Source organism: Hemitrygon akajei, chromosome 6, assembly GCF_048418815.1.
Source record: "Hemitrygon akajei chromosome 6, sHemAka1.3, whole genome shotgun sequence".
NCBI classification, from domain to species: domain Eukaryota; kingdom Metazoa; phylum Chordata; class Chondrichthyes; order Myliobatiformes; family Dasyatidae; genus Hemitrygon; species Hemitrygon akajei.
Genome location: NC_133129.1, coordinates 183935378 through 184409636, shown reverse-complemented (window position 1 = coordinate 184409636; position 474259 = coordinate 183935378). Strand labels below are relative to the sequence as shown.

General features: G+C 44.9%; 3 protein-coding genes and 1 long non-coding RNA gene across 11 annotated transcripts; 3 read left to right on the top strand and 1 right to left on the bottom strand.

Annotated features, from left to right (window-relative positions):
* Positions 1–7437: 7437 nt before the first annotated feature.
* On the bottom strand, positions 7438–21693 carry LOC140729752 (uncharacterized). Of its 2 annotated transcripts, none has more exons than XR_012099406.1 (4): positions 21586–21693; positions 20008–20137; positions 7860–7991; positions 7438–7595 (listed from the first exon to the last, which is right to left on the bottom strand). It is a non-coding gene; the product is annotated as an uncharacterized lncRNA (long non-coding RNA). The 2 variants fall into 2 exon arrangements; XR_012099407.1 differs by having other exon boundaries at positions 21303–21687.
* Positions 21694–21721: 28 nt separating this feature from the next.
* parvaa (parvin, alpha a) lies at positions 21722–143390 on the top strand. Of its 3 annotated transcripts, none has more exons than XM_073049921.1 (13): positions 21722–22002; positions 63011–63100; positions 63190–63260; positions 67349–67451; positions 72042–72182; positions 75312–75427; positions 79062–79120; positions 82120–82139; positions 84503–84564; positions 86161–86229; positions 91288–91389; positions 94571–94643; positions 143246–143389. In XM_073049921.1, exons 1-13 carry the CDS (start codon positions 21870–21872, stop codon positions 143347–143349), a joined length of 1143 nt encoding a protein of 380 aa, XP_072906022.1. In that variant the 5' UTR covers positions 21722–21869; the 3' UTR covers positions 143350–143389. The 3 variants fall into 3 exon arrangements, with proteins under 3 accessions (XP_072906022.1, XP_072906023.1, XP_072906024.1); XM_073049922.1 differs by lacking the exon at positions 143246–143389 and adding an exon at positions 101662–102539 and having other exon boundaries at positions 21727–22002; XM_073049923.1 differs by lacking the exon at positions 21722–22002 and adding an exon at positions 52662–52816 and having other exon boundaries at positions 143246–143390.
* An 11736-nt stretch (positions 143391–155126) lies between these two features.
* tead1a (TEA domain family member 1a) lies at positions 155127–440944 on the top strand. Of its 5 annotated transcripts, XM_073049915.1 has the most exons (15): positions 155127–155327; positions 155865–156020; positions 280463–280717; positions 380036–380100; positions 386341–386403; positions 386502–386564; positions 398630–398641; positions 402714–402848; positions 407261–407307; positions 409928–409989; positions 412886–413010; positions 418950–419123; positions 434435–434575; positions 437817–437969; positions 439304–440944. In XM_073049915.1, exons 3-15 carry the CDS (start codon positions 280570–280572, stop codon positions 439415–439417), a joined length of 1302 nt encoding a protein of 433 aa, XP_072906016.1. In that variant the 5' UTR covers positions 155127–155327; positions 155865–156020; positions 280463–280569; the 3' UTR covers positions 439418–440944. The 5 variants fall into 5 exon arrangements, with proteins under 5 accessions (XP_072906016.1, XP_072906018.1, XP_072906020.1 ...); XM_073049917.1 differs by lacking the exon at positions 386341–386403; XM_073049919.1 differs by lacking the exon at positions 386502–386564.
* A 20544-nt stretch (positions 440945–461488) lies between these two features.
* Positions 461489–464247, top strand: rassf10a (Ras association domain family member 10a). The gene has a single exon (XM_073049913.1). It carries the CDS (start codon positions 462377–462379, stop codon positions 463589–463591), a length of 1215 nt encoding a protein of 404 aa, XP_072906014.1. The 5' UTR covers positions 461489–462376; the 3' UTR covers positions 463592–464247.
* Positions 464248–474259: the final 10012 nt, after the last annotated feature.

The window sequence follows — 474259 nt, the reverse complement described above, 5'->3', positions numbered from 1 at the left end:
ACCCCAAATGGCGATTGCTGGCAATATAAAGTGATTACACTACTGTGCCACCCAAAGAAACCTTATTCCTTATGAAGTTATACAACTTTCTTAGAGTTGTATAAAGAATAAAATACTGAAAGAAAGAAAATGGTTAATGAAGTAGTGAAAGATAAAATAATAATTATCAACTAATTAGTCAGCTACTACACACAGTATACTGCCAGAGGGAGCCGCAGATGCCCAAAAGCTTTTTCAATATCTCTATTCCCTCTTCCATCTTCCCTCTTCCCTCCTTCCTCTCCCTCCTGCACTCTCCCACCCCCAATTTCCCACTCACCACTCCCCTTCTCCCTCTCCCCTCCCTATCCCTCCTCTCCCTCCCTCTCTCTCTCTCTCACCCTCACCCTCTCCCTTCTCCTCCCTATCTTCCACCCCTCTGTTTCACCTTCCCCTCTCTTCCCCCTCCCTTTCCCACTCTCCCATCCCCCTCTCTCCCTCCCTTCCCCTCTTCTCCCTCTCTCCATAATAATTTATTAATTGTGTACTTTTCATTCAGATGATATAATTCAAAGTGCAAACATGAAAATAAAAGACAAAAAGATGTTAGTTAAAAGCAAAGTTAAATAAATAGGTTTTGAGCTGGTGTTTAAAAGTGTCGACTGAGTTTGCATCCCCTATAGTTTCAGGTATTGAATTCCACAGTTTAGGAGCATAGTTCAGAAATGCTGACCTGCCAATAATCTTTTGACGGAGGTTGTTTAAATTTAAGAAATCAGCAGAAGTCCTGAGAGCCTGAGCAGGATTATAAACTCGAAGTCTTTGTCTCTATCTTCAGTTCTTAGCACAAGTTGTGATACAAGCCTAAGGGAGAATTTCCACTTGCACGAAGAAATCGTCCCTTTTTATATCTTGCATGACCTTTTATTCTAATTATGTTTCCAGACAAACATATTCTTCCCAATTATCTACTCTCAAAGATGCTGCTTAGACCAAATTCTCAAAGCATGGCTGTGCACTGGTACTTTCTCAAAACATTCTGACATCCCAGACTAACATCATTTTGTCTTACACATTTTAGAATGTACAGTATTGTGCACATATATATAGCTAGGGTGCCTGAGACTTTTGCCCAGGACTGTGTTTGTCAATGTGGAGCAGAGAGTGAGTTTGTAAATCTGGCGGGAGCAAAGGATGTTGGAATGGTGAGGGTGGAGTGCTGTGGGAGGGGTGTGGGACAGATGGCAGAGAAGAGTGCTAGGGGTGGGATTGGTGCAGGTGCAGACACACCCAGCCCTGAGACACCAGCCAAGGTGGTTTGATTTGAAACAATTGGTTTATTGATCATTACAGAATGCCTCTCTGGAGCTTCCTGCTCCCTCCCCTCTCCCTTCCCCTTTTCCCAGCCGTGCTTCCCCTCTCCCTGCCCCCTTCCCATTCTCAGTAAGTTCACAATAGAGACCCATACCAGAATCAGGTTTATCATCACTCACATATCTCATGAAATTTATTTTTTTTTGTGGCAGCAGTACAGTGCAATACATAAAATTACTAAGTACTGTGTAAAGGTCTTAGGCTCCCGAGCCATATACATGTGCCTAAGACTTGGCACAGTATGGTACCAAGGAGAATCAAATTTAACTCTTTCCTCACGGTGGGGGGGGGGGTGTCATTTAGAACACAGAACATTACAGCACAGTAAAGACCCTTCGGTCTACAACGTTATGTAGACTTTTAACATCTTTAAGAGCAATCTTCCCCTGAGCCTGAAATATTGGCTGTGTACTCCTTCCCATAGATACTGCCTGACGTGCTAAGTTTCTCCAGCCTGTTATGTGTGTCAATTGAACCCTACCCTTCCACAGGAAGAACTGCTTTTCCCAGAGAGTGGTGAATCTGTGGAATTCTCTGCCCAATGAAGCAGTGGAGGCTGCCTCAGTAGATATATTTAAGACAATGTTGGATAGATTTCTGCGTAGTAGGGGAATTGAGGTTTATGGGGGAAAGGCAGGTAGATGGAGATGAGTCCATGGCCAGATCAGCCATGATCTTATTGAATGGTGGAGCAGGCTCGATGGGCCAGATGGCCGACTCCTGCTCCTATTTCTTATGTCCTTATAGTCCCAACACAGACCCCTGTGGAACAGCAGTAGTCACTGGCAGCCAGCCAGAAAAGGCCCCTTTATTCTCATTCTTTGCCTCCAGCCAATCAGTCACTGCTTTCTCCATGCTAGACTCTTTCCTGTGATACCATGTAGCTTGTTAAGCTGCCTCATGTGGCAGCTTGTCGAAGACCTTCTGAAAACCTAAATACACAACCTCAAACAATTCTCCTTTGTCTATCCTGCTTGTTATTTCTTCAAACATTTCCAACAGATTTATCAGGCAAGATTTTCATGCTGACTACGGCCTATTTTATCATGTGCCTCCAAGTACCCTGAGACCTCATCCTTAATAATCGACTCCAAGATTTTCCCAACCACTGAGGTCAGACTAATTAGCCTATAGTTTCCTTTCTTCTGCCTCTCTCCGTTCTTGAAGAATGGAGTGACCTTTGCAATGTTCCAGTCTTCCAGAACCATTCCAGAATCTAGTGATTCTTGAAAGATAATTTCTAATGCCTCCACAATCTCTTCAGCCACCTCTTCCAGAGCCCTGGGGTGTACACCATCTGGTCCAGGTGACTTATCTACCTTCGGACCTTTCAGTTTCCCAAGATCCTTCTCTCTAGTTATGGTAACTTCACATACTTAATGCCCCCTGTACCTGGAACTTCCACCGTACTGCTAGTGTCTTCTACAGTGAAGACTGATGCAAAATACTTATTCATTCTTCTGCCATTTCATTTTTCCCCATTACTATCTCTCTAGCATCATTTTCCAGGAGTCTGATATCCACTCTCACCTCTCTTTTACACTTCATGTATCTGAAGAAACTTTTGGTATCCTCTTTAATATTATTAGCTAGCTTACTTTTGTATTCCATCTTTACCTTCTTAATGATTTTTTTTGTTGCCTTCTGGTGGTTTTTAAAAGCTTCCCACTTCCACTAATTTTTGCTCTATTATATGACCACTCTTTGGTTTTTATGTTGGTTTTGACTTCTCGTGTTAGCCACGGCTCTCTCATCCTTTCCTTTAGAATGTTTCTTCCTCTTTGGGATGTATATATCCTGTGCCTTCCGAATTGCTTCCAGACATTCCAGCCATTGCTACTGTGCCATCATCCCTGCCAGTGTTCTTTTCCAATCAATTCTGGCCAACTCCTCTCTCATGCCTCTGTAACTCCCTTTACTCCACTGTAACACTGACACATCTGTCTTTAGCTTCTCCTTCTCAGATTTCAGGGTGAATTTGATTACACTGAATTTGATCATATTAGAAATTCCTCCTCTGGCATATCAAAATCCCCAGGACTATTGTAACATTGTCCTTTTGACATACATTTTCTATCTCCCTTTGTAATTTGTAGACCATATCTTTACTACTGTCTCGGGGTCTGTATACAACTCTCATCAGGGTCTTTTTACCCCTGCTCCCGAAGCCTTCCTGATGAGTGGGTACAGAAGCAAGGCAGCGGAGGTTTGACATCAGAGTTTTCCTTCTCCTAGATGAGCTGCCAGCCACGGCTGACGAGCCCCATCTGCCTGAAGTGACTGGTTTTAAGGCGCCAGTAACCCACCTTTGCCTCTTCTCCTATCAGTTGAAACAGTTCTGCCGGGTTTAGTAACTAAGCCACCGGTGATTAATGTGTGGTAATCGGTAATGAATAAGGTTTCTGCGATTACGAGAAGGAAAAACAGGTTCCACTAAAGGGGAGATGTGATGAATCTTTTGATGAGCTGAGTTCTGAGAATTCATTGAAGCTGCTCTCAGGTAAGTTCAAATCTGAATCAGATTTATTATCACAGACTTAAATATTGTGAAATGTGTTGCTTGATGGCAGCAGTACAGTGCAATACATAAAATTACTCTAACTTACAAAAATAGAAACATAGAAAACCTACAGCACAATACAGGCCCTTCGGCCCACAAAGTTGTGCTGAACATGTCACTACCTTAGAAATTACTAGGGTTACCCATAGCCCTCTATTTTTCTAAGCTCCATGTACCTATCCAAAAGTCTCTTAAAAGACCCTATCGTATCCGCCTCCACCACCATCGCAGGCAGCCCATTCCATGCACTCACCACTCTGAGTAAAAAACTTACCCCTGACATCTCCTCTGTACCTACTCCCCAGCACCTTAAACCTGTGTCCTCTTGTTGCAACTATTTCAGCCCTGGGAAAAAGCCTTCGACTATCCACATGATCAATGCCTCTCATCATCTTATACACCTCTATCAGGTCACCTCTCATCCTCCATTGCTCCAAGGAGAAAAGGCCGAGTTCACTCAACCTATTCTCATAAAGCATGCTCCCCAATCCAGGCAACATCATTGTAAATAAATAAATAATACACAATTTAGAGTTCATAGGTCTGTGGATTATTCAAAGAATTGATGGTGGAGGGGAGGCTGCCGAATTTTGCCATGTTTAATTTGGTAAATTGGTTTATTATTGTCAGATACACTGAGGTATACTGAAAAAAAATAATTTTAGAAGGACAGGCTTTTTCCGCTGAGATTGGTTAAGAATACAACCAGAGGTCATAGGTAAAGAGTGAGAGGTGAAATGTTTCAGGGAAGCTGAGGGAGAACGTTTTCATTCAGAGGGTGGTGAGAGTGTGGAACAAGTGGTGGATGTGTGGTCAATTTCACGTTTAAGCAAAGTTTGGATAAGTACATGGATGGGAGGGGTATGCTGGGCTATAGTCCGGGTGAAGGGTGATGGGACTAGGCAGAATAACAAAGGATCTGTATTTGTGCTGTAACACTGTGATGCTCTATGACTCTCTCTGAACATAATAAAGTAATTGATCCATTAATTTCCAGTGAAATTCCGATCAACTTTAACCTGAATATTTGGGAATTCTGATGTATAGGCATCCAGGATTCTCTGTACCTCAGCGAGGTTCTGCTTGCTGAACTCCCCTGACTGTATCTGCTTCCTTCACCCCCCATTCCTTTTCATATGTATCGGGACCCCCCCCATTCCTTTCATATGTACCGGGACCCCCCCCATTCCTTTGATATGTACCGGGACTCCCCCCTCCCATTCCTTTCATATGTACCGGGACCCCCCCCCTCCCATTCCTTTCATATGTACTGGGACCCCCCCCATTCCTTTCATATGTACCGGGACCCCCCCCATTCCTTTCATATGTACTGGGACCCCCCCCATTCCTTTCATATGTACCGGGACCCCCCCCCCATTCCTTTCATATGTACTGGGACCCCCCCCATTCCTTTCATATGTACCGGGACCCCCCCATTCCTTTCATATGTACTGGGACCCCCCCCATTCCTTTCATATGTACCGGGACCCCCCCCCCATTCCTTTCATACATTCTGAGACCCCCCCATTCCTTTGATATGTACTGGGACCCCCCCATTCCTTTGATATGTACCGGGACTTCCCCCCCCATTCCTTTCACATGTACTGGGACCCCCCCATTCCTTTGATATGTACCGGGACTCCCCCCCCCATTCCTTTCATATGTACTGGGACCCCCCCCATTCCTTTCATATGTACTGGGACTCCCCCCCCCCATTCCTTTGATATGTACTGGGACCCCCCCATTCCTTTCATATGTACCGGGACCCCCCCCCCCATTCCTTTCATACATTCTGAGACCCCCCCATTCCTTTGATATGTACTGGGACCCCCCCCATTCCTTTCACATGTACTGGGACCCCCCCATTCCTTTGATATGTACCGGGACTCCCCCCCCCCATTCCTTTCATATGTACTGGGACCCCCCCCATTCCTTTCACATGTACTGGGACCCCCCCATTCCTTTGATATGTACCGGGACTCCCCCCCCCATTCCTTTCATATGTACTGGGACCCCCCCATTCCTTTCATATGTACCGGGACCCCCCCCCATTCCTTTCATACATTCTGAGACCCCCCCATTCCTTTGATATGTACTGGGACCCCCCCATTCCTTTGATATGTACCGGGACTCCCCCCCCCATTCCTTTCTTATGTACCGGGACTCCCCCCCCCCATTCCTTTCATATGTACCGGGACCCCCCCCATTCCTTTCATATGTACCGGGACCCCCCCATTCCTTTGATATGTACTGGGACTCCCCCCCCCCCCCATTCCTTTCATATGTACCGGGACCCCCCCATTCCTTTGATATGTACTGGGACCCCCCCATTCCTTTCATATGTACCGGGACCCCCCCATTCCTTTGATATGTACTGGGACTCCCCCCCCCCATTCCTTTGATATGTACTGGGACCCCCCCATTCCTTTCATATGTACTGGGACCCCCCCATTCCTTTGATATGTACTGGGACCCCCCCATTCCTTTGATATGTACTGGGACTCCCCCCCCCCCCATTCCTTTGATATGTACCGGGACCCCCCCATTCCTTTGATATGTACTGGGACTCCCCCCCCCATTCCTTTGATATGTACCTGGACTCCCCCCCCCCCATTCCTTTCATACGTTCTGGGACCCCCCCATTCCTTTCATATGTTCTGGGACCCCCCCCCATTCCTTTCATATGTACCGGGACCCCCCCATTCCTTTCATATGTTCTGGGACCCCCCCATTCCTTTGATATGTACCGGGACTCCCCCCTCCCCCATTCCTTTGATATGTACCGGGACCCCCCCCATTCCTTTGATATGTACCGGGACCCCCCCATTCCTTTCATACGTTCTGGGACCCCCCCCCCCCATTCCTTTGATATGTACCGGGACTTGCACCCTGCCCATGGACTGTTTGTCCCACTCCCATCCATGGTAGGACCACTAGACACAAAAACAGTTACTTTCCCCAAGCAGTAAGGCTGATCAACACCTCCACAACCCAACCCTCCACACCCCCAACCACCACTACTTTATCATTTCCTGTCAGTCACCTTAGTACAGCCTAGTTTCACTTATGGACACACAATCAATCTGTATGTGTGTGTGTATATATGTTCTTATGTTTTTATACTTATTTTTTTTCTTTTATTATGATTGTGTTCTTTCTCTTTTGTGTTTTTTTTTGTGCTATATCAGATCCGGAGTAACAATTCTTTCATCCTCCTTCACACCGGTGTACAGGAAATGACATTAAACAATCTTGAATCTTGAACATTCATCTAAACATCTTAGACTCTGGAAAATTTATTATTCTACTGGGTAACATCTGAAAAAGGTGAGTTCAGAGTGCGCTGGCATACTAATCAGAGTAACGCTCACTCGGTCAGAACATATGCCAGTCCTGAGAGAGCTGGATTATCAGAGGTTCAGAATCAGAATCAGGTTTATTATCACTGACATATGGCATGAAACTCGTTTTGCAGCAGCTGTACATTGCAATACATGGTAATTTTTCTATAAACCATAAATCAGTTCAAAGTTCAAAGTAAGTTTATTATCAAAGTACATATGTCACCAAATACAACCCTGAGAATGATTTTCTTGTGGGCATACTCAATAAATCCAGTAACCTCAAGAGAATCAATGAAAGACCACCCCAACAGAGCAACCAGTGAGCAAGAGATGACACACTGCAAGTAGAAAAAGAAAGAGAAAAAGAAATTATAATATACAAGTAAGCAATAAGTATTGAGAACATGTGGAAAAGAGTCTTCTTCTTTTCCCCACAATGGCCTCTTACCTCTTCTCCTCACCTCCCCCTGGGTCCTCTCCTCTTTCCCTTTCTCCCATCATCCACTCTCCTCTCCTATCAGATTCCTTCCTCTCCAGCCCTTTTACCTTTCCCACCCACCTGGCTTTATCACCTTCCAGCTACCCTCCTTCCTCACCCTCACCTTTTTATTTTGGCATTTTCACCCTTCCTTTCCAGTACTGAGCAGGCTTTCGGCCCAAATTGTAGACACTTGTTCATTTCCATTAACGCTGCCTGACTTGCTGAGTTCCTCCAGCATTCTGAGTACGTTGCTCTGAAAATGAGACCACAGGTTGTGGGAACAGTTCAATGATGGTGCAAGTGAATAGAGCAAAAATAAGTGGAAGTTAGAATGCTGCCATCCCCTCTCCCCTCTCCGTAGCAGAGAGATCCCACCAGTGATCAAAAAGCAGTCTCCCTCTCTCCTCTCCATAGCAGAGTGATCCCACCAGTGATCAAAAGGCAGTCTCCCCTCTCCATAGCAGAGCGATCCCACCAGTGATCAAAAGGCAGTCTCCCCTCTCCATAGCAGAACAATCCCACCAGTGATCAAAAGGCAGTCTCCCCTCTCCATAGCAGAACGATCCCACCAGTGATCAAAAGGCAGTCTCCCCTCTCCATAACAGAACGATCCCACCAGTGATCAAAAGGCAGTCTCCCCTCTCCATAGCAGAGCGATCCCACCAGTGATCAAAAGGCAGTCTCCCCTCTCCGTAGCAGAGCGATCCCACCAGTGATCACAAGGCAGTCTCCCCTCTCTGTAGCAGAGCGATCCCACCAGTGATCAAAAGGCAGTCTCCCCTCTCTGTAGCAGAGCGATCCCACCAGTGATCAAAAGGCAGTCTCCCCTCTCCGTAGCAGAGCGATCCCACCAGTGATCAAAAGGCAGTCTCCCCTCTCTGTAGCAGAGCGATCCCACCAGTGATCAAAAGGCAGTCTCCCCTCTCCATAGCAGAACGATCCCACCAGTGATCAAAAGGCAGTCTCCCCTCTCCATAGCAGAGCGATCCCACCAGTGATCAAAAGGCAGTCTCCCCTCTCCGTAGCAGAGCGATCCCACCAGTGATCAAAAGGCAGTCTCCCCTCTCTGTAGCAGAGCGATCTCACCAGTGATCAAAAGGCAGTCTCCCCTCTCTGTAGCAGAGCGATCCCACCAGTGATCAAAAGGCAGTCTCCCCTCTCCAATAGCAGAGCGATCCCACCAGTGATCAAAAGGCAGTCTCCCCTCTCCGTAGCAGAGCGATCCCACCAGTGATCAAAAGGCAGTCTCCCCTCTCTGTAGCAGAGCGATCCCACCAGTGATCAAAAGGCAGTCTCCCTTCTCTGTAGCAGAGCGATCCCACCAGTGATCAAAAGGCAGTCTCCCCTCTCTGTAGCAGAGCGATCCCACCAGTGATCAAAAGGCAGTCTCCCCTCTCTGTAGCAGAGCGATCTCACCAGTGATCAAAAGGCAGTCTCCCCTCTCTGTAGCAGAGCGATCCCACCAGTGATCAAAAGGCAGTCTCCCCTCTCCAATAGCAGAGCGATCCCACCAGTGATCAAAAGGCAGTCTCCCCTCTCCGTAGCAGAGCGATCCCACCAGTGATCAAAAAGCAGTCTCCCCTCTCCATAGCAGAGTGATCCCACCAGTGATCAAAAGGCAGTCTCCCCTCTCTGTAGCAGAGCGATCCCACCAGTGATCAAAAGGCAGTCTCCCTGTCCGTAGCAGAGTGATCCCACCAGTGATCAAAAGGCAGTCTCCCCTCTCCGTAGCAGAGCGATCCCACCAGTGATCAAAAGGCAGTCTCCCCTCTCCATAGCAGAGCGATCCCACCAGTGATCAAAAGGCAGTCTCCCCTCTCTGTGGCAGAGTGATCCCACCAGTGATCAAAAAGCAGTCTCCCCTCTCCATTAGCAGAGTGATCCCACCAGCGATCAAAAGGTAGTCTCCCCTCTCCATAGCAGAGTGATCCCACCAGCGATCAAAAGGCAGTCTCCCCTCTCCGTAGCAGAGCGATCCTACCAGTGATCAAAAGGCCGTCTCCCCTCTCCATAGCAGAGTGATCCCACCAGTGATCAAAAGGCAGTCTCCCTCTCCGTAGCAGAGCGATCCCACCAGAGATCAAAAAGCAGTCTCCCCTCTCTGATAACAGAGCGATCCCCCCAGTGATCAAAAGGCAGTCTCCCCTCTCCAGTAACAGAGCGATCCCACCAGTGATCAAAAGGCAGTCTCCCCTCTCCAGTAACAGAGTGATCCCACCAGTGATCAGAAGGCAGTCTCCCCTCTCTGTAGCAGAGCGATCCCACCAGTGATCAAAAGGCAGTCTCCCCTCTCCATTAGCAGAGTGATCCCACCAGTGATCAAAAAGCAGTCTCCCTTCTCTGTAGCAGAGCGATCCCACCAGTGATCAAAAGGCAGTCTCCCCTCTCCATTAGCAGAGTGATCCCACCAGTGATCAAAAGGCAGTCTCCCCTTTCTGTAGCAGAGCGATCCCACCAGTGATCAAAAGGCAGTCTCCCCTCTCTGTAGCAGAGTGATCCCACCAGCGATCAAAAGGCAGTCTCCCCTCTCCGTAGCAGAACAATCCCACCAGTGATCAAAAGGCAGTCTCCCCTCTCCGTAGCAGAACAATCCCACCAGTGATCAGAAGGCAGTCTCCCCTCTCCGTAGCAGAGCGATCCCACCAGTGATCAAATTACTAGACCCAGAACACTCTCACTCCTGATTCAAACACACTTTATTTTACTTGTGCACAAGGAGACCAGCGTGGCCCCCAGTCACCCGCACTGTTCTAACGTCTGAATAGAAAGCTGTTCTTTTATAGAGTATCGGATAATCAGTTACAGATATTGATCATTTAGTAAACTGTATGTTTGAGCTCTTTACTTGCAAAGTCAATCGCTATTCACAATAGGGATGTTAAAAGCCAATAGAAACTACAAGCTGACAACTGATAATATTTTGAAGTTAGTAAAGCAATTGTCCCTTAGTTGGTTTGTGTGCCTTGAATTGCTTATCTTGTCTGTTGTGAGTAATGGTGGCTCTGGTGATCTCACGCCAAAGGTCTCCCTTGTCTGGGTTTGACTACACACTGCCGCAGTCATCCTCAGCTGCGTGTCCTCTTTACTCCTTGCCTTACCTCAACTCCCATATGGTTAGTGCAACACTATCGCAGCTCTGCGTGTTCCAGAGTTCAAAGTTCAATTTCAGCGCAGCCTGTAAGGAGTTTGCACGTTCTCTCTCTGATTGCGTGGGTTTCCTCTGGGTGCTCCAGTTTCCTCCCACTGTCTATCAGAGGATTAGGTTCCAAATAGTAATTAAGTATATGGAATAAAGTTAAAGTATTCTTTGTTTTGTTTGATACTGATAAGTAGTCGCTGGATTTCACCAGCGCCATCTTAACCCGGAAGGTAAAGGCAAGGTGAGGAGAGATTCTTTCTCGTTCCTCATTACTTTAGTTATGACAGGTGAGCTCTGACCTGTCTCAGGCTCCTCTTGTGCAATGTGGGCTCTCTTAGACAGACAGACATACTCTATCGATCCCGAGGGAAATTGGGTTTCGTTACAGTCGCACCAACCAAGAATAGTGTAGAAATATAGCAATATAAAACCATAAATAATTAAATAATAATAAGTAAATTATGTCAAGTGGAAATTAGTCCAGGACCAGCCTATTGGCTCAGGGTGTCTGACACTCCGAGGGAGGAGTTGTAAAGTTTGATGGCCACAGGCAGGAATGACTTCCTATGACGCTCAGTGTTGCATCTCGGTGGAATGAGTCTCTGGCTGAATGTACTCCTGTGCCTAACCAGTACATTATGGAGTGGATGGGAGACATTGTCCAAGATGGCATTCAACTTGGACAGCATCCTCTTTTCAGACACCACCGTCAGAGAGTCCAGTTCCACCCCCACAACATCACTGGCCTTACGAATGAGTTTGTTGATTCTGTTGGTGTCTGCTACCCTCAGCCTGCTGCCCCAGCACACAACAGCAAACATGATAGCACTGGCCACCACAGACTCGTAGAACATCCTCAGCATCGTCCGGCAGATGTTAAAGGACCTCAGTCTCCTCAGGAAATAGAGATGGCTCTGACCCTTCTTGTAGACAGCCTCAGTGTTCTTTGACCAGTCCAGTTTATTGTCAATTCATATCCCCAGGTATTTGTAATCCTCTACCATGTCCACACTGACCCCTCCCCTTCTCTCTTTTTCCATTCCCCATTCTGGCTCCCCACGTCTCTTCCCTTCTCTTCACCTGTCTAACACCTCCCTCTTGTGTCCCTCCTCCTTTCCTTTCTCCAGTGGTCCGCTCTCCTGTCCTATCAGATTCATCCTTCTCTAGCCCTTTACCTTCTCCACCTATCACTCCCAGCTTCTTACTTCATTCCTCCTCCCCCGCCCTCCCACCTCCCTCCTCATCTGGTCTCACCTATCACCTGCCTGTTTGTCCTCCTCTCCCTCCCCCACATTCTTATTCTGACTTCTTCCCCTTCCTTTCCAGTCCTGATGAAGGGTCTCAGTCCGAAACTTTGACTGTTTATTCCTCTCCGTAGATGCTGCCTGACCTGCTGAGTTCCTTCAGCATCTTTCTGTGTTTCTCAGGGAAGCTGCCCGAGACGCTGATGACTACGTGTGCAGGTAGTGTGTCTGGCTGCAGGTCTTGAAAGGCCACATGATGGCCCTGGAGCCAACTGCAGTGCTGAGAATGTTGCGGATAACACGTTCAGGAAGTTGGGCACACTGCTGTTTATGGGTCGAGGGCAAGACGGAGACTGCGGGGCCCAACAGGCAGAGGTATAGCTGAGAGGGAGGGCAGGAGTTCCCTCTAGTCATCTCCCTCCAGAACAGAAGCACCACTTGGAGGGAGGGGGCTCACTTGGGGAAGTGGTCATGGCTCTGCTACACAGGAGAGCAGGACACAGAGAGGAAGAGCTATTGTGGGAGGGGAAATCTGCATTCAGGTTCATTTATTTATCACGTGGACATCGAAACATACAGCGAAATGCATCGTTTGTGTTGATAACCAACACACCCAAAGGTGTGCTGGGGGCAGCCCGCAAAAGTCTGCAGACGTTCTGGCACCAACATAACATGTCCACGATTCTCAGCAGAACAAGCCCTTTTCCTACCCACATGCACACACAGGCAGGCCTCCAGACCCAAGACAGGTCGCTTCTCGGCCTCCAGTCCTTGGCCCCAGACTCTCAGACTCACTGACATCAGGCCTCTGAGATTTTTAACCTCTGGACTCACCGAGCTTTTAACTTTAACCTTTGTCTTTACCCTTCGCTGACCTCTGGCTAGTGACCCCAAGTCTTGCTGATTACAGGTTTGACCTTTGGGTCTCAACTTTCAGACAAGATCTTCTGTGACTACAAACTCAACTCCCAATTGGTATGTTCCCTCCCAAATGTGAGGGGCAGGAGTGTCGCAGAGTGGCTGTGGGATGTCTGGAAGGGAGGGGTGAACAGCCAATCGTCGCCGTGTATGTAGGTATCAGCGTGAAGGAATCCTCGGGATTGCTCCCTGTACCGTGTGCTTGTCAGAGTAGGAATGGCAGCATAGTTAGGCCCAAGCAGTTCAAAGTAAATTTATTATCAACGTACATATATGTCACCATATACAACCCTGGGATTCATTTCTTGCAGGCATTTACAGTAAATACTGGAGACTCAATAGAAGCAATGAAAAACTGCACCCAACGGGATGGACAAACAACTGTTGTGCAAAAGACAACAAACCGCAAATACAAGAAGAAAGAAAACAAAAGCAATAAATATGGAGAACATGAGATTGAGAGTCCTTGAAAGTGAGTCCATAGGTTGTGGGAACAGTTCAGTGTTGGGGTGAGTGAAGTTATCCCGTTTGGTTCAAGACCCTGATGGTTGAGGGGTAATAACTGTTCCTGAGCCTGGTGGAGTAGGTCCTGAGGCTCCCATACCTTCTTCCTGACTGCAGCAGTGAGGAGAATATGGCCTGGATGTTGTGGATTTATGATGAATGAGTTAAACTGCTGCAGGATCCTGTGATGTGTTGGATTGTTTCTGGTTTCTCTTGGCATTTTCTGTATATAGCATCTTGAATTTGTTGGTCCTTTATTATGTATTTTTGATATATTTTTTGTGCTAACCACCTAGTCCTGTATGGACACAAGGAACCCCTCTGTTTCTGGGAAGAGGTCTCCAACTCTGAGGCAGGCGTTCGACACTTCGTGTTGACATTGAGTCTGCTCAGATTGTGGGGATGTCTTCCATGGAGGGTCACACTCTTCCATGGGTTAACTTTTCCTTGTGCAGTGATAATTTCTTCATTTTCCTGGGTTGAGCTTTCATTTAAATTTGGTGGTGCTTATCAGAATTGCATATGCCTGTGTGGAGTGCTGAATCCTGTTTCATTTTTTATGTCTGTTATTCTTCTTCCTGCTTTGCCCTAGGTAATGTTAATCTAAGTGTTTTTGAGTGTACGTGCTGTTTTATAAATTTTTTTATTTCATTTCTTATTTTTCTTTGTAAATTTTCCAGACCGGTTTCCAAACAAGATATTATGCCAAAAATATGTTAATATGGGCATAAAGTGTTCAATGCCTTTGTTATATTTTTACTATTGAGCTCCAATTTGGCAGATTTTCTTAAACCTTGAAGTAAGTTCTGTCAAAAGTTTTCCCTTTATTGCTCTATGGTCTATTTCCATTGCTTGTTGATATCCCCGATACTTAAGCGTTTCACGTTCATCATCGGTTGTATTGTATCCGGCTGCTCTGTCTTGTATTCAGTAAGCTCTATTGCACCCCTCTTTATGTTCAATGCTCTGCACTTATCTAGACCAAAGTTCATCTTTGAAAATAGTTCTACTATTTGATTAACATACACAAAATACTGGAGGAACTCAGCAGGCCAGGCAGCTTCTATAGAAAAAAATATAGGCAACGTTTCAGGCCGAGACCCTTTGACAGGACTATTTGAATTAATTGCTATAGCTTTACTGATGAAGGAGCACATAATTTCAAATCGTCCATGTATAGAAGGTGTGTCAAGGTATAATTTATTGGGTTGTTTCTGATTTGATACCCTATTTACATCCAATTCAGTGAATTGCAGAGTGGGTTTAAAGCTAAACAAAACCACAGAAGGCTTAGAGGGTTATCCAAGAAAATGCCTCAGTTTATTTTGATAATGGTACTTGTTTATTTTTTTGGTTGTTAATAGATCGGGTGATTACAGTACGGCAATACTTCATGAGATGTTGCAGGAATTCACAAGTATTGGGTGTAGTTTATATATATTAAGAGCTTCTATTAACCATGAGTGTGGGACAGTCAAATGCTTTTTGCTCGTCAATATAACAACATGAAAGATCTCTGCTTTTCCGCTGGGCTTGATGTAGAATTACAGAATCTATTATCAGTTGTTCTTTACATCCTTTCATACTCTTGTGGCAACCTTTCTGCTCCTCAGTGAGTGTCCTGTGGTTATCTGAGTGAGTGCTGATTCGTTGCAAGATGCAAGATGGTACAATTTTAGATGTAGTTTGTAAACAAGTGATAGGACGGGTCATTTGTGATTTCTGCTTTAGGTAAGAGATGTGTTTTGTTCTGTCAAAAATTCAAGCACTTTTTCAGGATTTTTAAGAGAATTGTTGATAATGTATTGATTGGCAAGTAAATTTTCATACCAATAATAATGAATATTATCAAAATTATTGGTACGAAAAATTTACTTGCCTTCATCCTTACTTACTGGCACTTTTTCAGCCATGGGTATTTTGTACAACTGTTTTCAGCTTATCTATTGTGACTTCAGGTAGGTGTTGGCATTTCTTCAATCATGTGTGTGCATTCCTTCTCCTACCTAATCCAGTCTGCTTCTTGATTATGCTTCACCCAGATTTTAGATCAAAAGCTGATTACCTCTGTGTTTGTTGGTGATTCTGTGCTAGGGTTCGTGACATTCTGGTGTGTCGAATTTAGTTTCAATGTCCTGTATAAACCTTTCTCATTGTTTTGGAATTTGCTTCATCCGATGCATTTCACGTATCTATTTACCCTGGCTTTGTAAGTATGCACCAAGTTTTTGATTTAGTGCATCTATAAAGTCTACAGTGTTTTTGTTAGGTTGATTCTACCTTGTATGGACCTTTCTAGTAACTTTCTTTTTTAATATTATAATTTCATTTTTTTCTTCCTTTTTGTAATTGCACATTTTGTTGCCTTTTGCACACTGGTTGTTTGCTCTGTTGGGGTGGCCTTTCATTGATTCTATTGTGGTTATTGGATTTATTGAGTATGCCCACAAGAAAATGAATATCAGAGTTGAATATGGTAACATATATGTATTTTGATAATAAATTTACTTTGAACCTTGCTTTAATACTCTAGTCTTCACAAAATGAATGCTAACATTGTTCCCTCTACCAAAGTCCATGACCATACACTTCCCTACACTATATTTCATCTGCCATTTCTTTGCCCATTCTCCCAATCTGTCTAAGTCCTTCCACAGACTTCCTGCTTCATCAACACTAATTGTCCCTCCATCTACCTTTGTATCGTCTGCAAACTTCACCACAAAGCCGTCAATTCCACCAACTAAATCATTGACATATGTGAAAAGAAGCGGTCCCAACATTGAGCTCTGCGGAACACCATTTGTCACTGGCAGCCAACCAGAAAAGGCTCCCTTTATTCTCGCTCTTTGCCTCCAGCCAATTAGCTAATCTTCAATCCATGCTGGTATCTTTCCTGTCATATCATAGTCTCTTACCTTGTCAAAGGCCTTCTGAAAACGCAAATTAACAACCTAACCTGAATCTCCTTTGTCTATCCTGTTTGTTATTTCCTTAAAGATTTGCCAGGCAAGGTTTTCCCTTATGCTAACTTTATTAGACTGTAGTTTATATCGGTCTCCTTCTCCTTCAGTTTTCTGTGATTTCTTTCTTGTTGCCGATTGGCGGGTTTGGGACTCCGGGTGGGGGATATGTTCATTTTTGTGCGAGGGAGGGGATGGGGATTTGAGGTCTGATGTTCTTGTTTTTTTTGTGTGGGCGATCTGTTAGTTTTGTGTGTGAGAGGGGCTTGGGGGTTTCATGCTATTGTTGCTGTTTATTTGTGAGAGGTGTTGGGACTTTGAGGCTTGATGTTCCAGTTGCCATTTCTCGTGTGGGCAATCTGTTAGCTTTTGTACGAGGGAGGGGGTGGGGGGGGGGTTGCAAGTTTTTTCTTTTTCCTTTTCATGCGGGGGGGGGGCTGATTCAATGACCCCCATGTTTTTTTTCTGTATTTCATGGCTATCCTGGAGAAGATGAATATCAGAGTTGTATTGTGCATGCATACTTTGACAATAAAAATGAACCTTCGAACCTTAACCATGTGCTTCCAAGTACCCCGAAACCTAATCCTTAATAATGGATTCCAACATCTTCCCAACCACTGGTTAGGCGAAATGACCAATTATTTACTTTCTTCTGCCTCTGTCCCTTCTTAAGGGGTGGAGTGACAGCTGCAATTTTTCAGCCCACTGAAACCATTCTACTGACTCCTGAAAGATCATTACTAATGCATCCACGATCTCTTCAGCCACCCCTTTCAGAACCCTGGGTGTAGCCCATCTGGTCCAGGTGACGTTCAGCTTCCCCAGCACCTTCTCCTTAGACATAGCAGCTACACTCACTTATGCCTCCAACCCTCTAGTATTTCTGGCATTCTGCTAGTGTCTTCCACAGTGAAGACTGACACAAAATACTTCTTAAGTTCATCTGCCATTTCCTTGTCCCCCATTACTACCTCTCCAGCATCTTTTTCCAGTGGTCCGATATCCACTCTCATCTCTCTTTTACTCTTTATTTATCTGGAAAATCTTTTTGTATCCTCTTTTATATTATTGGCCTGCTTACCTTCAAGCTTCATCTTTTCTCTCTTTATGGCTTTTATAGTAAAAGCTCCCCAATTCTCTAGCTTCCTACTAATTTTTGCTATACTTTATGCCCTCTCTTTTGCGTTTATACTGTCTTTGACTTCCCTTGTCTTCCACAGTTGCCTTGTCCTCCCCTTAGGGTACAGGTACTTCATCTTTAGGATATATCTATCCTGCGCCTTCTGAATTGCCCCCAGCAACACCAGCCATCGGTGTTCTGCCGCCATCTCTGATAGTGTTTCTTTCCAAATCAGTTTTGGCCAGCTCCAATCTCATGCCACTGTAATTCCCTTTACTCCACCAATATATTTGACTTTAGGTTCTCCTTCTAAAACTGTAGTGTGAATTCTATCATTTTATGATCACAGCCTCCTAAGTATCCCTTTACCTTGAGCTCCCTAATCAAATCTGGTTCATTACACAATGCACAATTCAGAAATGCCTTTTCATTAGTAGGCTCAACCACAAGCTGCTCTAAATAAAAACCTTGTGGGCATTCTACAAATTCCCTATCCTGCGATCCAGTTTCAACCTGATTTTCCCAATCTACCTGCATGTTGAAATCCCCCGTGACTATCATAACATTGCCCTTTTTATGTGCCTTTTCCAGCTCCTCCTCTAACTTATAACCCACATCCTGGCTACATTTTGTAGGCCTGCCTTTAACTCCCTTCATGGTCTTCTTTAGGAGAGAGTGGACTATGGGAGAAAGAGAAGGGGGAGGGGCACTGAATGGAGGTGATGGGCAGGTGAGGAGAAGAGACAAGCGAGGAACCAGAATGGGGAATGGAAAAGGAGAAGGGGGGAGGTGGGAGAAATTACCAGAAGGATGCTGCCTGGATTGGGGAGCATGCCTTATGAGAACAGGTTGAGTGAACTCGGCCTTCTTTCCTTGGAGCGATGGAGGATGAGAGGTGACCTGATAGAGGTATCCAAGATGATGAGAGACATTGATCGTGTGGATAGCCATAGGCTTTTTCCCAGGGCTGAAATGGCTAGCACGATAAGGCACAGTTTTAAGGTACTTGGAAGTAGGTACAGAGGAGGAGATGTCAGGGGTAAGTTTTTTACACAGAGAGTGGTGAGTGCGTGGAATGGGCTGCCGGCGGCAGTGGAGGAGGTGGATACAATAGGGTCTTTTAAGAGACTCCTGGATACGTACATGGAGCTTAGAAAAACAGAGGGCTATGGGTAACCCTAGGTAATTTCTAAGGTAAGGACATGTTTGGCACAGCTTTGTGGGCTGAAAGGCCTGAATTGTGCTGTAGGTTTTCTATGTTACTATGTTTTCTAAGAGAATTCAATGTTCATGCCATAAGTTCCTTGGCATAAACATCTCTGAGGATCTCACGTGGTCTGTACACACCAGCTGTGTGATGAGAAAAGGCACAATAGCAGCTCTTTCACCTCAGACGGTTGAAGAAGTTTGGTGTGGGCCCCCAAATCCTAAGAACTTTCTACAGGGGCACAATTGAGAGCATCCTGACTGGCTGCATCACTGCCTGGTATGGGAACTGTGTGTTGGCACGTGGCCAAGTGGTTAAGGCGTTCGTCTAGTGACCTGAAGGTCGCTAGTTCAAGCCTTGGCTGAGGCTGTGTGTGTGTCCTTGATCACTTAACCACACATTGCTCTGCGACAACACCGAGACTTGCAGCCACCCAAGGCGCAAATCCATGGTCTATCGAGACTAACGGAGGCCTACACATGGGAACTGTACTTCCCTCAATCGCAGGACTCTGCGGAGAGTGGTGCGGACAGCCCAGCGCATCTGTAGATGTGAACTTCCCACTATTCAGGACATTTACAAGAGAGGCATGTAAAAAGGGCCTGAAGGATTATTGGGGACCTGAGTCACCCCAACCACAAACTGTTCCAGCTGCTACCAACTGGGAAATGGTACCTCAGCATAAAAGCCAGGACCAACAGGCTCTGGGACACCAGGCCATCAGACTGATCAATCCATGCTGACACAATTGTATTTCTATGTTATATTGTTGTACACACATAAGGAGAAAAGATGAGAGAGGGAAATGGGAGGGGGAATGGTGAAAGGGGTGGGGGGTTCAAGAAATCGATGTTCAGGTTGGAGACTACCCTCTCTCACCTTATCTCCTTACCTGCCCGTCGTCTATGTCTGATACTCCTCCCCCTTTTCTTTCTTCCATGGCCTTTTGTCCTCTCCTAACAGATTCCCCTTCTCCAGCCCTGTATCCCTTTCAGCAATCAACTTCCCAGCTCTTTACTTCAACTCTCCCCCTCCCCGTTTCACTATCATCTTGTGTTTCTTCCTCCCCCTCCCCCCCACCTTCTAACTCTCTCTTCATATTTTTCTCCAGTCCTGTTGGAGTCTCGGCCCTAAACGTCGACTGTACTTTTTTCCACAGATGCTGCCTGACCTGCTGCATTCCTCCAGCATTTTGCATGTGTTGCTCTGGATTTCCAGCATCTGTAGTTCTCTCCTGTTAGAGGCTCGGTTCCTGTTGCTGTCTGTGTGTACTCCTTGTGACCACAAGGTTTCCCTCCACGCTGGAAAAGTACAGAGAAAATTTCTGAGGACATTACTGAGTCTGGAGGGCCTGAAAGGCAAGAGTGAATAGGTCAGGACGTTATTCCTTGGAGCATGGTATGCTGAGGGGAGATTTGATAGAGGTATACAAAATTATTGGGGTATAGATAGGGTAAATGCAAGCAGGCTTTTTCCACTGAGGTTGGGTGGATCATGGGTTAAGGGTGAAAGTTGAAAAGTTTAAGGGTAACTTGGGGGGGGGGGAAACTTCTTCACTCAGAGGGTGGTGAGAGTGCGGAATGAGCTGCCAGCACAAGTGGTGCATATGAGCTTGATTTCAACATTTCAGAGAAGTTTGCATAGGTACATGGGTATGGAGGCCTATGGTCCAGGTGCAGGTCCATGGGACTACATGGTTAGGCATGGATGAAATGGACTGAAGGGCCTGCTTCTGTGTAGTTCTTCTCTCGGGGTTTCTAAGGATGTACGGGTTAGGGTCATCATGCTACGTTGGCCCCCGGATGCATGGTGACACGTGCGGGCTGTCCCCAGCACATCCTCCGACTGTGCTGTCTGTTGACACATTTCACTGTATGTTTCAATGTACGTGGGACAAACTAAGCCAGTCTTATTAAATCTTTCCCACCCTATCAGCACATGCTCTGACATTTCAGGAGGCTAAGGACTTGCCCCTGGTCTTCAACACTGTTAAGAACTCTGCAACTCTCCCTTTATGCTGGATCTTGTAGTACAGTGCAGGGACAGTCTTTTCCCCAGGGTAGGGGAGTCTAAAATACAAAGGCACAGGTTTAAGGCGAGTGGGGGAAGATTTAAATGGGATCAGAAGGTCAGGTTTTTCCACACAGCGGGAGGTAGGTAGATGGAATGAGCTGCCAGAGGAATTGACAGAGGCTGGGAAGGTTTGAAAGCCTGAACGACCGGACTGAAGAACAGCTTCCACCCCACTGCTTTCAAACTCGAGAACCAATCATCTCTTTCACCTCCAATGTCTCATACAAGGAGGCAACGGACAATAAGGGGGGGGGGTGTTACAGGATAAATTTAAGCCGATCGGAGGAAATTAGGGGGGGGGTGTCAGAGATCAGATTTGTGTACATCCCCAAGGTATCTGCCTCTACCAGCACCCAGGCCCCTCACATTTCCTTTGAAATTCCCCCCACTCACCTTAAATACATGCCCTGTGACATTTGACATTTCAACCCTGGGAAAAAGTTTTGACGGACGATATATTTCCCACTGCACCGAACATCTATCTATGCCTCTCATAACCTTATAAGCCTCTATCAGATCTCCCCTCAGCCTCCGCCGCTCCAGAGAAAACACCCAAATGTGTCCAACTTCTCCTTATAGCTCTAGTGCCGTTGATCTCCGTGGATCTCCCGAGCACCACCTCTTTCAGCAGTTTCTTCTAGGAGTTTAACGCAAGCAGTCAGGGTTTTCTGCCTACCCAGAGTAGACGTTCGGGACGGGGCCAGAGAAACCAGGACAGGGTGCTGGAACAAGGAAGGGTGTGTTCCAGGGCTGCCGTTCGCACTGGCTGGGAGTGGTGCTTCAGAAATACGCTCCCTCCCTCCCTCCCTCCCTCCTTCCTAACTAACGCTGGAATTCGGAACTCGGGGCGAATTCCGTTTCCGTTCGCCGATTCTGCGCTAAAACCTGTGTTTGTGTGTGAGAGAGTGAGAGTTTAGAACAGCCTCTCTGACTCGAACAGGGCACGGATTCAGCCCCACCATGGCCAGTTCCCCCCAGAAGTCTCCCTCCACCCCTAAATCCCCCGTTCCCAAATCCCCTTCCTCCAAAAAGGACGAATCTTTCTTGGGCAAACTGGGCGGAACTCTCGCCAGAAGGAAGAAAGCCAAAGAAGGTAATTTTTAAAAATCTGTGCATTGTTGTAATCGAGAAAGCTACTCTAATTTACTAATTAAAAAACTTTGTAAAACTTTTTGCAAAGTTTATTAAAGGCTTCAAACTCGCTGCGTTGAAGTATGTATGCCTCATATGGCTTGCTAAGTTTTAATTCTTAAGTATTTACGTTCAATTGGGTGTAACCAGACACTGTGGAATGCGTTTCCGGTTGTGTGTCACCCGCTGTGTTGCTTCGCGGTCAGATCGAATCTTTGCGAGTTGTTCGCGTGGTAATTGATCAAACAACGTAGCGCGGTTATCGGTGGAAGTTCAGTAACTGCTACCAGGTTGTAATGTGGAGGGCGGGAGAAGGATTTGGCCCCCTGCTGCTGAGACATTCAGTCCACTGCCCTTCACTTTTCTTGACGTTTAAAGACTCTTGTGACCCAGTAGATGACTGGGGAGTTTAGTCCTAGTTTCTGTCGAACTTGAGGATGTCTTGCTCTGTGGGAGGGGCTGTTCCATATAATTTCAGCGAATGTGTCCTTGGTCCAGCTCGTGAGTGCTGTTACAAAGTAGACACGACAGTGCTTCCACTTCGTTAGAATTCTGCGTGGATCTGGCATATGAACTCAAAACTTTGACCAACTTCGATAGATGCACAGTGGAGAGCACCCCAACTGGCTGCACACACCCCAATGCCCAGGAACAGAAAATCCTGCAGAAAGTGGTGGACACAGCCCAGTCCATCACGGGTAAAGCCCCCCCCCCCCCGCTATTAAGCACACGTAAAGGAGCACTGGCTAGGAAATCAGCATCCATTATCAAAGGCCCCCACCATCCCGTCCATGCTCTCTTCTTGTTCTGCCATCGAGAAGGAGTTACAGGAGCCTCAGGACCCACGCCACCAGGTTCAGGAACAGTTGTTACCATCAGGCTCCTGAACTGGTATGGATAGCTTCACTCACCACTGATTCCCCACTTTCCTGGACTCTACAGCTCATGTTCCCAGTGATATAATTTATTTGTTATTATCATTTGCTGTTTTTGTATTTTCACAGTTTGTCTTTTGCACACTGGTAGTTAGTTTTTGTGTGTAGTTTTTCATTGATTCTGTTAGTGATTTCTTAGTGAATGCCTGCACGAAAATGTATTGTAGGGTAGTATATGGTGACATTTGTGTTATCTTAAACCTGTCACCCCTTTGGGGGTGGGTGGAGGCATAGGCCACTGACAGCAGCTCACCAGAGCTCTCTGTCCTGTGTCAGTCTTTCAAGTTGTCCCCAGGTGTAGCCCATCTTGTGTCTTCTAGGTGAAGATCCTTCCTCTCCCAGGGATGAGGTCTTTGGAGCTTCTGCTGGAGTTTCTGGGTTTTTATGGGATGGGGTTGCTGGTCCCATAACCCAACACTCCTTTCACATCCTGGCCTGGGATTGTCCGTGAGGGGGTTTGACACGCGTATACTTTGAGAATACATTTACTTTGAAGTCACTCTGATACTGGCATGCACCAGATGGGACAAATGGCCTGTTTTGCTGCTGGACTCTGTCCAATTCTCTTAGTTGCTCAAAACCTTGATGCGTCCAGGGAGACACGAGTCAGAAGGGCTGGAATCTTGGAGCAACACACAAGATTGGTATTCAGTTTTCAAATTCAAAATAAATTTATTATCAAAGTACCATATACTATGTTGAGATTAATTTTCTACTAGGCATTTACAGGAAAATAAAAGAATACAATAAATCAAAGAAAAACTAGACATAAACAAAAGACTGACAAACAGCGAATGTGCAAAAGAAGACAAATCATGCAAATAATAAAAAAGTAAGTAATACTGAGAACATGAGACCATAGAACCATCGAACGTTACAGCACAGAAACAGGCCCTTCGGCCCTTCTTGGCTGTGCTGAACCATTTTTCTGCCTAGTCCCACTGACCCGCACCTGGCCCATACCCCTCCATACACCTCTCATCTATGTACCTGTCCAAGCTTTTCTTAAATGTTAAAAGTGAGCCTGCATTTACCACTTCATCTGGCAGCTCATTCCACACTCCCACGACACTCTGCGTGAAGAAGCCCCCCCCCCCATGTTCCCTTTAAACTTTTCCCCCTTCACCCTTAACCCATGTCCTATGGGTTTTTTTTCTCCCCTGGCCTCAGTGGAAAAAGCCTGCTTGCATTCACTCTATCTATACCCATCATAATTTTATACACATCTATCAAATCACCCCTCATTCTCCTACGCTCCAGGGAATAAAGTCCTAACCTATTCAACCTTTCTCTGTAACTCAGTTTCTGAAGTCCTGGCAACATCCTTGTAAACCTTCTCTGCACTCTTTCAACTTTATTAATATCCTTCCTGTAATTAGGTGACCAAAACTGCACACAATACTCCAAATTCGGTCCCACCAATGTCTTGTACAATCTCACCATAACATTCCAACTCTTATACTCAATACTTTGATTTATAAAGGCCAATGTGCCAAAAGCTCTCTTTATGACCCTATCTACTTGTGATGCTACTTTTAGGGAATTATGTATCTGTACTCCCAGATCCCTCTGTTCTACTGCACTCCTCAGTGTCCTACCATTTACCTTGTATGTTCTACCTTGGTTTGTCCTTCCAAAGTGCAATACCTCACACTTGTCTGTATTAAACTCCATCTGCCATTTTTCAGCCCATTTTTCCAGCTGGTCCAAATCCCTCTGCAAGCTTTGAAAACCTTCCTCACTGTCCACTACACCTCCAAACTTTGTATCATCAGCAAATTTGCTGATCCAATTTACCACATTATCATCCAGATCATTGATATAGATGACACATAACAATGGACCCAGCACTGATCCCTGTGGCACACCACTAGTCACAGGCCTCCACTCAGAGAAGCAATCCTCCACTACCACTCTCTGGCTTCTTCCATTGAGCCAATGTCTAATCCAATTTACTATCTCTCCATGTATACCTAGCGACTGAATCTTCCTAACTAACCTCCCATGCAGGACCCTGTCAAAGGCCTTACTGAAGTCCATGTAGACAACATCCACTGCTTTCCCTTCATCCACTTTCCTGGTAACCTCCTCGAAAAACTCTAATAGATTTGTTAAACATGACCTACCACGCACAAAGCCATGTTGACTCTCCCTAATAAGTCCCTGTCTATCCAAATACTTGTAGATCCTATCTCTTAGTACTCCTTCTAATAATTTACCTACTACTGACGTCAAATTTACCGGCCTATAATTACCCGGATTACTTTTAGAGCCTTTTTTAAACAACGGAACAACATGAGCTATCCTCCAATCCTCCGGCACCTCACCCGTAGATACCGACATTTTAAATATATCTGCCAGGGCCCCTGCAATTTCAACACTAGTCTCCTTCAAGGTCCGAGGGAATACCCTGTCAGGTCCTGAGGATTTATCTACTCTGATTTGCCTCAAGACAGCAAGCACCTCCTCCTCTTCAATCTGTTTAGGTTCTATGACCTCACTGCTTGTTTGCCTTATTTCCATTGACTCCGTGCTAGTTTCCTTAGTAAATACAGACACAAAAAACCCATTTAAGATCTCCCCCATTTCTTTTGGTTCCATACATAGCTGACCACTCTGATCTTCAAGAGGACCAATTTTATCCCTTACTATCCTTATGCTCTTAATATACCTGTAGAAGCTCTTTGGATTATCCTTCACCCTGACTGCCAAAGCTACCTCATGTCTTCTTTTAGCCCTCCTGATTTCTTTCTTAAGTATTTTCTTGCACTTTTTATCCTCCTCAAGCACCTTATTTGCTCCTTGTTGCCTAAACATGTCATACATCTCTCTCTTCTTCTTTATCAGATTTCCAATATCCCTCGAAAACCAAGGTTCCTTATTCTTATTCACTTTGCCTTTAATCCTGATGGGAACATACAAACTCTGCATTTTCAGAATTTCTCCTTTGAAGGCCTCCCACTTACCAATCACATCCTTGCCAGAGAACAACCTGTCCCAATCCACGCTTTTTAGATCCTTTCTCATTTCTTCAAATTTGGCCTTTTTCCAGTTTAGTACCTCAACCCGAGGACCAGATCTATCTTTATCCATGACCAGGTTGAAACCAATGGCGTTATGATCACTAGACCCAAAGTGTTCCCCTTCACACACTACTGTCACTTGTCCTAACTCATTTCCTAATAGGAGATCTAATATTGCATCCTCTCTAGTTGGTACCTCTATATATTGATTTAGAAAACATTCCTGAACACATTTTACAAACTCTAACCCATCTAGACCTTTAACAGTATGGGAGTCCCAATCAATATGTGAAGAATTAAAATCCCCTACTATCACAACTTTGTTTCCTGCAGTTGTCTGTTATCTCTCTGCAGATTTGCTCCTCCAGTTCTCGCTGACTATTGAGTGGTCAATAATAAACCCCATTAATGTGGTCATGCCTTTCCTGTTTCTCAGCTACACCCATATGGCCTCAGTAGACAAGCCCTCTAATCTGTCCTGCCTGAGCACTGCTGTAACATTTTCCCTGACTAGCAATGCCCCCACCCCCACCCTTCATCCCTCTGCCTCTGTCACGTCTGAAACATCGGAACCCTGGAACATTAAGCTGCCAGTCCTGCCCCTCCTGTAGCCAAGTTTCACTAATGGTTACAATGTCATAATTCCACGTGTCAATCCACGCCCTCAGCTCATCAGCCTTCTCCACAATACTCCTCGCCTTGAAATAGACACACCTCAGTAGATTATTACCATCACACACAACCCTTCTATTTCTGACTTTGCGTGAACTTTTAACATAATTTATTTTCACCGCCACTCCACTATCTGCTCTGGCATTCTGGTTCCCACCCCCCTGCAAATCTAGTTTAAACCCTCCCCGATAGCACTAACAAACCTCTCTGCAAGGATATTGGTCCCCCTGTAGTTCAGGTGTAACCCATCTCTCTTGTACAGGTCCCACCTACCCCAGAAGAGGTCCCAATGATCCTGAAATCTGAAACCCTGCCCCCTACACCAGTTCCTCAGCCATGTGTTCATCCTCCAGAGCATCCTACTCTTACCCTCACTGGCACGTGGCACAGGTAGCAATCCTGAGATTACCACCCTCGAGGTCCTGCTATTTAAGTTCCTACCAAGTTCTCTCTACTCAATCTTCAGGGCCTCCTCACTCTTTCTTCCTATGTCATTGGTACCAATGTGTACCACGACATCTGGCTGATCACCCTCCCATTTCAGAACGCTGTGTATGCGATCAGAGACATCCCTGACCCTGGCACCCGGGAGGCAACAAACCATCCGGGAGTCTCTGTCGCGACCACAGAACCTCCTGTCTGTACCCCTGACTATCGAGTCCCCTATCACTACTGCTCTCCTCTTCCTCCCTCCCTTCTGCACTGCAGAACCAGACTCAGTGTCAGAGATCCGGCTGCCGCAGCTTGTCCCAGGTAAGCCATCCCCCCCCCAAACAGTATCCAAATCGGTATACCTGTTTTGGAGGGGAATGGCCACAGGGGAACCCTGCACTACCTGCCCTTTCCCCTTCCCTCACCTGACGGTAACCCAATTACCTGTGCCCTGTTCCTTAGGTGTAACTACCTCCCAGAAGCTACTATCTATAAACTGCTCTTTCTCCCAAATGATCCGGAGGTCATCCAGCTCCTGCTCCAGTTCCCTAACGCAGTCTGTTAGGAGCTGCAGCTGGAAGCACTTCTTGCAGGTATCGTTGTCCGGGACACCAGAGGTCTCCATGACTTCCCACATCCTGCAAGAGGAGCATTCCAACATCCTGCCTGGCATTCTCTCTAAACTTACAGGTAGTCCCCGAGTTACAAACGTCCGACTTACGGACAACTCGTACTTACGAACTGAGGAAGGAGAACGCCGTCCGCCATTTTAAATCATTGCCGGTGACATTGTGTTGAGTGTTTAACTTTGTATTTGGCTTAAATTTTTCTTAGTAAGATTCACCCTGACCCTGCCCCCCCCCCCCCCCCCCCATTCCAGTCAGCTGGTGGTGCAGTAAGATCAGTGCTGGGCTTGAGAACGGAGGTTTCCGAGTTCGATCCAGTGACAGACCACTCCCTTGTCGGGTTGATGTCGATCCAGTGACTCCCGTATCATCCGTACTGGGTTGACGTCGAGCTCGCAACTCGACCTCGTAAAAAAACACTGCCACCTCCAGTTTAAATTCCCATGCGGAATATCGTGGAGGATCAAATACCCAAACCCAGCACAGCCCCCACTTGTCCCATTTAACCTGTCTCAGTGCGGTGGTCCTTAGGACCCAGTGAACCTTGGGACCCGCCGCCCGCAGTGTTTCTGTTCCATTGATGGGAAGCGATCACGATTGAAAATAAAGTGGAAATAATAAAGCGTTTGGAAAGAGGTGAAACGCTATCGGTCATTGGAAAAGCGTTAGGCTACAGTCGGTCAACGATTGGAACAATTTTAAAGGATAACGGATAAAGTGAGAATAATGGAGCATGTGAAAGGCTCTGCCCTGATGAAAGCTATAATTATTACTAAGCAACGCAGTGGTTTAATTATTGGAATTCATACGTTTCTTAAGTGTTTTACATGCACAGAAAGGTAAAATATATACTATATACTAAGACAAACGTTTCACGAACTGACGCTAAATAATACCGGATGTACGTGTTCTGACTTATGTACAAATCTGACTTAAAGACGGACTCAGGAATGGAACTTGTACGTAACCCGGGGACTGCCTGTACTAGTTAAAAAAGAAATCGAATGAAAAAAAAACAACTTGCCGGAACCTACCCTCGCCTCTGCCTGTTCACGCCGAAGCCTGTTGAGCCAAAGCCGTCCCACTCTGACTCAGTCCACTCCGACGATGGCTGCTTTGCTAGATGAAACTTCTTTTATAGTGCTCTAGCTGACCGGCTGTCTTCAGCTCCTCTGCACCCAATTGGTTGGCCATTTAAAAAACTGAAAAGCCCACAAATCCTCTCCTTCTCAAGCTCTGATGATGCCTTGGAAGTGAGTCTGTAGGTGGTAGAATCTGCTGAGGAGCTGTGGTCAATGAAGTTAGCCCCTCTGGTTCAGGGGCCTGATGGTTGAGGAGTAATAACTATTCCTGAGCCTGGTGGTGTGGTTTTAAACAGTATAAACCAGTCTGGTTTCCTCACACATTCCAAAGACGTACAGGTTAGTAGGTTAATTGGCTCCTGCATGATGGCAGTAGCAAGAAAAGAGCCTGGCCTGGATGGTGGGGTTCTTAATGACGGATGGTGCTTTCTTCTGGCAGCGCTCCTGTGTAAATGTGCTCAGTGGTGGGGAGGGTTTTGCCTGTGATGGACTGGACTGTATCCCCCACTTTCTGTAGAATTCTTCTTGGTGTGCAATAGTTTCTGCAGATGCTGGAAATCTTGAGCAACACACACAAGATGCTGGAGGAACTCAAAGGTGGTGTTTGTGGAGGGAAATGGTCCTTCCTCATTTTTGGTTGAGAATCTTCCATCTGGTCCCCTTCTCCCCAAGGATGCTGCCTGGCCTGCTGAGTTCTGCTGGCAGTGAGCTTATAGCAATAGTGTGAATGGGATGTCTTCTGTTGGAGGTCTCTCTCAGTCTTGTCTGGATGTCCTCCTCGAGTTGTTCAGAATCAGGTTTATTATCACTGAGATGTAGAACATTACAGCACAGTATAGACCCTTCGGCCCACAACCTTTAACCTACAACAAGATCAATCAAACCTTTCTCTCTCCTCTCCCCCCCCCACCCCCCCATGAAGGCTCTCAGCCTGAAACGTTGACTTTATTCCTCTCCCTACCTGCTGAGGTCCCCCAGTATTTTAACTGTGTTGCTCTGAATTTCCAATATTTGCAGGATCTCTTGTGCATATTCTCCACAGTTTCTTGTGGTCACGGGCAGAGCAGTGGCAGTTGAGATGAACTCCGGAGTGTCGGGAAGATGGTTTGCGAAGATTACTGGGTTGGGAAGGAGGAGTGGGCCAATACTCTCTTTTTCAAAGTTCAAAGTCAATTTATTGCAAAATATACATATATAACCCTGAGATTCATTTTCTTGCGGGCATACTCAGTAAATCCATAATAGAATAATAACCATAACAGAAAGACCACACCAAGTTGGGTGTTTAACCAAATGTATGAAAGGCAAGCAAAAAGATTGTCATGATGGCACCCCGATGACTCCACCAGGAGGAAAGGGGGCGCGCGCGAACCCCCCCCCCACACACACACACGCACACGGACACGCACACGCACACACGCACACGCACCAACAAATTGTGCAAAAGCAAAAAGAAATAATAATAATCATAAGCTGTAAGTATAGAGAACGTGAGATGGAGAGTCCTTGAAAGTGAGTCCATAGGTTGTGGGAACAGTTCAATGGTGGGTGAGTGAAGTTATCCCCTCTGCTTCAAGAGCCTGATGGTCGAGCAGTAAAAACTTCCTGAACCTGGTGGTGTGAGTCCTGAGGCTCCTGTACCTCCTTCCTGATGGCAGCAGTGAGAAGAGAGCATGGCCTGGGTGGTGGGGGTCCTGATGACAGCAGTGAGAAGAGAGCATGGCCTGGGTGGTGGGGTCCTGATGGCAGCAGTGAGAAGAGAGCATGGCCTGGGTGGTGGGGTCCTGATGACAGCAGTGAGAAGAGAGCATGGCCTGGGTGGTGGGGGTCCCTGATAGCAGCAGTGAGAAGAGAGCATGGCCTGGGTGGTGGGGGTCCCTGATGACAGCAGTGAGAAGAGAGCATGGCCTGGGTGGTGGGGGTCCTGATGGCAGCAGTGAGAAGAGAGCATGGCCTGGGTGGTGGGGTCCTGATGACAGCAGTGAGAAGAGAGCATGGCCTGGGTGGTGGGGGTCCCTGATGACAGCAGTGAGAAGAGAGCATGGCCTGGGTGGTGGGGGTCCCTGATGACAGCAGTGAGAAGAGAGCATGGCCTGGGTGGTGGGGTCCCTGATGACAGCAGTGAGAAGAGAGCATGGCCTGGGTGGTGGGGGTTCCTGATAGCAGCAGTGAGAAGAGAGCATGGCCTGGGTGGTGGGGTCCCTGATGACAGCAGTGAGAAGAGAGCATGGCCTGGGTGGTGGGGGTCCCTGATGGGAGCAGTGAGAAGAGAGCATGGCCTGGGTGGTGGGGGTCCCTGATGACAGCAGTGAGAAGAGAGCATGGCCTGGGTGGTGGGGGTCCCTGATGACAGCAGTGAGAAGGGAGCATGGCCTGGGTGGTGGGGTCCCTGATGGGAGCAGTGAGAAGAGAGCATGGCCTGGATGGTGGGGGTCCCTGATGGGAGCAGTGAGAAGAGAGCATGGCCTGGATGGTGGGGGTCCCTGATGGGAGCAGTGAGAAGAGAGCATGGCCTGGGTGGTGGGGTCCCTGATGGGAGCAGTGAGAAGAGAGCATGGCCTGGGTGGTGGGGGTCCCTGATAGCAGCAGTGAGAAGAGAGCATGGCCTGGGTGGTGGGGTCCCTGATGGGAGCAGTGAGAAGAGAGCATGGCCTGGGTGGTGGGGGTCCCTGATAGCAGCAGTGAGAAGAGAGCATGGCCTGGGTGGTGGGGGTCCCTGATGACAGCAGTGAGAAGAGAGCATGGCCTGGGTGGTGGGGGTCCCTGATAGCAGCAGTGAGAAGAGAGCATGGCCTGGGTGGTGGGGGTCCCTGATGACAGCAGTGAGAAGAGAGCATGGCCTGGGTGGTGGGGGTCCCTGATAGCAGCAGTGAGAAGAGAGCATGGCCTGGGTGGTGGGGGTCCCTGATGACAGCAGTGAGAAGAGAGCATGGCCTGGGTGGTGGGGGTCCCTGATAGCAGCAGTGAGAAGAGAGCATGGCCTGGGTGGTGGGGGTCCCTGATGACAGCAGTGAGAAGAGAGCATGGCCTGGGTGGTGGGGGTCCCTGATAGCAGCAGTGAGAAGAGAGCATGGCCTGGGTGGTGGGGGTCCCTGATGACAGCAGTGAGAAGAGAGCATGGCCTGGGTGGTGGGGTCCCTGATGACAGCAGTGAGAAGAGAGCATGGCCTGGGTGGTGGGGTCCCTGATGACAGCAGTGAGAAGAGAGCATGGCCTGGGTGGTGGGGGTCCCTGATAGCAGCAGTGAGAAGAGAGCATGGCCTGGGTGGTGGGGGTCCCTGATAGCAGCAGTGAGAAGAGAGCATGGCCTGGGTGGTGGGGGTCCCTGATAGCAGCAGTGAGAAGAGAGCATGGCCTGGGTGGTGGGGTCCCTGATGACAGCAGTGAGAAGAGAGCATGGCCTGGGTGGTGGGGGTCCCTGATAGCAGCAGTGAGAAGAGAGCATGGCCTGGGTGGTGGGGGTCCCTGATGACAGCAGTGAGAAGAGAGCATGGCCTGGGTGGTGGGGGTCCCTGATGGCAGCAGTGAGAAGAGAGCATGGCCTGGGTGGTGGGGGTCCCTGATGACAGCAGTGAGAAGAGAGCATGGCCTGGGTGGTGGGGGTCCCTGATGACAGCAGTGAGAAGAGAGCATGGCCTGGGTGGTGGGGGTCCCTGATGACAGCAGTGAGAAGAGAGCATGGTCTGGGTGGTGGGGGTCCCTGATGACAGCAGTGAGAAGAGAGCATGGCCTGGGTGGTGGGGGTCCCTGATGACAGCAGTGAGAAGAGAGCATGGCCTGGGTGGTGGGGGTCCCTGATGACAGCAGTGAGAAGAGAGCATGGTCTGGGTGGTGGGGGTCCCTGATAGCAGCAGTGAGAAGAGAGCATGGCCTGGGTGGTGGGGGTCCCTGATGACAGCAGTGAGAAGAGAGCATGGTCTGGGTGGTGGGGGTCCCTGATAGCAGCAGTGAGAAGAGAGCATGGTCTGGGTGGTGGGGGTCCCTGATAGCAGCAGTGAGAAGAGAGCATGGCCTGGGTGGTGGGGTCCCTGATGACAGCAGTGAGAAGAGAGCATGGCCTGGATGGTGGGGGTCCCTGATGACGGCAGTGAGAAGAGAGCATGGCCTGGGTGGTGGGGGTCCTGATGACAGCAGTGAGAAGAGAGCATGGCTTGGGTGGTGGGGGTCCTGATGACAGCAGTGAGAAGAGAGCATGGCCTGGGTGGTGGGGGTCCCTGTTGACAGCAGTGAGAAGAGAGCATGGCCTGGGTGGTGGGGGTCCTGATGACAGCAGTGAGAAGAGAGCATGGCCTGGGTGGTGGGGGTCCCTGATGACAGCAGTGAGAAGAGAGCATGGCCTGGGTGGTGGGGTCCCTGATGACAGCAGTGAGATGAGAGCATGGCCTGGGTGGTGAGGGTCCCTGATGACAGCAGTGAGAAGAGAGCATGGCCTGGGTGGTGGGGGTCCCTGATGACAGCAGTGAGAAGAGAGCATGGCCTGGGTGGTGGGGTCCCTGATGACAGCAGTGAGAAGAGAGCATGGCCTGGGTGGTGGGGTTCCTGATAGCAGCAGTGAGAAGAGAGCATGGCCTGGGTGGTGGGGGTCCCTGATGACAGCAGTGAGAAGAGAGCATGGCCTGGGTGGTGGGGGTCCCTGATGACAGCAGTGAGAAGAGAGCATGGCCTGGGTGGTGGGGGTCCCTGATGACAGCAGTGAGAAGAGATCATGGCCTGGGTGGTGGGGGTCCCTGATGACAGCAGTGAGAAGAGAGCGTGGCCTGGGTGGTGGGGTTCCTGATGGTAGCAGTGAGTAGAGAGCATGGCCTGGGTGGTGGGGGTCCCTGATAGCAGCAGTGAGAAGAGAGCATGGCCTGGGTGGTGGGGGTCCCTGATGACAGCAGTGAGAAGAGAGCATGGCCTGGGTGGTGGGGATCCCTGATGACAGCAGTGAGAAGAGAGCATGGCCTGGGTGGTGGGTGTCCTGTTGACAGCAGTGAGAAGAGAGCATGGCCTGGGTGGTGGGTGTCCTGATGACAGCAGTGAGAAGAGAGCATGGCCTGGGTGGTGGGGGTTCCTGATGACAGCAGTGAGAAGAGAGCATGGCCTGGGTGGTGGGGGTCCCTGATGACAGCAGTGAGAAGAGAGCATGGCCTGGGTGGTGGGGTCCCTGATGGTAGCAGTGAGAAGAGAGCATGGCTTGGGTGGTGGGGGTCCTGATGACAGCAGTGAGAAGAGAGCATGGCCTGGGTGGTGGGGGTCCCAGATGACAGCAGTGAGAAGAGAGCATGGCCTGGGTGGTGGGGGTCCCTGATGGCAGCAGTGGGAAGAGAGCATGGCCTGGGTGGTGGGGGTCCCAGATGGCAGCAGTGAGAAGAGAGCATGGCCTGGGTGGTGGGGGTCCCTGATGACAGCAGTGAGAAGAGAGCATGGCCTGGGTGGTGGGGGTTCCTGATGGCAGCAGTGGGAAGAGAGCATGGCCTGGGTGGTGGTGGTCCTGATGACAGCAGTGAGAAGAGAGCATGGCCTGGGTGGTGGGGGTCCCTGATAGCAGCAGTGAGAAGAGAGCGTGGCCTGGGTGGTGGGGGTCCCTGATGGCAGCAGTGAGAAGAGAGCATGGGCTGGGTGGTGGGGGTCCCTGATGACAGCAGCAAGAAGAGAGCGTGGCCTGGGTGGTGGGGGTCCCTGATGACAGCAGTGAGAAGAGAGCATGGCCTGGGTGGTGGGGTCCCTGATGACAGCAGCAAGAAGAGAGCGTGGCCTGGGTGGTGGGGTCCCTGATGACAGCAGTGAGAAGAGAGCATGGCCTGGGTGGTGGGGTCCCTGATGACAGCAGTGAGAAGAGAGCATGGCCTGGGTGGTGGGGGTCCCTGATGACAGCAGTGGGAAGAGAGCATGGCCTGGGTGGTGGGGTCCCTGATGACAGCAGCAAGAAGAGAGCGTGGCCTGGGTGGTGGGGGTCCCTGATGACAGCAGTGAGAAGAGAGCATGGCCTGGGTGGTGGGGGTCCCTGATGACAGCAGTGAGAAGAGAGCATGGCCTGGGTGGTGGGGGTCCCTGATGACAGCAGTGAGAAGAGAGCATGGCCTGGGTGGTGGGGGTCCCTGATGACAGCAGTGAGAAGAGAGCATGGCCTGGGTGGTGGGGGTCCCTGATGACAGCAGTGAGAAGAGAGCATGGCCTGGGTGGTGGGGGTCCCTGATGGTGGCAGTGGGAAGAGAGCATGGCCTGGGTGGTGGGGGTCCCTGATGACAGCAGTGAGAAGAGAGCATGGCCTGGGTGGTGGGGGTCCTGATGACAGCAGTGAGAAGAGAGCATGGCCTGGGTGGTGGGGGTCCTGATGACAGCAGTGAGGAGAGAGCCTGGCCTGGGTGGTGGGGGTCCTGTTGACAGCAGTGAGAAGAGAGCATGGCCTGGGTGGTGGGGGTCCCTGATGACAGCAGTGAGAAGAGAGCATGGCCTGGATGGTGGGGGTCCCTGATGCTGCTTTCCTGCAACAGCCCTCTGTGTAGATATGCTCAATGGTGGGGAGAACTTTACCCGTGATGGGCTGGGCCGTTCCCTCTACTTAGTTAACTTAAAATTTCTTCTTGTAATTTATAGTTCTTTTAGACTATTTTTTGTGTTGTAATATTTTGCTGCTGCAAAACAACACATTTCTCAACATATGCCAGTGGTTTCAAGCCTGATTCTCATGTGGGAATGGAACTTGGTCGAGTAACTGTTTGTACAAAAGTGAGCTGGCCACGTTCTCTCCCTCAGCTTTGGCTCTGAATCTAGATGAGTTATTCATCCTTTTATGGTCGAAAGTTGTGGGCATTGAGCAAAGATTGAACGCCCCCAGGCAGGGAGTGTTGACTTGTGTTGATGTTCAGCCCAAATATGGCTTTGGTTCCATCAACTCCTGCCTTCACTCCCACTTCAAACCGAGCTGAAAGTTTAGCTGGTGATGTAGAAATGCTTCAGAGAATCAGAATCAGGTTTATTATCACTGGTATATGTCATGAAATTTGTGGTTTCATGGCAGAAATACGCTGCAAAACTTTTAAAAATTACTGTAGGTTACAATAAGAATTATGTTTTAAAAAAATTTATCATGGATATCTGCTGTGTCATATGATGTGGGTGATCATGGTTTATGACCAAGATTGTTCTTGGCAAGGAAGTGGTTTGCCATTGCTCCCTTCCGGACAGTGTCGTTACAAGATGGGTGACCCCAGCCATTATCGATACTCTTCAGAGATTGGCTGCCTGGTGTCAGTGGTCGCATAACCTGGACTTGTGATGTGTGCCAGCTGCTCATACGACCATCCATCACCTGCCCCCATGGATTCACGTGACCCTGATTGGGGGCTAAGCAGGTGCTGCACCTTGCCCAAGGGTGACTGCAGGGTAGCGGAGGGAAGGAGCGCCTTACATCTCCTCTGGTAGAGATATATCTCCACCTCACCACCACAAAAAATAAATGTGTAATGCAAAAAGAGAGCATTACATATTTCAGAAATCTAATAAATCAGAAACTGGTTTAATATCACTGGCATTTGTTGTGGAATTGTTCTTTTGCATCAGCAGTGCATTGCAATACATAATTTAAAAAACTGAAAATTACAATAAGAATATATATGTATTAAATAAATAGAGAAAAAAAGAACAAACAAAAAAAATTACTGAGGTAGATTTCATGGGTTCATTGTCCATTCAGAAATTTGATGGCAGAGTGGAAGAAGCTGTTCCTGAATCGTTGAGCGTGTGTCTTCAGGCTCCTGTACCTCCTCCCTGATGGCAGAGGGGAAGAAGCTGTTCCTGAATCGTTGAGCGTGTGTCTTCAGGCTCCTGTACCTCCTCCCTGATGGCAGAGGGGAAGAAGCAGTTCCTGAATCGTTGAGCGTGTGTCTTCAGGCTCCTGTACCACCTCCTTGATTGTAGTAATGAGAAGAGGTGGTTGGCTTCATTATAGTCATGGTTGTAGAACACTTCATCTCAGAGACCCTTCTGCCCATCTAGTCTGTGCTGAACTGTTAATCTGCTAGTCCCATCTAGACAATAGTCCTCCATAACCCTCCCATCCACAGACCAATCCAAATTTCTTTTAAATGTTGAAGTCGTCCCTGCACCCAGTACTTGTCCCAGTGACTTGCTGCAGACTCTTACCATCCTGTGCTCTGTTAATGTGCTGCATGAACTTGTCTCCTCTCCAATCTCAGGGTCAATTTAACAGTGAAGTCTCTCTGCAGTCTTTTATTCACACAGCTCAGGCTATTGTCAGCTTTGTGTATAAACCACCTTTTATCTGATATCGCAATACCGCGTGGAACAGGCCCAAGCGCTATTTAACCACAGCCAAATCACAGGACAATTTACAGTGACCAATTAACCTACTAGACTGTGGGAGGAAACTGGAGCACCCGGAGGAAATCCACGCATTCTGAGGGGAGGATGTAGAAAACCCTCACAGATGACGTAAACTCTGGCATGTAAAAACATCGTGCTAACTGCTACGTTACACCGGCCCTCCTGTTCTGGTTCATTTGCCAACTAATTAATTGTGTTTTGGGTTTACAAGAGATTAGTTTTATTTGTCACACGTACATTGAAACGTGCAGTGAAATGCGTTGTTCGTGTTAATGATCAGTACAGTCTGAGGATGGGGGCAGCCCATAAGTGTCACAATGCTTCCAGCACCAACATAGCATGCCTATGTCCATCTCACTAACCCTAACCTGTATGTAAAATTTGAAAGTTTAGGACGTAGCTGAAGAGATTGTGGAGGCATTAGTTAATGATCTCTCAAAAATGACTAATTCTGGCATGGTGCCAGAGGACTGGAAAATTGCCAATGTCACTGCACTCTTCAAGAAGGGAGGAAGGCAGAAGGAAAGCATTTATAGGCCAGTTAGCCTGACCTCAGTGGCTGGGAAGATGTTGGATAGATTGTAAAGGGTGTGGTTTCAAGGTGCTTGGAGACACATGGTAAAATAGCCCATAGTCAGCTTGGTTTCCTTGAGGGAAAACCTTGCCTGACAAATCTGTTGGAGCTCCTTGAGGAAGTAACAGCAGGATAGACAAAGGAGAATCGGTGGATTTTGTGTACTTGGATTTTCAGAAGGCCTTTGACAAGGTGCCACACATGAGACTGATTAACAAGTTAAGAGCCTATGGTATTACAGGTAAGATACTAACTAGGATAAAGCAGTGGCTGATTGGCAGGAATCAAAGAATGGGAATAAAGGGGCCTTTTCTGGCTGGCTGCCAGTGGCTAGTGGTGTTCCACAGGGGCCTGTGTTGAGACCGATTCTTTTTACATTATATGCTAATGAGTTAGATGATGGAATTGATGGCTTTGTGGACAATACAAAGATAGGCGGAGGGGCGGGCAGTTCTGAAAAAATAAAGGCCTGGATTATAATCACAGGAAGAAAATTCAAAAATCTGAGGTGCAAAGGGACTTTGTACTTGTACAAGGAGTCCTAGTGTAGGATTTACTAAAGGTTATAATTTGCAGGTTGAGTCTGTGGTGAGGAAGGCAAATGCAATGTTAGCATTCATTTCAAGAGGACTGGGATATAAAAGCAAGGATGTAATGTTGAGACTTTATAAAGCACTGGTGAGGCCTCACTTGGAGTATTGTCAGCAGTTTGGGCTCCTTATCCAAGAAAGAATGTGCTGACATTGGGAAAGGTTCAGAGGAGGTTCACAAAAATGATTCTGGGAGTGAAGGACTATGAGGAACATTCGATGGCTCTGGGCCTTTACTCAATGGAATTTAGAAGAATGTGTGGGGGATCTCATCGAAACCTATCAAATGTTGAAAGCCCACTGGAGAGTCTGATGCCAGTGGGCCAGCCTTAAAATAGATTCCCAACCTTTTTTATGCCGTGGACCAATGCCATTAAGCTAGGGCTCCAGAGATCCTAGGTTGGGCACACTGGAAGAGAGGGGCATCCATTTAGAACAGAGATGAAGACGGTTTCCCTCCCACAGAGGATGGTGAACCTGTGGAACTCATTGCCACAGGCAGCTGTGAAGACCACGTTACTGAGTGCATTTAAGGCAGAGGTTGATAGGTTCTTGATTGGTCAGGATGTGAAAGGTTATGGGGAGGAGGCAGGGGTATGGGGCTGAAAGGGAAATGTATCAGCCATGATGGAACGGTGGAGCAGACTCAGTGGGCTGAATGGCCTAATTTTGCTCCTGTGACCTATGATCTTACGGTCAGAAAGACGTCTGGGTAGGTACATGGTCAATTTCTTGGTTTGACGTTCCAGAATTCTGAAAATTTCCCAACCCTCAGGCTGATTGCTTACTTTGGCAACACTTTAAGCCTTTCCCTTTTTACCTGATAAAACGTTCAACTTGTTAACCTGGATGGACCACATTTTCTTTTGTGTTTCTGTGCCTGGAGCGATGAATAATATTTGTGTATTAGATATTAATACTTGAAATGTTAGCAATGCACACACAATACTGGAGGAACTCAGCAGGTCTGGGAGTCAATATTTCAGACAGAGACCCTTCATCTGGATGCAAGGAATGGGCAGATGCCAGATAAAAAGGTGAGGGGTGGAGAAGGAGGCTAGCCAGAAGATGATGGGTGAAGCTAGGTGGGTGGGAAAGGTCAAGGGCTGGAGAGGAAGGAATCTGATAGGAGAGGAGAGTGGACCATGGGAGAAGTAGGAGGAGGCAGAGAAGCTCTAACTGGCAGATAAAGGGTGAGTCCAGGTGAGAGGAAATTGTTTTATTATTGTCACATGTACAGAGATACAGTGAAAAGTTTGTCTTGCACACTCTTCATACAGATCAGATCATTACACAGCGGACTGGGGTAGAACAAGGGAAAACAATAACAGAATACAGAGTAAAGTGTAACAGTCACAGAGAGAGTGCAGCACAAGTCAGAAGTAAGGTGCAAGACCATAATGAAGTAGATGGCAAGGTCATTAGTCCAACTTTTAGTTCTAAGGAACTACAGTAGATTCTGGTTAATTATGACCAGTGCATTTTGACCCAATTAAGCAGCTGCCCTAATTTTCTAAAGTTTCATGGAAATAGTTAAAAAGGTGTTTAAAAAAAGACAAACGACTGTTTAGATCTGAAGATACAGGAGCAAATTAGGCCATTTGCCCCATTCTTGAAAGGTCATTACTAATCTGGATGAGTATGCTGCAGTTATTACCAACTTCATTAAAACCTGGTGGATGAGTGTGTGCCCACAAAGACTTGAGGCTGATTTATACTTGTGCGTTCAGGCACGCCGTACGCCTGATTTTTACTTCTGCGTCGCTCTACGCCATAGTGAGCATGCGTTGGTGTGCGCCAAAACGCTAGTTGGCGGTGGGGTTTCTATGCCACTGAGTTGAGTTTCTTCGTGAGAGACATGGACAAGGAAATGCATCTCAAACGTTTTCGCATGTCTGCAGATAGATTTGACGATTTGGTTCATCTATTTCGTATCGGTGTATGCACAGCCTACAGACATGGTGGAGAAGAAGCAACTGGAAATGCGATGCTACCAAATGGACCAATCACAGTTGTTCCGGTCTACGTTGCTGTGATGCGTGAGTAACTTTTCTGGAGAGGTGCACGTCACCCTACTGCGTTAGGGTATGGTGTAGGTACTGCGTAGGGTACGCGATACCTACGGCGTCGATGCGGCGCACAGGTATAAATCAGCCTTCACTGTACATTGCCAAACCAAAAGCCGAAGTGTGGGAAATGGAGGAGATGCGGGTGAGGGCATCATTGATGACGACAGAAGGGAAACCAGGAGGTACATCGTCTGCTGAAGGCTAGATCTGTGGAATTCAAGTCCAGCAACCCTGGTCTGTACCAGATAACCAGGTATGATTTGCAGAGGGCTATTTCAAGGGCAAAGAGACAATTTCGAATGAGGTTGGAGGTGATATAAGATGCACTGCAACTCTGGCAGGGTCTGCAAGACATTACTTCCTACAAAGCGAAACCCAATAGTATGAATGGCAGTGATGCTTCACTACCAGATGAACTCAACACCTTTTATGTTCGCTTTGAAATGGATAACATAACTATAGCTGTGAAGATCCCTGCTGCACCTGATGACCCTGTGATCTCTGTCTCAGAGGCCGATGTTAGACTGTCTTTAAAGAGAGTGAACCCTCGCAAGGCAGAAGGTCCCAATGGAGTACTTGGTAAGGCTCTGAAAACCTGTGCCAACCAATTAGCAGGAGTACTCAAGGACATTTTCAGCCTCTCACCACCAAGGGCAGAAGTTCCCACTTGCTTCAAAAAGGCAACAATTATACCTGTGCCTAAGAATAATAATGTGAGCTGCCCTAGTGACTATCGCCCAGTAGCACTCACATCGACAGTGATGAAATGCTTTGAGAGGTTGGTCATGACTAGACTGAACTCCTGCCTCAGCAAGGACCTGGACCCATTGCAATTTGCCTGTCACCACAATGGGTCAATGACAGACACAATCTCAATGGCTCTCCACACGGCTTTAGACCACCTGGACAACACAAACACCTACATCAGGATGCTGTTCATCGACTATAGCTCAGTATTTAATACCATCATTCCCACAATCCTGATTGAGAAGTTACAGAACCTGGGCCTCTGTACCTCCCTCTGCAATTGGATCCTCGACTTCCTAACCAGAAAACCACAATCTGTGTGGATTGGTGATAACATATCCTCCTCGCTGACAATCAACACTGGCACACCACAGGGGTGTGTGCTTAGCCCACTGCTCTACTCTCTATATACAAATGACTGTGTGGCTAAGCATAGCTCAAATACCATCTATAAATTTGTTGATATAACCATTGTTGATAGAATCTCAGGTGGCGATGAGAGGGCGTATAGGGGTGAGATATGCCAACTAGTGGAGTGGTGCCACAGCAACAACCTGGCACTCAACGTCAGTAAGACGAAAGAGCTGATTGTGGACTTCAAAAAGGGTAAGACGAAGGAACACATACTAATCCTCATAGAGGGATCAGAAGTGGAAAGAGTGAGCAGCTTCAAGTTCCTGGGTGTCAATATCTCTGAGGATCTAACCTGGTCCCAACATATCAATGTAGTTAGTCATAAAGAAGGCAAGACAGCAACTATACTTTATTAGGAGTTTGAAGAGATTTGGCATGTCAACAAATACACTCAAAAACTTGTACTGTGCTGTGTTGTACAGAGGAGAGCATTCTGACAGGCTGCATCACTGTCTGGTATGGAGGGGCTACTGCACAGGACCGAAAAAAGCTGCAGAGGGTTGTAAATCTAGTCAGCTCCATCTTGGGCACTAGGCTACAAAGTACCCACGACACCTTCAAGGAGCGGTGTCTCAGAAAGACAGCATCCATTATTAAGGACCTCCAGCACCCAGGGCATGCCCTTTTCTCACTGTTACCATCAGGTAGGAGGTACAGAAGCCTGAAGGCACACACTCAGCAATTCAGGAACAGCTTCTTCCCCTCTGCCATCCAATTCCTAAATGGACATTGAAGCATTAGACACTGGCACTTTTTTTTAATATGCAGAATTTCTGTTTTTGCAGTTTTCAAAATCTATTCAATATGCATAATTGATTTACTTGTTTATTTATTATGTTTTATTTTATTTATTATTATTATTTTTCTCTCTCTGCTAGATTATGTATTGCATTGAGCTGCTGCTGCTAAGTTAACAAATTTCACGTCATGTGTCAGTGAACCTGATTCTGATTCTAATGCCCCCACGATCTCTTCAGCCACCACTTTCAGAACTCTGGGGTTACACCATCTGGTCCAGGTGACTTATCTACCTTCAGACCTTTCAGTTTCCCAAGAACCTTCTCTCCAGTTATGGTAACTTCACTCACTTCATGCCCCCGACCCCTGGAACTTCCATCATACTGCTAGTATTTTCCACAGTGAAGACTGATGCAAAACACTCATTCAGTTTGTCCGTTATTTTGTTGTCCCCCATTACCACCTGTAGCTGTAACTGGTAACAAATCATGTATTTAATGCAGAACATATTATAACATGACCAGACTGTGTATTAGTTCGAAATGGTTAATGATGGAGGAGTTCATTGAGTGTATGTTGGCATTGTATTTGATTGGTAAACTATCCATTCTTAGCACCTTAAAGCATCAAGGTTTAACGATTTGCTTTTATCTGTTCCTGACATATTTGAACAACACAACAGAGTTATGTGACCCATTGCTTTCTTTGAACCCGATAGCGCTGCGTATTTATATCAAAGGGAACTGTCCGGTGTGGCACGATTGGGGAAAAAAAGGCCTGTTTCATTGGCATTGTAGATGTCATCTGCACAAAATTGTTGAAGCAAGTTGGGGAGTTTTGTAGATTTCCATGTTTCTGCACTTAAAGCATCAGGACAATCTTGTCGCATGCTTTCTTCAAAGTAATGTTTTGCCTACATTTCCATCAAGACAGTTGTAGATTTTGGCACTCCGGTTATGTCCGCCAGCTGATGGTGGATGGTGTTAGGCGGATGGCTTTTAATTTGGTCCAGTAGTGTAATTTTTTCCAGCTAGAGTCAAATCTTTTCATGGCATCTTGGCAAGAGTCTCAGAAAAAATATTATAGTCAAAATAAAAACACAAAATTAGCAAACGGCACTGCTTTTTGAATCGGCATCTAATGGCCCAAATGGACAAGCACAGTGTAGTGTCTAACAGGCAAACAAGTGCACCTGACTGACCGTCTCCTACCCCATATAAGCAGCATCGTGTCCCAAATAAACAAATGGAATCTCCCGGCTACTTTCTTGATTTCTTTTTGATCTTCCAGAGTCCCAAATAAGGGGCTGCCCCAATTAACCAATGGCCCAATTGACCAGAATGTACTGTATTTAATAACTTACAACAGTGGGGTAGAAACTGTTAACAAGCTGTTTTCAGGCTTTTGTATCTTCTGCCCGATGCTTCCCAATGCTACCATCAAGGAAGTGGTACAGGAGTGTGAAGACACACACTCAGTGAATTTACAAACAGCTTCTTTCCCTCCGCCATCAGATTTCTGAATGGACAATGAACCCGTGAAAACTACCTCACTATTTTTGTGCCCTTTTTGCATTACTTATTTAATTATCTTATATATACTTATTGTAATATAGTTTTTAAAACATAATTACGTATTGCAATGTACTGCTACTGCAAAATAAGCTTCAAGAGCTGTGCCAGTTATATTAAACTTGATTCTGATTCTGAGAATGAGAACGTCCGGGGTTTGATCACGCTGGCTGCTTTACTGAGTCAGTAAGATGTGTAGACAGAGTCCATGGAGGGGAGGCTGGTTTCTGTGACGTGCTGAGCTGTGTCCACACTCTCTGTGGCCTCCTGCAATCTCAATTGCTTACCAAGGTCGTAGCCAGCTGCCATGCATTCAGGTAGGATGTCCTCTATAGTGACTGCCCGTTAACCTGCTGGTGTTTACGACAGCAATGAAGGTCCTCCATCTCTGTATAGAAGGATTCTACGATGCTGTTTCTGTAGCAATCATCTTCTGACCAGTCAGGGTTGTTAACCCTGAGCTGAACCCCCTATCCTGGAGGATCAGTGGACCACTCTTGGTCTGGCCTTGACCCTTTATGACCTTTTTGGAATGGATGACCCTACCAAGAATCATTACACAGGGCCCTGACTCCAGCCAGCAGAGCTCTCCGAGCCATTGAGGCATGCAAGCCTCCAAACCTTACAGCAAGGTTGTGGTCCTCTTGGAGAATGTTTTCTATGAAAATTGATAATTGATAAGGGATGAATTTCTTCAGCCTCCTGAGGAAGCAGAGATGTTGGTGCGCTTTCTGAGCCTTCAAAGTTTTCCAGTCAGTATCTTATCCTTTCAGTTCTTTGTATTTATGGTCCTGGTTTGAAGTTCAAGTTTAATTCTCATTCAAACATATATGAATACCCACAAGTATAACCAAATGAAGCAGTGTTCCCGTGGGGCCAAGGTGCAAAACGTAGTACCAGCAGTCATGCACAGCATACAAGACATACCGCATGTACATTCACACACACAACTATAATATAGCCCAAGTGAACTGAATTGAGCAGAGCAATTTTCAGTCTCTGGACATAGTATTATATATACTGGGTGGTGGGGTGGAGATTCATCTCTACAAAAGGAGGTGTAAGGTGCTTCTTCCCTCCGCTAGCCTGCAGGTCACCCTTGGGCAAGGTGTAGCACCTGCTGAGCCCCCCGATCAGGGTCACGTGAAGCCATGGGAGCAGGTAGTGGATGGTCGAATGAGCAGCTGATGCAAATCACAAGTCCTGGTTACACGATCACTGATACCAGGCAGACAATCTCTGAAGAGTATTGACACTGGCTGGGGTCACCCGTCTTGTAAAGAAGAATAAATGGCAAACCACTGTGGTAGAGAAAGCATCACGAAAAGATCATGATTGCCCGCGTCACATGATATGGCACATAGTGGACGAACAAGTGTTATATCGTTGGTGAATTGATCAGGTCACAGAAACTGGCCAAAAAGGTACAATGTCCAGACCTTTGTAAATCAAGTGCACCGGGTTTGTAAGAAGGTCATAAAACACAGGAGCAGAATCAGTCCATTTGCCCTGTCGCGTTTCCATGCAGTATGACCGAGTTGCTTTGACAAGAGTTCTCCTCCCACCACAGTCCATTGTGTGATATGCCTTCCTGCCTTCTGGTTCCATCAATAGTCCCAACCCAGACTGGACAGAGTCCTTTTTATCTACAGGGACATTCAAAATACAAAGTAAATTTATTATCAAAGTGTATATGAGATATATATACATATATTCACACACAGTATTCTAAATTCGGCCTCACCAATGTTTTATACAACTTCAACATAACATCCTATCTCCTTACTCAGTACTTTGATTTATGGAAGCCACTGCACCAAAAGCTTTCTTTACAACCCTATCTACCTGTGATTCAATGAATTATGGACCTGTATTCCCAGATTCCTTTGTCAGTGGTAGGACTCGTCACTGTGTAAGACCTCTTGTTTGTCCTACTGAAGTGCAACACCTCACACTTTCTCAGCCTATTCTTCCAGCTGGTCCAGATCCTGCTCCAATCCACTACACCCCAAATCTTGGTGTCATTCACAGATGTGCTGATAGTATTATCTAGGTTATTGATAAGGATGGCAAACAACAACAGCCCCAGAACCAATCCCAGTGGCACTCCTCTCCTCACAGGCCTCAAGTCAGAAAGGCAACCATCTGCTACCACTCTGGCTTCTCCCAATCTCTGATCCAGACGTACTGCCTCATCCTGAGTGCTGAGCGACTGCGATTCGCTTCCTTGTGGTCATTCACAGTGAATGCAAGACACACAACAGAGTCAATGCATCCAACAACAGGATGGACAATAGCCAAAAAATCCCAACAAGCTACAAAAACAAAAGAATAATAATAAATAAATAAGCAATAATTATTAAGAACATCAGTTGAAGAGTCCATGAAAGTGAGTCCATAGGTTGTGGGAACAGTTCAGTGATGAGGTGAGTGAAATTGAAGGCAGTTAACCCCTTTGGTTCAAGAACCTGTAGGATAATAATTGTTCCTGAACCTGGTGGTGTGAGTCCTGAGGCTTCCGAACTGCCTTCCTGATGGCAGCAGTGAGAAGAGAGCATGGCCTGGGTGGTGGGGGTCCTGATGACAGCAGTGAGAAGAGAGCACGGCCTGGGTGGTGGGGGTCCCTGATGATGGAATTTGCTTTCCTGTAACAGCACTCCATGTAGATGTGCTCAATGGTGGACAAAAATGGTTACACTATTTTTTGTTGGTCATTGATAATCAGATCTTGATCCCTACTTGAACCGCTGGACTAACAGGTGAATTTTTTTTCCATGGGCATTAATTTTGAAAGCCTAAAGCCGGGTAACCTTGACGACGTAATTGGATTTAGTTGGAGTGAGGGTGTGTGTTGTTTTGGAGAAGCAGGTGTATAACAGCATGGTTTTGTTTCTGTATGAAATATAACACGGTCATCAGCTTGCTAACTGTTTCTCACCATCCTTGCATCCCAGCTTCGATAGAACCACACACTGGCTAAAGATTGTGAGTTAGCAAGTTTGTGGATGACACGAAGATTGGTGGAGCTGTGGGCAGTGCAGAAGGTCCCAGGTTCAGGAACATTTCTTCCCCTTCAACCATCAGGCTCCTGAGCCAGTGTGGACAAGTCACTCATTTCAACAATGAACTAATTCCACGACCTATGGACTCACTTTCAATGACTCTACAACTCATGTTCTCAGAATCATTTATTAACTCATTTATAAAATATTATTATTTTGTATTTGCACAGTTTGTCTTTTGCACATTGGTTGTCAGTCTGTGTATGTTAGTTTCTCATTGATTCTATCTTATTTCATTGTTAAATGTCAATGCCTGCAAGAAAATGAACCTCAGGGTTGTATATGGTGACATGGTGTCTTTGGCGATCAAAGTTCAAAGTAAATTTATTATCAAATGATAGAGTGAGGCCATGCTCTCTTCTCGCTTTGGGAGGAGGTCCAGGAGCCTTGGGTAGCACACCACCTGGTTCAGGAACAGTTATTACCCCAGGCTCCTGAACCAGTGTGAATAACTTCACTCACCACTAGACACAGTTTCAAGGACTCTTTACAATTCATGTTCACGGTATTATTTATTTTTTTGTTTACCTAATTTGTCGTCTTTTGCATATTGGTTGTTGGTCAGTCTTTATGTGTAGTTTTTCATAACTTCTTTCTTTTCTCCTCATTTTCCTTTAAGTGTCTGCTAGAAAATGAATCTCAGGGTTGTATACGAAGGCATATTCGAACTTTGATTAAAAATGTATTTTGATTTTGACTTTGGATGTAAGTCAGTTGCAGATGTGGATGAAGAAATGGCAGATGAAGTCTAAGCTGGGCAAGTGTGAGGTTTTGCACTTTGGGAGGTCAAATGTAAAGGGGAAGTGTGCAGTTAATAACAGAGTGACATGCACACAAAGTGCTGGAGGAATTCCGCAGGTCAGAACCTCTTGTGTTCCTGTAGTTAATGGCAGGATGTTTCATAGCATCGATTGTATGTAGGGACCTCGGGGAGTCTGTCCACAGCTCCCTGAACGTGGCTATACAAGCTGATAGGGTGATAAAGGAGGCATTTGCCATACTTTCCTTTATTAGTTGAACTCTTGAGTTCAGGAGTAGGGAAGTTATATTGCAGGTTTATAATTCAATTCAAGTTGAACCATACATGAATACAGCCAAATGAGACGGCGTTATTCCAGGACCAAGGTACAAAACACAATACCAACAGTCACACACAGCACAAAGCACATATATCACATATCAGATAGCAAACACATAAAGGTACCAGTGAGATACAGCCGCACAATAAAAGTGTCCAGACTGTAGTCAAAACTCTAGTGAAGCCGCATCTGCAATATTCATTCAGTGAAAATGAATAAACAGTTAACGCTTCGGGCCAAGAAGAGATGCAGTGAGAATTTCTATGTCCAAATTTTGTAAAACAAAAACAAATCAGGGGTGGAGCTCTTAAGCAGAGATGACTGAGCTTGAGAGCTTGTGGCTGAGCTGATTTGTTGGTCATCTCCACAAATTAAATTATATATTAACTCATATCAGGTGGCTGACCATGTTGAAAACTGTGAGACTAAAGCCACTCCCTGTCTTAGAAAGCTTCTCTGAAAACAAACAGCAGGTGTAGAGAGAAGCAGAAACAATGGCTCCTCAGTCCTGGATGAAGGTGAAGATGAAGATAGCAAACTGACCAGGCCTCACTTGGAGTGCCCTGTGCTGTTCTGGTTGCCTATTACAGGGAGAATGTTGAGGCTTTGGAGAGGGTGCAGAACAGGTTCACTGGATTAGAGGACACACGCTATAAGGAGCAGCTGGACAAACTTATATTGGTTTGGAATTATCCTCCCTTATAGTAGCCATTTCCACCCTAGGAAAAAGTTTCTGGCTGTCCACTCAATCTAATTTTAAGGTGATTGGCAGAAAGTGTAAGGGGGATGTTATGTTGTTTAACTTCAAAACATTAAATTAATTCAAAGAAACTCATGGAGTCTGAAAATATGGGTGTAGCTTCATCTTTAAATGAGGCACACACATATCACGGGTTGTTTGGTGATGTATACAGTTAACGTATTTTTGCATATAGCATGTAATTATTTAAATGAACAAGAATGCTAATCAACTAATACATATACAAGATTACTCAAATATTATTGAAATATTAAATGCACAACAAGGGATGTCAAGAAACTTGACATCAAACAGCAGAGCAACCCAATTGATTGGCACCTGATCTGCATTTTAATCCATTCAGAGTCCCTTTGCCGGATTGCAGTGTTCCAGTGTTGAAGATGAACTACAATGTTTTCAAGGTTTCTTCAAACACCGCTCCCAACCCATGATCCCTAATACCGTTTTCCAAATCAGCGGGATGCGAGCTTGCTTTCAACATTTAGGAGAACTTTGGCTGGGGAGGGGTATGATCCCAGCGAAGACCAGTGGGACGAGGCAGAATAACATTTCGTCACTGACTAGAATCAGAATCGGTTTAATATCACCGGCTGACTGTATGAAGTGAAACTTCTTGTCCTTGTGGCAGCCGTACATTGCAATACACAAGAAAAAAGCTGTGAATTACAGTAAATATACAATAGTTAAATTAAATAAGTAGTGCAAAAAAAGTAGAGATAAGGTTCAAAGTCCATTCCGAATCAGATGGCAGAGGGGAAGCTGCTGTTCCTGAATCGCTGGATGGCCTGTTTATGTGCTCTATGACTCTATCCCAAAGGCATGCAGTCTGGGAGGCTAATCAGTCGCTGTATATTCCCCCCATCTGTGGGTGATGGGTAGGATCTGGTGGGCAGGGGGTGAAATAGATGAGAATGCGAGAGAGAAAATGGGGAGAAAATAGTGGTTGATCACACGAAGGCTGGTGGAGTTGTGGAGAGCGCAGAGGGATTGTCGTTGGTTACAACAAGAGATTGATAGGATGCGGAGCTGGGCTGAGAAGTGGCAGATGGAGTTCAATCCAGAGAAGTGTGTAATGATTCACTTTGAAAAGCTGAACTTGAAGGCAGAGCACGGTAGGATTCCTAGCAGTGTGGGGGAACAGAGGGACAGAGATAGATCCCTCTAAGTTGCTGCACATGTTGATAGGGTGATTAAGAAGGTGAATGGTGTGCTGGCTTTCATTAGTCAGGAGAATGAGTTCAAGAGTTGTGAGGTAACGTCACATCTCACCGAGTCCATTCTGATCACTAACTTCTGACCCAACATTAATCCCATTTCATTCTCCCTCTCTTTGTCCCTCTCAGAGGACAGGAGAGGGAGAAAATTTACAAGGATGTTGCTGGGACTGGATGATTTGAGTTATAAGGAAAGATTGAATAGGTTAGAACTTTATTCCTTAGAATGTAGAAGTTTGAGAGGAGATTTGTAGAGTTGTACAAAATTATGAGAGATATATATAGTGGAAAAAGCCTGCTTGCATTTACCCTGAGGTTGGGTGAGACTACAACCGGAGATCACAGGTTAAGGGTGAAAGGTGAAAAGTTTAAGGGGAACGTGAGGGAAACGTCTTCACTCAGAGGGTGGTGAGAGTGTGGAACGAGCTGCCAGCACAAGTGGTGCATGTGAGCTCAATTTCAATGTTTAAGAGAAGCTTGGGTAGGTACGTGGATGGTAGGGGATGGACGGCTGCGGTCCCAGTGCAGATCAATGGGAGTAGGCAGTTTAATGGACTAGATGGGCCAAGGGGCCTGTTTCTGTGCTGTACTTTTCTGTGACTATGACTCTCTCAATCTTCCTGGGACAAAGGCAGGAGTCCTCCACCTTCACCAGCAGGTTCCCCTCCAGGTCACATCCCATCCTGACTTGGAAATGTATCTCTGTTCGTTGGTCGTCGCTGGGGCTAAATCCTGGAGCTCCCTCCCAACAGAGAGTGAAAGACTGCAGCGGGTGAAGAAGGCACCTTACCACCAGCCCAGCAAAGAGCTTCTTGAATGCCTCTATCATAACTTCCTTCACCACCACCCCTGCAGCCCACACCTTTTCCGTTTGTTTGTTTGTTAGTTTACTCATTTAGAGATAAAGCACGGCACAGGCCCTTCCTGCCCAGGAAACCGTCAGTGTAATCCGAGCCCAGTCGCAGGATAATGTATAGTGACTAACTGCTACGTCTTTGGAGTGTGGGAGGAAACCGGAGGAAACCCACGCGGTTTACCTGGAGAACGTCCAAACTCCTCATAGGTGGTACGGAATTGAACTCTGAACTCCAGAATGTGCCGAGCTGTAATAGCATTGTTACCATGGTGATCCACAATCTGTATTGTAAAAAAATGCTCCCTCACACAATTTTTTTTCAAACTTGCCCTCTCTCACCTTAATTTTGTGCCCTCTGGTATAAGACATTTCAACCTTGGAAAAAATATACTGCCTGTCTATGTCTGTCATAATCTTATCGATTATTGGGTCTGCCCCGGCCTCTGCTGCTCCAGAAAAACCACCTGCATCTATCCAACCTCTGCTTATCGCTCATTGATCCAGGCAGCATTCTTTCCAAACCCTCCTCATCCTTCCTGTACTGTGGTGACCAGGTCTGCATGCTGTACTCCAGATTAGAAGTTTGGAAGTCAGGGAGGAGGCGGAGGGCCCTGAGGGCCCACGTTCAGCGATTCCGGAATAGCTGTTTCCCCTCCGTTGTCAGATTTCTGAACACTACCTCATTATTCCTTTTTTTTTGCAGTAGTTATTTATCTTGTAATCTCTTTGCTCTGTACTTCTGCAGGACAACAAACTTCATGTCATATCGGTCAGTGACAATAAACCTGATTATGATGCTGGTGTAACACACACAAACTGCTGGAGGATCTCAGCAGGTCAGGCAGCATCTATAGAAAAAGTCGATGTTCAGGCCAAGTCCCTTCATCAGGTCCCATCTCTTCTTTATGATTCTGGGTTTGATAGTTCTGATATTACCTGAAGTATTCTCAAAGTTCAGAGTAAACGTTGAACCGACTGGCTCAGCGGCCTCCAGTCAATGAACAACACAACCCTAAATTGAACATTCCTAGACTGTTTCCAGGATTCTGTGGTTTGATGTTAGATGTTCTGCATGTTATTTGCTGATTTTATTGCCATTTATGCGATTTGTTCTCTTTTTTTTGCATGTTGGGTGCTTGCTTGCTTTGAATGGGTTCCATGGTGTTCCTTTGTTTAGTTGCTGTCAGCCAGCAGACGAATCTCAGGGCTGTATCCTACGTGCATACTTTGATAATAAATATACTTCGAATCTTTGAAATTTATTATCGAAATACTTATATGTCACTATTCATTTATTTTTGCAACTTATAATAATTGTCTTGCTGCTGCAGAAGAACAAATTTCAAGATATACAGTTTGTCGATAATAAACCTGATTGCCTGATTCTCAATTTGTCAAGATCAGCTCGGAATCAGAATAAGGTTTAATATCACTGGCATTTGTCCTGATATTTATTGTTTTGCGGCCGCAGTGCCTTGCAGTATATAATAATAAAAACTGTAAATTACATTAAGTGCATAATATAATTGTATATGTGTGTATAATAAATAAATATAAAACTTAGATAAATAGTGCAAAAAGAGAGCAAGGAAAGAAAATAAAATAGTGAGTTAGTGTTCGTAGGTTCACTGTCCCTTCAGAAATCTGCTGGCAGAGGGGAAAGACTGTTCCTGAAATGTTGAGCGATCTGATTTGAAGTAGTCGATGAACATTTACTGCCTAGAAAGACAGGAAGTGAACCTCAGCAGCTACAAGGAGACTCGATCCGCAGTCTGCAGCATTACTACTTTCTAATTTTACTAGCCTGTCATTGTGTTCGGAAATAAAATTATAAGTACTGCATTTAACAGAGTGCACACAAGACAGCCACCGAAGACAAATTGGGAGGAAAACAGTGACTCACCCTGAAGGTTATTAAAATATTGCAGGCTGTTCTCAATTTTCAGGCAGAATGAAGGTGCATTGGTTTGAGTGCAATGGGTTGTGGAGCACTTTGTTGTAAAGGTAAGGTACTATCTGCCCTCGAGTATTTCGAGACATTGAAAACTTCGTTTAATCATCTTTTCTATGAGCTGTAACATTTGTTGTCTGCATGTGGCAATGCTGTGGGTTGTAATCTCATAATAGGTTGGAAGCCCCTTCAGATCCTTTGGAGAAAGTGTTTTTTTAAAATAATGAAATCGAAAGCTTTGTCCTCATACATGCTGACTTGTTACACTGAATTTTCTATGCCTTTGTAATCTTTGCATTTGTCAAGGCAGTCCGCGGCAGCGCTGCACTGAGTAATTGAATTTCCTTTTTGGAGTTGCTACAAGTTTTATCTGATTATTTGGAAAAGGATGAAGAGAAAGGAAGGACTAATAATCGAACCCATCTTCATTGTTTGTCTGCCTTTGAAAATGACATTGTCTAGTGCCCCCTGGTTCCTTCATTTAAAACAACAAAGGTTATTTAGATTTATTGGTTATTAAATTCCATACTGAATGGGTTTGATATGAGTGAGGATTTTGGCAAAGAAGCAAGGGTGAGGGAGAAAAGTGAAGTCAGAAGAAATATTCTCTCCTGGTTCCTTCTCTCACCGACAGCCATCATGGATAGCTCACCAAGGGAGAGTGGAGGCCATTTTCCAATTATTGGACTTCTCTGTAAACTCTAGAGACTGCTGTGCATGAAAATCCCAGGAGATCTGCCGTTTCTTAGATACTCAAACCACCCTGTCTGGCACCAACAATCATTGCAGGGTCAAAGTCACTTAGAGCACATTTCCTCCCCATTCTGATGCTTGGTCTGAACAACAATTGAACCTCTTGAATTGAATTGACTTTATTACTTACATCCTTCGTATACATGAGGAGTAAAAATCTTTAGTTATGTCTCCGTTCAAAATGTGCAATGTGCAATTATAATAATTTATAATAAATATTATACGCAACAGGAGAATCGATATAACATAGAAATATACAGTAGTGTCAGCATGAATTATCGGTCTGATGGCCTGGTGGAAGAAGCTGTCCTGGAGCCTGTTGGTCCTGGCTTTTATGCTGTGGTACTGTTTCCCGGATGGTAGCAGCTGGAACATGTTGTGGTTGGGGTGTCACAGGTCTCCAATGATCCTTCGGGCCTTTTTTACGTACTTGTCTTTGTAGATGTCCTGAATAGTGGGAAGTTCACATCTGCAGATGCGCTGGGCTGTCCGCACCAGAGTCCTTCAATTGAGGGAAGTACAGTTCCCATACCAGGCAGTGATGCAGCCAGTCAGGATGCTCTCAATCGTGCCTCTATAGAATGTTCTTAGAATTTGGGTGGCCATACCAAAGTTCTTCAACCATCTGAGTCGAAAGAGACGCTGTTGTGCCTTTTTCACCACACAGCTGGTATGTACAGACCACGTGAGATCCTCGGTGATGTGTATGCCGAGGGACTTAGAGCTGTTCACCTCACAACCCCAGATCCATTGATGTCTATCGGGGTTAGCCTGTCTCCATTCCTCCTGTAGTCCCCAACCAGTTCCTCTGTTTTTGTGACATTGAGGGAGAGGTTGTTTTTTTTTGACACCGATGACTTCCACTCTGTAGTTGCCTCATTATTATTTGAGATTAGGCCAATCAGTGTAGTATCATCAGCAAATTTAATTAGCAGATTGGAGCTGTGGGTGGCGACACAGTCATGGGTATATGGAGAGTAAAGGAGAGGGCTTAGTACACAGCCCTGAGGGGCACCTGTTTTGAGGGGCAGAGGTGAGGGAGCCCACTCTTACCACCTGTTGGCGATCTGACAGGAAGTCCAGGATCCAGCTACACAAGGCAGGGTGAAGGCCGAGGTCTCTGAACTTCTTTTCGAGACTGGAGGGAATTATGGTGTTGAATGCTGAACTGTAGTCCAAGAACAGCATTCTCACATAAGCATCCTTCTTCTCCAGATGTGTAAGGACGGTGTGTAGAGCTGTGGCTATTGTGTCATCTGTCGATCGGTTGTGTCGGTAGGGGAATTGTAGGGGTCCAGTGTGGGTGGTAACACACTGCAGATGTAATCCTTGACCAGCCTCTTAAAGCATTTGCTTATTATTGAGGTGAGTGCGACAGGATGCCAGTCGTTCAGACATGTTACCTTGGTCTCTTTACATACAGGGATGACCATGTTTGCATGCTTTCATGCATTGAGTTGCTGCCACGTGATTGGCTGATTAGATATTGCATTAACAAGCAGGTGTGCGTAATAAAGTGGCCACCAAGTGTAAGGCCTCCGTAGCTGTTAAGCATCATTTGCGTCTAAATGTGATGGTGTCACGGGTAGATGGGGATGTAAAGGCTGCTTTTGGAAAATTGGCATTCGTAAACCAAAGTATTGAGCACAGGAGTTGAGAGGTTATGTTGCAGTTGTTGAGGCCTAATTTGAAGTATTGTGTGTGGTCACCTACCTACAGGAAAGATGTAAATAAGATTGAAAGAGGGCAGAGAAAATTCACAAGGATGTTGCTGGGCCTGGAGGACCTGAGTTATAGGGAAAGATTGGATAGGTTAGGACTTTATTCTTTGGAACGTAGAAGATTGAGTGGAGATTTGACAGAGGTGTACAAAATTTATGAGGGGTATAGATAGGGTAATTGTGAGCAGACTTGTTCCACCGAGGTTAGGTGGGACTACATGCAGAAGACAGGTGAGAGGTGAAGAGTTTAAGGGGAGCATGTTCTGGTGCAGGTTGATGGCAGTAGGCAGGTTAAATGGTTTGGCACAGACTAGATGGGCTGGAGGGCCTGTTTCTGTGCTGTGCTTTTCTTCAACTCTATAGCTTTGGCTCAATAGGCTTGGGTGGGAACAGATGCAGGCAGGCTGGAGCTTAAGCTTCGGTGTAGACAGGATGGTAATTCAGGTCCTGGGGTGCTCCTCCTGAAATGTGGGATCTCGGAGTACCGGACAGTCTCCCGCTGACTACATCTGCGGGAAGTGCATTCAGCCGCAGCTCCTGACTGAAGGGGGCATGGAACTGGAGCTGGATTTACAGTACTCTGCAGAAGTCGGAGAGAATCACAAGGGAATCAAAGACAGCATAAGAGAAAAAGAGAGGGCATGTAATATAGCAAAAATCAGAGCAAGTTAGACAATTAGAAACCGGGGAATTATAGACTGGTTAGTCTGACATCAGTGGTGGGGAAAATGCTAGAATCGGTTATCAAAGATGTGATAACAGCACATTTAGAAAGAAGTGAAATCATCGGACAAAGTCAGCATGGATTTGTGAAAGGAAAATCATGTCTGACGATTCTTATAGAATTTTTTGAAGATGTAACTAGTAGAGTGTTTAGGGGAGAGCCAGTGGATGTGGTATATTTAGATTTTCAAAAGGCTTTTGACAAGGTCCCACACGGGAGATTAGTGTGCAAACTTAAAGCACACGGTATTGGGGGTATGGTATTGATGTGGATAGAGAATTGGTTGGCAGACAGGAAGCAAAGAGTGGGAGTAAACGGGACCTTTCCAGAATGGCAGGCAGTGACTAGTGGGGTACCGCAAGGCTCAGTGCTGGGACCCCAGTTGTTTACAATATATATTAATGATTTAGACGAGGGAATTAAATGCAGCATCTCCAAGTTTGCGAATGACATGAAGCTGGGCGGCGGTGTTAGCTGTGAAGAGGATGCTAAGAGGATGCAGGGTGACTTGGATAGGTTAGGTGAGTGGGCAAATTCATGACAGATGCAATTTAATGTGGATAAATGTGAGGTTATCCATTTTGGTTGCAAGAACAGGAAAACAGATTATTATCTGAACGGTGGCCGATTAGGAAAAGGGAAGATGCAATGAGACCTGGGTGTCATTATACACCAGTCATTGAAGGTGGGCATGCAGGTACAGCAGGCGGTGAAAAAGGCAAATGGTATGTTGGCATTCATAGCAAAAGGATTTGAGTACAGGAGCAGGGAGGTTCTACTGCAGTTGTACAAGGCCTTGGTTGTGTGCAGTTTTGGTCCCCTAATCTGAGGAAAGACATTCTTGCCATAGAGGGAGTACAGAGAAGGTTCACAAGATTGATTCCTGGGATGGCAGGACTTTCATATGAAGAAAGACTGGATCGACTAGGCTTATACTCACTGGAATTTAGAAGATTGAGGGGGGATCTTATTGAAACGTATAAAATTCTAAAGGGATTGGACAGGCTAGATGCAGGAAGATTGTTTCCGATGTTGGGGAAGTCCAGAACGAGGGGTCACAGTTTAAGGATAAAGGGGAAGCCTTTTAGGACTGAGATGAGGAAAAGCTTCTTCACACAGAGAGTGGTGAATCTGTGGAATTCTCTGCCACAGGAAACAGTTGAGGCCGCTTCATTGGCTATATTTAAGAGGAAGTTAGATATGGCCCTAGTGGCTAAAGGGATCAGGGGGTATGGAGAGAAAGCAGGTACAGGGTTCTGAGTTGGATGATCAGCCATGATCATACTGAATGGCGGTGCAGGCTCGAAGGGCCGAATGGCCTACTCCTGCACCTATTTTCTATGTTTCTATGATTGGGAAGCATTTAAAAACCAACATAAGGCTACTAAAAAAAGACAGGAGAGAAAAGATGAAATAGGACGGTAAGCCAACCAGTAATATCAAAAATAAAGATACGAAATGTTTTTTCAGATATATAAAGAGTAAAAGAAAGGCAAGAGTGGATATCACTGCAGGATGACACTGGAGAGGTAGAAATGGGAGACAAAAAGTGACGGATAAACTTAGCAGTTTGTGTCAGTCTTTAAAGTGGAAGACTAGCAATATGCCAGAAATTTAAGAGTGCCGGGGAGTGGTGAGTATAGTTGCTATTACTAAGGTAGTTGGAAAGCTGAAAAGTCTATACCTATGAGCCCTGAAAGGTGGCTGAAGAGATTGCAGAGGCATTAGTAATGATCCTTCAAGAATTATTAGGAGGACTGGAAAATTGCAAATGTCACTCAACTTATTAAGAAAGGAGAGAGGCGTTGAGTACAGGAGTTGGGATGTTATGTTGAAGTTGGTTAAGGCACACTGGTGGTGCCATGTTTGGAGTATTGTGTGCAGTTGTGGTCACTAACGTACAGGACAGATATCAATAAGCTTGAAAGAGCACTGAGAATTTGTGTGAATGGTGCTGGGACTTGAGGACCTGAGTTATAGGAAAGGCTGAATAGGTTAGGACTTTATTCCCTGGAGTGTAGGGGAATGAACAGGTATACAAAATTAAGAGGGGTATAGTTAGGGTAAGTGCAAGCAGGCTTGTTCCACTGAGGTTGGGTTAGACTGCAGCTATAGTTTAGGGTGAAAGTTGAAGTATTTAAGGTGGAATCTGATGGGGAATTCCTTCACTCAGAGTAGTGAGACTGAGGAATGAACTGCCAGCACAAGTGGTGGATGTGGGTTCAATTTCAACATTTAAGAGAAGTTTGGATAAGTACATGGATGGGAGGGGTGTGGAGGGGAGGGCTAGGGTACAGCTGCACGTAGATGGGGCTAGGCAGATGCTCCCGCCTGAGGGGTTGATGGGTCGGGGCAGATGCTCCCGCCTGAGGGGTTGATGGGTGGGGGCAGATGCTCTTGTCTGAGGGGGTGGTGGGTGGGGGCAGATGCTCCCACCTGAGGGGGTGGTGGGTGAGGGGCGAGGGGCAGAAACTTTGGCCTGAGTGGGTGGTGGGGCAGATACTCCCGCATTGGTTAAGAAACGTCAGGACAAGTTTTGCGATCACCGTGGTTACAGATGCAAGTTAAGGGGTGGGTGTAGTTTGACAGATACTGTGATGAAAGGAGCTGTGCACTACAACTCTGTCACCTCTCACAGGATTATCCGTGAAGGCAAGTACTTCAGTTACACTCCAGCCTCCTCGTGCGCCTTCCTGCCCCCTCTGCCTTCCTCCCAATCCTTCCACTGGATCTAAATTGATGGAGGGTCCTGACCCAAAACATCGACTCTTTAGTTCCCTCCATAGACGCTGCCTGACCTGCTGAGTTCCTGCAGCATTTTGAGTGTGTGTTACAGTTACAACAGTTGCAGAGCAGGTAGGCAATAAGGTGCAAGGTCATAACAAGGTAGGTCGTGAGGTCAAGAGACCATTTCGTCATACTAGTCAACCGTTCAATAGTCCGATAACACTGGGGAGGAAGCTGTCCTTGATCCTGGTGGTATGTGCTGTTACTGCTCTCTCGGGGTTGGGTGTGAAGAGTGGGGAGAGAACTCCAAAGACTCACCACCTTCTGAGAAAAGAAATTCTTCCTCATCTCCCTCTGAAATTGGTGACCATGTGTCCCTAATTTATCTGCCTCTACCAACAACCCCTGGCAGCAGGCTCCATGCGCTTACCATTCTCTTGGGGGGGACCTACCTCTGACTTCTTTCCCCCCCCCCCATCATACACTCCTTGCAACACCTTAACATTATACTGCCTCATAGTAGCTCATTTCCACTCTGAGGAAAAGTCTATGGCTGTCCATTTCCTTTATCTTTTTGTGCACCTCCATCGAGTCACCTGTCCTCCTCCGTTGCTCCAAAGAGGAAAGCCCTAGTTCACTCAACCTACCCTCGGAAGACATGCTCTCCAATCCAGGCAGCATTCTGGTAAATCTCCTCTGCACCCTCTCTGAAGTTTCCATATCCTTCCTATAATGAGGGGACCAGAAGTGTTCACAATATTCCAGGTGTGGTCTAACCAGGGTTTTACAGAGCTGCAACATCACCTCACGGCTCTTTAACTCAATCCCTCGACTGCTGAAGACCAACAGTCCTGATGCCTTCTTACGCACCTTATCAACCTGCTGGGCAACTTCGGATGTGGTCTGTCTTGTGCTGTATCTCTACATAAATAAATACATTGCTCCCTTACACTGAAGTCATCCCTGCAGTGTGTAAGATTGAATTATTGAGCAGTATCTGGCCATGATGTTGACCGTAACGGAGAAACAGTTTGAAAATGCATATTGTAGAAGGAATTTTGCAAAAGCAGTGATTTTACCATTAAAATTCACCTGTAGCCAGAACAGGGAAAGAGGCAGCTTATTAGATTCATTGATGTTTGGCTTTGAGTCAGCAGCTAATGTAACAATTTTAATGCTCCTTTCATTAAAGAGCTTCCTGTGGAGACTAATAGAATATTCAGCTTATGAAGGCAAGCAATTCCTGTCCAATGTTTGTGTTTACAGCGAGGATTACAGCGTGGGAGGTGAAATATATCCTGTCTAATTTGCAAAGTGGTAGCACTCAACAGAACATTGACCAATACAGCACAGGAACATGCCCCTCGCCCACAAATTAGTGACAGACGAATTAACCCAGGGTTTGCAGCTTTATAAATCGTTGATTAGACCACACCTGGAATATTGTGTTCAGTTCTGGTCAACTCATTATAGGAAGAACTTGGAAGTTTCAGAGAGCATGAAGGGGAGATTTTCCAGGATGCTGCCTGGATTAGAGAGCATGAGTAAAGTTTGAGTGACCAAGGGATTATCTCCTGGAGAGAAGGTGGATGAGAGGGGACTTGATAGAGTTGTACAAATGAGGGAGGCATAGATTGAGTGGAGAGTCAGAGATTTTTTTTCCCAGTGTGGAACTGGCTAATACGAAAGGGATTAATTTTAAAGTGATTGAAGGAGAGAATTGGGGGATGTCAGAAGTAGCCTTTTTTACAAGAGAGTGGTGGGTATGTGGAACACCCTGTCAGGGGTGGTGGTAGAGACAGATACATTAGGGAGATTTATGAGACTCTTGGGTAGGTTCATGGATGATAGAACAATGGAGGGTTGTGTGGGAGAGAAGGGTTAAATTGATCTTGGAGTTGATTGAAAGGTCAGCACATTGTATGCCAGAGGGTCTGTACTGTCCTGTGTTCCATGATATCTTGATCTCCCAGTCTAATTCATCGTGGCCCTTCCACTATCTACCAGCTCTTCAGTTGTCACTATATTCTGCATTCTGTTTTTGATGAGTTTCGATAGCACACACAGTTTTCCACCGTATTTCGCTACACGGGATGGTTATAAGCTATTCAGTAATGTAGAAGTCTGTAGCTGAGTTGTGGCTGCCTAAGCACATGTAGTAGTCAGCATGACGTGTCCGGAGCTCGGGGTTCAATTCCAACACCGTTCTGTAAGGAATCTCCGGGTATCTTCTTCATGGAATGCGGGGGTTTCCCCGGGTGCTCCGGTTTCCTCTCACAATCCAAGGACTGACTGGGTTAATTGGTCAGTGTAAATTGTTCAGCGATTAGGTTAGGGTTAATCAGGTTGTGAGGTTGTAGAGGCGATGTGTCTCAAAGGACCAGAAAGTGGACTCGCCGCTGTATCGCGAAATAAATGAATAAATAATTTTTTTAAACATGGCTAGGTGTAAAATCTGAAACATCTCTCTCTAGCTCTATCTCTATCTGCAGGAAGAGTCCCACATGCTAGATATCCCCTTGACTGGTTTGGCACAGACAGGGTTGGCTGAGGGGTCTGTTTCAGTTCAGTGGTACTGTGACTCTACCTACACGTGCACTTAAGGTGCGAGGGAGGGAGTTTAAAGGAGCTATTTGTTATTCCTTATTTTTTCATCATTTATTTATTTTGTCATTTTTTGCCTTTTTGTGCCCTTGCACTGTACTGCTGCTGCAAAACAACAAATTTCTCATCACATTTGTCGGTGCCGATGAGTCTGAATGGGAATCTGAAGGTTTATTTTACGCAGGGAATGGTGCATGTCTGGAGCAGGCAGGTGGGGAAGTAGTGAAAGCAGATGCAATACCGAAGTCAAAGTGGATTTATTATGGAAGTACACACATGTCACCATATACAACCCTGAGATTCATGTTCTTCTGGCCATCCTCGGCAAATCTATAGAATAATAACCATAACAGAATCAACGAAAGACTGCCCAACTTGGGCGTTCAACCAGAGAGCAGAAAGCAACACAAATACAAAAAGAAAGAAAGTAATGATAATAAATAAATATCGAGGGCATGAAATGAAAAGTTCTTGAAAGTGAGTCCATTGGTTATTTTCATCGTTCAAGAGATTTTTAGACAGATATGACTATGGAAAGATGTAGGTTTCAATAGCTGCATTTAAAGCCAGAGAAATGTATACAATATACATCCTGAAATTCTTTTCCTTCGCAAACATCCATGAAAGAGGACTACTCCAAAGAATGAATGACAGTTAAACGTTAGAACCCCAAAGCCCCTCCAGCTCCCCCCTTCTACACATAAGCAGCAGCAAAGCACCGACCCCTCACTCCCCCACCGGCAAAAAAGCATCGGCACCCTCCACCGAGCACTCGAGCGTGCAGCAAAGCATCAGCAAAGACACAGACTTGCAGTACCCCGAAGTCTACTTGTTCACCCGGTAATTCAACATCCCACAGGCTCTCTCTCTCTCCCTAATAAGGGAAAAAGAGGTGCCTGCATTTCACGATGAGAGGGGAGACATAACAAGCAACTCACTGATTTACGATGTTAAAAGTCTGTTGCGTCGCTTTTTCCGAGCTCTGCGCACGGAGAGTCGGCCCCAGAAAGGCTCAGGTCTCTGGACACACAAACCTCGGCAGCTAACCTGCTGCTCCCGGTGTTCGATGTTCTCCCGCAACACCTCAGTCAGGGGCACCAGCGTAGAATCAGCACCGCCTCCAGAGCCACGAAATCCCGGAACCCTGAAGACGCGCTCGCCTTCCAGGCCGCGTCCTTGGGACATCGAAAAGCGGCCGGTCGCGAGGCCCTGCGAGCGGGTCCCATTTCCGCAACGAACCAAAGTCAGAGTGTAACTCCAGGTCAGGGTCTTCAAAAAGAAACCTTGAAAAGGAAAAATAAGATATGAAAGATAGAAGTAGAGCTGTTTCGGAAGATGCAAGCAGAGGAGTTGCTGTTTGGTGCCATCTTGACTTTGTTCTGCCTCTCCATGAATCACAGGCAGGCAGAAGAGGTTCATCAGAATCTCAGTCTGTTCCGTTGTCACTGGCATCTGCCCTGAAATTGGTTTGTTTTCTGGCAACAGTGCAGTGCAATACATACATTACAAGGAATTTCTATATAATTAAAATAAATTTCTCCCTTCCCCTCTTCCACTCACCCCCTCTCCCCCTTCCCCACCCACTTCACTCTCTCTCCCCCTTTACCCCTCCTCTACCTCCCCTTCTCCTCCTCCCTCTCTCCCCGCTCCCCCACCTATGCCCCCATCTCCCTTCCCCCTCTCACCCCTGCCACTGCCCCCTAACCCCGTTCCCTCAGTATCCGAGCTGCAGGAGGAAGGGAAGAACGCCATCAATCTGCCTCTCAGCCCCATCCCCATCGAGCTGGACCGTGAGGACACAGTGCTGGGTAAGAGACCACGGTTAATGCGGCCGGCGCACCGAAGGTTGTGGAGGTCGGGCCAGCAGTTCATCACTGCCTTGTTCTTTCCCGTCTAGAGGAGAATGAGGTACGAACGATGCTCGACCCCAACTCGAGGAACGACACCAAGCTGCAGGAGCTGATCAAGGTAGGAACAGACTGTGCAGTGTGTGTGTCATGGGCAGAGGCCTCAGGGTATCCCTCGATGTGTCACATCCAACCAGATTGTTTGCAGCATCTAGTTACTGTTACTACGCGTGCCACAGACCCCAGACTGGGATCTGCTGATCTTAGATCCCAGACATCCTTCAAAAGTCAAAAATGAGGCATAAAAATTAGTTGTTACAGCTATTTATTGACTTATAAAAACAAAAAATATATTATCAAAGTACATACATGTCATCATATACAACCCTGAGATTTATTTTCCTGTGGGAATTCACAGGAAATCCGAGAAACACAATGGAAGACCGCACCCGACAGGATGGACAAACAACCAATGTGCAAAAAACAACAAACCACAAATACAAGAGAAAAAAATAATAATAAATAAGCAATAAATATTGAGAACATGAGATGAAGACGTCTTAAAAGCAAACTGATAGGGTATGGAAACAGTTCAGTGTTGGGGTGATTGAAATTGTTCAGGATCCTGATGGTTGAGGGGTAATAACTGTTCCTGAACATGGTGGTGTGGTCCTGAGGCTCCTGTACCTCTTTCCTGATGGTTGAGGGGTAATAACTGTTCCTGAACATGGTGGTGTGGTCCTGAGGCTCCTGTACCTCTTTCCTGATGGTTGAGGGGTAATAACTGTTCCTGAACATGGTGGTGTGGTCCTGAGGCTCCTGTACCTTTGAGCACACCTACACAAAACATTGTCACAAGAAAGCAGCATCCATCATCAGGAACCCCCACCCCCATGGACACGCTCTCTTCTCACTGATGCCATCAGGAAGAAAGTACAGGAGCCTCAGGATTCAAACCACTAGGTCCAGGTGCGGAAACAGTTATTACCCCCTTAGCCAACAGGCTTTTGAACCAAAGGCGAAAACTTCACTTAACTTCACTCACCCCAACACTGAACTGTTCCCACACCTATGGACTCACTTTTAAGGACTCTCATCCACCACCAGTCTTCAGGCCATGCCACTCAGGAATGTGCTCTTGACTTTGTGGCTCTAGGTGCCATTGTAGTTGTACCTACTGTGTTTTGCACCTTGGCCCCGGAGGAGCGATGTTTTATTTGGCTGTATACATGTGTGTGGTTGAATGGCAATTAAGTTTCAACTTGAGAGGCAGAGGTGTGGGGAAGTTCCAGAACTTGGAGACCAGGTTGCTGAAGGCGTAGCCACTGACGGGAGCAGGGAAGGGGAGCTCAAGAACCATTACTGCACCTGCGTTTTGCAGCATTCCCTTTGTTAACCATCATCATTTATCCAGTTTATTGAAGAGCAGTACTTTCATTGAGAATTGCAGCAGAAACTTTCTTCAGTCTTTGAGGAATCAGAATTAGATATAGTGTCACTGACTTGTACATCCTGAAGATTGTTCTTTTCAAAGCTCGAAGTTCAAAGTAGATGTTATTATCCAAGTTCATACGGGTCACCACATACCACCCTGAGATTCATTCTCCCGCGGGCATACTCAGCAAATCTATAGAATGGTAACTCTAACGGGATCAATGAAAGATCAACCAGAGCGCAGAAGACAACACACTGTGCAAATGCAAATATAAATAAACAGCAATAAATATTGAGAGCATGAAATAAAGAGTCCTAAGGTAAAATTATTTATTGCGGGAACATTTTAATGATGGAGCACTTGAGTGAAGTTATCCCGTTTGTTCAAGAGCCTGATGGTTGAGGGGTAATGACTGTTCTTGAAGCTGGGGGTGCGGGTACTGAGGGTCTCGTATCTTCTACCTGATGGCAGCAGTGAGAAGAGAGCATGGCCTGGGTGGTGGGGGTCCCTGATGGTAGCAGTGAGAAGAGAGCATGGCCTGGGTGGTGGGGGTCCCTGATGACAGCAGTGAGAAGAGAGCATGGCCTGGGTGGTGGGGGTCCCTGATGACAGCAGTGAGAAGAGAGCATGGCCTGGGTGGTGGGGGTCCCTGATGACAGCAGTGAGAAGAGAGCATGGCCTGGGTGGTGGGGGTCCCTGATGACAGCAGTGAGAAGAGAGCATGGCCTGGGTGGTGGGGGTCCCTGATGACAGCAGTGAGAAGAGAGCATGGCCTGGGTGGTGGGGGTCCCTGATGACAGCAGTGAGAAGAGAGCATGGCCTGGGTGGTGGGGGTCTCTGATGATGGATGCTGCTTTCCTGCTACAGCGTTTCATGAAGATGTGCTCAGTGGTTGGGAGGGCTCTACCTGTGTATGTCACAAAGACATACAATCACAATTTATACATAAGTTCATCATCCTTCTCGTTATGTGATGTATTACATAGGTGATCATGGTCCCATGGCCGTGATTACTCTTGGCAATTTTTTCTGCAGAAGTGGTTTGCCAATTCCTTCTTCTGGGCCGTGTCTTCAGAGACTGGCTGCCTGGTGTCAGTGGTCGCATAACTAGGACTTGTGAAATGCACCAGCTGCTCACACGACCATCCACCACCTGTTCCTGTGGCTCTATGTGACCCTGATCAAGGGGTTAAGAAGGTGCTACACCTTGCCCAAGGGTGACTCGCAGGCTAGTGGAGGGAACGAGTGCTTTGCACCTCTTTTGGTGGAGACATATCTCCACCCTGACACCCAGTAAATTAGGCAAAACATAAAGGGATAATGAGGCTGGTTTCATAGATCATTCAGAAATCTGATGGCAAAGGGGGAGAAGTTATTCCTTCAATATTGAGTGTGTACTCAGGCTCCTGTACCACCTTCATGAAAAGAGGGCATGTCCTGGATGGTGAGAGTTCTTAATGATGGATGCTGCCTTCTTGGGGCACGGTCTTTTGAACATGTCCTATGATGAGGAGGCTAATGCCCACAAACGGCCTCTCATACGAGGAAGCTACTCACTGGAATTCAGAAGGATGGGGGGGGGGGGGATTTCTTTGAAACCAAGCAAGTTTTGAAATGCCTCAATAGAATGGATGTGGAGATGATGTTTCCTATGGTGGGGGAGTCTAAGACCAGAGGACACAGCCTCAGAATAGAGGGACATCCATTTAGGATGGAGATGAGGAAGAGAGTGGTAAATCGGTGGAATTCCTATCTACAGGTGGTTGTGGGGGCCAGGTCATTGGGTATGTTTGAGACAGAGGCTGATAGATTGTTGATTAGTCAGGACATGAAGGGATACGGGGAGAAGGTAGGAGATTGGGGCTGAGAGGAAAAAAGGATCAGCCGTGATGAAATGGTAGAACAGACTCGATGGACCAAATGGCCTAATTCTGCGCCTATATTTTATGGTCTTATGATGCAAGTGGCTGTTTACAACGCTCTGCAGCTTTTTCAATCCTGTGCACTGGAGCCTCCATAATAGGTGGTGATGCAGCCAGTCAAAGTACACTCCACCACATATCCAGAGAAGTTTGTGAAGTCTAGGGGAGGTAGAGCTGCTGGAGGAGGAGTTCTGGCTCAGGGAACAGGACGCAACGTCCTTGACTGAGTGCTGTTGTGTACAGTGATGTATTAAAGTACCTGCAGTGAGATTGATTTCTGAATTCTGCCCTGCAGTTTGAAACCCTGCAGGTCTGGTTCATTGGCGAGGAGCTGCATTGCCATGGTCGTTGTGCACACCAGCCCCTCATGCCACGGTGTTGCCCGCTAGAGCTACCCCGGGGAGAGGGTGCCGAGAGCAGAGGCACGGTTGGCGAGCTGGAATCTGCGCTGGGTTGGGGGCTGTCCCCCGCAGGCTAGCTTGCCCATTGGTGCTGCTCTCCAGTGTTCATTCCTGGGAAGACAAACTGGATTTGCCTTCACCTGGAGCTGACCCAGTGTGAGATGAGGAACTGCTGTGGGCTTGTTCTTACAGAAACGTGGTCTCCTGGGCAACATCCATGCACCATCAATCTTCAGGCCATGCCACTTGGCACTTGTGCTAGTGTTATTTTTCTGACTCTGTGCTGTGTGTGAGTGTATGTACCGTGTTACGCACTTTGACTCTGGAGGAGCACTTGTTTCATTTAGGTGTATACATTTCACTGTGGTTGAATGGCAATTGAACTTGAACTTGAAGGGTCTTGTGTTGTCCACCTGGGTTTCATTTAGACTCCTGTCCATTCTCCAACCAGGTTTTCATCGACTGGATTAATGATGAGCTGGTAGAAGAGAGGATCATTGTGAAGGATTTAGCTGAAGATCTTTACGATGGTCAAGTCCTACAGAAGCTCTTTGGTGAGCATTATGGAATTTAAACCGTATAGAAGGAGGGCATTTGGGCCACCTGCTCCATTCTGGCTCCTTGTGGAGCAATCCATTAGACATAGGAGCAGAATTAGGCCATTCAGCCCATCGAGTCTGCTCCACCATTCCTTCATGGCTGATTTATTATTCTCAACTCCATTTTCCTGCCTTTTTCCCATAACCTTGGACACCCTCACTAATCAACAACCTGTCAACCTGTGCTTTAAATATACTCAATGTCTCGTCTTCACAGCTGCCCGTGGCAATGAATTCCACAGATTCACTACCTTCTGGCTAAAGAAGAACCTCTTCATATCAATCCAATCAGCCTTGGACAATTCTCTTTAAAAGATCAAAGTCACATCTGCACAGTAATAGAATATTCAAAGAAACCAAGGCACCGTAGCACAGCGGTTAGCACAACGTTTTAGTCCCAGCAACCCAGGTTCAATTCCCGCTGCGGTCTGTAAGGAGTTTCTGCATTCTCCCCATGACTATGTGGGTTTTCCCTGGGTGCTCCGGTTACCCACAGTCCAAAGCCGTTCTGGTTGGCAGGTTAATTGGTCATTGGACCAGAAGGGCTTATTCTGCACTGTATCTCAATAAATCAGTAAACAGTATATCATCCTGTTTCATTACTCTACTATCCTTCCTGGAGTAATATGACCAAAATTCAACATGGTATTCCAAATTGTAGCTTCAACATGAACTCTATTGAGCTTTCTGTCACGCCAAATGCATCTTCCAGTGCTCCCATGTAATCACCCATAGTTGCTAGGGGTTTCTGAGACTTTAAGGCTCTCAGTGTCAGCAGCCCATCCCCTCAAACTCTCAACCAATCTCTTGTCGCTTTACATCATCAGAGCACTATCACTCGGACAGATCAGCTCCTCCCGAGTCTCACACTCCTCTTCCCCTTTGGGGGTGGGCTTCGTTCCTGAGAATAGGCGGAGCCTGCCATAGCTGGGACTTGGGACCTGGGCAATTTTCCATTTATTCGCCAGAGAGGTAAGGGCGAATACTAACACAGAATTCTCGCCCTTCCCTGGGGATGGGGACTCGTTAGAACACTCCTTCCCCTCGCTAAGCAGAAACGAGAGAATCCTGCCTTTGAAGTCTCCGCTCCCAGCTACAGAAAACTCAACTTGCGATTCAGTCCTCTCACTCCACTCTCCTCCTGGACAGTACACGGCCCCTCCCTCTCCTGGGGCCCCAATAGTACCAGGCAGTCCCACTGCCGATACGTCAGCGCTAGTCTGAACTAAACCTGCCATTCTATCAGATCTCTGCCCCTCAATAGTAACTGCTTCAAGAGTACTGAAAAGTCGAATTAACAATTCATCCGGAGTGCGAGTATCTACCCCACTCAACACGCACACATTAGTTACTGGTAACTACCACTCAACATGCACACATTAGTTACTGTAACCACCGCTCAACACGCACATTAGTTACTGTAACTACCACTCAACATGCACACATTAGTTACTGGTAACTACCACTCAACATGCACACATTAGTTACTGTAACCACCACTCAACACACACATTAGTTACTGTAATTACCACTCAACATGCACACATTAGTTACTGTAACCACCACTCAACACACACACATTAGTTACTGGTAACTACCACTCAACATGCACGCATTAGTTACCGGTAACCCTGTAGATGCACACCACTGCTCCACCCTGGCAGCAACCATACCAACACAGACTTAAACACACAACCCACTGGTTCAATACTCGGGGCAATCACACGGCATCCAACGAAATCAATCCCAGAACGATACACCCACAGTTGTAACAGTCCGGTTTGGCCGGCGGTGTTATTCTAGGGAAGATTGTCTCTGGCCCGTCAAACATGTGGAATCTGAGGTGTGGATGCTGTGTGATCTGTTCTCCCACTACAAATCAGTAGCATAAAATAACAGACAGTACACCATATGCAGTTAAGTGACTTAGCTTTATAATTCTTAATTTGACTAAAGGGTTAGTAAAGAAAAACAAAAAGAAAAGGGCCCATTTTAATGAAACAGTCTAATGCATGTGTTGGAGCTCAGTTTCCCTTCCGCTGGTCCAACATTGATTTCACCTGGGCTTCATCGACTCCTGGCACTCCAAGTCCACTCCGTCCTGCAGTCTATGACCTCCCCGTTCTAGTATCCCTTCTCTCCATCTTCCACCGATCAAAGGACCGCGAATATCTGGCTCTTGGGTACACAAGAAGGAAAAGCACTCCCCTCATTGGACAGTGCACATTCCAACACCCCCGTTATTTCTAGTCGTAACCCAAACGCTGCTGCTACAGAGAAACCATTACATTAGCAGTGAAACCTTTCCCAGGGCGTTACACTCCTTTCCTCCAAAGAGAAAAGCTTGCTCAACCTATCTTCTGAAGACAAGCTCTCCAATCCAGACAGCATCCTGTTAAATCAGAATCTGACTGAATATCATTGTCTTGCTTTGTGAAATTTGCTAACTTTATGCAGCAGTACAATGAAATACAGGATAAATAAGTATAAATAGACAAAGCTGAGTTAGATTAAGTATATATTTGTCTATTGTATAGCTCAGATAAAATAAGAAGCCAGAACAATGAAGCCACTGTCAGGTTGAAGGAGCAACACCACATATTCATTCTGAGTAGGCATGAACATCAATTTCTCTAACTTCTAATAATTTCCCCCCTTTCCCCCACCCCCTATTTTTCCTTTCCCCATTCTGGATCCCCTCTCACCCCTTCCTTTTTCCTCAGTTGCTGTCACTGCCTCCTGCTGTCCCCCCTGCTTCCCTTTCTCCCACACTGCATTGCACTCTCCTGTCAGATTTCTTTGGCCTTTTGCCCCTTCCACCTATCACTTCCCAGCTTCTTAATTTATCCCTGTATCTCCCACCCCCACACACGCCTTCCCCCTCACCTATCACCCGCCAGGTTGTACACCTCTTCCCCTCCCCCACAACCCTTCGTATTCTGCCCCAGTCCTGATGAAGAGTTTCAGCCCGAAACGTCAACTGTTTATTCCTCTCTGTGGACCCCAAGATCCCTCTGCACGTCAGGAGCAGGAGAGGGACAAATTGAATTGTACTTTCAAAGAATTGGAACTAGTTTATTGTTCTCCTGTGGCAGAGCTTTAAACCACTGAAAAACATTTTACTCAACAAACAGAGAAAGGATTTGAAGATGTTTCTCTGTTATAGTCCCATTCTATTCTTTATACCCTTTTACTTGTCCAAGCTTTAATGAGCATTCCACACAGATGCTTTCTGTCTCTCTTGCCCATGCAAAATGAATTTCAAAGCATGGTTGCTTTGTTAGACTTCTGCTTTGATCAAATGGGAGGATCATTCATCGAGGACACTCAGCTCCACACTCACTTTTGAAGGGCATTCTTTCAATCCACAAGTATTTGTACACATTATTAGTTTTCTTCAGAATCTTTTTAAACAGTTGATATGAAACCACCCATAAATATGCATTATATACTTATTAATCCTTCCCTTGGTGAGTCAGTATCATGCTCATTCTGTTCTCTGGTCTGTTCAGCCCATTGTGTCTGTTCAGCCCATTGTGTCTGTTCTAGCTCTTTGAAAGAGCTGTCCAATTTGTCCTCTTCCCCCTGCTCTCGCTCTTGCCTTGCCCTGTCAATCCGGTCCCCTTTTGAAAGGGCCTTCCACTTGTAATGAACATAAATACAGGCAAAAAAATGTATATCCTCCCTTTTGCGTTTACATGAAGTCTTTGTCCTCATGGGCGCCATGGTGGTGTAGCGTTTATCGTGATGTGATGACAGCTAGAGTTCAGAGTTCAATTCCAACATCACCTGAAGGGAGTCTGTCCACCCTCCCTATGGGGTGTGTAGGTTTCCTCCGGGTTCTCCAGTTTCCTCCCACGGTCCAAAGATTACCATTGGTAGGTTAATTGGTCATTGGAGATTTCCCTGTGATTAGGCTCAGATTAAACTGGGAGGATACTGGCTGGTGCGGCTCGAAGTGCCGGAGCCAGAAGGTACTGTTCTGTGCTAAATCTCAGTAAATAAATAAAGATAGTCCAGTAGATAGTCCAATAAAAAGTCCAGTAGACTTTTAATCTACTCCAAGATCAATCTAACCCTTCCCTCCCACATAAATCTTCATTTTTCAACCATCCATATGCCTGTCTAAAAGTCTCTTAAATGTCCCGAATGTATCTGCCTCTCCTGCCACCCCCGGAGGGCGATCCACACACCCACCACTCTGCGTAGAACCTTATAATTGTGCCCTATTAAACCATTAGCCATAAGCGGAATTAGGCCATTTGGCCCAAGGAGTCTGCCCCGTGCCTGTATTAGCTACTGCTGCTCTGGGGAAAAGGTCTGGTTGCCCATTCTATGTATGCCTCTCATTATCTTGTACACCTCTGTCAAGTCACCTCTCATCCCCTTTCGCTTCAAAGAAAAAGCCCGTTACCTGCTGCTTCGCCCAGGCAGGCTGTCTCCAGTGGCTTGGGTTCCAGCTGCCCAGTTTCCTTGGTGATGTGTGTTGGCACGCTGAGAGCATCAGTCACTATGGACTTAACTTCCCCCTTGTTCTGTGTCCAGAGAAGCTGGAGGGGGAGAAATTAAATGTGGCCGAGGTGACACAGTCTGAGATCGCCCAGAAACAGAAACTACAGACGGTCCTGGAGAAGATCAATGAAACCCTGAAGCTTCCGCCACGGAGCATCAAGTGGACGGTGGACAGTAAGTCTGCTGGGTCAGGGAGGGAGGGAGAGAGGTGTGGGCTCGGTCTGATGGGTTAGAGAGAGGGCGAGGAACAGGGAGGGAGGAGTGTGGTATCACTGGGCTTGGTTTTACTGGATTAGAGTGCAGGAGGGAGGGAGGAGACTCGGCTTGTTGAGTTGCTGAGGGAGGGGATTATCTTTCCTACAGCAGGGTGACCAAATTATTCCAAGTGGATCTTTAATAATGTCTTGCATAACTGCAATGTGAGGGACGGTCTTCATTCCCTCTGACCTTCCCCTCTCTGAGACGGAACATTCTGTCCTCAGTAAGGGCCTGACCTTTGCCCCCCTGTGCCCACACCTCATTGAGTTCCGCGCCTGCCACGAGTCTGTGCTTTTCTTTTGTCACCTCCTTCTCCAGGCCTACTACTTCGGCAAGAATTCCCAATCCCTGACCAATTTGCCCGTAAATCTGCTGGGGTCGTCTTTTGAATCCAGTGCTTCTGATGTGGCCTCCTCTATCTTGGTGGGTTACCAGTTTGTTGAGCACCTCCGCTCCCTCCGCTAAAAGTGGACTTCCCGATGGCCAACCATTTTAATTCCAATTCCGACCCTCCTCCTCCTCCTCTTGGATATCCCGCTCTGATTCTTTGCCTGCTCTCAATCTTTTCATCCTGCATTGTCAACGAGTTATCAACTGTCTCAACTTCAGCACTCCTCTCTCCTCCTTGAAGCTACCCTCTTTGCACTGTCCTCTACTCTCTAGCATCAATCCCAACCTTATTTCACATGATCTCTCCTTAACAACTTTCATTTTCCTGGCATTGACCATCTCACTTTCACCATGGATGTCCAGTCCCTCACTTTCACCATGGATGTCCAGTCCCTATACACTTTCACCATGGATGTCCAGTCCCTATACACTTTCACCATGGATGTCCAGTCCCTATACACTTTCACCATGGATGTCCAGTCCCTATACACTTTCACCATGGATGTCCATTCCCTCACTTTCACCATGGATGTCCAGTCCCTATACAGTTTCACCATGGATGTCCAGTCCCTCACTTTCACCATGGATGTCCAGTCCCTATACACTTTCACCATGGATGTCCAGTCCCTCACTTTCACCATGGATGTCCAGTCCCTATACACTTTCACCATGGATGTCCAGTCCCTATACACTTTCAGCATGGATGTCCAGTCCCTCACTTTCACCATGGATGTCCAGTCCCTATACACTTTCACCATGGATGTCCAGTCCCTATACACTTTCACCATGGATGTCCAGTCCCTATACACTTTCACCATGGATGTCCAGTCCCTCACTTTCACCATGGATGTCCATTCCCTCACTTTCACCATGGATGTCCATTCCCTCACTTTCACCATGGATGTCCAGTCCCTATACAGTTTCACCATGGATGTCCAGTCCCTCACTTTCACCATGGATGTCCAGTCCCTATACACTTTCAGCATGGATGTCCAGTCCCTATACACTTTCAGCATGGATGTCCAGTCCCTATACACTTTCACCATGGATGTCCAGTCCCTATACACTTTCACCATGGATGTCCAGTCCCTATACACTTTCACCATGGATGTCCAGTCCCTCACTTTCACCATGGATGTCCAGTCCCTATACACTTTCACCATGGATGTCCAGTCCCTATACACTTTTATCTCCCGCCAAGAAGGCCTGAAGCTCGCTGCTTCTTTCTCGACAAAAGACCCAACCGGTCCTCCCCATCACCGTCCTCCTCCATCTAGCAGAACTGGTTCTCACCCATGGCAATTTTTCCTTTAGCTCCTCCCACTTTCTCAAAGCTCAAGGGGTAGGCTTGGGGGCCTGCTTTTTTGTTGGTCATGTAGAACTATCGATGTTCCAAGCCTTCGCTAGTAATGCTCCCCAAATCTTCCTCCACTACATTGATGACTGCATTGGTGCTGCTTCATGCACCCATGCTGAGTTCGTCAATAAATACACTTGTTCCATTTGTGACTCCTCCCTCCCCTTTCTTGATCTCTTTGCCTTCATCTCTGGAGACGAACTGTCTACCGACATCTTTTAGCACCTCCGCTCCATCTGCCAAAAGCAGAATTTCCTGGTGGCCAACCATTTTAATTCCAATTCCCGTTTCCATTCTGCCGTGTTGATCCATGACCTTCTCTTTTGCCACAATGAGGCCACTCTCAGGGTTAAGGAGCAAGTCCTCATATTCCATCTTAGTAGCTTCCAAACCGATGGCACAATCATCGATTTTCTCCTTCTGGCAATTTTTGTTCTCCGTGTCTTTCTCCTCGCTCTCCCCTATTCTTCATTTCCCCACCCCGCCTCACCTGCCTAACACCTTCCCCTCTCTTTCATGATCCAATCTCCTCTCCTATCAGATTCCTCCTTCTCCAGCCCTTTCCCTCCTCCACCCACCTAGCTTCACCTGTCACCTTCTGGCTGTCCCCCTTCTTCCCCCTTCCTTTTCAGTCCTGATGAAGAGTCTCGGCCCCAGACCACGGCTCTTTGTTCATTTCCAGAGATGCTGCCTGACCTGCTGTGTTCCTCCAGTATTTTATGTACAATGGACGTTTGTTTGTCAGTCTTTGTTATTTATAGTTTTTCATAAATTCTGTTGTATTTCTTTAATTTCCTGTGCGTGTGTGCAAGAAAATGAATCTCAGGGTTGCATATGGTGACGTATGTATTTTGATAATGAATTTACCTTGAACTTAGAAGCATTCTAATGTCTATACTCAACTCCCTGATTGACTCCTCCTCCACCACCCTGTCTAACCTTGATGCCACTTTCAGTAAACCCACATCCTTGCGCTCCAAGGTCGTTCTGTTCTATGACACTCTCCTGGGCTCTGCTGTTCACAGTGAAAGCTTTACCCCAGCTTGACCTCCCTAGGAGTAATACCTTAACCTCGCGCTTACCTGAATTAAACGCCATTTGCCATTCCTTGGCCCACTGAGCCCGCCTTGGATTCTTCTTGTCCTTAGTGACGTAGATGGTGGATTCCTGGCTTTGAAGGCTCTTTGTTCCTCTGCTTCCCACTGATAGCTGCAGAGGACAAGCGTGAGGGATGTTCTTTGATGGAATGCAGTCCTGTGCTCTTTCATGGCTAACATCTTCCTTTTCCCTGTGGTCAGGTGTTCACATGAAGAGTCTGGTGGCAATCCTTCACCTGCTGGTCGCTGTTTCTCAGTACTTCAGAGCACCCATTCGGCTCCCCGATCACGTCTCTGTCCAAGTCGTGGTTGTCCAGGTAAGCAACTAACACCAGAGTACAGATGGTAAGCACTTACTCCCCACGCCCTTCCCAGAGTGGGGAGCCCACAACGCACTTACTCCCCACACCCTTCCCAGAGTGGGGAGCCCACAACGCACTTACTCCCCACGCCCTTCCCAGAGTGGGGAGCCCACAACACACTTACTCCCCACGCCCTTCCCAGAGTGGGGTGCCCACGACACACTTACTCCCCACGCCCTTCCCAGAGTGGGGTGCCCACGACACACTTACTCCCCACGCCCTTCCCAGAGTGGGGAGCCCGCAACACACTTACTCCCCACACCCTTCCCAGAGTGGGGTGCCCACGACGCACTTACTCCCCACACCCTTCCCAGAGTGGGGTGCCCACAACACACTTACTCCCCACACCCTTCCCAGAGTGGGGTGCCCACGACACACTTACTCCCCACACCCTTCCCAGAGTGGGGTGCCCACGACACACTTACTCCCCACACCCTTCCCAGAGTGGGGTGCCCACGACGCACAACTCTACCCCAGATGAGGTCTAACCTGCACTGTAAAGATTTGCATGATTTTCTTATAGTTGCATTCACTGTTCCCATTTGTCAGCAGGTCCCTAATGACCCTTGCCATTTGTAAGGTGCCCCGATCTGGATCCATCACAGAATCAGAATCAGGTTTAATATCGCTGGCATGTATTGTGACATTTGTTGTTTTGCAGCAGCAGGACATTGCAACAAATCATTAAAAAACATAAACTGCAATAAGTAATATACATAATTAAATAAGTAGTGCAAAAAGAGAGGAAAAAAAAGAGAAAAGTTACTGAGGTAGTGTTCATGGGCTCATTGTCCTTTTAGAAATCTGATGGTGAAGGGGAAGCAGCTGTTCCTGAATCGTTGAGTGTGTGTCTTCAGGCTCCTGTACCTCCTCCCTGATGGTAACAATGAGATGAACGCATATCCTGGGTGTTGGGGATCCTTAAAGATGGATGCCGCCTTTTTGGGGATTACCTTTTGAAGACGTTCTCGATGCTGGGGAGTCTGGTGTCCATGATGGAGCTGGCTGAGTTTACAAATTTCTGCAGCTTTTTCTGATCCTGTGCAGTGGCCCCTCCGTACCAGACAGGAATGCAACTAGTTGGAATGTTCCCCGTGGTGCTTCTGTAAAACTTCGCAGGAGTCTTTGGTGACGTAGCCGGTCTCTGCCCCAGACTGCGAGAAGCAGAGAGTTGTGGGCACAGCTCAGCACATTGCAGAAAACAGCCTGCCCTCTACGGACTTCGTCTGCACTTCTTGCTGCCTTGAGAAAGCAGACAACATAATCAAGGACCACGTCCACCCCTGCCATTCTCTTTTGTCTTTTCCTATTGGGTTGAAGATACAAAACTCAGGTTCACTGCACCTTTTATTCTGCTGTTATCAGAATCTTGAATGGACCTCCCATCTGCTAAAAGATCAATTTTTTATATCTCAAATCTATTTCATAGAACCACTTGCACCTTGCTGTTTACCTGCACTGCTCTTTCGCTGAGGTGATAAAGCAAAACAGAATGTAATACAATAGCTTCTATGTACGCATCTACCGAGCGCGCCTGAATTGCTCAATGTATACTGTCATTTCCAGTATACAAGTGTAAAGAACAAAATAGTTGTCACTCTGGATCCTCTGCAATGCAAAGAAATACCCAATAAGATAAAGAATACCATGATTTTAAAAAACACAATAAATATAAATATTTAAGGTAGCTTATACACATTGATTGTATGTCCAAAAAGTGACTCAAGGCACAGGAGTGTCTGTATCTAATGTGAGAGACAGAAAATGATGAAGTAGTGGTGTTTGGGGGTGTGGAGGGGTGGGTTAGTGGGTGGAGGTGTTGATCAGCCTCACTGCTTGGGGAAAGGAACTGTTTTTGAGTCTGGTGGTCCTGGCGTGGTGCTATGTAGCCTCCTCCCTGATGGGAGTGGGACTAACAGTCCACGAGCAGGGAGGGTGGGATCCTTCAGGATATTGCAAGCCTTCTTCTGACACCTTTCTGTGTATATGTCGATGGCAGATAGGCTGGATGCATTGGGCCGTTTTGACTATCCATTGTAGAGCCGCCCTGCCTACCCCAGTGCAGTTTCCTATCAAGCAGTGATGTAGCTTGTTAGGATGCTCTTGACAGTGCACACAAACAGGAGTTTTTCCACTCTATCTCTGCACGTTGGTGCCATACCAATCACATCCCTCTCAACCCACCAATTGTTATTGATGCATCCTAACCAGGTGTGTCACTGCTTGGTACGGTCTGTGACCACAGGAAACGGCGGAGAGTGTGGACACAGCTCAGCACCTCACAGAAACCAGCCTCCCCTCCATGGACTCTCTCTACACTCTCACTGCCTCAGTAAAGCAGCCAGCGTGATCAACGACCCCTCCCACCCCCCACCTCAGACATTCTGCCCGTGACCGCACAGAGTGTGGACACAGTTCAGCACCTCACAGAAACCAGCCTCCCCTCCATGGACTCTCTCTACACTCTCACTGCCTCAGTAAAGCAGCCAGCGTGATCAAAGACACCCCCCCCCCCCACCTCAGACATTCTGCCCGTGACCGCAGAGAGTGTGGACACAGCTCAGCACCTCACAGAAACCAGCCTCCCCTCCATGGACTCTCTCTACACTCTCACTGCCTCAGTAAAGCAGCCAGCATGATCAAAGACACCCCCCCCCCCACCTCAGACATTCTCTTTGCTCCCCACTCCCAAAGGGCAGAAGATTCAAAAGCTGAAAGCAGGTGCCACCAAGCTCAAGGACAGCTTCAACCTAGAATGAAAAGATTAACTCTTGACCTCACAGTCTACATCGTTATGATCTTGCACCTTGTTGTCTGTCTGCCCTGCACTCTCTCCATAATTGTTACACTTTATTCTGCGCTCTGTCAGAATGCACACAAAATGCTGGAGGAGCTCAGCAGGTCAGGCAGCATCAATGGAGAGGAATGTTCTCAGCCTGAAGCGTTGACTTGTTTACTCCTCCCCGTATGCTGCCTGACCTCCTGAGCCCTCCCAGCTTCAAAACTATAGGCACAGGGGCCAGAGGGGATTATAGAGACAGGAAGGGGTGTAGGGAGGGAGGAGGTTACAGAGACAGGGAGGGCTGTAGGGTCTGGAGGGGATTACAGAGACGGGGAGGGGTTTAATGTATAAAGAGGCTATTACAAAATCAAGGAGGGATGTCGGGGCCAGAGAGGGTCACAGAGACAGGGAGAGGAGAGGTGTAGGAATTTATACCTGGGGATGAGATAGACGGGGGTGAGAGACTGTGGTGGAGAAATGGCAGATGGAGAGAGAGTGGGAGGGGAGAGGGAGAATGGAATGACAAACAGTGGGAGAGAAAGATGAAAAGTTAAAAGTGGGGTGTTGCTGGATTAGAGAGATAGAAAGTGTGAGAGCCGGGGCAAAGGGTGGACATGTAGGTCCTACTAAAGCCACTGGGGCAGCAGGGGTATGCATCTACAACTCATTGGGTAAATGGTGTCATGTCTCTGGGATGAGAAAGAGGCAACTGTATGGTGGAGCTTTAAATGAACCTGTTGTCGGACTGGAAACATTTCAAGCAAGCAGCTGATCTTGAATGTTTTTGAATTCATTTTATTTCTACAGAAAAGAGAAGGGATTCTCCAGTCCCGGCACATTCAAGAGGAAATCACGGGCAATATCGAGTAAGTAAATAACACTGTCTCTCAGTTGCTGTTAATTGAGTCATAGGTGTCCGGACTCCAAACACAGCTTTTAAACTGGATTCCGAAATCTGGACAAAGGCTTCAAATTCAGCCCCAGTAAGTTTCCGCTCAAATCCAACGCGCCTGTCACAACTTCCCTATCAGCAAAAACATTTCCTTGTTCCCCCGAACCGTCAATCCCTGGAGCCCTTTTCCAGAATTCTTTCAGTTTATCTTCTTGAGATTAGAAATTAGCTTTATTGGTCACTTGTACCTCGAAATATAGTGAAATGTGTCGTTTGCGTCAACCACCAACACAGTCCGAGGATGCGTTGGGGGCAGCTGGCAAGTGTCGCTGTGCTCCCGCTGACAACGTAGCGTGCCCACAGCGCACTAACCCTAATACTAACCACACAGCTTTGGACTGTGGGAGGAAACCCACGCAGTCACGGGGAGAACGTACAAACTCCAGTGGGCATTGAACCCCGATCTCTGGCACTCTAAAGCGTTGTGCTACCCACTATGCTACTGTGAGACCTGGAATGAATTGAATAAGTAGCTTCTTATGGCACCATCTGTTTGAGGCAAGGGCGTTAGAGTCACGGTAGAGTAATGGCTAGCCCACCAGCTTTCACCGATCGTCGTTCAAGTCTGTAAGGAGTGACCATGTGGATTTCCTCCAGGTGCTCCAGTTTCCTCCCACAGTCCGAAGGTGTACACGTTAGGGTGGTGAGTTGTGGTCATGCTATTTTTGGTGCTGAAAACGTGGCCACACTTGCAGGCTGCCCAGCACAATCCTCACTGACTTGATTTGATGCAAACAATGCATTTCACTACATGTTTCAATGAGACAGATAAAGTTCATCTTCATTTCTTTCCTTTAAAATCACTCAACACAGGAACAGCCCTCGGCCTACACTGCTCATGGCCCATTTATATTAATCCCATCTTATCTGCCCCCACATTCCCACCAGCTTCCCCAGACTTTACCCCTCACCTACACATGAGGGACAATTCACAACCACCAATTAACTTCCCAACCTGTGACACAAAGGATTCAGCAGCTGCTGGGAAGCTAGATCAGCCCACACAAAATGCTGGTGGTACTCAGCAGGTCAGGCAACATCTGTGGAGGGAAGTTGGCAATTGAGGTTTCGGGCTGAGATCCTGCACCAGGACTGTTTATTCCGCTCTCATTAGTGCTGCCTGACCTGCTGAGTTCCTCCTGAGTTTTTTTATGTGTTGAACGTAGGATGAACCTGGAACTCCTGAGGAAACCCGCATGGTCACAGAGAGAACGTGCAAACTCTGCATAGACAGCTCCCGTTCAAGCAAATCAGCAAGTCCCAAAAATCTCCCACTTGTTACAGTGATCGGCAACCTTTTTAAGCCCAAGATCCCCTACCTCGGCCTTAGTGAAAGGCACGATCGACCTACTAAATCGTTTAGACACACGCACGCACACCGGGCAGAAGGGAGCCCCGCAGCCCCGGAAGCAGTCTGTCTTTGCAGGCGGCTTTCCGTAGCGGGAGTGTTGCTATGTAACCGTTATCTTAATTGGTATTACTTATGTTTATAATGCTCACATCACAACACCTTTAATTCTATGTTTCATTATTTAATTTTATTTCAACACGAAAAATAAATGAATAAAAATTGACTGTTGCACTCAGTGTGATGACGGGGGCTGAATACTTTCTGCTAGTTCCCTGAAATTTGGCTCCTAACTACAGACAGCCAGTCTGAGACAGTCTGAGGTGTCTGTCAGTAAGACAGCTTCTGTACTTAGATGTAATCATTTTCATCTGTTTCAGCACAGCGCCCTCGCAAACCTCCTGACAGACTGAATGTTTGAATGGACAGTTTCCTTTGTTAGACTGAATGTTGAATCTGCCACGTTTTTCAGGTGTTTTGAATTGGTAAACTGTTACTGAGACACCAGTATAAGTTTCAGAGGTACGCAAGATAGTGACACCACTGTCTTTGTTTCCCAGTTCTTTTACATGTGGGGAATGATAGAATTTAAAGGGGCAGAAGTGTTGTAATGTGAGCATTATAAAGATAGGTTGATGCCGATTAGGATAATAGTGATGTAGTGGTGCTCCCGCTGTGGAGAGCTGTTTATGGGGAGAGGTTGTTTCTGGGTTACGGGGTTTTGCTTCCAGTCTTTTCTGCCCGGTGCGCATTTTTCATTTTTTCCCAGGATCTGCTGGGAAAGCCTCAAAGATCATCCAGTCGATCATGATCAACTGGTTGGCGACCGCTATGTTAGAACAATCACGCCCCCTTCCCTTGTAAATGGAGTGGCTTCCAGGAATAAGCAATAAGGAAGGGTGTCATGGTGGTGTAGTGGTTAGCATAATGCATTACAGTACCAGTGATCCGGGTTTAATTGCTGAATTTGTAAGTTCTTCCCGTGACCACTTGGGTTTCCTCTGGGTGTTCCAGTTTCTTCCCACAGTCCAAAGCTGTACAGGTTAGTGTTATTGAGCGTGACAATGCAACGTGAGAAATAAAGCTAATCTTTCTGGAGAGATGATCACGTGTTAGAACAGAGAACATGGAACAGCGTAATACAGGCCCTTCAGCCCACAACGTTATCCTGACCCTTTAACCTGTTTAAGATCAATTTAATCCTTCCCTGCCTCATAGCTCTCCATTTTTTTTTATCATCCATGTACCTATCTTAGTGTCTTAAATGCCCCTAATGTATCTGCCTCTACCACCATACCATGCCAGGCCATTCCACATACCCACTACTCTGTGTTTCTAAAAAAAACACCTACCTCTGACACCCCCCCCCCCCCCCAATACTTTCCTCTAATCACCTTAGAATTATGCCCCTTTGTAATAGTGATGTTGCTGGTGATGTCACCATGTATTGGCTGGTTATCTTTTTAACCAGTTGTCCTTTAGCCACCCATTGTATGTTTAAATTGAACCAAGCTGTTTATAATGTTCATTTATTGCCCATTGACCTGTTTTTCTTCTCTTCCCAGGGCCTTGTCGGGGAGACACGGTAAGATGTTCAAGAAGTAATTGGCCTCTGCATGTTGGTTGGTTGATGTCTGCCACACATTCGCTCACTAGCACGTCCACTCCCTGCCCACCCTTCCCCACCCTACCGCAGTGCAGAATCCCAGCCTACGTCTTCACCAGAGGCACGGCAGTGGAATCATCATCTGGTGATCGGGAGCCCGGGGGTCACGATCCAGAGACTCCAGTCCAGTCCCATTAATAATCCGGATCTTCAAAGGAAGTAGTTTTTGTACCAACGACCACAGATACTACCACATTTTCAGAAAAAGCAAGAGATTCTGCAGATGCTGGAAATCCTGAGCAACACACACAAAATGCTGGAGGAACTCAGCACGTCAGGCAGCATCTATGGAAGTGAATAAACAGTCGACGTTTCGGGCCGAGACCCTTCATCAGGACTGGAAAGGAAGAGCAGATGCAGAATAAGAAGGTGGGGGACGGGGAATTCCTTTCATTGTTCCCTCACTTCATTCCCCCTCCCCTATCCACCCACCTACCCCCTCACCTGGTCTCAACTCTCACCTGCCAGCTTGTCCTCCTCCCTCTCCTCCCCCCTTCTTATCCTGGCTTCTTCCCCCTTCCTTTCCAGTCCTGATGAAGGGTCTCAGCCTGAAACATCGACTGTTTATTACAAAGAACGGTACAGGTCCTTCGGCCATTATGTTGTGCTGACCTACTCCAAGATCAACCTAACCCTTCCCTCCCACACAGCCCTCCCATTTTTCTATCATCCATGTGCCTATCTAAGAGTCGCTTAAATGGTCTCTTAAACTGCCTCTGTGTGTGTGTGCACGTGTGTATCCTTGAAGTGACACTAGGCACAGGAGTTACTGACAGGAAATGATAAAGTAGTGGTGTTTGGGGGTGTGGAGGGGTGGGTTAGTGGGTGGAGGTGTTGATCAGCCTCACTGCTTGGGGAAAGTAACTGTTTTTGAGTTTGGTGGTCCTGGTGTGGATGCTACGTAGCCTCCTCCCTGATGGGAGTGGGACAAACAGTCCATGAGCGGGGTGGGTGGGATTTTTCATGATGTTACTGGCCCTTTTCCAACACCTTTCTGTATATCCTTGATGGCGGGTAGGCTGCTGTGGGTGATGTGCTGGGCAGTTTAACTGCCTGTGTCGCTTTCCTGTCCACCACAGTGTAGTTTCCACACCACACAGTGATGCAGCTTGTCAGGATGCTCTGTACTGTGGAATGACCTGAGTATAAGTGTGCACAGTCCAGCTCTCTCCAGCCTCCTCGGAGATTAGAGACATTGGTGTACGTGATGTGTTCTGGGACCATGAGAGGTTGTGTGTGATGCTCATCGTTTGCAGTTTCCTCTGCTGTGCCATCAACACATCCGCGGGGGGTCCCAGAACCAGTCCCCGGCGGGTAAGGAGGGCCAACTGTACAACCAAACAAAACAACGTTCCCCTGGACCACGGTGCACCTATAAAACATATATCACACACAGCACATAAGCCAATGTCTTGATGAAGCGTCTCAGCCTGAAACATCGATTTTCCATAGATGTTTCCTGACCTCCTTAATTTTTTTGTACGGCACAGAAACAGGCCATTTGGCCCATCTAGCCCATGCCAAAACCATTTAAACTGCCTACTCCCAACAACCTGTGCCGGCCCTCCATACCCCTACCATCCATGTACCTATCCAAACTTCTCAAACATTGAAATCAAGCTCGCGTTCCCACCTGTGCTGGCAATTTATTCCACACACTCACCACCCACTGAGTATAGACATTTCCCTTCATGGTCCCCTTAAAGTTATCACCTTTCACCCTTAACCCATGACTTCTGGTTGTAGTCCCACCCAACCTCAGTGGAAAAAGCTTTACCCTATCTATACTCATAATTTTGTATACCTCAATACCTCTAGCAATTTGTGTGTTGCTTTGGATTTCCAGCTTCTGCAGATTTTTTCATGTTTGTGAGACTTAACCAAAATATTATCATAAATAAGTTCATAAAGTATGTGAAATGTGGAGAACAGTGAACAGCGAGACCTCGGTGGTGGCAGGGTATTCATTAGCCTCACAGCCTGAGGGAAGAATCTGTTACCCAGCCTGGCAGTCCGAGTCCTGATGCTCCCGTATCTCCTTCCTGATGGTAGTGTGTTAAAGAGATTGTGGGAAGGGTGGTGGGGATCTTCAATAAGGTATGGCTTGAAAGTAATTTTTCTGTCAGCTGTGGTGGGATTTGAACCCATGTCTCTGTGCCATTATCCACTGCACTGTCCCCACCCTTTGCTGTTGGTAGATGTTCCAGTGACAAATAGAAGCTGTGCTGTGCTGTACTGTAATGATCTGAACCCTCCACATATGACTCTCTGGTCTCTTTCAGAGCGAGATGCTTTCGACACGCTCTTTGATCATGCTCCAGACAAACTCAACGTCGTCAAAAAGGTTTGATGTAATTTTGCCCTTTGTCCATGTGACCATAAGACATAGGAGCATAAATTAGACCATTCTGTCCATCAAGTCTGTTCTACCATTCAATCATGGCTGATTTATTATCCCTGTCAACCCCATTCTCCTGCCTTCTCCCCATTACCATTGATGCCCTGACTAATCAAGAGCCTGTCAACCTCCACTTTAAATATACTCACTGACTTGGACTCCACAGCCACTGGTGGGAATGAATTCTCACAGTTTTACCACCCTCTGGTTAAAGAAATTCCTCCTTATCTCTGTGCTAAAGTGACATCCCTCTATTCTGAGGCTGTGCCCTCTGGTCCTTGACTCCACCCCCATAGGAAATATCCTCTCCACATCCACTCTATTGAGGTCTTTCAAGATTCAATAGGTTTCAATGAGATCCCCACTCCAGTGAGTACAGGCCCAGAGCCATCAAATGATCCTCACGCGTTAACCTTTTCATTCCTGGGATCATTCTCGTGATCCTCCTCTGTCGAGTCCTCCTGAGGTTAAGGTGGGACTTCTCAGCGTGCACTCGAGTGCAACCCTCTGACAAATGGACACAAATCCCCTGACCATAGTATCATCCCCAGTGGACAGGACCTTATCGTGCTTGTGTTGTATTTCAGAGAAATAAAGTAAAAGTTCTGTTAAAGAGTCTCTTCCCTACCAAAACTCACTGCCAAACCTGCAAATGGAGAATAGAACAGTACAGCACAGGAACAGGCCCTTTAGCCTACAATGCTGTGCTGAATCAATTCAATTAGTAATCAAATGGCCAACTAAACTAATCTCTTCTGCCTACACAATGTTCACATCCTTCAATTTCCCTCACATTCATCTGCCTATCTCAATGTCTCTTAAAAGTCCCCAATGTATCTGCCTCTACCACCACCCCAGCTAACACATTCCAGACACCCACAACTCTCTGTGGTTTAAGAAGAAACTTGCCCTATCATCTCCTTTAAAATTACCCCCTCTCACCTTAAATGCCTGTCCTCTGGTATGAGACATTTCAACCCTGGGAAAAAGATGCTGTCTGTCTACTCTATCGATGCCTCTCATAATCAGACTGACACACCTCTCCCTAGAGCAGACACTGAAACACACTCTCTCACACACACACACACACACACATTCTCTCTCTCTCACACACTCACACTCACACACACACATACAGAGACACACACACACACACACACACACAGACTCATGCACAGAGAGAGACACACACACACTCACACGCACAGAGACACACACACACACACACAGACACGCACACACACACACACACGCACAGAGACTCACACACGCACACACACACAGACACACGCACAGAGACTCACACACACACACACACGCACAGAGACTCACACACACACACACACACACACACACACACACACACACACACACACACACACACACACACACACACACACACACACACACACACACACACACACACACACACACACACACACACACACACACACACCACAGAGACAGACACAGACTGACACACACCTCGCCAGAACATGCTGGGCCTCCTGGTTTTGAGAACTGTCTGTTTTCTCTCTGCAGACGCTGATCACGTTTGTCAATAAACACCTGAACAAACTGAACCTGGAGGTTACTGAGCTGGAAACCCAGGTGAGTGGCAGGTCAGGCCGTGGGCCAGAGGCCTTGTCAGGCTGCACTGGCTGATGGGCTGAGATGCCTACCCTGTGGGGTAGAAGCTGTCCTTGAGCCTGGTGGGACCTGCTTTCAGGCTTTGGTTAAATTCTGTCCGATAGGAGGGGGGAGAAGAGAGAATGTCCAGGATGGGTGGGGTCTTCGATTATGAGGCAGTGACAAGTGTAGACATGGAGAAGGAGTCTGGTTTCTGTGATTGACAGGACTGTGTCCACAATTCTCTGCATTATACATAGAGCAGAACAGCTCAGTACAGGCTCTTTGGTCATCGATGATGTGTCGGCATTTTAATCTAATTTTAAAATCAATCTAACCTTCTACTTAGCCCTCCACTTTTCTACCATCCATGTGCCGATCTAAGAGAACCTTAAATGTCCCTGATGTACCTGCCTGTACCAGCACCCCAGCAGGACAGTCAACACAGCACCGTCTGTGTTTTAAAAAAAGCTTACCTCTGACATCCCTCCCCTCATAACTTCCCCCTGTCACATTAAAATATATCCCCTAGAATCATACAGCACAGAAACAGGCCCTCTGGGCAGAAGTGGTCGGCAGCTCGTCTAGAAGAAGGAAAACCCTGATCTCAAACCTCTGCTACCTGTGGCTATACCCACTCATGGGGAAGGCTTCGGGAGTAAACCTGGGTGAAAAATCTGGAGCTGGAATCTCTAAGGCAGTCCTACACTGAGTTCAACACTGACTGGCAGCTCCTGCCATGCCATTGGTGCCAAGCTGTGTCAGTTTCTGCTGATCCTTTCGATGATCAGCTGTGTGGAGATGGGAGCCTGTTGTGTGGGCAGCAGCTTGCTCTCCGTGTCTACTGCCCTGGCTTGTAGTCAGCTGGGATGCAACATCCATAGTCGACCCAGACCAATTTATAATCAGTTTGGGTCTATCCCACATACCTGGACCTTTTGGAGACATTGTTCTGTTGAAATCCTACAAGAACCCCAGCATCCCCTCTTAGAGTTAATCTTTCCAGAGATCAGACCCGACCTGTGTGGCCTGCACTGGTAACGGGTACCTCTTGGCTGTGAATCCAAGTCAGATGTATCTTCACAGGCTGTCTGATGTGAAGTTTGTTGCTTTGTGGTAGCAGAGCAGTGCAGCGAGATGATTGTGGACTTCAGGAAGGTGCAGGCTGACTGCTCCCCACTGTACATACGTGGCAGCTCTGTGGAGAGAGGTAGTAGCACAACATTTCCGGGAGTGCACAAAATGGACGATCTCACCCGGTCCCTCAACACCACCACTTTAGTCAAGAAAGCACAGCAGTGTCTCGACTTCCTGAGGGGATTGAGGTGAGTGAGGCTTTGCCCACCCCAACTCCATTCTGACCAATTTTTACAGGAATATGATCTGCCCAGCTGCAGCAGCATCTGGTATGGGAATTGCAAGGCATCTGATTGCAAGCCCCTACAAGGGACTGCTGAGAGAATAATCAGGGTCTCTTCTACCCCTTTCTCAGGAGCGTTGTGTATGCAGGACCCTCCCAACCATCCAACAGTCTCTTTAACCCCCTAGTGTAGCATTAGGACAAGGATGGGAAACAGCTTCTTCCCACAAGCTGTGAGACTACTGAACTCCCTTTCACATCATACGGTCTCATCAGATATGAGATGCCAGTAGCATTATACTGTCTATTTTTTAAACTTGTTTATGCACCATTATTTGTTAATTTATTTGTGGTGATATTACTTTATGAACATATAATGTGTCTGAGTATTATTTCTTAGATAAGGTGGCCAAAACTGCTCCCAATACTCCAAATGAGCCTCAGCATTACATCCGTGCTTTATTATTCTCGTTCTCTCGAATGAATGCTAACATCGCATTTGTCTACCTCACCACAGACTCAACCTGTATATTAACCTAGAAGGAATCCTGCACGAGGACTCCCAAGTCCCTCTGCACCTCAGGTTTTTGAATTTTCTCTCCACTTAGAAAATTGTCAACCCTTTCATTTCTTCTACTAAAGTGCATGACCATACATTTCCTGACACTGATACCGTCTGGGTAGTCTCCAGCACCTTGGTATGAACATCAAATACTCCATCTTCTGGTAATTCCCTCTCTCTCCCTTCCCCTATCACACTTTCACTCTGTCTCCTCTTCCAGCTGCCTATCATCTCTCTCGTGATTCTGCCTTCTTCTACTACCCATAGTGCTTTCCCCTTACATTCCTTTTTCATCTCTCCTGCCTATCCCCTCCCTGCTTCCCCTCCCCCACCCCTTGATCTTTCCTCTGATTGGTTTTTCACCTGGCACCTTCCCCCCCTCCCCCCACCTTCTTTATAGGGCCCCTGCCCGCTCCTTCTTCAGTCCTGACGAAGGGTCTCGGCCCGAAACGTTGACTGCTCGTTTCAACGGATGCTGCCCGACCTGCTGAGTTCATCCAGCTTCTTTGTACGTGTTGATTTGACCACAGCATCTGCAGTGTACTTTGTGTTTTGTATTTCCTGACACTGTTTTCCATCTGCCATTTCTTTGCCCATTCTCCTAATCTGTCCTTATGTAGCCTCTTTACTTCCTCAAAACTGCCTGCCCCTCCGCCTATTTTCATTTTGTCTACAAACTTTGCAACAAAGCCATCAATTCCATCATCCAAATCATTGACATATAATGTAAAAAGAACTAGTCTCAACACAGGCCCCTGTGGAACACCACTAGTTACTGGTAGCCAGCCAGAAAAGGCTCCCTTTATTCCCACTCTTTGTTTCCTGCCAAACAGCCAATGCTCGATCCATGCTAGTATCGTTCCTGTAATACAATGGGCTCTTAACTCGTGTGGCACCTTGTCAAAGGCTTTCTGAAAATCCAAGTACGCGACATCCACCAATTCTCCATTGTTTTTCCTGCTTGTTATTTCCTAAAGAATTCCAACAGATTTGTCAGGCAAGATTTTGAGGAAACCATGCGTCTCCAAGTACTCCAAGACCTCATCCTTAACAATCGATACCAATATCTTCCCGACCACTGAGGTTAGACTAATTGAGGTATAATTTCCTTTCTTCTGCCTCGCTCCCTTCCTGCAGAGTGGAGTGACATTTGCAGTTTCCCAGTCCTTCTGAATGATGCCAAAATCTAGTGATTCTTGAAAAATCCTCCACAATCCCTTCCGCCACCTCTTTCAGAACTCTCACGTGCAGTCCATCTGGTCCGGATGATTTATCTATCTTAAGACCTTTTAGCTTCCCAAGAACCTTCTCCTTAGTAATAGTAATTGCACTCATTGCTGCCCCCCTGTACTCTCAAACTTCAGGCATACTGCCAGTGTCTTCCACAGTGAAGACAAGTGCAAAACAATTCGTTTCCCATTTGCTCGTCCTTCATTTTTATTTCTCCAGTGTAATTTTCCAAAGGTCTGATATCTCCTCTCGCCTCTCTTTTACACTTTATATATCTGAAAACAAACTTTGGTATTTTCTTTGATATTTTTGGCTAGCCTACTTTCATATTTTATCCTTTCTCTCTTTATGAATATTTTTAGTTGCTTCTGTTGGATTTTAAAAGCGACCAGTCCTCTAACTTCCCACTAATCTTTGCTTTACTATATACTCTCTCTTTTGCTTTTATGTTTTTTTTTGACTTGCCTTGTCAGCCGTGGTTGCATCATCCTGCCTGAAGAATACTTATTCTTTGGGATGTATCTATCCTGCGCCTTCTGAATTTTTCCCAGAAACTCCAGCCATTGCTGTTCTGCCGTCATCCCTGCTCATGTCCCCTTCCGGTCAACTTTGGCCAGCTCCTGTCTTGTGCCTCAGTAGTCCGCTTTACTCCACTATAATACTACAGCTGCTTTAGCTCCTCCCTGTCAAACTGCAGGGTGAATTCGATCATATTATGATCACTGGTACCTAAGGATTCTTTACCTTAAGCTCTCTAATCAAATCTGGTTCATTACACAACACCCAATTCAGAATAGCCTTTCCCCTGGTGGGCTCAACCACAAGCTGCTCTAAACATCCATTTCATAGGCATTCTACAAATTCCCTCTCTTGGGATCTAGCACCAGTATGATTTTCCCAATCTGCCTGCATATTGAAGTCCCCCGTGACTATAATAACATTGCTCTTTTGACATGCATTCTCTGTCTCCCACTGTAATTTGTAGCCCACGTCCTGGTTACTGTTGGAGGCCTGAATATATAGTAATTCCCATCAGGACTTTTATTTTCCCTTGTAGTTTACACACAAGAATTCTACATCCTTCTTAGTGATTGCATCAATGTGTTGGGCCCCGAGTAGAAACTGAGATGTTGACGTTCAGGAACTTGAAGCTGCTCACCCTTTCCACCTCCGCCCCCTCAGTGAGGATGTCATTGAGTCCGATATTACCTTGTGCATGCCCTCCCGGTACCAGCGTACCTGTTCTACACCACGGACTGCCCAGACATCTGGTGGTCTACAATTTTGGCTGTTCTTCCTGAATCAACTCAAGGGGCACTGGTTGTCCTTGTTTGTTTGTTTATTTATTTATAATAATTTCGAGATACAGCACAGAACAGGCCCTTCCGGCCAGTGAGCCGCACAGCCCAGCAACCCACCTATTTAACCCAAACCTAATCACAGGACAACCTACCAATCTACCAGCCAGTACATCTCTGGACTGAGGGCAGAAACTGGAGCACCCTGAGGAACCCCACACGGTCACAGGGAGAACGTACAAACACCTTACGGGCGGCGCCAGATTTGAACTCTGGACTCTGGAACGCCCAAAGCTGTAGATGCGTTGCCCCAACCGTGGCACCTCATTTTTTTTTACTATAAAATGGGCTACAAAGTGGGGGTGGGCAGATACCCATGCTTTCCCATGCTGTGATATCATGGGATGACTAAGCATTCATGGTGGGCCTGAGAAGCTGATGTTCAGGAGAGAGGGGTGAAGATTTTTGGAGACGGAGGGTGCGGGGAGGGGGGGTTCTTCTCCTGGAGTTATTGCATTGGGAGGTACGTTCCCTCCCAGGCTATTGAGATATTGGTCTGGACCAGGTGCTAATTCAACTGTCTGTTACAGTTTGCCGATGGAGTCTATCTCGTGTTACTCATGGGCCTTGTGGAGAACTACTTCATACCTCTGCACAACTTCTTCCTCACCCCGGACAGCTTTGAGCACAAGGTAAGTAGTTTCTACCCTTGACCCATAAACAGGTGCTGAACCCACCATGAGGTGGTTCGATCTATTTCATGTGATCAGTTGCAAATGAGAGGATCTGAGGCAAGACATATGGTATTTGATAGATAGATAGATAGATACTTTATTCGTCCCCATGAGGAAATACATTTTTTCCAATGTCCCATACACTTATTGTAGCAAAACTAATTACATACAATACTTAACTCAGTAAAAAATATGATATGCATCTAAAATCACCCTCTCAAAAAGCATTAATAAATAGCTTTTAAAAAGTTCTTAAGTAGTTTACTTAAATACATTGAGTCCTAACCCCGGCACTTTAACATATCTTACTCCTGGCGGTTGAATTGTAAAGCCGAATGGCATTGGGGAGTATTGATCTCTTCATCCTGTCTGAGGAGCATTGCATCGATAGCAACCTGTTGCTGAAACTGCTTCTCTGTCTCTGGATGGTGCTATGTAGAGGATGTTCAGGGTTTTCCATAATTGACCGTAGCTTACTCAGCGCCCTTCGCTCAGCTACCGATGTTAAACTCTCCAGTACTTTGCCCACGACAGAGCCCGCCTTCCTTACCAGCTTATTAAGACGTGAGGCGTCCCTCTTCTTAATGCTTCCTCCCCAACACGCCACCACAAAGAAGAGGGCGCTCTCCACAACTGACCTATAGAACATCTTCAGCATCTCATACAAACATTGAATGACGCCAACCTTCTTAGGAAGTACAGTCGACTCTGTGCCTTCCTGCACAAGGCATCTGTGTTGGCAGTCCAGTCTAGCTTCTCGTCTAACTGTACTCCCAGATACTTGTAGGTCTTAACCTGCTCCACACATTCTCCATTAATGATCACTGGCTCCATATTTGCTCCACTGGCAGCTCTACCCTGTGCCTCCTCCTGTCCTTTCCACTGGGGAAGGTCCATTAACAGAGGCAGTTGGACCAGGAGCCAATTCAAATCCCATTTTGTTCTCCCCATGTTCCCAGTAAACCCCTCCCCCCTCCCCACCCCAGATTCCTCCACTTGTCCACACACGGGGCAATTTACCAAGGCCAGTTAACCTTCGATTCCACGACGGAGAGTCTCAGGCCCAGCTTTGAAAGGAGGGGTGGTTGGGCTTGTGGCTAGCAACCCAATCCTTTAAAAGCCAAGAGCTACAGAAACTCCAACAGAAGCTGCAAGGACCTCCTCCCTGGGAGAGGCAGGATCTTTGCCTGGAAGGTGAATGTACAGAAGCCACAGGGCCGAATACCCTTTGGCCAAGGGCTGAGGACTCTGGCGAGCTGCTGTTGGTGGCCTAAGGCTAGTAGAGGTGGTGGTCTTTAGAAAAAGAAGAATTAACCCACAAAACTTCAAAACCCACAAGTCCCTGAATGAAAAGAAACTTCACAAGGTACTGGTGAGACCACAGCTGGAGTAGCACAGCTGTGATCACCACATTTAAGGAAGGATATGCTTTGGAGACAGTGCCGAGGAAGATCACTGGGTTAACGTAGAAGAGTACAGCACAGAACAGGCCCTTCAGCTCATGATGTGCTGACCTCTTAACCTACTCCAATATCATTCTAATTCTTCCCTCCATTTTTCTATCATCCGTGTGCCTATTAAAGTTCAAAGTACATTTAGTATCAAAGTATGTATACATTATACAACCTTCACATTCATCTCCTTACAGGTATCCACAAAACTAAGAAATGCCAAAAGAACCTTTTTTTTTAAAAAAGCCATCAAACACCTAGTGTGCAGAGAGGGAAAAAAATCATGCAAACAATAAAAGTAAACAAATAGTATTTAGAACTTAGGTTTTACGAAATAGACAAAGCCATGCACACTGCAGCTAGAGCAGGCCACAACCTCAGTTCAGAGCAGAGCTGAGTCAATGTCGCAGAGTAACAGGCCCATCCCTCGCCTCGTCCTGATAGCCTGAACTTTTCAGTCTGGCGTGGCGCTTAAACTGTCCAAACATCAGGTCACTCGTTGCTCTCAGACAGCTCTGGGACCTGGACCCTGTCACCACGATTCGGCCTGTATTCGATCTTTCCAATTCGGCCCAACGCTTAAATCGATCAGACATCAGGGCTTTCCTCACTCCATCTAAAAGTTTCTTAAATGTCCCTAATGTATCTCTCTACCACCACTCTTGGCAGGGTGTTCCACTCTCCATGTTTTAGAGAAAAACCTACATCTGACATCTCCCCCCCTCTCCCCGCCCTACACTTTCCTCTAATCACCTTAAGATTATTCCCCCCCCCCCCCCTTTATTTGCCATTTCTGCCCTGGGAAAAAGTCTCTGGCTGTCCACTCTATGCCTCTTATCATCTTTGTACCTCTATCAAATCAACTCTTATCCTTCTTCACTTCAAAGAGAAAAGCTCGTTCAACCTGTCCTCATAAAATATTCACTCTAATCCAGGCAGCGTCCTGGTAAATTTCCCCTGAACCCTCCCTAAAGCTTCCACATCCTTCCTACAATGAGATGACCAGAACTGAATGCAATGCTCCAAGTGTGGTTTAACCAGAGTTTTATAGAGCTACAACTTTTACCTTGTGGCTCTTAAACTTAGTCCTTTGACTGATGAAGGACAACACACCATATGTCATCTCAACAATCTTTGAGGTGTCTATGCACGTGGGCCCCAAGATCCCTCTGTTCCTCCATACTGCTAAGAATCCTGCCATTAACCCTGTATTCTGCCTTCAGAATGGGGAAGGACTGTGATCTGAGTGACTTTGACCGTAGAATGATTGTTGGTGCCAGACGGGGTGGTTTGAGTATCTCGGAAGCTGCTGTCCACCTGGAATTTTCACGCACAGCAGTCTCAGGAGTTTACAGAGAATGATGTGATAAACAAAAATCATCCAGTTAGCAGCAGTTCTCACATCGCACCTTGTTAATGAGAGAGGCCAGAGGAGAATGGCCAGTCTGTTCAAGCTGACAGTAATTCAAATAACCACGTGTTACAACAGTGCTGTGCAGAAGAGCATCTCTGAATGCACCACACATCGATCCTGGAAGTGGATACAGCAGCAGAAGACCATGAATGTACACAGAGTGGCCACTTGATCGGGTACAGGAGGTACATAAAGTGGCCACTGAGTGTTTAGACAATGTGTGTCACAATAACAAGCCCATCCCAATTGCTAAATTACCATGATTCCCCAACAGGTCCACAATGTGTCTTTTGCCTTTGAACTCATGCAAGATGGGGGTCTGGAGAAGCCCAAGCCTCGATCAGAAGGTAGGTGGTTATATCATACATCAATTCAAATGCATTAAAGATCTGGAAGAAGCAGGCATCACCATCTGGCAAAGTCCTGACGAAGGGTCTCGGCCCGAAATGTCGACAGTGCTTCTCCCTATAGATGCTGCCTGACCTGCTGCGTTCCACCAGCATTTTGTGTGTGTTGCTTGAATTTCCAGCATCTGCAGATTTCCTCGTGTTTGCATCACCATCTGGCTCCGGTTTCTAACTATCTAACTCCTCACGGACCGGCTGGTGATCATACTGAGAGATGTCAACAATTACACAGTGTGTTGCTCAGATCTGTCTGAACGGGAAGGCTTCAACAAGAAATTCAAAAGGGAACTGCTTAACTAGTAACACACACAAAGCGCAGGAGGAACTCGACAGCTCAGAAATAAATACACAGTTGACGTGTCAGGCCAAGACCTTTCATCAGGTCCTAACGTATATTGATTTCCAAAAGTTCTTCCAGCATTTTGTGTGTGTTGCTATGGATTTCCAGCATCTGCAGAATCTCTTGTGTTTTTGCAAGACTAGGAAGGAAGAAGATATACAGGGCTGAGGAGGAAAGAGGATTGGCAAAATCGAAGAAAACCGTTTGCAGCTGAGTAGGGAAAGAGCAAAGTGCCTGGAACTATTTAGAGTTCTCTTTCAAAGAGCCAGCACAGGAATGATGGGCAAAATGATCATGGTCTTTGATATAAATCTGACCCTAACTAGAACTATGAACTGGAGAGAGACATACAGACACATGCACACACACTCACACACACACACTCTCTCTCTCTCTCTCTCTCTCTCTCACACACACACACTCACTCACTCTCTCACACACACACACTCACTCTCACACACACACACACACACACACTCACTCACTCTCTCACACACACACACTCTCTCACACACACACACACTCTCTCTCTCACACACACACTCTCACACACACACACTCACTCACTCTCACACACACACACACTCACTCACTCACTCACTCTCTCACACACACACACACACACACACACACACACACACACACACACACACACACACACACACACACACAATGGCAGAGGCTGCAATCTGCACCAACAATCTGCTGAAGGAACTCAGTAGGTCGAGCAGCGTCTATGGTGGCAGGGGAAAGGAATTGTTGATGTTTTGGGTCAAAACTCTCCATCAGGATTGAAAATGGAGAGGGGAGATGACTGGTGTAAAGAGATGAAGAGGAATGGCAAGACAGAGTCGGAGGTGATTGGTACACTGAGGAGGAGGCATAAGATGACAGGCAAGTAGTGCTGGGTTTAAAAGTTTATTTATTATCAGGGTATTCAACTCTGAAAGTCTTCTTCCGAATCAGGTTTATTATCACTGGCATGTGTTGTGAAATTTGTTAACTTAGCAGCAGCAGTTCAATGCAATACATAATCTAGCAGAGAAAAATAAAATAAAATATAAATGATAATAAATAAACAAGTAAATCAATTATGTATATTGAATAGATTTTTTTAAATGTACAAGAACAGAAATACTATTTATATTTAAAAAAAGTGAGGTAGTGTTCGCAGGTTCAATGTCCATTTAGGAATCGGATGGCAGAGGGGAAGAAGCTATTCCTGAATTGCTGAGTGAGTGCCTTCAGGCTTCTGTACCTCCTACCTGATGGTAACAGTGAGAAAAGGTCATGCCCTGGGTGCTGGAGGTCCTTAATAATGGACGCTGCCTTTCTGAGACACCGCTCCCTAAAGATGTCCTGGGTACTTTGTAGGCTAGTACCCAAGATGGAGCTGACTAGATTTACAACCCTCTGCAGCTTCTTTTGGTCCTGTGCAGTAGCCCCTCCATACCAGACAGTGATGCAGCCTGGCAGAATGCTCTCCAAAGTACAACTATAGAAGTTATTGAGTGTATTTGTTGACATGCCAAATCTCTTCAAACTCCTAATAAAGTATAGCCGCTGTCTTGCCTTCTTTATGACTACATTGATATGTTGGGATGAGGTTAGATCCTCGGAGATCTTGACACCCAGGAACTTGAAGCTGCTCACTCTCTCCACTTCTGATCCCTCTATAAGGATTAGTATGAGTTCCTTCGTCTTACCCTTCCTGAAGTCCACAATCAGCTCTTTTGTCTTACTGACGTTGAGTGCCAGGTTGTTGCTGCGGCACCACTCCACTCATTGGCATATCTCACTCCTGTACACCCTCTCATCACCACCTGAGATTCTACCAACAACGGTTGTAGCATCAGCAAGTTTCTTCTCCAGATAACCACAGAATCCGGAAAGAAAACAACAGCAGAAAGATCATCAACCCCACCCCCAAAATCCCTCCTCCCCTCACAAAAAAACAAAACCGCCATATTGACCTTCAAATCCCCCACACCTGCACACAAAAAAAACAAGAGAGTTCAGGCAGAAAACACAGTATAAAAAACTGTAAGACTGAAAAAAAAAGCCGTAGTTCAGGTCTATATCCAAAAGGCAGAAAACCTGGATAACGTTCTCTGAGCACAGCGACAGGCCTTTCCTTCTCTGGCAACAGGGTGATCCCACCAGGGAGCACAGGGCAGTCTCCCCTCTCCATTGGCAGAGCGATCTCACCAGCGATCAAAAGGCAGTCTCCCCTCTCTGTAGCAGAGCGATCTCACCAGCGATCAAAAGGCAGTCTCCCCTCTCTGTAGTAGAGTGACCCACCAGTGATCAAAAGGCAGTCTCCCCTCTCCATTAGCAAAGCGATCCCACCAGTGATCAAAAGGCAGTCTCCCCTCTCTGTAGCAGAGTGACCCACCAGTGATCAAAAGGCAGTCTCCCCTCTCCATTAGCAAAGCGATCCCACCAGTGATCAAAAGGCAGTCTCCCCTCTCCATTAGCAAAGCGATCCCACCAGTGATCAAAAGGCAGTCTCCCCTCTCTGTAGCAGAGCGATCCCACCAGTGATCAAAAGGCAGTCTCCCCTCTCTGTAGCAGAGCGATCCCACCAGTGATCAAAAGGCAGTCTCCCCTCTCCATTAGCAAAGCGATCCCACCAGTGATCAAAAGGCAGTCTCCCCTCTCTGTAGCAGAGTGACCCACCAGTGATCAAAAGGCAGTCTCCCCTCTCCATTAGCAGAGTGATCCCACCAGTGATCACAAGGCAGTCTCCCCTCTCCATTGGCAGAGCGATCTCACCAGCGATCAAAAGGCAGTCTCCCCTCTCTGTAGCAGAGTGACCCACCAGTGATCAAAAGGCACTCCCCTCTCCATTAGCAGAGTGATCCCACCAGTGATCACAAGGCAGTCTCCCCTCTCCATTAGCAGAGCGATCCCACCAGTGATCAAAAGGCAGTCTCCCCTCTCTGTAGCAGAGTGATCCCACCAGTGATCAAAAGGCAGTCTCCCCTCTCCGTAGCAGAGCGATCCCACCAGTGATCAAAAGGCAGTCTCCCCTCTCTGTAGCAGAGCGATCCCACCAGTGATCAAAAGGCAGTCTCCCCTCTCCATAGCAGAACGATCCCACCAGCGATCAAAAGGCAGTCTCCCCTCTCCGAGGCAGAACGATCCCACCAGTGATCAAAAGGCAGTCTCCCCTCTCTGTAGCAGAGTGATCCCACCAGTGATCAAAAGGCAGTCTCCCCTCTCCATAGCAGAACGATCCCACCAGCGATCAAAAGGCAGTCTCCCCTCTCCGAGGCAGAACGATCCCACCAGCGATCAAAAGGCAGTCTCCCCTCTCCGTAGCAGAGTGATCCCACCAGTGATCAAAAGGCAGTCTCCCCTCTCCATTAGCAGAGCGATCCCACCAGTGATCAAAAGGCAGTCTCCCCTCTCCGTAGCAGAGCGATCCCACCAGTGATCAAAAGGCAGTCTCCCCTCTCCGTAGCAGAGTGATCCCACCAGTGATCAAAAGGCAGTCTCCCCTCTCTGTAGCAGAGCGATCCCACCAGCGATCAAAAGGCAGTCTCCCCTCTCCGTAGCAGAGTGATCCCACCAGTGATCAAAAGGCAGTCTCCCCTCTCCATTAGCAGAGCGATCCCACCAGTGATCAAAAGGCAGTCTCCCCTCTCCGTAGCAGAGCGATCCCACCAGTGATCAAAAGGCAGTCTCCCCTCTCCGTAGCAGAGTGATCCCACCAGTGATCAAAAGGCAGTCTCCCCTCTCTGTAGCAGAACGATCCCACCAGTGATCAAAAGGCAGTCTCCCCTCTTCATTAGCAGAGCGATCCCACCAGTGATCAAAAGGCAGTCTCCCCTCTTCGTAGCAGAGCGATCCCACCAGTGATCAAAAGGCAGTCTCCCCTCTCCGTAGCAGAGTGATCCCACCAGCGATCAAAAGGCAGTCTCCCTCTCCGTAGCAGAGCGATCCCACCAGTGATCAGAAGGCAGTCTCCCCTCTCCGTAGCAGAGCGATCCCACCAGTGATCAAAAGGCAGTCTCCCCTCTCCGTAGCAGAGTGATCCCACCAGCGATCAAAAGGCAGTCTCCCTCTCCGTAGTAGAGCGATCCCACCAGTGATCAGAAGGCAGTCTCCCCTCTCCGTAGCAGAGCGATCCCACCAGTGATCAAAAGGCAGTCTCCCCTCTCCGTAGTAGAGTGATCCCACCAGTGATCAAAAGGCAGTCTCCCCTCTCCATAGCAGAACGATCCCACCAGTGATCAAAAGGCAGTCTCCCCTCTCCATTAGCAGAGCAATCCCACCAGTGATCAAAAGGCAGTCTCCCCTCTCCGTAGCAGAGCGATCCCACCAGTGATCAAAAGGCAGTCTCCCCTCTCCATAGCAGAGTGATCCCACCAGTGATCAGAAGGCAGTCTCCCCTCTCTGTAGCAGAGCGATCCCACCAGTGATCAGAAGGCAGTCTCCCCTCTCCGTAGCAGAGTGATCCCACCAGCGATCAAAAGGCAGTCTCCCTCTCCGTAGCAGAGCGATCCCACCAGTGATCAGAAGGCAGTCTCCCCTCTCCGTAGCAGAGCGATCCCACCAGTGATCAAAAGGCAGTCTCCCCTCTCCATTAGCAGAGCGATCCCACCAGTGATCACAAGGCAGTCTCCCCTCTCCATTAGCAGAGCGATCCCACCAGTGATCAAAAGGCAGTCCGTAGCAGAGCGATCCCACCAGTGATCACAAGGCAGTCTCCCCTCTCCATTAGCAGAGCGATCCCACCAGTGATCAAAAGGCAGTCTCCCCTCTCTGTAGCAGAGCGATCCCACCAGTGATCAAAAGGCAGTCCGTAGCAGAGCGATCCCACCAGTGATCAAAAGGCAGTCTCCCCTCTCCATTAGCAGAGCAATCCCACCAGTGATCAAAAGGCAGTCTCCCCTCTCCGTAGCAGAGCGATCCCACCAGTGATCAAAAGGCAGTCTCCCCTCTCCATAGCAGAGTGATCCCACCAGTGATCAGAAGGCAGTCTCCCCTCTCTGTAGCAGAGCGATCCCACCAGTGATCAGAAGGCAGTCTCCCCTCTCCGTAGCAGAGTGATCCCACCAGCGATCAAAAGGCAGTCTCCCTCTCCGTAGCAGAGCGATCCCACCAGTGATCAGAAGGCAGTCTCCCCTCTCCGTAGCAGAGCGATCCCACCAGTGATCAAAAGGCAGTCTCCCCTCTCCATTAGCAGAGCGATCCCACCAGTGATCACAAGGCAGTCTCCCCTCTCCATTAGCAGAGCGATCCCACCAGTGATCAGAAGGCAGTCTCCCCTCTCCGTAGCAGAGCGATCCCACCAGTGATCAAAAGGCAGTCTCCCCTCTCCATTAGCAGAGCGATCCCACCAGTGATCACAAGGCAGTCTCCCCTCTCCATTAGCAGAGCGATCCCACCAGTGATCAAAAGGCAGTCTCCCCTCTCTGTAGCAGAGCGATCCCACCAGTGATCAAAAGGCAGTCCGTAGCAGAGCGATCCCACCAGTGATCACAAGGCAGTCTCCCCTCTCTGTAGCAGAGTGATCCCACCAGTGATCAAAAGGCAGTCTCCCCTCTCCATAGCAGAGCGATCCCACCAGTGATCAAAAGGCAGTCTCCCCTCTCCGTAGCAGAGCGATCCTACCAATGATCAAAAGGCAGTCAGCCGGTGCTCACCCTCTGCATTTGCCTCGATGTTTTAATCTCTCTGGTCGCTTTAATCAGTGAACAATGAAAGCTTTAATTGGTGAAGTGGTGTCAAACATCAGCTCACACCCAGTACCACAGCCTTCTCACCACGAGGTTCCCACGTGCTGCCTTTGTTCCCTCGGAGACCGCAGAGTACTGAAACACCCAAACCATCTCCAAACGGCAAACCAGAGGCTCCAACAGTTCCAGAGTCACACAAACTCAAGAGACATAAAAGAAGTGAAATGTTTGGTTTCATAATCTATGCAGAAGATGCCGACCGAAGGGGTGTTGTACGCAGGTGCCATCTTGACCAGAAGTCAATAATAGGGTAGGGGAGAGAGCTGGGATAAAGTTGAAGACAGTGGCAGATGAGACAGAGAGAGAAATGTACAAAGAAGCAGATGGAGCAGTGGGGTAGAAGTTGGAGACAATTGCTGGAGGGAGATGAGCAGAAACACAAAGAGTTGCCTGCAAGGAGGTTCAAAGGTCAGTGTAGATTTATTATCAAAGTACTGTATACATATGTCACCAGATGCAACCTTGAGATTTGTTTTCTTGTGGGCATACTCAATAAATCCATAAAGTAATAACCATAACAGAATCAATGGAAGACCGCCCAACTAGGGGATTCAACCAGTGAGAAGAAGACAACAAACTGCAAATGCAGATATAAATAACTAGCAATAAGTAACGAGAACATGTCCTGAGGAACGGGAACCATGAGGGGAGAGGTGTATGGCAAACTATGTGCTCAATCCAAACGAAACTGTTTGGTTCCCACCGTCAGATTTCTGAACGGTCCATCAACACTACCTCATTATTACTTGTTTTTCACCATTTATTGGTGTAATTTATTTTAATTTTTCTATCTTTGCACTGCAAATCGACAAATTTTCACAGCATATAGTTCTGAATCTGATTCTGGGCACCATCTTCCTCCCCCTTGCAGATATCGTGAACTGTGACCTGAAGTCCACACTGCGCGTTCTCTACAACCTGTTCACTAAGTACAGGAATGTGGAATAAAACGGAAGCTAGTGCTTCGTCGTCCAGAGGACTCGGCAAACGTTCAGCCACGCTCACGGAGCCCCAAGCCAAGCACCGACCTGGAAAAGACAATCACCATCTTGCCGAAGCCATCGACGAGTCACGTTTTGGGGTTCCTGTCAGCTGCAAGAACGTCTAGAATCTATTTTCGATATATGTATAAATATAAAACAAGCAAGCACTTGAGTCATAAAGAGCAGAAGCGATGACACCAATATCTTAATGATTAAAATGTACATTGTACTCGTGTTAAATGCAATTTGGTTGTTAAAGGGACTCTTCCCAGGAAGAAGGAAATGAGATTTCCAAACATGCTAGAGTTACAAGTACCAAAGAGCTGTTGTAGATTGGACAAGTTGTTCAGTTTCACGGTTAAGCCCCTGAATATTTTTGTGATTCAGCTAATTAGTATCGCGTTTTCAGAGTTTTAATTGACAGTACAATGTCAGTCAGGACTTGGAGGTGGTACAAGAAGTCAGTTTGCTGACAGTTTATAAAGAGCGGCTGTCTTGAATCAACAGCAACTTCTCCCAGCAGCAGCAGGGGTAGTTCCTCAGAACACGGAATGGGGAATAGTTACATGTAAAAATACGTGCAAAATGTGCACCTCAATCATGTAATGTAGGCTTCAATATGAAGACAAAAGAGGATGTTGGCTCTAAGCCTTATTGACAGAATTATCCAATTATCCGTGCCCTGATTACCTGACCATTGTCTCTATATGCTACCTTATTTTTATGTTTGGATTGTACCTCTTTAAAATAAATGTTGTTAAACAAATTGAGTCATCGAACACTATCACAGAAGCAAGCCTTGTACCGTACCAAACTGCCTTGTCCCATGCACCTGCACCAGGTCAAGAGCATGTACCTATCCAAACTTCCCTTAAACGTTGAAAGTGAGCCCACATCCAACACTTGTGCTGGCAGCTCAATCAGTCCACACTCTCACCACCCTCTGAGCGAAGACATTTCACCTTCCACCCTTAACCCATGACCTATAACCTCTAGTTCTGGTCTCACCCAACCTCAGTGGAAAAAGCCTATTTGCGTTTTCCCTATAAATACCCCTCATAATTTTGAATACCTCTGTCAAATCTCTCCTCATTCTCCTATGCTCCAGGGAATAAAGTCCTAACCTATTCAAACTTTCCAAAAAACTCAATCCCTAAAGTCCCTGAGACATTTTGTCTGCATTTTTTCAATCCTATTGACATCTTTCCTGTAGGTGGGTGATCAGAACAAGGTGTCACATTACAGGGGAACGGGCACAGAAGATGCCGGAGGAACTCAGCAGGTCAAACAGCGCTTATGGAGGAGGAGAAACAGTTGATGCTTTGGACTGACACCCTTCAGGACTGGAAAGGAAGGGGGGCAGAAGCCAGAATAAAGTGGTGCTGGGTGGGGGAAGCTGGCAGATGATAGGTGAGACCGGGTGAAGGTGTGTGGGTGGGTGAAGAAGGTGGGGGAATGAATGAGGGGATAGGTGGAAGAGGTAAAGGGCTGAAGGATTTAGATCTATAATGTTTACTTTGAAACATACAGTAAAATGTGTCATTTGTGTTAACAAACAACACACCCAGTGATGAGTTGGGGCCAGCCCACACTGAAGAAGGGAGAGGGGAGTAGACCATGGGGGAAAAGGAAGGAAGAGGGGAACCAGAGGGAAGTGATGGGTAGGAGGGAGCCAGAATGGGGAATGGAAAACCAGAGGAGGGAATGAGGAGTAATTACCAGAAGCTGATAGTCATGTCATCAAGCTGGAGGCTATGCAGGAGGAATACGAGGTGCTGATTCTCCAAAGCCTGGCCTTGTCATGGTAGTAGAAGGCAGACATGTTGGAATGGGGATGGGAAGTCAAACTGAAATAAATGGCCACTGGGAAATGCTGTCTTCTGTGGGTTTCACATTTCTGGGACAATCTCCTCAATGTTGAAGCATGCTGAAGTGTGTCCACAACTTTCTGCAGTTGTGTATGGAGCAATTGCCATAACGAGCCATGATGCATCCAGAAAGTATTTTCTGCGGTGTGGTGCATCGACAAAAATGTTCTGTTTCAAGTTAAAGCTATGACATTTGGATAAGGAGCATTTTAGAGAGACATGGGGCAAATACGGGTAAATTGGATTAACTTGGTGGTACTGTGGTCAGCATAGACAAGTTGGGCTGAAGGGCCTGTGCCTGTGCTGCATTACTGAGTCTAAATTCAAGCTGATTGTTGTCAAAGACGCACATACCCAGGGTGTAAATACTATGCATATTAGCTACAGGCAGCAGTACAGTTCAATGCGTGATTAGAACAAAATAAAATGAATAAATTTGGAGAAGGAAGGCTGAGAATTGAAGTGGGAGAGCGACAGGAGTCATTTTGATTTTTTCTTCTTCTCATCGGAGTTAAGAGAGGCGGAACTGCGCAGGCGTGTGACGGCAGGCAGTGAAGCAGGGAAGATTTAAAAAGGACACAGCCTTATAGAGCGGGCAGTGGAGTGAGCCGGGAGCAGAGTGTAGGCTTGGGCTTAACGGGCTCAGGCGGAACTGGGCAAGGCAAGGTAGGTTTAGGTTTCAGTTTTTCCTGTTATTTGAGGAACGGGGAAGTATGAGTGTGAGGGCAGCTTGTTGTTGTCGGTGTCGGATGTGGGAGGTCCTGGAGTCTCCTAGCCTCCCGGACGTCCACATCTGCGCCAGGTGCGCCGAGCTGCAGCTCAGTGACCTTCGTCTGGTCAGAGAGAGTGAGGAGGTGATAGAGAGGAGTTACAGGCAGGTGGTCACTCCGGGACCATGGAGGCAAACAAATGGGTCACGGTTAGGAGGGGGAAGGGGAAGAGTCAGGTACTAGAGAGTATCCCTTGACAACAAGTACTCCTGTTTGAGTACTGTTGGAGGGGACAGCCTACCTGGGGGAAGCAACAGTGGCCGTGCCTCTGGCACAGAATCCAGTCCTATAGCTCAGAAGGGTAGAGAAAGGAAGAGGAAGGCAGTAGTAATAGGGGACTCGATGGTTAGGGGGTCAGATAGGCAACTCTGTGGACACAGTCAGGAGACCCGGATGGTAGTTTGCCTCCCTGGTGCCAGGGTCTGGGATGTTTCTGATCGCGTCCAAGATATCCTGAAGTGGGAGAGTAAGGAGCCAGAGGTCGTGGTACACATAGGTAGGAAAAGGGAAGAGGTCCTGAAAGGAGAATATAGGGAGTTGAGAAGAAGGGCCACAAAGGTAGTAATCTCGGGATTACTGCCTGTGCCACGCGACAGTGAGAGTAGGAATGGAATGAGGTGGAGGATAAATGCGTGGCTGAGGGATTGGAGCAGGGGGCAGGGATTCAGATTTCTGGATCATTGGGACCTCTTTTGGGGCAGGTGTGACCCGTACAAAAAGGACGGGTTGCACTTGAATCCTAGGGGGACCAACATCCTGGCGGGGAGATTTGCGAAGGCTACTGGGGAGACTTTAAACTAGAATGGTTGGGGGGTGGGAATTAAATTGAAGAGACTAAGAGAGAGGAGGTTAGTTCGTAAATAGAGAAAGCTAGTAGACAGTATGTGAGGGAGGATAGGCAGGTGACAGAGAAGGGGAGTGCTCAGACCGAAGATGTAGGGGAGAAGGAAGAAAAAGATAATAAAGTTGTTTGCACCGTTAGGGATAAACAGAGAGGAAGAGGTGGAGAGTTTCTTAAATGCATTTATTTTAATGCTAGGAGCATTGTAAAAAAGGTGGATGAGCTTAGAGCGTGGATTGATACCTGGAAATATGATGTTGTAGCTATTAGTGAAACATGGTTGCAGGAGGGGTGTGATTGGCAACTAAATATTCCTGGATTTTGTTGCTTCAGGTGTGATAGAATCGGAGGGACAAGAGGGGGAGGTTACGTTGCTTGTCAGAGAAATATTACAGCGGTGCTTTGGCGGGATAGATTAGAAGGCTCGTCTAGGGAGGTTATTTGGATGGAATTGAGGAATGGGAAAGGTGTAGTAACACTTATAGGGGTATATTATAGACCACCTAATGAGGAGCAAAAAATTGGAGGAGCAAATTTGTAGGGAGATAGCAGATATTTGTAGTAAGCACAAGGTTGTGATTGTGGGAGATTTTAATTTTCCACACATAGACTGGGAAACCCATTCTGTAAAAGGGCTGGATGGTTTGGAGTTTGTAAAATTTGTGCAGGATAGTTTTTTGCAGCAATACATAGAGGTACCAACTAGAGAAGGGGCAGTGTTGGATCTCCTGTTAGGGAATGAGATAGGTCAGGTGACGGAGGTATGTGTTGGGGAGGACTTCGGGTCCAGTGATCACAATACCACTAGTTAAAATATAATTATTGGGAAGGATAGGACTGGACCCAGGGTTGAGATTTTTGATTGGAGAAAGGCTAACTTTGAGGAGATGCAAAAGGACTTAGAAGGAGTGGATTGGGACAATTTGTTTTATGGGAAGGATGTAATAGAGAAATGGAGGTCATTTAAAGGTGAAATTTTGAGGGTACAGAATCTTTATGTTCCAGTTAGGTTGAAAGGAAAGGTTAAAAGTTTGAGAGAGCCATGGTTTTCAAGGGATACTGGAAACTTGGTTCGGAAAAAGAGGGAGACCTACAATAAATATAGGCAACATGGAGTAAATGAGATGCTCGAGGAATAGATAGATAGATAGATACTTTATTCATCCCCATGGGGAAATTCAACTTTTTTTCCTATGTCCCATACACTTGTTGTAGCAAAACTAATCACATACAATACTTAACTCAGTAAAAAATATGATATGCATCTAAATCACTATCTCAAAAAGCATTAATAATAGCTTTTAAAAAAAGTTATTAAGTCCTGGCGGTAGAATTGTAAAGCCTAATGGCATTGGGGAGTATTGACCTCTTCATCCTGTCTGAGGAGCATTGCATCGATAGTAACCTGTCGCTGAAACTGCTTCTCTGTCTCTGGATGGTGCTATGTAGAGGATGTTCAGAGTTATCCATAATTGACCGTAGCCTACTCAGCGCCCTTCGCTCAGCTACCGATGTTAAACTCTCCAGTACTTTGCCCACGACAGAGCCCGCCTTCCTTACCAGCTTATTAAGACGTGAGGCGTCCCTCTTCTTAATGCTTCCTCCCCAACACGCCACCACAAAGAAGAGGGCGCTCTCCACAACTGACCTATAGAACATCTTCAGCATCTCACTACAAACATTGAATGATGCCAACCTTCTTAGGAAGTACAGTCGACTCTGTGCCTTCCTGCACAAGGCATCTGTGTTGGCAGTCCAGTCTAGCTTCTCGTCTAACTGTACTCCCAGATACTTGTAGGTCTTAACCTGCTCCACACATTCTCCATTAATGATCACTGGCTCCATATGAGGCCTAGATCTCCTAAAGTCCACCACCATCTCCTTGGTCTTGGTGATATTGAGACGCAGGTAGTTTGAGTTGCACCATATCACAAAGTCCTGTATCAGTTTCCTATACTCCTCCTCCTGTCCATTCCTGACACACCCCACTATGGCCGTGTCATCAGCGAACTTCTGCACATGGCAGGACTCCGAGTTATATTGGAAGTCTGATGTGTACAAGGTGAACAGGACCGGAGAGAGTACGGAATATAAAGAATGCAAGAAGAATCTTAAGAAAAAAATTAGAAAAGCTAAAAGAAGATTTGAGGTTGCTTTGGCAAGTAAGGTGAAAATAAATCCAAAGGGTTTCTACAGTTACATTAATAGCAAAAGGATAGTGAGGAATAAAATTGGTCCCTTAGAGAATCAGAGTGGACAGCTATGTGCGGAGCCAAAGAGATGGGGGAGATTTTGAACAATTTCTTTTCTTCGGTATTCACTAAGGAGAAGGATATTGAATTGTGTAAGGTAAGGGAAACAGTAGGGTAGTTATGGAAACTATGATGATTAAAGAGAGGAAGTAATGGCGCTTTTAAAGAATATAAAAGTGGATAAATCTCTGGGTCCTGACATGATATTCCCTAGGACCTTGAGGGAAGTTAGTGTAGAAATAGCAGGGGCTCTGACAGAAATATTTCAAATGTCATTGGAGACGGGGATGGTGCTGGAGGATTGGCGTATTGCTCATGTGGTTCCATTGTTTAAAAAGTGTTCTAAGAGTAAACCTAGCAATTATAGGCCTGTCAGTTTGACGTCAATGGTGGGTAAATTAATGGAAAGTATTCTTAGAGATGGTATATATAATTATCTGGATAGACAGGGTCAGATTAGGAACAGTCAACATGGATTTGTGCATGGAAGGTCATGTTTGACAAATCTTATTGAATTTTTTGAAGAGGTTACTAGGAAAGTTGACGAGGGTAAAGCAGTGGATGTTGTCTATATGGACTTCAGTAAGGCCTTTGACAAGGTTCCACATGGAAGGTTCAATCGTTAGGTATTAATATTGAAGTAGTAAAATGGATTCAACAGTGGATAGATGGGAGATGCCAAAGAGTAGTGGTGGATAACTGTTTGTCAGGTTGGAGGCTGATGACTAGTGGTGTGCCTCAGGGATCTGTACTGAATCCAATGTTGTTTGTCATATACATTAGTGATCTGGATGATGGGGTGGTAAATTGGATTAGTAAGTATGCAGATGATAATAAGATAGGTGGAGTTGTGGATAATGAAGTAGGTTTTCAAAGCTTGCAGAGAGATTTAGGCCAGTTAGAAGAGTGGGCTGAAAGATGGCAGATGTAGTTTAATGCTGATAAGTGTGAGGTGCTACATTTTGATAGGACTAATCAAAATAGGACATACATCGTAAATGGTAGGGCATTGAAGAATGCAGTAGAACAGAGTGATCTAGGAATAATGGTGCATAGTTCCCTGAAGGTGGAATCTCATGTGGATAGGGTGGTGAAGAAAGCTTTTGGTATGCTGGCCTTTATAAATTCAGAGCATTGAGTATAGGAGTTGGGATGTAATGTTAAAATTGTACAAGGCATTGGTGAGGCCAAATTTGGAGTATTGTGTACAGTTCTGGTCACCGAATTATAGGAAAGATGTCAACAAAATAAAGAGAGTGCAGAGGAGATTTACTAAAATGTTACCCAGGTTTCAGCACCTAAGTTACAGAGAAAGGTTGAACAAGTGTGGTCTTTACTCTTTGGAGCGTAGAAGGTTGAGAGGGGACTTGATAGAGGTATTTAAAATTATGAGGGGGATAGATAGAGTTGACGTGGATAGGCTTTTTCCATTGAGAGTAGGGGAGATTCAAACAAGAGGACATGAGTTGAGAGTTAAGGGGCAAAAGTTTAGGGGTAACACGTGGGAGAAATTCTTTACTCAGAGAGTGGTAGCTGTGTGGAACGAGCTTCCAGTAGAAGTGGTAGAGGCAGGTTCAATTTTGTCATTTAAAAAAAAATTGGATAGGTATATGGACAGGAAAGGAATGGAGGGTTATGGGCCGAGTGTGGGTCAGTGGGACTAGGTGAGAGTAAGCGTTCGGCACGGACTAGAAGGGCCAAGATAGCCTGTTTCCGTGCTGTAATTGTTATATGGTTATATGGTAAACTTGTGTAAATTATTAATAACTGACATGTGTAAAAGAAACAACAGAATAGCCAACACTAGTTGAAGTAGGGAGAGGGGGAGAAAATCCAGGGTAATATTATGATCACAAGGGATTCTGCAGATGCTGGAAATCCAGAGTAACACACACAAAATGCTGGAGGAACTCAGCAGGCCAGGCAGCATCTATGGAAAGAAAGTACAGTTCATACTTAAGGCCGAAACCCTTCATCAGGACTGGAAAGGAAGGGGAAGAAGCCAGAACAAGAAGGTGGGGAGAGCAGGGAGGAATCAAGCTGGCAGCTGATAAGTAAAGCCAGGTGACTGGGCTGGTTCATCTCGCTGCTCTGTGAGATTTCCTCGACTCTGCGCTGAACTGAGGCTGCGGCCCGCAACTAACAGGCTCCTGGATCAGCTGCGGAGATAACTGGGTTCGTGTCTGTGGACTCACCTTCATGAACTTCAGTTCTGAATGCTATCTGAGCAACACACACAAAATGCTGGAAGAACTCAGCGGGCAAGGCAGCATCTATGGAAAAAAGTACAGTCAATATTTGGGGCCAAAACCCTTCGGCAGGACTCAACTGAATGTTATTTGCTTAATTTTATATTGTTTGCATAATTTGTTTTTTTTGTGTATGTTGGGTGTCTGATAGTCTTTTTGATAGGTTCTTTTGGGTCTCTTTGTTCTCTGGCTGTCTGTAAGGAGATGAATATCAAGGTTGTATGCAGTAATCAGAATCAGGTTTATTATCACTGGCGTGTGTTGTGAAATTTGTTAACTTAGCAGGAGCAGTTCCATGCAATACATAATCTAGAAGAAGAAAATAAATAAATAAATTACAGTATGTGTATATTGAATAGATTAAAAATCATGCAAAAAACAAAAATAATATATATTTAAAAGGTGAGGTAGTGATCAAGGGTTCAATGTCCATTTAGGAATCGGATGGCAGAGGGGAAGAAGCTGTTCCTGAATCGCTGAGTGTGTGCCTTCAGGCTTCTGTACCTCCTACTTAATGGTAACAGTGAGAAAGTAAATGAACTTTGAAGGTGGGTAGGTAGGGGAGAAGGGATGAATTAAGAAGCTAAGAAGTGATTGGTGGAAAAGCTAAGACTGAAGAAGGAATCTGATAGGAGAGTGGATGCCGGGAGAAAGGGAAGAAGGAGGGGCACCAGACGGAGGTAATTGGCAAGCGAGAAGAGATAAGAGGGGGGCTAAAGTGAGGAACAGATGAAGAGAGGGGGGGGATAATTCTGGGAAGTTAGATAAATTAATGTTCATGCCATCAGGTTGGAGGCTACCCACTCAGAATATGAGGTGTTGTTCCTCCAACCTGAGAGGGGCCTCATGGTGGCAGTGGACCAACATGTCGGAATGGGAATGGGGACTAGAATAAAAATAGTTGGTCACCGGGGAGATCTTTTCTTCAATGACTTGCCAAATCACCTTGAACATCTAAGAAAGTAGAGCCACTGTCATGCCTTCTTCATGGATGCATCTATATGCTGAGTCCAAGGCAGATCCTCTCTGATGTTGACTCCCAGGAACTTGATGCCACTCACCCTTTCCACCACTGACCCACAGATGCTGCTCAATCCCCTGAGTTCCTCCCGCGTATTGTTCATTGAAAATGGGTGACCAGCCCTCTGATCACCCCTTCCCGTAAAAAAATTGAGTCAGTGAGAAGGAAGGAAAATGCAATGTTAGCATTCATTTCAAAAATATAATGCCAAGGTTTTATCAGACATTGGTCAGACCTGACGTGGAGTATTCTGAGCATATTTCATTTAGCGATACAGAGTGGAGTAGACCCTCCTGGCCCTTCTGAGCCATGCCGTGCAAACCCCCACATACCCGTCTAACCCTAACCTAACAATACGCAATTAACCTACCCAGTACATCTGTGGACTGTGGGAGGAAATCAGAGCACCGAGGGGAAAACCCATGCATTCCGCAGGATGGATGTACAGACTCCTTACAAAACAGCGTCGGAGTTGAGATCCGAGTCACGATAACTGCTTACTGCACCTCCCCCACTCATCTAAGAACAGATATGGTGCCATTAGAGAGGGTCCACGAGTATGATTCTGGGAATGAAAGGGTTAACGTATGAAGCATGCTTGATGGCTCTGGAACTGTTCTCATTGAACCCTACTGAATATTGAAAGGCCCAAATAGAGCGGATGTGGAGAGAATGCTCCACAACGATAGTGGGGGAGTCTAGGACCAGGGGTCAGAGTCTCTAGACAGAGTGATGTCTATTGAGAACAGAAATGAGGAGGAATTTCTTCAGCCAGAGGGTGGTGAATCTGTGGAATTCATTGCCACAGATGGCTGTGGATGCCAAGTGATTGGCTATATTTAGTGCAAAGATTGACAGGTTCTTGGCTAGTCAGGGCATCAAAGATTACATGGAAAAGGCAGGAGAATGAATTTGAGAGAGATAATAAATCAGCCATGATGGATTGGGCCAAATGGCCTCATTCTGCTCTTATATTTATGGTTTTATGGTCCTAGGGCAGCGTGGAAGAGGGAGCAACAGAATCAAACCAGATCTTAATCTCCAAATTCTGGAGTTTAGAGGTCAATGCTCCAAGTGAGTGAATCTGGAGATTAACACCCCGTGGACAGCAAGTCTAGAAATCAAAGACCAGAGGTCAAAGCCCCGAGATCAGGAAATCTGGAGAATGAAGCCCTGAGATTGGCAAATCTGGAGGTCAAAATCCCAAGGTCAGCAAGTACAGAGATCAAAGTTCTGAGATTGTCAGGTCCAGAGGTCAAAGTCCCAACATTTGCAAATCTGGGGCCATGGACTGAGGTCAAAGGCCTAGACCTGACTTGCCCTGGGATTATTGGCCCAATTGTGTGTGTGGGTGGGGGTTGTCCATTTTTGCTTGTTGTATGTGGCTGTGTGTTGTTCTGCTAAACTTGACAGGCACATTGTGTTGGCACTGGAATGAGTGGTGGCACCTGTAGGCTGCCCTAGTATTGTGTTGCCACAGATTGTGTTGGTTGTTGACAAAAATGACACACTTACTGTACACCACTGTGCTAAAGCCTTAGGCACATTACCATGTCTATAAAAAAGTATTCATACCCCTTAGAAGTTTTCATATTTTATTGTTTTACAACATTGAATCACAGTGGTTTTAATTTGTCTTTCCTGAGAGTGATCAACAGGAAAAGACTCTTTTGTGTCAAAGTGAAAACAGATCTCTACAAAGTGATCTAAATTAATTACAAATACAAAACACAAAATAATTGACTGCATAAGTATTCACCCCTCCTTAACAAGACACACCAAATCATCACTGGTTCAGCCAATTAGAAGTCACATAATTAGTTAAATGGAGATCTGTCTTTGAAAAGCACAAGTCAGGAGATGGATACAAGAAAATTTCCAAGTCACTGAATATCCCTTGGAGTACAGTTTAGTCAATCATCAAGAAATGGAAAGAATATGGCACAGCTGTAAATCTGCTGAGAGCAGGCTGTCCTCAAAAACTGAGTGACCGTGCAAGAAGGGGACTAGTGAGGGAGGCCACCAGGAGATCTCTGGCAACTCTGGAGGGGTTTCAAGCTTCAGTGGCTGGGATGGGAGAGACTACACGTACAAAACTGTTGTCCGGGTGCTTCACCAGTCACAGCTTTATGAGAGAGTGGCAAAGAGAAAGCTACTTTTGTAAAAAAAACTCACATGAAATCTTGGCTAGAGTTTGCCAGAAGGCATGCCAGCTGAGACTCAGCTGGAAGAAGGTTCTATGGTCTGATGAAACCAAATTTGAGCTTTTTGGCCATCAGACTAAACACTATGTTTGGCACAAACCAAACACCACACATCATTGTAAACACACCATCCCTACCGTGAAGCATGGTGGTGGCTGCATCATGCTGTGGGGATGCTTCACTGCAGCAGGCCCTGGAAGGCTTGTGAAGGTAGAGGGTAAAATGAATGCAGCAAAATACTGGGAAATCCTGGAGGAAAACCTGATGCAATCTGCAAGAGAACTGTGACTTGGGAGAAGATTTGTTTTCCAGCAAGACAATGACCCCAAGTGTACAACCAACGCTGCATAGGAATGGCTCAAAAACAACAAAGTTAATGTCCTGGAGTGGCCAAGTCAGAGTACAGACCTCAACCCAATTGAAGATTTGTGGCTGGACTTGAAAAGGACTGTTCACTCACAATCCCCATGCAATCTGACAGAGCTTGTGCAGTTTTGTAAAGAAGAATGAGGAAAAATTGCAGTGTCCAGATGTGCAAAGCTGATAGAGACCTATCCACACAGACTCAAGGCTGTAATTACTGCCAATGGTGCATCTACTAAATATTGACTTGAAGGGGGTGAATACTTATGCAATCAGTTACTTTGTGTTGTGTAATATGTGGCTGAGACACTAGTGTAGGGGGCAGGGCTTCAGATTCCTGGATCACTGGGTCCTCTTCTGGGAGAGGTACGACCTGAAAAAAAAAGGTTAGGTTGTACCTGAACCCAGAGGGGTCCAATATCCTAGCAGGCAGCTGTTAGGGAGGGTTTAAACTGAGGGGATGAGAGGCCAAGGAGATGGGAACCAGAGTGATAGGGCTGAGGAAGGGGAAAACAGAAATGAATCAAAGATAGCATGCAACAGAGATGACAGGCAGGAGATAAGGCATAATCACAGACAGTGGGATGAGTTTCAGGGCAATAGAGGTGTGGTGCAGTTAAAACAGAAAGCAACAAATACAGGACTGAGAGTGTTGTATTTGAATGTACACAGCATAAGGAACAAAATTAATGATCTTGAAATTCAGCTACAGATTGGCAAGTATGACATTGTGGCCATCTCTGGAACTTGGCTAAAGGATAACTGCCATTGGGAGCTGTATGTCCAAGGACATATGGTGTATCAGAAAGATAGGTTAGTAGGCAGAGGGATTGGTGTGGCCCTGTGTATAAGAAATAATATTAAATCGCAAAATCATTACAAATTACAGCAGGAGATAGAAAAGGCGTGTCAGAAGGGCAACATCATGATAATTGTTGGGGTTTTTAACATGAAAGTGGGTTGGGAAAACCAGGCCAGCACTGGACCTCAAGAGAGAGAATTTGTAGAATGTCTAAGGAATGGCTTTTTAGAACAGTTTGTTGTTGAGCCCGCTAGGGGATTGGCTGTGCTGGATTGGGTGTTGTGCAATGGTCCAGAGGTGATAAGAGAGCTTAAGGTTAAGGAACCCTTGGGGAACAGTGATCACAATATGATCAAGTTCACTTTGAAATTTGAGAAGGAGAAGCTAAATTCCAGTGTGTCAGTATTTCAGTGGAATAAAGGAAATTACAATGGCATGAGAGGGGAACTGGCCAAGGTTGACTGGAAAGGGTCACTAGCAGGAAGGACAGCAAGGCAGCAATGGCTGGAGTTTCTGTGAAAAATGAGGGAAGTGTAAGACAGATGTATTCAAAATAAAAAGAAATTTTCAAATGGAAGAAAGACACTACTATGGATGACAAGTGAAGTCAGAGCCAAAGTAAAAGCAAAAGAGAGGGCATACAAGGAAGCCAGAGCTAGTGGGAAGATAGAGGATTGGAAAGATTTTAAAAACTTGCAGAAGGAAACTAAGAAGGTCATTAGGAAGGAAAAGATGAATTATGAAAGGAAGCTGCCAACTAATATCAAAGAAGATACTAAAAGCTTTTTAAGTATATAAAAGGTAAAAGAGAGTCGAGGGTAGATATAGAACTAATAGAAAATTATACTGGAGATATTGTAATGAGAGATACAGAGATGGCAGAGGAACTGAATGCGTATTTTGCATCAGTCTTCACAGTGGAAGACATCTGCAGTATACCAGACATTCAAGAGTGTCAGGGAAGTAAAGTATGTGCTGTGAAAATTACAACTGAGAAGGTGTTCAGGAAGCTTAATGGTCTGAGGGTGGATAAATCTCCTAGACCTGATGGAATGCACCCTCGGGTTCTGAAGGAAGTAGCTGGAGAGATTGTGGAGGCATTAACAGTGAACTTTCAAGAATCGATAAATTCTGGCATTGTACCAGATGACTGGAAATTGCAAATGTTATTCCGCTACTTAAGAAGGGTGGGAGGCAGCAGAAAGGAAACTATAGACCTGTTAGCCTGACATCAGTGGTTGAGAAGTTGTTGGAATCGATTGTTTGGGAGGAGATTACGGAATACCTGGAGGCACATGACAAGATAGGCCAAAGCCAGCATGGTTTCCTGAAAGGAAAATCCTGCCTGACAAACCTACTGCAATTCTTTGAGGAAATTACAAGCAGGGTGGACAAAGGAGATGTAATAGATGTGGTATATTGGATTTTCAGAAGGCCTTTGACAAGATGCCGCACATGAGGCTGCTTAGCAAGATAGATAAGAGCCCATGGAATTACAGGGAAGTTACTAACATGGGTGTAGCATTGGCTGATCTGTAGAAAACAGAGAGTGGGAATAAAGGGATCCTATTCTGACTGGCTGCCGGTTACCAGTGGAGTTCCACAGGGGTCGGTGTTGGGACCGCTGCTTTTTATGATTTATGTCAATGATGTGAACCATTGGATTAATGAATTTGTGGCTAAATTTGATACAAAGATAGGTGGAGGAGCAGGTAGTGATGAGGAAACAGAGAGCCTGCAGAGAGACTTAGATAGTTTAGGGGAATGGGCAAAGAAGTGGCAAATGAATTACAATGTTGGAAAGTGTATGGCCATGCTCTTTGGTAGAAGAAATAAATGGGCAGACTATTATTGGGGAGAGAATTCAAAATGCAGAGATGCACAGGGACTTGGGAGTCCTTGTGTAGGATACCTTAAAGGTTAACCTCCAGGTTGAGTCAGTTGTGAAGAAGCCAAATGCAATGTTGGCATTCATTTCTAGAGGTGTAGAATACAAGAGCAGGGATGTAATGTTGAGGCTCTATAAGAGGCTCGTGAGACCACACTTGGAGTATTGTGTGCAGTTTTGCTCCCCTTATTTTAGAAAGGATATACTGACATTGGAGAGGGTTCAGAGAAGGTTCACCAGAATGATTCCAGGAATGAAAGGGTTACTGTATGAGGAACGTCTGGCAGCTCATGGGCTGTATTCCCTGGAGTTCAGGAGAATGAGGGGATCTCATAGAAACATTCCGAATGTTAAAAGGCCTGAACAGATTAGATATGGCAAAGTTAGTTCCCATGGTAGGGGAGTCTAGGACAAGAGGGCAGAACTTCAGGATTGAAGGAAGTCCATTTAGAACAGAGATGCAGAGAGATTTAGTCAGAGGGTGGTAAATCTGTGGAATTTGTTGCCACGAGCGGCTGTGGAGGGCAAGTCATTGAGTGTATTTAAGGCAGAGATAGATAGGTTCTTGATTAGCCAGGGCATCAAAGGGTATGAGGAGAAGGCAGGGGAGTGGGGATGACTGGGAGAATTGGATCCGCCCATGTTTGAATGGTGGAGCAGACTCGATGGGCTGAATGGACTACTTCTGCTCCTATATCTTATGGTCTTATGGTGTTTTATATTTGTAATTAATTTAGATCATTTTGTAGAGATCTGTTTTCATTTTGGCTTGTAAGTGTCAAGATCAATGTCAAAAAAGCCAGATTAAATCCACTGTGATTCATTGTTGTATAAACTTCCGGGGGGGGGGGGGGGGGAATGGTGAATACTTTTTATAGCCACTATAGATATATAGCTTAGAGTGCCTAAGGCATAGGAGAGTGATGATAAACCTGATTCTCATATGGGTCTGTATTGACTGAGAGTCGGAAGGGGGCGGTTATCATGCTTAGAAAAAGCAGAAGGGAGAGGGGAGCACCAGAGAGACGTTCTGTAATGATCAATAAGCCAATTGTTTGGCTTATCAAGTGACTTTGCCTGGTGTCTCATGACAGAGTGCGTCTTCACCCGCACCAACCCCCCCCCCCGCCCCCCCGCCACTCCTGGCACCCTTCCCGCAGTGATCCACCCTCATCACTCCCAACATCTTATTCTGCCACCAGGTTTACAAACTCGCTCTCCGCTCCACGTTGACAAATGCAGTGTTGTGCAGCCACCTCGGGCAAACCAGCTATATATACGTGCCTAAGACTGTGTATCTCCATGTACACGTGATTAATAAACAGATCTAATCTAGTCTGAGTCCCTTGAAGTTTGGCAAACTGGTGAATTACAGTGTTGAGTTTATTGTCATTTGCACAAGTCCACGTATGCACAGGTGCAATGAAAATCTTACTTACAGAACCGTTGCAGGCATATTTAAGATTCAAAATTCAACACTGTTTTGATGTCATTTCCAGTATACAAGTGTAAAGGAGAACAAAATAATTGTTACTCTGGATCCAGGCTGTACAAAAAACACAATATGATAAAGGACACAATAATAAAGAAAACACAATAAATTTAAATATATAAGATAGCTTATGTACATAGATTGATTATATGTCCATAAAGAGATAGTGGGCTGTACATAAGGTGACTCTGACAGGAAATATTAAAGTAGTGGTGAAGTTATTGGGTGGAGGTGTTGACCACCCTTACTACTTGGGGAAAGTAACTGTTTTTGAGTCTGGTGGTCCTGGTGTGGATGCTACGTAGCCTCCTCCCGGATGGGAGTGGGGCAGATAGTCCATGAGTGGGGTGGGTGGGATCCTTCATGATGTCACGTAGCAGATAAGCAGCTTTCTCAAGAAATACATGAATTCTGCATAATTTTTACAGGAAAGAACATAATTAGAACAAAAAGTAAGGTCCATTTTAGTGCTAAACAGAGGTGATTGGTGGTGTGAAGGTTGGTTTGGGCATTCCTGAAACTGAAGGCGTGGAGCTTCAGGTTCCCGTACCTCCTGCCCAATGGTAGCTGTGAGAAAATGATCTAAAACAAAACAAAGAATTCAAAGTCCATTTCAGTGCAAAGTAATCAAAATGGTTATAATGTTACCAAACTGTTAATGATCAGGCCTCAAGAGATTCTGCAGATGCTGGAAATCCAGAGTAATACACACAAAATGCTGGAGAAACGCAGCAGGTCAGGCAGCGTCTATGAAGGGGAATAAACAGTTGATATTTCAGACCACAACCCTTCATCAGGATGCTAGTGATCAGGGTTGACCTGGTTGGTTGAAGTGAAGTAGCTGTTCCTGAACCTGATGGTGTGGGACTTCAGCTTTCAGGACCTCCTATTGAGTTTGAACGAGTTGTATAATTATAATTATACAGTATAATAATTATAATGTTAATTATTCTGTCTATAATCAGAATCAGAATTTCAGCCATATATCACTGGCATTTGTTGTTTGGTGGCAGCAGTACACTGCAAACATAATAATAAAACTATCAATTACAATAAGATATATATATCATAATGTGTAATTTGTTATTGAGTGTGTGTGTATATATATAGTTCCTTAAGGTTGTTACAGCCGGGGGTGGTAATGGGTAATGGGGACAAGCTCCCACTACCTATTGAATGCTCCCAATGCTGACAACCAAGTCCATCTCCTGGCTTTCACGTGTGACTTAGCTACTAGACCCAGCGGAACCATTTCTACCGACAGGAAAAGGGGCAGAGGCAGGTTACCGGCACCTTAAAACTGGTCACTTGGGGCAGATAGGGTCCGTCAGCTGTGGTGAGCAGCTCATCTAGAAGATGGAAAACTCTGATCACAAACCCCTGCTGCCTTGCAGCTGAACCCACTTATGGAGAAGGCTTCAGGTGTGAATGTCAAGGGAAAAATCCGGAACTGGAGTCCCTAAGGCAGTCCAACATTGAGTGCAACGCTGACTGGCATCCTCTGCGATGTTGCTGGTACCAAACTGTATCGGTCTCTGCCATTCCTTTGGATTCATCAGTTGCGTGGAGAGGGGGAGCTTGCTGCATGGGTAACAGCTCGCTCTCCATATCGTACTGCCCTGGCTTCCATATCTAGACAGCTAGGATGCAGCATCCATGGTCAAGCCTGCCTGATGGAAGCCTCAGGGAAATTCAATTAGCAGTGGGAAAGGAGCACAGTGAGGCAGTGTTGATGGGCTCATTGTCCGGTTCGAAACCTGCTCCTGGAGGGGAAGAAGCTGTTTCTCAGTCACTGAGTACATGTGTCTTCAGGCTCCTGTATCTCCTCCCTGATGGCAGAATGAGAAGAGGGCATGTCCTGGATGGTGAGGGTCCCTAATGACGGATGCCACCTTCTTCAGGCATTGCCTTTAGAAGATGCCCTGGATGCTGGGGAGGCGAGTGCCCACGGTGGGGCTGCCTGAGTTTATAACTTCCTGCAGCTTTTTCCGATCCTGTGCAGTTCAGATTAGTGAGTGCAGTCTGCTAGGTGATATGTGTGTCCATCTGGCCAATAACCCCACACCTGGAGCCCTGGTGAGAGTGATGGTGATGCTTAAGTGAACTCCATCTAATTTTATTTGCATGACGAGGCGTTGCTGTAGATTTACGAGGACAGGTTCGGGGCACGGGTGGCAGATTTTAATCTACACCAGATACTACAGGCACACAGTATAATAGAAGCAGCTGCTCCGTGCTGTACGGAAAATACAATAAAGATGTCATTTAATGATTCCATCAAGTTAATTGGACACAGCCAGAAAGACTTCCAATGTTCCATTGAGTTTCAGCCCCAGGTCCGGTCCAAGTAGAGTCAGATAAACACATCTCAAAGATATTTTTCATGCCTGTTTTAATAAAGCACTAGCAGACCATTGGATAATTATGGTGTATTCAGGCGTAATACAGGGCATCACTCAGCAGTTATGAGCCAACAGGACCATTGACAATAATGTAGAGTAATGAATGGCTCGGAGGGAGCTGCATCGTAATTGAGAAGATCAGGCGAGCGAAACACGGGGCAGTTATGAGGTATCTGACGTGGATATTGTGTTAATGTTGAGATCACCTGCAGGGCACATGGTGATAGGAGAAATGGACAGGAGAGCTTGGGAGATAATTCTCACTCTCCATCTCTATCGGTGTATGGCTCTCTCGCTCTCTCTCACTCTCCGTCTCTTTCTGTGCCTGCCTCTCACTCTCTCTCTGCTTGTTTCTTCCCCCCAACATCTATCTCTGTTTCTTGCTGCCTCTCCCCTTCTCTTTCTCTTCTTTCTCCCCGCTCTCTTACTCACTCTCCTGCCCCTCTTCTCTTTCCCTCTACAATCTTTACTCTCTGTTGGTCTGTCTGTCTCGCTGCCACTAGTCTTTCTCTCTACCCTCCTCTCATTCCTTCCCTTTACAGCCCACACTCTCTCACTGTCCCTCTCCCTCTCCCCCTCTCTCTCTCTCTCTCTCTCCCCCTCCCTCTCTCTCCCCCCCTCTCTCTCTCCCCCCTCTCTCTCTCTTGCTCTCTCTCCCCCTCCCTCTCTCTCTCTCCCTCTCTCTCTCTCCCCCTCGCTCTCTCTCTCTCCCCCCTCTCTCTCTCGCTCTCTCCCTCTCTCTCTCTCTCTCCCCCCTCGCTCCCTCTCTCCCTCCCTCTCTCTCTCTCTCTCCCCCCCTCTCTCTCTCTCCGCTCTCTCTCCCCCTCGCTCTCTCTCTCCCTCTCTCTCTCTCTCCCCCTCTCTCTCTCTCGCTCCCTCTCTCTCTCGCTCTCTCTCTCCCCCTCTCTCTCCCTCTCTCTCTCTCTCTCTCTCTCTCTCTCTCTCTCTCTCTCTCTCTCTCTCTCAATCTACCTCATTACTGAAATCTTTGCTCTGCTGCTCTTTAATTTTCTGTTTAGAAGAGCGTTGAATGAGGGTGTGGTAGACTAAGGGGGAAAACTATAAGATGAAGAAAACAGTAATTTCTGGAAAACTGGAATAAAAGCACTCGAAATTCTCAAGGTGCATTTATTAGCAAAGTATGTATATTAGCAATGTATAACTTTGAGCTTTGTCTCCTTACTGGCAGCCACCACACAAAGATGCCATTAATACAAAGAGGACCATCAAACACTCAGCGTGCAGAGAAAAAAACTAATTGTGCAAACAATGAAAGTAAGCAACTAACATTCCGAACTGAAATTCAGGGAAGTGAGTCCACAGCCAGTCACAGGCGATCCGGGAGCTCATTAGGTGCAGGCTACAATTTAAGATGTGTAAGACAGCACTGGGGAAGCATAGCGATGACTTGCTGGCAGCAACAAATACTCAGCAGATCGTACAGCATCTGTGGAGAGGAGATCAGAGCGAAAATCCCATGTCAATGACCCAGTAGGTTGTGCTGCAGGGTCTGAATTTGCATTCCCCCCCCCATGGGGAGGGACCATGTCACGAGCACTGAATGCGATGCACTAAGCCAAAGGGAGAGCTAGCAGAATAATGCTCTCCTCATCTTCCAAAAACAAGAGGTGCTGGAAATCCAAACAAACACGTACAGGAGTGAGATATGCCAACTAGTGGAGTGGTGCCGCAGCAACAACCTGGCACTCAACGTCAGTAAGGCGAAAGAGCTGATTGTGGACTTCAGGAAGGGTGAGATGAAGGAACATACACCAATCCTCATAGTGGGATCAGAAGTGGAGAGAGTGAGCAGCTTCAAGTTCCTGGGTGTCAAGATCTCTGAGGACCTAACCTGGTCCCAGCATATTGATGTAGTTATAAGGAAGGCAAGACAGTGACTATACTTCATTAGGAGTTTGAAGGGAATTGGTATGTCAACAAAAACATCTATCAATGTACCATGGAGAGCATTTTGAAAGGCTGCATCACTGGTGGGGGGGGGGGGGGGGGGGAGGGGCTACTGCACAGGACCGAAAGAAGCTGCAGAGGGTTGTAAATTTAGTCAGCTCCATCTTGGGTACTAGCCTACAAAGTACCCAGGACATCTTCAGGGACTGGTGTCTCAGAAAGGCAGCGTCCATTATTAAGGACCTCCAGCACCCAGGGCATGCCCTTTTCTCACTGTTACCATCAGGGAGGAGGTACAGAAGCCTGAAGGCACTCACTCAGTGATTCAGGAACAGCTTCTTCCCCTCTGCCATCTGATTCCTAAATGGACATTGAACCTGTGAACACTCTCACTTTTTTAATGTATATTATTTCTGTTTTTGCAAGATTTTTAATCTTTTCAATATACCTATACTGTAATTGATTTACTTATTTTTTTTCTCTTCTTCTATATTATGTATTACATTGAACTGCTGCTGCTAAGTTAACAAATTTCACGACACATGCCGGTGATAATAAACCTGATTCTGATTCTGGTTATAAGGTCAGCACTACAGCATAGTTTAGGACCGAAATGCCTAAACGGTGCTGTACTGTTCTGTGTTCCTTCTGAGGTCGAGAGAGTTGAACTGCCCCACTAAACAGCTTTTCCACTTCAGAAACTCTTCCACTGTGTACGATGAAAAACCACCAGTAGTACTGGTAGTGTTTCAATTTGTCCCGAATTCCATTTAAATACATAATTTGTTACTCAGTTAAATGGTAGTTGTTTTTTTTTTACACCTTTTTAACTATTTCCATGAAACTTCGACTTATTGGGACATCTGCTTAATTGGGTCAAACTGTACTGGTTCTGGTGTGTCCCAATTAGCCAGAATCCATATTTCTTACTGTAATTTATAGTTTTTTATTATGCATTGCAATGCACTGCTACTGCAAAGCAAATTTCATGACATATGCCAGTGATATTAAACCTGATCACAAACAAGAGAAAATCTGCAGATGCTGGAAATCCAAGCAATGCACACATAATGCTGGAGGAACTCAGCAGGCCAGGGAGCATCTAAGAAAAGAGCACAGTCAAAGTTTTGGGCCGAAACCCTTGGGCATTAGACCTGATTCTAATTCTGAATTCTATTGACCTCTCTCTTGAATATTCTCGACACCTGAGCCTGCGATCACCAAGGCAGAGAATTACAAAGACTAACTAGCATCTGGATGAAGAAATTTCTCGTCTTCTCTGTTGTTAGCCACTGTTGTTGGCAGAATCTCAGACGGCGACAAGAAGGCGTACAGGGGCAAGGTAGATTCACTGGCTGAGCGATGTCACAACAACCTCAAACTCAACATCAACAAGACCAGGACTGATTGTAGAGATCAGGAGGAAGAAGTTGGGAGAACACACGCCAGTTTTCTTTGAGGGGTCAACGATGAAAAGGTGAGCAGCTTCATGTTCCCTGGCATCAGCATCTTGGATGATCTATCGTTGGCCCAACACATTGATGCAGTCATGAAGAAGGCACGCCCATGACTCCAGAATCAGGTTTAATATCACTGGCATGTGTCGTGACATTGGTTGTTTTGCAGCAGCAGGACATTGCAATAGATAATAAAAGAAAAAACCATGAAATGAAATGAAATATCTTTATTGTCATTGCATAGTACAATTTGTCATGCACCAATACAGCGAAAATGAGTTTGCAACTCTCGTACTCAATGCTATAAAACAACAAATAAAATAAATAAACAATAAATAAAATCCAGTAACCAGCCAGCACAAGCAATGTCCAGCAGTACGAAAGTGCGACTCAGATGCTTGACAGCCATAAAACCAGTATTAAAAGTAGCAATATAACACATTTATGGATGACGCTAGATCGATTGGTTCATGATGGTGCTGACCAAGTTTACAACTCTCTGTAGCTTACTTTGATCCTGTGCAGTAGCTTCCCCCCCCCCCGCCCCTCCCCCCATGCCAGATGATGACTCCATTAGGAACTTGAGGAGATTCGGTTTGTCACCGAAGACTCTTGCAGATTTCTGAACCTGGATGGTGGAGAGCATTTGGACTGGTCACATCACCACAGGAAACCTCTAATGTGCAGGATTTCAACAGACTGCGGAGGGTTGTCGACTCAATCAGGAGCACAGCCCTCCCCACCATTAAGGACATCTTCAAGAGGCATGACTCAAGAAGGCAGCATCCATCATTAAGGACCCTCACCGTTTAGGAGATGCCTCCTTCCTATCACTACCATCAGGGAGGAGGTACAGGAGTCTGAGGGCCCACGCTCAATGATTTAGGTGCAGCTTCTTCTCCACCATCAGATTTCTGAGTTGTCCACACTACCTCATTATTCGTTTTTTGTGCACTATGTGTTTATTTTGTCATTTACACTGTAAATGTGTTTGCACTGTACTGCAGCCACAAAACTAATTCCATGTCAAGTAAATCAGTAATAATGGACAGTCCCAAGCCCGGCTGCTAACGAAGAGGGGTTGAGTATGGGGCTAGTAAGCCCATCTCGTAAAAGCCCAGAGCTACAGAAACACCAGCGATCTCATCCCTGGGACAGAAGGGATCTCTAATGGGCTACACCTGGGGGCAACTAGAAAGACTGTCTCAGGGCCAAGGAGAGCAGCCTTTGCCCCGGAAGGGGGAGTCAATGATAATGAGCCCAAGAGATTCTGCAGATGCTGGAAATCTTGAACAACACACATAAAATGCTGGAGGAACTCAGCATCAGACAGTATCTATGGAGAGAAATGAACAGTTGATGTTTGGGCTGAGACTGTTCATCAGGACTGGCTGAGGTCATCCTGATGAAGTGCCCTGACCTGAAACTTTGACAGCTATTTTCCCTCTGTAGATGTTGCATATTGTGAGTTCCTCCAGCATCTTTGTGTGTGATGCTCCAGATTTCCAGCATCTTTGTATGTGATGCTCCAGATTTCCAGCATCTTTGTGTGTGATGCTCCAGATTTCCAGCATCTTTGTGTGTGATGCTCCAGATTTCCAGCATCTTTGTGTGTGATGCTCCAGATTTCCAGCAACTTTCTTGTGTTTCTATGAAAACCAAGGAAGCTGTTTGTCAAGGGGACAGAATGGCGTTTCTGTGGCCACGTCTGAGACCCCAGGATGGGGTGCTTTCTCCTTCATACCAGGGTCATGGACATCCTGAAAGGGGACGGTGAGCAGCCCGAGGTTGTGGTCCATTGGCAGGAATAGGGATAAGTCCTGTATGGAGAATTTAGAAAGTTAGGCAGAAAGTTAAAAAGTAGGAACTCAAGGGTTGTAACAGAATGCGATTCTGTTATTCCAGCAACTTCCAATCACTCTTTTTCCCAATTTGGTTGGCACGGTGGTGTAGTAGTTAGCACAACGCATCACAGAACCAGCAACACGGGTTCAATTCCCTCTGCTGTCTGTAAGGAATTTGTGCGTTCTCACCGTGACCACGTGGGTTTCCCACCGTCCAAAAACGTACCGACTGGTAGGTTAATTGGCATTGTAAATTGTCCTATGGTTATGCTAGGGTTAAATCTAAAGTTGCTGGGCGGCACAGCTCGGAGGGCAGGAAAGGCCTTTCCTGCACTTCATCTCAATAAATACATAAATTCCCTCCCAGTCCCTAATCTCTCCTTTCCTCCTGACCCCAGACCCTTCCATTCCGCTATCCCATTTCAGTCCTGAGTCTGTGGCCTTCTTGTAAATAGATACCTCACACTAACTGTAATTCTAGGGAGTGATGGGACCAACAAGCATAAAGAATTAGATGTTACAGTACTCAGCCAATAGGATGTACTGTATAACCATCTGCTGGGAAGCTGTGTATTTTTGAACCTCCACCAGATGGCAGTGTTCAGGCTTTCGCTTTTTGTTTTGTTCACTATAGTTACGTAGTTTGGTGTTTTGGACATAAACATTGAACACTACAGCACGGCACAGGCCTTTTGGCCCACAATGTTCTGCCAAACTTGTAACCTACTCGACGATAAATCCTTCCTTCCTACGTAACCCTCCTTTTATCTCTCATTCATGTGCCTATCTAAAAGTCTCTTCAATGTCCCTAATATATCTGGTTCTACCAACACCCTGGCAGCACGTCCCACGCACCCACCTCTCTCTGTGTAAAAAACCTAACTCTGACATTCCCCTATACTTTAAACTTGTACCCCTTGTTCTAGCTGTTTCCATGTTGGGAAAAAGTCCTGGCTGCCCTCTCAATCTATGCCTCACATCATCTTGTACACTCTATCAAGTCACCTTTCATCCTCCTTTACTCCAAAGAGAAAAGCCCGAGCTCACTCAAACTGTCCTCGTAAGAAATGCTCTCGAATCCAGGCAGCATCCCAGTAAATCTACTCTGCACCCTCTCTAAGGCTTCCACATCCTTCCCTATAATGAAACACCCAGTATTGAATTCAAATTTCCAAGTTCGGTCTGACTAGATGGGTTTGATGACACAAATAAGTACTAGGTTAAAATTATTCTGATTTTCTATTGTTTTGCGGGTAACAAGCAAAAAAAATCATTCTATCATTTTTTCCATCCTCTGGTAACTAACTTTTCTATAAGTTATACGTGCACACACCACACACAATGGAATTGCTTAATTTTTATCATAGTTACCCTGCTTTTTCCATAAGTTTGTTATAGCAGGGGTGAGGTGGTGGGATGAGCACCCAATGGTGTGTGTGTCAAATAGTCTCTGACAACCAAGTCCATCTCCTGGCTTCCACGTGTGGCTTAGCTACTAAACCCTGCGGAACCATTTCTACTGACAGTTAAGGGGCAAAGGTGGGTTACTGGCGCCTTAAAACCAGTCACGTTGGGCAGATGGGGCTCAGCAGCCATGGCTGGCAGCTCATCTAGGAGAAGGAAAATTCTGATCTCAAACCTTTACTGCCTGTGGCTATACCCACTCATAAGAAAGGCTTTGGGAGTAAACCTCGAGGGAAAATCTGGAGCTGGCAATCTTACACTGAGTTCAATGCTGACTGACAGCTCCTGTGATGCTTCTGGTGCTAATCTATATTGATCTCTGCTGTTCCTTTGAATTCATCAGCTGCATGGAGAGGCGGGGCCTGCTGATTGGTCAACAGCTTGCTCTCCGTATCGTACTGGCCTGGGCCCAGGCTGGCGTACCACATAGACAGCTAGGACGCAACACCCATGGTCAATGCCGACCGATGGAGGGCCTCACAGTTACCAATGTACACCAAAGAGCTTTTGCAAGTGTTGCTTTCCCCGTGTACCAATGCAATGTCCCTTCCTGATCCTAGAACATAGAACATCACAGCACAGCACAGGCCCTTCGGCCAACATTTTAACCTACTCTAAGATCAATCTAACATTTCTCTCCCATTTTCCTATCATTTATATGTGCATAACTGAGAGTCTCTCAAATGTCTCTGCCTCTACCGCCACCCCCTGGCAGTGCGTTCTGCACACACACACCACTTTCTGTTTAAAAAACTTACCTGACACCCCTACACCTATGTTTTCCTCCAATCTTTTTAAAAGTACACTCCCTCATATTAGCTGTTTCCACCCTGGGGAAAATTGGCTGGCTGTCCACTTTGTCTAAGCATTTTATTAAGTCACTTCTCATCCTCCATCACTCCAAAGAGGAAAGCACTAGCTCCCTTAGCCTGTCTTTACAGGACATCCTCTCTGATCCAGGCAGCATCCTGGTGAATCTCCTCTGCACCCTCTCTAATCCAGACAGCATCCTGGTGAATCTCCTCTGCACCCTCTCTGATCCAGACAGCATCCTGGTGAATCTCCTCTGCACCCTCTCTGATCCAGGCAGCATCCTGGTGAATCTCCTCTGCACCCTCTCTAATCCAGGCAGCGTCCTGGTAAATCTCCTCTGCACCCTCTCTGATCCAGGCAGCATCCTGGTAACTCTCCTCCACACCCTCTCTGATCCAGGCAGCATCCTGGTAACTCTCCTCCACACCCTCTCTGATCCAGGCAGCATCCTGGTAACTCTCCTCCACACCCTCTCTGATCCAGGCAGCATCCTGGTAACTCTCCTCCACACCCTCTCTGATCCAGGCAGCATCCTGGTAACTCTCCTCCACACCCTCTCTGATCCAGGCAGCATCCTGGTAACTCTCCTCCACACCCTCTCTGATCCAGGCAGCATCCTGGTAACTCTCCTCCACACCCTCTCTGATCCAGGCAGCATCCTGGTCAATCTCCTCCACACCCTCTCTGATCCAGGCAGCATCCTGGTAACTCTCCTCCACACCCTCTCTGATCCAGGCAGCATCCTGGTAACTCTCCTCCACACCCTCTCTGATCCAGGCAGCATCCTGGTCAATCTCCTCCACACCCTCTCTGATCCAGGCAGCATCCTGGTAACTCTCCTCCACACCCTCTCTGATCCAGGCAGCATCCTGGTAACTCTCCTCCACACCCTCTCTGATCCAGGCAGCATCCTGGTCAATCTCCTCCACACCCTCTCTGATCCAGGCAGCATCCTGGTAACTCTCCTCCACACCCTCTCTGATTCAGGCAGCATCCTGGTAACTCTCCTCCACACCCTCTCTAAAGCTTCCACGTCCTTCCGAGAATGAACCAGAATGGAACACAGTGTTCCAGGCGTGGTCTCACCAGGGTTTTACAGAGCTGCAACATTACCTCATGGCTCTTGAACTCATTCCCCTGACTACTGAAGGCCAACACATCACATACCTTCTTAACCACAAACCCTTTGTAGGATCAATGAACATGGACCCAAGGTATCTCTGTTCCTACACACTGCGAAGAATCCTGTATTCTGGCTTCAAGTTGAACTGAGGACTTCCCTTGATATCTTGCTCACTGCCAGTAGAAGTGGGTCAAGTGATAACTCAGTTCATCTGCTCAATAACCTGTAATGTTTAAAAAGACATTTGAGTCATATGAATAGGAAAGGTTTAGGAAGGTATGGGGCAAATCATGGTCGGCCATCTTGAATGGGAACCTGGGTCGGTGTGGACAAGTTGAGCCAAAGGGTTTGTTTCCGTAATGCATGACTCTATTAAAAACACTTTGGTACCTCCTGTTCCTCCAATAAACTGCCCACTGAGTGTGTGTTTGAGGTCTTTGTTTCTGCTGCTGTGGCCCGTCCACTTCAAGGTTCAATGTGTTGTGCACACTACTGTTTTAACTTGTAGCAATCTGAGTTACTGCCACCTGCTTGTCAGCTTGACCCAGTCTGGCCGTTGTCCTCTGACCTCTCTCAGTAACATGGAGTTTTCACCCACAGAAGTGGTGTTCACTGGATGTTTTTTGTTTTTCACACCATTCTCTGTAAACTCAGCCCACTGCTGTTCACACTGTTGTCGCAGGATCCAGCTCAAACCGTGTCACGTTTGTGGATAACACAACAGTAGTTGGCCTCATCAAGAACGATGATGAAGTGGAGTACAGAGAGGCCGGTGGAGAACAACCTGAGTCTGAACGTGGAGAAGACAAAGAAATCAATGTGGACTTCAGGAAGGTGCAGACAAACCACTTCCTTTGCAAATACATGGCTCCTCCCAGGAGAGAGTTAAGCGAACCAGGTTCCAGCGAGTTCACATCATGGATGACCTCACCTGGTCCATTAATATCACCTCCCTGAACAGGAAGGCACAGTGGTGCCTCCACTTCCGAAGAAGATTGAGGCCAGCAGGGCTCCCACTCCCCATCGTAACTGTGTTTTACGGGAGCACCATTCAGAACGTCCTGACAAGTTGCATCTCCACCTGGTACGGGAGCAGTCGAGCATCGGATCTGAAGTCCCTACAAAGGACTGGGAGAATGGCTGAGAGAATCACAGGGGTCTCCCTACCATCCATCAGGGACATTTGTCAGGAGCGCAGCGTACACAGGGCCCTTTGTATTGTTAAGAATCCCACCCGTCCATCCAGCATCCTCTTTGACTTTCTCCCATCAGACTCCGACGCATAAAGACAAGAATGGTCAGGATGGGGGACAGTTTATTCCCGCAGGGCATTCAGCTCCTGAACTCCCTGTGCATCGTATTCAAAGTGTCTCTGATTAATTGGTCCTGTACCTTACAATATTAATGTACTTTATTTTGTTTTTTATCTGTGATTCATCTGTAATTTTATCCTTACCTTCATAAGTTATTGTGTGTTATGTGTACTACTACGGTTTACACCCTGGTTTGAAGAAACATTGTCTCATTTCTATATGCATTATATGGTTATAAACATATGTTATGTACATGTATATAGTTAAATAACAATAAACTTGACTTGCTGTGCATGAAACTCCCAGGAGATCAGCAGTTTCTGAGATACTCAAACCACCCTGTCTGGCACCAACAATCATTCCACAGTCAAAGTCACTTAAATCACATTTCTTCCCTATTCTGATATTTGGTCTGAACAAAAACTGAACCTCTTGACCATGTCCTCATGCTTTTATGCATTGAGTTGCTGCCAGATGATTGGCTGATAGGATATTTGCATTAAAGAGCGGGTGTACGGTTGTAACTATATAAATGGCCACTGAGTGTGTACGTCTTTGTATCATCAATCAAACGTGATTCAGAAGGTGATTGTGAAATGTACCTGACTGATCTTGCTTCCAGTGAAAGAGAAGCCCAGGTAATTACACCTGATGTTCTCATACGAAGAACAGTTGCTACTAATTGTACACTCCAGAATTAGTACATTAATACCCGTATCCCATCTAAAGAAATTTTCATCAGTTACAAAAAATCTGTTATGAAATCTATGACTTGAGCAACTCAGCACTTTTGAAAAATATATTTTTGCTGTTGTCATTGGAGCATAGGAGATTGAAGAGAGAACTTATATATGTACACATGAGGGGCAAAGATAGGATGAATGTTTTCCGGAGTTGGGGAATCAAGAATGAGAGGGTCTAAGTTTAAGATGGAGGAGAGAAATTCAATAGTAATTCTGTCACGCAGAGAATAAAATATAGAACAAAGAGCAGGCCCCTTAGGCCCACGATGTTGTGCCGACTCTTTATCCTGCTCTAAGATCATTCTCCCCCACCAGGGAGGGGTAGTACCTCTGAAGGGGCTTGTCATGATCTTCCAGGGCAGTTCACTCTCCTTTGTTCCACACTGGACTCTCAGCCCTCACCTGTGGCTTCAAGTACCTGTTTGCACGTGACAGCAAACACACCCCGGTACAACAGCTTCAGGCAGGCTAAACCAGGTGAGGGTAGCTGGCTGCCTTACACCCCAGTGAGACACGGACATGCCTGCCCTAGCAAGAGAACTCAGCTCTGGTGGACTGGGCATGTGAGATCCAACTGCCAGAAAGGCAGTTCTGTAACGCTCCATGGAGAGCAAAGGGCACGAAAAGGCACAGAGGCTCCATGGTCGTCCACGGCAACCAAGGAAGACCCCAGTTTGTGAAGCTTGCTCGTACCACTGGACTCGGACTTCTGAGCTCGAGAGAGTGGAATTGCCCCAGTGCAACGGCTTTTCCACTTTAAAACTCTCTCGGACAGGTCTCCTGTCATTGTTGGACATGACGGACCCTTCCTTCCAACATAGACCTCAATTTTCCATCATCCATGTGCCCAAGAGTTTCTTAAATGTCCCTAATCTATCTGTCTCTTCCACCTCCCCTGGCAGAGCGCTCCACACACCACCACTCTCTGTGTAAAAACCTTCCCTCTGGCATCCCCCTACACTTTACTAAACATTATATGGAACAAGCTGCCAGAGAAAACGGTAGAGGCAGGTACATTAGCAACAGTTCATAGCTTGCTGAACAGGTATGTGGATAGGAAAGGTTTAAGACCATAAGATATAGGAGCAGAATTAGGCCATTTGGCCCATCGAGTCTGCTCCACCATTCCATCATGGCTGATCCAGTTTTTCTCTCAGTCCCGATATCCTCTCTTCACCCCATATCCCTTCATGCCCTGACCAATCAAGTGCTTATCAACCTCTATCTTAAATATACATAAAGACTTGGCCTCCACAGCTGCCTGTGGCAAAGAATTCCACAGATTCACCACTCTCTGGCTAAAGAAATTCCTCCTCATCTCCATTATAAAATGACCCTCCTCTATCCTGAGGCTGTGTCCTCTAGTCTTACACTCCCCCAACATAGGAAACATCCTCCCACATCCACTCTATCAAGGCCTTTCTCTATTCGATCGGTTTCAATAAGGTCACCCCTCATTCTTCTTAATTCCAGTGACTACAGACCCAGAGACATCAAACCCTCGTCATACTTGTCCAGAGAGATATGGGCCAGACTCAGGCAGGTGGGACCCTTGGTTAGCATAAACCAGATGTCCGAAAGGCCTGTTTCTATACCGTATGACCCTGTAATGGAGGTTCTCTGAATCAGGGAGGGTCACAAGAGCCGATAGCCCTCCCCCCATCCGCAGGCCAGCGGGATCGGAGGTCCACGTGAATCAGGAATTCAAAGTTCAAATACGTTTATTATCAAAGTATGTACGCTGTATACAACATTGAGGTTTGTCTCCTTACAGGCAGCCACAAAACAAAGAAACCTAATGGAATCCACAACATAACAAATCCTGTCAAACACTCAACATGTGAAAAAAAAGCAAATCGTGCAAACAATAAAAAGTAAATAAATTACACATGGAGCACGAGCCACAGAGTCTCCAGAAGTGAGTCGTGGCCACGGAGTAAGTTTCATCACTGAGGTGAGTGCCGATGATTGCAGGCCACAGTTCCAGAGTCAAGGACCAAGGCACTCTGTAGTTGTATGTCAACAGCCCTAGATTTCAGATCAGTTGAGGCCCGAAGGTCAAACACATCGAGTCCTGGGATCGATACCCAAGGTTCAACGAGTCCTGACGGCAAAGCCAAAGGTCAAAGTCCAGAGGTGGAAAGCCTGAAAAGTTGAAGACCAAAGCAGCAAGTCCACAGATAGAGGACAAGTCCGGGCCAGAGAGTGGAGGTGGTGTGGTGAACTAGATATACCTGTCTGACTGCTCCTGTGGCTCCTCCCACAGACCCTGCTGACTGCTCCTGTGGCTCCTCCCACAGACCCCTGTATAAAGGCGACTGTGGTCTGCTGCTCTCCCTCATTTTCCCAGGATGTAGTGTTGTTTGTTCTTCCAGTCAATAAAAGCCGATTTCTCACTTCCTAAGTCTCAGCGTGAGTTATTGATGGTGCATCAGGTGGGAAGCCCAATGTGTGTGAGTCTGAGAGTTCGGGGCAAAGGACAGTAGGCCCGGAAGTGGCCTGTCCTGGGGGTGGGGGCCTGCATGTCGGTAGGAGGGCAGGAAAGGGGCTTGTTTTGCTGTTGTTACCCGTGTTGTTCTGCTGAACGTGGTGGACGTGCTATGTTAGTAGCAGAAGGTGTGGTGACACTTGCATCCCTCTGTGTGTGTGCTGGCTTTTAATGCAAACGACACATTTCTCTGTATGTTTTGATGTACATGTGATAAATAAATCTGAAACCTACTCCTGAATCTGAATCTGACTCAATGAAAGCTTGGAAATTGGTTTGCTTGCTGAGGGAGGTTTCTAAGCACAGATAATATTCCCTACATCACCAGGTCTGTGTTTGTCATTTTGTGTAATTACAAACTTAACAATATTTATACCAACCACAATTCTTGTTTAAAATGTCATATTCTATGACAATATTTAAGAATCATTATGGATGGTGTAATTTAGTGTATCCATAAATTGTGTGGTGTTGGATTCTGATGTTTACCATCTAAGATTCTTTCAGTAGTTAAGAAAGAGGCATAAAACATATGGCTTCACAAGTTCTTTCTCCTGAGGCCTCCCGTCCCATGATCCTTTCCCTTCTCGAGCTCTGTATCCCTTTCGCCAATCACCTTCCTAGCTCTCAGCTTCACCCCACCCCCTCCGGTCTTCTCCTATCATTACGCATTTCCCCCTCCCTCTCCTACTTTCAAATCTCTTACTATCTTTCCTTTCAGTTAGTCTTGACGAAGGGTCTCGGCCCGAAACGTCGTCAGTGCTTCTCTCTATAGATTCTGCCTGGCCTGCTGCATTCCACCAGCATTTTGTGTGTGTTGTTGTTTGAATTTCCAGCATCTGCAGATTTCCTCATGTTGGCATCACAATTGTATTATTCAATGCTAATAGGACAAAAAGAATTGGAAATGCAGAGCTGCAAAAGAACAGAGAACAGAAGAAAAGGCTAAAGATGATGGGGAAACAAGTTCTATCATTTTATACCCCACAGATATGAAGCACTCCATTCACATTTGTAGATAAGTGTTAACCAATCAGATAGCCTCTATTCAAATACTGTGATACCGAGAAAGCTTCTAGAATCATGCAACCCTCTTGTAACATCGTACAACTGTAACTGGGGGACACACTGAACAATTACATATACACACACAAGGAAATCTGCTGATGCTGGAAATTCAAGCAACACACACAAAATGCCAGTGGAACACAGCAGGCCAGGCAGCATTTATAGGGAGAAGTGCTGTCGACGTTTCGGGCCGAGACTCTTCGTCAGGACCTATACACACTGTGACCACTAGGGGGACACACTGACCAACTGCATATACACACTGTGACCACTAGGGGACACACTGAACAATTACATATACACACTGTGACCACTAGGGGACACACTGAACAATTACATATACACAGTGTGACCACTAGGGGACACACTGCCCAATTGCATATACACACTGTGACCACTAGGGGACACACTGAACAATTACATATACACACTGTGACCACTAGGGGACACACTGAACAATTACATATACACACTGTGACCACTGGGGACACACTGAACAATTGCATATACACACTGTGACCACTAGGGGACACACTGAACAATTACATATACACACTGTGACCACTAGGGGACACACTGAACAATTACATATACACAGTGTGACCACTAGGGGACACACTGAACAATTGCATATACACACTGTGACCGCTGGGGGACACACTGAACAATTACATATACACACTGTGACCACTAGGGGGACACACTGCCCAATTGCATATACACACTGTGACCACTAGGAAAAATACTAACCAGTTACCTGTATACACTGTAGGTAGATATATAAAAGTACAAGCAAACATAAATTGTTAAACCAATAATCCAACTGTATGGGTGATGGGGTGGAGATATGTCTCCACCATTGGATGTGTAAGGCCCTCCTTCCCTCCGCTAGTCTGCAGTTAACCTTTAGATAAGGTGTAGCACTAGCTTTGTGCCGCCCTCCCCCCACCCACTGCCAAATCAGGGACACGTGAAGCCATGGGAGCAGGCGGTGGATGGTCGTGTGAGCAGCCGGTGCAGATCACAAGTCCTGGATATGTGACTACTGACGCCAAACAGACAATCTCTGAAGAGAATTGATTTTGGCTGGAGTCATTCGTCCTTTAATGACACTGCCCAGAAGAAGGCTATGGCAAACCACTTCTGTAGAAAAATTTGCTAAGAACAATCATGATCATAGAAAGACGATGATCGCCTATGTCAAACGACACAGCACATAATGAACGAACTAATCCAACAGTGGTTATACATCTGCCTATCTAAGAGTCTCTTAAATGTCCCTAATGTAACTGCCTGGCAGTGTGTTTCATGAACCTGCCGCTCTCTGTGTAAATACATACAGAACTGCGCAAAGTTCGTAGGCACATATATATAGCTAGGGTGCCTAACAGTTTTGCACAGTACTGTATTTGTCAATGTGGAGCAGAGAGTGAGTTTGTAAATCTGGCGGGAGCAAACGATGTTGAGAATGATGAGAGTGGAGAACTGTTGGAGGGGTGTGGGACAGGTGGCAGAAAAAGAGTGTCGGGGTGGTGACATTGCCTGGGTGCAGACGTACCCAGTCCTGAGACACCAGGCAAGGTGTTGGTCATTACAGAATGTCTTTCTGATGCTTCCTACTCCCTCCCCTCTCCTTTCTCCTTTTTTCAACCGTTGATTCCCACTCCCTGCCCCCTTCCCACTCTCAGTCCACAATAGACCCACATCAGAATCATAACTCACATATGGCATGAAAATTGTGTTTTTTGCAGCAGCAGTAGAATACAATGCATAAAATTACTACAGTGCTGTCCAAACGTCTAAGGCACCCTAGCTATATATATGTGCCTAAGACTTTTGCACAGTAATGTACTTGCTGTCTTGGTTTTGGGTTGTTTGCGTGTAATACACTAGTATCACCTCTGTAACATTAATACTGACGTTGCAGACGGTTATTTAATGAAATCAGTCCCAGTGTTTCTCATTATAACATCTGAATACCAGAGAAGGATTTGAATAATTACTAACCTGTTGCACATACAATTATTTAAATAGATTCTTCTTTCATATTCCCCAGAGGACAGATGATTTCTTTTGTTGTTTAGATTCAGGCATCAATTAAACTGCTTTTAATATTGTGTTTTCTTTACACCTAATTAATAAATCACATTTTTTATGATTTATTTCTATGTAACCTTAAACCATGTGGAAATTCATTCCGGTTAATTGATGGTGATACCTCAGCTTTTAAATTTTCATTCAAGTTTCTCCATGGTCTTGGACTTGGTTTTCCATGATCTACTCTACAACACTCCACACTCAACATTTCGGAATCAGCTTCTTCCCCTCAGCCATCAAATTTCTGAGTGGACAGTGAACCCGTGTACACCACCTCACCATTTCTTTTTCTGCTCTCCTTTTGCATGACTTATTTAATACAATTTTATATATATATATATATATATCTTATTGTAATTTATAGTTTTTTATTATCATGTATTGCAATGTACTGCTGACATAAAATAACAAATTTCACAACATATGCCAGAGATATTAAAGCTGATTCCGATTCTGGTGGATCTCTGCACCTCACCTCAATCTTTGACCTTATGTGGTTGTCATTTATGTGCCGTGTCGTATGACATGGACAATCATGATCTTTCCATGACGATGATTGTTCCTGGCAAATCTTTCTACAGAAGTGGTTTACCATTGTCTTTACAAGACCCGTAACCCCAGCCTTTATCAATACTCTTCAGAGATTGTCTGCCTGGTGTCCGTGGTCGCGTAATTGTGATTTGCACCAGCTGCTCGTACGACCATCCACCACCAAGTCCCATGGATTTACATGACTCTGATCAGGGGCTAAGCAGGTGCTTCACCTTGCCCAGGGGTGACTGTAGCTGGCAGAGGGAAGGAGTGCCTTACACCTCCTTTGGTAGAGACCTATCTCCTCCCCAACACCCAACTATGTCTCTCATAATCTAATGAGCCTCTATCAGTAATGAATTGATTTTTATGAACAGTATGCCTGACAAGCTTTTTCCTGTATCTCTGCACATGTGACAATAATAAACCAATTCCAATTCTCCACACAACACTGTGCTGTAAAACCCCAAGTTTCTATAACCTTTAATCCCCTTAAGATAGAGATCAACAGCCCCTCACCTTTTTCAGGTGACATGGTAGGGTAGCAATTAGCACAATGCTTTAATTTAATTTATTTTATATTATTTAGAGATACAGTGAGGACCAGGTCCTTCTGGCCCAACGAGCTTTGCCAGCCAGCAACCCCCAATTACCCTACTGACCAGTACCGTCTTTGGACTATGGAAGTAAACAAGAGATCCCGGGGCAAACCCTCGCATACAGACAGAACGTTCAAGCTTATTTACAGTGGACACTGGAATTGAACTCCAAACTCCGATGCGCCATGCTGTAATAGCATGGCGTTACAACGCCAGCTTTCAGAGTTCAATTCCCGCCACTGCCTGAGCTGACTACAGCTCAGCGTTCAACACAGTCATCCCCTCAGTTCTAAAACCTGGGTCTCTGGACCTCCCTCTGCAACTTCCTCACTGGGAGACCTCAGTCTTTGCAGATCAGAAATAAATCTCCTCCTCACTGATAATTAACACCGGCACACCTCAGGGATGTGTGCTTAGCCCACTGCTCTACTCTCTCTACACCACGACTGTGTGACTGGACACAGCTCAAACACCATCTATGAATTTGTCGATGACACGATTATTGTTGTCAGAAAATTGGATGATGACGAGGACGTGCACAGGAGTGAAATAGATTAGCTGATTGAGTGATGTCACAACAACAACCTTGCATGCAGCATCACACAGAGCAAGCAATTGATTGTGGACTTCAGGAAGGGAAGTCGAGGGAACACACTCCAGTCCTCATTGAGGGAGCAGAAGTGGAAAGGGTGAGCAGCTTGAAGTTGCTGGTTGTCAACATCTCTGAGGGTCTATTCTGGGCCCAACGTATTGATGGAGTTACAAAGGAGGCTGATAGTGGCGATATTTCATCAGGAGTTTGAGGGAAATTTCTACAGGTGTACAGTGGGGAGATTTCTAACTGATTACATTACCATCTGCTATGGAGGAGCCACAACACACAATCAGAAAAGGCTGTGGAAAGTTGTAAACTCAGCCAGCTCCCTCATTGACACTCGCCTCCCCAGCATCGAGGTCATCTTCAAAAGGTGATGCCTCAAAAAGACGGCATCCATCATTTCCATCACCCAGGACGTGCCCTCTTCTCATTACTACCATCAGGGGGGAGTTACAGGAGCCTGAAGACACACACTCAATGTTTCAGGGACAACTTCATTCCCTCCACCATCAGATAGACAATGAACCCATGAATACTTCCTTAGTATTTTCCCTCTTTTTCACTACTTGTTGAATTTATTTTATATATACTTTAAAATTGTAATTTATAGTTTTTTTTGGTTAGGAATTGCAATGCACTGCCAATGATTTTAAAGCCGTTCCTGTTCGGTGTTTTGTATGTTCCCCACACTCCCCCGTGATGGCATGGCGTACCTCCTGGTGCCCCAGGATCAGTGATGTATCTCCACGTCAGAACTGCGGTGTGTGGCTTGGAGGGCAATTTCCAGACGGTGGTCTTCCTAAATAAAGACAGTGGTAACTTCCTGCAAGTAGCTCCAATCTCCTGGTTTACGCCTCATGTTTTTCTTAAATAAAGGCGCAGAATTAGCAAGCGAATTTGTACTGGCAGGATCTTTTTCTGTTCTCTTGTAACTATTTGTTACTATTTGTACCCAAGCTGTAAGGACAAGTATGTTCTTCCAAAAGGGCCATGAAGTATCTCTTTGTGCTGGATCCTGAATGAGCAGATTAGTCAATGCTACATTGTATCAGCAGCTTGGGCCAGATTTTAGCTCTTCATTGAGAACTTGAACCTTGAATTTAGAAGTCAAAGTTGAGTTTATTCTCATATGCACAATAACGCGTATGTAAAGGCACTAGGAACATCTTGCTGCAGCACCACAGGCACGTAGCATCAGGTAGGCAGCACTTGCAAGACTGAAGCACTCCACTGGTCAGGGATGACCATGGATTCTGTGTTCTACTGTCTACGTGATACGCAGGCCCGAGTGTCAGGGGCAGAGGTGCCATTACGAGGGAGAAAGTGCTTTGGAAACTGAAAGGTGTGAAGTTGAATAAGTCACCTAGACCAAATGGTCTACAGCCCAGGATTCTGATAAAGGTGGCTGAAGAGATTCAGGAGTCGTTAGTAATGATTTTCATAAATCAATAGATTCTGGAATGGTTTTGGAGGACTGGAAAATTGTAAATATTCCTCCACTCTTCAAAACAGCGAGGCAGAAGAAAGGAAAGTATGGGCCAATTAGTCTGACCTCAGTGGTCGTGAAAATGTTGGAGCTGATTGTTAAGGATGAGTTCTCAGGGTACTTGGAGGCACATGATAAAATAGGCCAAGTCAGCATGGTTTTCTCAAGGGAGAGTCTTGCCTAATAAATCTGCTGGAATTCCTTGAGGAAGTAACGAGCAGGATAGGCAAAGGAGAAACAGTTGACGTTGTGTACTTGGATTTTAAGAAGGCCTTTGACAAGGTGCCACAAATTAGGCTGCTTAACAAGTTAAGAATCCGTGGTATTGCAGGATAGATACTGGCATGGACAAAGCAGTGGCTGATTGGCAGGAGGCAAAGAGTGGGAATAAAGGGAGCTTTTCCTGTTTGGCTGCCAGTGACTAGTGGTGTTCCCCAGGGGCCTGTGTTCTTTTTACACTGTACGTCAATGATTTGGATGATGGAATTGATGGCTTTGTTGCAAAGTTTGCAGACAGTATGAAGATAGGTGGAGGGGCAGGGAGTTTTGAGGAAACAGAGAGGCTACAGATGGACTTGGACAGCATTTATTTCGAAAGGACTGGAAAATATAAAAACAAGGATGTAATGCCAAGGCTTTATAAGACAGCAGAGATGCCTCTCTTGGAGTATTGTCAGCCGTTTCGGACCCCTTATCTAGGAAAGGATGTGCTGACATTAGAGAGGGTTCAAAGGAGATTCACAAAAATGATTCTGGGATTGAAAGGTTTATCATATCAGAAGCATTTGATGGCTCTGGGCCTGTACTCACTGAAATTCAGAAGAATGAGGGGGTGATCATATTGAAACCTATTGAATGTTCAAATGGTCTAACTTTGCTCCTAGATCTTATGGTCTTAAGATATGGGGAGCAGGCTGTTGCTCATGCAGCAGACTCCCCTCTCCATACAGCTGAGGAATCCGAAGGAACCAGAGGCCAATTCACTTTGGCACCAGTGGTATCACAGGAGTTTCCAGTCAGCGTTGAACTCAACATAGAACTGTCTAGGGACTCCAGCTCCGAATTTTGACTTGATGTTTACCCCTCAAGACTTCCACATGAGTGGGTGTAGCCACAAGTCAGCGGAAGTTTGAAATCAGAGTTTTCTTTCTCTTAGATGAGCTGCCAACTAGGGCAGATGAATCCCATCTTGCACTTACAAGTAAAACATAATTTAAACATAAATTCTGCCCTGAGGTCCATGACTAATGGTGTCAAGAAGACTGGAGAATGAGGTTGAGAGAGATAATAAATCAGCCAAGATGGAATGGTGGAGCAGACTTGATGGGCCAAATGGTCTAATTTTACTCCTTTGTCTTTTTTCAGAACAGGGATCTGTTCTGAAGCCCTGCTCTTCATGAATTTTAGAAATGACTTGAATGAGGACATGGAAGGGTGAGTTAGTAAGTTTGCAGATGACACGAAGTTTGATGGTGTTGTAGATAGTGTAGAAGGTTGTTGTAAGTTACAATGAGGCATTGACAGGTGGCAGAAGTGGGCTGAGAAGAGGCAGATGGAATTCAACCCAGAAAAATGTGAAGTGATTCACTTTGGAAGGTCTAACTTGAAGGCAGAGTATGAAGTTGATGGCAGGATTCATAGCGGTGTAGAGGTATAAAGGAATCTTGTGGTCCATGTCCATAGATCCCTCAAAGTTACCAGGCAAGTTAATAGAATGGTTAAGAAGATGTACGGTGTGTCAGCCTGCACTAGTCAGGGGAATTGAGTTCAAGAGCAACAAGGGACTGTTGCAGCTCAAAAAAACCCTGGTTAAACCACAGTTGGAGTATTGTGCCCCCCTGATCACTGACGCTGTAAAACATTACACTAACAGACATGTTACTGTTGTGGTAAATGACCACCTTACCTGGTCATCGAAAGCCGCTGCCCGCAGTTGAGGAGCATCGCAGCCCTTCCCACTAGCTGCCAATTAGATGATGAGATCACGGCGTGATGGGATCAATCTAGCGCGCTGAAAGGATGTGGTCTCTCCTTTGCTCTCTGGGGCACCGTGTTCCCAGTCATGGATGCTGCACGGACACAGTGGAAGTGTGTTTCAGTAAGTACTGTGGATTCCAGTTAATTGGGACCAGTACATTTTGGCCACCCCAGTTAGCCGAGGTTTCATGGAAATAGTTAAAAACATATGAAAGTGACAATCTACCTATTTAGCTGAGTAACAAGTTATGTATGCAATGAAATACAGAACAAATTAGAAGACGAACAATACTACTACTGTAGATCCTAATGCTGCCGATTGACTGTAACTGGACAAAATCTGCAGCAATCTCTAGTGTAGATCTAATGGCTACACACACTGCACATGACTGGCACCTGTTACAAACTTCAACAACTGTCTCTTGTCCCAATTAAGCAGCACAGTGTCCCAAATAAATGAAGGGAATCCTGGCTATTTTCTCAATTAGTTTTTGTTCTTTAAGAGTTGTCCCAATTAAGTGGCTGCCCTGATTAATTGATAGCCCAATTAACCAGAATGCACTGTATTTGGAACTGAGCGAAACTTGTTCGACTTACTGGGTGTTTAGTGTTTGTCTCCTCCTGTAAATAAATGGGTAACTTACTTCCCGGTGGTGAGTGCCTTCTGTCCCACTCACTGGGTGAACCGGATTTCACACAATAGTTACCTTGCCGTTTCTCTCTTCACACAGACCTGTTGCTTATATCCAGCTTTTTCTGTTTTTATTTCAGATTTCTAGCATCTGTGCTTAAATGGTTTCATTTACTTCCCCGATTCCTGGAAGAATGGGAAGAAAGGAGAACTGCAAATCCCAAAAAAAAAAGATTCAAAGACATTAGTCTGTGGTTTTCAAAGGAATTAAAATGCAATTGTTCAGCAACATTGGATGCAACAGAACTGAGTCAAGTGGCAACATCACGTCACTAAAGTTGATTGTAATTTCTTGTGGGAGATTGCTGTGTGCAAGATCAGGACAGGGCTTGTTTTGGGAATTTAAACCAGAATAGTAAATGACAGGACCCTGGGGAATGTTGTCCAACAGAAAGGCTTACAGAAGAACGTAAGTTTATAAACACAAGATTGTGCAACGCCTCCGCTTTCTGAGGAGGCTGGGGGCGGGGTTCTTCTTACACCGAAGTTCAAACTATTATCGAAGTATGTATACTTCCCACAACACATCCTACACAGCCAGGAAAGCTCACCAGCATCTCTACTCTCGGAGGAGGCTGAAGAGAGCTGGATTTTGCTCATTTATATTCACGTCATTCTACAGAAGCACAGTAGCGAGCATCCTGACAAGGTGTATGAAAACTTCACTGTGGTGGACAAGAGGGTCCTACAACAGGTGTTGAAATCTGCCCACTGCATCACCAGCATCAGTCTACCCACCATCAAGGATGCATATTCAGAATGGAGCTGGGAAAAGGCCTGCAGTATCATGAAGGACCCACCCACACTGCTCGTGGACTGTTTGTCCCACTCCCATCAGGGAGGAGGCTACGTAGCATCCACGCCAGGACCACCAGACACAAAAACAGTTACTTTCCCCAAGCAGTAAGGCTGATCAACACCTCCACCCACTAAATACACATCACTTAGTGTCACTTTACGTACATATGTACAATCAGTCTATGTATACTTGTACGTTGTGTTTGACAGGATTCTTTTAATTTTGTATTTGTTGTGTTTTATTATTGTTCTTTATGCTTATTGTGTTTTTTTATTCCGATCTGGAGTAACAATCATTTCATTCTCCTTTGCATTCCTGTAGTTAAAAACAACAATAAACAATCTGCAGATGCTGGAAATCCAGAGCAACACACACAAAATGCTGGAGGAACTCAGCAGGCCGGCAGCGTCCACAGAGAGGAATAAACCGTCACTGTTTCAGGCCGAGATCATTCATCAGGACGGGAAAGGAAGGGGGAAGAAGCCAAAATAAGACGGTCGGGGGGGGGGGGGGGATTCGGGGTGATGGGGAAGGAGGACAAACTAGAAGCTGATAGTGAGACCAAGTAAGGGAGTAAATGTACATAGTTCCCTTAAAGTAAATTGGAAAATTGGTTTATTATTGACAACTGTGCAGAGGTACAGTAAAAAACTTGTCTTTCAAACAGTTCATGAAGACCTTTTCATTACACAAGACTGGAATGAAATCTTTTCCCAGGTTGAAATATCTAATACCAGAGGGCATGCATTTAAGGTGAGAGGGGGTAATTTCAAAGGAGATGTGAGGGGCAAGTTTTTCTTTACACAGAGTGGTGGATGCCTGGAATGTGCTGCCTGGGGTGGTGGTAGGGGCAGATACGTCAGGGGCATTTAAGAGATGTTTGGAGAGGGACAAGGATGTGAGGAAAATGGAGGGATATGGACTTTGTGTAGGCAGAAGAGATTAGTTTAGTTGGCCATTTGATTACTCATTTAGTTGGTTCAGCATTACATTGTGGGCCGAAGGGCCTGTTTGTGTGCCGCACTGTTCTGTGCTCTATGTTCTATAACGTTTAACAGTGCACTGAGGTAGTCCATAAACCAACTTATCAAGTTCCTTCCAGGGAACTGATGTGCTTACACTGCCTGGCCTCTCACTTTTACACTCTCATTTACCACCAGTTAAGGGTGAAAGGTGAAATGTTTAAGGGGAATTTCTTTGCTCAGAAGCCGGTGGAAGTGTGGAACGAGTTACCAGTGGAAGTGGTGGATGCAGGTTTGATTACAACATCTAAGAGAAGTTTGGCTGGGTATGTGGATGGGAGGGGTGTGGAGGTACGGCACCAGACGATGGGACTGGACAGATTAATAGCTCGCCTTTGACTGGATGGGCTGACGGGACTGTTTCTGTGCTGTAGTGTTCTATGACTCGATGACTCTATAGCAACAGCAGAGTTCAGAATAAGGTGTTAGTGCAGAAGAGGGCATTTGGCATGTTTGCCTTCATCCATCAGGGCACTGAGTACAAGAGTTTGGATGTCATGTTACAGCTGTACAGGACGTTAGTGAGAGACCACCTGGGGTATTGTGCATGTGTCTAGTCACAGTATTATAGGAAGGATGTGACTAAGTTAGGAAGGGTACAAAGTTGAAAGTTCAAAGTAAATTTTATTAACAACTTACATATATGTCACCAAATGTACATGAGGTACATTTTCCTGTGGGCACACTCAATAAATCCATAATAAAATAATAACCATAACAGAAATAATGAAAGACTGCACCAACCTGGACGTTCAACCAGTGTGTAAAAGACAACAAACTGTGCCAATACAAAAATAAATAGTAGTAATAATAATAATAAGCACTAAATCCTGAGAACATGAGATGAAGAGTCTTTGAATGTGAGTCCACAGGTTGAGGGAAGAGTTTTCAGTGGTGGGACATGTGGAGTGGAATTATCTCTTTTTGTTCAAGACTCTGATGGTTGAGGGGTAATAATTGTTCCTGAACCTGGGGTGTGAGTCCTGAGGCTCCTGTACCTCCTTCCTGATGACAGCAGTGAGAAGAGAGCATGGTCTGGGTGGTGGGGTCCCTGATGACAGCAGTGGGAAGAGAGCATGGCCTGGGTGGTGGGGGTCCCTGATGACAGCAGTGAGAAGAGAGCATGGCCTGGGTGGTGGGGGTTCCTGATGACAGCAGTGAGAAGAGAGCATGGCCTGGGTGGTGGGGGTCCCTGATGACAGCAGTGAGAAGGGAGCATGGCCTGGGTGGTGTGGGGTCCCTGATGACAGCAGTGAGAAGAGAGCATGGCCTGGGTGGTGGGGGTCCCTGATGACAGCAGTGAGAAGAGAGCATGGCCTGGGTGGTGGGGGTTCCTGATGACAGCAGTGAGAAGAGAGCATGGCCTGGGTGGTGGGGGTCCCTGATGACAGCAGTGAGAAGGGAGCATGGCCTGGGTGGTGTGGGGTCCCTGATGACAGCAGTGAGAAGAGAGCATGGCCTGGGTGGTGGGGGTCCCTGATGACAGCAGTGAGAAGAGAGCATGGCCTGGGTGGTGGGGGTTCCTGATGACAGCAGTGAGAAGAGAGCATGGCCTGGGTGGTGGGGGTCCCTGATGGCAGCAGTGAGAAGAGAGCATGGCCTGGGTGGTGGGGGTTCCTGATGACAGCAGTGAGAAGAGAGCATGGCCTGGGTGGTGGGGGGTCCCTGATGACAGCAGTGAGAAGAGAGCATGGCCTGGGTGGTGGGGGTCCCTGATGACAGCAGTGAGAAGAGAGCATGGCCTGGGTGGTGGGGGTCCCTGATGACAGCAGTGAGAAGAGAGCATGGCCTGGGTGGTGGGGGTCCCTGATGACAGCAGTGAGAAGAGAGCATGGCCTGGGTGGTGGGGGTCCCTGATGACAGCAGTGAGAAGAGAGCATGGCCTGGGTGGTGGGGGTTCCTGATGACAGCAGTGAGAAGAGAGCATGGCCTGGGTGGTGGGGGTGCCTGATGACAGCAGTGAGAAGAGAGCACGGCCTGGGTGGTGGGGGTCCCTGATGACAGCAGTGAGAAGAGAGCATGGCCTGGGTGGTGGGGGTCCCTGATAGCAGCAGTGAGAAGAGAGCATGGCCTGGGTGGTGGGGGTTCCTGATGACAGCAGTGAGAAGAGAGCATGGCCTGGGTGGTGGGGGTCCTGATGACAGCAGTGAGAAAAGAGCATGGCCTGGGTGGTGGGGGTCCCGGATGCTGCTTTCCTGCAACAATGCTCTGTGTAGATGGGCTCAATGGTGGGGAGGGTTTTACCTGTGATGGACTGGAATGTATCCACTGCTTTTTGTAGAATTTTCCATTCAAGGGCATTGGTGTTTCCATACCAGGCTGTGATGCAGCCAGTCAGTATACTCTCCACCGCACATCTATAGAGTTTCACAAGGATATTACTAGGACTGGAGGTCTTGTAATAAAAGGAGGGACCAAATAGGTAAATTGGTGTATTATTGTCACATGTACTGAGGTACAATGACAAGCTTGTTTCGCATGCATACAGTGGATTCCAGTTAATTGGGACACATGGGGGCAGTACATTTTGACCCAATTAAGTGGCTGCTCCAATTAGCCAAAGTTTCATGGAAGTAGTTAAAAAGATATTTAAAAAAAAGGCAAGCTGTCATTTAACTGAGTAAGAAATTAAGTATCTGAATGAAATACAGAAGAAATTAGAATACTACCAGTACTACTACAGGACAATAAAACTGTGTATTAGTTCCTAATAGTTATTGACGGAGGAGTTCATCCAGTGTACACTGCTGTGTTCTTTAGATTGACTGTAAATGAACAAAATCACTACAGATGCCTGGTGCAGATAATGGACCGTGTTCATACAATGCTTTTACTGATTGCATTTTCCAAATCTTCATTTTTATTGCAACATCAAAAATTTTTCATGCCTTCAAATTCTTAGTAGTTCCTAAATTACATGGCTGTTAGACATTACACTGCGCTTGGAGTGTTCAGTTTTAAATAGTGCCAGTTGCATGTGACTGTATTCGAAAAGCAGGGAATTTTGTCACTGATCGTTGAAAACAAATGAACTGTTTTGCTCACTGCGGTTTCAAGCATTCAGACTTGGAAATACTGGAAACGGCTGGGAGTGAAAAGGAAATAATTTCACTTCTTCAACAAGACTGACGCTAGTTAGAAGCTCTTCTCGAGCTTCCAGCTGGGTACAAGAATTGATTATAACCAATGTTTCAATGACAAATTGTGCCATCTTCTTAATCCCTGAAGAGAAGAGTTTATTTCTCATGCATGTCGGGAAAGCACTAGATCCTTTTTCACTCAGAAACTATTTGGCAGCAGCCTCCTGTCCCAATTAAGCAGCATAACATCCCAAATAAACAAAGGGAATCTCGGCTATTTTCTCAATTTGTTTTTGTTCTTTAAGAGTTGTCCCAATTAAGTGGCTGCCCTGATTAACTGATGGCCCAATTAACTAGAATCCATTGTCGATCATTTCATCACATCGGTGCTTTGAGGTAGTACAAGGGAAAATGACAACTGAACACAGAATGAAGTGGTACAGAGAAGGTGCAGCACAGGGAGTCAATAAGATACGAGGCCATAACGAGGTCAAGAGTTCACCCTTAGAGGTGGGTGTTCCCTATCGTGGGGAGTTTAGGACCAGAGGGCTCAGCCTCAGAGCAGAGGGACGTCCATTTAGAAAAGAGGTGAGGAAGAAATTCTTGAGCTAGAGGGAGGTGTATCTGTGGAATTCATTGCCACAGATGGCTGTGAAGGCCAGGTCTTCAGATATTCTGTATTTAAAGCAAAGGTTGATAGGTTCTTGATTAGTCAGGGTGTCAAAGGTTATGATGAGAAGGCAGGATAATAGGGTTCAGAGGGATAATGAATCAGCCATGGGCTGAATGGCCTAATTCTGCTCCTGTGTCTTATGGTTTTATGGTGTTTTTGTACTCAGGAAATGTTCAATAATCCACAATAGCAGGAAATTTTGGGATTGCCCTGATGCAGGGCTTAAACCTGAAATCTCAACAATTCCCTTCTGCCCACAGACACTGCTCGACTCACTGAGTTCCTCCAGCAGATGTTTGTTGCCCAGATTCCAGAGTCTTTCTGGGATTACCCTCTGAGTGCCTCTGGGATTACTTTCCCTAGAGCAAAGGGGGAGAGAGTAGGGCGGTGTGGGGTGACCCTGTAGAGATTTCAAAATACTGGGGAGCATAGGTGAGGAGAGGATCATAGTCTTTCAGGAGTTCAAGAGTTCAAGAACTCGAGCAAATTTCTACAGGTGTACCATGGAGAGCATGGTAACTGGTAACATCACCGTCTGGTATGGAGGAGCCACTGTACAGGATCAGGAGCCTGAAGACACAACACAACATTTCAGGATTTTGGGTGTATGGGGTGTCCAAGGAGGGGTAGCACCTCAGGTGAACGGGAAAGGTCATGTCCATCCCGCGACAACTCACTCACCTTCGGTTCCCGCCGGACACTCCGTTCGCAGCTCTGGCTCCAAGTATCTGTTTGACAGCAGCCACACCCCAGGACAATTGCTCTGACAGGAGGGCCAAACCAGACGAGGGACCCCCATGAGATAGGAACATGCCTGTCCCAGCAAGCAGGGTCAGCTCTGGTGGACTGGATGGATGAGATCTACAGCCAGATCTAACGGCTAAGGAGGCTATTCTGCTCTCCGTAGAGAGCGAAGGGCATGACAAGGCACAGAGGCGTCACGCAACCAAGGAGGACCCCAGTTTGTGAAGCTTGTTCGTACCACTGGACCTGGACCTGGGGTTGGGAGAGTGGAATTGCCCCAGCGCAATGGCTTTTCCACTTTAAAAGCTTTCCCACACAGGACTGCAGACACTGTCAGACATGATGGGCAACCACCCACCCATACACAGGAGGAGTACAATGAAATATATTAAAAACTATAAATTACAATAAGAAATACAATATATACATATTATATATTTAGTATGGATTTTTTAATGTACTGGTGCCACAAAACATATGCTCAATTAAATCTGATTCTGATTCTGATTTTACCCAAGAGACTAAATCTAATGGGCAGAGAGTTCAGGTAACTCTGCCATGGATTGTCTCAAGCCTGGTTATGGAAGAAGGACAGTTGGGCATGGGGCTAGCAACCCCATCCCGTAAAAACCCAGAGCTACAGAAACACCAACAGAAGCTCCAAGACCTCACCCCAGAAAGGGGAAATATCTTTGAAGATGGACTACACCTGGGGACAACTTAAAAGACTGGCCCAGGACCAAGGACTCTGATGAGCTGCTGTCGTTGGCCTGTGTGCCGGTAGGGGTGATGAGTTTAAGTGAAGTGAAGAGGGTCCAGGTGAGATGGGAAAGATTTAAAGTCAATATAAGGATAGATTTTCCACTTGGATGGTGGTGTGCCTATGGAGTGGGAAACTTTGCACTGAATGTCAGTAAGACCATAGAACCATAGAACAGTACAGCACAGTACAGGCCCTTCAGCCCTCCATGTTGTGCTGACCCATATAATCCTTTAAAAAAAGTACTAAACCCACACTACCCCATAACCCTCCATTTTTCTTTCATCCATGTGCCTGTCCAAGAGGCTCTTAAATACCCCTAATGTTTTAGCCTCCACCACCATCCCTGGCAAGTCATTCCAGGCACTCACAACCCTACGTAAAAAAACTTACCCCTGATGTCTCCCCTAAACTTCCCTCCCTTAATTTTGTACATATGCCCTCTGGTGTTTGCTATTGGTGTCCTGGGAAACAGGTACTGACTATCCACCCTATCTATGCCTCTCATAATCTTGTAGACCTCTATCAAGTCCCCTCTCATTCTTCTACGCTCCAAAGAGAAAAGTCCCAGCTCTGCTAACCTTGCTTCATATGACTTGTTCTCCAAACCAGGCAACATCCTGGTAAATCTCCTCTGCACCCTCTCCATAGCTTCCACATCCTTCCTATAATGAGGTGACCAGAAATGAACACAATACTCTTAGTCCGGTCTCACCAGAGATTTGTAGAGTTGCAACATGACCTCTCTAATCTTGAACTCAAGACCAAGGGTTTGATTGTGAACCATGAAGGGGAAGTCGAGGGATCACACTCCGGTCCTCATTGAGGGATCCGCAGTCGAAAAGGTGAGCAGTTTCAAGTTCCTGGGTGTCAACATCTCTGAAAATCTGGCCTGAGCCCAACATATTGATGCAGACACAAAGCAGGTATGATTGGAGTTTGTGGAATCTGGTATGTCACCAAAGATTCTAGCAAACTTCTACAGATGTACCATGGAGAGCATTCTGACTGGTTGTGTCACTGTCTGCTATGGACGGGCCACAGCACAGGATTGGAAAAAGCTGCAGAAAGCTGTAAACTCGGCCAGCTCCATCATGGCTCTATCCTCCCCAGCAACAAAGAGCTGATGCCTCAAGAAAGTGACACCCATCATCGAGGACCTTTGGCATTCAGGATGTGCCCTCTTCTCATCAGGGAGGAGATACAGGATCCTGAAGACCCACACTCAACATTTTAGGAACAGCCTCTTCCCCACCACCATCAGATTTCTGAACAGACAATAAACCCCTGAACAATATTTCAGAATCAGTTTTATTATCACTGACATACGCCTCTCTCTTTTCTGCACTATTTATGTATTTTTAAGATATTCTTATTGTAATCTATAGTATTTTTTCTGTATTACACTGTACCCATGCTGCAAAATAACAAATTTCATGACGTGTTGTATGTCAGTGATAATGAACCTGATTCTGATTCTGCTTGAGCTAGGCTCATGGATAGGGAGATACAGGTCAAATGCAGGCAAATGGGACCAGCTCAGGAAGACGTCTCGGCCAGCATTGATAGGACAGGCTGAAGGTCCTGGATCCCTGCTCCATAACTCTAAAACTCTTAATTGGCTGCTTTGAGTCCTACATGAAACACAAGCCCTCACCTCTTGCCTTTCCTGGATGTTCGACACATTGATCCACCCAGTAGATTGAGAACCCCTCGGGCTGCACTGTCATATCTATTGTGTCCTGTGTGAGCCCGAAGAGTTCCCAATCTACTGGACAGTTCGATCTGCAGAACATTCGGGAAAGGCAAGAGCTGAGGGGTGGGGGGGTGGTGCTGTGTTTCATGATAAACTCTTCCTGGTGCTTAGAGTGGTGGTGTTGTTTCACTCCTGTTCCCCTGACCTAGGACATCTAATGATTAAGCTCCAACCGTTCCACTTACCAAGAGAGTTTTCTTTGGTGATTCTGACCGCAGTTTACAAACCGCCAAAGGCCTAACAAGAGAAAATCTGGAGATGCTGGAATCCAGGCATCACACACGGAATGCTGGAGGGACCCAGCAGGACAGGCAACATCTAGGAAAAGAGTACAGTCGATGTTTTGGGCCGAGACCCTTCAGCAAGCACTCGTGGTATTGAGTGCCATGATTGGCAAGTAATCAATAGCCAACCCTGACAACTTTTAAATCCTTGTCAGGGACTTCAACGCGGCTTGCTTGAAGAAATCTCTGCCTATTTGTTATCAACATATCACCTGCAGCACGAGGGGTCACAACACACTCGACCACCGTTAGGAATGCCTACTGTCCGTGCCCAGACCGCGTTTTGGGAAACCTGATCACTTGGCTGTCCTTCTCCTACCTGCGTACAGGCAGAGGCTGAAGAGTAAAACTCTGGAGATGAGGACAACAAAGAGAGGGTCAGGGGAGGCAGAGGAGCGGCTGTGAGTCAGTAGACTGGGCTGTGTTCAAGAACTCATCTGTAAATCTGAATGAATACACTACAGTTGTCGTTGACTTTGTAAAGATGAACGTGCCCCCACAAAATCATTCAGTATATTCCACAACTGGATGAACCAGGAGATCTTCAGTCAGGGCCAGATCAGTGGCATTCACCTCTAGCAACCAAGTAAGGTACAAGAGATAACACACACAAAATGCTGGAGGAACTCTGTAGGAAAAAGCAAATAGTCGATGTTTTGGGCTGAGACCCTTCAGCAGGATACAAGAGGTCCTGGTATGACCTCTGCAAAGCCATCGCAAGGGCAAAGCCGCAACTCTGCACCAAACGGAATCACTGAGCCGTGCTTGACATTTGTGGAAGGGCTGGAATTGTATCAGATCATTGCCTGCTATGCTTGCTTGGAGAAACATGGAGAAACATGGAGAAACCTTCACAAACTCCCACAGCCCCCGTGGTCTTGTGATTTCAGACTCGGAGACCGGCATGAGGGTATCTTTCAGGAGGATGACCCCATGGAACGTATCCAGCGGAGACGGGGTTCCTGGCCGAGGACTGAAGGCCTGTGCTATTTAACTGGTTGGTGTGTTCACTGATAACTTTAACCTCTCAATTAAGCAGTCTGAGATATCCACCTGCTTTAAGCAGGCTTCCACTATACCAGTGCCCAAGATAGACATGGTAACCTTCAATGACTATCATCTAGTAGCATTTACATCCACTGCGATGAAGTGTTTTGAGAGGTTGGTGATGAAACATATCAACTCCTGTCTGAGAAGCGACTTGAATCCGCTCCAATATGTCTACCATCACAACAGGCCCACAGCAGATGCCATCTCATCAGCTCTTCACTCAACCCTGGAACATCTGGACAGCAAAGATGCTGGTTATTGGCTGCAGCTCAGCATTCAATACTCTCATCCCCTCAAGACCTTGGCCTCAGTACCTCCTTGTGCAATTGGACTCTCTGTTTCCTCACTTGCAGATGCCCGTCTGTTTGGATCTCCTCCACAATCCCCCTCAGCACAGGTGCACAGCAAGGCTGCTCTACCTGCTTTGAACTTATGACCGTGTGGCATAGTACAGCTCCAATGCCATATTTAGGTTTGCTGACGACACCACTGTCATAGGACAAGTCAAAGCCGGTGATGAATCAGCACACAGGAGGGCGATTGAAAAGCCGGCTGAGTGGTGCCGCAACAACAAACTCTCACTCAATGTCAGCGAGAGGAAAGAGCTGATTATTGATGATTGGAAGAGGAAGCCAGAAGTCCTCACTGGGGGATCAAAGGTGGAGAGGGTCGGCAACTTCAATTTCCTTGGCATTTTCATTTCAGAGGACCTGTCCTAGGCACAGCACACAAGTGCAGTTCTGAAGACAGCACGGCAGTGCCTCTGCTTAGAAGCTTGCGAAGATTCAGCATGACATCTAAAAATTTTGAAAAACTTCTATAAAGGCACAGTGGAGAGTATACTAACTGGTTGCATCAAGGCCTGGTTTGGGATCACCAATACTCTGGAATGGAAAAGGCTGGAAAAATTAGTGGACACAGCCCAGTCCATCACAGGTAAAGCCCTCCCCACCGCTGAACACATCTACATGGAGCGCTATCGCAGGAAAGCAGCATCCATCATCAGGGACCCCCACCACCCAGGCCATGCTCTCTTTTCACAGCTGCCATCAGGGACCCCCACCACCCAGGCCATGCTCTCTTCTCACTGCTGTCATCAGGGACCCCCACCATCCAGGCCACGCTCTCTTCTCACTGCTGTCATCAGGGACCCCCACCACCCAGGCCATGCTCTCTTCTCACTGCTGTCATCAGGGACCCCACCACCCAGGCCATGCTCTCTTCTCACTGCTGTCATCAGGGACCCCCACCACCCAGGCCATGCTCTCTTCTCACTGCTGTCATCAGGGACCCCCACCATCCAGGCCACGCTCTCTTCTCACTGCTGTCATCAGGGACCCCCACCACCCAGGCCATGCTCTCTTCCCACTGCTGTCATCAGGGACCCCCACCACCCAGGCCATGCTCTCTTCTCACTGCTGTCATCAGGGACCCCACCACCCAGGCCATGCTCTCTTCTCACTGCTGCCATCAGGGACCCCACCACCCAGGCCATGCTCTCTTCTCACTGCTGTCATCAGGGACCCCCACCACCCAGGCCATGCTCTCTTCTCACTGCTGTCATCAGGGACCCCCACCACCCAGGCCATGCTCTCTTCTCACTGCTGTCATCAGGGACCCCCACCACCCAGGCCATGCTCTCTTCTCACTGCTGCCATCAGGGACCCCACCACCCAGGCCATGCTCTCTTCTCACTGCTGTCATCAGGGACCCCCACCACCCAGGCCATGCTCTCTTCTCACTGCTGCCATCAGGGACCCCACCATCCAGGTCATGCTCTCTTCTCACTGCTGCCATCAGGGACCCCCACCACCCAGGCCATGCTCTCTTCTCACTGCTGTCATCAGGGACCCCACCACCCAGGCCATGCTGTCCTCTCACTGCTACCATCAGGAAGAAGGTATGGGAGCCTCAGGACTCACATCACCAAGCTCAGGAACAGTTATTACCCCTCAACCATCAGGCTCTTGAAGCAGAGGGAATAACTTCACTCATTTCAACACTGAATTGATTCCACAACCTATGGACTCATTTATAAGTACAGCTTGTGTTCTTGTTCCTTTTTTATTTTTTGTATTTGCACAATCTGTTGTCTTTTGCACATTGGTGTTACCTCTGTCTTGTGTAGTTTTACATTGATTATATTGTGACTCTTTCTATTTACTGTGAATTCCTCCATCACTGAAATGTTCCCACAACCAATGGACTCACTGTCAAGGACTTTCACCTCATGTTCTCGATACTTATTGTCTGTTTATTTCTTCTTTTTGTATTTGTATGGTTTGTTACTTTCCGTGCTCTGGTTAAATACTCATGTTGGGTGGTCTTTCGTTGATTCTGCTATGTTTGTCATTCTATAGATTTATTGAGCATGCCCACAGGAAAATAAATGTATATGCGCACATATTTGTAGTTTAATAATAACATTTACTTTGAACTCAGGGTTTTAGTTGCGCACGTATATGTACTTCAATAATAAATTTACTTTGAACTTTACAAAGTGTCAGAGTCTTGATAAAGGGTCGCGGCCCGAAATGTCAACTGTTTATTTCCTTCCACAGATGCTGTGTGATCCGCTGAGCCCCTGCAGCGAGTCGTATGTGCTCGGTCCACTATCACTAACAAGGTTTTCATTGTGAGCGCAATCCTCAGACTACAAATCCCAGCAGCCATCGGGGCAGCCCTGTACATGCGCTGTCACCTGTTTATTTCCCCTTCCCTCCCCCACCCCAATCCCCCCCCCCATGGATAGATGACGTGAGCCGCTCCCCAGCTTCTCCCCCCTCCCTCCCAGAGGACGGCAGTGCGCAGACTCGGGACTGGCGTTCATCTCATTCCAGTTCTCATTCCTGGAATTCCTGCGAGCGCTGCGCCTTTTCCCGGCTCCCAACTCAGTTCAAACAGGCAACCCGGCAACCCCCCCTCCCAAAAATTACCCCCTCCCCCTCAGCAACAAGTTGCAAAAACTTTAATTCCCCCAATTTTTTGTTTAAAAAATCATGCATTTATAAGAGTTTTTTTTATAAATCCTGAGGTGAGTTTGTATCTTCTTCTGTTTGAAACAATGTATCTATTTTTTGCTAACAATGTATCTGATTTTTTTTGCAACAATAGGCTGCTGCTTCAGGGTGTGCGGGGAGAGTGGGGAGAGCGGGGAGTGGGGAGCTTCCCCCTTCCTCCGGCCCCCCGGTTCCCGGCTCGGCGGCAGCCGCTGCCCAGTGCCGGCGGAGAGCGGCGGGCCAGCGGCGGCCGCCGCAAAATCCTTGGCATTTTTAACATTTTTCCACCCCCTCTCTCTCTCTCTTTCCCTTTCTCGGTCGCAGCACAACTTCCGGGCTTCCGGGGGGGGGGGGGGGGGGGGGAGAGAAAATTCTCCAAAATTATGGAAATGTACCGACCACAAATAAAGCAGAAGGGGAGGGGGGGTTATTATCCCCCCCAACCTCCCGAGATTTGTTCTAATTGCATGTTACATTTCTGCGTGTTTGATTCTCTTTTGTTAAAGGTTAAAACAATAATGAAAAGCGGGATTTCCCGAATCTTATGTTATTATTTTCCTCTCAATTTACAGAAACAAGAAAGAAGAGAAAAACACCCAAGTATTGGAGTTGGAAAGAGTGCCTGTTTTCAGCTGGGGGTGGGAGAGAGGCTCCGGTACCGGGCCCGGACCCCGCCGACTTGTTGCAGATCCCAGCGCCTTCCCTCCTCCCTCTCTGTCTCTCTCTGAGTAAGTAACTCAATCCCTGTGTCCACCTCGCACTCTCGCTCTCTCTCTTTAATGCGCACACACGTTCAGTAAATATTGGCTTAATTCTGACGTAAGGGTACAAAGCCTTCACAAAGTGCTTACACGCAGCCCTCTGCAAATCTCTGCACTGCACTTTACATCGCTCTTCATTCTTTTTTAAAAAAAATAACTTACTCAGAGTGTTGCATTGTTGTGGATAAGTTGCTGAAATGAGTGGTGTTCATAACTGCCAAGTAGGCGATATTTATTACATGCTCTCTCCTTTTACCGGATTTTTTTTTTAACAAAATGGGATGTTAAATTAGGTGGCTAATCTAGTTACTGATGCACAGGTTTGCGATCGTTGGCCCGTCCTCACGAGAATTGTACAATAGCTCACTGCAGGCTTCCGATGTGCCGGGATGATCACTGTGTAAGGTTTTACCTAATTGAAATAGATTACTTTTTGGAAGCGGTGTCTCTGGATTCTGGGAGTGGAAGTGATAAGAAGTGGAGCCAGTGTGGAGCCGTGATAGAAATGTGCCAGGCTTGGTTTAAGGGTCTGTCTGGGGAATTCTGGAAACGCATTTCTACAAACCAGCTCATTTTCTGCAAGTGTTTAAATTTGTGGGATGAACTGTGAACGATATGGCTCGCAGACTATGTTCTCTTTGCATTATACGAAATTCTTTATTTTGTTAACAAAACTAGAATACAGGGTAAAGTTCGTTTGAGCATATCTTTGTCTTAATTAATTCGCAGATATGTTTCCTATGATGTTTCCAAAATAATACATAGTCGCTATTTGAAGAAAAATATAAACAGTTAAAAGATACTTTATAACATTAATAAAATTCTGGACCTGATTAATCTTTTTCATTGTTTTGTTTCTTGCTGTTCTCATCTGCAAATTGTAAGCAGACACTTGGAAATATCTGAACTTTATAATGTTTTTTTTCATTCTTGCCTGCTTTGTCTGAAGAACAAGGAAAATTAATGTCCAATTATAAACTAATTAAATAATAGTATTAATAAATTAATTCGTCTTGTTCTTGAGCTGAGAGGGCATGAATAGAAGCACTTTAGAGTGAAGTTCAGAGACTTGCCAGCTAATATCACAGCTCGGTATTTGGTTTGAGAATTTTTTGAATAGTCTTGTTTTATCTAAGTGACTGAACTTGTTAATGTCATTTGTAGCACAGAATAAACATTGGTAGAAATACCTATCAGCTACTCACTGACAGTAATCCCATCCAGTAATAGAAATGTTTACACTGTGCAGTCAGAATCAGAACTATTGCTTTTAGTTCTTTATATGAAATATTTTCCTCAAAAGTACATTACTTCAGACTTCAAAGTAAAATTTATTATCAAAGTACATAATCTACCATATGCTACCCTGAGATTCATTTTCTTGAGGGTATTCACAGTAAATACTAAGGTTTCAGTAATTACAATGATTCTGTTGTTTTTTTTTTGTATTTACTGTGACTGCCTGTAAGTGGGTATGAATGTACCTGTAGATATTATATGCTGCAGTACGTTACTCTGTGCACGGGGGACGGTGAGGACGTGGGTTTGAAAAGAATTGCATGTCCTTATCCAGAATTCTGAAACTCTGTATCACTGCTCTGTTAAAGTTGTAAATACTAAAGCATTTACAGTAGTTTTAAATTGTGCTTTTAAAAATAATCTGCTGCACTCAGACTTAGTATTTTTGCCACAGTGATTTTATTTGATTTTTGTGGTTGACTTTGCGTGGTGAATTTTGAGTCTGGTTTTGTTACTGAATGAGAGATCCTGAACTAATCATTGGGAAGATTTATTTATCGTCCTCCGGAGAGATTTTAATTCTGTTCCTTAAGCCCACACTGGAATGATAGTTGTGGTGACTATGACACTATTGGGAAAACTCTGCCTCTTTGGAGAGGGGGATTTTTGAGACGTCTGATACCAGTAGGCACGCAGTAAAGGTGAGAGGAGATGTGAGAGTTTTTTTTTCCACAGAGTGGTCGGTGCTGGGGTGGTGGTAGAGGCAGGTACAGTAGAGACTTTTAAGAGGCATTTAGAAAGGCACATGAATGAGAGGAAAATGGAGGGATATGGACATTGTACAGGCAGATGAGATTAGTTTAGTTGGCCATTTGATTACAAATTTATTTGGTTTGGCACAATGTTTGTGGACCAAAGGGCTTCTTCCTGTGTTTAGAAAATCTACAGCACAATTTCAGGCCCTTCGGCCCACAATGCTGTGCCAAACATGTACTTACTTTAGAAATTACCTAGGGTCACCCATAGCCCTCTATTTTTCTGAGCTCCATGAACCTGTCCAGGAGTCTCTTAAAAGACCCTATTGTATCCACCTCCACCACCATCGCCAGCAGCCCATTCCACGCACTCGGCACTCTTTGCGTAAAAAATCACAAACAACTTACCCCTGACATCTTCTCTGTACCTACTTCCAAGCACCTTTTTAAAAAAAAAACTGTGCCCTCTTGTGTTAGCCATTTCAGCCCTGGGAAAAAGCCTCTGACTATCCACATGAGCAATGCCACTCATCATCTTATACACCTCCATCAGGTCACCTCTCATCCTCCGTCATTCCAAGGAAAAAAGGCCGAGTTTACTCAACCTATTCTCATAAGGCATGCTTCCCAATCCAGGCAACATCCTTGTAAATCTCCTCTGCACCCTTTCTATGGTTTCACATCCTTCCTGTAGTGAGGTGACCAGAACTGAGCACAGAACTCCACGTGGGGTCTGAGAAGGGTCCTATACAGCTGTAATATTACCTTTTGGCTCTTAAACTCAATCCCACAGTTGATAGAGGCCAATGCATCATATGCCTTCTTAACCACAGAGTCAACCTGTGCAGCTGCTTTGAGTGTCCTGTGGACTTGGATCCCAAGATCCCTCTGATCCTCCACGTTGCCAAGGGTCTTACCATTAATACTATATTCTGCCATCGTATTTGACCTACCAAAATGAACCACCTCACACTTGTCTGTGTTGAACTCCATCTGCCACTTCTCAGCCCAGATTTGCATCCGATCAATCTCCCACTGTAACCTCTCACAGCCCTCCATACTATTCACAGCACCCCCAACCTTTATATCATCATCAAATTTACTATTCCAGGTCATTTATAAAAATCACGAAGAGAAGGGGTCCCAGAACAGATTGCTGAGGCACACCACTGGTCACCAATCTCCATGCAGAATATGACCCATCCACAACCACTCTTTGCTTTCTGTGGGCAAGCCAATTCTGGATCCACAAAGCAAGGTTCTCTTGGATCCCATGCCTCTTTACTTTCTCAAGAAGCCTTGCATGGGGTACCTTATCAAATGCCTTGCTGAAATCCATATACACTACATCTACAGCTCTTCCTTCATCAATCTGTGTAGTCACATCCTCAAAAAATTCAATCAGGCTTGTAAGGCACGACCTGCCTTTGACAAAGCCATGCTGACTATTCTTCATCATATTATGCTTCTCCAAATGTTCATAAATCCTGCCTCTCAGAGGATCTTTTCCATCAACTTAACCAGCTGCTGAAGTAAGATTCACTGGTCTATAATTTCCTGGGCTATCTCTACTCCCTTTCTTGAATAAAGGAACAAAATCCTCAACCCTCCAATCCTCTGGAACCTCTCCCGTCCCCAATGATGATTCAAAGATCATCGCCAGAGGCTCAGCAATCTCCTCCCTCGCCTCCCACTGATGCTTTCTTTCTGACTATGGAGCCACACAACCAAACAGTTGACTCACTTCTCAAGGCCACTGACGGAATCAGAATCAGATTTGTTATCACTCTCTTCTATGATGTACAGTGCAAAATTTTCTATAAATGGCAAAATAAGAATCAAGGTTGTTTAATGTCATTTCTAGAACAGGTGTAAAGGAGAACAAAATATTTGTTAATTCGGATCCGATGTAGCACGAAAAACCCACAATATGATAAAGAATGAGTACATAAATTAGCTTACATAATATACACAGATTGTATGCCCATAAAGTAACACTGGGCACAGGAGTGTCTGTACACAAGGTGACTGACAGGAAATGATAAAGTAGTGGTGTTTGGGGGTGTGGAGGGGTGGGTTAGTGGGTGGAGGTGTCGATTAGCCTTACTGCTTGGGGAAAGTAACTGTTTTTGAGTTTGGTGGTCCTGGTGTGGATGCTACGTAGCCTCCTCCCTGATGGGAGTGGGACCAACAGTCCATGAGTAGGGTGGGTGGGATCCTTCATGATGTCACTGGCCCTTTTCTGATATCCCTGATGGCGGGTAGGCTGGTGCTGTGGGGGTAAAAGGAGGTAGCGTTGATGGTCCATTTAGAAATCTGATGGTGGGGGTGGAGGGGTGGAAGCTGTTCCTGTTCGATGAATGTGTGTCTTCAGGCCCTTGTACCACCTCCCCAATGGCAGTAACAAGTAGATGGCATGTCCTGGGTGGTGGGAATCCTTCATGATGGATGTTGCCTTCTTGGGGCACGACCTCGTGAAGGTCCCTTCGATGGTGAGGAGGTTATTGGCCATGATGGAGCTGGCTGAGACGACAACCCTCCGATCTTGTGCAGTGGCTCCTCCATAGCAGAGAGTGATGCAATCAGTCAGAATGTCTCCAGATAGTCTATACTTGGATTAGTTTAATGTTTTATAACAATGAACTCTTTATAATTTGAGCTTGAATTCTGTTTGGTGTTATCATTCAATAATGATCAATGCAACAGTTCAAGTTAGGCTATTCCGCCTATTTGACTGTACTGGCCCTTTGAAAGGGTTCCTGATGTCCTCACTTTTGTAGAATGTACTGCAAAATTTTTTCTTTCTACTTTCAGTATGCCTGGTGTAGTGGTAATCATGGCATTCAGTGCCACAGACAGCTGTGGAGGCCAAATCATTGGCTATATTTAAAGTGGTGTTTGATAGGTTCTTGATTAGTCAGGTTGTCAAAGGTTATGGGGAGAAGGCAGGAGAATGGTGTTAAGGATAATAAATCAGCTGTGCTGGGATGGCAGAGCAGACTCAGTGGGCTGAATGGCCTAATTCTGCTCCTATGTCTGGACATTCTATCTGCATGAACTGTGGTGGAGGGGGTTTAAAAGTTTGGGGAGAGGACCATGAATTGATGAGTGTGGGCCATGACACAACAGACCAGTGAATTCATCTTGTCAGCAGTCTGTGGTTGGTGCTTTGTGCTCATGCACGCATACCGCGTCTAGTGCTGCCTGTCCTTTGACAGCTGGCTTTAATATGTGTGAAGGATCATTCAATAACACTGGGCCACTGTTTTCCTCTCCCAGACCTGCGGCTCTGCCATCTTCTGGCTCTGGTGGGCCGACTTCAGGCCTTTGTTGCCTTTGAATTTTTTCCCAATTTGTTGGATAGCACAGTCGTGTATTGGTTAATGTGTCACTTTACAGCGACAGTAACTGGGGTTCAATTCCCGCCACTGACTAAGATATCTGTATGTTCTCATGATCGTGTAGTTCTCCACCAGGTGCTCTGGTTTCCTCCCACAATCCAATGACGTACTGGTTGGTAGTTAATTGATCTTGTGTGTAAATAGGTGCCACGAACTGGTTGGACTAGAAAGACCTGTTACTGTGTTGTATCTCTAAGAAAATGTACTGCGGTTTGTCGGTATGGCTGTGAACTGCTCAAGTCAATTCTCACTAAAATTGGTTTGCTTTGTGAAATCAGAATCTGCTTTATTATTTTGTGATAGCAGTACAGTGCAATACATAACATATACTGTAAATTATAACAAGTGTCCGAGACCACTAGCTTATTACCCTTCAACCGTTAGGCTGCTGAGCCAGTATGGATAACTTCACTCGTCACACCAATGAACTGACTCCACAACCGAGGGACTCAAACTACTCCCTTTCAATGACTCTACAACTCACATCCTCAGTATTATTTAATTATTTGCTTCTATTTGTGCAGTTTGTAGTCTGTTGTACGTTGGTTGCTTGTGTAGTTTTTCCATTGATTTTATTGTATTCTGCATTCTATTGTGAATACCCAGAAGAATATGAATCTCAGGTAGAATATGCTGATATATATGTACTTTGATAATAAATTTACCTTGAACTTTAGTAGTAAATATAATCAGTACACTCAATGATTCAGGAACAGCTTCTTCCCCTCTGCCGTCTGATTTCTGAATGGACAATGAGCCCATGAACACTAGCTCACTGTATATTTTACTTTTGGCTCTTTCTGCACTACTTATTTAATTTGTATTGCTTTGTACTGCTGCTGCAAAATGCCAAATTTCACGACGTATACGGCTGATATGAAACCTGATTCTGATTTGGCAATGGGAGCAAAATAGTGAAGTAGGATTCATGATGGGTTGATTGTGTGTTCAGAAATCTGATGGCAGAGATTTCAATACACAAGCTTGTGTATTGAATGAAGCACAAAATGGCATGATTGGAGCTTGGGGGTGGGGATTGGTCTTTCAAAAGAAAACTTTTTTTTTGACGAGCTGAGTTGTAATTAGAGTATCCAGAATGAGATCCCTGGGCGTATCAGGTTTCTATTGACGCTAGCTGCCTTATAAATGGCAGAGTGTCTGTTCTGTGACTGAACAATGCTCCAATCTGTTTATCCCCTGCAATGCCTTTAGTTTGTTCAATCCTGGAGCACTTTGAGAATAAAAACTTTGACATAAAAAAAACATCTTGCTGTAAAGAACAATTTAAGCAGAGCTTGTTAAAAATTCAGTATCTTACAAACGATTGTACTAATTGTACAATTGAGTGGTTTCTGTATATTTTTGCAGTCAGCTTTGTAGCAACTATTTCATTCTCCTTTATCTGACAACCAGGATCAGGTTTAATATTTATTTAGAAATGCAGCAGGTAACAGGCCCTGCTGGCACTTCGAGCCACTGTCACATGGCAGCCCACCTATTTAACCCTCGCCTAATCACGGCACAACATACAGTGACCAATTAACCTACTAACAGGTATGTCTTTGAACTGTAGGGGGAATGTGGCACACTGGGAGGAGGCCCATGTGTGCAGGGGAAGGAACATTCAAGCTTGCAATGCTGGCATATGTCATGAAATCTGTTGTTTTGTGAAATGTGTAGAAATAAAACACTATAAATTACAAACAGAAATATATTTCATTATATACAATAGTGCAAAAATAGAACAAAAAAATTGAGCTAGTGTTCACGGGTTCATCGTCCATTCAGAAACCTGAGGGCAGAGGGCAGAGGGCAGGAAGCTATTCCGGAATCACTGAGTGTATTTCAGGCTCCTGTATTTCCTCTCGGGTTGCAATGAGAAGAGGGCATGACTTGGGTGATGGGCACCCACAATGGCGGATGCCACTCTTTAGCACTTACACACTGGAGTACTGAAGAATGGCAGTAAGTAATCTTGGCACCAAAACAGTTAACCAAAGACAAGAAATTGAGAAGATCTTACAAGGATAGAGGTTTAAGAATAAAAATTTCCTGTTTGAAGAAGTTCTTGATGTGTGTGTGTGGTCTGGGAAATCAGGATTTTATGCTGTTTTGCTAATTGAGAGGTATCTTTCTCTTGTTTGGATGGATTTGCAACAGGACTTTTTTTTTAAAAAAAGTGTCGTTTCTTCGCATCCCCTGTTTTCTTGTGCCTCATTGTCATTACCATAGCAAGCAGCTTTGTTTCTCAACCTCAAGATGTGTTTGGTGGAGGCTGGAGAGATTGTGCTGGTGGTGTGGAAAGTGAATTGTGGTTGGGTTTGTAGCAGAGTGTAAAGAACAGGACTCTTGATTTTATTACAACTTGAGGGAATGTGAAATCTTTACTTAGTGAACGATCAGTTAATGGATATCTATTGTTGCGTCTTCCATGGATCTGATAACCCAGCGAATTTGAGGCTAAGTGATAAGTTATCAAATCCTCTTTTTTATATAAGTAAGTTACATTGGCATTTGAAAATATGTAATTATTTCAGATTTAATATCACTGGCATATGCTGTGAAAATTGTTTTGTGACAGCAGTACAGAGCAATACATAAGAAACTAAATTACAATAAGAGATATATATAGGAATTAAATTAAACAATGAGTGCACAAAGAGGGCAAAAAATATTGAGAAGGTGTTCATGAGCTGTTTGGAAATCTTGACGATGGAAGGCAAGAAATTGTTCCTGAAGCATTGAATGTGTGTCTTCAGGCTCCTGTACCTCCTCCCCGATGGGAGCAGTGAGAAGAGGGTGCGTCCTGTGTGATGGGGGTCCTTAATGATAGAAGCCACCGATTTGCACCATTTACAGTTGTGTGCTGAAGAACGACATAAGGCAATTTTAGCACCGAAGTGCTTTACAAAGATAAGGAATTAAAGTTCTTGCAAGACTATAGATATTTAAGAATAAAAATGACTGTTCCTATTTGAAGAAGTTCCTGATGTGTGGTCTGGGAAATCAGGATTTTATGCTGTTTTCCTCATTGAAAGCTCTCTCTCTTGTTTGGATGGATTTGCTACAGACCTTGTTTTTTTTTAAAAAAACATGTGCTATTTGCTAGCATCCCCCTGTTTTTGCGTGCTTCATCATCATTGCCACAGCATAGCAAGTACGGAGTATCAGAGTTAAGATTTTTTTTACCCAGTGCTGGGTGTGTGGAACTGCCTGCCAGGGGTGGTGATAGACGCAATACATTAGGGACATTTTTAAAGAAACTCTTAAATAGCTCTCCATTTTTCTACTATCTGTTCTCCTATATAGGGGGGAAGGGTTTTGATCTTGGAGTAGTTTAAAAGTTTGGCACAATGTCGTGCTGTACAGTTCTATACTCTGTTTTATTCCACAGTTGGGTAGGTGCATAGATGACAGACATGAAGGGCTAGGGGGGAGTTGAAGGGTCATGGAGTAGAGTAAAAGGTCAGCATAACTTTATGGGCTGAAGGGCCTGTGTTATGCTGTAATGTTCTATGTTCTAGACTGGAGTGCCACAGAGGAAACACTTGTGATCACAGGGAGAATGTTCAAACTCCCTACAGTATGAGACCATAAGACACAGGAGCAGACTTAGGCCATTCAGCCCATTGCACCATGGTTGATCCTGGATCCCACTCACCCCCATACATCTGCCTTCTCGCCATATCCTTTGATGCCCTGAACAATGAGGGAACTCTTAACTTTCACTTTAAATATACCCACGGTCTTGGCCTCCACTGCAGTCTATGGCAGAGCATTCCACAGAGTCAGAATCAGGTTTATTATCACTGGCATGTGACATGAAATTTGTTAACTTAGCAGCAGCAATTCAATGCAATACATAATCTAGCAGAGAGAGAAAAATAACAATAAACAGGTAAATCAATTATATTGAATAGATTTTTAAAAATGTGCAAAGCAGAAATGCTGTATATTTTAAAAAAGTGAGGTAGTGTTCAAGGGTTCAATGTCCATTTAGGAATCGGATGGCAGAGGGGAAGAAGCTGTTCCTGAATCACTGAGTGTGTTCCTTCAGGCTTCTGTACTTCCTACCCGATGGTTAACAGTGAGAAAAGGGCATGCCCTGGGTGCTGGGGGTACTTAATAATGGACGCTGCCTTTCTGAGACACCGCTCACTAAAGATGTCCTGGGTACTTTGTAGGTTAGTGCCCAAGATGGAGCTGACTAGATTTACAACCTCTGCAGCTTCTTCCAGTCCTGTGCAGTAGCCCCTCCATACCAGACAGTGATCCAGTCTGTCAGAATGCTCTCCACGGTACATCTAAAGAAATTTTGAGTGTATTTGTTGACATGCTAAATCTCTTCAAACTCCTAATAAAGTATAGCCGCTGTCTTGCCTTCTTTACATTGATATGTTGGACCAGGTTAGATCCTCAGAGATCCTGACACCCAGGAACTTGAAGCTGCTCACTCTCTCCACTTCTGATCCCTCTATGAGTATTGGTATGTGCTCCCTCGTCTTACCCTTCCTGAAGTCCACAATCAGCTCTTTCGTCTTGCTGACATTGAGTGCCAGGTTGTTGCTGCGACACCATTCCACTAGTTGGCATATCTCACCCCTGTATGCCCTCTCGTCACCATCTGAGATTCTACCAGCAATGGTTGCAACGTCAACAGATTTGTAGATGGTATTTGAGCTATGCCTAGCCACACAGTCATGTGTATATAGAGAGTAGAGCAGTGGGCTAAGCTAACACCCCTGAGGTGTGCCAGTGTAGATCGTCAGCGAGGAGGATATGCTATCGCCAATCCACACAGATTGTGGTCTTCCGGTTAGGAAGTCAAGGATCCAGTTGCAGAGAGAGGTACAGAGGCCCAGGTTCTGTAACTTATCAATCAGGATCATGGGAATGATGGTATTAAATGCTGAACTTTAGTTGATGAACAGCTTCCTGACGTAGGTGTTTGTATTATCCAGGTGGTCTAAAGTCGTGTGGAGAGCCATTGAGATTGCCTCTCTGGCTAAAAAAATTTCCTTCTTACCTCTTTTCTAAAGGGTTGCTCACAATTTTGAGGCTGTGTCCTCTAATTCTGGATACCCCCACCATAGGGTGGATGTGGAGAGAATGTTTTCTATCTAGTTGTTTCAGCATTCGGTAGGTTTCAATGAGATCCCCCACCCTGCCATATTCTTCTAAATTCCAGTGAGTACAGGCCCAAAGCTGCCAAACGCTCCTTGTATGTTAACCCCTTCATTCCCGGAATCATCTTCGTGAACCTTCTCTGGACTCTCCAATGACAACACATCGTTTCTGGGATATGAGACCCAAAACTATTGGCAGTACTCCAAGTGCAGCCTGACTAGTATCTTATAAAGCCTCAGCATTATCTCCTTCTCTTTTCATTCTTTTCCGTTTGAAATGAATGCCAACACTGCATTTGCCCTCTTCACCACAGACTCAACCTGTAATTTAACCTTCTGGGGTCTAGTACAGAGTCCCTTTGCACCTCTGATCTTTGAATTTTCTCCCCATTTAGATAATAATCTGCACTATTGTTCCTTTTACCAACATGCATTATCATACATTTCCCAATACTGTATTCCATCTGCCACTCTTTTTCCCCATTCTTCCAATTTGTCTAAACCCTGCTGCAGTCACATTGCTTCCTCGGCCCTCCACCTATCTTTGTATCATTCGCAAACTTTGCCACAAAGCCATCAATTCCATGATCTAAATCATTGACAACCAACGTGAAAAGTAGCGGTTGCAATACTGACCCCTGAGGAACACCACTAGTCACTGACAGCCAACCAGAAAAGTCCCCTTTATTCCCACTCACTGCCTCCTGCCTGTCAGCCATTCCTCTATCCATGCCAATATATTTCCTGTAATGCCATGGGATTTTAACTTGTTAAGCAGCCTCGTGTGACACCTTATCAAATGCCTTCTGAAAACCCAAGTAAACTGCATTTCCTTTGTCCACCCTGCTTGTTACTTCCTCAAAGAAGTCGAGCAGAATTATCAGGCAAAATTTCCCTTTACAGAAACCACGCTGTCTTAGTGAGAACTGAACCCCAGTCGCCAGTGCTGTAAAGCATCGCACGACGACGGTTCTACCCTGGTTGGTCTTGGTGAGAACTGAACCCCAGTTGCCAGTGCTGTAAAGCATCGCACGACGACGGTTCTGCCCTCGTTGGTCTTGGTGAGAACTGAACCCCTGTCGCCAGTGCTGTAAAGCATCACACAAATGACGGTTCTGCCCTCGTTGGTCTTGGTGAGAACTGAACCCCAGTCGCCAGTGCTGTAAAGCATCGCACGACGATGGTTCTGCCCTCGTTGGTCTTGGTGAGAACTGAACCCCAGTCGCCAGTGCTGTAAAGCATCACACGACGACGGTTCTGCCCTCGTTGGTCTTGGTGAGAACTGAACCCCAGTCGCCAGTGCTGTAAAGCATCGCACGACGACGGTTCTGCCCTCGTTGGTCTTGGTGAGAACTGAACCCCAGTCGCCAGTGCTGTAAAGCATCGTACGACGACGGTTCTGCCCTCGTTGGTCTTGGTGAGAACTGAACCCCAGTCGCCAGTGCTGTAAAGCATCGTACGACGACGGTTCTGCCCTGGTTGGTCTTGGTGAGAACTGAACCCCAGTCGCCAGTGCTGTAAAGCATCACACGACGACAGTTCTGCTCTCGTTGGTCTTGGTGAGAACGGAACCCCAGTCGCCAGTGCTGTAAAGCATCACACGACGACAGTTCTGCTCTCGTTGGTCTTGGTGAGAACGGAACCCCAGTCGCCAGTGCTGTAAAGCATCGTACGACGACGGTTCTGCCCTCGTTGGTCTTGGTGAGAACTGAACCCCAGTCGCCAGTGCTGTAAAGCATCACACGACGACAGTTCTGCTCTCGTTGGTCTTGGTGAGAACGGAACCCCAGTTGCCAGTGCTGTAAAGCATCGCACGACGACGGTTCTGCCCTCGTTGGTCTTGGTGAGAACGGAACCCCAGTCGCCAGTGCTGTAAAGCATCGCACGACGACGGTTCTGCCCTCGTTGGTCTTGGTGAGAACGGAACCCCAGTCGCCAGTGCTGTAAAGCATCGTACGACGATGGTTCTGCCCTCGTTGGTCTTGGTGAGAACGGAACCCCAGTCGCCAGTGCTGTAAAGCATCGTACGACGACGGTTCTGCCCTCGTTGGTCTTGGTGAGAACTGAACCCCAGTCGCCAGTGCTGTAAAGCATCGTACGATGACGATTCTGCCCTCGTTGGTCTTGCCAGTGCAGTGCAGGTCCTTGAGAATGAAAAAAAATAGGCTGAATTGTTTTGAAGTGCTGCGTACAAGATTGCAGAGTGTTAACTAAAGTTGTGCCTTTGTAATTTATTTGTTTTTGCACTTTTATAGAAAATGTCTCCTTTAATTATTAAATGATTTTGATGGTTGTGTCTTCCGTGTTTTTTCTCCAGTAAAGCATTGTGGGATAATTTGAAAGTACTATATAAATGTGATTTGTCTGTGTTTGATGATCGTTGGCCTGGTTAGCTCAGTTGATAAAGCATGTATGTACTCTTAGTCTCTGGGTTGTGAATTCGAGTCCCAAATTGGGTGCTAACTTTAAATCTCTAATAGGAGGAGGCATAATTTATGTATAGTATATACAACCTTGGGATTCATCTGTGCTGAAATTTGCCTTTTGATTTTGTGTTTTTATATTCTGTTTTAGCTCTTTTCTGTGCGGGAGTGGGGAGAGGGTTTTAATATTTGCTTTTCTTTCTTCGGGTTGGTTCCATGGTTGTTTTTGTTTCATGACACTGTGGAAGATGAATTTCAGGTCTGTATACTGCATATCTACTTTGGTATGAAACTTTTTGCAGGCACCTTAATTTTAAGGTGATCGGAGGAAACTTTTTTTTACAGTGGTGAGTGCATGATAGAGGCAGGTACATTATGGATATTAAAGAGACTGTTGGGTACGTGAATGATTTAAAAAAAAAACTGGAGGGCTATGTGGGAGCGAAGGGTTAGATTGATCTTGGAGTAGGCTAAAGGGTAAGCACAGTATTGTGTGCTAAATGGCCTGCTTTATGTTTGAAAGTCTAGGAGAAATATGAATTCGGTGTTCAATGTCAGCTTTGTGTGAGGAGGTTAGATTATCGTCTGAGTCTGGTTAAGAGGCTTGCCTCGTCCTGGCCCACAGTGTGCTGGTTGGTTAATTGACAAGTTGGTTATCACTTGAGTACAAGAGAGTCAAACGGAAATTGGGAATGTGTGCGTGAGAGAGAGAAAGTGTGGGGTTGGTCTGCAGGTACCTTCTGGGCTAAACAGCCAACGTAAGTAAGTAATTGATCAATCAGTTGTTGTTCATACATTAAACTAGTTGTCATCATGGTCCTGTTTGTGAAAGATTACTGATTACTGGGTGTAAACTACCTGCCCTATGGTTTCCATTGTCAACAGCTTGAAATTGACCAAAGTGCTTCAGACTGGCCACTGAACATGCTGTGCAAATACAGGACATTCCATAGGACAGGAACAGAATTAGGCCAGTCAGCCCGTCCAGCCAGCTTTGCCACTCCGTTATGGCTGATTTATTATCCATCTCAACCCTGTTCTTCTGCCTTTTCCCTGTAACATTTGACACCCTGACTAATCAGAGCTTAGCAACGTCCACTTTAAATATACCGTGGATTCCACAGATTCACCACACTCTGGCTAAAGAAATTCCTCCTCATCTCCGTTCTAAATGGACGTCCCTCTATTCTGAGGCTGTGCCTTCTGGTCCTAGACTTCCCTACCATAGGAAACATCTCTTCTGCATCCACTATCTAGGCTTTCAATATTCAATAAGTTTCAATGAGATTCTCTCTCTCTCCCCCCCCCCCCCCCCCCCCAGCAAGTACGGGCCCAGAGTCATCAAACACGCTTCATACATTAACCCTTTAATTCCTGGAATAATTCACTCTCTTGAATAAGAGATGTTGCACGTAGGTTTTTTCCCATCAAAAATAAGTCGTCCATTTCAGTTGATGATGCAGAGGACAATTTAAAACCGGAGTGGGTGTTTGTTATTCAAAGGTGGTGGTGGTGAGAGTTCAGATACAGATCAATAAAGGTTGGACTGATGACTGAATGTCTCGAGATGTGAGACTGCACACGCTGCGATCCGAGTCACTGGGTATAGTGAAAGCACAAGTTTGCCGGTTCGTGATTGCTACGTGAGTCAGCGGTTGCAGGGAGAAGGCCGGCGAATGGGGTTGGGGAGGGGTAATAAATCAGCTGTGATGGAATGGCTGAGCAGACTCGATGGGCTGAAGGAGCAGAATTAATTAAGGTCTCATTCTGATGAGAATAGGTTGAGTGAGCTCGGGGTTTTCTCTTTGGAGTGAAGGAGAATGGGAGGTGATTTGATAGAGGTGGACAGGATGATATGAGGTATGGTAGCCTATGATGCTGTAGTAACTAAATGCTAAAGACTCCAGTGTTCCTTGTGTCAGTTAGTCCTGACAAAGGGTCTTGGCCCGAAACGTCAACAGTGCTTCTCCTTATAGATGCTGCCTGGCCTGCTGCGTTCCACCAGCATTTTGTGTGTGTTGCAGTGTTCCTTGTGTAGTGGTTGGGTGTCACTCTGCTCTGTTAGATTGTGGATGATCTCTAATGAGCAGCATTGCCACCTCCTCTACATGTTAATAGATTATCTGTAGAGATACAGTGTGGAATAGACCCTTCTCTACATGTTAATAGATTATCTGTGTAGAGATACAGTGTGGAATAGACCCTTCTCTACATGTTAATAGATTATCTGTGTAGAGATACAGTGTGGAATAGACCCTTCTCTACATGTTAATAGATTATCTGTAGAGATACAGTGTGGAATAGACCCTTCTCTACATGTTAATAGATTATCTGTAGAGATACAGTGTGGAATAGACCCTTCTCTACATGTTAATAGATTATCTGTAGAGATACAGTGTGGAATAGACCCTTCTCTACATGTTAATAGATTATCTGTAGAGATACAGTGTGGAATAGACCCTTCTCTACATGTTAATAGATTATCTGTAGAGATACAGTGTGGAATAGACCCTTCTCTACATGTTAATAGATTATCTGTAGAGATACAGTGTGGAATAGACCCTTCTCTACATGCTAATAGATTATCTGTGTAGAGATACAGTGTGGAATAGACCCTTCTCTACATGCTAATAGATTATCTGTGTAGAGATACAGTGTGGAATAGACCCTTCTCTACATGCTAATAGATTATCTGTAGAGATACAGTGTGGAATAGACCCTTCTCTACATGCTAATAGATTATTTCTGTAGAGATACAGAGTGGAATGGGCTCTTCAAGGTGCACTTCAAGATTTAACTGTAAGCTAATCACAGGACAATTTACAATGACTAATTAACCTATCCAGTACGTCTTTGGACTGTGGGAGAAAACCGGAGCATCCAGGGAAACCCCATGCATTCCACAGTGAGAGACCCTATGGAGGGCGGTGGTATTGAACTCTGAATTCCGACATCCTGTGCTGTGATATCATGCTAACCCCCACGCTACCATAGCCCAACTTTAAAAAATGCTTTTGAGGTTTTATTTGATTTTACTTGTTCATCTGTTGTGCAAATTCATTACGGTTTTGGGTGGAGATTATTGGAATAATAATCCTTCCAGCAAGCAAGTCTGTCACATCAGTGGTGTGGCAACCTTAGAAGCTGCAGTTAATTCAATACAAAGCCATGGTCTTTCAAAACTGCGACATGTGTCATATTTATCAAAAGAGACAGTTTGTAAGGCTTGTGCATTCCTTGCATCTCCAAGCATGTGCAGTCAGAACGTGGAACATTACAGCACAGTACAGTCCCTTCGGCCCACAATGTCGTGCCGTCCTTTTTATCTACTTCAAGGTCAATCTAACCTTTTCCCTCCCACACAAACCTCCACTTTTCTATCATCCATCTGCCTAAGAGTTTCTTAAACATCCCGAATGTAGCCTCCTGGCAGTGTGTTTCATGCACGCACTGCCCTGTGTAAATAAATGCAGTACTGCTCAAGGTTGCCTAAGACCTTTGCACACTACTGTATTTGTCAACTGGGAGCAAGAGTGAGTTTTTAAATTTGGAGGAAGCAAAGGATGTTCTGAATAGTGAATGTGGACTGCTGCGGGACGGGTGGCAGGGAAGGAGTGCTGGGGGGAGGGGATGTGGCGTGGTTTCAGACACCCTGAGACACTAGGCAAGTTCATTTGATTCTAAAGAATTGGTTTAGTGATCATTACAGAATGTCTCTTCAGTGTTTCCCACTCCCTCCCCTCTCCTTTCCCCTTTCCCAACCATAATTCTCTTCTCTGCCCCCTTCCTGCTCTGAGTCCACAACAGAGACCCGTATCAGAATCGGGGTTATCACCTCTCACAAATGTCAGGAAATTTGTCTTTACAGCAGCAGTGCAATGCCCTATATATTACAGTGCTATGTATATGGGCTTAAGACTTTTGCACAGTATTATAAATAAATAAAACTACCTCTAATATCCCCCACTCTACATTTCAATCACTTTAAAATTGTCTCCTCATATTAGTAATTTCTGCCATGGAAGAGTCTCTATACACATGAAGAATGCTTTTTATCATTGTATACACCTCTATCAAGCCACCTCTCATCCTCCTTTGCTCCAAAGAGAAAAGTCTAGATTGCTTAACCTATCCTCATAAGACATGCTCTCTAATCCAGGTAGCATCCTGGTAAATTTCTTCTGCACCCTCTCTAAAGCTTCCACATCCTTCCTGTAATGAGGCAACCAGAACTGAACACAATGCTGCACATATGTTTTAACCAGGGTTTCATAGAGCTGCAGCATTACATCACAGCTCTTGAACTCAATCCACTGTCTAATAAAGATCGACACACCATACACCTACTTAACCGCCCTACCAACTTGCACAGCAACTTTGAGGGATCAGTGGATTTTGAACCCAAGATCCCTCTGTTCCTCCACATTGTTAAGAAACATACCATTAACCTTGTATTCTGGCTTCAAGTCCAGCCTTCCAAAATGAATCACTTCATACTTCTCTGGCCACTTCTCAGCCCAGTTCTGCATCCTATCAATGTCCTATTGTAACTCTAGACAACCTTCTGCACGATCCACAACAGCACCAACCTTCGTGTCGTCTCCAACCTTACTAACCCACCCTTCCAAGGCTTGGCCTGATCACTCCAAGTCATTATGGTTTTGTTGTCAGTCTTACAGCAGAAGAGTGAACAACGATTGCAGTTGTGTTGGAGCTCAACGGCATCATGTTTCATTGGTCTTCTAGACTTCATATTGAACTTGCACAGAAGCAGACCCACCTTCCCGATGACCAATACCCGTAACAATCCCATTCTCTTGTACTTGGTCCATAGCCTTCGATACTTGGTTATTCAGTCACTTGGAGATCAAGGTGTGTAAGTAGTAAAGAAAGTGAATGCAGTGTTGGCATTCATTTCCAGAGGTCTTGAGTATAAAAACAAGGATGTAATGCTGAGGTTTAATAAGGCATTGGTCAGACCGCATTTGGAGTTTTGGGCCCCTGATCGAAGAAGGAATGTACTGTCATTGGAGAAGTTCCAGAGGAGGTCCACCGGAATGATCCCGGGAATGAGGAGGAGCCTTTGGCTCTGGACCTGTCCTTCATAGAGTTTAGAAGAATGAGGGGAGAATCTTATTAAACCTACCGATTACTTAATAGTTTTGATAGAGTGGATGTGGAGAGGATGCTCCCAGTAGTTGGAGAGTCTAGGACCAGGGGACACAGCCTCGGAATAGAGGGATGTCCCTTTAGAACAGCAATGAGGAATTTCTTTAGCCAGAGGTGGTGAATCTGTGGAATTCATTGCCACTGATTACAGGGCGAAGACAGGAGAGTGGACTAGATGGCTGAATGGTCTGATTCTGCTCCTTTGTCATGGTGCAAGTCACCAGGTACATTGTAATAATGATTTGGAAGGTGGAAAAACCTTTCTGGAGATACTGGAAATGTTTGTGTTCTTTGTTCTTGAGCATTCGAAAGATGTACAGGTTAGAGTTAGCAAATTGTAGGCTTGCCATATTGGTACCACATTGTGACACTTGCAGGCTATCCCAAGCTGAATCTTGAATTTTGCTATGAAGTGCTTTCTGGAAGTACGTTACAGCAGTGAATGCACTTCAGAAGTAGTGTGGCAGAATGCAACCTGGTAACATAGCGGTTAGCACAATGCTTTACAGTGCCAGTGGTCCAGGTTTAATTCCCATCACTGTCTGTAAGGTATTGGTATGTTCTCCCCATGACTGTGTGGGTTTTCTCCGGGTGCTCCAGTTTCCTCCCACGTTAGTAGGTTAATTGGTCACGTAGGTGTTCCTGGGCAGTGGGGGCTCGTTTGACTAGAGGGGCCCTCTGTTGGTCGAGGTGGACCATGGATGTAGTGACCTAGCTACTGATGTGCAGCACCATCCGTGGCTGACAACGTCAGTGCCTCTTTGCAAAGTCAGTCTCTGGTGCAAAGGTCACAGCTCAGAGATGCTGTGTTCCTTTCTATGGGCCCGTTTATCCCCCAGAATATTTCCTCACCTGACCTTGGGTTTTGTTTCGGGTTGGCTGCAAGTTCTGCACAGGCAAGGGGATGTTCTGAGGGTGTGAGAGGTGTTATGGAAATGTTCAATTGTTTTGGTAGTGGTGATGTTACTGTGTTAGTCCAGGGCAGTGAATAATCTGTTATCCTTCCATGGGACATTGGAGCAGAATTAGGCCCTTTGGCTCATTGAGTCTGCTCCACCATTTCATCACGGCTGATCCATTAACCTCTCAGCCCCATCCTTGTGCCTTCCGGCTGTAACCATTGATAATCCTGATGAATCAAGAACCTATCAAACTCCTCTTTTAAATATACCTGTCCTTCTCGGCTCTCTGTGACAATGAATTCCACAAATTCATCACCCTCTGGCTAAAGAAATTCCTCGTCTCCATTCTAAACGGATGTCCCTCTAATCTGAGGCTGTGCCCTCTGGTGCGAGACTCCCCTCCATAGGAAACATCCTCTCCATATCCACTCCATCTAGCCCTTTCGATATTTGATAGGTTTCAATGAGATTCCACCTTATTCTTTTCAACTCCAGCAAGCACAGGCCTAGAGTCATCGAACACTCCTCATATGTTAACACTTTTGTTCCAGAATCACCCTTATGAGCTTCCCCTGGACCCTGTCCAATGTCAGCACATCTTTTCTCAGATAAGGGGCCTAAATTGCTCATAATACTACATGTTGTCTGACCAATGGTTTATAAAGCCTCAGAATTACATCCTCAGCAGTGCCATCCTACCCTCGATGAGGAAAGAATAGCAAACTCACCTCAATTAACCCAGAGAACCTTGTTTTTAAAGGGAGTTGTTATGTGCCTGTAACTCAACCTTACATTAGCAAGTATTTGCAGACTTGCACCCGCTCTCTCCAAAGAACAATTAAACTCTGTTTGACCTCCAGTTCTGTTTTCTTTAGCAAACTGACTTCAGACGCCTTAATTGTGCACTCATCCACCTTTGCTGCCTAACAATGCACTCTGCTTTGGGGGCCAAGGACAGTTTTTTTCTGTTTTGTTAATGCAGCTTTTTGAATATTTCCTCAAATGCAATCAAGCCTATTTTGTTTATCAGGAGTAATGCCTGGAATGGGGATCTCAGTCCCATTCACATCAATGTTGGTATAACATTTAAATCATTTGTTTTAAATCTGCATGTGATTGTTTAAGGCCTTGTCAATTTACATGGAACTTAAAACAATTCAGCACAGAACAGGCCCTTTTGCCCATGATGTTTTGCTTGCCTACTCCCCAAAAAAGTTCAAAATTAAGTTTTATTATCTAAGTACATGTATGTCACCATATACAACCGCGAGATTCATTTTGTTGTGGGAAATAATAGAAATGTAACTATCAGGATCAATGAAAGATCAACCAGAGTGCAGAAGACAACACACTGTGCAAATGCAAATTAAATAAATAGCAATAAATAACGAGAACATGAGATAGAGTGCTTAAAGTGGGAGCATTGGTTGTGGGAACATTTCTACGATGGGGTAAGTGAGTGAAGTTATCCTTTTGTTCAAGAGCCTGATGGTTGAGGGGTAGTTACTGTTCCTGAACCTGGTGCTGTGAGTCCTGAGGCTCCTGTACCTTCTCCTGATGGCAGCAGTGAGAAAGAACATGACCTGAGTGGTGGGGATCTCTAATGATGGACGCTGCTTTTCTACCACAGTGTTTCATGTAGATGTGCTCACTGGTTGGGAATGCTTTACATATGATTTACTGGGCTGTATCCAGTACCGTTCTTGGCTGAGACGTCTACGTGTTGAGACCAGAACTTGTAGAATCTTGAGGCTCTCCGCCTCAGCACCATTGATGAGGACAGGAGCATGTGTACTGTCCCTCCCACCCCACTTCCTGAAGTCTCTTGTTTTGCTGACATTGACGGAAAAGTTGTTGCTATGATGCCCTGTTACTAAGCTTGCTAGCTCCTTCCTGTGCTCTGACGCAGCACATTGGTTAAAGAGGAGACGTAGGTGGCATTGTTCCATTGTCAGATTGTGTATTGATTTGCTGCCACAAGGAATGTAAAGGAAGATGTCCTGATGAAGAGTATTGACCTGAAGTGTTGATTGTCCGGTTCCCTCCACAGATGACCCGCTGAGCTCCTCCAGCACCCTTTGCGTGTTGCTAAGGATGTAGACTGATCATATTTCCAATAGATGTTTATGATTTAAAGTAAATTTTTTGAAGTAAGAGAATTAAACATAAACAATTGCTTTGTCGACTGGACGTGAGCCATCCCATGTAACTTGTTACTGTTCCCTATAAGCTGTTTCCTATACCTTTATGTCTACAGTTGAAGTAAATTTATTACCATGCGCTACCTTGAGATGCATTTTCTTGCAGGCATTGACATGAAAATGGAGCAATACAATAGAGTCCTGATGAAGGGTCTTGGCCAGAAACGTCTTTTACTCTTTTCCATAGACGCCGCCTGGCCTGCTGAGTTCCTCCAGCATTTTGTGTGTGTTGCTTGGATTTCCAGCATCTGTTTGTTTCTCTTCTTTATAATACAATAGGATTTATGAAAAACTCTACAGAAAGACAGTCAAACAATCTGTGCAAAAGAAGATTAAAATTTTGCAAATAAAGTAAATAATACAGAGTACATGAGTTGTAGAGACCTTGAAAGTGAGTTTGTAAGTTGTGGGGTCAGTTCGGTGTTGGAGGAGTGGTTACCCTCTGTGGTTCATGAGTGTGATGATTATAGGGTAATAACTGTTCTTGAACCTGCTGGTGTGGGGCCTTGGGCTTCTGTACCTCCTTCCTGATGACAGCAGTGAGAAGAGAGCATGGCCTGGGTGGTCAGGTCCTTGATGGGTGCTGCTTTCTTGTGGTAATGCTCCTTGTAAATGTGCTGAATGGTTGAGAGGGCTTTACCTGCGGTGGACTGGGCACCATTCACCACTTCTTGTCGTCTTTTCCGTTCCTGGGTGTTGGTGTTTCCGTACCAGTCTGTGGAGCAACCAGCCAGCATATTTTCTATGGTATATTAGTAAAATATTAGTCAGTCCCTCATCAGGGCACAAACCTGTAAGGATCCAGTCCACCCAGCCCACTAAACCTGCTCTGCTAAGATCATGGTGGATCTGAATGCAACCATACCTTCTCATATGTGTCATAAGACAAAGGAGCAGAATTAGGCCATTCAGCCCATCATCTGCTCCACCATTTCACAAAGGCTGATTTATTATCCCCTTCAACCCCATTCTCCCACCTTTGACACCCTGATTAATCAAACACTTGTCAATCTTTGCTTTAAATATACCCGGTGACTTGTCCTCTACAGCCATCTCTGGTGATGAATTCCACAGTTTCACTACCCTCTGCCGAAAGGAATTCCTCCTCACCTCTGTTTTAAATGGATGTCCCTCTGGTCTGAGACCATCCCACAACAGGAGGCATCCTCTCCATATCCACAGCATTCAAGACAGCCGGAGACGATCTTGACCAAAGCATTGACTTTATGTCCCTCCATAGATGCTGCCTCAGTTCTTGAGGTGTGTTTTTTGTGTTCTGGATTACATGCCTCCTTCCTTTCCAGTCCTAATGAAGGGTCTTAGCCCGAACATTGGATCTTTATTCCCCTGGATAGATGCTGCCTGACCTGCTGAGTTCCTCCATCACTTTGTGTGTTTGTCCGTTACTCTTTAATTAATCTGCTTTCTGGTTTCGATGGTGTAGACATGAGGTTTGTGGACTCATCACGAAGCCATCCAGTGACAGGAATTCCACCCCATCCTGGCAGAGAGCAAATTTAAATGTGCCTCATGTTGTACAACATCACCTAAAAGGAAATTTGCCTGAAGACTCGTCAGTGTGTTTGACTCTTCACTGGTCCATATTCACTGAGACGTTTGTGTGGGGCATCTTGGCCAATGAATATCAGCCTTGCAGTCCTGGTTTCACTCTGGGAAGAACATGGAGTGTGGCATTCTACCTTAAAGCAACATTGACAGACACAGCAATCTCTGGGAGATAAACATTAGATAGATAGATAGATACTTTATTCATCCCCATGGGGAAATTCAACTTTTTTTCCAATGTCCCATACACTTGTTGTAGCAAAACTAATTACATACAATACTTAACTCAGTAAAAAATATGATATGCATCTAAATCACTATCTCAAAAAGCATTAATAATAGCTTTTAAAAAGTTCTTAAGTCCTGGCGGTAGAATTGTAAAGCCTAATGGCATTGGGGAGTATTGACCTCTTCATCCTGTCTGAGGAGCATTGTATCGATAGTAACCTGTCGCTGAAACTGCTTCTCTGTCTCTGGATGGTGCTATGTAGAGGATGTTCAGAGTTATCCATAATTGACCGTAGCCTACTCAGCGCCCTTCGCTCAGCTACCAATGTTAAACTCTCCAGTACTTTGCCCACGACAGAGCCCGCCTTCCTTACCAGCTTATTAAGACGTGAGGCGTCCCTCTTCTTAATGCTTCCTCCCCAACACGCCACCACAAAGAAGAGGGCGCTCTCCACAACTGACCTATAGAACATCTTCAGCATCTCACTACAGACATTGAATGACGCCAACCTTCTTAGGAAGTACAGTCGACTCTGTGCCTTCCTGCACAAGGCATCTGTGTTGGGAGTCCAGTCTAGCTTCTCGTCTAACTGTACTCCCAGATACTTGTAGGTCTTAACCTGCTCCACACATTCTCCATTAATGATCACTGGCTCCATATGAGGCCTAGATCTCCTAAGTACTCCTAAGTACCCTCACTGAGTGCAAACATATCTCTTTCTGCTCCTTTCTGTCTGTTTACTTGTGTAGGTGAGACTCTGCACTCCTCCTTCCCTTTAAAATATCTCTCACTTATTTTCTCTCTCTCCTCTCACTCTCATTTCTTTTCTTCCACTCCCCCTCTCATTTTTATCTCTCTCTCCCTCCCTCCCTCCACCACCATCTCCCTGTTACTGTGTGCTTTGTGTTTGTTTGCATGTGCCCCTCGGTCTATTCCTCTCCATGTGTCTGTGCTCAGAGGCTAGACAGACTGTCTGTCTGAGTTTGACATCTGGTTTATTCTTTCTATTCACCTGTGATGAGAATTGCAAATACAGCAGTGAACCCTTGCTCTGGGAGCCCTGCACATTCCTGTCAATGACCATTTGTCACACTGTGCTGGCAATCTCGTTCTTTGGCGATCTATTGTTATTCAAGCAACAGGCGGTGCAGGTTCTGACACCATATGGTTAGTGTATGCTTCAGATAAGCTGCCTGTTAATTTTGCTTATCAATAGCATTTTTGATCTGCAACATGTCTGTGTTGCTAACTGCCCAGCCTCACTTGAACGCTTCAGTGAAGGCAGATTCATTGAGACGTTCCTTTTCCCCACAATGGAATCCCTTCATTCTTTTGTGTGCGCCTACGCAGAGTGCTGCCACACGAAAGCAGCCTAGTCCACCACAGAAAAAGCCCTCCCCACCATTGATCACATCTACATTGAGGGCTGTCACAAGAAAGCAGCATCTATCATTGGAGACCCCCACCACCAGGCCATGCTCTCTTCTTCCTGCTGTAATCAGAGAGGAGGTACAGGAGCCTCGGGGCCCGCACACCCAGGTTCAGGAACAGTTATTAGGCTCCTGAACCACTGGGTAACTTCAGTCACCTCAACACTGAGCTGTCTCCATGGCCAGTGGATTCACTTTTGAGGAGTGTGCAACTTGTGTTCTCAGTGTTAGTTAATTTGTATTTGCATAGCTTGTCTTTTCACATTGTTTGTCAGTCATTGATTCTGCTGTATTTATTGTGAATACCCACTAGAAAATGTAGGCATGGGTGCTACAGTAGTGTAACCCTTTACAGTACAGGTGATCCAGGTCTGACTCCTGCCCCTGCCTGTCTACGTACTCACCGTGACTGCGTGGGTTTCCTCCGGGTGCTCCGGTTTCACACCTGTACGTGTGGCACGGGCTCTTTGGGTTGAAGGGCCTGTTGCTCTGCTGTATGAAATGAATCTCAGGATAGTATTTGGTGATGTATATGTACTTTGATAGCACGTTTGAACTCTTTATTACAAAAATGTCAGAAACAGGGTAATAGTTATTTAGCCTTCAGAGTTCCATTGTTGGCCAATGTATACCTGCTTTGTGCAGGAGTGTACTTCGAAGTTTGGTTGACCGCCGAGCTTGTCAAAATATTTGCAGATGTTTCGGCTCCAATTGAGAAACCATCATCAGTGTGCAGTTGAGGGGTATTCTGCACTATTTCAAAAGTAGGAATGTATGTGTGCAGGTGGCTGTTGGAGAAGCCCAAAAGATTTTTGCTACAGTCATCAAAGTGGTTTATAATTTTAGAGTTTTAACAATTGCTTATCGTGTGTAAATATTAAACACAGGTGAACTGAAGTGACTTTGAAAGATAAGTAGTGTTGAAGAAACAGGGAGTCTGCAGAAGTACTTGGACAGATGAGGAGAATAGGCAAAGAGCTGGTAGATGGAATCCAGTGTAAGAAAGTGTATGGTCATGCTCTTAGGTTGAAGGAATTATGATGTAGACTATTTTCTAAATGCAGGATAAATTCAGAAGTTCAAAGTTCAAAATTAGAGGTGCAAAGGGACTCGCGAGTCCTTGTGCAGGATTCCCTGAAGGTTAATTTGTAGATTGAGTCAGTGGTAAGGAAAGCATTCATTTCGAGAGGACTAGAATGCAATTACATAAGGATGTAATGCTGAGTGTCTCGAGTCATTGGTTAAACTGTGTTTGGAGATTTTGGCCCCATATCTAAGAAAGGATGTGCTGGCATTGGAGAGGGCCCAGAAGAGGTTCTTAGGAATTAAAGTGTTAACGTGAGCATTTGACTTGTACTTGCTGGAATTTAGAAGAAATGAGGGGGATCTTATTGAAATCTATTGACCACTGAAAGACCTAGATAGAGTGGATGTGGAGAGGGTAGTCTAGGACCAGAGGACACAGCCTCAGAATAGAGGGATGTCCCTTTAGCACAGATGTTGAGTTTCTTTAGCCAGAGTGGTGCATCCTTCCTGGAAAATGGAAGTTTATTTTGTTGGTTTACATATTGCAACTGTTGTTTTTTTTAATCAAGTTTATTTTTTTATGTGTGACCTGCATTACAACTATAATAGCCTCACCTCATCAGTATAAAATCCCAGTGAAGTGTGTGCTAAGTTGAAATTTGCTATTTTTGGACATTGGCTGAGAGCACAGATAATCTATGCATTGCACTGAAAAATGAATGATCAATATTTTGCAGAGGGACGGGGTATTGGTGTGGTAAGAGTCCTGATGTTTGATTGCTGGCAAGATGGTGACTTCAATCTGATGCTTTTTGAGCCCATTCTGAATTGGCTGTATGGAATCCGCTGTATAAATTCAGCTTCAGTCAATCTGTTTGTTTCCGTGTTTGATTGTTTAACTGATGAATGTTGACCATCTCTTGGACATTGGAACGGAACTAAAATATGACCTAAAGCTCTTTTCTAGTTAGGAGGACATTCCAAAAATCACCCTGAAGATAGTTAAAAATCTAAGTCTGAGCCATGAACAGCTTCCAGGGCATCTTCAAAAGACAGTGTCTCAAAAAGAAGCATACATCGTTAGCGACCCCTATCACCCAGATGCACTCTCTTCTCATTGCTGCAGCCAAGGAGGTGGTACAGGAGCCTGAAGAGAGACGCTCAACAATTCAGGAACAGCTTCTTCCCTCCACCATCAGATCTCTGAATGAACATTACCTCAATATTCTCCCTCCCACACTATTTATTGAAATATTTAGCTCGACAATTATGTATAGTACAACAAATTTCGCAACTATGCCTGTGATAGTAAACCATAAACAAGAGAAAATATGCAGATTCTGGAAATCCAAGCAACACGCACAGAATGCGGGAGGAACTCGGCAGGTCAAGCAGCGTCTATGGAAGTGAATAAGCAGTCGGTGTTTCAGGCTGAGAACCTTCCTTTGGACTAGAAAGGGAAGGGGCAGAAGCCAGAACAAGAAAGTGGGGAAGGGGAAGGAGTACAAGCTGGCAGGTGATAGGTGAGAACAGGTGAGGAGAAAGGTGGGTGGTGGGGGAGTGAGAGAAGCTGGGGGGTGGTGGGTGGAAAAGGTAGACTGAAGATGTAAGAATCCTAAGGTAGAGGCCAGTGGACCATGGAACACGTTGAATTGACTTTATTATTTACATTAGTGGTCACCAACCTTTTTAAGCCCAAGATCACCTACCTCGGCCTCAGTGAAAGGCAAGATCGACCCCACATCAATTAGTTACACGCATGCGCACCAGGGCAGAAAAGACCGGAAGTAAAACCCCGCAACCCGGAAGTAGAAATAATATATAAACACCGGGGGTACCCACCTTTTTCTTGCACCACGGACCGGCCGACAGGGGCGGGGAGGTGGGTGTTAAACACAACCGGATTACAGCGATACTCGAAGCAGGTTCCTTATGTCCAGTCTATTCTAGTTTTCGTGGCACTCGGCTTCTGTCCCGCTTGCTCATGTTTTTTCCGCTGAGAAAACTCAGTGGGTTTGTCTTTAAGTGCTGGGTGCTTGGACTCAGGGTACTGAAGCAGTTTTGAGACATTGCCTCATTAGACAGCCTCCGGGCCCAAACTCAGCCTCCCGCCTGCCCGCCACCAAACGCTTTGGCCAGGTGCGGCTGGTCGTGGGTGGGGTGAGAGGACAAGGTCAGGGCACAGTCCGGAGAGCGCGGCCGACCGAGCGGGGAGTGCGACAGAGCACCCGCCTGCCCCCCCTTGTAGGATCTATCGGCCGACAAATGTTTGTTTCAGTAGACTGCAGCGAGGTAGCTGCTCTGTTACTTACGAAACGCTGAGTCCGAATTAGGTCGTCTGTGAATATTTTAGCACTGGGTTCTCCACAAACATTCGGTGTGCTAAACAGGTTCAGAGGCAGCGCTCCAGGCCAGTAGCAACGGCACTTCCCGCCGGCCGCCCGAGGGATCAACTGGGAAAGTCTCAAAGATTGATTAGTTGATTGCAATCGACGGATTGGCGACCACTAATTTACATCCTTCACATACATGAGTAAAAATCTTTACGTTACATCTCTGTCTAAATGTACAATGTGCAATTTATAGTAATTTATAATAGTATGTGCAACAGGACAGTCAATATAACATAGAAATACAGTTGTATAAGCATGAATGGTGGAAGAAGCTGTTGGTCCTGGCTTTTATGCTGTGGTACCGTTTCCTGGATGGTAGCAGCTGGAACATGTTGTGGTTGGGGTGACTCAGGTCCCCAATAATTCTTCGGGCTCTTTTTACACACCTGTCATTGTAAATGTCCTGAATAGTAGGAAGTTCACATCTACAGATGCTCTGGGCTGTCCATACCACTCTCCGTGGAGTCCTGCGACTGAGGGAAGTACCGTTGGTGATGCAGCCAGTCAGGATGCTCTCAATACAAGGGAAGAGGAGGGGAACTAGACGGAAGTGAGGCAGGTCTCCTTCTCCCACTTTCCTCTTCCTTAAGATTCCATCTTCAGCCCATTACCTCTTCCAACTATTCCCTCCCAACTTCACTTCACTTCTTCCTCCTCCCCAAACCATCTTATCTGGCTTCTTCCCGCTTCCTTTCCAGTCTTGATTTTACTTTATTGAATACAATGTGGAAAGACCCTTCTGGCCCTTTGAGTCCTGCTGCTCAACAATTCTGGACACGTCTGATTAACCCTAGCCTAATCACAGGACAATTTACAATGAGCAATTAACATACTAACTGTTACAACTTTGGAATGTGGGGGGAACCCCCACCCAGAGGAAACCCACGTACAGGGGAACATACAGACTCTTTACAGAGGATGCCAGGATTGAACTCTGAACTCTGCCCCCCCCCCACTATAATAGTGTTCTGCTAACCACTCCACTACAGTGGTACCTCACTTGTTTGTTCCTCTCCATAGACACTACCTGACCAGCTGAGCTCCTCCAGCATACTGTGTGAGTTCCTCTGGATGTCCGGCTCCTGCACAATCTCTGACTTTTGCCATGTGGCTGGGGTTATTTGAACCTGAGCAGCTGAGATTTGTCGTCCTGATGCAGAACTTTAGAGGAGGGTGCGGGGAGCGATTGGAGCGAGGAACAGCTGCTGTCTGCTCATTTGTTTGTTTAAGGATGTTGCTGAAGATAGTGTTGTCAAATGTTAATAGTGGGTTCCTCTCTGATTCTTGTAGTCTTAAACAAATGCCCCGTGCTAAGAACCTATCAATGTTGAAACTGTTTAGTTTTCTACCGATGAGAGAGTTGGAAACCCAACCACACCCTCAGATGTATGAATCAGAATCACCGGCATATGCCCTGAAATCTGTTGTTTTTCTGGCAGCAGTGCACTGCAGTACGTAATTAAAAAAAAAGCATGAATTACAGTAAGCAGATTTATATATTAAATAGAAAAATAAGTACAGGTGGCCCCCGCTTTTCGAACATTCGTTTTACGACAACTCGCTTTTACGAAAGACCTACATTAGTACCTGTTTTCGCTAACCAAAGAGGATTTTCACTTTTACGAAAAAAAGGATGCCTGCTTTATACGTGTTTTTACCCCGAGAAAGACTACAATGACCGTGAAGCCTTGTGCGGGCAGTTGTTTGCGCATGCGTGTACGTGCCAATTTTTTTCTCCAAATCGATTTTGGCTGGCTGTCTTCCCGATTTTGATAAGTGAAACTACACCGTACATACAATATTTCTACTTTATATAGGGTGTATATTTATCGTATCATTCCTGCTTTTACTATATGTTATTGTCATTTTAGGTTTTATGTGTTATTTGGTAGGTTATTTTTTGGGTCTGGGAACGCTCAAAAATTTTTCCCATATAAATTAATGGTAATTGCTTCGCTTTATGACATTTCGGTTTACAAACGGTTTCATAGGAACGCTCTACCTCCGGATTGCGGGGGAAACCTGTAGTGCGAAATTAGAAAGTAGGGAGGTAGTGTTCATGGGTTCGTTGTCCATTCAGTTCCTGAATCATTGAGTATGTGCCTTCAGGCTCCTGTACCATCCTTCCTGATGGTAACTGTCTCAGCTCGCTGTCAGGTGCGGGTGAGTGTGCCCGACGAGAGTCCTCCATTGGAAAGAACACAGATGCTGAGCCACAACAGCACGTTACTACGAGGGATTTTATTTAGTGTCAGGTGGAAAAAGTACAAAAGCTGCCCAAAAGTTGTGAAGGAAAATATTTACAAATAGACAAATGAAAACAAATGTACAAAAATCTACAAATATACAGAGGCTTTCCCCACAATGCACTTTGCCCTTAATTTTCCAGTATAACTATCAAATCCAGCCTCCACACCTCTCCAAGTCCAGACTGAGGGTAAAAATCTGCCTGCACCTGGCGGAGAATAAGCAGGAAATTCTACTGTTGGTGGGGGGGGGGGGGGGGGGAGGTGAATCATGTGACCAGACCATAATTATTTCAGATTCAGTATTGGAACATTTTAAACAGGGATTCTAACATCCTACAGTGTTATCCCACAACACATACCTTAGATCAGTGTCCACATGCTCAGATGAATATAAAAGAATAATGCCTCCCTACCAGTAGAGTTTCCTGTGTGGGGTGTAGTGTGGCTGCCCCCACTAACTCAGGCATTATTTTAGGACACCTCAAGCTGTCCCCCGGTCTTTTGGGACTGTTCTGTTATCTAGAACCCGATGTAACAGTAAGAGTGAAAGTAAATGAAACTGTTTGCAATGCCTGTGTCTAGAGTCCTTATTTTTGAGTTATAAGCTAGTAGAGCACGTTAACTGAAGGGATTGTTTTGATTAGTCAAGCTAGTGATTGTTTTACTGTTGGGATGTGTAAATGGTGAACTCCCAAGAACTGCAGAACGGGAGGGCAAAGTGTTTGAACTACTGAGGAAACTAGACTAGGGACAGAATGAGTAAGTGACTAACCGGGCAAAGGGGCAAGTTTAACGGGAGAATTGGCATTGCCAACCTGTTCTGTCACAGCAATGTGAACAAACCATGACTATGGTTCATCCCAAAAACACTACCTCATTATTCCTTTTTTGTAATAAGTGGATTTATCCAAATTTCTCTTACATGTTGAAATCAAACCTGTACCCACCCCTTCCACTGGCAGCTTGTTCCACACTCTCAGCACCCTCTGAGTGAAGTAGTTCCCCCTCGTGTTCCCCTTTAACCTATGACCTCTATTTCTAGTCTCCCTCAACCTCAGTGGGAAAAGCCTGCTTACGTTTACCCTATCTATACCCCTCATCACTCTATAAAAGCTCCCTGCATTTTCCTATGCTCCCATAGAATAAAGTCCTAAACACATGATGTTCTGCAGATGCTGGAAATCCAGAGCAACACACACCTTTCACCCTTAAATAAACTATTTTGTAATAAAATAAATTTAGGGCTTTACTCTCTGGAGAGAAGGATGAGAGGAGACATGATAGAGGTATTAAGAGGAATAGACAGAGTGGACAGCCAGCGCCTCTTCCCCAGGGCACCACTGCTCAGTACAAGAGGACATGGCTTTAAGGTAAGGGGAGGGAAGTTCAAGGGGGATATTGGAGGAAGGTTTTTCACTCAGAGAGTCGTTGATGCGTGGAATGCACTGCCTGAGTCAGTGGTGGAGGCAGATACACTAGTGAAATTTAAGAGTCTACTAGACAGGTATATGGAGGAATTTAGGGTGGGGGGGTTATATGGGAGGCAGGGTTTAAGGGTCGGCACAACATTGTGGGCCAAAGGGCCTGTACTCTGCTGTATTGTTCTATGTTCTAAAAAGTGACCTCCGCTCTTCAAACTGTTAGCTGAGACTTCCTAAGAATCAAAGAATCGAGAGGTAATGTTATAGCTATATAGGACCCTGGTCAGACCCCACTTGGAGTACTGTGCTCAATTCTGGTCACCTCACTACAGGAAGGATATGGAAGCTGTAGAAAGGGTGCAGAGGAGATTTACAAGGATGTTGCCTGGATTGGGGTGCATGCCTTATGAGAATAGGTTGAGTGAACGCGGGCTTTTCTCCTTGGAGCGAAGGAATCCACTTTTGAATAGGTACTTGGAGCTTAGAAAAATAGAGGGCTATGGGTAAGCCCAGTAATTTCTAAGGTAGAGACATGTTTGGCACAACTTTGTGGGCCAAAGGGCCTGTATTGTGCTGTAGGTTTTCTATGTTTCTATAAAATTAGGTTTATTATCACTATTAGATCTGTTCATTCATTCTGTGCCGTGTTGTATGACGTGGGCAATCTTGGTCTTTCCATGACCATGACTGCTCTTGGCAAATTTTTCTACGGAAGTGGTTTACCATTGCCTTCTGGCCAGTGTCTTTACAAGACGGGGGACCTCAGCCATTATCAATACTCTTCGGCAATTGCCTGGTGTCAGTGGTTGCTAAACCAGGGATTATGATGTGCACTAGATGCTCATACGAGCATCCACCACCTGCTCCCATGATCACGTGACTCTGATCGGGGGCTAAGCAGGTGCTACACCTTGCCCAAGGGTGACCCGCAGGTTAGTGGAGGGAGATAGAACCACATCTCCTCCTCGCCACCCAACTGTACAGAATAAAAAAGAGAAAGGAATCGTGAGGTAGTTTTCATGGGTTTGAACTGTTCAGAAATCTGGCAGAGCGGAAACAATTCCTAAAACGTAGAGTGTGGGTCTTTGGTCTCCTGTGCCTCCTCCCCGTTAGTCGTATTGAGAAGGCACGTCCTGGATGGTGAATGCCCTTGGTGTTGGATGTCACTTGAGGCGCCACCTCTTGAAGGTGTCATTGGTAGGGAAGGGAAGGTTGTGCTCATGAAGGAGCTGGTTGAGTTGACAACCCTCTGCAACCTCTTGCGATCTTGTGCATTGGTGCCTGTTTACCGGGCCGTGGTACAACCAGCCAGCCTGTTCTCCACCGTAATAAACACAAAGTTCACTGCAGATGCTGTGATAAAATCAAGACGTACAAAAAAGCTGGATGAACTCAGCAGGTTGGGCAGCATCCGTTGAAAGAAGCAGTCAACGTTTTGGGTCGAGACCCTGACGTCCTGACGAAGGGTCTCGACCCGAAACGTTGACTGCTTCTTTCAACGGGTGCTGCCTGACCTGCTGAGTTCATCCAGCTTCTTTGTACGTCTGTTCTCCACCATGATTGGTGTTGCAACAACGTGACCAAGGAATGCAAAACTGAGCGGTTTTGATCGAGAAAATGCAACCAGGCTTTTTTCACTGAGGTTGGGTGGGACTACAACCACAGATCATGGTTTAAGGGGAGAAGGAGGGGTAACTTCACTGAAAGTTGTGAGTGTGGAAAGAGCTGCCAGCACAGGTGCATCTGAGATCGATTTCAATGTTTACGCAAAGTTTGGCTAGGTACATGATGGGAGGGGTATGGACAGCTATGGTCCTGGTGCAGGTTGATGGGAATAGCCAGTTTAAATGGTTTTGGCATTTAGAAACTTAGATGGACTGAAGGGCCTGATTCAATGCTGTGCTTTTTATGACTGATTGTGGACTTCAGGAAGTGGATGATGAGAAAACGCACACCAGTCCTCATTGAGGGGCCAGTGTACAAGACCCCACGTCAACTGAAAATCAAGTCAATATCAATTGGTCTAGCACTGAAATAAATAACAGATAAAGACTGAAGTTGGATTTACTTGTCAAATGTACTGTACATTGAAACATCAAAGCATACAGTGAAATGTGTAGTCTGGGTCGACGACCAACACAGTTCAAGGATTGTGCTGGGGCAGTCCGCAAGTGTTGCCTCGCTTCCAGCACCAACCTAACATGCCCACAACTTAGCTCTCACCCGTATGTCTTTTTGAACGTGGGAGGAAGCCCACACAATCATGAGAATGTACAAACTCTTTATGGACAGTGGCAGTAATTGGACATCAGGGAGAGAACCATCTGCACTTCAGAGTGGAGGAACAGAGGAATCTCACATCCATAGATCCCTCAAAGTTGCTGCACAAATTGCTGACCCTCTTCTCTACCTCTGATCCTCCAAGGATTCTCTCATGGAGCGAGGCAGAGTTAAAATGGGAGCATCAACAGCATTACTGTGACCAGCCAGGGAGGCTTATCCAGAGATGGGCTACAGGAATGACAGCGTATCTAGAAATTATTCAATCTTGGTCACCCAATTTAATCATAGGTTCAGTTTAATTTTCTCAATTAGTAAATTAATTACACCAGATAATTAACTTTGTCACATACATTGAAACATAGAGTAAAATATATCCTTTGCGTCAGCTTGAGTCAGTGAGGATTGTGCTGGGTCAGCCCACCAGTGTCGCCATGCTTCTGACTCCAACTTGGCATGCCCACAATTTACTAAACCAAGCCTGACACATATTTGGAATGTGGGAGGAAACCCACGCGGTCACAGGGAGAACGTACAAACTCCTGATAGACAGCGATGGGAGCCGAACGCTGACCCAATAGCCCATCCTTTATGCATGAATTGGGCGGATGCTGCTTCAATTAACACTGGAACTGTCTTTGAATGTTTTAAATTTCAGGTTGGTTGCAGTTTGCTGAATGCTTAAATCCAGTTCCTAAAACCTTCATAAAACAATTTTTCTTTCTGTTTCCTTTGCGTCCTGCCCATTGACAGCTTGGCAAAGGCTTGCTGTGATAATTAGCCTGAGTTTTTCAACTCATCATCTGTGTAGGGGCGTCAGAAACAACATCCTCAACATTGACTTGGGTTGCAGATAAATGTCTTTTCTTTCCCCCAGAGGCAGATGCATGGGGGGGGGGGCATTTAAGAGACTCTTGGTTAGGCACATGGATGAAAGAAAAATGTAGGACTCTGTGAAAGGGAAGGGTTAGATAGATCTTGGAGTAGGTCAAAAGGTTTGAGGGGCCTGTACTGTGCTGTAATGTTGGATGTTTTTGCTTTGTAAATCTTTGAGCCATTTTCCTTGCATCCACCTTCTATTCTCTGGGGAGGGATTGAGCTGGGATTATTGCCAGTGCTTGTCAGATTTGCATATGCATTTCCTGTTGACTTAATTTCCTGAGGACTTTGACACACCCCCTCTGTAAAATTGCAGTCTTTGATTACTGCAACAGGTCGATTTTTGTGATTAAAGTTTTACTTTGCGTTGTCAAAATCTTTCTCCGAAGGGTGCAGTCAAGTGTGGAGCATGTCTGGGCCATTGCTAGTGAAGTCAGGCCGGTCATTACCATGGGGTTGGTTGAGGGAATAGCTTGGCATAAACTGGCCACTTACACAGTGGACTTACACAGTGGCACTGACCACACATCAGAGCTGCCTCCTTGTTCTGGGGCATCCTGAATTTGTGACGGATGAGTCATAGGACCCATCCCTCACCATAAGAGCAGAACTAGGCCATTTGACCCATTGAATTTGTTCTCCTATTCCATTGTGGCTGATTTCTTTCAATTCCATTTCTCCTGCCTTCTTATCATAATATTTGACCCCCTTACTAATCAAGAACCTATCAACTTCTGCTTCAATTGTTCCCAATGACTTTGTCTCCACAGCCGTCCACTGCAATGAATTTCACAGATTCACCACTCTCTGGCTAAAGAAATTCCTCCTCATCTCTGTTTTAAAAGTGTGTCCTTGTAATCTGAGGGTGTGCACTCTGGTCCTACTATAGGAAACATCCTAAACAAATTCACTCTATCTAGACCTTTCAATATTTTTGGTAGGTTTCAATAAAATCCCCTTCCCCAAACCACCATTCTTCCAAACTCCAGTGAGTACAGGACCAGAGCCCTCAAACCCTTCTTGTATGTTAACTGTTTCACTGCTGGGATTATTCTCGGACACCTCCTCTGGAGCCTCACTGAAGCTGGCACAATCTTTCTTAGATATGGGGCCCAGAATTGTTCACAATACTCTGTGTGGTCTGACCAATGCCTTATAAAGCCACAGCATCACATCCTTGCTTTTATATTCTAGTCCTCTCAATGAATGCTAACATTGCATTTGCCTTCCTCACCACTGACTCAACCTGCAAGTTAATGTAGGGAATCCTGCAGAAGGACTCCCAAGCCCCATTTGCACCTTGGATTTCTGAATTTGTTCCTGGTTAGAAAATAGTCTACACCTTTGTTCCTTCTACCAAAGTGCATCACCACGAACTTACTTACACTGCATTCCATCTGTCACTAGCTCATTCTCCTAATCTGTCCAATTCCTTATGCAGAATCCCTGCTTCTCAACACCACCTGCTCCTCCATTTCCCCCTCATCCATGTACCTATCCAAATGTCTCTTAGCTGTTGCAATCAAACCTGCAACCACCATTTCGGCTAGCAGCTCTTTCCACACTCAAACCACCCTCTGATTGAAGAAATTCCTCCTTGCGTTCCCCTTTCACACTCAACCTATGACCTCTCATTCTAGTCTCACCCTCCCCATTAAATATGACCGGACGGAGATGAACTGGGCCAGCAGTTTGTTTGTTGTGTTGCTATGGGTCACCCAGAGGGGATTTGGTTCCTGGAATAATCTGGATAGCAGCTGGAGTGGGAATTATATAGATGGGCAGTGCTCCGGTGCTGAATAAACCACAAATTTTTATCACTCGAGTACATGTGATCTTCAAAGGAAGCAGAATTTGCAAACTATGTCAAGTGTGACCCACAATTCTGTATTTTTCAGTGTGATGTTGCTGACAAACTCCTGGCTTCCTGGCCTGGAGCCCACTTGGATAGATCCAGATGTTAGCAGGAGCAACTTTAAGCTCCGTGGTAGGAGAGCCTGAAGATTCAGATTGAGATTTATATATCGTATCTACATGGAAGCATTCAGTGAAATATGCTGTTTTCGGAGGGGTAACACCTATGACTGGTGGGGTAAGATTTAAAGGGGTCTTGAGGGTCAAGTTTTTCCACAGAGTGGGTGGTTGCTGGCAGAGGTGGGTACCATAACAATGTTTAGAATCAGAATCTGGTTTATTGTCACTGACAAATCTGAAGAAATTATTTGTTTTGTGGCAAATTACAAATTACAACATAAATTGCACAAGAGGAATAACGAATTCCTAGAGTCAGAACATTGCCACACAGAAACGGGCCTTTTGCTTCATCCACTCCATGCCAAAATATTATTCTGCCTAGTCCCAGTGACCCACACCCGGACCTTAACCCTCTGCAACCCTCCTATCTGTGTACTTATCCAAACTTCTCTTAAGTATTGAGAGGAACCTGTTGATGTAATGTATTTTGATTTCCAGAAAGCATTTGGTGAGTTACTGCCCTAGACAGGCTTGGTGAGTTATAAATTGGCATAAAGTTCAAAGTAAATTTATTATCAAAGATAATTATCAAGATTATCAAAGATTATTATCAAGGTTACCATTTACAACCTTGACATTCATTATCTTGCAGACATTTTTCTATTTTAACAGGTACTGAGTGGTACCCGTGAGGTCTTCTACTACTGTAACCAATCCACTTTAAAGTTTGATGTGTTGTGCGATCAGAGATGCTCTTCTGCACACCCCTGTTGTAGTGTGTGGTTATTTGAGAGCACATTTATGCTGAGTACTGCCACAAAGGTACAGGAGGCTTAGGCTTAACTGTTCCTGAACCTGGTGGTGTGGGACCTTAGCCTCCTGTACCTTCTACCTGATGGTAGAAGAGAGCAAGGTCTGAATGGTAAGTGCCTTTGATAATGGATGCTGCTTTCTGGTGGCAGTGCTCGGTGTAAGTGTGCTCTGTGGCAGTCTGGGCTGTACCCACCACTTTCTCTAATCTTTTCCATCTCTGGCTGTGATACAAACAGTTAGGATGCTCTCCACTGTGCATTTAGAGAAATTTGTCAAGTATTTTGGTGGTATGCGGAATCTGCTGAGTGTCGAGGAACCAACTAGAGAGCAGGCCATTCCAGATTGGGTATTGAGCAATGAGGAAGGGTCAGTTAGCAATCTTGTCGTGCGAGGCCCCTTGGGTAAGAGTGACCATAATATGGTGGAATTCTTCGTTAAGATGGAGAGTGACATAGTTAATTCAGAAACAAAGGTTCTGAACTTAAAGAAGGGTAACTTTGAAGGTATGAGACGTGAATTAGCTAAGATAGACTGGCAAATGATACTTAAAGGGTTGACGGTGGACATGCAATGGCAAGCATTTAAAGATCCATGGATGAACTACAACAATTGTTCATCCCAGTTTGGCAAAAGAATAAACCAGGGAAGGTAGTGCACCCGTGGCTGACAAGGGAAATTAGGGATAGTATCAAGTCCAAAGAAGAAACATATAAATTAGCAAAAAAAGCAGCACACCTGAGGACTGGGAGAAATTCAGAGACCAGCAGAGGAGGACAAAGGGTTTAATTAGGAAAGGGAAAAAAGATTATGAGAGAAAGCTGGCAGGGAACATAAAAACTGACTGTAAAAGCTTTTATAGATACGTGAAAAGAAAAAAGTTGGTCAAGATAAATGTAGGTCCTTTACAGTCAGAAACAGGTGAATTGATCATAGGGAACAAAGACATGGCAGACCAATTGAATAACTACTTTGGTTCTGTCTTCACTAAGGAGGACATAAATAATCTTCCGGAAATAGTAAGGGACCGAGGGTCTAGTGAGATGGAGGAACTGAGGGAAATACATGTTAGTAGGGAAGTGGTGTTAGGTAAATTGAAGGGATTAAAGGCAGATAAATCCCCAGGGCCAGATGGTCTGCATCCCAGAGTGCTTAAGGAAGTAGCCCAAGAAATAGTGGATGCATTATTGATAATTTTTCAAAACTCCTTAGATTCTGGATTAGTTCCTGAGGATTGGAGGGTGGCTAATGTAACCCCACTTTTTAAAAAAGGAGGGAGAGAGAAACCGGGGAGTTATAGACCGATTAGCCTGACATTGGTGGTAGGGAAAATGCTAGAGTCGGTTATCAAAGATGTGATAACAGCACATTTGGAAAAAGCTGAAATCATTGGACAAAGTCAGCATGGATTTGTGAAAGGAAAATCATGTCTGATGAATCTTATAGAATTTTTTGAAGATGTAACTAGTAGAGGGGATAGGGGAGAGCCAGTGGATGTGGTATATTTAGATTTTCCAAAGGCTTTTGACAAAGTCCCACACAGGAGATTAGTGTGCAAACTTAAAGCACATGGTATTGGGGGTATGGTATTGATGTGGATAGAGAATTGGTTGGCAGACAGGAAGCAAAGAGTGGGAGTAAACGGGACCTTTTCAGAATGGCAGGTAGTGACTAGTGGGGTACCGCAAGGCTCAGTGCTGGGACCCCAGTTGTTTACAATATATATTAATGATTTAGACGAGGGAATTAAATGCAGCATCTCCAAGTTTGCGGATGACACGAAGCTGGGCGGCGGTGTTAGCTGTGAGGAGGATGCTAAGAGGATGCAGGGTGACTTGGATAGGTTAGGTGAGTGGGCAAATTCATGGCAGATGCAATTTAATGTGGATAAATGTGAGGTTATTCACTTTGGTTGCAAGAACAGGAAAACAGATTATTATCTGAACGGTGGCCGATTAGGAAAAGGGGAGATGCAACGGGACCTGGGTGTCATTGTACACCAGTCATTGAAGGTGGGCATGCAGGTACAGCAGGCGGTGAAAAAGGCAAATGGTATGTTGGCGTTCATAGCAAAAGGATTTGAGTACAGGAGCAGGGAGGTTTTACTGCAGTTGTGCAAGGCCTTGGTGAGACCGCACCTAGAATATTGTGTGCAGTTTTGGTCCCCTAATCTGAGGAAAGACATTCTTGCCATAGAGGGAGTACAGAGAAGGTTCGCCAGATTGATTCCTAGGATGGCAGGACTTTCATATGAAGAAAGACTGGATCGACTAGGCTTATATTCACTGGAATTTAGAAGATTGAGGGGGGATCTTATTGAAATGTATAAAATTCTAAAGGGATTGGACAGGCTAATTGTTTCGGATGTTGGGGAAGTCCAGAACGAGGGGTCACAGTTTAAGGATAAAGGGGAAGCCTTTTAGGACCGAGATGAGGAAAAACTTCTTCACACAGAGAGTGGTGAATCTGTGGAATTCTCTGCCACAGGAAACAGTTGAGGCCGGTTCATTGGCTATATTTAAGAGGAAGTTAGATATGGCCCTTGTGGCTAAAGGGATCGGGGGTATGGAGAGAAAGCAGGTACAGGGTTCTGAGTTGGATGATCAGCCATGATCATACTGAATGGCGGTGCAGGCTCGAAGGGATGAATGGCCTACTCCTGCACCTATTTTCTATGTTTCTATCTACGCAAGCTTCTAAGAAAGATGCACTGTCATGCCTTTTGTAATAACGCTTAAGTTCACTTGGGGGATTGGCTATCTAATGAAGTGTTTGAATAAGTAGGTTGTTTTCTGTTGGTAGTCAGTAGCTACCATAGTGCTGTGGAGATCAGTGCAGTGGCCTTGTTATTTATAATCTACTTTGATGAAATACAGAAAGGCCCAAGTACATTGTACCAGATTTGCTGGTGATACAAAGATAGGTTGGTTAGCAAGTTGTGCAGTTAACATCTAGCACCCGTATGTAATGATTCCAGGATAGAAAGGCTTGTCATATGAAGAGAGTTTGATGGCTCTGGGCCAGTGTTCACTAGAATTCAGAAGAATGAGAGGTTTCAATGAGTCACCTATCAAATGGTGAAAGGCCTTGGTAGAGTGGGTGTGGAGAGGATGTTTCCTATGGTGGGAAAGTCTCAGAAGGCACAGCCTCAGAATAGAGGAGCAGCCTTTTAGAACAGAGATGAGGAGGAATTTCTTTAGCCAGAGAGTGATAAATCTGTGGAGTTCTTTGCCGCAGGCAGCTGTGGATGCCAAGTTTTTATGTATATTTAAGACAGATTGATAGATTTTTGATTTGTCAGGGAATGAAGGAATGCGCAGGGGAGGTAGAAGATTGGGGCTGAGAGGGAAAATGGTTCAGCCATGATGAAATGGCACAGACTTGATGGGCCAAATGGCCTAATTCTTCTCTTGCATCTTGTGGTCTTATGGTCATAACTCTGTAAGACGTAGCCGAATTGGGCCATTCATCTCATCATGTCTCTTCCACCATTCCTGGCTGATTTTATTAACCCTCTTAACCTCATTCTCCTTGTAACCTCTGCTTTAAATATACTCAATTACTTGGCCTCATTAACCGTCTGTGGCAATGATTTCCACAGATTCACCACCCTTTGGCTAAAGAAATTCCTCCTCATCTGTTTTAAATGGACTCCTATATTAAGGCTGTGCCTTCTGGTCCTAGACTCCTCCCACGACAGGAAACATCCTCTCCATATCCACTCTATCTAGGCCTTTCAGTATTCGATAGGTTTCCCACACCCACCCTGCCTATCTTTCTTAAACTCCAGTGAGTACAGACCCATAGCCATTAAGCATACGTTAACACTTAGCCATCATACATTTACCCTCTCAGTGTAACTCCAGACTCACTGAAAAGACCCAGCCAGTCACTCAGCTCAAGGGCCATTGGGTTTGGGCAGTGGAGGTGAAATCTTCTTTGAAACCGCCTCCTTTTTGCCCACCTGTTCTCATACATGCTAAACACACAGTGCTGGAGGAACTCAGCAAGCCAGGCAGCATCTATGGAGATAACTGAACAGTTGATGTTTTGGGCTGACACCCTTCATCAGGACTGAAAAGATGCCAGATCAAAAAAAGTGGGGGAAGTGAAAGTGGAACTAGCTGGAAGGTGAAGCCAGGTGGGTGGGAAAGGTAAAGGGTGGGAGGAGGAGGAATCTGATAGGAAAGGAGAGTGGACCAGAGGAGAAAGGGAGGTGGGCGGGGGGTTAGGCAGGTGAGGAGAGCTAAGAGGCCAGTGTGGGGAATAGGAGAAGAGGGAAGGGGGCAGAGAAGAAATTGCTGGAAGGAGAAATCGATGTTCATCTTAATCAGGTTGGAGGCTACCAAGATGGAGTATGTGTTGCTTCTCCACCCTGAGAGTGACCTCATCGTGGCAAAAGAGGAGGCCGTAGACCGACACGTTAGAACGGGAGGCTGTTTCATTGCTGTGAAGCACGCAAGGTGTTTATGACTTTATAGATGTTGAATTAATAAGTGTTGCAACATTGTGTTCAGGTGACGAGTAATTCTGCTGCCTCGTTATGTGCGTGCATTCCTGTTTCCAGAGCTGTTATTGATTTGCAAGCAGTATGAAGTGGTTGAAGGCTGGCAGATTAACATCTTGCCCTTGTGCCCTGAAGCAGTGTAAACTCCATTTCAGAGAGTGACGTGTCGTTTTTACTGCCCCCCCCCCCCCCCCGCCCCACTGCGCTGCTTTTGAGGTCTGCCTCTGGCTTCCAGATACAGATAGTGAGGAGTTAAGCCCCATGCTATCGGTTAGCGAGTCATTTGGAAGGCGCAAATGTGAGGCTGCACCTTGACCTTGTCCTTTGTTGGATTTAAAGCTGCTCAAGCTGTTAATGATTCACTCCTGAATTAGAATCTCAGGACTAGAATATAAAAGTAAAGATCTAATGCTATCCCTCTGTAAGACATTGGTCAGACCTCACTTGCTGTATTTTGAGCAATTTTAGGCCCCTTATCTAAGAAAAGTTGTGCTAGCATTGGAGAGAAACCAGAGGAGGTTAACGAGAATGATCCTGGGAATGAAAGAGTTAACATATGAGGAGTGTTTGATGGCTCTGGGTCTGTGCTTGCTGAAGTTTAGAAGAATGGGGGTGTGAATGGGAGTGGATGTGTGGAGGATGATTCCTATGCTGGGGGAGGAACCTCCAGAACAGAACGTCCCTCTGGAATGGAGATGAGGAAACTCTACCCTGAATCTGGAATTCGCTGCCACAGATGGCTGTGGAGGCCAGGTCATTGGGTATATTTAAAGTGGAGGTTGATAGGTTCCTGATTAATCAGGTTGTCAAAGGTTGTGGGGAGGAGGCAGGAGAATGGGGCTGAGAGGGAGAGAGAATAAATCAGTCATGATGGAATGGCAGACCAGACTTGATGGGCTGAATGGCCTAATTCTGTCCTATGTCTTATGGTCCTAACATACAGTGAAGTATGTCACTCGTGTCAATGGCTGCGCTGGGGGGTGTCACTCGTGTCTGGCACCAACGTAGCCTGCCCTTAGTGTACTAACCCTACCCCATACATCTCTGGAATGAAAACCGGAGGAACACCACGCGATCATGGGCAGAAGGTAAAACATCTTGTATTGGCAGGAACTGAACTCAGATGGCTGGTGGTGTAAAGCATTGTGCTAACTACTACACCAATGTGCCATGTAATGTTTTGTCAGGAAAAGCGCTAGAGTGGTAGAGGATTATGCCTAGATTAGAGTGCATGCCTCAGAGGTGTGTAAGATGATAAGAGGCATAGATAGAGTGGACAGCCAGAGACATTTCCCTGGGGCAGAAATGACTAATACAAAGGGGCATAATTTTAAAGTGAATGGAGGAAAGTATAGGGGAGTGTCAGAGGAAGGTTCTTGACAGAGAGAGGGGTGGGTGTGTGGAACACCCTGCCAGGAGTGGTGGTAGAGGTAGAAACATTAGAGACACAAGAGACCCTTAAATAGGCACCTGGATGAAAGAAATATGGAGGGATTAGATTGATTTTGGACATTTAAGACCATAAGATAAAGGATAAGAATTAGGCCATTGGGCCCATTGAGTCTGCTCCATCATTTCATCATGGCTGATACATTTTCCCCCTCAGCCTCAAATTCTTGCCTTCTCCCCATATCCCTTCATGCCCTGTCCCATCAAGAATCCATCTACCTTTAAATATACTTGAAGGCTTGGCCTCCATAGCTGCTTGTGACAAAGAATTCCACTTGTTCATCACCCTGTGGCCAAAGAAATTCATCCTCATTCTAGAAATTCATTCTAGAAGGACACCCCCCTATTCAGAAGCTGTGTCCCCTGGTCCTGGGCAGATGGATGAAAGAAAAATGGAGGGCTATGTGGGGCGGAAGTAGGTCAAAAGTTTGGTGGGTATAGCTATCACAGCTATTGGGCATAGGAAAAGGAGAACTTTCCAGTCACTCCCACTGTCGGAGTAAGCATTGCTGCCATTGGAGTGGGTTCAGAGGAGGTTCACAAGGATGATTCTGGGAGTAAGAGTCCTCATTTGAGGAACGTTTGATGGCTCTGGGTCTGCGCTCACTGGAATTTAGAAGGATGAGAGGGGATCTCATTGAAACCTTTCTAGGTTTTGAAAGGCCTACTAGACAGAGTAAATGTGGAAATGATGTTTCCCGTAGTGGGGCAGTCTAGGACAAGAGGGCACAGCCCCAGAATAGAGGGACATCCATCTAAAACGATGTGGAGAAGTTTCTTTAGCCAGAGGGTGGTGAATTTGTGGAGCTTATTACCACAGGCAGCTGTGGAGGCCAAGTCATTAGTTGTAAGAGGTTGCTAGGTTCTTGATTGGACATGACATTAAAGGTAATGGGGAGAAGGCTGGGGAGTGGGGCTGAGGAGGGGGAGAAAGATCAGCCATGATTGAGTGGTGGGGCAGACTCGATGGTTCAAATAGCCTGATTCTGCTGTGTCTTGTGGTCTTATTGTCTTAAAAGTCAAGGATTCCTAGAAACGTTTGCACCTTTACTCAAATTCCAGCGATGTCCACAGATGATCACACTATTTATGTAGATACACAGCGTGGAACAGATCCTTCTGGCCCAACATCCCACCGATTCTAATCCCAGTATGTCTTTGGAACGTGGGAGAAACCTGGAGCACCCAGAGGAAACAGATGTGGTCACAGTGGGAATTTACAAACTCGTAGCAGGCAGTGTCGGGGTTGAACTCTGAAATCCCTCGTACTGTTGGGGGGGGGTCTGTAATACTGCCCCATTAGCATTGGTCATAACTTTTAATTCTCAGTACCACCCCTGACTCGTCAGTAGTTGAGTTCTCCAGTCTGTCCTGATGTAGCACTGCCGTGACATTTTCCCCTCTGACTGTTTTTGAGTCTGGTGGTCCTGGTGTTGATATCGTGTTGTGTGATAGTGTTGCACTAGCCACTTTGCTGCTATGGCACCCCAGTTTGGATGGTGCTGACTGCCGTGTAACATCAGGCAGTGTGTTTCAGGACCTGTCGGCTGTGAAGTGTCTGCAGTGGGAAGTGGAAGAAGAAATGGAATGTTTAGATTATATTTTCCAGTCTCTTCACAGACAATTTACTGTGGGGCACAGCTTGCTAATTGCATTAGAATGTGGGTGTGGTCGCCGAAGCTAAGATTTAAAACATGTTTGTGTTGAATTGTTTCCAGAGATTTGTGTCCGATCAGAATCAGGTTTATTGTCACTGACATACTGTATGTTGTGAAACTAGTTTTGAGGCAGCAAGTACAGTGCAAAGCTTAAAAAGCTACTTTAAATGTAAGGTAGAAACATACACAGAATGAGAAAAACAGGTATTGCAGAAAGAAAGCAAAAATAGTGAGGTGGTGTTCATGGTGCGTTGTCCGTTTGATGGTGGTGGGGAAGAAGCTGTTCCTCAAATGATGAATGTGTGCCTTCAGGCTCCTGTACCTCCTCTCTGATGGATGTCACCTTTTTGTCTGCTTCAAAGGGTTAACACAAGTCAAGTCAAGTCAGCCTTTTAATGGCAGCATTTTTAATAGCTCTGGGACAGTACTTGCTGGAGTTTAAAAAATGATGGGGATCCCATTGAAACCTATTGAATATTGAAAGGCCTAAATAGGGTTGACATGGAGAGGATGTTTTCTGTAGTGGCAGAGTCTTGGACCAGAGGGCACAGCCTCAGAATGTAAGGACATCCCCTCAGAATCGAGTTGAGGAATTTCTTGAGCCAGGTGGTGAATCAGTGGAATTCATGGCCTCCACAGTCATCTGTGCCAAAGTCATCAGGTACATTTACAGCGGAGGTTGATAGGTTATGGGGAGAAGGCAGGAGAATGGAGTTGAGAGAGATTTTAAACAAATCAGCCGTGATGGAATAGTGGATGGACTTGTAGGGCTGAATGGCCTAATTCTGCTCTTACGTCTTGTGGCATTGGTTGTAGAATCACATATTGGGTTGGTTAGGTACCGTGATGATTAAAAGACCAGAGGAAGAGGAACTCTGATCTCAGATAGTTTTGGGAGTCAGAATTGGACTGGCTAATTATTGCTGAATATCACCCGTGCTGTTTCTGGCTCCCCACAGCAGACAGGATCTCCAGTCAATAAAAATAAAACTCAACATTGTTCCGCAATGAAGACAATTTAGAGATTTTACTGTTTATCTGATCTAGTATGGTTAGTGTAGTACTCTACTGTGCCTGCTGTAAGATCAGGATTGAATTCCCCCCCACTGTGCATAGGGAGTTTGTACATTCTCCCTGTTTCCACCCACTTTCCGAAGATGTGGGTTAGGCTTACTGAGTTGTGGAGATGCTATGTGACGCCAGAAGCATGGGGACACTTGCAGGCTGCCCCCAGCACATCCTCAGACTGTGTGTGCCGTTGACACTTTTCGCAGTACGTTTCAATCTACCTGTGATAAATAAAGATAATAAATCATCTTGGATGTCGCACTGTTCTACTCCAATTCCAGTCCCATGGAAACTAGGGAAATTTTTCATTAATTCTGTTATTGTTGTCATTCTATTATGGATTTACTGTGAATGCCCGCAAGAAAATGGATCTCAGGGTTGTATACGGCAACGTATTTGTATTTTGATTATAAATGAATTGTGAACTAAGTGCCCGGGATGCTGCAGTTAATTTTGTTTGTCTTTCTGTATTGCTACCTAAACTCATTCAGAAGTACCTGAAATATTTTAAATAAAAACCTTAAAGTGTTATCTAAATAGTCATCCATTGTAAGGTTATTTATTTAGATGCCACATGGAGCTGGCCCTTCAAGCTGTGCCGCCCAGAAACCCCCAATTTAACCCTAGCCTAATCGGGACAATTTACAATGACCGATTAACCTACCAACCGGTACATCTTCGGACTGCAGGAGGAAACAGGAGTATCTGGAGGAAGTCACGGGGAGAACGTACAAACTCCTTACAGGCAGCAGTAGGAATTGAAACCATTTCACCTGAACTATAGTGTTGTGCTAACCACTACGTTACTGTGTTATGTAGAGGGATCTGGTATCATGAGTGTATGATTTGCAAAAAAAGATTCCTGTAAAGTGAGAACAACAATAATTCGGAGCCAACATTATCCTTTGTTGGGAAGGGAACTGAATACAAAAGTAGAGAAATTCTGTTTCTGCTACATTGGGCTTTTGTGAGACCACCTCTGAAGAACTACGTGTGTCCTGTATACTTCAGTGCTTCCTTATACGGTGCTGTATAAGCATAGTCATAGTTAAAGGACATAGATTTCCTCTGTGTGCTCCAGATGTATGGATTTGGGTTAGTAAGTTGTGGGCATGCTACGGTGGCATTTGTGGGCTGCCCCCAGACTGCCCTGGTCATTGACACACAGCACATTTCGCTGTATGTTTCAATATACATGTGCCAAATAAAACTAATCTTTGTTTAGGGAGCTTTGTTCATGTAATTTAAAGAAATTGTGTTAACTGGAATGGGTTAGAAGTTCACTAAGTTTATTACCAAAGTTCATACATATGTCATCATGACCACCCTGAGATTCATTTTCTTGCAGGCATTCACAGTAGAACAAAGAAATACAATAGAATTAATGAAAACTACAGACAGACTGGCAGATAACCAATGTACAAAGAACAATCTGTGCAAATACAAGACGAATAATAACTAATACTGAGAACGTGAGTTGTAGAGTCCAGGAAAGTTAAGTCCATAAGTTGTGGAATCAGTTCAGTGTTGAGGTGAGTGAAGTTGTCCATGCTAGTTCAGGAGCCTGATGGTTGTCTTACAAGGAAATGTTGGGCAAACAGCCTTTGCATCTGCTTGAGTTCAGAAGAGTGAGGTACCTGGATTGAAACACAAGATCACGGCAGGATGTGAAGAGCAACTTCCATCAGGAACCATGGATAGTGATGGGCCCATACAACACTGAAACAGGACCTACAGCCCACCAGGTCTGTTTGCTTATTTGCCCACAGTTGGTCCATATCCTCTTACACTTTGCGAATTTAAGTGCCTTTCTAAGCATAAGGATTATATCTGAATCTACCGTCTATTCTGACAACAAGTTGCACATGTAGACATAAATCATAGGAGCAGAATTCGGCCATTCAGCCCATTGAGTCTGCTGCGCCATTCCATCATGGCTGATTTATTATCCCTCTGAACCCCATTTTCCTTCCCTCTCCCTGTAACCGTAAGACTAGAAGACCATAAGACAGAGGAGAAATAGGCCATTTGGCCCATCGAGTTTGCTCTGCCATTTCATCATGGCTGATCCAATTTTCCCCTTAGTCCCAATTTCTTGCCTTCTCTCCGTATCACTTCATGCCCTGACCAATCAAGAATCCATCAACTCTGCATTTTATATATACATAAAGATTTGGCCTCCACAGCTGCCTATGGCAGAGAATTACATAGATTCATCATCACCCTCTAGCTAAAGAAATTCCTTTTCATCTCTGTTCTAAAAGGATACCCTCTATTCTGAGGTTATGTCCTCTAATTTTGGACTCTTCTCCTTACTCTCCACATCTATCAAGGCCTTTCACCATTTAATAGGTTTCAATGAGGTCATTCTTCTCTGAATTCCGGTGAATACAGGCCCAGAGTCATCAGATGTTCTTCATATGACAAGCCATTTAGTCTTAGAATCATTTTTGTGAACCTCCTTTGAACCCTTTCCAGTTTCAGCACACCCCTTCTAAGAGAAGGGGCCCAAAACTGCTCACAATACTCCGAGTGAGGCCTCACCAGTGCTTTATAAAATTTTCAACATTACATCCTTGCATTTATATTCTAATCCTCTAGAAATGAATGCAAACTTTGCATTTACCTTCCTCACCACAGACTCGACCTGCAAATTAACCTTTAGGGAATCCTGCACAAGTAGTCCCAAGCCCCTTGTGTCTCAGTTTTTTGTATTTTCTCCCCATTTGGAAAGTAGTTAACCCTTTCATTTTTTTAAACCAAACTGCACGACCATACACTTCCCGACACTGTATTCCATCTGCCATTTCTTTCCCCATTCTCCTAATTTGAGTCCTTCTGTGGCCTGTCTACTATTTTAAAACTACTTGCCCTTCCACTTATCTTCATATTGTCTGCAAACTTTGGAACAAAGCCATCAATTCCATCATTCCAAAGCCATTGTCTTTCTTTTAGAATACTTCCACTTTGGGATGTATATATCCTGTGCCTTCTGAATTGTTTCCAGAAATTCCAGCCATTGCTGCTCTGCCATCATCCCTGCCAGTGTTCTTTTCCGATCAACTCTGGTCAGCTCCTGTCTCTCATGCTTCTGATATATCTGACTTTAGGTTCTCCTTCTCAAATTTCAGGGTGAATTTGATTGTATTATGATCAATTGCCCTGAGAATTCTTTTACCTTAAGCTCTCTAATGAATTCTGGTTCAATGCACAAAACCCAATCCGGAATAGCTGATCCCCCAGTGGGCTCAACCGCGAGCTGCTCTGAAAAGCCATCTCGTAGGCTTTCTAGAGAATCCGCCTCCTGGAATCTGATTTTCTGAACCTATCTACATATTGAAGTCTCCCATGACTATTGTAATATTCCCATTTTGGTATGCATTTTCTACCTCTATTGTAATTTGAGGGCAACATCCTTACTGCTGTTGGGGTAACCTTTATACCCAATGACTTGGCCTCCACATCTGACTGTGGCAATAAATTCCACAGATTCATCACCCTGCCAATGTTCTAAAGGGTTGTCCTTGTATTCTGGAATTTAAGAAGACTGGGCTAAATTGGAGTTTGGAGACCTGACAGTCATACTGAATGGCAGAGGAGCTGCCTGCCTCTGTTCCTAATTAGTGTTCTAGGAAATGCAGCAGGCAGGTTGTCATACCCCTTGCCTAGTAAAGTGTCCACTGAGTGTACGTTTGTGGTCTTCTGTAGCCCATCCACTTCAAGGTTGAAAGTGTTGTGCATTCAGAGATGCTCTTCCACACACCACATGTGGTTATTTGAGTTGCTGTCAGTTTGAACCAGTCTGGCCATTCTCCTCTGACCTCTCTCATTAGCAAGGCATTTCCACCCCCAGAACTGCTGCTCACTGGATATTTTTTGTTTTTCGCACCATTCTCTGTAAACTTAAAAACTTGTGTGTGAAAAATACCCGGAGATCAGCAGTTCCTGAGATGCGCAAACCACCCCATCTGGCACCAACACTCATTCTGTAGTCAAAGTCACTTGGATCACATTTCTTCCCCATTCCCCACGTCTTCACCACGTCTGCATGCTTTTATGCATTGAGTTGCAGCCACATGGTTGGCTGGTTAGGTATTTGCACTAATGAGTAGATGTGCAGGTGTACTTAATACAGAGGCTGCTGAATGTATTATTAACAATTCAGGACTGTACTTTCTCTGAGATCTGTGAAGGGTTTTTGGCCTGAACTATTGAGTGGTGTCTCTGTACGAGACTGGAAGGGTTGCTGGTATTTATTTACTTAGAGCAGGGGTTCCCAATCTCAGGTTCACGGATGCCTTGGTTAATGATAGGGGTCCCTGGTATTTTAAAATAAACATTTGGGAACCCCTGATTTAGAGGCGTTGCACAGTAATAGGCCTTTCCGGTCCATGAGCCTGTTTTGCCCAAGCACACCCATGTGACAAATTAACCTACTAACTGGTGCATCTTTGGAGTGGGGGAGGAAACCAGAGCACCTAGAGAAAACCCACATGGTCATAGGGAGAACGTACAAACTCCTTACAGACAGTGAAAGGGCTTGACACAGGTCACTGCCACTCTAATAGCATCAAACTACTATGCTGCTCCTTATGAACAAGAAGCCATTGGCCAAGAAATCTCCCGGCAAGAAAACTGGTGCCAGGAAAAACTAGCGGCTCAGAACTGGGCCCGAAGAAGTGCAAAAGCAGCAGGAATGTCACAGCCCTGAAGGCGATGGTGGCCAAAAAGGCAGTGAAAAACAAGCTGAAGGCAAGGTTTAAATGACACTTATTATTCAGTACTCCTACCATGTCTCTGCCTCTGGTCGGGATATTGCATCCTAGCTGTCTCTCTCTATGATATGCAAGCCAGGCCAGTACAATATGGAGACCAAACTACTGCCCGTGCAGCAGTCTCCCTTTCTCCAGGAAGCTGATGAATCTAAAGGAACGGCAGAGACCGATATACTTTGGCACCAGTGGCATTGCAGGAGTTGGCAGTCAGTAGGACTGTCTTAGGGAATCCAGCTTGAAGATCCTTCCCCACCCAGGGATGAGGTCTCTGGTGCTTCTGTAGCTCTGGGTTTTTACAGGATGGGGTTGCTAGCCTCATGCCCAACCCTCCTTTCAGACTTTTCCCATGAACCCGTGCAGCCGCAAGGCAGTGCAGGGTTGACATCAGAGTTTTCCTTCTCGATGAGCTGCCAATCATGGCTGATGGGTCCCATCTGCCCAAGGTGTTTTTAAACCTTTGGCCCTTCTCCTGTTGGTAGAAACAGTTCTGCTGAGCTTAGGAGGTGAGCGTGGTTGTCTAGTTCGAGACATACATCATTGGGAGCATTTAATAGGTGGTGGGTGCTTATCCCCACTACCAGCCCACTCCCGGCTAAGACGACATTGAGGAACCAGCACACTGCATACAGCCTTGAGATTTGTCATCTTGCAGGTAGCCACAGAGCAAAGAAACACAATAGAACAACCCCACACTGTCGAACCCCCAGTGACCAATTACAAATTGTGCGAACAATTAAAACAAGTAAATAACTAATACACGGAACATGAAGCGCAATGTCCCTGAAAGTGAGCCCACAGCCACAGAGCCAGTTCATCGCTGCTGCAAGTCCAGGAGCCCGATGGCTGCAGGCCACAGCCACAGATCCCAAGATCAGCAAATCCCAGGAAGGCTGCAGCCAAAGACTGAGTCTTTAAAAAAAAAACCCACATCTTGTAAAGGAATCCGAACAACAAACTCTGAGCTCCTCCAGCAGATTGTTTGCTGTTCTCTTTCCACGGATCCTGTTTGACTAGCTGAGTTCTTCCAGCATTTACGTTTTTGTTTCCATTTCTGCTGTGGATGGGATGGTAGTGTAGCAGTTAGTGTGACACTATTACAGCGGCAACGACCCATGCTCAATTCCTGCAGCTGTCTGTAAGTACCTTGTACATCCTCACCATGACTCCATGGGTTTCCTCTGGTTGTTCCGGTTTCCTCCCACTTTCCAAAGGCGTACCGGTTAGTGGGTTAATTGGCCACATGGGCGTAATTGGGCGGTGTGGGCTCGGTGACCCGGAAGGGCCCGTTACCGTGCTGTATCTCTAAATTAAAATTTAAAAAAAAAATCTGAACTCTTATCCTGTTCACACTTTTAACATGCTTCATTATAAAATTCGTGAATATCTTGAAATTGAAAGGTTGTTTATGCAAGTGAGTTGGGTTCATTTGCCTCATTGTGTGTACCTTGGAAATGTGAATGAATGTGCTGTGAAACAGATATCTTCACCAAAACCTGGCATTCGTGTAGTTTTTATTTTACGTGCATTCGCACCAAGACTTGTTTTTCAGTGATGAATCAGATCCTGCAGCTCGGGGTGAGTATTTCAGGCCGTAACCAAAGACAGGAAAAGCTTCTGTTTCCAGTGATAGGTTCAGACATTGAATGACTTCCTCTCTCCCTGCTGACTGTGCCAGAGTTACTCACTTCTGTGGTGTGTATCAAGTAATAAGAAAGAGATTGTAGGGCAGATCCTGTTACGAACGATTGACTCTCTGTTCACATGCTGGAAGGTTTACTAATGGGAGCCTTTTTAAATGTCAATTTAAATCAATGAAAACACATTCTTAAAGCAGTTTCTGACACTGCAGTCCTCAGTCATTTAAAGTGTACACTTGCTGTTCAGGTCCCTGTGTCTCCATGGTTCCTGATGAAACTGACTCTTCACATCCTGCTATGACCCTTGAGTCAAGGAACCTCACTCTTCTGAAATCAAGCAGGCATTGAGGTTATTTTCCCAATATTTCCTAGTAAGACAACAATCAGGTTCTTGAACCAGTGTGGATAACTTCAGGATTAAAAGTGGACACTTAGTAAGCTGGAGACATTTTAGTGTTTGATTCTGTCAGTCACTGTTTGTCCTGTGTTTGTTATTTCACATCTGTCATATTATACACGTTAGCTAAGTCCAACACCCCTGCTGGGTCATAGGCTGCTGTGACGGCAGTTCTTGTGCCAGCAACCTATGGGTAATGACAAGGAAAACAGTCTTCTTGCTCTATGAACAGAAATGCTCTGCATATTGCAAAGATGCACTATAACACTAAGATCATAAGACACAGGAGCAGAATTAGGCCATTCAGCCCCTCGAGTCTGCTCTGCCATTCTATCATGGCTGATTCGTTGTCCCTCTCAACTCCATTCTCCTGCCTTCAGTTAACGCCTTTTTTTCCAAGTTCAAGTTTGTCATCTGACAACATATATATAACCAAACAAAACAACGTTCCTCCGGACCACGGTCACCCACAATACATATATACAACCCAACGAAACAATGTTCCTCCGGACCCCGGTCACCCACAATACATATATACAACCCAACGAAACAACGTTCCTCCGGACCACGGTCACCCACAATACATATATACAACCCAACGAAACAACGTTCCTCTAGACCACGGTCACCCACAATACATATATATAACCCAACGAAACAACGTTCCTCTGGACCACGGTCACCCACAATACATATATACAACCCAACGAAACAATGTTCCTCCGGACCCCGGTCACCCACAATACATATATACAACCCAACGAAACAACGTTCCTCCGGACCCCGGTCACCCACAATACATATATACAACCCAACGAAACAACGTCCCTCTGGACCACGGTCACCCACAATACATATATACAACCCAACGAAACAATGTTCCTCCGGACCCCGGTCACCCACAATACATATATACAACCCAACGAAACAACGTTCCTCCGGACCACGGTCACCCACAATACATATATACAACCCAACGAAACAACGTTCCTCTAGACCACGGTCACCCACAATACATATATATAACCCAACGAAACAACGTTCCTCTGGACCACGGTCACCCACAATACATATATACAACCCAACGAAACAACGTTCCTCCGGACCACGGTCACCCACAATACATATATACAACCCAACGAAACAACGTTCCTCTGGACCCCGGTCACCCACAATACATATATACAACCCAACGAAACAACGTCCCTCTGGACCACGGTCACCCACAATACATATATTCAACCCAACGAAACAACGTTCCTCCGGACCACGGTCACCCACAATACATATATACAACCCAACGAAACAACGTTCCTCCGGACCACGGTCACCCACAATACATATATACAACCCAACGAAACAACGTTCCTCTGGACCCCGGTCACCCACAATACATATATACAACCCAACGAAACAACGTCCCTCTGGACCACGGTCACCCACAATACATATATTCAACCCAACGAAACAACGTTCCTCCGGACCACGGTCACCCACAATACATATATACAACCCAACGAAACAACGTTCCTCTGGACCACGGTCACCCACAATACATATATTCAACCCAACAAAACAACGTTCCTCTGGACCACGGTCACCCACAATACATATATACAACCCAACGAAACAACGTTCCTCCGGACCCCAGTCATCCACGATACATATATACAACCCAATGAAACAACGTTCCTCTGGACCACGGTCACCCACAATACATATATACAACCCAATGAAACAACGTTCCTCCGGACCCCAGTCACCCACAATACATATATACAACCCAACGAAACAACGTTCCTCTGGACCATGGTCACCCACAATACATATATACAACCCAACGAAACAACGTTCCTCTGGACCATGGTCACCCCCAATACATATATACAACCAAACGAAACAACGTTCCTCTGGACCATGGTCACCCACAAAATATATATTACACACGGCATGTAAAACAAAATATTATCATAAGTAAGTTAATAAAATATAATTAGGAATGCAGGTGGTGCGCAGGACAGCTAAACAGCTCACAGCTCACTGACCTACTGATGGGGCCTTGGTGGTGGCAGAGTTGCAGTTTGAAATGTCAGTTGCTATTTATGCTTGTGTTGTTTATTTTGCATCAGTGATATTATACAGCTGTGTTCTTAAAACATATTTATCTATTTAAGAATCAGATTTATTATCACTGATCTGTATGATGTGAAAATCTGTTTTGTGCAGTAGAGTGTAAAGACGTAAAATTACAATGTATTACAAAAATAATTAGTTCCAAAAGAAAGGAATAGTGAGGTGGTCTTCATGGTCTGTTCAGTTATCTGATGGTGGAGAGGAAGAAGCTGTTCCTGAATCGTTGAGTGGGTATCTTCAGGCTCCTGTTCCTCCCCCACTGAGGGTAGCAATGAGAAGAGATTATGTCCCAGAGAGCAAGGGTACCTTGTGACGGATGTCATTTTCTTGAGGATGTCCTTGATGGAGGGGAGGGTTGTGCCTGTGGTAGAGGTGGCCGAGTTTACAACCCTCTTCAGCCTCTTGCAAGTCTGTGCATTGGAACCTCCATACCAGGCTGTGACGTAACCAATGTGAGCGTTGGCACTGTAAGTGTGGTGACTCCCTGTACCTTCACAGACTGCATTTATAATTGACACAAGTAAAGCCCAATGACTGCGAGTCTGAATCCACTGGAGGCTGGAAGCCAAAGACGGCCTGTCCTGGTGTTGGAGGACTGTGTATATGTGGGGAGGGTGGGGAGAGCAAGGAACGGGGCTTGTTTTGTCACTTGTGTCCTGTTCTGTTTTGACTTCTGTGTTGTTCTGCTGAACATGTTGATGCTGGAATGTGTACCCCAGCACATCCTGGGGTGTATTGATTGTTAATACAAACAGTCCATTTCACTGTATGTTTCGATATACATGTGGTAAATCATGGAGCTGTGTAGAATCGGTGGTGGCCATTTGGCCCACAGTGGAATTTGGAGTTCCCCCTCAACCTTGACAGACGTCCCCCTTTCTGTGCTCACAATCAAGTCATTTGAAAGTTCCAACTGGATTTCCACTGAGGTTTCAAACAGCACATTCCATGAGGGGTATAGATAGGGTAAACGCAAACAGGCTTTTTCCACTGAGATTAGAACCAGAGGTCGTGGGTTAAGGGTGAAAGGTGGAATGTTCAGTGTGAATCTGAGGGAGAATTTAACTCTGGGTGGTGAGTAGTGTAGAATGATCTGCCAGTGGAAGTGGTGAATGTGGGTTTGTTTTCAACGTTTAGGTGAAGATTGGAAAAGTACATGGATGGGACGGGTATGGAGGGTGCAGGTCAATGGGACTAGGCAGAGTAACAGGTTAGTATGGACTAAATGGCATGAGAAAGACTTGTTGTGCTCTAGTGCTGTATGACTCTACCAACTCACACTGTAAATAAGTTCTTCTCATTATCGTTTGCCTTGGGTGTGCCTTCTGATCTGTCCTTCCCTGTCCTGGATGCTCGCAACTCCACTTGAGCCTGTACTTCACCCTGGACTCTCTTCTTGCTGCTCTAAGGAAAATCTCTCAGTTTCTCGTGCATCCGAAGAGGCAGATAGTTTTATTTCATTTTTCACATATCTGAGATTTTCGGGTATTTTTTTGTCAAAGTGACTGGACCATCCTGAACTAAAGCTCTGGGCCAACTGGAAGTGGTTAAGCAACAGGCAGGAGAGACATGGCTGTCAGATGGTCTTTGTTCCAGCTCATCCATGCAAAGGACAGTTGCTTTCATTCCCATCCCCCATCGCAGTCTTTTTCATTTTGGCCCAGCTGTCCTCAGCTGCTTGAGCAATGACCTTCGTTTCACCGTGAGGTCGCAGGAGGATTGTCGCTGGTTGTACAGTACAGTAGCCAGTTCCATTTGCGACTCCTCAGACTGCACCTGCACGAGTGGCTGGGTTTGATTGGTGGGTGGTGTAAAAAGATCAAGTTGCCATAACACATAGGGGCAGAATTAGGCCATTCAGCCCATCATGTCTGCTCTGCCATTCCATCATGTCTGCTCTGCCATTCCATTATGTCTGATTTATTTTCTCGCTCAACCCATTCTCCTGCCTTCGCCCCAAAACCTTTGACATCCTGACTGATGAAGCTCTAGTACAGTTAGCCCTGAACCACACTTCAATCACTGTTTTGCTCTGGAGAGGCTTTCAGCTGCTTTTTATAATGCTGTTACATTGTAAATGCACCATGTATTTATGCATACCTTTTTCCTCACTCTAACTTTATTTTGTATATAATTCATTACAAGTTGAAATTCAAGTTTATTGTCATCTGACTATACGTATGGATGACAAAATGAAATAACATTCCTCTGAACCACGGTGCAATCACAAAGCATCTATCATACACAGTGCATAAAATATGTAATTGTTGAATTTTGTTGGTTTTTGTTGCATATTGCAACCTGACCAACACACCACAGCAAATTTCTAATACTTGTAAGTGTATATGGTGAACAAAGCTGGTCCTTGATCAAGAAACCTATCAACCTCCAATTTAAGTATACACAATGACTTGGCTTCTACAGCAGTGAATTCCACAGATTCACCATTCTCTGGCTAAAGAAATTCCTCATCTCCATTCTAATGGAACATCTTTCTGTTCTGAGGTTGTGCCCTCTGATCTTCGACTCTCCCTCTACTGGAAACATCCTCTCCACAGCCATTCTATCTATGCCTTTCAATATTCGGTAGGTTTTCAGAATCAGATTTATTTATCATATGTACGTTGAGACAGACAGTGAAATGCGTTGTTCACATTAGCAACCAACATGTGCTGGGAGCAGCCCACGCGTGTTGCCCCGCTTTGCAGCCCAACATAGCATACCCACAATGCTTGGCAGAACAACCCAGAACACAGCAAAATAGAACATGCCAAACGATAAAACAACAACAGCAAAGCAAGTCCTGTTCCTCTCTCCCACATGCGGTTTTCAGTGAGATTTCCCCACTCTTCACTCTTCCAGCGAGTAGAGGCTCAGAGCCCCCAAAGCTCCTCATTCCCAGAATCATTTTTGTGAAGCTCCTCTGGACCCTCTCCAATGCCAGCTCATCGTTTGGATAAGGGGCCCAAAATTGCTCACAATACTCCAAGTACAATCCGGCAAATGCCTTGTAAAGCCTCAGCATTACTGCCTTGCTTTTATATTCTAGTTATTGTGGGTGACCTTAAAAAAGAGAGCAGAACCAGGTCTTTCACGTTCATTAGCATGACCCTCAAGAGGATCTCTGGCCACCACCAGTCCAAAGGACCCCATTGGCAAGAGCCCAAATTGAGCAATCAGATGGGCTCACGTCAGAGGCTGGATATTCTGTGACTCCTCCTGTTTTCGGGGGCAAGTTCCAGTTCCAGCTTGTCATTCAACCATGCCCAAGTATACAACAGCCAAATAAAACAATGTTCCTCTGGGCCAAGGTGCATATACAGGTGGCCCTCGTTTTTCGGACACTCACTTTATGATAGCTTGCTGTTCCGAAAGACCTACATTAGTACCCGTTTTCGCTAACCAAAGAGGATTTTCGCTTTTACGAAAAAAAGACGCCCAGTTTATACATGTGTTTACCCCGAGAAAGACTACAATGACCGTGAAGCCTTGTGCAGGCAGTTGTGTGCGGATGCGTGTACGTACATATGCATGTACATATGTATGCGTGTACGTGCCAATTTTTTTCTCCAAATCGATTTTGGCTCGCTGTCTTCCCGATTTTGATAAGTGAAACTACACCGTACCTACAATATTTCTACTTTATATAGGATGTATATTTATCATATCATTCCTGCTTTTACCATATGTTCAAGTTATTTTAGGTTTTATGTGCTATTTGGTATGATTTGGTAGGTTTTTTTTGGGTCTGGGAATGCTCAAAAATTTTTCCCATATAAACTAATGGTAATTGCTTCTTTGCTTTATGACATTTCAGCTTACAAACGGTTTCATAGGATGCTGTACCTTCGAATATCAGGGAAAGCCTGTAACTCACAACACAGTAATATTACAACAAATAAATTAACAAATAATAAACTGTATCCCAGAAGACCTACATTTAGCATAAGGTGTATTTATGACACAAGAAAAAAAAGTCAACAGTATTGCACCACTGGTGCTTCATAAGTGAGACCTGGGTGATGGTAGGGAGTTCAGTGGTCTCACTCACAGCCTGGTGGAAGAAGCTGTTTCCCATCCTAACAGTTTGTGACCTAATGCTATAGGATCTCCTGCCTGGTGTACCACATTATTCCATGTGTGCTGTCATCCTGAAATGTATCAGCAGTTTTTCCACTGTCACTGAGTGTAAATCCTGGAAACTACTCTCTCCCACAGAAGCACCTTCACCAGAGGGGCTGCAGTGGTTCAAGAAAATGACTCACTCTGCCTCAAAGTTCGGAGAAGTTTATTATCAAAGTACATATACATTTGCAAGAAAAGGTTTTGTGAACCCTTTGCAATTACCTGTTTTTCTGCATTAATTATTCATAAAATGTGGTCTAATCTTATCTAAATCTCAATAATAGACAAACACAATCTGCCTAAACTAATAAACAAAAGTACTCCATATAAATAATCAGTATAGGTTCAAAAAAGTATGTGAACCTCTGGGTAATGTTCCTACAAAAGCTATTTGGAGTCAGCTGTTCCAATGAGATGGGATTGGAGGTGTGGGTTGTAGAGGTGCCCTGCCCTATGTATTTTAAAAAACACACACAAATTCAAGTTACTGACAGAGCCTGCTCTTCTCGTGAATAATCTGTTTCTGTGCACCATGTCTCAATCAAACCAACTTTCAGAAGACCTTAGAAGAATTGTAGAGATGCATGCACATGGAAAAGGCTACAAAAGCATTCCTAAAGACCTGAGTGTTCATCAGTCCATGGTAAGAGAAACTGTCTACAAATGGAGGATATTCAGTACTATTGCTACTCTCCCTAGGAGTGGGCGTCCTGCAAAGATCACACCAAGAGGAGCACCAATGCTGAAGGAGGTGAAAAAGAACACCTCATCCCAAATGTGAAGCATGGTGGAAGGAGCATCATGTTTTGGGGCTGCTTTGCTGCCTCAGGGCCTAGACAGCTCGCAATCATTGAGGGAACAATGAATTCGAAATTGTCTCGAGACATTTTACAGGAGAATGTCAGGGTAGCAGTCTGTCACCTGAAGCATAATAGAAGTTGAATGATGCAACAGTGATCCAAAAGACCAAATCCAGATGAATCAACAACAGAGTGGTTTAAAAAGAGGAAAATTTGGCCTTAACCCAATTGAGATGATGTGGCATGACGTGACGAGGGCTGTTCATGCAAGGTATCCCAGAAATATTGATGAAGTGGAACAGTTTTGTATGGAGGAATTGTCTAACATTCCTCCTTGTCATTCTTCAGATCTGATCAGCAGCTACATTTGGTGGTTGTTATTGCTGCTAAAGGATGTTCTACCAGTTACTAAATACAAGGTTTCATATTCTTTTTCCATCCTGCATTTGGTTTAAACAATGTGTTCAATAAAGACATGAAAAGTACAATTGTTTATTAGTTTAGGGAGATTGTGTTTGTCTATTATTGTGACTTAGATGAAGATCAGTACACATTTTATGAGCAATCCAGAAAACCAGGTAATTGCAAAGGGTTCACAAACTTCTTGCAACTGTATGTCACCATGTGTGACCCTGAGACTTATCTTCATAGCATTCACAGTAAACACAAAAATATTAATGATAAATAAGCAATAAATATGGAGAAGAGATGAGGAGTCATTAAAAGTGAGTCCATAGGTTGTAGGAACAGTTCAGTGAGTGAAGTTAGGCCCTTTGGTTCAAGAGCCTGATGGTTGAAGTATAGTAACACACACACAAAATACTGGAGGAGCTCAGCAGGCCAGGCAGCATCTATGGTAAACTTCAGCCCGAAATGTTGATTGTACTTTTTTTCCATAGATGCTGTCTGGCCTGCTGAGTTCCTCCAGCATTTTGTGTGTGTTGCTCGGATTTCCAGCATCGGCAGATTTTCTGTTGTTTGTGAGGTGCAGTAACTGCTGCTGAGCGTGGTGGTGTGAGAGTCCTGAGGCGCCTGTACCACCTTCCTGATGGCAGCAGTGAGAAGTGGGCATGGCCTGGATGTTGGGGGTTTCTGTGAAGGATGCTGCTTTCCTGTGGCAGCACTCCTTGTGGATGTGCTTGATGGTGGAGAGCCCTGTGATGGTCTGGGCTGTATCCACTACTTTTTGTAGACCTTTTCCTAGTAAGGGCATTGGTGTCCCCGTACTAGCCATGAAGCATATGTTCTTCACCACACTTCTGTAGGAGTTTTCCAAAGTTTCTATGTCACGCTGAATCAATGCAGACTTCAAAGCAAGCTGCCGTACTTTCCTTGTAATGGGACTTGTATGCTGGACCCAGGACAGATCCTCTGAATTGATAGCACTGAGGACCCTCTCTACCTCTGATCCTCTGAGGGCTGGCTCATGGGCCTCCAGTTCCTGAGGGCAATTAGGCATAGGCAGATTTCTAGCCTTGCCAGCAACTCCCACGCCCAAAGACTTAAGAAAAACAAATATTCCAGATATTAGGAGCGTTGCACAGTTGTAACTTAAACATTTCCAGGTGCTCACTTTGGAATGCTGTGATGTTGTGGTCAAGCTGTTAACGCTTGGTCTCCTGCATCGAAAGGTGGGGGATCCAGAGTTGGAACTGCAGAGGGGTTGGTGTCAAACGCGCAGTGTTCCTTGGCATAGGTATAAAATCAATCAATAGCAGTCGTCCTAATTCAGATAATTGTTAATCTTTTGATCAGCAGAGGTTCTGGTGGGCATCGAGAAAAGTTTATTTTATAATTTGGAGATTTGGCGTGGACAGACCCTTCTGGTTCTTCAAGCCAGCAACCCCTGATTTAACCCTAGCCTAATCCCGGGGCAATTTACAATGACCACCTAACCTACTCTCCGGTGTGTCTTCAGACTACGGGAGACAGTTGAAGCACCCGGAGGAATCCCACATGCACATGGGAAGGAAAGTGAAAACTTGTTCACAGAGGACACCGGAATTGCACTTTGAACTCCGATGAACCCAGAGCTATAATAGTGTCATGCTAACCGCTGTGCTACCGTGGTACAGTGAATGCTGCCGCACTGTTCAGCTCCTGGCCGTAGAGAACTGGACAAGCTTAGCACATCATGGAAGCCAGCCTCCTTCCCACAGAATCTGCGCTTCGTGCTGCTTCAGTAGAACAGCCAGGATAATTATGGTTATTATTCTTTAGATTTATTGAGTCTGCTCAAAAATGAATCTCAGAATTGTATATGGTGACATGTGTAACTTGATAATAAAATTTACTTTCAACTTCAATGTGAACTTTTGGACTTTAATCAAAGACCCCATTCACCCTTGACAGACATTCTCTTTTCTCTCTCTTCCCCCCCCCCACTGCTCGATTGAACAGAAAACAGAAAATCCTGAAATCAGGTTCACCTCCTACCCCGTTGTTGTAGGACAATTGAAAGGTTCTGTAATATGATAAAATGGACTTGGTCTCATAATCTACCTCATTATGACCTAGCACCTTGTTGCCTGCCTGCATTGCACTTTCTCTGTAGCTGTGTAGCCTGCTGAGTTCCTCCAGCATTTATTTGTGTTACTCTGTAGCTGCTACTCTTTTCTGAATTCTGTTATAGTTTTCCCTTGTTCTACCTCAGTGCACCGTGTAATGATCTGATCTGTCTGGACAGTATGCAAGACAAGATTTTCACTGTACCTGGGTACAAATTCCAGTTTGAAACCAATTCCAACACTTTTCCAAGCACCTTGGAGTCTTTGCACTCTGCTGTTACCACAAAACAAAGTTAATTTCATACAAGTCTGTGATGATACAACATGGAACAGGCCCTTCCAGCTCAGAGTTTCACCACTCAGCAACTCACCAATTTAACCCTAGCCTAATCACGGGACAATTTACAATGACCATTTAACCTTCTAACCAAAATATCTTTGCACTGTGGGAGAAAACATTTGTGCAGCACACGGGAAGAATGTATAGACTTTCCTGCAGAGGATGCTGGAATTGAACTCCGATTCTTTGGACTGATGATCAGAATGGTATTTCTGATTCTCGGGATTTCTGCTGTACACTTACAGAATGATACTAGAATGCTTAACCAGAGAGTTGGACTTCCTCTTGGAGAGAAAGGGGCATGAAGGGTGTAAGAACACCTTTTGTCAGCCACAGACAGTGTTGAGTTTGTCTGACACCCTGGCTGTCTTTTCCCCGTTACACTTCTCTGTAAATTAAGAGATTGTCCTTCTCAAAAATTCAAACTATACGACTATAATCCCCAGGAACAGAATTGAGTCTTTCAGCCCATCGGGAGCCCCAAACTCGTGATGATGGGACCCTGAGCTTCATTTTGCAGGGACACTGTAAATGATGTCTTGTGCAGGTGGCTGGGGGAGAATTGGGGCAATGATGACCAGAGTGAGAGGGTAGGAAGTTGTGGAGAAAGTGGGGAAATGGATTGTGCTAAGAGCTGGCATGGACTCGATGGTTAGAATGGCTGCCCTCTATGTCCAGAAGAAGCCATTTGCTGTGAGATTCTCTGTTTAGATGCTGGATACCAGACTCCATATAGTAACTGCTGCCTTGTTAATCACTGCTATTTTTCAAATGACTGAAATATTGATTAGAAGACAGAAATATATTGCTTGAGTATACAAACTAGATTTTAGGTCCTGCGGGTTTAGCTTTCTCTCAATGTGTACGGGCCGTTAGTACAGCTAACTGATTGATTAGTTAATTAAACATCAATTTCTGTGGGCTTGTAGACATCATATCCTAGATTATCTCGTGTTAACTGCCAATTCAGGGTCGGTTGCTTTTGTCCTTGGAGAATTTGCTTTCTTCTCATTTGGTTTATTGTTTCTAACCAAATTTTTTTTTTAAGCTGATATGCGTCAAAGGTCACTGCACGCCTTTGGTTGTCCCAGAGCAAATAACAATTTCTCAAGTGCAGTCTCCTTCACGTAATGAGGTCACAGGTTGGTTTGGGCACAGGCAGCTCCCACAGGAAGCAGTGGTGTTGGCCGTTGGGGGAATGTTAGCCAGGCCACCCAAAAGGAACAAGCAAAATTCTGGAGGAACTCAGCAGGCCAGGCAGCATCTACGGCAAAGAGTACAGTCTACGTTTAAGTTCAAAGTAAATTTATTATCAAAGTCTGTATAGGTCACTCCCCCCTCCCATATACTACCCTGAGATTCATTTTCCTGCAGCATTCACAGTAGAATCAATGAAAAATTGCACGTGCAAAGGAAGACAAGCTGTGCAAATACAATAATAATAACAGGAAAGATTATTGACAACATGGGGTGTGGAGTCCATAGGTTGTGCAATCAGTTCCGTGTTGAGGTGAATAACATTATTCACGTTGGTTCGGGAGCCTGATGTTTGAAGAGTAATAACTGCTGCTGGACCTGGTGGTGAAGGACCCAAGGCTCCTGTATCTCCTGTTGGATGGTAGCAGTGAGAAGAAAGCATGGTCTGGATGGCGGGAGTCCCTGATAATGGATGCTGACAGTGCGTCCTGTGGGGGTGGAGGGTGCTCAATGGTGCGGAGGCTTTTTCCTGTGATGCACTTGGCATATCCATCATTTGATGTAGATTTTTCTGTTCCCTTCTGTTTGGTTTTGGGATTTCTCCTGAGAACAAACTAGCCCTTTGTGAAATAGCTTATTGTGAAATGCCATTACAAAGAAGGCATGATAGCGCCTCTACTGTCTGGGAAGATTGCGTAGATTTGGCATGTCACCAAAAAGTTTGACGAAGTTCCAGAGATACACTGCCAGAAGTGTCCTAACTGGCTGCATTAAAGCTTGGAACGGAAAGAAACACACACAAGATGCTGGAGGAACTGAGCAGTTGGGCAGCATCTATGGAAATGAATAAGTAGTTGCACTTTTGGTCCGAGATCCTTCACCAGGAACTGGAAAGAGCTGAAGAATGAGGAGTCGGACAGGAGTGGAAATGGACCATGGTAGAAAGGAAGGAGGAGGGGCACCAGAGGGAATTGATGCCCAGGTGAAGAGAAAGAAATAGGGAATGGAAGGAGTGAGAAAGGAGATGGGGGTAGTTACTGGATGTTTGGGAATCTATGATCATGCCATCAGGTTGGAGGCTACCCAGATGAGATATGAGGTGTTGCTGCTCCAATCAGAGAATGGCATCATTGTGGCAGTAGAGGAGGCCATGGACCGACATGTTGAGTGCAGTCTGTTGGGACTTGTCTGTGGAGTGGGTGATCAGCTTGGGTTAATAGCAATTTAGCAAGGGCCATTAAAACAAGGGAGGTGTAAACAGAGCGGGCATTGTGGGGGTGGACAGCATTAATGGCCGGGCTTTGGCTCAACAGCTTGGGTGAGAACAGTTGCAGGCTAGAACTTAAATTTGAGAAGTTAAAGGCATAACAAGTGTAGGCAGGAAGGTAGTTCAGGCAGTGTAATGTTCCTGCTGTGAGATGTGGAGTTTCAGGGTACCTAACCGTCACCCTGACAACTACATCTGCAGGAAATGCACCCAACCGTAGCTCCTGGTTGACAAGTTCAATGGACTGGAGCTGGATGCTCTCAGGACCATCTGGGAGGCTAAACTTCAGAGATGAGTACTTTACCGAGGTGGTCACAACCAGAGTGCAGGCTTCAGGTAGAGGCGGAGTGACCACCTAGGACGAGGTTTGTGAGGGTTTAAACTAATTTGGCAGGGGGGTGGGAACCGTAGCGATCGTGCTGAGGATGAGGCAGATGGTATAGAAGTCGATGAATTGCTTAGTGAGACTGTGAGGAAGGACAGGCAGATGATTGGGCAACATTGCAGTCAGTGGGATGAGTGAAGTATGACATTGCAAAATCAAAAAGGGTGGTGAATACAGGATGGAAGGTATTATATTTGAATGGGCACAGTATATGGAATAAGGAAGATAGTCTTGTAGTGCAGTTAGATTGGCAGGTATGACGTTATGGGCATCACTGAGTCGTGGCTGAAAGATTGTTGGGAGCTTAACATCCAAGGATTCACATTGAAAGGACAGACAGGTAGGTAGTGGGGGTGAGTGGCTCTGTTGGTAAAAAAAAATGCAATTGCATCCTTGGAAAGAGGTGACATAGGATCGAAAGATGTAGAGTCTTTGTAGGTAGAGTTAAGAAACTGCAAGGTTAAAAAAGACCCTGATTGGAGTTATATACAGACCCCCAAACTGTAGCCAGGATGTGGGATACAAATTTTAATGGGGACATAGAAAAGGCAATAATAGTGATGGAGGATTTCAGTATGCAAGTAGATTGGTGCTGGATCCCAAGAGAGGGAATTTATAGAATGCCTATGAGATTGCTTTTTTTTTTAGCAGCTTGTGGTTGAGCCCACTTCCGGAGAAAGACAATTCTGGATTGGGTGTTGTGTATTGAGCCAGATTTGATTAGAGAGTTTAAAGTTAAGGAACCCTTTGGAGGCAGTGGCCATCACCCTGCAGTTTGAGAGGGAGAAGATGAAAGTCAGATGTATCAATATTACCGTGGAGTAAAGGGAATTACAGAGGCATGAGAGAGGAGCTGGCCAAAGTTGGAAGGGGCAATTTGGAAGGCATAGGATAGATAAACCCCAAAGATATTTTAAAGAGAGGATAGGACAATTGTGACTGGCAAGAGAAGTCAAAGGTAGCTAAAGGCAAAAGAGGGCATATAGTACAGCAAAAATTAGTGGGAAATTAGACTTTTAAGAATTTTTTAAAACAAAGGGCAACTAAAGGACCAGATGGGGAGAAAAGATGAAATAAGCTAGCCAAGATATCAAAGAGGTTACCAACTTTTTTTCAGATATATAAAGAGTAAAAGCGAGGTCAGAGTGATATTGGGCTGCTAGAAGCTGAAGCTGGAGTGGTAGTCATGAGGGACAATAAAATGGTGGAAGAACATGAGTATTTTGTGTCAGTCTTCATTGTTAAAGACCAGCAGTATTCCAGAAATTCAAGAGTGTTGAGGCAAAAGTGAGTGTAGTTGCTATTACTAAGGAGAAGTTGAAAGGTCTGAAGGTAGATGCATCCTACATCCCAGGGTTCTGAAAAAGCTGGCTGAAGAGATTGTCGAGGCATTGGTACTGATCTTTCAAGAATCACTAGATTCTGGTATGGTTCCGGAAGACTGGAAAATTGAAAATGTCACTTCAGCCTGACTTCAGTGGTCAGCAAGTTGTGGGAGACCATCATTATTAAGAACTAGGTTCTGGGGTACTTGAGAATAGTAAAGTAGGCCAACTCAGCATAGTTTCTTCAAGGGAAATCCTGCCAGTCAAATCTGTTGGAATTCTTTGACGAAATAGCAAGCAGGATAGACAAAGGAGAATCAGTGGATGTAGTCTACTTGAATTTTCAGAAGGCCTTTGACAAGGTGCCACAATGAGGCTGCTTCGTAAGTGACGAGCATGGTGTTACAGGAAAGATGCTAGCAAGATGTGGAAAGATGAGGCAAAGAGTTGGAATAAACTTTTTTGTTTGACAAGTGGTGTTATGCTGGGGTCTGTATTAGGACTGCATCTTCACGTTATGTGTCAGTGATTGGAAGTTTGCAGACAATACGAAGATAGGTGGAGGGGCAGGCAGTGTTGAGGAAGCAGGGAGTCTGAAAAAGGACTTGGACAGGTTGGGAGAATGGACAAAGAAGTGGCAGATGGAACAGAGTTAGGGAAATATATGGTCATGCAGTTTTGCAGAAGGAACGAAGATGTAGACTGTTTTTCTAAACAGGCAGAAAATTAAAAAAAAACTGAGGTGTAAAGGAACTTCGTGGGCTTGGGTATCTTCTCAGAATTCTCATCATGTTAACTTGCAGGTTGAGCCTGTGGTGAGGAAGGCAAATGCAATGTTAGCATTTATTTCAAGAGCACTGGAATATTAAAGCAAGGATGTGATGTGAGGCTTCAAAGGCATTGGTCAGACCACACTTCAGAGAATCGTGAGCAGTCTTGGGCCACTCATCTTAGAAAAGATGTGCTGGCAATGGAGAGGGTCCAGAGGAGGTTCATGAGAATGATCCCCAGGAATGAAGGGATTAACGCATGAGGATCTTTTGATGGCTCTGGGCATGTCCTTGTTGGAGTTTAGAAGAATGAAGGAAGAATTTTATTAAATCTACCGATTATTGAAAGGTCCTGATAGAGTGGATATGGAGAGGATGCTTCCAATAGTGGGGAAGTCTATGACCAGAGGGCACAGGCTCAGAATAGAAGGACATCCCTTTAGAGCAGAGATGAGGAGGAATTTCTTTAGCCAGAAGGTGGTGAATCTGTGGAATTCATTACCACAGATTAGAGGGTGAAGACAGGAATAAATTATCCCAAGAATGAAAGGCTTAAGGTATGAGGAACGTTTGGCTCTCGGCCTGTACTCACTAGAGTTTAGAAAAGTGCGGGGGAATCCCATTGAAACCTCTTTGCCCTCCCCCAGATTTTAATTGTGGCATCCTCCCCTTCCTTAGTCCTGAAGAAGGGTCTCTGTCTGAAACGTCAATGGTTTATTCCCATTCATGGGTGCTGCTTCTTCCAGCACTGTGTGTGTGTGTGTGTGTGTGTGTGTGTGTGTGTGTGTGTGTGTGTGTGTGTGTGTGTGTGTCTGTGTGTGTCTCTGTGTCTCTGTGTCTCTGTGTCTCTGTGTCTCTGTGTCTCTGTGTGTGTGTGTGTTTTCCAGCATCTGCAGGTTTTTTCACGTGTGTCGTTGAAACCGATTTGAATATTGAAAGGCCTAGTTAGAGTAGATGTGGAGAGGATGTTTCCAGTAGTGGATGAGTCCAAGACCAAAGGGCACAGCTTCAGAATAGAGGGACGTCCATTTAGAACACAGATGAGAAGGAATTTCTTTGGCCGGGGGTGGTGAATCTGTGGAATTCATTGCCATGATGGCTGTTGAGGCCGAGTCACTGAGTATATTTAAAGCAGGGGTTCTTGATTAGTCAGGATGTCAAAGGTTACTGGGAGAAGACAGGAGAATGGGTTTGAAAGGGATAACAAATCAGCCGTGATGAAATGGTGGAACAGACCTGATGGGCCGAATGGCCTAATTCTGCTCCTATGACTTGAGGTCTTCTGGGTACAAGTTTGTACTTCCTGTCTCTGGACTGGGCTGTGAGTTACTTGAGAAATGATTAATTTTCAATTGTTCCTAGTGTTGTAAATCTTTCATTATTAGATCAGGAAATTTTGTGCCTGGCTTGCCTTCCTGACATGTTGGAATAAGTTGATCAGGTATTAATAGACCTTCACTGCTGCTTCCTTGCTTGGTAATCCAATTCATTTTTGCTTTCTGAATGAGTAATGTTTAAATGGAATTTGAAGGGTAGGGTTATATAATTACCTGTGGCAGCTGTGAATGTTAGGAGTTCAGGAGTGATTGAGTAACTTTCTCGTCCTTGAAACATTTGTCGTATAATTATGTTGAGTGTCTTGCTGCGTTTTGGTTTGTCACAGAGTACAGAGCAGGGCCTCTGAGTCAGAATCAGATTTCACATCACAGGCACATGTTGTGAAATCTGTTTTGCTGCAGCTGTACAGTGCAATTCATAATTGTAAATTACAATAAAAAGTATATATAAATAATTGAATAATGCAAAAAGTGGGGGAAATAGTGAGGAAGAGTGTTCATGGTTCATTGTCCATTCAGAAATCTGATGGCAGAAGGAAAGAAGCTGTTCCTGAAATGTTGAGTGTGGGTCTTCTGGCTCCTGTACCTCCTCCCTGATGGCAGCAATGAGAAGAGGGCATGTCCTGGAAGATGAGGTTCTTAATGATGATGCTAGCTTTTTGAGGCATCAAGCCATTCCATGTTTACTAACCATCGACTATCTCTAAGCACCTATCCCATTATCCCCCTGCTTAACACCATATGGTCATAATACATCGGAGCAGAATTAGGCCATTTAGTCCATTGAGTCCACTCCACCATTCCAAAACAGATTCTACAGAAGTTTTGCAAGAAATAAGACAATTGGAGCAAAATTTATGTCCTTTGTAGTGGTCATAGCATTGTAAAAACTGAGGTGGTGATTAGGGGTTTGCCATTTTGTTCAAGAACTGAATGAAGAGAAGTAGCTGTTGTTGAACCTGTCCCTCCTGCCCGATGGTCGATGTGAGAAGATGGCATGGTCTGGATGGTGGGGACCTTTGGATGTTGCTTCCTTGAGGCGGTGCCCCTATAAATACTAACGATGGAAAGGGATGTGCCCTTGATGCATTGGGAAGAGTCCACTACTTCTGGAGAATCTTGTGTTCTGGTGCATGTGAATTGCTGTACCAGACTGTGATGTAACCAGCCAGGACCAGAAAAAGCTGCAGAGTTCCACCACGGGCACTAGCCTCCCCTCCATCGAGGACATCTTCAAAGGCAACACCTCAAGAAAGTACATCCTTCATTAACGGCCCCCATTATCCAGGGCATGCCCTCTTCTCAGTGCTAGCATACAGGAGCCTGAAGATCCACACTGAACATTTCAGGAACAGCTTCTCCTGTCTTCAGGTTTATTAATGGTGCATGAACATATGAGTACATTACATCACTGTTTTGGTTTCCTTTTGCATTATTTATTAAAATATTATTGTAACTTGTGATGTTTTTATTTGTGTTGTACTGCTGGCGTAAAATAAATTTCACTAGATCATATCAGTAATAATAAACCTGATTCTGAACACCAAATCTGAATGGTCCGTGCAGAGTAGCTCACTTTTTGATTCCATTTTCCACTTCCTTTCTTCCTGCAACATATAGTATTTTTTTTTCTGAATTGCACTGTACTGAGGTTGTGAAACAACAGATTTCATTACATCAGTGATAATAAACCTGATCCCGATTCTTAAGTATTTAAGTTCAACCCCAGTTTTTAAAGGCAGCATCCATCATTAAGGACATGCCTCCTTCTCATTGCTACCATCAGGGAGGAGATAGAGGAGCCTGAAGACACAAACTCAATGTTTTAGAAACAGCTTCTTCCCCTCTTCCGTCTGATTTCTGCACAGACAATGAAACCCACGAACACTAGCTCACTACTCTGCTCCCTTTTTTGCACTGCTTATATATTTATATATATTTCTTATTGTAACTTGTATGTTTAAATGTATGGTGCTGTACTGCTGCCATAAAAGAAATTTCATGACATATGTCAGTGATAATAAACCCAATTCTGACCTGTAGAAGTTTATTGAAGTGCTTGATATTCTGGCCTTCATGAATGAGAGTGCTTGTTAACAAACATTTCTGTGCAGATAACAAGGTATTCGTGGGTACACAAACTTCAGCACTTCAAAATAAAGGCAAGAATCTGCAGATGTTGGTAATCTGATGAATAGAAAATGCTGGTAAAAATTCAGCAGGTAAAAGTAACTTTAGTTATCAAAGTTAATGTCACCATATACTACCCTGACATTCATTTTCTTGCAGACATTCACAGGAAAATAAAGAAATGCAGTAGAATTTTATGAAAAACTCTATCTAAGCAAAGACTGACAAACAACCAATGTGCAAAAGGACAAACTGTGCAAATAAAAAGTAAATAAATAATACTGAGACTGTGAATTTGTTGAGTCTTTGAAAGTGAGTCTGCAGGTTGTGGAATCAGTTCAGTGTTGAGGTGAGTGAAGTTCCATACTGGTTCAGGAGGCTGATGGTTGTAGGGTTATTAGTGTTCCTGAACCTGTTCGTGTGGGACCTGCGGCTGCTGTACCTTCAGGCTGTTTCAGGCTGACGAGGATCCAGAGAATGTCATTTTAAGTTACACTTGGAAAATATGAATATTTTTAGAAAAAACGCCTCAAACTACAAAACAGGTTTGTTGGCCAAGGTGTTGGTTGTGTTTAAGTGAACTCATGCAGTCTCTTAGACAGCTCACCCAGTTGGTTACTTTCGTCTGGTGAGAGCGAGTCCTTTTCAAAACAAAGGTCTTAGAATTTTGCTCGAACTGATCATGCAGGAATATTTAAAGATATTTAAATTTCAAATATTTTGAGGAAATAGCAGACAAAATAGACGGAGGAGTCAGTGGATATTGCTGAGTTGGATTTTCAGAAGGCCTTTGACACGGTGTCAAAAAAAGCACATGAGGCTGCTTAACTCTTACTGCAGTTTGAGAGGGAGAAGCTTAAGTCACGTGTATCAGTATTGCAATGGGATAAAGGGAATTACAGAGGCATGAGAGAGGAGCTTGCCCAGGTATATTGGAGGAGGAGGATACTGGTGGAGATGATGGCAGAGCAGGGATGGATGAAGTTTCTGGGAATAGTTCATAAAGTGCAGGATAGATATGTTCCACAGAGGAAGAAGTTCTCAAATGACAGGGATGGCAGCCGTGGCTGACAAAGAAAGTTAAGGACTGCATAAAAGCCAAGGAAAGGGTACATAAGGTAGCAAAAGTGAGTGGGAAACAAAAGGCAACTAAAAAAAGTTATAAGAAGGGAAAACTGAAATGAGGGCAGACTAGCCAATAGTATAAAGCAAGATAACAAATGTTATTTTTTTAGTTATATAAAGAGTAAAAGGATGGTAAGAGTTGATATAGGACCACCAGAAAAAGATGCTGGTGAGGTAGTAATAATGTCATAGAAATGGCAGATGAACTTAGTGTGGAAGACATTAGCAGTGTGCCAGAGGTCCGTGAGTGTCAGGGAGCAGGAGCGAGTGCCACTGCTATTACAAAGGAAGAAGTGCTAGGCAAACTGAAGGGTCTTAAGGTGGATCAGTCACCTGGACCAGATGGACTACATCCAAAAGTCCTGAGAGAGGTTGCTGAAGAAAATACGCATTGGTCAAGATCTTTTAAGAAGGGAGGAAGGCAAAAGAAAGGACTTTCCCAGCCACTGAGGTTAGGCTAACTGGACAAGGGAGTTGTGTAGGGAGTGAATCCTGTGGAAAGCAGAAAATGGGGGGAGGGAAAGATGTGTTTTGTGGTGGGATCCAGCTGGAGATGGCAGAAGTTTGAGAAGTATGAGCTGGATGCAGAGGCTGGTAGGGTGGTAGGTGAGGACAAGAGGAACCCTATCCCTGGTAGCGAGGCAGGAGGATGGGGTAAGAGCAGACATGTGTGAAATGGAAGAGATGTGGTTGAGGGCAGCATTGATGGTGGAGGAAGGGAAGCCCCTTTCTTTGAAAAAGGAGAACATCTTTGTTCTAGAATGAAAAGCCTCATCCTAATGCGGTGGAGATGGAGGATTTGAAAGAAGGGGATGGCGTTTTTACAAGTTGCAGAGTGGGACGAGTTATAGTCCAGGTAGCCGTGAGAGTCTGTTGGTTTGTCAGAAATGGACCAGGTGAATTAGAGGGCCAGCTAGAAGTTGGAGGCAAAGTGGATGAAATTGAGTTCAGTACGGGTGCAGGAAGCAGCCCCAACGCAGTCATCGATGTGGTGTAGGAAAAGTGGGGGAAGTCACCAGTGTAGGCTTGAAATATAGACCGTTCCATGTAGCCGACAAACAGGCAGGCATAGCTGGGACCCCTGTAAGTGCCCATGGATACTCCTTTTGTTTGAAGGAAGTGGGAGGACCCAAAAGAGAAATTATTTAGAGAGGGCGAGTTCTTCTAGTCAGAGGATAGTGGCGGTGGAGAGGAACTGTTGGGTCTGGTATCCAGAAAAAAGATCGAGAGCTTTGAGGCCTTCCTGGTGGGGGATGGAGATGTATGGGGACTAGACATCTATAGTGAAAATAAGATGATGGGAGCCGGATAATCTGAAATCCTTGAAGATCAAGAGCCTGTGAGGTGTCTCGAAAGGGACTGAACCAGGGGAGATAAAACAGAGTTGAGGTATGCAGATATGAGTTCAGTGCGGCAGGAACAAGCTCTGAAGCAATGGGTCTACCTGGATAAGCAGGTTTATAGATTTTGGGTAGGAGGGAAAAGCAGGAGGTGCATCATGCGGGACTATGCGGCTGGTGGTAGTGGACGGGAGATCCCCAGAGTCAATAATGTTGGTGATGGCGTGGGAGACGATGGCCTGGTGTTCCTTAGTGGGGTCCTGTTTGAGGGGTAAATAAAAACAGGTGTCTGAGAGTTGGCACTGGGCCTTAGCAAGGTAGAGGTCAGTTCACCAGGCTACTGCAGCATGGAGGGAGTGGAGAGCTAAGCGTTCGGAAGGAGTGAGGTTGGAATAGGAGAAAGGAGTGTTAAAGTCAAGGTGGTTTATGTCCCATCAGCAGTTGGCAATGAAAAGGTCCAGAACAGGCAGAAGGCCAGGGTGGGTGTCCAGGAAGAGGAGGAGGGCTGAAGGATAATGGAATTGACGGCTTTGTGGTAAAGTTTGCGGATGATACAAAGATAGGTGGAGGGTAGGTAGTGCTGAGGATTGCAGCAGGACTTAGACGAACTAGAAGAATGGACAAAAAGTGGCAGATGGAATACAGTGTTGGGAAATGTACAATAATGCATTTTGGTAAAAAGGACAACAGTGCAGACTATTACATAAAAGGGGTGAAGGTTCAAACATCAGAGGTGCAGAGGTACTTAGGGAGTCCTCGTGCAAGAATCCCAGAAGGTTAATTCACAGGTGGAGTCTGTGGTAAGGAAGGCAAATGCAATGCTGGCGTTTATTTCAAGGGGGATAGAATATAAAAACAAGGAGATGATGCTGAGGCTTTATAAGAGACTGGTCAGGCCACACTTGGAGTATTGTCAACAGTTTTGGGCCGCATATCTCAGAAAGGATGCGTTGTCATTGGAGAGGAGGTTTATGAGGATGATTCCAGGAGTGAAGGGGTTAACATATGAGGAGTGTTTGGCAGCTTTGGGCCTGTACTCACTGGAAGCTAGAAGGATGTGAGGGGAATCTCATTGAAACCTATTGAATGTTGAAAGAACTGGATAGGACGGATGTGGAGAGGGTGTTCCCTCTGGTGGGGATATCCAGAATTAGAAGGTACAGCTTCACAGTTGAAGGAGCAACCTTTTAAAATGGAGGTAAGGGGAATTTTTTTTAAGCCAGAGTAGTGAATCTGGAATGCTCTGCCACAGACTGCAGTGGAAGCAAAGCCCGTACGTATCTTTAAGGTGGAAGTTGATAGTTTCTTGATTGGTCAGGGCATCAAAGGATATGGCGAGAAGGCAGGTGTATGGGGTTGAGTGGGATCCAGGATCAGCCATGATGGAATGGCAGAGCAGACTTGATGGGCTGAATGGCCTAATTCTGCTCCTATGTCTTATGGTCTTAACAAGATAAGAGCCCATGGTATTACAGGAAAGATACTAGCCTGGATAGAAGATCGGCTGACCAGCAGGAGGCAAAGTGTGGGAATATGGGGTTCTTCTCTAGGAGGCTGCCGATGGTGAGTGGTGTTCTGCAGGAGTCAGTATTGGGACTGCTGCTTTACACGTAAAATATTATTGATTCAAATAACAGAATTGATATGGCTTTGTGGGCAAGTTTGATTACATTGGCTGCTTTCCTGAGGCAGTGGAAAAGAGTCGATGGGGTGGGGGGGGGGGGGGGATGCTCGTTCTGTAATGTGTGATTTGACAGGGTGGCTCCTGAAAACAGTTTTCCATTGCTGGACCATCCACAGTTTGGTTGTCAAGATGGGAAACTCCTGCACCTCAGGTTTTGGGTCCACATGCTTCTGAATCAGTATCGGCGTGGACACATGTCCTGAATTTGTTGTTTTGTGACAGTGGTGCATAATGAAAACTAAATTAGAGTAAGCATATACAGTTGCAAGAAAAAGTTTGTGAACCCTTTGCAATTACCTGATTTTCTGCTTGAATTACTCATAAAATATGGTCTGATCTTCATCAAAGTCACAATTCAATCCACCTAAACTAATAACACACAATTGTGTGCTTCATGTCTTTATTGAACACATCGCTTAATCATTCACAGTCCAGGCTGTGTGTATGTGAACCTTTGTATTTAATAACGATAGCACCTTCCTTTCACAGCAATAACCTCCACCAAACGTTTCCTGTAGACTCGTACAATGACAAGGAGGAATTTTGGTCTATTCCTTCATACAAAACTGTTTCAGTTCATGTATATTTCTGGGATCCCTGGCATGAACAACTCTTCAGGTTGTGCCACAGCATCTCAATTGGGTTAATGTCTAGTCTCTGACCTGACCATTCCAAAACACAAATTTTCTTCTATATATTAAAAAAGTTGAATTAAGTAGTGCAAGAAGAGAAAAAAGTTGTGAGGCAGTGTTTATGGGTTTGATGCCCATTCAGAAATCTGATGGCAGAGAGGAAGAAGCTGTTCCTGAAATGTTGAATTGTGCATTCAGGCTCCTGTACCTCCTCCCTGATAGTAGCAGCAAGAAGAGGGCATGTGATGGGGGATCTTTGGAGTTGCCTCTCCAAAGGTGGTGGAATTTTGACTTTTGGAGTTTGAGTTTCTCTCAGTGATCTGATGCTCAGAAGGCTGAACATCCTGCTGGTTCTATTCCTTGTCTCCCTATATGATGGCATACTCTAACCCAACCTTTATTATGTCACAATCCTGATTTGAGAAGTTACAGAACCTGGGTCTCTGTACCTCCCGCTGCAATTGGATCCTCGACTTCCTAACCAGAAAACTACAAGCTGTGTGGATTGGTGAAAACATCTCTTCCTCGCTAACGATCGACACTGATGCACCTTGGTTATGTGCTTAACCCACTGCTCTACTCTCTCTATACCCGTGACTGTGCGGTTAGGCATAGCTCAAATACCATCTATAAATTTGCTGACGATACAACCATTGTTGGTAGAATCTCAGGTGGTGATGAGAGGGCGTACAGGAGTGAGATATGCCAACTAGTGGAGTGGTGCTGCAGCAACAACCTGGCACTCAACGTCAGTAAGATAGAAGAGCTGATTGTGGACTTCAGGGAGGGTAGGACGAAGGAACACATACCAATCCTCATAGAGGGATCAGAAGTGGAGAGAGTGAGCAGCTTCAAGTTCCTGGGTGTCCAGATCTCTGAGGATCTAACCTGGTCCCAACATATCGATGCAGTTAAAAAGAAGGCAAGACAGCTGCAATACTTCATTAGGAGTTTGAAGAAATTTGACATGTCAACAAATACACTCAAAAGCTTCTATAGTTGTAACATGGAGAGCATTCTGTCAGGCTGCATCACTGTCTGATGGGGGGGCTACTGCACAGGACTGAAAGAAGCTGCAGAATTTTAGTCGCATTAGGGTTTCCATCTTGGGTACTAGCCTACCAAGTACCCAGGACATCTTCAAGGAGTGGTGTCTCAGAGAGGCAGCATCCATTATTAAGGACCCAAGGTAGGAGGTGTAGAAGCATGAAGACACACACTGGGCATTTCAGCAACAGCTTCTTCCCTTCTGCCATCCAATTCCTAAATGGACATTGAATCTTTGATTATCGCATATGTATACAGTAATTTATTTTATTTTTTTCCTCTTCTATATTATGTTTTGCATCGAACTGCTGCTGCTAAGTTAACAAATTTCATGACATATGCTGGTGATAATTAACCCGATTCTGATTGATGGACCACTACCATTAAACAAAGGGTCTGTGGACCCCAGTTTGGGAACCCCTACTCCAGAGCTGTCCGAGGACCCACCAATTGACGACCCCTTAGGAGAACATCATACTCGACTTGAGTGATCACAGAACCACTACTTCACTAAAACTCTCTGGCTGGCTGAAACAACGTCTATAATTTATTCTTTTATGAGAAATCCTGCAGCTGAAATAAAGGAATATGCATGGCTTAGAAAAATTGTCTTAAAATCTGAGAGTGTCTTCTGATACAAAGCAAGCAGTAATGAAAATAATACATAAAGCTTAGAATCCAGTTTAATATCGGTAACATATATCATGAAATTTGGTTTGTAGCAGCAGTACAACTATAAATTGAAATATATGTACATACACAATGAAATAACTAATGCAAAAAGAGAGCTAACATAAAACAGTGAGGAAGTGTACATGGGTTCATTGCCCTTTCTTAAATTTGCTGGCGGAGGGAAAGAGGCTGTTCCTAAAATGTTGATTGTGCGTCTTCAGGTTCCCGTACCACCTCCTTGATGGCAGCAATGAGACGAGGGCATTTCCTGATGGGTGATGGGGATCTTTAATGATAGGTGCTGCCTTTTTGAGACATCGCCTTTTGAAGGTGAATGGGAGGCAGGCATGTCTCTGTAGCTAATGATTCACTGCTTGCGTGCTGAAGGCCACTTACTGTAAGTAAAGAAAGTGGAACGCACGGGCTCGATACCATGGCAAAGGATGCTTGGAGATGGTGCAGAATGGAAGACGTGCATAATTGAAATGAAAAGCAGCCGAGAGATGAAAGCGTGAAAAGAAACAAAAGGAAATAGTAGGTCACCATTAGCTTAATGTGTCTGAGCTTCAGCAATATGTTGCTGCATTGTGTGTGGGTTTCAGATAATTAATGAGGAACCCGACTGATCTGATTCTTTTCCCCTCTGTTTGCTTGAGGCATCACTTGCGACATGGTAGCATGGTGGTTAGTACCACTAATAACAGCTCAGGGCCTCAGAGTTCGGAGTTAAATTCTGATGTTGTCTGTAAATAGTCTCTGTATGTCCTCCCCGTGGAACGTGTGGGTTTTCTCCGGGAACTCTGTTTTCCTCCCACAGTCCAAAGACAAGCCGGGCAGGTTAATTGGTCATTGTAAATTATCCCTTGATTGACTTTAAGGTCAAATTGGAGTTGTGCGGTGGTGTAGCTTGAAGGGCCAGAAGGGCCTATTCCACGCTGTGTGGCAAAATAAAAAAGGAAGGTGCCTGCATTTTGCCTCGTTTTCCCAGCGAATGGATAAATCCATCAGAGGATCACCAAGCACTTTACAACCACTGAAATACTTTTGAAATCGTCTCCATTTCAGAATCTTTCATGGAACACTGCGGTTCAGAAACAGGCCCTTTGCCTGTCTAGTCCATGCACCTGGACCATAGCCCTCCTTGTCCCTCCCATCCATCATAACTACCCAAGCCTCTCTTAAACGTAGCAGTCTAATTGACATCCACCACTTACGTTAGCAGCTCATTCCTCACTCTTACCTCCCTCTGAGTGAAGAAGCTCCCCTCAAATAGTTCACATTTTGCCATGTAACCTATGACCTCTAGTTAACCTCAGTGGCAAAAGCCTGTTTGCAGTTTAAGGAATGGAATACATGGGACCCATGAATACTACCTCACTACTTTTTCCCCTTTCTATTTATTGCACTTCTTACTTAATTTAATTATTGCATACTGAACAAATTTCATGACAAATGCCGGTGATATTAAACCTGACTGGTTTCATGCACAGCAGGAACCCATAAATGGCATGTAAATTGTAATAACATTGAGAGAAATGATCCCCAATAATAGTGGGGAGAACTGCTTTCGTCCTGAACCACAATCAAGATACCTTAACTGGAAAAGGCAGACTTGGTCCCTGTTTAACGTTTCTAAAGATTGAAGATCAGTTTTATTTATCACATGTACATCTAAACAACCATAATACGTAGTTTGCATCGTGGCATGGCCACAGCTCACGGACCTTCACCAATATGTCCTGGGAATGTGGGGGAAGTTTCCTACGCAGTCACGGGGAGAACGTGCAAACAGTTGAGTCCTGATTGCTGGTGCTGTGAAGCATTATTTATGCCAGCCGTTACAATACCACACTCGTTGGATTGAGCAGCTATGGCGAGGTAGTGGGAGGGAGGTGAAGGGGTGCAGGAGTGATCCATGTTTCTGAACCAGGCTTAATATCGCTGGGATATTGTATGTTGTGAAATTTGTTGCTTTGTGAAGCAATATATTGCAATTTCTTTTTTAAAAAACCTATAAATTACAATAAGCATGTACAGAATATTAAAAAATATCAGTGCAAAAGGAGAGTAATAAAAAAACACTAAGGTAGTGTTTGTGGGTTTTCTTTCCGTTCAGATACCTGATGGCAGAGGGGAAGAAGCTGTTCCTGAAACTTTGAGTGTGTGTGGTAGCAATGAAAAGGGGGGGGGGCATGTCCTTAGTGACGGGGGTCCTTGATGACTGTTGCTGCATTTTTGAGGCATTGCCTGTTGAAGATGTCCTTGATGCTGGGAAGGCTTGTGTCCATCATGGAGTTGGCTGAGTTGACATCTTTATTTGGGCCCTGATCACTGAAAACGTTATGCTGGCAGCTACAGCGCCACACCACCCTCTGACACTGAGGGAATGCCTCCCTTGTGCATTAATTAGCCTAAATTTCTGTACTGAGGGAGCACCTCACTAAGGTAACAAGGGTGTGTGAACTGTTAGACGTGCAAACTTTCTGGTAAAATGTTAAGTAGTTCTCTTCAATTGTTTGCATGATTTTTTTTTCTCTTTCTCTTACACATCGAGTGTTAGTCTTTTTTTTCTATTTTTTCCTTTGGTTCTTTCGGGTTTCTTGCTTTTTGGCTACTTGTGAGCAAGTAAATCTCATGGTTGTATAACTTATACATTCTTTAATAATCAGTGTATTTGAATCTTGAGTTGTCCCATCCATTGAGTGCAAATACTTTGGCAGTTATTTAGTGAAGGTATCTCTGATATCCTGGTAAACATTTATCTGTAAAAAAGATGAAAATGAGATTGAAAGCGTGCAGAGAAAATTTACAAGAATGTTCCTGGGACTTGAGGACCTGAGTTAGAGAGAAAGGTTGAATTTGTTAAGACTTTTTTTTCTTTGAGCATATGAGAATTGAGAGGAGATGTGATAGAGGTATATAAAATTAAGGGTTGTAGATAGGGTAAAAGCAAGCAGACTTTTTCCACTGAGGTTGGGTGACTCTACAACTAGAGACCATGGGTTAAGGGTGAAAGGTGAAATGTTTAAGGGAAACATGAAGGAGAACTTTCACTCAGAGGGTGGAGCGAGCTACCAGTGGAAGTGGTTGATGTGAGTTCAGTTTCAACATTTTAGAGAAGTTAAATGGGTGGGAGGGGTATAGATGACTGCTCTGAGTGCAGGTCAGTGGGACAAGATAGATTTATATTGTGGTACGGACTCCATCAGCTGAAGGACCTGTTTCTGTACTGTAGTACTCTACAACAACAGGGGAATTGACAGCTCTCCCTGCACACACTTCCCAACAATTGGCAGAATTGCGACTGCTTCCCCTTCGAAATACGGAAGGTGAGAATCGGTAATAGGACATGACATCCCACACAAGCACAAAATTTCTCAGTGAAAGGTTTGAAGTAAAGCACTCCGATAACCTGTTGATTTGTGATGCCTCATTAGTGCTTTTGACTGTTACGGCAGCCCAATGTGCTATGGCTGTACAGCTGGTCCTGCTCAGAATCAGGTTGATTGTATTAATTTGCATTCAAATTACTCAACACCACATGTTGCACTAGACCAGTCAGGCTCATCCTCTGGGAAATACACAGGGTGGTGACTGTACTTGTTAGACTGGATGAACCTGCTTCTCTGACTCTGGTTTACCTCAAAATGTTTTTCTTCTCAGGAATGTTTTTTTACATTTATGTGTTAGTAATAGAACAGAATATTTTCTAAATGTGCTCACAACCCTCAGCATGATGTATTGGTGGAGCAGACTTGATTGGCTGAATGGCCTAATTCTGCTCTTGTGTCTTATGGGCTGGGTGTTATGTCCGTCTTCTGGCACGGATAGAAGATTGGCTGGCTGACTGACAGGAGGTAAAGGGTGGCAGTAGAAGGCCCTCTTCTGGTTGGCTGGTTTGGGGTATTCCGCAAGGGTAGATGTTGGGACTGCTGCTTTACATGTGAAATGTCAACAATTTGGATGATGGAGTCAGTGGCTTTGTGGCCAAGTTTGTGGATGATACAAAGATAGGTGGAGGGGCAAGTAATGTTGAGGAAGCAGGGAGTCTGCAGTAGGACTTAGATTGGGAGAATGGCCAAAGAAATGGCAAATGGAACATAGTACAGGACGCTGTGTGGTCATGCATTTTGGTAGAAGGAATAAAGCTGCAGATTTTTTTAAATGGGGAGAAAATTCAAAAATCAGGTGCAAAGGGACTTGGGAGTCTTGCAGTGTGAGCATTCATTTTGAGAGGACTAGAACACAAAAATAACGATGTAATGTAAGATTTTACAAGGCACTGGTCAGGCCACACTTTGAGTATTGTGAGCAGTCTTAGGTCCCTAATCTAAAAACATTGGAGAGGGTCCAGAGGAAGTTCATGAGGATTATTACAGGAACGAAAGGTTTAATGTGTGAGGAGCATTTGATGACTCTGAGCCTGTAATCACTGGAGTTTAGAAGAAAGAAGGAAGATCTCACTGAAACCTATTTATATTGAAGGACCTAGATGGAGTGAATGTGGAGAGGATGTTTCCTGTATTGGGTGAAACTAGGACCAGAGGGCACAGCTTCAAAATAGAAGGACGTCAATTTGCAACAGAGATGAGGAATCTGGAATTCATTGACAAGGAGGTGAAGTTATTGGGTATTTTTATGCAGAAGTTGATAGGTTCTCAACTAGTCAGGGCATCAAAGGTTACGGGGAGAAGACAGGAGAATGAGATTGAGAGGGATAATAAATCAGCCATGATACAATGGCAGAGCAGACTCAATGGGTGGAATGGTCTAATTTTGCTTTTATGTTTTGAAGCCTTGGGCAGAGGATGGTTGTAGATCAAGGGTGTTCAGCCTGAGGTCGGTAACCAGTGGATCTGTTCTGGAACTCCTGCTCTTTGTGATGTTTTTAAGTTACTTGGATGAGGAAATGGAAGGGTGGATTAGTAAGTTTGCAGATGACTTGAGGTTGGTGGAGCTGATGGATAGTGAAGGTTGTTATAGGTTACAACAGAACATTGACGGGTTGCAGAGCTGGGCTGAGAAGTGACAGATGGAGTCCAGTCTGGAAAAGTTTGAAGTGATTCACTTTGGAAGGTTGAATTGTAAGGCAGAGTACAGGGTTAATGATAGTGTTCTTAGCTGTGTGGAGGGACGGACGGATCATGGGATCCGAGCACATAGATCCTTCAAAGTTGTCACACAAGTTCACAAGATGGTTAAAAAGATGTGATGTCATTCATTAGTAGGAGGATTGAGTTCAAGGGCTGTGAGGTAATAGGTGCGGAGAGCTGGGTCAGTGGGTGGCAGTATTGATCAGCATTACCTCTTGGGGAAAGTAACTGTTTTAGACTCTGGTGGTCCTGGCGTGGATGCTGCACAGCCTTCTCCCTAATGGGAGTGAGACAAACAGTCCATGACCAGGGTAGGTGGGATGTTTCATGATGTTACTGGTAATTTTCCAGCTATTTTCTGTATATGTGTCCTTGATGGTAGGTAGGCTGGAGCCAGTGATACGTTGAGCAGGTTTGACGACCAATTGTAGAGATTTCCAGTCCACCGCAGTGCAGTTTCTGTGCCATGCAGTGCTCTGGTTGTGGTCCAGAGAAAGGTATAAGATACCTGTTGATCTTAAAATCAAGCTATACAAACTGCGAATGAGACAGCATATCTTTCTTGATGAAACTGAGCAGAATTGAACTTTTAATCTATCAGGTCAAGGGAATTTGGCATAAGGCCCTTTCTTTTATCTCAAAAAAGTCTTAAAGTGAAATAGTGAACACAAGAGATTCTGCAGATGCTAGAAGTCCAGAATAACACATACAAAATGCTGGAGGAACTCAGTACGTCAGGCAGCATCAATGGAGAGGAATAAACAGTTAAAGTTACCATAAGATATAGAAACAGAATTAGGCCATTTGGCCCATTGAGTCTGCTCTGCCATTTCATCATGGCTGATCCATTTTCCCTCTCAGCCTCAGTCTCTTACCACCTTGTATTGCTTCATGTCCTGACTAATCAAGAGCCTGTCTCTGAGTCTGAGGCCTCTGCTGGTCAGAGTTCACCATGGATATGGTGTCCTGTTTCGATACGCAAGCCTCGGTAGTATGAGCTGTTGCCCATGCAGCAAGCTCCCCTTCTGCACGCATCTGATGAACCCAAAGGAGTGGCAGAGACTGATTCAGTTTGGTACCAGCGGCGTTGCAGGGTTTGCTGGTCAGCACTGAACTCAATGTAGGACTGCCGTGGGGACTCCAGTTCTGGACTTTTCCCTCTGGTTTTACTCCCGAAGACTTCCCCATGAATGGATATAGCTGCAAGGCAGCTGAGGTTTGAGATCAGAGTTTTCCTTCTAAATGAGCTCCCAACCACAGCTGATGAGCCCCATCAGCACAAAGCAACTGGCTTTAAGGTGCCGGTGACCACCTTTGCCCTTTCTCTTGTCAGTAGAAACAATTCCGCTGGGCTTAGTAGCTATGAAGGCCAGCTGGACTTGGTGGTCAGAGGTTCTTTGAGGTGCATGCTATTGGAAGCATTTAATAGGCAGTGGGAACTTATCCCCATTACCCAGTATCACCCCTAGCTATAACAACTTGAAGGAACCAAGAGCCTATCAACTTCTGCCTAAATATACCCAATAACTTCGCCTCCACGGCCACCTGTGGTTTAAAAAAAAATTCCACTAATTCGTCATTCCCTGGCAAAAGAAATTCCTGCTCATCTCCATTCTAAAAAGATGCCCTTCTATTCTGAGGCTGTGTCCTCTGGTCTTAGAGACTCCTCCATAATGGGAAACAGCTTCTCCACATCCACTCTATTGAGGCCTTTCAACATTGAATAGGTTTCAATGAGGTCACCCCTCATTCTTTTGAATTCCAGTGAGCAGAGGCCTATCAACCACTCCTCATAGGACAAGTCTTTCAATTCCGGAATAATTTTCGTGAAGGGTTTTAGCCCAATACATTGACTCTTTGTTACTTTCCACAGTTGCTGCCTGACTTGCTGCGTTCCTCCTGTGTTTGGTGTGTGCTACTCTGTAAAGTGAAAGACCTGGTATTTGGCCTTTACTTAACATAATGTGTACTTCATGCTAAATAAACGACTAAGGTAGCCACATCAAAATGCACAAGTTAATGGGATACATTTCAGAACAATTGTTTGCCTCACCAAGTAATTTTCTGGCAGAATTCCCAAAGCTATTCAATGCCGAGCTCTGCAATTGGCCCATCTTTAATGCTACCAGCACCGAGTGCTTGCAGTAGTAATGAAACTTTGACCATGTTTTTCCTGTAGACTTTGATTTTTAAGGTCGCAAAATGACAAATCCCTTGATATACAATGTGACTCAGTCCCAGACCACCCCGATCAATCCCCCCCAAAAACAAAATCAGGGAAAAGATTTTCCAAAGAAGCTGATGACGTGGGAGTTGATTGGATCCAGATTTTCAACAACAAAGCGCTGTTTGAAAATTTACTTCTGTACAAATTAGGCTCACTTTGTCCCAGGCAGAGAGATTTGTAGATTGTTCCTGGTTGTGGTCTCCATAAGACACAGGAAGAGAATTAGGCCATTAGGCCCGTCTTTTTCCATTGTGTCTGATTTATTATCCCTCTCATTTCCCCATTCTCCTGCCCTCTCCCTGTAACTATGATGCCCTGACTAATCAATAACCTGTCAAACTCCACGTTAATGACTTGGCCTCTGTAGCAATGAATTCCACAGATTCTCTACCCTCAGGCTAAAGAAATTCCTCTGCATCTCCGTTCTAAGTGGATGTCCGTCTTGTCTGAGTCTGTGCCCTCTGGTCCTAGGAACCTCTCCATTTAGGCCTTTCAAAATTTGATAGGTTTCAATGAGATCTCTCCTCGTTCTTTTGAACTCCAGCAGGTATGAGCCCAGAGCCATTATCACATGTTCATATATTAACTCTTTCATTGCTGGAATCATTTTCATGATTCTGCTCTGGACCTTCTGCAATGCCAGCATAACTTTTCTTAGATAAGGGGCCCAAAACTGTTCACCAGTGCTTCATAAAGCCTCAGCATCACGTCTTTGTGCTTCTATTCTAGCCCTCTTTGAAATAAATGTTAACGTTGCATTTGTCTTCCTCACCACCGACACAAGTTAACCTTTACAGGAAGTCTCTTTGCACTTCTGATTTTTTAAAAATTTTCTCCCCATCTAGAAATAGTCAACCCTTTAATTTCTTCAATCAAAGTACATGACCATATACTTCCTTACTTTGCATTCCATTTGCTGCCTCTTTGCTTGTTCTGCCAATCTGTCCATTTGCAGACTCCCTGCTTCCTCAACACTAGCTGCCTCTTGACCTATCTTTGTATTGCTTGCAAACTTGGCTACAAAGGCATGAGTTACATCATCCAAATTGTTGACATAATGTGAAAAGCGATCCCAGTACGGACCCCTATGGAACACCACTAGTCACCAACAGCCAACTACATAAGGCTTCCTTTATTCCCACTCTTTGCTTCCTAACTAATGAAGTTAGGCTAACTGGCCTATAATTTCCTTTCTTCTGTCTCCCTCACTTCTTAAAGAGTGGAGTGACATTTACAATTTTCCAGTCCTCTGAAAAATCTAGTGATTCTTTGGGAGATTGTTACTAACGCCTGCGCAATCTCTTCAGCAACCTCTTTCAGAACCTGTGGGTGCTTTCCAACCACCTTCTCCTTAGTAATAGCAACTATGTTGACTTCTGCCCCTGACATTCTCGAATTTCTGGCATACTGCTAGTGTCTTCCACAGTGAAGACTGACGCAATATACCTCTTAAGTTCATCTGCCATTTCTTTGTCCCCCATTATTACATCTCCTCTTTGATATTATGGGCTGGCTTACCTTCACATTTCATCTTTTCTCTGTCTCCTAATGCCTTTTTTTTAGTAGCCTTCTGTTGGTTTTTAAAAGCTTCCCAATCATCTAGCTTCCCTCTAATTTTTTGCTAAGTTATATGCCCTCTCTTTTATGCTGTCTGAAGCTTCCTTTGTCGTTTCTTCAATGTTTGCACAGTATTGTACTTCCAGCTCCAGTTCCTTGGCCTTGTTGGTCAGGAGTTGCAGTTCCTGCAGATGTGGTCATCAAGGACACCATTGTGTACCCTAAAATCCCACATCTCACAGGAGGAGCATTGCCATCCTGTCTACACTTGTTATACCTCCAACTTCTTAAGCTTAAATTCTAGCCTGCATCTGTTCTTGCCTCGGCCTGTTGAGCCAAACCCTGGCCACTCTGAACACTGTCCACTCCGACAATGGCTGCTCTGCTTACAACTCACTTTTCATTGGACCCTGCTGAGTGTCTCAGAAATTGTGATTGTAGCCTTCTGCAAGGTTCTTACATGTCCCGAGCTCACCAACAGATAACCTCTTGTGATGATTGCAGCCTGCTGAAAGTTTCTGAAACATCCCTATTTATGCAGTATGGCTGTTACTTTAAGCTGGAACAAATGCATAAAAGATTTGAGGATGTCAGGACTCAATGGACTGAATTGTAGGGAGAGTTTTGATGCACAGGAGACTAAGATGAATAAAGCCATGAGAGGGGTGAAGATTGGTTGAAGACACACTTTTTCTCTAAGAACTTCTGGGCAATTTTGTAGTGGTGTGATCTGTTGGAACTCCAGGTTTGAGTGACTCTCATCAGGATGATCTGGGTTATAGTCAGACTACCACCAACTCAAATCTTGAGTCCGGGCCTGGGACTGGAGGCCTGGAAGCAGCTTGTCCTGGAGTTGGAGGCCTGTGTGTGTGTGTGAGGGTGGGTAAGAGGATTTGTTTTGCTGTTGTCTTGCTTGGTATTTTATTGGTGCTGTTGTTGCTCTGCCAAGCATTGTGGGCATGCTATGTTGGTGCCAGAATGTGTGGAAACATTCGCGGGCTGCCCCAGTACATTCTCGGATGTGTTGGTTATTAATGCAAGTGATGTATTTCACTGTATGTTTTGATATACACATGATAAATAAATCTGGATCTTAACTAAGGGAACAAATTCCGATTAAGACACTGAAGGTTCACGTGATCAATGAGAAATGGTCAACAGAATGAACCACCTTGTCCACGAATCTTTGCTTGAAGAAAAGGCCCTGAAGCATTTAATAATCGAAGTACATATGTAGGTACTGTACAGAAATTGGTGGTTTTGTAATGAAAAACTTTTAAATAAAGAGTCCATTCAATGCACACACAATGCTGGAGGAACTCGGCAGGCCAGGCAGCTTCTGTGGAAAAGAGTAAAAAGTCAACGTTTCAGGCCGACACCCTTCAGGACTGGAGAAAAGTGATGAAAAGTCAGAGTGAGATGGTGGTGGGGGGTTGGGGGGAGAGGAAGCAGTACTAAGTGATAAGTTTCACCTATCACCTACTACCTTGTGTTTCTTTCTCCCCTTCCCTATCTTCTTACTTTGACTTCTCATCTTTTTCCTCCAGTTCTGATTAAGGGTCCCATCCCGAAACGTCGCCTGTTTACTCTTTTCTACAGATGCTGCCTGCTGGGCTGCTCCAGCATTTTGTGTGTGTTGGGAGGGGAAGGAGGATGGCTAGAAGGTGAAGCCAGGTGGGTGGGAAAGGTCAAGGGCTAGAGAAGAAAGAATCAGATAGGAGAGGAAAGTGGACCATAAGAGAAAGAGAAGGAGGAGGGACACAGGTAAGAAAAAGTAAAAGGTCAGAGTGGGGAATAAAGTGTAGGGGTGGGTTTCTTGTTATGTCACTTTGAGTGACTTCAATTTGTTCCTATTATTTCAGCTTGAATAACAATAAGTTAAGCTATATAAACATGTATTCGTATCTTTCACTAATTTTGTCCCGTGAGCTTGTTGTGCCTTTCAATTAAGATGTGGTTGGTCTCTCCAAACTAATAAAGGCAAATAACACCATGTGTAGTTTGAACTCAGGAATGGTTATTACCCCTGAGCCATCGAACATAGAAATCTGCAGCACATTTCAGGCTGGTCCTGGACTTATTTCCACCTGGCATAATTTACTTATTATTTAATTATTTATGGTTTTATATTGCTATATTTCTTCACTATTCTTGGTTGGTGCGACTGTAACGAAACCCAATTTCCCTCGGGATCAATAAAGTATGTCTGTCTATAAATCTTTGGCCCACAATGTTGTGCTGATCATGTAAACTTACTCCAGAAACTGCCTAAGATTTCCCTACCGCATAGCCCTCTATTTTTCTAAGCTCCATGTATCTATCTAAGACCCTATTCTATCTACCTCCCCCACCATTGCTGAAAGTGCATACCACGCACCTGCCACTCTCTGTGTGAAAACCTACCCCTGACACCCCCTCTGTACCTACTTCCAAGCACCTTAAAACTGTGCCCCCTCTGGGAAAAAGCCTCTGACTATCCACATGATCAATGCCTCTCATCATCTTCTACACCTCTATCAGGTCACCTCTCATCCTCCATTGCTCCAAGGAGAAAAGACTAAGTTCATCTAACCTATTCTCATAATGCATGCTCTCCAATCCAGGCAACAGCCTTGTAAGTCTCCTCTGTATTCTCTCTATGGTATCCACATGCTTCCTGTAGTGAGGTGACGAGAACTGAACACAGTACTTCTAACTAAGGTCTTATATAGTTGTAACATTACCTCACAGCTGGTGATGAATGCTGAAACACCACACAGCTTCTCAACCACACTGTCAAACTGTGTAGTAGCTATGAGTGTCATATCAACATGGACCCCCAAGATCTCTCAGATCTTTCACACTGCTAAGAGTCTTACTATTAATTCTATATTCTGTCTTCAAATTTGACCTACCAAAATGAATCACTTCACCCTTATCTAGGTTGAACTCTATCTGCCACTTCTCAGCCCAGTTCTGCATCCTATCAATGTCCCTCCACACTATCCACAACACCCTCAACCTTTGTGTCATCAGTAAACTTACTAACCCATCCCTCCACTTCTTCATCCAGGTCATTTATAAAAATCATAAAGAGGAGGAGTCCCAGAACAGATCCCAGCTGAACACCACTGGTCACTGTCCTCCATGCAGAATACGGACCATCTACAATCACCCTTAGCCTTCTGTGGTCAGGCCAGTTTTGGATCCACAAAACAAAGTCTCCTTGGATTCCATGCCTCCTTGTATGAGGAACCTTATCAAATACCTTCCTGAAATCCATATACACTATATCCACTGCTCTACCTTCATCAATGTGCTTTGTTACCTCCTCAGAGAATTCAAACAGGCTCTTAAGGCACGATCTGCCCTTGACAAAGTCATGCTGACTATCCCTAATCAGATTATGTCTCTCCAAATGTTCATCAATCCTGCCTCTCAGGATCTTGTCCAACAACTTACCCACCACTGAAGTACGACTCACTGGTCTATAATTTTCTGAGTTATCTCTACTCCCTTTCTTGAACAAGTGAACAACATTTGCAACCCTCAGATCCTCTGGTACTTCTCCCATCCTGCAAAGATCATCGCCAGAGGCTCAGCAATCTCCTCCCTCGCCTCCCACAGTAACCTGGCGTATATCTTGCTGGTACCGGCGATTTATCTAATGTCTATATGCTCAAGCATTTCAGTCCATTGTAAATCATCCCCATAATTGCCCAGATCCTTTTCCCTTCTGAAGCAAAGTATTCATTAAGTACCTCTGCTACCTGTTCAGATTCCATGCATGCTTCTTCACTATCACACCTGACTGGTTCTATTCTCACACGGCTCGTCCTCTTGCTCTTCACATACTTGTAGAATGCCTTGGGGTTTTCCTTAACCCTGCTCACCAAGGCCTTCTCATGGCCCTTTCTAGCTTTCCTAATTTCACTCTTAAACTCCTTCCTGGCAACCTTGTAATTTTCTAGAACTCTATCAATGCCTAGTTTCTTGAACCTTTCGTAAGCTTTTCTCTTCTTCTTAGCTAGATTTTCCACATTCCTTTGTACACCGTGGTTCTTTTATCCTGCCATCCTTTCCCTGCCTCAGTGGATCATACCTATGCAGAACACCACGCAAATGTTCCCAGAACATTTTTGTGCACTTCCCTGCGAATTTATGCTCCCAAGTTCCTGCCTAATAGCATCTTATTTCCCCCTACCCCAATTAAATGTTTTCCCAAATTGTCTGCTCCTATCCCTCTCCAGCGCTATGGTAAAGGAGATAGAGTGGTGGTCACTAACTCCAAAATGATCTCCCACTGAGAGATTTGACACCTGACCAGGTTTATTTCCCATTGCCAGATCGAGTACAGCCCCTCCTTTAGTTGATTTCTCTAAGTATTGCATCAGGAAACCTTCCTGAACACACTTAACAAACTCCTCTGCATCTAAACTCCTTGCCCTAAGGAGATGCCAGTCAATATTAGGGAAGTTAGGCGGGTTGCTGGGCGGTACAGCTTTTTGGTCCGCAGGAGCCTGTTCCGTGCTGTATCTGTAAATAAAATATAATAAAAATTGAGTTGCCCCCAGCTCTCTCAACTTTTGGCCGTTAGCTCCAGTGGGATTAGCAGAGCTGCAAACACCTTAAATTGTATTGTCCTGATCTTGCAGCAGCGTGTACGCTGGGGGCAAAGTGTGTTTGTAATGAAGGCTGGCAGCCAACTGCAATAACTGGAATGATGGTGATCTGTGCAGAACCCAAGGCCATTTGGCCCAAGTTCATGCTGGTCATTGGTTGCTGAGACCCGACCTGCTTTGCGGCAGGGTCTCTAGCTTTTATGTTGTAGAGGTTTGGGAAACTCTGCAACTGTCTGAGATGTGGTTACTGTTTGTATTGCAATCTGATCCTGCCTCTCCCATGACACACTCAGCAAGTCGTGCAGCATCTTCGGAGAGGAATGAACAGTTGACGTTTCGGGCTAAGACCAGTCCTGATGAATTTAGTAGTTGAGAAGGAATGGTCATTGAAATTAGCCTGAATATGGAAAGTGCTCAGTGATGGTGGTAGGTCTAAACCAGGAAAGCTGGAAACCCATGGAAAAGGCTATAAATTGCACACTCAACACCTGAATGTTAGGATGTCCAGTGGAGCGCAGGAGAAGGGTTGGGGGAGGGGGTGATCTTAGTGAGATACCCACAGGGATGTATGTAGGATGAATACAAACTGGCTTTTTCCCCTCAGCTTGGGCGAGACTAGAACTAAAGGTCATAAGAGTAGAAGGTGAAATATTTAAGATGAACCTGAAGGGAAATTACTTCACTCATCGTGGTGAGAGTGTGGAATTAGCTGCCAGCAGAAGTAGTGGATGCAGGTTCAATTGTAATATTTAAGAGAAATTTGAGTAAGTGCATGGATAGGAGGGGCTTAGAGGGTTATGGTCTGGATACAGGTGGATGGGACTGGGCAGACTAGATGGGCTGAAGGGCCTGTTTCTGTGGTGTGTAGTGCTCTATGTCCATGTCAACCGCACTTTGTTTAATTGCAATTGTGTGTGATGAGAAGATCTATGAAATATATCCCCCCCCCCCCCCCCCCCCAACACCTTGGTCCAGAAGCCAAACATTCCTAAATTATCCTGCTAACTCAGTCGGCCCTGCACTCGAGACCTGAGCGCTTCCGCTCGACTCTAGGTCAACATTGGAGCTGTGCTGAGGAAGTGTCACTGATGTCTGTGGTGTCATCTCATACAAGATGAGATAATTGAGGTCTCATCTGCTCTCGGCTGCTCAGAACAGAATTGCCTACATTATAACAGCGGTAACACTTGGAGAGCTTTGGCAGTTCAAAGGCCATGAAATGTGTTCCATTTGCAAATCACTTCATTTTCTTTAATTTATGCATTTTTTTCTAGTGAAACTTCTCTTGTTTCTTGGTATTTTATATTCACAAATTATAGAGTCATGGAGTAACACTGGATTGAAGTGGGGCCATTAGCCCAATTAATATATGCTTTAAAAATCTTAAGATTAAAGATTAGCTTTATTTGTCCAATGTTCATCCAAAACAGCTCTCACTTGTGGTTCCAACTAACTGTTTGCACGTGACAGTGGCCTCGCCCTGGTACACTGCTTTGACAGGCGGGTTAAACCAGGTGAGGGTAGCTGGAAACATGCAACCCTGGTGGGATAGGGATATGCCTACCCCAGCATGCAAAGCCAGTTCCAGCAGACTGGGTGGATCAGATCAGCTATGGGGTTGGGTGGGATCTGGGATCAGCCATGATGGAATTGTGGAGCAGATTCGATGGGCTGAATGGCCTAATTCTGCTCTATGTCTAATGCTCTAACTACACGATCCAACGGCTAAGCAGGTGGTGCTGCAACACTTGGTGGAGAGCGAAGGGCACGGCAAGATGCAGATGGCGTTATGGCTTACCGCTGCAGACAAGGAAGACTCCAGTTGTGACAATTTCTCGTAGTTTTGAGAGGCTGTGAGAGTGGAACTGCCCCAGTGCAGCAGCTTTTTCACTGTAAAACTCCTCCTGTACAGGTTTACATTGTTGGATATGCCAGACCACGCATACGCGCGCACACACCCTAAGTCATTTGGGTATGTTTAAAGTGTGGGCTAAAAACTCTTGATTAGCAAAGGTATCAAAGGTTACTGGGAGAAGGCAGGAGAACGTGGTTGAGAGGGATAGTAAATCAGCCATGATGGAATGGCGGAGTAGATTCAATGGGACAAATGGTCTCATTCTGGGTATCGTCTTAAACAAGGAACTGTAGATACAGGAATCTGGGCCAACACAAGTGAAGCTGGATGAATCAGGAAGGTCAGGCGTTGTCTGTGCAAGGAAATTGTGTCAGCACTTTGTGTTGAGACCCTCCAGGTGGATAGTGAATGATTTTATGGACTAACTTGGCAAGCTATTGGTTCTGAACTCCTGTATTAAATCTTTGAATCGTTCACTTTCTGATGAGTCCCAGATAATTTGTACCTCTGTAATTAATGCTTCTTAACTATAATTTTGCGATATTAGTCTATCTGAAGTTGAATTTATTGTCATCTGCATGAGGTTACGTGGACGTATGCGATGACAAATCTTGCTGCAGGATCACAGGCACAGAGCAACATTCACAACTAAAGATAAATTCAACATGTACACAATTTTAGCAAGAAAGAACATGATTAGAACAAAAAAAACCATCAATTTTAATGTAAAGTGATCAAACTGGTCATGGTGTTGACAAACGGCAGAGATTAGGGCTTTTCCAATTGGTTCAAGAACCAAATGGTTGAGGGGAAGTAGCTGTTCCTGAACCTGGTGGTGCAGGATTTCAGGATTCTATACCCTCCTACCCAGTGGGAGCTGTGAGATGTACTGAGCTGTTCCTGAACCTGGTGGTGCAGGATTTCAGGATTCTATACCCTCCTACCCAGTGGGAGCTGTGAGATGTACTGAGCTGTTCCTGAACCTGGTGGTGCAGGACTTGAGGCTTCTGTACCTTCTACTCAATGGTAGTTGTGAGAAGAAGATGTGAGTCTTTGTTTGCTTCTAAATTGTGGCACCCGGCATTGATTATAATGCACCAAGAGAACCAGGGTTTTATGGAGGTTGAGTAAACACTCTTCATTTTGCTCAGTGCACTTATTCAGGTGGACAACTTTAGTTTCTGCAGTTTTCCATTTTGCTCCTGAACACAAACTTCTGAAGGAACTCAGCAGGTCCGGCAGCAACTATGGAACAGAGTAAAGAGTTAATGTTTCAGGCCTAGACCCTTCATCAGGACTGTGTTGTGTGATTTTATGTGTGTTGCTTTGGATTTCCAACATCTACAGGTTTCCTCGTGCTTGCTCCTGAATATTCCCCTTCCCATTATTCCAAGCCATTGGCTAAATTTAGCAAACTTTGCGATAATACTTTTTCCCTCATGCCTGGATGCAGCCTGCAGAAAGAGATAATTTTCTGCTGTGATGTTTTGTAGGCTTTGATGATATTTACTTTAGTTTGTCTTGGCTTAGCCCCCACCTCCGCCATTGAAGGCAGTAAACTGTAATCGGCCAAATGTGTTACACCAGATGGACGGGGTTTACAGAGATCAGCTGCTTATCATAACTTCTCAAAGTTTGAGAAGCAAATCAGCAATAGTTCAATGGAAGTCTCAAGGAGTGTGCCAGCTGTGAACTGGCTTGTCCTGTCTTTTTTTCGGAGGTAAAATTAAATGTTCTGTTCATTAGCTCTGTGTTGGAAGTATCTTGTTGTTTTCTCCATATGTGAAGCATTAGATCAAAATAGCATCCGTGTTCTGCCCTGTGTGTGTGGAAATAGAATGGGAGTGGGAACCTGGCCAAAGAAAATGAAATGTAATTGCTGTCTGTCCTGGACATGTGGTTTAAATTCAGTTATTTGATGGGACTCCGTATTGTTAAGGGATCTAGAGATCCCTCAAAATTGCTGCACAAGTTGACAATAGTGGTGTTCTGCAGGGATCTATTCTTGGACCCCTGCTGTTTGTGATTTTTTAAAATATAAATGACTTGGATGGGAAAGTGGAAGGGTGCGTCGCTAGGTTTGCAAATAACACGAAAGTTGCTGGAGTGAATTATGCAGAACAGAAGTTCCCATCCTGAGTTTCATGGACCCCTTGCTTAATGGTTTTCGTCCATGGCATGAGAAAGGCTGGGAACCCCGGGTGTAGAAGATTATTAAAGGTTTCATTGGGACATTGATAGGAGGCAGAGCTGGGCTGAGATGTGACAGATTGAATTCGACCTGGAAAAGTCTGAAGTGATTCACTTTGAAAGGTTGAACTTAATAGCAGAGTACAGGGTTAATGACAGGATTCTTAGCAATGTGGAGGAACAGAGGGATGTTGAGTTCTATGTCTATTGATCCTTCAAAGTTCCCACACAAGTTGATAGGGTGGTTAAGAAGGTTTGTGGTACGATGGCCTTCATTAGTCGGGGGATTGAGTTCAAAGCCACAATTGGAGAAAGAGAGGGGGGAGAAATTATCAGAAGTTCCAGAAATCGATGTTCCTGCCTTCAGATTGGAGGCTACCCAGACAGAATATGATGTGTTGCTGCTCTAACCTGAGAGTGGAACACACTCAACCTCCAACCCAAGAGTGTATCATAGAATCACAGAGCATGACAACAGACACACAGGCCATTCAGCCTATCGATTCTGTTCTGAACATCCAAAGTCCATCTACCTGCACCCACACCATCTCATGCAAGCCCCTCCCATCCACGTACTTATCCAAATTTCTGTTAAGTACTACAACTGAACCTACATCCACTTACTGGCAGCTCATTCCATACTCTCAGCAGCCTCTGAGTGAAAAAATTCCCACACTTGTTCCCCTTAAACGCTTCACCTTTCACCCTTAACCTATGATGTCTAGTTCTAGTCTAACCCAACCTCAGTGGAAAAAGCCTGCTTGCATTTACCCTATCTATAGCCCTCATAATTTTGTATACCTCTATCAAATCTTCACTCATTTGATGTGTGCATGGTGTGAGGCCTTCGGTAAATTTTTATCAAAGTACCTGAATGTCACCATGGACAACTCTGATATTCATTTTCTTGTGGGCATTCATAATAAATACAAGGTACACAATAGAATCAATGAAAGATCGCACAACTTGGGCAATCAGTCTGTGCAAATACAGAAAGAAAAAGAAACAAAAATTATAAATGAGCACTAAATATTGAGAGCATGAGATGAAGAGTCCTTGAAAGTGAATCCATAGGTTGTGGGAATAGTTCAGTGCTGGGGTGAGTGAAGTTATCCCATCTGGTCGAGAGTCTAATGGTTGAAGGGTAATAGCTTATGGAACCAGGGGTGTGGGTCATCAGGCTCTTGTACTTGCATCCTAATGGCAGGTGGGAGAAGAGGGCATGGTCTGGTTGGTGGGGATTGGAGACCATGTCTTATGCGCATAGGATCTGTGGAATTCTCTGTCACGGGAGGCCAAATCATTGAGTATATTTAAAGTGGAGGTTGATAGGTTCTTGATTAGTCAGGGTGTCAAAGGTTACGGGGAGAAGGCAGGAGAATGGGGCTGAGAGGGAGAATAAATCAATCATGATGGAATGGTGGAGCAGGCTCGATGGACTGAATGGTCTAATTCTGCTCCATGGTCTTATGGGCTGACCAAACGAGGGATTTTCTCTTTGGATTGAAGGAGGATGAGAGGTGACTTGATAGAGGTTACAAGACGACAAGAGGAATAGAGTGGAAGAGCCAGAGACTTTTTCCCAGAGTAGAAGTGGCTAATTCGAGGGGACATGATTTCAAGATGTTTGAAGGAAAGTATGAGGGTAATATCAGAGGTAGTTTTTCTTTAACACAGAGGGTGGTGGGTACATGGAACACCCTGTCAGGGGTAGTGGTAGAGGCAGATATATTAGGGACATGTAAGAGATTCTTCGATTGGCACATGGGAGAAAGAAAAATGGAGGTTATGTGGGAGGGAAGGATTTGATTGATCTAAGAGTAGGTTACAAGGTTGGCACAACATTGTGGGCTGAGTGGCTGGTACTGTGTTGTAATGTTCTATGTTCTGGTTCCTCCATTACTTCTTCCTGTTGATCTGAGTGTAACACTGACAGCTTTTAAATTTAAACATAGAACAGTACAGGCCATTTGGCCCATGGTGTGTTGACTTTTTAATCTATCTGAAGATCAATCTGACCATTCCCTCCTCAATAACCCTCCAGTTTTCGATCAGATCAAACTTAATTTTGAAATGATAGAAACTTGCATTTAAAATTTTGATTTGTGTTGAAAACAGCTGAAACCACTTGATCTTGAGCCTTCAACCTGTTGCTGAGCTTGTGGAAGGTAACAGACTGAAATGTCTGCAGAGAGCGACATGTTATGGATCAAAGCCTTACTGTCGTCTCACATCAATGTCTTGCTTGCATACAACTAGCCTGTCAGCATGATGTTTCCAGCTGGAGACGTGTAGTGTTTCATAGCCCAAACTGGCCTCTGTGTTCCCAGCACAGATGAACGGTCACAGGCTGGAAATCCTCATAAAACAATGAGGACCTTACATCTTACTGGCAGGTACTTAATAAGATAAAGATTCGCTTTATTTATCAGATGTATATTGAAACATACAGTAAAATTCATTTTGCGTCAAGGACCAACCGTCCAAGGTTGTGCTGGAGGGAGCAGGTAAGTATTGCAATGCGTCTGGTGCTAAAATAACATGCCTACAACTTACTAACCCTAACACATACGTTAGGAAACCTGAGCACCCAGAGGAAATCCACGCGATCAAAGAGTGAATGGGCAAACTCCTGACCATAAGAAGGGGTTCCCTATCTTTTTTTTATACTATGGACCCCTACTATTAATCAAGGGGTCTGTGGACCCCTGGTTGGGAATCCCTCCCTTAAGGTATATGAGTAGAATTAGGCCATTCAGTCCATTGAGTCTGTTCCACCATTCCATCATGGCTGATTTATTATCCCTCTCAACCCCATTGTCCTGCCTGCTTCCTGTAACCTTTGACACCCTGACTAATTAAGAACCTATCAACCTCCACTGTAAATATACCCAATTAATTGGTCTCCACAGCTTGTCTTTCAGACAGCAAACGGGAGTTGAACCCCACTCACTGGTGCGGTAAAGCATGGCACTAACCATAACACTAACATGCAACCCATAACACGTTATGCTGTGTAAAGAGATTCCAGTCTTTTACCCTCCATCAGCTTGGAACAGATAGAAAGCTCAAGACTGAGTGGATTGGACTCTATCAACATTGAAATCAAAAGTGTAAATGAAATTTAAAATTTTTGTAATGTTACTGAACTTGTTTAACTCCAGTAGCTGACTGATCAGCTTCCCCTTGCTTATAAACAAAATTCAGAGCATTCTTAATGGGCTGAAAGGCCTAATTTTCCTCTGATCTGGTCATTTTCCACCTGATTTCAAATCCCTTCATGTTAGTGAGACTTCCTCAGAAATTTTCCGATCCCAAGACCTTCACAAATTTTTTGCGGCCTCATGGACCGAGAGAATTTTGTAGCTCTGTTGGTGTCTCTTGTGTTTTCAGCTAGGCATTAAACTTCAGGGTGACCCGCACCTCTGCCTCCCCAAAACCCTCTATTTAATGGCCCCCAAGGTCCTCTTTTGATCAAGCATGTGATCATTGGACTAAAAATAAATAGATATTCAGTGACATAACACTCTGTGCCTTGGGACATTTTCCGTATTTTCTCACATCCATGACTTTTACAATAATGGATGTTCCCATGTGGGAATATTTCCTGTGTCTATCTCAGAATCAGATCTCTTATCACTGACATATGTTGTAAACTTTGTTTCAGTATTATAAGTTACAGTAAGAAATCTTAAAAATGTGTAGTGCAATTGGAGAGAAAACTAAGTTAGTTTTTATTTGTTACCTGTATATCAAAACATCCAGTGAAAGGCATCGCTTTGTGCTAAAGACCAGCACAGTCTGTTTTCTGATTTTAATCAGAATTTCATCTGATTTCTGAATGGGCAGTGAACCCATGAACACTACCTTACTACACAGCTCACTGACCCTAACCTGTTACCTGTTAGAGAGGAAACCGGAGCACCCAGAGGAAACTCACACAGTTATGGGGAGAACATAAAAACTCCTTACAGATAGTGGCGGGAATTGCAGCTGTGGAACTGGCGCTGTAGAAAGATTGTGGTTACTGCTGTGCCATCGTGCTACTTCAGTTATTTCCATTGAATTCAGATTTCACAGTATGTTTAGAGTTGTAGAACACTACAGCACAGAAACAGGCCCTTCAGGTGATCTAGTCTATGCCAAACTATTCTTTTGCCTAGTCCCATCGACCTGAACACTGGACCATAACCCTCCTGTCCATATACCTGCCCAAACTTCTCTTCAATGTTGAAATCAAACCTGCATCCACTACTTGTGATGCTGGCTTGTTCCACACTCACTACAAATTGAGTGAAGAAGTTCCCCCTCATATTCATTCACCTTTCACCCTTAAGTCATGACTGTTAGTTCTGGTTTACCCACCCTCAGTGGAAAAAGCCGACTTACATTTACCCTGTCTGGATTTAGATGTACATGTGACAAAATAAATTTAAATCTTGAATTGCTATTAATTATTTGCACTGTTCATGCAGATATCTACCTGCCTCTGCTACATATGGGCTAGTTTTATTATCTTTATCAATTTTCCAGGCATGTATGCAGGAACACTCGAGGGGCTGCCTGAAAGATGCAAGGTCCTCATTGTTTTATGGGGCGGGGCGGGGGGGGGGGGGGTTTCCAGCCCATGAACATTCAACATGCAGAGGAGATGCTGAACATAATGTTGAGACTTCTATAAAGCATGGGTGTGGCCTCAGTTGGTATATTGTGAGCGGTTTTAGGCCCCTTATCTTTAAAAGGGTGTCCTGAAACTGGAGAGGGTTGAAAGGAGGTTTATGAATATGTTTCCTGGATTGAATGGCTTGTCATGTGCTTGATGGCTCTGGACCTGTATTTACTAGAATTCAGAAGAGTGAGGGGTGACCTCATTGAAACCTGTTGAATGCTGAAAGGTCTTGATAAAGTGGATGTGGAGAGGATGTTCCCAATGGTGGGAGAGTCTAAGACCAGAGGATACAGCCTCAGAATAGAGGGGCAACATTTTAGAACAGGGATGAGGAATACCTTTAGTCAGGGAGTGGTGAATCTGTGGAATTCTTTGCCACCGGTGGCTGTGGAGGCCAGGCCTTTATGTATATAAAGGTTGATAGACCATTGAAAGGTCATAGCATGAAGGGGTATAGGGAGGAGGCAGGTAATTGGGGCTGAGAGGGAAAAAGGATCAGCCATGATGAAATGGCAGAGCAGACTCGATGGCCAAATGGCTTAATTCTGTTCCTATATCTCGTGGTCTTCTGGTCTTATAATGATGGAAGACATTTTCTTTAGGGACTCGAGGGCTGCAGGTGCTGGGATCTGGGGTTGAAAACTGTTGGAGGAACTGGGTGTATCAAGCAGCATCGGTGGAGGCAGGGGTATAGATAGCATTTTATGTTGAGATTGTCCATTGGAACGGGGGGGGGGGGGGTGGCTGGTATAGAGACACCCAGTATAGAGATGGTGTGCTGGTGAATGGTGAATCCTAGAGAGAGTTGTGGGTGGGAGTTGTTGGGGAGGGGCAGGAGGGATGCAGATAGCCAGAGGCTGGGAGGTGATAATTGAAGACAACACAAACATGAGATTCTGCAGATGCTGGAAATGCCGAGCAACACAGAAAATGCTAGAACAACTCAGCAGGTCAGGCTGCACCTAGGAAGAGGAATTAGTGCCAGCACTCTACCAGGACTTATCAAAGGGGTGGCAGATTTCTTGAATTTTAAGTGTGGAAGGTGATAAATGAAACCAGAGAAGGGCAGGTTGGTGGGCAAGTGGATTGGTGGGTCCGGGTGGGAGTGGGCAATTCTGAACTCGCTCATGTGACAGTCATTCTATTTTTTTTTATGATTATTTAGTAAAATAGCATGGAACAGGCCTTTCCAGCCCATGAGTGGCCTGGCTCAGCAACCCACCGATTTAACTGTAGCTGAGTCACAGGATCATGTATAATGACCAATCAGCCTGCCAACTGGTGTTTCTTTAGAGTATGGAAAGAAACCGGGGTACCCGGAGGACAGCTACACATTCATGGAGAAAACATACAAACTCCTTACAGGTGGAGCAGGAATTGGACTCTGACGCCCCGAGCTGCAATATCGTTGCACTAACTGCTTTGCTTCAGTGGTGTCCATAACAGATTCTCAGCTTATGAATTGGTCCTTTTATAATGCTAAGGACTTTAACTTCTACACAAGTGCTTTTTTAAAAAAAAAATTGGCATCAATGATGGGAGTCAAATGAATTGTTTCTTTGCTGCATGTTTTGTAATTCTCAAAGTCTGAAGTATAAAGCGAGTCGAGCAAGTATTGCTTGGACAGCCAGCGCCTTTTCCCAGGACAGAAATGAAAAAATGGGTTAGATTGATCTTGGAGTTCTTCCTCTCCATCATCAGGTTTCTCAACAGTTCTCTCATTATTCATATTGCACTATTTGTTTATTTTGTAATCTATCAAATTTCATGTTTTTGCATTGATCTGCAGGCCATGACTCTCGGGAACTTGATATATTGTTATTTACTGTTGTCGTAATTATGTGCTTTGTGCTGTGTGTGATTGTTGGTACTGTGTTTTGCACCTTGGCCTGGAGGAACGTAAGATATAGGAGCAGAATTATGCCACTTGACCCGTCAAGTCTGCAATGGCATTTCATCATAGCTGATCCATTTCCCCCCTCAGCCCCAATCTCCTGCCTTCCCTCTGTATCATTCTCTTTTGTTTAACTGTATACAATACAGTGTGGAAGTGTAATGCACTTGTAAAACAATTCTGTAAAGCAAAGGGGCTTTCAAAATTAATGAAATGTTTCTAAATATCGAGCAATTTACTGTAAAAAGTATTAAGCAATAAAATAAATCAAATCCATATTTTGTCTGTCCACCGTTTGCCTTTAAAACTGCATCAATTCTCTTGCACACACTGTTGTGCTGTTTGAGAAGAAAAGTGGCTGTAGGTTGTTCCAAGTATCTCGGAGAACTTGCCACGGTTCTTCTGCCGACCTTGGCTGTCTCGCTTGCTTCTGTGCCTTCAGGGAGTCACAGTCAGCCTCTGAAGGTAATCCCAGAGATCCTCAAAGAAGGCAGGAGACTGGGGCTGAGAGAAAAATGGATCAGCTATGATGAAATGGCGGAGCAGACTTGAAGAGCAAAACGGCCTAATTCTCCTTCTATATCTTATGGTCCAAAACAAAATTTATGTTAAAACGTAAGATGTTTGCACAGTTCTGTACATGTGTATCATTAAATGACAATTAAATGGAAACTTGAACGTGTACTGCTGCTGCAAGGCAGCAAGTTTCACATCATAAGACAGTGGTAATTAACCTGGTTCTGATTCAATAGACTGGAGTAGTTTCATCCTCCTGTTACTCTGTAAATATTGTTACATATTGAGAGACACCAGCTATTCCTATAGGATTTATGGGTCAATACTAAAGCATCAGGGAGACACAGCACATAATGATGAATAAGTAAAGTATAAGTGTTGTTTTACACTGCTGAAATGTTAGATTGGCTGCTCAGAACCTCTTCTGCCTGTGACGTAAATGAAACAGAAAAGTCAACAAAGTGGTGGATACAGCCCCATCACAGGCAAACCCCCCACCACTCAGAGTTCAAAGTAAAGTTATTATCAAAGTAAAGTTTGTGACCCCGTTGCAATTACCTGGTTTTCTGCATTAATAACTCATAAAATCTGGTCTGAACTTCATCTAACTTACAATAATAGACGAGCACAATATGCCTAAACTAACACCACTTAAACAATCTTGGTCTTGGTTCAAAAAAGTATGTGAACCTCTAGGGTAATGCCTTCTACTAAAGTTACTTGGAGTCAGATGTTACAATTAATGAGCTGAGATTGGGGGTGTGGGTTGTAGAGATGCCCTGCCCTATATATAAAAAAAAGACACACAAAGCCAGGTTACTGACAGAGCCTGCTCTTCTCAAGAAAGATCTGTTTTTTGTGCACCATGCCTCGATCAAAACAACTTTCAGAGGACCTTAGAAGAAGAATTGTGGAGATGCATGAAGCTGGAAAAGGCTACAAAAGCATTTCTAAAGACCTAAGTGTTCATCAGTCCACAGTAAGAGAAATAGTCTACAAATGGAGGAAACAGAGTACTGTTGTTAGTCTCCCTAGGAGTGGGTGTCCTGCAAAGATCACACCAAGAGCACACTGTGCAATGCTGAAGCAGGTGAAAAAGAATCAAAGGGTAACAATAAAAGACCTGCAGAAATCTGTAGAATTTGCTAAAGTCTCTGTTTGTGTGTCCACTATAAGAAAAGCATTGAACAAGATTGGTGATCATGGAAGGGCATTGTTGAGCTCTCGTTTAAAAAAAACATTGCTGCAGGTCTCAAGTTTGCAAAAGACCATCTGGATATTCCTCAATGCTTCTGGCTGTATGGATGGATGGGACAAAAGTTGAGCTTTTTGACAGCACACTGATGTTTGGACAACACACCAACACCAAGACCTCATCCCAAATGTGAAGCATGGTGGAAAGAACATCATGGCTTGGGGCTGCTTTGCTGCCTCAGGGCCTGGACAGCTCGCAATCATTGAGGGAACAATGGTTTCAAAATTGTATCAAGACATTTTATAGGAGAATGTCAGGGTAACAGTCCGCCACCTGAAGCTTAATAGAAGTTGAATGATGCAAGAAGACAATGATCTGAAAGACCAAATCTAGATTGAATCAACAACAGAGTGGTTTAAAAAGAAGAAAATTCATGTTTTTGAAATGGCCAAGTCAGAGTCTAGTCCTTAACCCAGTCGAGATGCTGTGACATGACCTGAAGAGGGCTGTTCATGCAAGGTATCCCAGAAATATTGATTATCAGTAGCTACAGGAAACATTTGCTGCTAAAGGAGGTTCTTCTAGTTATTAAATACAAGGATTCACATACTTTTTCCAGCCTGGATTGTGAATAAAGCATTCAATAAGACATGAAAAGTACAATTGTGCATGTTATTAGTTCAGGCAGACTGTGTTGGTCTATTATTGTGAATTAGATGAAGTGATGTGTCACCAAATACAACCCTACGATTCATTTTCTTGCAGGCATTCATAGTAAATACCAAGAAACACAATGGATTAGGTCCATTGATCAGGGTCGATCATAGATATTGCATCCTTGCTGTCTATACAAGCCAGGGCAGTACAATAGAGAAAGCAAGCTGTTGCCCATGTAGTAGGCTCCTCACTCCATGCAGCTGATGAATCAAAAGGAACACCAGCAACAGATACATTTTGGCATCAATGGCATGGCAGGAGTTGCCAGGCAACATTGAACTCAATGTAGGACTGCCTTAGGGACTCCAGCTGCAGATTTTTCTTCGGATTTACTCCTGAAGCCTTTCCAATGAGTGGGTATAGCCACAAGGCATCAGAGATTTGAGATCAGAGTTTTCCTTCTCCTAGGTGAGCCGCCAACCACGGCTGATGAGCTCCATCTGCCTGAAGCGACTGGTTTTAAGGCACCAGTAACTCTCCTTTGCCCCTTCTCCTGTCGGTTAGTAGGAACGGTTCCGCTGGCCTTAGTAACTAAGGCACACATGGAAACCAGAAGCTGGTTTGGTTGTCAGAGGCTATTTGAGATGCACGCCATTGGGAGCATTTAATAGGAGCTTGTCCCCATTACCATCCTTAAGGAACCAAAGCACAACAGAATCACTAAAAACCCCACACAATGACTGGAACACAACCTGTGTGCAAAGCACAACAAACTGCACATACAAAAGAAAAAGAGAAATAAATAAATAATCAAACAAACAAACAGTGAGCTTTGAATGTGAATGTTTGAGACTATCGGTTCTGGAATCAATTCAGGGATAGACTGAGTGATGCTGGATGACATTCTCCCCTCTGGTTCAAGAGCCTGATAGTTGTGGGGGTAATAACTGTTCCTGAACATGGTGGTGTCAGCGCAATTACAATAAGTGCTGCCACAAGAAAGCATCATCTTTTATCAAGGACTCCCACCATCCAGGCCATGCTCTCTTCTCACTACTGGCATCCGGTAGTGGGTTCAGGACCCTTGGGTCCCATACTAATGGGTTGGTTGTCAGTCTTTCTGTGTAATTTTTCACTAAGGTATATTGTATTTCTGATAAGCTGTAAATGCTTACCAGAAAATGAATCTCAATGTGTATGATGACACATGCATACTTTGAGCATTAAACCAGTGATCTGTCGGGGTACCTGTGAGCTCCACATCCTGGGTAGGTCTGTAGTCTAGTGTAGTTGTGTGTTTTTTTTTCTCTGTGTTTTTACATAGTCTAGTTTTTGTACTGTAACACCATGGTCCTGAAAAATGTTGACTCATTTTTATTATGTACTGTACCAGTAGTTATGGTTGAAATGACAATAAAAGTGACAACTTGACTTGATTATCTGGCTGGGTTTAATACTCCAATTTTTCTTCTGATGTGAAGGTGCAAGATGCCAGTTATAGGCATCCGTTAGTCTCACGAGACCATGGATTTGCGCCTTGGAAGGTTTCCGGGGTGGTATGGGAGACCAGCAGTTGCCCAAGCTTCAAACCTTTCCCTCTCTACGCCACTGATGTTGTCCAAGGGAAGGGCACTAGGACCCAAGCAGCTTGGCACCAGTGTCGTCGCAGAGCAATGTGTTGTTAAGTGCCTTGCTCAAGGACACAAACACGCTGCCTCAGCTGAGGCTCGAACCAGTGACCTTCAGATTACTAGACCAATGCCTTATCCACGAGGCCTCGCGCCAACACATGCCAGTGGGTGCACTTAAATCAAATTACCATTTGGAAAGATATGCACTCTTTTCTTGAAGCTGCACTGTTCCTTGGTTGATATAAGCAGCTGACAGCTGTCACGGTGAGGAAGGTGTTAAAGTTTAAAATAAAAGGAAAGCAAATAGTAATAATCATAAATAAATAATATTGAAAGCATGAGTTATAGATTCCTTAAAAGTGAGTTCATAGGTTGTAGAATCACTTAAGGTGAGTGAAGTTATCCATACCATTTCAGGAGTGTTGGTTGTAGGGTAATAACTTCTCGGGACACTTGGTTTGAATCTGCACTGAGGACAAGTTTTGATCATCTGATCCAGTAGATTTCTGTCAAGACCATGTGGACCTCCTCGTGATCAGTGACGATCCTTGATATTATTGAAGTGCAGTAAGCCGTGTCGAGCATCCTGACAGCTTACATCATGGCCTGGTATGGAGGGGTCAGTGCCCAGGATCCTGAGGGACTGCAGAAGGTCATTGACTTGTACAGTTCCATCATGGTTTATCATGGAAGCAGGTTCATTGTGACATGTAACTTGTTGCTTTGTGGTAGCTGTACAGTGCAAAGAAAACAAAGTCCACTCTGTCCATAAGGAGTTTGGACATTCTCCCTCTGATCACGTGGGTTTCCTCCCACAGTCCAAGATGTATAGTTTAGCAGGTAATTGGGCAGCATGGGTTTGTTGGGCTGGAAGGGCCTGTTATGCTGAACCTCTTTCTGCAGGACTCACTCCCTATGTGACTCCCTTGTCCATTCGTCCGTCCCAGTTGGCCTCCCTCCTGGCACTTATCCTTGCAAGTGAAACGTGCTACACCTGCCCCTACACCTCCTCCCTCACCACCATTCAGGACCCCAAACAGTCCTTCTGGATATGACGACTTTTCACCTGTGAGTCTGTTGGGGTCATATACGGGGTCATGTACTTTGTCAAGTGCTCCCGGTGTGGCCTTCTGTATATCGGTGAGACCTGACGTAGATTGGGAGACCGCTTCGCTGAGCATCTACACTCCTGTCTACCAGAAGAAGCGGTATCTCCCAGTGGCCACCCATCTTAATTCCACTTCCTATTCCCATTAAGATATGTCCATCCATGGCCGCCTCTACTGTCGCTATGAGGCAACATTCAGGTTGGAGGAACAACACCTTGTTTTCCGTCTGGATAGCCTGTAACCTGATGGCATGACATTGATTTCTCGAATATCCTGTACAGTAATGGCTCCACCACCTTCACATTACCCATCCCCTTTTCCCTCTCATCTGCTTGCCTACCCTTTGCCTCTCTCTGGTGCACCTTCCCCCTTTTCTTTCTTCCATGGCCTTCTGTCCTCTCCTTTCAGATTCCCCCTTCTCCAGCTAAGGGTTGATGGGCATTTGGGGGAAGGGAGAAATAACAGGGAAAATGGGAGAAGGGAATTCTGGGATTGCCTTGAGAGCCTGCATTAGTGTTTTGAATGGTTGTCTTTGTGGTAAGAAAATACAAAAATATGAAAACTACTGATTTGTTCTCTTTGAACAATAGATTTTCTATGTGACTTTACACAGATTAGCTTCTGTTCCTTGTTCTCACGGTCCACTTTTTTGGAACATTGGTTGTATATTTACTGGCAACTCTTCAGCCGTGTTGAAGAGCAGCACCTCAGATTTCCAGCTCACTCGTTGGATCCTTCCTGCTCTGAATGGTGTTGCTTTACTTGTAAATTTCAGTCAGTCTAATCTCAAATCCTTTCATTAATTGAACAATTCTATCTGACCTCCCCTCACCCTCTGCTGCTGTAGTGAAAACAGCCCAAGTTTGTCCAACATCTAGTTGTGGCAAATGCCCTCCAATGCAGATGGTATCCTGGTCAACCTCTTCTGCTCCTCCTCCTTTCCAGAAGCTGCAACATAAAGTCTTCACTCTTGAACCCATTTCCTTGACTATTAGCATGTGAGGTGCTTTTACGTGAGAAAATGTGAAGATCCAATTGTACAAGGAGGTGTTGAGGCCAAGGTCTTGAAGCTTATTGATTAGTTTTTGAGGGGATGTTAGAGTTGAAAGCTGAGCTGTAGTCAATAAAGACCTTTTAACCTTATAAAGACCACATACCCTTCCATTTTTTTCTTGATTTATAAATTTGAGACACTGGAGGCAGTTTGAACCAATAACCTTTAGATCTGAAGGAGAGGGTAGTGCTGAAGGACCCCATTTGGTATCTGTAAAGAAACCTCTATTGTTTGGTGAATTTTTAAACCGGTTGAACTTGGAGTTTCCAAATGTCCACATTAACGATGATATCACCAAAAACACTGTGTGAAAGGGCAGAGATTAGATTAGAATTTTTCAAAAGGAAACAATTGAATAATTAAGGAGAAGGATTTGTGGACCAGTGAGGAACAGAGAATTTGTTACAGCTTTGTCTCTATAAGTCACCCAAGGCCTGACACCATCTCTGGCCAGATGGTAGAAGGTCAGCTTCTACCCTGCTGTTATAACACCATTGAATGGTTTCCTAGTACAATAAGATGAGCTCTTGACCTCACAATCTACCTTGTTATGGCCTTGAATATGACGTTGAGTTTCACTATTTACATGTGACAAATAAATCTAATTTTTAATCTTTTCAGAGTAACAAACAGAAAATGCTGGAGGAACTCAACTCAGGCAAAATCAATGGAGAGAAAAACTGTCAATACTTCAAGCTGAGACCTTTCATAGGGACTTTAATCTTTTCTTCGGTAGCTGTTACACTCTATTCTGCACTCTTACTGCTTTCCCTTGTTCTACCTCAGTGGTAGATTGGTGTAATGATCTGATCTGTATGGACAGTAGGCAAGGCAGGTTTTTCACTATTGCAGTGCATGTGACAAATAAAAAACAATTCACCAGTTTCTTTTTCATCAAATCCTGACATCTTCTCCCACCTGCAGCCTGACTCGTGATGATGCACCAAGAGTGAAAGAAAAGTACAAAGTAAATTTATTATCAAAGTACATTTATGCCACCAAATATAGTGGATTCTGGTTAACTGGGCCATCATTTAATCAGAACAGTTGCTTATTTGGGTCAAGTCTGGTAGAGCAAAAGGGTAATCGAGAAAATTGCCAGGACACCCTCTCATTTATTTGGGACACCATGTCCCTTAGCTGTGGCAGGGGGACTTACTGAACAGTTTCTAACTGGTGGCAGTCTCATGCACTTGAGTGGCCATGCTTAGAGCAAACAGGTTTTAAATGTCAGTGCAGTTGCTGGAAATCTGAGCAACACACAAAATACCAGAGGAACTCAGCAGGCCAGGCAGTATCGAGGAAAAGAGTGCATTCGGTGTTTCGGGCTGAGACCCTTTGGCAGGACTGGAGAAAAAAGCTGAGGAGTAGATTTAAAAAGTGGGGGGAGGGGAGAGAGAACACCAGGGGATAGGTGAAACCTGGAGGGGGAGGAAAGAAGTAAAGAGCTGGGAAGTTGATTGGTGAAAGAGACAGGAAGAAAGAAAAGTGGGGAGGAGCACCAGAGGGAGGCGATGGGCAGGCAAGGAGAATGGGTGGTGGGAAATGGTGAAGGGGGGGCCTTACCAGAAATTCAAGAAATCGATGTTCATACCTTGCAGACTACCCAAACAGAATATAAGGTATTGTTCCTCTAACTTAAGTGTGGCCTCACCATGACAGTGGAGGAGGCCATGGATGGACATATCGGAATGGGAATTAAAATGGGTGGCCCCTGGGAGATCCCGCTTTTTCAGGCAAGCAGAGCGTAGATGCTTGGTGACAGTCTCCCAATCTACGTTGGGTTTCAGCGATATACTGGAGGCCACACTGAGAGCACCAAACACAGTAAATGACCCCAACAGACTCACAGGTGAAGTGTTGCTTCACCTGGAAGGACTGTTTAGGACCCTGAATGGTAGTGAGGGAGGAGATGCAGGGGCAGGTGTGGCACTTGTTCCGCTTGCAAGGGTAAGTGCCAGGAGGAAGATCAGTGGAGAGGGACAAATGGACAAGGGGTTGCATAGGGAGTAATCCCTGCAGAAAGTGGGGGGAGGAGGGGAGATGTGTTTGGTGGTGGGTTCCTTTTGGAGATGGTGGAAGTTACAGAGAATTATGTGCTAGACACGGAGGCTGGTGAGGTGGTAGATGAGGAGAAGAGGAACCCTGTCCCTGGTAGGTGGCAGGAGGATGGGTAAAAGCAAATATGCATGAAATGGAAGAGATGCAGTTGAGGGTAGTGTTGAAGATGGAGGAAGGGAAGCCCCTTTCTTTGAAAAAGGAGGACATCCTCGTTCTAGAAAGAAAAGCCTCATCCTGTGAGCAGATGCGGCGGAGACGGAGGAATTGAAAGAAGGGGTTGGCATTTTTACAAGTAACAAGGTGGGACGAGATATAATTCAGGTAGCTGTGAGAGTCCATGGGTTTGTAATAGACATCGATGGCTAAGCTGTTTCTGGAGATAGAGATAGTGAGAATTGAGAAAGGAGAGGGAGGTGTCGGAAGTAGACCAGGTAAATTTGAGGGCAGGGTGGAAGTTGGAGGCAAAGTGGATGAAGCTGACGAGTTCAGCATGTGTGCAGGAAGCAGCACCGATGCAGTCATTGATGTAGCGTAGGAAAAGTGTGGGCTGTTCACCAGTGTAGGCTTGGAGCATCAGTTTTGAGTGATTTTTGTCACTGATAGTTGGTGAGAAATAAGCAGTAAGACAATTCAGAACTATTTTGCTCACTGCAGTTTCAAGCATTCAGGTTTGAAGATGCCAGAAATGACCAGGAGTGAAAATGAAACTATTTCACTACTTCAACAAGTTATGAATTATGAAGAATTTGAAGGCATCAACAATCATCCTGAATGTTACCATGAAAATGGAGATTTAGAGAATGCAATCATCGTGAACATTGTATGACAGCAGTCCGTTATCTACGCTCGGTGTCTGCTCTGATTTTTGTTCATTGTGTACACTGGATTAATTCCTCCCTCGATGACTATTACGAACAAATATACATTGAAGTAGTATTGGTGATGTTCTAATTTGCTCTGTATTTCATTTTACTCAGTTTCTGTTTTCATACTTTTGTACCTATTTCCATGAAACTCTCTATTTCCTGAGGAGACCTTTCCTGAGGAAACCAAGGTCCTTTAACATCTGCCGGACGATGCTGAGGATGTTCTATGAGGCTGTGGTGGCCAGTGCTATCATGTTTGCTGTTGTGTGCTGGGGCAGCAGGCTGAGGGTAGCAGACACCAAAAGAATCAACAAACTCATTCGTAAGGCCAGTGATGTTGTGGGGGTGGAACTGGACACTCTGACGGTGGTGTCTGAAAAGAGGATGCTGTCCAAGTTGCATGCCATCTTGGACAATGACTCCCATCCACTCCATAATGTACTGGTTAGGCACAGGAGTACATTCAGCCAGAGACTCATTCCATCGAGATGTAACACTGAGCGTCATAGGAAGTCATTCCTGCCTGTGGCCATCAAACTTTGCAACTCCTCCCTCGGAGTGTCAGACACCCTGAGCCAATGGGCTGGTCCTGGACTTATTTCCACTTGGCATGATTAACTTATTATTATTTAATTATGGTTTTATATTGCTATATTTCTTCACTATTTTTGGTTGGTGCAGCTGTAACGAAACCCAATTTCCCTCGGGATCAATAAAGTATGTCTGTCTGTCTGTCTTTGGCTAACTGGGCTAAAATGTACTGGTCCTGATTTATCCCAATTAATTGAAACCCACTCCAGTACCCTGAGATTCATTTTCTTGCAAGCATTCACAGTAAGTCCAATAGAGTCAATGAAAGACTCCACACCAATTTCCTAAAGGCAAACTGCAAATACAGACAAAAATCCTAAATAAATAAGCAATATATTTGGACAGCGCGGTAGTGTAATGGCTAGCATAACGGTATCACAGCACCAGCGACCTGGGTTCAATTCCTGCTGCTGTCTGTTAGGAGTTTGTATGTTCTCCCCATGACTGTGTGGGTTTCCTCCCGCATTTCAAATATGTAAGGGTTAGTAGATTAATTGTTCACATAAGTGTAATTGGGCAGCGTGGGCTCGTTGGGCCAGAAGGACCTGTTACCGTGCTGTATCTCGAAATAAAATGGAAAAAATAGACTGAGAATACGAGTTGTGGAGTCCTTGAAAGTGAGTCCATAGTATGTGGAATCAGTTCAGTGTTGAGGTGAGTGAAGTTATCCACAATGGTTCAGCAGCCTGATGCTTGAAGTGTAATAACTGTTCCTGAACACGTTTCATCTTTTGGATCAGAAATTCATCTTGTTGAGATTTGCTTTTTCTAATAATAGACATTGAATTAGCTCCAACACAGCAGTATTTGTTAGACGCTCTTGAGTTTTGACTATTTTTTCTCCTCCCTTTTGGTGATTGTATTCTTTCCAAGGCAGAGAACAATACATTTTCTGTTCCCGTTGCAAGGGAAGACGGTACTCTTTGAGTAGTGAACTTACTGTTTCATTGCTGTGCTCTCTAATGATGTTTTTCTTATTAACATCGTGGTTCCGTTTGGAGTTAAGTTTCTGCATTTTATTTGTTCCTCTGATGAAAAGTCGTTGTTGTCCCGAGCTGTTCGCTGAGTGACCAGTGTGAGAGCTGAATTTTGGAAGGAAGGTTTGCAGTTGGAACTGCCTTGTCAGCATTCAATATACCAAAAAAGGGAGGAATTCAGTGGAGGCTGCTCATTTGCATGTTTTCTGCTGACTTTCTTTGAAAGCTTTCTCTTGGCTGACTCTCTTGCCCTTATCCCCCCACCCCCCCGAATCATCCTGGGTTTAGACATATGCTCCAAGATCCCTTTCACAATCTGCTGCCTGCGACTTGCAGCTTACGACACATGAAGCGAGTTTACCCGTGGTGGAGCTTAGGTCTGGGAAGGACGTAGGAAGGAAAATCAGTAGTGGATTACGTTTGGAATGTGTCTGTGTGGTTAACTTGCAACCTTTCAGAAAATGAGAGCCCCAGGTTTTCAATGCTCCTTTCGGACCCCTTGGACTTGTTCCTGCTGTGCCTTCATACTGTGTGGTGGCCTTATATCAGGACTGGAGAAATCAACTGTTTATTTCCCTCCACAGATTATTTATTTATTGACAGAAAGCCTTTCTGCCCTCTGAACTATACTGCCCAGAAGGCCATTATGCCCTTTGGCTAATGCCGCCCAGCAACCCCCCAATTTAGTCCCATCCTAATCACAGAACAGTTTACAATGAGCAATTGTGTGGTACGTGGCCAAGTGGTTAAGGCGTTGGACTAGCGATCTGAAGGTCGTGAGTTCGAGCCCCAGCTGAGGCAGCGTGTTGTGTCCTTGAGCAAGGCACTTAACCACACATTGCTCCAGTCCACCCAGCTGAAATTGGCGAAATGCTGGGGGTTAACCTCGCGATAGACTGGCGACCTATCTGGGGGAGGGGGGGAGTCTCGTACTCTCAGTTGCTTCACGCCATGGAAACCGGCATAAGCTCCGGTGCCTGATGAGGCCACGAGGCTCGGGACAGATTTTAACTAGAACTAATTAATCTACCAACCGGTACGTCTTTGAGCTGTGGGAGGAAACTGGAGCACCCGGAGGAAACCCAAGCAGTTACGGGGAGAAGGAACAGCGGTGGGAAGTGAACCCAGGTTGATAGTACTGTAAAGCATTGTGCTAACCGCTACGCTATAGGGCCACCTGCCTGACCTGCTGAATTCCTCCTGCATTTTGTGTGTGTTGCTGGTGGAGTTCAGTCGGTCTAGCCAGATACGTGGGAGGAAAGGAATTGTCAGTGTTTCAGGTTGAAACCCTGCATTGTGACTGGATTTGTCATTGACATGACTGTTGATGGAATCTCAGATCTCCTTGAAGTCCAGAATTATTTCCTTGGGCTTGATGTTGAGTGCAAGGTTGTCGTCATGACACCATTCAACCAGCTGATCTCTCTTTGCAGTAGACTGCATCGTTTTCGTCTGAAATTCTACCGACAGCAGTGGTGTTTATAGGAGGCATATGAGCTATGCTTAGCCACACTCTCATGGGTGTAGTGCCGGGATCCCCAAACTTCTTTATGCCATGGACCAATACCATTAAGCAAGGGGTTGGGAACCCCTGGTAGTAGAAGTGGAGCAGTGGGCTAAGCATACAACCTTGAGGGATGCTTGTATCGATTGCGAGGAGGGTGTTATTACTGATCTGCTCAAACTGCGGTCTCCCGATAAGGAAGTCCAGGATCCATTTCATTACTCCGGTCCCATAAGCTCAGAATTCTGCCATTTGGCCCAAGTCTGCTGCACCGCTCCCATCATGGCCGATCTACTATCCCTCTGAATCCCATTCTCCTGCCTTCTCCCCGTGACCTTTGCAACCCTGACTATTCAAAACCTATCAATCTCTGCTTTAAAAATACTCAGTTACTTGGCCTCTATCGCCGCCTGTGGCAATGAATTCCGCAGATTCACCATCCTCTGAAATTCCTCCTCATCCGTGTTCTGAATGGGCTTCCCTCTACTCTGAGGCTGTGTCCTCTGATCCTAGACTTGGTACCGTATTTGTCGACGTGGAGCAGAGAGCGAGTTTGTAAATCTGTTTGGACATACGGCACGGAACAGGTTCTTTCGGTTCCACGAGCTGCAGTGCCAACTGTCCACCTACTTAACCCTAGCTTAATCACAGGACAGTTTACGATCAATTAACCTACTAACTGGTACGTCTGTGGGAGGAAACCAGAGCACCCGGAGAAAACCTATGCAGTCACGAGAAGAATGCATAAGCCTTCTTTCAGTCAACGTTGGAATTGTACTCTGAACCCTGATGCCCCAGCTTGTAATACTGTTGAGCTAAATGCTATGCATTTTGTTGTGTTAATAGTTCAAAGTAAATTTATTATCTAAATTTGTATATGTAACTGGACACTAACCTGAGATATAGTGATTCCTCTCAGTGACGGCCAACTAGCACAACAGGGAAACAACTGTCTTCTCCGTTCAATTTCAGCTGTGTAGATAGATAAACCCTTTACCTTTTCCAACCATCACCTCCCAGCTGCTTACATTATTGCCCACCCACTTGGCGTCACCTAGCACCTTCTAGCTTGTCCTCTTTCCTCTTCCCCCCACCACCTTATTCTGGCTTCTCCCCCTTCCTTTCCAGTCCTGATGAAGGGTTTGTGTGCGTGGGAGGAGCGTGGCTTGTTTTGTTCCGTGTTGTTCTGCCAAGTATGCAAGCATGGAGACGAGACGACTGCTTGGGTGTGTTAGGAGGGAGGAGCCTTTGCTGTTCTTGTTGTGTTCTGTTTGGATTGAGATGCAATGCAGAATCGGTCCTTCTGGTCCTTCGAGCCGTACAGCCCAGCGTTCTCCCAATTTAAGCCTAGCTTAATCACAGTGACCAATTACCCTACTAACTGGTAGTCTTTAGAATTTGGGAGGAAACCACAGCAGTAGGGGAAACCCACACAGTCACAAAGAGAATGTACAAAGTCCTTGTAGGCAGCAGTGAGAATTGAACCCTGGTCACAAGTACTAACCACTACTCTGCTGTGCTCCCGTATTGTGTACTGGCATTGTGGGACTGCTATGTTGGCACTGGAATGCTTGGTGACATTTGCAAGCTGCCCCCAGCACATCCTTGGGTTGTGTTGGTTGTTAATGCAAATGACGCATTTCACTGTATGTTTCGTCGGATGTGATAAATCTGAATATGAAAGAGGCTTAGAATAAGGATAAAAACTGCTGCAAACTAAAATAAACAGTCAGTTGGGGTGGGGCCAATTTCAGGAGACCTGTTCTGGGTAAAATGAAATTAAAGCCTGCTGGGTAAACCAACCACTGAACCAGGCAAGGTCTCTGCGGTTGAGATATATTACCAGTGGTGTAGGTACATTCCATAAGACCACAAGACATAGGAGCAGAATTAGGCCATTCAGCCCATCAAGTCTGCTCCGCCATTCCATCATGGCTGATTTATTATCCCTCTCAACCCCATTCTCCTGACTTATCCTGCTAACTTTTGACATCCTGTTTAATCAAGAACCTAAAACCTCCACTTTAAGTATACACAAAATGCTGGAGGAACTCAGCAGGCCAGGCAGCATCTATGGAACAGAGTACAGTCGACTTTTCAGGCTGAGTCCTGATGAAGGGTGTTGGCCTGAAATGTTGACTGTTTACCGTCTCCATAGACGCTGCCTGACCTGCTGAGTTCCTCCAGCATTTTGTCTGTGTTGTTTTGGATTTCCAGCATCTGCAGATTTTCTCATATCTCCACTTTAAATGTACCCAGTGACTTGGCCCCCACAGCTGTCTGTGGCAAAGAATTCCATCATTACCCCTACACCAGGCTGGACAGAAAGGGAGTGGCTGCAGGCTGATAGGTCATTTTCAAAAATGGAAGTGCGGAGATTCATGAAGAAAAATTTGCTGGATATTATATAAAAGTGGGGCATCAGGAACTCTTTCAAAGGGCCCGTATGGACGAATGGGCTGTTCCATTGACTATTACTGAATGATAATGCCAAACAGAATTCAAGCTCAAATTATAAAGAGTTCATTGTTATAAAACATTAAACTAATCCAAGTATAGACTATCTGGAGACATTCTGACTGTTTGCATCACTCTCTGCTATGGAGGAGCCACTGCACAAGGTCGGAGGGTTGTCGTCTCAGCCAACTCCATCATGGCCAATAACCTCCTCACCATCGAAGGGACCTTCACGAGGTCGTGCCCCAAGAAGGCGGCATCCATCATGAAGGATTCCCACCACCCAGGACATGCCATCTACTTGTTACTGCCATTGGGGAGGTGGTACAAGGGCCTGAAGACACACATTCATCGAACAGGAACAGCTTCCACCCCTCCACCCCCACCATCAGATTTCTAAATGGACCATCAACGCTACCTCCTTTTATCCCCACGGCACCAGCCTACCCGCCATCAGGGATGTCAGAAAGGTGTCAGAAAAGGGCCAGTGACATCGTGAAGGATCCCACCCACCCTACTCATGGACTGTTGGTCCCACTCCCATCAGGGAGGAGGCTACGTAGCATCCACACCAGGACCACCAGACTCAAAAACAGTTACTTTCCCCAAGCAGTAAGGCTGATCAACACCTCCACCCACTAACCCACCCCTCCACACCCCCAGACACCACTACTTTATCGTTTCCTGTCAGTCACCTTATGTGTAGACACCCCTGTGCCTAGTGTCACTTTATGGACATACAGTCAATCTGTGTATATTATATAAGCTAACTTATGTACCCATTCTTTATCTTATCGTGGGTTTTTTTGTGCTGCATCAGATCTGAATTAACAAATATTTTGTTCTCCTTTACCCATGTGTTCTAGAAATGACATTAAACAACCTTGAATCTTATTTTGCCATTTATAGAAAAATTTGCACTGCATCATAGAAGAGAGTGATAACAAATCTGATTCTGTCACTGGCCTTGAGAAGTGAGTCAGCTGCTTTGTTGTGTGGTCCTGTAGACAAAGAGAAAATGCCAATGGAAGGCAGCAGATTCCCTCTTAGAATACAGAGCATACTTGCCTGTTTGAATATCTCCTTCTATTACATGACCTCCAGTCCCATTAGCAACATAGCAACTAAACGGATCTCTTCTGTCTACACAAGTCCATATTCTTCCATTTCCTCACATTCATGTGCCTATCTAAACATACTTTAAATGCACATAATATATCTGTCTCTACAAACAACCCAGACACTCACAACACCCTGTGTAAAAAAAAACTTTGCCCCTCACATCATCTTTGAACTTACCCCTTCTCACATTTACTGCGTGCCCTCTGGTATTAGACATCTCAACCCTGAGAAAAAGAAAAGACCCCTCTCCAAAGAGGCAGAGTTTTCCAACAGTGTCATAGTCACCACAACCACAATTATCATTCCAGTGTGGGCTTAAGGAATGGAAATAAAATCTCTCCGGAGGACGATAAATAAATCTTCCCAATGATTAGTTCAGGATCTCTCGCTCAGTAACAAAACCAGACTCAAAATTCACCACGCAAAGTCAACCACAAAAATCAAATAAAATCACTGTGGCAAAAATACTAAGTTTGAGTGTGGCAGATTATTTTTAAAAGCACAATTTAAAACTACTGTAAATGCTTTAGTATTTATGACTTTAACAGAGCAGTGATACAGAGTTTCAGAATTCTGGATAAGGACATGCAATTCTTTTCAAACCCACGTCCTCACCGTTCCCCGTGCACAGAGTAACGTACTGCAGCATATAATATCTGCAGGTACATTCATACCTACTTACAGGCAGTCACAGTAAATACAAAAAAAAACAATAGAATCAAAGTTCAAAGAAAATTTTGTTATCAGAGTACATAATGTCACAACATACAATGCTGAGATTGGTTTGCAGCGGGCATAGCGATCAAATAGTAATTATAGCAGGATGAGTGAAAGATCAGCCAGAGTGCTGAAGACAACCAACTATGTAAATGCAAATATAAATAAATAGCAATAAATCACATGAATGTGAAATAACAAGAGAAAGAGTCCTTAAAGTGGAATCGTTGGTCGTGGGAAACATCTTGATGGATGAGCATGGTTTTCCCCTTTGTTAATGCCCTCATGAAAATTAATCTCAGGTCGTATATAGAGACATGCACTTTGATAATATTCTACTTTGATAAAAATTTTACTTTGAAGTTTGAAGTAATGTGCTTATGAGGTAAATATTTAATATGAAAGCAATAGTTCTGGCTCTGACTGCAGTGTGTAATATTACTGGATGGGATTACTGTCAGTGAGTAGCTGATAGGTATTTCTACCAATGTTTATTCTGTGCTACAAATGACATTAACAAGTTCAGTCACTTAGATAAAACAAGACTATTTAAAACATTCTCAAATCAAATACCAAGCTGTGATGTTAGCTGGCAAGTCTCTGAACTTCACACTGAAGTGTTTCTATTCATGCCCTCTCAGCTCAAGAACAAGGCAAAGTAATTTATTAACACTATTATTTAATTAGCTTGTTTATAATTTGAAATTATTTTTTCTTGTTCTTGAGAGAAAGCAGGCAACCCCCATGAGGGAGAAGGGGCGGGGAGCATTGATAGGGTAGACGGTGAATCTTTTTCACAGGATGAGAATGTCAAATATCAGAGTAATGCTTTAATGTGAGATGGGAACATTTGAAAGAGATTTATGAGGCAATTATTCTCCCTCCCCCCCCCCCCACCCCCCTTGCACAGAGTGGAAGATGCCTGAGACATGCTGCTAGAGAGGAGGTGGAACTGGATATGGTGGTGCTGATTGAGAAGCATTTACTCAGGCAGGAAATATCCCATGTACAGGCAGACGGGATGAGTTAAAATGGGCACTGTGGTCAACACAGACTGTATGGGCAGAAGGGTCTGCTCCTATGCCATACTGTTCTCTGCTCTAATTGCGATGACCATGCTCTCTTCTCACTGCTGCCATCAGGAAGGTTACAAGAGTGTTATGTCCCATGCCACCAGCTTCAGGAACAGTTACTACTCTTCAACATCAGGCTCCTGAACCAGAGGGGATAACTCCAGTCACCTCAGCAACGAACTGTTCCCACACCCTGTGGACTCACTTTCATGGACTCTTCATCTCATATTTATTGCTCCTTTATTATTTATTTTTCTCTTCTATATTTGCATAGTCTGTTGTCTTTTTTACATTGGCATTTGTCTGTCTTGTTTTGTGTAGTCATTTACTGATTCTGTTGTGTTTCTTTGTACTTGCGGTGAATGCCCACAAAATCCTGAATCCAGGGCTGTATGCGGTAATGTGTATATACTTTGAACTTTAAAGTGCGGTCTCACCAGTGACTTGTACAACTGCAACATAATGTCCCAAATCCTACACTCAATGCCCTGACTGATGGAATCATATCCTTCATCATCTGATCCAACATTCCCTCTTTTTTACAGCTGTGCAGACCAATCATTGCTTTGAGTGGGAAATTTTTACATATTCTGAAAACTGCACGACACTTTTAATAAAACATAATATAAAAGAAAATTTTAGCTGTGTGGCCACAAAGGATATGTGCATGGGAGCATTTCAGTTATTACACTGTTGTGCACCCATGCAACTTAAGAGAGAATAGTGGTCTGTATGTGCGGTAGAGGGTGATTATGGGTTGGACATAGTAGAGGCACACATTCACGTGGTAGCCTAATATGCAGGTTCATTACTGGGACGAATGAGGATCAGGATTAGGCCCTTGGGCCTACCATGTTTTACCATACTCATTAAGCTAATGAAATTTCAACACGAGATTTTGCAAATGCTGGAAATCTTGAGCAAAACACAAACTGTTAAAGGAGCTTAGCAAGTCAGGCAGAATCTATGAAGAGGAATAAAACCGATATTTTGGGCTGAGACCTTCGAATTGTTGTTAATGTACCTGCCTCAGCTCGTTCCATATACTGACCACCCTCTGTGTGAAAATGTTGCTCACCACTTACTGCCTGTTATGCCACTGGCATTTTGGGCAGCAGTGAAGTGCCTCCATCTCTGGCACGTTCAGGGCTTCCTTCATCGTGTCAGTAGCTTCCCCTCTGTTTTTCACCACTGTCAGTCACAAGTCCCGGGTGGAGACTCAAGAATACTGTTGCACACAGCTATAGAAGGAGACTCCATTGCTGTCTCCGTAACAGTTTTGTTTGACCAGACCTGAGCTGAACCCCAGAACCTGGAGGACTGGTGGACCACTCTTGGTCTGACCTCTACCCTTTTGACCTCTTTAGTAAAGTTTTGCCAAAGCCTAAAGCCCTGACTCCAGCCATCACAGTGCTCCGGGTCATTGAGGTGCGCAAGCCTCCAAACCACGGTAGGGTTGAGGTCTTCTTGCAGAGTCGTCCCTCACATTCCTCTTAAATCTTTCCCCTCGCAGCTTAGACCCCTGCACTCTGTTTTGTGATTCCTGAACCCTGGGAAAAAGACTGTGTGCATTCTCCTTACCGTGATTTAATACCCTTCAAGAGGATTATGTTGATACAAGGTCATGGCAAGAGGGGAAAGATTTAAGAGGGACTTGAGGGGCAAGTGTTTGTTATTATCAACACAACATTTTTTAATAACGCAGAGGGTGGATGTATTTAGAATGGGCTGCCAGAAGGCTGCTTGGTAGTGTAGCGGATGCCACAACGCTATTACAGCTCAGAGTGTTTTGGAGCCCAATACCAATGCTGCCTGTAAGGAGTTTGTAAATTCTCCCTGTGACTGTGTGAATTTCCACTGGGTTCAAAGATCAAAGTACATTTATAATCAAAGTATGCGTCGATATACAACCTTGAGATTCACCTACGTACAGGCAGCCACAAAGCAAGAAATCTGAAAGAATCCAAGTTTTTAAAAAAAGTCCCAACACCCAATGCACAGAGAAAGAGGAAAAAAACACAAACTATGCAAACAACAGAAGCAAGCAACAGTATTCCGAACCAAATTGAGTCCATCGACCCCAATCCTGGAGCAGCTGGAGTAAGCCCAGAGCCTCGGTCTCAGTTTATTGTATAGCGGGGGAAATTCTCGTGAAGCTTGCAGACATGAAGCACACAGCAGCCAGAGCAGGCTCACAGCCTCAGTGAGGAGAGCAGAGTAAAATGTTGCAGATTAGAACCAACTTGACCCTCTCTTCTGGTCCCACTTCCTGCCTTTCTAGTCAGTCTGACTCAGCATTTAAATTGTCCGAGCACTGGGTCGTCCCCCGAATTCGGGGTTGAGCCTCGCCGCAGTGATTCACTCTGGGTTGCTTTTAGCCCGTACTCGATCTTTCCAAATTGGCGCGGCTCTTAGCTGGATCAAACCGCGCTCCAAGTTTGGGTGGACAGGTCTGAAACTCCTCTGCTTCAATATTTAACTTCGAACATCTCTCAGAACATTCTCCAGTTTCCTCCCACAGTTTAAAGATGTACCAGTTAGTAGGTGAATTGGTCATTGTAAATTGTCCTCTATTAGGCTAGGGTTAAATCGGTGGCTACTGGGCATCACGGCTTAAAGAGCCTGTTGTGTGCTGTTTCTCTACATAAATAAGAAGTCATTGCAGGTACAATAACTGTTGCAAAGGTTTAGAAACATGGGTAAATGGGACTAGCTCGGGCGGGGCATTTTGTTCACCATGGACCAGTTGAGCCTGACCCCTTATCCTCTCACACACTCTGTTGATTAAAGTCTCATCAGCCTGTCCAACCTCTCCCAATAACTCCGGTAAAATCCTCTCAGATAGGAATCTTGGTGGGCATGGACTGGTTAGGCCGAAGGGCCGGTACTCTGCTGTGTTAATGATTTAGACCATAGATCATTGAACACTACAGCATGGGAACAGGCGCTTTCGCCCACCGTGCTGTGCCAAACCAACTAAATTAGTATCAATAGCCCGTAAACTAGCCTCTTCTGCCTACACATTGCCATATCCTTCCATTTCTCTCAAATCCACGTGCCTATCTAAACGTCTCTTAAAGTCTCTTAACGTTTCTGCCTCTATCACCACCCTGGGCAGTGCATTCCAGGCACACACCACTCTCTGAATAAAAAAATACTTGCCCTTTGCATCTCCTTTGAAGTTACCTCCCCCCCCCCCCACCTCAACTTAAATCAACCCTGGGAAAAAGATACTGTCTCCCTACTCTGTCTGTGCCTCTCATAATTTTATAAACCTCTATCAGATCTCCCCTCTGCTTCAGAGAAAACACCAAGTTTTTCCAACCTCTTGTGATAGCACACACCCTGTAATCTAGGCAACATTCTGATCAACCTCTTCTGCACCCTCTCCAAAGTCTCAACATTCTTCCTATAGTGGGGTGGTCAGAACTGTATACAGTTTCTTTGGCATCTTGTTGTTACAGTGGTGCTACAACGTTTGTGAATCCTGTAGATTTTTCTTTATTTCTGCATAAATACGACCAAAAATGTGATCAGATCTTCAAGTAAATCCTGAAACTAGATAGAGAATCTAATTAAATAAATAACACAGAAAAGCATTATGCTCATTAATTTATTTATTGAATAAAATGATCCAATATTATATGTATTTGTGGGAAGAAGTATGTGAACTTTTGCCTTCAGTAACTGGTTTGACACTCCTGTACAGCAATAACTTCACCCAAATGTTTCTGGTAACTATTGATCAGCCCTGCACAATCAGCTTAGAGAAATTTGAGGCCATTCCTCCTTACAAAACTGTTTCAATTCTGGAATGCTGGTGGGCTTCCTTGCATCAACAGCTTCCTTCAGATCCTTCTACGTTTCTAGAGGATTAAAGTCAGGACTTTGCAAAAGACAAGTTTTCTTCTTTTTGAACAACTCTGTTGTTGATTTACTCTCGTCTTTCGGATCATTGTTTTGTTGCATCATCCAAATTCTATTAAGCTTCAGGTGATGGATTGCTACCCTGACGTTCTCCTGTAAAATGTCTTGATGCAATTTTGAATTCATTGTTCCCTCAACGATTGCGAGCTGTCTAGGCCCTGAGGCAGCAAAGCAGCCCCAAACCATGATGATCCTTCCACTGTGCTTCACAGTTGGCATGAGACGTGCAGCAATGTGTTTTTTTTAAAGCAGTTTCCCCTATGGTTCCTTCCATGAGCACCATTCTTGTTCAGTGTTTTTCTCACAGTGGACACATGAACAGAGATTTCAGTAAGTTCTAGAGATTTCTGCAGGTCTTTCGCTGTTACCTTTGGGTTCTTTTTCACCTGCTTCAGCATCACACATTGTACTCTTGGTGTGATCTTTGCAGGATGCCCACTCCTGGGGAGAGTAGCAACTGAAGTGAGTTTCCTACATTTATACACAATTTCTCTTTCTGTGGACTGATGAACACTCAGGTCTTTAGAAATGCTTTTGTGGCCTTTTCCAGCTTCACGTATCTCTACAATTCTTCTTCTTAGGTCCTCTGAAAGTTGTTGTGATCGAGGCATGGTGCACAAAAAACAGATCTTTCTTGAGAAGAGCAGACTCTGTCAGTAACCTGACTTTGTGTGTCTTTTTTATAGGGCAGAGCACCTCTACAACCCACACCTCCAATCTCATCTCATTGCTTGGAACATCTGACTCCAAATAGCTTTGTAGAAGGCATTAGCCCAGAGGTTCACATACTTTTTTCAACAAATACATGAAATATTGGATCATTTTTCTCAATAAAGAAATGAACAAGTGTAATGTTTTTGTGTTATTTATTTAATTGGTCCTCTTGCATGAAAATCTGATCACGTTTTAGGTCATAGTTATGCAGAAGTAGAGACAATTTCCACAGGGCTCACAAACTTTCTAGCACCACTGTATATACACTTGAGTGCCTGAGCTGACTGGAATTTTTCGCATATTTGTTTAGGAACTGAATGCATAAGTCTGGCCTTTATTAAAATGTAACTTCTGTTTCTGATTTCTCTGCAGATTTTCTCTTAGTTGGGCTCCAGGCCTAAGGCTTGGGGAGATCCGGCGTCGCCATAGATTCCAACAACTGGAGCGGCAGCGAGAGTCCTGCCGAAGATCCGGACAGGATGACCGACTCTGCCGATAAGCCGATGGACAACGACGCGGAGGGGGTGTGGAGTCCGGACATCGAGCAGAGCTTCCAGGAGGCGCTGGCCATCTACCCTCCCTGCGGCAGGCGGAAGATCATCCTGTCCGATGAGGGCAAAATGTATGGTGAGTCAATGAGAGAGGAGCATCACTGGGCGGATGTGACGCTGAGGCTTTATAAGGCATTCGCCATACTGCACTGGAAGTATTGTAAGCAGTTTTGGACCATGTATCTAAGAAAGGATGTGCTGCTATTGGAGAGGGTCAAGAGGGCGTTCATGAGAATGATTCCCAGGAATGAAAGGGTTAATGTATGAGGAGCGTTTGATGGCTTTGGGCCCGTACACACTGGAGTTTAGAAGAATGGGGTGGTGGGGGAGAAATCCCATTAAAATCTTTCTGGTATCGAAAAGAGTGAATGTGGAGAGGATGTCTCCAGTGGTGGGGGAGTCTAGGACCAGAGGACACAGCCTCAGAATAGAGAGACGTTCATTCAGATTAGAGATGAGGAGGAATTTCTTCAGCCAGAGGGTAGTGAATCAGTGGAATTCATTGCCACAGGCGGCAGTGGGGGCTAATTCATTGGGTATATTTAATGCGGAGATTGGTAGGTTCTTGATGAGTCAGGGCACCAATGGCTACAGGGAAAATGCAGGAGAATGGGGTTGAGAGGGATAATAAATCAGCCATGATGGAATGGCAGAGAAGTCTAGAAGGGCTGAATGGCCTAATTCTGCTCCTAGCTCTTATAGAGCAGATGGAGTGCTGGCAGCTGAGTTTCCGTCTCCGTGTCTCCCTCTGCTCTTTTATCCTCTCCCCCCCCACCCCCGAAACCCGCCCTGAAATCAAGCGCCTCTCTGCATAGCTTTCCGATGAGGTAATGGAAAACCAGGGGGAAGACTTTTTCTTTCTGCATGTGGCGCCTTGCAAATCCAAATAGCGGCAGTTTGCTGCTGTGCACCTGTCGTTCTGAGTGAACTGCATTTATATTAAAAAAACAAGTATTGTGTCACAGAGCAAGTCTTGCAGCTGGTGTGAGCAAAGCAAGAGGCCAGATTGGGGGGTGGGGGGGGGGGGAGTTGCTTGTTGCAGACCTGCTGGGAGAGAGATCCTGACAATAACAGCAAAATGCATTGAGAATTTAAGCTGTAACTCTTTTAACCTCGGGATGATACTCCGCCTGGGAGATTAATGTCGTCACTCGAGTCCCAATAAAGGAAGAGGGAATTTTAGCTGCTCGTGGTTGGCCTAATCTTTTCCAGCTCTGCATTTCAAACATTTAAGCTTTGGCAAGGTGAATGAGGGATAAGCGTATCCTGTGGCGGGGACGGTCAGTGAGGGGCAGATATTTCACACAAAGCATAGAACAGTACAGTTCTGTTGTGTATTTAATATTTCAGTAATATGAGTAATGTATGTTGATTAATCATTCTTGTTCATTTAAATAATTACAGGTTATATGCATAAATACATGAATCACATATGTCATCACACTGTCGCGTGATACGTGCACGACTCGCTTAAAGTAAATGCAAAGTTAGACTCATGTTTTGAACTCCTTTAAATTTGTCTTCCTTTAAATTAGTTTAAAATTTTAAAGTTACAAAACAACAAATTCCTCATACTCTTACACTCTAAGGAATAAAGTCCTAACCTATTCAACCTTTGAGGACCCAGGTCCTCAAATCCCAACACCATCCTAGTAAATTTATTTTCTTTGTAAGGTGGCTGGCATTTAAGGAAATATTACATGATTTGTTACAATTATGCATTTTTTTTTAGGGTGCAAAGCACAACGGGGCTAAAACATGAAAGAAAGTGATTTATAAATCTGCCAGGAAAAAAAAATGGTTTTAAAATTTGACGAAGGATTACCGAGAATTTGATGAAGAGAAAATGGTGTACAAGAATAAACTGGTGAAAAATTTTAAAGGAAAATTTTAAAAACTGTTAGGGTCTTCTTAGAAAGATAAAAAAAAAGAAAAGGCTAGTTAGAGTAGTAGTACCTTTCTTCCAGATGGAGGCAGGACAACATATAATTGGGGATAACATATAATACTACAGCACAGTACAGGCCCTTTGGCCCACAATGTTGTGTTGACCTACTCCAAGATCAGTCTAACCCTTCCCTCCCACACTGCCCTCCATTTCTCTATCATAGATGTGCCTATCGAAGATTTTCTATCCAAGATTATCTGCCTCTGCCAACACTCTTGGCAGGGCATTCCACAAACCCGCCACTCTGTTTAAAAAAGAAACTACCTCTGACATCCCCCCCCACCCCAATCCTAACCTTAACCCTAATGCGAGGGATCCTGAGCTGGAGAATTCCGTCCCATGGTGGTACTCCTCCTCCAGCTCTACCCCTTTTGCCAATCAACTTTCCAGCTCTTAGCTTCATCCTCCCCCTTCTGTCTTCTCCTATTGTTTCAGATCTTCCCCTCCCCCTCCCACTTTCAAATCTCTTTCTGACTTTCCTTTCAGTTAGTCCTAACGAAGGGTCTCAGCCCGAAACGTCGACTGTGCTTCTTTCTGTAGATGCTGCCTGGCCTGCTGTGTTCCACCAGCATTTTGTGTGTGTTGCTTGAATTTCCATCATCTGCAGATTTCTTTGTTTTAGACATATTTTTCTACAGGTGTGGTTTGCCATTGCTGCCTCCTGGGCGGTGACTTTACAAAACAGGTGACAATACTCTTCAGAGATTGTCTGCCTGGTGTCAGTGGCCGCATAACCAGGACTTGTGATTTGCTCCAGCTGCTCAAACAACCATCCACCACCACCTCCCATGGCTTCACATGACCCTGATCGGGGGCTAAGCAGGTGCTACACCTTGCCCAAGGGTGACTGCAGGCTAGCGGAGGGAAGGAGCACCTTACACCTCCTTTGGTTGAGACGTATCTCTATCCCACCACTTTATCTATAGCCTTCATGATTTTATATACCTTTATAAGATCTCCTCTCATTCTCCTAAACACAAGGGAGTAAAGTCCTCACCTATTCAACCTTTCCCTATAACTCAAGTCCTCAGATCCCGACGACATTGTTGTAATTTTTCTGTTAAAGTGGCTCATTTACAGAAAGAGCACTTGAGTTGCTATAGATATACATCTCTTTAAAACACAAACACACTGCCAGATAACTCACAAAAGAAAAAGCCAGGACAAAACTAAAGCATTCTTGAGGCTTAGGGTGGTTGTAAAAATTAGAGTTATAGACAAGTACTGTGCAGAAACAAGCCCTCTGGCTCATTTCGTCTGTGCTGAACCATTTAAACTGCCAGCTCCCATTGATCTGAACCCGGACCACAGCCCTCCATATCCCTACCGTCCATGTACCTATCCAAACTGCTCTTTTAACGTTGGAATCGAGTTTGCATGCACCACTTGTGCTGGCAGCTCATTCCACATTCTCACCACCCTCAGTGAAGAAGTTTCCCTTCATGTTCCCCTTAAAATCTTTACCTTTCACCCTTAACCCATGACCTCTGCTTGTAGTTCCATTCAACCTCAGTGGAAAAAGCCTGTATTTACCCTACTTATACCCCTTATAATTTTGTATACCTCTATCAAGTCTCCCCTCAATCTTCTACATTCCAGGAAATAAAGTCCTAACTTATTCCAGCTTTCCTTGTAACTCACGTCCTCCAGAACTGACAACATCCTTGTGAATTGTCTCTGTACTCTTTCAACGTTACTTTCATCTTTCCTGTTGATAGGTGGCCAAAACTGCACGCAATACTCCAAATTAAGCCTCAGCAACAGCTCATACACCTGCAACATAGCATCCCGTCTCCTGTATGCTGTACGCTGATTTGTGAAGGTCAATGTGCCTCATGAGAATAAACTGGCAGAAAATAAAAATGTTACTGTAAGGATCTTTATAGAAATGACGAACAATAACAAACAGCTTCTTTTCAGATGGAGGCATTTTAACATTTTATGGGGAATGTTGAGATAATGCTGAGATTAAATAAACCCTTTGTGTCTGACTTAATGGAAAGCACAACAATCCTGCTGGAGATACTGCACATTCTTGGGTTGTGTTGGTTGTTAATGCAAATGATGCATTTCACTATATGTTCAAAGTTCAAAATAAATTTATGATCAAAGTACATATACGCCACTAGGTACAACCCTGAGTGTTGTTTTCTTGCAGGCATTCACAGTAAATGCAACAGAATCAATGAAATTCTTGCACACAAGTGACCCATGTACAAAAGACAATAAACTGTGCAAATCCCAAAAGATAAATAAATAAGCAGTAAATATTGAGGGCATGAGATGAAGAGTCTTTGAATTAATGAAAGGCTTCAATGTACCTGTGAAACATAAATTAATCTGCATTGGCACCAAAGATGTGGTCCAAACGAGCAAGGAAAATAAATTCATATTAATATGTGTGCAGAAGGGGATACTGTTAGGTTAATGAGCTGGAAAATTAATAAATCCTGAGGAACTAACATGTAGATCTGGAGTTAATGGGGCCTGTTGCCGTCCTTCAGCAGGTCCCTGATTGCTCCAGGTTTCTGTGTCTGCAGCCTCCTGTCCCTGCCTGGGGTCCTGGGTTAATGACAAATCTCCATGGCATAAAAAAGGTTGGGAACCCTTGCTCTTTCGAACCTATGACGATTGAGCTAAGAAATAGCAAATAAAATCACGAGGGATTCTGCAGATGCTGGAAATCTGGAGCAACACACAAAATGCAGGACAAACCCAGCAGGTCGGGCAGCATCTATGGAAAGGAATAAACAGTGGTTGTTTCGGGCTGTGGGACCCTTTTTAAGACTGGAAAGGAGCAGGAGAAGAAGCCAGAATAAAAAGTTGGGAGAGGAGGTAGGCTATCTAGAAGGTGTGAGGGGCAGCAGAGTTCACAGTGGGGAAACACTGAGAGAGGGATTCACTGAACTCCCGTAGAAGAGATTTAAACTTCTTTCGGGTCAGCATCCCTGGAAGAAATTTCGCAGTGCAGCAGCAAGTATAAACTTGAAATAGTCTGCAGCAGCTGATAGTATCTGTATCAGATTCAGGAAAACAATTATTCCTTTGTTCTTTTTTATGTGTGTACTGGAACTGACATTAAACAATCTTAAATCTAAGTAATATTTGATGTGGCAAATGTCAGAATTAGTGGTATGTGTAACAGTGATCACAGGAGGCAGATTTGTCTGTAGACTGGATGTTTCAAAGTTATAATAACGGGTGGAAGGTGAATGTTGTCGCAGGAAAGCTACATCCATCATCAAGACCCCCACTCAGGTCATCTTCTCTTCTCACTGCTGTCATCAGGGAAAAGATACAGGAGCCTCAGGACACACACCACCAGGTTCAGGAACAGTTATTACCCCTCAATCATCAATGTTGAACTGGAGGGAATAACTACACTCAGCTTCTCTCGCCCCAGCACTGAACTGTTCCCACAACCTATGGACTGTCTTTCAAAGATTCTTCATCTCATGTTCCCAATATTTATTGCTTATTTATTTATTATTATTATTTGTATTTGAGTACTTTGCTGTGTTTTGCACATTGGGTGTTTGTCTGTTCTGTTGGGCCCGGTCTTTCATTGATTCTACTATGGTTCTTGAATTTACTGTGTATGCCTGCAAGGAAACAAATCTACATGTTGTATATGGTGACATATACTGTATGTACTTTGATAATAAAATTACTTTAAACTTTGTAAGTGAAATGCAAATCTGATAGTGGAGGGGAAGAAGCTGTTCCTGAATCATTGTGTGTGTGTGTGTGTGTCTTCAGGCCCCTTGATGGTAGCATTGGGACGAGGACATGCCCTTTGTGATGACCCTAGCCCTAATCTCAATGCATGTGCTACCTTGAGATTAATTACAGGACAAAATAAAAGCAATATTTTGAACTCCAATGTAAAAATGCATAAACAAAGTTAAGGATTTGGTGTATATTATCATGAATGCTTTTGACATTTGCCAGCCATCTGTTCACTCTCAATATGTTAATATGTCCAACTGTTGCTTTATCATAAGCCATTGCATTCCATCGGTATGATTAGAAATTGTGCAAGTACACGTGCCCACAGATAGCTCACCCAGAAGCATTGGACATACAAGATAATAATACCAAAGAGACATGGGTTCAGAATCAGGCCCTTCAGCCCATCAAGTCTGCTCCACCATTCAGTCATGGGGTTCTTATTTTCCCTCTCAACCCCATTCTCCTATCTTCTCCCCGTGACCTTTGATGACCTGACATCAAAAAACTACCAACGTCACTTTAAATATACCCAATGACTTGGCCTCCACGGCCGTCTGAGGCATTAAATTCCACAGATTCACCACCCTCTGACTAACAAAATTCCTCCTCATCTCTGTTTTAAATGGATGTCCTTTTATTCTGAGGCTGTGGCCCCTGGTCTTAGACTCCCCTACTATTGGAAACACCCTCTCCACAGCCGCTCTGTATTCAATAGGTTTTAATGAGATCCCTCCTCATATGTTAACGCCTCTTCTCGGGATCATTCTTGTCGACCTCCTCTCCGATGCCAGCATCACTCATCTGTGAGGTAGTTACCTGCACATGTTTACAAAGTACAGAAAGGCCAGGCAGCCCAACTCAGCCACAGTGTGGATTAATTCCACGCCATTCTCCTCCGACTTGCTTTCATCGGCTATGACATGAAAATTATTGTTGTGCGGCAACCGTACAATGCAAAAACATAATTACTATAAGTTACAGAATAAATAGTACAAAATAGGAAGTGCTCATGGATTGTTTGGAAATCTGATGGCAGAGGGGAAGAAGCTGTCCCTAAAACATTGAGGGACAATCTCCCGTACCTCCTCCCTGATGGTAGTAATGAAGTTCCTAGGTGTCAAGATCTCTGAGGATCTAACCCGGTCCCAACATATCGATGCAGCGGCTATATTTCATTTAGGAGTTTGTGGAGATTTGGTTTGTCACCTACGACACTCAAACTTGTATAGATGAACTGTGGAGAGCATTCACTGTCTCGTATGGAGGTGGTGGGGGGCAAGCGACTGCACAGGATTGAAAGAAGCTACAGAAAGTTGTGAAAATAGCTTCATCTTGGGTACTAGCCTCCATAATATCCAGAACATCTGTGCCTCGGAATGGTGCGTCCATTATTAAGGACCCCCATCACTCAGGACATGCCCTCTTATTGTTACCATCAGGAAAGAGGTACAGAAGCCTGAAGGCACACACTCAGCAATTCAGGAACATCTTCTTCCCGTCTGCCATCCGATTCCTAAATGAACATTGAACGCATGAACACTGCCTCACTTTAAAAAAAATAAAATTATTTCTGCTTTTGGACTATATATAAAAAAAAACACTGCTGCTGGTAAGTTAATAAATTTTATGACATATGCCAATGTTATTAAACCTGATTCTGAAATCAGAATCAGGTTTATTATCACCGGCATGTGACATGAAATTTGTTAACTTAGCAGCAGCAGTTCAATGTAATACATAATCTAGCAGAGAAAATAAATAATAAATAAAATAAAACATAATAATAAACAGGTAAATCAATTACATATATTGAATAGATTTTAAAAATGTGCAAAAACAGAAATACTGTATATTTTTTTTAAAAAGTGAGGTAGTGTCCAAAGATTCAATGTCCATTTAGGAATCGGATGGCAGAGAGGAAGAAGCTGTTCCTGAATTGCTGAGTGTGTGCCTTCAGGCTTCTGTATCTCCTACCTGATGGTAACAGTGAGAAAAGGGCATGCCCTGGGTGCTGGAGGTCCTTAATAATGGACACTGCCTTTCTGAGACACCGCTCCCTGAAGATGTTCTGGGGACTTTGTAGGCTAGTACCCAAGATGGAGCTGACTAGATTTAAAACTTTCTGCAGCTTCTTTCTTCATGTCCCAGATGGTGAGGGTTCTTACGATGGAGGCCATCTCCTCAAGGCTCCACCTCTTGAAGATGTCCTTGATGGTGGGTAGGGCTGTCCATGGATCAGCTCGGACATTAATCTCTGCTCCTTGCAGGTGGATGTGAAAGATCTCTTGTTAATCAGTTTGCAGGAAAGGAGGAGTTAATCCATTTCCCACACAGTATCTGACTCTCAATAAATCTATCTGGTTTTTATCTTGCTAGGAGAACAAATTGTGCTCTCTGAATTCAAAACAGATTTAACCACAATCACACATAAAGATACTGTAATTTTTAATTCTCAGTGAACCTCTGTTCTGCCGAGGCAAAAAAAAAGTTAAGTACTTGCCTCTGTTGAACTGTCATCCATTTATAGTTGATCTGGTTTCTCAGGTTTCCTCGTCCCCAGTGCTTGATTTAAATTTAAAGCTTATAGAGATCAGCCAGGAAGCAGGCCCTTCAGCCCGTTAAGTCGGTGATAGCCATTTACACCTCCCTCTCCTAACCGATTTTATCTTACCCACATTCCCGTTTGCTGCCAAAAGAGTCCACTCTCAGGATGGAGGAGCAACACACACAAAATGCTGGAGGAACTCAGCAGGCCAGGAGCATCTATGGAAAAGAGTACAGTTGAAGTTTAGGTCCAAAACCCTTCATCACGACTCATTAGTAGGGAATAGAGAGAGGAGGAGGGTAATTTTTTTGTACCAGAAACAGAAATAGATATTCATGCCATTGGGTTGAAGACTATCTAGACGAAATGTAAGGTGTTGTTTTTCTACCCTGACAGTGGCCTCTTCTTGGCACAAGAGGAGGCCATGCACTGACATGTCAAAACAGGAATGGGAATCAGAATCAAAATGGTTTGCCACTGGGAAGTTCCATTTTTGGCAGATGGAGCAGAGGTGCTTGATGAAGTGTTCCTCCAATCTACAATGGGTCTCACAATGGAGAGAAGGAAGACAAATTGAGAGAATGGACAAAAAATGGCAGATAGAATGTAGTGTGGAGAAGTGTATGGTCATGCACTTTGGCAGAAGGAATAAAGGCATAGACCTTTTTCTAAATGGGTGAAAAGTCAGAAATCAGAGGTGCAAAGGGACGGGAGTCTTTATACAGAATTCTTGAAAGGTTAACTTGCAGGTTGAGTTGGTGGTGAGGAAGGCAATGTTAGCATCAATTTTGAGAGGATGAGAATGTGCATAAGGATATGATGCTGAGTATTTATAAGACACTGGTGAGGTCTCACTTGGAGTATTGTGAGCAGTTTTGGGCTCCTTATCTAAGAAAGGATGTGCTGGAATTGGAGAGGGTGCAGAGGAGATTCATGAAAATGAACCCAGGAATGAAAAGGTTAACGTATGAGGAGTGTTTGTTGGTCTAGGTGCCTACTCGCTGGAGTTTAGAAGAATGAAAAGCGATCTCATTGAAACGTATTGAATATTCAAAGGCCTAGATAGAGTGGTCATGGAGAAGATGTTTTCTATGGTGGGGGAGTCCAGGACCAGAGGATGCTGCCTCAGAATACAAGGACATTGCTTTAGAATAGAGATGGGGAGGAATTTCTTCAGCCAGAGGGTGGTGAATCTGTGGAATTTATTGCCACAGGCAGCTGTGGAGGCCAAGCCATTGGGTATATTTAAAGCGGAAGTTGATAGGTTCTTGATTAGTCAGAGCATCAAAGGTTAGACCATAAGACAAAGGAGCAGAATTAGTCCATTCATGCCATTGAGTCTGCTCTGCCATTCCATAGTGGTTGATCCCGGATCCCGCTCAATCCCATACGCCTGCTTTATCACCATATCCTTTGATGGTAATGAGGAGAAAGAATAGTGTTGAGATGGATAATAAATCTGCCATGATGGAATGGTGGAGCAGACTTGATGGGCTAAATAACCTAATTATGTTCGTACGTCTTATAGTCAATACTGAATTATATCGGGCTCTTCATTGGCTGACTTCCACATCGTTATTGTAGAGGAAACTGTCCAAGGAATATTGTATGTGTCACCTAGGAACCTTTCACCATTCATACCCCTTTCTGAGTTCCCTATTGCATCAAGGTTCACTCGTTCCTCCTTTCTGTCCTCTGTCCAAGTCTTCTACCGTTCCAGCCCTGTGTAGATTGGCCTTCTGATGCCTCTCATCACAATGCACACAGATTCTGTACCTGACTGATGGTTTCTCACTGCTGTGAACACTTTGTAGAAAATAAATTATAACCCTTGAATTTACAGATGAATGTAGATCAATGCACACAAAATTGACGGAGGAACTCACCAGGTCAAAGAGTATGTATGCAAAGGAATAAACAATCAACAATTTGTGCTGAGGAACTTTCTCTGGGCCAAAAGTGTAGAATGGAGTTGAGTCCTGATAAACGGTCTCAGCCTCAAATGTCATCCGTTTATTCCTTTTCATACATGCTGCCTGACCTGCTGAGTTCCTCCTGCATCTATATGTGTTACTCTGGATCTCGGGCATCTGCAGAATCTCTTGAGTTATCGAAGAATGTGTCAGGGCTCAAAACTAATGCAGTAGATTACAGTAAATTGGGACACATCGGGACCAGTAGATTTTGACCTAATTAAGCGGCTGTCTCAATTAGCCAAAGTTTCAAGGAAATAGTTAAAAAGGTATAAAAATGAAATTGTGTATTGAAACAAAATACAGAACAAATTAGAACACTATCAATGCTACCACAGTACTATAAAACTATACAGTCTGCCCTCCTTATCCGCGAGGGATTGGTTCTGGGACCCCTCGCGGATACCAAAATTCACGGATGCTCAAGTCCCTTATTCAGCCTGTCTCAATGCGGTGAACCTTAGGACCCAGCGGAACCCCAGACCTTGTTTAAACTGTCTCAGTGCGATGGACCTTAGGATCTGGCGGCAGAGATCTGAATCCGCAGTGTTTCTGTTCATGAGAATAATCACGAATACGATTGAAAATAAAGTGGAAATAATAAAGTGATCGGAAAGAGGTGAAACGCCATCGGTCATTGTAAAAGCGTTAGGCTACGTCGGTCAACGATCGGAACAATTTTAAAGGTTAAAGTGAGAAAGGCTCTGCCCCGATGAAAGCTACAATTATTACTAAGCAACACAGTGGTTTAATTATTGGGTTTTGGTTATTGATCCTCCACATCAACCTGGCACGGTGGAGAACGCGCTCGGGGACAATCTGTCCTGAGTCCCAAGAGCTTCCGTTCCTGAGTCCGGTGCTGAAACATACGTTCTTAAGCGTTTTATATGCATAGAAAGGTAAAATATATACTATACACTAAGGCAAACATTTGACTAACTGACGCTAAATAATACTGGATGTACCTGTTCCAACTTACTTAGTAAGAGAAATTATGATTTTTTTCGATCCTGATCCACGATAACCCACGCACATCCTCCCGTATACTTTAAATCATCTCTAGATTACTTATAATACCTAATACAATGTAAATGCTATGTTAAATGGTTGTTATACTGCATTGTTTAGGGAATAATGACAAGAAAAGAAAGTCTGTACATGCTCGAACAACAAGTGCTGGTTTTCGTGATTCGCGGTTGGTTGAATTCGCGTATGCGGCATTCGCGGATAAGGAGGGCCGACTGTATTAGTTCCTAATAGTTATTGACGGACGAGTTCATCCAGTGTCTGCTTCCATGTCCACTCTATGTAGGCCCTTCAATATTCGATAGGTTTCAATGAGATTCCCCCATAATTCTTCTAAACTGCAGCAAGTACAGTTCCAGAGCCATCGATCACTCCTCACATGTTAACCCTTTCATTCCAGATTCATTCTCATGAACCACCTCTGGACCCTCTCCAATGCTAGCACATCTTTCTTAGATATGGGGTCCAAATCCATTTCTTTTAAAGCCAACTTTTAGCAGTGTCAGATGGCAGTTACTTTGTTAAAATGTTAATGTCTTTAGTCGTCAGTAGCCTGTCCAAAATTTTCATGCTGTGTAAATATTTCTGCCCATCTGCTATGCAGTTGGTTTGGAGCTTACTATTAAATCTGTGCCTTTGCTCAAATGGCATTTGTCCGCAGCTAAGTGTATAGTTTTCTGAAAGAAATGAGCCATGTACAATCTTCTTTGTCATTCATTGAAGTTATAAGTGCAGATGTTTTGAAACAACACAATTTCTGTTCTCCTATTCCTGACACAAAGTTGCCAAAGTTACTCATCATCATTGTTATGTGCCATGTCGTAGGATGTGGGCGATCATGGTCTTTTTGACCATGATTGTTCTTGGCAATTTTTTTCTGCAGAAGTGGTTTGGCGTTGCCACCTTCTGGGCAGTGTCTTTAGAAGACAGATGACCCCAGCCATCACCAGTACTCCTCAGAGATTGTCTGCCTGGCATCAGTTGTCACATAACCAGGACTTGTGATATGCACCAGCTGCTCATATGACCATCCACCACCTGCTCCCATGGCTTCATATTGCCCTGGTTGGGGGCAGGGGCTAAGCAGGTGCTACACCTTGGCCAAGGGTGATCTTACACCTCCTTTGGTACAGGCATATCTCCACCATGCCACCATAGTGTAGGCGTTTACAAGAAAATATTCAAAGTAAATTTATTACCAAAGTGCATATTTATGGCCATATACTTGCCTGAGATTCACTTTCATATACAGTGGAACAACAGAATCAATGAAAAATTCCACACTAAGATTGACAAATAATCAATGTGCAAAAGAAGACAATCTCTGCAAATCTAAAATCAATAAGTAAGTAAAATAAAAAATACGAAGAACATGATTTGTAGAGTTGGTGAAAGTGAGATCGTGGATTGTGGCATCAGCTCAGAGTTGCGGTGAGCGAAGTTATTACCTACACTGGCAATAACTGTTCCTGAACCTGGTGGTGTTGGACCTAAGTCTCCTGCCCAAAGGCAGCAGCGAGAAGAATGCTGGAATGTGAGGAGTCCTTGAAAATTGACGTTGCTTTTCTGGGGTGGCACTCCTTGTAGATGGAGAAAGTTACAGAATAGAATTTACACTTGTTCAGTCGTTCATATGCACTTGTTTAGTGGGTGCATTCGTGCATGAACACAGTTGTGTTGACACAAGAAAATGGAGATGTTGGAATCTGGATTAGGAAAGGAGCTGCTGGAGGAACTCAGGATAAGCAGGGAAATAAGCAGTCTATGTTCTGGGTTGAGAGAGTAGAGGGGAGGTGGCCAGTGTAAAGAGGGGATGGGGGGGAGAACAAATTCACAGCAGTGTGAAACCATGGTGGCTCAAATCTTCAGGTGCAGACTCTGTGTGCATTGAAACGAGGTATCAAGAGGCCAAAAGATTCAAGATAATTGAATGATATTCCCTGCACACACGGAAGATTATTAATTGCTACCCCGGATCTGATGCAGCACAAAAAAAGAAACAAAATAATTTTTAAAAAACAATAAATATAAATATATAAAATAGTTTATATATATTGATTGTATATCTATAAAGTGACGCTAGGCACAGGAGTGGCTGTACATAAGGTGACTGACAGGAAATGATAAAGTAGTGGTGTTTGGGGGTGTGGAGGGGTGGGTTAGTGGGTGGAGATGTTGATCAGCCTCACTGCTTGGGGGGAAAGTAACAGTTTTTGAGTCTGGTTGTCCTGGCGTGGATGCTACATAGCCTCCTCCCGGTAATGCAGAGGCCTGGATCAGCAGGAAAACTTGGGGTGAGTTTGGACATGAGTGGACCTTGAATTGAAGGTGATGCAAAAGACATGAAGGGAAGGATTATGAAATTGTGAAAGGTGTTTGGATTTTACATGCAGTAATTTTTTGTTTAGAGATGCAGGATCTCTAAAAGATGGAACCATCCCTTCCAGCCCAACGAGCCATGCCACCCAGTTACGCCCATGTGAACAATTAACTTACTAACCCCTTACATTTTTGGAATGTGGGTGGAAACTGGAGCATCGAAAGGAAACCCCCATGGTCACAGGGAGAGTGTATAAATTCTTTACAGACAAATGGGGAAAGAACAGGCAAGTGATAGATGGAGCAGGAAGTGTCTGGTTCTAGGCCATCTGATGGAAACTGGGTTGGTAGCAAAGTGACTTTGGAGGAAGTGTGTGTTTATTCAAGGATTTTAATAGTGTATGACTCATGCAGGTGTGAGAAAAATGTGCATTTGGTCATTATCTTGGTTCAAGCCCAACTTGCAAACTATCCTTCCAGGAAAATGAGGGGAAAATGTGATGATTTGGATGAATTTCTCAGAGTCCCAATGAGGCAACTTTTCCTAAAAGTGTTAAAGACCATAAGTAAGAAGATGACTTTTAAAAAATTTGAAAATATTTTGTGGTCTATGCAGTCATAGAAAAGTTCAGCATAGAAAACAGGCCTTTTGTCCCATCCAGTGTGTGCTGAGCCATTTAAACTGCCTACTCCCATCAACCTGCACCAGGACCTTAGCCCTCCGTACCCCTACCATCCATGTACCTTAAACTTTGAAATCGAGCTTGCATGCATCACTTGCGCTGGTAAGGGGCTCCATACTCTCGCCACCCTCTGAGTAAAGAAGTTTCCCCTCATGTTCCCCTTTAACTTTTTACCTTTCACTATTAACCCTTGACCTTTAGTTGTAGTCCCACTTATCCTCAGTGGAAAAAGCCTGCTTGCATTTACCTTGTCTACATAGGGTATAGATAGGGTAAATAACTGGAATTTTATTCTGCTTTTTGCAAGTTTTTGATTTTGAGGCAGTTTAAATTCAAGAAAAATGCTGCTTTCACAAAGACAATGTGAGCACCTGTCACTAAACAATAATGGTAAGAAGGTTGCAGTTATATCAGATGTTGATGAGGCTTCACTTGAGATGTTGTGTAGTGGCTTGGTCCCCTGTGATAGTAAAGATATTATTAAGCTGGAAAGAGTGCAGCAAAGATTTACCAGGGCATTGCCTGGACCTGGGAGCCTAAATTACAAGGAGAGGTTATGTCAATGAGGATTTTATTACCTGGAGCATAGGAGATGGAAGGGTGTCCTAGTAAAGGAATAGTAGATTCCTCTTAATTGGGACACTTTGGGACCAGTACATTTTGGCTCAATTAAGGGACTGCCCCAATTAGCCAAATCTTCATGTTAAGTTAAAAAGGTATATTAAAAAAAGAAAACTACCATTTAACTGAGTAAAAAATTATGTGTTTAAATGAAATACAGAGCAAGTTGGAACACTGTCAATACCACTGCAGGACTATAAAACTGTATAATGTCCTGTTAGTTATGAACTGAGGAATTCATCCAGTGATCTTTTGATTGACTGTAAATGAACAAAATCAGTGCAGATATGTAGTGTAGGTAATGGACAGCCTTCATATAATGCTTTCAACAATTGCATCCTCCAAGTCTTCATTTTCATTGTAACAGTCAAGATGATTGTAGATGTCTTCAAAGTCCTAACTTGTTAAAGTAGTCAAGTTGTTTTATTTTCACTCCCAGCTGTTTCTGGCATCTTTAAGTCTGAATGCTTGAAACCGCAGTGAGCAAGAGAGTTCTGAATTGTCTTACTGCTTATTTTTCACCAACTATCAGTGACAAAAATCACTGCTTTTTGACTAGAAACACACACAACTATGCTGCACCATGCTTAGAGCGAACATAGTTGGTGAAGTGTCAAACGGCCACACAACAGTCTCGTTCCAGTTAAGCAGCATAGTGCCCCAAATAAATGAATCCTGGCTACCTTCTCAATTAGTTTGTTCTTTATTAATAAGTGGCTGTCCCGATTAACCAATGGTCCAATTAATCCACTGTATATAATATCATGAGGGACTTAGGCAAGGTAAAAGCACATAGTCGTTTTCTCTGGGAGGGGCTAAAAACACGAACCATTAGGTTTAAGATAAGAAATGAGAGATTTAAAAGGAGGCATCTTCTTCACAAAAGGAATGAGCTGCCAGAATCAGTGGTTGAGAAGGGCACATTAGTAACATTTAAAATGCCATTTAGATAATTAGATGGAAAGGAGAGGTTTAGAGGGCTCTGGGCCAAACGTGGCCAGCTGGGACTAGCTCGCTGGGCAACACCGTTGGCTTCGACTGGGTGGACTGAAGGGCCTGTTTCTGTGCGGTATGACTCTTGCAGGTGACATCACTGTATTTGGTGTGATAACAACTAATGACAAGATGGAGCTCAGGGAGGAGAGAGAGCCTGGTGTCAAGGCAGATCTTTCCCTCAGTGATCATTGACCTGAGGAAGTGGTGCAGAGTACAGTGTACATGCCCCTCTGCGTATCAGCTGGGATGAGTTGGAGGCAGTTGACAGCTTCAGGTTCTGAGGTGTAAGTATCACTAGTAAGCTTGTCCTGGTTCAACCATGTAGACCCTTTGGCCAGTAAAGCACACCAGCACCTCTACCATGTCTACAAGGAGTACTGTCGTAGGAAAGCAGAATCCATCATTAAGGACCCCCACTATTCAGGCCATGCTCTCTTCTCGCAGCTGTCATCAGGAAGAAGGTACAGGAGCCTCAGCACCTGAACCACCAAGTTGAGGAACAGTTACTACCCCCCCCTCCCCCCCAACCATGAGGCGCCTGAACCAGTGGGAATAACTTCACTCACCACAACACTGAACTGATTGCACAACCTTTGGATTCACTTTCAAGGGCTCTTCAATATTGTCTGTCTATCTGTATATCATTTTGATTTTTTTGTATTTGCAGTTTGCTTTGTATGTTGGTTGTTTATGTAGCTTTCCATTGATTCTATTATGTTGTCTACTGTGAATGCCCACAAGAAAATGAACCTCAGGGTTGTATATGGTAACATATGCACTTTGATAATAAACTAACCTTGAACTTCCCCAGAAGGCTAGGAAAATTCGGCATGTTGCTGTTGGCCCTCACCAATTTGTACTGATGCTCCATAGAGTGCCTCCTGACTGGATGCGTCAGGCCTCCGTACAGGAACTGCTCTTGCAGAGAGTTGTGGACACAGCTCAGTCATTGTGAAAACTAGCCTTCCCTCTGTGGACTCTGCATTTTCTGCCGAATAATTAATCAGAACCCCTTTCCACCGGGCAGAAGATACGAAGGCTTGAAAACGTGTACCAACAGGCTCAAGGGCTCTTCTATCCCCCTGTTCAGAATCATTGGCGTGTGTCATGAAACTTGTTGTTTTGTGGCAGCAGTAGATTGTAATTTATCAGTTTTTAAATTATGTATTACAATAAATGTATATTAAAATTAAATTAAGTAGTGCGTAAGAAAGCCAAAAGATGAAAAAAAAATACTGGTCATGGGTTCAATGTCCATTCAGAAATCTGATGGTGGGGGGGAAGAAGGTGTTCCTGAATTGTTGAGTCTGTGTCTTCAGACTCCTGTATCTCCTCCCTGATGGCAGCAATGAGAAGAGAGCACGTCCTGGTTGACAGGGGTCCTTAATGATGGATGCCACCTTTCTGAGGCATCACCTTTTGAAGATGTCCTCGATCCTGGGGAGACTAGTGCCCATGATGAAGCCGGCTGAGTTTACAACCTCCTCCAGCTTTTTCTGACCTTCCATACCAGACAGCAATGCAACCAGCCAGAATGCTCTCCACTGTTATAGAACTCTTGAAAGATCCTCTTGTACATTAAATATAAACTCTTCATCTCTCAATTTACCTCATCATGTCTCCTGCACCTGCTTGTCCACCGGACCTGCACTTTGTAACTGTAACTCTGTATTCTGTTCCCATTTTTCCCTTTGTACCATCTCAGATGTCTTGATGTGGTGAAGTGATCTGTAAGCAAAACAAAAGTTTTTCCTCTCTATCTCTGTGCACATGACAATATGAAACTAGTCACGTTATCATTAAACGGTGCCTCCTGGTTCCCTCATCCTTCCGGAGAGGAGGGTCCATGGTAATGTTGCAGTCTGCACAATGCTGTTACAGCTCAGGGCGTCGGAGAATGGAGTTAAGTTTCTGCATCCTCTCTAAGAAGCTTGTACATCCTTTCTGTGAGCCTGTGGGTTTCCTCCAGGTGCTCTGGTTTCCTCCCACAGTCCAAAGTTGCACCAGTTAGTTGGTTAATTGGTCATTCTACCATGATTATGCTAGGGTTAAATAAGGTGGGTCACTGTGTGATACGGCTAGTTCCATGCTGTATCTCTTGGAAAAAAAATCCCTCCTTCCCCATCTGACTTCCCTTTGACTTCAGACCCACGACTGTGGAGTTGACTGGGCCTCTGAAGTGGCCAAGCAAGCCGAAGTGTACAGGGTTCAATGGTCAGTGTTGGCATTGCTATTGCATCCCACATCCTCAAAACAAAACAAAGGAAAAATCTTTGAACCGGTATCACACAATACAGTGGATTCCGGTTAATTCGGCTTTGGTTAATTGGCTAATTGGCGCAACTGCTTATTTGTGACAACTCTTTCAGAACAAAAGCAAATTGAGCAAATTGCCGGGATTCCGTTTGTTTATTTGGGATACAGCCATTTAATTAGGATAGGAGATTGTAGTCACGTGCACTTGTGTGGCCGTGAGATTCTACACTGTGCTTAGGGTGAGCAGTTGCATGTGCTTGTGTTGTGTTGTCCATTTGGGCCAAATGGACGTGATTATTGATAAGTTTGTGCTTTTGACTGTAAAAAATTTCTTGAGACCCTTGCCATGAAAGGACATTGACACTAGCTGAAAAAATTACATTACTGGACCAAATTAAAAGCCATCCGCCTAACACCATCCACCATCAGCTGGCGGACATAACTGGAGTGCCAAAATCTACAGATGCACCCTGATCATCAGCAAGATAAACCTTGAGAAGAATGGGCATTATGCGAAGGACAACAGGAACATCCCAAAAAAGAAAGTATGAAGGTAAGGATCCCGATGTTGCGGAGGCTCTCATTCAGTGGTTTTCCATTGTAACTGGATGAGGTGTTCACGCCAGTGGAGCAATGTTAAAAAACAAGTCAGAGAAGCTAGCAAAGAATCTGGGTTACGAAGATTTTAAAGCAACTGATGGTTGGTTGTCTTGATGGAAATGTAGGCACAACATTACTTTGAAGAAAGCACGTGACAAGATTGTTCTGTTGCTTTAAGTGCAGAAACATGGAAATCTACAGAACTCCCCAACTTGCTTCAACAGTTCTGTGCAGATGACATCTACAATGCCAATGAAACGGGCCTTTTTTAAAAATCGTGCCACACTGGACGGTTTCCTGTGCTACAAATACACAGCACTATTTGGTTCAAAGAAAGCAATGGGTCACATAATTCAGTTGTGTTTTTCAAATATGTCAGGAACGAATAAAAGGAATTGTTGGTTATTGGGAAAAGCGTTAAACCTCAATGTTTTAAGGTGCTAAGAATGGATAGTTTACCAATCGAGTACAATGCCAGCATACACTCAGTGAACTTCTCCATCATTAACCTTTACAAACTAACACGTGGTTTTATAGTGCTGGATTAACATAGGTCATATTATAATATGTTCTGCATTAAATATGTGATTTGTTACCAGTTAAATGGTAGTTTGTCTTTTTTATACATTTTTAACTATTACCATGAAACCTTGGCTAATTGGGGCAGTCACTTAATTGAGCCAAAATGTACTATCCACCATGTGTCCCAATTACCCAAAATCCGCTGTGTATGTTGTCACACTGCTGTTTGTGGAATCCTGCTGTGCACACACAACCTCCTGCACAGTATCTGTGCATGCATTTCAACACCTTTGTGCTATTTTGTAGATATGGTGGATATAGAGAGCACTTTGTTAATTTAGGTCTCTCGCTCTCTCTGTCTGCCTCTTCCCCTCCCTCCCTCCCCCCACCCCCCCCTCTCTCTCTCTCTCTCTCTCTCTGTCTGTCTCACTCTCTCTCTCTCTCTGTCTCTGTCTCTGTGTCCTTCTGTGTTTGTCTCTTTTTGATTATTTCCCATGTTCTTTACTCATATGACCCCATTTAATTGCCAAGTGCATCCGAATCCCAGCCAAGACTTGGGCACGTCTGTTATGGGAGAGTAGAAAATTGTGTAAAATGTTGTGCAGCCTACATTCTGCGCCTGCTTTAACTGCCTTTCCTTTGTCCTGCCCTTCTGTTGGCCAAGCATAGTTAATTAGCAACTGTTTCCTTGGTAACTGTTTCCTAATCCAAAACAATGTCTTATCTTCCCTTCTTGCCAGGCTCTGCTTAGTTCCCTGTTTACCTGAAGGCAGTTTTTCTCTCTTTCTCGCTCACTCTTTTTGCTCTGTTTCTCCCTCTCTGTTTCTCTCTCTTGCTCTCCCTCTCTTTCAGTCTCTCTTATAATTCCTCTCTCTTATGTTCCTTCTCTCATTTTCTCACATTCTTCTCTCTCTCCCTCGTTCTTTCTCTCTCTGGCTGAGCCTTGATCTGCCACCTTAGGTCATCTAGTGAGAAATTAATTGGCAAATTGGAGCTTTCCATGGCAAGAGTGTGTTAAGATTGTCCTCGTCTGAAGATTTCATAACCATGTTCCAAAATTAGGAAAGAAAGAAAAGCAAATAGAAAAGGCCAAAAAAAAAAGCCCAAGTCCTGTGATAATTAGAATGCAAATGCATACAAGAGGCTGCTCTGTGAGCTTGCCTTAATACTGTGCCAGGCTGCACTGCTGGACAGCGTCCAACTGTACTGGTAGAGGAAAGTTAAACATAAGGATTTGCATTTGAAGTTTTAATTTGATTTGGCTGATAAAACTCTCCCTTTCATGATGTAGATGATGTCATCCTTTAATACAGACAAAGGCTTGATGAGACCACCCTTATTTGGCTATTGAATGTAATAGAAAACAGACTAGCTGTTAGCTCCATACAAATCCTGGCCCGCACACTGGCTTAATACTCTGGGAGCATAAACTCTGTTCATTTTTTCCCTCCCGCCCCCCCCCCCCCCATGTGTGTGTAATATGCTAAAAATGCCTGTTACTCAGAAAGCAGTGACAACGCACAACACTCTCCGAATTTTAAAATTCTTTTGTGCAACACTCCCTCCTTTTTACGGCACGCAGGGATGTAAAGGGGAAGGAGACAGGGATGGGTTTTCCCCATCACTGGGCAGGGTGGTGCCAGACCGGGTGACTAGAATTGGGCCCGTTTTTGTGCTGTGCTTATGATTCTGTTGTGGAGGGCTAAGGTACATGTGCAAGGCAATGGGAATGGCAGAATAGTGGTTTGGCACAGAGTTGATGGGCTGAAGGGCCTGATTTTGAACTAAAGTGTTCTATAACTCCATGACTTTTCTGTGAATAAATTTTATTTTTATAATTAAATGAACTGCAGAGACCATAAGATATAGGATCAGAATTAGGCCATTTGGTGCATCAAGTCTACTCTGCCATTTCATCATGACTGACCCATTTTCCCTTTCTGCTTCAATCTCCGGCTTTCTCCCAATATCCCATCATACCCTGACCAATCCGGAATCTATTAACCTGTGACTTGGCCTCCACAGCCGCCTGTGGCAATGATTTCCACAGATTCACCACCCTCTGGCTAAAGGAATTCCTCTTCAACTCCGTTCTAAAAGGGCATCCCTCTATTCTGAGAACCTCTGGTCTTGTACTCCCTCGCTATAGAAAAAATCCTCTCCACATCCACTCTATTGAGGCCTTTCAACATTCAATAGGTTTCAATGAGGTCACCCCTCATTCTTCTGAATTCCAGTGAGTAGAGGCCCAGAACTATCAAACGCTCCTCATATAGCAAGGCTTTCAATCCCAGTGTGGTAGGAGACCAGTGGAGCATCACTGACAAGTACTAAGTGGACCAACTTGTCCCATTTGCAGTGCATCCTCATTCCCCTTCCCATTGCCTCACCGACCAGTCCACCCTCAGCTTTCCTCCAGTGTTGGGTGAGGCCCAATGCAAATTAGGGGAACAGCTCCATGTATTCCACCTTGGGAGTCCGCAATCCAAAGACAGCAATAATAAGTGTTCCCATTTTAGGAAAATGGTGGCTTCTCCCCTTATCCCCCTCCTCCTCTATGCCTTCAATATTTGATCCTTTCTCAGCATCCAAACCCCCATCTTCAACCCCCTCCAGGTCCCAAGCACACGCACACACGCTTTATCAATTTTTTTGGTGTCTTCCCACATTCCTGAGACGTGTGGGTTAGTAGGTTAATTGATCTATAAGACATAACAGCAGAATTAAGACATTTGGTCCATCAAGTCTGCACCACCATTCTACCATGGCTGATCTATTTTCCCTTTCAATCCCATTCTCTGCTATCTCCCCGTAACCTTTGTTGCCCTGAATTATCAAGAACATATCAACCTCTGCTTTGAGGTTGAATGTGGTAATGGATTCTACAAATTCACCACCTTCTGGCTAAAGAATTTCCTCCTCCTCTCTGTTTTAAATGGACATCCCTGTATTCTGAAGCTGAAGTGAGGGTCTAGACTGACATTGTAATGTGTCCTCTACTGTGCCTATTGTCTTGTTTATTAATTATTGTGCTGCCCTGTACTGTTTTGTGCACTTCATGTAGCCTTGTCCAGGTCTGTAGTCAAGTGCAGTTTTTATGTTGTTTTATGTAGTCTAGTGTAGCCTTGTGCGGTCTCTCATGATCTAGTGTAGTTTTGTGTTGTTTCATGTAGCACTAGGGTCCTGGAGGAATGTTGTTTCATTTTTACTGTGTACTGTACCAGCAGTTTATGGTCAAAATGACAATAAAAGCAACTTGAACTTGTGCCTTCTGGTCCTGGACTGTCCCACCATAGGAAACATCCTCACCACTTCCCCTCAAGGCCATTCAATATTTGATAGGTTTCAATGAGATTCCCACATCATTCTTCTAAACTCCAATAAGTGCACGCTCAGAGCCATCAAACACTCCTGATGCATCTTCACATGGGTGTAACTGGGTGTTGGGCTAGAAGGGCCTGTTACTGTGTTCCTCCTACATAACAGGAGGATGATGGTTTAGAGATGCATGTGGGCAGGGATGACGGATTTCCTAACTGAAGGAAATTTGGGTCAGATCCTGACCTCAGCCACTATATGTGTGGAGATTGTACGTTCTTGCTGTGACTGGGTTTTTCCCCAGTTCTCTGGTTTCCTCCCACACCACAGAGATGTGCAGCTTGTGGGTTAATTGGTCACTGGAAATTATTTTCAGTGTGTAGCTGAGAGTTGGAAATTGGAGAAGGCTGACAGACTGTAGGAAGAGTGGAATTGGTGTAGGATTATGTATAGCTGAGAGGTGGAAACTGGGTGAGGCTGACAGACTGTGGAATTGATATAGGATTAGAATGAATGAGAGTAAAATGGTGGCGTAGTGATTAGTATAGCACTTCACAGTGCAAACAACACCAGTTCATTTCCTACCAGTGTCTGTAAGGAGTTTGTATGAATTCCCTGTGACTGAGTTTCCTCCAGATTCTCCGGTTTCTTCCCACATTCCAAAGATATGCAGCTTAATTGGTTAAACTACTGGAGTAAACTACGAAACTCTTAACTGCTTGGTTATAAACATAAGAGATTCTGCAGATGCTTGAAATCCAGAGCAACACACACAAAATGATGGAGGACTCAGCAGGTCAGGCAGCATCCATGGAGAGGAATAGACAGTGGGCAATTTGGGCCAAGACCTTTCATCAGGACTGGAATTAACTACCTGGTTAGTTGGTCCGATGGGTGTAATTGAGTGATGTGGCTCATTCGGCTGGAAGGGCCTGTTACTCTGCTGTAGTTCTCAAGAAAAATAAATGGGCGGTCACTGGTCAGCAGGGACTCAGTGGGCCGAAGGGCCAGTTCATGTACCATGTCTCTCTCTGACAGGGTTTTGGAACAAGCATGATCTTTCCATGTTCATGTTACTGGTCTGTGATTGATTCTATTATGGTTTTTGGATTTATTAAGTATGCCTGCAAGAAAATGACTCTCAGGGTTGTATATGGTGACATACATGTCCTTTGATAATAAATTTACTTTGAAAATTTACATGTCCGCTCATTCTCCTATGCTCCAGGGAGTAAAGTCCTAACCTATTCAACCTTTCCCTATAACTCAGGTCCTAAGGTCCCATTAATGTTTTTTGCTGCAACGTACAGATGCAGAGAGCATGGGCAAACAGTTTCCTATTTTAAAAAAAATATTTTAGCGGTACGGCAAGGAGTAGGCCATTCTGGCCTTTTGAACAATGCTGCCCCAGACAACCCCTCAACAACCCTGATTAACCCTAATCTAATCACGGGACAATTTGCAATGTGCAATTAACCTACCTGGTACTGTACGCCTTTGGACTGAGGGAGGAAACATGAGCATCCAGAGGAAACCCACGCATTCCACAGGGAAGGATGTACAGAGGCTCCTTAAAGAACAGCTTTGGAATTGAATCCCATAAGACATAGGAGCAGAATTAGGCCATTCAGCCCAGCAAGCCTGCTCTGTGAACTCCCTGAGCTGTAATAGCATCATACTGACTACTGTGACTATAATGAGAGAGATTAACTCTTGGCTAGATTGAAAGGTCTAGAAAGAATGGATGTGGAGAAGTTGTTTCCTAAAGCCTAAGACCAGAGGGCTCATCCTCAGAATAGAGGGACGTCCATTTAGAACAGAGGTGAGTAATTTCTATAGTGTATCCATAAGACATAGGAGCAGAATTTGGTGACACAGCCCATTGAGTCTGCACAACCATTCCATCACAACTGATTTATTATTCCTCTCAATCCTATTCTCCTGTCTTCTCCCCTTAACCTTTGGCACCCTTACTAATCAAGAACCTATCCACCTCTGCTTTAAATATACTCAATGACTTGACCTCCACAGCTGCCTGTGGCATTGAATCCTACAGGTTCACCACCCTCTGGCTAAAGAAATTCCTCCTCATCTTTGTTCTAAATGGACATTCCTGAATACTGAGTCTGTACCCTCTGGTCGCGTTGTTTATTTAGTGATGCACAGTGGAGAGGGCCCTTTGAGCAAAGGAAACAGTCTGTCCACGTCCACTCATCTGGGCTTTTCAATATCCAATACTATATTCAATATAGCGGGAGTTCCCACTCTTTTTTTATGCTATGGACCAATACCATAAGGAAGGGGGTCTGGCAGCTCCTGAACAGACAGTTGCTGTGGGTTTGGAAGAATGAGATCTTTCTTATTCTTCTAAATCTGTGGAATTCATTGCCACAGCATCTGCCTATTAGAAGCTGCACAGTCAAAATAAATTCTGAGGGAACACTTGGAAGGATGCCTGGTGAAATTTCACAGAAAAGTCATTAAAATGAAGAGTCACTGAACGAAATCATTACTAAATTAGGAATGTCTGCAAGCCCAGTGTGAGTAATACATCTTCACCCCAAGGTGAAGATTGCACCACTTACAAACCATTTCTTCAGTTATGTATTCCAAATTAATTGATTCGGAGAGGAGTTTTGACCTGGAACTTAATATAGATTGTTACTTGCTAATACATTCATTTTCCTCGCTGCGGAGTGCTTTGTGAGTCGGGTCACAGAATGATTTCCATTCGGGGTCAAGTGCAGTTGAAACTTCTGGATCGGGATTACTCCTGGGAAGCTGCAGCTGCTTAAAGATGATTTCTTTTTTGTCACGTCGACTTTGAAACCTTGAAACATACAGTGAAATGCGTTGTTTGCATCAGTGACCAGTGCAGTCTGAGGATGTGCTGGGGGCTGCTCAAGTGTCACCAACATAGCATGCTCACAGTTTACTAATCCGAATCCTAATTAGTGCATCTTTGGAATGAGGGAGGAAACTGGAATGTTCAGAGGAGACCACGTGGTCACTGGGAGAACGTGCAAACTCCTGACTGACAGCGGAGGGAATCGAGCCCCGATTCGTGGTCACTTGCGCTCTGAAGCATTGTCCTGTCACTGTGCAACTCTATAAGCCAGGAAAGCCTTCGTGTCCTCTTCCCAAGGCAGGAAGTCCCCGTGGCTTACAGCACTGTGAGCCATGTTCACAGATTAGATTTACTTGTCACATGCACATCGCCACATACAGTAAAATGCATCTCCTCCAAAAGTCAGTACCCACACTGGTGCAGTACTCCAGCTTATGTTGTACAAAATCAAAGTAAATCTGTTAGCAAAGTACATATCCGTCACCATAGCATTGATTTTCTTGCAGGCATTTACAGGAAAATAAAGTGAGAAAACTGTACATAAAAATTGGCAAACAACAAATGTGTAAAAGGAGACATTGTGCAAATAAAATATTGAATAATACTGAGCACATGAGTTGTAGCATCCCTGAAAGTGAATCTGTAGGTTGTGGAATGAGTTCGGTGTTGAGGTGAGTGAAGTTATCTACACTGGTTTAGTGGGATCCGAGGCTGCTGTACCTCTTGCCTGATGATAACAGTGTGGAGAGAGCAAGACCTAGATCCCTAATGATGGACTGAATCAAGATTCAAAGTACGTTTATTATTAAAGTACATATGTAGAAAACAACCCTGAGATTCACCTTCCCACAAACAACCACAAAACAAAGAAAAACATCAAACCCCCCCCAACGTGCCACAAAAAAAAGATCATGCAAACATCAAAAAAGACGAGCAAAAAGCCAAGAATATAATACATCAAGCCACAAAATCACTGAACGGTCCAGTAATGTTCAGTTCAGTCCAGCGAGGTGTCGTTTATTGACTGCAGGCCGCAGAGCCAGTCTGCCCCGATTAAATATTGCTCAGTATAGTAACAAACAGGAGCGACCAGAAGCCAGAGCCACAATACAGCGTGAACTGCGGAGTCCAAACCACAAACTGCGTTGATTAGACCTTGCCCAAGAGCCAGGACTCCAGCTGCATTGGCATGAGGGAGAGAGACCATTCGAATGCATCCTTTGGGGGCAGTGGAGAGAGAGACCGTCAGGTCAGCACTGAACACCCTCTCGTCCTCTTTGATTTCAATCGTCCTCAATGTTTCAATCAGCAAAATCGGCGAGAAATGGAGTCGGTTATGGTCTGCAGGCTCCTTGGCCTCCACGTCACACACTTCACAGGAAACGTCAGCAAGCTCCCTAGAGACAGCAAGGCACCAGATCACTTGGTTGGCCCGAAAACATACCATCAAAATGTATGTAGATCGCAGCCTCCAATTTTAGCAGAATCATATTTGAAAGAAGTACTGAAAGTAGTAGTTTTGTGAATGTTGGCTTGGATTATGGGCTTGAAGTAACTCATGGACACATGGTTTTTTCTTCTGCATTTCGATTTTTGTTTATTGTTGCAGTGAAGAACTTTGAATTGAAGGGGGCAGTGTGACTTTGATTAATTTGATTAACGGTCTAATCCAAGGATGGATAAATGTGCTCAGTTACCTTATAGCCACACACACAAAATGCAGGAGGAGCTCAGAAGGTCAGGTAGCATCTATGGAAATGAAGAAACAGTTAACATTTCGGGCTGAGACCCTGCCCCACGACTGGAAAGAGGCCAGAATAAAAAGGTGGTGGGGAGGAAAGATAAAGGGCCGGAGAGGAAGGAATCTGATAGGAGAGGAGAGGGACCAATGGAGAAAGGGAAGGATGAGGGGACTCGGGGAGGTGACAGGCAGGTGAGAGGAGATAAGTGGCCAGGGTGGGGAAGAGAGGAGGGGGAGAGGTATTTTTTTTTACCAGAAGGACATGTCCTTGGAGAGGGAGGAGGCCTTTTGGTCCATCTTGTGTATGCCAGCACACAGGATAGAAATCCTATCTGCCCCATTTTCCCCTTGCTTTCCAGTAGCCTCTGCAGCTTATTCCTTACACATTCATCAACTTTCCTTTGAGTGTATCGCCGTTCATCCACATAGTTCATTGCAAGCAGCATAACAAATAGCCAAGAGTGGAGGGAAAGGTGTCTCGTGTTCTGGTCTTCAGTCAAGGCGCTGAGTACAGGACCTTGGGCATTTTGTTACAACTGCATAAATTGTTGGCAAGGCTACACTTGGCAGTCATGTGCAAAGTTTTGTCACCCTGAAGAGGAAACTAGAAAGAGTGTGGAGAAGGTTTGCAAGGGTCACGAGGATTTTATCTTCTGCCCCCTTCCTTTCAGTTGATGAAGGGTCTTGGCCCGAAAGGTCAACTGTTTATTCATTTCCATAGATGCTGCCTGACCTGCTGAGTTCCTCCAGCATTTTGTGTATGTTGCTTTGGATTTCCAGCATCTGCAGAATCTCTTGTGTTTTAAGATTTACGAAGATTTTGCCAGGACTAGAGGGAGAGTTTGACCAGGCTTGATCCTTATTCTTTGGGACATTGAAGAATGAGAGGTGACTTTAGAAGTGTTTGAAATGAAAGGCTAGGATAAGTTGAACGGTAGGTAAGGAGGATAACAACTTTTCCCCAGGATAAGTGAGGGGCTGAGGTTTAGAGTGAGATAAGAAAGATTTACAAGAACCTGAGGGGCAACTTTTTCACACAGAGGGTGGTGTGTGTAATAGGAAGTAATTGAGGAAGGTACAATACTAATAACTAAGAAGCCCCATATCCCCAGGAGCAGCAGAATAAATCTCTCTCAAGCATTGACATTGCTCCCAAGGTATGGTGCCCAGAACTGAGTGCAGTGTACTACTGAGGCTGTTGAGTGAATGCCAGTTTGAGAATGGGGCCCTATAAATGACAATATTCTTGAGATGTGTAAAAATCACATGCCAAGACAAGTCCAAGCAGTAAAAATAGTATTTTCTAGTCATTCATGGGATTGTTGTGCTTCTAAGTGTCTGATATCTGTTTTGTGGAGGGAGAGGGGTATGTTGGAAGAGGAGGGACAAAGGGAAGGGAGTGTCCTGCAGTGGGAGCAAGGTGTGGATGGACGAGGAAGAGCAGAGGGATGGAGTGTGTCATGCGGACTGGGAGGTGTGGATGGACGAGGAAGAGCAGAGGGAGGGAGTGTGTCATGCGGAGTGGGAGGTGTGGATGGACGAGGAAGAGCAGAGGGATGGAGTGTGTCATGCGGAGTGGGAGGTGTGGATGGACGAGGAAGAGCAGAGGGATGGAGTGTGTCATGCGGAGTGGGAGGTGTGGATGGACGAGGAAGAGCAGAGGGAGGGAGTCTGTCATGCGGAGTGGGAGGTGTGGATGGACGAGGAAGAGCAGAGGGATGGAGTGTGTCATGCGGAGTGGGAGGTGTGGATGGACGAGGAAGAGCAGAGGAATGGAGTGTGTCATGCGGAGTGGGAGGTGTGGATGAGGAAGAGCAGAGGGATGGAATGTGTCATGCGGAGTGGGAGGTGTGGATGAGGGATGGAATGTGTCATGCGGAGTGGGAGGTGTGGATGAGGAAGAGCAGAGGGATGGAGTGTGTCATGCGGAGTGGGAGGTGTGGATGGACGAGGAAGAGCAGAGGGAGGGAGTGTGTCATGCGGAGTGGGAGGTGTGGATGGACGAGGAAGAGCAGAGGGAGGGAGTGTGTCATGCGGAGTGGGAGGTGTGGATGGACGAGGAAGAGCAGAGGGAGGGAGTGTGTAATGCGGAGTGGGAGGTGTGGATGGACGAGGAAGAGCAGAGGGATGGAGTGTGTAATGCGGAGTGGGAGGTGTGGATGGACGAGGAAGAGCAGAGGGAGGGAATGTGTCATGCGGAGTGGGAGGTGTGGATGGACGAGGAAGAGCAGAGGGAGGGAGTGTGTAATGCGGAGTGGGAGGTGTGGATGGACGAGGAAGAGCAGAGGGAGGGACTGTGTCATGCGGAGTGGGAGGTGTGGATGGACGAGGAAGAGCAGAGGGATGGAGTGTGTCATGCGGAGTGGGAGGTGTGGATGGACGAGGAAGAGCAGAGGGATGGAATGTGTCATGTGGAGTGGGAGGTGTGGATGGACGAGGAAGAGCAGAGGGATGGAATGTGTCATGCGGAGTGGGAGGTGTGGATGAGGAAGAGCAGAGGGATGGAATGTGTCATGCGGAGTGGGAGGTGTGGATGGACGAGGAAGAGCAGAGGGATGGAATGTGTCATGCGGAGTGGGAGGTGTGGATGGACGAGGAAGAGCAGAGGGATGGAGTGTGTCATGCGGAGTGGGAGGTGTGGATGGACGAGGAAGAGCAGAGGGAGGGAGTTTGTCATGCGGAGTGGGAGGTGTGGATGGACGAGGAAGAGCAGAGGGAGGGAGTGTGTCATGCGGAGTGGGAGGTGTGGATGGGGAAGAGCAGAGGGATGGAATGTGTCATGCGGAGTGGGAGGTGTGGATGGACGAGGAAGAGCAGTGGGATGGAGTGTGTCATGCGGAGTGGGAGGTGTGGATGGACGAGGAAGAGCAGAGGGATGGAGTGTGTCATGTGGAGTGGGAGGTGTGGATGGGGAAGAGCAGAGGGATGGAGTGTGTCATGCAGAGTGGGAGGTGTGGATGGACGAGGAAGAGCAGAGGGAGGGAGTTTGTCATGCGGAGTGGGAGGTGTGGATGGACGAGGAAGAGCAGAGGGAGGGAGTGTGTCATGCGGAGTGGGAGGTGTGGATGGACGAGGAAGAGCAGAGGGAGGGAGTTTGTCATGCGGAGTGGGAGGTGTGGATGGACGAGGAAGAGCAGAGGGAGGGAGTGTGTCATGCGGAGTGGGAGGTGTGGATGGGGAAGAGCAGAGGGATGGAATGTGTCATGCGGAGTGGGAGGTGTGGATGGACGAGGAAGAGCAGTGGGATGGAGTGTGTCATGCGGAGTGGGAGGTGTGGATGGACGAGGAAGAGCAGAGGGATGGAGTGTGTCATGCGGAGTGGGAGGTGTGGATGGACGAGGAAGAGCAGAGGGATGGAGTGTGTCATGCAGAGTGGGAGGTGTGGATGTACGAGGAAGAGCAGAGGGATGGAGTGTGTCATGCGGAGTGGGAGGTGTGGATGGACGAGGAAGAGCAGAGGGAGGGAGTGTGTCATGCGGAGTGGGAGGTGTGGATGGACGAGGAAGAGCAGAGGGAGGGAGTTTGTCATGCGGAGTGGGAGGTGTGGATGGACGAGGAAGAGCAGAGGGATGGAATGTGTCCTGTGGAGTGGGAGGTGTGGATGGACGAGGAAGAGCAGAGGGATGGAGTGTGTCATGCGGAGTGGGAGGTGTGGATGGACGAGGAAGAGCAGAGGGATGGAATGTGTCCTGTGGAGTGGGAGGTGTGGATGGGGAAGAGCAGAGGGATGGAATGTGTCCTGTGGAGTGGGAGGTGTGGATGGACGAGGAAGAGCAGAGGGAGGGAGTGTGTCATGCGGAGTGGGAGGTGTGGATGGACGAGGAAGAGCAGAGGGATGGAGTGTGTCATGCGGAGTGGGAGGTGTGGATGGACGAGGAAGAGCAGAGGGATGGAATGTGTCCTGTGGAGTGGGAGGTGTGGATGGGGAAGAGCAGAGGGATGGAATGTGTCCTGTGGAGTGGGAGGTGTGGATGGACGAGGAAGAGCAGAGGGAGGGAGTGTGTCATGCGGAGTGGGAGGTGTGGATGGACGAGGAAGAGCAGAGGGATGGAATGTGTCATGCGGAGTGGGAGGTGTGGATGGACGAGGAAGAGCAGAGGGATGGAGTGTGTCATGCGGAGAGAGAGGGTGTGTCCTTTGGAGGGAGGGCGTGTGTGGATGGATGGGGAAGAGCAGAGGGAGGGGGAGTGTGGATTGATGTGGAAGAGCAGAGGGAGGGATTGTTCTTGAAATTTAATCTGTGTAAATTTAAACCATGCTTGAGGGCAAAATCATGCTTTTGCGCAGTTTCCTAAAGCTGTTGAAATATTTAAGGTGTATGCTTTTCCAGGAAATTTTAAAATTGTTTTGCTTCTGGCTCAAGGAGTTTTAGTTTGCTAAGTGCATTAGACCACAGTTTTCATCTGCCTCTCGCAGAGTGACTTATCTTTGTTCAAGTTGTGTTCCTATGGAGCTCCATTTTGTCTTATTCCAGAAGAGAAAGCCTCAATGGTTGGGGTGGGTCTGGGAGTCAAATGGTGTGTAAAGTGCGTGGGCTGATCTCAAATTACACCATTTACGTGGCTCCTGCTGCCCTGAACTTTGTTGTCAGGCGGGTCTGACTGAAGGCCCAATAAATTAACACTTTCCCAACTGAGTGTCTTGTACAGAAACATAGATTGCAGCAGAGGCCACTCAGCCCGGCAGCACCATGTTGTGTTTAACTTTCTTGTAATATTGTAAATATAAAGTTTGATTGAACACTCTTTGATGTTTACGTAATGCATTGTGGGACTGGAAGATTACAAATGTCACTCCACTCTTTAAGAAGTAAAAGAAAGGAAATTATAGGCCAGTTAGCCTAACCTCAGTGGTTGGGAAATTGTGGAGTCAATAATTATGGATGAGGTTTCGGGGTACTTGGAGACTAATGATAAAATAAGTCAAAGTCAGCATGGTTTCTGCAAAGGGAAATCTTGTCCGACAAATCTGTTAGAGTTCTTCGAAGAAGTAACAAGCGGGGTGGAGAAAGGAGAGGCAGATGATGTCATTTACTTGGATTTTCAGAAGGCATTTGATAAGGTGTCACACATGAGGCTGCTTGTTTCGTATTCTGCATGGAGGTCGGTGACCAGTGGTGTTCCGCAGGGATCTGTTCTGGGACCCATCCACTTTGTGATTTTTATAAATGACCTGATGAGGAAATAGAAGGGTGCTAAGTTTGCTAAGACACAAAAGTCAGGGGTGTTGTGGATAGTCTGGAGGGTTGTCAGAGGTTACAGCGGGACATTGATAGTTTGCAGAATTGGGCTGAGAAGTGGCAGCTGGAATTCAATCCAGATAAGAGTGAAGGTGTTCATTTCAGTAGGTCAAATTTGAAGACAACACAATATTAATGGTAAGAGTATTGGCAGTGTGGAGGATCAGCGATATTTTGGGGTCCATGTCCATAGGACACTCAAAGCTGCTGTGCAGGTTGACAGTGTTGTTAAGAAGGTGTATGGTGTGATGACCTTCATCAGTCTTGGGGTTGAGTTCAAGAGCTGTGAGGTAATGTTACAGATATATAAGACCTTAGTTAGACCCCACTTGGAGCACTGTGTTCAGTTCTGGTCACTTCGCTACAGGAAGGATGTGGAAACTATAGAGAGAATGCAGAAGAGATTTACAAGGATGTTGCCTGGATTTGAGAGCCTGCCTTATGAGAATAGATAGAGTGAACTTGGCCTTATCTCCTTGGAGTGACGGAGGATGAGAGGTGACCTGAATTGTGTGGATAGTCAGAGGCTTTTTCCCAGGGTTGAAATGGCTAGCACGGGGGGGGGGGGGGCACAATTTTAAGGTGCATGGAAGTAGGTACAAGGGGGATGTCAGAGGTAAGTTTTTCACACAGAGAGTAGTGGGTGCGTGGAATGCACTGCCGGAGATGATGGTGGAGGCGGATACAATAGGGTCTTTTAAGAGACTCTTAGATAGGCACATGGAGCTTAGAAAAATAGAGGGCTATGCGGTAGGGGAATTCTAGTCAGTTTCTAGAGTAGGTTACATGGTCAGCACAGCATTGTGGGCTGAAGGGCCTGTAATGTGCTGTAGATTTCTATGTTCTGCATTTCTCTCCTCCCCCTCCCCTCTCTTCTCTCCGCTATGGCATACTTTGGGTCTTTGGTCCAATTTTCGGGTAAGGATGATGATAAACACAACTGTCTGTAATGCTCTTCAAAGTTCAAACAAAATGGTCCCATTTGTTGTGAATTTCATGGCCTTTAATGGTTACCTTTTATTAATTCCTTGGGAAGTATTAATTCTGGTTGCCATTCAGAACTTTTACCTTTATTTGTGGTAGTGTTAGAGACAATCTGAGTGTATAGTTGGAGGGGATTATGGGAATGGTGAAGAGTCAGCCATGGACATTGATGGGATGTCCATTTAGGAGGAGGGATTTCTTTAGTCAGAGGGTGATGAATTTGTGGAATTCATTACCACAGACAGCTTTAGAGGCCAAGGCATTGGGTATATTTAAAGTGGAGGTCGATAGGTTCTTGATTAGTTAGGGCATTAAAGATGACGAGGAGAAGTCTGGAGAATGGGATTGAGAGGGATAGTAAATCAGCCATGATGGAATGGTGAAGCTAACTCGATAGGCCGAATGGCCTAGTTCTGCTTCTATCTCTTATGATCCAGCTCGATTAATTTTGAAGGGTTGTCTATAACACTGGCCAGTAAGCCAGTAAAGCATTTGCAGCGAAGTTTTCAAATGAAAACATCCTGGAATAGTCATGGAAATTTGGGGGAAGTTCAAAGTAAAATTTATTATCCCAGAGTACATACATGTCAGCACATATAACCCTGAGACAAGTGTTTGTCATTCACTCATGGTGACCCTGTGGATAGTGTAGTTGTCCACAGGGTTTTTGTGGCAAGATAACGGAGGGAGATTGCCAGGCCTTTCTTCCGCACAGTTACTGCTGCTGCCGAGGTTGGGATCCGACTTGGGACCATCCGGTGCTGAAGCCACTACACCGTCGGCCAGCCATATAATTGTTAACAGGTAGTGAACTTTCAGTGGAATAGAACGTGGAAGTCAAAGGAAATTTATTATCACACTTCACATATGTCACCATAGAGTACCCTGAGATTCATTTTCTTGCAGGCATTTAAAGGAAAATAGATCGAATGAATGAAAAACCATACATAAATAAAGACTGACAAACAGCTAGCGTTCAAAAGAAGACAAATGGTGTAAATAAAAAATAACTAATACTGAGAACTTGAGTTGTAGAGTCCTTGAAAGTGAGGCCATAGAAGTAGAATTATTTCAGTGTTGAGGTGAGTGAACTTATCCCCTCTGGTTCAAGAGCCTGAAGGATGAGGGGTAATAACTGTTGCTGAACCTGGTGGTGTGAGACCCAAGGCTTCTGTACCTTCTTCCTGATGGCAGCAGTGAGTAGAGAGCAAGGTGGGGGTTCCTGATGACAGCAGTGAGAAGAGAGCATGGCCTGGGTGGTGGGGGTCTCTGATGACAGCAGTGAGAAGAGAGCATGGCCTGGGTGGTGGGGGTCTCTGATGACAACAGTGAGAAGAGAGCATGGCCTGGGTGGTGGGGGTCCCTGATGACAGCAGTGAGAAGAGAGCATGGCCTGGGTGGTGGGGGTCTCTGATGACAACAGTGAGAAGAGAGCATGGCCTGGGTGGTGGGGGTCCCTGATGACAGCAGTGAGAAGAGAGCATGGCCTGGGTGGTGGGGGTCCCTGATGACAGCAGTGAGAAGAGAGCATGGCCTGGGTGGTGGGGGTCTCTGATGACAACAGTGAGAAGAGAGCATGGCCTGGGTGGTGGGGGTCCCTGATAGCAGCAGTGAGAAGAGAGCATGGGCTGGGTGGTGGGGGTCCCTGATGACAGCAGTGAGAAGAGAGCATGGCCTGGGTGGTGGGGTCCCTGATGACAGCAGTGAGAAGAGAGCATGGCCTGGGTGGTGGGGGTCCCTGATGGCAACAGTGAGAAGAGAGCATGGCCTGGGTGGTGGGGGTCCCTGATGGCAGCAGGGAGAAGAGAGCATGGCCTGGGTGGTGGGGGTCCCTGATGACAGCAGGGAGAAGAGAGCATGGCCTGGGTGGTGGGGGTCCCTGATGACAGCAGTGAGAAGATAGCATGGCCTGGGTGGTGGGGGTCCCTGATGGCAACAGTGAGAAGAGAGCATGGCCTGGGTGGTGGGGGTCCCTGATGACAACAGTGAGAAGAGAGCATGGCCTGGGTGGTGGGGGTCCCTGATGGCAACAGTGAGAAGAGAGCATGGCCTGGGTGGTGGGGGTCCCTGATGACAGCAGTGAGAAGAGAGCATGGCCTGGGTGGTGGGGGTCCCTGATGGCAACAGTGAGAAGAGAGCATGGCCTGGGTGGTGGGGGTCCCTGATGGCAGCAGGGAGAAGAGAGCATGGCCTGGGTGGTGGGGGTCCCTGATGACAGCAGGGAGAAGAGAGCATGGCCTGGGTGGTGGGGGTCCCTGATGACAGCAGTGAGAAGAGAGCATGGCCTGGGTGGTGGGGGTCCCTGATGACAGCAGTGAGTAGAGAGCATGGCCTGGGTGGTGGGGGTCCCTGATGATGGATGCTGCTTTCCTGTGACTCTGCTCAGTGCACAGTAGATGTGTTCAGAGTCAGGGAGAGCTTTTCCTGTGATGGACTGGGCTGAATGCACCACTTTCCTTGTTTTCCCATTGCTGGGCATTGGTATTTCTACACCAGGCTGTGAAGCAACCAGTCAGGATACTATCCACTGTGCATCTGTGGAAGTTTGTAAAAGTTTTGGGTGACATGCCAAACCTAGGCAAACTTCTCTGAAAGTAGAGAACTCCTGATTAAGAAGTGTCTGCCAAAATGCTGACTGTTTATTCACCTCAACGTATGCTGCCTGACCTAAATTCCTCCAGAATTTTGTGCCCGTTGAAAATAGAACATCTTAAGGACAGGCCCTTTGGCCCACAATAAATATAATAATAATGACTATTTATATAGCACCTTTCTTACATTAAGGAGCAGACACAAAGTGCTGTACATAAATTGTAAAGATACATCAATATAGTCATAAAAATGAGACAAAATTTAAAATCGTAAAAAGACATTATATTGAATAAAATGTAATCAAATATACCAAATTATATAAATGTAATCGAGATCAACAGATATTAAGAAATCCTATAAGTAGACCAATTAAAAAATTAAGTTCTTAGAAGCATTTTGAAATGTCTACAGTATTAGCCCGTTATGTCTCAGTTGGCAGAGTATTCCAGATTTTTGGTGCATAAGAGCAAAAAAGCCACATCACCAGTTCTTATATGTTGGGCTCCACGAACCATTCAAGAACATTTATTACAAAAGAATATATAGATTATACAACCTTGAGATTTGCTTGCTCACAGGTTGCCACAAAGCAAGAAACTGAAAAGAACCCAATTTAAAAAAGACCGACGCCAGATGCACAAGAAAGGAAAAATCCACAAATCATGCAAAGAATTGTAGTGAACAAAAGCATTCCAAACCAAGATTGAGTCCTCAGATCTGCAGCCCAGATCCGGAGCAGGCTCAGAACCTCATTTATCAGTTCATCCTATTAGCGAGCACGGAGCACGGCAGCCGGGGCAGTCTTCATTGAAAGGAGTGACCATTGCGGAGAGCGAGCAAAATCGGCTCTCGCCTCGGATCCTGACACTGTATGTTTTCAGCCTATCTAGGCTGGCGTTCAAATTGACCAAACAATGGAACAGCGAAAGGCTCTGGCGCCCTGGAGAGAGGAGTGTACATCGCAGAGAGCAAGCGAAATTGGCTCTCGCCTCTGATCTGGGCCGGTGTTTCGATTGTCTAAACAGCGAATCGTTCCTCACACTAGGACCCAGCTGCAGCGAAAGGCGATGCCACCCAATGACTCGTACTGGGCCCAGATTCCACCACCCAGCCCGAAACCGCTCTCAAGTTCTTCAGATCAGCTCAGAGCCCAGAGTGATCCGACCTTGCACGGGCATTGGAACTTCATCCCCTGAACTTGCCTTGGCATTGCTCACCCCTTCACTGTTTGCAGCAATAATTTAACACAATTTACCTCAGGAAGGGTATTATACGTGTAATGCGCTGTAAGGTTACACCGCTATTGTAATGGTTTCTCTGTGGCAGCGATGTTTGAGTTATGACTAGAGATAACGGAGCTTTGGAATGTGGAGTAATCCAGTGAGAGGGATATTGTGGTGGGTTCTGGGGGCAGGGATTTCGCGGTCTTTTGCCGGGGAGAGATGAGAGAAGATGTGAATGGAGAGAGTTAGTAGACCGCTGGATGGAGTGGACTTGGAGCGAGGGTCCAAGGGTCGGCTATGCTCAGAGGAGGTCAATGGACTGAACCATGAGCTCCAACGTTGCGCATTAGACTGTTTCATGAGAATGGGCCCTTTTTTTTGTTTCTTTACTAACCATATCATCAAATTAAGAATTATAAAGCTCAATTGTTTAATCGCATATTGTGTACTGTTAGTTATTTCGTGGTACTGATTTGTAACGGGATATATCGCGCAGCACCCACCCAAATGAGATTCCTTAAGTTTGGCTGGGCCGACGGCTGCCTTTCCCTAGATTAAGCTGCTAGCCGAACTGAGAGCTACATTCGTGATGTTTTAGTTGGATTTCTTAATTTTTTTAAAAACTGCCAAAGAGCTATTGCACGCATTCGATAGCGCCATCTTAACTGGCAGTTCACTGAGCAAACCAGTATTCACGGATGTAAGATTACAGTTAGGGATGTAAGGGATAGACTCTCCAAAATATATGGAACAGCTAGATTATTCAGAGCCTTAAATACAGTTAAGAGTATTTTACAGTTGATCTCAAGGACACAGGCAGCCATTGTAACGATGCCAAAATCGGTGAAATATGCTCAGGTTTTTCTTCGGTTAAAATTCTTGCTGCTACAGCTGATTTATAGCTTTCTTAGGCAGTTCTGAAAAGAGTTGCATTACAGTAGCCTAATCGGCTAAAAACAAAAGCATGCATCAATTTTCTGCATCTTGAGATGTTAAATGAAATCAAACTCTTGCAATGTTCCGTAAATGAAAGGACACAGTGTCAGTGATATGGTTAATATGTGATTTGAAATTTAGCTCAGAGTCGATAATAACGTGTAAATTCCTTACTTCTGTGTTATGGTGACTATGCTAAACTAATTAAACTTTCTTTCTTTAGCACCTAATTATACTTCACAATGTCCATATCCCTCCCTTCTTTGCACATTCACAGCCTATCTAAGGGCCTTTTAAACATACATCTCTCGTATCTGCCTCAGCCATCACCCCTGGCAGCACGTTCCAAACGCCCACCCTCTCAGTGTTTTAAAATTAAAAACTCGTCCTACACGTTTCCTTTGAAGTTGCTGTCTCTGGTCTTAAATGCATGTGTCTGACGTTAGATATTTCAGTTGCTGGCACCATTAAGTGGTGACTTTGCATGAACGCATGAACACTACCTCAGTATAGTATCGCTCCTTTTCCACTACGTATTTAATTTACCTATGCCTATTGTAATTTATAGTTTTTATTATTCTGTATTGCAATGTACTGCTGGCACAAAACACCACATTTCATGACCTATGCTGGTGATATTAAACCTGATTCTGATTCGTGGAGGAGGGATGATATTGGCATTGTACTGTCTCCAGGCCTCTGCCTCTTATATAAGCACCTATCAGGTCTCCCCTCAGCCTCTTTGTCCATCCCTGTAGCTCATACCTTCCAGTCCAGGCTGCATCCTGGCCTGCATTCTTCTCTCCCCCCCACAGCCTCCACTCGCTTCCTGTAATGGGGCGACAAGAAATTAATGCAATACTCCAGATGTGGCCTAATCAGCGCTTTACAAAACTGCAACACACCCTTTTTGTCCTTTATCGAGCACACAGGCAAGCACTCGCTGAAATCTTTGGAATGATGGGTTTTGAGTGTTGATTTATCAAAGGGTTATGCTGAAGGCTATTTACCTGTGTTTTTACCTCAGTGAACTCAAACCAACCTGTTCCAGCTTGCGTTTGACAGCTGTGGATACTTAAAAATGATTGCTGGTTTAAACTGTACACTGGAACCTGCCTGCAAGTTCTGGTCTCCATTCTCTGGTCATAGAGCTTCAGTGTCAGAAGCTTCCAGAACACTATGTCCTGCAGGGATGATGCCTTCAGAGCCCACGACCCAATAAAGCAGCCGAGGTGTAATAAAAAGTGGAAAGCTGACGATGGGATTTTAACCTAGTGCCAGTGCCACTGTTTTTGTCATAGATCTGAGGAAGAAGTTGCCTCATTGGTGGGTCTTGAATCACAGAAAACATTAGGCCTTTAGGCCATGAGGCCTTTTGACCAGTATTGCACAGTACAGGCCCTTCAGCCCATGATGTTGTATTGACCTACTCCACCATCCCACTCAACCCTTCCCTCCCACGTAGGCTGTAACTCTCCCATTTTTTCTTTCATCCACGCACCTTCTCTAAGATGCTCTTAAATGTCTCTGTTGTATCTGTCTCTCTCACCACCCTGGCAATGTGTTCTATACACCATCATTCTCAGTGTAAAGAAAATAAACCTTACCCCTGGTTTGGGTGGGGGAGGGAGGGAATTGACATCACATGCTGCACTATCCATCCAATAACCAAGTTCCAAAGTTAAAGAAAGTACATCCGGAACTTTATTGAGAAACCAGCAAAATGGGCAATCTTGAAGTGATTAAAAAAAACAAAGAAACTAAAACTAGCAATATAATGAAATAAACAGTCTTAGTGTATTCTATATTCAAGAGTATTAAAGCATACTTAAGCAAAAAGATACTACCCACCCACCTCCCCCCTCCGGCCCACCCCTTAGCTCTGCACAATCTAGACTGACCCAAAGACAAGGCATGAATATGTAATGAAACTGTTTGCTTCCAACATGCCCCACACCCACATGACTAACTATTCATAATCAACATAATAACTACGTAACACAAAATTCAATAGATACAAATACCATGCTGCGGAGCTCCACCGTCATCCAGCAACTCACTCGTAAGTTTAGACCTGCAGTTCTCAGTGTTCTTAATATCCAACAGAGTCGTGCAATGGTAAGAGAGATGTCAAGGAGGAACAATTACATTATTTGGTTGAACCTGGAGAAGCAACTGTGACAAAATGTGCTGCAGTCTTACCGGAAGGCTGTGATGGAGTTGGCTGAGTCCCGTGCATCCGAGCCTCCATACCAGCTGGGGGTGCTACCAGTCAGAATATTCTCCACCATACCACTGTGGAAATTTACAGGACATACCAAAAATTAAAGTCTTCAGTGACCCAGATTCCCAACCACAAACGAGAAAACCTGTAGATGCTGGAAATCCGAGTAACACGCTGAAAATGCTGGAGGAACTCAGCAGGCCAGGCAGCATCTACGGAAAGCATACAGTCGATGTTTTGGACCAAGACCTTTCAACAGGAGGAGAAAAAAGGACGAGATGTCAGCGTCCTCATCTTTTTTCCTCCAGTTCTGCTGAAGAGTCTCGGCCCGAAGCATCGACTGTACGCTTTTCCATAGCTGCTGCCTGGAAATTGTTGGAAGCCACTAAATTGTTGCTTAGTGTCACTGAGTGGCAAAAGAATCAAAGGGGTGAGAGAGGAAGTTGCAGGGACATAAGGAGAGGGGGAATGGAACGGATCATATTGGGAGCCTTCAAGGGCTTGAAGGGCCAAATGGCCTCCTTTGTTCCTCTCAATCCACAATTTAAAGTCTCACTTTTAATGGCTGTACTACTGTTATTTATTATTTACATGATTTGTCCACTTTAGCACAATTGGTGTCTCTTTGTTATGCGTAGTTTTTCATTAATTCTGCTGTGTTTCTTTATGTTTCCTGTGAATGTCATCAAGAAAATGAATCTCAATGTAATACATGGCGATAAATTTGCTTTGAACTTTCCTTCTGGTGGTAAACATCAACAAGTGCTTGCAAGATTTCTTCTCTCCCTCCCTCTGCCCCCTGAATTAATTCATTTAATTTAAAGTTCAAAGTAAATTTATTATCAAAGTAAATATATGTCATCATATACAACCATGAGATTCACTTTCCTGTGGGCATTCTCAATAAATCCATAATAGAATCAATGAAAAACCACACCAGCTGGACACTCAACCAGTGTACAAAAGACAACAAACTGCAGATACAATAAATAAATAACTAACTAACTAACTAACTAACTAAATAAGCAAGCAAGCAAGCAATAAATATTGAGAACATGATATGGAGTCCTTGAAAGCGAGTCCATAGGTTGTGAGAGTGGTTCAGTGATGGAGCAAGTGAAGTTATCCCCTTAGGTTTAAGAGCCTGAGGGTTGAGGGGTAGTAGCTGTTCCTGAACCTGGTGGTGTGAGTCCTGAGGCACCTGTACCTCCTTCCTGATGGCAGCAGTGAGAAGAGAACGTGGGTAGTAAGGACCCCTGATGATGCAAGCTGCTTTCTTGCTACAACGCTTCACGTAGATGTGCTCAATGGTGGGGAGGTCTTTACCCGTGATGCACTGGGCCATATCCACTACTTTTTGTAGAATTTTCCATTCAAGGGCATTGGTGTTTCCATACCAGGCTGTGATGCAGCCGGTCAGTATACTCACCACCACACATTTGTCAGAGGTTTAGATGTCATGCTGAATGTTCGCAAACATCTAAGGAAGAAGAGGCACTGTTGTGCTTTCTTTGTAATTGCACTTATCTGCTGGGCCCAGGACAGGTCCACCGAGGAATTTAAAGTTGTTGACCATCTCCACCTCTGATCCTGACATTAATCAGCTGACATTGATTAAGAGGTTGTTGTGGCATCCCTCAGTTAGATTTTCAGTCTCCCTCCTATAAGCTGATTGGTAACCGTAGTGTTGTCAGCAAACTTGAATATGGCAATGGAGATATGACTGGCTAAGCATAGGAGGGGCAGGGGGATAAGCACACAAACTTGTGCACCTGTGCTGGTAGAGCTTCTGGAGAAGATGTTGTTACCAATCCAAAATGAATGGGAAATCGAAGATCCAATTGCACGAGGAGGTATCGGAGCTTATTGATTAGTTTTGAGGGGATAATAGCATTGAGTGCTGAGCTGTAGTCGATAAGGAGCATCCTGATGTTTACATCTTTGCTGTCCAGATGTTTTATGGTTGAGTGAAGAGCTAATTTAATTTAGAGATACAGTACAGTACAGTAACAGGCCTTTCTGGCTGACTAGCCTATGCTATCCAATTACTTCCATGTGACCAATTAACCTACCAACTAGTGCATCTTTCGACTGTGGGAGGAAACTGGAGCATGTAAAGGAGACGCATGCAGTCATGGGGAGACTGTACAAACTCCTCAGAGACAGCAGCAGGAATTGACCCCGATCACTGGCATTATTATGAACTGGAATTTGGTTGCTACTGCATAACACTCTGGAACTGAATCTAATTTGCATCACTTTGCTGGAGAAGGCAGTTTAGAAAATTATTCACAGTTAAATACAGCAAGAGTATCAGCTTGGCAAATGAAAATAGATTTGTCTACACGCATCCTGTGACGTGTTCAGAAATAGGATCAACCTTAATTCGAGTTTATTTCATAAATGAATGGTTGACTGGGGAGATGATGAACATAGATCACTACAGTGTGTTACAGCCCCCATCAGTCCACAATGTTATTCCAACCTTTTAATCCACTCTAAGATCAGTCTAATCCTTCCCTACCACATGGCCCTCTCATTTTTCTTTCATCCATCTGCCTATCTGAGAGCTCCTTAAATGTCCCTAATGTATCTATCTCTACCAGCACCCCGGCAGCACGTTCTATGCACTTACCTGTCTGTGTTAAAAAGAAACACTTCTGTCATCCCCCTATACTTTCATCCAATCATCTTAAAATTATGTCCCATTGTATTAACCATTTTCACCCTGAGAAAAACTCTATGGCTGTCCCTTAGTACCGCCCTGCCCCACAGTGTGACCCTCCCTCAGTAACGTTTACCACCCTCTCACCACCCTCTGTGCAGATAGCTTACCTCTGACATCCTCTTTGTACTTTCTTCCAAATATGTTAAAATTATGTACCCTCGTATAAGCCTTTTCCTCCCTGGGGAAATGTCTCTGGCTGTCCACTCGATCCATGCCTTGTATCGTCTAAACGTTACCTGTATTTATTCTTTTAACTGGGCAATACACTCAGAGAGTTTGATTTCCATTTCAATTTATTGGTATAAGATGGATAAAAGCTTGTATTTCCCCCCCAGTGTCTGTTCTGGGAAATCCAGAAATGATTGATTTTACTGGTAGAAGGCAGCTGGTCGTGTGCCTATTAACACGCCTTGCCTATCAGTCCTCTGGGTCCCAGTTAATAGCTTCAGTATTAGTTCTGTCATCATTCTCTGAAATTGTTCTGGCAGCCGACGTTCGTCAATGCTGATCCGCTTGATCTCGGCCCTCAACAAGACATATTGCGACACAATAGACTTGTTCTTCAGTAATATGTTGAGGATATAGTTAGATCTATCTAATTGATAGTGATTCGGGACTTGGTGAATGCATTAATTGATCCCCTGTGACTCTCTGAATGTGGCCACATAAAACATTCAATCAGATCTGAAAGGTAATGCAGCGATGAAAGTGTGGTTGCCAGTTCCACCTTTCGGAAAGGGCTGTGGAATTTTCCTTCACCATTGCGGAGTATAGTGCACAGAAACAGCCCTCTCCGTGATGAAAAGTTCAGAGTAAATTTATTATTTATTACCAAAGTACATACATGTCGCCATATATGACCCTGAGATTCATTTTCTTGTAGGCATTCACAGTGTGAATAAAATAAAAAGAAACAAAAATAATAATAATAAATAAGCAATAAATATCAAAAACATGAGGCAAAGCCCTAGAAAGTGAACCTGCCCATTTCCCCCCTCACCTGCCAGCCTCTGTTACTATTCCTACTCTCCCCAACTCCATCTGCTTTTCACTGCTCCCCATCTGGATCCTGCCAGCTCTTGCTTCATCTCTTTACGCCAGCCTTCTACCATCTATTTCCCTGTCCAGATGAAGGGTCTTGACCTGAAACATCGACTGTTCGTTTTTCCTCCATAGATGACCCCTGATTTGCTGAGTTCCTGCATCATTTTTACGTGTGTTGATCCATGTGTCCATCCAAGTGCATGTTAAATTTGGGGCTGCACGTTCGCATAGCAGTTCTCTTAAAGCTATTAATCTGGGTTCAATTCTTCCACTGTTTTCTTTACCACAGCGGAGTGTGTGCAGGTATAAATCAGTGTCACTCATTGATCAAAGCCTGGAGAGAAATTGCAGCCATCTGTAAGTGTACTTTCACCACAGAGCCACATGTTTCCTTGAGTAGGTAAAGATTAGCATTATTTATCATGTGCTTTGACACATACAGTGAAATATGTTGTTTTGCATCAACAACCAGACTCAGATTTATTCAGAGATACAGTGAAGAAAGAATAGGTCCTCCTGGTCCATGGAGCCGCACCCCCCAGCACCCCCCGATTTGTTAACCATAGCTGGTCACAGGACAAAACTCACGTATTCACGGAAAGGACATACATACTAGACTCTTTACAGATGGCATGAGAATTAAACTCCCAACTCTGCCACCTCAAGCTCTAATAGAGTCACCACGCTTCCGTGGTGACCTTCTGATTTATTTATCCCGTGTTCATCCAACAGCGTTTGCCTGAACAACCTCAGGATGTGGTGGGGGCAGCCCGCAGTGTTGCCACGCATTCCAGCACCAACATATCGCGCCCACAGTGCTCGGCAGAACAACACAGGACACGACGAGCAACAGCAAAGTGAGCCCCCTTCCTCCCTCCCACAGTCCTCCAACCACAGGACTGGCTGTCTTCAGCCTCCAAACTCCAGGGGACTTGTGTATTCACAGATAGAGGTTTCCGACTTCACCTGGAGACTTCCAGAGATTCGCAGACTCGAGGCTTCAGCCACTGGGCTTCTGGTTAACAACACTGGCACTGTATGGCGACTGCATTAACCACTACACTAGTAGTAGTGCAGCTTCATGTTCTCCTAAGGGATTGTCTATCGGTGGGTCCTCAGGTGGTTCTGGAGGCTGATCTGGGAAGGTGTAGTGTGGACAAGAGTAAGTGGTGGCTCTGGTTAGTGGTCGGGTCTTCTGGTTGTTCAGTCTCTCCTTTCACAGCTGCCATTTGTTCTCTGTGGCTCAGCAGAGGTCATTCTCATGTAGCCCAGCTCCCTCTTGAACAGATTTCCCCCAGGTGTATCTATGGAGTGCAATGTCTTCCCAGTTTTTAGATGCGTAACCCTCTCACTGTGGCTCATCACAAATGAGGCTCATTAGCTATCTCAGACAAACAGTCACGTGACTCACCAGTGCAGAGAGGGACCAGTGAGATGGCCATCTCCAATAAACAACACACGTCTGGGGTCGGTATGATTCAGGTTCAATCTGACAGAAAAGTTAGAATGTTCTGTTAGGGGATCAAAAGATATGGTGAATGCTGTATTAATATTGGCTCATGCAAAAGTTATCATTCTCCAGGAAATAACCACATAAGCTTAAAGTGGAAGTAGACTTACAAATTTCTCAATTTTTAACAAACAGTTATCAGGGAAAGGGCCCATTATGGTTAAATCCGTCTATAATGTGCACATAAACGTTGGAGCTCATTACTGGATAGTCGGGTGGTTCACTTTAATTCAAGGCGCTGACCCATGTTCTGTGTGAAAGATGCCAGCCACAATTTGAACTTTCCTTGAAGTCTGTTACAAACTAACCGGCTAGCTCAGAACTATAGGCACTTCCTCCGTGGAGCCATTCGTCTGCACAAAGAGCCTCTTACAACGGTGTCTGTCCTTCAGGCAGGGTTCCGCAAGTGCCTTCCGTTGTGCTCCTCACTTCTCCCCCAGCTCCTGCAAGGAGACCCAAAACCAACTCCTATTCTCCTGGAAATCTGATGCCGGCAATCTCTCTCGAATGTCCGTGGCATCCCACCAGATAGAATGTTATCAAGAGAAACTCAAATGGCTGACCCAACATTCCTAAGCGGACCAAATGATTGCTGATCTTAACAGAGACCAAAGTACTGGATTGTAAAGTTTGATTAACAGAACACACTGCATTTTACAGAAAAACTGCAGCAAACAAGATACCCAACAGCATAAGTATAGTAATTTATAGTAATACAATAAAGCATGTTCTTAACCAGGGCATTACAGATGTAATGTTGAATTTCTTCAGGCTGATTTTCATGTTATCGTATGTTACCGCTATGCTACCATGCTGCCTGATAATGTACAAGACTGCTATGCATCAAGCATGCTTAAAGTTCACAAAGGGACCATTTGGCCTGTTGAGTTTATACCAGCTCTTTCCAAGATCTTAGTAAAATTAGCCTGAATTTCTTTCCCTTGCATAAGATTTCTTCTTCTCATTCCAGAAATGGAATTTAGAAAAAGGACTTGGGTTTATTCTTTCAGTATTTTGAGAGCACAGTTCCGTCTAAGCTGTACGGTGACTCAGTAACAGAAATGTTCCTGCACACGTGGCCTTTGTCACAGCGCAGCTGGAATTTCTTGTATGTGATGGTAATGTACTTTTCAATTTAAGTTAATATAAGTTTGAAATTTACATTCATTGTGAAATACCCTGTAATTAATTGTGTAAATATTACTATTTAAATTCACTAAATAGTAAATGTACCACAACCTTTGAAACATTTTAGAGCTTCAATGTACTTACATTGTCAGCGTTTCAAGTTACAGCACTGTTACAAATTGCAACAATTAATACAGAATGGAAGCCAATAGCTCATTGTTTCAGATTTCATTCTAAATATTCATACATGCATATTGCATAGCTTTCTGGCTGTGTAAAAATTTCCTGCTCAGAGTAATGTTTGTTCCACGCCACTAAAAAAAAAGATTGTTGTTTAAGAGGACGAGTTACTGCAGGTTCCCTTTTCACAAATAATTGTGTAATTCCTTTTTTAAAAAAAGTTCCTGGTGATTCCTTGCCTGTTCAGTTGATCAAGCTGTAAGAATTGTTATATCCCAAATGTGGCCATTCATCCCATCACATCTCTCCTGGCCTTAAGTAAAGCAAAACACTCCGTCTTGCAATCCTGGCAAACCTTCTCAGCAACACACATTAAATGCTGGAGGAACTCAGCAGGTCAGGCAGCATCTATAGAAATAAATAAGCATTTTCCTTCCAATATATACCCAGTTCCTTGATTATTGAATGGCTAAAGGAGAAATATTCATTGCACTATTGTTGTTAAGTGCATACCTGGAATATTGTATATAGTTTCAGTTTCTGCGTTACAGGCAGTTGTCATTAATAGACAATAGACAATAGGTGCAGAAGTAGACCATTCGGCCCTTTGAGCCTGCACCGCTATTTTGAAATCATGGCTGATCATCTACTATCAATACCTGGTTCCTGCCTTGTCCTCATATCCCTTGATTCCCCTATCCATAAGATACCTATCTAGCTCCTTCTTGAAAGCATCCAGAGAATTGGCCTCCACTACCTTCCGAGGCAGTGCATTCCAGACCCCCACAACTCTCTGGGAGAAGAAGTTTTTCCTTAACTCTGTCCGAAATGACCTACCTTATTCTCAAACCATGCCCTCTGGTACTGGACTCTCCCAGCATCTGGAACATATTTCCTGCCTCTATCTTGTCCAATCCCTTAATAATCTTATATGTTGCAATCAGATCCCCTCTCAATCTCCTTAATTCCAGCGTGTACAAGCCCAGTCTCTCTAACCTCTCTGCGTAAGACGGTCCTGACATCCCAGGAATTAACCTTGTGAACCTACGCTGCACTTCCTCTACAGCCAGGATGTCCTTCCTTAACCCTGGAAACCAAAACTGTACACAATACTCCAGGTGTGGTCTCACCAGGGCCCTGTACAAATGCAAAAGGATTTCCTTGCTCTTGTACTCAATTCCCTTTGTAATAAAGGCCAACAATACATTAGTCTTCTTCACTGCCTGCTGCACTTGCTCATTCACCTTCAGTGACTGATGAACAAGGACTCCTAGATCTCTTTGTATTTCTCCCTTACCTAACTTTACACCGTTCAGATAATAATCTGCCTTCCTGTTCTTACTCCTAAAGTGGATAACCTCACACTTATTCACATTAAACGTCATCTGCCAAGTATCTGCCCACTCACCCAGCCTATCCAAGTCACCCTGAATTCTCCTAACATCCTCATCACATGTCACACTGCCACCCAGCTTAGTATCATCAGCAAATTTGCTGATGTTATTTTCAATGCCTTCATCCAAATCGTTGACGTAAATCGTAAACAGCTGTGGTCCCAATACCGAGCCCTGTGGCACCCCACTAGTCACCACCTGCCATTCCGAGAAACACCCATTCACCGCTACCCTTTGCTTTCTATCTGCCAACCAGTTTTCTATCCATGTCAATGTCTTCCCCCCAATACCATGAGCTTTGATTTTACCCACCAATCTCCTATGTGGGACCTTATCAAATGCCTTCTGAAAATCGAGGTACGCTACATCCACTGGATCTCCCATGTCTAACTTCCTGGTTACATCTTCGAAAAACTCCAATAGATTAGTCAAGCATGATTTACCCTTGGTAAATCCATGCTGGCTTGGCCCAATCCTATCACTGCTATCTAGATATGCCACTATTTCATCTTTAATAGTGGACTCTAGCATCTTCCCCACTACCGATGTTAGGCTGACAGGTAGATAGTTCTGTTTTCTCCCTCCCTCCTTTCTTAAAAAGTGGGATAACATTAGCCATTCTCCAATCCTCAGGAACTGATCCTGAATCTAAGGAACATTGGAAAATGATTACTAATGCATCTGCAATTTCCAGGGCCACCTCCTTTAGTACCCTAGGATGCAGACCATCTGGACCTGGGGATTTGTCAGCCTTCAGTCCCATCAGTCCACTCATCACCGTTTCCTTCCTAATGTCAATCTGTTTCATTTCCTGTTACCCTATGTCCTTGGCCCATCCATACATCTGGGAGATTGCTTGTGTCTTCCTTAGTGAAGACAGATCTAAATTACTTATTAAATTCTTCTGTCATTTCTCTGTTTCCCATAACAATTTCACCCAATTCATTCTTCAAGGGCCTAACGTTGTTCTTAACTATCTTCTTTCTCTTCACATACCTAAAAAAGCTTTTGCTATCCTCCTTTATATTTCTGGCTAGCTTGCGTTCGTACCTCATTTTTTCTCCCTGTATTGTCTTTTTAGTTAAGTTCTGTTGTTCCTTAAAAATTTCCCAATCATCTGTCCTCCCACTCACCTTAGCTCTGTCATACTTCCTTTTTTTTTAATGCTATGCAATCTCTGACTTCCTTTGTCAACCACTGTGGCCCCTTTCCCCCCTTTGAATCCTTCCTTCTCCAGGGGATGAAATGATTTTGCACCTTGTGCATTATTCCCAAGAATACCTGCCATTGCTGTTCCACTGTCTTTTCTGCTAGGATATCCGTCCAGTTAACTTTGGCCAGCTCCTCCCTCAAGGCTCCATAGTCTCCTTTGTTCAACTGCAACACTGACACCTCCGATCTGCCCTTATCCTTCTCAAATTGCAGATAAAAACTTACCATATTGTGATCACTACCTCCTAATGGCTCCTTTACTTCAAGATCGCTTATCAAATCCTGTTCATTACATAACACTAAATCCAGAATAGCCTTGTCCCTGGTCGGCTCTCGTACAAGCTGTTCCAAGAATGCATCCCGTAGGCACTCTACAAACTCCCTATCCTGGGGTCCAGCACCAACCTGATTCTCCCAGTTCACCTGCATGTTGAAATCCCCCATAACTACTGCGACATTACCTTTGCCACATGCCAATGTTAACTCCCTATTCAACTTGCACCCAATATCCATGCTACTGTTTGGTGGCCTATAGACAACACCCATTAGGGTCCTTTTGCCCTTACTGTTCCTCAATTCTATCCACACAGACTCCACTTCTCCTGATCCTATGTCCCCCCTTGCAAAGGACTGAATCTCATTCCTCACCAACAGGGCCACCCCACCCCCTCTGCCCACATTTCTGTCCCTATGATAGCACGTATACCCTTGTACATTCATTTCCCAGGTCTGATCTCCCTGCAGCCATGTCTCCGTTATCCCAACAACATCATAGTTGCCCATTCGCACCTGAGCTTCAAGCTCATCCACCTTATTTCTGACACTTTGTGCATTCAGATATAGAATTTTTAGCCCATTGCCTTTTTAGAATTAAGCTGGGAAGAATGGTAAGAAAATTTATGAGAATGTTACGAGGACTTGATTATAGAGAAAGGTTGGGAAGACTTAGGACAGGGAACCTAGGAGTGATATCTTAAAGAGGTGTGTTAAATCATGAGGGGCAAAGATGGGGTGAATGCACTGTCTGTTTGCTAGAAGTAGAGGTTGAAAGTGTGTGTGTGGCGGGGAAACTTCTCCATGCAGAGGCTGTTGAGTATATGAATTGAACTGCCAGAGAAAGTGGTTGAGGGTGGTACAATTCCAACTTCGAAAATGTATTTGGATGGTTATGTCATTAGAAAAGATGCAGGTAAGTAGGACTAGTGTTGGATTAGACTGTTTAATTGTTGTTTTCTTTGAAGCTTAGCAATTAATTACCTGTTTGCATTTTTTAAAATCACTACGTATGTAACTGTTCAGTATGTTTCCTAGTGGTCACTGTATGCCAATGCAATTCAGTATGCCCCCTAGTGGTCACAGTATACGTATGCAATGCTGTGTATCCCCTCATAATTACAGTACTTTGTATCATTCTGGAAAGTTCCTGGTGATTTGCTGATGTTGCATTATCTGAATAGGGAGAATCTGATTGGTTAACCCTTATCTAAAAATTTGGAGTATAAGAAGGATCAATGACGTTGGTCTGCCATCTTTCTTCTTTAGCCTTGCTACTCTCTGTTTTTAGCTCCTAGACTTTGTCAGCTCCTCATCTTTAATTATCTTTGTCTGTGTGCACTTAAAATCATCATGAAGCAACATGTTTTGTGCCTCTTTCCTGACTTCTGAAAGAACCTCGGGTAAAGAACATCATCTTAGCGTGAAGTGGTTGGGCTGCGGGCCTATTTCCGTGCTCAGTAACTCTGGCTCCATGGCAGTCACCTGGTGAGATCAGAATCAACTTTATTATCTCTGACTTGTGTCGTGAGATCTGTTGCTTTGCAGCATCTGTACAATGCAAAACATAAAACATTACTGCAGGTTACAATAAGAAACATAAAAAATAAATAAATAGTGCAAATAGAGAGCTAAAAATGAACTAGTGTTCATGGGTTCATTGTCCATTCAGAAATCTAATGACAGAAGGGAAGAAGCTGTTCATGAAACGCTGAATGTGTGCCTTCAGGCTTCTGTACCATGTTCCTGATTATAGTAATGAGAAGAGGGCATGTCTTGGATGATGGGGGTCCCTAATGAAGGATTCCACCTTTTAGAGGCATTGCCTTTTGAAGATGTTCTCAATGGTGGGGAGACTAGTGCTTCTGATCCTGTGCTTTGTTCTCTGTCGACTTGTTCAGGTGAAGACATTAATGAGCTTGCTTCCTTCATTACTGCCTCAGGAAAACCAAAGTATGATCAAATAAAATGTGCCCCCTACCAATGATAATCTTGCCCTTAGAATGATGGAAATGCTTAGTGAAGCATGAAAATTGTTCATTGCAGAAGGTCTGAGGTTTATCCAGTTAAGCATCTCTTAGGTTCTTTAAGACACACTGCTCCAAAGACCTGCCAATCTGACCTTCAGAGCTATTGGTGGTGGTTGATGGTTAAATCTGTCATCCCTACTGAGAGCAGCTGACCAGAGTCCTCTGTCCTGGGCCAGTTGTTCAATGTGTCCCCAGGAGTAGCCCATCTTCAAAGATCCTTCCTCTCTCTGGGATGAGGTTTTTGGAGCTTCTGTTGGTGTTTCTGTAGCCCTGGGTATTAAACTGGATAGCGTTTGATAGCCGTGTACCCAACACTCCCCCTTTCGCAGCCAGGCTTGGGACTGACCAAGATGCAGGTCAGAACTATTGGTATTACCTTATTATCGTTACATGTACTAAGATACAGAGAAAAGCCTGTCTTGCATACTGTTCATACTGATCAGGTCATTACACAGTGCATTAAGCTAGAATAAGGTAAAACAATAGCAACGCAGAATAGAGAGTAAAAGACATTGAAAAAGTGCAGTGTAGGTAAACATGTAGGTAAAATCTGAACTCATCCCAGATACTTGCACCACATCTCTGCTCTTATCCCTGTCACTCAGCGCGGTTTGAGTATCTTTCCAAGGTTCCCTGCCCCTTCCTGTCCAATCCTTACTGAAGTGTCTCTGCCCGAAACATCGACTGTTTATTCCTGTCTGTAGAAGCTATCTGGTCTGCTGAGTTCCTCCAGCATTTTGTGTGTGTTGCTCCAGATTTCCAGCATCTGCAGAACCTCTTGTGCCTTGCCAACCTCTGCTTGTCACCACCAGTGTGCAAGGACAGCGTCCAAACCTGCTCGTTCATTGTTCTGCCTGACCACAGATGTCCCAGAGTGAAACTGCATCCATTCAGAACATTTTCCTTTGTATAATCTGATTTAATGTGGTTAAGTTTGACGTGAATTCAAATATCACTGAGGAGGATAAACAAGGTTTGAAACAAAAGTTAGTCTTTCACCTTAAATGAGTCCTTTCATCTTCATGGCAACAGAAGTGCTCGTGGTTATTTACAGGGTTGTGTTATTAATAACTTCGCAGCTTTTTCCACTTGGCATTGATCTTTGCAGACAGCTTCATAGTCCTGACTGCTTCGAAATTTGAATGGTCTCCCAGTTGTCCTGCCTAGCTCATGTACGGTCTAAAGGGCCCGAAGGCATGAAATGCTTCTCAGACATTAACCCTTTCATTCATGGGACCTGGAAGTGTGGCAGCTAGCGTGACGTTTCTCAGCACCAGCACCAGATGAGGAGTCTAGCTCCAATTCCTGCTGCCCTGAACTTCTGCTGTTTGGAGAGCATTCTAAATGGCTGCATCACTGTCTGTGGGGGGGCTACTGCACAGGATCGAAATAAGCTGCAGAGAGTTGTAAACGTAAGTCAGTTCCATCATGAGTACCAGGCTCCTCAGCAGGACATCTTCAAGGAGCAGTGCCTGAAAAAGCTGATGTCATCATTAAGGACAGGTTATGCCTTGTTCTCATTGCTACCATCAGGAAGGAAGGAGAAGCACGAAGGCACACACTTAACGATGCAGGAAAAGCTTCTTCCCCTTTGTCACACTACTTTTATTTCTGGTTTTGCACAGCTTATTTTATTTAATTATTTGTTGCCACAAAGTCAACAAACAGCACTACATAAGCCGGTGCCATTAAAGCTGATTCAGATTCTAATTCTGTGTTCTGGCTTGTTCAGTGAGCATACTGTGTTGGCTCCAGAATGTTCCGCAACACTTGCAGGTTGCCCTCGGACCACATGTGGAGTATTACGGGCAGTTTTGGGCCCTATATCTAAGAAAGGATATGCTGGTATTAGAGAGGGTCCAGTGGAGGTTTAAAAGTCAGCTTTATTTGTGACATGTATATTGAAACATACATCAGCTGCATCAACAACCAACGCAGTCTGCACAGTAGCCTGCACGTGTCACCAAGTGCCCTCGTAGCATGCACGCAGTTTACTAACCAGTACGTCCTGCGAAGGCAGGAGAATAGATAGATAGATAGATAGATACTTTATTCATCCCCATGGGGAAATTCAACTTTTTTCCAATGTCCCATACACTTGTTGTAGCAAAACTAATTACATACAATACTTAACTCAGTAAAAATATGATATGCATCTAAATCACTATCTCAAAAAGCATTAATAATAGCTTTTAAAAAGTTCTTAAGTCCTGGCGGTAGAATTGTAAAGCCTAATGGCATAGGGGAGTATTGACCTCTTCATCCTGTCTGAGGAGCATTGCATCGATAGTAACCTGTCGCTGAAACTGCTTCTCTGTCTCTGGATGGTGCTATGTAGAGGATGTTCAGAGTTATCCATAATTGACCGAGAGGGGAAAAATAAATCAGCCATGATCAGGTGGGCAAAGTGTTTCAAAGTAAATTTATTATCTAAGTACGTGTGTGTCACCATGTAACATCCTGAGATTCATTTTCTTGTGGGCATTCACAGTAAATACAAAGAAACACAGTAGAATTTTTGAAAAAGGGTGGTAAACATCCAATATGCAAATGAGGCTAAGTTATGCAAATAATAAATTAAACAAAATAATTACTTGTGAAGTTCTTGAGAGTGAGTCTATAAGTTGTGGTATCAGTTTAGCATTGAGGTTACCCCTCAACCACGAGGCTCTTGAACCAAAGGGGATAACTTCATTAACCCCAACACTGAAATGTTCCCACTTTCAAGGACTCTTCATCTCATGTTCTCAATATTTATTGTATACTTATTCATTATTAATATCATTCTCTTTTGTATTTGCAGAATTTGTTGTCTTTTGCACACTGGTTGTTTGTCCATCCTGTTGGGTTCTGTCGTTCATTGATTCTGTTGTGCTTCTTGGATTTACTGTGTATGCCCACAAGAAATAAATCTCTGGGTTGTATGTGCTTTGATAATAAATTTACTTTGAACTCTGATGGCTGAGGGGTGATAACTGTGGTGGTACGAGTCCTGAGGCTCCTGATGACAGCAGTGAGAAGAGAGCATGGCCTGGATGCTGAGGGTCCCTGATGGCAGCAGTGAGAAGAGAGCATGGCCTGGGTGGTGGGGGTCCCTGATGACAGCAGTGAGAAGAGAGCATGGCCTGGGTGGTGGGGGTCCCTGATGACAGCAGTGAGAAGAGAGCATGGCCTGGGTGGTGGGGTCCCTGATGACAGCAGTGAGAAGAGAGCATGGCCTGGGTGGTGGGGGTCCCTGATGACAGCAGTGAGAAGAGAGCATGGCCTGGGTGGTGGGGGTCCCTGATGACAGCAGTGAGAAGAGAGCATGACCTGGGTGGTGGGGTCCCTGATGACAGCAGTGAGAAGAGAGCATGGCCTGGATGCTGAGGGTCCCAGATGATGGGTGCTGTAACCATATTCCATGTAGATGTGCTGTAGTGGGCGAGTAGTGAGAAGGGAGTGTGAATCTGTGGATGTCTCTGGAATTTGGGGACTGTTTGTTCCCTGGTTTATATGATTTTTTTTAGAGATACAGCTTGGTAACAGGCCCTTCCAGCCCAACGGGCCTGTGCTGCCTAATTACACCCATGTGACCAACTAACCTACAAACCTATGCATCTTTTGGAAGTGGAGGGGCAACTGGAGCGCTCAGGCGAAACCCACACTATCACAGGGAGCACGGGCAAACTCCTTACAGACGGCGCTGGGACTGAACCCGGGTCATTAGCACTGTACTAGCAGTACGCTCACCACCGGATTGCCCCGGTGTTCCCAAAGACGCTCCATGTTCTGTTAGTGCGAGGAGCAAGCGATCGTCATCATGTCTTGTGTTTGGGCGATTGAATTTATGCACAGCTGAGCTTAACAACTCTTCAAAAATGCATGACACCAGAAGGTATTGTGTGTCTCTGCAAAGCCTCCACCAGTGCTGGTGGCCACGTTAAACCTCAGGCAGTTCAATGTCTTCACATTACTGAATTTCCAAATAGAACATAGCACAGCGACAGGCCCTTTGGCCCAAACTGTGCTGAACCAATTAAATTAGTAATCAGATTACTAACTAAAGTAATCACTTCCAACTACACAATGTCCATATCCTTCGATTTTCCTCATATCCACGTGCCTTCTTTTAGAAGTCTCCGATGTATCTGCCTCTACCACCGCAGGAAGTGCATTTCCACCACTTCCTGTGTTTAAAAAAAACCTGGCTCTCCCATCTCCTTTGAACTTGTCCCTCTCACATTAAATGCATGCCCTCCTGTATTAGACATTTCAACCCTGGGAAAAAGATCCTGTCTGTCTACTCTACCTAGGCCTCTCATAATCTTATAAACCCCAATTAGATCTCCCCTCAGCCTCCGCTGCTCCAGAGAAAAAGCATCCTACAAAAATGCCAAATCAGATGCTAATTCATTGAATGCTCTCAAGGGGTGAACGGCCAGCTCTTTTTCCTAATAACTAGGAAACGTACCTGTTGTTTGAAGAGGTTTTTGAATTGAGTGGATGTCTGGTAGGTAAAATTTAACCCACTCAATGGCAAGTGATACTTGTTGTGAGAGTAAGTACAGAAACAGGCCCTTTGGCCCATCTCACTCATGTAGAACTACTTACACCTAGACCATAGCCCTCCATACCCCCTCATCCATCTTAACTAAACTTCTCTTAGGTGTTGCAATCAAACCATCCAACCTCAGTGGAAAAAGCCTGCTTCCATTTACCCTATCTACACCCCTCATAATTTTGAACACCTCTATCAAATCCTGCCTCATTCTCCTACATGCCAGGGAATAAAGTCCTAACCTATTCAACTTTCCCCTATGGACTTCAAAGCCTTTGGAAATGGCATAGCAAGATTTTAAAAATAAAGAAATGTTTATTCTTCTAGCCTTTGACATAAATTACAAATGCAGAACTTTAACAAATCACCGAGTAAGGCCTTCAAAGTTCAAAGTAAAATTTATTATCAGAATACATAGGTGTCACCACATACAACCCTGAGGCTCTTTTTCTGCAGGCATACTTAGCAGATCTATAGAACAGGATCAATGGACAACAAACTGTGCAAATGAAAATATAAGTAAATAGAAATAAACAACTAGCATGAAATTACAAGATAAAGAGTCCTTACAGTGAGATCATCGGTTGTGGGAACACCAGAAATGGAATGAGTGTAATTATCCTCTTGTTCAGGAGCCTGATAGTTGAGCTGTAGTAACTGTTCTTGAACCTGGTGATGTGAGTCCTGAGGCTCTTGTACCTTCTGCCTGATGGCAGCAGTGAGAAAAGAGCAAGGCCTGGGTGGTGAGGGCTCTTGATAATGGATGCTGCTTTTCTATGGTAATGTTTCATGTAGATGTGTTCAATGGTTGGGACAGTTCTACTGGGCTGAATCCACTACCTTTTATTGGGTTTTCCACTCAAAGGCAGTTAGAACGTTATGCCAGGAAGTTTTATCAAGTCATTGCAAATCACGAACGAGGAAGAGGTTTACCACAATGGCCACAGGAAAGGAGGCCAGGTTTGTGGTGATCATAAGGAGAGATACAATAAATGTTGAAAGCATACAGGATTAGACCATAAAACATAGGAGCAGAATTAGGCCATTCGTTCATCGAGTCTGCTCCACCATTCATTCCATCATGGCTGATTTATTATCCCTCTCAATCCCATTCTCCTGCCTTTTCTTTGTAACCGTTGATGCCCTTAAGAATGAAGAACCTATCAACCTCCACTTTAAATATACCCAGTGACTCAAGGAAAGGGCAAACACGAGGAAATCTCCAGATGCTGGAAATTCAAGCAACACACACAAAATGCTGGTGGAACACAGCAGGCCAGGCAGCATCTATAAGGAGAAGCACTGTCGATGTTTCGGGCCGAGACCCTTCGTCAGGACAAGGAAAGGGCAGTTTACTTTCTGATAAATTCAGAGCAGTTCAGAGGATGCTGAGGACGTTCCCTTCTCAAGATGTGTGTGTGTGTGATCCCAGAGTAGACTGCTGTTGACATATGTAATTTGTCAAAGTTAGTCATAGAATCATAGAGCACTGCAGCTGAGATGCAGAGCCTTCAACCCATCCAGTCCATGCTGAAGTATTGTTCTGCCTAATCCCATCGACCCTCACCTGGACCATAGCCCCCCATAACCTCCAATCCATGTACTTATCCAAATTGCAATCAAACCACATCCTTAGTAGCTCATTCCACACTCCCACCACCCACTGAGTGAAGAGGTTCTCCCCCTTGTTCTCCTAAACATTTTACCTCATCACATCCTTTTAACCTCCTCTGAGGATATAAATTTTAACTTTTTTCTCTCTCACTATTGTTGCTGTCTCACCTGCTGAGTCTTCAGTGCACTAACCAAAATTCTCTTCATTCCTCCTAGGAATGAAAGGGTTAACATATGAGGAATGCTTGACGGCTGTGGAGGCCAAGCCATTGGATATATTTAAAGTGGAGGCTGACAGGTTCCTGATTAGTAATGGTGTCAAAGGCTACAGGAGAATGGGGTTAAAAGGGATAATGGATCAGGCATGATGGAACGGTGGAGAAGACTAAATGGGTCGAATGGCCTAATTCTGCTCTTCTACCTTATGGTCTTAAACTATCTAGATTGTAAAGAGCCTTGGGCGAAATTGCAAGTGACATTGAGTTGAGTTTATTGTCATTTGCACAAGTCTGTGTCTGCACGGGTGAAATGAGTAACTTAACTTGGAGCAGCATCACAGGAACATGGCATTGGAGACATCATATTCATAGAAAAGCATACATTAAGCATTAAGAAGCTTGCCTCTCTGAATTTAACCTCTCATTTTAAATTCAGAATCAGATTCAGAGAATGTTGTGATATCTCTTGTTTAGTGGCAGTAGTCCAGTGGAAGACACAAACAATTACTGCAAGCTACAAGAAGAAATAAAATACATAAACCCCAGATTAGACAGGCAGTCCACTCTACCTCTCATAATCTTGTCTATCAGGTTTCCTGTTAGTCTCCACTGCTCCGAAGAAAACAACCTGACTTTGTCCGACCTCTCTTTAGAGCACATGCTCTCGTGTCCTGGGTGGCGATACGTCTCTACCAAAGGAGCGCCTTACACCTCCTTTCCTCAGCTAGCCTGTAGTCACCCTCAGGCAAGGTGTAGCATCTGCTTAGCCCCCTGATCAGGGCCATGTGAAGCCATGGGAGCAGGTGGTGGATGGTCGTATGAGCAGCCGGTGCACATCACAATCCTAGTTATGTGACTGCTGACACCAGGCAATCACTGAAGAGTGTGCATAATGGCTGGGTCACCCGTCTTGTAAAGACACTGCCCAGATGAAGGCAATGGCAAGCCACTTCTGTAGAAAAATTTGCCAAGAGCAATCGTGGTCATACGACACAGCACATAATGATGGTGATGATGCTCTCTAATCCAGGCAGCATCCTGGTGAACCTCTTCTGCACCCTCTATGTGAAGAAGTTTCTTCTTCTGCCTCTTCTGAATAGCCATCCCCCTTACTTCAAGACCATTTCTGATTTTACATTATCCCAGCTATGATAAGCTTTCAGCTTGAGTAGTGAGGATAAACTGCCTTTGGCAAACTCGCTTCTGACCTTCCCAGTACATTTGCAAAGATGGATCATTTGATAGAGTCAGAGAGTCATAGAAACGTACAACACTGGAACAGACTCTTCAGCCCATCTAGTTACTACAGAGCCATTAAACTGCCTATTCCCACTGACCTGCACCGAGACCATAGCTCTCTGTATCCCTCCCATCCACGTACCCATCCAAACTTAACTCTTGAGTTTGCATGCACCACTTGTACTGACAGTTCATTCCACACTCTCAGAACCCACAGAGTGGAGATGTTTCCCCTCATGTTCCTCTTAAACTTTTCACCTTTCACCGTTAACCCATGACTTCTAGTTGTAGTTCAGTGGAAAAAAGCCTGCTTGCATTTACCCTATCTATACCCCTCATAATTTTGTATATCTCTTATCACATCTCCTCTCAATCTTCTATGTTCTAAGGAATAATGTCCTAAGCTATTCAATCATTCCTCATAACTCAGGTCTGCCAGTCCCGACAATATCCTTGTTCTAAGGAATAATGTCCTAACCTATTCAATTTTTCCTGCCAGTCCTGGCAATATTTTTCTTACACTGTGGTCTTGAACCGTTGGTCCTACCTACATCCAACCCCCACGTCTTCACCTGATAGTGCCTACTCTTCATCCCCATCTTCACTCTGTCTGTTCTGCAGAGCTTGCTCCTGAAGGGCGGCTGAGTGTTTCTTTTCCATTATCATGTAGCAGGAATAGATGTTAAACTCATTATTTTGTATTAGAGGTTAGGACCCTTCATCTGCACTATCTTTTGTTGCCTGAAGATATCTCAAATCGGTTAGTACTCATTTGAGCACATCACATCAGAAGTGACAGTCTTTGCCTAAAGACGTCCATCCAATTCATTTCTGAAATGAGTATAATTTGTCAGTGTCCAAACACGTGAATTCTTTGAACTTCCAGCGCTCTAGAGACAACAAAGAATGAGTGAAGGTGGGGAAGAAGAATAATTGCACTTTAACTCAAAACCAAAACTTCCCATTAATGTTTGAAGATAGACAAACATTTCCCCTTAATTCCTCTGTGCCAGAATAACGCTTGCGGAGAGTTTGATGGCTCTGGGTCTGTAGTCGCTGGAGTTTAGAAGTCTGAGTGGGGGATCTCATTGAAATCTATCGAACATTGAAAGGCCTTGAGAGAGTGGACATGGAGACGAGGTTTCCTGTGGTAGGGGATAGTCTAGGACCAGAGAGCACAGCCTCAGAGCAGAGAGGTATCCATTTAGAATGGAGATGAGGAATATTTTGAGCCAGTGAGTGTGAATCTATGGAATTCATTGCCACAGGTGGCTGTAGAGGCCAAGTAACTGGATATATTTAAAACAGAGGTTGATAGGTTCTCAATGAGACAGGCTGTCAAAAGTTATGAGGGGAATGAAGGAGTATGGGGTTGAGAGGGTGCTGTGATGGAATGGTGGAGCAGAATTAGAACATATGTCTTATATTCTTATGTACTGATCATCTCATCACACCAGTGCATTGAGGCAGTCCAGTGGAAGAGCACTCCCAAAGTGGCATAGTGTCACAGCTCAGAGCATCCTGGAGTTTGGAGTTCAGTTCTGCTGCTATCTCTTTCTCTCCATGAACGCACAGCATTCCTCTGAGTGCTTCGGGTTCCTCTCAGCCCAAAGAAATACCAGTTAGTAGATTAGTCGATCATTGTAAATTGTCCTGTGGTTAGGCTAGAGTTAAATAAGTGGGGTGCTGGGTGATGTAGCTATTTGGGCAGAAGGGCCTCACTGTATCTCTAAATAAAATAAACGAATCAAGTAATAAATTTCAGTGCAGTGTGGTACAAAGGGCACAACAAGGTAGAGTGATGTCAAGGCATATGTCACAACCAAACCAAACCAATTACCGCTGCCAGCAACCTCATGGATTTGTTATGCTTGCTTGATGCACCCTCACTCCTGTAATGACTGCTCAGAAGCTGAGGATATGGTTCATTTTGGTAATTCCTATTTGAAGACAGAATATCATATAAATGGTAGGACTCTTAGCAATGTGGAGGATCTGAGAGATCTTGGGGTCCGTGTTGATAGGACACTCAAAGCTGCTGTGCAGGTTGACAGTGTTGTTGAGAAGGCGTATGGTGTGTTGGCATTCATCAGCCCTGCGATTGAGTTCAAGAGACATGAGGTAATGTTACAGCTATATAAGACCTTGGTCAGACCCCATTTGGAGTACTGTGCTCAGTTCTGGTCACGTCACTACAGGAAGGGTGTGGATACTATAGAGAGAGTGCAGAGGAGACTCACAAGGATGTTGCCTGGATTGGGGAGCATGCCTTATGAGAATAGGTTGAGTGAACTTGACCTTTTCTCCTTGAAGCAACAGAGGATGAGAGGCGACCTGGTAGAGGTGTATAAGATGATGAGAGGCATTGATCGTATGAATAGCCAGAGGCTTTTTCCCAGGACTGAAATGGCTAACACGAAAGGCATAGTTTTAAAGTGTTTGGAAATAGCGGATGTCAGGGGTAAGTTTTTCACAGAGAGAGTGGTGGGTGTGTGGAATGCATTTTCGGTAATGGTGGTGGAGGCGGGTACGATAGGGTCTTTTAAGAGATGCTTAGGTACATGGAGCTTAGAAAAATAGAGGGCTGTGCGCTGGGGAAATTCTAGACTATCTAGAATAGGCTACGTGGTCGGCACAATATTGTGGGCCGAAGGGCCTGTAATGTGCTGTAAATTTCTATGTTTTATGCTCTTTGTTCTATATATTTGATCCTTTATCAGCAAACAAGTGATGAAACTTAAGCATACCCAAGAGTGAGTAAAGTGTAGTTGAGCAGTCAGCAAAAGAAAGGACAGCTGTCAGTCCTCAGCCAGAAACTGTGATGAGGAAAGCGTGAAGATGGAACTTATTCCCTTTACTTTTACCACGCCCCTATTCGTGGACTAGTTACCATGACAAACATAATAAACACGCAGACAGAGAGCAGCACAGCTACCAAAAATAGAAAGATTAACATCATGGATGTCCCTGATAAGAACAAGGTGTGAATGTTTTTAAACATGGTCAGTAACAACAGCATATAATAATCTTTTCTCCACGGATGAAGGTGCTTGGTGCCAGTGTGGTAGAATATTTTGATAATCTGTTGATTCACAATTAAACATTTGTATAATGAATCACAAGTTAGCTGTTTATAGCAAATTTAGGAGATGATTTATTCTATGGAATTGATAGTGACCTTTTTTTCAAATTACTGGAGGTGTTCTTGTATTAGTGATAACGGGGATTGCTTTTGTAGCCCGGAGGAATAAATATATCCTGCGAAGCTCCACCACTGTTAATTAGATGCTTCCAACCTGTGCTTAACTGATCAATGAATTGTTAGCCTGTTGGACAGAACGGGTGATGGCTCATTCACTTGTAAACCAGGTGATTTTGTTATCCAGGTACCTTTTTGATACTGAATTTTCTCATCGTCAATCATTGAATGAGAATCAGGTTTATTGACACTGACGTACACGGTGAAATTATTGTTTTATGGCAGCAGTACAGAGCAAGACACAAAATGACAATATGTCACAATAAATTAATAATATCAAGAATGTGCGGGTAGTGTTTATGGGTTCATGGACTGTTTTGAAATCTGATAGTGGGAAGGCAAAAGTTATCAACTCATTCTCAAGGATTCTTCATCTCACGTTCTTCATATTCATTGCTGTTATATTTATTATTTTTTTTCTTTTGTATTTGCACAGTTTGTTGTCTTTTGCACACTGGTTGTTTGTCTTGTTGGGAACGGTCTTTCATTGATTCTATTGTGGTTGTTTTATTTACTGTTAATGCCCACAAGAAAATGAATCTCAGGATAGCATAAATTATTAATTGCCCATTATGTCACTGGCGCTCAGGGCAGCAACTAGGGCCTTCCAACTCTGTCTGTCCTTGGCCATGTAGAAGGATTCTTCATTGCTGTTTCCATAACAGTTTTGTTTGACTGGTCAGGGTTGTTAGCCCTGAGCTTAACCCCGAACCTGGAGCTCCGGTGGGCCACTCTCTGTCTGGCCCCTACCCTTTGACCTGTTTGGCATCAGTGACCCTAGCAAGAGCTAAAGTATAAAGCCCTAACTCTGGCCAGCTATGCCAGATTCCAAACCACGACTAGGATGTGATCCTCTTGGAGGTTCTTGTCATATACCGTGACATATATGAACTTTGATAACACATTTACTTTTAATTTTGAGAAGCCATTCCTAAACCAGAATCTGTTCTAGTGGTGCAGGTATCAAATCTATAACCGCCCAGAGAAAATTAGCAATAGCCAGTCCTACCTGCCTTCGATTCAGCCCCAAGAGTCGGGAGGAAAGGTTGGTTTGAATCACTTTGCAAACTCTATGGCCTAGTTTCACAGAGACTCCATTTTCAAATAGTTTTTTTTCAAACCTCTCCAGTTGTTTTCTCCGTACCTCATCCTTGTCACAACTAGACGATGCTCCATGAACGAAGTGCTTTCCAATCCACACCACACTGCACCTTCTTCAGTAGACATGTCTGTATATTCTTGGGCCATAATCTTGGTAGTTCCATAGTGCTCTCCAGTCACCCCCCACTTCCAGCCCTCTTTCACTCCAACTCCATCTCCAGTCCAAATATCCCCTTCCAAACTCACTTTCTCCCTCCCTCCAAAACCCCTCCCTGCCCCTCCACAGAAAAGGGAATAAACAGTCGCATTTTGGGCTGACACCCTTCATTAGGGCTGGAAAGGGAGGGGGCAGAAGCCAGAATAAGCAGGTGGGGGAGGGGGAGACTGGCAGGTGATAGATGAGGGGGTAGGTGGGTGGATGGGGGAGAATGATGAAGTATCCTTATTCTGGTTTCTGCCACCTTCCTTTCCAGTCCTGATGAAGGGTCTCAGCCTGAACTGTCGACTCTATTCCCCTCCAAAGATGCTGACTGACCTACTGAGTTCCTCCAGCACTTTGCTTGATTTCCAGCATCTCCCTGTCCCTCCTGACTTTCTCACAGTGGTGTTTACAACCACTGGGAATAATCGGGTGTTGGAGGCTGTTGGCCCGCAGTGGGTTATGTTTTGGAGTGCAGAGCAGGGGTTACAAAAATTTACACCCAGGCTGTGCCAGCCCTCTGCAAGTCACCACATTGTTGATTCCAGTGCATTGTGATGTAAATCTGGCCTTGCGCCTCTGCACTTCATCATCCTGGCTGGAGAGACAGCAAACCCATTGTCCACGCACCGACACGGTTTGTGTGGACGCCAGATTTTCTACCCAAGAGGCCTGGACACTGGGTAACATAAACCACAGAGAGGGGGCATTTCATAGAATTACCCAACAAGTTATGACCTCCATAAATTGGCATCAAACACATTTGTCCTAACCACCCCCACCCGGGTTCAACTTCACTAGAAATGAATGAACTGCTTAACGTTCAGCTTTATTATCAACACAAGAGATTCTGCGGATGCTGGAAATGCAGAGCAACACAGAAAATGCTGGAGGAACTCAGCAGGTCAGGCAGTATCTATGGAAATGAATAAACGGTCTTACATTTCAGACCGAGACCCTCAATCGGGACTGAAAAGAAGGGGGAAGACACCAGAATAAGAAGGTGGGAGAGGGGAAGGAGGACAACTAGAAGGTGAAGCAAACACGAGGAAATCTGCAGATGCTGGAAATTCAAGCAACACACACAAAGTGCTGGTGGAACGCAGCAGGCCAGGCAGCATCTATAGGGAGAAGCGCTGTTGACGTTTCAGGCTGAGACCCTTCATCAGGACTGTCCTGACGAAGGATCTCGGTGCAAAACGTCGACAGTGCTTCTCCCTATAGATGCTGCTTGGCCTGCTGCGTTCCACCAGCATTTTGTGTGTGTAACTAGAAGGGGAAGCCAGGTTGGTGGGGAAAAGGAAAGGGCTGGAGAAAGAGGAATTTGGTAGGAGAGGAGAGTGGACCATGGGAGAAAATGGAGGAGGAGGGGTACCGGGTGGGGTGTGATAGGCAGGTGAAGGGAAGATATAAGAAGCCAAAACGGGGAATTGAAGAAGTGATTCCTTGTTTGTGGCATGTACATCAATAATCGAAACAGAGTGAAATGTATCATTTTGTAACAGCCAACACAGTCTAAGACAGAGGGATCTTAACCTTTTTGATGCTATAGATCCTTTGGCTGTCTGGTGAGCCTATGGACCCTTCTCAGAATAATGTATTTAAAACTATAAAATAAAATGCACAGATTTACAAATAAACCAATTAAGTTGAAACAAAGTTAGCAAAATATTTAAAAAAGCAGATTTGTGATATAATCATATACCTGCTTCTTTATGCTTCTAGTGGCGGCTCTAATAACTACTATAATTTTGTAGATGTGATATTTTGAGATATTTGTAACAACTGTAATGTGATATGAAAATATCCCCGAATTCTGAATACAGCTAGTATTATTACTTTGTTACCTAAATTCATAATTGAAGGAAATGTAAAAGTTCAGTTTGAGGTTAATGAAAATAAAGTTGTAAGTTTTTTCCCATCCAAATTTATGGACCCCTCGAATCTATCCCCAGACCCCTGGTTAAGAACACCTGGTCTGAGGATTGTGCTGGGGGCAGCCTGCACCAACAGAGCGTCCTCTCAACTTACTGACCCTAACCGGTACATCTCTGGGTTGTGGGAGGAAACCAGAGCACCTGGGGGAAACCCATGAGATCACAAGGAGAACGTGCAAATTTGTTACAGCCTCCAGCAGGAAGCGAACCCTGATCGCTGACACTGTAACGCCGTTTGTCAATCACTACACTGCTGCACCTCCCCACTGCACTAGTTTGCTGTCCCATCTAACAGCTGTTTTCTCCTTTTGTTTGTTCCTGCCTCCCCAGTCCTTGCTGGAATCATATTCTTGTGACCTGTCCTTGAACTCTACCCTTAGCATCCAACCCATCCCCTCTCACCCAGATTCCATCTGCTTCGCCAATTACCCTTGCCACTTGCAAAAGCCACTATTCACCCTCTCTCCCTCTCTAATTGGACCATCGCCTTTCACTGTACGTACCCGATGTTGAATATTACCCCAGTGCTATTTGTTGGAGCTTGCTGTGTGTAAACCGCATGGTGCATTCCCTATGAGACAATGGCCTGCAAAGTATTTCACTGCCTCTAGAGCAGGCGTTCCCATCCTGGGCTCCATGGGGCACTGGGTTAATGGAAGGGGTCCATTTGAAACCCCTGCTCAAGAGCAGGTTGGGGACTTCATTAGGTTGGAGGAAGTGCCGCAGAGCGTGGAACAGTACTGTTCTGTAGAGTGCAGTCGTCAGACTGAGGTACCGACCCTTCACTCCATGATATATCTAACCCTTCCCTCCCACAGAGCCCTCCATTTTCCCATCATCCATGTGCCCTAATGTGTCTGTGTCTACTACCACCCCGGCAGGGCATTTCATGCACCCGTCACTCTTTGTGTAAAAAAAACTTAACTCTGACATTTCCCCCTATACTTTACTCCAATCACTTTAAAATGATACACCCTGGTGTTAGCCATTTCTGCCCTGGGAAAATGGCTGTCCACTCTGTTTATGGCTCTATCAATTCACCTCTCATCCACTATCACTGACGATAGTAACCCTATCTGTTTCACTCAACATTTCCTTATAAGACTTGCCTTTTAAACCAAGCAGCATCCCGCTAATAAACACAAGATTCTACAGATGCTGGAAGCACACATAAAATGCTGGAGGAACCCAGCAGGTCAGGCAGCATCTATGGAGGGGAATGAGCAGTCGATAGTTTGGTTTGGGCTGACACCCTTACTCAGGGCTGGAAAGGAATGAGGCCAGTCTGAGCTTGTACTCCATCCCCTCCCCCACCTTATAATTCCGGCCTCTTCCCCCTCCTTTCCAGTCCTGATGAAGTGTCGACTGTTTATTCCCCTCCATAGATGCTACCTGGCCTGCTGAGTTTCACCAATATTGTGAGTGTATTACTGCAAATGAGCAAATTACCGTTCCGCTCACAATCGCAGCCTCAGGACTAAATTAGCTCAACACTGTTAATACGTGTCCAGGCATTTATTTGCGTCTCCCTTCTTCATGTGTCTCTCTTGTTAATTTTTCCAGTCTCTCTCTGGCGCTGTTCTGTTCTTCCCCTCACACTGTGCACAGCCAGAAGCGATGAATTTCAAATGGTATGAAATACCAGGATGGTATTTGATTCTTGTAGCAGACACCAGGTGAAAGATGAGGACTAACTCCGACTGAGCTCAGACCCTCTCAGGAGGTTGTAAGCATGACAAAGTGGAAGGCCATTCACTCACTCATGGCCATGCTATATTATTGACATGTTGGGTATGTGTCAGCCCTTTGGTTCCTGATGCAGGGTTTCGGCTTGAAACGTCGGCAAATCAGTCCCTCTCATGGATAGGGCTCGACCTGCTGACTTTGTCCAGAGGATTGTGTGTTGTCATGTATGTGGTTTGGAACCCAAATTTTGTTTGTTTGTTTATTAAGATGGAAAGCGGAACAGGCCCTTCCAGCCCTACGAGCCATGCTGCTCATCAACCCTGGCCTAATCACTGGACAATTTACAATAACCAATTAATCTGCAAGCTGGTACATCTTTGGACTGTGGGAGGAAACCCACACATTTCACAGGGAGGACATAAAGATTCCTTACTGATGACATCAGAATTGAACTCCAAACTCCAATACCCTGAGCTGTAATAGCATCTCACTAACCACTATGCCTGATAATTAAGGCCTGACAACAATAAATGACTCACAGTGAATCTGCTGAAACAACTATTTAAAGTTCAAGTTGATTTTGATCTGACTGTACATATATACAACCAAATGAAGCAACGTTCCTCCGGACAACCAAATGAAAAAACATTGTTCTGGACCATAGTCACCCACAATACATATATACAACCCAACGAAACAACGTTCCTCCGGACCACGGTCACCCACAATACATATATACAACCCAACGAAACAACGTTCCTCTGGACCACAGTCACCCACGATATATATATACAACCCAACGAAACAACGTTCCTCCGGACCACGGCCACCCACAATACATATATACAACCCAATGAAACAACGTTCCTCTGGACCACGGTCACCCACAAACCATATATACAACCCAACGAAACAACGTTCCTCCGGACCACGGTCACCCACAATACATATATACAACCCAATGAAACAACGTTCCTCTGGATCACAGTCACCCTCAATACATATATATAATCCAATGAAACAGTGTTCCTCTGGACTACGGTTACCCTCAATACATACAGGTTTCCCTTGCAATCTGAAAGTAGAGCATTCCTATGAAACTGTTTAAGCCAAAATGGCGTAAAGTGAAGAAGCAATTACCATTAATTTATATGGGAAGAGTTTTTGAGTGTTCCCAGAACCAAAAACTAACCTACCAAATAACACATAAAACCTAAAATAACACGAGCACATAGTAAAAGCAGGAATGATATGATAAATACACAGCCTATATAGAGTAGGAATATTTTATGTACGGTATAGTTTCACTTATCAAAATCGGGAAGACAACGAGCCAAAATCTATTTGGAGAAAAAAATCGGCACATACACGCATGCGCACACAGCTGCCCGCATAAGGCTTCATGGTCATTGTAGTCTTTCTCGGGGTAAAAACAAACGTATAAAGCTGGCATCTTTTTTTCGTAAAAGCAAAAATTCTCTTTGGTTAGCGAAAACAGATACTAATGTAGATCTTTCGTAACAGCAAGCTGTCGTAAAGCGAACGTTTGAGAAACGGGGGCCACCGGTACATACAACCAAACGAAACAACGTTCCTCTGGATCATGGTGCAACCACAAAACGTTTATCACACACAGCACATAAAACAAAATATTTGCTAATAAATTAATAAAATATAATTCAGAAATGTGTGTAGTGTGCAGCACAGGTCAACAGTAAACAGCTCACTGGCATAATGATGAGATCTTAGTGGTGGCAGGGTATTCATTAGTCTCACAGTCTGAGGGAAGAAGCTGTTACCCTGTCCTCGTTCTGTTGCTCCTGTACCTCCTTCCTGATTGTAATGGGTCAAAGAGACTGTGGGATGGATGGTGGGGATCCTCAGCAGTGCCTCAGGCTTTTCATATACAACACTCCCAGATAACGTGGAGAGAGACCCTGGTGACCCTCTCAGCTGCTTTCAGATTCCGTACCATGCAGTGATGCAGTCAGACAGGACACTCTTGATGATGCACTTGCAGAGAGTTGTTAGAATGGGGGCAGGGAACCTTGCATGCCTCAGTCTCCTCAGAAAGTGTCAGCGCTACTCTGCTGTCTTGACTACTGAGAGATGCTGTGGGTTCAGGTTAGATTGTCCATTATGTGTACAGCAAGGATCTTCGTGCTCTTTCACTCTCTCCGTGGCAGAGCTGTTGACGTGCAGTGGAGACAAGTCCTCTGCCTGGAGTCAGTGAAGTGTTTTTGGGGAATAATTCTAGAGAAGGCGTGTGTCCTGTAGACTGGTATAGTGATTCAGAGAAGAGTGGGGAAATGTTGACAACAAGGGGAGGGAGGGAGAAAGAGCAGCGATAATACACTTGGTATTGTCCTTGGAATTGGTTTATTATTGTCAGATATGGAGATACAGTGAAAAGTTGGTCTTGTATACTGTTCTCACAGATCAGGTCATTACACAGAACACTAGGATAGAACAAAGGAAAACCATAACAGTGCAGAATAAACAGTAAAAACTACTGAGAAAGTGCAGTGCAGATAAATGATAAAGTGCAAGATCATCAAAACGTACAGTGAAATGTATCAAATTAAACGAGCAAGGGTTGTACTAGGGGTAGCAATGCTTCTGACACCAGCATGGCATGGCCATAGCTCACTACCTGGAACCCGTATGTCTGTGACTGTGGGAGGAAACCCACCTGGTCATGGTGAGAATGTACAGACAGCGGTGGGATTCAAGCTCCAATCGGTAATCACTGCTGCTGTAAAGCAGTTGCACTAATCGCTGTCGTTACTGGATAGATTGAGGACCACTCAGGTCCATCTCTCTGCACATTTTCCACAACGGAAGGAAAGCTAATATCTCACACACATTATCGTGTTGGTCACTGTTTCAGCAAAATTCCACAAGTAAATGCTTAAGGGTTCTTAGCTGTATGGCAGATACAGGCAGACAAACATACTCTATTGATCCCGAGGGAAATTGGGTTTCATTACAGCCGCACCAACCAAGAATAGTGAAGAAATATAGCAATATAAAACCATAAATAATTAAATAGTAATAAGTTAATCATGCCAAGTGGAAATAAGTCCAGGACCAGCCTATTGGCTCAGGGTGTCTGATGCTCCGAGGGAGAATTGTAAAGTTTGATGGCCACAGGCTGGAATGACTTCCTATAACGCTCAGTGTTACATCTCGGTGGAATGAGTCTCTGGCTGAATGTACTCCTATGCCTAACCAGTACATTATGGAGTGGATGGGAGACATTGTCCAAGATGGCATGCAACTTGGACAGCATCCTCTTTTCAGACACCACCGTCAGAGAGTCCAGTTCCACCCCCACAACATCACTGGCCTTACGAATGAGTTTGTTGATTCTGTTGGTGTCTGCTACCCTCAGCCTGCTGCCCCAGCACACAACAGCAAACATGATAGCACTGGTCACCAGAGCCTCGTAGAATATCCTCAGCATCGTCTGGCAGATGTTAAAGGACCTTGGTTTCCTCAGGAAAGGTCTCCTCAGATAGTTGTCTGATAGGGACGTGGGATATTTTGGTTCCATTTTCGGGACTCCAAGTACTGAATAATTTTTTTTGTCATTGAGTAGCTCATTCTATGTGTGAAAACAGGGCCCTTGGTATTATCAACAATCCCACCCACCCATCCATCCAGCATCCTCTTTGACTTTCTCCCATCAGGCAGGAGACTACGCAGCATCCACGCCAGGACCACCAGACACAAAAACAGTTACTTTCCCCAAGCAGGAAGGCTGATCAACATCTCCACCCACTAACCCACTCTCCACACCCCCAAACACCACTACTTCATCATTTCCTGTCGGTCACCTTGTGTACAGACACTCCTGTGCCTAGCGTCACTTTATGGACACACAATCAATCTATGTAAACTATCTTACATAGTTATTCTGTTTTTTTAATTATTGTGTTCTTTATCTTATTGTGTCTTTTTCGTGCTGCATCGGACCCAGAGTAACAATTGTTTTGTGTACAGGCAGTCCCCAGGTTACGTACGAGTTCCTTTCTGGAGTCCGTCTTTAAGTCGGATTTGTACGTAAGTCGGAACAAGTACATAGATAGATAGATAGATACTTTATTCATCCCCATGGGGAAATTCAACTTTTTTTCCAATGTCCCATACACTTGTTGTAGCAAAACTAATTACATACAATACTTAACTCAGTAAAAAAATATGATATGCATCTAAATCACCATCTCAAAAAGCATTAATAATAGCTTTTAAAAAGTTCTTAAGTCCTGGCGGTAGAATTGTAAAGCCTAATGGCATTGGGGAGTATTGACCTCTTCATCCTGTCTGAGGAGCATTGCATCGATAGTAACCTGTCACTGAAACTGCTTCTCTGTCTCTGGATGGTGCTATGTAGAGGATGTTCAGAGTTATCCATAATTGACCGTAGCCTACTCAGCGCCCTTCGCTCAGCTACCGATGTTAAACTCTCCAGTACTTTGCCCACGACAGAGCCCGCCTTCCTTACCAGCTTATTAAGACGTGAGGCGTCCCTCTTCTTAATGCTTCCTCCCCAACACGCCACCACAAAGAAGAGGGTGCTCTCCACAACTGACCTATAGAACATCTTCAGCATCTCACTACAGACATTGAATGACGCCAACCTTCTTAGGAAGTACATTCGATAATACATCTGGTATTATTTAGTGTCAGTTAGTCAAACATTTGTCTTAGAATATTGTATATATTTTACCTTTCTATGCATATAACACACTTAAGAAACATATGTATTCCAATAATTAAATCACTGCGTTGCTTAGTAATATTTTTAGCTTTCATCGGGGCAGAGCCTTTCACATGCTCCATTATTCTCACTTTATCCGTTATCCTTTAAAATTGTTCTGATTGTTGACCAACTGTAGCCTAATGCTTTTCCAATGACCGATGGCGTTTCACCTCTTTCCAAATGCTTTGTTATTTCTACTTTATTTTCAATCGCAATCGCTTCCCTTCCCAAACACTGCGGGTGGCGGGTCCCGAGCTCCGCTGGGTCCTAAGGACCACCGCACTGAGACAAGCTAAATGGGACAAGTGGGGGCATTGCTGGGTTTGGTTATTTGATCCTCCACAATATTCCGCGTGGGAATTTAAACTGGAGGTGGCAGTGTTTTTTTACGAGGTCGAGTTGCGAGCTCGATGTCAACCCAGTACGGATGATACAGGAGTCACTGGATCAACATCAACCTGACACGGGAGTGGTCTGTCACTGGATCGAACTCAGAAACCTCCGTTCTCAAGCCAGCTCTGATCTCACTGCGCCACCAGCTGACTGGAACTGGGCAGGGTCAGGGTGAATCTTACTAAGAAAAATTTAAGCCAAGTACAAAGTTAAACACTCAACACAGTGTCAATGGCAATAACTTAAAATGGCGGATGGCGTTCTCCTTCCTTGGTTCGTAAGTACAAGTTGTCCGTAAGCCAGACGTTTGTAACTCAGGGACTACCTGTACTGGAAATGACTTTAAACAATCTTGAATCTTGATTCTAAAGATCTTGGATTCTAGTTTGAGGAGATTAATCAGCTGAGAAGTTATCATTTTGACTTGTCATTCTTCAATCGATGTCACTAAAATCAATAATCACATTGTTAGTGGGAGCATACTGTGTATGAATTGGTTACTCAGGGCTGTGTGCTTAACACACTGATCTACTCTCTATATACACATGACTATAGCTAGGCATGATTCAAATACCATCTACAGATTTGTTGACGGTACAACCATTGTTGGTGGAATCCCAGATGGTGATGAGTGAGCGTACTGGAGTGAGTATATGCCACGAGTATATGCTGACTCGTGGAGTGGAGCCACAGCAACAACCTGGCACTCACCGTCAGTAAGACGATGGAGCTGATTGTGGACTTCAGGAAGGGCAAGATGAAGGAACACATACCAATCCTCATAGAGAGATCAGAAGTGGAGAGAGTGAGCAGCTTCAAGTTCCTGGGTGTCAAGATCTCCGAGGATCTAACCTGGTCCAACATATCAATGTAGTCATAAAGAAGGCAAGACAGCGATTATACTTTATTAGAAGTTTGAGGAGATTTGGTATATCAACAAATACACTCAAAAACTTTTATAGTTTTACCGTGGAGAGTATTCTGACAGGCTGCATCACTGTCTGGTATGAAGGAGCTACTGCACAGGACTGAACGAAGCTGAAGAGGTTGTAAACCTAGTCAGCTCCATCTTGGGTACTAGCTTACAAAGAACCCAGGACATCTTTAGGGAGCGGTGTCTCAGAAAGGCAATGTCCATTATTAAAGACCTCCAGCACCCAGGGCATGCCCTTTTCTCACTGTTACCATCAGGTAGGAGGTACAGGAGCCTGAAGGCACACACTCAGCAATTCAGGAACAGCTTCTTCCCCTCTGCCATCTGATTCCTAAATGGACATTGAAGCTTTGGACACTAACTCACTTTTTTAATATACAGTATTTCTGTTTTTGCACATTTAAAAAATTCTACTTAATATACGTAATTGATTTACTTGTTTATTATTATGTTTTATTTATTATTAATTTTCTCTCTCTGCTAGATTATGTATTACATTGACCGGCTGCTGCTAAGGTAACAAATTTTACGTCACATGCCAGTGATAATAAACCTGATTCTGACTTTAAACATCAGGCTGCAAGAGGCAAATTAGGGCACTTGTTCACACTGAGGGAGACGAAAATGCAGTTGGTTTGTTACTGCCGCATATAGTGAAATATGATATTTAGCTTAACTGGTTTTGCATAACGTTGTAGGTGGTAGGGCCTGACCCTGTGCTGTATGTAATGGCCACTTCTAACCAAACCAAAATGCAGCTGCTGGCAACCCCCAGGGATTTATTATATTTGTACGACGTGTCTTCAGCTCCAATAATGAGTGATCCAGAAGTCCAAGATATGTATTTGATCCTTCAATAGCAATTAGCAAACATACAATGTTGAACCGATGAAAATTAAGCATTTAAGTGTGAGCTAAGTGTAATTGAGCCGTCAACAGAAAGATACGACATCCGTCGGTCCCTAGCTGCATACTACACAGAATAAAGCACAGATACGAGGCTTATTCCCTTTGGCTGTACCACCCCCACATGTGTGACTAGTTACCATAATAAGCTCACAACACAACGCAAAGCAGATGGAGAGCAGATGCATTGGCACCTACTCAGATAAAAAAAATGTGTGTTCTTTGCAAATTATTTCAACACACAAGTTCAATGAGGTAGTACAAGGGAAAAGCAGTCAAAGAATGCAGAAAAGAGTGCCAATAGACAATAAGGTGCAAGGCCCATAATCAGGTAGATTAGGTGATTGACAGTCCTTTTTTCTCATGCAAGAGGTCTGTTCAACAATCTGTTAACAGTGGGGTCGAAGCTGTCTTTGAGCTGGGTGGTATGTGCTTTCAGGCTTTTTTATCTTCTGATTGATGGGGAGGGGGGAGAAGAGTAAATGACTGGGGTGGGAGGTGTTTCTTGTTTGTGTTGGTTGCTTTCCCGAGGCAGTGCAAGTTCATTTATCGTGCCTAGTCTCTTACTTCATCCCTCTTCCCCCACCCACACGTTTTCCCCCCTCACCTGGTCTTACCTATCACTTCCAGTTTGTATTCCCCCCTCCCACCTTATTCCGGCTTCTTCCCTCTTCCTTGCCAGACCCGATGAAGGGGCTCGGCTTGAAACGTCACCAGTTTATTCTTCTCCATGGATGCTGCTTGTCTTGCTGAGTTCCACCAGCACTTTGTGTGAGTGTTACTGTGGATTTCCAGAACCTGCAGAATCTCTCGTGTTCTTTAAAGAAAAAGATTTGAGTATTGCGTCGAAGTTTGGAGTTCAATTCTGACTTCATCTGTAGGGAGGTTGTATGTTCTCCCCTAGCACATGGGTTTCCTCCAGGTGCTCCTGTTTCCTCTCACAGTCCAATGATGTACCAATTGGTTGGTTAATTGGTGTTTGTAAACTCTCCCGTATTAAATCGTGGATAGCTGGGTAGTGCAGTCGTTGGGCCAGGAAGGCTTGTTACACGTTGAATCTCTAAATAAAAAAACTAAATATTATTTTGTCACCTTTGTGCACGAATTGGCTTAAGCTATCCCTGCATTGCAACAGTATCTACGTTTGAGAAATAAATACTACATTGGCTGGGAAGTATCGTGGAAATGTGAATCATTTGTTTGATCAGCATGGTTCATCTTGGACTTTGTCATATCTGCAGAAAGATGGAATTAATGAACATTCCAGCTTGCTAAAGAGATCAGGAGTAAATTGGCTCCTCAGGAATAGACCTCCTGACTGAGTCTCAACCACCACTCCGACCCCCAAGGTAACACTCGTGAAAGGTGATACCTTCACCTTCCACGTTGAACAGGAACTCTGTGGGGTAACTCTTTGCATGTTAATCTGACTTTAATTAGTCGCGCAGTAGGCAAATAGTAATTTTCTCCTGCTGAAAGCAATGTGAATAGCATTTTTGTGCTTTGTGTATAAATGTGATTTCTGTAGAGGTTGCAGGAAAGAATCAAGTTAGCAGAGTTTGTCAAACACATTGTATACTCAAGGCTGAATTCTCCAGTAGTAAGGGAATTGAAGGAAAGAGGTATCAGATGAGAAAATGAAATCAGAAACAGCTTTAACCATGATCTTATTGAATAGTTGAGCAGACTCTGGGTTTTGTTGTGACCCATCACATTCTTAATGTGCTCCTTATATTTCCCTCTCTGGTTTTTACCAAAGCTGGGAAGAATCCTCAGTTACAGCAGCTTTCCATTAACAAGGATTGAAGCTGCTGAATTCCTACAACCATTATTACACAGAGTTTTGTGGGAATGGTCTTTGGGTTGAAGGTGTTCATCCAAATGCAGAGTTGTCCGTGGGTCAGGCCAGTGAAGGGAATGCCTGAAAGACGTTTTTACAGTCAAAATCAAGTTCGTTGTTATCATACACACAGGTGCATCACAGACCACAGCATTCAATAAGCTGCTTTCACTATCGTCAGGGAGGAGGTACAGGAGCCTGAAGCATTTTAGGAACAGCTTCTTCCCCTCTGCCATCAGATTAATGAATGGACAATGAACCCATGAACACCACCTCACTAGCTTTGCAAAACATAAACACAAGAGATTCTCCAGATGCTGCCTGACATGCTGAGTCCCTCCAGCATTTCAAAGTTCAAAGTTGGAAGTAAATTTATTTTCAAGGTATATTTATGTCACCCCATAGAAGTTTGTCAAAGTTTTAGATGTCATGCTGAATTTTCGCCAACATCTAAGGAAGTAGAGTCGCTGCCGTGCTTTCTCCTTAAGTGCTGGGCCCAGGACCGGTCCTTCGAAGTAATAACACCGAGGAATTTAAAGTTGCTGACCCTCTCCACCTCTCATCCCCTCATGAGAGTTGGCTCATGGACCTTTGGTTTCCTCCTCCTGAAGTCAATAAGCAGCTTCTTGGTTTTGCTGACGTTGTAAGAGATTGTTGTTGTGGCACCCTTCTGCCAGATTTTCAATCTTCTTCCTATATGCCAATTTGTGTATTCCTCCCTGTTTTGCTCTTTTTTTGCCCATGGAGTCATAGAACAGTGCAACTGAGAAACAGGCCCTTTGGTTCATGCTGAACTATTAATTTGCCTAGTCCCATTGACCTGCATCCGGTTTACAGCCCTCCATACCCCTCCCACCCATGTAACTATGCAAATTTCTCTTAAATGTTGAAATGGACCTGCATTCACCATTTTCACTGGTAGCTCATTTCATGCTCTCACCGTCCTCTGAGTGAAGAAGTTCCTTCCGTCTCTTGTTCCCCTTAAACGTTTCACCTTTACCACATAACCTCTAGCTCTAGTCAATTCTTCCTTGATTTATCCCTGTCTCTGACTTCACGAGAAAGTCACGGTTGTAGTTCAGGCTAGCTACAATCAGCAAGTTCTCAGAACCACCAATAGGGCACGTGAACAAATAAATTGCTTCTACCAATGAAGCCTGTGGGGTAGACAGCAGATAAAGGCCAGAGAAAGTCCATCTGCACTACTTTGGACAAGAGAGCTTTCAACAATGTATGGAGGCCACACCAAGGCCTTCCGTTAGATGTTGCATTCTAGTTGTCTGCATTGAAGTCTATATGCAAGCTAGAGCAGTTTGAGACAAAGACCAGGGAAAGCTCCTCTGCACCACTTTGGTTCTTGCACATCCACCTGATGTCGGCTGCTTATGTTGTCTCATGCAGCAGATGGCAACTGCAAATCTCAGGCTGAACCGCACTCTCACACTGGTGCTGGGATTTTCACATTCGAATCCCTGGAAATCATGAGCTTCAGACTTGGACAGGAGAGCTTTGAACAATCTGTGAAGGCCAAGTCAACGCCTTCAGGGTCGATCATAGATGTTGTGTCCTGCTTCCCTACATTGAAGTTTGTGCACAAGCCAGGGCAGTACAATATGGAGAGGAAGCTATTGCCCACGTAGCAGACTCCCCTTCTCTACACAGCTGACGAATCCAAGGGAACGACAGAGACCGATACAGTTTGGCATCAGTGACATTGCAGGATTTGCCAGTCAGTGTTGAACTCAACATAAGACTGCCTTGGGGACTCCAGCTCTGGATTTTTCCTCAAGATTTACTCCCAAAACCTTCTCCGTGAATGGGTATAGCCACAAGGCAGTGGAGGCTTGAGATCAGAGTTTTCCTTCTCCTAGATGACTTGCCGACCTCAGCTGACGAGCCTCATCTACCCAAGCAACTGGTTTTAAGGTGCCAGTAACCAGCCTTTGCCCATCTCCTGTTGGTAGAAATGGTTCCACTGGGCTTTGTAGCTAAGCCACATGTGAAGGCCCAGGAACTGGTCTTGGTTGGCAGAGGCTACTTGAGATACACACCATTGCGAGCATTTTTATAGGTTGTGGCAGCTTAACCACTCTACCCCTTCCTTCTCCAGCTATTACAGACTTAGGAACCAGTATATGAAGGATAGAATATACAGCACAGCACAGGACAGGCTCTTCAACCCACAATCCTGTACTGACCTTTTTACACAGCCTGGTCTGCTGTTAGAGGCACATACATTAGGAGCATTTAAGACACTCTTATGTAGGCATAGCATGGTACACCGCTTCGGCAGGCGGGATAAGCCACGTGAGGGTACTAGCAGCCTTATACACCAGTGAGATAGGGTATGTCTGTCCTAGCGTGCAAAGTCATCGCCAGCGGACTGGGTGGCTGAGGTCAACAGTGAGATCCAACAGCCAGGAAGACGACACTGCAATGCTCCATGGAGAGCGAAGAGCATGACAAAGCACAGAAGATGAAGCCTTCGTCGGTCAGGGTGGACCACAGGTGTTGCGTCCTAGCTGTCTAGATTCGAAAGCCAGAACAGTAAAATCTGGAGAGCAAGCTGTTGCCCGTGTAGCAGGCTCCCCCTCTGTACGCATCTGGATGAACCCAAAGGAATGGCAGAGACCGATACAGTTTGGCACCACCACCATCACAGGAGTTGCCAGTCAGCATTGAACTCAACGTAGGACTGCCTAAGGGCCTCCAGCTCCAGATTTTACCCTTGGGAGTTGCTTCCGAAGCCTTCCCCATTAGTGGGTATAGCTGCAAGGCAGTGGAGGTTTGAGATCAGAGTTTTCCTTCTAGAGAAGCTGCCAAGATGCTGTCGAGCCCCATCTGCCCAAAACGACTAGTTTCAAGGTGCCTGTAGCTCAGTTTTGTCCCTTCTGTTGGTAGAAACGGTTCTGCTGGGCTTGGTAGCCAAGCCACACACGAAGGCCAGGAGCTGGACTTGGTCATCAGAGGTTTATTTGAGTTGCACGCCATTGGGAGCATTTGATAGATACTGAGAGCTTGTCTCTGCTACCACTTACAACAGTAACAACCTTGAGGAACCAAGGCACAGAAGACATCATAGTCATCCATTACAACCAAGGAACACCCCAGTTTGTGACGCTTGTCCGTACCACTGGATCTGGACTTATGAGGTGGAGAGGGTGGAACTACCCCAGTACAATGGCTTTTCCACTTTAAAACCTCTCCTGCATAGGTTTCCTGTCATTGTTGGATACAGTGGACAATCACCACATTGGCACATGAATGAAAGAGAAATGTAACTGCAAAGGGTTAGACAGGTGTTAGAGTAGGTTAAAATGTTGGCACAGCATTGTGGGCCCAAGGACCTGTACTGTTCTGTGTTGTAAATGAAAGCTGAGTGACCGGCAGAGACTCTGGGCTGAAGGGCCAGTTTCCCTGATGCATGACTTTAGTGTGCAGAGAAAAGGTATGAAAGTTAGAAAAACATCCATGATCTTATTAAGTGGTGAGGCAGGAATAAAGGGCAAAGTGGCCTCTGTTTCATAGAGTCATAGAACACTAGAACACAGAAACAGGCCTTCAGCCCATCTGGTCCTTGCCGAACCATGAATCTGCCTAGTCCCATTGGCCTTCATCCTTACCATGGCCCTCCATACCCCTCCCATCCATTTACCTGTTCAAAAATTCTCATCAATGTTGACATCAACCCTGCGTGCATCACTTGCCCTCTCATCACCCCCTGAGTGAAGACGTTTCCATTTAAACATTTCACCTTACGCCCTTAACTCATGACCTCGTTGTTGTCTCTCACACCCTCAGTGGAAAAACCCTGCTTGCATTTACCCTATCTATACCCCTCATAATTTTGCCTTATAATTGTTTTGTTCTGGTAGCAAGGATGGTGACACATAGTTAATTGTTGTCTCATTTTTGCTATGCACTGTACCGGCAGTTAAGGTCGAAATGACAATAAAAGTTGACTTGAGAAATGAAAACATTGTTCATGATGCAGTGGGTTTTGTGATTGGGGACATTCAGAACCAACCTTGAAGGCTAAAGTGAGCAGTTTCTTTGAGGAAACACAGACTCGACTGGGGATTGATTGGGTAATTCTTTCAAAAGAGTGTCACGGATACGATGGACCGAATGGATTCCATCCCATCATGTGAAATGAGGGTGCAGAGGCAGTTGCTCAGGATGCTGCCTAGATTAGAGAGCATGTCTTCTGGAGATAGAATCTATGAAATTCTTTGTCACAGTCGGCTGTGCAGAGCAAGTTACCAGGTTTATCTAAGGCAAAGGGTGATAGATTCTTGATTAATCAGGGTGTCAAAAGTTACGGGGAGAAGGCAGGAGAATGGGGTTGAAATGGATAAGAAATTAGCCATGATGGAATGGCAGAGCAGACTCGATGGGTCGAGGGATATTGTCTTACAGGTGAGCAGATCGGGCTTTTCTGTTTGCAGTGAAGGAGGAAGAGAGATGACTTGATAGAGGTGTATAAGATGATAGAGGCATAGATCGAGTGGATAGCCAGAGACTTTTTTTCGGAGAGTGGAAATGGCTAATACAAGAGGGCATAATTTAAAGGTGATTGGAGGAAAGTATAGGAGGATATGTCAGAGGTTCTTTTATACACAAAGTGGTGTAAAAAAGGGTGGTGTGTGTGTAATGCAGGCCTGGTAATAGTAGTAGATACATTAGGGATCCGTAAGAGACTTTTAGATAGGCACACGGATGATAGATTATGTGGGAGGGAATGGTTAGATTGATTTTAGAGTAGATTAAAGGGTTGGCACAACATTGTGGGCTGAAGGGCCTGTATAGTGCTGTAATGTTCGATGTTCTATGTTTTTAAAGTTTGACACAGCTCAGTGCTGAGAGGGAAGAAGGAAAGGCTGGAGGTGTGGGTAGCGGAGAATGAGTTCCAAGTCCTGCTGAGTTTTTAAAGAACCTTTTGAAAAGAATGAATTATTCAGGAGCGAGCATTTCTTGCAGCTGGCCATTTCTGGCCTTTGATCTGCTAGGCTGCACGCCTTTATTCTGGTGGTGCGTGCACATTGTGCTTTACTGAGGATGCCAAGGCGCCTCTGGTAGAGATTACAATGCAGGCACGTTGGGATCGAACACCAGCCACCAGCCCCCACCCCCACCGCAGATGCTGTTTGATTTTGGATCATACCGCGTAGTGGGCGCTCATCAACCCCTCCACCCAGCCCCCTCCCCCTCCCTCACCAACAGTACACCTCTCTTCACTCCCTCTGCTCCACTTCACAGACACCTGCCAGTGCGAATATTTTTTTAGAAGCTTTGACAATGAATTATTAATGATTGAAAAGGAAAGCACTATTCTTGTTTCAGAGGGGAAAAGAATCACAATGAGCGTCATAAATTGTGTTTCCACTGTACTACATCCGTTGAAACACTTCCAGCCTCTGAGCTCAGTTCCATGTCAGTTATCTGCATTGGCTGAGAGGTGCTAATGTGGCTGGGTACAGCAGGGATTGGGAAAGGTGTACTTCCTTCATCTTCTTTTAAGCAAGTAGATTCAAGATTCGCGATTGTTTAATGTCATTTCCAGTACAAAAGTGTAAAGGAGAGCAAAACGATTGTTACTCCGGATCCGAGCAGCTCAAAAACCCCACAAAAATTAAAGGACACAATAATAAAATACATAAACATGAGATACTGTAGACCAGTGGTTCCCAACGTGGGGCATACGCCCCACAGGGGGGTAATTTGATTTTTTAGGGGGGCAATTCGAGAATGAGTTATTAACAGTGAATTTTTTTCTAGTAAGTCTGTGTGAGTATGAGTGTGTGTGCGAGTTAATACATATGTGTATATACAATATGCATACATAAAAATACTTGTGTGTATGTACATGTGTAATTGTGTATGTACTGTATATATAGTGTATCACCATCATTACAACCATCAAATGGTTTTCATAATTTAATTAATGAATTGACTGATGTAGGAAGGAACGAATGAACAAGTCCAAACGCGTAAGAAACTCGTACGAGGTCGAGCCAATGCTGCTTTTTGCAGTAGCTTTCGGTTCTTGGTGGTGTGAAGGTGTGTACATTGCGTCATCTCTTTTAAACGGTGTATCTGTCTTTGTATGCTGTAGAAACGAATCGGCATTGTTTTATTTATTTATTATTATTATTATTTTAATATCACTTAATGTTTTTTTTTACAATTTCTTAGTAATTTCTTCCTCAGAACTTTAACAGTCCTTTGGTTCTTTTATTTTTCTCTTTCATGAATGCCATGTTCTTTGGAAGCTTGTTTAAACCAAGTTAATGGTCTTTTAGGCTTCCTCCAGGTGAATAGGAGTTCACTTTTTGAATAATAAGAATTATATATCACCACGGGGGGCATCAGGATTTTAGAGGTGATTAGGTGGGGCATGGCCAAAAAAAGGTTGGGAACCACTGCTGCAGACACTGGAAATTCAGAGAAACACACACAGAATGCTGGAGGAGCTCAGCAGTCAGGTAGCTTCTATGGAAATGAACAAACAAAACACTGTTTATTCCTCTCCATAGAGGTTGCCTGACCTGCTGAGTTTCTCCAGCATTTTGTGTGTGTTGCCCAAGGTACATTAGGTAGTTTATATACATTGATTGTACGCATGTCCATGAAGTGACGCTAGGCACAGGAGTGTCTCTACTAAAGGTGACCGACAGGAATTGATGAAGTAGTGGTGGTTGGAGGTGTGGAGGGGTGGGTTAGTGGGTGGAGGTGTTGATCAGCCTCACTGCTTGGGGAAAGTAACTGTTTTTGGCTCTGGTGGTCCTGGTGTGGATGCTACATAGTCTCCTCCCTGATGGGACTGGAACAAACAGTCCATGAGCAGGGTGGGTGGGATCCTTCATGATGTTACTGGTCTTTGGGAAATGGTACTTGATTTCACCATTTCTATTCTTACTAATTGTACTTGCTATAACCTCTGTTAAAGCGGACGTCATCCAGAACCCGGCAGATTCAGACTTATTTATCACGGGTGGTGGGGTGGAGATACGTCTCTACCAAAGAAGGTGTAAGGTGCTCCTTCCCTCTGCTTAGTCCCCCAATCAGGGTCACGTGAAGCCGTGGGAGCAGCTGGTGGATGGTCATTTGAGTAGCTGGTGCATATCACAGGTCCTGGTTATGCGACCACTGATGACTGGTAGACAATTTCCCAAGAGTATTGATAATGGCTGGGGTCAGCTGCCTCGTAAAGACACTGTCCAGAAGAAGGCAATAGCAAACCACTCTGTGGAAAAATTTACTAAAACAATCATGGTCATGGAAAGACCATGATCATCCACATCACATGACACGACATATAATGAACGAACATTGAAATATACAATGCAAGGCCGCATTTTGTTAACAACCAACACAGCCCAAGGATGTGCTGGGGGCAGCCATTCCAGCCGGTATTTTCTCGTTGTAATTTCCACCCTTAAATTTTAATTCTAGTTTTTATCTACTTTTTAAGAGCTATTGTGGAATCAGTTTAAGTTAGAGCATCTGTCTCATCTCATTGAGAGGGGAAGGGGAGGTTTTAACAATGCTTATTAACGAATTGATTCTCCTTTGAACACATCTCAAACACTGTTGTAGAAAAGCTCCTGACTACCCAGGCCAAGCTCTTTTCTCACTGCTCCCATCAAGTAGAAGGCGCAACAGACTCATGAACACTCCACCTAGTTCAAAAACAGTTACTACTCCTCAACCATCAGGCTCTTCAACAAAAGGGGATAACTATACTCATCTATTGCGATGTTCCCACAACTGATGGTCTCACTTTAAAGGGCCCTTTATCTTATTATTTCATGTTCACATTATTCATTGCTATTCATTTGTATTTGCATTTGCACAGTTTGTTGTCTTCTGCACTATTGCTCTTTCATTGATCCTGTTCACGGTCACTATTCTATAGATTTGCTGAGTATGCCCACAGGAAAATGAATCTCAGGGTTCTATGTGGTGACCTATGTACTCTGATAATAAATTTGCTTTGAATTTTGAGTTTTGGATGGCAGTGGACGGACTTTGTCCCCTTTTACATAAGAACATAAGAGATAGGAGCAGGAGTAGGCCAATCGGCCCCTCAAGCCTGCTCCGCCATTCAACAAGATCATGGCTGATCCAATCTTAACTCTAGTTTTCACCGAATCCCACAAGGCAACAGTGCCAACCAACAGGGCACCATGCCGCCCATTTTATTTTATTATTCATCCCGCCCAAACCCATGTGATCACCCGGGGAAAAAAACCGAGTTGCCAATTGAGGAGAAAAAATCTGGAAAATTCCTCTCCAACTCATCCAGGTTATCGAAAACTGGTCCAGGAGATCACATGGCTGATCTAACCCTAGCCTCATGTCCACTTACCTGCTCGCTCACCGTATCCCCTAATGCCATTTTTATCCAGGAAAATGTCTATCTCCGTTTTGAATTTATTGAGTGTAGTAGCTTCCACAGCTCTCTGGGGCGGTAAATTCCACAGCCCCACTACCCTCTGAGTGAAGAAATTTCTCCGCATCTCAGTCCTGGAACGGCATCCCCTTATTTTAAGATTATGCCCCCTAGTCCTAGTTTCACCCATCATTGGGAACATTCTCCCCACATCCACCCGATCAAGCCCCTTCACAATCTTATATGTTTCAATAAGATCGCCTCTCATTCTTCGGAACTCCAATGAGTAGAGTCCCAACCTACTCTACCTCTCATCATACATCAACCCACCCATCCCCGGAATTAACCTAGTGAACCTTCTCTGCACTGCCTCGAGAGCCAGTATGTTCTTTCTTAAATATGGACACCAGAACTGCACGCAGTACTCCAGGTGTGGTCTCACCAATACCCGGTACAACTGCAGTAAGACCTCCCTGTTCTTATACTCCATCCCCCTAGCAATAAAAGCCAGCATTCCATTGGCCTTCTTGACCACCTGCTGCACTTGCATACTAACTTTTTGTGTTTCCTGCACCAGGACCCCCAGATCCCTTTGCACAGAAGCACTTTCCAGTTTCTCTCCATTTAGGTAATGGACTACTTTTGTACTACTTCTTGTCGTTGAGGCATGCATCTGCATCAATTCTTCCACAATTATTGCTCATAAATTTTGGATGGGGCAAAGGTGAAAGGGGAGTACTAATAGATTGCATCGCAGCTCTGTTATTACTTGTTAATCTCCCAATAACTGCATAAAAACTTTATTTATCCTACCGTTAAGTACATCAGTCGACCTACCCTCTCTTGCCCACCCTGGCTTCCATGGGGATTGCTCTCTGTGCAATTCCATGGTAAGTACCTGTCCACAGGAGAGAGGTAACCATTTCACACTTAACATGCATTTTGAATTAGATTTTACTAACTTATTTGTGTTAATATTTTAGTTCGTGTGATGTATGTGCAGCTTTCTTCCATTTGCAAATGTTTAAAAGAAAAGGCAAATAATTCTCAGTTTGGACACCATGTCCGTGGGATAGTAATTGAATTGTTAAACATAGGTCTGTAAGGAGTTTGTATGTTCTTCCCATGACGTCATGGGTTTCCTTCGGGTGCTCCAGTTTCCTCCCACTTTCCAAAGGTGTACAGGTTAGGGTTAGTAAGTTGTGGACGTGCTGTGTTGGTGCTGAAGACATCAAGACATGTGCAGGCTGCCTCCAGTACATCCTCGGACTGTGCTGGTCGTTGACGAAAGTGGAGCATTTCTCTGTATGGTTTGATGTTTCAATGTACATGTGACAAATGAAGCTCATCTTTAACTTTCATTATTTGAATTAATGAGCATGCTGGTTGAAACAAGTTGCCTCAGGGTCCCCCCATGTTTCGAGCTCCTAAATTTACTGCATAACCATTTATGGATAAATAATCTTTGACACTGATATGATTATCTTTATTTGTCACATGTACATTGAAAGAGTGAAATATGTTGATTTGTGTCAACAACCAAACAAAGTCCATGGATGTGCTGGGGGCAGCCCGCAAGTGTCACCATAATATGTCCACAGCTTACTAACCCGAACCCATACGTCTTTAGAACGTGTGAGGAAACTGGACACCCTGGTGATGGGGCAAATGTACAACCTCCTTACAGGAAGCAGCAGAAATGAGATCCAGATTGCTGGTGCTGTCATTTGTTGTGCTCTCTAGCCCAACCTGATAATTCTAGGACTGGAGCTATTCAGGATAACAGATGAACAAACAGAATTTGCTTTCCCAATGTGTGGTGTGATGTGAGGTGGATACCAGAGATGGTCAGTCACACTAATTCACTGAGTCTGCTTTCTCCGTTATTTCGATTACTAGAGGTGGCTCAGTGGGTAGTGCTCCCACTTCTGAGTCAGAAAGCTGTAGTTTTGTGTCCTACTCCAGGGAATTGAGCACCAAATTTAGGCTGAAATTCCAAAAGAATCCTAGATGGTTGAAGGCTTTGACTTTGAGATGGTAGGTGCATGTATGTTTGAGATGGTGGTTGTATGTTTAAGATGGTGGTTGTGCGTTTGAGATGGTGGTTGCGCGTTTGAGATGGTGGTTGCGTGTTTGAGATGGTGGTTGCGTGTTTGAGATGGTGGTTGCGTGTTTGAGATGGTGGGCGCGTGTTTGAGATGGTGGGCGCGCGTTTGAGATGTTGGGTACATACTTGAGATGATGAATATACCAGTTTTGTCTTTGAGATAGTTTGTATGTGTTTGGAATAGTGGAGTTATAGGTTTGGTCTTTGAGATGGTGCACCCCAGACCAAGGAGCCGAGCATCAGATTTAGGCTGAAGTTCCCAAAGATTCCTACTTGGTAGAAAGCTTGTATTTGAGATGGTTGATATATAGAGTTAGGGGATGAGTTGTTAGAGGAAGTGATAGAGTTGGGTACAATAACAACATTTAAAAGACATTTGGACAGGTAAGAGGAAAGGAAAGATTTAGAGCAGGGATTCCCAACCTGGGGTCCACGAACCCTTGCTCCATGGCATACAAAAGTTTGGGAACCCCGGATTTGGAGGGATGTGGGCTTATATGCAGGCTAATGGGACTATCTCAGTGGGCAACTTGGATGGCATGAACCAAGAAATCTGTTTTTGTCCTTTACAGCTCTCTGGCCCTGCCTACTGAACACAAAAATAACCCATTCAAGTTTCAAGATTGTTCAATGTCATTTCCAGTACACGAGTTTTGAGGAGAACAAAATAATTGTTACTCTGGATCTGATGCAGCACAGAAATCCCCAATAAGATAACAAGCACTATAATAAAAAACATAATAAATATGAACATGGATGATAACTTATAAACATGGATAATAAACATAAAGTGACATTAGGTACAGGAGTGGTGACAGGAAATGATGAAGTAGTGGTGTTTGGGGGTGTGGAGGGGTGGGTTAGTGGGTGGAGGTGTTGATCAGCCTTACTGCTTGGGGAAAGTAACTGTTTTTGAGTCTGGTGGTCGTGGTGTGGATACACATAGCCTCCTCCCTGATGGGAATAGGGTAATCAGTCCATGAGCAGGGTGGGTGGGATCCTTCATGATGTTTACCAGCACCTTTCTGTATATCTGTCCTTGATGGTGGGCAGGCTGATGCCGGTGATGTTTTGGGCCGTTTTGACTACCTGCTGTAGAGCTTTCCTGATGCTGCAGTAGTGTTGGTACCATGCAGTGATGATGTTCTTTCCTGCCTAATTCCAATCCCTCAGTCTATCGCTCAAAATCATGTGATCTGCTCATTATTTTGTGGAGTTAAGGAAATATTCTGCATACAGATTGCTTTTCCAATAGCACACAATGGTTGTAGACTTAGATTTGTCCGGAAAGCACTTTGGACTGAGCAAAGATTATGACAGCCGTGTTCAGATCCATGTTCTTTTAATCTTGCAGTTTACTTTGTCAAGAAGCATCCTTTTTAATTGAATGTCAATAACATTGTGGTCACCAACCTTACAATTAAAATTTAAAATTAAAAGTTATCGATTTTAATTTTAAGTTAATTTTCCTTTTGAAAAATGAACTTCAGGTGTGATTTAAACATGATTAGGTTGTGACAAGAGCTAATGCATGCAACATAGAACTTCGCAGTACAGACTATTCAGCCCACAATGTTATGCTGACCCTTTAACTTACTCTAAGATTAATCTCACCTTTCCGTCCCACATAGCTCTCTATTTTCCTTTGACCATGTGACTATCTAAGAGTTTCTTAAATATCCTTAATGTATCTGCCTCTAACACCACTCCCAGCAGCTCAGTCCATACCCTCACCAATTTCTGTACTGAAGACTTACCTCTGACAACTCTCCTATACTTTCTCTCAATCAGCTTAAAGTTATCCCCTCTTGTCTTAACCATTAGCTCAAGAGATTCTGCAGATGCTGGAAATCCTGAGCAACACATACAAAATGCTGGAGGAACTCAGCAGGTCAGGCAGCATTTATGGAAATGAATAAACAATCGATGTTTTGGGTCAAGACCCTTCATCAGGACTGGAAAGGAATAAAAAAGTTTTGGGGGAGAGGAGGGAGGACAACCTAGGTGATAGGCAGAGTGAGGTTTGTGGGAAAGGTAAAGGCTGGGGAAGGAATCTGATAAGAGAGGAGAGTGGACTGTGGGAGAAAGGAAAGGAGGCGGGGCACCGGGGGAGGTGATGGACAAGTGAGAAGAAGAGGCAAGAGGGAGGGGATTTTTTACTGGAAGGAGAAATTGATTTAACTGCCATCTGGTTGGAGGCTATGCAGACGGAATGTGAGGTGTTGCTCTCCCACTTTGAGAGTGGACTCATCGTGGCAAAATAAGAGGCCGTGGACTGACGTGTCGGAACGAGAATAGAGATAGGAATTAAAGTGGTTGGCCACCAGGAAATCTCACTTTTGGCAAACATAGCCGAAGGGCTTGCAGAAACAATCCCCCAGGTTCTGTTGAGTTTGCCCAAGGAAAAAGGTGTTAGCTGTTGAAGCAAGCTAGGGCTTTTCTCTTTGGAGCATAGGTGTACAAAATGATAAGGATCATAGATCGGGTGAACAGCCAGAGGCTTTTTCCCTGCTTGGGAATGGCTAACACAGGGGCATAATTTTAAAATGATTGGAGGAAAGTATGGGGGGAAGGTCAGAGGCAAGGATTTTACACAGAGTAGAGGCTGTATAGTGTACCCTGCTAGAAATGGTGATAAGGCAGTTCTGTGTTCTAAAACATTGACTGTTTATTCCTCTCCATAGATGCGGCCTGAGCTGCTGAGTTCCTCCAGCATTTTGTGTGTGTTGTTATAGATTTCCAGCATCTGTAGAATATCTTGTGTTCACACTTCTCCAATGTTAGTTATGCCCTGCTTGATTTAGATTAATTTATTAATCACATGTAATTGAAACATACGGTGAAATGCGTCATTTGTGTTAACAGCCAACACAACCTAAGGATGTGCTGGTGGCAGCCCGCCAGTGTTGTCCTGGGACAAATGTAGCACGTCTGCAATATTCAGCAGAACACCACAACCAAGGGTCAAAGATCACCTTTATTCGCCATGTATTTGGAATTTGCTGTGCTGTGAATCTACAACAGGTGTCATTCAAAAATTATAATAAAAAATGACATAAAACTTAAAATTAAAGGTTAAAGTATGAACATATAATAAAATGTGCACATATACATAAATACTGATATATAAATACATATATACATATACAAATACAATGTAAACGGTGTTATAATAAGTGGTTTAAAGTATTTACAGGGCAGTGCAATGATGGGGATTGTAGATAGAGGGGCTGGGGGTGGCTAACTAGAATGGTTGATCAGATCCATGTTCTTTTAATCTTGCAGTTCACTCTGTCGAGAAGCATTCCCTTAATTTTGCTTTGCTATTTATTGTCCAGCATTCGCTTCCATATGTTAGTGTGGAATGAACGTAGCACTCCAACACTGAGTTTCCTACCCATAGAAATTATGTTATTCTTCTGTAGACGCTGCCTGACCTGCTGAGTTCCTCCACCATTTTGTGTGTGTTGCTCTGGATTTCCAGCATCTGCAGATTTTCTCTAGCTTGTGATGTTATTCTTGCTCAAACGCTCGAGCAGGCATTTAGCAATCCCAATCCTCCTCCTAATTTCAACATCAGCCCTACTGTCAGATGTTATCATGCTCCAAGTAATTGAACTTCCACTTTGATTGATTTGTTGCCCACTTTCACTTGGCATTTCTGTGCTTTCTTTCTTTTTTGTGATGACCATACCTTTCGTTTTCTTGTATTATTTTGGAAGACACAACATCATCAAAACAAACCCCTTTCTCCCTCCCTCCCTCCCTCCCACCCACCAACACTCTCTCACACACAAAGTGTGAAGAGAATTCAGTTCCACAGTGGGTGGGGCCAACTTCAAAATATCTCTTCCTCCAAATGTAAAATGGAATTTATGATTAATGGTCGTTCAGTAACCACACACTTCTGGAGCATGGCACCTGGTAGGATTATTTAGACAAAGAGAACAGATCGCGTTTCCTTTGTCATGGAGTCAGCTGCTTGGGGGCAATTGCTAACAGGATAGCTTTAAGTACCTTTGTGATATAAACACATTTTGAAAATTGATCAGTTTTATAATTAGACAGAAGGCTTGATGAAGTTCGAGTTTAATTGTCATTCAACCAAGGCAGCCAAACCAAAACATTGTTCCTCCGGGGTCAAGGTACAAAGCTCAGACAATACAGTTGCACGTAGCATGTATAGTCACAAAAGCACGTACAGTCACAAAATAATATTAGCACCTTTCAGCATACACACACAGGCAGTTCCCCAACAGAGATTACCAGCTTCAGCTTTATTTAGAAGAAGAAGAAGAATAGCCCTTAACTCGGCAGTGGAGTGTTCGGGGCATCGTCATGATGGTGTTTCTGTAGCAAGCTATTCTTGTTTTTACGAGGCTGAGTTGCTAGCTTGATGCTCAACATGACCTGGATTCGAAATTGGGACCCTTCGCTCCGGAGTCCGGCACTGATACAATTGCACCACCAAGTTGGACAGTTTTATTTAGCTAAGGATAATTTGGAGGTGTTTCCATGAGCCAAGTCAGTCAGTACTTTCCCAGCAAGGAATTTCCCAACCAGGAAATTCCCATTGGGAAATTCAAGGGAAACTTCCATAAGACATAGGAGCAGAATTGGGCCATTCAGCCCATCAAGTCGGCTCCACCATTTCATCATGGCTGATTTGTTATCCTTCACAGCCTCATTCTCCTGTGTTTTTCTCATAACCTTTGAAGCAGGGACTAAACAGGAACCTATCGATCTCCATTTTAAATATACCTAATGACTTAACCTCGACAGCTGTCTGTGGTAATGAATTCCACTACCCTCTGGCTAAAGAAATTCCTCCTCATCTCTGTTCTAAGTACATGTCCATCTATTCTGAGGCTGTGCCCTCTGGTCATCGACCCTTGCAACAGAGGAGATATCCTCTCTATCTAGGCCAGGGGTTCTCAACCTGGGGTCTATGGGCCTCTCGGTTAATGGTAGGGGTCCATGGCATAAAAAAGGTTGGCCCTGATCTCGGCTTTTTAAGAAACATAGAAAACTTACAGCACAATACAGGCCCTTTAGCCCACAAAGTTGTGCCGAACATGTCCCTACCTTAGAAATTACTAGGCTTACCCATAGCCCTCTATTTTACTAAGCTCCATGTACCTATCCAAAAGTCTCTTAAAAGACCCTATCGTATCTGCCTCCACCACCGTTGCCAGCAGCCCATTCCACGCACTCACTACTCTCTGAGTAAAAAAACTTACCCGACATCTCCTCTGTACCTACTCCCCAGCACCTTAAACCTATGTCCTCTTGTGGCAACCATTTCAGCCCTGGGAAAAAGCCTCTGACTATCCACATGATCAATGCCTCTCATCATCTTATACACCTCTATCAGGTCACCTCTCATCCTCCGTCGCTCCAAGGAGAAAAGGCCGAGTTCACTCAACCTGCTTTCATAAGGCATGCTCCCCAATCCAGACAACATCCTTGTAAATTTCCTCTGTATCCTTTCTATGGCTTCCACATCCTTCCCATTGTGAGGCAACCAGAAATGAGTACAGTATTCCAAGTGGGGTCTGACCAGGGTCTTATATACTGCAACATTACCTCTCGGCTCCTAAATTCAATTCCACAATTGACGAAGGCCAATACACCGTACGCCTTCTTAACGATGGAGTCAACTTGCGCAGCTGCTTTGAGCGTCCTATGGACTCGGGCCCCAAGACCCTCCACACTGCCAAGAGTCTTACCATTAATACTATATTCTGCCATCATATTGGACCTACCAAAATGAACCACTTCACAGTTATCTGGGATGAATTCTCTATCTGCCTCTTCTCAGCCCAGTTTTCCATCCTATCAATGTCCTGCTGTAACCTCTGACAGCCCTTCACACTATCCACAACACCTCCAACCTTTGTGTCATCAACAAACTTATTAATCCATCTCTCCACTTCCTCATCCAGGTCATTTATAAAAATCACGAAGAGTAAGGGTCTCAGAACAGATCCCTGAGACACTCCACTGGTCACCTAATATTGGGTGGGTTTCAGTGAGACACCCTCTCATTCTTGTGCAGCCCCAGAGCTATCTAAAACTTTCTGACCCCAAGTGGTGAGAATGTGGAGTTTGCTGCCACAGGACGTGACTAACGAGTTTGCACAGTCACTTTACTGTGTCACCTGTAAAGATCAGATTTCGATTCCCGCTGCTGTTTGTCAGGGGTTTGTATGCTGCAAAGTGACTGTGTGGATTTCCTCTGAGTGTTCCAGTTTCACCCACGTTCCAAAGGTGTGTGGCTTAGGGTTAGTGAGTTGTGGGCATGCTTTGTTGGCACCGTAAGTATGGCCACGTTCGCGGCTGCCCCCAGCGCACCTTGGAATGATGCAGTGACACATTTTCGGTGTTTTGATGTACACGTCTGTATGAAATCCATTTGCCACTTCCCGGACTGCTGAAGATCCCTCTGTAATCTAGAAACATCTTCTTCACTATCAACAACGCCTCCAGATTTCATGCCGTCTGCAAATATTACATATTTTGGTAAGATGGGGGTGGGCTTGATCGCAGCGGCCTCTCCAGGTCCAACAAATGGTGCAAATGTTTAATCTTTTATTTGTGATTGTCAGACCCTGTTGGACATTGGAAATGCAAAATTGTCTGGTGGATTGGGGAGACCGGAGACATGGGAGTTGCGTAGCCGCTGTTGTTCGGAGCAGGTCCTCGTGCCGCAGCATCACCTATCACAGCCATCCAGGAGAGGAGGAGCCGGAGGCAATGTAGTAGAGAACAGGGGTAGCTTGGGCACACTGGAATCCATGCTGGGCTAGGAGATGGAGCCTGCAGGCTGGTTGTCCCGTTGGTGCAGCGCTCCTGTGTTTGTCCTTGGAAGACAAACTGGATTGCGTTTGTCTGCAGCTTACCCAGTGCAAGATGAAGAACTGCTGCATGGTTGTGCTTAGTCAGGGCTTCAAAGGTTATAGGGAGAAGGCAGGAGAATGAGTTGTGAGGGAAAATAAATCAGCTATATATGAATGGTGTAGTCGCCTTGATGGGCTGAATGGCCTGATTCTGCTCCTATGTGTAGTGTGTCTCACGGTTTCCCCTTGAACTCCCTGTTGGGTTGAGTGTTGACTGTCCTGGCTCATGGAAACATCTCCTAAATTATCCTTAACTAAACAAAATTGAAGAGGAAAGTGAGTGTAATCTCTGCTGCTGGGGAACTGTGTGTGTTGGAAGGTGAAAGTGACGTTAATCTCTGCTGGGGAACCTTGTGTGTTGGAAGGTGAAAGTGACGTTAATCTCTGCTGGGGAACCTTGTGTGTTGGAAGGTGAAAGTGACGTTAATCTCTGCTGGGGAACCGTGTGTGTTGGAAGGTGAAAGTGACGTTAATCTCTGCTGGGGAACCTTGTGTGTTGGAAGGTGAAAGTGACGTTAATCTCTGCTGGGGAACCTTGTGTGTTGGAAGGTGAAAGTGATGTTAATCTCTGCTGGGGAACTGTGTGACTTTGTGTGTGTTGGAAGGTGCTTTTGAATTCTGCAGCCCTAGGCTGCCACTTGCTTGACATCATTGGATTCGAGATGCCAACAAGGACCAGCAAGGGTTGGAAAGGTGTAATAGTTCAAACTGTTATTACAGCCTTTCATCCCTTGGTGGTCAACAGGCCAGCAGTAACCTGCAGTGAAATACCTCAGGGAGGTCCAGATATGGAGGACCACAGATGTTGTAGGGTTTTTCAGGGACTGGACAATATTTCAAATAGGAGGTGCTTGCAGTCTCTAATGTCACATGGGTTGGTTGCCCACAATATGACCACTGTGAGATTTCTCCTCACCTGGCTCCTGAGAGATTCCTGTCTTCAGTATCACTGAGTTGCACATTCAGAACTTTCGGGGGCACTCATTGGTCAGGGTTGACCATGGATATTGCGTCCTAGCTGTCTACATGGTATACACAGTACGATACGGAGAGCAGGCTGTTGCCCATACAGCTGGCTCACCCTTTCCTCGTAGCTGATGAATCCAAAGCAACGGCTAATCCAGTTTGGCACCGGCTGTGTCGCAGGGGTTGCCACTCAATGTAGGATTGCCTTAGGGACTCTGGCTCCAGATTTTTCCTCGGAGTTTGCTCCCAAAGCCTTCCCCATGAGTTGGTACCACTGCAAGGCAGTGGAGGTTTGAGATCAGAGTTTTCCTTCTCCTAGATGAGCTGCCAACCACCCACCCTTGCCAAGACTTGTCTACCCAATGCAACTGGTTTTAAGGTGCCAGTAACCTGTCTTTACCTTTTCTCCTGTCAGTAGAAGTGGTTCCACTGGGCTCAGTAGCTAAGCCACACGTGAAGGGCAGGGTCTGGGCTTGGTTGTCAGAGGGTGTTGGAGACGCACATCATTGAAATCATTAGTAGATAGTGGGAGCTTACCCCAACTACCACCCCTGAATATAACAACCTTAAGGAACCCACATTTCGACCATGGAATAGTGTAAAACTGTACTGGCTACTCTGCCCTTGATGTTGTGCCAATCTTTTACCAACTCTAGCATCGATCTAACCATTCCCTTCTACATAGTCCATGGCCTTCCATTCTTCTTGCATCTATGTAGCTGTCTGATTGTCTTCTAAATATTCCTATTGTATTAGCCTCAACCACTTGTGCATTCCAGGCATGTACTGTGTAAATAAATAAACTTACCTCTGATGTCTTGCCTAAAATTTCCTCCATTCACGCTGAAAGGATGTCCTCTGCTGTTTACCATTGCCGCCCTGGGTAAAGTCTGTGGGTGTCCCGCTCAATCTATGCCTCTTATCATCTCGTACACCTCGATCAATTCACCTGTCACCCTATGTCACTCTAAAGAGAAAGCCCCAGTCCGCTCTACCGTTCTGCTTTGCAAACAGCAGGTTCGGGTTTATTGTCATTCAATCATGCGCATGTATACAGCTAAATGAAACACCGCTGCTCTTGGGACCAAGGTGCAAAACACAGCACATAACATAATATTAACACAGTAACATTAACAAATAATTCTGTAGATGTACGTTCACATGAAGTGTATATATGTCATATAGTTAAATATACTACGGTATAATGCTAGTGGCACAGTCATAAATAACGCGTACTGAGGTGTTCCAACCAAACAGTCTTTGTTCTTTTACTGTGGCACCTTCTGCCTGATTGGTAGGAGATCAAAGAGACTGTGGGATGGATAGGAGGGGCCCTTAATGATGCAGCGAGTTATCAGGGACAGGGACCAATGTAGTTCCTTTAAAATGTACACTTAAACCCCAGGAGCCACCTGTGTTCATTGCTGCCACACAGTGCAGGTTCCAAGGGTAAAAGAACATTGTAATCCATAACGATAAAGCATTAGACTGTATTTACCTGTCTGCACTGACACAGAGTGGACACGTTCTGTCAAGAAGTCAAGTTGTAACACACAGTTACACCAGTGCCATGTGTTTGTCCTGTCTGTTGGCGGTGTGAAAGGGGATCCTTCGCATTTATGAGTGGGATTTAAACATATACTTAAGCAGAGGAAGAAGGTAATTGAAGTCTTAAAGCAAAATTTCTGCATCCCATTTACTCTATTTTAGGAATTATTTCTCTGTAAATTCCAAAGGGAGTTGCATCTCCCCAAACAGATCCTTTACTCCCAGTTGTAGGAAAGTCAGTGAGCCCCTGGTGGACAAAGGAAGCACTTCAAAAATAACATCAAAATCAGCCTGAAGAAATTCACCATCACATCTAAAAAGAAGACATTACATTCAAATTTTGGAAAGATGTTAACAAAATTGAAAGAGTACAAAGAAAATTTACAATGATGTTGCCTGGACTGGAGAATCTTGAGTTATAGGGAGAGGTTGAACATGTCAGAACTTTATTCTCTAGAACATAGAAGACTGGGGGGAGATTTGTTAGAGGTTTACAAAATTATGGGGGGTATAGATAGGGTAAATGCAAGCAGGCTTTTCCCAGTGAGGTTGGGTGAGAATACAACTAGAGGTCATGGGTTAAGGGTGAAAGGTGAATTGTTTAAAGGGAATATGAGAGAATGAGCGGCAGTTGTGAAATGAGACACTGAGCAACCAGAAGACCTGACTGCTTACCCTTGCTCAGACTGCACTGGAATATGTGGATCCCAGAATGGCCTCTGCAGTCACCTGAGGACCCACCAACAGGCAACCCCGCTGGAGAACGTCATACTCGACTCGAGTGATTGCACTATTAGAGAGTCATAGAAAGTACAGCACAGAAGCAGGCCCTTCAGCCCATCTAGTCCATGCTGAACCACTCTCATCGATCTGCACCTGGACCATACCCCTTCTGTCTATGTACCTATCCAAATTGCTCTTAAGTGTTAAAATCGAGCTTGCGTGCACCACTCACCCTGGCAGCTGTTCCACACTCTCACCATCCTCTGAGTGAAGAAGTTTCACCTTATTACTACTACTACTACTACGTATTTCTTCATTTGATATTAAATGAGCCAGTTGTGAATATTTTTTATTTGATAAAGAAAGGCAAAATGTAACTTCTGACTTTTTCAGTTCCACTTCAGAAACTTCCGTGTGTGTGAGTAGGCAGATCCCACAACCCGCCTGGGTCGTAGGGCCCTGTACAGACGATCACTGCACCAGACACCGCCATCTCTCACGGTTGTGGGCGAGTGTCTGGGTTGTAGCAAAGCTCTCTCCGGTCCACTCTGCACTGTTGTCTGCTCATTTCTTCCTCTGCCTGCCCATTTTTCTTTTCCCCTGCGCCGGTCCCTTAAGAATGGTGTTTGAGAGTCCACTTGATCTTGTTATATGGTCATAGCATCTCAGTTTCCTCTTCTCTACTGAGGACGGTAGATCTTCGTAGTGTTTCATGTGTTGGGTGATGGTTCTTCGTACCTTGTCATTTGAGACAGGGTCAGTATAGGAGATGCTGAGGATCATTGAGGCATCTCGTTTCCACTGCCTGGATCTTCTTTTGCAGTTCTGTTGTCAAAATCCATGGTTCACGTGCACACAGGAAGATGGAAAGCACAGGTGCATGCAGGAGTTTCAATCTGGATCTGAGTGTGATGTGATTGTCTCTCCAGATTGGTTTTAGTTTAGACAGCGTTGCTGTTGTTTGGACTTCAGGCTTTGATCCTGGTTGGTTGATGACGATGCCGAGATACTCGAACTGTTCGACAGTCTCTAGTTCCTGCCCGCTGACTGTGATTTTTGCCGTGAATGGCTCCTTGCTGTTTCTCATCAGCTTGGTTTTCTCTGCGCTGAACACCATGCCCAATCTGGCAGATGTATCATCCAGATGATTCACAAGACAAGCCAATTCATCCCATCAACATCATCGGTGGAACCTGAGGTTGGTAATGATCCGTACTCCGACCCTGACTGTGCCGATCTGGTCTTCCAGAGCTTCTGTCATCACTTGCTCCAGGAAAACGTTGAAAGGGTGAAAGGAGGTTACCTTGGTTACGCACATCTCAAATGCCATCTTTAAACTCCCTGCGACCCTGTCTGTTTCTTCCCACAAGATGTACCTTGCGGGTTAGCACTAGTAAGTTGTAAACATGCTAGATTGGCGCCAGAAGCCTGATGACATTTAGGCATGCCCAGCACATTCTCAGTGGCGCAAATGATGCAGTTCCACCCTGCGTTTTGATGTATGTGACAATGAAAGCTGAGTTTTAAATCTCCCTATCTGTGTTGGTCAAAGACAAAGTAATCAAAGGAGGGGGTTGGGGTTGATGGCCAAACAATGCATTTCACTGTTTGTGTCAATGTACACGTGACAAATAACACCAGTCTTTAAAGTATGAGAGAGAATATGTTGGTGGTGTAAGGGCAAAAAGAGAAGGGTAATGGGAATGTGGTTCCTAGCATCTGATGTTTTTAGAAGCATAGTTTGAGGAGAAGTTGAGTTCAAATATAAGTAAGAAAGATGCTAAGAGGCAGAGTTCGAGTGGCAAGCAAGTACATTTTTCCTTGGGCAGAGATGGCTAATACAAGGGGGAAAATTTTAAGGCGTTTGGATGAAAGTATAGGGGGATGTCAGGGGTAAGTTCTTTACACTGAGAGTGGTGGATGTGTGGAACACCCTGCTGGGGTGGTGGTAGAGGCAGATACATTAGGGATATTTAAGAGTGTCAGATAGATGATAGAAAAATGGAGGGTTATGTGGGAGGGAAAGGTTAGATTGATCGTGGAGTAGTTTAAAAGGTCAGTACAACATTGTGGGCTGAATGGCCTGCAATATATGTTCTATGAATAAAGGGAGTGGAGGTGGGAGAGGGTGGAGTTCAAGTGTTGGCATTGAGCCCTTGAACCAAATGGTTCACGTCTCTGCTACAAATATTGTGTAGTCTCCCTCCTTTACTACCTTTTCCTCATGTTGCGAGGTTTGAGCGCATCCAAACATCCATCCCTATGTGTGTTCAACGGTCTACATTGTTTCTGTTTTGCAGGTCGCAATGAGCTGATAGCCAGGTACATCAAGTTGAGAACAGGGAAGACTCGGACCAGAAAGCAGGTAAAATAGATTGGCGGGAGAAGGGTGCACGTTGCTGAGACTTGCCGCGGCCTCCTTCGGGCTGGGCCCTTCACATAACCGCTGCAGAACGCCGTTGGCTCGCTACTTCTAACTTGCGCAATGCTGTCATCACTGCAGTCACGTTCACCGAGACAGGGATGTTCCTGCCTGTCCTGGACCTTCGTCAATTAATTAACTTAAGGGATTAACAGCTCTCTTTCTCAAATGGTTGCTAATATTGGAGTTAAACGTGTGCGCATTTCACAGTTCACAAGTACGAAAATAAATGTCATACCTTGGCACTTGACATTGAATCAGAGTCACATTTAATATCACCAGCATGTCATGAAATCTGTTGTTTTGCAGCAGACATACATGGCAATGGATAATAATAAAAATACTATAAATTACAATAACAAATAAAAATTAAATTAAGTAAATAGTGCTGAAAGAGAGCAAAATAATAGTGAGTTAGTGTTCATGGGTTCATTGTCTATTCAGAAATCTGATGATGAGGGGAAGAAACTGTTCCTGAAATGTTGAATGTATGTCTCCCTCTTCCTTGATGGGTGATGGCGGTCCTTAATGATCTTTTTGAGGCATCATCTTTTGAAGGTGTCCTGGATCTGGGGTGGTTAGTGCCCGTGATGGAGCTGGCTGAGTTTACAACTTTCTGCAGCTTTTTCCAATCCTGTGCGGTGGCCCCTCTGTACCAGGCTGTGATGCAGCTATTTAGAATGCTCACCGTAGCACTGCAGGTGGTAAGGGAACAGTCGGGTAGAGAGTGAATCTCCACACTGGGATTGAGGGCCCACCGCCCAGGGCCAAGCTCTCACTGCTGCCATCAGGAGGTACAGGTCCCTCGGAACCCTCAGGACCCACTCCACCTGCTTCAGGAACAGTTATTACCCTTCAAACATCTGGCTCTTGAACCAGAGGGGATAACTACACCCAACTCATCCCATCACTGAACTGGATTGACTTTCAAGGACTCTTCATCTCATGTTCTCAATATTTATTATTTATTTATTATTATTTTCTTTTTTTTCTCTTTTCACATTTGCACAGAATTTTTTTGCACGTTGTAGTCTGCCCTGTGGGGTGTGGATTTTCATTGGATCTATTGTGATTCTTGTATTTACTGTGTTGCCCACGAGAACACGAATCTCAGGGTTGTATATGGTGACATATATTTGCTTTGATATTAAATTTAAGCAAGAAAACAAGTGGTTATGAAACACTTCTACCCCTAGAGGGTGGAAGAAATAGTAGACATTTGGAACAAGGGGTGTGGGCTAGGCAGGCTGAACCTCCCTCCTTAATTGCCCCTCCCTCATTGTCCTTGAGAAGGTGGCGGTGAGCTGCCTACATTGAACCCTTGCAGTCCTTGGATGTGTGGGTGGACCCACAGTGCTGGTATGGAGGGAGTTCCGGGGTTTCCCCCCAGTGGTGGTGAAGGAATGGTAATACATTTCCAAGTCAGGATGATGAATACCTTGGAGGGAATCTTCCAGAGTAGAGGTTTCCCTCTGCTACTGCTGCTCTGGGCTGGATGTTGTGGGTTTGGAAGGTGCCATTGTGGCTTCTGAGTACAGGAGATGGGATGTTATGTTGAAATTGTATAAGACATTGGTGAGGCCTAATTTGGAGTATTGAGTCTAGTTTAGATCACCTACTTACAGGAAAGATGTAAATAAGATTGAAAGAGTGCAGAGAAAATTTACAAGGATGTTGCTGAGACTGGAGGAACTGGGTTATAAGGAATAATTAAATATCACCTCGATTGTAAGAGATTGAGAGCAGATTTGATAGAGGTATACAAAATTATGAGGGCTGTAGATAAGGTGAATACAAGCAGGGTTTTCCCACCAAGTGTGAGTGAGACTAGAACTAAAAGTCATGGGTTAAGGGTGAAAGGTGAAATGTTTAAGGGAAACATGGGGGGATACTTTTTCACTCAGAGGTTTGTGAGAATGTGTAACAAACTGCCAGCACAAGTGGTGAACGTGGGGTTGATTTTCGACATTTCAGGGCCACGTGACAGAAACACGGAAAGCAGGGGTATGGAAGGCTATGGTCCAGGCGCAGGTTGATGGGGCGAGGTAGATTAATGGTTCAACACGGACCCTATGAGCACAGATTGAACCACACTTTAATCATCTGCTGACAAAACCTCTCTTTTTTATTTAAAACAATAGAAAAATTATTCAAGAAGTCAAATCATGACTTGTTACATCATGAGCATCACAACAGCTCTAAATGCAATCAGTCAGGCAATCTGTATTGACCTGAGCCCACAGTCACAAATTGCTTCTCTGTTGCTAAGTAAGCCCCCGTGTGCTAACCCAGTGCATCTTTCCCCGGTGACATTATCTCGTTAGTTGAGCTGCATGTCCAGTTAATGCACCTTTTTGTGTGTGGACAGGCTGTTTTCCAGTCCCCCTGGGTGTTATTGATGATTAATGAAAGTAATGGCCACATCAGCGCCCCCAATCACTCTTGCCTGTTGTACCTGAGGTCAGGTGACTCAAAGACAAAAGTGATTGGGAGCCACGGTAGCATGGAGGTGAACAAGACTCTGCTACAGCTCAGGGTGTCAGAGCGTGGACTTGAATTTAAGCATCCTGTGCAAGAAAATTTGTACATATCTTCCCATGGGTTTTCTCCGGGGGCTCTGGTTTCTTCTCACTTTCCAGAGATGTACCAGTTAGTAGGTTCATTATTATTGTAAATTGTCCTTTGATTAGGCTAGGGTTAAATCGGGAAATTGCTGGACGGCACAGTTCAAAGGGCTGGAAGGGCCTGTTCTATGCTAAATTTCTAAACAAAACTAAAAATGAAAAAATATTAAATTTTGTATATTTTGCCACTTGAGATTAAAGATCATTGGCAGAGTGCGATGAGATTAAAGATTGGCAGAGTGCGAGGAGATTAAAGATCATTGGCTGAGTGTGAGGAGATTAAAGATCATTGGCTGAGTGCGAGGAGATTAAAGATCATTGGCAGAGTGCGAGGAGATTAAAGATCATTGGCTGAGTGCGAGGAGGTTAAAGATCATTGGCAGAGTGCGAGGGGGTTAAAGATCATTGGCTGAGTGCGAGGAGATTAAAGATCATTGGCTGAGTGCGAGGAGATTAAAGATCATTGGTCGAATGCGAGGAGATTAAAGATCATTGGTCGAGTGTGATGAGATTAAAGATCATTGGTCGAGTGTGATGAGATTAAAGATCATTGGCTGAGTGCGAGGAGATTAAAGTTCATTGGCAAAGTGCTAGGAGATTAAAGATTAGCTTTATTTGCCATGTACATGGAAACACATAACGAAATGCATCATATTACATCAACAGCTAACACAGTCCAAGGATGTGCTGGGAGCACCCACAGAAGTTGCCACGTTTCCGGTGCCAATTTAGTATGCCCATAACTTCCTAACTGTTAACTTGTACATCTTTGGAATGTGGGAGGGAACCAGAGCACCTACGTTGTCATGGGGAGAGTGTACAAACTCCTTTCATGGAATGATGGGATTTGAGCCCTAATCATTGGCACTGAGGCCACTACACTATCGTGCATCGTACACTGCAATAACAGGGAAACGCATGGACTGAAGCCAAAGGGCCTGTATCCATGATGCATTGCTTTATGTTCACCAGCTCGTTTACCTAACCTCGTCCCATTTGCCTGTGTTTGGCCCACGTCCCTATAAACCAGGGTACTCAACCTTTTTTATGTCATGGATCCTTACCATTACCCGAGAGAGCCCAGGTTGGGAAACCCTGGTCTAAACCTTTACTATTTATGTACCATATTCAAAATGTAGCTGTACCTGCCCATGCCTTCCTCTGGCAGCTCATTCCATATACTTGCCCCTTGGTTTCCATGCAAATTTTTCCCTGCTCACCTTAAGTATGTTTCTGTAGATTTAGCCTCCCCTATCCTGGGAGATAAAGACCATTTCCCCCAATCCTCCTGTATACTTCCATCCCTCTCTCTTGCTCAGCTCTACCTTTTCTCTTGTCCTCACCCACCTGTCACCTCCCTCTGGTGCCCCCCTTCCCCCTCTCCCTTTGTCCACTCTCCTTTTCTGTCAAATTCCGACTATTTCAGCTCTTTGCCTTTCCCGGCTGTCATCTCACCTCAGCTTCTTACTTTGTTCCCCTCACCCACCCAAGGTCTCACCTATCACCTCCTAGCATCCTTCCTTTCCAGTCCTGATGAAGGGTCTCAGCCCAAAACATTGACCATTCATCTCCCATTCATCTCCATAGATGCTGCCTGACCTGCTGAGTTCCTCCAGCATTGTGTGGGTTGCTCTGGATTTCCAGCATCTGCAAAATCTCTTGTGTTTGTGATCTCTCACCTTACCTCTTCCCTTCGTGGTTTTATAAAGGTCACCCCTCAGCCTCCTTCGCTCCAGGGAAATGAGTCGCAGCCTGTCCAATCACTCTTTATGACTCAGGATATCTGATCTAGTAATGGATGTGATTTGTTCCTGCATTTTCTCCTACTCCATGATACCCATCGTTTCAGCTAGGTGACCAGTCCTCCGAGTGTGATCTCACTGACGTCATGTCCAATTCAAAGTTCAAAGTGAATTAGCAAAGCACAATATATGTCACCATTTTCTTGTGGGCATTCACAGAAAATCCAAAGAACAACAATCGAATCAAAGAAAGACCACATAAAGCAAGAGGAGCAACCAGCTTGCAAAAGACAACAAATTGTGCAAACACAAAAGCACAAAATAATCAATCAATGAATCAACAAGAATTGAGAGTGTGATGAAGAGTCCTTGAAAGTAAGTCCATAGGTTGTCAGAACGGTAAAGCTGAGTGAAGTTATCCCCTCTGGTTCAAGAGCCTGAAGGCTGTGGGATAATAACTTGACCTGAACCTGGTGGTGTGGGTGTTGAGGCTGCTGTGCCTCTTTGGGGAAGGCAGCAATGAGAAGGGACCATGACCTGGATGGTGGTCATCGTTGAGATGGATACTGTTTGACATGACCACTGAAGGCAAACGTGTTAAATTCCCCCTCCATCATCCTGTCTGCCTGTGTCACCACTTTCGAGAACTATATACCTGCTCCCCCTAGGTTTCTCTGGTCATCAACCATATCCAGGTCCCTGCCATTTACTGTCTAACCCCTGGCCTGGTTTAACTCACCAAACTACAACATTTCACTTGACAAAGTTAATTTCCAAGTCTCAACTCTTCATAAGACAGAGAACCAATCAACCTTAGCTTTAAATATATGAAATGACTTGACCTCCACGGCTGGCTGTGGCAAGGGATTCCTCCTGGCCTCTGGACTCGTGTCCTGATGAATGGCCTTTGCCCAAAACGTTGACCGTTTACACTGCTCCATAGACTCTGCCTGGCCTGCTGAGTTCCTCCGGCATTTTGAGTGTGTTGCTCTGGCTGATGAGGTATTTGCATTGATGAGCAGGTGTACAGGTGTACCTGATGAAGTGGCCAGTGAGTGTACATGGCAAATTTCATTGATCCTTGATCCAAGGTGCTTTATTCTGGTGATTATTTCCAAGGTCTTTTGGAGTCTTTCCAAACCTCAGGATTAGCCATAATCACTACAAATCTTTTCTGAGCTTTTTCAGGCCAAACGCATGGATTGGAATTCTGTTTTATCAATTTACTGATTCACATTGTGTCAATTAATTGGATTGAAATCTGCTTCTTAATCGAATTCTTTACACACAGGACAAATGGGGTTTTGGGTTTAAAACTTGCATGCTTTTTCTTTGGTTTATTTTGGGCGCATTAAGTCTGCAGCACAGCTGCTAATATTTTTATTCCTTTGAACTGATTCTGGTCAAAGTCTGCTCTTCTGACAGTTTTTTGACATTTTGTTTGTGCATGTTTATATTTCTACTTGCTGTGGTGACTTGCTCTCAGATCCAATTAATTGATGGCAATGACATTAGAGGAAGGCAAGGTGACATTCCGGACTCTACCTCTCACCTGGCGATACCGTCTCCGACCCTGCGCACACGGCCACAGCCTTGTGGAGGTCTCTGCAGTGATGACACGTGCAGCTGCGCTGGTGCATAGTTGCATTTTGCCTGCTGGGAATGCAAATTCCTCCAAGTGCTAAGCTCATTAAGAAGTTGTAGATGATAATGTTTTCCATAAACTAAGCAGCGGCAATCAACTGAAGACAGAAGACTTATTTCACCTTTAATTTGCCTTTTCTTTTGTGTCTTGTTTCGTGGGGTTCACAATGTAGGTGTCTAGTCATATACAGGTGTTAGCAAGAAAGAAAGTTCGAGAAATTCAAGCCGTCATTAAGGTACGTCCGGCTAGCTTCTTCGCACAGGGGCTTTTGTTTCCATGGTTACAGGCTTTTTTTTCTCTCTTTTGTTTTCCTCCCCACCCCTATCCTTGCAGGTGTCTAGTCACATTCAGGTTCTTGCCAGAAGGAAATCCCGGGAGATTCACTCCAAGCTGAAGGTATGCGCTTCTCTGCTTTGGGCTTGCTGTGGCTCGTTCCCACCTTTCTGCTCTCACTTCCACTCAGGTTGCCTGCTCCTCTGGTGATGCTCTCTCTGAATTTCTTCCCGCCCACCCGCCCTGCATGAGTGCTGTTTTAAATTTAACCCTCGGGGCTATATGCTCTTCAGAGATCTGAGATTCCGCAGATGCTGGAAATCTTGAGCAGTGCACACACAATGTGGGAGGAACTCATCAGGTCAGGCAGCGTCTATGGAGTGCAATAAGTCGATATTTTGAGCAGAAGTGTCAGGACTGGAAAAGAGAGGGCAGAAGCCAGAATAAAGAGGTGAGGGGAGGGGGAGGATCACATGCTGGCAGGAAATAGATGATTCCTCCTTCTTCAGCCCTAAACCTCTTCCACCTTTCACCTTCCATCTTCTCAAACCATCCCATTCACCTCCACCTCCCCCACCCGTCTACCTTCCCTCTCACCTGGATTCACCTATGTCACCCGCCAGCTGAAGCACCTCCTCTTATTCTGGCTCCGGTCCTCTTCCTTTCCAGCACAGACGAATGATTTCGGCCCAAAACACCGACTGTCTGTTTCCCTCTGTAGAAGCTGTCTGACCTGCTGGAGTTCGTCCAGCATTTTGTGTGCATTACTCTTCGGAGAGCAGATCAAAATAATTTGCCCAATACCGGCAGGTTTTGTTGAGGAGAGTACATTTGGATTGAAGATGATGAAAAATACCTGATTTGCATAAACCTTTAAAAACGTGTGCAATTTGCAACAAAAGTGATCATAAATCTGGTGTTTGTGCGAAACGTGAGAACTCAAGACCATAAGACACAGGAGCAGAATGAGGCCATTCAGCCCATCTGGTCTGCTCTGCCATTCCATCATGGCTGATTTATTATCCCTCTCAGACCCATTCTCCTGCTTTGACACTCTTACTAATCAAGAACTCTGCTTTAAATATGCCCAATGACTTGGCCTCCACAGCTGCCTGTGGCAATGAATTCCACAGATTCACCACCCTCTGCGTTACTGCCACCATTGCTTAGGGCAACAATGAAGGTCCTCCATCTTCATTGCTTCTTCTGTTAGCCCTGAGCTGAACCCCTGAACCCGGAGGACCACTCTGGCCTGTACCCTTTGACCTTTTGGGCATGGGTAACCCTACCTAGAATCAAACCACAAGCCCTGACTCAAGCTAACACAGCTCTCTGGGTCATTGAGGCACTCAAGCCTCCAAACCCTACAACAAAGTTGTGGTCCTCTTGGAGGTCACCACCCTCTGGCTAAAGAAATTCCCCCTAATCTCTGTTCTAAAGGGACAGCTTTCCTCAGGAACTCTAGGAGAGTTGTCAAGCAAGATATTCCCTTAAAGAAGCTATGCTGACTTTGGCCTATTTTATCACGTGCCTTTAAGTATCTGAAACCTCATCTTTAATAATAGACTCAGACTTCTTTGCAATCACTGATGTCCAGCTAACTGGCCTATAATTTCCTTTCTTGTGTCTCCCTTCTTAAGGAGTAGGGTAGGGCAACCTGGCACAGTCCTTGGGCAGGCCAGTTATTAGAATATAAAATAGTGCAGCAGAGCACAGGAACAGGCCTTCAGCCCACGAAGGCTGTACTGAACGTGACGCAGAGGAGGACTAACCCCGACAGCTTGCACATGATCCATTGCCAGTAGATTCATGTGCCTGTCTAACAGCCTCTGGTATCTGCCTCCACCACCACCACCACCACCCCGGGAAGCCCATTGCAGACACCTACTGCTCTCTGTGGGGGAAAAACATTTGCCTACACATCTCTTAAACCTTCCACTCGTACCTTTAATGCATCTCCTCTAGTATCTGGATCGTAGAGCAGCACAGCACAGGAACAGGCCCTTTATTTCATAAACTTATATCAGATCTCCCGTCAGCCTCTGAGACTCCAGAGAAAACAACCCATGTTTGTCCAACCTCTCCTTATCGATCATACCCTCCAATCCGGGATGCACTTCTACTGCCTCTCCGACACCTCCACGGCCTTCCTGTAATCCAACTGTACACCATATTAGCCCTGAGATTTAAATTTGGTCTGTTCTAATAGGCAGACACACTCACACTCTCACTTACTCAGAATATAACTCTCTCTCACTTTTTCACATTCTCTCTCACACACATTCTCACTCTCTTACTCTCACACACTTTCACACATTTTCTCACACTCTCACTCTCTCACTCACACTCACTGACTCACACTGTCATTCTCTCACGCACTCACACTCTCACTCACACTCATTCTCTCACACTCACACTCATTCTCTCACACTCTCACTCACTCACTCATTCTCTCACTCACACTCATTCTCTCACACTCACTCACACTCATTCTCTCACACTCTCACTCACACTCTCACACTCACTCATTCTCACTTACTTTCAAGACTTTCACTCTCACTCTCGCATTCTCACTCACACTGTCTCACTCACTCTCACACTTTGACACTTGTACTCTCACTTGCTCTCTCACTCACACACACTCACTGTCTCACTCACTCTCACACTTTGACACTTGTACTCTCACTTGCTCTCACTCACTCTCACACTTTGACACGTACTCTCACTCGCTCTCACTCACTCTCACATGCACTCACACTGTCTCATACTCTCAGGCTGCACCCTCACACCCTCACTCACACACACTGATAAGCCTTTATGTTCACACATGAGATAGACGATGTGCTATAAGGCACATTGCAAATAATGAAATGACCTTGAGGCAGTCTTGATCCAATATCTGTTTAAACAGAAATACACTTGGCTTCAAGATAGGGATTACTAGCCACTGGAAGCAAGTAAAAGCTTTTTCACTCTGTAACTGTGTATGGTCCTCAAAGGGTTAAATAACAAAAAAGAACAAAGAAAACAGCATTTTTAAAATTTCCTGACCAGATATGCTGAATTGCATGATGCATATAACGAGCTGGTCTGGCTCTGATGCGCTTGTGAAGTTTGTGAGGGTTTCTGTTTATTGTTTGAATGCAGCTTCCTGCTGAGAATGATTGGCGGCTGCCTCCTGACTGGTAACAGAGCCAGCTCATCTCACCCAGCTAACGGGAGCCAGTGGGCTCGGTGGTGCTTTTGTACACAGACACACTCACATACACAAACACAGGCATGCACACACGGGCACATGGTCACAGTGATGTTCAGTTAACATTATAGACACCAGAAGGCTTTCATTTGTAATAGACATGCTGACATATACGCACTTGTTTGACACATTTCCAGACACCAATACTTGTTCTCTCGTGCTCTCCTTCACACACCGCACCTCAGAGATGGGGGGGCATCCACTCCCTCTGGCCTCCCCATTCTATCTTACTAGTTTCACTCTCACTCACACACACACACACACCTCATGCTCACACGCACACACACAGACACCCATGCACACGCGCGCGCACACACACACACTTCATGCTCACACGCACACACACACACACCTCATGCTCACGCACACACACACACACTTGCAAAAGCAATGTATTGCCATTTTTCCATCACCCTGCCCTACCTTGGAGCCATGGGAAAGTGGTTGAACTTGCCTGTTGTGTACTGCCCTCTAGTGGTAAGAGAAATTGCACCCTTTCCCCTCCTAGGGGAGCTGGGCACAGTGTCGTCAAGTTTATTCTCTTCCCCTATTCACCAGGAACTTTACCCCCCCCCCCCCCCCCACGCTTCATTGCCCTCTCCTATTATTCATTTCCCTCACCCTGTACTTTACCCCAGAGCTGGGCACAGTGCCCCCCTACTCCATTTCCCTCCCCCATTCACTCCTGTGGCTTTCCTACCACTCTTGTAAAGCTCGCTAACCCTCAGTTCCCCGGCTGACCCCAGCTCTTAGATAATGGCACAACATTAGTTACCCTCCAGTCTCCTGGTACCTTGCCTGTGCCCAAAATGAGTAGAAGCTGATTTTTGGGGAGGAAGTATTGTTAAAAGAAACGGGGGATAATTTTATGGTGATTGGTGGTATGTAGAGGGCAGATGTTAAAGGTAGGTTTTTTTACACAAGAGAGTCATGGGTGCTTAGGGGTGATGTTAGACATTAGGGTCATTTAGACAGGCACATGGATGATAGAAAAATGGAGGGCTATGTAGGAAGGGTTAAATTAATCTTAAAGAGTAGGTTATAGGATTGGCACAACAGCTTGGGCTGAAGGAGCTGTACTTTGCTGTAGTGATATATGTTCTATGATCTCTGCTCTTAAATAAAGACAAAACATTATTCAGCCTCCTGTCTCCTGGTACTTTAGAAACATAGAAAACCTACAGCACCGTACAGGCCCTTCGGCCCACAAAGTTGTGCCAAACATTTCCCTACCTTAGAAATTGCCTAGGGTTACCCATAGCCCTCTATTTTTCTATGCTACATGTACCTATCCAGGAGTCTCTTAAAAGACCCTATCGTTTCCGTCTCCACCACCGTTGCTGGCAGCCCATTCCATGCACACATCAGTCTCTGAGTAAAAATCTTACCTGACATCCCCTCTGTACCTACTTCCAAGCACCTTAAAACTGTGCCCTCTCGTGCTAGCCATTTCAGCCCTGGGAAAAAGCCTCTGACTATATACACCTCTATCAGGTCGCCTCTCATCTTCCGTCGCTCCAAGGAGAAAAGGCCGAGTTCACTCAACCTTTTCTCATAAGGCATGCTCCCCAATCCAGGCAACATCCTTGTAAATCTCCTCTCCACCCTTTCTATGGTTTCCACATCCTTCCTGTGAGGTGACCAGAACTGAGCACAGTACTCCAAGTGGGGTCTGAGCAGGGTTATATATAGCTGTAACATTACCTCTTGGCTCCTAAACTCAATCCCACAATCAATGAAGGCCAATGCACCATATGCCTTCTTAACCACAGTGTCAACCTGCACAGCAGCTTTGAGTGCCCTATGGACTCGGACCCCAAGATCCCTCTGATCCTCCACACAGCCAAGAGTCTTACCATTAATACTATTTTCTGCCATCATATTTGACCTCCCAAAATGAACCACTTCACAGTTATCTGGGTGGAACTGCATCTGCCACTTCTCAGCCCAGTTCTGTATCCTATCAATGTCCTGCTGTAACCTCTACCAGCCATCCACAACACCCCCAACCTTTGTGTCATCATCAAAGTTACTAACCCATTCCTCCACTTCCACATCCAGCTCATTTATAAAAATCACGAAGGGTAAGGGTGTCAGAACAGATCCCTGAGGCACACCACTGGTGACCAACCTCTGTGCAGAATATGACCCATCTACAACCACTCTTTGCCTCCTGTAGGCAAGCCAGTTCTGGATCCACAAAGCAAGGTCTCCTTGGATCCCATGCCTCACTTTGCCTGTGCCCAAAATGAGTAGAGGCTAATTTTTGTGGAGAGAGGATTGTACTGTTGAAGGTTTTCTTGTAGAGATTGTTGCCAATATTTGAACCCGTCCAGTGTGGCGTCTTGTCTGATCGCACCACGTAGCTCTGTGTGTGGCCTCTCTGAATTTCGTGTACCTGTCCAGTGCCGCTGTCTGTCTGGTCACGCCACGTGACGGCACACTATTCTTGGAACTGGATTAAGACCATAAGATCATAAAACTTAGGAGCAGAATTCAGCCTCTTGGCCCATTGAGTCAGTTCTGCCATTCCATCATGGCCGATTTATTTTCCCTCTCATCCCCATTCTCCTGCCTTCTTCCTGCAACCCTTGACACCCAGACAAATCAAGAACCTATCAACCTCTGCTTTAAACCTTCTACATTTGAGGAGTAAAATCCCAACCTATTTAATCTTTCCTTATAACTCAGGTCCTTCAGCCTTGGCAACACCCTTGTAAATTTTCTCTGCACTCTTTCAATCTTAGTTACAACTTTTTGTATGTAGGTGACCAAAACTAGACTCACTACTCCAAATTAGGCCTCACCGATTTCTTATGCAATTTCAACATAACATCCCATCTTCTGTACTCAATACATTAGGTACGTGAAGGCCAGTGTACCAAAGGCATGTGATGCCTCTTTCAACAATTATGTACCTGTGCTGTACTGTTCCATGTACGTAAGCACCAAATAGGGTCAGGGTTAGTGACAGTGTAGTTCCAAAATTGTATCTTTTATTTAAAAAGTGGACAAAATATTTTGTTTCAAAATCAAAAGAGAAATGTACAGGGATTTAGCCAGGGGTTAACAATTAACTTTGTGATGCTTCTGATGAGCCATATTCATTTTCTCGCCCATAGCCTAGTTGCTAGGACGACCACACTTTCACCATTTATTCCTCCTGTTGGGTGAGATGCAGAGCATTGTGGGAGGCTGTGGTGCTGAGGAAGCACCCTGCAGGGCAGCTCTTGCCAGCTCCCTCCGCACCCCCAATCTGTGCAACAGGCAGTTTTGCCAGTCCCACACTCTGTGATCACACATTGCATTTTCCCCCTTCCCCACTCGATCCCCCTCCCCACCCAAAGCTTGGGCTCCCGAATTTCTGATACTGATTATGAAGCATGGAGATGCTGAGCCATAGACAAAGCTTACAAATGCTGCCTCTGGCTGGTTTCTTGTCTGCTTGTGTTCCAGGCATTTTTTTTTGTTGGTTCAGTTACCACCCAATTCTTCCCCACACAAAGAATGATGGATACATGTTTCTGCTAGCATTTTTCAAAAATGGATTTTTAATAACTCGCGCACAAAAAAGGAAAACTCCTTTTGATAGAGACCTTGGCAGTATGTCACCGCAGAATGAATAATCCGTACTCATTAGGCTGTGCATGCATACTTTGTCATAGGTATTGGCTGATGCTTGGCTGACATACTCAGCTTTTTGTATACTAACCGCTTTCTCTTTGAAAAGCAAATTATAAGGCAGGCATAGAGAGAGAGAGAGGGGAGAAATTTGTTAACTGCCAGTCAGTGTAGTCATTCACACTGTAACTAAGCGTTTACATGGAATAGTGTTGTGTAAGAATTTTTACAGCATAAGATTTACATGTATAACTTTATCTTAAAATAAAAAGTATTTTGTAATGGTTTACTTGGTTCAAAAATGTTTTATTGAATTTTTTCCCCAGTAGATTCAAGTCTTTGATTTTTAAAACTTGTTTGGTGTCAAGTAATTTCTCAACTGTTCTGGATTTTATTATTTCTGGAATGCATCAAAATCTGTTAGCAATGTATAAAAATTGCACTTGTCGAAAGATTTCTTCCGAGCATTATTAACTATTTGAGGGACATTCCTATTCACTCAGTAAGTATTTAAAACTTGTGCAGTGATGGCTAAATCTGTCACATGGTTAAATGTAAGATCAAACCCTGTTTCAATGAGACACTGACAAGGTGCAGAGCTGGGCTGAGAAGAGGCAGATGGAGTTCAACCCGGAAAAGTGTGAAGTGATTCACTTTGGAAGGTTGAATTTGAAGGCAGAGTACAGGATTAATGTTTGGATTCTTAACAGTGTGGAGGAACAGTGGGATTTTGAGGTCTAATCACAGGAGAGTTTACCTACTGACCGGCATGTCTTTGTAATGTGGGAGAAAGCCGGAGCAAACCCACATGGCCATGATGAGAATGTACAAACTCACATGGCCATGGTGAGAATGTACAAACCCACATGACCATGGGGAGAATTAACAAACCCACATGGCCATGGTGAGGATGTACAAACTCACATGGCCATGGGGAGGATGTACAAACCCACATGGCCATGGTGAGAATGTACAAACCCACATGGCCATGGTGAGGATGTACAAACCCACATGGCCATGGTGAGAATGTACAAACCCACATGGCCATGGTGAGGATGTACAAACTCACATGGCCATGGGGAGGATGTACAAACCCACATGGCCATGGTGAGGATGTACAAACCCACATGGCCATGGTGAGAATGTACAAACCCACATGGCCATGGGGAGGATGTACAAACCCACATGGCCATGGTGAGAATGTACAAACCCACATGGCCATGGTGAGGATGTACAAACTCACATGGCCATGGTGAGAATGTACAAACCCACATGGCCATGGTGAGGATGTACAAACCCACATGGCCATGGGGAGAATGTACAAACCCACATGGCCATGGTGAGGATGTACAAACTCCTTACTGGAATTGAACTCGGAACCAAACGTCCCAAGTTGTGATAGGGTCATGCTGCGATGGTACCACACAGAGGAGTAAAGCATCTGTGGAAAGGAGTAGTGAGCTAATGTTTCAGACCGTCATGTGAGTGGTCTTGGCCTGATGAAATGTTCTCTGCACAGATACTGCCTGACCTGCTGAGTTCCTCCGGCATTTTGTAAGTGTTACTCTGGATTTCCAGCATCTTGTGTTCTTGAACATGGTAGCACGAGACATAATGTCCATGTCCAATGATAGTACTTTCCTCCTGCTAAAGTACAAGCAGGCTTGTAAATGGACTTTGCAAGCCCATCAGCAGAGCTAGACAATTTCAGCATTACAGATTCACTTTCCCAGGGAGCATATTCATGTATTTTAAATGTGCACTGTGCACTCTCACTGAGGAGTGATATCCGGGGGGAGCGACTTAAATTGCAGAAAGGTAGTTTATTTCATAGTGAATCCCACCTGTTTTGCAGGTGAGATGAAAATTGTCTTTTCATCTGGAGGGAAGGGTTGTTGAGATTGTGAAATGCTTGTTCACACTTCTTGTTCTTGGATAATACAATTTAATCACCTTTCGAGATTTTAAAAAAAATGCACACACACTCAAAGCAGCAAGAAACTGTTGCTAGCAGTGAGAGGGCTCTGTAACCAGAGAACATGGAGTTAGGATAATTGGCAAAGGAACCACAAGGGAGAAGGGGAGGGTTTTTTAAAAGCATTGTTATTGTAACCTGGAGCACGCTGAGTGAAAAAAAAACTGGTGTAGGCAGATTCAGAAGGGTCTTTTAGATGGCAATTAGTTAAACATTGGAAAAAGGGCAATTATACAGGCCTCTCTTGTAGGTGACTAAATAAAGATTATTTTAAAGTACGGACACAAGCAGTGGGTCAAATAGCCACTGTCCATGTAAAGTGATATTGTGATCAAATAGCATAATTGTCTTTAATCAAATTGGACTTTTTTTTAATAATAAGAAGTGTCATATTTCAAAAGTTTAAAGTTCAATCTACATTTATTACTTGTGTGTGTATACACACACACTTATATATAGCCACCATATGCGACCCTAAGGTTCCTTTTCTTGCGGGCATTCACAGTAAATATGGAGAACCACAATAGCTTGCTTTTATAGAAACATAGAAAATAGGTGCAGGAGTAGGCCATTCGGCCCTTCGAGCCTGCACCGCCATTTAGTACGATCATGGCTGATCATCCAACTCAGAACCTTGTATCTGCTTTCTCTCCATACCCCCTGATCCCTTTAGCCACAAGGGCCATATCTAACTTCCTCTTAAATATAGCCACTGAACCGGCCTCAACTGTTTCCTGTGGCAGAGAATTCCACAGATTCACCACTCTCTGTGTGAAGAAGTTTTTCCTCATCTCGGTCCTAAAAGGCTTCCCCTTTATCCTTAAACTGTGACCCCTCATTCTGGACTTCCCCAATATTGGAAACAATCTTCCTGCATCCAGCCCATCCAAATTATTGTTTGGAAGATTTTTTTTCTGCACATTGGGTGTTTGTCAGTCTTTTTTAATGGGTTCTTTTGGGGTTTCTTTGTTTAGTGGCTGCCTGTAAGGAGAGAAATCTCAAAGTTGTATAACATTATGCATACTTTAATATTAAATGTACAGTTGAAGTCAGAAGTTTACATACACCTTAGCCAAATACATTTGAACTCAGTTTTTGACAATTCCTGACATCTAATCCTAGAAATCATTCCCTGTCTTAGGTCAGTTAGGATCACTACTTTATTTTAAGAATGTGAAATGTCAGAATAATAGTAGCGAGAATGATTTATTTCAGCTTTTATTTCTTTCATCACATTCCCAGTGGGTTAGAAGTTTACATACACTTTGTTAGTATTTGGTAGCATTGCCTTTAAATTGTTTAACTTGAGTCAAACATTTTGGGTAGCCTTCCACAAGCTTCTCACAGGAAGTTGCTGGAATTTTGTTCCATTCCTCCAGACAGAACTGCTGTAATTGAGTCAGGTTTGTAGGCCTGCTTGCTCGCACACGCTTTTTCAGTTCTGCCCACAAATTTTCTATCGGATTGAGGTCAGGGCTTTGTGATGGTCACGCCAATACCTTGACTTTGTTGTCCTTAAGCAATTTTGCCACAACTTTGGAGGTATGCTTGGGGTCATTGTCCATTTGAAAGACCCATTTGTGACCGAGCTTTAACTTCCTGGCTGATGTCTTGAGATGGTGCTTCAATATATCCACATAATTTTCCTTCCTCATGAGGCCATCTATTTTGTGAAGTGCACCAGTCCCTCCTGCAGCAAAGCACCCCCATAACATGATGCTGCCACCCCCATGCTTCACGGTTAAGATGGTGTTCTTCAGCTTGCAAGCCTCACCCTTTTTCCTCCAAACTTAACGATGGTCATTACGGCCAAACAGTTCAATTTTTGTTTCATCAGACCAGAGGACGTTACTCCAAAAGGTAAGATCTTTGTCCCCATGTGCACTTGCAAACTGTAGTCTGGCTTTTTTATGGCAGTTTTGGAGCAGTGGCTTCTTCCTTGCTGAGCAGCCTTTCAGGTTATGTCGATATAGGACTTGTTTTACTGTGGATATAGATACTTGTCTACCCGTTTCCTCCAGCATCTTCACAAGGTCCTTTGCTGCTGTTCTGGGATTGATTTTCACTTTTCGCGCCAAAGTACGTTCATCTCTAGGAGACAGAATGCGTCTCCTTCCCGAGCGGTATGACGGCTGCGTGGTCCCATGGTGTTTATACTTGTGTACTATTGTTTGTACAGATGAACGTGGTACCTTCAGGCGTTTGGAAATTGCTCCCAAGGATGAACCAGATTTGTGGAGGTCCACAATTTTTTTTCTGAGATCTTGGCTGATTTCTTTTGATTTAGTTTATAAACTTCTGACCCACTGGAATTGTGATGTAGTCAATTAAAAGTGAAATAATCTGTCTGTAAACAATTGTTGGAAAAATTACTCATGTCATGCACAAAGTAGATGTCCTCAACACCTTGCCAAAACTATAGTTTGCTAATATGAAATCTGTGGAGTGGTTAACCAATGACTTCAACTGTACTTTGAACTTCAGAATGAAGGAAAAACCACACACGACGAGACGGACAAACAACCAAAGTGGAAAAGACAACAAACTGTGCAAATACAAAAAGAAAAAACACTAAAATAAATATTCAATTTATTCTGGCATCTTCCCCCTTCCTTCTCAGTCCTGATGACGGGTTTTGGCCTGAAACATCGACTGTACTCTTTTGCATAGATGCTGCCTGACTACTGAGTTCCTCCAGCGTTTTGTTATGTTTTGCTTTGGATTTCCAGCATCTGTGTTTGAAATAAATGAGCAATAAATATCAAGAACATGAGCTGTAGAATCCTTAAAAGTGAGTGCATAGGTTGTGGTGATTGAAGTTATCCTCTCTGTTCCTTGCACTGGGTGATTAAGCGATAATTCTGTTTTCTTTAAGGGTTCTGTGAATAAAGATGTTTTTTCTTGGCAGTAATTTTCAAGGCACAGGGAATGAAAGGTGGGGGCCATTGTTCTGGTGTAGGGGGAGGGGAGTGAGCAGCCATTACAAAGTTTCAGTGCCGAGCAATTTGTAACCATGTAGATCAGCCAGGCAGCTGAAAACCGAGGAGAGCAAATTTGCTGTTATTTTGTTCTATGGATGTCGTGATTGAATTGGACATTAACAAGTGGGGAACCTATCCTGATCCCAGACATTCGGTAGGACGTGAATTTGTACGTCTATCATTGGCAAATAAAATGATAGCTGACAATTAATGTCAGTAAATTTTCATTTAAAAAAAATCCAGAACAGTTTTGTCATTTTGCATTGATTACTTGTTAAGTTTATTTTAACCTGTGTAACTTAGGTTTCTTTTTGCCTGAAAAAACATTTTAACAAACTATTTGTTGTTGAAACAGGTAACAAACATGGTGAGTATTTTTAAAAGCCCGACACTTATTAATTATTTAGTTGATTATGTAAAGTGGGGTTGGCTTGGCAAATCATATCCCAGCAGTGTGAATGTTCCTTCAGAAGGATGTGCACTAGGCTGAGGCTCCCTGCTCCCTGCTCCCTTTCCATTCCAAGACAACTATTCCAGTGACAGAACTGCATCCCCTCCTCCCAGTTTGCATGTCCCTCTCCCACACCCCGCTTGCTTGCTGTTCTTGAGCAGACTGCCTGATACCCGTGCTTAAACATGCTCGCCTGGAACCTCACAATGAGGGTTCTCCCAAACACAGGAGCTGGTCAGTGGCTGGTGGAGCCTTTACTTATATGCACTGCAAGGACCTTCAATAACTTTCCCTCCAATTTGGTTTAAGGTGATGCGTGATTATTAAAACCATTTCCTATAGGTTCTAGATTGGTAGCAATGAGATGGGGGACGGGATCTTCTTCTTAAGCCCATTACCTCTACTGGGGCATAGTCTACTGACAGAAGTCACCAGAGTCCCCTGTCCTGGGCCACTCAATTCAGTCTTTCTAGGTGTAGCCAACTGAAGATCCTTCCTCTCCCGGGGTTGATGTCTTCAGAGCCTCTGTTGGTGTTTTTATGGGCTGGGGTTGCTAGCCCCTTGCCCAACCCACTCCTTTCTCAGCTGGGTTTGGGAATGTCCATGGGGAGTTCATACCCAACCCTTCTTTCACAGCCAGGTTAGAGAACATCCATGGCGGAGTTGGGGGGTGGGTTTGACGCTGTTAAATTAGGGTGTGGTCATTAAGGATGTACAGTGTATGGTCGTGTACTTTGGTAGAAGGAATATTGGCATAGACAATTTTCTAAACGGGGAGCAATGTCAGAATTCAGAGGTGCAAAGGGGCTTGGAAGTCCTCATGCATGATTTGCCGGTTTAGTCAGTGGTGAGGAAGGTAAATGCAATTTTAAAATTCATTTTGAGAGGACTAGAATATAAGAGCAAAGGTGCAGTGCTGAGGCTTTATAAAGCATTGCTGAGGCCTCATTTGGAGTATCGTGAGGAGTTTTGGGCTCCTTATCTAAGAAAAGATGCACTGAAGTTGGAGAGGGTCCAGAGGAAGTTTACTGGAATTACCCTGGGAATGAAGGAGTTAACGCATGAGGAGCATTTGGCTCTGGGCCTGTACGCACCGGAGTTAGAAGAAAGTGGGGGAATCTTATTGAAACCTGCCAAATGTTGAAAGGCCTTGACAGAGTGGGTGTGGAGAGGATGTTTCCTATAGTGGAGAAGTCTAGGACCAGAGGGCACAGCCTCAGAATACAAGGATGGCCCTTTAGAACAGAGATGAGAAGGAATTTATTTAACCAGAGGTTGGTAAATCTGTGGAATTCATTGCCAAAGGCATTTGTGGAGGCCAGGCTATTGGGTATATTTAAAGTTGAGGTTGATAGGTTCTTCATTTGCAAGTGTGTTAAGGTTTTGGGGAGAAGGCCGGAGAATGGGGTTGAGAGTGATAATAAATCAGCCATGATGGAATGGTGGTGCAGACTTGGTGGGTCGATTGGCCTATTTCTGCTCCTATGTCTTTGTGGTCTTATGGAATAAGGATGTTGCATTTTTGAAGATATTAAACCCATGTGCTTACTACCAGCTGCAATTTGCATTGGTTCATTGTGGGGTTCAGTAATGATGCTGTTGTCTGCTGCTTAAAGTGCTGATTGCTTTGGCTGCCCGCTTGTACAACACAGCTCATGTTGTGATCTGCACTTGATATTTTCTGTTTAATGGAGGAAGCTTATATTTATGAAACAATCTATTTTTGGTACATCTTTACAAAATATTATCAAACTGTATCATCAGACAGAATTATACACTGCAGGAGGCCATTAGCTCATCATGTCTTGGCTAATTCTTTGAAGGAATAATTTGGTTAATTGTTTGCCTACAGTTCTGAGTTTTCTTTTTCAAGCACTTAAGAGTACAGCACAGAAAAAGGCCCTTTGGCCTATCTAGTTTGTGTGGAACTATTTATTTGCCTAATCCTATCGACCTGCACTTGGACCATAGCCCGCCACACCCCTCCCATCCACGTACCATGTACCCAAACTTCTCTTAAATGCTGAAATTGAACCCACACTTGTGTCATCCACTTTTGAAAGTTGCCATGAATTTTACCACCACCTCCTACGTTCTGATCACAGGAACTTCCAATGTCTTGTCATCTCTCCCTTCCCCCTCCTTGGTTCATTTGGCAATGACTTCATCTGTCCCTGAATACAGATCATTGGTCTGTAGAAATTACAACGTAGTACAGGCCCTTCAGCCCACGATGTTGTGCTGACCTTTTAACCTACTCTAAGATCAATCTAACCCTTCCCTCCATGTACCCTTCATTTTTATCTCACCTGTATGCCGAGCTAAGAGTTTCTTAAATGTCCCTAATGTATCTGCCTCTACTACCACCCCTGGCAGAGTGCTCTACACACCCACCACTCTCTATGTAATTAACCCTTCCTATAATATCCAGCCCTCCACCCCTCCGCCCCCATACTTCTCTTCAGTCAGACACTCAAAATACTGGAGGAACTCAGCAAGTCAGGCAGTATCTTTGGAGAGGAATGAACAGTCAACAGCCAGCCTCTGATGGAAGGTCCATTCTCCTTATGAAGGGCCTCAGACCAAAACGGCGACTGTTTATTCCTCTCCATAGACGCTGCCTGACTGGTTGAGTTCTCCCAGCACTCTGTGTGTGTTGCTCAGATTCATAATTAGTGGAGGGTGTTTTGATGATTACTTTTGGAGCAATCAGCTCCACTGGTAAGAGTTCAGATAACCAGAGGGCACGTTAAAGATAATTGGCTTCGGGACCTGAGGTACCTGGGAAGAAATATTTCACACAAAGGGATGTTGTGACCTCGAACACCCCACAAGCAGATTCAGTAGTAAATTTCAATGGGGAATTGGGTGAACATTTGTTCAAAGTTATTAACTAAGTCTGTACATGTCACCATATACTACCTTGAGATTCATTTTCTTTCAGGCACAAAGTACATTTATTAGCAACATATGTATACATTATTCAGCTTTGAGATCAGTCTCTTAACAGGCAGCTGCAAAATAAAAAAAAACAAAAGAACCCATAAAAATAAGACCATCAAACACCTAGTGTGCAGAGAGAAAAAAATCAAATCATGCAAACAGTGTTCTGAACTGAAGTCCCCGGAGAGTCCGTCCCCAGAGAGTCCGTCCGCAGCGAGTCCGTCCCCAGAGAGTCCGTCCCCAGAGAGTCCGTCCCCAGCGAGTCCGTCCGCAGCGAGTCCGTCCCCAGACCCTTAGCTCAGTGCAGAGTGAGCTGAACTGGTCCATCCCTCGCCTCGGGCGCCAACTCCCTGACCTGTTCAATCTGGCCTGGTGTCTGAAACATCAGGTTCAATATGCTCTGGCACCTGGACCTCACTGCCTTGATTCAGCCTGTAACTGACCTTTCGAATTCCGACCGATGCTTAGATTGTTGTCCAAATCATTGGCATTCAGTAGAGGAAAGAAATACCACAGAGTCGATGAAAAACTGCACACAGGCAAACAACCAGTGTGCAAAAGAAGACAGACTGTGCAAATATAAAAAAAGTAAATAAATAATATCGAGAAGATGAGTTTTAGGGCCCTTGAAAGTGAATCCACGGGTTGTGGGAACAGTTCTGAGTTGTGGTCAGTGGAAAACTGGGCAATAAAAGGATAAATTTGTAAATGGGGGAATTAAATTGGATAGATGTTCAGAGGGAAGACAGAGGAGAGAGATGGTGACCAAGTGGCCTCCTCTAGAGCTGAAAGCCTCTTTCATAATGAACAGGCAAACCCGGAAAGAATATTACAACCTGGGGATCAGGAGAAAATTATGGACATCCTTTGCATTTATGGGAGCTAAAGTCTCCATTCAAGACTCGATGTATTTTTCCTCATTTTAAAAGAAATGCTTGTCGCTTTAGAAATGCTTTGGGGATGACAGTGTTGAAGTGTGTTGTTCAGATTATGGGAGGGGCAGGGAAGGATCATTGGTCTGAGATTATGTTGTGGTCTCTTCAAGGATCAATCTGTGAAGGACAAGGCACTTCAGAGCATGGCAGCAATGTCTTCAGCACAGATTGTGTCAGCCACGACCATCCAACACAAGTTGGGGCTGCCGGGAATTCCACGGCCATCGTTTCAGTCAGCACCGGGGGTAAGTGAGGCTTCTTCAGGGCAGCCTGTGGACTTCAACAGCATCTTCCGTGTGGTGGTGCTTGTTATCAGGGTCTAGAAGGCAGATACAAGAGGGGCTTCATGGATTTGATTTGTTAAGGGTGCTACATAGATTCAGATGATTCCTTCCCAAGAATTCAAGGTGTGCCTCAGACGGCTGTGGAGGCCAAGTATTTTGGTATATTTAAAGTGGAGGTTAATAGGTTTTTGATTAGTCAGAGCATCAAAGGTTTCAGGGAGAAGGCAAGAGAATGGGGTTGAGAGGGAAAATAAATCAACCATGATGGAATAGTGGGGCAGACATGATGGGCCGAATGGCTTAATTCTGCTCCTATGTTTTAGGGTCTTATACTGACTTAATTGAAAATTTTAAACATAGAGCATAGAACAGTATAGAGCTGAATGATTCCTTTGAACTATGATGTTGTGTTGACCTTTTAACTAACTCCATGATCAATCTAACCCTTCCCTCCTCCACAGTCCATAACTTTTATCTTTCCTTCATCCATGTGCCCATCCATGAGTCTTTTATATGTCCCTAATGTATCTGCCTCTAGCATCACCTCTGGCATGTTCCACACACCCACCACTCTCTGTGCAAAAAAACTTACCCCTGACATCCCTCCTAAGCTTCCTTCCATTCACAAAGTTTAAGGTTTAAACAAATGTCCTCTGACACTGTTGGCCTGTGAAAAAGATACAGGCTGTCTATGCCTCTCATAATTGTATACACCTCTATCAAATCTCCGGTCATCCTCCTTCACTCCAAAGAGAAAAGCCCGAGCTCATTCAACCCATCCTCATAAGACAGGCTCTCCAATCCAGGCAGCATCCTGGTAAATCTCTACACCCTCTCTAAAACTTCCACATTCTTCCTATAATGAGGTGACTAGAACTGAACACAATATTCCAAGGTGGTCTAACCAGAGCTTTATAGAGCTGCACCATCATTTTGTGGCTCTTGAATTCAGTCCCGTGACTAGTGAAGGCCCACACAGCATATGCCTTTTTAACCGCCCCATCAACTTCTGTGCAAACTTTGAGGTTTAATGGAGTATTGAGGGAAAAATTGCCTCTGGTCAGAATAAATGGGACCAAGCTGTTCAATAGTGAAATCAGAAACCATTCCTTTCAGACATTTTCTGTGCAGAATGCTGAATATCGCTGAAGATCTATCCTGGCCCCAACATATTGATACAATTACAAAGAAGGCCAGACAGTGGCTACATTTCATTAGGAGTTTGAGGAGACTTGGTATATCACCAAAGACTCTCACAAATATCTTCAGATGTACAATGCAGAGCATTCCAACTGGTTGCAACAATGTCTGGTAAGGAGGGGCCACTGCACAGAACTGGAAAAAGCTGCAGGAAGTTGTAAACTTAGCCGGCTCCATCTTGGGCTCTAGTCTTTCCAGCATCTTCGTTAAGTGGCGTCCATCTATAAGGACCCCATCACATGTCCTCTTCACATTGCTACCATCAAGCAGAAGATACAGGAGTCTGTAGACACACACTCAGTGTTTCAGGAACAGATTCTTCCCCTCAGCCTTCAGATTTATGAATGGACAATGAACTCATGAATACTACATCAATATACTTTTGCTGTTTTTTTTGCACTAATTTAATGCTATATAGGTATATAAAATAAAATCTATTGTAATTTATAGTTTTTATTACTAGGTATTGCATTGTACTTCTGACTGATGGCGCAGAAACAACAAATTTCACAGCATACAGTACTGTGCAGAAGTCTTAGGCATATACTGTATATATAGCTAGGAGTTTAGAAGAATGGCGGTGATCTCATTAAAACCTACTGAATATTGAAAAGCCTAGATAGAGTGTACAGGGAGAGAATGATTCCAATAGTGGAGGAGTTTAGGACCAAAGGGCACAGCCTCAGAATAGAGGGACATCCATTTAGAAAGGAGATGAGGAGAAATTTCTCTAGACAGAGGATGGTGAATCTGTGGAATTCATTGCTGCAGACGGCTGTGGAGACCAAGTCATTGGGTATAGTTAAAGAGGAGGTTCTTGATTAGTAGGAGTGTCAGAGGTTATGGGGAGAAGGCAGATGAATGGGGTTGAGAAGTAAAATAAATCGGCAATCATGACTTGATGGGCAGAATGGCATAATTGTGCTCCTGTGTCACATGGCCTTATGACCCACAATCTCCTTTGCTTGAATCGCAAAACGTAACTCACCAATTGCAGTAGATGCAAGTTTCAAAAGGCTGTTGATAAGAGGTGTCAAAATAGGTTGTCAAATAGAATCGGAGTCTCCTTGAGAAATCAGCCCGGGAGGAATTCCCAGCACCCTCTTGGGTGTGTTGGTTGTTAACACAAATGACACATTTCACTGTACATGGGATAAATAAATCTGAATTGGAAGCTTGTCTTGGCATACTCTTCATACAGATCAGAATATTGAGATAATACAAGGTAAAACAATAACGATGCAAAATAAATTGTAACAGCTTCAGAGGAAGTGCAGTACAGGTGAACAATAAGGTGCAAGATCATAAGGAGGTAGGTTGTCAGAATCAGCTTTATTATCTTTGACATGAACAATTACTTGTTTTGTGACAGCAGTTAATTGCAATACTTTAAATTACAGTAATAAAAAATGAATATTGCAAAAAGAGAGTAAAATAGTGTGGTAGTGGTTATGGGTTCATGGACTGCATGGAAACTCAAGGTATATTTATTATCAAAGTACGTATACTATCTTCAGCCTTAAGATTCGTCTTCTTACAAGCAGCCACCAAACAAAGAAACCCAATAGAACCCATTAAAAAAGACCATCAAGCACCCAATGTGCTGGGAAAAACTATCATGCAAACAATCGAAGTAAGCAAATAGCATTCAGAACTGAAGTTAATGAAAGTGAGTTCACAGCCCAACAGCGGGTCATTCCTCACCCTGCGACTTCAACACGATCTCGGCTCTGAAACTCGTCACCTGAATCGGCCCATGCCCAACCTTTCCAATTTGGCCAAGTGTTTAAATCAGTTAAATCTGATGGCGGGCTGGCAGTGGGGGAAGGAGGAAGCTGTACTTAAAACGATGCATGTGCATCTTCAGGCTCTCGTGCTTCCTTCCCGGTGGTAGCAATGAGAAGAGGACATGTGAGAGTCCTTCGTGAAGAGGCATTGCCTTTTGAAGATGTCCTCGATGCTGGTAAGGCTAGTGCCCATGATGGAGCTGGCTGAGTTTACAACTTTCTCCAATTCTACACATCGCTGTCTCCATACCAGGTGTTGATGCAACCGGTTAGAATGCTCTCCACAGTAAATCGGTAGACATTTGTGAGCCTTTGGTGTCATATCAAATCTCCTCAAGCTCCGAATGAGGTATAGGCCAAAAGTTGTTCTTATCGTATCAAGGAACTATTCAAAATTTTTATAACAGGGTAGAAGCTGCCCTTGAGCCTGGTGGTGTGTGTTTTCAGCTTCTATTGCCGGATGGGAAGGGGGGAGGGAGAAGACAGAATATCCATGGCAGGTGGGGTCTTTGGCTGCTCTACTGAATGCAAATAAAAGCTGCAGATGTGAGAGATTTTTAGGGCCCTTCCCTTTCATTTCTGACATTAGTAGGTCTACACATCAGATGGCTGTATCCTTGATGGAGCCAAACTCAAATGCTAAAGTGCCAGAAAGCTTCATTCAAATTAATTAAAAAGATTGGCCATCTTTTGAGTGGGTTCTAGTGAAGGATCATTGAAGTCTGCTGTGTGGCCTTGATAATAGACCAACAATAAAGCAAGCATGTAACACTGAGGCTTTATAAGGCATTGGTTAGACCACACTTGGAGTGTCCTGAGCAGTGTTGGTCCCATTATCTAAGAAAAGGTATGCTAGCACTGGAGAGGGTCCAGAGGAGGTTCACAGGAGTGATTCAGGGAATGAAGGGGTTAACTTACGAGGAGCATTTGATGGCTCTGGTGCTGTACTCACTGGAGTTTAGAAGAATGACAGTGGGTGATCTCATTGAAATCTATCAAATATTGAAAAGGTCTAGATAGAGTAGATGTGGAGAGGATGTTTCCTATAGGACCATAGGGCACAGATTGGTGGAACAGACCAGATGGGCTGAATAGACTAATTGTGCTCTTATGTTTTATGATCTTATGGTCTTATAACTTGCCTACTCATCTTTCATTGCATCTCTACCAACATTTTGGTACTTTGATAAATTAAGGTAATGAATCAAAGACCCAGAAAACACACAGTAGTGCAAGCATAATCTTGTCAAAGCCACAACTTGGCAACTCAATGGTGACGTGATCTTCTTTATTCCGATTCATCTTACAAGCAATTTAGGATGCATTTTAATAGCTTTATGTCATTCACCCTGATCAATTCTCTAACCAGTTTTATGCTCTTTCTAGTTCTGGCATAGTGTAATACCCACAGGACAGCCAGGATCTTCACAAGAGTAAGTAACACTACCAGCTTCAGTCGTTAAAGTTGTGTGTGAATCCAAATTAGTGCTTTCCAATTTTGACTCTTTCTTTATCTCTCTGTGGGGGGTTTTCTTCATGAGGTGTGGGAATGGCTGGCAGGGCCTGCTTGCTCCTGAGAAAGTGGTGGGTCTCCTTTTACGCTACTGCAATTCTTCCTCTTAAGTGACTGCCTTAGAGAGTTTTGGGATCTCACCAAAGCAGCAATGATTTGTAAGTCAGGATGGTGTGAGACTTGGGGAACAGTAGACGTGACTATGTGCTTGCTGACTGTATCAGTCTAGTGCAGGGGTTCCTAACCTTTTTATGTGATGGATCCCTACCACTAAAGGACCTCAGCTTCGGAACCCCTGGTCTGGTAGGATGGAGGTCATGGATTTGGCCAGTGCAAGTGGGGATGTCAGTCTGCCATTTCATGTTGTTTGCTGCCTTGATGAGGTTAGAGGAACAGCAGCTCATTTCCTCCAGGCAGCCTCCAATCTCGTGGCATGAAAATTGATTTCTCCAACTTCTGGAAATTTCTATAGCTTTCCCCCTTCTCTTTTTCCATTACCCCATTCTGGTTCCTCTCTCACCCCTTCTCCTCACTCACCCATCACCTCTCTTTGGTGCCCCTCCTCCTTCCCAATCTCCCTCAGTCCACTCCCCTCTCCTATCAGATTCCAAATTCTCTAGCCCTTTACCTTTTCCACCTGTCACCTCCCAGCTTCTCACTTCATCCCCCTCTCCCATCCACCCATCTTCCCCCTCACCTGGTCTCGTCAATCACCTGCCAGCTTGTACTCCTTTCCCTCCCCTTCCCTCCCCCACCTCCTCATTCTGGCTTCTTCCCCCTTCCTTCCCAGTTCTTGTGAAAGGTCTCAGCCTGAAAGGTCGACTGTTTATTAAGTTCTGTAGATGTTGCTTGAGCTGCTGAGTTCCTCCAGCGTTTTGTGTGTGTGGCTTCTTGTTAGTCGCTTGGTCAGTTGAGGAACAGTAGTTTGATCTCTCGTCCATTCCAATAAAGCCAGTCCTGGTGCAGGGTCACAGCCCACTGAGTTCCTCCAGCCACATTCTTTCCATCTCACATTCCGGTATCTGTTGTCTCTTGTGTCTGAATGGTGACCTTCTGTCATAAGAATCTTGTACATCCCAGTTAATGTGAGTTCTGCAACCTTGGATACCTTATAAAGGTGTACAATATCCTGAGGGGTGTTGGTTGTCTGTCGTATACAATGATGACTGGGAATCTGTGTGGGAGCGTTTGTAAAATGGATGAGCTGTTGGCCCTGGCTCAGGTCCACTCTCTCGACCCTGGAAGCCCAGGTCCAGTGGTATGAGTAGTCATCACACACTGGGCTTGGTATCTTGGCATGGTGACACTCCTGGGCTACCCAGTGTATCCTCAGACTGTGTTGGTCGTTGACACAAACAACACATTTCACTGTATTTATTGACGTACAGATGGCAAATAAATCTAATCTGTGTCTGTGCTCTAGTGCTCTGTGACTCTCTCCCTTGTATATTCTCATCCAGTCAATGAGATCGATAATCAGTAGAGTTCAACCGAGAAGAACAGAGGGGTTCTCCTTGACGTTACACATGGTTCAGTGGTTGGATAGCTGGCCACTGTATCACAGTTGTTAGGCGGGGGCTTCCTGCACTTGGATTGGTATTTTAACTGTAGTCAGAGGTGGCAGGGTAGCATAGCGCAGTGGTTCCCCAACCACCGGGCCACGAGGAAACGATATGATTTGGGGGTATGAAGCGATATGAGTCAGCTGCAGTGCTCATATGGCTTCATACCGCCAAATCATATCACTTCCTCGCGGCCCGGCAGCACATGCTTTGTGGCCCGGTGGTTGGGGACCACTGGCATAGCGGGTACTGCAACGGACCGGGAGATCGGGATTCGGAAGAAGCCAGGATTAGAAGGTGGAGGGAGGGAGAGGAGTCCGAGCTGTCAGGTGATAGATGAGACCAGGTGAGGGGGAAAGTGAGCAGGTGGGCAATCTGGGATGAAGTAAGAAGCTAAGGGATGAAAGGTGGAAAAGGTAAACGGCCGAAGAAGAAAGAATCTGATTGGGGAGAGTGGACCATGGGAGAAAGAGAAGGAGGAGGGGAAACCAGAGTGAGGTGATAGGCAGGAGAGGAGAAGAGTAGGGGTGAGGGGGGAACCAGTGGGGAATGGAGAAAGAGAGAAGGGAGAGGGGCAGAAATTTCTTGAAGTTTGAGAAATCAATGTTCATGACATCAGGCTGGAATCTACCCAGATGAAATGGGATGAGGCGTTACTCCTCCAGTCTGAGTTTAGTCTCATCGCGGCAGTAGGAGAGACCATGCACAGGCGTCATAATGGGAATGGGAACTTGAGTTGCAATGGGAGAAAACAAAGAGATCCTGCATTTTGTGGTGGAGTTACTTCCCCCTCCCTAAACATTATTCTGGCTTCTGCCCCCTTTGTTTCCGGTCTTGATGAAGGGTCTCAGCTTGAAACTTTGATTGTTTATTCTCCTTTATTGCTGCCTGACTTGCCGAGTTCCTCCAGCATTTTGTGTGTGTTACTGTGTGAGTCGTGTTTACTGTGAGCAGTAACATGGATCTTATTCTTTACAGCGTGAAGCCCTTTGCTCAGCAGGCCTATGCATCCCAATCAGCAGTCACAACTCCAATTTCAGGTACGGTATAGGCACATGTTTTCACTTCCCTTGTTCCCATCTCACCCCCTCCCATCCCCTAACCATCCCTTACCCCCATTCCTTGTCCCCCTCATTCCTTGCCCCCCTCATTCCTTACCCCTCATTCCTTACCCCCTCATCCCTCACCCCCTCATCCCTCACCCCCTCATTCCTCACCCCCTCATTCCTCACCCCTTCATTCCTCACCCCCTCATCCCTCACCCCATCCCTCCTCCATCCCTCACCCCATCCCTCCTCCACACCCCCACCCCATATCCCTCACTTCCCCTTTCATTCACTCTACTCCCTCTTCCCTTCGCCCCCTCTCCTCCCTGAACCCCTCTCCCTCACCCCCTCTCCGTTTCCTCATCCCCTCTCCATTCCTTCATTCTCTTTCCATTCCCTCATCCCATTTCCGTTCCCTCACCCCATCTATGTTCCCTTGCCCCCTCTCCATTTCCTCGCTTCTCCATTCCCTTGCCCTCACTCCATTCCTTCACCCTCTCCATTGTCACTCCTTTCATTTTTTTTGCTTCTCTTCACCCAACTCTACTTTCTCTCCATGTCTCTACCTTTCTCATTCTGTTCGTTCTCTATTTTCTCTTCATCTTTCTCCTCTGTATGTCTTTCATGACCTTACTTTCTATATGCTCTGCACGTCCATCTCTTTCTGTACGTCTTTCACAACTACGTTCTATACCATCTCGATGTTCTGTATGTTGTCTACTTTCTATATGGTCTATACATTCTCTGTGTTCTGTAATCTTTCTGATCTGTCCGACATTCATGACTGTATGTTCTATATGTTCTCTACTGTCTGTACATTCTATACATTCTCTATGGTCTGTACATTCTCTGCATTCTGTAATCTTTCTTGTCTGTTTGTTTGTATCTTTCACACTCACTCTCTGTCTCTTGTTCTGCTTCTTTCTGGATCTCATTTGCCCACCTGCAGGTGAAGTCCCTTTCATCTAAAAAAACCCGCCCAGGTCACGTCTCTGATAAACGTTTCAACTGGCGATAAAGTTGATTTGCGCTTTCATTGATGGGAGCCTGATACGATGGATCAGTGTCAGGTCCTGGTTGTGCTCGGCAGCCACCTTCTGCCAATCTAAAACACTATTGGATTCCAAAGTTTTTAATCTAACTTCTTTTGGAAGTCAGGAAAAGGCACAAAACCTGTTACTTCATGATTGTTTTATTAAGCGTTGATAGAACAAATGAAATGAAAAATGGACAGCGACAGGAACAGAGACTAGGGAGAGAGAAACAGAAAGATGGTGCTGCTGCGTAGTCAGCTCTTTCTGTACCACATAGATAAGAAAATTCCATTCAAATTCGTAGATAAGAGTCAGCCAATCAGATACCCCTTTTCAAATAGTGCAACACCAGAGAAGTTTCCAGAACTTTCCCAGAATGATACAAAGAACTGTGACCTCTAGGGACACACTGAACAATTGCATGTACATATTGTGATCACTAGGAAACATACTAAACAAATTAAATGCATATAAGTAGTTATAATAAAGAACTAGCAGGTAATCAATTACTAAACTGCAAAGAATGTAACAGTCAAGCATTCCAATCCAACAAGACCCATGTACGTGGGAGCTTTGGTATTTGACACAACTGAGTGAAGTATCACAGTCTTGTTGGGAGGCACAGAGTCCAGTGGTTTTGCTATGTTGCCAGCGCAGGCTGTACTGTGATACAGATGGCATAAGAGAAAGGAACAGATTTCATCTGTTCGACCCATCAATTCTACTCTGCCATTCAATCACGGCTAATACAATTTCCATCTCAACCCCGTTCAAAGTTCAAAGCAAGTTTATTATCAAAGTACAGATATGTCACCATGTACAACCCTGGGACTGATCTGTCTGCAGGTATTCACAGTAAGTTGTGGTGGTGGCATCCGTCGGTCTCGAGAGACCATGGATCCGCGCCTGGAGTTTCCAGGGCGCAGGCCTGGGCAGGGTTGTATGGGAGACCGGCAGTTGCCCAAGCTGCAGGCCTTCCCCACTCCACGCCACCGATGTTGTCCAAGGGAAGGGCACTAGGACCCAAGCAGCTTGGCACCGGTGACGTCGCAGAGCAATGTGTTGTTAAGTGCCTTGCTCAAAGACACAAACACGCTGCCTCAGCTGAGGCTCGAACCAGTGACCTTCAGGTTACTAGTCTGATGCCTTGCCCACTAGGCCACGTGCCAACAAAGTTACAAAGTTACAAATAAAAGCAATAAATATCGAGATGAAGAGTCCGTGAAAGTGAGTCCATGGGTTGTGGGAACAATTCATTGTTCTGCTGAGTGAAGTTATCCCCTCTGGATCAGGAACCTATCAGCCTCCACTTTGTATATGCCCAATGACTTGGTCTCCACAGCTGTCTGTGGTGGTGAATTCCACTGGATTTCCACCCTCTGGCTGAAGAAACTCCTCCTCATCCTTGGGGTGTCCTTGTGTTCTGAGGCTGTCCCCTCTAGTACTAGTTCGTCTCCCACTACAGGAAACATCCTTTCCACATCCAGTCAACTTAGACTATGTCTTTTTCATGCCATGGACCCTTACCATTAACCAAGGGGCCCACGGACCAAAGGTTGGGAAGGCTTCGAGTCTAAGCCTTTCAATATTCAATGAGCTCCCTTCACTTTTCTAAACTTCCCCAATTACAGACCCAGAGCCACCAAATGCTCCATATACATTAAATCCTTTAAGTCCCACGATTATTGTCATCGACCCCTCTCCAATGCCATCAAATCCTTTCTTAGATTATGGGTCCAGAACTGCTCTCAATGCTCCAGATGTGTTCTGACCAATGTGTTATAAAGGAGACCCATTTACAGTGAGCAGTGGAAAGTGCAGCAGTCAGAGTTTTGTTCTGTTTTTTTGGTGTGCAGGTTACGAGTCCTCAGCTGGCCCCACCCCCTCAGTCCCCGCGTGGCAAGGCCGTTCCATCGGGACGTCGAAACTCAGACTTGTGGAATTTTCAGCCTTTCTAGAGCAGCAGAGAGACCCGGACTCGGTAAGTTGAGGTCAACTGTGCAGGAAGGACTCTACTGGCATTTCACGGTTCATTGAGGTTTGTGGATCATCGTAACAGTTCAAGTTTAATTGTCACCACCATACGCACGTATAGCCAGCAACAGGATGTTGCTCCGGGGCCAAGCTGCAAAACACAGTCACACACAGCACATGGCACCTCTAACTGAGATAACAGAAAAGCACACCGCCACAAGATACGACAAGCCTAAGCCCCTGAGTGTCTGTGTCACGGCCGGTAGATTGATGGTGCATGGGATGTTGTCCTAGAGCCATGTTTCCGCAAGACCAAGCCCGCAGCAGTTTGGCATCACTTGCTAGTACAGCTGCAGACTAACGGAAGTCAGCTTGCCTTGCTGTGGCTCAGCTGCAGACGACCGTCCGTCATCGAGTGAAAAGTAGAGAGCAGTGGCATCAGGAGGGTCCAGCCCGGACACTTGACATGCCACACCACGTTCAGAACCAACAGGCGACCCCGCAGAGTGAGGGCCTAGTCCATGCAACAGCTGATGCCACGCAGCTCCCATGCTATCCGTCTCACCAGTGAACCAGTGAAGTGGACTCGCAGTATTCTACAGTGCCAATGTCCAACAGGGCCTTGCAATCACAAGAAAAATGTCCAAGACAATCATTTTCACTAATTGTTGGATCAGACACCACCTCTATGCATTGCCTTTGATGTCTTCTTCCCTGAGTGGGTGTAGCAGGCGACACAAGCCCAGCTCCATTGTTACCGAGCAATCACTGATGGGGTAGATTTACAGTATTTGCTGTTCTTAATGTCCAGAGGTGTCTTGCTGACAGCTATAAAACCCTACACTCCTTTTGTAATCTCTGCCGTTCGAAACCTAAGGCAATACAGTATACTCGTCTATAAAGTGTTCCCTTAACTCTTACACAAGCAAGCTGTTTCGAACAATCGCAATGCTTTCTGTAGAACCGTTCATATTTACTGTTCTATGCTGAATGAATAGTAGGGTGAATTTGACCCCTCTATTATTGGGGTGCCACACTGTTAGCAGTTAGTACAACACTATAACAGCTCAGGACGTTCCCGAGTTCGGAGTTCAATTCCAGCACCATCTGTAAGGAGTTTGTACATTCTCCCCGTGAACCATCTGGCTTTCCTCTGGGTGCTCTGGATTTCTCCCAAAGTCCCAAGGGCTTGTAGGTTAATTGGTCACTGTAATCATCCTGTAATTTGGCCAGTGTTCAATAAGTTGTGTGTTGGATGGTGCTGTCTGTTGTCCCGAGCTGTATCTCTAAATTAGGGGTTCCCAATCTGGGGTCCAGAAACCCCTCGGTTAATGGTAGGGGTCCATGGCATAAAGGTTGGGAACTCCTGCTCTAAATAAATAAACAGAAATAAAAACAACACTCTGCCAATAATGTCATAATTACATAAATTGAAGCTTAGAAGGTTCCCTCCCCCATTGGCTCTGGTATTCTGGTCGTCAATGGAATTAAATGTCATTAGTGTTATAGAGCAGTACAGCACAGAAACAGGCCCTTCAGCCCATTTAGTCTGTGCTGAACTATTATTCTGCCTGGACCCTCTACCTGCAACTGGACCATAGCCCTTCATACCCCTCCCATCCATGTATTCCTCGTAAATGTTTCCCATTTTTAATCTTAAAGTGAGATCAAACAAAAGTGTTATTGTATTGAAAAATACTTGCATAGTATTGAATAAAGTAATTTTTGTTGGAATTACAAACTGTGTTTGAATGTCAAAAAGCCAGTAAAGCTGCTTTGATTGGGAACTAAGTCATAATTATAGTCCAGATTCAGATTGAATATCACTGGCTTACGTCATAAAATACGGTGCTTTGTGGCAGCAGTACATTGCAATGCATAGTCATAGAGAACTATAAACTACGATGAGAAGTTCGTTGTTAAACATTTGGTAAGTAAATAAGTAATGCAAAAAGAGAGCAAATAATAGTGAGGTGTGTTCATTGTCCATTCAGAAATCTGATGCTGTGGGGAAGAAGCTGTTCCTAAAGCATTGAGAGTGGTGTCAGGCTCCTGTGGTGTTTGGGGGCATAGCACCTCTTGCGGCAGGCTTCTCGTGCTCTGCCCAGGGTCAGCTCGTCCACCGGAGGCTCTAAGTAGCTGTTTGCATGCTGCAGAGGCCACACCCCGGTACACCGCCATGACAGGCCGGCTAAACCAGGTGAGGGTAGCCGGGAACATTCAACCCCGGTGGGATAGGGATATGCCTACCCCAGCGTGCAAAGCCAGTTCCAGCAGACTGGGTGGATCAGATCAACTATGGGGTTGAGTGGGATCTGGGATCAGCCATGATGGAATTGTGGAGCAGATTCGATGGGCTGAATGGCCTAATTCCGCTGCATGTCTTACGGTCCAACTACACCATCCAACGGCTAAGCAGGCGGTGCTGCAACACTTGGTGGAGAGCGAAGGGCACGGCAAGGCACAGACGGCAACGTGACTCTCCACTGCGCCGAGCAAGTCTCCAGCTGTGATGAATTTTTGTACCACTGGACCGAGATTTGTGTGACTGAGAGAAGGGAACTGCCCCAGTACAACGGCTTTTTCACGATGAAGCTCCACCCGCGTCGGAAACGATGGACCACCGATGCCTGCTCCCTGATGGCAGCAATGAGAAGAGGGCATGACCTGGGTGATGGAGATCCTTAACGATGGATGCTTCCTTTTTGAGGCGTCGCCTTTTGAAAATGTCCTTGTGAGTTGAGTTTATTGTCATCTGCACGTCTGTGTGTGCACAGGTGTAACAAGAAGCTTTCTTGCAGTTGCATTACAGACACAGCATCAGATAACACAAAGTACACTGCAGATGCTGTGGTCAAAGTAACGCATCAGATTAGCAGCGTTGAGAAGAAAACATAAATTGTACAGAATTTTTATAGGAAAGAATGCTGTTGCTGCCCAGGCTGGGAAAGTTTCCTTTTCGAGAGGACATTCAAGAAGGAAGGATATGGGTTATAGAAGTGCATCATTTCCGATACTCTTGCTTTTGTAACATGTTTTAAAAGATGAGCTTCATTCTTGCTATTGAGGGAGTGCAGTGTAGGTTCACAAGGTTAATTCCCGGAATGGCGGGACTGTCATATGTTGAAAGATTGGAGCGACTGGGCTTGTATACACTGGAATTTAGAAGGATGAGAGGGGATCTGATTGAAACATATAAGATTATTAAGGGGTTGGGACACGCTGGAGGCAGGAAGCATGTTCCCGCTGATGGGTGAGTCCAGAACTAGAGGCCACAGTTTAAGAATAAGGGGTAGGCCATTTAGAACAGAGATGCAGAAAAACTTTTTCACCCAGAGAGTGGTGGATATGTGGAATGCTCTGCCGCAGAAGGCAGTGGAGACCAAGTCTCTGGATGCATTCAAGAGAGAGTTAGATAGAGCTCTTATAGATAGCGGGGTCAAGGGATATGGGGAGAGGGCAGGAACGGGGTACTGATTATGTATGATCAGCCATGATCACAGTGAATGGCGGTGCTGGCTAGAAGGGCCGTATGGCCTACTCCTGCACCTACTGTCTAAAGTCTATTGTCTATTGGTCACATGCACATCGAAAGATATTGTGAAATGCATTATTTGTGTCGATAACCAACACAGTCTGAGGATCAGCCCACAAGTGTTGCCATATTTCCAGCACCAACATAACATGCCCATGACGTACTAACCCTAACCCATACATCTTTGGAATGAGGGAGGAAACCTACACAATCACGGGGAGAAGGTACAAACATCTTACAGAAAGTGGAGGGAATGGAATCCCAGTCAGTGATTGCTGGGGCTCAGCTGCGTTATGCCAGCTGCTTGGGCTGTCCCACTGTTACTTGGAGCTGGGGAATAGATACCAGCTATCTACTCTTCCTGTGCTCTCGTAATCTTATGCAGTTCAGTACTATTTCATGAGGCTCCTAAATAGAATCTGACTAGCATTTAAGACCAGCTTGTGGGTGCAGAAAATTGGGGGAGATCTGACCTGGATTAGTTTTGGATGCAAACATTGCTCACTTTCATCAGTTGAAATGTTTTAAGTTGTTTTGCTAAGACCTTGTCGCCTGTACTTCCCCGGATATCAAGGACCAACTTTATCCGCCATATACATTTGCATGTATAGTGGATTTCAGTTCATTGGGGCAGCCACATTTGGGACAAAAACTAATTTAGAAAATAGCTGGGATTCCCTACATTTATTTGGGACACTGTGCTGTTTATTTGGGACAGGAGGCTGTTGCCGAACAGTTTCTAACAGTGCACCTGCGTGGCTGTTAGACACTACACCGTGCTTAGAGCTAAGTTGATAAATAGCAACAGTTCCGTGTGCTTGTGTTCAAAAAGCAGTGATTTTTGGCACTGAGAAAATCTGTAGATGCTGGAAATTCAAGCAACACACAGAAAATTATGGAGGAACTCAGCAGGCCAAGCAGCATCAATGGAAAAAAAAGTACAGTTGATGTTTCTGGCCTTCAGCTGAAGGGTTTTGGCCTGAAACATTGACTGTACTCTTTTCCGTAGATGCTGCCTGGCCTGCTGAGTTCCTCCAGAATTATGTGTGATTTTTGTCATTGATAGTTTTTTTTCTCAATAAAACTCACTCAGGTGTAATACCCTGCACAACATCTGTTAAATGGTCTTTAAAGCTCTCCTCCTTCTGTTAATAATTATTAAGTGTGTTTAAATGTTCAAATTTATTTAAATGTGATTATTGGCATTTGTGCATGTGACCATTCTGCTAATTGTTGATTACTTACAGCTGTTTGCTCTGTTGCCTTGTAGATTGTTGGTTGCTGTTGTACTGTCTGTTATGGTATTGTCCTGTGTTTTGTGCTTGGCACTGAACCACAATTAATTCACATAGTGGCAATATAGTGATTCTGATTCTGATAGGCAACAAGACAATTCAGAACTGTTTTGCTCACTGGTTTCAAGCATTGGGGCTGGAGATGTCAGAAGGATCCAGGAGTGAAAATGGAACGATTTCACTACTTGGGCATCATGGTAGCATAGTGGTTAGCGTGGCATTAAAACAGCTCTGGGCATTGGAGTTCAGAGGCCAATTCCAACGTCATCTCCAAGGAGTCTGTATGCCCTCTGTATGGAATGCGTGGGTTTTCTCTAGGTCTTCCAGTTTGCTCCCACAGTCTAAAGATATACCAGTTAGTTGGTTAATGGGTCAGTGTAAGTTGATTCGTGATTAGGTTAGGGTTAAGTTGGGGGTTGCTGGACGGTTCGGCTTGAAGTGCCAGAATGGCTTTATCTGCGCTGCGTGCTTAAATAAAAAAGAATAAAAATAAATCTTAGGTCCAACAAGTTGGGAATTATGAAGAATTTGAAGGTAATAATAATCTTGAATGTTATAATGAAAATGAAAGTTTGGAGGATGCAGTTGTTGACAGCATTGTATGAAGGCAGTCCATTATCTGCACCAGGTGTTGGCACTGATTTTGTTATTTACAGTCAATCAAAAATACATAAATATCAGCATGTTTTTACAATGTAGACAGCATTATAACAGGTTTAACGTGTTTACTGTGCAGTGATGTGGGTAATAGATGGGGGGGGGGGCTAACTAGAATCATTGATCAGACTAACTACCGAGGGGAAAGAGCTTTTAAGATGGCATGGAGGTTTTGTTTCACTAGCCCTATAGTGTTTTCCAGAAGGGAGCTTGTGGAAAGACAGTTTGCTGGGTTTTTTTGTGTCTGCAATGATATTTTTCCTGCCCGCTTCCTTGTCCTGGACACATACAAACCCTTATTTTTTTCTCAGTAATAAAATTTTTAACTCCCACTGTGGAATGTGAACCTCTGTTCTTTGAATTATTAACCCAGGTCTGTGAATTTTTGAGACGATATTGTGTGAGTTTGATTTGTGACTATGGAAATGATAATATCGTGCTTTTCCTCTTTTCTTTCAGTATAACAAGCACCTCTTTGTACATATTGGGCAGACCAACCATTCCTACAATGACCCCTTGCTCGAATCTGTGGACATTCGCCAAATCTATGATAAATTCCCAGAGAAGAAAGGTGGCCTTAAAGAACTGTATGGGAAAGGACCTCATAATGCCTTTTTCCTAGTGAAATTTTGGGTAAGCACATCACTCTGTCTCCAGTGAATTATTTTCATATTTTATCTACCATGGCCCAGTTGGCCATGTTTTCATCCTTGTGGGGTTAAAAGTTACAGTTCATGTTGTTGGATTCTGATGTTGGGCCAATCAAGTGTGACATTGGGAAAGTATGTATGGAACTGGAGGAAATAGCAGAGGTACTTAATGAATACTTTGCTTCAGTATTCACTACGGAAAAGGATCTTGGTGATTGTAGTGATGACTTGCAGTGGACTGAAAAGCTTGAGAATGTAGATATTAAGAAAAAGGGTGTGCTGGAGCTTTTGGAAAGCATCAAGTTGGATAAGTCTCCAGGACCGGACGAGATGTACCCCAGGCTACTGTGGGAGGTGAGGGAGGAGATTGCTGAGCCTCTGGCAATGATCTTTGCATCATCAATGGGGATAGGGGAGGTTCCAGAGGATTGGAGGGTTGCAGATGTTATTCCCTTATTCAAGAAAGGGAGTAGAGATAGCCCAAGAAATTATAGACCAGTGAGTCTTACTTCAGTGGGAGAGGAATAACATGATTAGGGATAGTCGGCATGGCTTTGTCAAAGGCAGATTGTGCCTTCCGAGCCTGATTGAATCTTTTGAGGATGTGACTAAACACGTTGATGAAGGCAGGGCTAGTGTATATGGATCTAGTGCGTATGGATGTAGTGCGTATGGATCTAGTGTATATGGATTTCAGCAAGGCTTACTGAGAAAGTGAGGGGGCATGGGATCCAAGGGGACATTGCTTTGTGGAGCCAGAACTGGCTTGTCCACAGGAGGCAAAGAGTGGTTGTAGACAGGTCATATTCTGCTTGGAGGTCGGTCACCAGTGGTGTGCCTCAGGGATCTGTTCTGGGACCCTTACCCTTCATGATTTTTATAAATGACCTGGATGAGGATAAAGCGCTAGCAGAGAAGCTTCCAGACTCTTTCAGAATCATACCAACATACCCACATGCACATATACACTGCGACCACTAGGAAGAATACTAAACAGTTACTTGTATATCAGCAATTATATAAAGTACAAGCAGGCAATTATTGTTAAACTGCAAATAAACTGACAATTAAGATTCAACAATGTCCCACTCTAGAGATTTGAACATCTTTGGTTTTATTAGATCCTGATACATTTGTGATCCAAAAGTTTTTCAGAAGTCAAGAATTAGGCATGGAACTTGTTGCTTACGATTGCTTTAAGAGCGTAAAAGCGGAGAATGAACAAGAAAGAGGAGCTGAGAGGACAAAGAAAGGGACAAAGGAGAAAGCAATCATGGTTGATCCATACTCGGGCTAGAGATAACACAAATTCCAGTGATAATAATTAACCTATCAAATAGCCAGGTACAAGTGGCATGACACTTGCTATCGGAAAACTAAGAAGCTTTTAGAAAGATCCAGAAGGAACTGTAATGTTAAAAAGCATGGCAACAACACACCTCATTTCAACAGTGTGCAGGGTAAGAATTTACAGTGCCAGGAATGAGAGAATTCTTTGATGTTAACAGAATACCCTTTTGGTAAAATGTTGAGGGTGATTGTTGTAGTAATGTAGGAATCTGGTAAAGTGTGTACATGTGTGTTGACAGGTCAGGCTAAGTGAAGGTCTATTTCTGTGCCTAAGTGGAAGGCATTGGTCAGACTGCACTTGAGAGTGTTGAGAGGCCCCTTTGGACCCCTTACCTTAGAAAAGGGTGACGGGGTGCAGATACATCTTTACCAAAGGAGGTGTAAGGAGTTCCTTCCCTCCGCTAGCCTGCAGGTCACCCAGGGTCATGTGAAGCCATGGCAGGAGGTGGTGGATGGTCGTACGAACAGCTGGTGCATATCATAAGTCTTGGTTATGCGACCACTGACGCCAGGCAGACAATCTCTGAAGAGTACTGATGATGGCTGAGGTCACCCGTCTTGTAAAGACAATGTCCAAAAGAAGGAAATGGCAAGCCAGCATTTTTTTTGTCATGGACATACATACCCAGGGTATAAATGCCCTGAAAAGGGTCATTTTGCAGCAACACAGTACATTGTGAATATGACAACTACAGATACTAGAACACTACAGCCCAGAACAGGCCCATTGGCCCATGATGTTGTGTTGACTTTTTAACCTATTCTTAAGATCAATCTAACCCTTCCCTTACACACAGCCCTCCATTTTTCCATCATTCATGTGCCTTTCAAATAATCTCTTAAATGTCCCTGATTTGCCTGCCTCTTCCACCACCTCTGGCAAGGCGTTTTACGTTCTGTGTAAAGGACCTACCTCCGACATCCCCCCCCCCCACCCCCGTACACAAACAGGAGAAAATCTGCAGATGCTGGAAATCCAAAGCAACAGACACAAAATGCTGGAAGAACTCAGCAGGCCAGGCAGCATCTATGCAAATAAGTATGGTCAATGTTTCAGGCCAAGATCGCTGGGCAGGACTGGAGAAAAAAATGGTGGGTGAGGGGAGAGAGAAACACAAGGTGATAGGTGAAACCGGGAGGAGGAGGGGTGAAATAAAGAGCTGGGAAGTTGATTGGTGAAAGAGATACAGGGCTGGAGAAGGGGAGTATTATAGGAGACAGCAGAAAGCCATGGAAGAAAGAAAAGGAGGGGGGAGCACCAGGGGGAGGCAATGGGCAGGCAAGGAGATGAGGTGAGAGAGGGAAAAGGGGATTGGGAAATGGTGAAGGTGTGGGGGGGTAGGTCATTACCAAAGTTCAAGAAATCGATGTTCATGCCATCAGTTTGGAGGCTACCCAAATGGAATATAAGATGTTGTTCCTCCAACCTCAACTATCGTGATGAGGCCATGTATGGACAAATGGGAATGGGAAGTGGAATTGAAGTGGGTGGCCACTGGGAGATCCCGCTTCTTCTGGCGATGGAGCGTGGGTGTTTGGTGAAGTGGTCTCCCAGTCTACGTCGGGTCTCACCGATATACAGGAGGGCACACTGGGAGCACTGAACACAGTATACAACCCCAACAGATGTCACCTCACCTGGAAGGGCTGTTTGGGGCTCTGAATGGTGGTGCGGGAGGAGGTGTAGGAGCAGGTGTAACACTTGTTCCGCTTGCAAGGATAAGTGCCTGGAGGGAGATCAGTGGGGAGGGAGGAATGGACAAGGGAGTTGTGTAGGGAGCAATCCCTGCAGAAAGTGGGGGGAGGGAAAGATATACTGGGTGGTGGGATCCCCTCCCCCCCAACCCCCAAAACCCAGGGTACACTAATGACAAATATTGCCAAAGCTTTCCTGGAGGTCCAGTCACACCAGGAGACCATGCTCGATGCACTCACTCAAAATTCTCCCTCAGTTTTTTACAGCTGTGTAGACTAACCATTGCTTTGGGCAGGAAAGTTTTACATGGTCTGAAAACTCTGCAACACTTTAAATGTTTTGTTTTGTAATATGCACATCAGCAAACACAAACCACAACTCACAACATAAGTAAACAATGTCAGGCAGAAAGAACAACTGACAGGCACAGTGGCAAAAGTAAAATGTTTTGACTAGATGACATCGGCACGCAGTGGGCTGGTGCTTTATTAGCAATGGGCTTCCGACTTCCAATCAGTGTTTATTGTTACAATTTGTGACAGTGTTGTTACTTGAAACACTGACAGTGTAATACATTGAAGCTCTAAATTGTTTCAAAGTAAAAGTTGTGGTACATTTGTCATTTAGAAGATTTACGGATTATATTAATTAACATACAATTACAGGGTACAGTATTGTGCAAAAGTCTTAGGCACATACATAGAGCGGGGGGGGGGGTCAAAGACTGTATTAATCAACGTGAAGCAGAGAGCGAGTTTGTAAATTGTCAGGTGCAATATATATTGGAAATGGTGAAGGTGGGGGCACCGTGAGAGGGTCGTGGGACAGGTGACAGAGGAGGAGTGCCAGGGGCAGAGGGTGGCGAGGGTGCAGACACACCCAGCCTGAGACACCAGGCAGAGTCATTTGGTTTATTGATCATTACAGAATGTCTGTCTGGTGCTTCCTGCTCCCTCCCCTCTCCCTTCCCCTTTTCCTCACCCCGATTCTCCCTCTGCCTGCCCTCTTCCCACTCTCAGTTCACAACAGAGACCCATATCAGAATCAGATTTATCATCACTCACCTATGCCATTATTTGTTTTGTGGTAGCAGTACAGAAAATTACTACAGTACTGTGCAGAACTCTTAGCTATGTATACATTTGCACAGTATTGTATTTACAATTATATTAACATAGATTTCCAAATCATATTAGCATAATTTCATAATGATATTAACTTTACATAAAAGGAAATTTCAGCTGTGCGGCAACAAAGGCTATGTGCGTGAGAGCTTCTCAGTGACTGTGCAGCCAGGACCCGTCCAGCTTAGAGAGACCAGTGCACAGTGCAGCACTCTCTCTGCTAACCTCCTCACTTCTTTTATAAACCTCGGATGTGTCAGGAATCATAAGCCCAGCTTCAAAGAACACAACTCAGGAACAGGCCCTGTAGCCCATGATGTACTAATTAAACACCTGACTAGACTAATTCCCTTAGTCTGCACAAAGTTCAAAGTAAATTTATTATCAAACAACGTCTCCCCATACCACCCTGAGATTCATTTTCTCACAAGCTTTCACAGTAAATACAAAGAAGCACAGCTAAGTAGAAAAACCACGCACAAGAGAAACAACCACTGTGCAATGGACAACAAACTGAGCAAATATGAAATTAAAGAAAAACAAATAATAAATAAATAAATAATAAATATTGAGAACATGAGATGAAGAGTCCTTAATAGTGAATCCATAGGTTTATGGGAACAGTTCAGTGATGGGGCGAGTGAAGCTGAGTGAATTTATCTTGAGTGGTTCCAGAGACTGATGGTTGAGAGGTAGTAACTGTTCCTGAACCTGGAGGTGTGAGTCCTGAGGCTCCTGTACCACCTTCCTGATGGTTGAGAGGTAGTAACTGTTCCTGAACCTGGAGGTGTGAGTCCTGAGGCTCCTGTACCACCTTCCTGATGGTTGAGAGGTGGTAACTGTTCCTGAACCTGGAGGTGTGAGTCCTGAGGCTCCTGTACCACCTTCCTGATGGTTGAGAGGTAGTAACTGTTCCTGAACCTGGAGGTGTGAGTCCTGAGGCTCCCGTATCTTCTATGTCCCTTTTTACAGCATTTTCAAAGAGCTGCCTGAACACCTCTATCTTACTTGAATTCACCACCATCCCTGACAGTACATTCTAGGTAATTACATAAAAAATTAACGTACCCCTCATACAAGCTCTTCTCCCTCCTGCCATCTGGGAAAAGGCACCGAAGCATTCGGGCTCTTACTGCCAGACTATGTAACAGTTTCTTCCCCCAAGCCATCAGACTCCTCAATACCCAGAGCCTGGACTGACACCAACTTACTGCCCTCTACTGTGCCTATTGTCTTGTTTATTATTTATTGTAATGCCTGCACTGTTTTGTGCACTTTATGCAGTCCTGGGTAGGTCTGTAGTCTAGTGTAGTTTTTTTCTGTGTTGTTTTTACGTAGTTCAGTGTAGTTTTTGTACTGTTTCATGTGGCACCATGGTCTTGAAAAATGTTATCTTGTTTTTACTGTGTACTGTACCAGCAGTTATGGTCAAAATGACAATAAAAAGTGACTTGACTTGATAAATTGTGCATAATTAACACAGCAAAATAGACATGACATTATAGCAAGCTGAGGAAAATGATGAATTAAGGTTTTTCATGTGACAGTGGGGAAGAAGCTATTGTTGAAACTTGAGGTCGTTAGGCTGCTGTATGGCAGCTTTGAGAGGAGGGCAAGGCCTGGACGATGGGAGTCCATAATCACGCACGTTGGCTTCCTGAGGCATCTCAGTGGTGTGGAGAGCTGTATGGGACGGCCTGAGTCAGCACTCCCTGTAGCCTCTAGCGTTGCTGTGCATTGGAGTTTCCACACCGGATTGCGATGTAACGAGTCAGAATGGTGGGGAGAGCCGCACCTATGCCTGGGTCACCACTCCCTGAAGCCTCTTGCAATTCCATACCAGACCATGATGAAACTTTCAAGGACTCGTCTTCTCATGCTCCTAATATTTATTGCTTTTTTATTTATTATTATTATTATTTCTTTCTTTATATATTTTCACAGTCTGCTGCCTTTTGCATGCTGGTTGAACACCTAAGTTGGTGCAGTCTTTCATTGATTCTATTATGGTTATTATTCTGTTATGGATTTATTAAACATGCTTGCAAGAAAATTAATCTCAGGGTTGTCTGTGGTGACATATATGTACTTCAATAAGAATTTACTTTCTAAAGAGTCTGAATGGCAGGAGGAGCTGTACCCGTGATGAACCGCCATTCTCTATAGCACCTGGCATTGGAGTTTCCGCACCAGGCTGTGCTGCAACCTGTCAGAAACTCTCCACGGGATATCTGCAGCAGTTTGTCTTGTCCAGAGGACGCAACCTCAGAACAGCAAGGTGTACATTTAGAACAGTGATGAAAAGGGATTTATTTAGCCAGAGAGTGGTGAATCGGCCACAGGAGGCTGTGGAGGCCAAGTCATTGGGTATATTTAAGGCAGAGTTTTATAGATTCTCGATGAGTCAGGACATGAAGGGATACGGGGAGAAGGCAGGAGATTGGGGTTGAGAGGGAAATCCATCAGCCATGATGGGATGGCAGAGCAGACTCAATGGGCCAAATGGCCTAATTCTGCTCCTATATCTTACGGATTTAAACTCAGTATATTACACCTTTCTAACCAAGTGTCCTCGGCATTGAGAAAGGTCTACTTGAAAGGACGTGAGTTACTCATTGAATAAAGTTTAATGAGCATTTGTCTCAGTAAGGTTTATTAGTACCTGAATATTAATACAAACGTGTATACCTGCAAGTGTTCATATGATGTAGGGTTATAGTTCATTAATGATTAGGCTGGCAACCTGGTGATGTGATTCATCAAGGCATTTGGAATTTTGCAAATAATCAGAATCAGGTTTAAAATCACCAGCATGTGTTGTGAAATTTGTGAACTTTGTGGCAGGAGTACAACGCAATACATGATAAATATATTTTAAAAACAGAATTACGGAGTAATTATATATATATTTCTATTAAATAGCTAAATTAAGTGGGACAAAAAACGTACATTTAAAAAAGTAGTGAGGTAGTGTTCATGGATTCAGTGTCTACTTAGAAATCAAATGGCAGAGGGAACAAAGCTGTTCCTGAATCATTTAGTGTGGCCTCACACTTCTCTATCTCCCTTCCCGTTGGTAGCAATGAGAACGAGGCATGACCTGGGTGATGGGGGTCCTTAGTGATGGATGCCACCTTTTTGAGGCACCGCTCCTTGAAGATGTCTTGGATACTACGGAGGCTAGTAATTTTACAACTGTCTGCAGCATACTACAATTCTGTCCAGTAGCCCCTCACCCTGTTTCAGATGGCGATGCAGGTAAATCGGTAATGGACACAGATATAGGTAATATTGAGAAACGATCAGATTGTTGGTATTAAACACATCTAATCTCCTACAAAGTTTGATCCCAATTTGCAGTCCACTCTGCTGACATAGCCCTGTTAGTGAAGGACAGTAAGGGACAGATAGCAAAATGCTGGCCTTGAGAATTCAAGATTGTTTAATGTCATTTCCAGTACACAATGTAAAGGAGAACGAAATAATTGCTACTCTGGTTCAGATTAGCGGTTAGTGCGATGCTTTAACAGCTCGTGCCATCGGAGTTTGGTGTTCAATTCTGGCATCCTCTGTCAGCAACTTTGTCCGTTCCCTCCCACGTGCACGTGAGTGTCCTCCAGGTGCTCCGGTTTCCTCACACATTGGTTAGTAGGTTAATTGGTCATTGTAAATTACAATGACCAATTGTGTCGATAAGTGTGTGCCTACAAGAACTTAATGGACGTATCCAAATCAAAGATGTGGATGAATCAGGAGATCCATTGTCTGTTGAAGACTAGATCTGTGGCATTCAAGTCTGGTGATCCAGGACTATATAAGAAGGCCAGGTATGATTTGTCGACGACCATCTCAAGAGCAAACAAACAATTCCAATTGAGGTTAGAGGTGAAATCAGATGCACGTCCAATCTGGCAGGGTTTGCAGGCCGTTACATTGTACAAAGCAAAACCCAACATCACGAATGGTAGTGATGCCTCACCCCCAGACGAGTTCAGTGACTTTTTTGCTCGTTTTGAAAGGAAGAATAAAACTACAGGTATGAGGATCTCTGCAGAAACTGGTGACTCTCGGCAGAATCGCGGTCTTGGAGGCCAGTGTTAGAACGCCTTTCAAAAGGGTGAATCCTACAAGGCAACGGGCTCTGATGGCCTACCTGGTAGGACTCTGAAAACCTGTGCCAACCAACTCGTGAGTCTATTCCAAGATGTTTTCAGTCTCTGATTGCTGCAGTCAGGTACCCGTCTCCTTGAAAAGAGCAGCAAACACACCAGTACCTAAGAAGAGCAGGGTGAGCTGCGGTAATGACCATCGTCCAGTCGCACTCACACCTGCATGCTGAGTGCTTTGAGTTACTAGAATCCACTGCAATCTGCCTATCTCTACAATAGTTTACAGCAGATGTGATTTCATTGGCTTTTCAAGCCAGCTTGGCTCACCTGGACAGTACATCGGGCAGCTGTGTATTGACTACAGCTCAGTGTTTTACACAACCATTCTTACAGTTATGAACAAAAAGCTCCAAAACTTGGGTCTCAGTTCGTCGCTCTGCAGTTGGAACTTTGACTTCCCCACTGGAAGACCACAGTCTGTGCGGATTGGAAATGACGTCACCACCTCACTGATAATCAACATGGGTGCACCTTAAGGATGCGTGTATATTCAGTGCCTTTGAGATAGTCTTGTACTGTTCCCCAGATTTGTGCTCCTTTGGGAAGCACTGATTTGTCTTGAATGCTCTTCGTCTTCACTTTTGGTCTGGTCTGTTGAAAATCTATCATACTGTTGGACCTTACAGAAAGAGGGGATGTTTATTGAAAATGGGTGATCTTCCAATTTTTTGCATTAACAAACTGGGTGAGTTGGTAAGGTAGTATACAGAATTGCACTTGATGGTGCAGTAATTACAAAGGGGTGAATACTGTTTCAGCCTCACAATTTTGGTTTTTAATTTTTAGTAAGTTGTTGACCGGTTTTGGAAATTTTCTTTTGATTTGACATGATGCATAATGTTTTGTAGATTACCTCAAAAATCCTATTTCAATATACTTTAAATTTAGAGAATGAGACAGTGAAAGGTGAGAATAGTTGTGGAGCTGAATACTTTTTCAAGGCAATGTATATTAGCTATCTTGTGTATCCTTATTATTATTGTGTTCTTTATCTTTTGTGTTTTTTTGTGCTGCATCGGATTGGGAGTAACAATCGTTCTCCTTTACACTTGTGTACTGGAAATGAATTTAAACAATCTTGATCTACAACACTGAGATTCATTTTCTGAGGGTGTTCACAGTAGAACAAAAATGCAACAGAATCAATGAAAAACTACTACACACAGAGACCGACAAACATCCAGTGTGTACAAGACAAACTACAAATTCTTTAAAGAAAAAAATAACACTGAGAACATGAGTTGTAGTGCCTTTGAAAGTGAGTCTGTGGGTAGTGAAGTCAGTTCAGGGCTGAAATGAGTGAAGTTATCCATGCTGGTTCAGGAGCCTGATAGGTGAAGTTAAAAAGTCTCCTCAAACTCCTAATGAAATATAGCTGCTGATGTGGGCCCCGGATGGATATTCAGAAATGCTGACACCCAGGAACTTGAAACTGCTCACCTTTTCCACTGCTAAACCCCTTGATGAGAAGCCCTCCCCACCACTATATGAAATACTGTCGTAGGAAAGCAGCATCCATCATCAGGGACACCCACCACCCAGATCATACTCTCTTCTCACTGTTGCCATCAGGTAGAAGGTACCAGAGCCTTAGGACTGGTACCACTAGGTTCAAGAACAGTTCAAGAACTATCCCTCCACCATCAGGCTCCTGAACTAAAGGGGATAACCACACTCAGTTGCCTATCTATTGAGATGTTCCCACAACCAATGATCGCACTTTAAGGACTCTTTATCTTGTTATCTCATGTTTTTATTGTTTATTGCTATATATTTGCATTTGCGCACTACTGTACAATTCCAGTCCTGATTTAGATAATGTAGTAAAATATTCTAAAGAAGATGATGTTGCTATGGTGATTTATTTTTACCTGGGTTTTTGCTTGCAACTATGTCTAGAAATTAATCTTGTAGTCATTGTACTTTTCCAGACAGTCAGTGACGGGAGGTTTGGGAACATCTGATGTATGTGTGTGAATCGAGTTAGTTTCACTTTGGGCTCTCAGTAAATTGGAGTTTTCCTGGCCTGCCTGCAGAGCGCCATCTGGTGGCCTCCCTCAGGTTGACACAGGAGTTTCTGCTGGAAATCCAGAGCAACACACAGAGATGGCTGGTTGAACTCAGCGGCTCAGGCAACATCTATGCAGAGGAATAAACAGTCGACGTTTCTGGCCAAGACCCTTCATCAGGACTGAAAAGGAAGGGGGAAGAAGCCAGAATAAGAAGGTGGGGAGGGGAAGGATTAGGAACAATTGTCCACTGTCCTCTCCTATCAGACTCCTCTTCTTCCCCCCTTTATCTCTTCTACCTATTACCTCCTAGCTTCTCACTTTATCTCCCCTCACCACCCTTCCCCCTTCACCTCTCACCTTTCACCTGCTGTCTCTCCCCTGACTTTCCTCTTCTGGATTCTGCCCCCTTCCTTTTCAGCCCTGAAGAAGGGCCTCGTCCTGAAACATTGACTGTTTATTCCGCTCCATAGATGCTGCCTGACCTCCTGAGTTCCTCCAGCATTTTGTGTGTGTTGCTGCAGATTTTTTCCAAAAAGACAGCTGAAGGATTACAGCACAGTAGCATGTCAAATGAGAATGGAGTTACTCTGTGTTGAAACTAAGCCAACTTTACATTTGGGATTTGAATAATTATCCCAGTTACACAACCGTAGAGCATTTTGTTTATGGCTGGAGAAATTGGAAATCAAGGTCAGAACCAAGATAAGGATTGGATTTGGTTTATTACTGTCACAAAAGTTTGTCTTGCATACTGTTTACACAGATTAAATCATTTGTTCGTTATGTGCCATGTTGTATGATACCTTGATACTGAGATAGTGCAAGGTAAAACAATAACAGAATGCAGAGTAAAGTGTAACAGTTACAGAGAAAGTGCTGTGCAGTGCAGTCAATAACAAGGTAGATTGTGCAGGCAAGAGTCCATTTTATCTTGCTAGGGGACAATTCAGTAGTCATATAACTGCGGGGTGGAAACAGTCCTTGAGTCCTTTCAGGCTTCTGTATCTTCGCAACACACAAAATGCCGGAGGAACTCAGCGGGTCAGGCAGCATCTATGAAAATGAATAAATAGTTGATATTTCGGGTTGAGACCCTTCATCAGGATTGGAAAGGAAGGGGGAAGACACTACAATAAGAAGGAGAGGGGACAAGAAGGAATATAGATGGAAAGTGATAGATAAGTCAGGTAGGTTGGAAAGGTAAAGGGCTGGAGAGGACAGTGGACCAACGTGATGGAAGAGGAGAGGAGAGAGAAAGTCCAGGTGGGTGGGGGCTTTGATTATGCTGGCTGCTTTACTGAGGCACCGAGAAGTGTAGAACCATTTTTCACCAGCTCTCTGCGGTTTTTTGCAGGCACGGGCAGAGCAGTTGCCATACCAACCAATTTAGCATCTGAATGTGGTGCAGAAATGAAAGTTGCCAGAACTTTGCCTTCGGGCTGAACTCAATCTCCCAAAGCCAATGTTCTTCCAGTTGCCACCACTCCCACCCATCCACAGTCGTGCAGGAACAGGAATTTCCCACTTGGAACCAAAAGATTAAACAGTTCTCCACCGTTAATCTGCACCCACACAGTCTGATACATAAACCAAACCCGACCGTCCTTGCATTCACTGTTTGATTCTGGCTTTGAGTGGAGGCAAGTCTAGAAAGTACTGAGGGAAAATTAAACTGTCACTGTACCCAGTGAGCCCACAACTACAACTGCAGTCTGATTTAGTTATTTCTTTACTATTGAGATACAGTCCTTCTGATCCAACGAGCCACACCACCCAGCAACCCACTTACTTAACCCTAGTCTAATCACAGGACCATTGACAATGACCAATTCACCTGCCATCTGGTATGGTGAGAGGGTACTGGAGCACACAGAGGAAACCCACACGCACATGGGAAACACACACACATATAAACGCCTTACAGAGGGCGACAAAGTTGAATTCCAAACTCCGAGACCATGAGCAATGATAGTGTCACACTAACTGCTACGTAACCATGGCGCCTGATAAGAGTCTAAGTGCGAATTGTCGACTTGATCCCGCCCCCCATAGTTGTTGCCTGATGAGCTAAGTTCCTCCAGCAATTTGTGTGTGTTGTACAAAATTTGGGGTTCAGGTTCCAAAGGACTCGAAAATGGTGCAGCGCAATCGCTCTGTTCCATCTCGTGTAATTCTCTTTCCACGGCTGAGGCCTACTCCCCACCACAACTGATGCTGATGCTGGATTTGATCAGCACGTCAGACAGCATCTGTGGTGGGTGTAACAGAATTAAGCTTAGAAACACTAGAGACGACTGATGCTGGAATCTGAAGCAACAAACTCCACTCTTATTAGACTATTGAATAGTTCCTAGAATGATAAGATTGACTCTTGACCTCATGATCTACCTCGTTCTGACCTTGCACCTTATTGGCTGCTTGCACTGCACTTTCTCCGTAACTGTAACCCTTTAATCTGCATTGTTATTGTTTACTCTTGTATTGCATTTGGAGTACTGTGAGCAATTTTGGGCTCCTTATCTAAGAAAAGATGTGCTGGCATTGGAGAGGGTCCACAGGAGGCTCATGAGAATGATCCTGGGAATGAAAGGTGAAATGTTTGATGGTTCTGGGCCTGTACTCACTGGAGTTTAGAAGAATGAGGGGTGACCTCATTGAAACCTATCGAATATTGAAAGGCCTAGATAGAGTAGATGTGGAGAGGATGTTTCCTATAGTGAGGGAGTCTTAGTACCAGAGGACACAGTCTTAGAATGGAGGGACATCCATTTAGAACAGAGGTTAGGAGGAATTTCTTTCTCCAGAGGGTGATGAATCTGTGGAATTCGTTGCCACAGATGAGTGTGAACGCCAAGTCATTGAGTATGTTTAAAGTGGAACTTGATAGGCTCCTGATTAGTAAAGGCATTATGGGGAGAAGGCTGGAGAATGCTGTTGAGATGGATAATAAATCAGCCATGATGGAATGGTGGAGCAGACCAGATGGGCTGAATGGCCTAATTCTGCTCCTATATCTTATGATGCTGTGAAATGAATTTCTCTGTGTGGACATTATATAAGGCAATCTTTTCACCGTACTTCAGTACAATAATAAACCAATTCCAATTCTGTTGGACAAACTCAATGGGCCAATCAGCTTCCATGGGGAGGGAAAGGAATTGTTGATGGTTTGGGTTAAATATCCACAACATAGTTGACTTTTCAGGTCAAAGCCCCTTCGTTGAAACCAAGCAAAATATAAAATAGAATCACAGAAATAGGCCCTTTGGCCCATCTAGCCTGTGCTAAGCTATTAATCTACCTAGTCATATCGACCTGCGCCTGGATCGTAGTCCTCCATACCTGTCCCATGAATGTACCTATCTAAATTTCTCTTAAACGTTGAAATTGAATCGGCCTCCACCACTTCCACTGGCTGCTCATTCCACATTCTCACCACCCTCTGAGGGAAGATGTTTCTCCTCTGGCTCCCCTTAAACATTTCACCTTTCACCTTTAACCCAAGTCTCATCCACTCTCAAAAGAAAAAACCTGCTTGCAGTTAACCTATCTCATAGCTTTTTTTTTGGGGAGGTGATTTGGTAGAGGTATACAAGCATCTTTTTCACCCTCCTGGACCTCAGAGTAAACTATAAGACTATAGACATAGAAACAGAATTAAGCCATTTGGCATTGAATCTTCTCCACCATTCAATCATGTCTGATCGTTTTTCCCCCTCTTAACCCCACTCCCTGGCCCTCTCCCCGTAACCTTTGTTGAGTGGCCAGTCAGGAGCCTCTCAATGCACCCAATGACTTGGCCTCCACAGCTGCCTGTGGTAACAAATCCCACAAATTCACCACCCTCTGGCTAAAGAGATTTCTCCACGTTTGTTTTAAATGGACGCCCCTCTGTCCTGAGGCTGTGATGCCTTGTCCTAGACTCTCCCACCATGGGAAACATCCTTTCTGCATCTACTCTGTCTAGGCTTTTTAACATTTGAAAGGTTTCAATGAGATCACCCCCATCCTTTTTAAATTCCAGTGAATACAGACTCACGAGCCATCAAAGGTTCCTTGTATGATAACCCTTTCATTCCCAGAACCATCCTTGTGAACCCCCCCCCAGAACCCACTCCAATGCTAGCACATCTTTTAGCTGAGGAGCCCAAAACTGTTCACAGTACTCATTATAAAGCCACACATCTGTGCTCTTGCATTCCAGGCCTTAGTGTATTTAATATTTCATTGTTTCAGGAAGTCTTTCAATGCAAGTTTCTTATTTTAAATCAGTATCAGAATCAGGTAGAATATCACTGGAATTCTGTCTGTTGTGAAATTTGTTATTTTGTGGCAGCAGTACATTGCAATTCATAATAATTAAGATACTATAAATTACAGTAAGGATATATATATATAAAATAAGTAGTGAAAAAGTGAGAAGAATAGTGAGACAATGTTCACGGGTTCATTGTCCTGTCAGGTATCTGATGGTGGAGGGAAGAAGCTGCTTCTGAAATGTTGGGTGTGGATCTTCAGGCTCCTGTACCTCCTCCCTGATGGTAGCAATTAGAAGAGGGCATGTCCTGGGTGATGGGGGTCCTTAACGATGGATGCTGCCTTTTCGAGGCATTGCCTTTTGAAGATGCCTTCGATGCTGGGGAGGCTGGTGCCCATGAAGGAGCTGGCTGAGTTTAGAACTTTCGGCAGCATTTTCTGAACCTGTGCAGTCGTCCCTCCAAACCAGACGGGGATGCAGCTCGGTAGAACGTTCTCCACAGTACAGCAGTAAACATTTGCAAGTTTCTTTGTGACCTACCAAGTTCCCTCAAGCTGTTTTTGTGCCTTCTTTGAAACTGCGTCGATATGTAACAAAACGTTGCATAAGTTTAATTCTGATTTACTGTCTGATGTGGAATTGTTTTGCGTTTTTGTTAATTCTCTGCCTTCTGTGCCTTTGTCAGGCTGATTTGAACTGCAATATTCAAGATGATGCAGGAGCTTTCTACGGCGTCACAAGTCAGTACGAGAGCTCTGAAAACATGACAATCACTTGCTCAACCAAGGTTTGCTCCTTTGGAAAACAAGTAGTGGAGAAGGTAGAGGTGAGTTTGTTCAGGACAAAGAATAACCCGCACCACTGCCTGTGACATTCTCTGCGTGACCACGTGCGTTTCCTCCAGGTGCTCCGGTTTCCTCCATAGTTCAAAGATGTACCGGTTGGTCAGTTAATTGGTTATTGTAAATTGTCCTGTGATTAGACTAGGGTTAAATAAGGTTGCTAGGCAGAGCGGTTCAAGGGGCTGGAAGGGCCTATTCCATGCTGTATATCAATAAATAAAATAATAAAACTCACCCAGAAATATTTTATCAGGGTTGATTACTCTTAAAGGATAAACACCAGATTCTGCAGACGCCGGAAAGCCAGAGTAACACACACAAAATGCTGGAGGAACTCAGCAGGTCCTGCAGTATATATGGAAAAGAATAAAGAGTCAATCGTACAGGCTGGCACCTTTGGCAGCTCCTGTTGCGTTGGCCCTAAAAGTTGACTCTTTATTATTTTCCATAGTTTTAAGATTTGAGATTGTTTAATGTCATTTCCATTACAGAAGTTTAAAGGAGAACGAAGTAATTGTTACTCCGGATCTGATGCAGCACAGAAAAATACAATTTAAAAAAACACCATAAATATAAATGCATAAGATAGCTTATATACATAGATTGATTGTATGTCCATAAGGTGACGCTAGGAGCAGGGTGACTGACAGGAAATGATAAAGTAGTGGTGGTTGGGGCTGTGGAGGGGTGGGTTGGTGGGTGGGGGTGTTGATCAGAATTACTGCTTGAGGAAGGTTACTGTTTTTGGGTCTGGTGGTCCTGACGTAGTTGCTACATAGCCTCCTTCCTGATGGGAGTGGGACAAACGGTCTATGAGCAGTTCCTAATGAAAGGTCTCAGCCTGAAACATCGACTGTTTATTCCCCTCCATAGATGCTGCCTGACCTCCAGTATTTTCCGTGCGTTGCTCTTAAATTGAAAGGAACAGTTCCAGAAACCTTGAGTGGTGACTAATGTAGAAAACCCTTCAATGCACTCATGGAATTTTCAAGATAAAGCTTATTTTTATTTGTCACATGTATATCAAAACATACAGTGAAATGCGTTGTTTTGCATCAATGATGAACACAGTCCAGGGATGTTTCTGGTGCCAACGTAGCATGCCCACAACTTACTAACCCCAACCTGTATGTGGGAGGAAACCCACGCCGTCACGGTAAAAATGTACAAACTCCTTACGGACAGTGACGGAAATTGAACCCTAATCGCTGATGGGTGACGTTATAAAGCATTTCCCTGACTATACTACTGTGCCACCCTCCCACATAGAAGGCAGAGTGTTGGAAAATTGGATTTGTACTTTACACATTTCAGTAAGACCATTTTTATAAGACCATCATATATAGGAGCAGAATTAGGCCATTTGGCCCATTGAGTCTGCTCTGCCATTCCATCATGGCTGATCCAATTTTCCTCTCTGCCCCAATCCCCATATTCCTTCATGTCCTGACCAATCAAGAATCTATCAATCTCTGCCTTAAATATACGTAAAGACTTAGCCTCCACAGTTGCCTGTGGTAAAGAATTCTCCACTCTGGCTGAAGAAATTCCTCCTCATCTCCTTTCTAAAGTTATACCCCTCTATTCTGAGGCTGTGTCCTCTGGTCTTAGACTCTTACGCCATAGGAAACATCCTCTCCACACAGACTCTATCAAGGCCTTTTACCATTCAACGGGTTTCAATGAGACCACCCCTCACTCTTCTGAATTCTAGTGAATACAGGCCCAGAGCCATCAGACGCTCTTCATATAACAAGCCATTCAATCCTGAAATCATTTTTGTGAAACTCTGAATCCTCTCCAGTTTCTGCACATCTTTTCTAAGATAAGGGGCCCAAAACTGCTCACAATACTCCCAAGTGAGACCTCACCAGTGCTTTATAAAGTCTCAACATTACATCCTTGCTTTTATATTCTAGTCCTCTTGAAATGAATGCTAACATTGCATTTGCCTTCCTTACCACAGACTCAACCTGCAAATTAACCTTCAGGGAATCCTGCACAAGGATTCCCAAGTCCATTTGCACCTCAGTCTTTTGTATTTTCTCTCCATTTAGAAAATAGTCAACACTTTCATTTCTTCTACCAAAGTGTATGACCATACACTTCACGACACTGTAAAGATTTGCTGGAGTCTTCGGTGACATACTAAACCTCCTCAAACTCCTAAGGACTTTTCTGGCGTAGTTTCTTCATAATTGGATTGATACCTTGGGTGCAGGACAGACGTTCTGATATGTTAACACCCAGGAAACTGATCACAGACCAGCATGTGTTACTTTGCAGCAACAGTACGATGCCGAGGCATGAAGTTACGATAAGTAACAAAAACAAATAAATTGTCTGAAAGAAGGATTAGCAAGCAGTGCCATGGGTTGCACCATAATGTAGCAGTTAACAATTGGGGTTCAATTCACACTGCTGTCGGTAAGGAGTTTGTACGTTCTCCCCGTGACCGTGTGGGGTTCCTCCAGGTGCCCCTACAGTCCAAAGATGTACAGATTAGGGTTAATGAATTGTAGGCTTGCTCCGCTGGTGCTGGAAAGGTGGTGGCTCTTGTGGGCTGCCCCCAGCACATCCTTGGACTATGTTGGCTGTTGATACAAACAACACACTTCACTGTATGTTTCAATGTACAAATGATAAACAAAGCTGATCTTTCATCTTTCTTTACCTGTTCAATGGTTCATGGACCATTTGAAATCTGATGACAGAAGAGAAGAAAGGGTTCTTTCAGGTTTCTTTCTGTGTGGCATTTGTAAAGCACTAGTCTCTCTTGACTTTAGGATGACACAATTTTTTTTTATAGCTAATAGTGGGTCTTCAGGCTCCTGTATGTCTCTGTTTGGTCCTTTTGACCGAACTGCTCTTTGAATGAATCTGCAGAAGTCTGTTAGAGTATTTGGTGACCAGGGATGTCATAGTGTAGATATTGTGTTGAAATGTTAGAGTTACAGGAAAAACAGCACAGAGACAGGCCCTTCAGTCCATCTAGTCCCTGCTGAACCACCTACACCCATCGATCTGCAAGAGGACCGTCACCCTCCATACCCCTATGATCCAACTTCTCTTAAATGTTGAAATCAAGCTGGCATAAACCACTTGCGCTGGCAGCTCATCTCCTACTCTGATGACCCTTTTAGTGTTCCACCTGCTGTGTTTGACTTTTATCTAGAACATAATGAAAATATAAATACAAAAATTTAATTTTTTTTTAACCCCCAGACTGAATATGCGAGGTTTGAGAACGGACGTTTTGTGTACAGAATAAATCGTTCGCCCATGTGTGAATATATGATCAATTTCATACACAAACTGAAACACTTACCAGAAAAGTACATGATGAACAGTGTACTGGAGAATTTCACTATTTTATTGGTAAGTCTCTTCATCGATAATCTAAAATTATATTTGCATTAGAACATAGAACTGAGACTTAGGCTCTGGGCCTACTCTGACTGCTCGGGGATTGGAGTCGATGGACTCAATTTGGTTTGGGATGCTGTTACTTGCATAATTTTTGTGTTTCTTTTCCCCTCTTTCTCTGTGCATTGAGTGTTGGTCTTTTTATTAGTTAGGTTCTTTCAGATTTCTTTCTTTGTGGCATTTGTAAAGCACTAGTCTCTTAACTTTAGGATGACAGAAAGTGCTTTATAGTAATGAGGTACGTAAATGAGGAGGAATTTCTTTAGCCAGAGAGTGGTGATTCTATGCAATTCATTGCCGCAGACGGCTGTGGAGGCCAAGTCATTGGGTATATTTATAGTAGAGATTGATTGGTATTTGATTAGTCAGGGCATCAAAGGTTACGGGGAGAAGGCAAGAGAATGTGGTTGAGAGGAAAAATAAGTCAGCCATGATGGAATGGCAAAGCAGACTCGATGGGCTGAATGGCCTAATTCTGTTCCTGTGTCTTATTGTTGTATGGTCTTTTATACTCATTGGCCTGGCCACCAAAACTTGGAGATCTCAGGAAATGCATATGTTGAGGTTACATCAGTTTGAAGTAATGAATATATTGAAGGATTCAAGGGTGGGGATTGAAGAATTCCATCTGCAGTCTATTGACAAACTTCAACTCGTTCAGAACACCACAAAACTTCTAACCAAAACCCATCCTAGCTACTCTGCATTGGCTTCCTGTATCCTTCAGAATTGATTTCAAAGTTCTCACACTTGCTTTTAAAGTTCTCAATGTTCTGGGACTGGAATACATCACAGAATCATTGTTGTTTTATAATCCTGCTCGAAATCTCAGCTCTTCTGCCACTCGCTTATATTTAAACAATTCCCTTCAAAAGATAATTGGCAGGTCAGGGTTAGGGTTTGGATCTCTGAACTAACTCCTAAACTGTGGAACTCAATACCTAAAACTGTAAGGGACGCAGACTCAATTGACACTTTTAAACCTATTTATTTAATCTCACTTTTAACTACTGTCTTTTATTTTCCTGGTTATATTTTATTTTAATGTTTGCACTTTTATCCAATTTGTGGTCCTTTGAACCACATTGCCTGTCTGAAAAGTGTTCTATAAATAGAGTTAGTGTTATTATTCTATTGTTTGGGTCACCATCCCAATTTATCATCTCCTGCCGAACGGCAGATCTCATCGTCTTCATGCTCAGGTGAAGATCCCTTGGGCTGCTTTAAACACGATGTATAAATGAAACTTGTGTTCTGTTGATGAGTTTTTGTTCTGTCGCCTGCAGGTTGTAACAAATAGGGATACACAGGAGACACTCCTGTGCATGGCGTGTGTGTTTGAAGTTTCTACCAGTGAACATGGAGCGCAGCATCATACCTACAGGCTCATGAAGGAATAACCGAGGATATTTCATTCCGTCTCTGGAGAAAGAAAAACACAGCTGCAGTTGAATATAGACTTAAAACCTCAAAACATGTGGCAGTGCCTCAAATCGATTGATACACCCATAACACGTCTGAGTTTTGATGTGGGTAGCCTTTTTATGTGTGTATGTGTGTGTGTGTGTGTGTGTGTGTGTGGGTGTGTGTGCGTGTATATCAAGAGCTGTGAATTACGGTACCATGTAATAGGTTTTTATATTGAATTTTCTGTGCTTGAAGATTTTTTTAAAAGACAAATTACCAGTTTGAGTTACTACATTGGAAAAAATGAGACTGTTGTTATCTGAATTTTGTTTTAATAATTGCGGGAGCATAGTCTATTCAGTACATGCTTTTCTGTGTGGACAGAAAACATTTGAAAAAAAAAAGACAGGAACGTAATGATTGTAGACACAATGCATTTAACCGTGGAATGACTGCCTTTGTAAAGATAATTTATTTAAAGAGTTTTTTTTCCAAAGATGGTATATTCACAGATATATATTTATCAACATGTGAATATGCAGCGGAGGGCATCAGGATGAAGTTTAGGACTTTAGGTCAAGAATTATCGCAATGCTGATGTAAGAATGTCAGTGATTTTGTGGTCACCAGGTCTATTTGTTTTCAGGTTTCCTTTTTCTTTTTAAACACACACACTCCTTTTTTTTGTATATAACATTGGTCCACAGTTACTTGCAATATTAACCGAATAGTTTTAGGAATCCTGCTATGTAAACGGATTTAGTTTAATGCAATCTTGTTTCAGTGCGGAAGAATGCAGAGCCACACTGCTGTAGATTAGGACGAAAGGGGAATTTGGTTAGTTTTGGCCATTTGAATTGGTACTGTCCACTGATGCCAACAAAGGATGTACATGCTTTTAGTTAAAAGAAAATTAATTTGTAGAAAGGATTTATTGTTCTGTAAACTTTTGATTGCAAGGCATGATGGGATGTGTGGCTAACTGGTCACTCAGTACAAGGGAAACTAACTTCCAAAAAAGTTAGAATACAAAAAAAATAGTTTTGCCACACTTAAAATCTCCAGTCCGCATCTCACAGTAATTAACCCTCTCTAGCCCACATAGAAATCTCAGCTGAGTTCCCAGTCTTCAGGCCATTAGTTGTGTTTATGCCAGCTGTATCTTGTCATCTGGGGGAAGAGGAGCTCGTCTGATACCAAAATTAAAAATTAAGACCATATCACAAGAATTTATAATAAGAGTAGTGACTTTTGTATGTTTCTATAAGTCTATTTTGTAATAGTGTTTGGAAATTTACTTTTTTGGGGGGAAAAGAAGTGTATTTTTTGGCATTGGACAAAACATAGGTGTTAATTCAATACACACAGGTCTGGTCCCAGCATAGGTTTGTAACGTCAATCGTCTGAAGGGGCTCATAACTCAACCGCTGTGGTTTGTGCCCTTGAGTGATGGCGGTGTGTGTTGTAATGAAATGACAGACTCTGCCAGTAAAAGCTCAGCAGCATTACTTACAAGTAAACCGGGGTGGGGGGGTGGGGGTGCGGGCGGGGTGGGAGAACATACAGTGCCTCAGTGACCTGACCACTTGGTTCTTTGTGAGATCCAAATACTCTCAAAGGGGTCTTGCCTGTTTTTCTGATGTGTGCGTGTGTGTGTGTGTGTGTGTGTGTGTGTGTGCACGTGCGTGTGCGTGTCTTTCAACTTTGGTACTTGTGTGTGTAATGGCTGTGGATTTCTCCCTGTTACTTGGCGGGCAAGCTTCACTGTCACGTAACGAAACCAGCTCGTCGTGCGTCACTTCTGTAATGTAAGTTTGAGTTTCCGTGTTGTCGAACTGGTCCGCAGTGGCACAGTCACTAAGTGTTCATTTTTGGGGATTTGAGGAGAAAATGCCATGGTTTTAAAGTATTTGTCTTTACACATTGAAATGTGTGGAAAAAAAACACTATATTGTGATCACTGTTCATTGTAAGAAATTATTGAAATCCAAATAAGATGTTACTGAGGCTGTGAGTTCTTTGCTAAGCTGGAAGTTATCAGTAACTTATTTTCAGATGTAATTTTAATTCTGTGCTGCCAAAGCGTAGATTTATCAGTGCCTTAATAGCGTACTATAGGAAGTTACAGTTTAACTGTAGATCTTCCTGTTTTAATTGGATATACTGTGCTTTAAGAACACTCTTTTGTCTCGTGAATGTTCCTGACAACATGTATGTTGCAAACAATGAATATGAACACACTTGAAAAGTATTTTGAGAAGGTTTTTGTTTTCAGTAAAGTGTGTTTAAATGTATTGCCAACCAAACACCCCAGTGATAAAAGAGTCACTTCCAATTTGCTCAAAAAGAGGAGCCCGTCTCACAGTTTGGACTAGCCTGAGCACAGACGCAAGAGTAGCCAGCCTTTTCAACACATGCCTTTAACAACCACTGACCAAATAACGATCTTCATACATCTCCTGCACTCAAGCAAAGTAAGTGCCTTTGTTTTTCGATATTCCAGCCTAGAAAAGATCTGCTCAGTCAGATGAAATGTAAATTGTATGCAGATCAGAAACCAAATACAAGAAAAATAAGAGTGATCACCTTCAATGCCTTCTACTGAGTAACGTAAGCAAATTGAAATAGGATAAATCCAAAAGGTGGCATTTTTGTGTAAAAGTATGTTCAGATAACCTGAGTCAAATCCATAGATACAACCAAGGTTACACATTGTACAGCAGAAGCAAAAAAAAGATAAAAATTATTGTAATTGTTTATTTTTTTAGCGGATGTTATAGTTTGAATCTTGGTGGAGTTTGACTATTGTACAAGAAAACGTGAACAGTTGTTGGCTAATCAGTAACCTTAATACTGTGTCAGCATCCAACTTACACGCATACTGTGCCTGTGCTTTTTAGATGAATGAAAATTGGTTAAATTATCCTTTCAAGCTAGCCTCCAACTCAAATTAAACTTTGGGTTTGTCTTATTGAGAATGGGCCACAGAGTAAAGAGTCATTGGACTTGTCTGGTTCCTCCTGCTGCTGATGCTTCACACAGTCCTCCTCAAACTCTCAGTCCTCCCCCTCAAACTCTCAGCCCTCCACCTCCTCCTATCAGCATCTCTTCTTCCTTTCTCCCAGTCTCCCCTTGCAAACCTCACTGTTAGCCTTGCCCGTTCCACCAGTCTCTGTGGGAAAACATTTCTCTGAACTTCCTGCTGGATGTTGTAATAACTTGGTAATTTTGAATGCCTTTACTGAATCCCGACTTCACTAATCCAGGTTTCCCTCCAGGTAACCTAAGGCAGGCACCCCTGGAACTCATCCCATCAAATGTCCACAGTTACAGCAAATTGGAGGTGAAACCTTTGGTCTTCATTGTTCAACACTGGGACATTTTAGCCACTTCTCCTTGTGTAAAAGTGGTTGCAACATCTTTCCACTGAAGCCTTTGACAGGTCCAGAGGTGATGGATTACAAATGTCACCTCAATGTGTAGCTGCCTTTTGTACTAAAAGATTCTGGTTTCTTTGCATTCATGTTGTCTACATCAGCCAAACCCTTGATAGCTAAGCACAAGCCCCTCTGACCTCCATATCTCTCATGATTTCCCTTGAATGGTTCAGCTACTCCCAATAGTATTGAGTCCCACATTCTCACCAACCTCTGGGTAGAGAAGGATCTCTTGGATCTGTATCCTTGTTTATGACCGTTGAGAAGATCCGTTCTGACAGCTGCCATGCTGGACACAGTGCTAATGCAGAGGTCTTACTGAAGAGTTTTTAATATTGGCCTTATAACTGGGAGAGGAGGTTTCCAGTGTTGAGTAAGTGACCCCCTTGGACATAATGACGGTATTCAACCTCCCACTCCAAATGTTCTTTTATTTCTTCTGCGCCACGTTCAAGCTGATTAAGGAGCTAGTTTGCTGATGCAGCCAAAGGCCATGATGTCTTCTGACAGGACAGACATTGCTCGGTTTATAGCAAGTATCTACCCAGGGCAGCTCAGGGTAGTTTAAATGCTCTTGGTGAACTTCATTTGTTCTTCAGACCACACACCCCGGCTCACATTTGCTGCCTGCGTTTAGGATTCCCCAGGTCCTATAAAATCACACCACCTCCTACTTTTAATCCTGGAGCAAGCGTGTCAGAATTAGGTTCTGACTAGGCTCTGAGTGATGAGTGCCTTGGACTTGTCTGCCTCAGCTGTGTTAAGCTGAATCACTAGAAGGGGCTGTGAAGCAGCGGAGGAGGGGAGTCAACTGCCACTTTACAGAACCAAAGAAAACTTTATTTCTAACGAGCTGGCTTTTAAACAGCAGTCAGTGGAAATGTGAGGTTTTTCAAAACCCTGCTGCCCACTATCACGATCCATATTGTCCATTTCACCCTTCACTGCGTCCTGTGTATGTGACACATCCACCTTACAAACCCATCTTTCTGTGGTCCTAAGCCCCTTTCATGGTTCCTTCTCCATCCCTATAGCATCCTCACTTTCCTAGTCTAGCATCTCAATCAAGTACAAGTTTAATCGCTCTACTATTAGCAGACGTGCCTTCAGTGCTGAGACCTGAGGATCTGAAATTCTCTCCTCAACAATCTTGTGCCTCCCCACTTTTAGCCTCTCCGTAAAAACCTACCTCCTTGGCCAGACGACGGGCCGCTCCCCCCCCCCCCCCCAATCTCTCCTTAACGTGGTTCAGCATCACGTCTTTGATAGTTGTCTGGGGGACATTTTCCTACATTCAAAGGCACTTTATAAATGAAGGTGGTGGTTGTTGAAAGGTTCACGAGCTTTGTCAGTTCATTCACTCGTAGAAAGGAAGCACTGAGGAGCAGCATAATCCCCTTCTCTTCAGATTTGATAGATGACTTTGTAGAGTATTTTCCCCCCACGGGTAATCTTTCTAGTGAGAAAATTGGAAGTTTGTTGGTTGACTTGTTCAATTTAACCCTGCCTCCCTTAGGCAGCCCATGATTTGTAAAGTTCTGTTTAAAAGCATAAACTAAATTCATTTTGGAGGTCCAAAGTCCTTTAAAAGTTCCATTGTTCAGATACCAAGTAAAATATTTCAGATATGAAAAGGGCACTTTCTAAACATGTCCAGTGGAGTTTAAACCCAGTGTACACATGGACATCCCACCCATGCATACATAGGCACACGTTTAGATGCACAGCTTTAATTGAAGGATAGAGTGGATGGATTATCTGTGCACCTAACCTGTTGCAATGGGGCTGTTTTGACCCATTGGCAGGTGTTAGGAATTGTTAAATGTAATTCTCAAAAAGCGAATATACAGGTTTGATTATTGTGCCAGAAGGTGCAGATCCTGCTTGTGGGAGATTTGCTTCGGTGACCCTGTACCATTGCAACACACAGTACACTGTTGCTCTAGTTTGCTCTTGGACTAAACAAGAATACCCCATAATCTCCTTCTTGGCAAATGGTTTTGTTGCGACCTGTGTATCACTGTGGCCTGTGAGGTGCTCATGTGTAGATTAGCCAGGGGAGTACATTATGTGCCTGAATTAAGGAGTTCAGAATCCTTTAGACCTAAAGTAGCCTTTCATTTTTTTTCCTCTGTGAGTTCCTACTGTGTAAACGAATGTTTATTTTTGTGTGTGTCAGCTTGCATTTATTAAATAACTCATTGAATTTAACGTGCTTATTTTCTGTGTTGTAATGTGTATGAAATGGAATTGTGGCTTTAATTGATTTAAACTATGGTCAGTGGTTTCTTTTGATATCACCTACAGCTGGCAAATTTGATAGAAACCTCTTTTTTATTGGCTCTGTCTCACACTCCCTGAAACAGTGAACTCGCCACGGTTACTGTCGAAACTTTACGCACGATGTTCAGTGAATCAGTGTTTCGATGTTAGATTACCAGGTGAGTTTCACGTTTCAGTTTTATGGGAGTTTGTTATGTGCAAGTTCCCCTGCCATCTTATATCAGAACCCTGATAACTTCTTCATTGGCTATAAACTACCTTGGAATGAACTGAAAGGGATGTGAAAGATGTGATGGAATCTGTTAACCCTTTGTCACTCCTACTGGGGCATAGGCTGCCAACAGCAGCTCGCCAGAGTCCTCTGTCCTGGGCCGGTCTTCTGAGGTGTCGGCATTTCTGTAACTCTGGGATGGGGTTGCTGGCCCCATGTCCAACCCGCCTCCTTTTGCAGCCGGGCTAGGAACCGCCCACAGCGGACGTGCCACAGAGTTGCATCCCACCTTACTTTTTTTAAACCTGTCATGTTCAGTAACCAATCACTGCCTTCAAAGTTTTTGAGATTGGTGACTTTCAATTTTTACTCCCAAAGCACTGCTCAGTGTGATCGAAAGAGATTGTAATTCTTCTTTAATTTATCCTAAGCACTTGCCTAGATTCCAGAACCTCGTTCCTCCTGCGAAAACACATCCCTATCGATCATTCTAACTGACCCCAAGGAAACTATCAAGGAAGGAGATGACTCCAAACTTGCGAGCTGTACTATGTTATGTATTGCTGTAAATGTGCAGGAACCGGTACATTTTTTTTGGTTACAACCATTTTAAAACGTTGGCTTTGGTGTAAACTCATCTTTACTATGGATAGTTAATTGAAATTTATAGGGTATTGTGTGCAGAGAATCTTTTACAGGTGCTTTGAATAAAGGACGTATCTTAGCTTTCTTGGTACCAGTGTGTGATAACCTAATTATCCATGACAGTTAAGTGCAATTATTTGATCATCACTCTGAAACACAACTTTGTGTGTGTCCTTTACAGCAAATGTTTGACACATTTTAATGACACATTTTAAGGCCTTCCTAATTAAAGTGGTAGACATTTTGTAGCTTTCTAGAAACTTCATATTTGTATTCATACAATATAAATCAACAATAAAACTATGAAACTACCATAATGCTTTGCTCTTTATTGTCAAAATGGCTTGAGTCTGCCCGAGTGTGGATCAGATATAAACTTCCTTTGGCCAACAGTATGCTTAATCTTCTTATCATCGTGTGAGATGCCCATGAATCTTTGCAAGTCAGACGGCATCAATGGAGGGGAACGTTTTGGGTGCGGGACCCTTCACCAGGATGGGAAAGGCTGATGATGAGTCTCAGCCCATAGCTTTGATTGTTTATTCTCCTCCATGTCAGACATAGGAGAAGAATTAGGCCCTTCTGCCCATTGAGTCTGCTCTGCTATTCCATCACGGCTGATTTATTATCCCTTTCACCCTCATTCTTCAATCTGTAACTTTTGTTGGATTCTGATGTTTTAATCCAAGGTTCGTTCCAGAAGTCAGCAGGCAAGAGGCACAAAACTTGATGTTTCATGATTGTTATTTTAAGCATTGATAGAAGAAAGGAATCTGGAACAAAGGCTAGTAGCAGGGACTTTGAGACAAACAGACTAAGATGGTGCTGTTTTGTGGTGAACTCTTTTACACTACGGAGATGAGGAAAATTCCACTCAACTTTGTAAATAATTAACCAATGAGAAAATACATATTCAAATAATGCAGTAATGTAGGAGACACACTGAACTTGCATGTACATACTGTGACCACTAGGAAGCATACTAAGCTGTTAGATGTATATAAGAACTACTTAAAATACAATCAGATAATGAATTGTTAAACTGCACAGAAAATAACAATTAAACAGTCTTAAATTATTAACGGTCAGATTCAACACCTTTGAGACCCTTACTAATCAAGAACCTATCAACCTCCACTTTAAATATTCCTAATGACCTGCCTACTCAATATAGTTCAGTCAGTTGGGTTAGACAAGGTCTGTTCTTGATGAAGCCATATTGATTGTCTCTGATAAGCCCCTACTTTTCCAAATGAGCATTCATACTATCATCATGTGCCATATTGTATGAAGTAGGCAATCATAGTCTTGACCATGATTGTTCTTAGAAAATTCTTCTGGAGAAGTGGTTCGCCATTGCCTTCTGGACAAGATGGGTGAACGCAGACATTTTCAATACTCTTCAGAGATTGTCTACCTGGTACCAGTAGTTACATAACCAGGACTTGTGATATACATCAGCTGCTCATACCACCATCCACCACCTGCTCCCATGGCTTCATGTGACCCTGATCGTGGGCTGAGCAGTTGCTACACCTTAGACGTATCTCCACCCTGTCACCCAACATTAATACTGTACCTTAAAATTAAGCCCCCTCATACCAGCCATTTCCTCCCTGGAAAAAAGTCTGGCTGTCCACTCTTTCTATGCCTCTTAATCACCTTGTACACCTCTATCAAGTCATCTCTCATCCTCGTTAACTGACGTTTCGGATCACATTCCTTTGCACCTTCCGACTTTGCTCAGGGCCAGCCTGGTACTTTCATCAACATTCACTGGGCTGGAACAAACTTATTACAGTTCTGTCCACTCTCCACACGAGGGCAGCAGACACCAGCAAATTGGTATTGGCGGAGAGGAACACATTGCTGGAGGATCTCAGCAGGTCAGGCAACGTCTATGGAAGGGAATTACTTCCATATTGCATATTTCTTCCATATAGGGAAATTCAGAACAGAAATGAGGTGGAATTTCTTTAGGCAGAGAGCGATGAATCTGTGGAATTTGTTGCCACAGGCGACCAAGTTTTTTACGTATATTTAAGGCAGAGGTTGATAGATTCTTGATTAATTGTGGCTGAGAGAGAAAATGGGTCAGCCATAATGAAATAGCAGAGCAGACTCGATGGGCCAAATGGCCTAATTCTGCTCCTATGTCTTATGGTCCTATGGAATCTTCATCAGGACTGGAGAGGAAGGGGGAAGAAACCAGAATAAGATGAATTGGTTTATTATTGTCACATGTTTGGGGACACAGTGAAAAGCTTGTCTTGCGCACTGTTCATACCGATCAGTGCATTGAGCAAGGCAGAACATCAACAGTGCAGAATAACGGGTAAAAGCTCCAAAAAAGTGAGTGCGGGTAAACAATAAAGTGCAGGATCATAACGAAGTGGATTGCGAGGCCAGGAGACCTCCTTATTGTACAGGCGGTCTGTTCAAGACCTCACCTGTCATCCTCCTTCACTCCAAAGAGAAAAGCCCTAGCTCGCTCAACCTGAGACGTGCTCTCCAATCCAGGCAGCACCCTGGTAAATCTCCTCTGCACCCTCTCTAAAGATTCCGCATTCTTCCTATAACGAGGCAACCAGAACTGAACACAGTAATCCAAGTGTGGTCTAACTAGAGTTTAATGGAGCTGCAACATTACCTCGTGGCTCTCGAACTCAACTCCTGACTAGTGGAGGCCAAAACCGTATACGCCTTCTTTACAATCCTATCAACTAATGTAGCAACTATAAGAGCGGTGAACCCCAAGAGTCCTCTGTTCCTCCACACTGTGAACAATCCTGTCATTAATACTGTATTTGCCTTCAGATTCGACCTTTCAAAGTGAATCGCTTCACACTTTCCCAGGTGTTTCAATGCACTGTACTGCTACAAGTAAATAATCAGAGCTGTAGAACACTACAGCACAGGAACAGGGCCTTCGGCCCTTCCAGTCTGTGCTGAACCATAAAGCTGTCTACTCCCATCAACCTGCACCCGGACCAGAGACCTCCGTATCCCACCTATCCAGACTTCTCTAAAATCAAACCTGCATCCATCACTTGCGCTGGCAGCTTGTTCCACACTGTCACCACCCTCTGAGTGAAGAAGTTCCCCCTCATGTTCCCCTTAAATATTTCAGCTTTCACCCTTAACCCATGACCTCTAGTAGCCTCTCCCTATAATTTAGATCCTCAGGTACTGGCACCATCTTTGCAAATTTTCTCTGTACTCTTTCAAACTTGTTTACATCCTTCCTGTAGTGAGGTGACCAAAATTGCACATGATACTCCAAATTGGAGATCACCAACATCTTATACAACTTCAACATCACATTCCAACTCCTGTACTCAGTAGTTTATAAATGAAAGCCAATGTGACAAAATATTTCTTTACAACCATATCTACCTGTGATGCCACTTTCAAGGAATTATAGATCTGTATTCCCAGATCCCTCTGTTCTACAGCAGTCCTCAGTGCCCTACCGTTCACTGTGTAAGAAAGGTAGACGGAGATGAGTTATACAGCTCTCGTTACATGCACATGCAGGTCAACTCTTTGAGTGATTATGCAGAAAGTTTGATGTTAATAACTCATTTCCTTCTACCTTAGGCCATGAACTTAGCAATCACCCTGATGAGTTATTAACTTCAAACTTTCTGTATAATCACTCAAAGAGTTAAACTGCATGTGTATGTAACGAGAGCTGTATAACTCATCTCCTTCTGCCTTAGGCCACGAACTTATCAGTCACCCCTACTGTGGACACTTTCTGGAGGTCCAAGATCCATATGCTCCACAACCGCTGGACTAAGTGTGTAAATGTAGGAGGCGACTATGTTGAAAAATAAATGTGCTCGGTTTTCTAAAATTGACTCAATAGACAATAGGTGCAGAAATAGACCATTCGGCCCTTCGAGCCTGCACCGCCATTTTGAGATCATGGCTGATCATCTACTATCAATACCCGGTTCCTGCCTTGTCCCCATATCCCTTGATTCCCCTATCCATAAGATACCTATCTAGCTCCATCTTGAAAGCATCCAGAGAATTGGCCTCCACTGCCTTCCGAGGCAGTGCATTCCAGACCCCCACAACTCTCTGGGAGAAGAAGTTTTTCCTTAACTCTGTCCTAAATGACCTACCCCTTATTCTCAAACCATGCCCTCTGGTACTGGACTCTCCCAGCATCTGGAACATATTTCCTGCCTCTATCTTGTCCAATCCCTTAATAATCTTATATGTTGCAATCAGATCCCCTCTCAATCTCCTTAATTCCAGCGTGTAAAAGCCCAGTCTCTCTAAACTCTCTGCGTAAGACAGTCCTGACATCCCAGGAATTAACCTTGTGAATCTACGCTGCACTTCCTCTACAGCCAGGATGTCCTTTCTTAACCCTGGAGACCAAAACTGTACTCAATACTCCAGGTGTGGTCTCACCAGGGCTCTGTACAAATGCAAGAGGATTTCCTTGCTCTTGTACTCAATTCCCTTTGTAATAAAGGCCAACATTCCATTAGCCTTCTTCACTGCCTGCTGCACTTGCTCATTCACCTTCAGTGACTGATGAACAAGGACTCCTAGATCTCTTTGTATTTCTCCCTTACCTAACTTTACACCGTTCAGATAATAATCTGCCTTCCTGTTCTTACTCCTAAAGTGGATAACCTCACACTTATTCACATTAAACGTCATCTGCCAAGTATCTGCCCACTCACCCAGCCTATCCAAGTCACCCTGAATTCTCCTAACATCCTCATCACATGTCACACTGCCACCCAGCTTAGTATCATCAGCAAACTTGCCACCTGCCATTCCGAGAAACACCCATTCACCGCTACCCTTTGCTTTCTATCTGCCAACCAGTTTTCTATCCATGTCAATGTCTTCCCCCCAATGCCATGAGCTTTGATTTTACCCACCAATCTCCTATGTGGGACCTTATCAAATGCCTTCTGAAAATCGAGGTACACTACATCCACTGGATCTCCCCCGTCTAACTTCCTGGTTACATCCTTGAAAAACTCCAATAGATTAGTCAAGCATGATTTACCCTTGGTAAATCCATGCTGGCTCGGCCCAATCCTATCACTGCTATCTAGATATGCCACTATTTCATCCTTAATAATGGACTCTAGCATCTTCCCCACTACTGATGTTAGGTTGACAGGTCGATAGTTCTCTGTTTTCTCTCTCCCTCCTTTCTTAAAAAGTGGGATAACATTAGCCATTCTCCAATCCTCAGGAACTGATCCTGAATCTAAGGAACATTGGAAAATGATTACCAATGCATCCGCAATTTCCAGGGCCACCTCCTCTAGTACCCTAGGATGCAGACCATCTGGACCTGGGGATTTGTCAGCCTTCAGTCCCATCAGTCTACTCATCACTGTTTACTTCCTAATGTCAATCTGTTTCATTTCCTCTGTTACCCTATGTCCTTGGCCCATTCATACATCTGGGAGATTGCTTGTGTCTTCCTTAGTGAAGACAGATCTAAAGTACTTATTAAATTCTTCTGCCATTTCTCTGTTTCCCATAACAATTTCACCCAATTCATTCTTCAAGGGCCCAACATTGTTCTTAACTATCTTCTTTTTCTTCACATACCTAAAAAAGCTTTTGCTATCCTCCTTAATATTCCTGGCTAGCTTGCATTCGTACCTCACTTTTTCTCCCCGTATTGCCTTTTTAGTTAAGTTCTGTTGTTCCTTAAAAATTTCCCAATCATCTGTCCTCCCACTCACCTTAGCTCTGTCATACTTCCTTTTTTTTAATGCTATGCAATCTCTGACTTCCTTTATCAACCACTGTGGCCCCTTTCCCCCCTTTGAATCCTTCCTTCTCCGGGGGATGAACTGATTTTGCACCTTGTGCATTATTCCCAAGAATCCCTGCCATTGCTGTTCCACAGTCTTTTCTGCTAGGATATCCATCCAGTTAACTTTGGCCAGCTCCTCCCTCATGGCCCCATAGTTTCCCCTGTTCAACTGCAACACTGACACCTCCGAGCTGCCCTTATCCTTCTCAAATTGCAGATAAAAACTTATGATATTATGTTCACTACCTCCTAATGGCTCCTTTACTTCAAGATCGCTTATCAAATCCTGTTCATTACATAACACTAAATCCAGAATAGCCTTGTCCCTGGTCGGCTCTCGTACAAGCTGTTCCAAGAATGCATCCCATAGGCACTCTACAAACTCCCTATCCTGGGGTCCAGCACCAACCTGATTCTCCCAGTTCACCTGCATGTTGAAATCCCCCATAACTACTGCGACATTACCTTTGCCACATGCCAATGTTAACTCCCTATTCAACTTGCACCCAATATCCATGCTACTGTTTGGTGGCCTGTAGACAACACCCATTAGGGTCCTTTTGCCCTTACTGTTCCTCAATTCTATCCACACAGACTCCACTTCTACCTTGGGCCATGAACTTATCAGTCACCCCTGCTGTGGACACTTTCTGGAGGTCCAAGATCCGTATGCTCCACGACCGCTGGACTAAGTGTGTAAATGTAGGAGGGGACTATGTTGAAAAATAAATGTGCTCGGTATTCTAACATTGACTCCTTCTACCTTAGGCCACGAACTTATCAATCATCGCTCGTACATATATATACAATCCTTAGAGTACCATTCCAATAACTTCCCCACTACTGCTGTCAGGCTGTGTGACCTACAGTTCCCTGGCTTATTCTTAGAGCCTTTCTTAAACAACCGAACACAATTAGCGATCCTCCAATCCTCCGGCCCCTCACCCATGGCTTAGGATCTCTGCTAGGGCCCCTGAAAATTCTGCGCTAGCCTCCCACAGGGTCCAAGGAAACTCCTGTCAGGCCCTGGGGATTTGTCCATCCTAATTTGCCTTAATACAGCAAACGTCTCCTGCTCTGCAACCTGGATACGGTCCATGACTTCACTCTGCTGCTTTGCCTCACTTCTGCAGACTCCCCATTATGCCTGGTACAAGGGGGCATAATTTTAAAGTGAATGGAAGAAATTAAAAGGTGGGATGTCAGAGATGTTTTTTCACTCTAACAGAGTGGTAGGTGTCTGAAGTGCCTTGCCTGCGGAGATGGTAGAGGCAGATACATTGGAGACAATTAAGAGACTCTTAGACGGGCACATGGACGATAGGAAAAGGGAGGGTTATGTGGGAGGGTCTGTGTTGGTCATTGACAAAACGATGCATTTCACTGTTTCGATGCTTCAATATACACGTGACAAATAAAGCTGATCTTTGAATCATCACCCACTGTACTCCTCCAGCATTAAATCTACACAAATTTCCATGCACAAAGACAAACAGTTGTCAGTTCTGATCCTGACATTTTTTTAAAGAAAGTCACCGCACCATTCCCAGGAGAACACTAGAATGGATTCTGCTTTGAAAGCCTCGATCGATGTACTCACACCACTCCCCTCCCCCTTCCCCACCGCTCCTCAACCCACCTTCATCCTGTCCAGTCTCCTGTTGTGTCTTGAAGAAAGGCTGTTTTGAGATAATGCGCACTCCCCTGCACTTTGTTGAGGTCTATTGAGAAGGGATGACTCTCTGAAGAGTTAAAACAATGTCAGTGATGGATGGAAAATGGTCCTTTCTCTCTGAACAACGTGAATCCGATCAGCAGACTGACCCTCCCCCTCACTGGCCTGTTCCTCTTAATGAGGCACCATCAATCAGCTCAAACATCTACAGTACAATATTGATGACAAAATAAATAAGATTAACCTTTTTTTAAACATGACTGTCAATATGTGTCCCACAGTAGCATAGCGGTTAGCGGAACACTATTACAACTTAGGGCCTAGTAGTTAGGAGTTCAGTTCCATCGTCCTCTGTAAGAAGGTTTGTTCATATTTCTTGCGTGGGTTTCCTCCGGGTGCTCTGGTTTCCTCCCACAGCCCAAAGACATACTGGTTAGTAGGTACGTTGGTCATTGTAAATTGTCCTGTAAATTGGCCAGGGTTAAATCGGTGGGCCAATGAGCTATGCAGCTCATTGGGCTGGAAGGGCCTGTTCCTCACTGTATCTCTAAATAAAATAAATAAAAAACTAGTGTAGGGAAAAATGACTTTCTTCATGTGAATTCTTTACAAGTGAATTATAGCATCATAGGGCACTACAGAAATTCCCTAAAGGTTAACGTGCAGGTTGAGTCAGTTGTAAGGAAGACACATGCAATGTTAGCATTCTTTTCACGAGGTCTGGAATGTAAAAGCAAGGATGTGATACTGAGGCTTTGTTATGCATTGGTCAGACCGCACGTGGAGATTTGTGAGCAACTTTGGACCCCTTATCTAAGAAAGAATGTATTGGCATTGGAGAAGATTCAGAGGAGTGTTTGACAACTTTGGGCCTGTTCTTGCTGGAGTTTAAAAGGATGAAAGAATGGTGGGGGGGAATCTCATTGAAATGTAACAAATATTGACGTGGAGAAGATGTTTTCTACGGTGGGAGAGTCTAGTACCAGAGGACACAGCCACAGAATAGAGGGACGTCCATTTAGAATAGAGATAGGGAGAGAATCTGTGGAAGTCATTGCCACAGACGGCTGTGGAGGCCAAGCATTGGATATATTTAAAGCAGTACTTGATAGGTTCTTGATTAGGGTGTCAAAGGTTACTGGGAGAAGGCAGGAGAACGGGGTTGAGAGGGATAGTAAATCAGCCATGCTGACCTGATCTGCCTAGTCTCATCTATCTGCATCTGGACCAACACCCTCCATATCCCTTGCATCCATGTACCTATCAAAACTTCTCTTAAATGTTGAAATCAAAATTGCACCCACCACTGGCACTGGCAGCTTGTTCCACACTCCCAGCGTGAAAAGGTTCTCCTCAGATTCCCCTTAAATATTTCACCTTTCACCCTTAACCTCTAGTTCTATCATAAACACAAGAGATTCTACAGATTCTGGAAATCTTCAGCAACACACATGATGATGGAGGAACTCATAGAATGAGCTCTAGTTCTAGTCTCAGCCAACGTCTAGGGAAAAATCCTGCATTCACTCACCGTATATTTTAATTTATTTAGAGATACAGCGTGGAGCAGGCCCTTCTGGCCCATCGAGCCACATTAACCCGGCAACCCCACCCACCCCCACCCCTTACGGCCCATCCAGCCGCGTTACCTGGCAACCCCACCCACCCCCACCCCTTACGGCCCATCCAGCCGCGTTACCTGGCAACCCCACCCACCCCCAACCCTTACGGCCCATCCAGCCGCGTTACCTGGCAACCCCACCCACCCCCACCCCTTACGGCCCATCCAGCCGCGTTACCTGGCAACCCCACCCACCCCCACCCCTTACGGCCCATCCAGCCGCGTTACCTGGCAACCCCACCCACCCCCACCCCTTACGGCCCATCGAGCCACATTACCCGGCAACCCCACCCACCCCCACCCCTTACGGCCCATCGAGCCACATTACCTGGCAACCCCCCCACCCCACCCCTTACGACCCATCCAGCCGCATTGCCCGGCAAAACCCCCTCCCCCCACCCTGTTCACACTAGCCTACTCACAGGACAATTTACAATGGTTGTGTATTTAATATTTCAATACTTTTAGAGTAATCTTGTATGTGTGTGTATGTAATTCAAAGGAAGACACTCCTGTATCTTCCTTTGAATTAGTTTAATGTTTCAAAGTTACAAAACAACAATAATGACCAATAACCTACTAACTGGCACACGTTTGGACCGTGGGAGGAACCCCATGCATTTCATGGGGAGAACGTACAAACTCCTTACAGACAGCGCAGGAGCTGAACTCTGAACTCCAGAACTCCGTGATCTGTAGTAGCATCACGCTGACCACTGTGTTACTGTGGTGCTCAATGCATTCCGTCATTATTTTCTTTCTTTACTACCTTAATAGATCACCATCTGGTAGGGGGCAGTGGGGGGAGGGGGGGTCTACTGCGCAGGATCGAAATAAACTGCAGAGTTGTAAACTCAGTCAGCTCCATCCTAGGCACTAGCCTCCGTAGTATGCAGGACATCTTCAATGAACAGTGCCTCAAAAAAGGGCAATGAGCACACCCTCTCCTCATTGCTACCATCAGGAAGGGGGTACAGGAGCCTGAAGGCACACAAACCGCGATTCAGGCACAGCTTCTTCCCCTCTGCCACAGATTTCTGAATGGACAGCAAACCCAAGAACAGTAAATCACTACTTCTTTATTTCTATTTTTGCTCTACTTATTTAATGTAACCATTTTATACACACACACACACTCACACACACACACACACACACACACACACACACACACACACACACACACACACACACACACACACACACACACACACACACACACACACACACACACACGGTGATTGATAAGTTTGTGGCCTAAGGTAGAAGGAGATGAGTTATTAACTTCAAACTTTTTGCATTGTAATGAGAGCTGTATAACTCATCTTATCAATCACCCCGATGAGTTATTAGCTTCAAACTTTCTGCATAATCACTCAAAGAGTTGAACTGCATGTGCAAGCAACGAGAGCTGTATAACTCATCTCCTTCTACCTTATCTGTGGACACTTTCTGGAGGTCCAAGATCCATATGCTCCACAACCACTGGACTAAGTGTGTAAATGTAGGAGGGGACTATGTTGAAAAATAAATGTGCTAGGTTTTCTAAAATTGACTCCTACCTTAGGCCACGAACATATCAATCACCCCGCATATATGAATATATATATATATAATACTGTAATTTACATTATTATGTGTTGCAATGTACTGTTAACAACAAATATCATGACATACGCTAGTGATACTAAATCAGGTTCTGATCCTGACTGATGTATCACTGTGATAAAATGGTCTACACAACGCAGACAAGGCAAAGTTTTTCCATGTTCTGTACCTTGCTACAGTATGTGATGATAACATGTAAACCAGTTTGCCATTTTACCTCCCCCAGGGGCTGCAGTTTGTTGCTCCAGATTCCAGCATTTTGTGTCTACTATCTTGTTTTCTGTCCACATTCATTCACACTTCTGGTCCGCAGAAACTCTTTGGAAAACAGAAACACAGCTCTTCATTGTGGGATGGGATGGTGCCAGGAGACTGTAGTTAGGTTTAGCGTTTAAGGACAAGGATGAGGAAGAGTTAGAGTTCAGGGGTCAGGAGTCCAAGTCAAAGGTCAGTGATCTCCGATGTTCAAGTTTATTGTCATCTGACTACATACAGTATATATACAACCAAACGAAACAACGATCCTCCAGACCATGGGGGACCCACAAAACTGTTATCACACACAGCACACAAAACAAAATGTTACCACAAATAAGTGAATAAAATAGGATTCAACATATACTCTTCACTACATGTAAACAGAAAGCAGTACAGTAAACAGCTCGTGACCTAGTGACAAGATCTTGATGGTGGTGGGGTATTCATTAGTCTCACAGCCTGAGGGAAGAAGCTGACACCCAGTCTGACAGTCCGAGTCCTGATGCTCCTGTATCTCCTTCCTGATGGTAGTGAGTCGGAGAGATTGTTGGATGGGTGGTTGGGATCCTCAACAGTACCTCAAGTCTTTTGTCCACAATGCTCTCGATATGTGTCATCAAAGGGGGAAGGGAGACCCTGGTGACCCTCTTGCCAATGGGAAGGGGGAAGGGAGACCCTGGTGACCCTCTTGCCAATGGGGAGGGGGAAGGGAGACCCTGGTGACCCTCTTGCCAATGGGGAGGGGTTGAAGGAGACTCCACTGATTCTCTTGCCAATGGGGAAGGGACACCCTGGTGATTTTATCAGCAGTTTTTACTATTTTAGTCTACGTTGGCAAACGCTGGTGAGCCCAGTGATCCACAGGTCATCGAGTCCTGGGTCAGACCTCTGTATGGGTGTGAGTCACAATGGCCAATGTCAACCCCTCTCCCCACCCCCTCAGATCACCAGGGTTTGGAGGTCGATGCCCAAAGGTCCAACCTATGATCATTGAGTCCTGGGGTCGAGACTCAGAGGTCGGAGAGGTCCGAGGTTGGAGGCCCAGTGTCTGAGAGTCCAGGGTGAAATCCTGGAGACCTACCTGTGGGAGTGTGAGTGGGAAATTGGTTGGTTTTCTTGCATTGTCATGTTGTTGGTGTTGTGATTTATTGCATGCTATATGTACGCCTGATTGTGTGATGACACTCGCGGCTGCCCCCGGCACATCTGTTGGTAGTTTGTGCAGGTGATGCAGTTCACTGCATGCTTGATAAATAAATACTCGTGATAAATAAGTACTCGTGATAAATAAATCTGACTGAGAATGTGAATCTCAAGACAGACAAGATCAGGAGTGGCTGAAGCGTGTCGATTAGCTGTCGGGCGGGTATCATCGGGCTGGTCACACTCTGCAGCTGAGCTGCATTCTCACGTGATGTGAGGATGTTGCCAGGACCTGAGTTATGGGGAGAGGTTGAATGGGTTAGGGCTTTATTCCCTGGAGCACAAGAGAATGAGGGGAGATTTGAGAGAGGTATGCAAAATGTGGGTGGCAGGGTGGAGCTACGTCTCTACCAAAGGAGATGTAAGGTGTTCCCTCCCTCCACTAGTCTGCAGGTTAGTACCTGCTTAGCCTCCTCCCTTCACCCCCCAACCAAGGTCATGTGAAGCCCTGGTAGAGGCAGTGGATGGTGCACATCACAAGTACGTGACCACAGATGCCAGGCAGACAATCTCTGCAGGGTATTGATAATGACTGGGGTCACCCATCTTTTTTTGCTAATTGGGTGTGTGATGGTATTTGTGGTGTGGGGGTTTTTAATGGGTTCTACTGTGCTTCTGTTTTGTGATTGCCTACAAGAAGATGAATCTCAAGGTTGTATATGTTATACATACTTTGATAATAAATGTACTTTGAATTTTGAACTTTCACTTTGTCTCTTTACCTCATTGTAGGAGGTGTCAGCATAGCTTTTCTGGAAATGAAAATATCTTATTAAAGTCATAGAGTCATAATCACATAAATGGGCCCTTCAGTCCAACTGATCCATGTTAACCATGTAGCCCATCTGCACTCGTCCCATTTGCCTGTGTTTGGCCCATATCCCTCTAAACCTTTCCCATCCATACAGCTGTCCAAATGTTGTTCATGTATCTGCCTCTGGCAGCTCATTCCATATATGGATGAAAATGTTGCCCTCCTTTGACAAGGTTCTTTTTAAATCTCTCACCTGCTCTAGTTCTGGATTCCCCAAGCCTGGGGACAAGACTGAGTGCACTCACCCTGTCTGCACCCTCATGACTATGTACACCTCAGTCTCCCATGCCCCAAGGAGTAAAGTAGTTCTCAACCAGTTTCTGCTCTTGTGACTTTCATTTCCTCTGCAGCCCCACCCTCTGGCAGAGGCTCCAAACCTTTTTAATGCCATGGACCCTGACCATTAACCGAGGGTTCAGTGGACCCCGGGTTGAGAACACCTGCTCTGTCGTCTCCATTAGTTGCTAAGGTTTTTTTGACATTGAAAACCTGGCAACTTCCGACAGTTTTTCAGTTGGAACGATCTATTTCAAAGTAATCATGAACTCCAGCGGGTGGATGATGTCCCACTGGATCACACCTACCCACTTGCTGCATAATCAGAGTTTTGGGGGTGGATGTGGAGTGGGCCACTCTGCAGGGAGTGAACCGTGATTTGTGAGTGGTCAAGCAAGGGCAGAGATAAGGACTGATGTGCCACACTCTCCCCCTGACCCCCCACCCCCCCACCAAGACACACAGACTAAGCTGCTTAATTCACGATTCCTACAAAATCCTACCTTGGCGCCTCACCGTGGAGCAGGAGTGACACTGGCCGAACATCAGTGAAGTATGACGGAGATTCGTTCTCTGGCAGGTCTAACCTAGCCGTGAAGGTGATGTTCCGTCGGTATACTACTAGACTAGATCTAGTAGTGGGATCGTGGCTGGCTGAGTCAAGGAGGTAAGCATGCCTTCGCTACTTTGTAGGTTCTGCCTCTTCAGGCAAAGGCTGCACCCAGCGAGGACGCCGGCAGCAGGGCGTCTGATGGTGTCTGTGGCAGATGAATCCAAAAGGGTCAATGGTACAGCCACCTTGGTGACGTGGAGGAATCAGAGTGCTGGTCAACGGATGGCATCAGTAGACTAGTTAGTTGTCACTGCAGGGCAGCTTCCTTACACTCCTGTGTACCACTTAGCATCAGACTTGGAAGCCCAGAGAGACTGTATGGTGGGAGCACGACAGCGTCTGTCTTATTACTGTGCAAGGTGTGTCGGAGTAGAGTTTCTGGTGCAACCGATGTGGGAGACAGTGCCGATCCAATGCTGGTCTTGTGGCCCATAAACATGCCTGCAGAGACTAAACTCTCAGCACAGTCAACATGGAAATCGATGGACAGCCGAAGAAGAAGAATAATTCAGGATTCCATTTAAAATAATTATATTCATTTATTTTGGAAATATCTCATTAAAACAGTAAACTTATCATTCAGCCCCCCCCCTCAGTTTCTTGATTTTTATTTGTGGCCCTTACAAAATCTGACATGGCCCTTTGGGCGGGGGGGGGGCATAAGGCCCTTGTGGAGAAACACCACACAATCCTGTGCAAGCTTGCAGCAGAAAACCCATCGCTATCCATTCATCACCATGCGCCCCCCCCACCCCACCTCCATTCTCCCAGATACTCGATTACACACTGGCAGCAGCCCTTTGGGGGGGCATAAGGCCCTTGTGGAGAAGCACCACACAATCCTGTGCAAGCTTGCAGCAGAAAACCCATCGCTATCCATTCATCACCATGCGCCCCCCACCTCCATTCTCCCAGATACTCGATTATACACTGGCAGCAGCCCTTTGGGGGGGCATAAGGCCCTTGTTGAGAAGCACCACACAATCCTGTCCAACCTCTTCCTTCAATTCAGTCCACCGGGTTCTAAAAGGGTTTTGCCCAGACTTGGGGGCCCGAGTTACCAGGAGAGGTTGTGTAGATGTGGAATGGAGGAGAGGGAGGGGTTAGAAGTATAAATAAGATCACGAGGGGCTTAGGTTTAAGATCAGAGCTGAGAGATTGAAAACAGACTTCAGGGCCAGTTTCTTTACACAGAGGGAGGAGCACATTTGGAATCAGCTGCCAGAAATTGTGGTTAAGGTGTACACGTTAGGCATGTGGAGGGCAGAGGCTTAGAGGACTATGGGACAAACATTGGCAGATGGGAAATGTTCAGTGGGCAACACAGTTGGCTAGAAGAGTGGGCCGAAGGACTTTTGCTGTGCTGTGTGACATAAAATTAAAGGATGGTTCTGTGAGTGCCTGAAGAACAAGGTTCAGGAACAGAACGTTAGTGAGAGTGAGAAGCTATAGAGGGCAGCCTTGTACTAAGTGAGTCTGTGTGTGTGTGTGTGTGTGTGTGTGTGTATGAGTGTATGAGAATCTCCTGTGTGTGAGAGAGTCTGTGTGTGTGAGTGTGTGTGTATGAGTGTATGAGAATCTGTGTGTGTGTGAGAGAATCTGTGTGTGTATGAGTGTATGAGAATCTCCTGTGTGTGAGAGAGTCTGTGTGTGTGAGTGTGAGTGTGTGTGTATGAGAATCTGTGTGTGTGAGTGTGTGTGTATGTATGAGTGTATGAGAATCTGTGTGTGTGAGTGTGAGTGTGTGTGTATGAGTGTATGAGAATCTGTGTGTGTGAGAAAATCTGTGTGTGTGAGTGTGTGTGTATGAGTGTATGAGAATCTGTGTGTGTGAGTATGTGTGTGTATGAGTGTATGAGAATCTGTGTGTGTGTGTGAGAGAGAGTGTGTGTGTGCGCATATGTGTGAGTGAATGTGTGTGTGTGTGTGTGTATGTGTGTGAATGTGTCAGTGAGTGAGTGTCTGTGTGTATGTGTGTGAATGTGTCTGTATATGATGTGAGTGTGTGTGTGTGTCTGTGTATATGATGTGTGTCTATGAATGTGTGTGAGAGTGTGCAAGTGCACGTGTGAGTGAGTGTGAAAGTGTGTGTGTGTGTATATGTGTGTGAATGTGTCTATGTGTGTGTATTTGTGTGTATGCGAGTGTGTCTGATGTGTGTGTGAATGTGAGTGTGTGTGTGTGTGTGTGTGTGAGAGAGAGAGAGAGAGAGAGAAAGAGAGAGAGAGGAATTGTGTGTAGAGAGGGAGGGACACGTCCCAGCCAGCAACATCTCACATTCCCCAGCGAGGGCGAGCTGCGATGTCTGGTTTGGTTCTGCCCTGCCGGGATGTGATGAAGATACCGGAGATGTCCTCGCCGGTGGAATTGTACACGGCTGAGTGCAGACACAGAGCCAGCGACAGACCCGCGCCTGCAGATGCTCCTCTCTGAGCGATGCTGATGCGGAGAAGTTTTTTCTTACCTCTCCGGCAGTAAGTTACTGGCGATTGTTGTCACATGATAGAACAGGGAACTGAAACTCCCGGCACGGCTCAGAACGAGCCGGCGCTGGAGGGGAAAGGTCCGGAATCCCCCGCCGGACGGAGGATGGCCGCCCAGGACAACAAGATAAGCGTGTGGGTCTGTCAAGAGGAGAAGCTGATCTCCGGGCTGTCGAGGCGCACGACTTGCGCCGATGTGATAGCTGCCTTGCTGGAGGAAGCCGCTCTCAGCGAGTTACTGTCCGGAGCGCCGGACACATACTGCCTGGTGGAGAAGTGGAGGGGCTTCGAGAGGACGCTGCCCAACCAGACCAAGATCCTGAGACTGTGGCGGGCGTGGGGAGAGGAGCGGGACAGAGTGACCTTCGTGCTAGAGAAGACCCGCGCCGCGTTGGGCCGGGCGGGATTCCGGAGCGCCCAGGCTCGGGTGGTGACCAGCAGGGACAGCCCGTGCAAGGTACGCGGAGCGGCCGGCGCCGGCCTCGCCATGTCCCGGGACAAACAGAGGAGAGTGGTGCGCAAAGCCTTCAGGAAGCTGGCCAAGATGAACCGCTCGAAGCGGCGGGAGGGCGGCCCGAAGGAAGAGAGGTGCGGAGAGAGGATGGAGACTATGGTGCACCGGGTCCTGTCGCAGGACCACACCATCCGGCAGCAACTGGAGCGGCTGCGGGAACTGGACCGGGACATCGACCTGTGCGAGGCCAGGATACACCTGGACAGGATGAGGAAACACGGCGCCAACTACGTGCAGGACACTTATCTGGAAGGGGGTCCAGCGCCGTGCCAGGACGCAGCCGAGGGGCAGACGGAGGAGGGGGCGGCGGAGGCGGAGGGTCCGGAACGGAGAGAGGAGGGGGCGGAGGCGGCAGCGGAGGAGGAGGAAGGTCCCGAGGTGGAGGTGGGCAGCACCGGGCTGGACCCGGACCAGCTGCGGGAACAGCTGCAGGCTAGTTTGTGTCTCAGTTTGCGGCTGACCAGCGATTTGGAGGAGTGCCGGAGGGAGCTGGAGCGGAGCCGGAGTATGCGGCGCCTGAAGCGGGAGGAGTTGGAGCGGCTACTCCGGGAGCTGCGGGAGTTGAGCAGCAGCCCTGAGCCGCCGGCCCGGGACACGACCACCACCGCCGACCGGGCGGGGGACGAGGGGGATTCGGCGGATGATTCGGACACGGGGCTTAGCTCCATGAACAGCCTAGACTCCGACCCCGCCCCCGTCGCCGAGTCCCTGGTCTAGACCCAGGGGACAGGGGTCCGCCGACCAAAAGCGGGCAAACTTTCAGATTCCTGCTGCTGTGGTCGGGTCAGAGACATTAACAACAGCCGCACTGTCCCATGCCGCCACAGAGAACTGAACCAGAGACACCTCAGTCAGAGCGGAAAGTTTGGACGTTCCAGGTTTTTTTAATATCGGGGCCGGTCTTGCAGCATCTATGAGAAGAAAACGTTAATGTTTAGGTTTATAACTCTCAGGGGAGGGGAAAAGAACATTTAATATTTCATATATTTTAGCGGGGTTCCCAGACTTTGCTTAGTGGTATTGGTCCATGGCCTAGAAAAAGGTTGGGAACCCTGTTAGAGATATTGCACAGTGACAAGCCAAGGCTGTCCGGTTACTAACCCGCACATCTGTGGACCGTGAGCGAAAACCGAACAGCCGGAGTAAATCCTTGCGGACCAACTCCATACAGGCAGCGGCGGGAATTGAACCCGGCTCACTGGAGCGGTAAAGCCTTACGCGACCGTGCTGCCCACATCCAGCAGGTCAGGCCTAATCTGTGGAGTGAGAAGGAAAATTTACTATTTCAGGTTTAAGAACAGTCAGCTCAGGAAGAAGAGTAAGTGTTTCGGATTCAAAATATTTTCTCCCCAGGGTGGGGGAGTCAAGAGGTAGAGGGCATTGGTTTAAGGTGGGAGGGGAGGGGAGGGTGGAGGGTGGGCCAGGTATGGAATGAGCTGCCAGAGGAAGTGTTTGAGGTAGGTACATAGGATGTGGAACGGTACTGCACGATAACAGGCCCTTTGGCCCACCATAATACGAAGGACACAGCATGGAATCGGCCTTCCAGCCGCACTGCCCCGACAATCCCAGAAAACCCGATGTACCCTAACCTAATCACCACTGACCAACCAACCTGCTGTGGGAGGAAACCCGTGCGTTCCACCGGGAGGATGTACAGGGACAGCACCAGCATTGAGCCGGGAACTCCCGAGCTGTAATAGCGCCCTGCTAACCACTACACAACCAGGGTGCCCTAATGAAACAGATCCCTTCTGCCTGCACAATGTCCCCGCGCATCCACGTACCTGTCGAAGTGTGCTTTAAACACCCCGCACAACTGTGGGCCGAAGGAGCTGGTCTATGTTCGCTCTGTCTCCACCGTCACCCCCGGCAACACATTCCGGGCACCCACCACGCTCTGTATGAAAAACATTGCCCCAAAGGATGGTATTTAGAAGGTACTTGGGCAGGTACGGTGACTGGAAAGATTTAGAGGGGTAAGGGCCAGAAGGGATGAGCTTGGTTAGTATGGACCAATTGGGCCGAAAGGCCTGTTTCTGTGCAGTATGACTCCATGACTGAGAAGGTTCGATGTGGAGAGGGAGAGAGGGATGGTGGGTGGAAGAGCTTGCCGTGATGCTCCTGAAAGTAAGTTTTTCATTGCACCAGGGCATTTGTGTACCTGTGCACTGGATCATAAACTCGACTTTGAAATTTGCCAGAACTGTTTATCAGAGAAGCGAATCAGAGGGAGGGGGAGGAACAGAGAGAGTGGAATGGGGAGATCCCGCAAGGGGAGGTGTGGTTGTGGGTGTTCACAGGGTTGTAGTGGGTGTCTAGGACGGAGGGAGAGAGGTACACCAGGAGAAGTTGTGGGGGTGGGGGGAGGTTTTCAGAGATGGACAGTGATGTGAGGTTAGAGCAGATGGAAATAGCAGTGAAGACGAGGAAGGTACTGGGTGCAGGAGGCAACCTCGGCACGTACCAGACACCAGTGTACATGGTGATGCGTCTTGGAACTGAAGCAGCATCTTTGCTTCCCTCTCCACAGATGCTGCCTGACCTCCGGGTGTTTTAAACATTGTAACATTGACTCTCTGGGTCTGTCTCTCTCTCTCGCTCTCTCTCTCTCTGCTCTCTTTCACGCTCGCTGTCACACAATGCCTCTCTCTCATCTTCTGTCTCATGCTCTCCCTCTCTCATTCTCCACCTTTCTCTCATTCATTTTTCCCTCTCATTCTGTCTCTTTCTCAGTTCACTCTCACACTCTCTCTCTCTTTCCCTTTCCTCCTCTCTCCACACATGCTGCCTGACCTGCTGAGTGCTTCCGGTGTTGTCTGTTATCGCTGTCTTGTGGTCTGGATGTCCCAGACAGAGAGGTTTTTGGGGTTCGATATAAATCTACTTATTGCCCCACCGTACTGCGCCCCTCCTCAGTCCCAATCTCATATCAGCAGTACAGGGCTTTGAGACCTGCTCCCAGGACTGGGGCATGGAATCCTAGAGGGAGACTCGCCTGTTGGCTGCTTCAGGGGTGCAGCACTTGTCAGAGACACCCGCATTTCAGTGTGCTGTAAAACCATGGGCTCGTGCGACCTCTCCCAGTAAAACCATGGGCTCGTGCGACCTCTCCCAGTAAAACCATGGGGTCGTGCGAACTCTCCCAGTAAAACCATGGTCTCGTGTGACCTCTCCCAGTAAAACCATGGGCTCGTGCGAACTCTCCCAGTAAAACCATGGGCTCGTGCGACCTCTCCCAGTAAAACCATGGGCTCGTGCGACCTCTCCCAGTAAAACCATGGGCTCGTGCGACCTCTCCCAGTAAAACCATGGTCTCGTGCGAACTCTCCCAGTAAAACCATGGGCTCGTGCGACCTCTCCCAGTAAAACCATGGGCTCGTGCGAACTCTCCCGGTAAAACCATGGGCTCGTGCGAACTCTCCCAGTAAAACCATGGGCTCGTGCGACCTCTCCCGGTAAAACCATGGGCTCGTGCGACCTCTCCCAGTAAAACCATGGGCTCGCGCGACCTCTCCCAGTAAAACCATGGGCTCGTGCGAACTCTCCCAGTAAAACCATGGGCTCGTGCGACCTCTCCCAGTAAAACCATGGGCTCGTGCGACCTCTCCCAGTAAAACCATGGGCTCGTGCGACCTCTCCCTGTAAAACCATGGGCTCGTACGAACTCTCCCAGTGGCCAGAACGTAGTTTGGGAAGGATGCTGGCAACTTCCACTCGGCCGGTATTCCATTGTCAGCATCCATCCACAATCCCAACTGTCGGCGGCATTTTGCCGTGCTTCCATTAGCTGCCGTGTTCACTTTAACAGTCATTTACAAGTTCTTCAGTGAGTGCAGGGCCTCAGGCTGCCCAGAAGTCAGGAAAGGTTCCATGAAAATGCAACTTCTGTCCTGCGATTTCCCTGGAACAGTGAAACCTCCCATTCTTGTTGCAATGTCCTAGACTCCTCCACCTGGTGAAATAATCTTTCCTCCTTCCCCCTCTAGTCCTTCTGCTGTTGACTTTAAATTTATTTATTGAGAGCGATACAGTGTAGCACAGTCCGTTCCAGCCCTTCGAGCCACACCACCAGAAATCCCCAATTTAACCACAGCCTAATCACGAGACCATTTACAACGACCCATTAACCTACTAACCGGTACGTCTGTAGGAAGAAACCAGAGCACCTGGAGAAAACCCTCGCATTGTATGAGGAAGATGTACGAACACTTTACAGTGGGTGCCGGAATTGAACTCTGAACTCCGACACCCCAGGCTGCAATAGATGTGCTAACCGCTATGCTACTGTAGTGCATAAAATCTCGGCTCCCTATGTTGTGCCTGCTCTCCTTCCTACTTACTCTCCCATAGTCATATACATCAAAATGAAATCATTCCTCAGCCTCCTCCACACCAAGGAAAGCAACCCCAGCCAGCCCAAACTTCCACCCGGACAACATACTTGTCAGTTTCCTCTGCACCCTCTCCAGTTCAGTCCCCTCTTTCCTGTATCGTAGTCACCTGAATTGTTCACAGTATTCACACTGTGGTCTCACTTTTGTACACTAATCCAGCATAATTGTCCTGTTCGTATAGGCAATGATTTGGCTGATCAAAGAAAGTGTGTGAGTGAGTTTTAATCACTTTGTATCCACCTCCCTAACATTGAGTAATGTTCCACCTTTCAGTATCTGTGTGTGGATATACTGGTAAAGATATCGCTGCCCCTCCACACCACTTGCATTACACTACCTTGTTACGCCTCCTCAATTCCATCACCTCACACTCCTCTGGATTAAACTGCATTTGCCACTTCCTTGCCCAACCAACCATGTCACCAATGTCTTCCTCTTTGTCCTCACACCTGCACAGACAAATGTTATATTGTGTATCATTGCATTTTTGTTTATCATTTGTCTTGCGTTTATGTCTAAAGTACTACAAACCACAAGTGACTGAGTACTATGGAACCTTACCCTTAAAGTCCTTTAAACTATCTGTCAGCCATCACCAGGCCATAAGACATAGGAGCATAATTAGGCCATTGGGCCCATCTAGTCTGCTTCACCATTCCATCATGACTAATTTATTATCTATCTCAATCCCATTCTCCTGCCTACTCTGCATAATCTTTGAATCCCTGACTAAGTAAGAACCTATCAACCTCCATTTTAAATATACCCAATGACGTGGCTTCCATATCCATCAGTGGTAATGAATTCTACACATTCACTAACCTCTGGCTAAAGAAATTCTTCCTTATCTCTGGTGTAAATGGCCATCCTTGTCTTCTGAGGGTGTGCCCTCTGGATCTTGACTTTCCCACCCCTAAGAAACATCCTCTCCATGTCGACCCTGTCTGGACCTTTCAACCTTAATACCTCCAGCTAGTGGGCCAGAGATCCAATTAATGCCCCTTTGTTTTTGCATTTGTAGTTTTGACCGTCCCATCACGTGGGACCTTGTCAGAAGACTTCATGAAATCTATATGGACTACATTGAAATCACAGCCCTCACTGTGTTATACCTCTTCAAGGAATGTGACCACGTTAGTCAGATAGAAACCTAATGAATTACCCGCAGACTGTCCCTGATTAAAATATACCTTTCCAATGAAGATATATGTTTTCTCACAGAATGGATAATAAACATTTTCCTTGTATGAAAGTTAAACTAACTGGCCTGTAGTTACAAGCAACCCCTGTGTTCTGGGGGATTGTGTTCCTGATAAATGGTTCATTCTGCGATTTACCATAATGTGAAGCTGCATCAAGAAATGTAAGTTAAAAAATAAATTTTGTGTTGATTTATTGACTTTTTTAACAAATTCTGAGAGAGTGAGTTTTATTTTATATGTTAAGTTTTTGGGTAGAATATACATTCAATCACTACTTTATTAGGTACACCTGCTGATTAATACAAATGCCTAATTGGCCAATCATATGGCAGCTACTCAATGCATAAAAGCATGCAGACATGGTCAAGAGGCTCTTTTGCTGTTCAGACCAAACATCAGAATGAGGAAGAAATGTGATCTAAGTGACTTTGATTGTGGAATGATTGTTGCTGCCAGATGGGGTGGTTTGAGTATCTCAGAAACTGCTGATCCCCTGGGATTTTCACACACAACAGACTCCAGAGTTCACAGAGAATGGTGCAAGAAACAAAAAACATCCAGTGAGCAGCAGTTCTGTGGCAAAAGTACCTTGTTAATGAGAGAGGTCAAAGGAGAACGGCCAGACTGGTTCAAACTGACAGGAAGATGACAATAACTCAAATAACCACACATTACAGCAGCGCTGTGGAGAAGAGCATCTCTGAATGCACAACACTTCAACCTTGGAAGTGGATGAGCTACAACAGCAGAAATCCACATTGGGTTCCACTCCTGGACCTAATAAATTGCTACGGACTGTAGGTAGAACATGGAACAGTATGTCACAGGAAAAGACCCTTAGTCATTTAATTAAACTAGCAATTAAATGCCTAATTAAACTAATTCCTTCTGCCTACACAATGTTCATATCCCTCCATTTTCTGACCATTCATAGAGGTCTGAGGCCATATGGGTGGAACTGAAGAATAAGAAAGGGCGATGATGTTAATAGGATTATATTACAATAGACAATAGGTGCAGGAGTAGGCCATTCAAGCCAGCACTGCCATTCAATGTGATCATGGCTGATCATCCACAATCAGTACCCCGTCCTTGCTTTCTCCCCATATCCCTTGACTCCGCTATCTTTAAGAGCTCCATCTAATTCTTTCTTGAAAGCATCCAGAGAATTGGCCTCCACTGTCTTCTGAGGCAGAGCATTCCATAGATCCACAACTCTCTGGGTGAAAAAGTTTTTCCTCAACTCCGTTCTAAATAGCCTACCCCTTATTCTTAAACTGTGGCCTTTGATTCTGGACTCCCCCAACATCAGGAACATGTTTCCTGCCTCTAGCGTGTTCAATCCCTTAATAATCTTATATGTTTCAATCAGATCCCCTCTCATCCTTCTAAATTCCAGTGTATACAAGCCCAGTCGCTCCAATCTTTCAACATATGACAGTCCCACCAACCCAGGAATTAACCTCTTGAACATACGCTGCACTCCCTTAATAGCAAGAATGTCCTTCCTCAAATTTGGAGACCAAAACTAAACATAATACTCCAGGTGTGGTCTCATCAGGGCCCTGTACAACTGCAGAAGGACCTCTTTGCTCCTATACTCAACTCCCCTTGTTATGAAGGCCAACATGCTATCAGCTTCCTTCACTGCCTGCTGTACCTGCATGCTTACTTTGTGACTGATGTACAAGAACACCTAGATCTCGTCGTACTTCCCCTTTTCCTAACTTGACACCATTCAGATAGTAATCTGCCTTCTTGTTCTTGCCACCAAAGTGGATAACCTCAGATTTATCCACATTAAACTGCATCTGCCATACATCTGCCCACTCACCCAACCTGTCCAAGTCACCTTGCATTCTCCTAACATCCTCCTTATATTTCACACTGCCATCCAGCTTTGTGTCATCTGCAAATTTGCTAATGTTACTTTTAATCCCTTCATCTAAATCATTAATGTATATTGTAAACAGCTGCGGTCCCAGCACCGAGCCTTGCAGTACCCCACTAGTCGCTACCTGCCATTCTGAAAAGGTCCCGTTAATCCCTACTCTTTGTTTCCTGTCTGCCAACCAATTTTCTATCCATGTTAGTACCCTACCCCCAATACCATGTGCTCTAATTTTGCCCACTAATCTCCTATGTGGGACCTTATCAAAGGCTTTCTGATCACTCAATGATCAGCAAGATTTAGAAGAGCAAGTATGTAGAGAGATAGCAGATAGTTGCAAGAAGAAGCCTCATGGTAGTGTAGTAGTTAGTGCTATTATAGCTCGGGCAGATGGAGTTCTGAATTCAGTCTCCGTATCCTCTGTAAGAAGTTTGTACGACTGCCCCAAAGACTGGCAGGGTTTCCACCGGATGCTCCTGTTACCTCCCACAGTCTAGAGACGTACTGCCATTGTAAATTGTCATGTGATTCGGCTGGGGTGAAATTAGAGTTGTCAGGGGTTGCTGAGGCAGGTGACTGGAAGGGCTGACTCCATGCTGTATCACTAGATAACTAAAGTACTGTAAATAAAAATAACGTGATAGTAGATGATTTTATCTTTCTGCATATTGATTGGGATCCGCATACTGTAAAAGGTCTGGATGGGATGGAGTTTGACGAATGTGGTCAGCAAAGTGCAGAATGAGCAGTCACGGAGATGGTGCTGCAGGTTCGATTTTAACATTTCGGAGAAGTTTGCACAAGCCCATTGAGAGGGGTTGTGTTTCAGGTCCACCAGTAAATGCGGGACTTCCTGATGGCTACACATTTCAGTTCTATTTCCCATTCCTATTCTGACATGTCAGTCCATGGCCTCCTCTACTGCCATGATGTGACTGAACTCAGGTTGGAGGAAGAACACCTTATATTCTGTCTAGGTAGCCTCTAACCTGACGGCACAAACATTGATTTCTCTAGCCTGGTCATTTCTCTCCCCTCCTTCTTTCTCTGTTTCTCCATTCTGGTCACCCTCTCATCCATTCTCTTCTCCTTGCCTACACATCATCTCCCATGGGTGCTCTTCCTCCATCCTTTCTCCCATGGTCCACTCTCCTCTCCTATCAGATTCCACCTTCTTCAGCCCTTTGTCTCTTCCAACAATCACCTCTCAGCTTCTTACTTCATTCCCCAGCCCCACCCATCCACCTTCCTCCTCACCTATCCTGACCTATCACCTTCCCTCCTCCCCCCTCCCCCCACCGGTCCTGATGATGAGTCTCATCCCAGACCATCGACTGTTTATTTCCATTGGTGCAGCTGAACATTGGTGCAGCTCCGGCATTTTGCGTGTGTGGTCATACACGTCAATGTGACATGGGTGGTACAGCAGTGTAGTGGTTAACATGTCGCTTTGCTGTGACATCAGCCCAGGTTCAATCCCCATCGCTGTCTGTAAGGAGCTGGTGCATTTTCCCCATGATCCGTGGGTCTCCTCTGGGTGCTCAGATTTCCAAAGACATAAGGGTTAGTAGGTTAATGGGTCACATGAGTGTAAATGGGTGGCACGGGCTTGTTGGGCCGGAAGGACCTATTACTGTGATGTCACTGTAAATAAACAATAAATAAATAAAAACACCAGGGTGCAAAGGAGTTCCTCACCTGAGTGAAGAGTGAACAGTGTACACGGTTACAAAAACAGGCCAGTGTACAGTGTTGTAGGGTAATCCGAGTAGTGATAAAAGAAATGCTGGAGTGACAATAACAGAATTGAACCTGCTTCCCCTAAGGGCATAAAAAACACAGACACAAGAGATGCTGGAAATCCAGAGCAGCATACACAAAATGCAAGAGGAACTCAGCAAATCAGACGGCATCCATGGAGAGGAATAAACAGGTGATTTTTTTTGGGCTGAAACCCTTCCTCAGGACTCTACAAACAGGAATGCCCTATTTGACTCTGAGCCTGCTTCAGTGTGTAGTGATATCAGTGCCCTTTTCTTGTAATAACCCAACACGACCTGCTCGCTAAAATGCTATCAATCTCTGGCCCATTCCACTGGCCTGTTCCGCTGCCATGTAACTTTTCGAAGTTTCTATCCAATTCCGTTTTGAAATCCCTTGTTGCCCACCGCTTTAAAACAAAATTACTCTGCACTCAGTGTATCACTTTATTAGCTACACCTGCTGGTTAATGTAAACATCTAATCAGCCGATCATATGCTAACAACTCAACGCATAAAAGCATGCAGACGTGGTCAAGAGGTTCAGGCCAAATATCTGAATGGGGAAGAAACATGATCTAAGTGACTTTGACTGTGAAATGATGGTTCATAGGTTCATTTATTATTATCAAAGCATGTATCCATATATAACTCTGAAATTTATATTTGATGCCAGTCAGATTGGTTTGAGTACCTCAGAAACAGCTGATCTCCTGGGATTTTCAGTCTCTCCAGTTTACGGAGAATGGCGCAAAACACAAAAAAGGCATCTGGTGAGAGGCAGTTCTGTGGATGAAAACTCCTTGTGAATGAGAGAGGTCAGAGGAGAACGGCCAGACTGGTTCAAGCTGACAGGAAGGTGACAGAAACTCAAATAACCACACGTTACAGCCATGGTGTGTAGAAGAGCATCTCCGAATGCACAACACACTAAACCTTGAAGTGGCCGGGCTACAGCAGCAGAAGACCACAACATACACTCAACGGCCACTTCATTAGGTGCAGGAGGTACCTAATAAAGTGGTCACAGATTGTAAATATCTCCTCCGAATCTTGCACAAATGATCTTTGATCTGCTTCCCATCGCTACAGCTTCTGCTGGTTTAATAGACTTCATCCAATGTTCTACATTTTTCTGCATTTTATTGGTGTAAAGTTGGTTGAGTTAATTTCATTTACTTTACTTAACCACTAATTAACCATAGAACATTGCTGCACAACACAGTCCATTCGTCCCATTGATGTTATGCCGACCTTTTAACCTACTCCAGAATCAATCTAACTCTTTCCTCCCACATAGCCCTCCATTTTTCTATCATCCATGTGCCTACTTAAGAGTTTCTTAAATGCCCCTAATGTATCTGCCTCTAACATCACCCCTGGCAGTGCGTTCCATGCACCCACTGCTCTGTGTAAAAACAAACCCTGCCTCTGACATTCCCCCCCCCCCCCATACTTTCCTCCAATCACCTTAAATTTTTTCTCTCTGGTATTAGCCATTTCCGCCCTGGGCAAAAGTCTTTGTCTGTCCACTCTACTGATGCCTCTTATCATCATGTACATTTCTATCAAGTCGCCACTCATCCTCTTTTGCTCCAGGGAGAAAAGGCCTAGACTGCTTGACCTGTCCTCAGAAGACATACAGTACTCTGTAATCCCGGCAGCATCCTGGTTAAGCTCTTCATCACCCTCTCTAAAGCTTCCATATTCTTCCCATAATGAGGTGACCAGAACTGAGCACAATATTCCAAGTGTGGTCTAACCAGGGTTTTATAGAGCTGCAACAATATCTCATGACTCTTGAACTCTATCCCCTGACTAATGAAGGCCGTACGCCTCCTTAATCAACCTATCAACTTGATTCCTTTGAGAGATCTATGGATGTGGACCCCAAGATCAACACTGCCAAGAATCCTGCAATTAACCCTGTACTCTGCCTTTAAGTTCCAAAGTGAATCACTTCACACTTTCCCAGATTGAACTCCATCTGCCGTGACTCGGCCCAGTTCTGCATCCTGTCAATGTCCCATTGTTAGATATTACAACCTTCTGCACTATCTACAACACCACTGACCTCAGTCACGTAAGCTGCGATTCACAGATTCTAACAACAAGGCACAGATCACCTTCCGCAA

Excerpts from the sequence above, each read along its gene's own strand:
- parvaa (XM_073049921.1), top strand. The coding sequence starts at position 21,870 with ATGGCCAGTTCCCCCCAGAAGTCTCCCTCCACCCCTAAATCCCCCGTT. Across the intron at positions 72,183-75,311 it reads CATCAAGTGGACGGTGGACA|GTGTTCACATGAAGAGTCTG; the intron begins GTAAGTCTGCTG and ends CCCTGTGGTCAG. Across the intron at positions 75,428-79,061 it reads TCCAAGTCGTGGTTGTCCAG|AAAAGAGAAGGGATTCTCCA; the intron begins GTAAGCAACTAA and ends TTATTTCTACAG.
- tead1a (XM_073049915.1), top strand. The coding sequence starts at position 280,570 with ATGACCGACTCTGCCGATAAGCCGATGGACAACGACGCGGAGGGGGTG. Across the intron at positions 413,011-418,949 it reads AGCAGAGAGACCCGGACTCG|TATAACAAGCACCTCTTTGT; the intron begins GTAAGTTGAGGT and ends CTTTTCTTTCAG. Across the intron at positions 437,970-439,303 it reads AGAATTTCACTATTTTATTG|GTTGTAACAAATAGGGATAC; the intron begins GTAAGTCTCTTC and ends TGTCGCCTGCAG.
- rassf10a (XM_073049913.1), top strand. The coding sequence starts at position 462,377 with ATGATAGAACAGGGAACTGAAACTCCCGGCACGGCTCAGAACGAGCCG.